At 44.0% G+C, this 568,963-nt stretch overlaps 1 protein-coding gene, 1 non-coding gene and 1 pseudogene across 11 annotated transcripts; 2 read left to right on the top strand and 1 right to left on the bottom strand.

Annotated features, from left to right (window-relative positions):
* Positions 1-112,369: 112,369 nt before the first annotated feature.
* On the bottom strand, positions 112,370-125,126 carry LOC142424016 (protein farnesyltransferase/geranylgeranyltransferase type-1 subunit alpha pseudogene; annotated as a pseudogene).
* A 59,970-nt stretch (positions 125,127-185,096) lies between these two features.
* On the top strand, positions 185,097-451,209 carry RBMS1 (RNA binding motif single stranded interacting protein 1). Of its 10 annotated transcripts, none has more exons than XM_075529650.1 (15): positions 185,097-185,522; positions 336,311-336,486; positions 398,566-398,624; positions 404,510-404,601; positions 415,409-415,566; positions 417,378-417,457; positions 435,014-435,129; positions 437,428-437,477; positions 437,604-437,697; positions 440,358-440,405; positions 441,305-441,383; positions 444,742-444,852; positions 445,914-445,994; positions 447,594-447,678; positions 448,503-451,209. In XM_075529650.1, exons 1-14 carry the CDS (start codon positions 185,448-185,450, stop codon positions 447,632-447,634), a joined length of 1,260 nt encoding a protein of 419 aa, XP_075385765.1. In that variant the 5' UTR covers positions 185,097-185,447; the 3' UTR covers positions 447,635-447,678; positions 448,503-451,209. The 10 variants fall into 10 exon arrangements, with proteins under 10 accessions (XP_075385765.1, XP_075385770.1, XP_075385761.1 ...); XM_075529646.1 differs by having other exon boundaries at positions 185,099-185,522; positions 336,314-336,486; positions 441,305-441,355; XM_075529645.1 differs by having other exon boundaries at positions 185,101-185,522; positions 441,305-441,355.
* Positions 451,210-489,501: 38,292 nt separating this feature from the next.
* Positions 489,502-489,606, top strand: LOC142425101 (U6 spliceosomal RNA). Its single transcript, XR_012779476.1, has one exon. It is a non-coding gene; the product is annotated as a U6 spliceosomal RNA (small nuclear RNA).
* Positions 489,607-568,963: the final 79,357 nt, after the last annotated feature.

The raw sequence follows: 568,963 nt of genomic DNA on the forward strand, positions 1-568,963 counted from the left end.
GAGTTGCCTTTCTTGGTCTTGAACATTTTTTAATTTTAAAAAATCAGAAGCCCTCAAGAGCACAGCCCTCGGAGCGTGGTGAAATAATTGAACTCTGGCTTAGGAAATAAAAGGAAGAAAATGTGGTTCAAATTTCAGAGCCCAGAAGAAGCGAATTTGAGGTATAGCCATCAAATCTTCTGTCTGAATCTGACAAGATATTCCTTCTTCAGGGGCACACACACTTAGACTGGCTTGATCAAAAACGAATACCTTATGCATGCAAACATTATAATGAGTCTGATCAACAAAAAGATAATTCATTGCTCTTCCATGAACTATGACTATTTTCCAAACAACCAGAGGACTTTGAAATGCTGAAAATTCCTCAAAACTTTGGGGAAATCACTCGAGGTCTTTTTATCCACTGCAATCCATCTCATGGTCTTTCCAATCAGTTACTGCTGCATAAAAATCATCTTTACTCAAAAGAACATGTTTTATGGATAAAAACAGAAATGTCATCAAAGGGTTGAAGACCCCGTTGGGTGCAGTGCCTCAATTTGCGCATATGCAAATGGCACATGCTCTGCAGATATTTTACTCAAATTATTTGTTGCAGAGAATGAACCAAGCAGGAAGTTTCTGCACAATGAATTGATTTCCAAGTCTTCTTTGTGGCTGATTTGAGGTTAGAGAGCATTTCTGTGCTGGGTGGAGTGGTAAAATGAATGTTTATTGTTTAGGATTTAAAAGTCCCATTATCATGCAGACTCAGTAAGGTTCTGCCACACAAAACTGAGTGCCAGACCAGCAGGCAACTGATTCAAGTGACAAGAGGTGAGCTGCAACAGCCCTTCCGTGTTAATAAAACATGTCGCAGCACTCAGAAGGAGCTCTGGCACAGCAGGAGAGCAGATAGAATTTATTAATCAGAACGACCGCTAACTCTAATTGTAGGCTTCCCCCCAAGTTACAAAATAAACAGACACTTTGGCAAGAAGGCAATATTTTATACGTTGAATCCTGTATTTCCGCTGACTCCTTTTATTATAATTGAAAATGAGTTTTGATGGGGGTGGGGGAGCTCATTTGATTAAGAGCAATTGCAAACCGTCTCTTATCCATTTCACATTTTTAAGCTTGTAAATCGGTCGTTTGGCTGAAGCTGGTCCAGAAGTCAGGGGCAGTGATTCTGGTTCTGCCAGTGACTTAAGCAAATCAGTTTCTTCCTCATCCCAAATGAAGACACTGAACTTGATCCGTTCATGGCAGCTATTAAGTATCATTTTATAATAGTCATGAAAACCCTGAGCCCTCTTCCCAGAGGAGACACCTGTGCGGTAGTTGGGCTTTGTGTCAAATTCATTGGGCCAGGATTCTCCCATGATGTGGCCCTAACATAATGTCATCAACTTCATGGGGGACCTTTCCTTGAGTAGCCAAGAAATGATAAGAAAATTAGGGTGAAGTGCTACCCCTTAATCAAGTCACAACCTTGATAGAATTCAAAGGAAATTTTCTCCAAGGTGTGGTCTATTCCTATATAGATAAGCAGGCTCTAGTGGAAGATTTTCCTCTGGGTCTGGATCCTGCATCTGTATCCTTGACCTCCAGTTATTGGGCATGAGCCAAGCAGCCCACTATATTGCCTGTACATTCTTGGAGCTATCAGCAGCTTGACATCTTGTCTGTTGATCTTGGATTTATTCAAGTTTGCAGCCATATGCCCAACATGCTGACCTTGGATTCATCCACCTCTGACACCATCAGTCCATTGCCTTCATGCTTCCTATTTCATCTTCTTGCTGCCTGGTTCACAAGCATCAAAAGCCACATGAGTGAGAAAACAACTCTAGCTTAACATCTGACCCATGGACTTGAACCAGACTGGACTTGACTTACCCACTTCTACAACTGTGTGAAATATATATATATATTCCCGAGTTTCTCTAGAGAACCCAGACTAGCACACCCTCTACAGGACATGTGGCTTACAATTTCTGAAATAAAGCCACAAAGGCACATTCATAAATTCCAGGATAAATGCCTCTAAGGGAATTTGAGCTTTAAGACCTTTTGTGATTTTGGTTTCTTGGTCAGCTTCTCCATAAAGATAACAGATTATAGACATTGTACTTGGATGAATTTCTGGACCTATTCTTGGCTGAGCAAGATAGATATTGTCCCATGTCTTCATGTCTGCTTTGCCCACACAGCATAAGGAAAGCGAGATCTTGCTTTAAATAGCAACTATTCTGGTTTATAAAATATCAATTTCCACTACCATAAATTAATAACACTAGCATGACGAGGCAGGTACTACTAAGGAAGTTAAGTCCAAGCTGGTCACATTCAATAAAGGCCTGTGGAATGATGTCACAGTGATGTGTCATTCCACTACTGCCTTTTAGTGTCTGTATTGGCCAACTCTAAGGAGTTTATCTGACTACCATTTTAACATAGAAAAACTAAATATTTTATCTTATAACTTTAAAACAACTTTAAGCTCTTAAGATTATCATGAAGCGAAATTAGTTAGTATGGTTCTTCTGTCCATAGTCTTTGTGAGGCCCACCAAATGACTGAGTGAGACTGGGAGACTGAAACTAGAGGGGATTGGTAAGCTTTGCCATTCCCCTGTGTATAAGGTGAGCCAGTTCAGAACAAAGGATCCCATGGCCAGCAAGAAAGAAGAACTGGAAGCAAATCATGTCTGAGATACCTGTGGAAAGGTGAACAGGTGGCAGAGAAACAGTGAAACAGTGTGGAGACTATGAGACAAAGCAGAGAACCTGTGCAAGGACAGTGAATTAGTCAATGTGGCTCTTCTGGACACTCATCAGACAATGTATTCTTGCAGGGGTCTGGGTAAGAAGTTAGGGGAGATACTGATAAGCTTCACCGATGCGTGACCGTGATCAGAAGTCATTGAAGTGCCATTCTCGGGGTATAAGATGAGTCCTCGGAGCTTCAGGAGAGGGCAGGAGTTAGGAATGGAGCATGTACTCTGGATCCTGATCCTAAAGTGTACCTCCATGAGCCAGAAGACAGATATGATATCAGCGGAGCAGCTGCAGAACTGGAAGCCAAAGCCATGAAACAGAGTGGTGGACTTCCCAGACAAAGGAGCAAGTGAAGCTGATCGCTTGTGGAGTGAGGTACCTCCAGGCACTTAATTCGGAGAGTTGTGCTTGCTGATCAAGGAACTTGAGTGAAATGCCTTGGGTTGAGGCTGACAGCAAAGTGGCATGCCCTTTGGGCATTTATTAGCATCCCCCAACAAGATTTGTAACATGCTTATACCCTGAAGAATAACTGTTTTCTGAGCATTTTTCACTTGCATTTCAACATATTAACTTCCTTTATAAACCCTGTAATTATTCATATAGTCTGTGAGTTCTATGTAGCTATTAGAATCTAAATGAAAAAGATGGCAGTGTTGATTGGGACAACTCACGCACTGACTCTGAGGGTAGAGCAGGTAGATTTCCTGGTACGCAGAGTGAGTCACTCTGAGTTTGTCTTTTGGCAGGAGGCTGTCTGGCAGAGTGGGAAACCCTTTGGACATGTATCAGTGGAAAAGGAGCTTTGTAACACCTGCTATAGAAAGTCATAGACTAAGGGACCAAGTGGCTGAGAGGGCAAGGACCACAGAGAGATCTGCCTGCCGGTATAGCTGAGAAGAGGCACTTCAGACAAAAGAACTGGCTTAAGGTGTTAGAACATGTTACTTAAACTCACCATCATCAAGTACATTTTAACTCATAGTAACCCTACAGAAGGTTTCTGAGACTGTGAAGCTTTATGGGAGCAGATCGCCTCATTTTATTCCAACGGAGCGGCTATTGGGTTTGAATTGCCGACTTTGCGGTTAGCCACCCAGCTGTTAGCAGACAGTATCACCAGGGCTCCTTTTGTAACCTGGTAACTTCTCTACTAAACCTCATCATCATGAGTGCCATCTGTGAGTTCTGGGTGCCCATTGAAATAGAATATCAAACCCAACAGAGAAATGCACTGCTGTGAGAGGGATGGTTTGTATCAGAATAGGATGAAGTTGCTGCATAGAGGTGTGTCTGACCTCTGCCTCCAGAATCATCCTAGAAGAAATGGAGTTGAATTCTGCTTCTCCCTGCTATAGTGGGAGGACAAGCCAGACATGGCTTCCATTCCATTTCTTCACATACTAAACCGGCCACATACTCATCTATGATACTCTCAACTCATCCCTAAGATTGTTATGCTGTTCGCTTCCGATTTACCTTTAGATGCAACCTCAATTACACTTCAAATCAGTGAGGATTGGGGGAGGTAGAATTGAAGTGAGAGTCAAGAATAGATGCGGCTTAGAGATGGAATTAGGGTCAGACAAGGGATTGGTATTTGTAGCTAAAAGCTTTCTACTTCAAGGTTACAGAATCCACACAATTTTCCCTCACTATGATTATATATATATATATATATATATATATATATAAAGTGTTTTCTAGTCTCTGTCAAGTCTACATACATGTAAAGAGATTTCACAAAAAAGAAACCCAAGGAAGTCATTCTAAAATTACCCTGGGAAGCTAGTAGCGTATTATCAATAACTAAAGGTAATTGAAAAATACTAAGTCAATTTGTTGTCTGCCCAACATTGGGGTCTGGAAATTAGTTCCTACATTGATAACATCAGCCAAGAGAGAGTACAATAATACAGTAGTTGGTAAAGATCTTTGTAATATATAACACATTTATCCTGAATTTATATTCTATGCATATAAATCAATGAGAAAATCACAGCCAACTTAACAGAAAATTTAACAGACACACTTCAAAGAAAAATTATTAAAAAGAATGTTCAAGGGCTAATAAATACTGTGTATATATATACATATATATATATATAGACTCTATTGGTCATCAAGGAAATTCAAACAATAATTAAATATCAGTAAACATCCATAAAAAGGGCAGGAAAAATAAATACTGACAATGCCAATTGTAGTAATGATGTGAAACAACTAGAACTGCATATGTTGCTGTAGGAATACTACAGATGAAGATAACTCTGGACTTCGGAGTTATTTTCCTTGGTATAAACTGAAATTAATTGCATGTGCACCAACATTATATATTATAAAATAACATTCATAACAGCATTTCTTTTAACCCCCCAACCTGGAAGCCATCCAAATATCCATCAATGGTAAAGTGGATGCACATTTTGTAATATGACATACAATAATTGTGTACAGATATTGTAATATGATATGTAATAGCATATAAAATGAACAGTGATTGAGGGGAAACCAAGAGAGGCTTCCTCAGTGATTTTTCTATTTCTGACCAGAATGTTTATTTCATGGGTGTTTTGCAATGATGGTGTTTTGCTTACGTGGTGAGATTTTCTAATGTATATTATTCTTCCAAAAGACAAAAAAGTTAAAAGAAAAAGCACATAGGTTTGGCTTCTAATTCTTGACTTCTCATTTATGAACTCCGTGACTTTGGGCAATTTTACTTAATTTCTTTGAGATTCTCATCTGTCAAATGAGGACGGTAACACTTATTAGCTTTCTACTACTAAAGGGGAAAATTTGAAAAAAAAATCATTTCGCCCATAAAACTTTTTCTATTGAGCTATTTAACCTATCCTTTCTTCTCCCCCCTCCCCTCAGCTCCCTGTTTACAAGTAACAGAATCCAAATCCAGAAAACTTCAGTTTCTTATTTTGGATCCCTCAAGTAGCAAGTTATAGAACTAGAAATTTGGCCTTATCCTAATTAACACATAGCCAAGTGTAGTTAGTGCACCATAAACTAAAGTGAACACAAGACTCATTGGGGTCACTTGATGTGCTCCTCGGCGCATCCATGATGGGAACACGGGAAGAAGTGTTTTATTCCCTCTGATGCTGGCAACAGCCAAAGTCTAGCCAATCCCTGTAAAGTGGTAGCGGGAAAGGGAGAAGGAAGCACATCAAATGAATAATTCAACTCCATTCAACAAATATTTACTGAACATGTCCTGTGGGTCACAAACCATTTTAGACTCTTAGAATCAAAAGCAGACACAATAATTCTAAATGTCTGTCCTCTAAGTACTTATCTAGCAGAAAGAAAAACAGATGAACATTAGCAAGTAACATAAATAATTTGCATATTATTTTGAAGGTAATAAAACGGGCAAGGGACATGGAATAAGAGTGAGATTAAAATCATGCCAAATTTAGCAGCATAACAACACTCACAAATGGAAATCTGAGTTTTTGTTAGATTAGGTGTCTTCTGCTTCTTAAATTTAGTCCTCAGTTGCAGAATTGGTTCTCTTATGCAAGGTGAGAAAATACCCCTGACAACTACATGAACTCTTGTGACTAAGAACAATACTGTGATAGAAGGTAAGAAATCAATAGGTGTACAGTATAGGAGTTGGCCTGTCAGATAATCAGCAGAGTCACCCTCCAGAACAATGTCTTACATGGGATTGCTTGTTCTATGCACACAGATATTAATCTCATGATCAGGTCAGTACACACATCTTAGAACCCACTGAGCTATAACTGTATGAAGATATAGTATGGAGCTGACAGAACAATTTATTATTGAATACAATTTACAATAAAATGCAAGTCAAACCAGTCATCCCTGAGTCAGTTCCAACTTACGTGACCCACATGTGTGTCAGAGTAGAAGTATGGCTGATTTGAGGGGTTTCTTTCTTCCAAGATGCCTCTGGGTGACTTCAACTACCAACTTTTCTGTTACCAGCAAAGCACATTAGTCATTTGTGGGAGCTAGGGACAGCACAGTTTATTGTACTATTCTAAGGAAGGGGCAACAAAGACTACACAGTGGCTGGGGCATCAATCTCTAGTTGCTCCTTGTTGTAAAACAGTTATCTTTAATAAATGTGACCCAGAGTTCTGACCCAGGTCCATTCTTTATCATCAGTTGCCAAGAAGTCATAACTGCTAGGAAACAATGACAGGGCAGATGCGGTATCGTGAATGTTATTATATACTGCTATCAAGGTGGTCCAAACACATAGTGACCTGACGTACACTGCCTACTCCTGTGTTATCCCCACAATCGTTATGTTTGAACCCATTGTTGGAGACATTGCTGTGTCAATCATCTTATTGAAGTTCTTCATCTTTTTTCATACCCTCCACTTTACTAGTGACAATGTCCTTTTCCAGGGGCTAGTCTCTCCTAAAAACACATCCAAAGTATGCAAGGCAAAGTCTAGCCACTCTTGCTTCTAATGAGCATCCTGGGTGCGCTCCTTCCAAGGCAGATTTGCTTGTTCTTTCGGCTGTCAATTTTCTTCACCAGCACCATCGTTCAAGCACATTGCTTCTTCTTCGATCTGCCTTATTCAATGCCCAACTTTCCTAGTGTTGTAGTGGGCTGTGTTGGACTGCTAACCCAAAGGAGGAGAAGTTCAAAAACCACTTGCCACTCCATGGGAGGAAGATTTACAGTCTTGGAATCCACAGAAGCAGTTCTACTCTGTCCTATAGGGTTGCTATTGAGTTTCAATCATGCACATAGGAAAGCAAAATGGAGGAAAATCAAAAGTTGAAAAACTAATAAATCTATAAATAGTTTATTTTTAAAACCACTGTTATAAATTATCTATCTTTAAAAAAATAAGTGACACAAAGGAAAAAGCTTTTGAAAACATCTAGAAAACTGCTATTTTATGTATAATCAAGGTAATCACAACCTGCTCTAAGCATGTGACACTCCTGCATAGACGGCGGGAGAGACAAGGGAGTTTTAAGAGGCCCCAGAGTGGTTAATGGCAGAATTAGCACACTTCAGAAAAGATATTAATTAGGTCAATCTGCAGTTTTGAAAAACTTCAACACCTCTCCAATGCTATTAGCAAATTAATAACCTTAGTTGCTGAACAATAGGCAAAGACTAACATAAAAAGTTAGCTTTTAAAGATGATTTTAGAAGAAGTCTAAAGAGACATCTAATGAAGTTGGAAAACTTCCATAAGAATTAGTTGAGGTGTTTGGGAATTATAAAAAGACAATGAAACGATGAACTGTTTGCAAAGGCGTCTTCACAGAAAGGAAAAGAATATATGCCACTGACATTGAGCCTGACAAAAGTGATTGTGCAACAGAAACTTGGGCTTGTATCAAACCAAACCGAGCTTGTTGCGACTAAAGAATATCAAGTTACTTGAGCATAATCGAGGGGAGACGCAGCACAACAATTTGTTGATTTTTTAAAACTAAGCTTAAATTAATTTTAAACTTAAATTAAACTTAGTTCCAGCACTAAATTCTCTTCACTGGGATGGAGTGACATATTTCAAGAATCTCCCTCTTTCCTTTAAAACAGGAAAAAGACCAGGCCCAAGGCCACTGTTCCTTTCACTCCACGCTCTTGTGGACCCAGTCCTCCACTGCTTCAGGCCAAGATGCTCTACAAGGAGCAGACCTATCCTTCCCAGCACTCAAAACATTCATTTGTAAACATCTCAATGAATTGGTCATACACTAATATTAAAATACGCCCTGTAAATTCAACCCAGCCCATTATAGGGCCACCAGATGTTGAATTACATGATCAAGTTGGTACAATTTGGAAATTGCTCTTTTTTCTTTCTTTTTTCAAAAATCATTTTATTGGGGGCACGTATAACTCTTACCACAATCCACACATCCATCCATTGTGTCAAACTCATTTGTACATTTGTTGCCATCATCATTTTCAAAACATTTTCTTTCTACTTGAGCCCTTGGTATCAGTTCCTCTTTTTTCCCCCTCCCTGCCCCTCACCCTCTCTCACGAACCCTTGTTAATTTATAAATTATTATTTTTTCCATGTCTTACAGTGACTGATGTCTCCCTTCACCACTTCTGTTGTCTGTCCCCCAGAGAAGGGGTTAGATATAGTCCATTGTGATCGGTTCCCCCTTTCCCCCCATACGTTTTCCTTACCCTACTGGTATCGCTACTCTCATTATCGGTCCTGAGGGCTTTATCTGTCCTGGATTCCCTGTGTTTCAAGCTCTTCTCTGTATCAGTGTGCATCCTCTGGTCTAGCCGGATTTGTAAGGTAGAATTGGGGATCATGATAGTGGGGAGGGGGGCTTGGGGGGAATTAAAGAAGTAGAGGAAAGTTCTATGCTTCATCGGTGCTATATTGCACCCTGACTGGCTCGTCTCCTCCCCAAGACCCTTCTGTAAGGGGACGTCCAGTTGCCTACAGATGGGCGTTGGGTCTCCACTCTGCACTCCCCCTCATTCATAATTATATGATTTTTTTTGGTTTGATGTCTGATACCTGATCCTATTGACACCTCATGATCACACAGGCTGGTATCCTTCTTCCATGTGGACTTTGTTGCTTCTCAGCTACATGGCCGCTTGTTTACCTTCAAGTCTCTAAGACCCCTATAGAACAAAGTATTCTTGGATTGAGGGAGTACTTGAGTGGAGACCCAAGGTGCATCTGCTACCTTAACACTAATCTATAAATATATGCCCATAGATCTATTTACCCATGCCATATACAAGGATGTTTACATATGTACAAGCCTGTATTTAGACCTCTACAAATGCCCTTTGCCTCCTAGTTCTTTCCTCTATTTCCTTTTATTTCCCTCTTGTCCCACTATCATGTTTGGCCTTCATTCAGGTTTCAGTAATTCCTCTTGGTTACATTGCCCTTGATCAAGCCCTACCAGGCATTTACACCCTCCTTGCCAGCAATTTTGGATCAATTATTGTTCCCTTGTCCCTAGGTTTGTTAACACACACTTCCTTTCCCCCATCACCCCTCTCCCAAGTCACCCCCCAAACCATTTCTCTCATTGTTTTCTCCTCCAGATTGTTTATCCCACCTATCTTATCTAGATAGACCTGCAGAGATAATAATGTGCACAAAAAGCAAGACAGAGCAAAACAAAGCAACAAAAGAAAACAAAACAACAAGAGCAAAAACAAACAATAAAAAAGAAAACCTGTAAATAGCTCAAGGTCTGTTTGTTGGCTTTTAGGAGTGTTTTCTGGTTGAGTCAGATGGTGTGCCACACCCTGGCCCCAAAGTCTATTTTTGGTACTCCCTCGGGACATCCTTACTCTGCTCCCCTGGCAGTTCTGTTGCACTTCCTTAGTGGTTCACAATTCCCGCACTGTGTCTCCAGTGTTGTCCCCTGTAGCCCTATGGGTAAGTGAGGGATGTCATGCCTTGTGGTGGGGCTGGCTATCTGGTCCTCTCGGTGTACTGGCTACTCTGAGCAGGAATATCATCCTCAGGGCTTGGTGGGCCAGGATGTGCTCCACTCTCTCTTCCTCGCCCTTCATTTGCCTCTGTGTGCTCTGATCAGACATGGCCCTTTCCCTGAGCTGTAGCTTCAGTGCTGTGCTCTGAAGTGAATTATGCTGTGGGGTGGGGGTGCTGTCCACCTATTGGTTCCCTGCTTCATGCTGGTATGTTGCATTCACATCTTAGAGCACTGGGTTGAAGTCTTGTCCCTCTTCCCTGTGGAGATATAAACAATACCCTCCCCATGGGTGGGTTAGCTTAAAAATACAAAAGGGGCATACGGAAAAAGCTACTGTACTCAAACATTCCTGGGGTGAGGACCAGGTAATATGGCAGGAGTCAGACCAAATCCAGAGATACATATGATAGCCAACTAAAAAGGAGGGGCGGGGAGGAAGGAAATTGCTCTTTTTAAATTACAATTTCAGAATAATAATTATTTTGAAAACCCAAACTCAAACTTACCGTCACTGAGTCAATGCTGACTGATAGCTACCCAAAGAGACAGGGTAGAACTGCCCCTGTGAGTTTCGGAGACTCTCTATGGAGAGTCTCTCTATGGAGCCGAAAGCCCTGTCTTTACCTGTGGGAGAGGATGGGAGTTTCAAATTGCTGGCCTTGTGGTTCGCAGCCCAGTGTATAACCAGCACACCTCCACGGCTCCTTAAGGGTGTCTTAATTTGGGACTGATTGAAGATGGCAAAAACACTTCCTAAGAATGGTTGACGCACAATCTGATAAAATTTTGCATCTGTTTGTTTTCTGCGTTCTATACAATACACTCTAAAAGAGAAACAGAGATTTGGGAGTCAGTTTCCAACTGCTTCTCAATTCGGAAATGACGATAACCTTTCATCAGTGTGCTTGAGGAAATCGTTCTAGTAGAAGCTGGATCTCCTTGAGAGCCTGGCATTGCCTGGGTCCTACACTCTCTGACATGTGCCGGGGCCTTCTAGTCAGAACTTGAACACGACACCGTCATGATGCAGATCTTCGTTTGCTGAGAGCTCGGGGCCAGAAAAAGCTTCTCTCCGTGCAAGAGATTAGTGAGGATGGAGACGACAAGAAAGAGAAAAAAGAAGCTGAGCCCTGGAGGGATACCAAAGAGGCTTTCTGATCTTAAACTTGGTTCTCTCGCCAGAGTAGGGAAAGTCTGAGGTAGTAAGAAGAAATTTAGAGTAACTTCCCAACTCATTTGCTTGTCCTTGTTAAGCCCTGCTGTGAGACCTACCTGTATTCTTTTTTTTTTAATCATTTTATTGGGGCTCATACAACTCTTATCACAATCCATACAAACATCAATTTTGTAAAGCACATTTGTACATTCATTGCTCTCATCATTCTCAAAAACATTTGCTCTCCACTTAAGCAAGACCCTGGCATCAGCTCATTTCCCCCGCCTCCCTCCCAGCTTCCCCCTCTCTCATGAACCCTTGATAATTTACAAATTATTGTTTTGTCATGTCTTACACTGTCCGACGTCTCCCTTTACCCACTTTTCTGTTGTCCATCCCCCCAGGGAGGAGGTTATATGTAGACCCTTGTAATCGGTTCCCCCTTTCTACCCCAACTTCCCTCCACCCTCGTGATATCACCACTCTCACCACTGGTCCTAAAGGGATCATCTATCTTAGATTCCCTGTGTTTCCAGTTCCTATCTGTACCAGTGTACATCCTCTGGTCTAGCCAGATTTTTAAGGTAGAATTGGGATCATGATAGTGGGTGGGGAGGAAGCATTTAGGAACTACAGGGAAGTTGTATGTTTAATCGTTGCTACACTGTACCCTGACTGGCTCGTCTCCTCCCCGCGACCTACCTGTATTCTTTATGCAGATATAACATTCTTCGTTAGATCATTGGAATAGTGAAATTTAGGAGGGGGTGTTAAAAAGAATGGACATCAAGACACTTTCTGTATATGCTAATAGTTATACCCATAATAACAGTGATACCGGTGGACACTTCTTATCCCAAACCATATTGGTTACAATACCATGGGTTTCAAAACACCTAGGTTTTTGTTTTGTTTTAATTCCAGAATATACCTTCATGCTTAGAAATCAAACTCATCGAATTCCTGTTAATCAGAAAAATTAGATACCAGCAAGGAGATAAAGGAGTCCCTGTGTAATGCAAACAATCAATGTCCGCCACTGCTCACCAGAAGGTGGAGGTTCAAGTCCATTGCATGGTACCTTGGAGAAAGGTCAAGTAATCCACTTACGAAAAACCCAGTATTGAAAGCCTATGGAGCCCAGTCCTGCTTTGAGCCACCTGGGGTCACCGTGAGTCTGTATTGACTTAAAAACAACTGACTGCTGGTTTAGGAGGATCACGTTCTTGCTTTATTTGTCACCTGGACATATTGCAGATTACATTTGCTCTATGATGCCCAGAATTAAAACTAGTAGTTTAAGAAAATGACATCAGGTGTTTCTAAGCACTTTTTAAAACAGATAAATATATTGAATAGTGTGACTTTTCTAATGCCTATCAATTTCCTCTGTCTGTTGCAACGCTACAAAATCACCGAAGTGAGAAAACACAGCTGAGTTTAGAAAACAGTAGCAAGTTGAAACATTAGATCGTCCAAGAATGAGAGTCATTATTGAGAAGGCCTATCCCCCAGAAAGACCGTAAGGCACATCTTCACTAGTTTGTTCTAGTTGGAGACTGATTGGGTGCCATGAACAACCAAACCAGTTCCAGGACTCCTCGTTGATCCAGGCTTTCTTCATCTTAGGAGATATTTGAAATTTTCAAGAGCAAATGATAAAGAAAGAAAGAAAGAGAAAGAAAGAAAAACAAACCAGTGTGTCACAAACTTTGCAAGTATTTATTATTATGCCACATAAATCTTGTTAAAACCTGAGAACAGAGACATTGCTCAACATTCACAATAGTCAACAATCACAGCACAGGCACCAAAGCAGTTTATGCAAAGGACACTTAGCGTATCAACCTCTTCAGGCGTGCTGCACTGGAGTGTAATGGTTGAGTGTTGAACACAATTTACAGGTGAGAAGACTGAGGCTTAGAGAAACTGAGTAACCCATGCAAAATATGCCAAGAAATTGTATCTCCCTGGTTAACATTTCCAGTCTTCCCTGTATCTACAGGCCCCAAACTCCTAAGCGTGTTACTGAATTCGCTCCCATAGTTCACAACCATTGGTAAACTCCACTAACCCATAGATCTTACACTTTACTCACTCGAGACACTGAGTCATGCCCCAAATGCACCTGGGCTTTTCTCGGTAGGTATCTTTGTTCATCCTGTGTCAATGTTAGAAATGTCTTCCAGCCTCTACACCTTTCCCAGAATAGAAGCGCTCTTTTACTGGTCAGTTAAAGGTGGCCCTTCAGTCGGGCTGACAGTTCATTTACTACTCCTGTTATGGACTCTGAAAGACACATCCCAGTGAGCACACTCATGACCTTCATCCAAGGCCAGTCTGTCCATCAGCTGATAGTCAGCAACAGAATTCCCTCCTAAATATAAATGCTATAGTCAGATGATGGTGGTAATCGGCCCAAAAAAGCCCTAACAAAGGAGGGCTGGGAACTTCGTAGGACCAAATGAAAGTAGAAGAATCCAGCAGAAACAGGGAAGGTCTAGAACCAAACAGAATCTGGCTTTTTAAAATGTAATCTTTATAGTCTTTCAACTCATTCTTATTTTGAATTAGTTTGGGAAGGCCCTTGCCTAAAGAGCTGGTTTTCAGGTTCTTTGTTCAAATTTTAAGGTCTTCCTACTTGGCACTCCACTATTTATACTCAATTTTGAAATTTTGATTTCACCTTCAATTCGTGTAAAATCTGCTACAGAGTCACCATGAGTCAGAATCAATTCACTGGTACTGGGTGTACGCATGTCTGTCTCCCCACTTTTCTTTCAAACCAAATGTGTTTCTCTCTCTCTTAGTACCTCAGAGAAACTGGCACACATGGGAGTCTCAAATGTATATTGAATTGGGTAATGTTAATAACCATGTCTTTCGCCAGGCCTTGTGAAGCTATGTTATTATTATGCCACAAAAACTTTGCCATCACCACCATCCCACACTGGGGTTTCTGTACCTAAAAGAGATAAAGAAGGAAAGGGAAGCAGAGAGGGTCAGCCACACATCCCATATCCAGGCTTCCTTTCCACTCGCAGCCAGGAACTGGATTCCCCAGCACCTCTGCCATCTAGATGTGGTTAATGTATAGTTCTTCCACAAAGAATGTGAGCAGAAGCAGATGGGAGCCTCTTCAAGACCAAATGGTTAATAAGTGTTTGTGAAGACCATACAATATGGAAGACACCCGAATCTCCAAATAACCCCACAGAAGACTGCTGACCAAGAAACAGTTCAATAGAGAAAACATTTGACAAGGTTAAAAGAAATTACTTTGGATTAATCTACTGAGATTTATCTGTTATAGCAACTGGTGTTAATTAATAAAGGATGCTAAAATCTTACATTTTCCATGTAAGATTAGAATATTAATTTATTTTCATTGTTTACTGTTTCTTATGCTATTGTGATGGATTGACAGGTTAAACTTCATTATTCATCAGTACTGTTAATGGATCTTCTTTACATTCCTTCATTTTTTCTATATACCCTGTGGTAGTTACATAATCTGTTGTCAATTTGAGAGTTAAGAGTAAAGCCGGGCTGGGGTCAAGGGGGGTTAGCCTGTCAATCAGGTAAGTGCCAGATGACCTTATTTGGAGGTGCTAAGGAGATAAATAGATCGCTGGAGGTGGGACACACACTCACTCCCTGCAAGACATTCCTGTTGAGAAGACATATGATGCTAAGCTAGAGCCCTGGAGTTGAAGGAGCCACATGGAGACCCCTGCCAGCCCTGAGTTGCTTCCACTGCTACTGAATCCACAAGACTTTCCACCCACTGGCCTGTGAACTTCCTGTACTCCACGTCATTGCATGTGTTGCGTGAATCTGAAGAGGAATTCACAGATGGTACTGGACATATGGGCTAATATCAGACTTAAGGACTTGATCTGGACTGGGCTGGGATGTTTTCTCAATATTCAATTGCTCTTTGATGTAAAACTCTCTCTTATACACATACGAGTGTCTCTGGATTTGTTTCTCTAGTTAACTCAGGCTAACAAATATCTCTATGTATTTGCTTGGCACTCAATATGACCGCTAAAGAGAAGGAGGATGGGTGAAAAATGGAGTGGAGGGTCATGGTTCCTCTGCACTAAATTCGAGTCCTGGAAACCATTGAAGGCATGTGGATAACTAAAGTCACTCGATTCAAGGTGCTCAGGAATACTAACCCAGTTTCTGCTTGTCAACCTGATATAAACAAACCTCTAACGCTGAATGTAGACGTGCTGCCCCACCCCTTCTTCTATCAGCCATTAGCAGGTTGATTTGATATCATCAAAGCGGCCTCCCTGGAGGGTTTCATCATGAGCTTCATGCACAAGGCAATCCCACAATATGCCATCAAAAGCAATTTGCAAAATTGTGGTCTTAAGACAGGTGGCATAGCTCTGTAATGTAAGTCGTAAGTCATAGAACCCTCATCATGGTGAGATTCCGTTTGTGAAATGTAAACCTTGGAATGATAATTGAAGTTGTTGCAGAGAAGTATGCATGCCTTGGATTAAGCCCCAAGTTTATCAGATGCCTTGCATGCATTGGCATATGTTTGTATCCCACAGATCATTAGGATCATAGTGTATTTGGGTTCAGAGCCCTGATTTGGTTTATATTTAATATTTATATTTAATGCCTTCAGCATCAAATGAATCTAAGGAATCTCATTCATGGACATAACTCCATTATATGCCTCAGTATGACCCAAAGCCATGGTACAGAGTTGGCTCAGTTTGTTGAACATAGTCTATATTCAACAGAGTTGGTAAGACTTGAGCAGAGTAATAAACAGTTAACTGTTATTAATCTTCAACAAAATAGCAAACCTTATTGTTAAGTATTTTCCACTCATCTCTCCGATATTCACGGTAACTGTATGAAGTTGTCTAGTTATCAGTGCCATTTTGCAGCTGAGAAAATCTTACAGAGGGAATTAATTTACCCAGCATGGACCAGATCTACAGAGTGAAGCCCAGGCATTTTAAGTCTAGTACTTGTACTCTCTTTTCAAAAAAAGTAGCATTTCATCAATAGCTAAGAAATACACATGTGATATAAAGATTTTAAAATAAAAGACAAGCACACAAGCATATATATATATTCATATATATACATATATTTATATGTATATATTCATGAAAACACGGGATTAAAAATAATAGAGAATTATCACAAATTTTTTGCAACTTCCATGTATAGAAAAACATTCTTACTACTTAAACATCATCACAATAACACATTAGTGAGAATAGTTCCAGATACCATTCTATAGGCACATTTATTTTTTATCAAAAAAGAAATCTACCACAAAACCTGTTTTCAAATTCAACAATTCCAGTAGATTTGCTTCTCATTAGATATAGGTTTCATATTTAAGTTTTCCCAATGACCTAACAATACCCTTTTCAATTAGTTTCATGAATATTCCATCAGGACCACACTATCTCTTTGCTATATCCATTACAATTCTTTTGACTGTTGCTCGGTTCTTTTGTATGTGTGTGTGTGCATGACGTTAATTTGTTGAACTAGCCTGTTGCCTCATAGCCTGTCCTAACTCCTCAATTTTCCTCCTCTGTCCATGTGTGCTGTTCCTTTATCCTGCTAGTTGGGAAGAAACATCAGAGACTGTCACAAGAGTTGGAATCCAAATCCAACTTGTGTATGTTTGAATAAGGAGCCCTGGTGAGGAGCCCTTGTAGGGTAGTGGTTTTCTGGGCCGCTAACTGCAAGGTCATCAGTTCAAAACCACGAGCCACTCTGTGGAAGAAAGATGGACTGTCTACTTCCATGAAGATTCGCAGAGACTCACAGAGCAGTTCTACTTTGCCCTAATGGGGGACTATGAGTTGGCATAGACTCGATGGCTTTGAGTTTGGTTGAGGTTAGATCTTTGGATAGGATACTCACCTTATTGAAATCCACTTTTTTTTCCTTCTTTCTTTTTTGTTATTAATCATTCTATTGTGAGCTCTTACAGATATTATAACAATCAATAATTCAGTTAGATCAAGGATAATTTTATAATTGCTACCACCATCAGTTTCAAAACATCTTTCTTCTGGAAATCTTTGATATCAGATTCCTCTTTATATCCTCTCCCCCTCAGGAACATACACACTCATACATATACATGCAAACATATATACATATGTATACCTGTATCTTACACCATCCAATGTATCCATTCACCTGCAATTCTGTTATTTGTTTCCCTCAAGTTATACAGGGTTATAGAGTCATCCTTGCTTTAGGTTCCCCCTTACCCTCTTCTACCCCCCTCCCTCTTCCCATCCCCTCAGGGAAACAATACTCCCATTACTGTTTCTGGAGGGTTATCTACCTTGGCATTCATGTGTCCAATGCTCTTAGTCCTACAAATGAACATATGAAGTTCTAACAAGATTAATGAGGTAAAATTAAGACCATGATAGTAAGGGGAGGAAATATTAAAGAACAAGAGGATGGTTATGTGTTTTATCATTGCTATACTACATCCTGGAGGTAGCATTCCTTCTGTGTGGCCTTTCTATGAGGGACTGGCCAGGTATCTCACAGGTGGGTTTGGGATCTCCACCTGTCTATGCTCCTTCAGTCAATTTGGTTGCTTGTTTGTGCACTCCTGACACCTATTCCCATCGACACCTCATGATCACACAGGCTGATCACCAGGTCATTACTGAGAAACTCCAGCTGTTCTTCAATCAGCAGACTCAGTTATCGGGTGAGCAAGTTATCCATTTGCAACCAGTGAGGGCCTCCACACAGGAAGCAGGTTACTACAAATGCACTGTTTTCATCTCTCATTGCCTCTCTCATGCAATTGGCTGAGACATCTCCTTCAAACTTATTTAAGTACCATGGCCCTCATCCTGCCAATAGCTTAGGGTTCTCCATCGAGGCATTCTCCACGGCAAGGATGCTCATTTTCAAACCAGCATAACTGTCCTTGTCACTGTCCATCCCAGGGGAGGGACTTTACAATGATGGTGGTTAGTCAGCTGGTGTCTGAGGTCTAAGGAAAGAACAAGGGGTTACCCCCAGGGGGAGCTCCGGGCTCCCCCTTCCCCACAGCATGTCTCTCCCAACTTGGGTAGTGCTGTCAGTTTCCAGAGGCAACAGCTTCAAGTATCAAAGGCATTCAAGTCTCCTAGCTACCAGCCCTTCTGGGCTTAGGGAGCCCCTTCTTGAAATCCACTTTTGTAATCACATAAAACTGTGAAATTTAGATGTTTTAATGTTAATTGCCTAGCCACGTGTTTGGCATATAGTTCACGGATGACAAATAGTAGCTAACTTAGAAGTCAGTTATTATGTTAGTCTGGGTACTTTAGAGAAACAAAACCTCAGAAACTCATATATAAGAGAGAGTTTTATATAAAGGGTGAGTACATATCAAGAAACATCCCAACCCAATGCTACTCAAGCCCACAAGTCCAACATTAACCCTATGTCCAACAACAATCCACAAAGTCCTCCTCCATCTCACAAAACACACACTATGATGCCAACTGCAGGAGGAAAGCCAAATCAGTGATTGTGTAAGCATCTCAGTGCTGGCAGGGGTCTCCACATGGCTGCTCCAGCACCCAGAGCTGCATCAGGGTAGGTCCATGCACCTTCTCCTAGGGGATATCTTGCAGGAAGTGAGCCTTGCCACCTGAAGCAGGGAACTGGCTAAGGCAGTTACACTCTGATCCAACCATCACAAAGCAAGAGAATCAAGAACTAGAAAGGCGAGGCTCGCCAAGCCATTTGTCTCTCCGCCCTTCAATTAACCCCCACATGTGTTAATGGCCAGGTTGGCTCAATAAACTTTAACTCAGTTATATTATGGTACTCACTATCACCAAGTCAATTTGACTCATGTTTCTCTATGGCAGGGTAGAGCTGCCCCTCTGGGAATCAGAGGCTGAAGATCTTTATGGGAACAGACAGCCTCCTCTTTCACCAAAGGAGCAACTGGTGGATTCAAACTATGGATCTTGGGGTTAGCAACCCAAAGTGTAACTCATCACAGAACATAGATATTTTTTTAAATCAGATATTTAAAAAATCAGTGGCCCTCATTAATTGACTAATCAATGCTAACTCATATTAACTCTTTTTTTTCATATTAACTCATAATAAACCTCTTAAGAGAAGGCTTGGTTTTAAAATGAATTCCATAACATCAAAATATAAAAAAACTGCATCACAATTTTAAAATATATATATGTTTTAATAAAAGCAGGAGTAGTGAGAACCTGGTGAATTGTTTTTCTATCTTCTCGTCCCTAGAATCTGCCTGCCTTGTTCGCCATCTGAGATTTCAGTAGGCATTAGTATACTACACAAATCTGCTACAACTGATTGGCTGGAGAGCAGAAGCCTACCTCAGCTAACTAATCACATTCTTTCTCCTGGAAATGGATATGTGGGACTAAAGAATTCAGATTGGTCTCAACTGGTCCCTTAGATATAATCTAGGAGCTCTATATTGGCCATCTTCTACCACACATATAGAAGAGCAACTAAGATTATTCCATTGAAAAGGGCTTGAACTGGCAAACCTGCTGAGAGAACCAAAGACTAAAGATGAAGGGAAATGACTTCCTAAATTCCCAAACCATATCCCTATTTTGTTTATAGTCTCTTCCTACTAGGCGCCCTGGTAGCAGAGTGGATAGAGAGAGGTCAGCAGTTCAAAACAACCAGCAATTCACAGAAGAAAGAGGAGGTTTTCTACTCTTACAAATACTTAGTCTCAGAAACACACAGGTGAAGTTCTACTCCATCCTATAGGGTCACTATGAGTCAGCATTGATTCCATGGCTGTGTAACGGTGAGTGGTGAGAGTGTCTTCCTATACTGAGGTTCTGTGACATTTGCAGAGCAGTGAATTATTTAATGTAGCCTCTCCTAACTATAGTCGGTACATCCTCTTAAACTATCTTTTCTGGATAGGCCTAGGCAAGAGAAGGTGGATCTGGTGTCAATTTGGGACTTGGGGGGATTAAGAGTAAAGGGGTAGAATCTAGTCTGTCAATCAGATCATAGCCAATGGAGCCTCTCTGTGAGCATGGCCTTCTCTTGAGAATTCTGGAATTTCTGATTTCCTCCTTGGAAGCAGGAGACAGACCATCTCTCTTTGTTCAGTCCCTTGGAGACTCTCTACTGACAAGACACATGGCACTACACTGATAGACCCCATGCCCTGGGAACTGGAGAAGCCACGTGGAGACCCCTGCCAGCGCTGAGATACTTACAATGCCACTGGATCCAAAGACTTTCTACTCACTGGCCTATGATCATGCATTTGGCATCATTTCATGTGCTTCATGAGTCTGAGAGGAAATTTATAGATTGGTATCAGACATATGGGATAATATTGGACTTATCTGCTTGGACTGGACTGGGCTGGGATGCTTTCTTAATGTACAATTACCCTTTATATAAAATTCTCTGTCTTTTTGTAAAATCATTTTATTGGGTGCTCTTACAACTCTTATCACAATCCATACATACATCCATTGTCTCAAGCACATCTGTACCTATGTTGCCATCATTGCTTTCAAAGTATTTTCTTTCTACTTGAACCCTTGGTATCAGCTCCTCATTTTCCCTTCCTTCCCCCTCCCTCCCTCATGAACCCTTGGCAATTTACAATGATTATTTTTTTCAGTTCTTGCACTATCCAATATCTCTCTCTTATATACATATGAATTTCTATGGATTTGTTTCTGTAGTCTACCTGGACTAACACAGTGGGTATGGTATTTATATCATCATTTGTCAGTTTGAGGATTAAGAATGTAGGGGTGAGGAAAGTATAAGATATGACAAAATAATAATTTATAAATTATCAAGGGTTCATGAGAGAGGGGGGAGTGGAGAGGAGGGGAAATGAGGAGCTGATGCCGGGGCTTTCATGGAAAGCAAATGTTTTGAAAATGATGACGGTAATGAATACACAAATGTGCTTTATACAATTGATGTATATGTGGATTGTGATAAGAGTTGTATGATCCCTCAATAAAATGCTTTAAAAATAAATTTAAAAAGAATGTAGGGTGGAGTCTAGACTGTCAATCGATCATAGCCAGTGGGGCCTATGTGTGGGCATGGCCTTCTCCTGAGAATTCTGGGAACTCCTGTATTTTTCTCTTTGGAGGCAGGAGAGACTCTCCCTCACTATTTCACTCCCTGGGAGACATTGCAGCTGAAAAGACACATGAAACTACGCTAGTGACCTAAGTTGAAGAAGCTACATGGACTTACCTTGATGAAACCAGACCTCTGAATCTGGAGAAACCACGTAGAGACCCCTGCCAGCACTGAGTTGCTTACAACACCACTGGATCCAAAGACTTTCTACCCACTGGCCTGTGATCGTCCTGCTTTCAGCATCATTTATGTGTTTTGGGAGTCTGAAGAGGACTTTATCGATTGGTATTGGACATATTGGCTAATATCAGACTTATGACCTTGGACTGGACTGGGTTGGGATGTTTTCTTAAGGTACAATTATCCTTTATATAAAACACACACTCTCTCTCACCTGTCTGTCTCTCTGTCTCCCTCTCTCTCCATATGTGTGTGTGTGTGTGTATTTGTTTCTCTAGTCTACCCAGACTAACACAGTGGGGTTAGGTTTAGTTGTGGGGCTATCCTGCTGGGTATAAAATGAGCCATTCTGGGGGAAGAAGGGTGGGTATCTCACTACTAATAAGAGGGAAGAGCCACGTGTGGAGTATGTCCTTGGGACCCCAAGATCCTTCCACAGTAAACCTCACTGAAGCAGGAGACAGCTTTGACATAGAGGAGTGGCAAAGGAGCAGCAGCAACAGACCCAGGAGCCAGAGCATGGGAGAGAACAGTGATATCCCAATGGGCAGCAGCCCAGCTTATGGAGTGGGCACGTAATTTAGTAGCTGAATTGGCTGACCAATGAGGCGGGAGCTGAGTGTTTTCATGTTGAAGCTTACAGGGGAGTGGCATGCCTGTCGGGCATTTATTCATAACCCTAAAAGTACTTTGTAATGTGTTCCTATTGAACAACTGTACGCTGAGCATTTCTCTCCTGAATTGTAACCTGGTAACTTCTGTAATGAACACATGATCATATTGTGAGCATTGTCTATAAAGTCTACGTGCCAGTTGCAATGAGTTATAAAACCCAGCTGAAAAGTAGAAAGTGCTGTGGAGAACAGAGCTGGAAAAGTCAAGTTCTGTGTGAGACGTGTACCTGAATACTTTAATAATGAAAGAGGAGTACTGAAAAGAAAGGAAATCTATCTATCTCTCGATATATTGCTTTATAGTTTCTATTACGTATCAAATAAAACAGGAAATAATCTTGAGACTATTGCAAATCTACACTAACTACTTACTTATCAGCATGGTTGGGCTCCAAAGATCAGGTTGTCATGGAAAGATAGCTGATACAATAAAATAGAAGAAGATGAGATCAGATTATAAAATGAACGATAATTATATCTGTTAAATCACATCATTACATAACTGTGAAATGATATATTATGTAACTACCAAAATATTGAGACTCATGGCCCAGTCAAATTGACGCATAACGAACCATCACAGCCAGGTTTACATTCATCTCACACCTTGCAAATCATTGCTGCCAGCTGTGCGGCATGAATGTACAAAATTGTCATATAGTAGAATTCTTACTATTGTAAGTGTAAAATGTTGGATATGAGTTAGTCAATAAGAAAAATGGCGAGCCGAGTATCAAATTGCCTGACATTTTGCATTCACGACGTAAAACACTATAATTCTGCCTATTGTACAGACTAATTAGGAAATAACCATGTCTACAGTGTCTGTAGAGTGTGCCTTCTCTCAAGGAGTCTCCAGTTGAGCCAGCATGCATCTATTCTGGGTTCCCAGTTTCTACGCATCCTGTGCCCCTACCACTCAACACTACTGGTGGGAGAGGGGCTATTATCTGGAAGGAAGGATGGATGGAAAGAAGAAATGGTGGGTGAATGAGGGGATGAAAAGCAAAGACAGTGTCTGGAAGAAGTTATTGCAAGTTTAATGACATCCGACAGTGAGCCAAACTGGCCTTGAAGCCCTTCCTGCCCCACGCCCAGACTTCCATAGGATTGGGTGTGGAGCAAGGCTCTCAGCACGCTCCAGGAAGCCCTGAGCCTTGCGGACTCGCTGGTCTGAAAGACAGAACAGGTTTGGGAGCATGAACACAGGCCTCAGAGGGGTGTGAGGGGAGCCTTCCTCAAGAGGATGCTGCTCCATGAGGGAAGCTGGGATGCAGCACAGGAGGAAGGTGAAGTGGCTAACACCTGAGTCCTCCCGTCTGAGTTTCCGCGAGCCTCCTTCTTCCACAGGGAAATCTATAACTAAACTCATCAAGGAATGAACATACTAGTAATACGTAACTGTTATTAGTTAAAATATCATATTTTCTAAATTTTATAATTCAGACAAGTGTTTGGTCTGCAAAAAGAAAAGGAAATCCCCCATTTTCATGAAATGCTAACTTTCTCATAACGCCTTGTCTTTGGAACCTAACCAGTTGATAAGTGAGTAATGGGTGCGGGGGATGGGGGTATGCATACATCGCACTCATTTTACTCTTTAATTTGATAGCACATAGTTATACTCATTTTGTTCACCAACTTTTAAAAACATTATCACATTTTCTCTCCTCAGCTAGCAAAGAGTCATAATTAAGATGATCTAGGATGTGTCTAATTAAAAAATAACTTTAAATTGACACAGTTGTTCTTAACAAGATAATTTTATGTAACAGCAAAGTAGACAAGATATAGAAAATTGCTCTAAAATATAAGATACCACTCAAGCACTAAGAAAGATTTAAAATGCCAGTGCTTAATATGGGAGAGTGATGCTAACAAGCTCTTAAAATTGGTTAGAGAAAACTAACATACCTAATGAGTATCCATTGAAGTCAAGCACAAAGTTCTCACATGAAGCAGAATGGTAATGCTTCAAGAAAGGCAAATATCAAGAAAATCAAATTCATTTTTTTCACCAAATATGCAATTTGAATTAAAAAGCAAATTATAATTTTTTTAATTGTTGACTTAGAGATTCCTGACATGGAACTGTTTGTAAGTAACCATAAATACATGTGTATACTCTCAAAATCCTGGGAGCTAATCTATTTCATCTTGTCCATCAAATTATTACTCTTAGTAGAGCACTCATTAAGCAGAATTATGGAACAAAAATATATGTTCTAGAAAGATGGTTCTAATGCTTACATAGTACATGTTTTATTGGAACACACTCCTGAATAGCAATCTCAAAAATCTTGGGGGAGTTTCATAATTAGTAAGTACCTAATTATATTCTGAACATTTACTTAAAAATATATCAACCATAATCTATATATGTCATGTAAATATGAGAATAAATCCTATTTAAATTCAAGATAGGTTGTTAGAAAAATCATATAAAAAGTTGTTTCTTCTCCACTCCTTCTCTAAACTGTTCATACTATCATATTATAGATAAGATCCCCAAGAAAATGATGGGAAGAGAAGTTCACTCTATTTATTTAGTTTGTGGGAAAGTTTTTATATGTTTTAATGTCATTTTCATTCTACTTAATATTTGTATCATGTTTAATGTTTACTTCCATGTTTAATGCATTGTTTTCTTTTAATTCTATTTTTTTTCATGAACTCTTTGAGTGCCTTCTTTTACATATAAAAAATCTACAATGTACCAAATAAATAAATGTTCAGACATTGATGAATCAGGGGCTAAAAAAGACATTAAATATTTGCTTTCAAGGAACTTAGATCTTCAGACAGGAGAATCCGATATGTGGAGGGATGATGAGATTCATTACCAATACATACATATTTTTTCAAATAATAATATGAACTAGGAAAAACACAGGGCAGAATAGAGAAAATGGAGAAGGGAAAAATGATATTTTAGCTAAGTGAATTTTTTCCCCAAACCATTTCATTAGAAGCAAATACAGATATCATTCTATAGTTCAGTCACATCACGCAATATTATACAATTGCTACCACAATCCATTTCAAAACAGTCTTTTCCTCCTTGAACTCCTTGACATCAGCTCCCTTTAACTCGCCCGCCCCCGCCCCCCACTGTCGCCCCCAAGAACCCTTATTCGACTCGTGACCCTATAGGTTCATCAGTCCTGGGTTTTATATACTAAAAATAGAAAAATGTATAACAAAAATTCAAAAGACTACCCCCGATGACAAAATACATCCAAGATAAACAATATGAACAAACAAAAACCAAAATATGCAGAAAATGTTGAAAACTAGATCGGGCCCGGTGTGAATCAGAGTGGGGATCAACACACAAGGTCTTAACCGTTCAGGTCAGGTCCATCATTTTGATCTTCTATAGTCATCTCTCCAGTGCACTTGTTTGGGAACAGTTTCTTCCCGTCCCTCTATTATGGATAGAGGGAAATCACTGGACGCTCATTGCCTATGTATCGCTCACAAATGTATCTTGGTCTCCCACTGTCATCCATAGATCCATAGCCTTCTGCAAACCAGAATCCCACAATTTAGGCTCTGATACGATTCCCTACTTTGGCTTTGGATTATATGATTTAAAAACCTTTGGTGACTTAGTTGACATCTGACTTAGAAGGCTGCTTATTTGGAGCTATTGTAGCTGATAGCCAGGCACCATCTAATGTCTTCACCACACTTTGCTAGAGCACCCATATCGTCTATGTTCCCTTCCTGAGGACAAGTACCAAGGAGGGTCATGAGGTAAAAAACTAATTGTTCTTAAATTAGAGCAGAATTAGTGTGAGCCCCCACCCCATTCCAGGATCTCTGTTGCTGCTGTTTTTCTATTTGCATTTAGCTCCCTTTGAGCCTCCTTGTTAATTTATGGTAGAGTCTTATTGATGATACTCCTGGGATATAAAGATCTTCCATTAATATTATCATTGATTAGCCCTTGGTACTAATTTTTAAAGCACTCTTGAGAGAGGGATATTGGGCCAATGTAGGTTAACTCCAAATCACAATACTGGGATTATTCACTTGTACAGAATCAACCCTTTTGTGGCTGGAAGTGATTTATACACACAATGGGAGTTGGTTTTCAGGGAAAATTTACAAAAATATTCACCGAGAATGTCAGTCACAGGATAGCCAGAATAATAAATGTTAATACGGCATATACAGGATTGTTGTAGTAAGTCCATGATTGTCTGCCTACTAACAGTTCAGCAAGATAGGTACAGCTCTCTCCCATTTCCTCAAACACCATGCATTTTTATTCTTAAGTCCTGGGGTTACAAGTGTGGCTGAGGTCAAGTCCAGTTCACCCAGTAGAGTTTCTGCATTGGATGTCCCTGACATCACCTGTGGAACATGCTGTCTGAACCAAAGACCAGGATTCAGTGCCCCCAGTTTTCTATGCCACCCAGCCTGGGTCCCCAGGAGGCAACCAGGAGTCCGAGTCAATGTGGCCCAGTCAGTGCAGACCACCAAGGACACACCTCCCCCTAGGGTCCCCAAAAGCATTTTCAGTCATTCTTCCTCCCACTCGGAGGTCGGTCCTCCCACTTTCCCTACCATCAGTCATGCACGTGTTCCCCCTGACGTGTCTGCTCCCTTTCCCTCTCCTGACTTGACTTTCCCATCAGTATCCCTCATCCCTCTGGTAGGGAGGTCTATCTGGCTGGGTGAGGAGAGGGGACCTTGTCATAACTTTGCATGACACTCACTCAGTAGTCAACATCCTCTCTCCCTCCCTTAACAATTTGTCTGAGCTGACTGACGTAATGAACCCGCCACCAAAGTGACCTTCAAGACACATACCTAGAAAGGATGGTATATGGTTCATTGGCACTAGGCAGGTTCTTTACCAGGTTGTCTGGGCACCCTGGGTTCACGTGAGGCACCGCATGCCTGAGCATGTGCTCATCCTGCTGCTGGTTCCTACAGCAGTGGACTCATATAGTATTGGTCCTTTTCTTATTGACTAACTTCATCCAACATATGGTTTTCCAGATCCCTCCATGTCATGAGGTATTTCTTGGCTGCATCATTGTTTTTAAGGGATTTGTAGTATTCCATTGACTAACCAGAGTTTTTTAGTCTTTCTGCTGATGGAAATTTAGGTTGTTTCCAACTTCTTGCTATTGTGAACTGTGCTGCAATGAAGCAATGAACATGGGGGAGCATACATCTGTTCATGATATGTTTCTTATTTCTTCGGGGTGTATGCCCAGTAATGGCATTGCTGGATCTTATGGTATTTCTATTGACATCTGTTTTAGGAATCACCCTATTTCTTTCCACAATGGTTGTACATGCTTACAAGCCCACCAAAAGTGTATAGGATTTCCAGTCTCTTCATAACCTTTCCAGAATTTGGTGAGATCAGTTAAACTTTGAGCAGAGACACAATGACGGTAATTGGCTATCTGGAGGAAAACTCTTACAGGAAGAAAGGGCAGACCTTGAGGTGTGTTAAGCCGGCCTCACTAGAGAAACAAATCCAGAGACACTCATGTGTGTAAGAGAGAACTTTATATCAAGAAGCAATTATATACCAGGAAAACATCCCCGCCCAATCCAGAACATCCGATACTAGTCTATAAATCCCTCTTCTGACTCATGTGGCTACATGTGCTCATGGTGCAGAAGGCAGGAAGATCACTGGTCAGTGGGTGCCAAGTTCCATGAATCTAATGGCAGTGACTGTCAGCTCTGAGTGACTTGGTAGAAGGAAAGTGAAAGCAGAGATAGAGGGGGACACTTCTTATGAGGAAATCATACCCACAAGGGGGCACCACCAGATGGTGACCTAATTGACAGGCTAGACTCCACCCCTACACTTCAAGTTGACATGAAATTATGTAACTCCCACCAGGTGAAAAATGTCTTTAGTAATGGTAAAGTCAAAGATGACTGTGTTAGACTGGGTTCTTTAGAGAAGCAAATCCAGTGGTACTAATTTAAGAGTATATACTCATTGCCTTTGAATCTATTCGGCTCATAACAATCCTTCAGGACAGAGTAGAACCAGCCCTGTGAGTTTCAGACACTTCAAATCTTTACACAAGTAGAAAACTTCATTTTTATCACACAGAGCAGCTGGTGGTTTAGAACTGTTGACCTTGCATTAGCAGCGCAAACCACAACTGACAATGTCATCAGGATGTCTAATATGTACATATACAGAGAGGTTTATATCAAGGAAATATAACATAAAATTGTAGAAGTAGGAAAACTCCAAGACCATGGGTCACCTGTCAGACTGGAGATTTCTCATGACTCACAGAGCTTCGGAAGCTGATGAATCTAGAATCATCAGGACAGATGTCAGATTTCTTGCTGCAGAGGAAAATAAATCCAAGGTTTATTTGGCAGGCTGTTGATGACTCCCAGGCTCAATAGGCAACACATCAGGCCACTGGCTTAAGTTCAAAGAGCCCAAGGTTAAATGACAAACCAGATGCAGAATCCAGAATCCAAAAAGCAAACAAGATTTTCCAGTGTCCATTTATATTGAGACCATACAGCAACCTTGAAGAGATCTCTTCCTAGGAGATTACTGGATCTTAACTGCTAAACCACTGAGAATCCTCATTCATCAAGTTGACAGAAAACTTGAACTCTCACAATCACTATTGTTGAGCATTCAAGGGGAAAATGAAGGATGGAAAATAAGACAATCAATTGAGCAGCAAACTATGGTGTTTTTAAATTTGTCTGTAAATTACCAGATCCTCTTCCCTTCTAAAAATGAAACCTAACTCTCCTTTCTTCAAGAGTCGGCCATGTATTGTGCTCATGTCTAACAGAATATGGTATTTAATTTAATGGGTACGTCATAAAAAGGGTAGCTTTTGTGTGGTACAGTCTCCGGGATTAATCATTCTGAAGAAAACCAAATGCCATGTTACAAGAGGCCCAAAAGAGCCTAAAGAGAGGCCCAGCTGGGGAGGAACTGGATCCTCCCATCGGGAGACAGCATTAATGAACGTGGTCCTTCCATACTTTGTCAAGCCTTAGGATCTGAAGTATTCTCCGACGTGGGTAAGACCACTTCCTAGGAGGCACTGGAATGATGCAGGAGGGGCTTCAAAGGCAGATACCAACACTTTATCCTCAATTGTGGGCTATAGTACAATTTTTTTTTTAATTTGTGCAGCCTTTGCCAAGGAACAAGGGTCAAAAGGGCAAAACCTTTGTCATTGTCAGAGAGATTTTTTCATAAAAGGTGATGAGGTGGACCAAATAGCTTTGGAAACCTGTGCTTAAGAGGACTGTACCCAGAGATGTCTTGACTGCAATCTCAGTAAGAGTCCTAATCCAGAGCCACCTAACAAAGATGCCCCCTATTTTCTGACTCATAAAACTGTGAGATATCATAAATGTTTATTTTTACACGAAGTCATTAAGTTTGGGGCTCATTTGTTATGCAGCAATAGATACCCAAATATATACATTTTATAGCATATGGTAAAGAGCTGTTTCCTTCTGAGTGGGGTGGCACTGGAGTGTCTGATGAGAACAGAAATGGTACATGATCTGACTTTAAAATATACCCTAGTCGCTCTGTGAATATGCTTGAGAAGGCAATGGTGGAAGTAGATCTTTTAGGAATCCAAATTAAGGAACGGGCTGGATTATAATGAGCAATAGCAGCTGAGGAAATGTGAGATAACGTAGAGAATGGCTCTTAGCTCACAAATGAATCGGCTTCGAGAAGGGTACAGTCTCTATGAGGAAACTTACATACCAAAGAGACAGATGAAATGCTGGGGGACCAGGGTCCCTGCAGACTAGACACTCCAGAGCCCCAAAACTTTATTAGAGGTGAGCTTATATACTCTTTGGGTCACGTAGCCAACATGCTTGTGCTAGGATCGATACATAGGCAGTTTAATTCTGAGGCATCCAAAGAAGCATTAGCACTTGAACCAAGTTATTCATAGACAGGAGGGGAGAATGAGGCTGGGAACATGAAGAAATTGATAAACTTGCAGGTGGCTGCTTTTTGCAGCTTTTGCCAGGGAACTGGGAGCAACATATCTGTGTTATCTCAGATGAAGAGACAGTCCAACAGTTACTTCAGCTTCCCGGGATGAGCTGTTAGCATCCTTCCCTGACCTTGGGCCATGCAATGTGTTGGCCCTGTACCATTGGCCTCCAGGACAAACAGCTTTTTCCCAACAGCTCTGAGAGGTCTGTAAATTTCAAATACATTGGAAAGTATAGGACTGATCCCAAACCAAATCAACTGTCATCCAGTTAATTCCAACTCATGATGGCCCTACAGAGTACAGGAGAACTGCTCCCGCAACTTTCCAAGGCTTAACCCTTTATGGAAGCAGAAAACCTCATCGTTCTCCCATGGAGCAACTGGTGAGTTTGAACTACTCAACTTGCAATTAACAATCTAATTCATAATCCATACTTATTAGCTGACTATTTATTTCTTTTGCTTTTTATACTTACGATCATTATAAAACATATTCGAGGCACCAAGACTTCCTACAGAGCTGATAGGACTTGCTAATAGATTGTCATTTGTTTGTGAGATGAATGAGTTAAGGATAACTCCAAGATTTTGGGACTGAGCATCCTGGGGGGGTGGGGGGAAGCAAAATGGAGGTTCATTTACTGGCATGAAGAAATAAAGAAAGCCATGGTTTAGCAGCTTTGGTGGGTTATTTGCGACCATACTAGTTCTAAATACCTATTAGACACCGAGTGAAGATGTAAAGAAGGTAATTTAGCATTTCAGGTTCAGGGAGGGGTTAGTTTTAGGGATGTCAACTTACAAGTTCTTGGCATATAGATGAAAATAAGAGTCATAGATCTGAGTGAACTGAACTGCTGAGTAAAGATAGAGAGGAGGATCACCCGAGACCTGGGGCATTGTAAGGTTTTGATGTTTCGAGCATGAGAAGGAAATAACAGGGGAGACTGAAACGGAGTAACGAGGCAGGTAAGGGGATACTCACACGTGAAGGCGTGGTGTCCCTGAAACCACATGAAGAAGGATTCAAAATAGAGAGAGAGATTAACTAGATAAAACGTTGGCTGAGTAATGAGGGCTGAAAATTTACAATTGGATTTTAAAAATCTGTTTCCTTGATGAATGGTTTCAGTGGTGGGATAGACCAGAAAACCCAATTAAAGAAATTTAAAGAAAGAGTGGGAATATTAAGAAGTCCTAAAGTGACCACTAGAAAGAAGTTCAAAAATAAATAGGTTGAAAAAAATCATTAAAGGAATTAAAATGTTACATTTGAAAATATTTACTCAATTCAAAAGAAAGCAATAAAGGAGGAATCAAACAACAACAATAACAACAAAAAGCCTTAAGACACATAGAAACAAAAAATAAGGTGACAGACTTAAATCCAACTATACAAATAATAACATTAAATGTGGGTGGATTAATCAATTCAATGAAAAAGCATAATTATCAGACTAGATTAAATAAAACAAGCTCTTGCACTTACTGACTAGGAGAGACAGACTTCAGATTCAACAATACGAACAGGGCCAAAGGATGTGGATGGAAACATGTGTACCATGCAAATAACCACTAGAAAGGTGGAATGGCTATCCTCACATCAGATTAACCAAAAAATTAATATTGCAAGAGATGCTGATATTTAATAATCTTTAAAGGATGAAATTTAAGGAATGCATGGCAACTATCACTCAAAATATATTAGCAAGGAATAACAAGAGAAAAACACAATTCAACACTAATAGCTGGAGACTGCAGTATCTCACTTTCAAGAATGAGTGTGACATTGAATGGGGAACGTAAATTTAGCAGGTAAATAGAAAACTTGAACAACACTATAAACCAACAAGACTAAGTAGACATCTATAGAACACGCACCAACAGAAGAATATACATTCTTAAGTACAAAAGAATTAATACATCTACAAACTCTTCCAAGAAATTGAAGGGAAGTATTTCCTTATTCTATAACATCAGTACCACCTACTTCTAGACAAAGACATCACAAGGAAATAGAACTACTGACCAACATGGCTTTTGAATATACATGCAAAAATCTTCAACAAAATCCTAGCAAACTGAATCCAGCAACAAATATTTTTTAACATATACATCATGGTCAAGAAGTATTAATCACAGGAATGTTAGTTTAATTTAACATCTGAGAATTAATGTAGCATAGTATATCAATAGAATAAAAGATAAAAATCATATAACCATCTTCATAGATGCCAAAAAGACATTTGACAAAATTCAACACCCCTTCATGATAACAATTCTCAACAAATTAAGAATAGAAAGGAACTAACTACACCTGGTATAGGGTATCTACAAAAACTCCACATTTAACATTACACTTAATGCTAAAGGGCTGAAAGTCGCCCCCCACCCTCCGCCAGTCATCAGAAACAAGACAAGGAAGTTCACTATCACCACGTCTATTCACCATTGTACTCAATGTTCCAGCCAGACCAATTGGGCAGAAAATGAAATAAAATGCATCCATATCAGAAAAGAAGAAATAAAACTGTGTCTATTTTCAGATACCATAATCTTGTATACAGAAAACCCTAAGAAATTGACTTACTAAGCAACAATTTGAATGAATAAAAAATTTCAGGAATGTTTTCCTTTACAGTTCAAAATGTAAAAGTTAAATTACATTTCTATCTACTGGCAATGATTAAGAAAAAATAAAATTAAGGAAACAATATGTTGACCAAAATAATAAATGGATTGATGATGGATAGATCAATGGGGGGTGGATGGATTAGATACCGTTACCCTTCAGGAAAACAAAGCGGGCACAGACTTTTAGCATAACTAGGGTCTTTAAGCCAATATTTGTCAGACTTTGTTGTGAATATATTGCATTCCTATATTGTTGTTGTTTTAAATTAAAAGACTTTATTTTCAAAGGAAAACTTACAGACTGTGAAACATTGCTGTAATGTAGGAAACAAATGAAAAGGAGAGAATGTGTTAGAATGCGTACAGCAGGAATGAGGCGATGAAGAGCTACAAAGGAAAGCCTGTGGGAACCCAGGCAGAGGCAGCAGCTGGAGCTGTTACAGTCACTTGACCCAGGTTCCTAGAAATATCTTCGACACAGCAATTCTCTCTAGACCATCTTCGAGGAGTCAGCTGCATTTGGCAGCCAGAGCGAAGGTAATTGAAGCTTACCAGCCACCCATCTAGCACAAGGTGAACAATAGACTACGTTTTCTGGTGCTCTTGAAAAAAAGGGAGGAGCCTCAATCTCTGAGTCTGGAAGCATGAGTGTGCAGTGACGTCCACAGTGTGGATTCAAAAAGCATGAATAGTGTGGAACAGAATAGACTAGAAATACCAGTGCCCCTCCCACTTAGTAAAGGTAAGAAACTGTCATTAACCTCCTGCATCAGTTGATTTACCCATATCCATGCAAATCTGTGTGTGCTTGGCCAGGACCTGCAGTCTTTGAATCACAGTAAAAAAAAATAGCCCACAGACTCAACTAGAATACCACAGCTGGAAACATCCATCAGTCCCCTTGTTTCTGATCACACTTCACTCTTCAAATAATTCTTTTCTTTACCTCCTTCTCAACTTTCCCTTCTGTTCTCTAGTGCATTTCTTTGTTCAGAGTCTGATAGAAGGTTTCTTATCTGCAACTAGAAGAGACGAGTCATGAGCTAAGCCCAAGTGTCTCTTCTTTTACCTCCAAATGCTGGCTTGCTGAGCAGCAAACAGAAAGCCAAGAAGTCTGTCCTCCTGAGTTCTGCTAAAACAAAGTATGTATTTCATTCAGCATATGAGCCAGGTTACCTCTCAACTACTGATGGGTCAACAAGCACAAATGCGCATTTAGTCCTATGAGAAGAATTTCAAACAAAGTGTTGGCGGTGGCAGCCTCAGAGGAAACACCTAAAGGCCAGACGGACATCCCAAGACAGTATCACAGCGCAAAGAGCTGTCAGGACTTCCACGCAAGAGACACAATCTAGTTTAAAGAGTTCATTTGGGGATTCCACTGGAAGCCATATTGGGTACAGTAATTCAGTTTTTATCTAAGTTGTATCTAATAGATCAATTAAAATGGCAATTTTTTCTAAAAAGGCTTTTAGTAATACCTGTTATAGGACCTTCTGTCTTACGGTGTGTGTTGCTGGATGGCGTTTGTTGTTCTCACTATTGGGGTAGCCTTGTAGAGCGGGTAGAGATTATTAGGGCTCAAGGCACTCTCCCTATCTCAGTGTGACGCTGAATCTTGTTAAGTTTCTGGGATGGTTGACCTCGGTTCTTGCTTTCCCAACACTGAAAGAATTCACGCAACAGAAGCACTTCTGTGAATCCAAGTAACTTTGACGAGGTAGGGCAAGTCTCAAGGGGTACATGCTCAGGCAGTAGACACTCTGCCTGGAAAGCGTGCAAGGCTGCGTGGTGGGTGGGGGGTGAGGTGGGAAGCATGGGAAAGTTCGCGACTGAAAAGGAGCAGGGAAACATGTTCTTGGGCAGTAATGCCCAAGAGACCAGACACTGGGGTGGGGGGCCCGGGGGCGGGGGAGAGAAGAGAAGACGAGAAGAGGGGAGGGGAGGGGAGGAGGGGTTGAGAGGTGGTGTGGCCACCCTCCCTTCAAGAGAGCACACCAAGAAGAGCCAGTATGCCAACTGTGCCAGGGTTTACTCTCCTCCTATCCCCACTGGCCGGGGAGGCGTGGTTGAGGGGATTGGACAATCTTATTGGCTGAATTTAGGCACCTGTGTGATGAATATTACTGGTGCCTAAAGTGAGTGTACCCAGGTGGGCTTCCACCCGAGTCTCGGTGACTTGTGACTTTGGTTTGACATGCCCAGCTTGGCATTTCCCATAGGTGTCTAACTAGTGTGCCTGATTTTTTCCAACCCCTTGATTGTGGCATGGGCAACTAATTTTCATATCGCATAAGCATTTGGTGGAGACAACCCCCTTGATGTCTAATCTGCCTACCTGTCAAGTCCATTTCTTAACTATGAATTTGACTCTCTGAGGTATTTATTCAGTAACATAGTGACAAACAAGCCATCCAATTGATATTTTCTCACATCACCCTTGGGAGGGTTCCAAAGATGCATACTCTATAAGAAGTGTAGAGAGAACCGGAGAAAGGTCTGGAGTCCTGCAAGCCGTCAAGGGGGAAAGAAAGCTCATCCTCTCCTTTAAATTATTTTTACTGCTGCGGTATAATGGACTTACAAAAAAATCACCATGATTTTCCTTGACACAAGTCACATGGGTGTACAAACATCCCTACCACTCTCTAATTTCATGTCACATGAACCACCCCAAAACCAAGTCTGTACCCATTAGCAGTCACTCTCCGTTCCCACGCCCAGCTCCTGGCAACCACGACATTCTGACTCTATAAACTGGCCCGTTCAGAACATTTCATATGAATGAGATCATGCAATAATGTCATCTTTTCTGACTGACTTATTTCACTCAGAATGTTTTCAAGGTTCATCTCAGTAGATAACGTGTTCCTCATTTTTTTTATGGCCTACAAAGACGTCATTGCAGGGCAACACCATATTTGTTTACCTACTGATGGACACTTGAGTTGTCTCCACGTTCTCATTGTTACAATAAATGCTGCTAGAAACAATCCTCTTCGAAAGGAAACTTCTAGAACCCGAGAATTTTTAAGAAGAACTCTAATTCTCTTGATAATCTTTTCCCATTCTCTAGCCTTCCTCCATATTTAGTTCCTCTTTCGTTCATTTCATCTTTGTGCACACCTGGGCCGGAAATGAAAGCCTGGTCAAGGGCTGTCCTGCCTGAAGTCTGTGAGGAAAAATAGAACCAGAGGAAGAGAAAACAAAACACAGGGTAGTAGGGCCCAGGAAGCTGTGCAGTGGACCTCTGGGTTCTGGGTGGTAGAAATGCCTCTGCTAAAATTGGAATCAGCAGCTCAAGAGAGTTACTTGGCTAGCCCTTCCTGTCCCCATGACTCCTGGGATTAGGTTTTACTCTGAGGGGGCAAATGTAACTACGAGATGGGCAGGTCCCTCAACTCCAAGCAATGAGACCCCAAGGATGATGAGACTCCATCACACATACTCCCGCCCCTGGAGGATATTACGCTTGGTCAAGTAAATGGGGTGGCAGATTTGAGGAAGACTCCGGACAAGATGGATAGACACAGTGGCTGCACTAATGGGCTTAAATGTAAGAACAATTATGAAGTCAACCAGGCAGTGTTTCATTCTTTCATACACAGGGTTGCTATGGGTCAGAAGCGACTTGATAGCACCTAACAATCACAATAATAGTCTGATCACACTCTACTCATTTGGCTTTCCTCTTGGTCATACCATTCTCTCGGTCATCCATAGACCAGCTCCTCTACTGCAGTCTTGATCTTGGATTCCTCCACACTCAGACATCAAAATCTCCACTTAACTTTGGGATCTCCCTGCTATGAACTCAGCAGTTAACTTCAGCTGCCCAACACTGCTATTCCTTTTCAAAGGCAGTGTTGGCATCCTTCCTGCCTACCCTGGACATCTAACCCCAGTCTGCCCGGCCTCGGTTTGCTGAGCTTAACTGAAACAATCCCTAGTGATCTCACCCCACCAATCTGCCTAGAGAGGGCAGTTGAGTTCCAAAGGGTCAGCAGTCAGTGGGGTGTTTGGAACACAAAGTATTTCTTCATAAGGGGGAAACAAATCTTCTAAATGGTGGTATGGTTCCCAGGCCAATCCACAAAGGCCTATTTAACCACCAGGGTGTTGGTAGAACTGTCCAAAGCCACAGGGTCCCTTAAGTCCAGTGAGGTTGACCCTTAGTAAAGCAGGCAGACAAATGGAAGCCCTGGGCAATCTCACAGTTCCCATGGAAACACGGAGGGGGGAAATTCCAGTGGCAGAGGAGAGGAAGAGGTTGATCAGTATCTCAGGGGGCTGCTAAGCAGTGGAGGAGGGGCTGAGGAGGTTTAGATACAGAGCCCAGGGCATCTCTAGCCAGAGAGGGCTCACAAAAAAGGGGGCCACCGGGACTGGGAGGAGGCCAGTAGCAGGAGCAGCAGGAGTGGGGCCAATCCCTTCATCGCTTTATAGCAGGCCTCCCCTTGGCTGCTGACTAGCGGTCCTCCCGGTGCCTGTCCTGTTCCCTTAGTCCTGTGAAGGTCCTGGTTCTTCTCTGGTTCCGTGACTGTCCTGATCACTAGAGGCCCCCTCATTCATGAGACTCATGGCTGAATGGTTGTCTCTGTGGCTTATTCTATACTGTCCGCTAGACTCCCCGACAGCCTGCCTGCCACCTGGTTCCTAACTCACACCTGTGCATACCTTTGCAGTGCTGCGGTGCTCTACTTGCCCCAGGACTCGCATCAGTACTGCTCTAGTCCACTGGAACCCCTACCATGCTCGATCCCACAAGGGTTGGGAGGAAACGAAAGCAAAGGTCCACGCGGTGGTCTTCCCCTTTGAAATTCCAGCGTCCATTCCTCTAGGCTTTCGGTATTTGAACATGCTTCAAAGCCATGCATAGGGTTGGTAACTGGAGGGGCGGTGAAAAAGAGGAAGGCCCTCGTTAAGATGGATCGATACAGTGGCAGGAAGAACTGTGAGCATGGTAGAGGACCATGCTGTGTTTCATCTGTTTTGCCTAGCGTCGCTGTGGACTGGAGCCGACTTAATGGCACCCTAACAACAACATTCTTCTAGGTTCATCTTTCTCAGAATCACCTGTGTAACAGAATAGTAATACAGATTCCCAGGCTCCACACCCAGAATTTCCACACCAGTAGGTATGGCGTGAAGCCTCAGAATCTCCATCTCTACAAACACGCTAGGTGGCCATCAGGCCCTGTGGGATAGGAAACCCTGCTCTGAGTTTTGTCATTCCACACACCTGCAAGTTTAGCCACTCACACGCACTGTTCCAGTTGTCACCTTGGCAGAATCTTTCTGCCCAAGTTAAAAAGCTTTTAATGAACACCTCTTTCATGTTTCACGATAGTGGATGGGAGGGGGGGGACAGGGGGACAAAAATACAGTTGCCATCTGGTTGATTCTGATTCATGGCGACCCACCTCTTTTTTTTGTCAGAGTAGAACTGTGCTATATGTTATATAGTATATAGCACAGTTCTCAACCTATGGATCGTGACCCCTTTGGGTGTCAAATGATCCTTTCACAGGAGTCACCCAATTCATAACAGAAGCAAAATTACAGTTATGAAGTAGCAACAAAAATAATTTTATGGGAAAAAATAATTTTATGGTTGGGGGTCACCACAACATGAGGAACTGTATTAAAGAGTCGCAGCATTGGGAAGGTTAAGAACCACTGGGCTAGAGGTTTCCAATGGCTGATTTTGGGGAAGAAGATTGACAGGCCTTTCTCTCAAAGTGCCCCTGGGTAGACGCAAACCTTCGCCTTTTTGATGAGCATTGGCACTATCCAGGGATTCCTCATGGTACTGAGAGAGAGATAATGGTGACAGAAATATCAGGTGCCCGTGCCATTCCCATGAATCCATTAGCAAAGTATCATGGTAGCTGCTTTCGCCGAATTGAACACGATATTTGATTGGTAAGGTAGGAGGAAATCTGTATATTGATAAGACTGTAGTTTTTTTGGTCCAAAGAGATACATGCCAACACCCATTCCCTAGTTGTCTGTGTTGCACAATGGGAAGAATCAATGTTCTTGTGCACCAATGGGCAAGTAGCCTCCCCATCCTACCTGATGGACAGGAGCAGAAAGAATGACTCGGAGCCTCGGGTTGGCCAGCTCGCGCAGTACATTAAAAACTGCTCCAGAAAAGGCTTTGTCGCCAGATAGTCGGGAAGCGCCTCTCATCAAAGGCAGGAGGGACAAGCACAGAGCACAAAAGGATTCTCCAGTGCGCAGTCCTGCCCTTCCCAAGCAGGGGGAAGTCGCGGCAATGTTGGCAGCAAGACAAAACAAATGGTAGTTCAGACTCTGGGAAAGTATCAGATGATGTGCAGTTCTTAATAATATCTACCCTTAATCTAAAACTAACACCGCAAGCCAACTCTGCTGCGTGTTTTTTCGGTTCACTAACGGATAGCAAGATTCTGTCTGGGAACAGACGTTTCACACGGGAGGTAGCGGGGAGAGCTAGCAAAGAAGCTTGTTTTTCTTTGTTTCAACCTTTTCCTCTCCAACTTCCTATTACTCCCTTTTAGGGGGTCTGGGGGGTGGGGGCAAAAAACTATTTGTAGTAGCTGCTCTAGTTTCTGCCCTTAGAAATCTGCTCTATTTATTAACCACTCCTCCGCTGGAGAAATTCCACAGAAATTCCTTCAGGGCCTGGCTGCCTTTCAGCTTCACTGTGCACGTTCCTACCTCTATGTATGTCACCGTCTTAAATAGCCGAGCCTTCTGTGTTTTAATAAGGTCTCTCTATAATCTTTTTTTTTAAGAACACAGACCTAGTTTTGCTAACTTTCTGAATACCTCAGATTGCAAAGCCCCCATAATACTCTAATTAATTTCTCTTCTACCTCATCTCTATCTCCCTGGTCTGCTAATAGCATAAGGACCTGAACTGACCTCATTACAGTATCTTCTTACCTTTCTTGCATAGTAATCAAAATGATTCCTCCAGGCTGGTGTTGGAATTCCATCCCTTTCTCCCACCCACCCCACGTGGAAGCCCTGTGGTAAAGATGTAGGTGTACTGGTACAACTCTTTATGATTTATTTGAACCATATGATATGTGAATGATCTGTCAATAAAATGTTTTTTAATTTAGTAATATATAAATAAAGATTTAGGTGTGCATTCAGAGATTCCCATTTTCAGAGACTCGAGTTTTAGGAACTCTAAATTTTCAAAAGGCCCTATTCCTGCTCCTTGCTAAGCTCCTGGCACGTCTAAGTGTTGCATTGTCTACTTAAAGGAGAGCGAAACACCACAAAGCATGGTTCCAAATTGCCATCCAGCAGAATTTACCCAAGGAAGGAACAAAGGCAGCAATGAGAAACGAAAGAAAACTTGCAGAGCTCCTCCTGCCTTGGTCAAGGAGGGGCTTGTTTGGAAAGCTTGTGGAAGCTCTTAGAAAGTCTATCCCACCCTGAGGGTGTAAACAGTCAGCAAACAGCTCATCTGATTTTACCCAGATGGAAGCTTTGAGGCGTGGTCCCATGGGGAAATTCCAGAATTCCCTCCACTGGTCTAAATTGTTGCTGGTAGTTGCCGTGGAGTCGCTTCCTGATTCTTGGCACCCTGGTGTGCAGAGTAGAAAGGCTCCATAGTTGTTGTTGTTTTTCCAGGCTGTGATTGAGCTTTGTGAAGTAGATCACTAAGCCCGTGTTCCAAGGCACAGCGGTGGAATTCCACCCTCCAACAGTTCAGCGAGCACTCAGCAGCGCACTTCATCATTCCCGCCACCCAGGGACTTCTAGGTCTAAGAACTTGGTGGGTGCATCTCTCCCACGTGAAGTTCCCATTCTTTTAAATATCCCTAGAAACTTGGGGGTTATTTATAGTAAAAACTGGTATGAGATCTTGGAAGTCACTGGTTCTTGTCCCTTCCTGGGCAAGGTAGAATGATGTGTACTGAGCCACCTTCAGCTTCCCAGGCAGATGGCTTCCTGACATTTTCCATCCAGCACCAGTGTTCTCTCAGGGCCAGTGATACCCTTCACAGGACGCCCGTGTCATCATCTTAATAGTCACATGTCAAGGACTAATTAGAGCTCAAAGTGGTCTTCCTCTGGTTTGTTCAGAAACCAACTCAGATACCGTTCTCCCTTCGGAGAATCAGCGCTTTAGGACCTGTGCACAAATTCCCACAGTCAATGGATGTTAATTTCTGGTCTGGAATAAGAGTGACTGGCAGGAACTCACCACCCATGTGTCCGTTTGTCATATTGTACTTGCCTGTGTGTTGTTATGATACAGAAAGCCACCTCACCAATGTTTCAAAAAGGAGCTGAGTCACCCACAATAGAGTTTTCAGCAAAGCTTCCAGGCAAAAGCAGGAGAGAGAGGAAGAAATGACTGGCCATCCACTTCTCCAAACAGCCAAGGAAAAACATGGGGACCACAATAGAATATTGTGTGACACAGAACATGAGCCCCCAAAATTGGAAGACACTCAAAATATGCAGTGACCTCAACAGTGGACTCAAATGTATCCTTTCTGAGCTCAAATGCAACCTTTGTGAGGGGGGCACAAGACTGAGCAATGATCTGCTCCAGTACACAAACGGTTGTTATAAGCCAGAGCTTACTCAATGTTGTTGCGGTTAGGTCCCACCTTGGTGGTTCCAACTCAGAGCAACCCTACGTACAACAAAACTGCTAGTCTGGGTAGACTAGAGAAACAAATCCATGGACACACATATGTGTAGAAGAAAGAGATTTATATATAAGAACAATTAATTGAGCATTGAGAAAACATTCCAGCCCAGTCCAGATCAAGTCCATAAGTCCGATATTAGCCCATATTTCTGATATCAATCTATAACGTCCCTTTCAGACTCATGAAACACATTCAATGAAGCCGAATGAAGATGACCGGCCAGTGGGTAGAAAGTAGTTGGGTCCAGTGGCATTGTAAGCATCTCAGTGCTGGCAGGGGTCTGTCTCTCTGTGGCTTCTCCGGCTTCCATGGTCTGGTTGCGTCCATGGGTCTTGTCTTCTGTGTTGTCTCCCAGGGAGTCACAGAGAGAAAGTGTGTGTGTCTCTCCTGCCCCCAAGAAGGAAGGAAGTACCAGATTTCCCAGAATTCTCGGGAGAAGGCCATGCCCACACAGAAGTCTCATTGGCTGTCTCCAGATTGACAGCCTAGACTCCACCCTTCCACTCTTAATCCTTCAATTGACACCAGATGAGGTGACTCCCACACAAACGCACCAAACACTGCCCAGTCCTGCATCAACCTCACAATCACTACTATGTTTGAGCTCCTTATTACAGCCTTTGCGTCACTTCATATGCTTGAGAGTGCTCCTCTTTCACTGGGCCTGTACTTTACCAAACACGAAGCCCTTTCTAGGAACCGGACTCTCCTGTAATGCGTTCAAAGCATGTGAGAAGAAGTTTTCCCATTCTTGCTTCTAAGCAGCATTCTAGTTGTACTTATTCTGAGACCATGGATTATGACCCTATCTTTTAAAAAATCGTTTTATTGGTATATACTTAATATATCATATGTTTTATTCATTCCATCAACTTAAAAAGATTTGTGCAATCAACACCACAAGTAATTTCAGAACATTTTCATCTCGTGCTAATCATCGGCCCCTCATTTCTCCTCATGCTCCCCTGCCATGTCCATAGGCAATCATCAATTCCATTTCTCGATAAATCTACCCATTCTGGGTTTCATATACAGAAAATCATACAAAACACAAGCAGAAAGCAAACAAACTCAATAAAAAAGAAAACAGAAAACATTAGATATGGGAATAACTTTAAACAAAAGGAAGATCAAATGATAAGCCATTACATCTAACCTACCTACATCTGCTGTATTTGACTCTACAAGGCTCTCTGCTGGACAGCAAGGTTACTCACATCTCTCGACTATGGTCAGAGGGGATGCACCAGAGGCTTCGTCCACGTGGGGACCCTGAAAATGAAATTTGTGTTTTCATTGTCATACACAGCCTTCTGCAAAATAAATGCTCACAATTTAAGTTCTGATACCATTCCCACCTTTGGATTTGGGTTTTATTATTTATAGTCTGAATCACACAGGCTAATATGCTTCTTCCATGTGGACTTAGTTGACACCTGCGTTAGTCTGGGTTGACTGAAAAAACAAATCCAGAGATTTATTTTTTTTATATGTGTAAGAAGAGCTTTATATAAAAGAGCAATTGTTTATTGAGAAACCATCCCAGCCCAGATCCAGTCCATAAGTCTGAAATTAGCCCATATGTCTGATACCAGTCTATAAATTCTTCTTCAGACTCACACACCACATGCAATGACACTGAATGCAGGAAGATCACAAGCCAGTAGGTGGAAATCCTTGTGGACCCAGTGGCAGTGGAAGCATCTCAGCGCTGGCATGGATGGCTCCACATGGTTCCTCCAGTTCCAGGGCTTGTCCTCCATCAGCTTGACTCCATGTGGTTTGTCAACAGGAATGTGTAGCAGAGAGCGTATCTGGCGTATAGGGAGCTATTTATCTCCTCCGAGCCTCCAAATTAGGTCATGAAGCTGCGACCTGGTTGACAGGCTAGACTCCACCCCTTCACAAGTTGACAGGAGATTATGTAACCACTACAATACCTCACTTAGATAGATGGCTGTTTAAAGACAAGCCTTTAAGACTCCAGACACTATTTTCTTTCCGATAGCCAGAAACCATCTGGCTTTTTTTACTGCATTTGCCACAACACCAGTATCTTCAGTGATCTCTTCATGGGGGCGAACGTCAAGCAGGGCCATGTCATAAGAACTAATTGTCCTTAGACTGGAGCTAGAATTAAGTGCAAGTCCTAAATCCATTCATATATCTATGTTTACCTGTGTCTCTGGTTCACTTTAGAGATCTCATTATCACTTTATGATAAAGAACATTAAAAATCATCCCCCTAGGGCATAAGGTAATTTAGCCAATGGTATAAAATTTAAAGCACTGTTGAGAAAAGGAAATTATACAAGCAGATGCCAGCTCCAGACTGCAATATGTGAACTTAATTTTAAAGAGTTTAATTGTAAAGATTAAATAGTGGCAACACTATTTACACAAATAATGGGTGGTGATAGGGCAAAACTTTCAGTAACTTTCATTCACAAAGACAGCACCATGCCTACCAGATTAATACTCACCTAGGACCACCATCTTAATGGCAGGAGTGTTTGCACGGGAAGACAGTTGATCACAAGATTAGGCATTAGGCACCTGTGGGCAATTCTCACACACACACACACACACGCGCACATGCACACATGCACACACACACACGCACACACACACATAAACAAAAAACCAATAACAACAAAAGATAGGAACTACAGGATGAAAAAATAGAGTCCAAGATAGCAAGCCATAGAAACGATTTTTTTTAAGCAGCTACAGGTTTTTCCACAGGAAAAAGGTAAGAAAAGCAGCTCATTGTGAAGCTGTCCAAAAACTATCCCTTCAGAAGTGTCCTTTGAAGAGGTTGAATGGAAACGGAGGGACCCAAAGCAACACCCGAGTGAGCTCCAGCCAGCACAACATGGCATGGCTCGGGCCTCCTGCCCTGCAGGCCATTCTGAAACAGGGCAGAAGAGACAGTCAAAAGATACTTAGTCTAACCCTCTACCCGTCTGATGACCCCAGACACTCTCTTCCCAGGCACTTACACAACCTATTTAGACGGTGGGAGTTCTCTCATCCTTAGCTTTATGTTGACAATTTTGCTCGGAAATACAAAGAGGCTCTTAAAAGTTTGTTGGGGAAATTCCATTATATTTTCATTCCACTTTTCCACAAACTTTATGAAACCCTCTCAGATTTCTTAATTTTTAAAATTTATTCTCTCACTGTCATCAAGTCTATTCCGACGCATAGTGACCTCTACGGGGCATAACAGAACCTGGTTTCTGAGACTGTAAGTCTTTATGGAAGTAGAAAGCCTCGTCTTTCAGCCATTGAGTGCCTAGTGGTTTAGAACTGCTGACCCTGTTGTTAGCAGCCCAACAAGTAGCCCCTACACCACCAGAGCTTTCCTGGCTTGTAGTAGATGAAAAGATCATTACAGTGAGTCTACTTCAGTGGTGTACAGACTTCACGGAATATACCCAGGAAGTTGAGGGAAACAACATTGTCCTTAATGGAAGTTTGATGCTTTTTTTGTTGTTGAACACTTTATCATGGCTTGGGTGGAAGAATATAGAGCAAATTAGTTTTCCATTCAACAATTTAAACACACTTTTGTGTCTTGACATTAGTTGAAATCCCCTCATTTCTCTTTCCACTCCGTCCTCCTTGGGTTCCCTATTTCTATTTGTCAACCTCCCCTGGCCCTTTCCACCTTCTGAACTTTGTTTTGGGGCAAATACCATTTGGTCTGGCATGCTCATTGTTCTGAGGCGCATGCTCTCTACCGGTATTATTGTCCACCTTATGGGCCTATTTTCTGGTTGAAAGGTGATCTGGGAGTTGGTTCAGTACCAAATCTGCAGGGTGCCTGAGGGCCATGGTCTCAGGTGATGCAGCAGTCTCTATAGGACCCATAAGTCTAGATTTTATTATTTTTACTTTATTCTGCATATTTCTCCCAATTTGTTATGATGTCAATGAGAGTGGTCAGTAGTGAAAAATGGGCATCATCTAGTTCTAGTCTCAGACTGTTTTGTGTGACCCATTCATATTTTAGGCTAATTGTTTGTGAGCATCTTTGATTTTCTTCTCTCTTTTTTGCTCCACATGGGAAGAGGCCATTTGTATATTAGATGGCTAATTGCAAGCATTTAAAATCCCAGTTGCTACTCCCTAAAGTAGAATATAAAAGATTCATTTTGGACCATGTTATGCCAATTGACCTAGATGCTCCCCTGAAACCATTGTCCTACGCCCTCAAGTCCATTGATTCAGTCCCTTAAAGTGTTCGTTTATGGCTGAGAAATTTTGCATAATTTTGCCTCTGGTATCCTCTGGATACATTTGTAGTACATTCAAATGCATATCTAGGAAGAGCCTCTGCCCAACCTATATATGCTTACAGGTATGTTTGCATATACCATCTCACACGGATTCAGCTTACATATATCGGTAGTTATTGTGTCTTTTTACTGTTATTGTAGAATTGCGTATGTGATAGTGTTTGCAGTTTTGCCTTTTACTCTTGCCTGCCTCCCACCAACTTTTTATCTCGGCTCATGTTGGGCTGACCTCCCTCTTGTAACATGCCCTTCCCTTCACCCAAGGTGCTACCCTTTAGTTCAAATTTTACCTTCTTTTCCTGTCACCCCTGCTAAACATCAAAGAATGTTGCTTTGTGTGAGTAAACCTTTCCTTTCCCAGACTTTTCAAAACAGTGGTCTCATAACACTGGGTCCCTTTGTGATTGACTTCTTTCATTCAGTACAGTGTCTTCCAGGGTCATTCATGTTATGAGATGCTTTGCAGATCCGTGAAGAGTCTTTAAGGTGTGTGGTGCTCTGTGCGTACATGCGCGCGTGTGTGTACCATCATTGTTTATCTATTTATCTGTTGATAGACACTTGGGTTATTTTATTCTTTTTGTATTATCAGCAATGCTGTGATGAACATGGATGTGGATAAATCTATTCATGTCACAGGTCTTTTTTCTCTAGGTTATAATCATAGTAGTGGAATTTCTGGATCAAATGGCATCTCTATTTCTAACTAAGGAGCAGAATTGCACTTTATATGATGTGTGCACCATATTATAAACCCACCAGCTGTGTATGAGAGTTACAATCTCCCCACACTTGTGCTATCGTATTTTTTTGCTTCTTTTGGATCTGTGAACTCTGGAAGATGATAGTTTTGATTGGAATTTCTCTACTGGCATGTTAACCACATGGCCAGCTGTTCGAACCCATCAGTCTCTCCGAGAGAGAAAGGTGAGATTGTCTGCTCCTATACCTTGAGGTTGCTCATATAAAGATTTACAAACCCAAGAGGACAGGTTTGTTTTATTCTATAGGGTTTCTATGAGTTGGAAGCCAGGCTGCCAGAATGTTCTTTGATCATTTTTAAACTGGATCATTTGTCTTTTTGCTGTTGGAGAATTAAAGTGTTCTATAAATTTTAGCAATTAGTACCTTGTCCCATATGCTGTTGCCAAAATTTCTTGTCCAGCCTGTGGGTTATCTTTTTGTTCTTTTGGCTAAGTCTGCAGATATGCATACATAATGAATTTTTAGGGGTCCCAGTTGTCTAGTTTCTCCTCTGCTGTGTGTGAACATTTAGTTCTATTTTATTGACTATCTATGCTATAAATTAGGGCACTTAAGTTTGATCATAGGTTTTCTTGTGATGTTTATAGTTTACATATAAGTCTTTGACTCAATTTGAATAGTTTTTGTATATGGTGTGAAGTATTAATCCTGTTCCATTTTTCTGCAAATGGATATCCAGTTTTTCCAGAACTATTTTTTAGACACTCTCTCTTCCCCACTTACTGGATTTTTGTCCCTTTTAAAATCATCTCTGCATAGGTGAATGGATTTACTTCTGGGGTCTCAATTCTGCACCACTAGTCTGTCTGTTATTACACCAGTACCAGGTTGTTTGGATTACCTTGGCTAGATAGTAGGTGCTGAGATTGGGAAGTGTAAATCTTCAGCTTTGTTCTTTCAATAGTGCCTTGCTTGTCTGAGATCTCCTTATTTTCTACATAAAATTGATGACTAATTTTCTATCTCTTTAAAGAATGGCAATGGAATGTGGATCAGGATTGCAATATATCTATAGATTAAGTTGGGTAGTATTGACATTGCCATAATGTTGTCTTCCTTTCCATGAGCATGGTATCTTCTTCAATTTATTCAGGTCCCTTGCAGTGGTGTTTTGTATAAGCCTTTTATCTTCCTGGTTAGGTTTATTGCTAACATGTCATCATGTGTATGGCTATCATAAATAATACTCTATTCCACATGTCAGGCTAATGCTTTTAAAGCTACAGTAGAAAGCATAGTAGGTAAAGGCTTTGCCGCTGGTGTTAGGCTGCCAGAATATAAATCTGGACTCAGCTTCTTACGAGTTGTATAGTCTTGAACAGATGACTGGCCTTTCTGTGCCTCACAACCCTCATCTGCGAAATGGGAAGAACGGTGTGCGTGTATCTTACAGGGTTATTGGGGAGACTATGTGTGTTACTGTATGGAGCGTGTTGAGAACAATCTCTAAACAGAGTGAGTACCGAAAGGACTAGCTATTGCTATCACTCCATCCAGGTGGGAAATACTAGGGTGCTCGTTGATTCTGAAGGGTAAGACACCAGGTCACATTTTAAATTTCTCTCTCAGAAGTAGCTTCTGATGGAATGTGTTGAGATAACAATTTGACCCTAGACAGAGACTGAAAATATCAGGCTAATGTTCTCATTGCCACAACACTCCCACCACACCAAAGTTCCAAACATCAAACCAAGTTCCAAACACAGTTTTAAACTTTTTAATAGGGTACCCTCTGTTTATTTCAAAGGGAATCTGCAATATAATCCTCCCTCTATGTAAAAAAGCATTAAGTTCTTTAATTCTCATAGTATCCAATTTGTTTGTTAAATGATTCTATCAGTTGGTTTTGCAGTATAAAGAAAATTCAAATTCCCTGATAAAAGTATTGCAAATGGATTTTTTTTAAATCAGCTAAACTTGCATTCGCAAGCCATCCTTCACCAAAACCAAACAAAACTCATTGCCATTGAGCCGATTGTCATTCACCCTTTAGGACAGGGTAGAACTACCCCTGTGGAATTCCAAGACTGTAATTCTTGACCGGAACAGAAAGCTTTATCGTTCCCAAGCTGTGCTAGCTTCAAACTGCTGATAAATGACTTCTGAAATGATCTCCAAGAGTCCCGCCGCCGGGTATGCGCACTCTCTAGAATCCCTTCCCCTGGAGTGGGTGGGAACAGTGAACATGATGACATAGCACTCTCATAAACAGGCTAAATCACATGGAAAAGGTAGAGATTTTGAAGATGCAATAAGGCTTCTAATCAGTTGACTATGGGTTAATCAAAAGAAATGTGATCCTGGGTGGACCCGACCGAATAAGGTGAGTCTCTAGAAGAGATGGAAAGCAGCGGTAGATAGTCTTTGCTAACGTGAAGAAGTAAGCTGCCAGTTTTTGAGAAGCCAACATAACTAAGACCTAAAGGTGATTTTTCTCCCTGAATCAACTGGGAGCTCTGTCCTGAAAATATAAGGAACGGATTCTGCCAACAACCAGTGAGTTTGGAAAAGACCCCCTGTGCCTCAAATGAGATGATAACCTTGGCTAATACTTTGATTTCATCCCATGTAACTCAGCAAAGGACCTACTTAAGCCATGCCCCCTATCCTGACCCCAAAAAACCTCAGATGATAATTGATGTTTCAAACCACAAGTTAATGATAATTTGCTATATAAATTCTATTGGATACAATATGTGCTAAATAGTAAAGGCTGCCCACCCAGTAGAAGACTGCCCTAGAGTTAACACGACTGTCCTCAGGAAAGAAGCCACAATTCAGGAAGAAGAAACCAAAATTTTGGTATAGCAGGTCCTGGGAGAAGAAAGTCTGGGGATCTTCCGGCAGTTTCTGCAGCACTGGGAAGAGATGAGTGGCCAGGTACCTAGTCACACTATCAAAACCACAATCTGTGAAATTGTGGGGAGGAGAAAATTAATAGAAAACATGAAATAGGGTCACAGTATTAATAACATTTATCTTTTGGTTCTGATTACTAAAGTATTACATCTAAATGAAGAAAGCTTAGAAATAAACATCAAAGGATGAGTGAAAACAAGTCATGTATTTTCACACAAGGGCAGGCCACACATGTTTGGTATCCTGTTTTATTTTCCCCGATCAACGAATATTATGTTGGATCATCACTTTTTCCTTCTGTATTATTTTAGTTGCACTACATAGCAAAACATTTGCCATTCCAACCCTTCTTCATGTGTACAATTCAGTGACATTAATAATGTTCACCATGTATATTGTACACAGCTACTCATTTCCCAAATTTTCATAACCCTAAATAGCAATTTCGTATCCCTAAAGCAATAATTCTCCATTTCCTTTTCCAACCTATCCTGAGTAAGCACTAATAAAGTTTGCTCACTATACATGTACTGTACTAGATGTTTAATATCAATGGGATCATACAAAAAGTTTCAAAGAATTTGTGAAAAATACCATTATCTTTATTTCCCTCCCCAGCTGCAACGACTGGACAATTGGACTAAGGAAAAAACATGATAGCAGTGGAAAATCCCCAGCAGCTGCAGTCCCCCCCCTCCCCAAAGGGACCCTCTTTGGCCCCTCCTTTTAAAACCCACCACTCTCCTCCCTGGGTCCGACTTTCCTGGGATACTTGATAGACCAGGGAACCTCGTCTGGGAGCTTTTCTTTCTTTCTTTCTTTTTGAATCGTTTTATTGGGGCTCATACATCTCTTATCACAATCCATACATTCATCAATTGTGTAAAACACACTTATACATTTGTTGCCCTCATCATTCTCAAAATACTCGCTTTCCGCTTGGGCTCCTGGAATCAACTCCTCGTTTTTCTTTCCCCCTCCCTTCCCTGGTTTCCCCTCCCTCACAAACCCTTGATAATTTATGAATTATTATTTTATCATATATTACACTGCCTGACATCTCCCTTCACCTACTTTCCTGTTGCCCAATCCCCAGGAAGGAGGTTATAGGTAGATCCTTGTAATGGGTTCCCCCTTTCTACCCCACCTTCCCTCCTCCCTCCTTGTATCAACACTCTCACCACTGGTCCTGAGGGGTTCATCTCTCCTGGATTCACATTATCTTCTACTTACAGCTTTCCGCACACTTTTGAACCCCCTTCATATAGTATTTGTTCTTTTGAGTTTAGTGTTTTTAAAGGCCATCAGTTGGTAGTATATATCAGAACTTCATGTTTCTTTATGGATAAAAAATATCATGTTGTATGGATATGCCACATTTGTTTATTCATTTAGCTATAGGTGGATATTTGGGGTTAATTTCACCTTTTAGCTATTGTGGGTAACTTTGTAATGAGTACTGATGTACAAATATCTGCTTATGTTTCTGCTTTCAAGTCTTTGGGGTTGGTTACATCATTCTTAAAATCTGCATACTATTCTATCTCACAGTACATTCCATGATCTACTTAACAATATTGCAATTGTTAGAAGTTAAAGATATTTCTGATTTCAAATTATATATTCTGAACTTAGAAAAAGATTTCAAGTAAAAAAAGTTAATAATCATATTCATTCATAGTACTTCTTGCCTTGTCATTCAACTAAACTCACTGTTTCAAAAACCATCTAAATAAATCTAGCAGAGAACCCTATTTTATAACTTCATATCTTACCCTTATTTTTCTTTACCTGTAGTTTCCTCTGTCCTTAGGTATTCTTTTTGTTCAAACATGTTCTGGCTTGATCCAGATTACGCGCTCTCCTGGCAGTTTCCTCTCTTGGGAAATCTGTTCTTTCCTGGGCTCCCTCCCTCGGTTTCCTTTGTAAACATCAAGGCATGATATGAGATTTGTTCTAAGTAATGTTTACTCTCTCTTTTAGTAAAAGGCATCTTCACTCTCCGAGAAAGCCCGCTTGCTGCTATCACTAACAACTCATTCTTTGTACACATGCAAAGTCAGCCCAACAGGCCTCCAGGTGATCCTGCCCACCGCCCACTGCATGACTTTCATTTGTCTTCTTTCCTTACACTCTCTTGAGTTTGCTTTGGAATGGTTCCAGCATGTCTCTTTCCCTGCTGTCATGTGTTCATGCTTAGAACAGGGAAAGCACAGAAGTTAATGGTTGGCGGCTTGGTCTTAAAAGCAGGCCTGGAGTTCTGGCCCACATCTACTTGCTCTCTGGCTCACAGGAGGAGAGAGGGACTCCGTGTGTGCAGTGTCTTCTGGAAGTGGTGCATTGCAATGAGCATAAATAACATGAATATTGAAAGGGAAAAGACCTGAGATCAAGCATTAGTTCTTTAGACACAGACAGTTCTGTAGACACAGACATGTTATCTTAACCATCCTCTGCCTCAGTTTCCTCATTTTAAAATATGATTGATATTAGTGCTAACGTTGTGTTGTTTTGAAATTAATGTGTGGACCCTTAGTATGGTCTTGGGCACATGTTAACAACATAAGAGCAAAACCATGACTGAGTGTAATAGCTGTGCCTTAATTGCAGATGTTAGAGCAGGATTCCCTTGGGAAGTGAAGACCAAATTGAGATGTGAAAGATAAGAGTAAGTTAGAAGAGGTTCGTCCATGAAGAAGCAAGTTGTATACATAGAAAAAAGTATGTACAAAGGCCCTGTGTCAAGAGAGAGCTTGACTCCCTGAGGAATACGAGCAAGACGACCAGTGGAACTGGTACTGTGAGGGAAGAGGTTGGGACATAAATGATGAACAGGTGCCAAGCCAATCAAGCCTGTTAGGACATATATGCTGTTTTGGCTCTTGATTCTAAGTGCATTCATCAGAAAACCATTCAAATATTTTAAGCTGAAAGGAGTGGGGGGGTGTGAGTGGTGGAATTTTTTTTTGCATTTCATAAAGAAAAAGAAAATTCTGGACATTATGGAAATTATGTAATGAGCTTCTAGATCTTATCTAAACCTTTGTTTCGATTGACACCGTCTGATGCTCCCTGGTGAAAAAGGACAGGAAGTTCAGGTTCGCTCCTGATACTTCTTTGATTAATATACTTTTCAAGTTCTACTACAAGCAATCTCTGCTGAGCAGTAGGCTCAGCTGTGAGGATAGTGCTAGAAGAGAGTGCTTTGTTCACTAAAGGCAGATCTGACTTGATGGCATCTAATAACCACAACACCTAGGGTTCTTCTAAGACAACCCAGGTGGGGAAGGTGACGTGTGCCATTTCATTCCTTGAGTTTCAAGGTACCTAACTAGTTAGCCTTCTTAGAATCATCATATATGTATTAGTTGTTGTTAGCAACTGCCTGCAACAGCAACTGGACAACTCACTGCCGTCAACTTGATTCCAACTCATAGGGACCCAGAGTAGAACAGCCCCTGAGGGTTTCTGAGACGATCTCCTTATAAAAATAGGAAGTCTCTTTCTCCTAGTGAGTGACTGGTGGTTTTGAACTATGAACCTTGTGGTTAGCAGCCCAACTCATAACCACTACAATGCCAGGGCTTCTTTTGATTCCAACTCATAGTGACCCTATGTATAACAGAACAAAACACTACCTGGTCCTGTGACATCCTTATAATTGTTGCTATCTTTGAGCTCACTGTTACAACCATTCTGCCAAGCCATCTCATTGAAAGTCTTCTTCTTTGTCATTGGCCCAATACCAAGTAGGATATCCACAGGAGACAAATCTCACCAGCCTAGATTCTAAGGAATATTACGGCTGTACTTCATTCAAGATAAATTTCTTAGTTCTTCTAGAAGTTTATGGTATGTTCATCATTCTTCTCTGATGCAATTAAAATGCATCAATTCATTTTTGATCTTCCTCATTCATTGTCCAACTACCACATCGATATGAGGCAATTGAAAATACCATGGGATGGCTCAGACCCACCTTTCTGATCAAAGTGAAATCTTCGCTCTCTAACACTTTAAATAGATCATAAGCTGTAGATTTGCCCAGTGCAGCACATCATTTGAGTTCTTGACTGCTACTTCCATTGGCATTAATTATAAAATGAAATCTTATTTCTGTTACATGATGTTGCTCGTTGATCTAGTTGTGTGAATTTTTGTTTTCTTTATGTGAAGATTTGATCCATAAAGAAAGTTGTGCTTTTTGACCCTCATCATTCAGTGCCTCGTGTCCATTTGCTCTCAGGAAACAAGCTTGGGTTATCTGCATGCTTCAAGTCGTCAGTGTTCTCCTCCAGTTCTGATGCCGTGTATGTCCTCATACATGCAATATGGTGGAAGGATGCACACCTGATTTAAACCATTCAGTCTCTCCTTGGACCATTGAAATTGCTATTTTTGGTCTAGGTACAGGATCTACATGAATGCAAATAAATATTCTGGAATTCCCATTCTTCAAAATGTTATCCAAACGTTGTCCCATTCTTCAAAATGTTATGCATAGGTTGTTCTGATCCACACAAAAACCTTTGAATAGTCAATAAAATGCAAGTAAATCTCTTGTCTCTTCTTTCTTGGGAGGTCCACTTTTCTTGTTAATAGTTTTATTGGCATATGATTCATATAACATACAATTCAATAATTCAATTACTGTATATACTCAAATATAACCAATGATATTGTTCAATTCATATACACTTCTAAGTACAGCTTGAATATGTGGCAAGTCCCTGTCAATGTACTGCGACGGCCAATTTTTGTTTATCTTCAGAAACATTTTACATGATTGTGATATTTGTGATATGTTCAAATATCTGTTCAAATTCTACTGGGTCACATTTCTTTAGGCATAAATAAGAATTTCTTTCAGTTAGTTAGCTAAATTTTGTGGCATTAAAATAGTCAATGCTTCCAACACTGAATTAATTGGTTGAAACATTGTTAATGGTATTCAATAAATTCCTGGATCCTTGCTTTTGTGCTAATAATACCTTATGAGCACCTTGGACTTCTTCCTTCAACATCATTGGTTCATATTTTAAAATCGTGAAAGGATTTCATGTATGTTCTGTATGTTCTTTCATGTATGATTCTGTATGTTCTTTTCATCTTTTTATGTTGTTTCCTGCATCATACAATATTTTGCTCATGGAATCCTTCAATATTACAATTCAAAGATTGAAATTTTCTTCAGTTCTTTCAGCTTGAGAAGGCTAATCATGCTCTTCCCTTTTGGTTTTATTCCAAATTTTCACATTTCATAAAAATAATTTATTTGACTAATGGACCCATCCTTTCAGCAGACAGACATGGAATATTTATAAGTCCTTTTTCTTCTTCTTCTTTTTCTTCTTCTCCTTCTTCTTTATAAGATAGGCAAGATAAGCAATCCAGAGGAGAAAATAATGGGACCAGTGGTTCCTGGAGGATAGGGGAGAGATGAGTCAACAAACCCATAGACAAAGGAACAACAAGCAATTTAAAATTGATGACAAGGAGGGTGTAGAATGCCTGATGGGGTTTGATCAAGTGCAGTGTAGCTGAAAGGAATTACTGAGAGCCAAATAAAAGTCGAACATGATAGTGATACAGGAGGAAAATAAAAGGAAATAAAGAAAAGGACTACGAGGCAAAAGACATTTATCAGAGGTATAAATATAGGCATGTGTATATGTAAATGTATTAATATATAAAGATAGGGATACAGGTCTATGTACATATATGTATAGGTTAAGTATAAAGTTAGCAGATGGACATTGGGCCTCTACTCAAGTACTCCCTCAATGCAAAAACACTTTGTTTTAATAACCTGGCATTCTGTGATGCTAACTTCTCAACACGATAACTGAAGTCAAAATGGGTGCACAAGCAAATGTGGTGAAGAAAGCTGATGGTGCCCAACTATTAGAAGATACAGTGTCTGGGGCCTTAAAGGCTTGAAGTTAAACAAGCCACCATCTAGTAGAAAGTAAAAAGGCACACATGGAAAAAGCACATCAGACTGTGTGATCACAGTGGATAGGATCAGGTGTCAGGCATCAGAAGACCCCAAACAAATAATTTTATCAATACAAATGAGAGGGGTTGGAGTGGAGAATCAAAGCCCATCTGTAGACAATTGGACAACCCCTCGCAGATGGGTCACAAGGAAGGTACGAGTCAGTCAGCGGGTACTATAGCACTGACGAAGCACACAACATTCCTCCAGTTTTTTCATGCTGCCTCCCCCACTCCACCACCCCACTATCATGATCCCAGTTCTACTTTACAAACCTGGCAGGACCAGCTCATGTACACGGGTACAGATAATTGCTCTGGACACATGGAATATAAGACAGATAAATCCCTCAGGAACAATAATGGGAGTAGTGATACCATGAGTGTAGGGGGAAAGTGAGGGAAGAAGAGGGTGAAATGGGGAACCAATTGCAATGATTGAAGTATAACACCCTCAAGGGGATGAACAACAGAAACATGGGTGAAAGGGGATAGAAGACACTGTAATATATGAAAATAATAATAATTTATCAAGGGGTCACGAGGGGGGATAAGAAAGGAGTGGGGGAAAGGAGCTGATACCAAGGGTTCAAGTAGAAACAAAATGTTTTGAAAAGGATGATGGCAACATAATGTACCAATGTGCTTGATACAATTGATATATAGATGGTTATACACGCTATAAGAGCCCCCAGTAAAATTATTTTTTTAAAAAAGAAAGAAATATTCTGCTTCATTCCTTCACATCATTGTTTATTCTATTTGCTTTAGCGATACTGTGCTCAAGAGCAAGACTCCATCTTTTCCTTCTTGTCTTCATGGCCTTTGCTGTCTTCATGTTTGGTGTCCTTTATGTCGTCCCACCGCCCCTCTGGTCTTTGGGCATTAGTGTGAACCCCAGTATGACAAACTGAAAGACAAGTGGCAGATATAAGAGCAGACTTCAAGAATATACGTGGAGAAATGGGACTTTTCAAACATTCTTGGATGTGTGTACAGAGGTAGTCTTCAAATTAGGAACATCTGATGGTGTACAATTCATGGTTCTGCAGCTGCTCCCAAAGCCTGTTAGTTTAAATCTTGGAGGTGCATACAATGGTTCATAATAACAAACTGATACTATTTTAGAATGAGCATCAAGACATTGTTGTTATCATTGTATTAAAGGTGTTTTAGAATACCTGGAATTGTTTCCTTAATATTTTTTATGCATAGAAAGGTATCAAACTCACTGCCATCAAATCAATTCGGACTCATAGCAACCCTGTAATACTGATGAGAACTGCTCCGTGGATTTCTGAGGCTGTTGCTCTTTATAGGAGTACAAGACCTCTTCTTTTTCCACAGGAGTGTCTAGTGGTTTCAAACTGCTGACCTTAAAGTTAGCAGCCAAAAGTATAACCACTATGCAACCAGAGCTCATTCACAGCAAAGAACACTGTATGCTGTATATGAAAAAACTAAGATTGGATAAGAGTCATAGCTGTTTCAACATGTAAACAAATTGTACCTAAAGACAGACTTAGAAAGGGATATCATTTTTAATCTGGGGTCTGTCTGTGTGTTACTTGTGTTACTTTAGTTGTCATTGAGTCATTTCTAAGTCATATGTGCAGAATAGAACACTGCTTATTCTTATTCTACCCTCAGAATTATTTCTCCTTCATGCTTACACATACACACACACACACACACACACAGGTAAATTTTACTATGGTTCTAGTTGATAGTTGATAGTGTATGGCTTTTGTATTACTCTGGGTACTTTAGAGAAACAAATCCACAGAAACTCATGAATAAGAGAGATTTTATATAAAGGTTAAATGTGCATCAAGAAAACATCCCAACCCAGTGCTACCCATGCCCACAAGTCCAACATTAACCCATATGTCCAACACCAATCCACAAAATCCTCCTCCATCTCACAAAATGGATGTAATGATGCCAACTGCAGGAGGAAAGCCGAGTCAGTGAGTATGTAAACATCTCAGCGCTGGCAGGGGTCTCCACACGGCTGCTCCAGCACCCAGGGCTGCATTGGGGTAGATCCATGTGGCTTCTCTTTGGAGATGTCTTGCAGGAAGTCAGCCTTGCAAGCTGAAGCAGGAACTGGCTAAGGCAGCTGCACCCTGGTCCGACCATCAGAAAGCAAGAGACCTGAGAACTCCAAAGGCAAGTTTCACTGAGCCATTTATCCCTCTGCCCTTCAATTAACCCCTCATGTGTTTATCAGCCAGGTTGGCACAATAAACTAACTAACTCAAGTTTATTCCAAACAAGGCATGTTTAAACATGTCTCTGTGATCAGTGAATGGCTGGAATTTTTTTTTCATTAGTACACTTGTCTTAGTTTCATGATACTGCCTAAAAAAACAGCCAATCAAAACAGTGGCTTCCAAAGGGACATGCTAGTCCAGTTGAATTCAAGGCAGAGAGGTGAAGTCAGAAGGTTATGGTCATTGTTTTGTGGATTTCCAATAGGGTAATCTTTATATATGTTCTCTAAGGACACAGGACAATTATGGGGGCTCATTAGGAAGAAATGCTCTAAAAATTGAAAACTGTGCTGGTGTTTTAAAGGCCAATAAAATTGCATGGAGGATACAGCCATCACCATAAGCAATCCAAGAACATTTTCTTCTTTCTTTTGCTCTTTGATACCAGCTCCCCATCCCCCCAGCCTCCCCTGCTGTAGCCCCAAGAAACCATTGATCCAGTTACTGTCTCTCTAGATGTACCTATCCTGGATTTCACACGTTTCTGTATACAAAACATAACAGTAACAAAGTAACACTGAGAAAACTTTAATCAAAAGGAAAGCAGAAAATATTCAAAGCTAAAACACATTTCAAATGAGTCAAAGGGAGATCGAATGATAAGGTACTAAATTCTAACTTAACTGCATCTGTAATAATCCACTTTCCCATGCCCTCTGCATGACAGTAAAGCATTTCCCATCTTTGGTCTGTGGTCAGAGGGAATCCACTGGAGGCTTCATCCATGTGTGTTTCACTGTTTAAAAGATTCTGTAACAACTTTAAAATTGGATCAAAAAGACTATCAAATGATACAGTTTGCATTTTAATGTAACTACATCTGCCATAATCAGCGCTGTCTGATAACAAGGCTGTTCACATCCCTCAGCTATGGTCAGTGGGGACTCACCAGAGACTTAATTCATGAGTGGGCCCTGCAAGTAGATTTTCAGCTTCCACTGTTGTCCATACTTTCTGCAAACTGGATGCTCACAATTGAAGCTCTGTTATGATTCTCTCCTTCAGATCTGGATTTTTTTATTTACAATCCTTGAATCACACAGGCTACTGTGAGTCTTCCATGTGGACTTCGTGGAAATCTAGCTTAGATGACTGCTTATTTGAAGACAAGCCTTTAAGACTCCAGCCACTATTCTTCCTGATAGCTGATCACCATTTAGTTTCTTCACCACATTTTCCTGTAACATCCATATTTTCAGGTATCTCTTTATTAGGGGGAGCATAAGGACTAATAGTTCTTAGACTGGAACTAGAATTACATGACCCCAAATCCATTTATATATCTATGGTTTATGTATGGCTCTGGTTCACTTTAGAGACATTATCATTTTAAGTTAGAGGATATTATTAATCATTCCCTGAGGGCATGTTATTTCTATTGATAGAGTCCTTAATTTGGCTAATAATATGGAACTTAAAACACTGTTCAGAAAAGGAAATTATACTAGTTGACTGGCTATGAACCACAATATATGAATTGCTGACTTGTGCAGATTAAGTGACTGGATACTATTTACACAAACAATGGGTGATAGGGTGAAACTTTCAATAATATTCATTCAGCTTGGCAGAACCATGGCTACCAGATTCATACATAAAGGAAGACGGGCATTCAAATAGTAAGGATACGGTAGTCCTGGTCCACCATTCATTGGGTACCCTCAAGACAAGAAATTCAAAGCAAGTTCCAATTACCCCCAGTTCTATCTATAATCTCAGGATAACAGATACCTGCTTCTTCTCATACTAGGGCATTCCAGCCTTAAATCTAATGACTATAAAATATATACCAGTATATACATAAATTAAAGAATTCCTAAAACAGGTGATACCAGGCTAACATGGTAGCCAGGCTTCCTCTTTTTTGCTGTCTTCTTTCTGTACATCTTAGTGAATTGTCTCATAGTCCAAGGTAGTTATATTAGTGCCTGCCATCATTATCTGAATTCTAGATGACAGAAATGAGAAAGGGCAGAAGGGCAATTAAGTCATTTCTTCTTAAGCAGCCTTCTCAGACATTATACAGAACATTTCCACTTAAATCTTTTGGCTGTTCCTTAGTTATCTGACAAGATCTAGCTACAAGAGGACTTTGGAAACATTGTCTTTTCTCTGGGTATATGTCAACCCTGAATAAAATAAAGAAAGGTCCCGTTTATCAAAATAACCTCGGTTGTGGTATACTAACACACAGCTCAAATCTAAGCTGTTTAACAAAGCAAAGGATTATTTTCCTCTCATGCCTACTGGAGTCGAATAGAGTCCTACTCTGTGGGGTCTTCACACTGGAAAACAAAACCACTTTTAGGAGCAATGATAGTCACTGTCCAAAACAAAAAGCAAAAGCATGATGATTCAGCCACATTCTAGTTGTTAATACTCCCCTTTTATGCACCAAAGCAAGTCAAATGGCCACGTCTGACTTCAAGAAAACAACCTGAAACCCAACCTGCACTTACTGTCGCCGAGTCAGATCTTCCTCCCAGAGATCTGTGGACAGAGTGGAGTTCCTCTGTGAGTAACCGAGGTTGTAAACCTTCATAGAAGTAGGGAACCCCCTCTTTCTCCCTCACAGCAGCTGGTGGTTCAAAGTGCTCACCTTGCATAGCCCCCTGTGCAAGCCAGTATGTTACCCACCACACCATCAGGGCTCCGAACTTCAAAAGAGCAGCAAAGTGCAACTCGGTCATTTATCAATAGGGGCAGAACAGAAATATGACTTCCAGTATCAAAGATAATGACGAGGAAGGAACAATGAATGTTGGGATTTGCTGAAGTTTGTGCCACCCCCTCACTTGTAGCTCACTTCTGTTCGGCCTGCGCATGTGCACTGATTAGTAAAGGGTTGTATTTGTCCTTACCTAAGTGCACCATGCTCCTTCACTACTTAGTGCATTTGTTTCAACCTGGAATGACCCCTCTGTATGTTAACATGGCTTATTTGTGCTTAGGTCTTTGCTCTCTACTCCTATGAGACTATATCTGTGACAGAAGACCCGATGGGCTACGGGATGACATTCAGAACATCATACATGAAGAATGCAAAAGGTCATTAAAAAGACAGAAAAGAAAGATCAAAGTGGATGCCAGAAGAGATTGTGAAACTTGCTTTTAATTGCAGAGAGCATGTGGAAGAAATCATGAAGCCAAAGAGCTGAAAAGAAATACCAAAGGGCAACTCAAGAAGACAAAGTAAAATGTTACAATGAAATGTGCACATTCCTAGAGTTGGAGAAACAAAAAGGAATAATATGTTTTGCATATCTTAAACTGAGAGTACTAAAGAAAAACCTTAAACTTCAAATTGCCATATTGAAAGACTCCATATGCAAATTATTAAATGAACCATCAAAATAAGATGGAAAGAATGCACAATCACTGTATTGAATGTCGAACATTCAACCCTTTCAACGTAGCATATGCGTAAGAGATCTGGAACTGAGGAAGAGCATGAACCTGCACCGAAAGCATTAGCCAAAAACAAGGCTCTAGAAATGGATAAAGCACCAATGGAAATGTTACAGCAAACTGATGAAATACTGGAAGCACCCTATGCCAGGAAATTTGGAAGACAGCACCTTGGCCAACTGACTGGAGGAAATTTGGTATCTGTACCTGCTACAAAGAAAGGTAGCCCAAGAGAATGCTCAAATTCTGAAACAATATCACATGCAACTAAAAGTTTGCTCAAGATCATCCAACAGGAGTTACAGCAGGACATTAAGAAGTAACTGCCAGAGGATCAAGCTAGACTCAGAAGAGGATGTGAAGCACGAGGTATCATTGCTGACATCAGATGGGCCTACGCTGAAAACACAGAATTACAGAGAGATGTTTACTTGTGTTCCATTGACTATGCTGAGGCCTTCACCTGTGTGGACCATACAAACTATGGATAGCCTTGAGAAGAATGGACCAATAGGTAACAGCATGATAAATGAAGAGAAGAATGAAGTTGCCAATGATCTCCTACTTGGATCCACAATCAATGTTCATGAAAGCACCATTCATGAAACCAAATGATGTTTGGGGTTGGGTAAATCTGCTGCACCAGACTACTTTAAAGTGTTGAAAAGCAAAAAATGTTACTTTGAAGACTAAAGTGTACCTGATCCAAGCCATGGTATTTTCAATCACTCAAATGCATGAGAAAGTTAAACATTGAATAAGAAAGACGGGAAAAGAATCAATGCATTTGATTGATGGTGCTCCCGAATGATACTGAAAGCACCATGAACTGCCAAAAGAACAAACAAATCCGTCTTAAAACAAATATAACCAGAATGCTCCTGAGAGGCAAGACTGGCGAAACTTTGTCTCACTTACTTTGGACACATTGTCGGGAGAAACTAGACCTTGGAGAAGGACGTTGTGCTTGGTAAAGCAGAGGGGCAGTGAAAAGGGGAAGGCTCTCAAGAGGATGGATTGGCACCGTGGCAGCAATAATGGACTCAAGCATAAGAACAATTGTGACCATAGTGAGGGACGGGGCAGTGTTTCCTTCCGCTGCACATACAGTCGCTATGAATCGGATCCAAAGTAACAGCACTTAACAGCAACAACATATCTAAGCGTATCCATCAGAAGTTAGCTCAGCTATGAAGAAGAAGAAAGTATCTGAAAAATCTCCAACACAGAAGGAGCTTGTTTTCCAAGCTGAAGGAAGACCATTGAGGTTTGAGCTCAGTGAAAGGGAAGGGTAAGACCCAGCTGGAAATGCACACAAAGACCAGATCACACAGGCCTTACGGATCATGCGAAGGACTGTGGATTTTTTCCTATATAAATTAGAAAGGCATCGAAGGGTTTTAAGAATAGTGACATGATTGCAAGATGCAAGTACTAAAGAAATCAGAAAGTTAGAAAATGGTGGTTTCTCATTTTCCATGTTGCATTTCCCCATTCATTATTGCCCTGCTATTTTTATCATTCTTTGTGTAATCATCTTTCTCTGAACAGCTTCCTTCTCCTATTCAGATTCATGCAGAAGTATTTGCATTCTTTGGAACTGGCCTGGTGAAAATTCATCAATGATTTATTCTTTTTCCTTCTTACATCCCTTTTTACCATTTGCCTATGTTCCAAAAAGAAGCAGAAAAATATAGGGAGATTCAAGAAAATAAATGGTTATTTAATGTACTGCAATTTAGGATCAATCCCCATTCTTGCCTCTGATACAACTATTATCTCTCCTACTTTTGTAATTCCATAGGGCAGGTGAAAACCACACACCTTTAGTGTCATTTCTGCTTACCCAGTCCAAAGATAAGATGGAGAAACAAGGAAACTGTGAAATTCTTCTGTGTAGTTCTTACAGGTTTAAGCAGTTGCTCTGTGGGAGAAAGTGAGGATTTTTCATACCCATAAAGAGTCAAAGTCTTGGAAACTCCCCTGAAGCAGCTCTAATCTGACCTGTAGCATCCCTATGACATAGAAATGACTCATTGTTGGTGAGCAAGATGGCTTTTATATCCTGATTCAGAGGTGGTCTTTAACTTCTGGCTTTGAGACATTCTATGACTTGCTTTCATTGGACTCTTGGCTTTCTCTATAGCCCTAAGCAGTGGCCTTGATGCTAGTCTAAAGAACTCTGCTTTCAGCCTTGAGTCTTCTTATTTCTTTTATAAATACATACTTAAAAAAATATCTCTTCAACACATTATCGCAGATGCAGATAGGTTATGCCGTATATACTCGTGTAAGCCAACCTGAATATCAGCTGAAGCACCTAAAACTACATAAAAACTGTGCTGAAGAACTCGGCTTATACACGAGTAAATGTGGTAATTTAACACCTTATTATTTGATCTCCCCTTTGTGCCCTTTTAAATTTGTTCTAGTTTTTAAATTTTTCTGCTTTCTTTTCTTTTTTATAAAAATTGCATTTTATTGGGGGCTCTTACAGCTCTTATAACAATCCAAACATCAATTGTATCAAGCATATTTGTACATATGTTGCCATCATTATTTTCTAAACATTAGCTTTATATTTGAGCCCTTGGTATCAGCTCCTCTTTCTTCCCTCCCTCTCCACCCACCCCACCCCCTTTGTGACCTCTCACCACCTTCCCCCTACCCTCCTTGTATCTCTACTTCCATTCCTGTTCCTGGACGCCATGTGTCGTGAGCTCTTTTATCTATACCTATGTACATGAAGACGGGACTGTGGTCATGATAGTGGGGGCTGAAAGCCTTAAGAAACCATGGAAATACAGTGTGTTTCATTGGTCCTAGACTGCACCCTGGTTGACTCATCTCTTCCTTGTGACCCTTCTGTGAGGGATGTCCCATTGTCTGCAGATGGGTTTTGGGTCTCTGCTCTGACCCCCCCTTGTTCTCAACAATATGGTTTTTTATTGGTTGTTTGGGGTTTTCTGATACCTGTTACCATATCCCGTTGATACCTCATGGTCACACCAGCTGATGTGCTTCTTCAGTGTGGGCTTATTGCTTCTCTGCTAGATGGCTGCTTGCTTAACTTCTTGTGGATTCAGTGGCATTGTAAGTATCTCAGCAGGAAGATCTCATAGGGAGTAAGTGTGTGTCCTGCCTCCAGTGAGCTATTTAGCTCCTTAACACCTCCAAATGAGGTAATCAAGCTGGGACCTGATTGACAGGCTAAACTCCACCCCTTCACTCATAATAGTCTCAAACTGACAAAAGACTATGTAACTACCACAACTCTTTTTATGAATTAATGTATTTACTTACATACGTATACACCTATGTTTATACCTCTATCCATAGCTTTGCTTCCTAGATCTTTCCTCTGTTTCCTTTTTCTTTCCTCCTGCCCCACCATCACACTCACTCTTCTTTTGCCTCTTAATAATTCCTCTCAACTAGATTTCTGTTGCTCCAGCAACCCCAGGATCTCTACATCCTCCTTGTTGTTGATTGTAATGCCCTAGTCGGTGCCCTAGCTATGGAGTTCTTTGCTCATTACTCCCTTTTCCCGCCTCCCTCTCCCCCCAGGTCCCTCTGGAACCATCAATCCCATTGCTTTCTCCTGGAACTTACTTCCCATGCCAATCTTATATTGGTAGGCAAAACCAACAATAAGAGAGACAACAAAAAGAAAACAAAGATTGAATTAAAAAAGGAAAAAGAGTGAAAATAATGACTAGGGGGGGAAAACAAAAAAATCATACATAATTTCAAATCTGTCAACTGACCTTTATGACTATCTCCCCACTGGTCCTGGAGCAATTCTGGGAACTGCCCCTCCTAGCTTGAAGTCTATTTTGGGGGCTCCTCAGAGGCTTTGTGACTTGGCTTTTGACCCATTTCTGATTTATCATGTTCCATTCTTGGTTTGCCCACTGTGTGGGGTTCAGAACAGACTAACCCCCCGCCATGTGTCCCCAGTATTGTCCTCTGTTGTGATAGACTCCAGTAAGGGGGCACCATGTCTCTAGCTATTGTCAGCCCTACAGTCCTCTCTGTGCCTTAGCAGCTCCATGCAGGGATCTCCTCCGCCGGGTTTGGTGTGCCAATATGGAGACTTACTCTCTCTTTTTCCTTCTTGGTTTGCTTCCATGTGGATGTTGCATGCCAGCCCCTCTCCCCTACCTGTCAGTTTACTGTTATCCTCTATAGCACATACTTCTAGGAAGGGGTCTGTTTGCCTCTTACTGGGGCCAGCCCTATAGCCCACTCTTTTCATGAGTTGTTCCATGTGGTTACGTTGCCCTCAAGAGTTGGCGGCCATGGTGGGGTCAGCATGAACACTGAGACATAACCAATACTCTCCCCCTGGATGGGTTAGTACCCTGCTCCCCCAGTGCCATCATCTCCCCCTTCTCCCCTCCTTTTCTCCCTCCACCTTCCCCCTTTATGCCTTCTTGGTGTTGGAATAACATATATATCCTTCAGTTTTGTCTGTTCCCAACTGACTGTCTGTACCCCAACCCATTTAGTGTGAAATAAGTGGATTTTCTGCTATACCCACTGTGCTGATTATACTTACCTCAGGGGATCCATGTTGTACTTGTCCTTTTGTGATTGGCTAAGTTCGCTTAGCATAATTTCCTACAACTCTTCCTATGAGATGATGTGCTTCATGTGATCATCAGTGCTTTTTAGTGATGCATTCTCCATTGTTTGTATGTGCCAGTTTTCCAATCCACTTGTCAAATCGATGGAAATGTAGGTTGTTTCCAATTCTTTGCAATTGTAAATTGCACTGCAATAAACATTGGAACGCATACAACTGGTCGTAATCTAATTCTTACCTCTTCTGGGTATATATATACCCAGTAGAGGGATGGCTGGATCATATGGGTCAATTTCCATTTGCTTTAAATATCACCAGATCAGTTTCCACAGAGGCTATACATATCTACATGACCACCAGCAGTGGAGGAGAGTTCCTATCTCATCACCACATCCCCTCCAACATCTGTTGCTCTCTAATTTCCTGATTTGGTATGACCTCAAGGTGTTAAGTGTTATCTCATGGTTGTTTTAATTTGCATTTCTTTGATGGCTAATGATCAGGAGCATTTTCTCATATGTTTATTGGCCATTCGTGTCTTCTCCCTAGTGAAACTTCTGTTCAGGTCGTTTGCCCACTGTGTTTGTCTGGGTAGACTAGAGAAACAAATTCATAAACTTGCATATGTATATAAGATGGAGGTTTATATACAAGAGGAATTGAACATTGAGAAAACATCACAACCCAGTCCAGTCCAAGGCCATAAGTCTGATATTAGCCCATCTGCCCAATATCAATCTATAAAGTTCTCTTCAGACTCACGAAACACATGCAATGAAGCCAAATGCAGGATGATCACAAGCCAGTGCAGTGGGTAGAAAGTCTTTGGATCCAGTGGCATTATAAGCATCTCAGTGCTGGCAAGGGTCTCTGTGGTTTCTCTGGCTTCCAAGGTCTGGTTGCATCCACGTGACTTGTCTTCTGCAATGTCTCCCAGGGAGTAGCAAAGAGAGAGAGAGAGAGAGAGAGAGAGAGAGAGAGAGAGAGAGAGAGAGAGAGAGAGAGAGAGAGAGAGAGAGAGAGAGAGAGAGGAGTCTTCCACCTTTATGGAGAAAGTACTAGATTTCCCAGAATTCTCAAGAGAAGGCCATGCCCACACAGAAGTCTCATTGGCTATCTCCAGATTGCCGCCTAGACTCCACCCCTACACTCTTAATCTTTAAATTGACACCAGATTAGGTGACTACCACACCCACTTCCTCAGGGGTTTAACTGTTTTCCTCATATTTCAGGCTAGGAGGGTATTGTAGATTTTAGTAATGAACCTTTTGTTGTGTAATTGCTAAAAACCTTCTCCCAGTCTGTGGGTTCTCTTGTGACTCCTTTGGTAAAGTCTTTAGAGGCACTCAGGTGTTTTGTCCTTAGTATATCCCACTTGTTAATTTCAGATTCACCTGTGTGTATACCCTTCCCTATTGCACTTAGCCTATGTATTCCCTGAGTCAAGGTCCTTAGGTTTGTCCAGATTCCTTCCTTGATGGTCCTGATAGTTTGGGGTTTTACTTCTAAGTCTGTAATTCTTCTGAAGTTTGTTCTTGTGAATGGGGTGAGGTACATATCCTGTTTCATTTTTCTACAGGTGAATATCCATTGTTTCCAGCACTACTTGTTAATCATTTGATGATTTGGGGGCCCTTGTTGAAGATCAGCTGTCTATATGCTAAAGGTTTTATTTATGTGTTTTTTGATCTTTTCCATTGGTCTGAGTATCTGTCATTATCCCAGTACCATGATGTTTTGACCACTGTGGCTTTGTAGTAGGTGTTAAAGTCAGGTAAAGCGAGCCCTCTAACTTTGTCCTTGTTTTTGAGGAGTTCTCTGCTAATTCTGGGCTTCTTCCAATTCTTTAAAGAAGGTTGTTGATATTTGAATCAGGATAGTGTTAAATATATAGTGCCATTGGTAAGATTGACATCTTTACTACATTGAGTCTTCTGATCAATGAGCATGGGATATTTTTCCATTTGTGGAGGTTGTTTTTGTTTCCTGTAGTAGGGTCCTGTAGTTTTCCTTGTATAAGCCTTTTGTTTCTTTGGGTTAAATATATCCCGAGATATTTCAATTTGTTCTTAGCTATTGTGAAGGGTACTGCCTGCTTGAGCTCTTCTTCCATGATCTTGATCAATGTATATAGCAAACCAATAGCCTTCTGTTTGTTGATCCTGTATCCTGCCACTCTTCCATATTCCACTATCACTGTCAGTACTACTGTTGTGGAGCTTCGGGGATATTCAATGTATCGAATCATGTCATCAGCAAATACCAATAGTTTCAGCTCCTCTTTCAGTCAGTTACCTTTAATGTGTTTCCACTGCCTTATGTTGTTAGCTAGGGCCTCCCGTGTAATGTTGAATAGAAGTGGGGACAAGAGGCCTCCTTGTCTAGTCCTCTTTTCAGTGGGATTGTTTTTAATCTTTTCTCCATTGACTATTGTTTTAGTCTGGGTAGACTAAAGAAATAAATTCATAGAGACTTGTATGTGTATAAGGAAGACCTTTACAAGAGCAGTTTAACATTGAGAAAACATCCCAGCCCAGTCTAGATCAAGTCCATAAATCCAATATTAGCCCATATATCTGATACCAGTCTATAAATTCCTCTTCAGACTCACACACCACATGAAATGACACCAAATTCAGGAAGATCACAGGCCAGTGGGTGGAAAGTCTTGAGAACTGAGAGGCATTGTAAGCATCTCAGCGCTGGTAGGGATCTCCACATGGCTACTCCAGTTTCAGAGGTCTGGCTCCATCAGCCTTGCTCCATGTGTTTTCTCCACAGGGATGTCTCACAGGGAGTCAGCCAAGAGAGTGTGTCTTCCACCTCTAGGAGAACTATCGGAGCTCCCAGTATCCTCAGGAGAAAGCCATGCCCACAGAGAGACTTCATTGGCTATCCACCCCTTCACTCTTAATCCTTTCAAATTGACAAATGGTTATAGAACTACCACAGCTATGATGTTGGCTTTCTTTCCCTTAGATAGCTTGCATTAATGAGAAATTTTCCTTCCATTTCTATCTTCTTCAGTGTCTTAATTAGGAATGGGTGTTGGGTATTGTCAAATGCTTTTTCTGCATCTATCAATATTACCTTGTGATTCTTATCCTTTTTCTTATCAATGTGGTGAATGATATTGATGAATTTTATAATGATAAATCAACCCTGCATCCCTGGAATGAATCCCATTGATCATTATGGATGATATGTTTCATTTTGTATTCTATTGACCAATATTTTGTTAAGGATTTTTGCATCTATGTTCATTAGAGAAATATGGGAACCTTGTCCTGTTTGGGTATCAATTACACTGGCTTCATAGAATGAGTTTGGGAGTATGCCATCTTGTTCTATGCTCTGGTATAATTTGTGGAGGATCAGTGTTAGCTCTTCCCTGAATGCTTGGTAGAATTCTACTGTGATGCTGTCTGGTACAGGGACTTTTTGTTGCTGGTAATTTCTTGATAACTATTTCTATTTCTTTTTATGCTATGAGTCTGTTGAAGTTCTTGAACTCTCTCTAGGAGGGATTGCTTTTCCAAGTATTTGTCCATGTTTTCCATATTGCTGAATTCATTGGAGTAGACGTCCATACTGCTTTGTGATTATTCTCTTAATCTCATTGGGGTTCATTGTGATTTCTCCTGTTTCATCCTTCATCCTGGCTATTAATGTTTTCTCCTTTCTTTCTTTGGTTAGGCTTGCCAGAGGTCTGTCAGTTCTATTGATCCTTTCAAAGACCAGCTTTTTGCTATATTGATTTTTTGCATTGTTCTCTTATCTTCTCACTCGTTTAGCTCTGTCCTGATTTGTATTATTTCTTTTCTTTTGCTATTCGAGGGGTTATTTTGTTGGCTCTGTTCTTGTTGCTGGAGATATTGTGAAAGCATAGCAGTCATAAGTCTCTATTCCTTTATCATATATGCATCTACTCCTTTCAAACTTCCTCTAATAACTGCTTCTGCTATATCCCATAGGTTTTGGTATGTTGTATTATCATTCTCATTCATTTCTAGAAACGTCTTAATTTCCTCTCTAATCTGGGCCAGTACTCATTAGTGTCACAGATTGTTATTCATCCTCCAATTGTTTGTTCTTTTTTTTTTTCCCCTGATTGTCCTTTTATTGACTTCCAGCTTTATGGCGTGGTGACCCAACAGGGATGTTTGAGTAATCTCCTTGTATTTGAATTTACTCAGTCAAGTGTGTCCCAGCATATGGTCTATTTTCGAAAATGAGCCATGTACACTTGAAAAGAATGTGAATTTCTTTGCATTTGAATGGAAGGCTCTGTAAATATCTATCAGGTACAGTTGCCTAATTGTAGTTTTAATTCTGTAGCCTCCTTGCTGAGTTTCTTTCCAAGTGATCTCTCTTTCTGTTAGCGGTGTATTAAAGGGACCTACTATAATTTTTGAATCTGTGATTTCTCTTTCATCTTTTGACTAGTTTGATGAATTTCATGGGTCTTTCATTAAGCACCATTGTATTTATTATGCTCACTGTTTCTGAGATACTGATCCTTTGAACATTATATGGTGCCTCCCCTTTTCTCTTGGTATGGTTTGCACCTGGAGACCAATTTTGTTGGAAATTAGGATTGCAACCCCTGCTTTTTTTAAGTTGCTGTTTGCCTGGTATATTTTCTGCCAGCCTTTTATTCTTACTCTATTTTTGTCTGCAAGCTTAAGATGTGTCTCTTGTAGGCAACAAATTGATGGATTATGTTTTCTGATCCAGTCTGCTAACCTTTGTATTTTAATGGGCAACTGGAGTTAGTATCACCATCTGTGGACTCATTGCTGTCATCTCATACCTGTTGTGTTGGGTGTTTTCCTATCTCCCTTCATATCACTGTGTTATGTTTGTGTGTGTGGCTTCATTCTTGCCTTCTTTTCCCTCTGAGGCCATGTTATCTTGTTAACTGCTTTTGATGTGTTGGCTTCTGCATGGAGTTGGGCTATATCATGGTCTCCTGCTTGTGATTGGTGGATGTTGGTCTTCTGACCATAGTGAGTCGGCAAGGATTTTCCACAGATTTGGGTGTCTTATGACATATTCTTTGAGTTTTTCCTTGGCCAGGAAGACTCTTACCTTGCCATCTGTCTTACTAGATTGTGTGGTACAGTAGAGGATTCTTGGGTTGGTGTTTTTTTCTTTCAACTTTTGGGAGATGTTACTACACTTTCTCCTCCTCTTCATGGTTTCTGCTGATAATTCTGAGCATATTCTTATCTGAGCAACATTGTATTTGTCAGCCTTTTTCCTTTTGCTGCTCTTAAATTTTTTTTTCCCTTTTCCTCAAAGTTGGATAATTCAACTGTTACATGTCTTGGTGAGTTCTTCCTGGAGTTTAGTATAATTGGTGTCATCTCTGCTTCCTGTATGAGTGTCTGATTCTCATTCATTAAGGTGGGGAAGGGTGCTTCCAGACATTCTCTCACTAATTTAGCTCTGGACTTCTTAGTTGTGTCTCGTTCTGGTAGACCAGTTATTTGAATATTGTTCCTATTCATAGCATCTGTCATTGATCTCCGCTTTTCTTCCACCTCTTTGATTATCTTGTTTGACTTTCTTTACTATTTGTTAAAGGCTGCCTAATTGTCCTCAAAATCACTGGTACAATTCTCTGCCTCTTCTAGTCTGTTGATGAGACAGACCCAGAATCTTGTGTTTTGTTTCTGTTACTTCATCCATTAGTTCTTGCATTTCCTTTTGGTGCATGGAGTTCATCTTCTCTATTGTGGACCTCATCTCCTGTGGTAGCTATATAATTGTCAATTTGAGGATTCAGCGTGTAGGGGTGGAGTCTAGCCTGTCAATGAGGTCATAACCAATGAGGCTTCTGTGTGGGTATAACTTTCCCCTAAGGATTCTGGGAATTCCGATATTTCCTCCTTGGAGGTGGGAGACTTCTGATCACACTCTGGATGACATATCAGCTGACAAGACACATGAACCTACCCAGATTCAGAGACCCCTGCCAGCACTGAGATGTTTTCAATGCTCCTGGATCCAAGGATTTTCTACCCACTGGCCTGTGATCTTCTACATTCAGTGTCATTGCATGTGTTTTGTGAGTTTGAAGAGGACTTTGTAGATTGATATCGGACATATGGGCTGATATCAGACTTAGGGACTTGATCTGAACTGGGCTGGTATGTTTTTTCAATGTCCAGTTGGTCTTGTATATAAATCTCTTTCTTATACACATATATGTGTTCATGGATTTGTTTATCTAGTCTACCCAGACTAACACATCTCCTCTATTATTGAGTCCTATGTCTGCATTGTTTCCTCATATCCTGTATTACCCCAAGTAGCATTCTGAATATTTCTTTTTTTGGAAGACCCATGTCTGATTCTTCTGTGAGCATCACTGGGTTTTTGACTTCCTCTGTTGTTGGATGTTGTTTTCCTTGTTTGCTTGTTGAGGGTGTTGAGGTATGTTCCTGTTTACATGCCTTTTTTGAAGAAGCGGGTGCCATGTTTCTGGAAGGCCAAAGGGCACTGACCTTTTTCTCTGTGTAACTGTTAAGATTGTTTTTGAGGCCTACTTGTGGCATACTGTGGTGGTGGGTTGGACTGCTATGTAGGCATGGTGCTGTGGGAGTTCAGTGACCGAAGGTGGTAGTGGGCTTCAGAGTTGGGGCTGAGGCAGGCAACTAGGTTTACCACTGGCCAGTTGGGGCAGTGCTGCTGTGAGGACACAGGCCTAATCTCAACTGTCAGGCCACAATTTTCAGCCTTTTAAAGATACCCCATGGAGCCCCAAACCGGTAGAGCCAGTTTTGGCCTTGGGCTGTGGCTATCAGAACCTGTTGGCCTTTCCCTTTTTTGTGTGATATTAAAATCTTAAACTGTGCTCTGGAGATTAGCATTCTGGCTACCTTGCCATGTTAATGCTATGCTAATGTACAGAGTTCTGCAGGCTTACATTCAAAGTTACACAAAGGACCACAGCCTGGATTTGAAAGTTTTATTTTTTAATTTGTTTTTCCTTATTATAATGGGCGTGTGGGGTGTCCTGGTATAGGGGCTGTACTATGCTGTCCTCCAGGGAAGGGGGATCAGATTAGCAGAGTAGGTTTGGAGCCAACTGGGTCTGAATTCACCCTGGCTGCACTCCTGTGTCACTCCTGACTCTATCCAGTTGTGCTCTGGGGAATGGCAATTTGTCAAAGGTAAATATAACAGCAGCTCTTCAATTGCTACACGTTATTTTCTAATTATCTATCATTACCCACTCTGGCAGCCATGGAGCTGGAGAGAGGCAGCAAGAGAAGGGCCAATGTAGTCACTCTGTTCTTGGCTGGGGGGCAGAGTTACAATGCCCTAGACTGCAGGTACAGGGTGCATAGCAGTGAGGACAACTCTGGTCTGAGGTCTGTGGCTAGTTCTCGGAGGCTCTCTGGGAGCCTGGGATTATGACCACTTGTAGACAGTAGCCTTGGGAAATGACTGCTCGCTGTAGATCTAGGGTGTAGGAAGGGGTGACAGATGCCATCTTGCTGGATCTGGCAAGGGTTATCAGAGCCCACAGGCACACATGAAAATCAAAGGGGGAGGTCTGAACCAGACCCTGGTACACTGACTATGTTTTTAGCACTCAGCCTCCAAGTATTGGCCTCCTTACCTCTTAATTTTCTGGTCTAATAGTAGGAGAGCTGGGCGGGTGCTCCTACCTGGACACCATCTTGACTTCCTGTCCTCCTCTCTCTTTTTTATTGAGGTTTTTCTCTGTTTTACTATGTTTTTATAAGCTTTTGTGTTTTTTAGAAATATTTTTCTGCCTAAGAAAAAATTTTTGAAATCTAAAATAGGTGAATCTATAGACAGTAATTGGATTAATGTTTCCTTGCAGGTTGGGCAGGGAATATTGGAGGGAAATTGGGAAGTGAGAACATTGAATATAAGAAGGAAAAAAGTTCTCTAAAATTGATATGGTAATGATTATACCACTCTTAATATGATTGAACTATTGGCTTATATACCAACAAAACTGTTTAAAAATAAAATATCTTTTTTTTAACATTTTATTAGGGGCTCATACAACTCTTATCACAATCCATACATATACATACATCAATTGTATAAAGCACATCTATACATTCTTTGCCCTAATCATTTTTTTTTCATTTTATTAGGGACTTATACAACTCTTATCACAATCCATACATATACATACATCAATTGTATAAAGCACATCCATACATTCCCTGCCCCAATCATTCTCAAAGCATCTGCTCTCCACTTAAGCCCTTTGCATCAGGTCCTCTTTTTTTTTTCCCCTCCCTCCCCGCTCCCGAAAAATAAAATATCTTTCCATTTATTTCTGACTATATCTAGTCTGGAAAGGAGTATCCATTAATTAGAGTAGGAATGCATGTGTTGATCATTAACCTGTGTTAGCACTATTCCAGGGAGAGTGGAGGATTTCAGGATACACTGTCTGTTGAGTCAGGGAAAGATCACAAGAAGATCCTCGTTAATGAAATTTGAGAGAGGAGTATAAGCTAGAATGACGTGAGGGATATTCCCGGGAAGAGGGACAGTCTGGGTAAATATGTGTAGATATGAGAGCATTGCCAGTTGTGGGGACTGTACTATGTAGGAAGTAGAGGAACAGAGGCAGGAAACAGAGCATCAAGGTATGGGAAAATAAAAATAAATGAAGTTAGAAGAAAAAAATATAGTACTGGAAAGCCATGAAGGACTTTGAATGAAGAAACTTATATTCTATAAGTGTTGGAGAGTGATTTAAATATTTGGAGCAGGCTATTGAGTTGAGAAAATCTGTATACCAGGAAAAACTCCCTGAGGATATAATGCTAAAAGCAGGGGAGGCCAGTATTATAGGCGTCTACAAGAAAACTAGTGAAAAACTGGTCTTGAATAATGTTAGCAATAATATAAGTCTCCAGTTATTGAGGAAAATATCGGAAGAGAGGTAGAATGGACAAGGTAATTAGATGGGGGGTGGGGTGTGAATGACAGAGGTCAAAAATGAATCATTAGTAGGTGCTTGGACCTATTGAGTGATACTAATCATCGAGTTAAAACAATTCATCGAGGAAAGTGAGTTTGCTAGGAAAGATGATGAGTTCATTTCCAGACATGTTTAGTCAGCTGGTTTTAATGGAAGTTGGCTTCGGTTTCAATCCATTTCTATTTCATTATTTTTTTACTGGATCAAAAAGCTAAGAGTAAAGCAGTTTAGAAAAAAACAAAAGGCATGGATAAAAGAAAAACTAGGATATAGAGCCAAAAATTACATTGCTTTAAAATCCATGGATATTCATTTTCCAACTATTCAAGGAACATTCCCAATGCCTAAGGTACTAGTCTATGGAAATTATAAATATCAGTAGGTGTATAAAATACACAATTACAATAAAATAGGGTTATAGTATATATTATATATAATATAATATAGAACTTAGGTATCAAACACAGTTACAAGAATGCTAAAGACAAAATCCAAAGGAGGAAAAATACCTTTAAATTTGAAATCTAGTAGTTACCAGTTTAAGTAATTAAATGTATCAACACTCACAATGAAACAAACTGACACGTGGCTCCTGTTGTGGTACATTATGAAATAAATGGATGCATTCTTGCCAAGAATGTATAATTTGAATTTAATCAAGGGTTTATATTAACTCTGAGAGTATAAATAATTTCAGGTTAGAAATAAGTCCAAGGACCCCAGTGGCACAAATGATTTGTATCTGACTACTAACCTGGTGATGTAGAGCACTGTGTGTTGGATTGCTAAAGGCAAGCTCAGTAGTTCAAACTCACCAGCTCCTCCACGGGGGAAAGATGGGGCTTTCCTCTATCACAAAGATGAAGTCTTGGAAACCCAGAGGGATAGTTCTACTCGTTCTGTATGATAACTATGAGCTGAAGGACTAGAAGGCAGTGAAGTTTTGGACTAACCTAAAGGTTGACAATTATCCACCCAGTGATCACACTCAGTGATAGCAGAGAAGAAAAAGACATGCAATCTGCTTCAACCAAGAAAACCCTACTCTGCAATACATCAAGTCACCATTAGTGGGAATCTACTGGACAACTAACAACTGCAACAGGAACATGTTGTGCTGAACTGTTAGCCAAAACGTTATAGGTTTGAGTCTACCCAAAAGCACCTTGAAGAAAGAGCTGGTGATCATATTCTGAAAATTTGGGTTATTGTTAGGGACCATCAAGTTGGTTCCATCCCATTATGACCCTATGTACCACAGAACAAAACACAGGAGGATTAGGAGAGGGTGTGGGGAGAAAGGGGGAATCCATCACAAGGATCAACCTAGAACCCCCTCCCAGGGGGACACACAACAGAAAAGCGGGTGAGGGGCGACAGAGGATGATGTAAGATATGGAAAAAATAATCTATAACTTATCAAGGGTTTGTGAGGGAGGGGGAAGAAGTGGGGAGCTGATATCAGGCTCAAGTGAGAAGAGAATGCTGGCGGCATATGTGCAAATGTACTCAACACATTAGAGGACTATAAGGATTGTGATAAGAGATGTAAGAGCCCCCAATAAAAGTATTTTTTAAAAGAACATAATAAGCCCAGAGGATACACATCTGTATAGGTTATCAGTTGTAGTAGATGCCCATGACAAAGTTAAGTGACAGAAATAGGATGTTAAAATATGTGTGTGGAGGGCGAAGTGGGGAGTTGGGAAAACTCAGGGTCTAACAACTTTTCACATGCTTGTTTGGTTAAATATATCTTGAGTGGGATATTCAGCCTCTGAATAAAGTTTATTTTTAAATCATCTGGAAAAAATCAGATCTGAATTGTTTGCTAAAAGACAATGCATAAATTGGAAATATTTTCATAAGTATTTAAAAATTGTTCACTGGCTAAAAGTTTCTGGCAAGTGGTCCTCATGGAAACCAATGTTGCTATATAATCCTGATCAAAATATCCATTCTAAATGTACCTTGTTTACATTAATGAAACAATATTTTAATATTTTTAAATAAGTCCAGATTGTTGAGTTACTAATGTGTATGAGTGTAAAATTTGCATTCTTTATTTATCATTTTCTAAGAATTAAAATATGTGCATGCATAAAAAATTTAGTCTTTCAAGTTTTCTATATGTTTGAAAATTTTTTCCATAAAATATTGGTTAAAAATTCAATCTAATATTCTATGGAAGAGGCACAAACTTGAACAAGATCATAGTAAGGGAATATTCTAAACACTCTTTATGTGAAAGTAGGTCATTGAACCCTTAGAACAAATAAGAAAGAATTTGAACCAGGGAAGCACCCTTTTCATTCCATCACTTACTTCAGAGAGATTTTTCTGTTTGTCACTCTTCCATGAATGTACCCACTATTCATGCAGGTTATAACCCTGATCATATTTATCATGCTCAAGAAATGTTTTAAATCTCACAGTTGAATCAATAAGCAACATCAGGAAAAACAGAGAAAAGGTTGAAGCTGTCAAGGATTTCCTTTTACATGGAACCACAATCAACACCCTTGGAAGCAGCAGCCTAGAAACCAAGCTGTGCCTGGCATTGTGCTGATCTGTCACAATCATGGTTCTGAGTGGCTGTGAGTCAGAACAGACTCAACAGCACCTTACAACAACCTGAGAGTAGCTGATGTGTGTTAGTATAGTCGTATGCAAGGAAGTTCAATACTCCTTGGACAGAGAAGCAGAATACATGGTATTACGCGTGATGTGCTCGAGTGCTGGCACAGATTAATAAAATAAATATAGGTTTTTATTCGTTGTGTGTATTGTGACTCTAAGACTGTCACTACTGAGTATATTCCACCCCCTGGGGAAAGCATGTGCTATAGTGTGGAGCTTCTCTGACGGGTGGGTTCTCGTGACTGTACATTTGACAGGAGATTTCCAGGCTTTCTTCCCTGGCACCAACAAGTTTCAGGCTAGTTGTCAAACACAAGCTGTTTGCATCATCTAGGGGCCCTTTGTGTGGGAGTGAGGATAACAACATTGCCCTCCAAAAGATATGCGGAAGCCTTAATCCTTGGGACCAGTGAACACATCTTTGTTTGGAAATACAGTCCTTGACAATATTATCAATTAACATGAGAGCCTACAAGGGTGTAGGGGATTCTAATACAGTCTGCCTGAGCCCTGGTAATGCAGGAGGTATGCGTTGGGCTGCTAACTACATGGTCAGAAATTGGACACAAAGATGATGCTTTCTACTCCTGTAAAGAGTTATAATCTCGGAAAAGCCCCAGCAGCAGTTCTCCTTGTCCTGTAGGGTAGCTTTGAGTTGGAATCAATTCAGGGTCAGTGAGGGTTCATTTTGAAATCCAAGCCAATAAATACCTGGGGAAGAGACAAGAAAGAATTTTCTCCTAGAGATTTCCAAGGACCACAACCCAGTTGACACATTTGTGGGCCTTCTAGCCTTTGGAACAGTGATAGTGTAAATTTAGGGTCTTATGAACCACACAAGGAACCTTACTGGATAAAAAGTTGGTGACTGAAATGCACTAGCTATTCCACAGGAGGAGAAGGCTCTCTGCTCCCACAAATATTCATAGCCTTGGAAACCCTAGATTGGGTCACTATGAGTTGAAATTGACTTGATGGCAGTGAGTTGGATTTGGGTATATGTCACCCAGTTTGTGTTTTTTTATAGCACCCCTAGAAAGTAGCCTAGAAAATGAAAATCCATAACCTCTTCCCTTGAGTGGATTGCAGTTCAGAGGGTTTCTGAAGCTGTCAATCATTTTGGGTGCAGACACCTTATCTCTCTGCCATGAAGCAATTGGTGGGTTCAAATTGCTGACCTTTAACTTAACAACCTAATGCTTAGTGCACTGTGCATTCAGGAATCTTTCCGAAAACTAGCATATCTAGGAACAGTAACTATGAAAAGGATTAGTAATTTTCATGGATAATATAGTTCTATTGTGCAACAGCATTACCTAGTGATTGCATATCATTGAAAGCTTTGTAGAATAGAATCCCACTTTCTGTAATGAAGCAGAATGAAAGTTATGATTTACTCCTTTCTGCTTAGACTGTGGGAACCCTGATAGCCCAGTGGGTTATGCTTTGGGTTACTAAATACAACGTTAGTAGTTCAAACCCACCAGGTGCTTTTTAGGAGAAAAATGAGGTTTCCTATTCCCGTAAAGATTTCAGATCTCTGAAACCCACAGGGGCAGATCTACTCTATCTTAAAAGGTCACTATGAATTGGTATTGACTCAATGGAAATGAGTTAAACTTAGAATATCGCTGAGAAAGGGTTGAGTTTGTGTGCTATGAGGATTCTGATCACCCATTCTCATAAACAAATTGCAGTCTGCTTGACGTAGAAATGCTTAATGGAATTGGGGTGTTGGGCTATCTTTGGAAATATACTGAGTTGTAGAATCAAATTTGGCGCCTCATTTGTATAGCCCCCATTGATTACTCCAGAACCAGTGAATAAAATCACCATGATATGTACCCTGCTTCCTCAGAGTCAGAGTTGGGGTGAGCAGCTGTGCGCTGTGCTAAACTTCCTACACCTGAGATGGTAAGGCATTACACATCAGGGGACCCCATAGGAATTGAATTAGGTGTCTTTTGAGATTGAACTCCGGAAACCCTAAGATTTTATCCAATGCAACTCTTGAGGACTTCAGATTCCTTTTTTTTTTAAAATATTTTATTGGGAGTTCTTACATATATCTTAACATTCCATCAATCACATAAAACAGTGTTGTACAATTGCTACCACAGTCGGTTTCAAAACATGTTCTTTCTTTTTGTTTTACATAGATGGCATATAATATTTTTAAAATACCATTAAACAATGTATTCTTTAAGGTTAAGTATAATATGAGGGGATTTTTTTAAGTGTAGAAAAAAATGAATTAAAATATAATGCCATCTTCCCACTTTCCCCCACTTCTTTTTTTTAAATCATTTTATTAGGGACTCATACACCACCCATCTCTATCCATACATACAACAATTGTGTAAAGCACATTTGTACATTCTTTGCCCTCATCATTCTCAAAACTTTTGCTCTCCACCTAAGCCCCTGGCAACAGGTCCTCATTTTTTCCCCTCCCTCCCCACTCCCCCCTCCCTCATGAACTCCTGATAGTTTATAAATTATTATTTTGTCATATCTGGTTCCTTTTTAATTATATATCTAACTGCTTCCGAACTTGCTTCCCTTTAAACTTTTAGTGCGTATTTTTGTTTTGGTTTGGTTTTTAGGCTTGGAGCCAAAGAGACTGTAGTTTTTTTCCTCTCTCTTTCACCACCAAATCAGTTAAATACCCAGTGCATTCACTTTTTCGGAAATGAAGTTGAAATTATTAAACAGGAAATAGGCACTTAGCTGCTAATGTTCGCTACCTCAAGACAGAATCAATTCCATCACAGAAGGAATGCTGCCGGGGAGCTGCTTAGAAAACTGTTGATGGGAACGAAGTATTGAAGGCGAAGGCAGCAGGGACAGGAAATTAGAAATTCAACTGTATCGTTTAATGCTAAAAAGCACTGTTTCCTGTCCTCGAAACCTTGTGGAATTCTTTTAAATGCTCTGCTTGTGTTAGGCACAGATTTGTTTGGCTAAAAGCAATGGTAAAGAACCAAAGTTTTCTCCGCTAGGTCCTCTCTGGAAATCCTTAAATCTAAATTTTGTTGATCTCAACATCTCGGATCCAACCTTCCTCCATTAGCGCACCCTGAACCAGCAGACAAGCAGTCCGGGCACCTTACAGGAATGAGTTGATTGCTCAGATGCCACACGACCGATTTCCGTCGCAGAAGTAGCATTCTCACATTACGCAGGGCTGTGCCTATTTCCTTCTCAATGGCTCGCTGTGCCTCTTGGCAGAGTGAACATTTCCCAACTCTCTAATGCAGCTGAGCCATTTCTACCCGACAGCATGATCTCTCAAGTTGGTGGCATCCCAGTGCACCAAAGTTCGCGGGCCGGAGTAACCCAGACGCATGCTCAGGGTCAGCCATCTCGAGTTACCAATGAAGGGGAAAACATGAAATCTTGGATGACTACCTTACATCTTTACTTTGTCAACTTTACATATTTTGCTTATCAAAAGAAATTGTGCTGTCAAGTGGACTTTGATGCATCGGGACCATGTAGGCCAGAGTAGAAGTGCCCCCTTAAGTTTTCCTAGACAGGATTCTCTACGGAAGCTGTGTGTTACATCTTTCTCCATCAAAGAAGTTTGTGGGTTGGAACTGTTGACCTTTAAGTTGTCCCACACTTAGTCACTGTGCCACCAAATGAACCCAAACCACTGCCATTGAGTTAACTCTGCATTTTTGCAGCTCTGTGGACAGCGTAGAGCTCCTCGGTGGATTTCCAAGACTATGACCCTTTACGGGAGTAGAAGGCCTCATCGTTCTCTGGTGCACAGCTCATGTTTCACATGATGGGCAGTCCGACTCAAAACGCACAATGCTAGGGGGCGGGGGGGCGGTGGACTCAGATTCAAAGAATCTATTTTAAAGGGTTTCCATGGCCACCGGGGTGGGGTTGGCATTTGTGTTGGACAGGGTTCTCTAGAGAGACAAACCAGATTGCTAGTAATTATATATAAATATATTTATAAAGATAGATATATAATGCAAGAAATGAACTGTTAAATTATATACAGATAGATAATACAAGAAATTAACAGTTAAATTATAAAGCAGTGAGACACTATCAATCCTTTAAGGCTTGAGAGCCGCCAGTTGCCAGTCCCCTTCTGTAGAGAGAGCTGGGCTATATATACCCAGGCAGCAAACAGCAAGGCAGGTCCCCAACTGTCATCAACTGTCAGTCCCCAGCTCCAGAGATGAACATTCCAATCGTATGGGCTTAAAGGGACCTCAACTTACAGCGACACAGTCCACAGGCTAGGCATCCCACAGGTAGTGTACCCCTTTAAACTGAGGCACAGAACAACCAAGGTGAGGCTCACCGAGCCATTTATCCCTCTGTCCTTCAGTTAATCCTACTTGTGTTTATCGGCCAGGCTGGCACAATAAACTATCGCAGCATTGAGCGTCATTTACACTTCAGTCAGATGACTATTTCCAAGTTAAAATGCAGAGAGAATGAAATCAACAACTAAAGCTATCCTGCCACAGTTCAGAAACTGGTGTCCTCTTATCAAAGTGGGTTCTTTGTATTCTAGGAGTCATATTTTTCATTTCCAGAGTCAAAACTCTTTGGTACGCCAGACCTTTGACCGGGACCCAGCTTCCAGTTGAGGCAACATCCTTGCCCTTGATTCACTGTGCCTTTCTGCAGCACCGAGGGAGCCCCTCTACTGCGTGGATTTTCTGCTTTGCGTTAGTAGGAGTTCCATGAGAAGTGAGAGAGAAACCATCAAAACTAAAAGGTCGTGTTATTAATAGAAATGACTTTTACAAAAGAAATCATTTTTAAAGAAGATCTGTTATAAGAATTTTTGCCTCTCTATATAGCATAATACATTACCTGAAGAAGTAAATATTGGCAGTAAGGTTGAAACCATGTTTCATCATCCTGAAATGTTTAGCAACAGCTTCCATCTTTTCTTGATCTACTAGTCTGCTAATAATTTGTCAGCAAATTGTGGATAAGCAGTATGAGCAACGTGATGGACAAATGAAGGAAAAGCACAAGAAAAAAGGCTTTCCCCTACGCCCAGAAAACTTTACCAAGACATCCCTAGTTAAAACATCATGGGCTTCTTAATTTACCCACCAGTCAGGAGAAAGACGAGGCTTTCTACTTCCATAAGAGTTACAATCAGGGGAACCCACAGAGGCAGTCAGTATGAGTTCAAATTGACCCAATGACAGTGGTTTTCCTTGTCAGTAACTTCCAAGAAGGGCTGTTTTAAATTTATATTATTATATTGAAGTTGCTGGAAAAGGTATATAAGTGAACATTAGCAGAAACCAAATTTTTATTTTATTTTATTATAATTCCCCAAAGAGAGCTGTTGTTGCTGTTGCCACGAAGTTGGTGTGGACTCACGGTGCTCCTAGGGACAAGGGAAGGAAGCGCTGCCAGGTCCTGCGCTGAGCTCGCCCTGGCTCCTCTAGGTGAGCTCACTGTTGCAGCCACTGCACCATCTGTCTAACTGAGCATCTCCATTGCTTTCACTGACCTCCACAACATGTCCAAAGCACCTAAGATGAAGTCTCGCCATCCTTGTTTCTAGGAACATTCTGGCTGTACATCTTCCAAGGCAGGTGTCTTTGTTCTTTTGGCAGTCCGTGGTACTTTCAACATTCTTTGCCTTAGACAGGCTTAAACAATCGACTCGTCTCCGGTTTTCGTGAGTCTCGTGTGATTTTCAGCAGCGTGGACACATAAAAGAATGAAATGGGAGAGGAGTCTGATCTCCGCCAGCTGCACATGGGGAAAGAAAAACCAACCTCGGTGTCAGCATCTCCCAAGGCAGGTAGATGTTTATGAGACTGAGCTCAGACATGCCCCAACCTTCCAAACAATTCCACCACCAAATGTCCCTCCCACAGCTCTCTCTACTTTCCAGCTGGGTTCGATAATTCACTCAATGACCACTCAGAACTCAAAGACAATACTCATGATTATGGGGTTTATTAAGAGAGTTAATAGGTTCATTAATAAGGTTAACAAACACTGAGATATAATTATTCAGAGACAGCAGCTTCTCAACAGCCGTACCTTCAGGCATCTCTCTCAGGTCTAGTCTTGCCTCAGCCACAGGGCCCATTGGTCTCTGCCCTGTTCCTGCAGTGTTAGAATGCTCTTTGAGGGCTCCCAATAAATGTCCAAAGGTAACACTGTGCTGCCATAAATTTCAGCCCTAAGATGATTGGCTCCAGCTCCATGGGTCAGCACACTTCAGAATCCCCAATTAAGTGCCTGGAGGCACCCTACTCCACAAACCTGCCTCCTGACAGAAGGCATTCCGCTTTACTTGCTCTCTGGGCTGCCAAGTCCACAACTCTGTTTCTTGGTTCTCTTGCTGCTGCTTTGCTCCATCTGCTTCAAAGCTGTCTCCTAGACAATAGAGGTTCAAAGCCAGACCTTTTAGAGCCCAAAGCAGTGGTGGGACTCAGCCAGTTCACGCAGGTTCAGCAGAACTGACATCTAATTTCTTGTTGAGTTAAAATTGCTAAAATGGCCCTGGTAACCAGAGTTCTCTCTAAGGAGGGTGACTGCGCATTGCAGAAATCACGCCTTGCCATTCCATACTCATTTTTAACATTCATTCGTGCGACAGCATACTCGAAGCACAGGTAGTAATATTCATTCCATCCATGGGCATAAAAATTAGACGGAATTCTGCTTGTAATGTTTATTTATTCATTTCATAAAGCTCATTATACTTTTGAGGACACACTACATTTTGATTCCCTTGCATTTGTTACATCGGGAAGCAAACACAAGCCGTGCAGAGAGAAAGTGCCAGACAACCAGAGGGTGACATGATGTCATCACTCTCATCCCTGTGGTCCAGCCCAAATTCCCAAGAGATAATGTGAGGGAATTATGCAGTTCCTGAAAGAGTTCAAGTAAAAATATTGCCAGGAAAATGGCGGTAAATTCAGCAGACGTGGAAAGGGTTTTTCGAAGATGAACATAGTCTGTTCAGAGAAGACAAGGCTCCTGTTTCTAATATATCAAATGCAATGATTATTGTCTAATTAGCCTGCTCTTGAGGAACGGGATCCTACTCCGACAGGAAAACTCCAGTCAAGGATCAATCACACGGTCAATGGCGATGGGGTAAAAGTGAAGAATGTCAGAGGTGAAGAGGCCAAGCAAGATGGAAATACCTTAAATAACAGGTTTATTTTATATTTTTCATTCATATTTAAAACCCTTTCTTATAGTACAGTTTGTATACCTTTTTATTGTTCTTATTTAAGTATTAATTATAGGAAATAATAAATTACCTTGGGCATATCACTGTTGTTTTATACTTAAAACCGTCATTAGGACAGCGAAAGAGCTGTGAAGTTACTTTAACGCCACCACTGGCCTGCGTCCATGCTTGCAGCCCCTTGTCAAGCCTTCTCATTGAGGATCATCCTCGTTTTCACTGCCTTCCACTGTACCAAGCATGACGTCCCTTTCCAGGGGTTGGTCTTCTTCTGACAATATGTCCAAAGTATGTAAGATGAAGTTTAGCTGTCCTTGCCTCTACAGAGTGCTCTGGCCGTACTGATAGATCCATTTATCCTCTCAGCAGCCCATGGTATTTTCAGTGGGCTTTGCCCACACCGCAATTCAAATGCATAGCTTTTCCTGTGGGCTTTCACATGCATATGAGACCCTTGAATATATCATGTCACTGTTTTTCAGGACTCTAAAGAGGTCTTATATAGCATATTCGACCAATGCTATGAGTCTGGAGACACCCTATTCCACAGTGTCTGCCTGAAGACACTCGGCCTTACTGGCTCTTTGGGCTGTCAAGTCCACAGCTCTGTTTCATAGTCTGGCTCTTGGTTCTGCTGCTGCTGCTGCTCCTTTGCCACTCCTCTGGTGTCAAAGCCGTCTCCCAGACCAAGGAGGGCCCTTGCACAGGCCTCTTACACTCCAAAGGATGTGCTCTAATCCTGGGTCTTCTCTCTTGCTGGCAAGAGATCCTCCTTTCCTTCTTCCAGGGTGGGATGGTTCACTTTAAGCTCAGCAGGAGGCCAATCGCAATTAACCCTGTTAACAAGCACGCACACCTGAATCCTATGACCCTATGACCCTATTTCCCACCTTCTCTTACCCAGAACTGCCAAGAAAAGGTCATTTGGTGGAAGTAGCAAGGACTATGACAGGAAGAGTCATATAATTCACTGCACTGCAACGGTAAATAAATGTTTAGGGAATAATTCTGTAAATAAAAAGATTTTTTTTAAATCCCACCCTGAATTTTAAAAAAACCTCTTATAGATGAATAAATCACAGATTTTATTTTTCTGATTTTCCTTTCTGTCTTGCCTAACAAGCAAATACTTCCCTTTGTGTATTGTTATCATACAAAATCTATATTTGGCTTTTAAAATCGACTATGCTATGCATCCAGAATGCTGATCGGAAGCAGATGATGAGACATCGTCTAATGTACTCTGGATATGTCAGGAAGGACAGTCCTTGGAGAAGAGCATTATGCTTAATAAAATAGACTGTTAGCCTTAAAAAAAAAAGGCAGGCAGTCATCCGGATGGATTGAAGAAAGGCTGCAACAATGGGCTCAAAAGTAAGAAGTGATTGTGAGGATGGCACAGGAGCAGACTGTGTTGCCTTCTGTCGGACGGACACAAGGTCGGTATCAGCTGGGAACAACTCGGCACCATGTAACAGCGACGACAAGACTCAGTGCTCCCAGGGCCTTAAACAAGGGGCTTGACCTCGCTGAAACTCAAGTCCTCCATCAGCAAAATGGGAATGACAAGAATGGTATGAAAGTTACAGGATCTAATATGCATAACTAATTTAGAATAGGACCTGGCATACTGTAATTCTACAGTAAATATTAGCGTCACTAGTGATTATTATTGCCATCAACATTTTCATCAGATGCAAAGAAGGGAAAATAGATTTGTTCCCAGAGATTACAAAACTCAGGTTGTTTAGTAACAGTGGACCTAATATAAAATGGTTTAAACTCAAGCACTTAATAATGAGAAAGGGATTCAACATTCTCATCTCCATTAAGGCAGAATTCACGTGTCAGCTTTTTATCTCCCACTGCATCTGACAAACCATTGCAGGACTCAGAAAGTCAAAATGTTTGTGAAACAGATTAAAAGAATCAACATGTAATAGAAAAAAAACCCTCCGCTCCCTTGAGTTGACCTCACCAAAATTTTGTTCACACAGATTCTCTTACATGCACCCTTTTCAGCCACTTGAAGGATTGCCATTCCAGGTGGGAAGATGCTGAGTCAGTCCTGTTGGTAGTAACTAGAAGAGGGGAAAGTGCGAGTTGGAAATGGAACGAGAAAGTAAAATGCAGGGCAGAAGTCGAGCAGAGACTTACAATGAAGAATTTTGCAAAGAAGAAAAGAAAGCGAAGGCGAGTTGGCCCCAAGTTTGGAACGACATTGAAAGAAGAGGCAACCACGTTCTAGGAAAAGGTAACAGCGGGTCTCAGGGGCTTGTGATCAATGAAGATTCTGACACTTCTTGCCCACACTTACCATGCTCTGCAGCGACCCTCCCAGAGCAATGCTAGCAGAGCCGATGCCATCAGGCTCGCCTGCAGAGAAAGAGCCCGAGTTGTAGAATGCGGATCACAGCGAGCAAGTTATTTGAACTCAGGCAGTCTGCCCCAGAGACCACTTCAGAACTGTAACATACTGTCCCCAAGACCAACGCTAAACAATTCTCGGTCCTGGGGCCACAAATATGAGACGTACAAGGGGGCTTTGCAGAGTTGGTGAAGAATAATTCCAGTAGCTTTTAATGCCATTTTTCCAGGAACTTTTTGAAGCTTCCTCATATTTAGTTAGATGTACTGAAAGGCTAAATGAAAAACAAATCCAAGATGTTGCATCTGAAAATTTCTAGTTACTCTGCGAAATGAGTTCAGAAATCAAATTCTGAATCAAAAAGTTAAAGACATTATTGGTCATATGAAAGGAAGATGAGATATAGGAAAATGCAAAAGAAATTTCTGTATATAAATGTAATGCACAGCAAAAAAACTCATAAGCATCTTATTGCAGCTCTAAAAGAGCAAGATTGTAAAGATGTTCTGTACAGATTTTAAGACTGTCATGGGAAATCAATTACACCTACTCGGATGGCATGTCGAAACTATTGTTTCCATCTGCTCGTGATCCATAGTTCTCCTTGGGAAGAGCACCTTGGTTTCCCATTGGGAAATCACCCCTCTCTCCACTCAGAGGACATATATTCTGTGGGAACTGAGTCCTCCCCCAGCCAAGAATCTTGAAGCGTACATTGTCTCCAACTAGCCTTGAAAGAGTCTTAGAATTGTCCTTCAGAATCAGCAAAGGTATCAGTGTGAGTTTATAAATTGTGTATTTCGGGCTCCAGAGACAAAAATCCTAGAGACCACCCTGATGATTCTCCTAGTTTGACTCCTTTATACTGTATTAGGAATGAAATGAGATAATGCAGGTAAGGCACTTTAGACAGTAAACATATGCCCAGAGCTGCAATGCTTCCGCCGGGCACCAGGGCAACAGACCTAACACTGTGGGATATTTGCACAGAGTTAAGTTCTTGCCTCTTTTTAAAAGCTTTAACGGTCAAGAGGGTAAATATGTGTGGCTTTTCAAACTATTGTCTTCCTGTAACGTCTTCAGTCTTCTCTTAATTTGGAAAACAACGTGTACCAGATTCAAAAATGTTTCTCTGACGCATATCCCAAGTCACCTATAAAGTCACAATGTGTGAGCGGCCTCAGACCAAGCGAAGTCTCTCGGTAAATCCAGGCTGCAGTGCAAGCTGCTCTTGGATATGATGGCCCAGCAGATCCAACAGGGCTTGAAGTGGGGTGCTTTCCCCCAAGATCACCAGAACCAGACCCTGCCAGATGCCAAAAGCCTCTGACTGATGCTGGCTTCCTTGCCTATTTTGAGTCTTCAATTCTGGATTACTCTCTTACCTTTTTGTCGGTTTAGAAGGAGCCCTGCTGGTATAGTGGTTCCTCAATGGGCTTCAACATCAGAAGTTCGAGATCACCAAGTGCTTTACAGGAGAAACACAGGACTTTCAACCACTGTAAAGAGTTACAGTCTCGGAAATTCACAGGGGCAGTTCCAACCTGTCCTGTAGGGCCGTGCTGAGTCAGAATTGGCTCAAAAGCGATGAGCTTGAATTTTTTCTTTTTGAGGTTTAAGGTTCCCAGGCCCTCTGTGTTTTCAGGCACGATGCCCCTTCAGAGCTTAACATCTGACAGTCACCAGACATGGGATAAATTATTCAGACAATTCAGAACCCAAGGAAAGGGGAAAGTGATTTGATTAAATTGAAAAGATTCAAATCCAGTATGGGCATGTGCTTATGGCCCAGCTTTGAAGATCGAGTCATTGGTTTGATCTTGAAGTTCCTTGCAAACGATCATAATAATCCTTGTCTCAGTGTGCATCTTTGTTACCGTGGCCCAACGTGTGACCTGCACAGTGGAAATTGCTGCGACACAGCGGTGCTCCTGCCATCGCCTTCAGCAAGTGACCATCCGACAAAGAGAACAAGGAGGCTTGGTGACTAAAGAGACATTACGGCCACCATTGAAAACTTAGTGTGTGATTATTACCTGAGAAACAGCAGTGCCCACGTCCATAGAAGACAGCAGTGCATCTCTCAGACAGGGGCTCCGATGAAATAAGAAACTCACTGCTGGACGTTTGAAGAGAATATCTGAGAATTGAAGCAGAGACCACAATTTATAAAAATGTACCGGAATTCACAAAACAGATAAAATGGTGCTAAGCCATGGCATACAAGGCGAACAACCTAAGAGCATTCTTTTACCACATCACTTTTAGAGGCAAGATAAGAGCACTGGTAAAACGGAGGACCACTGGCTGCTCTCTTCACTTGGTTGACTTTCAGATGATGACTAATCCCTCACAGGCCCGCCTTATGAATTATCTCAGTTCCATAAACTTTCTAAATACTGGCTCCAGATTTACCCATTGTGAGATGTCTCTGCTTCCCCATCCTGTTCATGCTCCCTTTCAGCAACAAACCAGTCAATGGCATTATGCTTGGCTGGAGACATGTTTCCTGTGGTCTTTGGCTGGTGAGATCTAAGTATTCCATCATCCAAAAATGAGTGGTTTAATAGAACAATAGAATAGCCTACTGAAGATTCAGTTACAGTATCAGTTTTGAGAGAATATCCTTCCAGGCTTGTGTATTCCCTTTAAAAAGCAAAAACAAACACCCACTACCACTGAGTCATTGCAACTCACCGACTCTGTCAGACAGAGCCGAACTGCCCCCTAAAGCTTTCTAAAACTGTACCTCTTTACTGGGGCAGACGCCCTCAGTTTTCTTCCACAGAGCAACTCATGGGTTTCGACTGACCTTGCAGTTAGCGGCCCGATACTAACCCACTAGACAAACAGGGATTCATTTTTCCTTAGATACTAAAATAAAAGCGTTCAATCCTTGACCAGTGTGCTGCTCTTTCTCCTGTAGCCACAAAACAAAGAATCAATGGCTGAACGTAAAAATGAATTCTTCAAGTCTCCGACTTACCGATTTGTTGCTTCTGTTCTCGCATCTGGAATTCCACATGTTTGGAGGTCCTTGTGCAGCAGATTTGCCCAATTCAGTTCCTCCTTTGATCTCTTGACTGCTACTTCCATGGGTGCTGATTATGAATCCAAGCAAAATTAAATTATTGACAACTTCGGTCTTTCCCCATTTGTCATGATGCCCCGTTGTGAGGATTTTTGTTGTCTTTAAATTGAGTTGCAATCCATACTGAAAGCTGTTGATCTTCTTCAGCAAGAGCTTCAAGTCCTCTTCACGTTCAACAAGCAAGGCTGTGTCATCGCCACATTGAACGTTGTCGCTAAGCCCTCTGCCAATCCTGAAGGTGCATTATTTTTCATATAGTCCAGCTTCTTGGATCATTGCTCAGCATGCAGATTGCACGAGTATGGGTAAGGTTACAACCTGGCTACACACCTTTGCAGATTTTAAATAAAATAATAGCCCCTTGTTCTGTTCTAACAACAGCCGCTTAGGCCATGTACAGTTTCCACATGAAAACTTAAGTGTTCTGTAAACCCTATTTTTCTCAATTATATCCATAATTTGTTATTTCCACATAGTTCAATATCTTTGAATATTCAATACAGCACAAATCAATATATTTCTGGTCTGTGCTTTCAGTCAAGATCCATGTGAGGTCACAATGATAAGCCTGGGAAGGAGATGTTCAGCTTAATGATGGAGCAGCAAATCCCCTCCACAGTGTCACTAAAAAGGTCAATATCATTAGTTTTTAATCATATTTATCTCTTGAAATCGTTGACTGTCAACCAGCTTTATTAAGTACAGTGACTCTGTGTATTTCTTCCATTTTCTTTTGAGCCCTCCTGCTAAAGGAATCCTTAAACACTACAACAAAGGGCTTGGATTTTTCTTCAATGCTCAGTTTGAGGCATGAATACATTCTCATTTAACTCTAGGTTTTTGCATATTTCACTATAGTACTTTATCTTCTTGAGCAATCCTTTGAAATTTTATAACCAGATATTTTACTTCATTATTTCTTCCATGTCCTTTAGCTAGTCTACATTTAAGAGCAAGTTACACATGTACTGTATTGGGCAAATCTGCACAAAACCTCTTTGGGGTCTTGAAGAGCAAAAATGTCACTTTGACAGCTCAGGTGTGTCTGACAAAAGCCACGGTGTTTTCAATCATCTTGTTTGAAATTTGGAAAATAAATGAGACAGAAAAATAATGGGTGTATTAGAATTACGGTGTTGGCAAGGAATATTGAAAGTACCATGGATTGCCATAAAATATTCAAAGAAGTCCGGACTGCTCCTAACAGCAAGGATAGCAAGACTCGATCTCACAGACTTTGGACATGTTATCGGGTGAGAACGGTCCCTGGGAAAGGACGTCATGCTTGGTAAGATCAAGGGTCAGCAAAAAGAGGCAAACCCTCAATGGGATGGACTGACCCAGTGGCTGCAGCCATGGGGAGAACCATACCACCAGGAGGAGACGGTCTTGGTTCTGCGGTACATGGGTCGCTATGAGGAGGAATGAATCAAAGCTCTCCTAAAAGCAACATGTCTGGAGATCCCGGAGGAGTGCTTCTGTCAAGGATCACAACAATGATTCCACTGAATTAGAAGGTGATTTATGAGAATGCTTCAAAATGCTCATAGGGAATAATGGAATTAAACAATAATGAAAAATTTCCAGGAATTTGTTTAAGGAATTTTTTTAAAAGAATTGGATGAGGATTTAGGGAGAAGATCAGTTTTCCGTTTAACAATCCATTCACATTTTATTTCGTGTCATTAATTGCCACCCTCACAATGTAACAGCACTTATCCCACCTCCTTCCGGTTTCCTGTTTTCATTCTTCCATCTTTCCTAACCCTCTGAACTCTGTCCTGAGGAAGATGCTGCCCATTGGATCTCAAATGGCTAATTAGTCTAAGTTGAGCATATCTTCTGAATGCTGTTCCCTTTACACACTTATTATTTGGCTGAGAAATCAGCCATAGGTGAGTTCATTTCCAGGCCTCAAGGTGACCAAGGACCATGGTCTGAGGGTTTCCGCCCGTCTCTAGCTGATCGTTAACTCTGGTCTCCGGCTTTGAGTTTTGTTCTACACTTTTCTCCCATGCTCCGCAGGAACTTTGGATGCGATCCCCTTCAGAGCAGTTGGTAGCGGTGGCCGGACACCTGTGAGCCTTCTGATCCCAGGGTCATTTCGTGAACTGCTTGAAGCCCATTCATATTACAACATTATATGCCATATGATTTAATATATTGCATTATTTCTATAATGTAATTTAGTATTTATTAGAACATTTTATATACCTTTATACTAGAGTATATGCTGAGTTTTGCAGCACATTTTTAGGCAAAAAGGTACCCCGTTTTTTTGTCATAAAATTAGATGTCTTGGCTTATACTCGAGTACATAGGGTACTTGCATATATTAATAATTTTTCTGTATCTATTTCTCTTGTTAACAGTGGATTATTGGTAGTGATTAATTTTAAAGCTTCATCTTTAGATTACAGAATATTCATATGAAACTGGGACTGCCATCGTGGATAAGCACTGGATTGTGAACCACAAGGTCAGTGGTTCAAGCTCTTTATGAGCTCCAAAGGAGAAAATGAGGCTGTCTATTTCCATAAATATTTACCGTCTCAGAAATCACAAGGAACAGTTCTACTCTGTTTTATAGGGTCAATATAAATCATAATCAATGGATATATCATTATTTGCACCCATATTTAATATTAAACATGTTAAGATATATTTTAATATAACTATTGTGACTTCTCAGGAACCCACAGGGGCGGTTATACCCTGTCATGAACGGTCACTAAGAGTTGGAATCAACTTGACTGCAGTGAGTTTTGGTTTGATCTTGTGGCTTTATGTCTCGCTTTTAGGGATAGAGGGAGAACAGCGTGTCTTTCTACTCCTGTAAAGAGGTACAGTCTTGGAAATCCACTGGGGAAGCTCTCCCCTGCCCTGTAGGGTCCTATGAGTCAGAATTGACTTGATGGCAGTGTTTTTGTTTGGGGTTGTCTGAGTTTTGCATGTTTGGTTGGGGAGAGAAGGAGATGGTCTCCTTTTGCAAAAGGGTCGCCTGTATCAATTTGTTATTGTTGGAAAGAAACTCAGATGTGCTTTCAGAATGACGCACAGATGCCCCAAACTTGGACGGTACCAGTTTGAACGCTACTGCTCCTCAACGTGAACCCTATCTTTCTATACTTTTCTTTGGAGCCGTGGCACTAAAAACCTCTTTTACAAACATTTTGATGAGTCTGATGAGTGGAGGGCAATCGAGGTGACTGGCAACCTAGAGAAGGGAAAGGGACCTGCTGCTTCCTGTCCGCTTGCTGCTCCTGTCAAGGTAGACCCAGAATTGCTCTCTGTGCCATTGCTTGCTTCCACTCTTCTGGCCCCGCAGCTCAGTCTGAGTCCAGAGGAGCAGTGCCACTTCCTGAAAGGCTCCGATGCCAGCTCCTCGGGGCTGCATGCGCGTTTCCTAGAGTGCAGTAACCCCAGTCTCTTCTCTTTGTCCTTCCAGCCACAGAGCAGTCACTTCTTCGTGCCATTGCCACGGCTGTAGAAGCTCAACTTCTGCGTCTTGCTTTTGGATTTTCTAGCAACCATTTAATCAAGGTCTTAGAAGACTGAATTGTTTCTATTTAAATAATTTGGAGATTTTCCCTGGCCTGACTCTAATTGATGGAAATATAAATAGTTTAAAATAGAATGTAGCAAATTGAGTTTAGATTTTTAATGAAGCTAAGAATTCCAATACTAATAGCATTCTCCTTATACTTCTAAAATACAGGTCAACAACTTCTTATTCAAACATGGCAGGGCCAGATATGTTTCAGAATTGTTCTGATTTTTGAAAGTTAATAGTATATATATAATAATGTAATAGCTTCAATGGGTAATGGATTATCAGTAACTAAACTTCAAGTTGGCCCCCAATCAGGCCAAATTTTGCCACCAAGTGTATTCACCAAAAACAATGCTTTGGGTTCTCAGAGTTTTTAAAATTTTGAAATCACTGATAAAGGATTCAGCTTGTATTAGGAAAAGCTACCAAATGCCAAGTCAACTCTTTCTGTGTTGTTTTTGTTGTTTTATTGAAGGTTGAATTAAGTTTCTTTCAGGATCTACTGAGTAAATCTAGGAAGAACACTGGTCACTTGATTTGCCTGTAGAGAGTAGTAGGAAAAACAGGGAAAGCAAACTTTCAACAGACTACCCTGTGAGTCATGAGGGCAACACAATTGCCCCATTTGCTTGGAACTCCATGAAATAATCCTATGGCGAAAGAGGAAATCTACTCTGACAGTAAACCTGAAGGAGTCCTTCTTTGGGATGAGGTTAATAAAATTGCATTCAAAATTCAGACAGTGCAGCAACAAAACAAGCACAAAACTTGTTTCCTATACTGAGAAGCTGTGTCAGAGGGAGTATGGCAGTGATGCGTAGAACATATCCTGGCATGCTGATTTACTGCTTTGCTTTCTGGTGTAAAGCAAAATTAACCAGTTAAGAAGTATATTTCTATATAAATGCATTTCTGATTGTTTAAGTACATAAAGCTAACTGCCAGAAGAATTCCAATGGGAAACATGTGAAAATGCTCTTGAGAAGCAGAGCTGGAGTCATGGAAAATAGAAGTGGGCTTTTCTGTACGATAGAGACTTTCCTGTAGCATTTGAGTTTTAATCAGGGGCATACCAAAAGCCAAACCCCTGCCACTGAGGCAGTTCTAACTGTAGAGGGTTACTGAGACTCTATGGGAAGAGACAGCCTCATCTTTCTCCCATGAAGCTGCTGGTGGATTTGAATTCCTGTCCTTGCAGTTATCAGCCCAACACTTAGCCCACAGTGCCACCAAGGCTCCTTAATCCAGCGCATATATTGCTTTAATATAAGAGATGTCTAAATTACTTCTTTTAAATTCATGAACATCAAATGAAAAATGTCTCTGTGCTTATTGTATAGAAAATAATTGCACAGTATTCTCCTGTCTGAATAGCAATTTAAAATTTGGTTTCATAAAATTGATTTAAGTCAAGGTGGACCCAGCTTCTACTCAGGGATTTAGTAAAAATGATGCTACCTTCACTCCCTATGCTGAACCCAATCTAAACTGAGAGAGAGAAAACCTGCTCCATAGAGAGGTGAGGAATAATCCCAGCCCCCAACCATGAACTGTGAAGAAAACCCCAGACCTAATCGAAAGGGTCTACAAGAAAAGGCTCATGACAGATGCTGTGCAGTAAACCAAGCACCCCAAGTGCCGCATGTGGCACTGACAGGCCCAGTAAGGGACCACGGTGTTGGCATAGCACAGTCTCAGGCCTCTCTCTGAACCTTGCAGGGAATGTGCAGCTCAGTGAGAAAACTGAGACATGACGTATCAGAAGCCTATCTGTGTGATCGAAAGGAAAATTGATGGAAAGAAGCCATCAGATTTTTGTCCCAAACTACTAAAAACTGTTTTATTTCATTGTACAAAGCCTTAGCACTTACCTAATCCTCTGGGCACTATCGAAATTTTATCTCAATGCTGATAGCCTATCAAGTAGGTGCTGTTATTATTATCGCCAGTCCCGTGTTACAGGTATGAAAGCGAAGACGAGGAGAGATGAAATAACTGGCTGAGGACCACAGCTTACAAGTGACAGAGATTAGACATGTGTTATGAGTGGCTGCTCAAAACTAAAATTGCACTGCCTGGCTGGAGAGAAATATGAACGGATGAAAAATGAATGGAGGAATGAAACATTACCAGACCCAATGCACAAAAAGAGACACTTTACTGTTATTTAAAGAGATTGACTCTGTGTACACAACAGAACCATAGTGTGTCAGTCTGGGTACTTTAGAGAAGCAAATCCACAGAAACTCATGAATAAGAGAAAGTTTTATATAAAGGTTAAATGCGTGTCAAGAAAGCATCCCAGCCCAGTGCTGCCAAGCCCACAAGCCTAACATTAACCCATTAACCCATATGTCCAACACCAATCCACCAAGTCCTCTTCCATCTCACAAAACAGACTCACAAAACAGACACAGTGATGCCGACTGCAGGAGGAAAGCTGAGTCAGTGAATGTGTAAGCATCTCAGCGCTGGCAGGGGTCTCCACACGGCTGCTCCAGCACCCAGGGCTGCATTTGGGGTAGGTCCATGCGGCTTCTCCTTGGAGATGTCTTGCAATAGAAAAGACTGGAAAGGGATCTGAAATAACTCATCTGATTGAAACTTCAACTCATCCCCTGGGAGAAATGACACTACTTCAGGGCAGAGTCAGGCTCAGAGGACAGTGTGCTCAGGAAAGATGTTAAGATTTCTCAAAGATGCTAAGGTTTTTCAAATTACTGCTCTCACCTTAGTTCACTGGCTCTTCCTCCATATTTCAGTTTGTTCTAGAAGAACTCCTATCATCCACTGGATAGAGTGGATAAAAATGTGAACAAAGCTCACATTAATAAAAGACACCAGGCTTGCTGGACAGAAAGAGACAGGAGAACCATCCCAAGACTATGGCCCGTAGGCAGCCTCAGGCAGCATTTATCCAATGACAGAGTTCAGAGGTTTCAGAAAGGAGGAGGAATGGAAACAGGGAGGAACCATAAATGGACAATGGAATAAGGAATGGTACATTGAGGGATTGCAATGGATGGATTGAAACAAGGTATCTATGAATTGTTGAATGTAAAACTGTTCATTTGATCTGTGGACCATCCCTTAATTCACAAGAAGACATTTTTCAAAATAGAATTCGTCTCACTTATGAATCAGTAATTTTTTTAAAAGGAATGATCTTAGATTCTATACAAAAGTGTATAAAGAAATAGAATCAGCAATAGAAAAGATAAAGTACACACATGCACACACAGAAGTGTACTATAAAATATGCAAAAGACTTCTCCACTATAGAACTGAATTTAAAGAAAAGTGATGACTCGTCTGCAGCAAGAGGTTAGGGCAGATAGCAAACATTCACGGGATGCTTATTCAGTGCCAAGCACTATCGAAGTGAGCTGACCCACACCAAACTCACTGCCATTGGATTGATCCAAATTCACAGTAATGACACAGGACAGGGTCAGACTGCCCCTGTGGGCTCCTGAGATTTTTAACTTGTTATGGAAGCAGAAAGCCTTGTCTTTCTTCCACGTTATGTGAACTGACCACACTTAACTGTTTTTAAAAGATCATCTCGGTTGCAGGAACACTTCTAGAACTATTAGAAGAATTTACCAAAGTGGTAGGACCAAAGTCAACAAAGACAGATCCGTTGGGTTTCTATAAACCAACAAGAAATCTGAAAGGGAAATGAGGAAAACAATAGCATCGGAGAGAGTACAATACAGAGGAATAAATTTAACTAGGGATATTAAAGATTTATACAAGAATCTTTCTTTAAAAAATTTAAAACTACAAAATGCTGCTGAAATTCAAGAAATGTAGAAATTATGTAAAAATGATCCATAACACTAATATTTTTAAGATGACTGTCTATACAATCCACAGCAATCTATACATCCAATGAAATTCAGCCAAAATTCAACAGCCTTCTTAAGTGGAAAATCAAATCCTCAGCTTTGGATGGGATTACAAAAATCTAAACAATTTTGAAAGAGGACTGAGAAAGAGGATTCACACACCCAGGTTTTAAAACATATTATACAGTAACTAGTCTGCTACTAATTGAACAACTAACAATAGACAGACCAATGGGATAGACATGAGAGTCCTCAAATAAAACTGCACATCTATGCTCAATTGATTTTTGACCAAGGTGCTTCACTTGATGAGAGGAAAAAATAGTACCTTCAATAAATGGTGTTGGGAAAATTGGATTGCAACATGCAGAAAAATGAAAGAGGACAGATGGCTCACACCATAAAAAAGATTAAATTCAAAATGGATTAAAGACCTAAATGTGAAAAATGAAGCCATAAAATTCTTAGAAAAAGAGGCAGGGAAAATACTGTGAGGCCTACCTTTGACCAATGGATTTTTTAATATAAAGGTGTGGGGAGGAATGCAAAAACAAAACAGCAAACCACAAACATTAAAAAATTTTCTCATCAAGAGACTTTGCCAAGTCAGGCACCAAAGAGCAAAAATCATATTGTGAATGAGGAGGAGTGCGGAGTGGGGACCCAAAACCACTCTGTAGGAAACTGGATATCCCCTTACAGAAGGGTCGTGGGGAGAAGACAACCCAGTCAGGGTGCAGTGTAGTAATGATGAAACATACATCTTTCCTCTTGTTCTTTAAAACTTCCCACCTCCCACCCCGACAATCATGATCCCAATTCTACCTTACAAATCCAGCTAGACCAGAGGATGTACACTGGTACCGATAAGAACTGGAAACACAGGGAATCCAGGACAGATGAACCACTCAGAACCAGTAGTGAGAGTGGTGATACCAAGAGGGTGGTGGGAAGGTGGGGTAGAAGGGGAGAACTGATTACAAGGATCTACATATAACCTCCTCCCTGGGGGACAGACAGTAGAAAAGTTGGTGAAGGGAGACGTCAGACAGTGCAATACATGACAAAATAATAATAAAAATAATAATAATTTATAAATTATCAAGGGTTTGTGAGGTAGGAGGGGCAGGGAGGGAGGAGAAAAACTGAGGAGCTGACACCAAGGGACCAAGTAAAAAGCAAATGTTTTTGAGAATGATGATGGCAACCATTGTACAAATGTGCTTGACAGGATATATGGAGTGTGATAAGAGTTGTATGTGTCCCCAACAAAATGATTTGAGAGAGAAAGAGAGAGGAGAGAGAAATGGACTTTACCAAATAAGTAAAAATCAAGCTCCAATTGATGTTATTGCTTATGGAGTATGTACTGAGTTTCAGTTTATAGTAAAGGAAACAATTGCCTTGATTAGGTCAGGCTGCACAGTGAACTAATTTAATGGCTGTTGATAAGTTGTATTACTATAAAAAGTTGAACTTGCAAAAGTTGTGTGATAGATAGATCTGCAATAATGAGTTTATAAAAGAAAAAGAGAAGTAGCTGCCTAGACTACTTATATACAACCAAATTATTTCTTGGTTTGAAGAGTTAGAGTCATAGTTTAATAGAGCACTCGAGTTACTTGGTCTAAAAATGTGTTTATTGTTTCTGTTCTAAGTCCTAGTTCATTTAGTGCCCAGAGTCTGAAACGTTTGCAAGTAGCTATCCAAGGTACTACAACTGATCTCTATTCACCTGGAGCAACGAAGAAAGAAGAAAAATCGGAGGAGGAGAAAACAATGGGACCTGTGGTTCAGGGGAGAGTGGGGTTGGCATGGGAGAGGGGAAGGCAGAGAAAAGAGGTGGTGTTGACCAACCCAGGGACAAGGGAGCAACAAGTGATCCAAAATTAGTGGCAAGGAGGGTGTTAGAGGCCTGGTAGGGATTAATCAAGGGCAATGTAACCAAGATAAATTAATGAAACCCAAATGAAGGCTAAGCATGACAGTGGGACAAGAGGAAAGCAAAAGGAAATAGAGGAAAGAACTAAGAGGCAAAGGGTATTTATAGAGGTCTAAATATAGGCATGTACATATGTAAATATATTTATATAGGATAGGGGGAAGTAGATCTACATGCATACATTTATAGGCTTATTATTAAGGTAGCAGATGGAAATTGGACCTCCACTCAAGTACTTACTGAAATGCAAGAACACTTTGTTCTATTAAATTGGCATTCCATGATGCACACCTTCCTGATACAATCACTGAATACAAATATGTACATAAGCAAAAGTAGTGAAGGAAGCTGATGGTGCCGGGCTATCAAAAGATATAGCATCTGGGTTCTTAAAGACTTGCAGGTAAACAAGCATCCATCTAGCTCAGAAGCAACAAAGCCCACATGGAAGAAGCACACCAGCCTGTGTGACCACGAGGTGTAAAAGGGATCAGGTACCAGGCATCAAAGAACAAAAAATCAAATCATTGCAAATGAGGGAGAGTGCACAGTGGGAACCCAAAGCCCATCTATAGGCAACTGGACACCACCTTACAGAAGGGTAAGGGGGAGAAGACGAGTCAGTCAGAGTGCAGTATAGCAACGATGAAACATAAAATTTTCCTCTAGTTCTTAAATGCTTCCTCCCCCACTATCATGATCCCAATTCTAACTTCCAAATCTGGCTAGACCAGAGGATGTACACTGGTACAGATAAGAATGGAAACACAGGGAATCCAAGACAGATGATCCCTTCAGGACCAGTGCTGGGAGTGGCAATACCAAGAGGGTGGAGGGAAGGTGGGGCAGAAAGTGGGAACCGATTACAGGGATCTACATATAACCTCCTCCCTGGGGGATGGACAATAGAAAAGTGAGTGAAGGGAGACATTGGACAGTGTAAGATATGACAAAATAATAATAATTTTATAAATTATCAAGGGTTTGTGAGGAAGGGGAGAGCGGGAGGGTGGGGAAAAATGAGGAGCTGATATCAAAGGCTCAAGTAGAAAGCAAATGTTTTAAGAATGACAATGGCAACAAATGTACAAATGTGCTTGACACAATGGATGGATGTATTGGTTGTGATAAGAGTTGTATAAGGCCCCAATAACATGATTTTGTTAAGTTAAACATTAAATTTTTTTTAAAGAATAGGAAGAGGACATAGATTGAATGGCTAATTCTTTCATAAACTATTTCCCTGAACAGAAGAACAAGACAGTGCCAGCTACTGTTATTAGATGCTTAAATAAAAATTTCTATCTCACTCTCATGAAATTAATTTCAACTCATTTAACAGAGGGAACATACAGAACAAAATGTAAAATTCCCATTGGCTCCTGACTGTAAGAAGGCTGTATTAATCACTGAAATTATTGCTCTGAGATAACTTTAGCCAAAAATATCTTGTGAAGTGTTCTTAAAACCAAACAAGAGTTTAGCTTAAATAGGAAACAATGTCTGCCCTGACAATTGTGCTCTTTTCTACCTTTATGGGATGAAAGTGAGAACAGCAATTGGACAGCAATTGGAAAGATTAGATAGGAAAACTGGAGAACAATGAGGTTATCTTAATGAAAGGAAATACCTCAGAAAAAAATAGGGTGAGAAAGGGTGCACAACTAAAAAAACACTAATCAATGGCAGTAATTGTACATGAAGTCATTGTTGAGTTGGTGTATGCATTGATATAATACTCTCGGCAACAGCAACAAACCTAAATTATCTTGAGAGAGTCCAGTCACAAAGTAATGACAATAGAGTACCTTAGCTGGGTAAAAAATAAGGGAGGGGCTAAATCTGAATTCCTACACAGTCATACTCAACGATTAGAAAACCATGGTATGATGCAGGAAAATGTAGCCTTAGAGATGAAAACAAGCCTGGAGATCAAATGACAGAATTTTTGAGACTGACAATGTTTCATTTTAAAAACCCTTTCAAAAACATGAATGAAGACTATACATGTGGACCTTGCCAGATGAAAAAGACATTAAATTAATTACATCTGTGGGAAGAGAAATTAGAGAACCTCAATATCAAACAAGGCCAGGAGCAAGTGGTCAATTGCTCATATTCAAGTTCAAACTGAAGCTAAAGAAATTATAACAAATCTACAACAGCCAATTTGTGAAAGAAAGAGAGAAAGAAAGAAAGAAAGAAAGAGAGAAAGAGAGAAAGAAAGAAAGAAAGAAGTGGATGTCTGGTACTTGCTCTGGGATGTAGAGTGGAGACATGGAAGAAATTTTCAAATGTCTGCTCAAGAAGGTAAATTAGAGTATTATAAGGAAATGTGCCAAGACCTAGAGTTTAAACCCTAAAGCTTTTTAAGTGTACACACTCAGAAATACTGGGTGTGAAACGGAAATCCTGAAGAAAAAAAATGTAAACCACAAGTTAAAATATTGAAGGATTTCATGGGCAAAATATTCAAGGATACAAGAAAGATCAAAAGAGGATGGAAGGAATACCAGAGTTACTGTACCAAAGATTGTGCCAATATCCACCCAATTCAAGAAGTATCATATGATCAAGAACTGAAAACACTGAAGGAAACATGCACTGAAGGCATTCGTGAAACACAAGGCTCCAGGAGTTGACAGAATAGCAGGTGAAATGTTTCCACAAGCGCATGCCATTCTGAAAGCACGTATTCATCTATGCAAAGGAATTTGGAAACCAGTTACCTGGCCAACCAACTGGAAGAGGTCCATGTTTGTGCCCATTTCAAATAAAAGTGACCCAACAAAATGTGGAAATTATCAAACAGTTGCATTAAAATCACATAAAAGTAAAATATTACTGAAGATAATTGAAGACCGGTTGCAGCAGTACATTGACATGGAGCTAGATTCACAAGAGGAAAAAGGATTTAGACTCATGTACACCATTGCTGAAATCAGATGGATCTTGCATGAAACGAAGAATATCAGAAAGATGTTTGTTTGATTTTATTGACTATTCAAAGGCATCATCACAACTGGATCATCACAAACTGTGGATAATACTGAGAAGAATGGGAATTCCAGAATATTTCTTTGTGATTATGTAGAACCTGTACATAGACCAAGAAGCAGTTGGTCAAATAGAACAAGGAAATACTGTGTAGTTTAAAATCAGGAAAGACGTGCATCATGGTTGTATCCTTTCACCATCTTTATTCGACCTGCACACTGTGCAAATAATCTGAAAAACTGGACCATCTGAAGAAAGTTGCTGCGCCAGGATCGGAGGAAGGCTTATTAACAACTTTCAACATGCAGATAGCACTGATGAATATCAAAGACGGCAGCCTTCACTATGAATTAAAACTCAATATAGAGAAAACAAGAAGTCTCACTAAACAAATAAACCATGAAAAATGGAGACAAATTTTTGGTTGTTAAAGATTTCCAGTGTTCAAGTGAAAAGATGGGGACTAAGGTGTGACTGGACCAAGCCATGGTATTTTCAAGTGCCTCAAATGCATGTGATAGTTGAAGAATAAATAAGGAAATAAGGAATAATTGATTCATTTGAACTATAGTCTTATCAAAGAATATTAAAACTACCATCCACTTTCAGAAGAGCAACCAAATCTGTCTTAGAAGAAATAGAGTCATAGTAAAATGTTCCTAGGAAGTGAGGGTTACAAAACTTCATCTTATGTACTTTGGTTTTTTCTTTTTAATAGTTTTATTGGTATAAAGTCCACATATGATACATTTCCATAGTTAAATCACGTTTAAAAAGAATTTAATATGCATCATACAAGAAAACACTCAACAATTATAGGATATGTAAAGAAACTGTAGTTAAAATTACTGCAATGATCTTTAAATTGATTTAAATGTAGAACACTGAAAATCAGGGTCACAAAATAAGATATACACATCATAAAACAAAGCATGTAAAAATAATAAGGTAATTTTTAAATCCCTAAGTGAATAGTAAAAACGGTATCATTGCTTATAAAAAGAAGACGTGGCTAATTGATACTGATGACAAAACCTATGAACACTACAGCTAAAGAGCTGAACGATGCAAACCTGAATGGTTTCTCCCTACCGTCAAGAACAAAGTACGGCTGCCCGCTCTGCCAACTCGGACACAATGTTGTACTGAAGTTCTAGCACTGCAAGAAGGCAAGAGAAAAAAATCAAGGGGTGCAAATTAGAAAGTATAAACTTAAAACTTGTTTACTTTTTTTTTTCATTTCCAGTCTGCTTTGTGTTGCTCTTGTTAGATGCCAATGAGTTGGCTCCAATTCCTCGTAACCCTAAGTACAACAGAACAAAGCATTGCCTGGTCTCACATCATCCTCCCAACTCTTTTATGTGTGCTTTGAGTCCATTGGCAAACAAGCATAAAAGTCCCGACTGCTTATGAAAAAAAATGTTGTGCTGCCTCATCACAAGACTTTCCCCAAAGCTACAGTAATAAAGATTTAGTATAAAACTAGTAAGCAAGACAATGTTGTATTAGCATAAGAAGAGACAAGTAAATGGAACAGGATAAATAATCTAAAAATTGATTGCTGTTAGATGCCACTGAGGGTCACTTTTGACCCTTAGCAACTACTACCGGGTCCTCACTGTGCTCACTGTGTTCTTATGTTTGAGCCTACTATTGCATGTGTTTTCAAAAAATGACTTTGAAACAACTGGGTATTCATAAAATAAAAGCCAATCTTGATCTTTCCTTCACACTTCATGGAAAAAAAATATCTGTACAGGGCCAACAGGCTTGAACATAAAATCTAGATCTATAAAACATACAGATGGAACCAAACCAAAACCGATGAATAAAAAAGGCCTTTGTAAATTTTGGATAGGCAGCATGTCTTGCTCATGCTGTCCAGTTGATCCCAACTCATTTCACAACAGAAGGAAATAGTTCCTGATCTTGCGCCATGCTCACGGTGTTGCTATATTTGAGCCCATTGCTTCAGCGACTCTGTCAATCAGCTCTTTGAGGATCTTCCCCTTGTTGATGACTCTCTACTCTATTAAGCATTTTGTCCTTTCCTAGGACTGGTTTCTCATAATAACACGCCCAAAGAAAGTGAGATGGAGTGTCACCATTCTAAGGAACGTTCTGGCCATACTTTTTCCAACACAGATTTATGTGTTCTTCTGGCAGTCTATGTGGATGCAAGTGGATTAATTCCTCTGCTGTCTTCTTTGTTCATTATCCAAGCTCACGTGCATATCAGGCCATTGAAAATACCATAGCTTGTGTCAGGTACATCTTAGTCTCCTCCAAGAGACACCTTGCTCTTCAACACTTTAAAGGGGGTTAGTGTGGCAATTTGCCCAATGTAATACAGCATTTGATTTCTTGACTGCTGCTTCTATGAGCGTTGATTATGGATCCGATTAAAAAGAAATCTTTGACAACTTCTTTTCTCTATTTAACTTGATGTTGCTAATTGGTTCAATTGAGTTGCAATCCAACTGAGAGTTGCAATCTTTTGATTTTATCAAAAAGGGCTTCAAGTTTTCTGCTTACAGCAAGCGAGGGCGTGTCATCTGCCTGTAGCGGGTTATTAATGAACCTTCCTCCAACCCTGATGCCTAGTTCTTCTTTGTATAGTCCGATTTCTCAGATTATTTGCTTGGCACACTGATTGAATGAGTATGATGAAAGGATACAACTCGGACTAGAAACCATGCAGTATTTCACTTTTCTTCTTGAAAACATGCCTCTTGGTCTGTGTACAGGTTGTCTATGGACATAATGAAGTGTACTGGAATTCCCATTCCTCTCAATGTGATCCATTGTTCGTTATGGTCCACACAGTCAAATGCCCTGGTGAAATCAAGAAAAAATAGAGTAAACACTTCCCCAGTGTTCTCTGCTTTCAGCGAAGATCCATCAGACATCAGCCACCATATGCTTTGTGCCACTTCCTTTTCTGAATCCAGCTTGAATTTTTTGCCGCTCCCTGTCAATGTACTGCTACAACCTTTAAAATTATATACAGCAAAACTTTACTTTCATGCTATGATGATATTCTTCAATAATTTCTGTTTTCAGCTGGGTCAACTTCTTTTGCAATGGCCACAAATAGGAATCTTTTCCAGATGCTCAGGCCGGGTAGCTGTCTTCCAAATTTCTTAGCATAGATGAATGAGTACTTCCAATGCTTCATTAGCTTGTGGAATAATTTCATTTGATATTCTGTCAATTCCTAGGGTCTTGGTTTTTGTTAATGCCTGCAGTTCAACTTGGATTTCTTTAATATCATCAATTCTTGAGAATATGCTACTTCTTGAAATGTCTGATAAATACCATGAATCTAGAAAATATAAAGAAAATCTCATTGTCAAAAGAGAAAAAAAGGTCCAGTTTTTAAAATGATCATCAGATTGGAATTAATTCAGAAAATCAGATATATAAGTGGACATTTAGCACAAGACTGCACCAGCATAGGGTCTCAGGGACAAAGGGAACTACATAGAATAAAGAAGATGCATGATCTTGCATAACTACAGAGGGATAGTTTTTACCCTCTATGGCATAACTCATAAGCAGTTGGCTCATCAGGAGGATTTTCTGTGTGACAGTTTTTCAAAGCCAGTACTGAGCTAGTGGTTTATACTCCGAAGTCAGGCCAATCTGTCCATAAACCAACTTAGTTTGTTTCTGATTTTATCCACTGATCACAATCTAGCCCCACGTGACCATAGGCATTCTCTAAAGTGCTGCTCTAAACATGGGGAATGGCTCTCTGCCCATGCCACTGGCCTGTGCCCCCTGGCCTGGCTTCTGCTCAATCCCCAGGATCCCATTACAGTTCATGTCAGATGGCTGTGGTACTCCTCTGACATCATAGCTTGTGGGGTCTGATGAAACTCAGAGCATCATGGGCAGCACCAAAAGCATGGTCACCTGCTCACATCTCCAATTGGGCTTAGTAAAACTACGTGTATGTCCAATCTTATGATACATGATAGAAAAGGTAAAACTCACAAATTTTACCTTTAGGAAGAGGATATTTTCAAATACTTCCATTTTTTCCACAAAGCAAATTTAACTATGAAGTCTCCTATTTCTGTACATAAGGAATTGCTCAGATGATACACATGAATTTGAAAATCTGAACATCAAACAGCACTCTTACATATTTTAAAGGTCACTGGTACTCAGAAACCACCAAATAAAAAATCCTAATCTTGTCTCACACTTGAATAATAATTTTGCAATCTGCTTCTGTTAAGTTTGTTCTTAAAATGAAAATAAAATTTAAGTTCAAATATAGTGAAATACTGCATTCTCGACAAATTATACTTTGTGTAGTTCCATTTGTACATCTTATGGTCATGATTAATAGTAGCACCTTGATTGGTCCTTAAGCCAACGAAGGAACAACAGAAAAGGGGATGAAGGGAGACATTGGACAGGGCAAGATATGACAAAAAATAATTTATAAATTATCAAGGGCTCATGAGGGAGGGGGGAGCGGGGAAGGAAGGGGAAATGAAGAGGACCTGATGTCAGGGCCTTAAGTGGAGAGAGAATGTTTTGAGAATGATGAGGGCAGTGAATGTACAGATGTGCTCTACACAATTGATGTATGTATGGATTGTGATAAGAGTTGTATGAGCCCCTAACAAAACGTTTTTTAAAAATTTCAACAAATTCCCCACTCAACTATTTGTTAAAAATATTGATGCTCCCCAAACTGAGCTGTTGGCTAAAACCCGTCATCATTATGGAAAAGATTAATATTCATTAGCCAGTGACAAGAAAGACAAACTGGTGCCATTGAGTGACCCGGCAGCACTGCATGGCAGAGCTTCCCCGTGGGTTCAGTGACGCAGACTGCCATTTCTTCCTCCTGAGGAGGGCTGGGGCTCTAACAGCCAACTTTGTATTAGTGGCCCAGTGCTTAACAACTGCGCCACCAGGTGCTGCCCTCACTCATCAGTTAACCTGCACAAATCTGAATTCAGGATAAAGAAGGGCCTCAGGCATTTAAACTCATAATAAATCTAAACAAGATTTGTGCACAACTCAAACACAAAATCTAGTACTGTCTACATTAAATTTAACTGAAAATCTAAATTTAACTTAGTATTTAAATTAGATTACTGCCCTAATAAAAGTTTTCTTGGACAGCCTTGAGGCCACACAGGGAAAGCCTTTCTAGTGGAAAGTGGCTGTGAGGATTTCTGAGATGCTGGGGCCATTGGTAGCAAACGCCGTGGCCTGCTATTTCTTCAGCTCTAACTACGCCAGTGAGCACCTGTCCTTTCCACTGCCAGTTCAATTGCTTCCCTTTACCTTAAGGTGCAAACACTGGAGGAAGAATTAACACCTTTGCCCTCCCTCCCAGTAGCCCTCAATCAACGATTAAGGGGAGTTGGAGTGTAAATACCCAGCTCCCTCATGCTCTACTGCTGTAACACAGGCGCGTGTGTTTGGGGCTATTTCCCAGGATTTCCTGTGGGTTTAAGAGCCAGTCATCCAATGTGTTGACTGACTTGATAATATACCTTTTACCTCCTGCCTTTCCGTTCCTTTCCTGCCCCAACACCCCTCCCCCACTAGTGTTTCCCGGCATACACTGCTTGCATTCACACCCTTCTCTAAGGGAGTGCTTTGCAGCACTAGACTCAACGACCACAGACACCGTTAATTTGAACAGCAGGTGGACTGACCAATGACCTCTGAAGTGATCTGTTTGCAACCGAGGCTGTGAATATTAAATAAACTGATGAACACAACCAATCCTGTCTCGAACAAATTAAATGCGAAATACCTGGAAAGACAGTAGATCCTGGCAACAGAAACTTAGTTTTTCACGGTGAGGGTCGAGGGAGCAGTAAACAGAAGAGGCAGGGTGACCCAGCATTTTCAATCGGTTTAAGAATCAAGTCATTTATATGCGTCTAAGTTTCATTTCCACCACTTGTCTGCGAGTTGGTTGTTCTGTGGTGGCTTGCATGTTACTGTGATGCTGGAAACCATGCCCCTGTTATTTCAAATGCAGGAAGAGTCACCCAAAGTGAACATGTCAGCAGAGCTTCCGAATTAAGAACAGACAATGAAAAAGGACTTGGATCCTCGCCGAGCAGAGAGCCACAGAAAACCTCATGCATTGCCCCAAAATATTGTCAGCTCGTGAGGGCCTAAAGACTGGAAGCAGAACATGGTCAGGGATCGTGCCAAAGGATGGGCCTTTGGGTCCCAGAACACTGGAAACGTGACTGGGAGGAGAAATGTATTAGAGTGGGGTCGACCGTGGTGACATGAGTTGGGAAAAGCCTGTGGGAATGGAGCCTTCGGGATCTTCATTTGCAGATCATGACAAATGATGGATGGCCTTGGGAATAATGGGAATTCCAGAGCAATTCATGTGTAAACGGCATGGTTTAGAGTCAGACAAGGTGCATGACAGGATCATATCCTCTCACCATATTCTTCCATCTGTATCCGGGCAAATCATCAGAGAAGCTGGATGGTACGAAGAAGAATGTGGCTTTAGTTTTGGAGAAAGGCTTGTTAACAACCTGAAATGTGCTGATGATGTGCTGGTTGCTGAGAGTAAGGAAGACTTAAAGCACCTGCTGATGAAGACAAAGAATTGCAGCCTTCAGTGTGGATTAGGACTCAATGCAAAGAAAGCCAAAATCCTCACAAATGGACCACTAGGTAACATCATGATAAACAAAGATAAGGTTGAAGTTGTCAAGGATTTCCTCTTGGTTGGATCCATAATCAATACTTATGAAGCAGCAGTCAAGAGATCAAAAGACACATTGCATTGGATAGATCTGCTACACAGGACCTCTTTAGAAGCCCTGAAAAGCAAGGATGTTGGTTTGAGGACTAAGGTCAACCTGGCTCACACCACGGTATTTTCAATTGCTTCTTTGGCCTGTGAAAGTTTGACATTGAATAAAGAGGGCTGAAAGGAATTGATGCATTTGGATTGTGGAGCTGGGGAAGAATACTGAAACGACTATGGACTACTAAAAAAGACAAGCCGATCTGCCATTGGTCAGTGTATGGGAGGCAAAGATGGCGAGACTTCATCTTATGCTTGGCTACATCGGGAGAGATCAGTGGCTGGAGAGGGACATTGCTGTGTCTTGCTAAAGCAGAGGGCCCTCAAGGAGATGGACTGACGTGGTGGCGGCGACACCAGGCTCAAGCACAGGAACCATCGTGAGAGTGGCGCAGGACCAGGCACTGTGTCACTGGCGTCTCACCACCACCACCACCACCAGGAATTTAATTTGTGTGTGTGTATGGTGTGACGTGTTCATGTCACTTGAGCTTTCATGTTGAAGAACATAATCTATTTTTGAAATAGATGTTTTGTCGGGCAATTTTAGGTTTACAGAAAACATTGCTCAGAAGGTTCTCCTACATCCCCTTTGTCACATAGATTCTTAATAACAACTTGCTTTAGTTCAGGCTCCGCTTTGATATTGATGGAAACCAATGTTTTCTTCCTTTTAATTAAGATTTTCCGGTTCCTATGCATTTTTGATACATTAGGCAGCATCTTAGAGCATTCAAATATATTCCAAGATTCATTTTAACCCTAAAAATGTTGGTGGATACCTGACATTCCAATGGTTTCATAAGACAGGCTAATTCTCATACTTAGCAAATTATCAAAGGTGGTGCTAAACCAAAGTTTTACATACTTTAGAACTTAAAAAGCATAACTTTTCTCTCTCAGAATTCACCTCTTTCAGACTTCTGTGAAAGTCAGTAAAAAATGTTCTCTAAAATACCTATATTTCTCTCCTAATTAAAGGAAGTATAAAGTATCTTTCTCTGAAGTTTCAGGCCATCTTACTCCTGAAAGCATGAGTTCGGCAATTTGGAGCTAAAGAGAGACGTTTCTAGGTTGTGCAAATGTTAATAATGCTTCTTAAAACAAAGAAGACACATTTAATTTTCAACCTTTTTGATATCTCCCAATAAATCAGTTGCTTTTGAGTTTAGCCAAACCCATGTTTATCTGAGTAGAACTGTGCTCAGTGTGGTTTTCTTCATTTAGAAAACATGTTTCTTTGAGAAGTGCATGAAGGTTAAAGGGCAGATCAGTTGTCCTCTCAACCTTTCATACTCATTTTGTTTCATGTAATTTATTGCAATTCCCACACTACAACATCACTTATCCCACTTCTATTCTGTTCCCTATTTCAATTCCACCTGCCGAAGACACTTTGTCTTTGGGAAAATGCTGTCCTTTTGATTTCAAATGGTTGATTATTCTAGGTATGCTGAGTGTACCTCCCTACTATTATTGTTACCTCTAGATCTGTGATCTTTCTGAAAATTGAACATGGGGTGAATTTATTTACAGATTTGAAGGATGACCAAGGTCATAGTATCAGAGGTTTTATCATTCTCTATCTTTATCATTCTCTATCTGACCATTAATCCGATCTCTTTCATAATTTTGAGTTTGAGTTCACATTTTTCTCCCACTCTGTCCATAGCCTTTGAATGCTATCCCTTTCTAAGCAGTTGGTAGTGGTGTCTGGGCACCAATATAGTCTTCTGGTCTCGGGGTTGTGGAATAGGATGCGCTCACATGGTCCATTAGTTCAATAGACTAGCTTTTTCCATGCATCTTCAATTTTCTTCACTTTTCTTTCTTCCAGGCAGAGAGACCACTGTACCTTAGATGGATACTCAAGAGCTGTCATACCCAAGTGCTAGTCGCCAGAGTAGAATGTAGAGCATCACCTGGAAGGACAAGTGACATAGGACTGTCAATGACTGTGCTTTAGAATGGAGCACCAGGATTTTATCCTGATATATCTTTTGGTAAAATCAGACTTCCAGTCTTCCTGTTAGTAGCCTAGAACATTAACTATATCTACCACCCAGGAATTCCATCAATAGCTAAAAGGTATTTGAATTTTAGAAATGTATGTATATATATGTATGTATATATAATGTTTGGTTTAGAAACTCCTGAGATAAGCCAGACAAATATCATCTTACATCTAAAGGAGGAGAAAATGGATAAAGCCAAGACCTGAGCCAAGGCTTGAACTTCTTGCCTGGCACTCTGCTCTCTATACCGTGAGGTTGGGTTTTCTCTATCTGTGTGAGTACTTTGAACGCAAGGATTACAGCCACCAAGTAAATGGTTTAAAATAGCATGCTGCATAGAGAATGCTAAATATATATTCAGCTCCCATGACAATGTAAAATATTATCCTAGATAGGTTACTAAATGAATGGTGTCCTCAAAAATATGTATTGTGAATCCTATATCCCCAATACCCATGGATATAAATCCCATTTGGGAATTGAGGCTCCTTTGCTATATTAATGAGGCCATCGTGTGTGTCTTCAGCAACCACTTTTAGCTTGTTTGGCTTTGAGATACATCTGTGCTTTGATTACAAAACCATTCTTCCGGCCTGAGAGGAGTGCCGTGATAGGAAAAAGCTATCTGCGCAGCAGTGATGCTGATGTAACCGCCGCGTTCCTGCTTATTGAATCTACCTATTTAAGAGCCTACTGAAGTGACTTCACATTCATCACGTACCGATTACCTGCTATCTTTACTGGGACACATCCAGACCCACATACCATTGTTTGGGTAAGAAATGGTGCTCACACATTAAATTAAATGTTGGAAAGACTAAAAATTCCTCTGTGGGACTCCCTTCTCTCCAATTATTCTGCTTTGAAAAGAAGCGGATTCCTTAAAGCTGGTCTAAATAGCAACAGCACCCAAGCAATATTTCTATGGTGCAAAGGGGATATTATTTTTTAATTTCCCAACACAGTTCAAGAGCATGTTCACTCTGTCTTTAAACTTCTTTCAGAGGCCCTTAAAAAAAGTCCAAGCATCCCTTTGAGTTCTTCTGGGCGGTGTTATGAAGCCCCTTTGTTGGTCCGTCACTTTCTAGGCTGCATTTGCTTTGACGGGATCTCCCAATATAGCCCCAGTGTTCCTTTCTGACACCCATCCTATGCTTTTCTATGGCGAGGATGTCACACAACTCTCAGGGCTTATTTGAAAGGTCCTCCTTGTCGCACTAGGAGGTTCCCATAGATAACCACAAGTATGGCAAGAAGGTAAGGGAAACTGTAATTTGGTTATAAATCAAGTAATTGATTAAACAGATTGGGATGTTTGAAATACTCAGAATCCTACAAATTCCTTTCAAATAGCTCCATGCGCCTTCATGATTTGGTCCTAGTTTGCTCATTTCCGGAGTGCACTGAGCTCTCTTCAATGTGACAGGATCCTGCTAGCCAGTTGTATTAGAAACCACAGAATATCTTTGATTCCAAATAGAGTTCATTCTCAGTTCTTCTTTGAGAAATTGGCCCACATACTGCAGTCCGTTATTCCCAACGTTTGCATTTGTGACTAGTCTACTGTTTCTGCTGCCGTGTGTGGTGATTCTTTGCATCCTGATTAAAAGTATCAAGTAAACTTCAGACGGGAGATGGATCTTTCCATCATTCCACTAAAAGTCGCCGATGATGCCAAACAGAATCATGGGCTGTTCCTCGATTATTGTAAAGATATAGTCATCTCCTCATGTAAGTCCTTTTGAAGTCGCTTTAAAAGAACTCTCAAATAAGCCATACTGTGAGATTGGCTGCATTTATCTCCGTAGCATTTCCAGTTAGTCTTAAAGCTGTTCCCTTCTTTTACCATGCTGCACAATAGCCCGGAAACTATCGTAAGGATCCCGGAATTGTTCACTGTAAACGACCTGGGCCACCGGAGTCGGGCCAGCTCCTTCTGCACCGCTGGATCAATATCAGCCCGCTGTGCTGGACCACTGCACAGGAATACATGAGTGAGTCCTGGCTCCTACATCAGTCCTTCATTGAAACCTCACAACTTCTCTGGCCTTGGCCGCCAACTCTTCTTCCTGCTACTGCTACTACGGGTGCCATTACTGCAGCTGCTGTCCCTGCAGGGAGATGGCTTGGGTGGTGGCTGCTCAATCTAACCACAATCGCTGCCTTGTACAGCCTCCCCAGTTCACTGGGTAGCGACCGTCTTACTAAGGCCATCACTTGTTGAGATCTAAAGGGTCAGAGGAGCCACAGAAACAAGCAATAAGAAACGGGAGAAGATACATGCCCCTCCGCATGATCATCAAAGACTGGAGGGATGAAAGATGAAAAGAGACAAGAACCTCCCCTCAGAGCAGGCAAGAGGGAAAAACTCTTCGCCCGGAGCTGGTGGCCTGAATTAACTGGGGACATCTATGTCTGGTAGGGAAAGCAAGCCAGCCCTAAGAGATAAGTCCCCAAATATGCTCAAAGAGTCTTTGGAGAAGAAAGGATCCTTGAAGGTCGTCAGTTCTGAAAGAGCATGGATTTAGATTTTCTAAGTCAGAACTACTTCCAAGATCACGCTTTCTCTTCATGTGTTTGAGTTAATACTTCTTTTAAAGATCCAGAAAAGGCAGAATTCATATCATCTTTCATTTTCAAACTGAAATAAAACTTTTTAAACTTCCCTAAACTCATTTCTAATTTTACCAGTATTAGGTCCCATTCTGTCCCCTAAATTGAACTCTGTGCATAATGATGCTCAGACTGTATTACCTTTAAAGGTATGTTGCAGAAATGTGTTTCAAGATTTACAGTGAACTCAATAATTTCTCGTACATGTGTTAAATTTTCAACACAGACTTCAGATTTTCTTTTGGTATTTCAAATACATCTGGTAATTTCCTTCTAAGCCCAGTAAATAGCAAAGGGGAGGGAGGTAGTAGCGTTTCTCGCAGTGCCTCCTTTCAAGGAAAGAATTAGGGGGTGAAAGCACAAGACCTCCCCTACTCCTGCCTTCATACTTCACTCGGGATGGAGACTTCTAGCTGCGCTGACAACTCAAGACCTTTATTTCGAGGGGAAGGATCTTAGAATTATACCCTGTGGGCCGGCTCCCGAGCCAGCTTCCAGGGGGCACTCTGGGCAGTCATTCTAATGGCACTGTGTAGCTGTGAGTGACGGAGCCAGCACTCCCCTTCACAATAGCTGGACCGTCTCCTGGTTCTTGGAGACTGATTAGCAGGTACCACCATGTGATATCTGCTCTCAGTAGCTCAATGTTTAGTGCTGAGATTCAGTGTTTTGAGCTGAAATCCCCAAACTTCAAAGCATTCATCTGGTAAAAAAAAACTTTTGAAAAACTCGTTTCACCTTAACTGGAGTCTGTATACCTAACCAAGCAGTGTTTTCACCCTGTCCTCACAGGGCAAAAATTACTTTCCCTTCTCTACTAAGGTCGCATTTAAGCCCCTGAGGAAATTTCTGAACGTGTTTTGGATTGGGGCTGTCAAAGCATATTCCTCAGACCACAAGTCATTCTCTTTCCCTTCCCTGCACAATGCTCAGAGTTCAGAACAAGCTGCATTTTTAGTTGCCAATTCTTGAATGAACATTGATTTTCAGTGTGGTCTTAGTATTCTGATACCCAAGGACAAATTCATGTGTGAGCATTACCGACACCTTCAGACAATAGTATTCCTTAGCAAAAACTGATCACACATTTGTATGTGAGTCGGATTCATTAGTCTGAACTCCAGGCAATGCCCACAGTTATTTTATTTCCACTTAAGACATGTACAACGTTGACACAGATGAAATCTGAGGAGGGAATCCTGCATAGTTTAAGCAAGGACGTCTGTTTAATACCACACACAGAAAAAGAGATAAAAAAATAAATGAGCAAGTAATTGCATAATTAAAAGAAGTCATTTAACCTCATCACCCTGTAAGTCTAAAAGGTAGATACAATAGGCATCAACACAATAATATGTATTCAATATTAAGATACCATTAAAAATAATATCTACAGTGGGCTTTGGTCATTTTTGTCTGCTTCATAGTCACACACACACACACACACACACACACACACACACACCTTCTTATTCTCCCAGTTTTCCTATAAAGAGCCTCCCAGGATGTGCTGTCTTGGATGCCCTCTATCTCAGAAGCCAAAGGATACAGATGCCCCCTCTCTCGCCCATCAGAGTCGGGAAGCAGGCACATGACTGGCCTCTCCTTGGACTTTGAATGCTGAGTCAAGGATACAATTGTTTTGTGAGGGTTCAAGATTCTGACGAGGGCAGAAGCACATGAACTAGATTATCCCTCCAGTGTGACTTCTACCATGGCTCCTTTGACCTCGCTCTCGGGTCCTGTCTTGCTTCTTTCCCACTCTCAAAGCTCCCATTAATTCCGTGTACTCCGATAACCTTGAAAACTCTCTTTTTCACTTAAGGAGGCCTGGGATATTTTCTGTTGCTTACAATGAAGAAGAGGCTGCGTCTCGTGTACTTTGAACTTGTTATCAGAGGAAACCAACCCCTGGAAAAGGACCTCATGCTTGGTAAAAGAGACGGGCAATGAAAATGAGGAGTTCAGACTCATGAGTCAAATTCACAGCCAAAGACATTTTCATCAGTTTTTTCTAAGGAACAATGTTGCTTGAGGTTGCTAATAACCCTCCCACTCATATGAACCTGCTCTTGGCTGTCAGGCTACTAACCCTTGACACGCAACAATGGGCTCAAGCATAACAACAGTTGTGAGGCTGGCTGAGGCTGAGGACCGGGCAGTGTTTTGTTCTGTTGGACATAGATACGCTGAGTCAGAACTGATTCCATAACACCTAAGCACAGCATCAAAATAATGAAGAGCACAGGCTGTGCTATCCAAGATGCCTGGAGGAAAGAGAACGCCTCCCAGAAGATTCCCCTGCACAGACTTTAACCAAGAGACGATGAACAGAGTTATAAACAGAACTAAAGAGGACTGCAAGGGGTACTGAAGCACCCCAAACGACCCCAGGTGCAAAAACACAACTGAAGAAAATAGTGATACGTCAATAGAGAATAGCTAGAACCATTCCCACTGAAAACTGGGACCAGACAAGAATGTCCCCTTTCACCATTCTTTTTTTTTTTTTTTTTACCTTTAATCATTTTATTGGGGGCTTGTACAACTCTTATCACAATCCATGCATATATCCATTGTGTCAAGCACATTTGTACATTTGTTCCCATCATTTTTTCAAAATATTTTCTTTTTACTTGAGCCCTTGCTTTTGGCTCGTCATTTTCCCCTCCCTCCCTCATGAACCCTTGAAAATTTATAAATTATTATTATTATCCCATATCTATTACTGTCCGATGTCTCCCTTCATCCACTTTTTTGTTGTCCGCTCCCCTGGGAGGGGGTTATATGTAGATCATTATGATCTGTTCCTCTCCCCCCACTCCACCTTCTCCTTACTATCCTGGTATTGCTACTCTCAATATCAGTCCTGAGGGTTTATCTGCACTGTACTCCCTGTGTTTCCATTTCTTATCTGTACCCATGTATATGCTCTGGTGTAGCTGTATTTGTAAGGTAGAATTGGTACCCATGATAGTCAGGGGGAGGAAGCATTAAAGAACTAGAGGAAAGTTGTATGTTTCATTGGTGCTCTACTATGTCCTGAATGGCTCGCCTCTTCCTTGTGACCTGTCTGTAAGGAGATGTCCAATTGGCTACATCGAAGTAGCACATCAGCCTGTGTGATCATGAGGTGTCGATGGGATCAGGTATCAGGCATCAAAGACCCAGAATAGAAAAATCATATCATTGTGAATTGAGGGGAGCACAGAGTGGAGACCCAAAGCCCTTCACCATTCTTATTCAACATCATGCTGGAAGTTTTAGCTACAGCCATCAGACAACAAAAGACATCAAGGGAATGCAAATAGGCAAAGAAGAGGTGAAACTCTCACTGTTTGCAGATGACATGATTCCATAGATTGAAAACCCAAAAGTCTTCACATAAAACCTGCTGGAATCAAGCAAGGAACTCGGCAAGGTAGCAGGATACCAGGTTAATAACCACAAGTCCATTGGATTCCTGAGTTCCAGCAAAGAATGCTACGAAAAGGACATTAAGAAACCAACACCATTTACAATAACCACACAAAAGATGAAATATTAGGAATAAATTAAAGAAACAAAAGAATGATCCAGAAAAAAAGCTGCAGAACATTACTACAAGAAACTAAAAAGTACCTACATAAATAGATGTAACCCGTGCTCCTGGATAGGCAGACTTATTGTTGTAAAAATGACAATACTACCTAAAATAATCTAAAAATACAATGCAATACCAATGCAAATCCCAAATAAATTATTTAAAGAAAAGGCAAACCTAATTACCAATTTTAAATGGGCAGGCAAAGACCCCAGATATGCAAAGAACTTCTTAACAAGAAGAACCAAGTAGGTGGGCGAGCACTGCCTGACCTAAAAACCTACTACAGAGCCACAGTGGTCAAAACAGCCTGGTACTGGTCCAACGAGAGACACATAGACCAATGGGTCAGAACAGAAAACCCAGCCATAAATGCATCAGCCTACGGGCAACAAAGGACCTAGAAAGATCCAATGGGAGAAAGACAGCCTCTTCAGTAAATGGTGTTGGACAAATTGGATTTCCATATGTAGAAAAATGAAACAAGACCCATACCTTTCTTCTTGCACAAAAATGAACTCAAGATGGATTAAAGACCTAACTATAAACCCCAAAGCTCCCGGGATCATCAACTCAGAGGCCCTATTGCAGGCATACATATGCTACAAAGTGTACTCTAGGAGTCACATTCAGCAGAAGACAAGATGACTGGAACATATCAAAGGACGTCATCAGGAGAACAAAATGAGAGCCCACAGATTGAGAAAACATTTTTACCAATGACACTTTGGACAACGGGCTAATTACTAAAATATACAGAACTCTACAACAACTTAATAAGAAAATAACAAGAGATCCAATTAAGAAATGGGTAAAAGATGTGAACAGATAGTTCACCAAAAATGAAGTACAAATGGCTAACAAACACGTGAAAAAATGCTCTTTACCACTAGCCATCAGGGAGATTCAAATTAAAAGTACAGTGAGATACCACTTTACACCCACAGTGCTAGCCCAAATTAAAAAAAAAACAACCAGAAAACAACAAATGCTGGAGAGGATGTGGAGAGTTTGGAATTCGTATCACAGCTGATGAATTTCAAATACAGACAGCCACTGTGGAAAATGATATGGCGATACATAAAGTAACTGGGAATTGAAATCCCATATGATCCAGCAATACCATTATTAGGCAATAAGAGACATGGCACAAGTGGCGGTAAGCTTTCCCATGTTCATAGCAGCACAGTTCACAAGAAACTAGAAGCAGCTCACATGCCCAACAGAGAAAGAATGGAAAAAGAAAATATTGTACGTATACACAATGGAATACTAGGCATCCTTAAGAACACAGTGGTGAAAGCATGAAGCACTGCATTACATGGAAAGACCTGGAAACCATAGGCAGAGTGAAGTAAGTCAATCACAAAAAGACAAGTATTGTATGAGTCCACTACTAGAAGGAGAAACACCAATTAAACAAATCTTAGAGACCAATTTCTGACCCAAAAGGGAGAAGGCTGCCTACTGGTCATGAACCATACACTCCTCCCTTGAATGCACCTCCCATGAAGTCATCTTGAAGGAGTAGACCTCACATTGTCTGAGGTCACTCCTTCAAGAAGCGGGGAGATGGGAGGAGATCATCCACTTGAGGCGATGCAACATTTTATACAAGACTGGGTCAAAACACTGACTGCCCTGCCACAAGGACAGAAGGGAAACCTCGCCGGGAAGTCAAGCCAAGACCAGGGGAGAGGGGCATCTACATTTTGGAGAAGACACTGATAGTTTTGTTGATGGGTGTGGTGGGTGAATGGGGAGAAGTAGTCACACATTGGGAAGGAATGCTAACCACGGAGGGGGGTGGGCAATGGTCCAGATTGTATGTTCCTGGGAGGACACAATGAATACCTCTCTAGCCAACCCTCAGTGGAACACACCATGGACTCAACACCATGACGACCTTGTACGCTGGCCTTGAGCCCAACATGGCACAACCCAGGGGCTACACCAGAAGGACTTAACATAGAGGCTGAGCAGAATGAACTGAGCCCTGCCTCAAACTGCCTGCAACTTGGACTGAGGACTGGTCACTCAGATGGGAGAAGAAACAGAGTGTGGCCACTCCAGACCTGTGGAAGTGGTGGTCATTGGACCTTGTGGAGAACCCCCGGTTTGGTGGGCGTCCAATGAAAAGGGACCCAGAATCACCATATACTTAGTACCTGGATGCCCCCCTTGCAGGGACATGACAGGTTTTGAGCTGTTGGGAAGGGATTTGAACTTGCAAGAACTGATCCAGGAAGATAGATATCCTACTGGCCCCAACCCCCATGCTTAGGGTAAGCAGAGCACAATCAAATGGGAGATGAAACTGTGTGGAGCAACCACTCAGGGGTGGCTGTTCTCACGGTGGACCTGTCCTCGCATGGCTCTTTATACAGTGTCCAGAGAGATGTGTCATTGGAAAAATTGATGATGTTACAAGTCCAACCGCCTCATACCCTAGGAGGATAGTTGACAAGGTTTTACTTTACTGCTCCTATGGGCTTTTGTTTTCCTGCTCTTAGTTTACATGTTTTTGATTGTTTGCTTGTCTTTATTGTCTGCTAGTTTGGATTGTTGCTGTTGTTGGAGTAGTTGGTCTTAGGGACTTTGAATCTGTCATAATACAACCACCACAGTAAACCTGAGTCATGCCTATCCCAGAGACAAGCAGATGGATTCTGGGCTCCCTCTTAATTCTAGCGCCAATCCAAGAACAATTAGTTCTTATGTCATGGCCCTGCTCAATACTCACCTGCATGCAAGGATCACTGAAGATAAGAGTGCTACAGCAGAGGGTGGTGAAGAAAGCAGATGGTGCCCAGCTATCAATTAGAACAGTGTGTGGGGTCTGAAAGGCTTGTATTCAAACAAGCAGCCATCTAAGCAAGGAGTCAACTAAGCCCTCACGGAAGAAGCACACCAATTTGTTTAATCCAAAGATGACATAATCACATTCAAGTATGATGAATAGAAAAGTATCAGAGCAAAAATTGTGAGCATCCAATTTGTGGAAGACTGTGAAGGACAGTAGAAGCCCAAAATCCATCGGCAGAGTATCTAGTGAGACTAAGCCACTGGCAGATCCCCTCTAGCCATGGGCAAAGGTCTGGAACAGTCTTACTATCAAACACAGATCATTGTAATCCTGAGAAGGCTGGATCAAACTTGATACTTGGCCAATAGAACTCCCTCTAGAGACCCAACCTGAATTTGTTCTAAGTGTAAGGGTCTCTTGCTTGTTCCATGACAAAAACTTCTTCCCTGGCTTTTTAAATGTCGATGGTGGTCCTTTTTCTTACTCATTGTATTTTTATCTTTATATTGCTACTTTTTTATCCTTACCACGTCATTTTGCTTTTGTTCTTTATTGTTGCTGTTGGGTTTACCAGTTTGTGAAGCACAGGAGAAGATGCATATCGATAATTATTGATGCAAGGGTTTGGAGGGACTGGAGGGAGATGGGAAGTGTGAACGGATTTCTGGAGTAAACAATGAAGGTGGGAGGGGGAGTGGGCACTAGAACTGAAGGTGATTACATAGCTCATTTTAAAGGCGATTTAATCATGGTGGCGGGAGAAAGTGTTCTGAAATTGATTTGGTAATGATTGTACCATTCTTCTTGATATGATTGAACTATTGAATTGTATGATATGTGGATTAAGTGCCAATAACTCTTTTAAAACAATAAGAAAGAAAACAGTGTTACTGAAGCCCAATAAGGAGAAGTTAGCTAAGAAGAAGCTGCTGCTGAGCATGACGGTGGGACAAGAGAAAAGTCAAAGGAAATAGAGGAAAGAGCGTGGAGGCAAAGGGCATTTATAGAGCTCTAAATACAGGCATGTATATATGCAAATATATTTATATATGAGGATGGGGAAATAGATCTATGCGCATATACTTATAGGCTTAGTATTAAGGTAGCAGATAGATATTGGGCCTCCACTCAAGTACTCCCTCAATGCAAGAACACTTTGTTCCATTAACCTGGCCTTCCATGATGCTCACCTTCCCGACACAATCACTGAAAACAAAGCGGTTGCATAGCAAATGTGGTGAAGAAAGCTTATGGTGCCCGGCTATCAAAAGATATAGCATCTGGGGTCTTAAAGGCTTGAAGGTAAACAAGCAGCCATCTAACCCAGAAGCAACAAAGTCCACATGGAAGAAGCCTGTGTGGTCACGAGGTGTCAAAGGGATCAGGCATCAACAAAAAATCAAATCATTGTGAATGAGAGGGAGTGCTGGTTGGGGACCCAAGACCCATCTGTAGATAACTGGACATCCCCTTACAAAAGGGTTGAGGGGAGGAGATGAGCCAGCCAGGGTGTAGGATAGCAATGATGAAACATACAACTTTCCTCTAGTTCCTAAATGCTTCCTCCCTCCCTCCCGCCACCAACCCACTATCATGATCCCAATTCTACCTGACAAATCTGGCTAGACCAGAAGATGTACACTGGTACAGATAGAAAATGGAAACACAGGGAATCCAGGACAGATGATCCCTTCAGGACCAGTGGAGGGGGCGTGGGATAGAAAGGGAGAACCGATTACAAGGATCTACATAGAACCTCCTCCCTGGGGGATGGACAACAGAAAAGTGGGTGTAGGGAGACATTGGACACTGTAAGATATGAAAAACATAATAATAAATTATCAAGGGTTCATGAGGGAGGGGGGAGAGGGGAGGGAGGCGGTGAATGAGGAGCTGATGCCAAGGGCTCAAGCAGAAAACAAATGTTTTGAGAGTGATGATGGCAACAAATGTACAAATGTGCTTGACACAATGGATGGATGTATGGGTTGTAATAGAGTTGTATGAGCCCCCAATAAAATGATTTTAAAAAGAAGCAGCAGCAGCTGCCAAATGAGTGAAAAGAAATATCCAACCTTTCTCTTTAATCTCCTGCCTGTGCCTTCAATTGGCGGATGTCAACCGGAATCTTTCAACAAGAGAGTGTGGGCAAAGCAGTATGTGCGGGGCCAGCTTCCCAGGGTACCACGCAGGCCAGAGAAGGGCAGAAAAGGGATCTGAGTAAGACAATGTCAGAAATAATAACTAATACATAGTAATGGAGAACTTAGGCTTTCTCATATTTTCTACGTGTTTGTTATTGGTGTTAGGTGCCGTTGAGTCTGTTTTGACTCATAGATTTTCTTTAAAGATATAGGAAGATCACAGGGGCTTATTAAGAAGAAATCTTAAGAAAATCAAAAATTGTTTTGGTGTACAAAAATCAACAATTTCTTTTTTCCCATCTCAATAATGTTCATTCTTCAAGGGTAGCATGGGATATCCTATGAGAATTTCTTTGAGAAACCTTAGTCCATCCATTCTACAACCTTGATGTTGCCCTTTCAGACTCCCTTTGTTCTTAAACCATAAAGACACTTGGTGGGCAGAAGGGAGGGAGGGCGGCGAGGTGGGAGGGCAGACTAGGAAGGGATCGAGTGGATTCCTACTCATAGCAGCCTTATGGGAGAATATGGAACTGCCCCTGTGGGGTTCCAAGATCCCAACTCTTCACAGGAATTGAGAGGCCTCATCTTTCTCCCACAGAGCTGCTGGTAGTTTAGAACTGTGGTTAGCAGCCTAATGTGTAACCATACTCCACCAGGGCTTCTCCAGAACCCTGAACATGAACCTGATTGTAGTCCCTCTTGATGACAAAACTACCTTTTTGACAAAGTCTAAGAACATGGGTGTAATTCTTCAGGAGCAGTTAGATGCAAATACCACCTTCAGAAATGGATAGACCAAGCTGGAGGACGTGTTGACAAACAATAGCTTCATATCTTGACATTTTTGTTTAACAGAGGCTTCTCTAATTTTGTAGCAATCCTTTTTTGACTTACCCTCCTATGTGCAACAGAGTAAAACATTATCTGGCTCTCCACCATCCTCTCAATTGTGCCCACTGTTGCGATCCCTTTATCCATCCATCTCTTGGAGGTCTTCTTCTCAAGACCAAGGCTTCCCATCTTTATTTGTAAGAAGTGTCCTCGCAGCACCTCTATCAAAATAAATTTGCATATTCTTCTGGCAGCCCCAGGTGTGTTCAATCTTTTTCACAAACGCATCCCTTCTTGTTTGGTCTTACTTAATCATTGCCCAGCTACCACATCTATGCCAGGGATGGAAAATGCCATGGACAGGGCCAGGAACACCTTGGTTTTCAAAATGACATCCTTATTTTAACACTTTAAGGAGTTCTTTTGCAGCAGATTTGCCCAAAGTAATACCTCTTGATTTCTTGACTCCTGCTTCCATGGGTGTTGATTTGGGATCCGAGTAAAATTAACTCCTTGACTTTTGATCTTTGCTCTGCTTCTCATGATGCTGCCTATTGATTCATTTGTAAGAATTTGTGCTTTCTTTTTCTTGAGATGGGATCCATCCTGAAGGCAATGTAAGATTCCCTATGAACTCGAACAAACTCACTGCCATCCGGGTGATTCTGACTCATAGAGATCCTGTAGGACAAGTAGAACTGGCCCTGTGAGTTTCCAAGACTGTCGCTGTGTTTACAAGAATAGAATGTCCAGTCTTTCTCCCTCAAAACGGCTGGTGGTTTTGAACTACTGGCCTTGCAAATCTCAACCCAACATGTAACTGCTACTTTACCAGGCCCCCAACATTGTCTATCACACCCAATAATTAAGGGGAAGTGGGCATACAACCATCTAACACTATCATGATAATGCTTCTGTAATTGATCCTGCAATTGAAACAAAACTTTTATTTTGTTTATGAAAATTTATTGAGTCAGAAATCTTTCTGTAATCCATAATCAAATACCTTCAAAACAATTGTTATAACTTTCTTTAGTTAAAGCTTTATCACACCCAATTTTTAAAAATAATCTATAACTGCATATATGATTTATTTTCCATTTTAAACCTATGTTTTGAGATATCATATACATTTGTATCAGTTCTATAAAGAATTTTGGGAATAGTTGAACTATGTTGACTTATCTAGGTTGATTTTTCATAAAGCAAATGTTTCATAAAACTGCCAGGTGATGGCAGGTGTATCTGTAACTATATCAAGAAAAGTGAAACAGAAAGAAAGATTGGTTTGTAAAATTAATACCAGTCAAAATAGACTCCAAGGCAAAAGAAAAAAATATATAGCAACAAAGGCACATTTTATATTAGTGAAGGGCACAATTAGCAAGGATATTAATAATCATGAAACTATGTTTCAAACGAAAGCAAAAAACAGATGATTAAACTACACAATCAATGCGGTGGTTCTTTTTTTTAACGTGCATGGTTCATTTTATTTCTTTCTGTATCAATCAAGGGAAAAATTATAATATCAAAGTGGTGAATGATACAGTTCATGAAATTAATTTGAGACTAGAATTGAGACATAATTACCATTAATTTATAGGTGAATTTTTACATATTTAAAAACCCAATAAATAATCTACCAAATCATCCCAAATAACACAAAAAACCTAAAATGACACTCACCATCCAAACCGTGGCTGCTTGCTGGTGAGATGCTGAGTGTGGTTCCGGGAAAGCAGCTGGGTGACGCTACTCTCACTGACCCGGATGAGGGCTGCCATTGGCTAACTGCAAACCAAACACTGAACGTGAGTTCACTTTTGTTCTTCTTTCATAGAGAAAATCCTCTCCGGATTGCTTTTGATTAGCAAAGCCAGGTAGCCAGTGTTGGTCTTTTGTAAAAGTGAAGGGGCCTAAAGCTGACTTTTGAAAAGCAAGGGAGACCGATGACTGGAAATGAACTTCAAAAATGTAAAATGAAATGAAACATTTAGAAATAAAAAGAGAAACCATTAATACATAGCCCTTGGGAGAAATCTGTAATTTTGGAATTGTAGGAAAAGAGCAGAGGAGACTTATTGATGCAGTGATTTAAGTGCTCATCGGATAACCAAAAGTTTATCAGGTTATCAGCCACTTAGGAGGAGAAAGTTGGGAAGTCTGTTTCCTAAACATTACAGCCAGGGCCCCGTTCATTCTATGCTGTCCTGTAGGGCTTGTATGCATTAGAATTGACTGACAGCAGGGGGTGAGATTTTAAAAATGGCAACAATGAGACTATAACATATCAATACTAGTAGAACAAGGCCACATTACTCATCCAAGGCATAATCAAAACAAAAAGAAAATAAAACCATAAGTATTTAACTGAAGCAAGCAGGAAAATGCAAGGGAAAATTCCAGGAAATCAGACAGAAGGAAATGATTTTAAAAGATGTAACAATAAATGACCTGAAAACAGAAATTGAAGAACTGTTTATTCCCTGGGTTGCTGCCCTAATAGCCACAGGGTTGGCGATTCAGTGCCACCAGCTGCTCCAGGGAAAGATGTCGGCTGGCTCCCATAAAGAGTGTGGACTCAGAAGCCCTAGAGGGAGTTGACTATGTCCTATTAGATCACTAGGAATTGGGATATACTAGATGGTAATGGGCTATTTTTAATTATTATTACTCATTGGGGAGAAGGATTCAATAAAACAGACAACCCACTAGTCATCCTAATAAGCCAAAGACAGAGGAAACACAAATAAAGATGATAATAAAGGAAATAAGCCACAAATATAGAGATTTTACAAACTATAACACTATATGTAACTTAAAGCAAGATGCTGAAAAAATTTTAATAAATTGATTATTTAAAAAATACATAGACAACCAATATTTACAGAGATAGACGATCTGAATAAATCACTAACATGGAAGATTTATTTTTAAAAACTAAGGAATTCAAGGGCACAAGGAGGAAGTTTTTTCAAATCTCACGGCACACACCATTTTCATTCTACCTATACTGTTTTGGAGTATAGAACAACAGGAACATTTTCCACAATCCTCTTATAAATTAAAATCTAAAACTGGGAAAAAGAGAAAAGGTTTAAATGTAGGCACATAAGGACACCCAGAATCTGATGACTTTTACCACCTATGAAACAGCCACGCTCCTCCCAGCGGTCATTACCTCCTTTCAGGTCTGGGGAAATCTGCTAACTGATCTCCCTGCTTCTGCCTTGTCCGCCGTGGCTTATGTTTCAAGTCTTCACAGAGCGACTTTTAAAAAAATACATAGTCTGACATGTCTAACCTCTGCTCATATCCTGCCAATTATATTCTGTTTTCTCAGAGTAAAAGGCAAAGCTCGGGGATTTTGTTTTTTGGTTTTATTTATTTGTTGCTGTTGTTGTTCCCATTACACCACGTACACGTACACAACTGAACAGTTTGGACAGATACAATTCAGTGGCATTGATGACATTCTCTGAATTGTGCCACAATCCCCACCCTGCGTTTCTGAATGGTTCTTCTGCCAATAATGTAAACTCCCTATCGCCTACAGTTCCTGTCTCCTCTGTCCACGTGCTGCTGTCCATTTTATCTCATAGAGGGGGCTCTTTAGAAGAGTCCAGTGCTCAAAGCAGACATTGTTTACTAGTTAAATTCAACTATTGATTGGTTGTAGATGACTTCAAAAACATTTTTGGTTTCAGGTCCCAGGTTCTCTCAGGATAGCAGAGGTCCATTCCGCCTTGGTGACTCCAGAAAGATTATGAAATGCTGCTCAGCAATTTCTTCCTTTTGATCGGATTCTTCCAGAGACTCATGGATCTAAACATTCAGTATTGGTAACTGAGCTCCATCACATGCTGGTAAAGGAGGGTGCGGATGCTGGAGGCAATTAGCCCCGCCTTCCATGTCTTCCACCTTTTTGTGCAGCAGCAGGGAAACAGAGAGCAGTTGTTCTGTTTTGTACAGCCGCTTGCCTGCTTTAAAGACCCGGGAACTATACAACAAACATGAAGAACACAAACACTAAGCAAATTATTGGACAAATTAACTGTGATGTCCCACGATACCAAGAGACCAGTAGGTAGTACAGAAGCAGCCTCCATCGCTACTCATTTTTCTTCATTGTTGAAAACATGCCGATCACAACTTTTGCCAATTCAACTTTTTACAAGTATACAATTTATTGGCAGCACTTATAATAACCAGCTGTGTAACCCTACTCTTAATATGCTTTTTCCATCACTTTCTATCTCTACTGGCCCCTGTGATCTGGCCCCCATGCTCACCTCCATCTCTCTCACCTCTTTTCCTTGTAGCTCACTCGGTTCCATTTACCTCGTCTTCCTCGAGGTTCCTTGGAGGAGTTAGGCACAATTACACCTGAGGGGCCTTTGCACTTGTTGATTATGTAGATTCAGAATCAACAATAAGGAAACCACAAAAGCTCTAAAGACAAATGCTTATCAGATTGGGATTGGAATTTTCAGCAACAGCTTCAAGATTAAGAAACCCTTTAACAGATTTAGGGAATCTTGTTTTACAACCTAGAATTCTACCACCAAGTAAACTTTCATTAGCAGGGAGAGCAGAAGAAGCAGTTGCAGGTTTGTAAGATCGCAGAGCCTTACCTTACATGGATCTCATCACAGCCATTGCTTGAAAATAGACTCCAGCAAAACAAAGGAGTCCAAGAGCCAGGGAAAACACGGGCCTTCATGAGGAGAGAAAGTGACCCTTTCCATGCAGCCGAACAATAGAAAGAATCCTACGGTCTATAAAATCAATTGGTCAAAATTAAAATAGAATAAGACAAAAGTATTCGTAAGTTGGGGGTCTTTGCCAGATAGTGTGATTAAACCTTGAGTGGCTAAAAACAAAAACACAAAGCTAACTAACAAACCCTTATTAATGTAATAGAGAGCCTGAGTATGAATACCAGGGTGCGTAAGGGAAGAAAGTAGTTACCTTTGAACAGGAGTGCAGCGCCTTTAGGGAGAACAGAATAGGGTGTAAGTAAATGAAAGAGTAAGAAAAGAACTGTTTAAGTGTAAAGTAGAGAAAGCACCTCTAGAAAGTCAGTCTTTTCTATTAAATTATAAGTTAAACTGAACTATGGAATGATGTTAAGTGACTGGTTGGTGGGTATTCTTGCTCTTTCTTTAGTTGTTTTGATATAATAGCCCCAGATCCTACACCTCCATGGTTAAATCGCCTTCAGAAAGAATTGCATCTGCATCATCTCAGTTTGACCGAGAGCCCCTCCTCCTCCGCAGTCACTGTTTGCTCACCCCCCTCCCCCCACCGCTCCATCCCTGCTAAACCCTTGCACCATTGGTGTCTACGTATCCACTCTCAGTGCTTTACAAACTGGGAAAGCCAACAGAAACAACGAGAATCAAAACCAAAATGACAGGAAAATAATAATACAGAGATAAAAATAGAAATAAAGCTCAATAAAGAAAAGACCGCCATCCGTATTTAAAAGGCCAGAGATGAAATTTCTTTCCTGGAACAGGTGAGAAATATCCCAGCCTAGAGAAAATTCAGGTTGGGTCAAGAGGCAGGGCAACTGACCAGGTATTATGTTATACCATTGTTGGATCCACCATACTCAAGTTTACAATAATCTCTGTCTGAAAGTAAGGCTGTCCAGGTCCCGTGCCTGTGGCGAGAGGGGATCGGCTAGAGGCTTCAGCCGACTGGGCAGTCTGCAGAAAGATCTGGAGTCCCCTCTGTTTTCCACAGCCTTCTACAAAGTAGGTGTTCACAATTTAAGCTCTGATGCTTTTCCCTTCATCATATTTGAATCTTGCTGTTGTCATCTTTGACCATAGCAGAAGCTGGTGTGCTCCTTCCGTGTGGATTCAGTTGACTTCTCGCCTAGATGACTGCTTGTTTGAACATAAGCCGTCAGACACCATGCACTATTCCAATTGCGAGTCAGCCCCCATCTGCTTGCTTTACCGCACTTTGCTGGAGCGCCCTGTCTTTATTGATCATCTCATGAAGGCGAGTACTGAGCGGGGCCATGTTATAAAAACTAACTGTCCGTGCATTGGGCCTAGAGTTAAGTAGGAGCCCAGAATCCATCTGCTTGTCCGCAGGTTATGAACTCTGCTTTACTTTGGCAGTCAAATTATGACAAAAACCAAAACCCATAACAACACCACACACAAAAAAACCTAAACAAACAAAAGGCAGAAAATCAAAGAAACCAAAAAAGAAGAATATAGTCAATCATCCCCCTGGGGTATAAGGCGATTGCATTGATAACATCACTAATTTTTCCCATAAGTGGTGTTAACAAACACAGGGACAAGGGAACAACATGGGACCCAAAATGGTAGTGAGGGGGGAGTGGCAGGCCTGGTGGGGAATGATCAAGGGTAAGGTTGCATAGAGAAGAGGTATAGCTGTAGCCCAGGTGGGGACGGAGCATGGTAGTGGGGCAGGAGGAAAGTCAAGGGAGATGGAGGAAGGAGCTGGGAGTCAAGGGGCATTTATGGAGGTCTAGACAAAGACATGTACATGCAAACATATATATGAGGATGGGGAAATAGATCTAAGTGTCTACATTTATAGGTTTAGTATTAAGGTGGCAGAAGGACCTTGGCCCTCTACTCAAGCACTCCCTCAATGCATGAATACTTTCTTTTATTAAATTTGCACTCTATGATGCTCACTCTCCCGACACAACTGCTGAAGCCAAAGTGGGTGAACAAGTAAATGTGAAGAAAGCTGATGGTGCCCGGCTATCAAAAGAGATAGTGTCTGGGGTCTTAAAGGCTTGAAGGTGAATAAGCGGCCATCTAGCTCAGAAGTAAAAAAGCCCACATGGAAGAAGCACACCAGCCAGTGCGATCACGAGGTGCCAAAGAGACCAGTTATAAGGCATCATGCAAAAAAAAAAGATATATATATATATATGTATATATGTGTGTATGTATGTGTGTATATATATAATATATATATGTATATATACCATATTGAATGAAGGGGGAAGAGCAGAGTGGAGACCCAAGGCCCAAGTGTCAGCCACTGGAGATCCCCTCATAGAGGGGTTTAGGAGAGGATATGGGTCAGTCAGGGTGCGAGGTAGTGCCGATGAAGAACACAGCTTTCCCCAAGATCCTGGATGCTTCCTCCCCCCAACTACCATGATCTGAGTTCTACCTTGCAGGACTGGATAGGGCAGAGGTTGTACACTGGTGCATATGGGGGCTGGAGGCACAGGGAATCCAGGGTGGATGATACCTTCAGGACCAAGGGTGTGAGGGGCGATGCTGGGAGAGTGGAAGGTGAGTGGGCTAGAAATGGGGAACTGATTACAAGGATCCACATGTCACCTCCTCCCTGGGTGATAGACAGCAGAGAAGGGGGGGAAGGTAGACCCCAGATAGGGCAACATATGACAAAATAACAATGCATAAATTACCAAGGGCACATGAGGGAGGGGGGAGCGGGGAGGGAGGGGAAAAAAAGAGGACCTGATGCAAAGGGCTTAAGTGGAGAGCAAATGCTTTGAGAATGATTGGGACAGGGAATGTGCGGATGTGCTTTATACAATTGATGTATGTATATGTATGGATTGTGATAAGAGTTGTATGAGCCCCTAATAAAATGTTTAAAATAATAATAATTTTTCCCATGGCATAGAATTGAAGATACCCTTGATATGAGGAGTTTATGTGATATAGTCCAACGGTGAGCTGTAACCCACGAGCTGTTGCTTGTACAGCTTGGTTTCTCAGTTGATTGAGATCTGCTTACATTGAGCGTGGAGACTGGTGCTAGGAGAGAATTTCCTGTATCATTTCTTACAGGTGCAGATCCTTGCCTGACAGATTAAAACCTGTCATGTTAGTGCAAGGGCAGCATTGAGATATTAAATATACAGTGGTTCTGGGTCCCCTTTCATTGAAAACCCACTAAGCAGGGGTCCTAACAAAGGTCCAGTGACCACCATTTCCACAGTTTGCGGGTGGCTGCCATTTGAGAGGTCCCATCAGAGTAATTCAGTCCTACGTCCAAGGGTGCAGGTAGTCTTGAGGTAGGGCCCATTTTGTTCAGTCAGGCTTCTATGTTGAGTCCTTCTGGTGTGGCCCTAGGGGGATGCTCTGTGGCCTGTAAGCCTTGGGTCTAAGCTCATCATGCTGCTTAGTCTATGGCATGGTTCACTGTGAGTTGGGTAGAAACACATTTCTAGTGGCTACCCAGGAACAAACACACTGGATTTCTTGTCCCCTTAAGCTCTTTACAATTGTTATTAGCATTCCGTCCCAATGTGAAGTTGCTCCTTCTCATTTATCCACCATACTCGCCAACAGAAATATCAGGAGGCACTTTCTCTTAAACCTAATTTTGGAAACAAACTCTTAAAATGACACCAAAGTCATTAACTGTGCCCTCAGGACGGCCCTGCAGTAAGCAGTGTTCATAAACTCCTGGCAACACTCAAACAGATTATTGACTTTCGGTGTTTATAAACCGATCCTTGAACCAGTTACAGTGATGGCACAGAATGAAAATGTCTCCAACAGCCCAATGAGAACACAGAGGAAATATTTTGCACCATGCTTTGATTAAGAAGTGCGTTCCCATGTTGGATTTTTGATGTTAATGGACTGCACTGACCGGTCCTTCCAGATGTTTGGAACAAACGGCAGGTGGACACCACAGTGTGATGATTGGTAGGACAAAGTCGCAGAGAAGACAGAAAGAAACCTTGACAAAAGCACGGAAGCAAGAAAGAATAACAAGAATGTTTGAGGTAGAAAAGGAGAAAGTACAGGAGAACTGACCCTGTTCATCTAAAAGTTCCACGACTAACTTTTCTATGAGAATCAGGTATGTATATCATCTCCCACTCATTTTGAGCCTACATCCGAATCCATGAATAAAGTTTTTCATTTTGGCAGACACCACACCCTTTTCCCGTCCTCTTTTTCCGTTCCATTTCCCCCCTCGGGGACAATTGTGCCATTGTGCTCCTTGGAAACCATTCCATGCATTCTGGGCGCTTCTTTTCAGTCCTCTAGATATCTGTAATTCCTACTTGTATGAAAGGGCATGCCCCAGTATCAACGGGTCATTCATTTTGGTGCACAACATGAAATATGTTCATAAGGCATTATTTTCTGTGCATGCAATATGGACAAATCCAAGACTTTCCTGGAATGTAAGTAGTGCTTGAACATACTCTCTCCTCTCTATAAAGGCTATATGTATACATCCCATCATTCCTCCTAGTCATTTTGAACATATTATATGTGACTTCACCAGAAAGGGAAAGTGGAAAGTTAAGTAATTATCCAATGAGCGTTTTAAATGGAGACAGTCAGTCTGGACCACATAAGCAGTAAAACATTTTCTCAGAATCCATTTTTTAAACTTGGATTATCAATACCATCACCAAAATCCCTCAGTTATTTGTGGATGTGCTGCAAATCGTTTAGATTAGAGATATGAAGGAGCATTGTTTTTCCTATTTCCAGAGAAAGGAGAAATTGACCCTGAATCAATCTTTTGTTTTAATGAATTTTTTTATTGTGAATTAGGTTGTGGGGGAGTGTTTACATTTCAGACCATCAACTTTGCATTCAATAGTTCAAACCACTCATCAACCCTGAATCAGTCTTGTAACCTTTGGGGGTGGACCTTGGTGAGGTTAATTATATATATATTTTTTGTCCTGGCAAATGATTGGCCATTCACACTGGCTGAATACAGAGGATAGTTCTTTAGCCCTTCCTATGATTCTCCTGCAAATACAGGTTTAACTAAGATACTAGAAGTGGAAAAGGCATGAGAGAAAATAGGTCACTTAGAGAATTCTCTGACAATTCCCCAACAATGGGTTCACGCATAACAACCGTTGCAAGAATGGCACAAGACTGGACAATATTCTGACCATGGGATCAGAAGGGGCCGGACCCACTCTAGGCCCCCTCCCAACCACTGCCATCACAACAGAGAATTCAGAGATGGAGAGCCCTTCGTGTGCGTTTGTAGTTACAGACGATGGAGCTCAGAGAACAAAGATGTACAGTATATAAACTAGCACCTCAAGTGTAAAAGTCAAGGTACATCTCTTAACCGCCACTGCAAGCTGGATACACTTTTTCCTTTCCCTCTCTCCCTCCCTTTGGGTGACCCCTAAGCTGCAGAAAGGCAGTGTACGTTGTGTTCTGCCCCTTGGTCTGCGGGAGAAGCAGCTCCCTGGAGCGGGCCCAGCAGGCTCTTGCACCTAGCTGAGCGTGAGGAGGAGGAAGGAATACGTGGAGAGCTGGGCTTGGCTAGTTTCATCTTTTCTGCTACGGGGTGTGAGTATGCTATGAAAAAATGAGGTAAATGAGATGGAATCAATTATCCAACATGAAAAGACTTTTTTTTTTTTATAACTCACTTCATCTTAGATACCAGGCAAAGCCAAGCAAATATTTAACTGGCTACAGATCTACCACTGGTTTTTGCTGGCAAAATAACGTAGTTGAGAAAACTCTGCAATGATGAATTGGTCTCTAATGTACTCTTTCTTGCTTTACCGAGATGTCAGTAGTTGACTTCAAGTATTACTTCATATACATGAGAATCTTCATGTTCCACACACAGCGTTGCCCATCCTCATACTTTATCAATTCAGGTGCTGTTTTCCCAATCTCCACTTGAGCTAGGGCTCGATTTTAAGGTTGCACTTCATCCTTCAAGTTCTCTACCACTAAAATCTCTACTCTAAAATACCAATGAAAGAAACACTGTCCATTGACCTCTCCCACGCATTGATTCAATTCTATTTCCATTTGGTTGATAGAGAGCTTTGAATACCCAAGCCACGACATTTTTAGTTTAATTTTACATCTTGCTCTCCCGGTCCAACTAGGCATCCATGTAACATTTGTCACTTAGAAAAGGTTACTCTTAGCTTTTTCTCCTTTAAGAAATAAAATCTGCTCATCCACAGGCCATTTGTGGCCTGCAAGTTATTCCATAGCATAGACGTATCTGTCAGTTAACCATTTCAACATGGTGTTCTTCTAGGATCCCTTAGTTATGCGCTAGCGTGCCAACTGCTGTCTTCCCTCCGAAGACTGGGTGTGTTTACTCTTTTCTGTTTCCAGTCTGATAAACCTCGTTAGAGCAAGTCACAAAAACCTGTTTATGGAATCCACTTTCAATGAATGCTTTCCAAACCATATAGAAGCTTCTTGATTTTGGCAAGAATGTCTTTCTGGCTGAATCTCTATTTTAATCTCAACAATCGTTATCCCTGACCTCACTTTAACTTCCAACCCTCCCTTTGGCTGGCACATGGCAACATCAAACTTCATTGAAAAGATTATCTGACTTGATCGGTACTGTGTGGTCTTGGCTCCTTGCTATTGCCTTTTTGTTATAGATTAAATTATGTTCCCTAAAGATATATCAATTCTAACCCATATACCTACAGCTAAGGAGCCATGAGGGCAAAGTAGCTAAGTATTTGTCTGTTAACCATAAGGCCAGTGGTTCAAACCCACCAGCCACTCTGTGGGAGAAAGATGAGAATTTCTACTACCCTTTGCGAGAATTGCTGGTCTGCCCTATGGGGTCAGTGTGAGTCAGAATCCACTCAGTGAGAGTAGGTTTATTTCTGTGGTTAGAATCTTATTTAGCAAAGGGGTTTTATTTTTATGTTAATAAGACTGTATTTGTGTAGACTGGATCAATCTCTTTAAAGATATGAAAGAGCATATTGAACAAGCAATCGCGTAAAGATTGGGGAAGATAAATGTCATACAACATGAAGATCATCAAAGAGCAAAGAAAGACAATCTGAGACGAGCAAGGAGCTTCTTCCAGAGTCATCCAAGAAAGAATTTCCCAAGGGCTGCCATCCTTAATTCAGATCGCTCTCTCTCACTCACCCACTTACAAAATGTATTTCTTTATTTTTAAATTTTATTTCATTGTAGTTTGGATGAGTGTTTACAGAGCAAGTCAGTTTCCCATTCAACAATTTAGACACATTTTGTGTCCTAACTTTAGTAGTCATTCCTTCAATGTTGACTCTCATTTCCAGGGTTTCCATTTCCATGCATTGTTCTTTCTTGCCCTTTCTTGCCCTGAGAGCTTGCCTATTATTTAGCTAGAAGGTGATCCCTTGGGATGGGTTCCATTACAGATTTGAAGAATATCTACAGGTCACAGTCTTGGGGATTCCACCAGTGTCTATCATACCAGTAATTCTGGCGGTCATCTAGCTTCCTAAACTGTGAGAAAGTAAATGTGTTCACTAAAGCTACCCACTTGTGGTATTTCTGTTACCAGCACTAGATAACTAAGACAGTACTTGCAAATTAGAAACCCTTAGTTTCTAGGACCCTTCCTCACTACTTTTCTAAGGGCCTTTTAAAAAAATTCATTTTATTGGGGTCTCATACAACTCTTATCACAATCCATATATCCATCCATTGTGTCAAGCACTTTTGTACATTTGTTTCCCTCATCATTCTCAAAACATTTGTTTTCTACTTGAGCCCTTGGTATCAGCTCCTCATTTTCCCCTCCCTCTCCACTCCGCCCTTCCCCATGAACCCTTGATAATTTATAAATTATTATTATTTTGTCATATCTTACACCATCCATTATCTCCTGTCACCCACTTCTCTGCTGTCCATCCTCCAGGAAGGAGGTTATATGTAGATCCTTACTGCATCCTTATTTCTCTCAGCTTGTTTGCATAGAAACAAGTACCTCTCACATTCTCAGAACTGCAGTCTTTGGCTGCTTACCTTCCTGTGAATACCAGGAGTCACTTATAGGGCACTTAATATGAGACAGGCTCAGTTTTAAAGGCTTTGTAAATATGAACACATTTACGTGTCAAAATCGCCCTATAGGCTAAAGTTATCATCCTTCCTCATTACACTTTATGCTAGCTAAAATTCTGAGAAGCAACAATCCTGTCCATCTACAGCTGACGATACCAGCACAAAGAAATTAAGTAACTTGCCCATATTCAGAAAGCTGGTACGTGGCCGAGCCCATGTGGCATGCCCACCTGACTGCAGAGTCCCGGGCTTAACCTCTATGATAGTCTGCTGCCAGCTTTTGTTTCCAGCTCTAAAGTTCCTGATTTGTGTCATTTGGGCTGGGCCAGGATTCTCAGTGGTTTGGCAATTAATCCCTATAATCTTATACATTGAGGTCCCCTGAGGTGTGTGGGCTGCTTCCAATATAAGTGGATATTATGGGAAAGCCTGCTTTCTTTTTGCTGGGTTTGGGTCCTGCATTTGGACTTGTTTATCTGCATTTGGACTTTAGCCAGCATTCTGCATATTGCCTACGGACCCTATGAAGCATCAGCAACTTGCTGTTTTATGTGCTGACCTCTGCTGCCAGAAGCTTATTGTTGGACCTGCCAATATTGGGTTTCTTGCAGAGACTTGAATTAGGAGAAGTCTCTTGCCTGCCATCTGACCCACAGACTTGGGATTTTTCCACCTCTACCACCTGTGAGCCTGTTCATTTATTAAGTCTCTCTCTAAGTTTATGTAGGGAGCCCTGGTGGGGTTGTGGGTTAAGCATTAGGCTGCTAACCACAGAAGTCAACAGTTCAAAATCACCAGTTACTCTGAAGGAGAAAGATGAGGGGTTTTACTACCATAAAGGGTTACAGTCTTGGAAAGGCAGAGGGGCAGTGAGCTTGAGAGGGAGGGGTATAAAGCTCTGCGTTTCCCCTGCAAATCGGCTGACGGATTTGAAGTGGAGACTGCAGATCGCAGCCCAATGTGTACCCACGATGCTGCCTGGGCTCCTCTTCACAAGCTGTGGTTCCATTTGAAAGATCACAGCCTCCCAAGTCAAGGTTTTAAATATTAATAATAACAACAATTACAATCATGTGAGCCCAGGTGACATTGTGGGTACATATCGGGCTGCTCCCCGGGAGGTCAGCAGACCACCAGCCACCTCTCAGGAGAAAGCCACACCTCTGCTCCTGCCCAGACCAGTCTCTGCCCTCACAGGGGCAGGTCTACCCTGGCCTACACAGTTGCTAGGAGTCAGCACGGACTCGATGGCAATGAGGGTGTGAACCCAAACTTACGGTTCTTCCTGGTATACGAATTAGAAAATAGAATATACTTACCAACCAACAATACTCCAAGTAACTACAATTGTATGTCCCTGGTTCGTTCATCCTAGTTTAATTCTTGTCCCACTCAATCTTCGGTCAGTAGATGGCTTTTATGAAATCAGGTCTCCGCGCCTTTCCAGAAACCTCGACTAAACTCAAAAGTGGGCATTCAAGCGTCAGTTTCTTGACATTTCAGGAGTACGGGGTGTTTGACGCAGTCTTTTCCATGCAACTCTGAAGCCTCCTCCTTTTTCTGGTCTAAACCCAATGCCGAATCTGTAGCGTAGAGCAGTCGCCTGTCGCTATAACCAGGAAGGAAACCATCCAAGCCGTGCGTCAGGCCGAGGCTGGGAGAATTCTAGTACAGCGGTTTCCTTGTCCCTGGAGTCAGGCTGTCACTCCTACATAACTGCTCTCACCAGTCCCAGAGCCCCTTGGAGCCCTTTTCTTGTTTGCTCCATCTCCAAGTTTTCTGAGGGATAGGAATAAACTTCAAGGGCATAAGGATATCGGAAGAAAATGCAAATGGACCAAGGGGCTATGAGGTGCCAGCTCCTTTGCTTAGTAGGCGATACTATTTGATTTTGACACTAGCTCTGTGGCGTCAGTAATATTTTATTTTCCTTTCTATAGCAGAAATAAAATATTCAAAAACCAAATTCACTAAAGGAATTGCTTAATTCAGGATCAATTTTAAAAGAAAAAGAGTCACGTTGAGCCCAGCAAGAAAACAAGCAAGCTAGTTTTTTAAATGTGCAAAAGATTTCTACAGATATTTCACTAAGAGTGCTAAATAAATCATTAAAAGATGCTTGATATCATTAGCCATTTTAGAAACAACAAATTAAAAGCATACCACCTACACACACACTTGACTGGCCAAAATTAAGAATTATTACAACACCATGTTGGCAAAATTTTGAACTCACAGCATGATGCAAATGAAAAATGGTATAGCTCTTTTGGAAAATAATTTAGCGGTCTCTTAAAAGTGAAACAAATCCCCTACCAAGAACAAACAACTCTGCCATCCAGTCAATTCGGAATCATAGTTAATGCTACCAAGGGTTTCCAAGTCTGTAAATCTTTACAGGACCAAATAGCCTCATCTTTCTATGCAGCGTTATTCACAATAGCAAACACTGAAAGAAGCAGCCTAAGTCCCTTCCCTTCAGAGGATGCTTGGAGTAAGTTGGATGAGCACACAGTGCAGACGTACATACAGTGGGAAACTGCAACCACAAAGAATGGTCATGAGTGCACAAAGCATGTACACTTCAGTTAGATCTGCAGCATGCAATCCTATGAGAAGCAAGTCAGTCACGGAAGGACAGATGTGATCCCATGTTAGTTGTTTCTTTAAAATTATTCTACTCGGGGCTCATATAGCTCTTATCACCACCTTGTACTGTGGTGATCCCACTTTTATAAGAAGACCCGAATAGACGTATATACAGACAGCAATGCTCATTGGTGATGACTAGAGACGAGGTGGACGAAGACACCTCTCTAACTGGTCAATTCGTGTTAGTTTTGGTCTTGGGAAAAGTAGCACAGGTGAGTGTAATGCACACAACTTGAGCTAATTAATACCACTAAGAAGTACTCAAGAATGTTTTTCTGGGTTTACAGCTTTAGAATCTCAAACTCACAGGACAACTCAATCAATTGGCTGAGATGAATAGCATCTGGGGTCTTCAAAGCTTGTGAGTAACCATCTCAAATGCAACTATTGATCTGTACTTGTCGGGAGCAGAGAAGAACTGGTGCCCCCCACGACTACTGTCCCTTCTGATCAGGATCACAACGATGAATCCTGATGGAAGTAGACAAAGGCAAGAAACAGAACTTAAATTCTTTAAATGTTCTTACTTGATCAGGTGAGACTAGAGCAGTGGTTCTCAACCTTCCTAATGCCATGACCCTTTAATATAGTTCCTCATGTGGTGGTGCCCCCCCCAACTATAAAATAATTTTCATAGCTACTTCATAACTGTAATTTTGCTACTGTTATGAATCGGGCAACCCCCGTCAAAGGGTGGTTCTACCCCCAAAGGGGTCATGACCCACAGGTTGAGAACTGCTCGACTAGAGGCTTCCTAAAATATTCCTTGAAATTGAAACTGAGACTCTCCCTTGAGGTCACCTTTTAAGATGAAAACCTTACAGTCAATGAGTCCTGAAACAGAGATAGACTTACTGCCATTGAGTCAATTCTGATTAATAATGACCCTATAGTAAAGGGCAGTAAAACCCTACAGCGTGTCTGAGAGTGTAAATCTTTACAGGGGTAAAAAGCCTCATCTTTCTCTATCAGAGCAGTTAGTGGTTTTGAACTCCTGACCTTGAGGTTAGCAGCCCAGTGCATAATCCACTAGGCTGCCAAGTCTGCTGAAATAAGAGATAGATATACTAAACCAAGACTACCCATGAGAACACTTTTAAAAATCATCTATGTGAGATTAAAATATCAATAATAACTAAGAATTACTTGTCTTTGCTAGATGAGAAGTTAAGTGAGGTCGGAACACTAGAGTACTGAAAATGGAATAATTAGAACACAATTAAAGAGAATGTGGACACATTTTTAAAATGAAACTAATGTCCATTTATATGGAAATTGTAAAACACAAAACAAAAAAGTTTACTGCCATCGAGTCAATGCCAGCCCAACTCATGGTAACCCTTTAGGACAGGGTAGAACTCTCCCTGTGAGTTTCTGAGACTGTAGGAGAAGAAAGCCCTGTCTTTCTCCCAGAAGCAGCTGGTGGTTTCGAACTACTGACTTTGTGGTGAACAGCCCAACACATAACCACTATGCCACCAGGGCTTCTAGAAATTGCACAAATGGGACCCTAATCGGTGGTGTCAACTTTCACCTGAGAAATAATACAATATTTTTAAATGGATAACTACTTATCAATAAAAAGGAATGAACTATGATACTTGTAACAGGATGGATGAATCTCAAAGGTATTCAGCTTAGTGAAAGAGGCAAAGCATAAAAGACCCCTTATCTAGAAAAGACTACAGATTGATGTCCAAAAGCATATAAGTTGTTAGACTAGCTGTGGGAGGAGAGGGTTGACTTTTTATAGGGCAAAAAGGGGATGTTGGGTGGCATCATGACTGGGATGGTCATTACATCCTTTTCCATATTTGTCAAAAATAATTAGCTACTCATTGAGGACTGGTAGCATTTGTCATCTGTAAATTATATGTCAACAAACCAAATTTAAAAGGGCAAAAAGAAAAGTGAGAAAATTGGAACTACTTAATGATTAGAAAAGTACCTTGAACGCAGCCACTCTGTCTCTCCTCCCCTTCATAAGCTGTCTTCTGACCCCTCTGAATGCATCCACCATCTTTCCCCATCCCCTGCAGTTTGACTACCACAACAAATGCTTTGCTCTGCAGATTATCTGGTTGTTGTTTACCGTAGAAAGTGACTGCCGTGTGAACAAGAGAGGGTGACAGCCATTGTGGACGCCTGTGCTGCCGAGTCCCTCATGACTGGAGAGCAAAGCTCTGCGAGAGTGAGATATTGAAGAGCTGTGGGATCATCAGGACACATCCTGCCAAGAAAGCAGAACCACATCCCATGCTCAGTCGGAGCCACTCCCTCGGTGCTAGAGGCTGGCGTGGCTGCTCCCTCCTCCTGTCCATGGGCTTGATTTTCCATTTCCATTTCTTCAACCGTGCAATCCATCTCTCCCCTTTCAGGAGCCACGTAAATTCCTTTTGGGAAAGGAAAACATCAATAAAGAGAATAAAATGGCAGTGGAAATCATGATGCTTCTGATATTGGGATAATTCCTATGTGTACCTATAGCTCTTTTCCCAAAATATGGAAGCAATTAATATTTCCCAGAACCAATGCATAATGCTCATAAATCAGACACAATTAAATATGTTCTTGCTTTCTTTTTTCAGGTACAGAAGGACTACATTTGCTGCTGCACCTGAAGGCGACCTCATTTGTCCCTCTAGCTTGAGGTAAGGAGAGATAATGTCCTGATATTATTGCTGGACTTGTTCCCATCCACTCTCCTCTCTTCTTGGGACTGAATCAAGGCTCACCCTTTTCTCAGACATTCATTTTTATTTGACCAATGGGAGGCCTGTGTAGGAGAATAGAAAGAGAATGAGGTTTGGTATTAATTTTCCCTGAATCGCTATGCAGGTTCACACATTGACTTCATTTCTCTTCCAAATGCCACAGTTGCTCTCAGGTAGCCTCTGACCCATTACAGCTGCTGGTTCTTAAGTTCTATTGAAGGCTTTCCTCCCCCGCACCTGCCTCAGTCCTGCAGAGGTAAAGTCTATCCCACAGGATTTCATCATTCCTTGTTGGCTTCCCTCAACCCCTCTGTAACGAGTGGAATGATGCCTGCTGCCTCAATATGCCCATGAACTGAACCCACGAATCTGTGAATGTGGCCTTATTTGGAAAAGGGGGTCTTTGCAGATGTAAATGAGTACAAGTTCTTGAGTTAAAGAGATCATCTTATCAAATCTCTAAGACAAAGACACTTTCTATTGTTAGCATTTTAACTGACTGATAAGAAGGGGAAAAGAAGTTACCAGTCCAGATTGCAGATTCCCATACCTGCCGATTATCCTGCAGATGGAAAGACACAGACACGAAAGAAGAAGGCACCAACAGAGGAGGCAATCTGGAAATGGAGGCAGCAAGCTGGTAATGTGGCCACAGCCATGGAAGCCCCAGAAGGCAACAGCCACCAGAAAAGTAAGAGGTAAAAGCAGCATTCTGCCCCGACTCTGGATGGAATGTGGTCTTGCTGGCACAGGGCTTTCACACTTCTACGTTCCAGAACTTTGAGAGAAAAAAAACAATATCTGTTGATGTGAGACCCCAAGTTTGTGGTGATTCATTAACGCACCCCTGGGAGACTGCTAGGGGCCCTGGTGGCGTCGGGGCTTACATGTTGGGTTCATAACCCCGCGGTCAGCAGTTTGAAATGACCAGCGAATCTGCAGCATGGAGGAGATTGAGTTCCTTACTCCTGTGACGAGTGACCATCTCAGAAACCCACAGGGGCAGTTCTACTCTGTCCCAGTGTCACTCACTGTTTGTTGGAAGGGACACAACGGCCGGGACTTTGGTTTTCTGGAAGAAACTGATATATCTGCCTGTGTCGTCCTAAACCGAAATCCTCCTCTTGCTGTGGAGTCCATTCTGATTCGAGGAGACCCCATGTGCATCAGAACGGTACTTCATGCCATAGGGTTTCCGGTGGCTGTGAAATTGGAACATCGCATGCAAATGGTTAAATGCGCAACTGCTCAACTACCAGCCCGAAGCTTGGTGATTTGAACCTACCAAAAGCGCGCAGAAGGCAAATATGGAGATGTGCTCCTGAAAGCTCACAGCCTTGGGATCCCTGGAGGAATTCTACTTCTTGACAAATGAGACACCGTGCGTCTACAATGGACTCAATGACAAATGACAACAATCTTAACCACGCCATTGTTGCCAGGCCTTTCTTTGGCGATATCCCTGGTGGAGTCAAGTCACCAATCGTTCTGTTCACTGCAAGCACACCATTTGTACCACCTGATACAAATGCCGAAAACCAAACTCATGCCTAGAGTAAGTTCCAGCTTATAATGGCTGGCTATAGGGTTTCTGAGGCTGTCAATCATTTTCATTGTTTTAAGTTCTAATAATTTATTAATTTATCATCCTAGCTTCAAAGACACATTCAGACCCATCAATTACAGGATAATACTTCATGACGATTTTCATAAATATGTTGAAGATCTTAATTTCCTTTTTCAAATTATGGCATAAACATTTCAGAGCACAGTTTAATATAGAGAAGTCAATGGAAAATTCATGCTAAATGTTTCAGAGGTGAAGTTGACACCAAGCTTCTCTTAAAACAGTTTTATTGGCATCTATTCACAAATCATACAATTCAATAGATCAACCACATGAAGATGAGTGGCACAATCATCACCACAAACAGTTTTATCACATTTTCTTCATTCTTGTGCTCATTTTATTATTAGTTTCTCATTTTCCTCCAACTTCCCCTGCCAGACCCCCAGAAACCATTAACCCATCTCCATAGATTCACCTGATCTGGATTTTACACACACACGCACACACACACAGAACCCGACAACCATAACAAAGTAAAACAGGCAATTAACTCAATCTAAAAGAAAACATAAAATGTTACAAACCAGAACAAATTTTAAATGGATAAAAAAGGTATATCAAACCTTAAATTTTAATCTAACTGCATCTGCAATAATCCACTTTCCAATGCAGTCTGCATCATACCCCAGCTATTAGCATTCCTGGCCAATAGTCAGGGCACTGACCAGAGATTTAATCCATGTCTATTTCCCCTTCACGTTTTTCTTCTTTTTAACTGAAACAACTATAAAATTGATTTGGAAACTTTTTCCACATCCCTTTGAAATTTCAAAAGGGAGATCACATGGTGCAACACTGAGATTGTCTATCTCTATGGTAGGGGACAGCCTCACCTTTCTTCTGAGGGGCGTGTGAGTGTTGAACTCCCAACCTTTGGGTTAGCAGCCCTAACCTCACCTACGGTGCCACCAGAGTTCCTTTCTTTGGTGAACGGACCCTCTTAAAGCCCTTGTCAGTCACACAGTTTGTATGGACGGCACACTCCTCCTACTACACCGAGCAAAGAAGGCATGCTTCTTAGCCTCACGGTAATCCTCAGATTTAGGAGTGTTTGGGTACCATGACAACAAAGCTGGTGTTTATAGTAGTTATTCTTATTAATAGGATTTACATTTGTATTCACTCATCACTTTCTAGTTAGTATAAGTTGGGCCTACACACTGGTAAGTTTTTAAACTCCCAAATGGCCTCCGTGGGAGGTTGCTCCTTCACTAAGATAGTTTCACAATAAGGATTCTATTGTTGCTGCTGCTGCTGTTAGGAGAGTGACTGTGAGTCACTCCAAATCATCGACACCTGTGTGCAACAGAAAAAACACTGGCTTGACCTTCACCATACTCACAGTCGCTGTTATGTTTGAGCTCATTGTTTTTGTTTTGTTTTTTAAATAATTTTATTGGGTGCTCTTACAACTCTTATCACAATCCATACATACATCCATTTGTCAAGCACATTGTACATATGTTGTCATCATTTTCAAAACATTTGATTTCTACTTGAGCCCTTGGCATCAGCTCCTCATTTGCCCCTCCCTCCCCACTCCTTCCTCCCCCATGAACACTTGATAGTTTATAAATTATTATTATTTTGTCATATCTTACACCATCCGATGTCTCCCTTTACTCACTTCTTCCCTGTCCATCACCCATGGAGGAGCTTATATGTAGATCTTTGTAATCTGTTCCCCCTTTCTCCCTCACCTTCCTTTCATCCTCCCAGTATAGCCACTCTCACCACTGGTCCTGAGGGGTTCATCTGTCCTGGATTCCCTGTTTTTCCATTTTCTATCTGAGTTAGTTAGTTTATTGTGTCAACCTGGCCGATAAACACATGCTGGGTTAACTGAAGGGCAGAGGGATAACTGGCTCTGTGAGCCTTGCCTTTCTAGTTCTCGGGTCACTTGCTTTCTGATAATCGGATCAGGGAGCAGCTGCCTTAGCCAGTTCCCTGCTTCAGCTGGCAAGGCTCACTTCCTGCAAGACATCCCCAAGGAAAAGCCACATGGACCTATCCCAATGCAGCCCTGGATGCTGGGCCAGCCATGTGGAGACCCCTGCCAGTGCTGAGATGTTTAAACATTCACTGACTCGGCTTTCCTCCTGCAGTCGGCATCGTTGCATCTGTTTTGTGAGTGGAAGAGGACTTTGTGGACTGGTGTTGGACATATGGGTTAATGTTGGACTTGTGGGCTTGGGCAGCACTGGGTTGGGATGTTTTCTTGATGTACACTTAACCTTTATATAAAATTCTCTCTTATATGTAAGTTTCTGTGGATTTGTTTCTAAAGTACTCAGACTAATACACTATCTGTACCAGTGTACATCCTCTGGTCCAGCCAGATTTGTAAGGTAGAACTGGGATCATGATAGTGGGGGGGGGGGGGGGGAGAAGCATTCAAGAACTAGAGGAAAGTTGTATGCTTCATCGTTGCTACACTGCACCCTGACTAGTTGGTCTCCTCCCTGCAGCCCTTCTGCAAGGGGATGTCCTATTTTCATACTCTCCCTCATTCACAATGCTATGCTTTTTTTTTTTTTTTGTCTTTGGTGCCTGATACCTGATCCCTTCGACACCGTGCGATCTCATAGGCTCATGTGTTTCTTTCATGTGGGCTTTGTTGTTTCTCAGATGGCCCCTTGTTTATCTTCCAGCCTATAAGATCCCATATTCTATATCTTTTGACAGCCAGGCACCATCAGCTTTCTTCACCACATTTGCTTATGCACCTGCTTTGTCTTCAGCGATCATGTCGGGGTAGGCTAGTGTGCTTCTTCTATGTGGGCTTTGTTGTTTCTAAGTTAGATGGCCGCCTGTTTATCTTCAAGCCGTTAAAACCCCAGATGCTATATCTTTTGACAGCTAGGCACCATCTGATTTCTTTGCCACTTTTGCTTATTCACCCACTTTGTCCTCAGCGATCAAGTCAAGACATGCTGGTGTGTTTCTTACATATAGGTTTTGTTGTTTCTCAGCTAGATGGCTGCTTGTTTATCTTCAGGCCTTTAAGACTTCAGATGCTACATCTTTTTTTAGCTGGGCACCATCAGCTTTCTTCACCACATTTGCTGTGCACCCATTGTCGTCAGAGATCGTTCCAGGTAGGTGAGCATCTCAGACTGCCGAATTGTTAGAAAAAAAGTGTTGCTGTGCTGAGAGAGTACTTGAGCAGGGCTCACTGTCCATCTGTTTCCTTAATACTAAGCCTACAATTATATGTACGTAGATCTATTTCCCCCTCGTCTTATGTAAATACATTCACATCTGTATATGCCTGTATTTAGATCTCTATAACTACCTTTTGCCTCCTAGTTCTTTCCTCTATTTCTTTGTACTTCCCTCTTGTCTCACTGTCATGTTCAGCCTTCATTTAGATTTAGGAATTCCTCTTGGTTACATTGCCCTTGATGCAGCCCTGCCAGACATCTTACACCCCCCTTGTCACTGATTTTGGATCACTTGTTGTTCCCTTGTCCCTGGGTTTGTTAACACCCACTTCCTTTCCCCTGCCTCCCCTACCCCCATGTCCTCCGGAACTGCCACCCCATTGCTCTCTCTTCCGGCTTGTTTATCCCATCTATCCCTTCCAGGTAGACATGCTAAGTACCAATCACAAGACTGAGTACAACGAAACAACAATAGAAAGTTAAAAAAATAGCTACAACAGAAAACAAAAAACCCTATAAATAGTTCAGGGTCTATTTGTTGTCCTTCATGAATGCTTTCCAGTCAAGTCTGATGGGTGTCATGCCCTGGCCCCACATCTATCCCTGGGGACTTCATTGCTCTGCTCCCCCCCCCCGCCCCGCCCCCGCTGCTCTACTGCATGCCCCCAGAGGCTGGCTTCGGTGTAGTGAGCTCAGGGTGGGCACAATTCCCACCGTGTGTTTCTAGTGTTGGCCCCAGTGGTGCTATGGGTCAATGAGGAACGCTGTGTCCCATGGTGGGGCCAGTCCTGTGGTCATCTCTGTGCACTGCTGCTCTGAGCAGAAACATTGTCCTCGGGGCTTGGTGAGCCAGGATGTGCTCCACTCTTTTTTTTTTTCCTTTCCCCACTTGTTGTTCCTGTGTGCTCTGATCAGACAAGTCCCTGTTCTTGAGCTGTCGCTTCAGTGTTGTCCTCTGAAGCGGATTCTTCTGAGACGGGGGGGGGGGGGGGGGGTAGAAGGGTGGTGCTGTCCACTTAGTTGGTAGTGGGGCTGCCTCCTGAGGCCCCTCTATTGGTTCCCTACTTCATGTCAGTGTATTGCGTTCCTGTCTTGGAGCATCAGGATGAAGTCTGGTCTCTCTTTCCTGTGGAGACACAATCAAGACCCTCCCCCTGTGTGAGTTAGTGCCCTGTCCCCCCGGCTATCCATGTCTCCCCCCGCTGCCTTTTTAGTAGGCTACCATATGTATCCCTGAGTTTAGTCTGGCCCCTGCCATATTACCTGGACCTCACCTCAGGGACAGATGTATACAGTTGTAACAACTATGTTGACCCATCCCATGGAGGGTCTTCGTCTTGTTCAGGGACCTTCTACTTTACTCAACATGATATTCCTTCCCAGGGCCTGCTCTCTCCTGATAACATGTTCAAAGATGAGTCTCAAAATCCTTGCCTCTAAGGAACGTTCTTGACTGAATTGCTTCTAAGACACATTTACCTGTTTTTTGTTTTCCAGGCAGTCCATGTTAGTTTCAAAATTCTTCCCCAACACCATAATTCAAACCCATCAGTTCTTCTTTATTCATTGTCCAACTTTCACATGCATGTGATAGAATTTTGCAGGACAAATGAGTACTTCATTACAAATGTATGTTTTAACTGCATATATATTACTATCATGTGGACTTCACCAGATGGAATGCACAGGAATCAAACTGACTCCATCCACTGGAAGGGATGATGGTTAAATGCTATATCATCAGTCAAAATAAGACAATGTGCCAGCGGTAGAATAGACCATCAATTACTCACCTGCAAGGTCAGGTTGAACTTGAAGAAAACTAAAACAAGTCCACAAGAACCAAGATACACCCTGCCTGAGTTTTGAGAATAAAATTTACGCAGTGCATACTAGCGAGAGAAGGCCGGACGAGCTGCGGGGGACATGGAGAGCATCATCCATGAAGAAAGCAAAAGATCACTAAAAGTGCAAGTGGCTGCATACGCTCCCATACTCATAGCAGCACCATGCACACCAGCAAGAAACTGGAAGCAGCCCACATACCCAAGAGTGGAAGAAGAGGTAAAGCAGCGATGGTACATACATGCAATGGAATTCTATGCATCGCTAAAAACCAAGGAGGAAAGTATGAACAGGATGTGGAAGGAGCTGGAAACGATTATGCTGATTGAAGTAAGTCAATCACAAAAGGCACTACTCACTACTCTAAGGAGAAACACCAATTAAACAGATATTAGGGACCAGTTCCTGAACAAAGGGGGAGAAGGCTACCTATGGCCATGAACCATACATCACCTTCCTTATGTGCATTTCATAAGGATCACCTTGAAGGAGGAGACCTCACATGGACTGAGGTCACTCCCCCAAACGGGGGAAAGGGAAAAGACCATCCACTTGAGGCTGAACAACATTGAGAAAAAGCTGTGACAAACCAATGGCCCTCCACAGGAATGGAAGGAGAGCCTTGCTGGAAAATCAACTTAAGACCAGGGGAGGGGAGCATCTACATTGTGGAGGAGACAATGTTATTTCTGTTGTTGGGTACAGTGTGTGAATGGGGAGGAGCCACCTCGCATCAGGAAGGAGTGCTAAACAATGATTGTTGGGAACCTAAGGGAGGGGGTGGGAATCGGCCAAGTTTTATGTTCTTGAATAAGTGGTCTACCCAACCGTCGGTGAACCATACCATGGACTAAGTAAGCACCATGATGACCTTGGACACTGGCCTTGCAGGCAGCATGGTATCCCCCAGGGACCACACCTAAGGGACTCACCAGAGAGGTCCAATTGAATGAACTGAGCCCGGCATCGAAGCTGCCCACACCCCTGCATGGAGACTGATGGGAGAGGCAGCAGAGAGTGGCTGGCCCAGGGCTGTGGAAGTGGTGGTCTTTGTACCTTGGGAAGTAGCCCTGGCTCGGTGGGTGTCCAAGGGAAAGGGACCCAGAACCATTATATATGTAGCACCTCAATGCACCCCAAGCAGTTGTTTGATCTGCTGGGTAGGGATCTGCACTTGTAAGAATTGATCCAGGAAGTTTTCCCCTGGCACCCACCCCTATGCTCAGTGTAGAGAGAGCTCAATCCATTGGGGAATCAACCTGGGCAGGGCAACAGCTTCTGGTGGTGGCTTACAGTGGAATTGTACCCCTCGTAGCTACAGTATCTGTCACTGGAGAAGCTGTTGATTTATCAATGCAACCGCCTCATACCCCAGGGGGATGATTGACAATGCTTTTCTTTTTTGTTTCTTTGCGGGAGGGGGGGGTTGTTTGTTTTCTGTCTTTTGCTTGTTTCATTTGGATTTTGGTGGTGGTGGTGGTTTTGTGAGCTTGTATGCTTGTAATATAAATGCCAAAGTAAAACAGAGTAATTGATAAGCCATAGACAAGCAGGTGGATTCCAGGCTGCCACAACTCTAGCCTCCAGTCCAAGAACAGTTAGTTCTGATAACATGGTCCTGCTTGATGTTCACCTTCATGAAATGATCACTGAAGATAAGGGTGCTACAGCAAAGTGTGGTGAAGAAAGCAGATGGTGCCCAACTATTCATTGGAATAGTGTCTGGGGGTCTCAAAGGCTTGTTTTCAAACAAGCAGCCGTTTAAGTGAGGTATCAACTAAGTCCACACGGAAGAAGCGCACCAGCCTGTGTGACCTGAAGATGACAATAACAAAATCCAAATACGATGGGGAAAGCATCAGAGTTTAAATTGTGAATATACAATTTGTAGATGGCTGTGGAGGACACAAATCCATCTGCAGACTGCCTAGTCAGATTAAACCTTTGGAAGATCCCTTCTAGCAAGGGACTCAGTGTTGCTATCAGACAGAGATCATTGTAAACTTGATTACAGTGGATCAAACATTTGATACTTGGTCAGTTGACCTTCCTCTTGATCCCACCTGAATTTGTTCTGGGTTCAAGTTTTCTTGCTTGTTCTGTGACAAAAATGTCTGCCCTGACCTTTTAAATATTGATGGTAGTCTTTTCTCTCTTAATCTGTAGTTGTATTTTTATCTTTATATTATTATTTATATTCTTGTCATTTTATTTTGCTGTTGTTGTTTATTGTTTCTTTTGTGTCTCCCAGTTAGAGAAGCACAGAAGGAGTAGATGAATAGAAACAATAACTGATGCAATGGTTTATCAGAGATGTGGGTGGGGGGAGGGGGAGAGGGAGGGGATTTGGGGAGCAAACAATGAATGCCAGAAGGGGAGGGAGCACTAGAACGGATTGTGATGATGTTTATACAACTCCTTTAAAAAGCATTTTAACCATGGAAGTGTGTGATATTTGAAAACTATATCAAGAACAACACTGGAAAAAAAGAGAAAGAAACCAAACTTGACCAATGGTTGCCACTGGTGACGGGGAAAGAATTGTTGTGTAGGGGCATTCAGTATATGTCAATGCTGGTGGAATAATATTTTAAAATATATCAATAATGGATGTATAGCACAGAGTATAATCCATTGCACTGAATTATACAAGTAGAAGTCATGGAATTGGAAATGTTTTCTTGTGTATAGTTTTGCCACAATAAGAACAGGTAATACTTACTTGAATAACAATGAGTACAAGGAAGAAGAAACTGTTCTAGAATTGAATATGGTGACAATTGTACAACTCTTCTTGATATAACTGAATTATTGAATTGTATGACAGGTAGATGAAGTGCTAATAAAACTGTTGTAAAAAGACCATTAAGAATATAAGAAAGAAAGGAAAGAGGGCAGTGGGTGGCTGAAGAGGCTCTGAAACTTGTTCATGGACTAAGGATCCTAGTTGTGTGTTTTTAAATGTTCTATGTAACTTCCTGGAGAATGTTAGTTAGCTGCACAAACAAGAACATGACATGTAACTTCCAAAAGTATGATCAAACCAAGAAAACAGTCACAAGGTCACTTATGAAAACAAGCTCAGGAAGAGATATTGGCCTGCAGGTACCTATGTGGATGTTGTTTAGAGGGCGCGGAACCAAACCAAACCTCCTTGCCCGTGAGTCAATGTCGACTCCTAGCAATCTATGGGACATAATAGAGTTGCCTCATTGGCAATAGAATTACATCCTTCAGGGAGTAAAATGCCTCATCTTTCTCTCTAAAATCGACTCACTAGCCGGTTGGAACCACTGACCTTGCAGTTAGCCTCTCAATGAGTAACCCACTTGTGGCAGTTACATAATCTGTTGTCAATTTGAGGAGTAAGAGTGTAGGGGTGATGTCTAGCCTGTCAATCAGGCGATAGCTAAGGAGGCCTCTGTGAGGGCATGGTCTGCTGAGGATTCTGGGAACTCCTATACTTCCTCTGTGGAGGCAAGAGCCTCTGTCTCTAGGCTCACTCTCTGTGAGACTGCTCACTCCTGGAAGACATTGCAACTGAAAAGACATGGAACTGCACTAGTGCCCTGACTTGGCGAAGCCACGTGGAGACGTCTGCACTCTTAATCCTCAAAGCAGAAGGACCCGAATCACCTTGGTCAGTGCTATGGATTGAATTATGCTCCCCCCAAATACCTGTTGAAATCCCAGACTTTATTCCTGTACATCTAACCCTGTTTGGAAATGGCAGTTTTCTCTTTTACATTAATGAGCTTACCCCAGGGTAGGGAGCATCCTAAACTTAGCCACTTGGGAGCTGTAAAAGGAGCAGCATGGACACAGGACATACACATCGCATCGTCTACACGCAACTGGACTCCAAGGATCACCGGCAGGAACCGGAAGTGAGTTTCGGAGAAGGAAGCCCTACAGCTGAGAGCCTGACTCGGATACTTAGTTTCCAGAACTGTGAGAAAAGGAAGTTGTATTCTTTAAAGTCACCCACTTGAGAGTTTTGTTAGGACACAGCAGTAAGTAACACAGACTGTTGACAACTACTGCTACAGAGTATCAAAGAGTGCTCAGGAAACGAACGCTAAACTACCAGAGTGTAAATCCCACGGGAGCAGAGGTTACGACTCATTTATCTTTGTAAACCAAGCACCTCGCACATAGGTAGTGCTTAATAAATATGTGTCTTATTAACGTATGCTAATATACTTGTGGTCCTCTTAAAATTAAGCAATGCTTAGAAATAACATCAAGAATGGGAGAAGGTCCACACTACCTGATACTCGGCAACGGTTCGCATGAATGTGTTGAGCACAGATGCACCTGGGAACGCTGGGAAAAGTGGAGAGGCGGCACAGGAAAGCGAAGCCCACCTTCAGTGTCTTTAACCTCACAGAAGCCTGAAGGGTGGGTCCTCCTGCTGCACTATCAGCTCGGGCCAGTTTTCCCCCAAGAAAGAGCCTTAACTGCTGTGGTGATTCTGCTTGACAACTGAATCTTAGGATGCAATTTATCACAAAAGGCGGTAACTTCATGTTTGTGCATCATCAGGAAGAGCCTGTGAGGCCTGGATTTTCATTTAAGAGTCCGTATTCTCTTGCCAATTGTTTCCCAGCAGCACAGGCTTTGCTAATGACCAAGGTTCGTCTACTAATAATAGCCATGGAAGGACTCTTATATTTAAAATGAATATTAGTTAATACATAGACTCAGGCGAAACAACGGTGTGAGGATGGTTCAGGATTGGACACAGGTCCATTCTGTTGTACACAGGGCACCTAAAAACAACATAGAGATTATAGGTTTACCAGATATACCCAAATACACATCAGTACATATATTCATGTAAATACACGTTTACGTATGTATCCATATTCATTTAATTCTTGACAGTCTATGAATAGAAATAATTATTGTCCTCCTGCAATGTATAATGAAAAATTGGGGCACACAGAAAATAAGGAATTTGCCCCCCTTTCCACACCAACCAAGTGTGAGAACATGGGCACAAGGTCAAGCAGGTTTTCTCCAGATTCCCAGCCACCAAACCATCTGAAGAGACGCTGTAGGAAGACTGTAGATAAACTCATATGACCAGCAAATAAATTTTTACTGACATTTTATGAGCCTGCAGAGCTATTGAATCACTTAGTTATAGTCACTGAGCCACGTATCTACTGGACCTTGGTGAAGGACAAACATCACTGCCCTCATGGGGTAGAAAACTTTTTATGAGCACCTAATGGGGAAGATATTTTTTTCTATTTTATCTGTAATTTTAACCAGACTAGTGCTTCCCAAAGTGGGAGATACCATTTCCTGGAGGACACTGGAGTGATCCTGTTTTGTTTTCTGGGGGGGAGGGGGTGGTGGTGGTGGTCCCTGCAAAAGCTAATAGCTACACTTAATCCTGAATTATAGGCTACAGTGCAAAAGCTTTTAATTGTGGGGGAGGGACATTATCGGCATCTATGATCTAGACTGTTATCCCCTTTTTCTCATCTTATCAATTAGTTAAAATACTAACAATAAAAGTATATCTTTGTCATAGAGATTTTATAAGTCATGGAGGGGAGGATATCACAGAAATGTGTCAAAGGAATATTAATTATATTAATATTATTATTAATTATATTATAATATATTGTATTTATTATATTAATATTCCATTTTCAAATGATCCTGGAAATCCCCAAGGGTATTGTACAATGAGTGGAGGAGAAGAATTTATTTTTCCAATGAAGACACATGCTACTTACTGAACATAAACCAAAACAAACAAACAAACAAACAAAACTACCTCATTGCCATCGAGTTGTCGGAGACTCCTAGCGACCCTATAGGATGGGCTAGAATTGTGTCTGTGAGTTTCCAAGACTAAGGAGAGTAGAAAGCTGAGTCCTTCCCTGGAGGAGTGACTGGTGACTTCAAACTGCAGACCTTTCAATGACAGCCCAATGCGTAATCACTATGCTACATGCATATACATATATATACATCCATATATATATACATATACGTATATAAGGTGATTGAAAATACGTTGGCTTGGATCAAATGCACTTAGACTTCAAAGTGACATCCTTGCTCTTCAACACTTTAAAGAGGTTCAGACTCCTCAAATTTGGGGGGACTTGATCTTTAAAAGGAGTGCTGGTAGCAATAGGTTATGTGTTGGTCTGCTACCCACAAGGTGAGCAGTTTGAAACCCACAGCTTCTCCTGAGGAGAAAAATGAGGCTTTCTACTCCTTGAAAGAGTTACTGTCTCAGAAGTCAGAATCAACTAGATTTGTTTAGTGGTATTTAAAAGAATTAATATAAATGCTAATGAAGACATCAGACACAGAGCAAAGTCATAAATAATAATCCCCCAAACACCTAACCTTGTTGAACAAAAATAAAAATATATTATTTTTTATGTGAAAAGGAGTAGTGGGAACCCAGAAGGAAGCTGAAGCAAAGGAAGGAGGAAGAACAGAGCAGAGCACATGTGGGCCCACCAAGCTCAGAGGACGATAGACCGGCTCAAAGGGCCCAATGTACAGAGAGGACCATATAGCCAGCCCCACAGCGAGATGCAACATCCTGCACTGACCCATGGCCCTACACAAGACAGCACCTGAGACACAGTGGGGGATGTGCGATTGAGCTGACCCCACCACACTGAGGCAAACACTGGGGGCGTGCAGTGGAGCAGTGGGGGAAGCAGAGCAAGGAGGTCCCAAAGGAGTATAAAGGATGGACTTTGGGGCCAGGATGTGGCACCCCATCAGACTCATCTGGAAAACACAACTAAAGGTCAACAAACAGACCTTGAACTACTAACAGGCTTTTTTTTTTTTTTTGCTGTCTTTTTGTTTTCTTTTTTTCTCTTCTTTAAAATGTTGTATGTCAGTGGCTTTTTTGTTGCTTAACTTGTCCGTATTGATGCCATTGTCACCATGTTCTTATGTGCCACTTTGGTGCTGTCAAAGCCATCTGCATTTTTATGCACACATTACTATATCTGCAGGTCCACCTAGATAAGATAGGCTGGACAAACAATGTGAGAAGAAAATAATGGGACCAATGGTCCCAGAGGGACATGAGAGTAAGGGAGGTAGGGGAAAGGAGGTATTGGCCAACCCAGGGACAAGGGAACAACGAGTGGTTCAAAACCAGTGGAGGGAGAGGATGGGAGGTATGGTAGGGAGTGACCAAGGGCAAGGTAACTGAGAGGAATTACTGAAACCAGAATGAAGCCTGAACATGGTAGTGAGACAGGAGGAAAGCATAAGGAAATAGAGGAAAGGAGTAGGAGGCAAAGAGCATACAGAGAAGCCTAAATACAGACATGGACATATGTAAATATATTTACGATTATGGGGGAAATAGACCTATGTGCATATATTTATAGGTTTAGTAGTAGTATAGCAGGTGACATTGGGCCTCCTCATGTACATTCCTCAATACAATGCACCTTGCTCAGCTAAACGGTCATTCCATGATACCCACCTTCCCGACATGATCGCTGAAGATGGACGTGTGCATAAGCAAACGTGGTGAAGAAGGCTGATAGTGCCTCTGGCTATCAAAAGATATAGTGTCTGGGGTCTTAAAGGCTTGAAGGAAAACAAGCAGCCATCTAGCCCGGAAGCAACAAAGCCCACATGGAAGCAGCACACCAACATATGTGATCATGAAGGGCCAAGGAGACCAGGTTTCAAGCACCAAAGGCCGGGGGAAGGGGGGGTGGGATCTTATTATCGTGAATGAGGGGAGCGCATGATGGGGACCCAATGCCCATCTGTAGACAACTGGGCATCCCTTGCAGAGGGGTAGTGGGGAGGAGATGAGTCACTCAGGGTTCAGTGTAGCAATAAGGAAATTCACAACCTTCCTCTAGTTCTTAAACGCTTGCTCCCCTCAACTATCACGATCCCAATTCTATCTTGCAAACCTGGTTAGACCAGAGGATGCACAGCGGTACAGTTGTGATCTGGAAACACAGGGAATCTAGGACAGATGAACTCCTCAGGACCAATGGTGAGAGTAGTGATACCGGGAGGGAAGTGGGGCTAGAAAGGGGAAACTGATCTTGGGATCTACATATAACTTCCTCTCTGGAGGGTGGGCAACAGGAAAGTGGGTAAAGGGAGATGCTGGGCAGTGTAAGATAAGATAAAATAATAATTTATAAATTATTAAGGGTTCATGAGGGAGGGGAGATCAGAAAGTGAGGGGGAGGGGAAAAATGAGCTGATTCCAGGAACCCAAGCGGAAAGCGAATTTTGAGAATGATGAGGGCAATGAATGTGTAAGTGTGCTTTACATAATTGATGTATGTATAGATTGTGATGAGTTGTGTGCGTCCCAATAAAATTATCTAAATTTAAAAAGCATAGTGGGATCTTTATTATTGCATCTTTTAAATATAATCTTACTTAAACATAATCTTAGAAGCAAAAATGAAATAATTTAGGGGTATGGATGAAAGATATAGGATTATCATTTCTCTTAATATAATTCTATATTCCCAATCAAATGTCTCAAGCTATTAAGACATGTATTTATGCTTACAGAATGTGAGAGTTCTAGTAAATGATATTACTGTGGCATATTCTAAAAGCCCTGGTGGCATAGATTCAACTACTAACCACAAGGTTGGAGGTTCAAAATCCATGGGTTTCTCAGAGGGAGAAAAATAAGGCTTTCTGCTCTGTAAAGATTTATAGCCCCAGAAACCCTAAGGTGTCTGCTCTGCCCTGTAGGGTTATTGGAGTTGGACTTGGCCAATCTAATTGACCCTGGGTATTACATCCATAGTATTGTATACTAATGACATCATTCTAGTACAGCTGCAGTTTCAATGGTTACAAAGCATTAAACAATCTCAAATATATTTGGTTTTTATTCATTCAGATTTATTATTACCTTCATCTCAAAATCATGGGGGAAATGTGTCTTATATGAAATCGAAAGTTTTAAAAAGTGCATGGAGGCTTTCTGTTAAGAGCATGGAAATCAAACTCAAACGGTGGATATATTTTGAAATGGGGTTATTGAGGAAATGAGGAAATCTCTCAGTCTCTGGATCCTGTTAAAAATAGGACAGACTCTCATCTGTCTGGGCCGGTTTGGGTGTGGCCGGGTCTGGAAGCTAGCAGAGTGGACTAGAATAGAAAGGCTACCGACCACATGCCATGCCTGCCATCCCGCGCTCTACGGTCCTAGAAATGCTTGAATTCTGCTGCCACCAGAGGACACGAGTGAAAAGTCTCTCTGCATCGTTACTGAGCAGTCAAGTTCTAAAGCCTCTCTGGGTTTATCGAGCAGTCAAGTTCAGAGTGGATACAGCCTTCATCCCTGTAGGTCGCTGTCTCTCAAAAGCACTTGGACTATGTGGGTAGCCTCATTTTATACACAAGCAATAGATTAGTTATGGCGATCCTAGAAAGGATGTAAGAATTCACTAGCTTTAGGAAGACCTTGACCAAAATGTGTGACTACTTCTTAAATTTGAGAAACTCTTACGGTTACTGATGCAGGGAGCTTGCTGCGTATTAAGAGGAATTCTATATTGAATTCTTTTGATAATATTCACCCTCTGCTTTGCTTAATGTTGTTCATAATTCTGTTTTCCTAAAGGGAAGTATGGCCGTGTTGTACTGTTACACTTATAATTCAAAAAGCTGAGCTGTGTCCTGGGTCTTCCCATATAGCCACTAAACAACTAAAAACGATACCAAACCAAACACACAACACAGCCCTCTGCTGTCCAGTCCAGTCCGCTCTAGAGAGCCACTGCAGCGACCACATAGAACAGTGAAGAACGGCTCAGTTTCCCAGGCTGGACATCTTTATGACTCAGGAGGTCACATCTTTCTCCCACACAGTGACTGGTGAGTTTGAGTAAAGGGCCTTCCAGTTCACACCGAAATGCTTCATCCCTGGCCATCAGAAAGTCTTATAAAACCTGCAAGATATGGAGAAATGAAAATAAAGTAAAACTGGAAGTTGTGTGGGTTTCCTAGACCGTAAGTATTTACAGCAGTAGAAAACCCAATCTGTCTCCCCCAGGTGGTTTTGAACCACCCATCTCTTAGCCACTCTGGTGCTCCTCCCGTGTGAAATAGGCAGGTAGAATGTATCGAGTATGAGTTGAGTTCATTGCCTGGCTCCTCTATTATGAAACCTTAGCCCAGACTCAGCAATACACAAGTGTTGTCTTCTTATCTGCCAGGTAATGCAGTATGTAGACAGCAGGATGGGTGAGAGGATTAAGTAAATGAACACTAGGTTTGAGTCTGTCATCGTGAGAAAGCTATCATGTGTGAAAGATTCATGGAAGTCAAATGGGACAGTGCTCTCTAGGAGGGCAACTAGGAAATGGCTTTTTCCAGCTGAATCCCTGCATGGCAGGCCTGCCCTCGACTAACCACAATGCCCCCTTTCACCACTGACGTCCAGTCATAACTAAGCAACCTAGTCTCCCTTCACAACATGAAGGAAGGTTCCTTCCTTCCTGTGAGCACATAGTAGGCCTATCTTTCAAGGGGGTTGAACTATACTGGTGATTCCGCAGCAGGGAACGCCACTTCCCTGGAATCCTATTGCCAAGCAGATTAACTTGCTTCTAGATTCAGGCAACAGGCCTAGGCGAGACGCCGCCCAAATAGAAAATCCCTCTAAAATATCTCGACAGAGCAAGATTGCTCGCATTTCATTATCGTTGCTGTGTCGATCATCATACAGACCAAACACAAAAGACCCTGAGAAAGCGGGGGGGGGGGGTAAGGGAGGGGGGAGGTTTACAATCCATGTCCTGCATTGCGCACATAGGAAATGAAAACAATTTAGGTTCCTGTGCGCTAGGATTCAGTCCACCGGACGGATTTATGGATGCATTAAAATGGGAAGGTTGCAAACAGAAAAAGATTCCCGAAATCCTAGGAGCATAATTTGCCGGAGAGTGATGTTTCTAAAAGTGCAGGTGAGCAGCTTAGTGTCAATCTAATTGAAAACTATGACACCAGGGTGAATTCTAAGTCCCTGATGTTTTTCAATATTCTTTATCAGTGACAAAAAGGAATTGGAGAAATTCTCAATTTTGGTATGGTAGTAAATATGACAAGATGATTAGCACTTAGAAGATACAAGACAGGGATCTCGTTAGCATCAAGAAGAGCCAGGACCGGAGTGCCTCCTGGAGACCTAAGGCCTTCACTGAGAGCGTCCTTGGCCCAGGAGACAGGGAGAGTTATAACACAGAAGACAGTGTGAAACAACAGAGACAAGGGACCCACAGGCTAGGCTTGTCAGCTCATGGAGCAAGGGACCTGCTTGCCTCTTGGCAGAGTCCCCAGTGGAGTGAAGTACCTCCAGGCATCAGACCTGAAGGGACCTTATCAGAAAAGCTAAAGAGCTGTGTCACTTTCCTGAGCAGGGCAGAGGGCAATTAGAGGACTGAGGGCGGAGCTAGGTGGGACCAAAGCCATGGTCCAGAAGAAGATGGGCTGATCAAAGAATGATATCCTGCGGTGTTGCTGCTACTCCCAGTTCCTGCACTGGGACCCGTTACCACCCTCATCAACCCTCTAACTGGGAGAGAGAGGACAAAAAGAAGAAAGGGAAAGATGCTCTTTGTAAGCAGATACAGATGTGCGAAATGACAAATCATAGTTGGAAATGTGAATGTAAGATTCACATGTATCCTGAAGCTAAATACTCCCCACTGGTAGAACAAAACAAACACAATCGATACTTAGACATCAGTGAGTCCACTTGAGATCACAATGGGTCACCAGTTAAAGCTACTAACATATCAACAGTGATTTTTTTGTATTCCTTTTCATAATAGAACATAAGATATAATAAATAATACACATATTTCAAGGTAGATTATAAAAGGTTGGCAGTACACATACTTCATTGAGCATGACACAGTGCCTAATTAGGCTATCCAATTGAATCGAAATGTAGTAATTTACTGGAGACCTCAAAAGTGCATCCAAAAATTAGAAAAAAAATTTTTTAAAGAAGAAGGAAAGAAAGGCCTGGGGTTATTTAGTCAAAATTAACCATTATTCATCTTCCAGAGACTGGAATATGATTTAATGCTTTATCTTCCAATTTTAGCACCTAGAAGGAAGAGATTTCTTAATAATACGTATGACTCAATTCTTAAATAAGTTATGTGGTTCTGTAAAATCTGTAGGTCAGTGAATGATACCGACAAGCTCTGCCAGAGGCGAGGTAGCTTGACGTTAAAAAGGCCCAAAGAATAGCTAGACGTTTAGGGCAAGTCTTCAATCTTACTATAAACATGTTGACTGAATTCCTAACTCGGGTCCACTGCTCCTTGTGTGTGTGAATTACAGTATGAGGGGGTTTACATATCAGGTCATCATTTTTGTAATCTATAACTTTAACAGCTTATCAACCCTCTCAATAGCTCGCCCCTGCCCCCCACCACCTTTCCTCCATCTCACTTTTGTAATACATTATCTTTCCCTTCACCAAGTGAACACCTGGTCTACCTTCTACCCTGTTATTTCTCCATCTCTCTCCTGTCTCACACCTGGTAACCATTAAAGTTTCTTTGGAGACACAGAGAGAGGCATAACACAGAAGGCAGATAAAAGTACAATAACTTTTATCTTGAATTTTTTTTTTACATAACAGTGATCTCATACATTATTTGCCCCTTTGCATTTAATTAACTTCACTCAGATAAACCCAAAAAAAACAACTCCCTTCCATGGAGTCGATGCTGACTCATAGTGACCCCCGTGCGTTTCTGAGGCGGTAACTGTTTACAGGAGTAGAAAGCCCAGTCTTTCTCCCCCAGAGCATGTGGACCACATGTGGACCACAGCCAACACGTAACCACTACACCACCAGCTGATGTCCTCCAAACCCATCCATGTGGCGAGGTGCTTCAGTTCCATCGTTATTCTTTAGCAATACGTAGTGTGCCTTCGCTCTTTCCCTAGCTCCGCCCTCATAAGCTCTGACTGAGTGATTTCATTCCTTCTGTTGGCTTTAACCACAGCCCGCATACAATTGTCCACCCCCAAGTCGATCTCTGCGATATGGCCAATTACCCTTCCTACACAGAATCCCTTTGTGATCAACTGCATATTCTCAACTCTCTGTGTGTGGTTCTACTCCCATTTTGGAGGTAATTCTCTGCCACGGAATAAGGGTGTGATGTATGTGGAGTCTCCACTTTAATAGAGGGTGTGACTCAAGTGGTCATCTGATGTTTCCTTGGGGATATGATCTGCTGAAAGACAAAAACTACACCTCCCTGTAAGAACAAGCCATCTCAGAAGTAGGGGGCACACAGAGAGAGAAATTCTAGTGTCACTGGAAGAAGGGCCACTAGTGGGCCATGTTCAAGATCTCTGTCTGAAGGAGCACCAGAAGCCGCAGCATGGAGACCATGGGACGGAGAAAGGAGCTAGGCCAAGCCCAGAGGTCAAGGCAAAGAAGCCAGGAGATAGAACAGAGGAGCAACACCCAAACCATGAAACCTCCAGGCAGAGAAGAAGGCTGGCTTCTGGCCAATGGAGACAGAGACCAAGGGACCCTGTGGCTCAGAGGCTGAGGACTAGAGAGAGAGTTAGCCGCTGGCCGAGGAAAGGTATTGTGTGGACAATGACTGTCTCCTACTATTTCTTTACTATTTAGTGGTCCTGACTTGTGGTAACCTCTTAACGTCCTTAATAATAAATAAATAAACCAAGCCCACTGCCATCAAGTCGATTCTGAGTCACAGTGACCTTATAAGGCAGGATAGAACTGCTCCTGTGGGTTTCCAAGACTGTAGCTCTTGTAGGAGTTGTCTTTCGTCCGCAAGGTTGCTGGTGTACTTAGCAGCCGGATGTGTAACCACTATGCAACCAGGGATCCAGAACTCCCCTAATAACCCCCCTTAATTGTTAGTATTGTCTGTGAATTCTGCATAGATGTAGAGTGCCGGGAGGGACCGTTGGTGTCAAAATGGGTAAAGAAAATGAAAAGTGGAGGCATGTCTGGCCTCTGCTCATGCCGATAGGGTGCCGGAGAAGGTCAGCGACGACCGCAACGCCAATGTTCATATCATTTCTAACTCTTCCTTTTGAATTTCAGACCCACACCTGCCTGACCCATTCTCTCACACCTCCACAACAGCAGGCCCCAAATGATCATTTTTACTGTACACTTCTTCCTTCATTTTTCCCTCTCATTTAATGATACCAAGAACCCCACCTATTCACAATCCAAGAGTCATCCTAGACTCTAAATCTCTCCAGCTACCCTGTCATTTTGCATTATAAATTCCCTCTCTCCTTTCTTTCTCTGTGGTCAATGCATTGGTCAGTGATGGACCTAGCAGACTTAACACTTGCAAAGATGATTTCTTTTCTATGTTAAAAATAATATTCAATATTAAGCATGAAATATTCAATACTTTTTGTCTTTTAATTTTAGAACACTAGTTAAAAGATAAGAATAACATCTAACTTTAACAATGCTATACATTCAATTCAAGAGTTCATATATAGATTAAAATTTGTGTTTCCCAAACAAAAATATTATACTTACAGTTTGCATCCTGTTTACTCTTTTAAATGATAAGAGCAAATGAAAATTCCAAATGGTTACACAGAGTGACAGAGTTGATGTAACTGAAGCTTTATATCGTCAGCTATAACAATCATTGTGCTGTATTCAATTATTTCAAATCACATAACTATTGAAATTTAGGGATACACAAGGGGGTAGCCCCCAAAACAGATTTTTTAAAGCTATGCATTTAAAATTTTTACAAAACAACCCTATCACCTTCAAAGTACTCTCCACTGCACTTAATACATTTGTCAAAACTGAGATTCTATTCTTGGAAGCATTTTCAAACTCATCTGGTTGGATGGCTGACAGCAGCACCTCTCTCATTTTTTCTTCACCTCATCCACCTTGCTAAATCACTGTCTTTTCATGTCCCTCTGCATTTGTGGAAACAAAAAGAAATTGCATGGAGCGAGGCCAGGTGAGTAAGGTGCATGGGGCAAGAGAGGCCTGCTGTTTTTTTCCCCAAACTGTCACACTTGTGATGGCTGCCTGAGCAGGTACATTGTTGTGAGGATAAAACCAGTCCCCTGTCTGCCACAAATCAGACCTTTTTTGTTGCACACTGTTACACAATCTTTCCTGAAACTCTAAATAGAAACTTTGATTAACAGTCTGACCTGGTGGAATAAACTCCAAATGCACTATCCCCCTCACAGCCAAAAAAAGAGTATCAGGGTTTTTGGGGTACTCCCTCATATAGTATCACAAAAATTGTGTATACAAACGGAACAGAACACTTGCAAACTTTCTCTCAAAATGAACATATGCTAATGAGTCTCCCCGTGCAAAGAATTAACAGGGAATTTTTAAAAGTTGCTTCCCGGGGGGATACAATGCTGCTGAAAGAATGAGGAGTAACAATGTGTTCATTTATTAAGCAGCCTCCAAGACTGCTCCAATGAGCTTCTCTCCTATATTCACATTCTGTTGTTCTCTCTCTTCACATTGTCAGGAAAATAAATCCCCACCCCCACCCCGTCATCCATCCCTTTGATCAGTTCCTTGGCTAGTGATGAACCTAGTACACATGACACTTGTTACTTCTGAGAGTAGCTTATAAAAGGCCCTGCCGCTTCCCTCTTGGTTCTGTACTGTCTTTCCTGCTTATTCTCCAGTTGCAGAAAGCCAGCTCCTCTGCCCCAAGCAGCTTCCAGGGAGCGCATCACCTGGAGAGAGACTGAGATCAGCAGCCTCATTGGTGCGCTTGGAAGTGTATGGTCCAGCCCCAATCGAAGCTTCAGCCATCTCAACTGCAGTATCATAAGAAACCTGAGCCAGACTATCCAGCTAAACCACCTCCCAGTTTCTGATCTTTGGAAACCATGTGAGGTAATAAATGGTTGTTGTGTAAAGTTGTTGGAAGGAAAAATACTGACAATCTGATTCCATAAACATTACAGCCTAAGACACTCCAGAAAGAGTTCTACTCTTTCCCATGGGGGGTACGATGCATCAAAATTGAATCTACAGCCCACCACAACAATGCACCATCCTAGAAATAGAATTTCCAATGCCTGGACGTCCGTTAATAATCTACAGGGCCACAAAACCTATACCCCGGTAGATCAAAGTTGATAGAATGTATAGTCTTGATGAAAAAAATTAAGCGTCTCAATGTGATCTTGAACCAGTTGTTCTTTTAGATGTATTTTGAGGCGTGCATGGATGGGAACACAGGCACATTCTAGTGACATCTCATCTTTTAGGTCACCGTTTGCTCAGTCTCGCTTTAAAAATAACTCGAGAGAATCTCTACTATCTAGTAATCAAAACTAGTAAATAGCTATCTTTAATGTGGTTTCCAAAAGACAAAGAAGAATACAAGGCAAAAATTCTCTTCTCTACACCCCCTGATTCCTCTTTAGGGTTCCCTTCCTGATGGCCACCCGGAAACATTCTCTCTTTTAAAACCGCTTTAGAGTGTTCAGAGGAGGGGCACCTTTTCCATGACTGCTTCTGATTCTACAATCCCAGCCGCTCTCCTTCGCGTAGGCATCTAAACAGAGAGCAGCTGCACAGGGCAAGCTGTTTTTAAAAAGTGAAGTTGGAGTTGAAAAAATCACCCTCCGTGGAAATGCATTTAATGGCATGACTTTGCTCTCTTAATACACGTCTGACACAGTCAATCGTGCCCTTCCATTGTTTGAGTCCAAAGCACGAAGGAAACATGTTTTTGACCCTGAAACGGCACACAAATTAACATCTATCTTTAGAAAACATCTACCTCCACAACATCCAATTTCTAACAACAAGCAATCAACACTGCGTGGACTGCAGGTCTCTAGGGAAAAAATCAGACAGTAAAAGGGCAGTATTTGTCCCCTACCCAATTCAATTGACTTCATCTCCGACCTTCTAGGAAATTTTAATTACTTTGGTCTTTGCTGTCAACCAAGTTCTAAACACATTAGTAGAACCACTAAATGAGTGCAAACATTGGAACCATGGGTTCTAGGGGTCAGACAGCGTGTCTGACATCTACAGCCCATCACCAAACACTTCCTTGCACAATGCTGATGCTCACTAAATGCTTAGTGGATGGAGGAATTTGTTATTAATGATTCCATCCTCCCTTTGTGGGACGGTCATCTGAATTCTGTCAGTGAGGGTGTATTGGTGGTCGTGAGGCTAACCCTCCATCCCAAGCAGAGTGGACAGGCGGATCCGCATTCTACATGGTTAGTGGAGTGCTCGGTTCTACCACACTCTTAGATGTCATCTCCCAGCTCGTAGAAGTTTAGAACTTCATAGTCTGTGACATGAAATAGTCACTATAACTGGGTTCATCAACTGGGTCCATTGTGAGCCCTCATTAAGAAATATCTCAAAGTAGTTCTAAATTCAGCATTACATTTGGTCCATTCCGTTTCTTAGAAGAATGTTTTTTTGAGTTCACTAACATTCTGCTGGGAATCTCTCTGTGCTTCCCATTCCCAGTTCCCAAAGGCAGTGAGGATAGTTGTCATGTGTTGTATACCTGGAGGGGGTGATATGTACTCGCTTTTAAAACTCATGAAATCGCTAAATTTCTAAACTCTTCTAGTCTTCAGGAATCTCTGAAGACTTGGGGAAAAAATCAGTCCTACCATAAACAGGATCCCTATTTTGACACTTCCCCAGGGGCCTTCAATACATCTGCAAGTGGATAGATTACACTGTGTTTCACCTTGGTGCTACTGGAGAGGAACTCAACACAAGCTGAAGGCCGACTGAAGTCTCCTCAATGGACCTGAGTCTTAGGTAGGAAGAGGAAATTAGATGGCAGTACGGTGAAAAGTGCTCTAGGTTGATGCATCAGAGAAAGCCAACTTGACTGGAGTTGTGTAATATGGCGGACATTGGGAAGAAAGGGCATAGAACGAAGGAAAGAAGTGTAAATCAGAACTGTAAGCAGTAGAAGAAAATCCATCTGGAAAGGTGTGGTGGGGCCTGATGACAAAGGCACCTGTGAACTATGCTAAGAATGTGAACCGAGCACTGCTGAGGGAAAGGAGGGTCATTCTGAGAAGTCTGCGAATTTTAGGAAATGTGCGTTTCATGTGATAAAAACACTTTTTGAAAAAGTATTACCGGCTACAATGCAATACTTACTTCACAGTGACACAGACTGTGACTTTGATCCCCTAATTCTGGGTTATACAAAATAAAATCAAGAATGTAACTTCAGGGACCTACAAAAGGTATTTTCCCTTAAGATTTGAGAAATATCAGGCTAGGGGGATTCATACATAGCCTTTCTTAAAGACTGTAAAGCAATTATTTATTCCCGAAGGTGCTTTATCCTAGATTATACCCACCTTTTATCTATGCGATTTGTGTAACCCTCTTTTATCATATAGGGTCAACCACACTTTCACCTTGCTCAAAAACTGTTGCTTTCATATTTAAGAGTTGAGTGAATCTATCATAGATATCATTTAGTTGCCTAGTATGGAAGCAAAAATACTCATCGATCAAATCATTCTCCTTCTGTGTCAAGTGCTGTTCATGAACCTAAATCTCATTTCCAATTCAGCAGTGTTTTAACACATGAGCACTTGGAAATTCATTTTATAATTTTATCCTTCCATTATTTTAAAACTCTCAGGCAGGTAACAGCAGAGAGCAAGCACTCAGCAATGACCATTGGTTGGTCGGTGTGGTAGTAGGATTTTATGCCAACTTGAAGCTGTGTGAAAATAGGGGTGGAGTCCAAGCTGTCAATCAAGCCACAACCTGATGATGCCTCGTTGGGGGTGTGCCCTTTTTATGAGAGACACTGGGAACCTCTCTCTGTCTCTTTTGCCCTTTGTCTCTTGCTTGCTTGGGTTCAGTGTCTGCTTCCGGGCCCACCCGTGTAGGCTGCTGACTCCGGGAGCTGTCGGTGTCCTGTCATGTTCCTGTTGACTTTGGATCAACGAAAGTCTGCACCAGCCTGTGGTCTCCCTGCGTCCACTTCACTTTCCACCCGCATGAGTCTGAAGAGGGGTCTTGTTAGCATCACATCAATGGACTGGAGTAGGACTGGCCTAGCATGCCTTCTTGATATAAAATTACTTTTTGATATAAAGTTCTCCTTATACATCTATGAGTGTCACAAACTTTGTTTCTCCAGACAACCCAGACTAACACAGCCCACCGCTGACTTACTATAATAGAATTCTTACCCGTGGTTATAAGAGACGTCAGCTAGAGATCTTGGATGGGTCAGTTCTTGTCTCAAAGTCTTTAACATACTGCCTCCTCTCCAGGGGCACAACTTCACCTTTCACCTCATACAAGGTTTTTTCTAATGATTCATTTTCACTTAGATGTCTCCTCCAACAGCTTTGTTTCCACTACTCTGCATAACAGTCTTAACTCCAACTCCCACAGAATTAGAGTTCTTTCCATAGGCTGTTGCTTTCTTCGCAGGCTTAGACACAATCTACCATTGTTGTATCTCCATCTCCTTCACTCTGCACTAGGCTACACAAAGACAGACACCAGCTTGGCTGTAGCTTAGTGTCCTGCCCTCAAAGGATGATTCTAAGCACTTTCCCCAAGGAACACCTCTTTAGCTTGTGATCTCCTAGGGGCCATCTTGGTACATAATTAATGTAGAATCTTCCATGAGCTCTTTCTCCCCATGTGATAAATCCATATATTTACGGATTTGTTGTAATTTTTAAATTGTTGTATGTGTAGCAGAAAGCAAGATATACAGGTTTGTTAGAGAAGTGGCTAATCTAGGTTTGTGTATGGAATGTAGACGCGCCTGGGCATCCTGGGCATCCCATCGTGCTGGAAGGTATCAGCGATTCTGGGAACAGGTCAAAAAGACGTGAGTGTATTTAAAGGGGCGCCACTAGCCAACTCGGAGACCATGTGAGCATCGAAAGTAGTGTTTCCAGAGGACTGAACCCCATCAAACAAATGGAAGAAAAATCCATGAGTTCAGAATGCTACTTAAAACTAGTGCTCTTTGGAGATGCCGATTGCACACATTCATTGTTCTGAAAACTGGTAAGTAAGGGGAAATTTATCTCACCCTTCCTGTGATAGCTGTATTTTAAGGTAACCAAATAGGTGAGAAGAGAAAGTGCTGATTCACAGATGACATGTAAACTACTAAGGGAAAAAGAAATGGTAAAATTAGAAGAAAAAAAACCCCACAATTGTGTCACCTTTAGTGAAAGAAAGGATTGTGGCAACATTGATACATGACTGTGAAAACCAGCCCGACTTGACCGATGAGGCTCTGCAGTGGCGTTTCTAGGGGTGGTGTCCTCCTGCCCCGCCATTACAACTGCCCCCACTCTTGTACCAAACAACAGCGGCAATTAGAGTAACACCAGTCACAACAAAAATGTGCCTTTGTACCATACGCAGAGGAAACCACCAGAGCCCAAGCCTCATTGTAGTTGGTAATATGGCCATCTCCAGCCGGCAGGCACAATATGGGTTACATGTTTGCACAGAGTTGTAGCCGTGTATGGGTATTGACACATGTGAGCTGGTCTTATGAGGAAAATGATGCTTTCTTTGTGATGTGACTCCAGGGGGGTTTAATGATAAAATAATCAATTTCTTCACAAACATTGTGTAGACAGTAATTTTAGTGACACCCCTCTGAAAGGGTCACCTGGTCTGCATCCCCTACACCTCTCTGTTGATGCCACTGACTTTATGCTAGCTAGATCAAAATAATAATAATACCGGAACTTCTGATCCATCATCACTAACAGCACGGCAACAGTCCCTAAAATGTCTCCTGTCTGATACACGTCTCATAAACACATCCACGTGCGTTTAGTTCCTGTAAGTATTCTTTACCAAAGAGGTGAGCCTATGGCAAATGAGAGGACATTTGTACAGTAAGAGGCTTACGAGCTATATCATTTAAATTCAACATATAGACTCTTTCATTCAGGGTCAAATAAGTCAGTTGTTTAATTGATATTTTTAGACACCCAGCGAAACATGAAAAAAAAACTGATGGTTAGTTGATATTAACAATTTATTGTTAGTTTTATTTATTGTCATAGTGGTACTGTGGTGATGTATTTTTTAAAACTTTGTTAGAGATACACGCGGAAGTCATTGCAGGTTAAATGATATGGTGCTTGAGATTTGCTTTAAAATACGGTAGGAAAGTAAAGTGTGTGGTGCTGTGTGTGCAAGCACGCACCCAAATGCCTGCATGGTGTGACGTCAGACACCTTTCCTTGCTTTCCTTGGGTGAGAGCTCTACACTGCACTACTCTACAGTTCTACCGCACACCAGCTCACCTGGAAAGTCAGACTCCTATTTTCTAATCAGCTTTGGTCAAAGCAAGACCTGTTGTGATTTGGGGAATTTTGGGCTTCTGACTCTGGACCCTGCCTTTGGCTCCTCTCTGCCTGAGCTTCAGATATAGGATGACCAGCACTTACCACCACATGAAACATTTCCTCAAAGTTTTGTGAGTTTCTGTGGGACATTACATGGGGACAATAGGGGATGTGTTAGTCTGAGTAAACTAGGGAAACAAATCCACAGAAATTCATATGTATAAGAGAGAGTTTTATATAAAAGGTAAGTGTACATTAAGAAAGCTTCTCCTCAACGAAGTCCCCAGGGAATACCGAAAATAGACTTTGGGGCCAGGGCTTGGTGCCCCAACAGACTCGACTGGAAAACACTCCTAAAGACCAACAAACAGTCCACGAACTAACTACAAACTCTTCTTTGTTGTTGTTCTGTTTTGTTTTAGTCGTTGGTTTGATGGTGTTGTTGTTTTATTTTGTTGCTTGGATTTGGTCTGTCTTGGTTTTGTGCATGTTATTATCTCTGCAGGTCTGTCTAAATAAGATAGGCTGGATGAACAATCTGGAGGAGAAAACAATGAGACCAACAGTTCCAGGAGGACATGGGAGAGGGGTAGGTGGGGGAAAAGAAAGTGGTGTTAACAAACCCATTGACATGGAACAACAAGTGATCCAAATCGGTGGTGAGGAGGGTGTAGGAGGCCTGGTAGGACGTGACCAAGGGTAATATAACCAAGGGGAATTACTGAAACCCAAATGAAGACTGAGTAGGATAGTGGGACAAGAGGAAAGTCAAAGGAAATAGAGGAAAGAGCTAGGAGGCAAAGGGAATTTGTAGAGGTCTAAATAAAGGCATGTACATATGTAGAAATATTTATATATGAGGATGGGGAAATAGATCTATGTGCATATATTTATAGGTTTAGTATTAAGGTAGCAGAGGACATTAGAAGCAAGTACTACCTCAATGCAAGAATACTTTGTTCTATTAAACTGGCATTCTATGATGCTCACCTTCAAGACACAATTGCTGAAGATAAATCGGGTGAATAAGCAAATGTGGTGAAGAAAACTGATGGTGCCCGGCTATCAAACGTTATAGCATCTATGGTCTTAAAGGCTTGAAGGTAAACAAGCAGCCATCTAACCCAAAAGCAACAAAGCCCACATGGAAGAAGCACACCAGGCTGCATGATCACTAGATGCCAAAGGGATCAGTTGTCAGGCATCAAAGAACAAAAAATCATATCATTGTGTGCTCACCTCCCTGATATGATTGCTGAAGACAAATGGGTGCATAAGCAAAGTGGCAAAGATAGATGATGGTTCCCAGCTATCAAAAGATATAGCGTCTGGGGTCTTAAAGGCATGAAGGTAAACAAGCGGCCATCTAGCTCAGAAGCAATGAAACCCACATGGAAGAAGCACACCAGCCTGTGTGATCACGAAGTGTTGAAGGGATCAAGTATCAGGCATCATCAGAAGAAAAAAATCATATCATTGTGAATGAAGGTGGAGTGGAGACCCAAAGTCCACGTGAGGCCACTGGACATCCCCTTACAGAAGTGTCTTGGGGAGGAGATGAGCCACTCAGGTGCGATGTAGCAACGACTGAATATACAACTTTCCTCTAGTCTCCCCCACCCCCACTAGTATGATCCCAATTCTACTTTACAAATCCGGCTAGACAAGTGGATGTACACTGGTACAGATAGGAACTAGAAACGCAGGGAATCCAGGGCGGATGATCCCTTCAGGACCAGTGGTATGAGAGGCGATACCGGGAGGGTGAAGGGTGGGTAGGTTGGAAAGGGTGAACTGATTACAAGGATCTACATATAACCTCCTCCCTGGGGGATGAACAACAGAAAAGTGGGTGAAGGGAGACATCAGACAGTGAAAGATATGACAAAATAATAATTTATAAATTATCAAGGGTTCATGAAGGAGGGGGGAATGGGGAGGGAAGGGAAAACATGAGGAGCTGAGCCAGGGACTTAAGTGGAGAGCAAATGTTTTGAGAATGATGAGGGTGGTGAATGTACAAATGTGCTTTGCACAGTTTATATATGTATGGATTGTGATAAGAGTTGCATGAGCCCCTAATAAAACGACTTAAAAAAAAGAAAAGAAAGCTTCTCCTCAGGGATGTCTTGCAGGAAGTGAGCCTTGCCAGCTGAAGCAGGGAACTGGCTAAGGCAGCTGCACCCTGGCCTGATCATCAGAAAGCAAGAGACCTGAGAACTAGAAAGGTGAGGCTGACTGAGCCATTTATCTCTCTGTCCTTCAATTAATCCCACATGTGTTTATCAGCCAGGTTGTCACAATAAACCTTAACTATCTCAATCCACCCCTTGTCAATTGGCACCTGTACACAATTCTTTAGCCTAACAATTTCAGTTAAGTAACACCTATACCTTAATCCAGGGGTCATCAAACTTTTTAACAGGGGGCCAGTTCACTATTCCTCAGACCCATTGGAGGGTCGGACTATAGTTTAAAAAGAAAAAAGCTGTAAATGTCCTCGGCGGGCTGCATGTGGTCTGTGGGCCATAGTTTGAGGATGCCTGCCTTAATACTATAATCCTATGACTATATTCACCCACATATGAATATGAAAGTTCGTAAACCAATCACTTCATGCCGTTATCCCCCCAACTTTGGGTATCCAATTTCTATACTGTCCAATTAAATCAACCCAGTGCTCTGAGGAAACTATCATATTTTTTGACGTGAAGAATCTTCATTCCAGTTGGAACTTTGTCTACATCCATAAACAAAGTCAAATCAGGTCAGTCCATCCATAAACAAAGTCAAATCAGGTCAGTCCATCCATAAAGTCTGCAACAATATGCACCAGTTCACAGGCTCAAAAATCTCATCACCTACTCGGGTCTGATCAACTCAATGTGGGCTGCTTCACTCAGCCTCCACAGGGTGCCCAGTGGCTCCTGGCCTTTCGACCATGGGCTCTCACCAATATTCAACAAGCCTAGCCCCCTCGTGCTAAGGCATGAACTTTAGACCGGTCAACCCACTTTCGTCTTCTCCTCTTTTTCCTGTAAACCAAGTCCACAGGTGTCAGTGGCCAAACTCAACCCATCTCTTTATTGCTGCATTTCTCCCACTTCTACTCAACAACTAGATCCAGGTGGTCACCTAGCAAGCATTTCAGCATGCCCATAGGCTCCCTTTAATGTTCAGTCCTAGAGAGGTGTTTTTTTTTTTAATGGTTCCAGATTTTTACCAGCTTTTGACAAAGACCATTGGTTCTTGAGTACTCCAAAGCACTGGGTGGGGCACATCTTTTAAAAGCTTGCTTTGCAGACATGCGTGTAACCCATCTAAAGACCAAATTTTAGTGGCCGAAAGCAAGTGGACTTATAAGCTTTATATTTTCATAATTCCCATATTCTTTCGAGAAAACAACTGAATAAACAGTTTGGCTTTATCTGACCTCTGGCTAGTCAAAGAAGAAAAACTACCATGAGGGAGAGGTCAAACAAACATCTACTCTCCATTTTATGATTTGTTTTTCCAGTACCCCACTCCTGGTACCAATTACCATAATGTGTTAGCCTGGTAAACTAGAGAAACAAATCCACAGAAATTCATATGTATGTAAGACAGAGTTTTATATAAGGTTTAAGTGTATACCAAGAAAGCATCCCAACTCATTGCTGTCCAAGCCCGTAAGTCCAACATTAGTCCATATGTCCAACACCAATCTACAAAGTCCTCCTAATCTTACAAAACACGCGCAATGACTCAGACTACAGGAGGAAAGCCTAGTCAGTGAACGTATAAGCATCTTAGCACTGGCAGGGCTCTCCACAGGGGTGCTCTATTACCCAGGCCTGAATCGGAGTAGGTTCATGTGACTTCTCCTCAGGGATGTCTAGCAGGAAGTGAGTTTTGCCAGCTAAAGCAGGGAACTGGCTAAGGCAATTGCACCCTGGTCCGACCATCAGAAAGCAAGAGACCCAAGAACTAGAAAGGCACGGCTGACCAAGCCACTTCTCTCTCTTCCCTTCAATTAATCCCACATGTGTTTATCAACCAGTTTGGCACAATAAACCTTAACTATCTCAAGGGATATGCTCAGGGGAGGAGCGCGGAGTAGCGGAATGGGCAGAAGAGTATCTTAGGAAAGTTGGACATTCTGGAGATCCTTAATATCCAACTGCGTAGGACTGGTCTGACATTAATTCTTTTAAAATATTATTACCACCGGTGTCAGAATGGTGGGACTTGCTGCAATGATTCTGACACACTGGAAAATGCTGGGGGGTGGGGTTTGTGGTGGGGGGTTATGGGGGGGTGCAATAAAGGGTAAAATGAGGAACCTTGACTTTCCAGATAGGATAAAGAACATCCATGGATTAAAATAACTGCCACATTGCAACCCAGTACTCAAGACAACAGTCATTCATGAGATGCAAAATTGGTGGGTGTAGATCTAACTCCTAAGGAATTGGCTCATTGGGTGAATATGGATATACAGAGTAATAAGAAAAGGGGAAGACATAATTCATTAATCTCTATTATTAATAGTAGCTGCAATGGCAAGGGGGAAAGAGTGTGGATAGGGGTGAATTGTAGCATGGAATCAAGCCCAGAACCAGTTCAGTCAGAGCTATGCCTTCTAGTTCCAGGGTCAACTCAGAAAGGGATAACTTTCTTAGAGCAACAGGCAGTAGACCTAATGTGCTGGTTACCAAAAAGTTAGTACAGGTGGGAAACAGGTAAACTTGAGAAACCACTGAAAGCAGGGGATATAGTGTAAAGGGGTTGTTTCAGTTTGTAGACTAAGAATATCAGCTTTCTGAAGAATTGTTATTAAAATAGATTGCAAGAGTGACTAATTTTGAGGCTGTTCCTTTGGTTTTGAATGCTACTGAATGGAAGAGTATGTTTAGGTTAATATAAGACCCACAGTTCACTACAGAGCAATCATGTATGATAATACTAGATCCAGGCACTAGGACATTTATCAGCCAACCTGGTGGACTGGATTCAATTTCTGGTAAGTCTTGTTTACCCTTAAAAGAGAAACTTTCCATTCCCTCCTGAAATACTCACTGGAGCACTCTCAAGGAAGCAGCTAATGTGTTGCTTATGGAAGCAAGGCTAGAATAGCTTTCTGGTCAGTGGGGTTTTCATCCAGGGAAGACAGTCCTTACACAGGACGTGATAATATGGTAATGAAGGAAGCTCCTTCCACATGGGCACCTCATGAAACTTATTACTGTGAAGGAAAGCAACCATCTGAAAAGTAGCATCAGATTTGTGTGCACAGCTTCCCCGCATGAATTACAGATGTAAGAAACATAAGGATAATTATTAGGAAATACATTTGGGAAATACATTATCCCAGTAGGAAAGAGATTCTTAGATGACTGTTAAGAAATAGGAAAAATATAGTGGACATTGGTGGATTTGCTACGAAGATGCTAATATAGCTGTATAGGAGGTGCTAATTTAGCTCTCAATGAAAATCTCTGTTGGCCCCTCAATATTTAGGGAGCCTAAACACGTCCATTCTATTCAACCCAGCCAGGAGGTAATTAATTAATTCCTACCTGAGACCATGTGAAACAGAGACTCTGCTCGTCCATTAGAATTGAAGATAAGGATTGATGAAGGGGCATGGCCATGTGGTGCAGCTCCCAGCAGGAGACCCAAGCTATATACAGATATGGGAATCAGAGAGCCTGTGCAAGAGGAATACACATTCTTCTAGACACAGGAGCCAACTCTACTGCAATCCAAAACCTACCAATAAATGACTCAGGGGGCCTAAGGATGCGAAGATGCAACAATTGATGGGACTAACGTGAAATTTTGGGTGAAAGTAGAAAGACAATCAGTTCTTGTATGAAGCAGTTGCCTCTTCTTCAGTTGAATGTATTATTGCTGTGAATATTATGTCGAATTGTGGAATACTCCCTTTACTTGATATTGTAAAATTGAAGGCCGGTGAGCCTGCTCTTAGGCCAGTATGGATTGGATATGCTTGGACATTGACCCCATTCAGATTGTTAATTTTAAACAGTACAGGTTACCTGGTGGACAAAAGAAGATTACAGCTTTCATTAAAGAAAACTGGTGTGTTGGTACCAAAACATTCTCTGTGTAATACTTCTGAATACGAGGCCAGTATAAAACCAAACCAAACTCAGACAACACACACTGCCATTGAATCAATGCTGAGTGCTAGAAACCCCTTGTGGGTTTCTGATACTGTACCCTGCTTAGGGGAGTAGAAAGCCCAGTCTTTCTCCCATGAAGCTGCTGGTAGTTTCAAACCGCCAACTATTTGGATCGCAGCTGAACACATAACCACTATGCCACCACGGCCAGTATAAACTGTAAAAGAGGTGGACAGCTCATGGAGATTGTCAGTAGATTATTAAGGCCTAAAAATAACCAGCTGTGACTTTAGCTGTTGCAGACATGGCATCGGCAGCGCAGAAAATACACCGGGCTAACGCAGGCTGATACGCAGCCTTTTTCTAAATCCCAGTTTCAGAAAAAGGATCTGCCTCAATTTGCTTTCACATGGAAAGGATCACAATATACTTTTACCACAGTGCCTCAAGTTATCTAAATTCCCCAGCCTTTGGTCAAAATGTGGTTAGAAGAGTCTTGGACTGGGTGCAGATTTCAAGTGCAGTGATACATTGTCTTGATGATATCATGTTAATATCAAACATGGAAGAACAAGCTAGGGCAGATTTCAAAACAGTGGTGGCTTACATGACCAATAGAAACTAATTAATAAATCTTGCAAAAATCTCGGGCCCTTCCCAGATTATGTTCTTGGGAATAAGTTGGGCAGGAACCACTTGTGACATTCAACAAACAACCAAGAATAAGTTACCATCACTACCTACCACCAAGACTGTGCAGGAGGCCTAGCATTTGGTGGTTCTATTTGGACTCATTCCACATCTGGGAATATTGCAAGGTCTCATCCATAAAGCACTCGGAAGAAAACTGTGTTTGAATGGGGACCTGAGCAACAGTAGTCTACGTTACAGAAAGCAGTCTGAGTTACAGAAAGCAGTCCTCTCCTTGCCCGTAGCACCTGATGACCCACAGGCATGCATGACTTTGCAGGTGTCTGCCACACCTGCTTAGGCAGACTGGAGCTTATGACAAAAACCTGAGAACGTTGCCTCACAATGACGACTGAGAACAGCACGAGGAAGTTTCCGTAAACTGCAACACAGTACATACCATTTTGCGTGGCAGTCACTGGATTGCTACTGGACATTGAGACAACCTCAATGGCAGAAGGACATAACATCATTATGAGACCTGAGATACCCATAATGTCTCCGGTGACATAGGAGAAACACTCAAATAAGGACGTTGGTGTCCAAAATTGTTCCATAATTAAATGGAAATGGGTCAGACAGGACAGGCTACTGGGTAAATGCAGGGTAATACAACTGTATCCACAAACAGGTAGCCCCCCTTTCCCATATGACCTACCCTAGAATTACCTTAGAAGCTGCCAGCGCTTTTGGCACATGGACTGTGCCTGATGAACACATTTCTGCTGAGCAGCTGAAGGCTGCTTGTTTCGCAGGCGGCAGTTCCAGGACACATGGACAATATCTGATGGGGACAGCTGTTGCATGGAGACCAGTAGATGGACACGCCTTAATTGAAGAAGGCAGGACCTGGTCAGCTCAATAGGATGAACTACCTGCTGTTTTGCTAGCCACGGTGGAAGAATTGGACATATGAGAGCCCATATGTTTGGATTTCTACCAATTCATGGGCATTGGCCAATGCCCTGGTTTTATGGTCAGGCAAATGGAAAACAGAAAACTGGAATACTAAAGGTCCTTACCTGTGTGGGCAAGGACCCATGGAAAGTCCTGTGGGGATTTAAAGGGAACATCAAAGTAGGGCATGTCGATGCCCATCAGAACTCCCTTTCTCCATCAGAGTGCACTTGGTGGTACGCTCCTTGAGGTGGCCAACTGGGTCCATGAGATGAATGGATCTGGGGGTGCTGCAACAATTCAGAGACGGGTGGACTCTAGACATATTCCCCTGATACCCTCTGAGGTATAAAATGCCTACAAGGCCTGCTCTGCCTGCCAGTAGAAAAGTTAGAGGTGCAGACGGCCAGGGGACAGATTCACGGGAGGGGGTAGAGTGGGGGGAGGTCCTGCACATGACTGACAAATCAATGATATTGGACCAATGATACCAGTGCATCAGGTGGCTCCAAATGGATCCTTACAGGAACAGACACTTCCTCCAGCTTTGCTTACCCACTAACAAATGCTATGAACACCATAAAAAGGTCAGAACAAAAGACACTATCAGTTTGGGCCACCAGGTTATAGGTCTTCCGACCAAAGAGCACACTTCATAGAACACAGGGTGCAGCAGTGGGCCAAGAATCACCATATAAGTTGGGCATGCCATGTTGCACACCCCCCTCAGAGTAATGGTTTGACAGAGAACTGGAATGGGCAGTTGGAATATTTGTTATCCAAAATGGGGGGACAGGGGTGTAGAAGTCTGAAAGGCTGGCTTTCAGGCCTTCTTGAGTGGGTGCTTACACTCCACACGAGGGGTACAAAGGGAGGACCTTCACTGGACCGATTGCTACGTTTATTCAGCAAGACCTTGGGAAGACGGGTGCGGGGAGGATGCCACTGTATAGCTCTTCCACACAGCACCTGAAATTGCTTTTTCTCTGCTGGATGCCGCGGCCACAGGACTAGGGATGCAGCTCCAAGTGCCAGACGCAAAGGTGATCCCTCAGAGAGACTGTAGTTATACTGCGGAACCTGTTTGGGAGAATTCCCAAGGGGTTGATAGAATGGATTGTCTCTTCTCATCTGGCAAAACTGAGGTTGATTTTGCATGGTGTCTTACTGCCAAGTGGTCGAGATAGTCCACGAGTCTTGTACTGTGTTAGTCTGGGTTGACTAGAGAAACAAATACAGAAACACATATGTGTGTAAGACAGAGTTTTATATCCAAGAGTAATTGTATATTAAGAAAATATCCTGGCCCAGTCCAGATCAGGCCCATAAGTCCGATATTAGCCCATATGTCCGATATAAGTCTGTAAATTCTTCTACAGACTCACAGCACATGGATTGATGTCCAAAGCAGGAAAATCACAGACCAGTGGGTGAAAAGTCTTGTAGAAGCATCTCAGCACTGGCATGGCTCTCCATGTGGCTCCCCCAGCTCCAGGACTCTGGCTGTCATCAGCATAACTTCACGTGGTTTATCAGCAGAATGTGAAGCAGAGAGAGTGTGTGTCCCGCCTCCAGGGAGAAAGACAGGAGTTCCCAGAATATTCAGAAGAAGGCTATGCCCACACAGAGACATCATTGGCTATGACCTGATTGACAAGCTAGACTCTACCCCTTTGCTCAAGTTCACAGGAGATTACATAACTGCCTCATGCACCTACTCTTGTAATCCCATTCAACATGGGTGGGAGTGGACTGGGGGAGAAGCCCTTGCTTGACTGATGTGGGTTGGCATAGCAGCTGAACATGATGCCCTTTCCCAATGTGGAAAAGTTCAGGTAAAAATAAATGACAGAAGGAAGGAGAAATAATAGTTGAAGGTAAATGAGTGAATAAATAGGTTATGCAGTGGGGAAAATCTAGCATAATACTTGCTCCTCGAGACAGCGCCCCAGAGATAGAGAACGATCTTCTCTTGGGTCAAGGTAATGGCTAGAAGAGCCAGGGAGTGGCTTGCATGATAGTCAATTAATATGGCCTGTCTAGTCACAATCTCTTATGTGATAGATTATAATTCTAGATTCTATATGCCTATGGCTACAGTCCCATTTTGGAGGGCATGCTCTACTATCCTCATGGAGAGGATTAAGACCTGAATTTAACAGCGGGTGCAAACCAAGCCACATCCTTTGTTTCCTAGGGGGCATCTCTAGGACTCTATCAGAGCAGAGGCTTTAACTAAAGACACCATCCTTTGTTTTCCTTGGATGGGGTGTTGTGCTAGTCTGGGCAGACTAGAGAAACAAATACAGAGACACTCCTATGTATATAAGAAAGAGCTTTACATAAAAGAGCAATTGTATATTGAGAAAACATCCCAGCCCAGTCCAGATCAAGTCCATAAAGTCAATATTAGCCCATTTCTCCAATACCAATAAATTCCTCTTCAGACTCAAGCAATGATGCCAAATACAAGATCACCGGCCAGTGGGAGAAAAGTTGTGTGGATCCAGTGTCGGTGGAAGCATCTCAGTGCTGGCATGGGTCTCCACGTGGCTCATTTCAGCTCCAGGGCTCTGGCTCCATCAGCGTAGCTCTATGTGGCTTGTCAACAGGAATGTCTCACAGGGAAAGTGTGTGTCTAGCCTCGAGTGAGCTATTTAGCTCCATAGCCCCTCCATATGAGGCCATCAAGTTGTGACCTGATTGACAGGCTAAATTCCACCCCTTCACTCTTGATAGTCTCAATTTGACACCAGATGATGTAACTACCACAGGTGTGTATATACTGGGCCACCATCCAGTTCTAATACATGTGACCTCACCTGAAAAGTCGGACATCTATTTCCCGACTGAAGACCTGCTGTAACTTTTGCACATTTTTGCTGCTTGCTCTGAACCCTATTTGGCTCATCTCTGCCTGCTCTTTGTATTTGGGACTGACACCGCCCGCCACCATGAGAGACATTTCCTCATTTCTGTGAATTTCTGTTGCATGTTGCAGTGACTTGCAGAAGGCAGGAATGTTAGGGGATATCCTCCAGCAGGGAGTGGGGAATGGAGCAGAGCAGTGTCTTGGAAAAGTTTAATCTCCCATTCCTTGAGACTAGTGTGGTATTTATTTTTCTAAAATAAATTATTACCACGGTTGGGTGTGATGAATAGTGGGATCATTATTGTATTCTCTATGCCTTTGTACTTGAAATTATCACACATTTTAGAAAATGATGTTTGTTTGAATTGGTTCCATTGTGAAATATGGCCAACACAAAAGTCTACAAACCACTTAAGAGATAAATATTAAAATATGCGTCTATTCCTGTGTGTCTACAATCCAGGTCAAGACTTGAAATATTATCATCTTCAGAAATCCCCTGGCATCTCAGCCTGGTCATCTCATCTACTTTCTTCCTCTGAGACAACCACGCATAAACAAAACAACAACAATAAAACACAATCCCATCAAGCTGATGCCGACTCATAGCAACCCTACAGGACAGGGCAAAACTGCCCCTTCGAGTTTCTGAGACTGTGACTGCTTTTGGAAGTAGAAAGCCCACTCTTCCTCCTTTGGAATGCCTAGTGGTTTAAAACTTCAGACCTTCTGGATCACGGCCTAAGGGTAACCACTGTGCCAACAGGGCTTTCTTAGTGTCCCCTTCCTTTTCTTCAGATGGAGTCCTGGTGGCACAGGGGGTTAAAATTGGGCTTCTAGCTGAAAGGTTGGGGGTTCAAACCCACCAGTCACTCCAAGGGAGAAAGACGAGGCAGTCTCCTTTCGTAAGGATTCACAGCACCAAACCTTTGGTGGAGCAGTCCCCCAGGATCCCTGAGAGTTGGAATGGACTCAGCAATAGTGGGTTTGCTTGGATTATTCCTCTCAAATACTGCTTTGTGATCTCACCCCCCCCTGTTTTTGAACTTCCTCTGAATTACCTCACGCTGTAGATATTGTTATGACTTTCTTCTCTTGCTCAACATGAATTTTGAAATGATCCATGGTGATGCTTTTAACTACATTTCAACCATTTTCATTGCTTCAAAGCGTTCCTCTATATGCAAAGGAACAACGTACTTATCCATTTGCAGTTGACAGACATTTGAGTTATTTTCAGTGTGTTGCAAACAATACTGCTATAAACATTCCTGTATATTTCTCCTAGTGCCCATAGAAAATCATCTCTCTCAGGCATGTAAGATATGTAAAAGCAATGAAGTAATACCAGACATCCATATTTGTACCAATTTACACTTTGTCTGGGAAGTAGTGTTTTCACTTTTCAAGATTCATTTTTACACATTCTTACCTACCCTTAACATTTCCAGGGTTCTTATTTATTGCAAATCGGGTGAATGTAAAATGGCATCTTATCGTTTTAATTGCATGCCTCTTATTTCTAATGAGTGTGAGGTGAGCCTCTGCATATTAGCAGGACATCTGTGCTCCTTCCTCTGTGAAATACCTAGTTATTACTTTTGCTCATTTTCGAACAAGTTGTTTATCTTTCTCATGTTGAATCCAACCATTCCCTAGTAGACGTATGCCATTACAAGGAACGACTGCATTTCCCCCCACCATCTTTTCAGAATTGCCATCCTTAATTTTAATATGCTGCTCTCGCCAGGTGCTGTCAAGGCAGCTCCAACTCACATCCACACTATGACCCGGAAAACAAAGCACTGCCTGGTCCAGTGCATCCTCGCCATTGCTACGTCTGAGCCCATTGTGATGGTCGCTGGGTCAGTCCATCTCATTGAAGACCCTTCTATCTTTTGCTGACCTTCCAGTCTACCAAGCCTGGTGTCCTTTTCCAGCATCTGGTCTCTCCTGCTACATGCCCTGACACAAAGTCTCGCCATCCTGGCTTCTGGGGAGCATTCTGGCAAGTACTTCTTCAAGATGGATTTGTTTGATCTTCTGGCAGTTCATGGTCCTTTCGACAGTCTTTGCCAACACCATCATTCAAGTGCATCCATTATTCCTTAGTCTTCCTTGTTCATTGTCCAACTAATTGTAATATATTCAAGTTTATCAAGCTTGTATTATCAATCATCTTATTAAAGAAATATTTTCCTGCCTCAAGATTATAAAGTTAGTCCCTTCCACTATCTTTTAAAAAGTTTGACAGTCTTTTCCACATTTAGGTCTCTGACTCACCAGACTTTTTTAAACTTTCCTTTTCTCTTTTGGTATGATATGAGGCAGGGTTCGAGCGCCCCTTTCTCCATCTAATCCGTCTGTGGATCAGAATCACCTATGCACGGCCTGTCCTTTTTCTACCACTCTGCATCGTCAATGCAGTCATCACAAACCAGGGCGTACAGAGGGCGTTGGGTTATTCTGCTGTAGAAGCCCTCTTGAAAGTATTGAAAGGCAAGAGCATCAGTTTGAGGGCCAAGGTGTGCATTCCTGACCGAAGCCGGTGTATTTTCAATTGCCTCAGATGCTTCTGAGCGTTGGACATTGCCCAGGGAAGACCATAGAGTATTTGCACTGTGGTGCTGGTGGAAAGAATATCGAGAGTGCCGTGGACTGCCAAAAGAACAAACAAATAGGACTTGCAAGAAATACAGCCAGGACACTCCTTCAAAGCAAGAATGGTGAGACTTCGTCGCATGTACTTGGACATGTTATGAGGAGAGAACATGCCTGAAGAAGGACGTCATGGCTTGAAACGTGGAAGGGCAGAGACAAAGAGGGAGGCCCTCCAGGAGACAGATTGGCCCAGTGGCTGCAACAATGGATTCAAACATAAAAACAATTTGAAGGGTATAGGGTTGCTATGAGTCAGAACTCAGTGGCACCTAACAAGAGCAATAAATATACGGGTAGATCTGTTTGAGGGCTCTGTAAATCAGGTTAACTGTTCATTATCCAGAAACATCATTAAGCAGAGCAGCCTGTAATTGGTAGTTTTCTTTGAACATTTCAAGCCTAGAACTTCTGAGATCCTTCCCAACCTCCATCCCTTGTTTAGCCACTCCTCCTCCAAACCATGTCCCTCGTCCTCCTGGGTGTGCCAGACACACCTTAGTTCATGCTCCGTTTCTGCTGAAAACTATTAAAGCGTCCCACAGTGTAACAATAGAGGGGATTTTTAAAATCCTCCCCTAGTTGGGCAGTGAGCCACTACACTATTCAGGTCGGCACTAACTCTAAGAGTGCCCAGGAAATAGAAGCTCAGCACATACTCAGTCCTTTCTAAGATTCCACATAGGTAATGCTATTTTATTTTCATTCTTTAGAGAGCAAAATTTGTCTCCTGGTGAATCTCAAGTATTGTCAGGTGAACTCAATTTTTCCTTTGTCAAACATGAATGACAAAGACATTTGTCTAAATCATGTAGAGGGTGAGTCTATGTTCAGTTCATTGCACTGTTATTTGCAGTTTTCTTATTAAGCCTGTCTTAATATATCACCATATAAAATTTAATCATACAAAAATGTGTCTGCTTAATAAACTCACGTCTTTCCATTGGTTTTACTTCTGCTGCTGTGAAAATAAAGTATTGGAAAACCAAACTGACAAAGTAATCAGGGACGACTTAGAAACAAAATTTCCATTGTATTTTCCAAGCAGCCCAATTTGGGACGCTTTTCCACGTCTTATTTGTACATTTTGTTAGCATCCTTCCTGAGCTAGAATATAAAGTCTTCTGCAGGCTGCTTCAGGGACCAATTAATTCCATTAAATTATAACCGGTTAGGTAGTGAGCTGAGACGCTGCTCATCTGGGGCTGTCTAGGGCGGTGACAATTAGGAGATGGAGAGAGGCCGAGGAGATTGATTTTATATGTCACGGAGGCACACTGCAACAATATGCCAGCGTGACTTTCAAAATGGCCTTAAAATATTCCAAACTCAGGGAGTCTCCTTCTCCTGAGTGGGAGTGACAGACTGTCTGGCAGCATGAGCAAGAGGCAGAGAAAGGCTGATGTCTATATTGTGTCCTTTTAATAACACCATTCTGCCTTTGTGGCATCTCTCCCTTAGAAAGATCCTTCTTCTTGTGAGTGTGTGTGTGTGTGTGTGTGTGTGTGTGTGTGTGTGTGTGAGAGAGAGAGAGAGAGAGAGAGAGAGAGAGAGAGAGAGAGAGAGAGAGAGAGAGAGAGAGAGAGAGAGAGAGAGAGAGAGAGAGAGAGAGAGAGAGAGAGAGATGGCAAGCCAGTAAAAAGCTTTCCTTTCCCTTGTGTAGGGAGCATGATTTCACCTCTTACATCTGGGAAAACCCAACTGAAGGACACTAACCCTCCCAAGGTCACCTAGAATATTAGTGTTGCGGCTGAGGGGCAGGGGAGGGGGGAAGATAGAACCCAGGTGTTAGGACCCCAGCTTTGTGTTTGGGCACTAAATCTTGCTGCTTTCGTGTGTGTGTGTGTGTGTGTGTGTGTGTGTGTGTGTGTGTGTGTGTGTGTGTGTGTGTGTGTGTGTGTGTGTGTGTGTGTGTGTGTGTGTGTGTGTGACGGAAGGGGGGATCCTTGGGGGGGGGAGGGTTGTGACCCCTGAATGCGATTTTCCCTTCGTTCCCTTTGCCCATCCCTCCCCTCTCGAAGATTAAAAACTCCGGAGGGCCCCCGAGGTGTCAGCTCCGCAGTTCCCAAGCTGGGTACCCGACATCCCCACCCCCTCCCGAGCCCCCCTACACAAAGCGAGCGGGGCCGGCCGGGCCGCGAGCCGGGGAGGCGCGGCGGGGTGAAAACTCAGCCCGCACCTCCAGCCGGTCCCGGGCTCCGCGGCGCCTGGCTCCGCCCCCGCCCTTCCCCCACGGCCGCGGCCCGCCAGCCCCCTCTCCCCGCTCCCCTCCGGGCGCACCCACCCCAGATGCCGCCTGGCACCGAGCGCAGCCGCCGCCGCAGTAGCAGCAGCGCTTTCCGCTCGCATTGATCCGCTCCCGGCCCCGCGCAGCCTGCCCGCCGGAGCGGAGCGCGGCCCGCGCGCCAGCCCGCCGGCACTCGGGCTTCGGGAGGAAACTCCTCGGGAGCGTTCGGCGCCGGGTGCCCTCTGCGCTCCGCCGCGTCCTTCCCTGCGCCGGGGAGGCGGAGAAGGCGGAGGAGGCCGTCTGGTCCCGGCGGGGAGGTGGAGCAGCGGCCGCCGCCGCCGCCGCCGGAAAGGGAGCGGCAGCAGAGACCGAGACTTGGAAACCCCAAAGTGTCCGCGACCCTGCCCGGCAGGCTCCCTTCCAGCTTCATGGGCAAAGTGTGGAAACAGCAGATGTACCCTCAGTACGCCACCTACTACTACCCCCAGTACCTCCAAGCCAAGGTAAGGGGCGCGGGGTGGGGGCGTCAGGGGCGGGGCGCGCCGCGGGTCCCCGAGTCCCCGCGGGGCGCCCCGGAGTGGCGGCCGCTGGCTAACTATAGCCCTGGCCTGGGCTGCGCCGCGCTGCGCGCGGGGCGGCGGCGACTTCCCGGGGAGCCGAGTGCGGGGATCGGGTTACAGGGAGCCGCGGGGGGGAGACGAGACAGGAAAGAGCCGCCTGCCCCTTCCTGGCCTTGGCGGAGACGGGGGCGCCGCTCGCCGACGCCCGGGGCCCTCTGCAGGACCTGCCGGCTACGCGGGGTTTCGACCCCCGAGCCAGGGCCGCGTCGGGCGCACAGTACCTTCCCGCTTCCCCAAGACCCGTGCCGAGCCCCCCTCCGCCCCCCCCCGGGACGCCCCGCCACCACCCGCGCGCTCCGGGATTGGAACTTGGGGGGACACGGCATTTACCACCCCGCCCCCGGCCCTGCGCACCCGCCCTCGTCTCTGATCTTTGTGCGGTGTGGCACTTCACCTGGTTACCGATTTCTACTTTTACGCTGGTGTTTTGGGGAGAACAGTGGCCAAAGTTCGCTTCCCTGTTCATTGATGTTTCTTTTCATCTCATCCCGGAGCTTTTGCAGAAGAGGGACAGTGGGAAGGTTTCCGCGCAGAGGAAGAAGTGACTTTGTATTTAGTTAAAAACGAAACAAAACAAAATCCCCCCCCCCCCCCAACCAGCTACCTAGTATGCTCGCCGAATGTGGATTTCCAATGATGAGTTCTCAAAAAGTGGCCTTGGCACACGGTCTCGGGGTGGCTGACGGCGTAACCTTACAAAAATGCGGCTGACTTTCTGGGTAGCCTGGTCCTTATTGTTACAGAAAGAACATGATGTCGGAAATATTTATCCACGCATATTTGTATATATGTGTATGTATACATCTCGAACAAAGGTATCACTGCTTCGGAAATGTCTTTCCCCGTGCGGGAGAGTGAAAGTTGTGTGCACCGACAGTTAGCATCCCTTCCCTCAACAAAGGTTTTGTGACCACAAAAGAATCAGATATGGGTGCTATGTTTGAACTTTTCTTTGGGACGTTATAATCATGCCTTACTTGCTAGCAGGAGACATTTCTGGCCTGGTACAAAGAATCTCTGTTTCAACCCTGATAAGCTCCCCTCTCATAATGCGTGCGGTCCAGGTTGTCACGTACCTGCAAGATAGCTCTGCCTTTGTTCGTGTTATTAAAGACACCTGTCGGCATCCACACCAGGCAGTTCCTAGCTGATGGTCTCGCATTTTCACCCTGCTTCCATTCCCCTTTATTTTGGGTGACCAGAAGCTGGCAAGATAGTAGGTAGCAGGCTGGATACTCATTATCCGTGTCTGTGTGGTGCTCATGTATTTCTTTTTAGGAAATTGAGAGAGACGTTAGTTTTTGTGAGCCATATTGTAAATATTAGTTGTTTTGTGGTGTAATCAATACACTACCTTTTAGCTGTCATCGATGTCTAATGCAGGTGTTTTAAGTATGCAGCACTGGGTGCCCGAAGGACAGCCTATTCAACACTTAACTCTATGAATAATAAATATATACACTCAGCTCAAAAAGGAAGAAAAAAAGAAAGTCACTTTTCTGGAGGCATATTTACCCTAGTGCTTCTTATGTACCATTAATAAGTTAGAAACCAAGTACGTATGTAACATTTAATATAGCTAATGCAATGCCACTTGCCCCTCCCTCCTCTACCAATAAATAATTGAAGAGAGACAAACAGCAAGAGCCTGCTGTGGTAATTAGGGTCGGATCCCAGAAAGCTTTAGGGCCCATTTTCTGAAAGTGTGCTTCCTGCATAAAGCATTTAATATTGATTTGCATTACGGTAAATGAAACATATCTTGCTGTTCCCGGGATGAAATCTGAAATCCTCTTACTCTGACTTTCTGTGGTTCAGAAGAAGGGTACACATACTCCCTTGACCTATATAACATGGTATTAAAGCTTGGTAATGAAATCTAAATTCCCTAATTGTAAGTTATGGGGATTGGGTCTCAGAGAGAGCTGTCTCCTAAAAACATGCAGTGACTAGATGCAGATCTGGGTACATGGGTAAGCACAATTTGTAACACGTAGCACCCCCCAGATCTATCTATTGGTTACGTGGTAGTCATGTGTCATTAAAGAGAGACTTTGTTTGATTTGTAGTTAGTTTGGAAACAAGTGTTGCCTAATCTACTTAAAGAGTTAATAATAAACTCACAACTTGTTGACTACAGAGATGATGCTTGCTTCCTTGTGTGTGCCAGTTATTTGCCCTTCTGGAAATAAGGGATGGGAAGCATCCTTCTGTTTAAAGAATAGTGATTCTATTTGCAAGACAAAGTTGTTTTGAAACTTGTGTTTGAAAACTGTATCAAGACCTGGGCAAATGACAAAATTAAGTAAAAATTGACAGTGAACCAACTTGTGATCAAGGGATGGATAAGATGGTTGAGGATCAAGAAGGAATCAAAGATTGTGATTTCTTTTAGTCAGAAAGGTTAGATGGTACTAATTAAAATGATACGTGAAAATGAGCTTTGTGGCTGTATTTTAACGTTAAGCTATTGCAAGTCATTCCCCTTATGTTAATGACCTAATCAAGCCTGTTTTGGTAAATTTTGTAAGGTTTGCCACACCATTTGGGAGCGTGGCCATTTGGGTGTGCTTTCTGTTTTTCCAGAGAGAAAACACTAGAAAAAGCCATGTAGCAGCTTATATATCGAGTAAAAGCAAAGGTGTGATGAAAAGCTGAACACAATTGAAAATGAAGACTGGATGATTTTCACAATATTTACTGTAGAATAGCAAATTTCAAGGAACCTTATTTTACCCGACTTTTTGTTTGTTACTTTCTTGGTCAAGATCATCTTACCCTTGCAGGTTCTCTTTATCACTTTAAACATGCACCGTGAGATGTAGTTTGATGTAGCTTTGTAGACATAGCAGATAATGTTTTACAGGATTTTCTGAATTTTAAAGTGATTTAAGCGATACTATAAAAAGTTAAAATTGGCATCCAGTTTTCAGCTGCTTAGAAATAATCGTGATAATTTAGCATTTTAACGTAAGAATGCTTGTACGCTGTGCCAACCAACAGCTGTGCTAATTTCACTTATTGTAAAAATGACCTTTGAATCATGGTCTGTTTCTTTCGAAGGCACTGCTTCATCACTGCCAGCCTATCTATGTAAATATTAATGTAGCTTGAAATACTTCATTTTATTTCTCTTGAAGAAAAAAAAGGTAAAAATTCTATATTCGCATGACTTGTTAGCTAGATATTTTGTACCAACCCAAACTAGCTTGCCACATTTATAATCCTTATTCACATACTTATCAAAAGGTGAGACATTAAATAGATTCTTTTAAAAACATGGTTTTCATATTTATATATATGGCAGTATGTTTCATACATAATTATGTTCTAAATAAAAATCTATTTTTCAGTTAGTGTCTGTCACAGTAAAGCATTTCTTAATCTAGTTTAAAATGGGTGAGAGGTGATTAGAATTTAGAATGCCATTAATAATGTAGACTAGTAGAGCAAACCAGTTTTTCTCAATTGAAATTTTATGTGCATTAGCATTTTGTTGAATTCCTAAACTGTATCTTAGTTGTAGCCAAATCAGTATCCTGTCAAACAATGTCCCGGAATCACAGAAGAACAATTTGATACATAGAACTGCCGAGTATAACAGTGTAGACTAGCAGTACAAAGACATACCTGTAAGAAATGGGCTGGCTTTGTATCTTAAGAAGTAAGCATGTTTTTGAGATGACTCAAGTTTGCTTAGGTGTATCAGTGCAATAATGTAAGAGTTTACAGTGATGGGGGTTACCTTTTTCCTTAAACCTGGCAGTGAATTTGTAAGATTCAAGGTCATGAAAATAATAAAATTAAATGCATGATAATGTTTCATTGTGCCAACTTCACCACCTCGCTGTTTTCTTTTGAATTTTCATGCACGCACGCACACACACACACAATCTTTAGCTGCTAGAGAGAAATGAGAAAAGATACATGAAGAGAAGTTGGAAAATATTCAATCATTTGCTATCAGTATAATTAAATATACCGTAAATGTTAGGGAATTTTTAAAATCTCAATTTTTGCCTTTTTGCGGGCCTATGTTCATCCTTTTTTAAAAAATACTTTTATTGGGGACTCTTACATCTCTTATCACAATCCGTACATTCCTCTAATGTGTCAAGCACATTTGCACATGTGCCGCCAAAATTGTTTTCAAAGCATTCTCTTCCCACTTGAGCCCAATATCAGCTCTCCATTTACATGTTTGGGAATCTTGGCTTTGAACTTAAACTCAGACAGGGACTATTTCCATGTCATACCCTCAAGGGCAAAAAAAGCTCATTAAAAAACTATTGATACATTGTCCTGACTTTATACTTTACTTAATGCTTTATTGAAACTAAATTGACCTCAACTTACATAATGGAATTTTCAGTTTTAAGGCAGGGCTTGTATAGCTAAGGCAAAGGCATTTTTTTTTACTGAAGTGAGAATTGCCAGATCAGAATTATTATTTTCTGTATCTGCTTATCCAATAAAAATCATGTAAGGAAGTTCTAGAATGAAAGGATAAATACTTAGGGAAAATGACGTGGACACTTAGACATGATCAAGTCTTTTTCCAGATGAGGACTGTCTTACCTGGTTTATTTTCACTGGACGCTCAGTTCACTGAAGTCCAAAGTCCACTGTCTTCCAGCATGGACTCATGATGTCACTCTAGGGTCCAGCTGAGTAGGTGCTAACAAGATGCTTGTTAGTGAACTATTGTCATTCAGAGTCCATACAAATTTGTTTAGACTAGAAATCCAAATATAACCTAGCCTAGTTGTCTAGTAAATCTCAATATAGTTTGCTTTGTGATTTGATTAGTTTCTCTCTTATAGTGAAAAGCATTCCAATGTTTTATGAATTGAGTTAGATCCCTAAGATGACTCATATTCCAACTGATCCATGCCTAATTTATGGAATCAAATCTGCTTTTTGTGTGTGCAGTCTTTTTCAAGATGATGGTCCAAGAGACATATTTTAGGGTTTATCCCAAGGGGGAAATGTCACACCTGCTAAATTGGTAGCTCACCTTGCCTTTGCCTCATGGCCCCACCAAAATACCCCAACTTCTTCCTTCTGAAGTTTGAAAACATTTCTTCAGTGTACTTCATATTTGGTGAAGAAAAAAAACAACAACAACCCAAGCACGTATTTATTTAATGAATAACAACTACAATGTAAACTAAGACAGAGGTGTTTAGAGTTGTAGGCATCTCAATTAATGAATTGTAAATTACCTTAAACATGACCTTTAACCATCTAACATTTAATAGTAACTAGTTACTATGCCATTCATGAGAATATTGTAGGAATCACCAATAATGTATCCAGCTGTTCTGAAGTGGAAGTGTCTCTTATACCATGTAAAATAGCTCATTAAAAAATCTAGTAATGATATATATGTGATTTAAATGAAGTAGCACAATGTTTTGTATAAAATCAAACTACATATTCAAGTAGTAAACACTGAGATTGAGCATCTTATATCTACGGAATTTCCACCTTCTGGTTTCTCCGCTGTATTGTTTTAATGAATACACAGTGAAGCCGGATGGAACTTGGCTGCGCCTTCCTGAGCGAGAACACTGCGATAATAAAGACCTTTACCACTGGGCACAGCAGAATGCCTCCTTAGAACCACATGCATCAAACACACATGTAGGTTTGAACACACAAATTAGATCAGCTAAACGAAGCGTTTCTTAATCGGGTAGATAGGAGGCAAAACACAGAGAGAGGGTAGTGACAGCTCAGCTAACAAGCCGAGCATGTATCTGCTCTAATCCAATTCCTTATTTTTCTTGATGCATCTAGTTTCCCTAATAGGATTATCTGAATATTTTAATTTCTCCAGCCATCCCTGGAAATTAAGCATGTCAAAGATGATGAGAGGGTACCAAGAAAGGAGAGGAAAAATGAGTATCCTGACTTCCTAGAGGAGTAGAAAATGGATGAAAACGACTACTGTTACTTCCTGTGCTTTGTGTTTTGCTAGTCCATGTTTAAAGGGACGTGTTTGTCATCGGAGGGGATGGGGAATGGTCTTCTGGATGACGAATGGGAGAACCTGGGTTCTGAAAGCGTGATTAGATGTTAGTGTGAACAGTTCCCCTCCTTATAAAGCCAACATCAGTGTCCGCTGGATGACTTCCTACTCTGACTGTAACATCCGTATTCTGGAATTAGGTTAAATTTTAAGCTTGTTGGAAAATTGCTGAGGCTCAGGAAGGGCTAAAACACTAGGCAATCGATCGTATTTTCTAAATGACCCCAGTGCACAATGCTCTGTACTTGACATTGGAGAGGTTAGGGAGTGGAGTATGTGGTCTTTGTCCACAGCGTCTCACAAGCTACCAGTGAAGAAGGACTGAACACAGTACTAGAAATAAGCACAGAATGTTTACATATCATAGACCCGGGAAGAGTTTGAGTGACAGTGAATGTGTGGGATTAAAAACTGCTAGGTGTTTTGTAGACAAAACAGTAAAGGTCTAATAAAAGTGACCATAATCCTGGAAATTTCAAAAAGACATAGGACTTCAGATATAGTAATAAAACTGCATTGACAATCAGCCTTGAATTGTAGTTTTTCACCTTTATACTTTTCATATGCCTATTTAGCATTTTAAAGAAAAATCATTATTTGTGCTTCATCTTAACTCCTCCCAAATTTTCACATTCCATTACCTTATTTTACAGGATTACTTTTTCAGTTTGATGCTTTAAAATGTGTTCTGAAGCCAACCAATTAGAATTATGACAGGCTGATAACATAATCCTTACATGATGACTTAATGGTTATGCAGTACAAAGATGTGACTTTTATTATTTTGAACCATTTCATATGTTTATTTCTCCTAACTCATTAGCCTTGCTTACAAAAAAAGGGCAAAGAATGAGCTTGGTGTTTTGTTATGAGCTAATTAGACCATCACTTGCCTGTAGTTACACATTTATAATGTGTCTAAAATAGGCTAGTATTTCTTCAGAAAAGTACAGGTATTTAATTGCTTTTGAACTTTCATAGATACCACTATTATTCCCTTCTGGAAACGGAACAAAGCCCTTACGAGGCGCACCGTCGTCTCCTGGCCATAGCGTGTGGGGGACACGTAATCCATCTTTCTGGATGGCCATTGAGCACATGGGACATGAAGATGCACTGTTGGGTTCTTGATAAAAAGGGAAATGTTTTGTGCAGGAAAACAGGATCATTTGATACATGTCATAAATCATTTTCTCAGATCCTCAGTTCCACAGGTGTGTGCAGGACCCATTTGACATGATTCCAGTTTTGTTTCTTATGAGTTGAAAAATTCATTATACAGCATGAGAAGAATTAGATGGATATTATTTAGGAATACCAGGCTCTTGATTTTCTTGAAGGAAATGAGTCAAAACTGCTAACAAGAATTTTAGGTTGTCATATCTTACACTGTCTGACGTCTCCCTTCACCCACTTTTCTGTTGTTTGCCCCCAATGGAGGAGGTTAATTTATAAATTATCAGGGGTTCATGAGGGAGGGGGAGTGGAGAGGGAGGGGGGAAAATGAGGAGCCGATGCCAAGGGCTTAAGCGGAGAGCAAATGTTTTGAGAATGATGAGGGCAATGAATGTACAAATGGGCTTTCACAATTGATGTATATATGGATTGTGATAGGAGTTGTATGAGCCCCTAATAAAATGATTAAAAAAAACAATTTTAGGTTGAAAGTTTATGTAGTTGAGGAACTGTCGTGTAGTGCTGAGATTCTTGGCTGCAAATGGAAGAGACGGCACTTGAAACTCAGCAGTCACTCTGAGGGAGAGTGGCTGCAACCCGTGCCTTCGAAGCTCTGTGCGCCGGTCCTGTCTGCTCTGTAGGGTTGCAGGGCATTGGCGTGGATCCCATGGCGTTCGCATAGATTCTAAAGTGGAATAGAGCCGGTAGATAACATTGGCATTGGGCTGGAACTCCTCAAAGGACGCTACACCATCGCAATCCATGCCATTTTAAACGTTCTGATTTTGAGCATTTCAATTGGCAACGTATTTGCATTAGAAAAATCTGACATCTGTGTAGATTTTCAATGAATTCTCCCCCCCCCCAATTTTATGTAATAAAGTCTCATAAAATATTTGGCCATAAATAAAAGTAAATTTTATTAAAACTTCTGATGTCTTTAACTTTACCTTCATCCTCTCACCAGCGTCTTGCACTTATTTAGCATTCGACAGGCTTTTGATAATACAAACACAAAGGGAAATTTGCCAACTCTCACTTCCAGGTCATTAATGGAAACACTCTCCATGCTACCTCTGCCTTGTACACAGCACCGGGGCTCCGCTTCATTTCATCGTTTAGGGCGGAAGTCTAAATGTGACGACGTGTTTTCCTAATCACCGTCTCTTACTAGGTTTCATTTTACATGATACTTTCATTAAAAAATAAGGAATTAAACAGCACAGAAAGATTGACTCGTGGGGGTGGGCACCACCTTCTACTCTGTTTTCCTGGTGCTCACGACGATTTGGTCAATAACCATGTAAACCCTCACCAACTGCGCACGATCTCTCTAAAGTAGTGAAAAGCAAGGATTTTCCTTTAAGGACTAAGTTTCTCCTGACCCAGCCAGCTGAAATCACCAGCCCCTCCTCAGGTGGCAGATGGGGCTTTCTACTCCTGTAGAGAGTTCAGTCATGGTATTTTCAATCATCTCATCTGCATGTGAAAGTTGGATATTGAAGAAAGACCAAAGAAGAATGGAGGCATTGGAATCAGGGCAGTGGAGAAGAATATCCAAGGCACCATGGACTGCTGAAAGCACCAGTGGCTGTCTTGGAAGAAGGCCAGCTGGAGCGCTCCTTAGAGGCCCAGATGGTGAGACTTGGTCGCATGTCCTTTGGAGAGACCTGTTCCTAGAGAAGGACGTCCTGCTAGGTCAAGTGGAGGGGCTGTGGAAAAGAGGAAACCCTGGACACGACGGATTGAGACCTGAGCTGCCACTATGAGCTCAAAGAGAACAATTGATAAGATGGTGTTAGACTGGGCTGTGTTTCACCCAGATGAACGAACACAGGGTCTCTTCGTGGTTATGACTGTGCTGCCAACTGCAAGGTCGGCAGTTGAAACCACCAGCCCCTCCTCAGGTGGCAGATGGGGCTTCCTACTCCTGGAGAGAGTTCAGTCTTGGACATGCACACTAAGTTTGGAGACTGGATTTCTGCAGAGCAACAGATGTGTCTGTGTCTGTATGGTGCTGGTCTCCCTACCTAGGTGACCCTTGCGTGGAGACGACTCCCACTGACTGCCCAAACCGAGAGCAGTGGCTACGTTAATTTGGCTTCAAAAGAATCACTGCTACATCTTAATGCTGCAGGTTACGGTTAAGAATTTGCTAATTACCATTGTCCTTTTAAATCCGATAGTCTCTTCTATTCTTTCTCCAATTTTACATGGAAATCTTGAGTAAAATTTTATTTGAAATCCTGTGACCGAAGCAAAGACATGGTGTAATACTCTGAACAAGTGTATACCGTGAGCCTGATAGAATGTCTTCTGTTGGCCAGTGTGTGCTCCTAGTGAGCCTGAACCTAGATGTGACAGTCAAATGGTAAAGTGTTCCTTTTTTCTTCTTAACAAATCCTAAAATTTCAAATCACATGTAACATTTTCCCCCTATTTCTGGAATAGTTTACTAGACTATTTTTAAAAAGCAATTGCAAAGAATTCTGAGGGTCCCCCTCTCCCCTGGTGGTGAATTGGTAGTCCAAAGAAGGTGTGCTTCTCAGTAATAGTTTTTAATTTTAACAACAAAACTAGATTGTAATTTTAACAGCAGAAATCTTCAATCTTGGTTTTTGATGGCGTGGACACAAAAGATTCGATCTTCACACTTATTGCAAACGGCGTTTGGAATGACAGTGGATGTACTCGAGGGTTCTCCATGTCTCTGTCTGTATCACAAAATTCAAATTCATGTTTCAGCAGTACAGGATGTTCCTCAGTGCACGTCCTCTGAGCCTTCAAAATTTGATTTGCCTGTGTGGTCTGATGATAGCATGCTCAGATAAGTGCATTGTGATAATCATCTCTATGTCTGGGCCCTAATGAACATCTGCTTTCTGGGGCGCCAACAGCACCTTCCTTTGTTCTCTCTGCCTTGGCCTCTTTTTTTGAGTCTTGTTACATCGTGCATTTGTTTGTTTTCCAGTATGTAAATGCTCCTATCTTCCTTTTTGAAGGGGAGAGAAGTCAGATATTTTAAACATGAATGCACTGGGAATTAAAGGGAAGAGCATGTGTACAGTTCTATGAACAACTCAGACATATTATATGAAAAGTATCCAGTTTGGATTGTAGAGAGAGGAACCGGGTCCGTTTAATTAAATCCAGCAGCTAGGGAGCACCACTCGTATTCTGGAAGATGCACGTATGCAGACGACTCTGTGTGGGACATCCCGGAACGTAGTGGGATTATGTTATTCGTTTATTCAAAATGCTTTTTGCGGTGGACGCTACATGGAGCAATGATGACGGAAAACATACATGGGTTTTTAAAGCCCCTTCACAATACATTACGGTGCCGAGTGTACAGATGGACAGTACTCAATCAACCATGGGGTGCAGCCAAGAGAGAACTTTTTAAGAACCCCAAAACTACTTTCCTGCCCTTTCACAGCTCATAGCCCCCCCAAGTGTAGCTGCAGTTCAGACTCCTGTAGTTGTATATTTGTTTTACCAATTCTTGCCCTTCACATGACTGAAGTCTTAGATCTATCTTTTTTATAGTTCTTCTTTAACTCATTGGTTCAGTTAGATTCGTCCATGTTGCTATGTGTCACAGTTGTTGGTTCTCTTTAAATTGCTATGTAGTGTTCCTTGACAGGAATGAACCACAATTGATATATCTGTTCTATTATTGCTAGGAAGCCTGATCATTTCACTCCTGGGCTAGTATTGAGGAGTGCTATTTGTTTACATCATTGGGTCACTGTACACACCATGAAGACGTGTCAGGCCATAAAACATGCGTAAGTAACCCTGGCAGTGCAGTGGTTTACCTATTGGGTTGCTGAACACAAGAGTCATGGCTAAAACACAAGGTGTGAGTTCACCAGCTGTTCCCAAGAGAAAGACGAGGCTGTGTGCTCCAGTAAAGATGTACAGTTTCAGCATCTTTACAGAGCACTTCTACTCTGTCCTAGTGAATCAGAATTGACTACGAATCAGATTAGGATGTATATATGAGGGGACTTTAAAAAGTCGGTAGAAAATGAAATAAAAATGTAATGGAATTTGTGTTAGGCTGGGTTGACTAGAGAAACAAAATCAGGTGACACTCATATATTTGTAAGAGAGAACTTTATATGAAGAAGTAATCACAGAGCATGTAAACATCTTAGCCCAGTCCAGATCAAGTCCATAAGTCTGATACTAGTCCATAAATCCCTCTTCAGAATCAGCCACATACAATGATGCAGAATGCAGGAAGATCATAGGCCGGTAGGTGCAAAGTCTTGTGGATCTTGCAGGTCTTAGCGTGGCTCATCAGGTAGAAAGCAAAAGGGGAGAGAGAGAAAGAGAGAGAGAGAGAGACAGAGACAGAGACAGAGACAGAGACAGAGACCGACCCACCACTAGAGAGCCATTTATCTCAGGGGCACCTCCAAATGAGGCCATCAAGCTGCGACTTGACTGATAGGCTAGACACTTATGTAACTACCACAGAATTTTCCCACAAACTTTAGAAACCCTATTGTATGTTAAGCTTTCGTTGGTATTACCAATTTTTTCTACTTTAACCAGCAGAGCATATTCATTCTTCCTATGTACAAACCCTTCTTGCTTTTTGGACTTTGTTCTTGGGCGAATAGCTACCATTTTGATTTCACATGGTTGATTTTATTCTCTTTAGTGTTACTTTTCATAGTGTATCCCTGTCTATTCTTTGATTGAATATTAAGCCTGGTCATGAGTTCAGGGTGACATGGTCTCAGGGGTTCCACCAGTCTCGATCTGAGCTGTAAGCCTGGTCTCTCTCATTTTGTGTTTTGCTCCATATTTTTCTCCCACCCTATCTAGGACCCAGTCTAATGTGATTCCTCTCAGAGCCATCAGTAGTGGTAGCCAGGCACTACCTAGCTCTTCTAGTCTCTGGGTCATGGAGGCTGAGGTTCACATAGTCTATTAGTCTCTTAGGCTAATGATTGTTCTCGAATTCTTTGGTTTTCTATATTCCTTTTTTACTACTAAGGAAGAGAGACGAATAGTTGCTCCTCACTACTTAACAAAATAGGATCTAGAGCATTGTTTTTATGAACCATGTTATTGCCCTTGACCTTGGTTTCCCTTAAACTTTGGTCTTGGGCTCCCAAACCCAGTGCCTCATTTCCGAAAGGTGTTTGGTTATGATTTAGAAGAGTTCATAATATTGTTGCCTTTCTTATGGTCTACACCAGCGGTTCTCAACCTGTGGGTTGTGACCCCTTTGGGGGGGTTGAAAGATCCTTTCACAGGGGTCGCCCGATTTATAACAGTAGCAAAATGACAGTGATGAAGTAGCAAGGAAAATCATGTTATATGGTTGTGGGGTCATCACCACATGAACTATATCAAAGGGTTGTGGCATTGGGAAGGTTGAGGACCACTGCTCCGCACGGATATACTTGCAGCTTGGTAAAGATATACGTAGAAATGTCCCCTGTCTAAACCTGTCTGAGCATAGTCCCATTGTCTTCCCTACACCTCTCAGCTTACGTGTCTTTAGTATAACTACTTGCAGATTATCCTTAATACTGTTCTTATAGAAGTGTGTATAGATTAGTATTTACGTCTGTTATCTAATTCTTTGTGCAATGCAGCACATTGCTTGATTTCTTGTCTATGTATTGTTCTATGGATTTACAGATTCATTCAAAATGACATGTTTTAGAAGTTCACTATTTGCTCGGGTTTTCATGACGTTACTAAGTGGTGCTATTGTGGGGGGTTTGTTTTCTTCTTTATGTTGCTGTCTCCGGCATACTGAAGAGTATAGACTGCGTTCAGGGTTGTCAAGCCCACTTCTCTTCCCGTAAGCCGGGTGGCGTCATTTGGTGGTAATGCGTCTCTGATGCTGATGGGCATTTCTCTTCATGGAGCCCAGCTTCTCGGCTACATGCTCAGCGTGTAGATTGGATGAATATGGTGAAAAGATGATTTTAAACCATCCGGATGATGGTAAACCACCCTGGTTCTCTCCAGCGACTGGTCTACGTACAGGCACCACAGCACCAGTGTTACGCACTTCCTGGCTTATCTATAGTTTGCTACGCTCCACGTATTCAAACGCCTTTGCATAGCCAGCAAAACACATATTTCTGGTAGTCTCTGTTGTAGCCAAGATACTTCTGACATCAAGCAAAGCAATTTATCATACCATGTCCTCTTCTGAATCCAGCTTGAATTGTTGGCAGTTCCTGCCAACATACAACTCTTGTTTTACTAATCTTCAGTAAGATTTTACTTTCCTGTGCTCTTTGTGATGTTGTTTGATAACTTCCTTATTCCATCAGGCGACCTATATACAGAATGTGCAGAAATATGTATCTCTTCCAGCTGGTTAGCCAGTAGCTGTCTTCCAAATGCCTTGCCATAGATGAGTGACAACCTCCAGTATTGTATTCCTGTGTTCTTGGACCAGTTGGGTTTTGCCAGTGTGTTCAGTGTAGCCTGGACTTCTTTCTTCAGTACCTTTGGTTCTTGATCATGTGCTGCCTCCTGCAATGGTTGAACACTGGCTAAATTTTTGGTACAGTGACTCTGTGTATTCCTTCCATCTTCTCTGGATGCTTTTTGCATTGTTCAATACTTTGCCCATCCAGTCCTTCGGTACTGTAACTTTGGGCTTGACTTTTTTCTTGGCTTGAATCATTTCAGTTAGCTGTTGGAGAAATGCTGAGTGTACGTGTCTCTTTAGATTTTCTACTTCAGCTTTTTAAATATTTCCCTGAAATATTTTGTCTTCTTCAGTCACTTTTTTGAGATCTATTTCTCAGCTCTTCATCATTTATTCTGCTCACTTTACCTCTTCTACATGCAAAAACAAATTTTAGGGTCTCTTCTGCCATTCATTTAAATAATTTCTTTCTTCCCTATAACTTTAAATGAGATATTACTTTCTTTATATACAATGTCCTTCATGTTAACCCACAACATGTTTGGTCTTTATTCCATGTTGAGGAGTCAGATCTATTTTGAGTTTGTCTCTAGATTCATGTGGGGTATCTTTAAGATCATATTTTTACTCTCATACACTTATTTTGGTTTTCTTCAGTTTCATCTTGAACTTGCTTTTAATTGATGATCTGTTCTACAATTGGCTCCTGATCTTGTTCTGCCTGATGATACATAGATTCTCCATGATCTTTTTCCTGTAGAGTTATTCAGTTGACCCCACATCACTTATTGCAAACGCTTATTTTTTTCTCCCCAGTAATTCACTGTTGCCTATGTTATACATTAGATCACCTTGTTGGTATTGTTTTTTCTGAAGCCCTCCCCCATCTCTATTCTTGTGCTAATCCTATGCCATTTTAATTACTATAAACAAACAAACAAAAAAACCAAACTCTCTGCCATCAAGTTGATGCTGATTTGCAGTGATCCTGTAACAAAAGAATCTTCAGAATGATCTTCACGGGTCTAGGCTCTTTCCAGTTCCTGACAAATTTTAGAACTTTCCATTTCCAAAATGTATAGATTTTAGGAAAAGTGTACTAGTTTCCACAAAAAATAGAATCTGCTAGGATTTTAACTGGATTGGCACTGAATTAGTAATCAATTTTGGGACAATTGATGTAACAATAATGAATCTTCCAAACTATAAGTGTGGTATATCTCTTTTAATTTAACCTTCCTCTCAAGTAATTAATAATAAAATAATGTGGAAATTCCAATTTTAAGTGCCTGCTTATGTAATCTATCCAGTGTATGTAAAATACCAGAGATGAGAGCTGACATGAGATCTCTGTTAGGAAAGCAGCTCTTTTGAACAGAGAAGGAGAGAGAAAATTTATTATGAGATATAGAAATTAATTTTGGAAAGTAGCTTATATTGAAACTTATCCTTAAGAGCATGTGTTTTGTTTTTATGGCTACATCTTCAAAAACATAACTGTTTATCTTATATGCCATTTGTTTTCTTCTTGAAGCTTTGTTTATTTGCTATTGTGACTTCCTTTGATTACTTGCTGTTGGGGCCTCACCCTGTCTTTACATATTTATAAAGATAATAATAAATGGAAACTTTTCCTTCGAGAATTTTCTGACATCCTGGTGATTTGTCAACATGCTTCTTCTAATGGTGAAAGCAAGGACTGGGAATAAGCACAGAAAGAATAACTGGAACTATCAACCACGTGCTCTGCGTACTTCAGCGCCTTCACACTTTGTCTAGAGGTTCTGAAAACCTTACATATATTTTTCATGCTTCACGTTTAAGGTTTTAAGCTTTGATTACTTCCATATCCAACCTGCCAAAAACAACTACATAGAACTTTCCAGGCTTCTTAGTTCTGGCTAGGTTAGCTGGGGTTGAGTAGGAGGTTGGATAGATGAGTTCTGATGTTCCTTTCGGTTAACATCCAGGAATCACAGCATGTTAGAACGGAGGGAACTTTAAGATCAGCTGATCCAAGCGGCCAATTTACAGCTGAGGAGTGCTACCCCAGAGCCCAGGCAGAAGTTGATCTTAAGAAAGGCTGAGAGGGGAGGAACTGCTTTCAGCATGACAAAAGACACAGAGGGTGGACTGGCCAAAGCCAATGCCCTAAGTAGCAGGAAAGAGAACAGAGACCACACACGAGGTTTAGAAGTCCTCCCATGAAACTTATCACAGAGAAGCTGGATTGGGATGTGAGCGGAGACAGCGGCACCAGCTGGAGTCTGAACAGGAATTGGTTGTGGTGACTGTGTCCAAGGTCACCCCGGCAGTCAGGGCTGGTCTTATTGTTGCACTTGAGTAGCATGACTTCCTCTCTTGGCTTACCAGGACAGTGTCCCATGGTTGATTCAGCTTCAGCTCAGGTTGCTAAACTCCTCAGCGAGTAGCTAGGGAGCCCGTAACTGGACCTTGCTCATTCTTCTTGGCTCCTGGTCTATTCATGGCCTTGTTCTGTGTCTGAATTCTTCCTTTACCACCTTCGTAAGGGTCTTTGTTTTATTACAGTCCTGGATCTAGGGCCATGCCATGCCACGCTTTCAGCATGCTAGAGACTTTTTACACGACAGGATAGACTCCAGACTACTCCCCTTTTGCTAAATTTTCTCTCTCCTGCCATCATCACCTGCTGGAACCTGTCTGGTCATCAGAAAAATAGGTTCTGATTAAACACCTCCTTTATTTGCTGAAGCCAGCTGTCTAGTTCACTATTCTCCTAATGCCAAGTGTTCCAGACTCACCCAATGCCAACTTCGCCTAATGCCAAACACCCTGGACTCCTCTGTGATCCCCCCCCCTTTTCACGAGGCATTTGGACATGGTTGGCAGCATCCAACACTCATCAGACGGACCTCAGGAGCTCTGCTTTAATCAGTTATAAGGATCACCTTGGAAGAACAAAATGCTCAGTAGGTGCCATCCACAAGCCCATTGTGCCATTTGGGTGCAGCTTTTGCCTCATGCTGTTTGGATCGTATACTCATTATGCTCCAGCTGATAATGGCACGGAGGGCTTTATACCAGCCATTGGGGAAATCAAACAGGAAAAATTGGAGTGCGTCAAATAAGTGAAAATGACTTCCACAACTTACCGAAAAAAATATCCACCGGTAAAAATGTCTGTTCATTTACATATTTCAAATAGCATTATAGGTCACTAATTCTTTGATGGAAAGTATAATTTAGAGTTAAACCACCAGGAACCATGGCTCATTAGAGATTAAATTAGATATGGTTTGTGAAATAATTTCTTAAATGAGTTGAAAAGGATGAGTTTATATTTTGATTTGATTTATATTTATATTTGATTTATACCCACAGTGGTACTTACTCAATTTCACGTCAACTTGATAAATAAGAATGAGGGGGATGAGTCTAGTCTGTCAATCAGGTCACAGCCTGGTAATTCCTCCTTGTGGGCATGGCTTTCTCATGAGGATTCTGGGACTTCCTCTCTTCTTCCCTGGAGGCGGGACACACTCTCTGCTTCACATTCCTATTGACAAGCCACATGGAGCCATGCTCATGACAGCCAGAGCCCTAGAGATGCATCCACTGCCATTGGACCCACAGGACTTTCCACCCACCGGCCTGTGATCTTCCTGCATTCGGCATCAATGCATCTGCTGTGTGAGTCTGAAGAGGAATTCATGGGCTAATATTGGACTTATGGGCTAATATCAAACTTATGGACTTGATCTGGACTGGACTGGGATGTTCTATTGACGTATAATTACTTCTTGATATAAAGTTCTCGCTTAGACACATAGGAGTGTCAATGAATTTGTTTCTCTAATCAACCCGGCCTAACACACCCACTTTTTCCAGGATTCCTTTACTGAGTAAGCTAAACACATTGCCATCCCTTTGACTCCAACTCATAGCAACCAGAGTAAACCTGCATCTTGGGGTTTCCAAGACTAAATCTTTATGGGTACAGCTTTCTCCTCCGTCTTCTGCAGAGCTGGAACAGCCTCCAGTCAGGTTAGCAGCCCAGCTCCCAAACCACTGTGTCACCAAGAATCCTTTTGAGGAAATCAAGGTTCAACTTTAGCTGAATTGTAGTTAGTGTTTAATGTTTGGGCGCTTGTTTCTCATCGTTACAAAGATGCTCAGCCTGTATTGGTTCAGACCTACCTTTGTTGTCGTTGTGAGCGTGTGTGACTTTAACCGGTGAACTTTAGAAAGCTTGGATGCAAAGTGGAACATGGTGAAAGGACTGGGAGCCGTTTAAAATTGCGTCACTACTGCCATTGAGTCAATTCTACCTCATAGTGACTCTTTAGGGCATTTCCGAGATTGTAAATCCTTACGGCAGCAGATGCCCTCGTTGTTCCCCCTCTGAGTGTGACTGGTGGGTTTGAACCATCAACCTTGTGGTTAACAGTGCCACATTTACCTGACACCACCACCAGGGCTTCTTCTAAAATTGGGTAAGGACTTGTATATTTTCTATTAGAAAGCTAAGTGGTTTGTGAGCTCTTTTTAGTTGGTAAATGTCATAGTTAAGGAGTTTTCCAGTAAGATTGGTATGTTTAAAGAATGAGGAAAGACATACCTTTGTAGAAAATTAAGTGTCTTTTTTTCTCTCAGAAAAGGCACTGTGGTGGCATAAGCTTTGGGATGCTAACTTCAGGGTAGGCAGTTCAAATCCACTAGCTTCTCTATGAGGGAAAGATGAGGCTATCTACTCCTGTCAAGATTTACGATCCCAGAAAGCCTATAGAAAGCTGTTCTGAGTTGAAATTGACTTGATGGCTTTGAATTTGGCCCTTTCCGTCCCCTCCCTTCCCCGCTTTACATAGCAATTCACTGCTTGGGGTAGAAAATTCCCTTGGGTACAATTGAGTGGATCATTTTAACTCTTTGAGCCAAAATATTTTGCCATTGTCAGTGCTTAGGCCTAAATAAATTATTCCAGATCTCTCCCCAGACACAGAGTGGTCTTGTCTTTGAATTTCCTTCACAAAATTAGCGTTCAGCAATGACAGGTGGGCACGCATTGCATTGGAGAATCCATGTGCATTATTTGTCTAAGTTAAGAATGTGCATATTCCATCGGCGTGATTTCACGTTCAGATGGAGACGTAGGGTGCCAGTGAGCACATGAGTAGGAATTGTGTCTAGAAACACAGGGGATTTCCTTTGCGACACAGTTTGCTTTCTCAAAGGAAAGTTTCTGGTTATAGCACTTTTCTTCTGTCTCAACATTGTCTGATGCTTTTGTGAACAATTTACCTACATGTTTAAGAAAAGATAGACAAATTGAGAGGCAGGTACACCCAATGCTGTGCTAGTTTTATGTTGGCTCTGGGGAGTCAATGTAATCTCACTTGTTGTTGTTCCTAGTTGCCAGCAAGGAGATTCCAACCCGTGATGTCACCTCCCCATCCCCATCACGAATGCTGTGGCCTTTGGGCAGAATTTGTCCATTTGGTTTTTCTTGTTATAGTTTAACTTTCATTAAGTGGAATTTCCTTGAGACCATTCCCCATAATAAATTTACCCTTCATATTAGGGGAAAAAAGACTGAGATTGTCAGATAATATTAGGAAAGAAAACACATAGTATGAAGTTAGATGGATACTTCATCCGTTTAATTTTATTAACATTTATGTACCGATGGTCTCCTTCATAAAAGTGTAAGCAAGGATCTTAAACAAAAGAAATAGAGATTGTTCACTTTCATGCTTATTACAATTCATTGCACGTAGTATAAGGGGATCTAAAAAAGTACTGCTACATAAGCATAGAAACCTTTTTTTTCCAATTCAATTTATTTATTTTCTTCACTATATTCTTTTTTTAACTCATTTTATTGGGGGTTTGTACAGTTCTTATCACATCCATTATGTCAAGACCATTTGTACATCTGTTGCCATCATAATTTTCAAAACATTTTCTTTCAACTTGAGCCCTTGGTATCAGCTCTTTATTTACCCCCCCTCCCTCCCTGATGAACACTTGATAATTTATAAATTATTATTATTTTTTCATGTCTTACACTGTGTGATGTCTCCCTTCACCCACTTTTCTGTTGCCTGTCCCCCTGGGAGAGGATTATATATAGATAATTGGGATTGGTTCCCCTTTTCAACCCCCCACCTTCCCCTTAACCTCCTGGTATGGCTATTTTCAATATTGGTCCTGAGGGCTTTATCTGTCCTGAATTCCTTGTTTCCAACTCGTATCTGTACTCGTGTACTTGGTCTGGTCTAGCCGGATTTGTAAGGTAGAACTGGGGTCATGATGGAGGAAAGGGGGAGGAAGCATTAAAGAACTAGAGGAAAGTTGTATGTTTTATCGGTGCTATACTGCACCCTGCCTGGCTCGTCTCTTCCTTGTGACCCTTCTCTAAGGGGATGTCCAATTGTCTACAGATAGGGTTTGGGTCTTCGCTCTGCACTCCCCCTCATTTATATTGATGATTTTTTTGGTTTTGGGTCTTTGATGCCTGATACCTGATCCCATCAACCCCTCATGATCACACAGGCTGGTGTGCTTCTTCCATGTGGGCTTTGTGTTTCTCAGCCAGATGGCCGCTTGTTTATCTTCAAGCCTTTAAGACCCCAGGCGCTATATCTTTTGATAACCAGGCACCATCAGCTTTCTTCATTACATTTGCTATGCACCCATTTTGTCTTCAGTGATCATGTCAGAAGCTGAGCATCAGAGAATGCCAGGTTATTAGAATAAAGTGTTTTTGTGTTGAGAGAGTACTTGAATAGAGGCCCAATGTCCAGCTGCTACCTTAATATTAAGCCTATAAATATATGCCCATAGATCTATTTCCCTATTGTCGTATAAATATGTTTACATATGTACATGCCTGTACTTAGACCTCTATACATGCTCTTTGCCTCCAAGTTCTTTTCTGTATTCCTTTTACTTTCCTCTTGTCCCACTATCATGTTTGGCCTTCATTTGGGTTTCAGTAATTCCTCTTATTTACATTGCCTTTGATCAAGCCCTGCCAGGCCTCCTACACCCTCCTTGCCATTGATTTTAGATCACTAGTTGTTCCCTTGTCCCTGGGTTTGTTATCACCCGCTTCCTTTTCTCCGCCTCCCCCTCTTCTGTCCCTCTTGAACCATTGGACTTGTTGTTTTCTCCTCCGGATTGTTTAGCCCACCTATCTTATCTAGATAGACAAAGCATAGAAACCTTTATTAAGCAGGCTACTGTTTCTTGACATATCCTTCATCTAGTCTACACATTTCTCAGGGTGGTGCTACCATGTCTCCCATCCTTCCCCGAAGGATTCTGTGCTTTTTCATTCACACCGTGTTGAAAGGGCAGTTTGGGCATCCCTGAGAGACTGAAGTTATACTCCTTTTCAGTGTTTTCTTCTTCTTCTTTGAGTTGGGAGAATAAAGGGTCTGAAAGGCAAGATTATGGTGGCAAGGTGGAAGCGTTGCTTTCTCAATGGGATTTCATAGGATGGCCCTTGCTACCTTCAAAGACAAAAGGCCTCCATGCAACTCGATTGGCCTTTCCCCTGACCACCGCAATTTTGAATTTTCCTAAAACTTCCTCAAAAGCCCCTGTGATCATCCTTTATCCTTTAGGAAAATCTACCAAGATTATCTCTTTGGGACTATTGTCCTAACCTTCTAAGCTACCCTCTCTGCCTTGAATTTAACTGACCAGACAGCATGCAGAAGCTGCTGAAATAGCTTGGGCTTTATTCAGATTTTATCACGTTCTTGAGTCCGTGACCCATCCCCGGCTACAATTCATCCAATAAGTTTATTATTTTCAATCTTGTTTCTAAGTCTGATGGAAAGATTAGTTCTTTGAGCTAGCTGACCTTCATTCCACACTTTTGAAAGTGCCACCACAAATCTGAAGCCTTGCTGAGACCAAGGCCCCCAAACCAAAAAACTCAGTGCCATTGAGTCGATACTGACTCATGGTGACTCTATAGAACAGGGCAAAACTGCCCATGTAAGTTGTCAAGACTGTAACTTCCTCTTTCTCCCAAGGAGTGCCAGGTATCGAACTGCTGACCTTGAGGATTGTACCCCAACTTGCCAAAATACCCACTGATAAATTGAAAAGGCTGAACCATAGTGTTCCCGACGGAAATCATTGTTACATCAGCAGGTCCTGGACTTCAGCCACCATCTCTTCATCTCTCAAGATGGATAATCCTCCTTAGCTCAACATTTAGGTCCCCTCACCCTCCCCTAAAGCGCTCAAACCTGTTGCTTTGTTGGGGGCAGCATTCCCAGAAACTTGTTGCAAAGCATTAACGATTTCGGAGGATGTCTACTGAGTTTTGTTCAAAATTATTTATTAATCCTGGCCTCGAATCATTTTATCCAGTGTCGCAAAAAGAGTTATTTTAGAGCACCCCAATAGGCTAAATTTAGTGTATTACAGAGAAAACCACCCACTGACTGCAGAGACATGTCTTAAATCCATGCTGTTTGGAATAAACCCATTTACCAATGCACTGAAAACCCTAGTAATAATACTTTTTGACTTGCCTGTGTTTGTACTTGATAAATATTTATTGAATTGAATCAAATTCCTTTGGTTACTAATGTTCTAAAGAGATAATATGAGACACAGAATTCTTTAGCGATGAAGTGCCTCTGCTTACAAAGCATATATTAGTATAAAGATGGGCTTTTAGTGTAAAGTACCTAAGTCATTTTCTCAATCTCTAGTTTTCCTATTAGACTTGATCATAGTGGCCTTGTTTATACCTGCAAGGCAGATCACTACTATTAAGCTACTTTATCATTGTCACATAAAGCACTCCTTGAAGAACAAAAGAAAATATTCAGTGATCTTAAAGTTAAACAAGCTAATACCAGGGGGAAACTCCCCCCCTCCCCTCCAAATTAAAAACAAAACAGGAAAAGGCTCTGCTGGGTGGAACTTATGCAGTTCACAACCCCTCCCCATCCACCCTCCCACTAGGCAAGCTTGACCAACTCGCTCCGAGTTAGTGCACCCAGTGGCGTTGCCTGGGAAGGTTCTCTCTGGTCACAGTGATTTTTTTTCATCAAAGTAGTCTCCCTCGAACCTTGTTTTTTGTGATGGTTAATTTAAGAGAACAGCATGCAGCTGTGAAATTTTATTTCCTGCTGGAGAAAAATGCTGCAGAAATTGTTGAGTTGTTGAACATAGCTTACAAGGACAACACCATGGGCAAAAACTCAAGTGTACAAGTGGTCTTCTCATTTCAAAAAAGGTGAGATGTCGATTGATGACAAATCTCATTCTGGATGTCCGTCAACTTCTGCAGTGGAGGAAAATGTCAACTCCTAGTGCGTTTGGAGTTCATTCCACAATCAGACTGTTCATCAAGTTTTCTATTAGAGGTTCTGAAAAGATTACATAGTAGCATGTGACCAAAAAGGCCTGATTTGTGGCTGACGGAGGATTGGCTTTGCCACTACAATGCACCTGCTCATGCAGTCATCTCAGTGCTCCAGTTTTTGGCAGAAAAACATGTCTATCTTGTCCCTTGCACCTTACTCACCTGACCTCACTCCGTGTCACATCTTTTGGTTTCTGAGAATGAAGAGGGACATGAAAGGACAGCGATTTGACAAAGTAGAAGTGAAGAAAAACACAAGGGAGGTGCTGTCAGCCATCCGAGCAGATGAGTTTGAAAGATGTTTCCAAGAATGGAATAGCAGATTTGACAAATGTATTAAGTGTAATGGAGAGTACTTTGAAGGTGCTAATGTTGTTTTGTAAAAAAAAAAAATACATGGCTTGAAAAAAATGTCCATTTTTTGTGTGCCTCCACATACAATGTGCATAGATGCAGGCAGCCCATTAAAACAAACCATTCTGATCCATTAATGCAATTTTAAAAAGAAAATATTAGTGGGGTATTGCTCTTAAGTGGTTAAAATAAAAAATGTATAATAAAAGGCTGCATTTCTAAAAGTATATTTCTTAGGATTTACAGACAGCCTCTAAGGCCCTAGGTCAGTAGCTCTCAACCTTCCTAATGCTGTGACCTTTTAATACAGTTCCTCATGTTGTGATGACCCCCCCCCCAAAATCATAAAATTATTTTTATTGCTTCTTCATTATTGTCATTTTGCTACTGTTATGAATCAGGAAACCCCTGTGAGAGGGTCATTCAACCCCCAAAGGGGTTTCGACCCACAGTTTGAGAACCACTGCTGTAGATGATGTCTGGCAGTTAATATAGGATATGTCAGTCAGGGTTCTGGTAGGAAGTAGTCTTCATAACCAAAAAAGTTACAAATGTGCAGACAGGATTTATGGAGCCCAAAAGGGATAATGCCATGTTCTGAGATCCACAAAAAATGGACAGCTTTCCCGTGCAGAGTGTGCAGGGGCAATGGGTGGCAGCAGTGACCAGAACCTGGTGGGGTAACTGTGCAGCAGAGACAGGTGCCTGACCAGAGTGGTGGCCTTTAGCTAAGGACTGAGGCAACTCGTGCTGATCTCAGAAAGGAGGAGCAGAATTCATGTGACCCGGAGTCAGCTTCCTAGCACACAGAGTAGCGTGGCGGAAGGAGAGGTCAAACGGAAGGGTGGGGGTTAGTGAATATTTGCTGAGTAAGTGAACGATGACTCAGTAGTCTCCTTAGCAGGCATAGGAATAAATGACGGGGAGCTGGTGTCTGACCTTCTCCAGCTCCCCAAAGTGGAATGAAAATCAAAATGCGCATCAACATCACCCAGACGGTTTATCTGACGCTGAGGTCAGACATGCCCTGCCCTCCCAATTCTGACGCCAGTTGTCTCCTCCCTCCCCACCCCCCCAGCTCACTGTCCTTTTCATTGCAGTAGCCACATAGAATTCACAGATACTCCCAGTTAAGGGGTTTATTAAGGAAGTAAATCAGTTACAAATGTTGAGGGTACAGTCATTCAGCCTGGACTGCCTTGTTTGTGTCAGTTGTGCCCAGAGGCAGGCCTCTCCCTAGTCTCTGACTTTTCAACCACACCGCCCATTGGCTTCTGCCCTGTCCATGAACTGCTACAATGCTCTTTTACAACTGCCTTTAAATGAGCAAATGGCCCGCCCTGCTCCCATAAGCCTTAGTCCAAAGGCGACCAGCTTTGGCTCCTTGGATCAGCAATATTAGAGCTGCCAATTAATCATCTAGAGGCAGCCCACTCCACAAGCAAGCCTCCTGCAGAAAACACTTAGCTTTACTTGCTGTGTGGGCTGGGAAGTCCACTGCTCGCTTGCTGATTCCTGGTGGCTCTGTGGCTACCACTTCTCAGCTGCTTCTCTGGTGTCACAACAGTCTCCTGGATCAAGGAGATTCAATGCAATGGACCTTGGAGTCAAAAGGACTCGATTCACTTCGGGCTCTTCTCTCTTGGTGGCAGTGAGTTTCCCTTTCTTGCTTCTGAGATGGCTTATTTTATGCCCAGAAGCATGGCAATTATAATTAATTCTGTCAGCAATCACCCATACTGAATCTATCAGTGTTTCTCCCAGACCCATCAGCAGGTGGTAATTTATGGGAGTAACCAAGATTATGACACACTCACTTAGTCACTGCCAGTGAGTTGATTATGACTCATAGTGACCCTTTAGGACACAATCGAACTTCCCCTGGGGTGTGTGAGGTAATTCGCTTATTGTGCCAACCTGGCTGATAAACACATGTGGGGTTAATTGAAGGCCGGAGGGATAAATGGCTCAGTGAATGTTGCCTTTCTAGTTCTTGGGTCTCTTGCTGTCTGATGGCCAGACCAGGGTGTAGCTGCCTTAGCCAGTTCCCTGCTTCAGCTGGCAAGGCTCACTTCCTGTAAGAAATCCTAAAGGAGAAGCCACATGGACCGACCCTGATGCAGCCCTGAGTGCGGGAGCAGCTGTGTGGAGACCCCTTCCAGCGCTGGGATATTTAAACATTCACTGACTCGGCTTTCCTCCTGCAGTCTGCATCATTGCGTGTGTTTTGTGAGATGGAGGAGGACTTTGTGGATTGGTGTTGGACATATAGGTTAATGGGTTAGTGTTGGACTTGTGAGCTTAGGCAGAACTGGGTTGGGATGTTTTCTTTATGTGCAATTAACCTTTACATAAAACTCTCTCTTATACATGAGCTTCTGTGGATTTGTTTCTCTAAAGTACCCAGACTAATGTAGGGTGTCTGAGACCATAACTCTTTTACTGGAGTAGAAAGCATTGCCTTTCTCTTGCAGACTATGACTAGAAGAACCATATTAAATAATTCACGGCATGGCAGTGGGAACTTTTATTTCTTTTTCTCTCAGCTAAAGGTGCTGCTTGTGGCCTTTTAAAAATTCTATTCCTTGAGTTGCTGAATTAAGTTTTATTTAGTGAGTGCTAACTATGTACAAAGCATTTTGCCAGGCATGTTTCTATCAACAGTTGACATTTTTCTAAGAAAATTAGCTCCTCGAGTGGACAGCATCCTGGCCCACCAACTTTCAAGGATGACATTCCCACTCAGAACAGCCAGTGCCTAGAGAGGACTGTAGGGTTAGCCTCACCACAAAACACAACATTCTCTAACTGACCCACAGTGCTATGGGGAGCAGCACCGGAGGCACGATGCAGGAATTGTGCCTGGTCTGACCCCCATGCCCCACCCCACCCCCAACACCAGTGCATTACATGAAGGCAGCGCAAAAGAACAGAAAGGGGAGCAAAGCAACAACATCCCCGAGGAATTCTGAAAATAGATTTCTTACACGGGGGACAGAGCTTGACACTGCATCAGACCCTATTGGAAAACATTCATAAGGGCCAGCAGACAGACCTGGAACAATTCATAGGCTATTTTTCTCTCTCTCTTTTTCATGTCTATAAGATAAGCAGGATAAACAGTCCCGAGGAGAAAACAACGGGACTGACAGTTCCAGGGGACTAGGGAAGAGGGGGAAAACAGGGAACCCACAAACCCAGGGACAAGGGAACAACAAGAGATCTAAAATCAATGATGAGGGCATAGAATGCTTGGGGGGCTTGATCAAGTGCAATGTAACCAAGAGGAGGTACAGAGAGCCAAATGAAGGTTGAACATGATAGTGAGACAGGAGGAAAATAAAGGAAATAGAGAAAAGAAGAAGGAGGCAGAAGACATTTATAGAGGTATCAACATAGGCATGTACATATGTAAATTTTTTCATATATAATAATAAGGATATAGAACCAAGTACATATATTTATAGGTTAAGTATTAAGGTAGTAGATGGACATTGGCCTCTGCTCAAATCCTCCCTTAATGTAAGAACATTTTGTTCTAATAATCTGGCATTCTGTGACGCTCACCTTCCCAACACGATTGCTGAAGACGAAATGGGTGCATAAGCAAATGTGGTGAAGAAAGCTGATGGTGCCTGGCTATCAAAAGATATAGCATCCGGGGTCTTGAAGGCTTGAAGTTAAACAAGTAGCCATCTATCAGGGAAGCAACAAAGCCCACATGGAAGAAGCATCCCCACTTGTGTGATCATGAGGTATCAATGGGATCAGGTATCAGGCATCAGAAGACCCAAAACAAACAACTATTTTGATGCCAAGAAGGAGTTCAGAATGGAGACCTAAAATCCATCTGTACATAATTGGACATCCCCTTACAGAAAGGTCACAAGGCAGGGAGCAGCCAGCCTGGATACAGCATAGCACTGACAAAACACACAACATTTCTCTAGTTTTTCAATGTTTCCCTCCCCCCACCCCCCAGTTATACCTTACAAATTTGGCTAGTCCAGAGTATGCACACTGGTACAGAGATGAGCTCTCAACACACAGAACCCTGGACAGATAAACCCCTCAGAACCAATAACAACAGTATTGATAGCATTAAGGTAGTGGGAAAACGAGAGTATTGATACCATCAAGGTGTGGGAAGGTGCAGGAGAAGGGGGAGAAAGGGGAAATTGATTGCAATGATCAATGTACAACCCCCTGGCACCCCAGGGGGATGAACAATAGAAACGTGGGTGAAGGAAGACATTAGATGGTGTAAAATATGAAAATAAAAATAATTTATAAATTATCAAGGGTTCATGAGGGTGGGAGTGTGGGGCAAGGAGGGGAAACGAGGAGCTGATACCAAGGGCTCAAGTAGAAAGAAAATGTTTTGGAAATGATCATGGCAACATATGTACAAATGTGCTTGGTACAATTGACATGTGGATTGTTGTAAGAGCGGTAAGAGCCCCCAATAAAATGACTTATTTTTTTAAAAAGGATAAAGAAAATTAGGTACTACTGGAGGTATATTTTTGTTATACAACAGATACATACACAAACAAACCAGTGTTGACATTAAATACATGAGGTGAGATTAAAAATAACCCAAAGGACCTCGTTTCAAGTAATTTGAGAAGTTAGTGATATAGCAGCCCTACAGTGCAGCGTTGCCCCGTAGCATGTTCTAGCGGGCAGACATGGACTGTTCTCTCTTTACTGTCTGATAGTGTTGTTCCGTAGCATGTTCTAGCGGGCAGACATGGACTGTTCTCTCTTTATTGTCTGATAGTGTTGTTCCGTAGCATGTTCTAGCGGGCAGACATGGACTGTTCTCTCTTTACTGTCTGATAGTGTTGCTCCGTAGCATGTTCTAGTGGGCAGACATGGACTGTTCTCTCTTTACTGCCTGATAGCGTTGCTCCATACCATGTTCTAGCGGGCAGACATGGACTATTCCCTCTTTACTGCCTGATATGCTGGCCAGTGGTCCCAAGGGGGCTATTTAGCATGTGGATTGTGACTAGTGGGACTGAGGGACTGAATTTTTAATTTTTAGCCACACATGGCTAGTGGATTTCAGATTGGGCAAAGTAGCTTTAGCAAATTGTTAATATTCACTCCCTGAATTAATTTTCATGTGAACCCATACTGAAGAAGTTGGATCTTTTCTCAGATTTAGTCCAAACCCAAACCTCACCTACTACTGTTGAGTCAGCTCTACCTCACAGTGACTCTCACCTCCTGAAGTAATGGAAGAATAATTGAAGATTGAGATTAAAAACTTATCCTAGAACATAAGCCTATAGAGACACATAAAATTATGGAATTAATGAGAGGCAACTAAGGTGAATCAGGTTCATGGTTTTGACTAATGAAACCAGAGCAAAAAATACAAGACTCTTTTAAATGATAATATTATAATTTATAAATGTATTCTATATTTATGTGTAATAATTATAGGGGTTTAAAAATATTTGTAGAAAAATTACATTATCATCAATTCAATTTTTTTCATGAACCCACATGGAAGCAGCACACCAACATGTGTGATCATGAAGGGCTGAGGGGACCAGGTTTCAAGCACTAAAGACGGGGGGGGGGAAGCAAACATATCATCGTGAATGAGGGGAGTGCATGATGGGGACCTAATGCCCATCTGTAGACAACTGGGCATCCTTTGCAAAGGGGTATTGGGGAGGATATGAGTCACTCAGGGTTCAGTGTAGCAATAATGAAACTCACAACCTTCCTCTAGTTTTTAAACACTCCACCCCCACCCCACCCCCAACTATCATGATCCCAATTCTACCTTGCAAACCTGGTTAGACCAGAGGATGCACAGCAGTACAGTTGGGATCTGAAAATACAGAGAATCTAGGACAGATGAACCCCTCAGGACCAGTGGTGAGAGTGGTTATACTGGGAGGGAAGTGGGGGTAGAAAGGGGGAACCGATCTCAGGGATCTACTTATAACCTCCTCTCTGGGGGATGGGCAACAGGAAAGTGGGTGAAGGGAGATGCCGGGCAGTGTAAGATAAGATAAAATAATAATTTAGTAATAAAAGAAATAAACAAAAAATAATAATAATTTATAAATTATTAAGGGTTCATGAGGGAGGGAGAAATGGGGAGTGAGTGGGAGGGAAAAAAAGAAAATGAGGAGCTGATTCCAGGAACCCAATTGGAAGGTGAATCTTGAGAATGATGAGGGCAACGAATGTATAAGTGTGCTTTACTCAATTGATGTGTGTATGGATTGTGATAAGAGTTGTATGAGCCCCAGTAAAATGATTTAATTAAAAAAATTAAAAAAACACTTCAATTGAAAAACAAAAATATTTCCATATTTCTAGATAAATAATCTTTAATTACCGTTCTTGTTGCGTCACTATCTGAGGGCCCTTTGGAAAGTTTGTAGAAGAATGGAATATTAAGATAATGAAAAATTTCCACGAACTTTTGAAACCCATTTATATAAAGTTGGTTGTTAAGGAAATTTTCAAAGATTGAATATGCGGCCGATGATTTTATAGGGCTCAACTTTTATGTTTATCAATAAACCCAGTAAAATAAGGTTGATGATGTGTTAAAGACTTATTTATTGTGTCTTCAATATTTTTATACAGTGGCAGCTTCATTTTAGTTGATTTATGTTTTTCCCTTGAATTTATTTATACACATTTACTTTATGATGAAATGTCTTTAAATCTTAACATTTTCTTGACTTTTTTCATTATACTTTTCCTTAATAGTATGCAGTTTACCCGTGGAAGTCTATATTATCCTGCCTAAAAGTTGAAAGAAAAAACAAAACTCACAGAAAACCACTTTGAAGCTCATAATCACTCCAAAGGAAAAGTAGATTATGAAGTCATAAATATGATCGTTCTTGTAATATAGCGGAAAACACTCCTGGTGGCATTCAATTCATAGCTATTGGTTTTCTGATGCTTTTTAGCTACTTAAACTCACTTCTTTTTCAATATGTTTTATTTGAGATGTCCTGGATTATACATGAGAATTATATCTGAGACTCTGCCTTTTAAAAGGAGCAAGCTTTAAATTGTATTTGCCATTTAAAAAATGTCTTGCTACGCACTTTTTTTATCCTAACCTTGAGAAGTGATGTTTCTAGTTTCATGAGGGTTTGTCTTCTTTTTCAGAGGCAATAGCAACAGAATTCATCAAAAGGTCTTGTTGGCGTCAGTAAAGAAACATCTGCTAGGACCATATCAAATGATGCTTTAGCATAGTATTAAATTAGCAAAGCTGTAAGAAAGCTGGTGGAAAATAACTCCTAAAACGCCCTTTTGGCTAGGAGATGCAGTGATTTTGCTTCTTTTCCTTTACTCTTTGAATGAATTTTCGTAGTCATACAATACTAAAGATCGGAGATAGGAAAAACTCAAGAAAAATTGTTTGTATGTGATATGCCACACTTTGATTCACCTTTCCTTCATGTATTTTTCAGTTTTGAATAATAATATGCACACGTAAGCTTCTGCTTTTTGTTAATTAAAGATCAGAGATAGGAAAAACTCAAGAAAAATTGTTTGTATGTGATATGCCACACTTTGATTCACCTTTCCTTCATGTATTTTTCAGTTTTGAATAATAATATGCACACGTAAGCTTCTGCTTTTTGTTAATTAAAGATCAGAGATAGGAAAAACTCAAGAAAAATTGTTTGTATGTGATATGCCACACTTTGATTCACCTTTCCTTCATGTATTTTTCAGTTTTGAATAATAATATGCACACGTAAGCTTCTGCTTTTTGTTAATTTGAGTTCTTGAGATGATAACATCTCAAGATGTTTACTCTCATGTGTGATAAGATGCTATAGTAACTCATGGTTTTATTATTTATAAAAAGAATTTTATTGGGTGCTCTTACAGGTATTATAACAATGCATAATTCAATTAGATCAAGCATAATTATATAATATCTGTCACCATCACCTTCAAAACAGTTGCCTTCTACTTGAACTCTTTGATATCAGCTCCATTTTATCCCTTCCCTCCTCTACCCACCCCAGGAACCCTTATTATTATATATTATTACTATTATTATTTTACATTTAAAATTTTAATTTTTTATCATATCTTACACCATCCAATTTATCCATTCACCAACTATTCTGTTACTCATTCCCCTTGAGTGGGGTTATACAGTCCTCATTGCTATCAGCTCTCCCCTTCCTTCCTGCCCCCAACCCCCCACCTACACATTTCCCATACCCTCAGGCAATCATTACTCCAATTACTGTTTCTGAAGGGTTATCTCTCTTGGTTTTCATGAATCTAATGAACTATATACATTATACAAAAGGCATAATAAGATTAATGAAGTAAAACAATGACCATGATAGTAAGGGGAGGAAATACTAAAGAACTAGAGGGTAGTTATGTGTTTCATGGATGCTGTACCACCACCTGGATATGTCATCTGCTCTGTGTGGTCCTTCTGTGAGGGACTGATCAGTTGTCTTACAGGTGGGTTTTGGGTCTCAACTTCCACACTCCTTCACATCAATTTGATTGCTTGTTGTTGAACTTCTGAAACCTATTCCTGTCAATACCTCATGAACATACAGGCTGGTGTGCTTCTTCCGTGTGGGTTTTGTTGCTTCCCTGGTAGATGGCAGCTTGTTAAACTTTAATCCTTTAAGGCCCCAGATGCTATATATTGTAATAGCTGGGCACCATCAGCTTTCTTCACCACATTTGCTTATGCACCCATGTTGTCTTCATCAATTTTTGGGGGAAGGTGAGTATCATACAGTGCCACATTATTAGAACAAACCATCATGTTCTTGTACTGAGGTAAGGTTTACCCATGGTTCACCTCTCAGTAATTTTTCTCAGACACATGTCAATTGATCAAACACGACCAGGAACGCTATACCCTCCTCACCATCAATTTTAGAACCCTTGCTATTCCCCTGTCACTGTTGTTGTTGGCTCACCAATCCCCTTTCCCGCCTCCTCCCCTCCCATGTCTTCCTGGAACTGTTGGTCCTGTTGCTGTCTCCTTGGGATTGCTTATCCTACCTATGTTGTATAGCTAGACACCAAAAGGAAGAAGGACAAAAAGAAGAAAGACTATCCAAATAGTTCCAAGTCGAACTGTTGTCCTGACCCAGAGCAGGTGAGCATCTCTGTGATGAATAGGGAGCAGGCCCTGTGATAATCTATGAGGTCAATCCCCCTTTCTTTCAGAGAGCTCATAATGTTTTATGAAGCTATAAATTAGAAAGCTAGCTGTCTTCCATAGCTTGGTCTTTGTTGTTGTTGTTGTTGCTTCCATGTTGCCAAAGCAACCAGGTAAACAGTAATAGAATCAAGTGGACATCAAAAAGTTTCTCACCGGAACAGTACAGAGACTTTTCTCCAGGACCTGTAAAAAGATACGTTGTTTGGGGTGGGGGGGTGGGGGGTGGGGAGGAAAGCCTTGAGTAATGGAAGCAAAGGGATGTTGGAGTGTCACACTTTATTTGGGTACAGGAAAAGAGTTGAGGGGGTGCAAACCTGTGTTGCTGAGAAAGAGTTTTCGGAGCAGACTGTTTTGGTATTTTATACCAATTATGTTCAGCTATTGCTTTGAATACATTTTGCTTCCCTGCTGAGATTTCCCTTTTACAAATCTTGGAGCAATTATGAGATGGAAGTCTGGAATGTATAAAAAATGTCCTTTGAACAGTAAATGAGACTTCGTCTTATAAAACTCAAGGCTAGGAATGTACTACTGCGTATCCTATGGTTCTGTTCTATCCTTCCTCCTCCATCATTGCTCAGAAACTAGTGTCTGCTTCAAGAGTGTACAGAGACATGGACTTGGCCTCAAAATAGTTTTGAGTGATCAATTCCATCAAATTAACCGAATCATTCCATTCCTATGGCACAACCATCATTTTGCATAATACCTATTCAATACAGCTATTGATGACACATTAATATTCTGTGCTATTCTATTTCTTGTCTTTGTATAACAGCTTATAATGATTGCCTTTTCCAGAAAGCTGGAAACAAACCAGTGCACCAGCCCAGGGTTGGGGGTAAACAGAATGGCACCCTTAGAGCCTAAAATTAGACTGAGTTTCCAAGTGGCAGCTTGTTTTACAGCAATCAGCACTAATCATGGCCAACAATACAGAAATCCAGAGGAGAAGTCAGCGACCATTCGGAGTTAATGTCAAAAGCCAGAACTCCATCATTTTGCAGAACTTACAGATCTTACACATTGTTTACAGTGGGGTTTGGAGCGCTGCCTGGCATCGGAATATATACAATTAAACAACATAGCCAAACTGCCTTTTCATGTCCGCCCAGCTCAGAGGCCTCCATTATCCTCACATGAGAGTCATGCTTGGAACTCGTACTATAAACAGGAATCCAGGATATTCATTTGTAATACTATCTGGATGCAGGCGGGCTCTTGTTTTACTTTTTACATAAACCCCTATGGAAACAAAAGCTAGCAATAATAAAGGGATCATTGAATGAGAGTAATTTCCTTGACTGTCAAAGATGTAATTCTTTTATTTTGTTTGCAACTGAGCCGAAGCACTCAGCCCTTTTGGAACTTTTAAGTTTCTATAAACAAGGGCAAGTGTGTTTAAATTTATTCTAAAGTCAATTTTGTTTGTTTGAAAATGGTTGTACACTAGAAATTAATTCAAAAGGCATTTCCTGGATCTTTTTTCATGAATTTTCTAAAGATAAACTGCAAATGCAAATTGGCAGCAGGATATTGAAAGTTTGTAGAGTGAAATGAGAGAAAATGCATGCTAAGTTTTCAGGTCACAGCATGTTTTGTTAGTGACGGAATAGTTTAATGACCAATTTATTAGTTACAGGTAGACCAGAATGACGAGTCCTTCAGCATTGATAATAACAACAGGGAAAGATATACAGTGAAGGGCAGTGAAAATAACCCAGAGCTTGGTTTAAAGTTCTGCCCTTCAGAAACATCAGTGTGTATTTTTCAATTTTATATAATAGTTTCTGTTGACACCAGAGTAAAGCTTAGATAGCTGTATTGTCTTGTCAAAAATGGCATGACACAGCCCGGGAAGGAGATGTAACCGCCATTGTAGTCACTAGAGTCAGTGACTCTAAGCTGTTTTCCTGGTCTTTTGGCTGAAGTTTGGGAATTTGTTAAGCTTGTTTCCAGTGAGCTCTGAATGACTTAGCAAATGAAAGAAAGAAAGAGAAGGGAGGAAAGGAAAGGAAAGAAAGAAAGAGAAAAAAGAAAAGAAAGAAAGGTGTAGTCCTGACACATAAAAGAGTTACAATATGATGTTTGAATGACTGGGAGTGGTGGTTATAAAGAATCCTGTGGAGTGTGATTTTTCAATAAATAGTTGATGTTATGTTTGTCCCTCCACCCCTACCCCTGCCCTGGTTCAGCCCCTTAATCTGAACATACTGTGCCTTTGACTTAATAGTATGAATCCATCTCCCCACTTCTCAGAACCCCTGGTGAACCTCCATGGATGGTCAGCACAGTGGAAAGCTAATACTGAATCAGAGATAGCCAGATATCTTTGTACCCGCTTTTGGAAGTGATCCCTCCTGCCGTCCATGCAGTTTGCAGCCGCCGTGGGAACTGAGGCGAAGAGTCAACCAGGTGTCTCAGGTATCCTGTGAGAGCAGATGGCCCCATTTTTGCTGAGAACTAAAATGTTCGTGGGCATATTTATGTAGTTGGGACATGAAGAGCAGCGAGAATCACACCCTCTTGGGGCTTCTTGTATTTCCAGTGTCTTCCTCTTTCCCCAACTAACCAGCATTTGAGGAGTAAATTTGGCTGTGGATTTCCTAAGCTCTAAAAATATTTCCTCGGATTTGCCATTTGTCCCCAATGAAAGATCTTCATTTCCAAACGTCAGAGAGGTCTCCAGATTCCCTGACCCATTTGCATTGCTCTCCAATTTGTCATATTTGCAGGGCAATCATGTCAGCTTCCAAGAGCTATCCTGTTGAAATGTACTTGAATGCCATGCATAGTCACCTTGTTTGCCGTTTCGTCGCTGGAAACACATGTTCTCTCCGAGCCCAGTGCAGATGGCTCCTTAGCCCTATTGTTCCTGTTTGGCCACTCCCTTTCAGCAGCACTTACAGTGGACTCCCAAACACTGCTCCGCCGTCCCTGGTGGTTTACTGAGTGGCACTCTTACTCTGGTGCCTGTTGAAGATCTTCTGCCACGTTGGGACCGTTTGGTCCTGCAGCTTTTGCTCAGGCAGCTCCGCAGGTTGGCGTGATGAACTGGGTAGGGTGTGAGGCGCAGACGTGAAGATTTGGGAGCATGCTGCTCCTTTCAAGTGTTAGCGCAGAACTGTTCGATAAAGCTAGACGTGGGTCTAAAGAAAGAGGTCATTCTCAGAACTTAAGCCAAAGGATTACCGCGTTTTTGCAAATCCCACGCCCCCACACTTAGCATGCCCAATGAGTTTAAGAATAGAATGCATGAAGGGGTTGTGCAGTTGGCAAAAACATTCAGCTCGAGTGTTATTTAGGTGAAATGAGGTATGGGTAGGTTTTTACATTGGTTGCCAGGCAAACTTCCTTCCATAATAATGTTCAGTGCACACATCCTCCTTCAGTGCCTGACTTAAAGTAGGCACATAGACAATCCAAAAGTTCACAAGACATCACCTCTCTCCCTGGGAAAACACAGTGCAGCTCACAAGGGGAACCAGCCCAGACCTTCACGGTCAAAAATACAGGCTTGTGGATGCCATCAGGAGCGCGATCTGCAGGAAAGTGGAGAAATAGACTTCACTGTGGCCAGGGGAGATGGACAGCTCGCTGGGTGACATCCCATTAGTGCTCAGCCTTAGCAGAGGGGTGTTGATCGTGGGGAGTGCTCTTGGTGGGGTGGTGATGTGGGGGACAGGAGCAGAATAGGCTTGCTTTGTGTGAGTGGATGAGTATGGTTTAGATACAATCTAGTGCCCGTAGAAGACGATGAGGCAGGTGGGAAGTTCCTGTTTTGTGCTTTGGGCACGAAAGACCTAAGAGTGCCTTAGTTATCTACTGCTTCTATGACAGACACGGTGCAAATAGTGGCCTTTTAAGAAGCAGGGATTTATTTTCTCACAGTGTAGAAAGCCTGAAGCCTTCATTCTGGATGCTGGATTTAGGGGAATGCTTTTCTCTGTCTTGGTTCTGGGTAAAGGTTGTTGTCTCTTTGTAGCTTGTTTTATACTTTGGACTAAGGTTTATGGTAGCATGGCATGGCATTTGGTCATTTAAAGGCACTTCTGAAAGAGCATTGTAGCATTTCATGAACAGGGCAGAGGCCAAATGGGTGGTGTAGTTGAAAAGTCAAAGACCAGGGAGAGGCCTGCCTCTGGGCACAACTGGTCCTGTCTGAATAGCTGTATCCTCAGCATTTGTAACCTGTTTACTTCATTAATAACCCCCCCCCCCAAGTGACTTAAGACACACTCTACATGGATGTGGCTTTATTAAATGACAAGGAATATCTTATTCCCACATAGGATTATATCCACTGGTATGTTGTACAGTCTGTGTTGACTCCTGGCAGGGCCACATGACAGGAGCAGTGTCACACAGTTCCTCGGGCTGGGATCTTCCTGGGAGCCCGTGGTGCCATAGTGGGTCACACATTGAGCTGTGTGATACTTAGCTGATTTTATGTCACCTGCTAGGGGTGGAGTCGAACCTGTCAGTCAAGTCACAGCCTGATGCTGTCTCCTTGGGGTGTAGACTTCTTATAAGCAGGGATACTCGGGCCCGCCCCCTTTCCCTTCCTGCTTGCTGGCCTCCCTGAGAGCTGATGGAACCATGCCATGTTTCCACTGACTTTGGATCCACATGACTTTGCATCCACCAGCCTATGGTCTTACTGCGTTCCACATCATTGCATGTGGTTGCATGAGTCTGAAGAGGGATTTATGGACTGATATTGAATGTATGGACATAGGTTTGACTGGGCTGGAATGCTTTCTTGACATATAATTTCTTCTTGAGATAAAACTCTTATACATATTTGAGTGTCCCTGGATTTGTTTGTCTAAGCCTGGCAAGCTGCTGACCACAAAGTCAGCTGTTTGTATTCATTAGCCTCTCCTCAGGAGAAAGATGAGTCTCTTTGCATAAAGGCTTAGTCTCAGAACCTCGAAGGGGTGGTTCCCCTCTGTCCTGTAGGGTCACTATGAGCAGAATTGACCCAAGGGCAGAGGATTGGCGGTTTCTTCTCTGGAGTAACTGGGTGGGTTCAGACTGGCAAATTCGTAGCTGAGCACTTCAGTGTTTCACCACCAGAGCTCCTTCCACAAGTCTAGGGCCCTGAACTTAGAACACTGGTCCCTTTGGGAGACACGGTTCAGTCCATAACAGGGAGCATGGACATGTCTCAGAAGATGAATCAGGTACGAATAATGGGGCTGGACACAAGGGGAACGCTTAACTTTACTAATATTTTGTACTAATTTTAAAGAGGAGTGTGTGGGTACCTTGTGGTAGATGGCTTCCATACACATGACTGAAGCTCTGTGCTCATTGGAGTTTGTGTTAAACAGCTCTCTCCCTACTGATTACAAAAATACACGAGTGCAAAATGAAACATGCTTACGATGTGTACAGGAAATACCTGACCCCCCTCCAAAAAATGAGCCTACTTCTTTGGTCGTTCATTACATTTATAATGCTACTTTGTAACTGTCCAAAACCAAAGGCCAAACTCACTGCCATCAAGTTGATTGTGACTCGTAGCGGCTCTATAGGACAGGACAGAACGGCTGTGTGGGTTTTGAGACTAACTCTTTACAGAAAGCCCCATCTTTCTCCTGCCCAGTGGTTGGCGCACTGCCACCGCGGGTCTCGTGGTTAGCAGCCTTATGCAGAATCCACTGCGCCACCAGAAGAACTGCATTGATCTTCCCGCCTAGCCTAGCAGGCATGAAACTCACTGCTGTCAAGGTGATTCCAACTCATAGTGACCCTGTAGGACTATCGTAGAAGTGCCTCTGTACTTCTCCAAGACTGTAAGTCTGCGGGAGTAAGAAGCCTCATCTTTCTCCCAATGAGCAGCTGGTGAATTTGAACTGCTGACTCTGTTAGCAGCCTAGAGGATAGCAGCCCAAAGCGCAACCCACTGCGCCACCATGCCTGCACCACCATGGCTGCCTTAGGTAAGGACATAGTGCTGCTGTTACCAGCCTTCAGGTTGGCCTCTACTCATTGGCAACCCATGCACTGCAGGGGGACAAAGTGCTGTGCCCGCCTGCCATCGCAGGGATCAGTTTCAGATCATCTATAGCATTTTCCTTGACTGATTCTCTGAAGTGCGTGGCCCAGCCTTTCTTCCTAGTTCATCTGATCCTGGGCGTCCACCACATCAACCTGTGCAGCATCAGGTCACTCAGGCTTACAGTGACGGGTGGGTGGTGGCTGTGCAGGACGTGCGCTGAGTGGGAATTGAATCCAGGACCTTCGAAAGGGAGGTGAGAAGTCTTCCACTGAAGCACAACTACGTGAAGACTTATTCATGATAAGGCACAAGGTCATTAACGGCAGAACAACAGTAATCATGATATCCAGCTTTTATTAATGACCGTGTGACAGGCATTGTTCCAAGAATGCTACACACATATAAATAAAAATCACTATTGTTAAAATATCCTAAGTTGTCAACTGTGACTGTATCTCAAACTGGAGTAAACAATAGGGGCTTGGGGAAGAGGACAACAAATGGTGTGGTTGAAAATTAGGGTAAATTTAATCTTCAAATACTGTCCTGTTTTATACTAGACCTACTTACCAGGCACAGTGGAACATTCCTAATGTTATGTTTAAAACTGACAATTGAGAAAGTCTGTAATGTAGTTAATTAACATATGCTAGAAAGTAAAAATAAATTCGGTTTACAGAATAATATTTGGGGAGTGTGATGTGGTGCTATTCTAAGCAGAACAGCAGCTTGGGTTTGTTTTTCGTTTACGTGTACACCCGCACGACAGTCCTTAGGAATGAAATATATATTTGTGCAGTTTTACTATCTTGGCTCTACAGCACCAGACTAATGGAAAGTCACAATTCACTGCATGAGGCGCTGCCAGCGCAGGTCTAGAAGCTGTCATTCTGGGGCCTTCCCCTTAGTCTTTCCAGAAATCCACAGTTTCCCCCGTTGCATTGTTGTATCTGTTCACGATGAGGTCAGCTTCTTATCACCTCCTTATCTTTGTCTTAACTTATGTTTCGAAATCTGTTCATTATTTACTGGTGGGGCTGCATTCCAGACTGCGTATCTCTTAGAAGTCTGTGTGTACATGTGCGAACATGTATGTATAGCTGTGTGCGTATGCTTACACACTATACATGCACTCTTAAAGCAGCCCTCTCAGTGCTTTCTGAATTATTATGCCCACGTCATGGACTCATGACATTTGTTACGGGGTGCTAATAAGGTTCTGAGGGAAAACACGTTAGGGTATCAGTGCAAGTGTTACTAACTTCTTGAGGAAAAATTTCTGGGCATGGGGATGCTACCCCTCAGGACAGTTTGGAACTTTTGGATGGTGGCTCAGGTAGACAGGTGTCTACCCGGGAGTAAATTGGTATCTACAAGAGCGACAATGAGTTAGAAAATGTCTAGAAACTCAGCCAACACCCTCAGAGGCCTAGGTGTTAGCAACACTCCTGTAGGCAGGTTCCACGGAAGCCCTGACTCACATGACCCAAAGAGGCGAGAGAAGGCTCAGGCAGGAGCTCTGGATCCTTCATGTCTGAGGAAGGTTGGTCAGACTCCAGGCTGTGCTAGAATTGAAAGTGAGGCTGAACTTGGAAAAGAGACTCAATGTGTTGTGAAAGAATGGTCTACTGTGTCGACATGAGTCAGGCCACATGGAATCTGAGTGTGCAACAATGGGCTGAAACAAAACAAGCTGAGCTTGGCACAGGACCAGGCAGTGTTGTGCTGTGTTGCTCGTGGGATCACTATGATTGGAGTCTGCTAGACAGTACCGACCAACAACAACATCTGCACTTTGTCTAATTTGTATGCCATTTATCCCCAATATCCTTTGTGCTTTCTGATACACAGTTGTCAAGTCAGTTCGCAGTGAAATCCTTCATGACCATATGGTGCCGATACAGAGAGTAGGGAGGAGGGCATTTCAAGAAAATTACAAAGGCGCTAAACCAGGTGGCTTACTTTTGGAGGCAAGACAGGGATTCCTTTTGATGATAGCACTTCCCCCCAAAAGTGGCATCAGATAAAGACCTATTGTGTAGTGTCCGGAGTGAGTTTGCCGTTTGGATGTCTGATAATCCTAACTAACTCTACCCTGGTTTAGCAGGGTGGATGCTAGTACATATATATTTTCTATGAGCTTTATTGAGTTCATTCAGATACCTCTTTTCATGCAAAGTTCTCATCTGTGTGGACCAAGAAATTGTTCACTTTTTGAAACGCTTTACTTCTCTTGTCAGTTTTGACCCAGAAAGATACTCACTTTTCAAAACCGAATGAATAGAAGTTGCTTTATTAGAAACCTACATAATAATTTTCTTTTAAGCTTCAAAGACGGAATTCCCTCTTTTTCTCCCCAAGAGCGCTTGTCCTATGAAGGAGCTTCCAAAAACGTGTGGGAAAATTCCATGATCTTTTATGCTATTGCCCCATGAACTCCTTGACGTCTTTTCTTTGTCCTGCAAGATGCACGCAATACTACTGTTTTGAATGCAAACTAACCACAGTAACCTGGCCAGTCACAGGTTGAGACATACATGCCTCATTTCTGGCTCTTCCAGTGTGCACAAGTTGATTTATGAATTGCCCATCCCTAGAGGAGGTCACCTTTCTCCTGCCAGCTTCCTCACTTTGAAGTATTTTCAGTGTCCTTGTGGTGCATCTGACAGCGATGGCCCTCCGACGTTAGGTGAGCAGGTTGCGTTTAGCAGCAGGTCCATAGCCGGGGAAGCCCAGACAGAGGCCATCAATGACAGACTGCCCACGAGACCAGCGAGCTCATTTTGTGTCGAAGGTGACCATGAGACTTCTTCAGATTGAAAGCCAGGAGTCAATCTGGTTTGTGGCATCTTGTTGTTATTTTTATTAGGTACTGTTGAGTCAGTCCCGACTCATACCAACCCTATAACCAACAGAAAAAAAACAACAAAAACCACTGCTCCATCTTGTGCCAACCTCACAGTTGTTGTTATGGGTGAACCTGTTGCTGTAGCCACTGAGTCAATCCATCTAGTTTAGCCAGAGCTGTTTCCACTAAGCCTGCGTGGAGTTTGGAGACAATATCTCACCTTAGTGATTTTCATCATCATTCTTTAGTATACCTAGGATTCATTTTTTAAAATTTATCATTTCGTTGGGGGGCTCATACAAATCTGATCACAATCCATCATTCAGTCGTATTAATAAGCACACTTGTCCCTACGTTGCCGTCAGCATTTCCCAAACACTTTCTTTCCACTCGAGCGACCCAGGGTTCAGTTTGAGGGAGTAAGTACTGCAGTGGTGTCAGCAGGACTGAGCGGTCTTTAATCAGCAGCCCAGGTTCATCTCAGTGACCATCACTCCGTACTTTCTATTTCACGTTCTGTCTGCCAGCTTACGGGTCAACTGCATCTCTTTTCCATTCCTTGTAGAGACTATTCTTTTCTCAGTTCTTTGCTATCACCTGTGCAGGCGAGGCTGCCCTTCTGAATTCTGGTCTCATGAAAATGCTGGGCAGGACTCTCCTTCAGGAGTGTTGTCAACACTTGCTCATGCTTCTGCCCAAGGGGATTTGCACCTTCTTGGGGAAGAGACAAGAGGAAGAGAATGAACATTTGTTTGTTCCCGCTGTTGTTGGAGACTTTATGGGATGATCTAATCCTCACAGCAACCGTGGTAGGTAGATGGTTAGGATTCCATTCTACATGTGACGATGCTGAGGGTCATGGAGGCAAAGTGCCCTCCTTAGGCCAGACAGTAGGTATAGGCTGTGCCAAGTTTTGAAACCTCTGTCAGAAAGCCAACTGATGTGTTTTTACTTGATCTTGCTACTTCCAGGTAAAGCTTAACCTGGTCTGTTTGCTTGTTTTTAAATTCTCTTAGGTTCACTCAAATGATTTATTCATAGTAAGTATTTGAAACACTTAAAGAATGCACTAAAATCCAAAGGCACCATCTGACTCTATCATAGAGGCTGTAGACTCTGGAGCTTATTGTTGTTGTTGTGTGTTGTGTACATGTTGGCTTTTGGTTACTGTGTTCGAAAACCATCCAGCCCAATTCTGATCACTAGGGACCCTATAGGACAGAGTAAAACTGAGTTTCTGAGACTGTAACTCTTTACAGGAGCAGAAAGCCTAATTTTCTCCCAAGAAGCAGCTGGTGGTTTTGAATTGCTGACCTTGATGTTAGCTAACTGCGTTAGCATCTAAGAAATGAGAAGTTCTACATGAGATAGAAATGAAAGCTGCTGAGCCCGACCCTGTTCTTATCCTCAGTGGAGAGCTCTTTAACATGAGGTTGGCATCTGCTTTGGCGGCGCATTTTGACATGCCATCAAACCCAACATCTCCCTGCCTCACGAACTGGAATTTGACAAAACATCCATTGAAAGCGAACACTTTTTAATTTATGTTTAGTTATATTATGAAGAACCTCTAGAACCTAACGGGATTAAGTTGCTAATTGAATTTTAGTGTTAAGAAAGAAAGTGATTTCAGAAGGCTTTATTTTTATAGGTGTGATTGACATTCTTTGGGGTGTTTTTTTTTGACAGACATTCTTAGAATGACAGTCAGTTGCAATGAAAATGTACAAAGGCACTTTGAGTGCATGCATACCACATGTTGCTGTTGTTGTGTAGGGTCCACTCTATTCTAACTCAGAATCACTTTATAGGACGGAGAGTAAATGCCCCACAGGGTTTCCTCTGCTTTATGAGAACAGATCCCCAGGTTCCCCTCCTGCATAGTAGCTGGTGGGTTCACCTCACTGACCTTTGTGGTTAGCAGCTGGGTGCTGTAGCCACCACACCGCCCTAAGCTTCTTAAACCACATGATAGTAACACATGCATACGTTTCAAGCTAACAGAAACCTGGAAAATGTTAGCATTGCCCCTACAGGAGGTCGAATGGCATTCACAATTACTTGTTAAAGATGGAAATTCTGGAATCCTACAGGTGTCCACATACACACGGTCTTCCCAAGACCTTACTTGTTTACCTGCCCTCTGGTTCCCTGCCGCTTTGTCAACATAGGCTTGGGGTATCTGCAGGGACTTGGTCTATCTGATCCAACCCTCTAATCTGATGGATGGTACCTTGAGCTTTGATGATTGGAAAACACTCAGGGGAAAGTGTGGGTGAGAAGAGAAGTCAGGTCCACAATCTTCAGTGTGATGATCCCATGCTGGGACACCTGACTCCTGGTTCTGGCTGTGATCTGGTTAGTATCACATATTTCTCTGCCCCTCAATTCTTAGACCTGGTCCTTCTTTGAAAGCGGTTGGCAGTCAGTTGCAAGCTGCATGCCTGAGGGCTTCCAGTCGATGACTGATTTCTTATCTTCATCAAATAAGAGAAGCCAGTTGAACAATGTCGGACTGAGTTCTGCAGGAACAGTAAGGTTGGGGAGAGTGGACATAACTGGGGCCTGACTTATTCGGTGTTGCTGGCAATATGCACACATATCAGTTGTGCAGAGAGGATAGACGGCTGGTTACCGTAGAGAACATCAAGACAGACTTCTAGTCTTCAGTCTCTACAGAACTGATTCATGAGATGTTGGACATGTTGTTGGAAGGACTCTTCCTGATGCACCTCTCACCGTGTCACATACTGTTATCATTTGTAGTGACAGGTTAGCCAATTACTCTTTGGAAAACCTTCAAAGATCAGCATATTTGACTTTTAGTCAAATTAACGATTGTCCTTCTGATAACAATTCACTTTGGAACATCTCTAAAACTCAGTTGCTTAGATGCCCATTAAAAAACTCTGGGCAAGAAGACAGTTAAAGGTAAATATTGACAGGTATATTTTTAGAGCTCTGCTAACATGCTGTCCCGTACCTAAAGCCCACTGGTGGGCTTGGGTAGTTTCAACCTAAAGGAAATTCTTACTGTATACAGAAAAGCTTCATCACGGAATATTACAAGATTCCTTAACAGGAATTAATCCATGACACGTAGGCAAGGATCTTTTTCATATTCAGGATTAGTGACACACTCAACAAATAGTCAAGTGAGTGAATTTAAGGAAAAGTGTGATTTTTAAATAATAAGGATTCACACTTACACTGTACATTTAACTTTACACCCAGAAAGCAGTGAATAATCTAAGGTAGATACCCACCTTAAAGTATTAACAAATAGTAACAATTGTCTTATCTGTTCTACTTCCATTCTTTTTAATACAAAAAAGGATTACCATCCCTTCTTCCTCAGTGACACTTATTATCTTGCATTTTGAATTTTATGGTCGTGGTTTTTGTAATCTTCTTGCATCTGTGTGTGTCAACATGATAATGTATTATTGTTGTTTGTTGTTAGGAGCTGTCTAGTCAATTTTGACTCATAGCAGCCCCGGATGTGTAATAGAAACACTGACATTCCTGGACCATCCTCTCAATTGTTCTTATGTTTGAGCCTATCCTTGCAGCCGCTGTGTCGATCCATCCTGTTTAGGGCCTGCCTCTGCTTTCACTGCCCCTCCACTTTACCAAGTATGATGTCCTTCTCTAGAGACTAGTTTCTCCTGAAAAGACGTGGAAAGGTCGTGAGAGGATGAAGTCTTGCTATCCTGGTCTCTAAGGAGCATTCTGGCCGTACTTCTCCCAAGACAGATTTGTTTGTTCTTTTGGAAGTCCACGGTACTTTCAGTAGTCTTTGCCAGTCCCATCATTCACATGCTTCCATTCTTTTTGGTCCGCCTTATTCATTGTCCACCTGTCACCTGCATATGTGGAAATTGAAAGTACTCTGGCGTGGGTCAGGTGCTCCTTAGTCTCACAGTAGCATCCTTGCTTTTCAGTACTTGGTCTTGTGCAGCAGGTTTACCCAATGCAATGTGTCCTTTGATCTCTGGACTGTTGTTTCCAGGAGCACTGATTGTGGATCTAAGCAGGATGAAACTTTTGACATCTCTGTTTGTCGTGATGTTACTTGTTGGTCCAGTGGTAAGGATTTTGGTTTGTTTGTTTTGTTACATTGACTTGTACAATGTGGATAAGGTAATAAAAAAAAAGTCAAAAAACCCACTGGCATCCAGTCACCACAGACTCATAACAACCCTGTAGGGATGTATTACTTTGCTGTTTTATTATTTCTCAATTAACGTTTTTGACAGCATAAGCTCTGTATGTTCCTCTAATTCTGTTGGCGCAAAATGATGTTTGGGGGAAATATTCATGTTGAGTATAGATAGATAATTAGCTGCTGTCAAATAAATTTCAAATGATGGCAAGTTTACGCACAACAGAGTGAAACGCTGCCCAGTGTGTGTCACCCTCAGCGTCACCAGCGTGTGTGAGGCTGTGCTTGCGGCCGTTGCATCTGTCGGTCTTCTGGATGCTCTCACTGACTCTTGGTGGCCTGGCCCACACTTCTCTAAACACGATGCCCTCCTCCAGTGCTTGATCTCCCCCCGGGTTGTATCTACAGCAAACAAACTGAGCGGTGCCCTGCTCTGCTCCACAGGGTTTCCATTGGCTAATTAATTTTCTGGAGTCTAGTTATCAGGCCCTTCGTCCTTGTCTGTCCTAGTCTGGAACCTCCGTGGAACCCTCCCCACCCTCACTGACTCTGCTCGCATTCAAAATACCAGTGGCATCGCTCCCGGTGACCCAGCCACACAGAAGCCATCCTGATAAGACCCTCTAACAGATGGGTGATGGTGATTATATAGCGATTCCTTTGATCAATGTCTTGCTTTAAGTTCTCTGTTTTGTAACCATGCCATCATTGATTTACCTATCCTCTTTTCGAGGCACGTGTCACTGTGGCAAGGTTTTTCCCTTTGTGGTCAAAATGTCACTGAGAATGTCCCCACACAGATCTCCTGGTGCACCTCTGAGGGAGCATCTCCCAGAGTGGAAGCTTGTGGTCCATGCTCCCCCAAGAGGCTGCCTCCATTTAGTCCCACTCCAGAGTCCAGAGAGCACCTTCTTTTCCTCCATGGCCCTTCACTCCTTAGCAAACGTCCAATTTCTTTCCATAACCTTACAGGAAAAGGCCAGACGACAACATAATAAACAAAGCAACTTGTGAGTGAGCCAAGGGAACAGCTGCGGAACAAATGACAAACCATTGGGTTACAAATCCCTTTTGTCCTCCTCGATTGCAGGTTGCTGTTGAAACACCCTGAAGTGCACCTCCTTCCGAACAGGGTGGGGACCAACCGCCCTGTCACAATCCTAGTTGAAACGACGACATCGTAATACATTTCCAGCCTTAAAGAATTAGTTTTGTATCAGCCTGAGCGGATGTTTTTTAAGACGCATATGATGAAATGAAAGTAGGGATGCACTGAAAGATTCTGGATTAAATAGCTGAAGGGAGAGCATCAGCTTTTCAGTTACTAGATTAACTGTATTGACCAGGTTGAACCTCTCTTTAAACCTCCTTACCCCCCCTAGGCAGATAGCATCTCCGATGTGGAGAGTCCTGTTTGCAGAAATGAAATCTTGGTTTTCTCAGAGGGGAAGAAAGGGCATTATTGCTAATTTTATGGATCGATATATATATATATATATATATATTGCTCTTCCGGTGAGACTAGGTTTTGCTTTCATCTCAGTTCTGCAGGAAGAGTCCATTTCCCAGAAAGGGCATTATTGCTAATTTTATGGATCGATATATATATATATATATATATATATATATATATATATATATATATATATATATATATATATTTCTCTTCCAGTGACACTAGATTCTGCTTTCTCAGTTCTGCAGGAAGAGTCCATTTCCCTGACAAGCTTCTCCTTGAAAGCATAAATAGCAACACTTCCATGGACTTTGCCCTCGGATGTTTTCCATTTATCCTCTAATGACTTCCAGCTTCTTCCTGAATGAAATGCCCGTCTAGATGTAGAAAACAACTTAGGTTAATGTTATGTTCCTTATCTTTTACCCAGATTCACTCTTCTTGCCAGATGTCTTACTGACAAGAGCGTGTGATATCTATTGACCCAATACTGCAGAGCGACTGAAAGCAGAGACTACCAGAGCACATTTCTCTGTGATTTATTGACTATGCAAAGGCACATGATAGTGTGGGTCACATCATCTTCTGGGTAACATTGCACAGAAAGGGAAGTCCAGGGCACCCCATTGGGCTCCTGTGAAAGCTGTACCTAGACCAGGAGGCAGAGAGTTGTTCAAGCAGGACAAAGGGAGGCCATGTGGTTTAAAGTCAGAAAAGGTGTGCATAGGGTGGTAGCCTTTCGCTGCACTTTTTCAGTCTGTATGTTGAGCAAATACCTGCGAAGCTGGACTATCTGAAGAAGACGGTGCATCCGGACTGGAGGAAGACTCAGGCACAACCTATGATACGCAGGGAATGCAACCTTGCTGGCTGAAAGTGAAGAGACTTAAAGCACTTACTGATGCAGATCAAAGACTGCTGCCTCCAGTATGGATCACACCCCGGCAACCACAAAGCCTCGCAATAAGCAACATCACATTAACGGGAGAAAGACTGACGTTGTCAAGGATTTCATTTTACTTGGATTCACAATCAACACCCATGGAAGCAGCTGCCAAGAAATCAAACATTGTTCACATTAGGCAAAAGGTCCGGGACAAAACCTCTTAAAACTGTTAAAACCAGGAATGTCAGTTTGAAGGGTAAGGTGCGCCTGGCCCAAGCCGTGGTATTTTCAATCATCTATATGCATACAAAAGCTTGACAGTGAGCAGAGAAGACTGAAGAATGATGGATGTATCCGAGTTTTGTGAAAAATAGCAACTCTATCGACGGCCGAAAGAAGGAATAAATCGGTCTTGGAAGACGAACGGCAGAATATGCCTTAGAAGTGAAGATGACGTCTCTCCATCTCACAGCCTTTGGATGTGTTATCGGAAGGGCCAGTCCCTGGAGAAAGACATCATGCTTGGTGAAGCCTAAAAAGAGGAGGTCCCTCGATGCAGTGGATGGGCACAGTGGCTACCACAGTGAGCTCAGCGTCGCAATGCGTGTGAGGATGGATGGCACCGGGCAGGGCGTGATTGGTTCTGTTGTCCAGGTGGTTGCTGGAAGCTAGAGCCAAACCGATGGCCATTATCAACAACGGAATCTCACACATGGCCGAATGGTAAAGGTTTTATTCTTTCCCCTGCCCTTCTCACGATAGCCATAGAACCACCCTTCCCGTTGCCTTAGCGCCTTCCTTTCCTGTCTGAATCTGACCGTGAGCTATGCTTCGCTCTGGGCCAAGACACCATCGCCTCAGGGAGGCGAGCTAGCAAGTTCCGGGCACAAGGCACCTGTCGGAGGAGAGGGCAGGAACCCGTTCTTGTTATTTAATGGTCGTACTTGGCACATGTGTGAACTCAGTCAGCATTAAGGATGGTCAAACGCTAGAGTACCCACATGCTAGTTTCTGGGATAAACAGCACACCACAGGTTTGTTTCCTCAAAGCACAATATACTCCCCGGTCACGAGAACATCCTCCCCAGATGAATCCGATGTGTGTCCAGGTGAGGGGCACGTTGTGCTGAGCAGACGCGGGTCGGGGAGGGACTTGTGAGGGAGAGCATCCTGCACTGGAAAACAATAATGCTTGTGGATATGTTCTGTGGGGTCATTTGCTCTGCCATTTGCCATGTGCTCTCATTTTTAAAAAACCCTGAATATTGATTAAAAGAATTAAACCAACAAGATGGCAATGATAAACCCATTTAGCTGCCTACAAGCCGAAGGGGTTTGTTTCCAGCCCTACCAAAGGCCACGTGGCGAATGCCAAAAAGAAAACAAGCAGCCGAATGGAGGGAAATTAAACCCTCTCTCCGTTCTGTCCTCTTGTGCTAGGGAATTTGTATTGGTGACGCATTTCGGAGTCAGTTGCTGTAGGCAAATAGTTGTGTGAGCCAATGGAGTATAAAGCGGTGGCAAGGGAGGCTATAACTCAGGGAGGAAGACGGGGCGTGGCAGCGGTGAATGTGGCCTCGGCTGGGTGACTCCCACATGCTTTGTGGCCTGGTGTACAGGCAGCAGCCCCGAAGTTGGCGTGAACCTAGACCATGCCAGCTGGTCTCTCCTTTCAGGGGTGACGAAGGTATAGACGCTTCAGTAACCATTGTGCTGACTTCACAGAAGTAAGCTGAAAAGGGCAAGAGCTCGTGCCCTGTTCGCCCACTTCCTTGAATTGGAAATTCCAGAGCTGCTGACAAGGGGACAGCCACCCTGCTCTGCTGTTTGCAGTGCTTCTATCTGCGAATTCTTTCTTTCTTCTGAGCATGGTCTCTGGTTAAAACTCTCTCTCTCTCTTTCTCCTCTCTCTCTTTCCAAAAGGGAAAATAGGAAAGTTTATTGCTCAGGTAACTATTAAACTCTTATCCAATAAACTGTGTGAAGGACCGAGAGCTCAGGAGGATGCCACATATCTTCCGCAGAGTTCCAACAAGGTCCTAGGGCAGGAAGATGGTGAGCATCCCACAGAGAGTGAAGGGCTCCGAGAGAGGTCACCCCCCCCCCCCCACTGCCTACTTCCCGTGTGCGCTCAGTGTGGTTCTTATATCAGGTGAGAGCCGCACAAAGAGCTGGGAAGGGACCAAAGCAGCCCGAGTTGAAAATGCTCTCCCAGAGTAACTGGCGGCCTGATGGGTCAGTGCCAGAAAAGAGTGGCCATTCCGGCTACCCTTGCTCACTGTTGTGAACAAAGATTCTGTAGATGAATGGCCCAAAGGGTGGGGAATGGGGAACAGAATTCCAAATGCTCATGGAATCCAGACTTTCTGGAGCCACGGAAAATACTGCCCTGAGATAATCTTTAAACTCTGAACCGAACATACCTCTGAAATCTGCTTTAAACCAAACAATAGTTCAGCCTAATTAGTGAAGAATGTTTGTCTTGAGCATTGTGCTTTCTTCAAAAGTTATCTTTACGGGATCAAGTCAAAAACAGCTACCCAGAGACCAGAAACTTGGGGGTCAGGGCCCTCCTGATCCTGGAGAAGTCATTCAGAATCGCGGGGCCGGGAGCAGGGGACGCTGTACACTGTGAGGGAATGTAATGAAGGTCGCGGAACTGTGCCCACGGAAAGCGCTCGGTCGGTGTGAGCTTTGCTGGATGCACTTCCAACAACAACAAACGTAAGTAAAATAGTTTCTTAAATAAATAATTGGAGCAGAGAGAGCGTTCTCAAGCATGTGTGAGCATGATTTTTTAGGTTGTGTAGCAGCAGCTGCTGGGTGACTTACCCATGGCCACCTAGCTTGTCTGAATTGCAGTGTTCTGACCCACAAAACATGAGAACAATGCCTGCCTTCGACCGCTGTTGCCACAAGTTCGAACAAGTCCTTCTTTGTAAAGCCCCTGGCCCTAAATGGTTGCATGATCTATGCTGGCTACCTTACCTTTGGGTGACATGCTGAGTGATTGAGCACCCAGAACAGGTCACTTCCTCTTACTCCTCTGCTTACTTGGTGGCTTCCAGAGGTGTTAAAGTAGCCTCAGCTTCCTGTTTCCCACTGAAAAAGAGACACCTCCCAAAAATCAGGCCCAGAAGCAGGGCAAGTTACGTACCTTGATCACCAGGGACTGGGAGAAGGGCCCATCTCCTTCTTCATGAAGAGTCTACCTTGTACGGGCCCAGAGATCTCTTTCAACTTATCTAGCAGGTGAATGGATTTAATTGTGTTAGATTATAATGTAGAATTCTTCCCAAATCATAATGCTGGTGTCAGAGAAGCCATATATTCTCCTATGGTTTAGCAAGCTTAGGTTCGAAGTAAAGTGATAGTTGGAGGAAGGTATCTCTTAACAAGCACTTTTGTGCACATTGAGTTCAATTGATATTGAACTGAACTCAGGACAAGAGAAAAAAATGTCCATTAGCTCTTAACTCAGGTATCCAGTAAGACTGTTGCTATGTTTGGAGTATGAGTGCCAGGCATTATCCTGAAATCTTACTTTCCAAGAAATGGAAAAGTAGACTAAATGATTGATGGAGAAGTGCACTTGTAAAATGCTCCTTTATGATTTGGGGCAGTGAGATTAACCATGGAAGATGATATGAATATATGCTTTTGGTCAATAGTACTGACAAATGAATGGAAGACAGAGGGAACTTTAAATGGTCAGAAATGTAATACTTACGGTGATTCATTCTTCTGTTGGAAGTTTTTAAAGATCAGCGTATGCATCATTTTCTGTTATTTGAATTATTTTCATTGGGCGATTCAAAGCTTTCCCCAAATACATTTAATATTTTAAAGCATTCATGCTATTAAAAGATTACCAAGAATCAACTGTAAAAATATTTTAAATGTAAATCTCTTAAGCAGAAAGAAGGACACTACTTTGTCCTGGGTTCTCTTTTAATTTTTCAAAGATGAAATTAAGTCATATGCTTGGGAAGCCCACCAGAGTTCTTTCTGGGGGTGATAACAACTTCCTTACTATTAGCTGGGAAGGGGAGTTTAAAAGAAATGCTTCTGAGGGCTGGGGATAAACATGTGGATGTGAGAATGAAGAGAAAGCTTGAATTTAGGTGAATGGAAGCCAGCTCAAGTATCATAGACACTCCATTTATAGGACTGTTTATATTATAAATGCAAACCAACCACTCGGAAAGACAACACTCACTGCCATCCAGGCTGCCCGCACATGGCCACTCTACAGGACACGTAGAACTGCCTCTTTGAGTTCCCAAGACTGTGCCTGCCTCCTCTCCAGAGTAGCAAGTCCCTCTTTCTCCCATGGAGCGCCTGGTGGTTTTGAACTATTCACCTTGAAGTTTACTAACCAATGAGTAACCACCAGGACACCCTAGGTCATAAAAATAAAATGACACCCAAACCCAACGTCACTGTCAGGAGTTGATTCTGATGCATAACAGCCAGTAGGACTGAGTCGAACTGCCCCTGTGGCTTCAGAGACTGTTTACGTAATTAGAAGACCTCATCTTTTTCTTTCATGGGATGGCTTTGAACTGCTAACCTTGTGGTTAGTAGACCAATACGTAACCCACTCCTCCACCAGGGCTCCTTACCCTAGGCCTTACAACCTTTAGATGTAATGATATTTTAAAAACTTTATTTTTAAAGTGTTTAACCAGAGCGTGGGTTTTGTTGTTGTTTTAGGTGGTGTTGAGTGGGTCCCAATGGAAAGCACTCCCTTATAAACAGAAGGAAACCCCGTCGGGGCCTGTGCCAGCCTCGTGGTTAGTGTCAGGGCAGAGCCAATTGTTGCAGCCACTGTGTCAATCCATCTTCTTGACGATTTCCTCTTTTTTTTCGCTGACCTTCTGTTTACCAAGCATGATGTCCTTCTCCAGGGACCAATCTCTCCCGATAACATGTCCAAAGTACATGAGACAATGTCTTGCCATCCTCACTTCTAAGGAATACTCGGATTTACTTCTTCCAAGACAGATGTGTTTGTTCTTTTGGCAGCCCTGGGACTTTCAATATTCTTTGCCCACGCAGTGATTCCAACGCATTGTTTCTTCTTCGTCTTCCTCATTCAAGCAGTGGTGTGAATGTGTAGCCCGAAAGTCTAAGGAGTTGCTTTAGCTGATACAATCAGTGTTTGCTTGGATTCTTTTGACTTGTCGTTAAAAAGAAATCATAGCACGTAGCAACACATAAAGGCTGTGTGAGTAAAGAGAAGGCAGACTGGGTGTCTCGCTCTCCTGTAAGCAATTTCCCTACTGCACTCTGCTCACAGACGCATTGTTGATCTTTGTGTTTATAAAGCTCCTCTGGTGGTGAAGATACCAAAACGTGACCAACAGGTCTTACTGTGTGCACCCAGATAAGTCGGAGAAAGTTCTTGGGGGTGTGGTTACCATCAGAAGGCCTCTTCTCCCAGTGAGAAGGCTTCAGTCAACACTTTGAACTCCTTGTCAACGAATTGACTAGTTGATTCCCAATCACAGCGACCAGAGTAGAACTGCTTTATAGGGTTCCCAAAGCTGAAATCTTTGTGGGGCGGGGCCCTGGTAATGCGCTGGTTAAAGACTTGCCGATGGATGGAAAGGCCAAAGGTTTGAGCCCACCACCCGTCTGTAGGAGAACAATGTGGCTGCGTGCTTCTGTAAAGATTAAACCTATGGGGCAGCTCAGCCATTTGGTTTTTTGTCTGTTTTTCAGTCTTAAAGGAGGCAGGCTTGCACGTCTCCCCGAGGTGGACTATTGAGCCATCGTTGCTTTGTGCTCTCAAACTGGTCTTAGGATTTCAATGTGGGGCAATGACATTGGGTGCTTTAATCTGCATGTAATACAAGTTAACGCGATTGGTTGTCACTAGTGTTGCCAGCTTATTTGTTGACCTCCCTCAACAGGTGGCAGTGAATGTGGGCTCAAATCCTGTGAGATCCTAAGCGAATTGCTTAGTACCTCTGAGCCTCGGTGTACCCATCTGTAAAATAAGGACACTCTGCCTCCCCCCCCACCCCACCATGAGACTGTGAGTCTTCCCCTCAACCTTCTTTAAGGTTACACAAACTTGCTCGGGGCTGGCTCCATAGATTGTGGAAAAGGGAGTATCCGTATTTTTTGGTGTGGCGCCATATCGCTCTAGTTGTTGCTGATGAAATCACTCTAGAGAACAAGGGAAGGTCAAGAGAGACTTCATATGAAGGATGTGTTGAATTGATGGGAGGCAGTGGATGGAGCCATGTGAGGTTGGAGACACAGCCAGAGAGGAGGATAGGCAGGAAGGATTGCTGGGAGTCATTTTCAAAGCTGCCCTCTGAAATATTTCCGTTCTTCCTTCTTTCCGCCCTGTTTGTATCATTTCTTGGGGTTGGACAGCATGCCACCCGAACGTTCTGAAAATGATCTTGTGCCTTGTCTCCTATTTGTGATATAGTTGTAACATGAGTGAATTTGTTCCCAACGAGGGGAAGGGTTTTGACCATTCCAAACCAACAAAAATACCAGCTTTGGCTGCTTTTGTACATGCCACCTGTACAGCACCAGCTCAGGTAGAAAGGGGCACGACTCGAAGTGAAGTCAGAGTGAAAAACAACATACAGTTGAAGTTTCAATCAACAGAAGATCGTAGTATTTATCTTGACAAGAGGCTTTAGACACTTTGGAAGGATAGCCTGATGAAACATTTGATGACACAGAGAAGATGGCCCTGTAGGAACCAGGATCTGCACTTGACATTCTAGACCTGGAGCCCGTTGTCCAGAGGGACCAGTGCTGCTGGGGTGGTGCAGGCTTGTCTTCTGAGAACGGACAGAGACACATATCTGAGGGATGGACGTAACACTTGGCTTATGGATGGTCAAGTATCTATGATCCTGAAATATTGAAGAATCGGATCAAACGACACACACACCTTTGCCTCCTCTCTCACTAGTAATTCACGTTAAAAGGAATTTCAATCCCTCATGTATGGCTAGTTAATTAAAAGTTGTGAATGTGGTCCTATCCTCCCCAACACTGAAAACTGACTTATGGATGTCCTTAGAAGAAAGTGCGTACTCTCTCATTGAACCAACAGAGAATGGGGAGGAGTGGAGGACAGTGGCAGGAAATGACAATGCGAAGATAGGCGGGATTTACGTCCTGGATTGTTGGGCTGTTGCTTTGTAGGCTGTGGAATAAGCTGTGGAGTAGTGTTTACAAGTTAGAGTGATAGCCCCAAGGTTTGGAGTTCAAAACTACCAGCCCCTCCAAGGGTGAAAGCTTTCTACTCTCACAAAGAGTTCGACTTTTGGAAGCTCGAAGGGGCAATTCCACCCTGTCCTATCGGGTCGCTGTGGGTTTGTATTTTGGTTTGGTGAGATATGTATAGACGATGTGAGCAGGTGAGTGGAAAAAAATAATGAAGAGAACTCTTTTCTTAAAGTCTTCCTGCCTTTGATTTGGAAAGCGGTGGTGGTGGTCAGCGGCTATTATGTCCATTCCGATTCACGACAACCTTCGGTGTGCAGACAGGAGCCGCACTGGGTTCTTGTCTTGCTCGCTTGTATTTCTCACACAAGCTGATAACAAAAGTAGGACACATAATTACAGGAATTATAGTCATAATTACAAAATTCATATCGATTACTTATCAGATCCTAATCATTGTTCCTAGTGCTTCCCTCCTCTTTACTCCTCACAAGAGTCCTGGATGGCAGATACTGGTGTTATCCCAGTTGACAGATGAAGACGCTCAGACATTGGCATGGGAGTGACTTGAGCGTTAGTAAATATCAGGACCACTTTTGTAGGGAGTCTTCCTGGATTTCACTACCTCAAAGACGAACTCCCCTGAACTAACAAGCCAAAGAGTACCCCGCCCCTGTATCATGCTCTCATACCAATTTATTTTGGAAGACTTCTTTTTTTAAGCCACATTAGTACTTATTTGATGAATTCGGATCTTCCCGGCTAGACTCTGAAGTGCCATCAGGGTAGATTTGGTGTCTGTCTTGTTCTCTGCTGTGCCTTCCAGTGCTCACTGTAGTGATTACATGGCGCACAGTAAGGCTCACGACTAACGAAGTGCCTGACACTAGTGATCCTCTCTCTTGTCGTCAGGACTGTGTGTCGCTGTAATGAGCTGAGTAGCTGGAAGTGCACACATTGAAAAGGAATTCTTGTTAGTTGCTTTCTCTCCATGTCAGCCTTGATGGCTTGCAATGAGGATTTTGGGGTGTCTTGTGGTTTAGAAGGCTCAGATTAACTAATTCTCTCTCTCTCTCTCTCTCTCTCTCTCTCTCTCTCTCTCTCTCTCTCTCTCTCTCTCTCCCCCTTCTCATAATATCCTTGGGGTCTTCTCATAATGGATCTGCTTTTCTGGGTCTTGAACTTGATCACATCACCTTGCAGTTTAGATGCCAGTGACTTAAGCCCTACCATGTTTGATACTCATATTCTCGTGATTCGAGTGGGCTTTTATTCAGGTTTGCTCTGAATAGTTTTCTTTTGAATTTTATCATGTAAGTTGGACAAAAAAAACAAACCAATAAATGGAGTAAAAGTGTCCTTATATATTTTTTCTGTAAGTAGATTTGAAGTATACTAATAAAGAACATAGGTTACATTTTTATAAAATCAGCACATACATGTTTTTAACTGAAATGTAGATTGTATTATATACCATATATGCTTGAGTATAAGCTGACCCAAATATCTGCCGATGCACCTAATTTTACCACAAAAACTGCTTTAAAATGTGCTGAAAAACTTGGCTTATACACGATTATATACAGTATCTTAACACAAATAATTTTGGAGTTTGTTTTGGACTATTGCTTCTTTATTCCTTTTATCAAAAAACTTAAAAACTCTGAAGGGATAGGAATATGAACACGCTTATTTCAGAAGTTTAATTGAGTAATTTAGACAACAAAAATCCAAAGGGTAGATGTTTAAATTAATTTCAGGTAGGTTTAATGATTTCGAATATTTCTTTAATCATTCATAGAAAGTGTCAAGAAAAGGTGCACATATCGAATTTGTTCTCTAGTTTTAGACATTCAGTGGAATTAAAAATTTTTTTCCACAAACATTGGTGTCAGTGTTAGTAAGGCCTGAAGGCAGGGCAACATTCATTCCAAAATCTTAGTTTGGGAATGACTTCAAACTTTGCTTTGTCTTCCTCTTTATTTATAGGCTGGAAAAGGAAGACACCCTTTCCTTTTCCAGTTTCCTCAAGATGGTATCGCAGTGTGCAAGGAATTAACCCACAGGAAGAAGGCAGTCTTTCTAGGTCTACTGAAAAAAAAAAAAGCACTGCTTTTAACAGCCGACTTAATGGTTACCAAGTTTTAGTGGTTAAGCAGTGCCTACCATTTCACTTTAGCTAAAAATTCAATACAATATAAAAAACATAAGTTCTAAAATGAGTTATAGCTGTTAGTATAAAAGAAGAATATGAGAATAGAAGGTAATTTTTAAAAAGATACAAAGATAATTGTAAGCCAAAACAGAACTAACTTTTTGATGGCATTTCATGGTTGGACCTGATATTCAGTTTGCTTACTTTTGACCTGAAATTAAAGCAGGTATAGCCTATATTCTGATTAATCTCTTCATAACAGGTGTTCTCGTGTTTTATAGACATTCATTCAACAGACATATTTTATGGGCAGGGCACTGTACCAAGTGATAAGGATTAGGAGATGACTGCCTTCAGCCAATGATGCCATTACCAAAGACATCCTCCCATGCCTCATCCACTCCCCATCGCTCAGAAGAGTGATGCTCCATTAAAAATTCCTTCATGTCTGGATTGCTGGAATCAGTGCAATGGCAGTGGGGTTGGGTTTTGATTTGGAGTCGTCTTGTACCATTTCAGCCAGATAATTAGTTAGGGAGGGTGATTCAACGCTCATGCATGAATGCATTCAAGCAACAGCATGAACTGGCATGGTGGCGGGCTGACCTTTGCTAAGTGCTAGCAATATAAAGATGCATGTCTCGTTGCGGCCCTCAACAAGCTTATGATTCAGTTGGAGAAACCCCAAACCAAACAAGTCACTGCCATCGAGTCAATTCTGACTCCTAGCGACCTTGTAGAACGGGCTAGAACTGCCTCTGTAGGTTTCTGTACAGGAGTAGAAAGCCTCATCTTTATCCCAAGGAGAACCTGGTGATTTCGAACTGCTGACCTTGAGGTTAGGAAGCCATGAAGCCACCAGAGTTCTTCAGTTGCAGAATTAAACAATAAATATATAATCAAATGGTCCAGTGTAGCAAATCCATTGAGATCACTAGCTTATTGTGTCTTGGAGAACAAAGGAGACTCTTTGAGAGACCCGCCCGTTCAGAGCCATCTAGTTGATGGTAACACTATAGGACAAGGTAGAACTGCCCCTGTGGGTTTCTGAGACCATCGTACCTCTTTGTGGGAATAGAAAGCCTTGCCTATCCTCCCACATTCAGAGACAGTGCTATGAATTCAACAGTCCTATTTTATCTTTCTCCTGTTGTTACATTTCCATGTCCTTTTTCAGTTAGTGTAGAGACCTGTGGCTGAGGGGTAGCCAGTGAAATGTGTGCAGAAGTGATTTATACCACATCTTGCTCTGGCCATAAAATCCTGGGAGGGCCAGTACATAAGTTGGTATCAATCAATGGACAGACCCTGAGAACTTGAAGGGTTGGGACTACCTGTCCATAAATGCCTCTACCCAACAGTAGATCCTCCACACATCGTTCTAATTTCATTTGATTCCTTACCTATTTTCCTGACTTTTTAAAATGTTAAAACCCACCCTCAAACTCCCTTGCAATATGTTACAAACAGCTCTTATTTTGTGGCTGTTTTATTACTCTTGAGGGGGTCTTTTAGGTTGTAGGCTTTTTTGTTTCACAACTTTTAATGATTCCATCTCACTACATTTGCATCTGCACATCACTGAGTCATTTTTTTAATGAGCACAAATTTTATCAAATCTCTAGGCTTTGTTGTTGTAGTATTCGTCTTGGGGTGGCCTCACTAGGATTGGCATCATGCCCCTTACCTCTTCCTGTACAAGACCATACAGAATCCACAATTATAGAGCTATATGTGATAAATAAAGTTACAAGCTGTGTATGTTTAATATTTCTTATGAATGCTAACAATGAAACTGTTTTGTGAAATATTTCTGCCTTCGATTATAACATGATTAGTAACAAAGTAGAAGCCTTTTCATATTTTCGTCTTCCTCATCCCTTTAATTACTATGCCATTCTCAACAAAGAGTCGCCCTCTCAGGTTGTCAGATACAACTGATTGCCGCGTGGTGGCTGAAACATCAGAAAATTGGACCTCAGCAACTCTGAAAACACTAGCAGATGCAAACGTGTGATGTCAATGGTCATTGTGCTTGGGTGACGGCAGCTCTGCTAGAAGCAGAGACACAGAGAGCTCACTATGACTGTGTTGATTCTGACGCACAGCGGCTGCATAGGTCAGAATTGCTCCTGTGGGTTTCCGATACTGTAAATCTCTACGAGAGTAGAAATTCTCACTGTTCTCCCTCTGAGTGTCTGGTGGTGTTGAACTGCTGACCATGAGGTTAGCAGCGCAGTATGGAACCCACTGTGCCATCAGGGCTTCTTAGGAGCATGTTAGAAGGTTTCAAAATAAATTAGCATAGTTTTAGCCTTGTAGATATATTGCTACATGGAAGATGGACTTTGAAATGCTTTTGTCAAAAAATGTTTAAAAAATAATGAATTTCTGCGGAAACACGGCACACATATTTTTATAGGACTATTATTTTGGTATCGCCCCCTCGGATGGTGTCACCTGTGTGGTCTGTACTCCCTATAGCACCCCGTGATGTCCTGGGATCATCTCTGCTCATTAATGTGTTCTCTTAAACACTCTCAGGATACATGCCTGAGCAAGCATTAGGTACTTGAAGAAGGGGGAAGGATGTGCCAGGTGGAAAGTAAGAGGGGAGGGAGAGAGCCTGGAACTGTCCGTTAGCATGCGCAGTTGGTGTGGCCAGGATCTAGCAGGAATGGAGGGCAGTGTGTGTGGATGTGGCTGTAGAGCAAAGTCAAGGTTTTCCTGGAAGACTTGGTGGTCCAAGCTAAGGGAGGAGGACCCGTAGGCCTGGCAGCAGAGTAAGAGATGGAGTGTGGAATGGTGGTTGAGCATGAAAGGAAAGGACATAACCTGGATCTGATAAAGTGGTCTCAGCATAGACCCCCCCGCCCCTGTCTCATGATAATTTTAATAGTGGACATACACAGTCACCAGGAGATACATTTTTAGATCCCTTAATTCATGCTCATACAGACATGGACATTCATAGAGTGTGAAAAAAGTGAGGGACCTAGGAAGCTTTATCTTGAAGAAGAGGAAACCCAGAAAGATCATAATTATTACCTTCTCGTATCAGGAACCGGGTTGAGGAATGTCTGGCCCAAAGGCTGTATAAAGCTTGAGAAATCTTCAGGACCAACTACCATAACACCCCTCACCAAATAGAAGCCGCTCCAGCAATCATTGGGATGACTTAATTGTTTACGGGGATGGCCTGTGAATGATGTTGTAAACACCTAAATGGCCCTGGCAGACAAAAAGGCACCACCGCTGGTCAGGAAGGCTAGCAGGCAGAAGAGAGGCTGTTGAGACTCAGTCCTCCAAAGGGCGGTTTAAGCCCCATAGGTGGATGGGCCGAAGACAGCCTTGGCCTAGGCACAAGAAGAACTTCTGTCACAGCATGCTGTGTCCTGGGGCAGGCAGCCGTGATTTAAGCCCTGGAAGTGCTCACAATGGACTGACACAATGTGGAGACAGTGTCACAGAGGTAGGTCAGTTGTTGTGCAAGGACGGCATCTTTCTATTCTCTGGAGTCTTTGTTCAGGGTCTCTTATTCTTTGATCCTTATCTCAAACTTATAACTTTATGAAGGTTAATGGCATTTAAACTTGGATTTCCAGGGAAGGGTAGAACATTTTCAGAGAGCAGAAACGATGCTTGTACACGCCCTTCCCCAGGAGCTAGCTCTTTGGCACATAAGACATACTTTTGTGGAGGCTGATGAATAATGCATCTAGTCCAGTCAGCATGGCTAAATGACCTGATCACGGTGTCACTGGACAGTATTGCCCAGAGAACGTCAGCTCCCACAGCTACGCAGCGGCGTGAATGAAGAGGCAGACCCTCTGGTCCGCTGAGATACTGGAGAAAGAAGCCTCATCTCAACGCCCTTCGTTATCGCAGCCAGATCGTGTGGTTGTTCGTCGGAAGCTGTCAGCGTTGTTCTCATGGCTGCCTCTGTCTGAACTGATGGATGGGAGTTGGTCTTGCCTGCGAAGGGTGCATTGTAGCAAGACACAACTTTATTTGAAATGCCATGATGATGCAAACCCATTATGGCTATGAGGAAGGCCTCCTTTTACACATGAATTATTCAAATAGCTTCTTAATAACGCATCGATTGCTACCGTTAAAAGCGGATCAGATTATGGAATCTGCTCAATACCACTTAAATGTGTATAGATGTTAGCGTGGACAAAGACCTTTTAGACACAGATAATTCCTTTCATTCGATCAGAAGCCTAGCAAGGTGCCATTCCTAGGAATGTCTGAGGTCGTCTTTAATAAACCGGGAATACCACAACGGCAAGCATTTCAGGTTTTGGTTTTGATTCCATTTTCCTCCCGGAGTCGTTGCCTAAAGATCTAGTTATGCAAAAGAACATCTGACCGGAACTTTTACATTCATATTGATTGCGAGCGTTTGTGTTCCCTTTGTAAAGATCGAAGCCTGAGCCTGCACGCTTTCCGATGCAGATATTGATGCATATGTGTGAACCTATCTGAATATTTGCAGTGATAAAGCCCTCGACGATTTGAGTTCCTTCGTTGCTTTCAGGGCTGCGTGAAAAGGAGGGAGGAGCGAGCTTACTGGTGTAAGCAGAAATGAGGGTGCAGCTAAAGTGAGACCTGTATGAGCTTTTTTGTTTTGTTTTACGGCTCTCCTTGCTCCATGGAGAAGTTGATCTCCACACACACAGCTCATTCGGGTAGTCGTTAGACGCTCTGGAAGCAGACTGAGTGTGGAGATGACCTAGGATACGCTACTTGACCTCCTGTTTTTGTCTCCTGCAAGCGAGTATGAAGATAGTAGTTACTTCGTGGTTTATTGTGTTGAGTAAATAAATGGAAATATGCAAAGCCCGCTGGCAGCGTGTGGCATTTATTACCAAAGGACAGAGTGCATTCTGCCTCCTGGCGACCCACGGTGGGTGACCTGGCGCTGCGCTCCACAGGGACCGAACGCAGTGGCTGACTTCGCTGAGTCTGATTGCCAGGCCTTGGTTTGAAGGTGCCTTTGGGTCGACTTGAAATTCTAACCTTTTAGTTAGCAGCTGAGCGTGTTAACTCTGTGTACCACCAGGGACTCTGACATTTACTAAGGGCCCAGTAAGGGCTAGTCATTACCATTAAATACCCAGCTAGATGTTTATGCCTTCAGCTGGGATGTGTCTGCCTTTAAATATGTGGTCTCCAAGCACTTCATATTTACATATCAAATGATTCCTGCTATAAGGAATTCACAGTCTACTGCCAACGTTTTCCTCCTGAATCTTAATAGACCAATAAATATGAGGGAATAGAGTATATTTTAGCTTGTAGGTAAATACTCTATATGAATAATAAATTACATATAACATAAAATGCGCAGAAAATCTTTTTATCATCAGTAATCGTAGGAGCCCAGGTGGCTTAGTAGGTTTCACATGGTCAGCAGTTTGAATACACCAGCCGCTGCACCAGAGAAAGATGAGGCTTTTTACTCTTGTCAAGAGTTAACAGTCTTGACAGACTAACAGAACCCACAGTGGCAGTTCTACCCTGACCTACAGGCTCGCTGTGAGTGGGCATATCCTTGATGGCAGTGAGTTTGGGTTTCTTGTTGGTTGTTCTGTTTTGACTATATATATGGGGAAATTAGGGTCCAAGTCAAGGTCTTGGAAAGCTGAGTAGGAAGCATCGGACAGTTGGGCGGTGACCCTACAGGTAGAGGGTGGGAGTCTGACTGGCCAATGTTTGACTTCCTGTGTTAAACTGAGCACTGACTGACTAGGAGCTGAACTCAATTACCAGGGCACATAAAGTGCATTTAGCTGATTCCCAGGAGAGTGAATTATTTTTTTATGATTTGGACTACACATTATCAAGCAATCCTTTCTGGCTCTTCCTGAGCCTGAGTGAGTAGCTGTGTCTTATTTCAGCATAAATCAAGAGGGTTCCTAGTTGACAGGCAGGGCGGAAAACCAAACCCAAACCAAAATACTAGGAGGAGAAAGCAAAGAGGAAAGTTCCCGTTCTCGGTCGTTGCCCTTTGCAGCCTTCCCAATCCATGCTGTATGATTTGGGCCCCCTGCTTGCCTTCTTAATCTATTTTGAGTATTTTGAGTATGTGCGTGCAAAGTCATACAAGTTTTATTCTCGTAATAGCTATTTCATTCTACATAGTTGTACTTAAGAGTCAAAGGATAAGAATTTTACCAGGAATTAGAAACACAGCATTCAAAAACCAATTAACACTGTGCTCTTGCTATAAAAACAGCCAGTGAATTATGTGTGCTGCCTAACGTCTCTCGTTAAGCCCACTCTTGTAATCCTTCTCAGCAGCATAAGACTGGCCTATTCCACTGATAACACTAATGAAGTAGACCTAAAATCAGCCATGGTGTGGACACACACAGATTTACATGTCAACGACTAAGGTGTTTAAATTCCATTTCCAATATGTGTATTACCGCTATTTCTCAAACTGGTCAAAAAAAGGATCTTGACCCCAATCTCTATCATAAAATAATAGTTTTACCTCATTATATAGCCAAACATAAGCTCAGAATTATAAATCTTCAAGGAGGCACATAGGAGAATGTCTTCATGACCTAAGGGTACACAGAGATTTCTTGGACATGATGTGGAAAGCATGGATCATAACTTAAATTTTTTTTGATAAATGAGATGTCATACAAATTAAATGCTTCTGTTCGTTAGAAGACACCTTTAAGGAAATGAAGGGGCAAGAAGCATCTGTGAACATAGTCACCGTCCATGTATGTATGCATGTGAGGGAACTTCAAAATATTCATGAGAAAAAGATCATTATATTTTAATTTAATTTTTCACACAAGCTTTTTTGATGTCCTCATGTATCTGACAAAAGACTGAAATCGGGATGCACAAAGAACTCCTAAGATGAGCAACCCAATTAGAGACTTGAAAAGGTATTTCATAAGAGAAGATCATAGAAATGGCCAGTCATCTCAAAAGGTATCCAACATTATTACCTCTCGGGAGAATGCAAATGAAAACCTCAGTGAGATGCCACTTCATGTCCACTGGAATCGCTAGAAGAAAAAGATCTGCCAAATGCCAGGCACTGGGGGAACATCTGGAATTTGAAATTACCAGGGACACAACCCACCAAACCCACGGTCATTGAGTAGATTCCAGCCCATGGTGACCTTATGTAGGCATTCTGAGACGTTACATCTTTATGGGAACAGCCCCACCTCCTCCCTGGAGAGGCTGCAGGGTTTGAACAGTCGACTTTGCAGTCAGCAGTCTAAAGCTTACCCGACAGGGCCGCCCACCAGCGCTCCTTCAACCATTAGTAGGAATGTAAAAATGGCACTATCTTGCAAGACTGTTTGGGCGAGCCTCATAAAATTAGAATGTGCATCTACCATATTAATTCCACTCTTAGTTATTTACTCATGAGAAATAGAATCATAAGCACACACACAAATAAAACAAAAACAGTAAAATCCAACTCATATAAGAATATTTATAGTAACTTTATGCACCTTACAACTGGGAACAATCCAAATAGCCATTACCAGGCCAAGGGATGCACAGATTCCTTTATCTTCCAAATACTCGGTGATAAAGACAGAGAAACGCAAGCATACAAGCTCCAAGCACAACATGGATGAATATAAAAAACCTGCTGAGTGGAAATGACTGTTGAAACAAAAAAAGTCTGTGCTGTCTGAGCCCTTTTATGCGAAACCCAAGTACAGGTGAAACTCACCTATGGAGACAGATATCAGGTAGTGGCTGAAAGAGGCTGCTTCCAATGCGCTGTGTTTAGTTTGGAGTGGCTTAGGCAACTGTGTAATTGTCAAACCTCTTGACCTGAATGTGTAAGTTCTGTGTAATAAATATATATATATATTCTATATTAATTATATCTCGAATAAATTTTTTAAATTAGAAGAACCTGTATCCCTCACTCTCTACCCACCCCCGCCAAATAATTAAATACAGAAGACTAGACAATGTGGAAAATATTACATATAATATAGGATGAACTGCCAAGAAACAAACAAAAAAAACAAATCAGTCTCAGAAGAAATATAACCACAGTGTTCCTTAGAAGTGACCATCTAGCTCAGAAGCAACAAAGCCCACATGGAAGAATCACACCAGCTGGTGCAATCATGAGGTGTCGAAGGGATCAGGTATAAGGCATCATCAGAACAAAAAAAAATCTTACCATAGTGAATGAGGGAGGAGCACAGATTGGACACCCAAAGCCCATTTGTTGGCCACTGGAGATCCCCTTGCAGAGGAGTCTAGTGGAGGAGACAAGCCAGTCAAGGTGCGATGTAGCACCGATAAAAATACAACTTTCCTCTTGTTTCTAAATGCTTCCTTCCCCTCCTACCTCCACTATAATGATCTGAATTCTACCTTGCAAGTCTGGCTAGACCAGAGACTATACACTGGTACAGACAGGAACTGGAAACACAGGGAATCCAGGGCGGAGGATACCTTCAGGGCCAATGGTGTGAGTGGGGATACTGGGAGGGTAGTGGGAAAGTGGGTTGGAAAGAGGGAACTGATTACAAGGATCTACATGTGACCTCATCCATGGGGGACAGACAACAGAAAAGTGGGTGAAAGGAAACGTCAGACAGGGAAAGATATGACAAAATAACAATTTATAAATTATCAAGGGCTCATGAGGGAGGGGGGAGCGGGGAGGGAGGGGAAAAATGAGGACCTGATGCAAAGGGCTTAAGTGGAGAGCAAATGTTTTGAGAACGATGAGGGCAATGAATGTACAGATGTGCTTTACCCAACTGATGTATGTATGGACTGTGATAAGAGTTGTATGAGCCCCTAATAAACCGACTTAAAAAAAAAAAAGAAAAGAGAATGGTGAGACTTTGGTTACTTTTGACATGCTAGTAGGAAAGACCAGTCACTAGAAAAGGACACCTTGTTTGGTAAAATCAAGGTCAGCGAAGACAAGGGAATCCCACAATGAGAAGGATTGACCCACAATGAGATGGCTCAGTAGCCACAACAGGGGCCTTGATCATGAAGATGGTGCAAGATTCTGTGATGCTCACCTTCCCGATATGCTTGCTGAAGACAAAGTGGGTGCATAAGCAAATGTGGTGAAGACAGCTGATGGTGCCTGACTATTAGATGATATAGCATCTCGGGTCTTAAAGGCTGGGAGTTAAACAAATAGCCATTTAGCAGGGAAGCAACAACACCCACATGGAAGAAGCACACCAGCCTTTGTGATCACAGGCATCAGAAGACCCAATACGATCAATCATATTGATGCGAATGAGGACGGTTGGAGTGGACATCCCCTCACAGAAGGGTCATAAGGAAGGAATGAGTCAGCCAGTAGAGCACCAACAAAACCCACAACATTCCTCTAGTTCTTTAATGCTTCCTCACCCCACCCCTCCCCACTATCATGACCTTACTAGCTGGACCAGAGCATGTACATTGGTATAGATAAAAGCCCTTGACACTCAGAATCCAGGATAGGAAAACCCCTCAGGAACAGTAATAGGAGCAGCGATACCGTGAGAGTGGGAGCAAAGTGCGGAGAGAAGGGGGAGGGAGAAAGAGGGAACTGGTCGCAAGGATCAACTTAGAACCCCCGACCCCCAGGAGGATGAACAACAGAAACGTGAGTGAAAGGAGGCAGTAGATGGAGTAAGGTATGAAAAATAACAATAATTTATAATTTATCAAGGGTTTGGGAGGGTGGGGAGGAGGAGGAGCTGATACAAAGAGCTCAGGTAGAAAATAATGCTTTGAAAATGATGATGGCAACATATCCACAAATGTGATCGATACAATTGATATATGGATTGCTGTAAGAGCTGTAAGAACCCCGATGTAATGATTTTAAAAAATTAAAAGATGGTGCAGGAGGGATGAGCAGTACTTCAGTCTGTTACACATAAATTCACCATGGGTTAGAGCCAAACTCAATAGCCACTAACGACAATAAAAAGATTTCTGGGTGCAAAGTGATGGCTGGCTGCCCACATTCTGCATTAAGTATACCCGTGCAATGAGAAACCCTGTGGGAGGAGAGGCCAGAGTCAGCAACCCATTAAAAGTGGAAAACTGAGGATTCTGGATTAGCACGTGTAGGGACATCATTGAAGAGGCCACTTAGATTCGACCTGTCGGTGGGGGACGGCCTTGGTCAACAGTAAATTTGGCCACACTTTTGCTTCTCCCCAAGAGAAGGTGGTAGGTAGCGATACTTCAGTGACACTTGGAGTTTTCTTGGCTTAGGAGCCAACTGCCCGACGGATCAGTGAGCGAGTGTGTGCTGCCGGAAAGCGGAGGCAGAAACACCCTGCAGCCCAGGACTTTGGGTGGTTGGGAGGTGTCAGCTTGTGCTTTGGACCTGTCTTCCTGATGCCAGGAACGATGAGCTCTGCCTCCGGCGGGAGGTGGAGTCCTCGCGGTTAGGCTTCCTGGTAGAGAAAAAGAATTCCTTTATGTTCACAGTCACCGGAAAGCATTGATCCTCCAAAGATCACTGTTGGTCTGCATAAACAATGGATTTTAAATAACTTGCTTTTCCTTTAGAGTCTCTTGTAATGGTCTCAAAGAAGATACTCTTGATTTCGTATTCAGTGCTGCGGAAAAGCTTTAAGGACTTGCTAGCAAGGGAGGGAGGGTGTGAACATCCGGGGACATTCCCTCCTTCCAGACGTGGTAGGCCTAGCAGTCCCCCCCAGTGTTGATTCCGTATCCAGGCCCTGTCCAGCCTTTCGGCTAGAAGTGGTACACACAGGTGACTCCTCTGCGTTTTTGGAGTGAGGTTCCAGAAAACTGTAATAGAGAATTCTCTCATCCTTAAAATGGGGAAATATCAACGCTGGCTGTAATTGGAACTTGATTTCGGAAAAATTGTGATGTGTCACTTTAGTCCCCGAACAATCAGTGCCTTTGATTTTTCCTGAATGACAGCAACGTGTGTGGCATACGATCGCGGTATCATCTGCTGTTGCTCAGGGCACCCCGCTCCCATTTGGGGCATTTCCTGTGCCATACCCTTTAGACATGGAAGATGCCCTGTCCATCATTCCCCTGGGAAATTGACCCACAGGGCAGCATCATGTTTATGTACTGTCTTTGTTCATATCAACATTTCAAGATTCATTTGTTAGCCAGAAAATCGGTCCTGTTTCAACAGCTGCGACTGCTGCACATACTGCCAGAAGACGAGGGCGTTGCGTTGTGCATACCTGATCAGAGTGCTGGCATTTCTGACAGTGTCAGCAAGTTTCCTTATTGAATGAGGCACTAGGTCGACTCGGCTTTATGGCTTCTGCCCCACTTTGTTATGGATTACATGCCACTCTTGTGAGTTGTACTACTTTGAGAGACTGTTAGAGAGGATGGGGGGCCCTGGCGCTACGATGGTTACACCTTGGGCTGTGATCTGCAGGGTCGGCAGTTCGAAACCACAAGCAGCTCTTCGACAGTAAGACTGGGCTTTCTACTCCCATAAACAGTTATAGGCTGAAACACACAGGGGGTGGCTCTGAGTCAGCATTGACTCCACGGCACTGAGTTTGGGGGCGGGGGGTTGTTAGATAAAGGAGTACCACATATGAATTGTACGTCTCCCTTCTCCAGTGTGCCGTTGGCTGGGCGGCAGGGGGGAGGCTTGAATACACACACACACTCACACACACACACACACACACACACACACACACACACACACGGAACTCCCTCAGGGTGCAATCTAAACGGACTGTGCCCTTCCTCTAAGGGAGATTTCACGTGGAGCAGTGCTCTCCGTTAGCATTGTAGACTTGTCTCGCTCCTCATTTATTTATCCTGCCATTCACATTTATTTGTTCCATAAAAAAAAATATTTTCCCAACACCATTTCGCTGCAGGGAAATGAAACCTTCTCATCCACAGATGAACAAGATTAATGTGAAGCTTAACACTTGTCTAATGATTTAAAGTCCATATCCCATCACTGAGTTAAATATTCATGGTGAAAGCGAAGGGGCAGGAAACAGAGTTAAAACGAGGCAAGTGTGTGTGGAAGGGGAGGAGAAGAAGTAGCGGCGAGATTCTAGGGTGCACGCCAGAGATGGACAGGATGCCTACATGGTTTCAGTTGTATAGGTTCCTCTGGTTATGTGTTTCCCGACGCCCTTCAAATGCCAGCTGAATGGAAGGCATTAGCTGACGAGCCTCTTGCCACCCATGCCTTGCACACAGTGAACACTGCATGCACCTCTGCTCTGGGAACCCACTGCTCTGTGTTACAGCCCTTCTTTCATTACTTTTCTACCGTCCCCTTTGTGATGATAAGAATGAGATCAAGTTGGCAGGAAGCCTCAAGGGGGAGCTTTCTGTTTGGGTGGGTAGACCTTGTCCGCGAAGGGATCACCCTCAGAACGATTTGTGTCAGGCCATATTTAAATAAGTGACCATGGATGGTGGAAACTTGCGTGTTACTCCTTTTACTCAGAGTGAAAAGGAGAAACAGCAATTTGGGTGATAAAGCACGGAAATAGCAAACAGAACAAATCATCCCCAAACCTTGTGGCTTAAAACAACAGCAGCTTATTTTGTTCTCATGATTCTGTGGCTCAGGAATTTGCAAAGGGTTTGGCTGCAGGGGTGGGTCAGCACATTCAGCTGGACCCACTCACTGGGGCCACTCGTCAGCCAGCGGCTTGGCAGATGGGGAAGGTGCCGCATCCCGTGGTGGCTTTCTCTCTGTGTGTGGGTAGCTTGAGTTTTCTCGAAGGACAGTGGTCTCCGAATAGTTGGGCTTCGGGCTAACTTCCAGGCCAAAGGGTCGAAGTAGCCAGGCATAGCAGCCAGTGATCTTGACAGCCCAGATTCAGGATGAGAAGAAATCGATTCCGTTGCCTGAAGGGTGGAATGGCCTGGGCCAGGAAGGAAGAGGATGTCCATCGTTGAGCATTGTCTATCAGAGTTGTTTACGTGTATTACTTAGGTTGGAAGGAACCATTGTAGAAAAACTGCCCACTGCCGTTTCGTTTGGCTTTTCCCAGGAAGGTAGATTACTATAGTCAAGATGATGACTTTACCTCCACTTTGCTTGCTGGGTTGTCTCATGGAGATAATGCTATGACTCTAGTAAGGTTGATCAAAGATCCTCCTTCCCTCTCATATTTATCAGTTTGCATTATATAAAAACTTGTCTCTGTCAGAACACTTACTTTTGTATTGCAACTAATTTCTTAAGGCCCCACCCAAAACAAACAAACAAACAAACAAACAAACAAACAAACCTATTGGCATCAAGTCAATTCCAGCTCATCGCAGCCAAAATTGAGTTTCTGAGACTGTAAATCATTATGGGAGCAGACAGCCTCTGCTTTCTCCCTCGGAGCTGCTGGTGGGTTCGAACCATTGACCTACAGGTTTGCAACACAGCCTTATCCCACCACGCCATCAGGCCCTTTAACTATGTTAAGGTACCACAGTGAACGCATTCTTGATTCTAGGATGTTTGGGCAACGAAGATTAATTTAGTCTAAATCTGAAAATAAGTCTTGATTTCCTGTTGTCCTATTCTAAAGACCCATGAAACTTGTCTTGCCTCCTTTCCGGAGCACTGGTAGGAGTTCCTTTTCTTACAGCCAGAGATGATCGTGACGAAATGCTGTATTTCTGATGCAAACCCCCCCATATGTGGTGAATATAAAAATGGACTCTTCCTAATGCATTGCAGTTACAGTAAGACATATTGTGTGACTATGGTGTATTCAATATTCTAAAGAGCTAATGAATAGTAGTCAGAGGAGTGGCATTCTGATCACGACTGCCCTTAATTTGCTGAACTTCAAGTCTTTCTAATTAATAAAACGAGGTGAATACATTCCTGCCTGGCTTGTCTCAGACAATGTTTGTGAAACTTAAATGAGTAAAAACACTCCGAACCACACATAATGTGTGATTCAAAACAATTTCAGTCCACTGCTGCCAAGTTGATTCTGACTCCTAGCGATCCTTTTAAAAAAATTTTTTTTTATTTTAAATTGAATCGTTCTATTGGGGACTCGTACAACTCTTATCACAATCCAGCCATCCATCCATTGTGTCAAGCACATTTGTACATTTGTTGCCATCATCATTCTCAAAACATTTGCTAACAAGCGGCCATCTACCTCAGAAGCAACAAAGCCCACATGGAAGAAGCACACCAGCCTGTGCGATCAAGAGGTGTCGCAGGGATCAGTTATCAGGAATCAAAGAACAAAAAATCCTATCATTGTAACTGAGGGTGGGTGCGGAGTGGAGACCCAAAGCCCATCTGTAGGCAATTGGGCATCCCCGTACAGAAGGGTCGCAGGGAGGAGAGGAGCCAGTCAGGGTGCAGTGTAGCAATGATGAAACATACAACTTTCTTCTAGTTCCTAAGTGCTCCCCCCCCACCAAACACACACACACACACACACACACACACACACACACACACACTCACACACACACTATCATGTTTCCAATTCTGCCTTGCAGGTCTGGCTAGACCAGAGGATGTACACTGGTACAGATAGGAACTGGAAACACAGGAAATCCAAGGAGGATGATCCCTTCAGGACCAGTGGTGAGAGTGGTGATACTGGGAGGGTGGAGAGAGGGTGGGGTGCAAAGGGGGAACTGATTACAAGGACCTACATATAACCGCCTCCCTGGAGGACGGACAACAGAAAAGTGGGTGAAGGGAGACGTCGGACATTGCAAGCTGTGAAAAATAATGATTTATAAATTATCAAGGGCTCATGAGGGAGGGTGGATTGGAGAAGGAGTGGGAAAATGAGGAGCTGATGCCAGGGGCTTAAGCGGAAAGCGGATGTTTTGAGAATGATGAGGACAATGAATGTACAAGTGTGCTTTATATGAGTGGTGTATGTATGGATTGTGATAAGGGTTGTATGAGCCCCTAATAAAATGATAAAAACAAAACCCAAAATATTTGCTTTCTTCTTGAGCCCTTGGTATCAGTTCATTATTTTTCCCTCCCTCCCCACTCCCCAGTCCCTCATTAACCCTTGATAATGTATAAATTATTATTATTTTGTCATATCTTATCCATCTGGCATCTCCCTTCACCCACTTTTCTGTGCATCCCCCAGGGAGGAGATTATATGTAGATCCTTGTAATCATTTCCCCCTTTCGACCCCACCCTCCCTCCACCCTCCCCGTATCACCACTCTTACTGCTGATCCTGAAGGGACCTTCTCTCCTGGATTCCCTGTGTTTCCAGTTCCTATCTATACCAGTGTACATCCTCTGGTCTAGCCAGATTTGTAAGGTAGAATTGGGACCATGATATTGGGGGTGGGAGGGAGGGAAGCATTTAGGAACTAGAGGAGAGTTGTATGTTTCATTATTGCTACACTGCACTCTGATTGGCTTGTCTCTGCCCCATGACCCTTCTGTAAAGGGATGTCAAGTTGCCTACAGATGGGTCTTGGATCTCCAGTCTGCACTCCCACTCACTCACAATGATTTGATTTGTTTTGTTCTTGGATGCCTGATCCCTTCTACACCTCATGATTACACAGCCTGGTGAGCTTCTTCCATGTGGGCTTTGTTGCTTCTGAGCTAGATGGCCACTTGTTCACCTTCAAGTCTTTAAGACCCTAGATGCCATATCTTTTGATAGCCGGGCAACATCAGCTTTCTTCGCCACATTTGCTTATGCACCATTTGTCTTCAGTGATCATATCAGGAAGGTGAGCACACTTGTTCTTGTTCTTTGATGAGCACACTTTGGTGAGCACACTTGTTCTTGTTCTTTGATGCCTGATAACTGGTTCCTTTGTCACCTCGTGATCACACAGGCTCGTGTGCTTCTTCCATGTGGGATTTGTTTCTTCTGAGCTAGATGGCCACTTGTTCACCTTCAAGTCTTTAAGACCCTAGATGCTATATCTTTTGATAGCCGGGCAACATCAGCTTTCTTCACCACATTTGCCTTTGCACCCGATTTGTCTTCAGCCACCATGTTGGAAAGGTGAGTATCTGGAATGCCAGTTTAATAGGACAAAGTATTCTTGCATTGAGGGAGTACTTGAGTGGAGACCCAATGTCCATCTGCTAAGAAAGAGTGGAACTACCTCCTAAGATTTCTGAGGCTGTCAATCCTTACTGAAGCTGACTGCCTCAGCTTGCCCCTTTTGAGTGGTTGATGGCTTTCAGTTGCCCGGCACTTAACTCCAAGTGCCACCTAAGGTATGATTACTAGGTGGTCAAAGAAGCATTGATATACCCCCTTGAAAAACATGAGAAACAACTCTTTTTGGGTGGGATATCTATAGTGATGGCTTAAAATAAACCCACTCGGTTCCATATAGAGTTTTAGCCAGACCTACCTTTCATTTTAGTTCTGCCATATTCTGCTGGCTCTGCAGGTGCCCGAACAAGTACCAACCCAAACCAGAACAAGCTCACTGTAATCCAGGCAGTTCAGACTGTGGCCATCAAGCCAATTCTGGCCCACAGTTGGACCCTCCAGAGCAAGGCAGAACTTCCCCACAGGGTTTCCAAGGCTGTAGTTTGATGGACGCAGACTGCCACATCTTTTTCTTGCAGAGAGCACGCAGCTTATGCAGGGGTTTGAGCCTCCGACCTTTAGATTAGCAGCTGAGTACTTAACCACTGTGCTATCAGGGCTTCTGGTCGAAGTTCCAGCCCTTTGAAAGTATGTCTTTTCCTGGTAAAGCTGGGTAACAGGGTGGGACAGTGAGCACTAGGAAGAGAAACAGCTATCTCCGTTTCCCCTTCCTGCTAATAGTTTGAGCTGGTTGTGATCAGAGCTCCTTTTTCACCATCAGTTTAATAAGGTTTTTAAAATGAAAGATCATCAGATGATCTAGTAGTTTCTATACTCCTACTGGTCATAAATTGCCACATTTAATGGATTGCTTTTCTTCTTCTTCTTCTTCTTCTTCTTCTTCTTCTTCTTCTTCTTCTTCTTCTTCTTCTTCTTCTTCTTCTTCTTCTTCTTCTTCTTCTTCTTCTTCTTCTTCTTCTTCTTCTTCTTCTTCTTCTTCTTCTTCTTCTTCTTCTTCTTCTTCTTCTTCTTCTTCTTCTTCTTCTTCTTCTTCTTCTTCTTCTTCTTCTTCTTCTTCTTCTTCTTCTTCTTCTTCTTCTTCTTCTTCTTCTTCTTCTTCTTCAGGAGTTCAGTTAATTATAGACTTGTGATGTGTACTACAATAGCCTTTAGTGCCCCGTGGCTATTTAAATTTAAATTATTTAAAATTTAAAAATCTTCTTCCTCACTCATGGTGCCTCAATCATGACATTTAAGCGCCACCAGCTACCATATTGAGAAATGCAGATCTAGATTAGTCATCATCACAGAAAAGTTTCATGGCCAACATTAGCATGGACTATAGTCTAACCCATGTTATTTTTCTCTCCAGAGGTTGTAGTGGGTTATATGTTAGGCTGCTAGTCTCAAGATCAGCAGTTTGGACCCATCAACCTCTGTTCTGGGAGAAAGACGAGACCGTTTCCTGTTGTAAAGACTTCCAGCCCCAACAACCCTAGGGAGCCATTCCACTCAGTACTGCAGGCTTGCTAGGAGGCTGCATGGACTTGCTGCCAGTGAGCCTTGGGGGGTGAGCCCTGTCAAGCCTTTCATGCTGGTTTGGGAGTCAAATTCAAGCCTGATGGAAGGTTGGCGTAGTGTTGATGAAAGCATAAGGACAAAAACTGCTGGCTACCAGAATTTTAACTGGTAAGAAACTTTGAACTCCTTTTGCATTTAATTTATATCTTTTGGCCAAAACCATGGTTGTAAGTGACTGGATTTGAGTTTTTCATAGCCTAGAATAATGTGTGAGCGAAACACTTCTGTGTAGTGACCTCCTTCGTTGTATTGAGTGATGCCACATGTCTTCCCCAAAGCCATAGTATGACAGGTTTTCTTCACTACAGTGAAAATCAGGGGACTGTGTTTGTGCTGAAATAAATTCATGGAAGTCACGTGTGCCCTTTTCTCAGTCCAGACAAAATTCCTAACTGAAGATATATGCAGTGCTTGATTCATGCCAATTAAAATATTGACTTTAAACAAACGTGTCATAAAAATGTGAGATTAAAATGGGCAAGAACCAAGTCCTTATCACACAGGCCACAGTGAAGGAGGAGTCCACAGTGCCCAGGGCAGGAAGCGCTGCGTAGCTGCACAGGTCATGCTCCGGGATCTCCCACGTTGCTTTTAAAGGACACCTCCTTGTGTGCTTCATCTGGAGAGATTGAGATGTACATGGGAATTAAATTCACTTTATGGGGCATAGTTGCCAAAAGGCTCAAGGTAGCACCACGGAGTCATGGCATCCAAAAGAAGAACATCCCAAAAGCCAAGTCGTATTTCCTCGGATCGGAATCAGAAATGTTTGTGTAAGCAGTGCGGTTTACCAAACAGGTCTTCCAGAACGGCAGCCTGCTCTTTACCTTTACCTTAGCATACAAGGGAGTACAAAAAAAACCCTATATTTCCCCCCAAAGCTGTGCATTTAATTTTTTTTTTTTACAAACTAACCTTATCACCTTCAAAGTACTCTCTATTATACTTAATACATTTGTCAAATCTGCAATTCCATGCTTGGAAACATCTTTCAAACTAATCTGTTTGGATGGCTGACAGCACCTCCCTTGTGTTTTTCTTCACCTCTTCCCTGTCTTCAAAGTGCTGTCCTTTCATGCCCCTCTACCTTTGTGGAAACAAAAAGAAGTTACCCGGTGCGAGTTCAGGTGAGTAAGGTGCACGGGACAAGAGAGGCATGCTGATTTTTGCATAAAACTGGTGCACTGAGATGGTTGCATGAGCAGGTGCGTTGTCGACCTGGCAAAGTCAGTCCCCCATCTGGCACAAATCAGGCCTTTTTTGGGTCACACACTGTTATACTGTCTTTTCAGAACCTCTAAATAGAAAGCTTGAGTAATAGTCTAACCTGGTGCCATGAACTCCAAATGCAAATTGACATTTTTGTCCGTTTGGGGAGTTACATCCACAATGAGGTTTGTGGTCAATCTACATTTTACCTCTTTTGAAAAGAGAAAACTACTCGCACACCACTTGAGTTTTACCCATAGTGCTGTCCTGGTGAGCTGTGCTCAGCATCACAACAGTGTCTGCTGAATTTCGCCTGAGCAAGAAACAAACTCTCACAACCACCTGCTGTTCTCTTAAATCGGCCATCACAAAAAATGAGGTTCGAAGGAAACTGCTTTAAGGAAGAAAAGTCACTGTGACCAGAGAGAACCTTCCCAGCTGATGCCACTGGGTGCGTTAACTCAGAGTGAGTTGCTTGGTGCACGCCTTGCAGGGAAAATGGGTACTATGAAAGCTCCGCTCTGCCCAGCACAATTCCGGTTTTTTGGGGGTAGCCCCTCGTACTTTATGCAAACTCAGAAAACAAAATCACACTGAAATGCACTTACTATTTTAACCCCCATGACTGAACTTCAGTCATTCTAATCGTGAAGCTGTACAAGGCTTGCTTGTCAAAACATGACTTCTGCAAGCAGATTTGTTTTAAGCTTATTTTCATCATTTTTTTCCCCCAAACCAGTGGGGGTAGGTGCTTATCCAGGAGATCTGGCCAGTTAGTCAGGAGCCTGGAAGCTAAGAAGGTCAGAGTAACTTGCTGGTCTCGTTGGATCTTCTCTGTGCTGAGTATTGCATAGGTTGGGCAATAAGGTAGATTCTATATGTCAAATCCTGCTTTGTACTGGGGAGTTGGGCAGGCCACTTAGCATCACCATCCCAAGATTCCAAACCACCGAATGGAACGCTTGTCATTAGTGTTTCCCAAATCACAATCATGACACATTAGTGTGTCACAAAGGTTTCCCGTTAGTGCCGCAGCAAGCCAAACTTTCCCCAGAGCTCTGGTTCCTTCTCAGATACATTGTCAGCAAGTGACCTGTGAGACCTGATACTCTCTGTTATCCCAGTCATGTCACATTTCTTATACCTGCATTTAACTCAGGATTTGCCTTGCATAGGGCTGTTCTGTAGCTCCTAATCTGAGGTCCTTGCCAGATTCCAAGCCGCCATTGGTGTGAGAGGTGAACTCAGTCTTCATACATTGGTATAAATTATCTTTCACTAATATGCTGTGTCTTTGAGTTAAGCAGGGTTGTTACCTTGTTCAATCACTCTTCTTTTTCCTGGAAGCTGAACAGCACCAGGGACAGACACCAGGGGGACAGGAAGCACGAAGAACAGAAACATGCTGTAGGATGACAGAGACTTGTGCTGTTTATTTCTAGTGGTCCAGAAACAGCTGCTTGTCTGCTTCTTCCGCATTCTTATAGGCACTTTCAGATCCTCCTCCTGGTCGAAACTTCCTGGTTTCCCCTAGGGTCAGCATCCCCTTCCTTGCTTTTCCACAGGTATGTAGATCTCTGTCCTGTTGCTGATCGACGCCTCCCTCGCCACTTTGTCATCTGTGCATGTGTCTGTTTTGTTGAAACAGTCAGATCCTTCTATATGATTCAGAAGTGCTCAACATATAGACAAACAGAGCTAAAGAGAAGAGATTCACAGCCAGCATATAACGTGGCATGTGTACCTTACCCTGGACAAGGTACCGAGGATTTAAAAAAGAAAGAAAGAAACTTCCCAAAGAGATACAAATGCTTTCCCTCAAAGAGTTTTGAAAGGAAGGCGGAAAATATGAATATTAATAATAATTTACATTTCAGAATATTCAATAATTATTTATATTTCACACATGAGTCCAGGAGCAGACTCTACATTAGGCTCTGCGCCAGGAGGACCTAGCCCCCTCTGAGAGGAAGAAAGGGAAGTGCCTGACAGAGGTGGCTCATTACAAGACTTGACGGAAAAGCGGGAGTCACCAGGAAAGAAATAGAGCAAGAGCACACGGCACAGAAACCTTGCGTGTGAAGCCCGTTGCTGGAGTGGATGGACGTCTGAGCAGTGTGCGGAGCCAAAAGACTAGAACGTGTGGAGCCTAGTGTGGGAAGAAGAGAATGGTGCAGGCTGGTGCTGGCAAAGCAGACAGGAGTCCAGTCTTGTAAGGACCTGGGAGCTCAGGGAAGGCTTTGCTTCTTTAGTCTAAGGTCAGGAAGTCACCATTGAACATAGAGGGCGCTTCATCTACATCTATTCAATTAAACCCCAACAGCCACAGAGTGGCTCCCTGGCGTCCATCTTCTGTGGTTTACATCTATATACATTCTCCTCATTTTCACTGTGGCTGATGGGGCGAGGTAACAAGGGTACCTCTTACAGAAGTAATTAGGGCCCATCCAAGGGTCCCAGGTGGCCCAAGTGGATCTCAGCTGTTATCCTAAAGACTGTGCTATTCCAACCCTACCCAGTGGCCCCGTGCCTGACAAAAAAAGGTAGCAATTCCTTCTGTAACCCTGACAGTGAGAAACACCCTCTGTAGCAGGATTCACGGCAGCAAACAACAGAGCCTGCCTACCAGAAGAGAGAGGAACGTGTTGACCAGCCTCTTGAAAAACTACTCTTCTGAATGCAGTGCTTTCATAATTTGAACAATATTCTCTCTTGGGCTTAGATCACCAAGTCATTCCATTCTGAAAGCTTATTTCGAGCAAGATTTCTTATCTTCCACCCAGTTTTATTTTTCCACTATGGCCTAGGTGAGAGGAACCTTGGTAGTGTCGTGGGTAAGCATGGGGCTGCTAACCTCAAGATCAGGAGTTCGAAACCATCAGGCACCTCTGAGGGAGAAAGACAAGACTGTCTCCTCCTGTGAAGAGTAACAGCCTCAGAAACTCACAGCGGACAGTTCAACCCTGACCTATAAGGTCACTGTGAGTCAGAATTGACGAGATGGCAGGGATTGCCTAAACACCAGGCTACTGTTGACTTCTGTAACATCTGCTGTGGTGCATCTACAGATGTTCAGCTCTCCGCGTGAACTCATAGCTATCTATCAGTAGAAAACTGCACTTCTTCTGCTACAGTGGTATGTTCATGTCAGTCATATGCAGTCTCATTAGTAGTCTCGGGAGGAGGGAAAGGAGAGAAGAAGGCCAAGGGGCAAAGGACATGGTGCCCCCAACCCATTGCTGCCGAGTTGGCTCTGATGCACAGTGACCCAGTAGAACAGAGTAGAATTGCTCCTTAGGATTTCTCAAGCTGTACTCTTGATGGAGGCGGGCGGCTACATCTTTCTTCCACAGAGCAACTGCTAGGGTCGAATCACCGAATTAGGAGCCCACTAATTTGCTGTTAAATTTAAATAGAGGAGAAATGTGTCATTTGTTAGTATGATGCGAACAAGCAAGACTTTCAAAAATGAGTTGTACCATCGGAAAAAGTGAAATTTACAGTATCACTTGAGATACGATGGTTCTTGCATATAATTTTTAAATGATTGGTGTTTCTGAAACATCAAAGAGACGCAGGTTCAAAAAGGTTATTTTTACCTTTTGAACTCCGAGGACTATTTGAATCGGATGCAGTTTTTAGATTAACTAGTTGTTAAAAGAGTCGTCTTTGAAAGAACAGTTTTCAATCAATACACAATTATTTGATAATCACTACTGAGGAAAACAAAACAAAACAAAAAAAGAATAACAAAAAACTGGCAGTGAGTCCATGCTGCCGGATGAGCAGCCCTCGAGGGCTCAGTAGAACGGTTCTGTAGTGTTTCCAAGTCTGGAACTCTTTATGGAAGAGACACCCTCGGAGAAGCTGGGATTTGAACTGCTGATCTTGAGATCTTAGGAGCACTAGCCTAACCCACTAAGGCTATATATACATTACAACAAAATAGAAATCTATTATATACTTGTGGGAAATACATCTCTCTCATAAACATAAGCTTCATATTTGCTTTTAAGCATTCTCTGATCTAGGGCATTTAACCACGGAAAGAGGGGCATGCTGCGTAGTATGACCATAGGAAACAGTGGATGGGGAATGGTTTTAAAAAAAAACTGTACAGCATCTTAGAAACATACCAGTATTACAGATATTAATGTTTCCGCTATCTTCTGCTGCATAACACAAACCCCTCGCACTTTAAACAATGATGTGTTAGGTTACACAATTCCGTGTGTTATGGGGACTTCTGTGCTCCTTGTGCCTTTTGCTGGTCTCTTTGCACCCACAAGTAATAGGGAATATGCTTGCTAGTGGAATGACCCAGGTAGCCTCATACACCTGAGTGTCGGGTGATTGCCTGGGGTCCCTCAGTTCCTCTCTCTGGTTTCTCACGTCATCCAGGCTTCTCCCTCCATGTCTCTAACTGGATGGCAGAAGGACACAGCAGTCTCTTCATAAAGGTCTTCCAAATGCCTAAGTCTAGTAACCACATTTTGATACTTACATATACTAATCTGGTCCCGTGACAGAGCCATCCACACTCAGGTTACCAGTGAGCCAATGCTGTGTCAGAATGACCATGCGTGTCAGCACAGACCTCTGCTCCATAGGGTTTTCAATGGCTGATTTTTTGGAAGTAGGTCACCAGACAGCCCCCATCCCCAACCGCCGTTCCCTCCGTAGACTTGAATCTCCAATCTTTCCGTTAACAGCTGAGTGCATCAACTGTTCACAGCACCACAGACTCCATCCCACACTCTAGGAGAGGTAAGATAGGGTCTACCTCTTGCTGGAGTGGGGCAAGGTCACACTGGGAAACCATCTGCAGAACAGGACCGATTGAAGCAGCCATCTTTAGGACATTCTACCACAATTATTGGTAAATAAAACTTACTAGACCAAATGTTCCATTCTCAAAGAATAAGTAATTGGAACCAAACTCTTGATCAACCCTGCTGTTCCTAGAGATCAGAAACTTCTAATATAAATGTACTATGCCTAGCAACCATTAAGCATAAGAAAGCCACCAATCAAACCCATTGCCGGTGGGTTGATTCCAACTCATGGCAACTCTGTAGGACAGAGTAGAACTGTCCCTTTTTTGTTTCAGAGGCTGTAAATCTTTATGAGAACAGAAAGCCGCATCTTTTTCGCATGGAGCAACTAGTGGAGTCGAACTTCTGACCTTGTGGGAACAACTCGTAACCCTCCCCAACACCGGGGATTTCTATTAAATAAAGGAGGGGGCTTCCAAATGGGAAAATGCCATTATCTAATTCCTCCTCCCCACCCAAGAACTATTTGAAGCTCTCCCAGATTATTATCAATCACTTTAATTAGAGAATAAAATGCATCTCCTCAAACGCGAATTCTTGGTTAGTTACCATAAAGACGACCACAGCCATAGTTTCTTGGTGCTTGTGTCAGAAGTTAAGTTCAGCTCTGCATGTTTATTGATACAAAGGGAATTTCGCACTCCCTCTAGTGACAAAAGGTTTCCTTTTATTTTTTCAGTGAGCTTGCTTGATAGAAGAAGATGGCTGACTTAAGTATAACAGCACAGTTTCAAAGGTGACTGGTTCTTTCTGCGATCCCCACTTTTTACCAGGCGAATTTGATATGTTCTCTTCATATTTTTATGAACGGGGTTCACCTTTCTAAGAAGCAAAAATCAGATGATCAGATCCTATGGGGTGGGCGGAGAAATGGAGACTTCCTGTTAACTTTTAAAGCATAAAAGCTAGTAACTTTCCCTTTTAGGCAAGGCTCAAATCAAAATGATCATTTTGTGGCAGTTTCCCTGCCTTAGGCATTAGCTAAAGAGTAACTTGAATTTTAAGTTTGTCTGTAGATATTTTTTGGGGGGTGGGGGTGTAGGGAGTGGGAAGGAAATGGACTTAATCACTGAGATCTTTAGAGAGCGATGTGCAACTTTTGCTAGGCACAGCTTGGAAAGCACCACAACTAGTCGTTAAGAGCAGGGAGGGGTGTGGGAAGCCTTTGCTTTTCTCTTAAAAGAAACAAAGTGCAAACTTGAGTTTTCGTCGCCCCTTGGGAAACAAGGTCCCTGCATCATCCTAGTTAAAAGAGGAAGCTTTCCAACATGAAAGGGTGGATCCCGGAATATGGCTGTCAGCCTCTTTAGAAACCCAGCGTTCTTATCTCCCCTGCTCCCAGTGCGCACTCACTTCCCCTCTTGCCTGTATTATTTATGGGCTCATTTATTCTGCTGCATCAGAAAATGAAACTTTCTACACGGTCTATCAAGAAGGACGTTTTACAAAATCACGTTTTCCTAGCTATTTGCCAAAGCCGTCCAGCTTGTCTTCCAGATTGCCCCGTTTCGTGGGGTGACAACCTCTTCCTGCTCTCAGCCTGCCCTGCTCGGGTAGGAAGATGCTCAGGGCTGGGAAGAATCCATACGTTTGCTTTTGTTTTTTCCCTTTTAATCTCCGTGAAGTGTAGCCTGTGGTGGTCAGCCGAGTTCGCAGAGCTTTGGTTTCTGTTGGGGAGGAAGCCGTGAAGGAGCACGATCGCGGTGCAACCAGTAGACAGCTCGGTAAAAGTGAGCTTCTGCTTCTCCACCGCCCGCTCTCGGCGAAGTTCATGGCTGCGTGCGCTGCTTGCGGTCTCCATTGCTTCCGGGGCTCCTCTGCCGACAGCATTTCCTCTGTGGGGGCCCCGCTTGCTTCTCAGGGCCTGTGTGACTGTGAAGTGAACCAGCGAGTCGTCAGAGAGTGAAATTTAAAATGAAATAAAAAAGTAAAAGGGTGACTTTTGGAAGCAGCGTCGCAGGGCGTTGCTGTGTGATGCCGTGCAGGCCATGAAGGGACTGAGGAGTCTTTCCCTCATCCTTTTTCCTTGTTTTGAATGTTGATAAAACCCAAGGTTTCCCTCCCGCTCCGTTATGCAGACTGGGAGTAAGGAAGGTGCATTTGCAATTCCTCACTGGTGTTTTCTGCAAGCTCTCACTGAAATGCTTTTGGAACAGTGGTCTGTGCGAACAGCTGGATTTCATTTTGAGTAAGAGTCACTTCCTGAAGAGACTGAAATTCAACTTCGCATGCAAACTGGCCTGGAACATAATCCTCTGGTGTGGATGTACTATGTGATTATGAAACAGGGACCCTGCTGAGGTGACTTCTTGGAACTAGGACACAATAGAAACCGTTACTCAATTGGGCCGTTTTTTTTTTAACTGAAAATTTAATACAAGGATTCTGAAAGCATTGCTTCTTCATATATGTAAAACCATCTTATTTTGCATGAATTTTCTTCTTTGAGGTCTCAGCGATATACTTCACATCTCGAATGATACACATGTGAAATATATATACATATGTATGTATATATATAAATATCTGGGGGCATTGGTTAATGCTGGTTAAATTCTCCCTTTCTATGCAGGAGAGAGGGGTTCAGTTCCAGAGCCGTGTCCCTGATGCATAGATAGCTGTCCATCATTGGAGACGAGTGTGTGTTGATATAATTCTGTATGAGTCTTCATGGAGCTTCCAGACTATTAAGGACTAGGAAGAAAGGCCTGGTGATCAATGCCAAGAAAAGCTGCCAACAGACACTCTGTGGCCCATGTGGGGACGGTGCAGGGCCAGGGAGTACTTGGTTCTGTTGTGCTTGGGTCACTATGAGGTGGCGGCCCGTTTGACAAAAGCTAACAGCAGCAGCAGTACCACTGTGTCTTCTTGTAACTTATCTGTTATCCTTTTCTGCACACCTACACACACACACACACACACACACACACACGTTGAGGTTTTTGCTTCTTAGAATTTCTGAATGGTTGGATTATTCTTAATTTTTAGGCAAAATTGATTATTAATTCATTTTGATGAATCGATGAACTAGTTATGAATGTGTTCATTCATTCATAAAAATGAATTTAAAATAAATTACAGTGTCATGAGCCTAGTGTAAATAGAATTTGTATTTTATCCTCCTAGTGTTGGTTGATTTAATATGTACGTACTTTAACATTTAATATAAACATGAGTACAGTTGTACCGGATTTATATTTTTGAAATACCTTTTGAGTAAGGTCTTACTTACCGATTGTCATGCTCCTCCCTACTATACTTTAATGCCTTGAGGAAAGAAAATGGTGCATCACTACAAGGGGCCTCCCACAGTGTGCCTTTTAGTTCCATTCTCCGTGAACTGTTGGGAGCCCTCTCCTGCGACGTGGCCGCTGAAGTCACCTGTAAACTGGGGAAGCTTCTCAAACGCCCTCACTGCCTTCATGGCCACGCTCTTCTCCAGATACGAGATGCACGAGTTCGTGTTGCTTTTCAACCCTGGGCCCTCGAGGTGACAGTGAAGTCAGACACACCATAGCAGACTTGGCAAGCAGACATAAACAAGGAAATGTCCAGCCTTCTCCGTTGGTAGGAATCAAAACCATTGCCGGCTTCCCTGTGCTGACAAAGCCGATGGTGAGCCTTTTTTTTTTTTTGCTCCTTGACCAAATCACTACCTTGCCTTGAAGCCTTGTTTCTGCTGCCCTCTGCATTCTTGTCTTCTTGGCATGCTGCCCCCTCCAGCAGTGAGACCCTAATCAGAGAGAGGCCCCTGTGACCCAGCTTTCTTGGGTGTCATGGGATGAGTTGGCTGCGCACAAATCTGCACAGGAAGTGCCCATTCCTTAAATATCACACGGTCCTTAGGACCAGCTTCTTTTGAAATAAGAAAGAAAGAAAGAAAAGAAATCGGTTTTAAAATATATCAGCTGACTTAAAATAGACACACTTAAAACCAAGGTGGACTTTCCACGATTTGCTCACCAACAGATCACATATACACTTTTAATAAGAATGTACAGTAATGAAGGTTAAAGCATATAGACCACACGGCAGTTTATCTTGGAGACACAGAAGTACAAACGCCTAAAACTTATTGTTAAATGTAATGCTAGTCTGGTTGTTATGGGGTGTGTGTGTGTGTGTGTGTGTGTGTGTGTGTGTGTGTGTGTGTGTAGGGAGGACGTCTTCTTGCCCTTTCTGTTGGAGACTATGAGGTAGCTCGGGTTGTCCATAAGAACTTAGCCTTGTTTTTTGGGCACCAGACAGCACTTGAACTGAGATGGTGAGAAAAATCAAAGTGGTGCCTGCGACTCGGGTAGGTGCAAGTATTGTAATTGTTTTATAATAAATGATTTGAAGGAAAAGGAAACAATTTAATAACTTGCCTTAAATAAACCGAAGGTGCTGTTTGACCTTAAACTATTTCCTTCTTGAAATGACTTGCTCTTTGGTAAGTTGGTTCAGTGGCTATAGCCCTTGGTTTCACAGGGTTCTGAGCCTGGAAAGTTTCCTTACAGCAGACAGACACCCCCCCCCCCCATTCGCCCACAGAGTGGCTGACCATGCCATTCGCACTCCATCGCCTCGTGCACAGTGCAGCCGGGGCTCCGTCCTGAAAGGGTACAGCCTTGGGGACCTGTGGAAGCAGTTCTCTGTCCTGTAGGGTCCAGATGAGTCAGAATTGACTTGATGGCAATGGGTTTGCATTTCTTTTTGTTTTTTAAGCTCCAAGGAAAACAGTTTTGTTTTTTAATCTTTATTTTTTATATCTAAATCATTTTATTGGGCGCTCTTACAGCTCTTATCACAATTCGTACCTCCATCCATTGTGTTAAGCACATTGTGTTAAGCACACTTGATGATGTTGGCCATCATCATTTCCAAAACATGTTCTTTCTGCTTGAGCCCTTGATATTAGCTCATTTCCCTCTTCCCCCACCTCCCTCTCTCGTGAACACATGATAATTTATAACATCTTTTCTTTCGAAAACTGTGTTTTATACAACTTTGTAGGCAAGTGTTTTAGCCAGATGCTGCTAACTGCAAGTAACAGAGGCCCCTCCTCCTGTTTCTGTGAAGTCATGGAGGGGGATGTTTTTAAGAAAATGTAGAAGCACAGAATCCCTGCTATGAAATAAACTTCCTGAGAACCCAGGCAGCTGCCATCCATGACTTCAGGATTAGAAGGAACGATAGGGTCAAGATGGGAGAAAGGGGGCATTTGCCTCCAGTAAAGAGGGACAGCTTTGGTAGCCCCGGGGGCAGTTCAACCTGTGGGGCACTACAGTCAGCACTGACTCAATGCCCATGAGTTTGGTTTTTATACAGTCTGAAAGCCATGGTGGTGTAGGAGGGTATGTGTTGGTCTGCAGACCCCAAGGTCAGCAGTATGAAACCACCAGCCGCTCATCAGGAGAAAGATGAGGCTTTCGACTCCCGTTGGTAAACAGCTACAGTCTCAGACACTCGTAAGGCTAGTTCTACCCTGATCTATAGGGTTGCTATAAGTCAAAATTGATTCAAAGGCAGTGTGTTGGGGTCACAGTGTCTCAACAGGGTCACTATGTGTTGGAATTGACTTGATGACCGTGAGTACATGATTGATGTTATTGTTGTTGTGTCAGGTTGGTTCCGATCCATAGCAACCCTTTGTACAGCAGACAGACACACTGATATGGTGCAGTAAGTAGCTAGGTGATTGAATATTACCTGGAAGGCTGGTGTTTTGCACCCACTCAGAGGCAGAGGTGCCTCGGAAGAAAGGCCTGGTTGTCTGTTTTGAAAGGACACAGCCTTGAAGACTAAGGAGCTGAGTTCCTTGCTATAACAGTGGGTCAGCATCTGGCACTGGAAACAGACACTGGCTTCCTGGAGACCAACTGGACCTCTGTTGGTAGGAATCTTGAATGTTCAAGAATCTTGAATGTTCAAGAGCCAGTGTTGTGAAGGTTCTCGAGAACACCTACCATTGCCCTTTCATTACCTGCTTTCTGCCTCCAACTGCTTTGCCTCTTACTCAACTGGCCTCTCCTGGCTCAACTGCTGTGGGGCTCCATGCTGTTGAGACTCACTGCCCTGTGAGTCATTATCACAAGTGACGATTCCTCCACCTCATTGTTTCTGCTGCTTCTTAACTTCCGCTTACTCATGGCGCCTCAGCCACCTCCGGACATGCTTTTAAGCAGTGCACTCAGTAGTTGGGCTGTAGTAGATTTGCTCTAGCTTCCAAACATATTTGGCCCACCACCTCCTTTTCAGAAGAAAAAAAGTTACTCAGTGACCCCCAGCAATTAAAATGTTTGTGCTGTAGCCGACAACCCAGATAAAGTGTAGGTATCTGCTTTTGCAGCTCCACTGCACTGGTTGAGCGCCCTCTAGATGGTGTCACCCATGTTGGGACGCTCTGCTGTAGAAAATTGGTTGGGTGAAAAGATAAAGCACTCAGTTAGGAACAGAAAAAAAAGTGTTTCCCTTTCTTCTAATCGACCTTTGAGAGAGGGGATAAGACATAAAATAAAAGACAGCAGGAAAAGATATTTTGAAAAATGTAGGAGACTTCAGCATGTTTATTTCAGCTATAAACAGTTTTCTTGAAGCTAGAAAGAATTTGTTTATGAAGGTACTGAAGAAGTGTATACATTTAAACATTTGAGGCCATGTTAGACAAAAATTCTACCTGATTAAAAGGTGGCAGTGCAGTCCAGCCCGCTCCCTTACAGCTCTTATGTAAGCCATGACGTTATAGGAGTGAAAGTGTTCATGTAACTTCCGAGGCCAGGAAGTGAACGAAGCAGTTATTTTATTTATGATATTCCACTTATTAGACAATATAAATGTATCTAGGAAGAAATTCCTGGTGACAGAGGGGTTATCCATTGGGCTGCTACCTACAAGCTCGGTAATTTGAAACCACTACCTGCTCCACAGAGGAAAGATGAGGCTTTCCCCTCCTGTAAAGAGTTAGAATCTCAGAAACTCACAGGATGCAGTTCTACCCTGCCCTACAGGGTCACTGTGACTCAGAATCGACTCGATGGCAGTGAGTTTTTTGAGTCATGAATCCTGGTGGTGCCACCAGTCAGTCAGCAAGAGAAGGACGAAGCTGTCCGTGCACATAAAGATTGACAATCTTAGACATGCTAGGTAGGGCTGCAATGAGTCAGAATTGATTCTCTGATAGTGAGTTTCAGCAAGAAACTCAGGTGGTGCCATGGTTAGGTGCTCGACAGCTCATTGAAAGGCTGGCAGTTCAAACCCACCCAGCAGCTCCATGTGAGAAGGAAGGATGGGACCATTTCCAATTCTCCTCGGTCATGAGCAATCACCGAATCCAGTCAACCCCAAGACTCATAACAACACAAGGCTCTGAAGACAACGTTTCAGCAAATCGTTTTCCCAATTTGCTTGTGAATAGATTGTGGATTTCTGATTATTCTAAGGCCGCCATCCCTGTTACTTCCTTTTATTTTATTTTCATTTCCTTCTTCCTATTGCTGTTCATCGTCTAGCCATTGGCTGTGTTACTGTTGTTGTTGTTAGGGTAGGGTTCGCAGTAGTCTGTTCAAACTCATAGCTACCCTGTCTTTGTACAACAGCACAAAATCACCACTCGGTCGTACACAATGGTTCTTATGTTTGAGCCCAGAGCTGCAGCCACTGAGCCGATCCATCTCCAGGGCAGTCCTCTTCCTCACTGCCCCTCCACGCTACCAAGTATGATGTCCCTCTCCAGAGACTAGTGTCTTTTGATAACAGGTCCAAAATACATGGGGCAAAATCTCCCCATCCTTGTCTCTAAAGAGCATTCGGCTATAACGGTTTCAAGACAGATCGGTCTGCTCTTTTGGCCGCTCATGGTACTCTCAGTATTCTTTCTTCACCAGCACAGTAGTTCCAAAGCATCAATTTTTCTTCAGTGTCCAGCCTTCACATGCATAGGAGGCAATTGACAGTAGCTTGACTTGAGTCAGGGGCACCTTAGTCCTCCAAGTAACTTCCTTGCTCTTCAACACTTTAAAGAGGCTTTGTGCCGCAGATATTACCTAATGCAATACATCATTTGGTGTCTTGATGTTTGTTTCTATGAGCATTGATTGTGGGTCGAAGAAAGAAGAAATCGTTGTCAACTAAAATCTTTTCTTCTTCTATCATGATGTCACCTTTTGATCCAGTTGTGAGGATTTTGATCTTCTTTGCATTCAGTTGTAATCCATACAAAGGCTGCCATCCTTGATCTCCATCGGCAAGTGCTTCAAGTCCTCCTCACTTTCAGCAAGCAAGGCTGCGTCATCTGCATATCTCAGGTTGTTAGTAAGCCTCCCTCCCATTTTGATACATTTTTCCTCATATAATCCAGCTTCTCGGATGATTTGTTCCACAGACAGATTGAATAAATATGTTGAGAGGACACAATCCTGATGAATACCATTTCTGATTTTAAACCATGTCAACATTCCTTTGTTCTTTTTTGGACAGCTGCCGCTTGATCCACGAATAGGTTCCTTGTGAGCACCATGAAGTGTTCTGGAATTCTCATTCTTCTCAAGACTTTCCACAGTTTGATATGATTCACACAGTCAAATGCCTTTGTGTCGTCAATAAAACCCAAGTAAACACCTTCCTACAATTCTCTGCTTTCAGCCAAGATCCATCTGACGTCAGCAATGGTGTCCTAAGTTAGTAGATCATAAGCTAGTAGACTTCAAATAATTTTTGTAAACAGAGTTGCAACTGTGTACAAGGCATTGAGCAAGGCTACTTGCCCTGAATGAGTCTACACCCCAGTGGACTGCACAGATGTAGCAAAGGACACACGTGGCCCTGTTGTTGTCTCTTGTGGTGGAGTTGGCAGTGTGTAGTGAACCTGCGTGGGCAGAGTAAATGCTCCATAAGATTTTCAAACTGTGACCCTTTGGAAGCAGCTCTCCAGACGAGTCTTCCAAGGTCCCTCTGAGTAGATTGGAACTGCCAGCCTTTGACCCGTAGGTGAGGGCCACATCATGCAGACCCCCGGGAGTCCAAAGCGCCCAGAGTGTCAGGCGTATGGATTTCGGAGGTGGGGTCAAAGAGAGTAGTTTCTGCTGACCTATGAGAAATGGAAGCTCAAGGAGGTTGGAACCAGGAGTCCGGAACGCAGGAGCAGACGAGACTAGAGCATGTGTGGGACTCCTTTGCTCGGTGGTGATTACTGAAGTGCTGGCACTGGGTGCGGTCATGAGTGACAAAGAATTTACAGCAGGAACAGAAAGAAGGCAGGGGGACATCTTGGAAGGCAAGAGGCTAAAGCTGTCACAGCATGAAATCTTGTTGGATAAGACACAGAAGTCTTTTAGGCGATTGCTTGGGGCAGAAGGGCAGAAGATTGCAGAGCTCTGAAACTCGGATGAGAAGTGAGAAGTACAAACTTCCCCGTGACAACGATCTTTCAAGAACTCTGAGAATGGAGATAAAGAAGCCAAATTCACTGTCATGGAGTCTGTTATGACTCATCGTGACCCCATAGAGCGGGTCGTATTGCCCTTGTGAGTTCCTGAGCTAATAACCCTTTAAAAAATTGAATCATTTTATTGGGACTCCTTCAACTCCTCACAATCCATAGATCCATCCATTGTGTCAAGCACATTTGTACATTTATTTGTTGCCATCATTATTCTCAAAATATATGCTTTCCACTTGAGCCCCTGGTATCAGCTCATTTTCCCCCTCCCTCATGAATCCTTGATAATTTATAAATTATGATTATTTTGTCATATCTTACACTGTCCAATGCCGCCCTTCACCCACTTTTCTGTTGTCCATCCCGCAGGGAGGAGGTTGTATGTGGATCCTTGTAATAGCTTCCCCCCTTTCTAACCCGCCTTCTCTCCACCCTCCCGGTATTGCCACTCTCACCATGATCATGATAGTGGGGGGGGGGGGCAGTAGGGGAACGTATTTAAAAACTAGAGGAAAGTTGTATGTTTCATCACTTCGCTGCACCCTGACCCGCAACCCTGTAAGGGGATGTCCAATTGCCTACAGATGGGCCTTGGGTCCCCAATCTTCACTCCCCCTCATTCACAAGGATCTGATTTTTTGTTCTTTGATGCCTGATACCTGATCCCTTGGACACCTCAGGATCACACAGGCTGGTGGGCTGCTTCCATGTGGGCTTTGTTGCTTCTGAGCTACATGGCCGCTTGTTTACCTTCAAGCCGTTAAGACCCCAGACACTTTATCTTTTGATAGCCTATATCTTTTGATAGTCAGGCACCCTCAGCTTTCTTCACCACATTTGCTTATACACCCATTTGTCTTCAGCGATCGTGTTGGGAAGGTGAGCATCATGGAATGCTAGTTTAATAGAAAAAAGTGTTCTTGCATTGAGGGAATACTTGAGTGGAGGCCCAACTCATAACTTTTTTATGAGAGTAGAAAGCCTCATCCTTCTCTCTTGGAGCACCTGGTAGTTTTGAACTGCTCACCTTGTGGTTTGTAGTCCGACACCTGTAACCCACTACTGTACAAGGACTTCATAGCTGAAAATGAAGAAGCTAGGAATAGAGAAGGACAGATGCTTTGGGGGCAGGGACAGCATTTTCCCTCACCTCACCTTTTTAGGATAGAGAAGAGTTGACCAAATTAGCTGGAAAAAATACCATTGCATCTGCTTTTTCATATCTAAAAGGAAATATTTCTTTGATAGCAAAACATTATTAAATAGCCCAGAAAACAAAAGAAGATTAAAAAAAGAAGGGAAGTAGGAATTGAGTGCACGGGAGAGAGGTTTCTCACTGCCACTGAATTCATTTTGACGCACAGTGACCACGTACGACAGAGTAGAACTGCCCCACGGTTTCTACGGCTGTAGTGGGATGGAGAGCTTGGGAGGAAAAAGAAGAGACTATGAGGGAATCTGTGTGCGGTACGCTTGGAAGCTCCTGGCGCTAGAGCAAAATGAATGCCATGCAGCTTTGGAGGTATACCTCATGTTGGATCTTTTTGTAGTAAATCATAAAGCATAGCGGTGGTTTATTATGAACAGCCAGCAGCACCTTGGTGACACAGTGGTTACAAGTTGGGCTGTGATTCGTGAGGTCGTCAGTTTGAATCCATCACCAGGGCTTTCCAGTCCCATGAGCAGTTCCAGTCTCAGAAACTCATGGGGGCAGTTCTACCCTGTCCTGGAGGGTCTCTGTGGTCAGGCATCGACACCCCGACAGTGCGTTTGGTTGGTTTTTCGGAAGGAGTAGTAGACGACTCTGGTGGTAACATCTGCCAGAGCGTGGGCATTAAAAAGACAGGATGACCCGAGCAGGGACGCTGGGAACTAATGCACCGGGCTGCTCACCAAAGAGAGGTTGGAGCTTTAAGTTCACCCCAAAGCCCCTCCGAACGAAGACCTTGAGACCTACACCCCCTAGTCATCGTGGAAACACTGTAGAGCATGAGTTCTCCTCGGACACACACTGAGTGGGAGTCAAACCTCCCACCTTTGGCACTGGTTTTTATCGTTCCCACCACTCATGAACGCCTGTTACAGTTGAGGGTAGATGGAGGGCGTGTTCCTGGACTAGCATGTACTGGAATTGCCTTTCGAACTGGGTCGTTTTGTCGAAAAGCCATAATTTCTCCATCGTCCAGTCCTGTCACTGACCGTGGCGGCCCATGGGTGAGAGAGTAGATGGTGTAGGTCTCAGAAACTGCTGTCATACCTTGATGAGAAGCAAGGAAGCATGTGCCTCTCCTGGCCAATGTGTGCAGACACCAGAAGCAGCTCACTGGACTTTCTAGGGATGTCCTGTCATCAGGGGAAAGTAATTCTCAGCTGTTTTAATCATTACACATACATTTTTTATACCATCTTGGGTTGCAATAAATACTCATTCGAGGAAACATTTAATTATTTCTAACTTCCCTTAGGCCAAAAGGCTAATATATATATTTTTAATATACCATAGAACAAAACATTAAGTGTCTATGTGGTACCTGCGGGTGCGGAAATTAAATGTTTCAGAGAAAAATACTCTCTTCTGGATTTCTGAAATAGCTTACTTTAATAACAGTGACTTGCCTGGTCAGGAAGGGCGTGTATCTTGATCTCTGGAGAAGAACCATGTTGAACTGGGCCACCGAGACTGATGGAAGTATATGGTAACCCTCAGGTATGCAAGGATGGAAGAAAGGCTTAGTAGAACTACTGATTTTTATTGAAGCCAGGTCAGAAAATCCTTACTGAGTTCTCACAGGAAGTCTTTTGACGTAGTTAATAGTGGAGACAAAACACAAAATCAAACATATACTGCCATAGAGTCAGTTCTTTCTCATAATGACCCTACCTATTGGAGAAAGTAGAACTGTCGCTGTGGGTTTCTGGGACTAGACATCGTTACGGGAGCAGAAAGTCTCATCTTTTCCCCATGGAGCAGCTGGTGATTTCGAACTGTTGACCTGGTGGTTAGCAGTCCAACGTGTAACCCCCTATACCACCTGGGGAGAGTACACGGTCTCTCTGGGTCATGGTTTCCACAACCAGGGAGCTTATATTGAAAAGATAGTGAGTTGGCCTCATCTAGACATTAATACAGGCCATAGAAAATATAGCACGAGGCCTTGGGAAATAGAGGAGAGTAGGAAAAACTCAAGAGGTGGGTGGACCATGAGCTGTGATTTCAACAGAGTAAATAGAGGGAGGGAGGGGGGATGTGGTTTGGCGGGTGGAAAACAGCGACTGTTTCCTGGCAGTAAAGGGTGAGTTCATGGGCGGCCAAAATGCAAGTAGTGGCCAGAATAGAGGGAACGAGGGAAGTGAGCAAGTAGAGTGTCTGACCACTGATGCTCTGAAATTTGCATTTGATGTGGGAATTTTAGGAAGTAGGATTGATTGGGCTGAAGAGGTCATGCAAATGTATCTTGGAAGCAGGAGAATGCAACAATTTGGAATAAGTAAGGAAGGGCTCTGCTCCTAGGGAAAACAGAAGAGGTTCCTGCAGTTGCGGCTCGAGGGAATTAACGGACAAATGACGCGGAGAGAGGCGAGAGAAGCAGTAGTGGAAAAGCTGCTCGGTTAGAAGTGGTGCGTTTCGCTGCCAAGTGTCAGTATGGCCTGAACACCAACCCACCACCCATCACTTAGATTTGTAGGTGCCCGGGGGTGGGGTGGGGGGGAACTCACCTTTGTAGGATCCAGACCATGGGCTTGGCTTTTTAATAAAGTTTTCTGTGTTGTCGTCTTTTTTTTCTTTTGTAGGGGAGATTTATGAGGAAAAGGTAGAATGGGGCAGGAAAGTCTTGATTTCAAAGAAAACTTAAAATCAGTTTTGTAGTCATGTTCGAGGTTTGTAGCTGCAAGAAACCATTTGCCTTGATTGCCTGGTAGCCTCTGGAAGCCACCCTCACAAGACTCCTGGTACCCCGATGGTATTTCCATGGGAATTTCCAAATATACACGTAAGCAGAAAGAAGACCACCCGTTATCAGCCACTTGGTTTCTTGCTTACACATGTAATTCTTGCATGTCATCCGGGAAGGTGACACAAGCAACATAGGCTCCAGTTATTCTGACTCCCTCATATAATTTTCATATGTCATATGATAAAATGACAGAATTTATATGATTTTTTAATCATCAGTTTTATGAGGGAGCTTCAGGAAATTTGTGGGGAAATTTTATGATCGTTTGATTCCATTTTTCCATGAACTTTTGGAAACCCTCTCATAATAGCTACTTAAAAATATATTTTTATTATAAAAACTACAGAGTCTAGACAGACACTCAATAGTGGGAACGCATTTTCTTATGAAATTTCAATTTTCCAAAGCTGTTATGCTTAATGGTATTTATGGTGGGTATATAGTAGAAGTGAATTTTAAGAGTAGGCCCCTAAAAATCATTCCAGTGATTATGAATTGCAGAACGTAGAATACTTCTTAATGCTGAGGAAAATTGGCTAGTAAGTTGTAGTTCATAGTTTATCATTAAATTAACAGGTAACTTGGAATAAGCTTATTTTCGCTTTCTGGGTTAATAATATCTGTTTGAGTAGAACTTGAACATATTTTGAAGATATTGAGGGGCTTCAGAAAGCTCAAGAAGAAACTCTATTATCTGTTAATTCCACTTTTCCACAGTTACTAAAGCTTCCTCATATTATATATTCTTTCAGTCACAGATTAGCTGAACTGATATTTGGGTATTGACTATATACTAGGTCAGTGGTTTAGTATGTTCCGACCGATAATTCCTACAAGATGTTTTTCAAAATCAGATATAACTATATTTTACAGCAAGAGAAACATTATAGAGAAGTGAAATTCATAAATAGTTCCCAATCTTTAGTTTAACCAACCTGTAGTCAGTAAGACAATTGGCATATTTCACTAGTTTACTATTTTATATTCAATGTATTATCACCTCACCACTAAAAAGACTAAATGAAAGTTATATAGCAAAAAAACAAAATAAAACAAACAAACAGAATTTAATCTCACTGCCAGAGTATACTGCCCCTGTGGTTCGAGGGACTCCAAATGTTTTATGGGAGTAGAAAGCCTCATCGTTTCCCTGGGAGCGGCTGGTGGTTCCAAACTGCTGACCTTGTGGTTAGCAGCCCAATGTGTAACCCACTGCTACTAAGAAAGGAGGAAATGCAAGAGGGCTGAACCAATGAGATTGTATTAGGGACCTGCCAATTACTTTGAATTGCCAGATACTAGCATCCACTCATCTTCATTGCTACAAGTCTGAAGCATTTACAACTTACTTCTAAAACTGGACCCCCTTATTACGGGACCCATTTATTACTTTGGCCTCACTTTGTAATTTCCTATCAATTTTAAGGACTCTGATAACCATTTCAGATGAATGGATTTTATCTGATTTACCTAATCTCTATAAAAATTACTTTTCCAGTCTGAAGCCCTAGGCACTCCAGGTTCCATAAACAGGATGGACATCTGTTCCTAGGCTGGAATTGATGCTGCGTGCCAGCACTGACCTGGAGTGTGCTCGCTTGCGCATTCGGACGTGTGTGTGTGTGTGTGTGTGTGTGTGTGTGTATGGAACTAAAACCTGCCAGAGGGTAACAGTCCCAGGGTAAAGTGCCCACGCGACGCTTGCAACTCGCCCTTCAAAGCACGAAGTGTGCAGTGGGAAATCGGATACACCTCTTAACTTTGTAGAGCTGCAGCTTCACGTGCCTTTACTCCTCCTTCTTGTACACACACGCTGTGCACACACAGCTCACCAGGTGTCTATTGACACGATTGCAGGAGCCGGCTGCGTGGGGCGCACCTGTGTGGGCTTAGGATAAAGGTTCTCCTGCTGACTGTGGAGGCCTGGCCACCAGTTGTGGCATCAACTCTCAGAGTTCCTTGGGGACATCGAGCCTATGAATCACTTACTTGTAAACCTGGTGTCATAGGGAGGCTAAAAAGGAGTGTGAAAAAACACCTATTTCAAGAGTCTAGACGATGAATTAAAGAATGTGCGCTCGCAGTGTGCACCTGCAGACCGTACTTCATAGCGCCTAAGACTTGCCTTTTTCTCATGCTGACATCTCTGAAATCAGGGGGCGTCTTAGAATTTGTGGCATCTTAAAATGATCACTGTCCGTTTGGATTGTCAGACGGGAACACCTTTTGTGAGGTGGGGTTTTACCGCTTGGTGGAGGAGGTTTGGGGGTCCGAGAGTGAGCACAGACGGTCTGATGGCTGAGGTGGGGCCGGGATCCCCAGGACCTTGCAGCTGCCAGGTTCCTCTTATAATCATCTTACACTCAGTGTATCTTATAATCAACCAGTGACATCTCAGATGGAATGAAATACAGTGTAGGCCCACATTTTTGTAGGGTATTAAGCTCAGAGAGATGAAGAGAACACTTCTCTCTCACCCGAAAAATGAAAAACGAAGATTTATTTAGACAGTAGAAATTAGGTCAAGAACTCTTATTTGGTCATGGAATCTCATTTCCTTAAGGAACCAGCCTACTACCACAAAACACAACTTTTATTAGTCTACCCTTGTATGGTCCAAACATACTAAAAATTGTGATAATATTCACTGTTTAATATTATCTGTGAAGCCTATTATTTAAGATTGGACCATTACATAGATTCAGCTCTTGTACAATTCAGCTATTAATAGAATTTGAGAAGAGGATGGAAACCATCATTTCTGTCTTTTATGTATAAGAAAGCTAGCTTACCTAATGTATTCAAGCCTCCATCAAAGTAACACAATGGGTTAGATAAGTAAGTAAAGGTTTACAATTTAGGCAATTTTCATAGGACTGGTGAAACTCTGAAAACTGACTTGGCCTCGCTGTTACTGAAAGGGCAGAGTAGCATGGAAAGAAAGACCATACAATCTACACAGAAGACTTCTATTCTGACCCGGGACTAGAGCTACAATGGATGTGGTCAGCTGTAGGTGCCACTTAGTTAAGAACTTTCTAATAGCTGGGGTCAAACATTTCGGACAGTGTGAATTTGTTATTGTTTATGGTAGCCAAGGAGAGAGAACAGTAGTCATTCAATTAATGGAATATTTCTTGATTTATCATATGCCAGACACAAGCACTGACCTTTAATAATTCTTCTCTAACCCTGAGATTTTTTTATTCCCATACTCCATGGCCTTGGACAAGTTTCTTTTCTCTCAGGGTGTGGGCCTAGGGTGAGGAAAGGGAGCGATGTCTTGTCTCCCGTCTCTGTGAAGCTTCAGGGAGACAGTGTGTGATGTTCTGTAAAGCTCTTGGATGTTTTTAGTCACAACATCTATATAAAATGAATATGCAAAGAGCTCTACATAGATGTGTGACTAAAAACATCCAAGTCTGAAAATGTTCCAAGTGAACGGCACGGTAGGGTTTTTCCCTGTCACTTTCCCCTTCTTGGAAGAGCCCACTGGGCCTTTGCCGCTTAATAACCCCATCGCATTGCCACTCAAGTCCAGCGTTCAGTTGGGAGGTGAGGAGGAGAGGGTGGTTCTAGGAGGATGCGTTTAACACGGTGTCAGCTTCGGGAATGTTCTCTTTCAGTTTGGAATTAGGAATTGCTGATGTCACGATCAGTCATATTGTTAGGACAACACCAGACTCTCCTGCTTTGCCTTGTCTTCGAGTAGAGAGTATCAGTGCGCCACACGTCTGTCTGTCATCAGTTCGCTCCCTGTGTTCCTGTATTAGATAAACACACGGACTAGTCATTCTTCAAGACATCTCCCGTGGCACATTTGCATAAACGTTTAATGCAGCCTATCCTAATAACCTTAACTATGTGTTCTAAATGTTGGGAAGATTTCAGCTGCGTAGAAATCCAATTGTAAGTCTCTATCTTCCATCTGAACGTTTGTATTCATAATTCTGTGGCGAATGAAAAGGTTTTAGCATCCTCGTTTACTTAAAGGACTTTAGTCACGATCCCATTGTCTTTCTCTCTGGGTGCCAGAGGCCTAATTTAATGGCAATCAGAGCCGTTGAAGAGAGCGGAAATAGTTCATTGTTTTTGTTTTTTCCCTCTGTGTTTTGAGTGCTTTAAATCCTAACTTGTGCAATGGATCCCAGGTTTTGGAAACACATTGTTTATGCCTCATAAAGCAACCTCACACAGAGGAGTGTTTACCTCCGCTAGGGTTTGGGGCTGGGTACCATCAGCGTTGCCTTTCCTGCAGGTGCTTTTGACTTGTGGAAAAGCAGGTGGTCATCTCAGGTTCTGGCTTTGTTTTCTATGATTTAGAGGGGTGCCTGTTCTGTCGGGGTGGGTGTTTGCCGTGTTTGCTTGTTTCCACAAATTCTGTTTCTTCTCTAAGTCGGGGCCTCTTTTCTCAAGTCACAGAACACGAGGTAAGTATGATTGGCTATTTTTATAGCACACCAGAGTTCCTCCCTTGTCCAGCTCCACTTTCATGCTATTGCTCATAGTTTGCTGGCATACAGTAGTTGGCTATATTGCTTCTGTCTCTTTAGACAAGCTGTCATTTCAGAGATCAGCTTATAATGTCTTTCATAAATTCTGGGTTGTATTATAATTCATGGAAAATGCTTTCATGTATGTAGAATGATCTTGCTATATTCTGTAAAACGAACGCCTGTGTTCTTGTAGACATTTATTTTCTCAGAGGCATAGCAAGGGCATGGAGAGTAAATCCAGGGCCGACACTAGCTTCCCAGAGTAGAGAGGATTGAGGCACCCATCCAGTCCTTTCAGAAAAGCGCAACCCTCAACAAATGACAACTGGGGGGGGGGGGTCTTTCTGTACTGGTTTCCTAAAGAGTTGCCTTTCCTTTATTTTGTGATGGAATTTAATCTATAGATCCAGATTCACTGTAACACGGTAGGAAAACAAATGTAGTGAACGAAAGCCAACTTAGAATTTTTTAGTTCATATGTCCCGGCCCACCATAGATTTTACACATGCCATGATAATAAGGCACAGTGCCTACTTTTCGTTACAGAAAAAAGCTTAGGGAAAGATGGTTAAGTTGTAGAGGATCCTTGTGTCAAACAATGTCTGAGCCTTGAATCGTGACAGCTGTTTTGTATGATCAGGCTGATACTTCATTTATCAACAGATTGTATCCCCAAAGCCTTTTTAATATAAATTATTTGCTTGTGATTTGAAGGATGTTTCTTCAAAGAAAGAACTATCTTTAGTCATGATGAGAACTTTAGTGGGCCCTCACGAATCAATGGATCCAGAGTGAAGCCAATCTAAAATTTTTGTTAAAAAAAATTTGAGGGAAAATATGTTTTCTTGGTCTAGTTGCGACTTCTGGGAGTCCTCAGCTGGAGGACTATTTACCCATCATTCTGGGTCCAAGAAGATACTTCTCAGTGCCTTTCTCCTAATTCCATCACATCTTTTTATAAGTGATCAAACCTGAGGTTTTTGAAGGGATGAGTGTCTTGCCCACGGTCCACAGCTGGTAAATAGTGAAGACTACACACAGGCCCAGGACTTGTGCTCTTGACCAGTATATAAAATCCCTCTATGGGGTTTGAACTTGAACCCTAGCTCATAGGAGTCACAGTCACACAGTTACTATTAGCAGAGGCTGTGAAAAAATGATACAGAGGCCATACCTGGCTTCTTCTGGCAGTCCAAAGGAGGAGGAGAATCCATGTCCACCCCAGCCCAAGGGCAACTGCCACAGTGCAGAAGTCACACCTGCCTCCGCTCTCCACCCTTCTTTAACCTGACTCTCAGACCAGCTGTTCCTCTCCTGACATTTGACTTTGCTGCCAGGTTCAATCATCTATTGTAGTGGCCATCGAGAATACTCAGGGTTATCAGGGTTTATTAGGGAAGTTACATTAGGCTTTATATCTAGAAGCAACTTCACATCAAGAAGGCGCCCCAGCCCAGTCCCACTCAAGTCCGTAGGTTTTGTGATAGCCAAGCCCTCTTCAGGCCCTTGCAGCTCCAGGCCGATGACGCAGAAAGGCGAGACTGAATACAGGGGCATCACAGGTCAGTGAGCGCAGCGTCCTGTGGAGCCAAAGTCAATGAAAACATGGCAGGGCGCTGACAGCTCTCAGGGCCTGGTGGCCCACGTGGGGATGCCCTGGAAGGCAAACACAGTCCTGGCAAGCAGGAAGGCTAAGAGACAGTCCCCAAGGCCTCTCACTCGTCTACAAAAGGCCCGCCTTTCACTAGGCTTCATGATGGACAGGTTAGACTCCACAAGTACAAATCCACACACAATCCGCGTACTACACCCACCACGAGCCAGGATCCGAAAACACTAAGGATATAGTCCTTGGTCCATAGCAGCACCTCTCCTCAGTCACAGCCAGCCTCACTGGTCCTCAGCCTCTCAGCCGTGTGGTTCCTTAAGCCGCTGGTCTCCCTGGGCCAGGAAACCTTCCGGATTCTCTTCTGCACATTGCTCTTCTGCTCTGTCTCATGGTCTCCTTGCATAGACATTTGGTCTCCGTGTGGTGTGGCGTCTGACCCCAAGAGGCAGGGATTTGGAACACACTCTACTGGTGACTCTTTTTATGATTTGGGGAATTCTCTTACTCTGCTTCTGAAATGGCTCTTTTATACACCAAGGATTGAATGGCTTTGATGGTGGTGTGGTTTTTGTTTTTCAAGGGAACAAAGGGCGGTGGCTCCGCTCACACCCTCTAATAAGGTAGAGACTCTGGATACATCCCAGTGTAATCCTGCCCACTACCATGACGAAGAATTCCCATCAAAATGAGGGAAATCATAGGCATAAAGGCTAAAATTCACAATTCATCAAAAAAGGGACTATGAAGAAAAGGGCCCCCTTAAGTGTCTGCATCTCAGGCAGAGAAGTGTGGATTCACAGGGCACTCTATTGGATCTGCGACCTTGGGCCAGTTACTTTCACCACCCTTGGCCCACTGCTCTCCTCCTCACTAAACCGGGGCGCCATCCTTCCTTCACAGGGCTTTTTGGGTGAGGAATGTGCGTAGAAGTGCCAGCGGCATCTAGTAGTTACTCACTAAGTGACAGCTATTATTATGGATTCGTCCCTGCAGAAAGCCCGTGTCTTGTTTTGTTCAGTAGGATGGATTTAAGGTCATCAGATGATAACTTCTGGTAAGGCTCATCAGCGCGTGGCTATGCTTAGGTTGTTCTCCATTCCTTCTAGGATTATAGCTACAGTTTGACTTTATTAGAGTGCTTTCATTTTTGTCTACGTGCTGTTTTACATGTGTCTAGGGAACCTTTAAAGTCTGGAATATGAATTGCAGATTTTTAGAAAATCAAAATAGTAAATAATAGAAAATATTGCTGCTACTTTGGAAATAGGGTACTTTATCAACTCTGTTTTGTACCAGGAAAGAGCAGACATTTAAAGAACCTGCTGACCCATCATTTTTATTCTTTTTTTCCTGTTTTGCTGGGAGCCGGAAGCTTTGTGAGCCATTAAACATACCCGGGAAAAAAATAAGAAGAAACGGAAAGGAAACCCTCCCCCCCAGCCCCGCCCCGGCGGTTAAGTTGATCCCCACTCAACTCACGGGACACCACAGGATGGGTAGGATGGAGCCACAGGGTGTCCAAGGATATACGTCTGTATGGAAGCAACTGCCACGTGCTTCTCCTGTGCAGTGGTCAGTGAGCTCGAACTGCTGACCTTGTGGTCACTTCCCCACTGTCCCAGCCGGACTCCTTTTGCTCTTCATAAACCACAAATGCAAAGCCACTGCCACTGCATTGGTTCTGACTCACAGTGACCCTACCTCGAGGTCCCAAGACCGTGCCTTATTGACAGGGACAGACAGTGTCCTTTCTCTCAGGGACTGGCTGGTGGGTTGGAACTGCAGATCCCAAGGTTCGCAGCCCAATGCTTAGCCCACAGAGCCTCCAGGAATCCCTTTTTCCCTCCAAGCGATATTCGATCTTTATCTCACGAGTTAAATCCTCTGCCTCCATTTCTGCTTGTCTGCACTCAAAGCTTTGTGTATCTCCATGCTTTCTTCAAGGGAATTTACCCAAAGACCCTCTTTACTCTGGGCTCAGTCACATGTGGGTAGTGGGGTGGGAGCCAGGCTTTGGGCTCTTTCTTCTTGGCCCCAAGGGTTTCACAGATTAGCAAGGATCTCAGCAGTGACCATGTCACTTCTCCATGCCTCGCCTTCAGCCCTTTGTCTCTACGTGTGCTTTCCAGATCATCCGTCCACTGCATCTTTCCCAGCGCCCCTCAAACAAAACATTTACACAGCCCACGCTTCCCACACCCATACTACATCCTGTATCGATCCCTCTCCTGTGGACTCCCACAGCACATCATTGTCTAGACCGCTTGCCTGCCACTTATCACTTAATGCCTTGCATTATTGGTCTTCAATGACTCAGGTACTCTATGGGCTGGAAGTGCTCACCGGGGAGTTGGAGCATTCTTTGTGAGACGTTTTTGAGAAATAGCATCATAGAGCTGAAGGCACACAGAACTCAACCTTTTAACCATGGCTAGGTCTAAATTTTAACCCTCACTTGCTAGTTACTAGCTCCTTTGGTAGACTGACTAGTCAGCCTTTACTGCAGCCAGGTTAGCTGGTAGATCAGTCTGTCTTCCATCCCCCTCTCCCGGCCCACCTCCCCCATCTGTGAATTGAGCCTAGTTAGCCAATCCAACCTCACAGCCATGGTGAAAAATCATATGAGGTGTGAAAGATCTTAAAAATGAGGATCTCATTTAAAATGTTTCCTCTATCGGGAATCTGCCTTCTAAATACAGATTTCTTAAATTTGAGTTCCACACACTCTCATAAAGATGGTGTCAGTACGTATGCACGAGGCCTTCAAAGTGGGTGGAACAACCGCATCCTGTGCTTAACTCCGTTTTTCACCGACATCTTGAAGCCCCCTCACATGCCTCATGAGCCCTTTTGCAGTCTTCTGGAATGTACTAATGGCTCCCGACTATCTGTATTTGTGTACTCTCCCCTGCCTCACAGAACGTGACCCCTGGTTCTGCTCACATTCTTGCTGTCCACAAGGAAAAGCCTTTGGTTCATGAGATTATTTCTTTAAAGCATTCTATTCCTGTAAAGAGTTAACAGTCTCAGAACCCCCAGGGGTAGTTGTCTAGCCTGTCCTATATGGTTGCTCTGATAATTGAGAAAGAAGACTTTAAATTTGCTCCTTTTACTTATCTGCAATTCTCACTATACCCTTGCTCCTGTTCTTGGATGGCTAGCCAAGCAGAATGAGCATCCAATATTTCTGCAGTGCACCCCTTAGGTTTACCAGCCACCACTATAACGCCTGGAACACTAGTCATAACTTCCACCGTTTGTTGTGCTTTGCACTTTTGTGTGTATGTGATGTCTGTTTGCATATCTATCACAACCTTGTGGGGAGTCTGGCAGCCAGAGAGGTTAAATAACTTTACCAAAGCCACATAGCTGGCCGGTGAGGGGAAAGCCACAATTTGGAGGCAGATGTGTTGGACTGCTTTCATTGTTGATTCTTTGGATTCTGAAGCTCAGATGCACTGAAGCTGTCTGAAGAAGCTGCAGGGCGGGGAGGATGGCTTTTAGTATACATATGGAGGGGCTTTTGTAAGCCTTAGGAGCCAAAGCAGCTCTAGGGACCTGCTGCCCCCTCCATCATCTCACGGGGCCAAAGCGCTCGCCCACTCCTGGCATCTGTTCTGCTCTCCTCTTGCTGCCAGTTAGCTTCCTGTTTACTCATACTTTCTGCTTCCTCCTAACCTTGGCTTGCATATGACTTTGGCTGGCTGTGGCCTGTACCCCTCAGCGCTCTTTCAGATTCTACCCAAACTGGATCGCGACTTTGAGTTTTCTGAATCAAATTCCCAAGGGTGAGAGTCTGATTGGCCCTGCTCCGTTTTTTTCCTTCTTTTTTCAGTCCAAGCCATGTCACAGGTCACCGGCGTGTCTTTGGATTGACTGCCCTTGGGTCAGGTTCCCACAGCTTTACCCACCAGCTGAGGTGGGGGAGGAGGGTGTTGTAGGCCAGGCCAGGCAGCAGGATCTCAGTTTCCCTTTGAAGACTCTGCACCATCTCCAGGACAAGTTCCAAAGCCCCGAGTCTTATCATGATAACTTGCAGCTTCTCTGGCATGTTTCTTTAAAGTCTCTTTTAAAGCGTATTTGTTTCAAAGGTCAGTGTAAACTTTCCCAGATTGAACCCCACCAGGATCTATCTCTGTGAGTACTCATAAGGACTATCAAGCTCTTGTGACTATCTGCCCTTTATTATGCATGTGATACCACACGGTTAGATTTCTCTTTTTTCTTTTCCCCGGGACTCAAGAGCGCTTTCATGACTTTGTTCTGTCTTATGTTCTCGGAGGGTGGAAGATCTCTGTTCTCCTTTCTTCCCAACACTTTCCTTAATTAAGGGTGAGCTCTCATCCCAGGATGTAATTCTGATGCAAGGCACAGTTTGGGTCACTTGAACCCTGACTGGTGGGCGACCTTGTTCTTAAAAGTAATTGACTTGCATTCCTCCCTTTGGTGCCATCTACCCTGATCAGAGCCTACTACACTCTGGGTTTTTTTAGATACTCCTTTTAGTCTTAAAAATAGACTCCACACACATTCAAAAATTCTAATTTATGATTGTTTAAAAATAATAAAATGAGCTTTATTACTCCTTTATTAGTCATTTAACTTGATGCCCCAGAATCAAGTCTGGGCATTCTGGAAGAATGTACTCTCCAAAGGAGTCAGCCCTTAGAGTAGAAGCCTTAGAAAAATGAATCTCTGGTACTCTCCTGTGGCTTGGCTTGTGGTTTCCTGAGAGACTAGTCACAACTGAGGTTGTGCATGGAATTTTTCCGAAAGATGACAAGTCTGAACATCATGATGGGGTCTTGAGCAGAAAGTTCTGGGCAGGGGCTGGGGGGGGGGGTCACCTAATGACCTAAAAAGGTTCTAAAGAAAACCTTTTATTTTAATATGTGTTGTAGAGAACTTACAGTAAAGGGTCCTAGTGAGAAGAGGCAGCCAAAAGAACTGAGTTTATCGAGTGCCAGCAAATTGTTGGAGCCGTATATTGAAAACACTTATGATTTGATATTAAGTAACTTTGAAGGACAGATAACTCATGGTGAATTTTATCTAGCAAGTTCTTACTTGCCTATTGTGCACCTAGTCCTGTGCCCAGAGTAAGCTCATTGGCTTCGCCTTTTTTGGTCTGCTTTTGTTTTTGCGGAAAGAATCAGGAATTCCACGTGTGCCTCGTATGCTGCTCTAAGTGAGGCTTGCTCATTCTCATCACGTTTGATGAGCCCGTTGGGAGCATCTCAGAGGCTGGAGGGAGGCAGCTCACCAAGTTGGCAGCAGGATGTTTGTTGTCAGGGGGCCATCAGTTGGTACCAACTAACTCAGCACCGCCAGGCAACAATGTGGCGCTACCTCGTCCTACACAGCCTTCAAAATCATGGTCATGTTTAGAATGGGTGTTTTTCTGCTCAGTGCTGTGGGGAAAGCTGATGCATGGCTACGGCTTTGCTAGACCTGGTTTCCAGGTTTACCTGGGGGACCATTTGTGGTGCGGGCGCTAGAGATTCTGTACCTTCCCTTCGGAGATGAGTTAGAGCTTTTCACTATCAGGGTAGATGGCCCTGTCTGGGGAGGCGCTGGAGTTGAACGCCCAAGGAGTATCTTTTTAATGTATGCCACGATAACACTGTTTGCCCTATTCATCGTGGAACAGGTAAAATGGCAACCCAGCCAAGGAACTAACCCAGGAATGACTGGCCTCTGCATGTTTCTATTCCTGCGTAGCACTTCTTCAAGGCAGAGCCCCAGCTTGGCAGCCAATTGAAAGGCCAGCCTCAAGTGTCAATGCAGATAACTTTGGTCCAGGAGAACAAAGCAGAGCTACCACTCCCTCCCTGTTTGCCAAGTGCCTGAGCTCCTTGAGTACAACACTCACATCTAATGATTAATATGTGGTAGGACGACACTGTCCAACTTTCCGGAGGAAGGCCGCCCCAGCCCCAGCCCCAGCCCCAGCCCCAGCCCCAGCCCCAGCCCCAGCCCCAGCCCCAGCCCCAGCCCCAGCCCCAGCCCCAGCCCCAGCCCCAGCCCCAGCCCCTGGCTCCACGGCCGCTCATTATTATCTCATAGCGCCATCTCAAAGGGAATCTTATCAATTCCGACCTAAGAATGAGGTGCACAACTTCGCCAGGCTTGTTTCGGGGTAAGCTGGGGGAGGCAGCTGTTTTTTCATGGAATTTCGCCTGGCAAGTGGGGGCACCTAGACTTGCAAAGGTGTGCTGGGAGGGCTGGCCTGGCCTGCCCTTCTCAGTCGGAGGGACTGCGCACCTTTTCTGGGTGAGGGGTGGGCGGGAGCGTTGGGGAGAATGAAAGGAAAGAGGACTGGGCTGCCCCTCCAGCCTTTACCCCAAGAGCCAGAGTATCTACAAAGCCATGCCCTTAAATGGGGCTTTGTGTAGGGGTGCTGAGGAGAAGAGCTGCGGGGGGAGGGGGGAAGGGAGCAAAGGCGGTGGTTAGGGGGTGGCTACTCCCAAGAAATGTGCCCCGCGCAGGGAGCCTGTCCCACCTCGTGCGCCAGAGCTGGGGCGCCGCGGGCTCGGGAGTCCGGGGGTCCCGGGGTCCGGGCGCCCACCCCGAGCCCCGGAGGGAGCGCGCAAGGGCAGCCCGGGCGGCGGGCCGGCGGGCGTGGCGCCCAGTGGGCCGGGCGGGGCGCGAGGCGGTGCCCGGCCGCCTCCCCGCCCCCGGCCGGCGCGCTCAGCTCTCGGGGCGGTGGCTGAAGCCGCGGGAGGTGGGGACGCGGCGGCGCTGCTCCTTCGCTGCCGCCGGGAGAGTCGGCGGCTCCGCCAGCTGCGCGCGCGAACTCCCGTCCATGGCACGCAGGGCGGCGGCCGCCGGAGCTGCCCGAGTCTCGCCCGCCGCCGCCGCGGGAACGTCGCCCCGCGCGCCGCGCTTTTAGGCGCGGGGGCAGGTCCAGGGCGGAGGAGAAGTCCGCCCGCCCGCAGCTGCAGCCCCCGCCGGCCGCCGCCGCGCGGCGAGAGGGAGTTCCCGGCGCGGCCCCGGCCCCGGCCCGGCCGGCCCCCTCCGCGCGCCCTCCCCCTCGCGGCGAGGCTGCCCCGCGCCCGCTCCCGCGCCCGCCGCGATGATCTTCCCGAGCAGCAGCGGCAACCCCGGGCCCAGCGGCGGCTGCAGGACGCCCTACCGCAAGCAGGTGAGGCGGCGGCGGGGATGCGGCCGCGCGCCGGCCGGCCCCGGTGGGAGAAGCGCAGCGGCGCCCGGGGCTCAGCTGGCCTCCGCCGGGGGATCGGGCTGGGCGGTGACCTTGTTTCTCCAGGCGGCAGCCCGCGGGCCACGGCTCGGCCGGTGACCTCAGTGGGGTGATGCCCTGGCCCCCGCCGGCCGGGCCGGGTGGGACGTGGTGGAAGAGGAAGGGGAAGGGGCGGAGAGGTGGCCAGAGCCGAAGTGCGCTGGCGGGTGGGGGCGCGCCCCCCCTGCAGCTCAACAGCAAGTTTGCCCCCCCCCTTAAACCTTTGTGTGTGGAGGGAGTAAGGGTCATGAGTTTGCAATCCTCCTTTGGAACCCCAAAGAAACGGCTTGATTTTTCGGAAACCCGGAAGACCAGTTGTGTGTGTGTGGGTGTGAATGTGTGCGTGCGTGGTGCCCCCCCTTCCTTAACCCCCCTCCCACAAACCCAAAACAGGAACTTCTGTCACTTTCTCAAGGTTTTCAGTTTTCAGAAGCACAGAGAAATCCTGTGACATCCTAGTTGCAGACATACTTGGATAAGCCTGAGTCATACACACACATGCCTTTCCCCATTTTCGCCCCGTTTCATACATTTTTTAAAATAACAGATTGAGCTCCAGAGGCACTTTGGTGGGTAGAGCTGGGAGCTTAGGCTGGTGGCCCTTTTGTTTTTGTTTTCACCTTTTGTTTTTAAAAGAAAGGTTACCGAAGCCATGTTGTGATCAATTCCACATAGGCTTTCAGCCACAACTATTGCAAAACCTCGTTTTTAAATGACATTTGGGGGCGAGGGGAAGGTGTGGTTCTGTTTAGAAAAGGTTAAACTGATTTGAGAGGTCTGTGGCAAACTGCTTGTTGAGAAAACAAAAACATAATTGCAGATATTTTTCCTCCGTAATAAATCTCTCCCGGCTGCACCCTTACCCACTGAGACAAATCAATTAAGTTATTATCCCCGTAATGCTAGGAGGGAAGTGCACCCATCCAGGCCCACGGGGGGGCCTCTGTGAAGACCATGGAAGACGGGGTGGTGCCTGTTGGCTCTCCCACAGGCACCTACAGATTATTGATAATCTGTCCGGCTGTGCTTGATCTCAGCCATGATTACCTTTTTTAGGGGTGCTCTAAGCATAAAGATGTATGAAAATAGGGCCTAGTTTGGTCAAGCAGTGTCAAAAAGCACGATGTTCTCTCTCCGGTTCTTCTCCATGTTCACGCTTTTGAAGACGAGCTCTAAAAACACCCTAATCTGTGTGTCCTTCTGCCAGCAGAAGGTTGTCATTAGGAGTCAAAGAAACTTTCCTAGATGAAGACAATCCTTTAGTTACCAAAAAGAAAAAGGGTTCCTGTGTCTTGTCAGAATTTTGACTCCAAATTGTCAAGATTCTGAAGCAGGCGAGGTCTCCTAAACTCACTTCCGGTGGTTGCATTTTTAAATGCCTTCCCTAGAATTCAGGCCACTTATATCAACTTCCCAATTGAAGCCAATTTGAAGTAAATGTTCCCTTCCCATACCCTCCTCCCTCCACCCACCCCACACTACCTGAAAAGATGGCTAATTATGTAAGGGCCTTCTGTATTCCTTTATTTATTGTCGGAAGCCAGCAGGGTGTTAGCTCTGAAATGAAGGCAAAGCTCTGAGGGCAAGGCCTTTGCTGAGAGGGGCTGGAGGTTTTTGTGTTTGGAAGAGGGACAGCCTGCTGGTCTGCTGCAAGCTGATAAGATGCTCTCCTTTTCAAAGGCTTCCCTTAGATTCAGAGACTAAAAAGGCTGACTGAATCAGAAAAACAAACAGACTTTCCTTTTTCTATAGGCAGAGAAAGAAATGAATGTGTAGGCACTATACAGACACAAGACCCGGAGTACCCGTGGTATTTGAGTCAAAGGTTTCCTTTTGTTCGTATTTGGCTATTCATGGGGAAAGCACACTTCCAGCTTGGGGACCTGGTTACCAGGAATGACTTTGTGATCTCACCCTGGCTTAAGCCCAAAGGGCAGTCTCATGAATGCTTCTTACAAGATCTTGGGATGTTCAGCTCACATCTCACAGTGCTCGCCGTGTGTGCATTTTGAATCAAGAACAGGCAGATTTTAGCTGGATTATGCAGGCTGATTTTTTGAGCTGGGAACAAATTTTCGGTATAGTTGATAGAACTGATTTTGGATCATTTGCCTGTGTGTGTGTGTGTGTGTGTGTGTGTGCGTGCGTGCGTGCGCGCGTGCACGCGCGCTAGAAATGCTTAAAACTCCCCTTGGTAAGAAAATCGGCTCGGCTCGCATCGTTTGCATGTAACAATGATAGTGGCTAACAAATTGCTGACGTGCCTTGGGCTGCTTTTGTAAGCACCCTGGGTGGAATACCTTGGTTCACCATCTTGACAGTTCTACCAGATCCTTAATACTAATGTTTGTTTGACAGTTAAAAAAGTTTCATCTGTGCAACACACTTAGAGAACCGGGCCCTGCACACCGTCACTGTATAATACCTCTCTCACATGCACTTAGAAAGGTGTGAAGGAGAAGGTGTGCTGGTGCTGGATGATGGGCTCAACCTCATCACTGCCGTGCCCTTGTAGTCTCACCCTTTTCCTGTGGGGCATGGGGTTGGGGCTTTGGGGTTGAGTGGGAGAGCCACAGTACAAAAAATATGGTGGGTTTGTGATATTTGGGAGCTCCGTTGAGATGAAGAATTCTTGCTTTGCTGAATGTGATTGTACAACTTCTTAAAACGTCATCCGTTTTACACACGTAGGAGTCAGTGGCTTTCAGAGTTGGGTGGTGCTTGCCCCACTCCTGCCCTGTGTAAGTGCAGCCAGGGCACCAAGGAGCGCTGATCTCGGGCCACATCCAGGAAGAACAGGCTTTTCCTGCATCACAGGCCTGTGAGCACACTGGAGCCATACCCGCTCAGCTCGGGTTAATGGAGACACCCTTGAAGGGAAGGAAGCCCGTAGGCAGGACAATCTCCAGATTAGAAAGATGGTTGGTTCCAGTCTCACTGGACACTGGGTCTTCCCATTGCTCTGAGGGTGAGATGCGAGGGGGCTTTGAAACGTGTGGGAAAAATGGAATTAAAAGATGATGGCATGCTTCCACTTATTTTTGAAGCGTCCTCATTTACATACGATCTTCATTAAGCAAATCTGATGATACGGGAACCCAACTGAAAAACCAAACCTCTACCGTATAGGTAGCCAGTTCTGACTCATCACGGCCCTAGACAGCACTGCCGAGGTTTTAAATCTTTATGGCAACAGAAAGCCTCATCTTCTCCCAGATCGAAGAACAGCACCCTGAAAACAAAAAGGAAAAGTATATTTTAGGACTTTGTAGTAATTAAAAAATAGACTTTTGAAAGTGTGTTTTTTGAAAGTCCTTTCTACCGAAATGCCCTTTGTACTTTATTCCTTTGGCTCCCTTTATTCGCTGCTGCTCCGGTCCACTTCCGTTCAGGAATGGAGGTCAGTCACTGAATTAGCTCTGCCATGTATGTGGGTGAGTAGCACGCCCATCTTGCTAAGTGGCATGCAGTCCTAGTGCGTTGTAAAGGGACTTTAGCGATAAGAGGGAGAAATGCAGACATTTGGGTATGTGTGTCCATTGCCTGCGTGTACACATCTGTATATACGCACATGCACATCTGTTTCTTTGGGTTTTTTCTCTCCAAGTGGGTTTGCCAACTAATGGCCATACTTGTTAAACTGTGTTAACTTGCCATGAGTGAAGTATTTGTCTCCCCACTCTAAGTAGATTTACATAGTTTGCTGCTTTCTTGGAGATTAACTGGGTGTAGCCTCATGTGAGCCATTCCACCGTGATTCAGTGTTTGTCCTGTTTGAGAGCATGGCATCCAGAGCTGTTGATTAATCCTCATCTGTTTGCAGCAATTTGTGTGCAGTTGAGTGGATTTTGTGAGAGTTTAGAAGATTAATGTCTTGCATAGAAGATATTTACGGGAGCACTGCATGAGCCAACCCTGATCTGTTATTTTTATTTATTTTCATTAAAAAAATCATTTTATTGGGGGCTCGTACAACTCTTTATCACAATCCATACATCCATCCTTTCTGTCAAGCACATGTGTACATTTGTTGCTATCATCATTCTCAAAACATTTTCCTTCTACTTGAGCCCTTGGTATCAGCTCCTCATTTTCCCCCTCTCTCCTCCCCCCTCCCTGTGAACCCTTGATAATTTATCCATTATTATTTTTTCAAGTTTTATACTGACTGATGTATCCCTTCACCCACTTTTCTGTTGTCCGTCCCCCAGGGAGGGGGTTATATGTAGATCATTAGGATCGCTTCCCCCTTCCCTGCCCCCCCCTTTTCCCTTACCCTCCTAGTATTGCTACTCTCAATATTGGTGTTGAGGGGTTCATCTGTCCTGGATTCCCTGTGTTTCCAGTTCCTATCTGTACCAGTGTACATGCTCTGGTCTAGCTGGATTTGTAAGGTAGGATTGGGGTCATGATAGTGGGGGCAGGTGGGGACAAAGCATTAAAGAACTAGAGGAAAATTGTATGTTTCATCAGTGCTATACTGCACCCTGACTGGCTTGTTTCCTCCCTGAGACCCTTCTGTAGAAGGATGTTCAGTTGCCTACAGATGGGCTTTGGGTCTCCACTCTGCACTCCCCCTCATTCACAATGATTTGATTTTTGATGCCTGATACCTGCTGATCTGTTATTTTTTTAAAAGGAGGTAAACACAGTCAGACCACGAAGAGGGGAGGTTTAGCAGAAAGCAGCAGGAAATAAAATTGGCTCGTCTGAGCACAGCCATGTCCTGTTTCACAGGCTGCTGCTGACTCCGCGGTGGTTGTGGGTCAAAGTGGCTGTGTTTGAGGACTTACCCACCGCCATTGGGAGAGTGCAGCCTTCTACTGCTTCACCACCCACGCTTTCTGCCATCTCAGTACATTTTCGGTCGTTCACTTCAGGTTTGAACATATTTCAGGCTTTTGTGTTTTCCTTCCTTTGAGAGACCACGGCCACCTGGACTCACTCGTGATACTTCAGGTTCAAGTTCTTTCCTGGGAGTTGAATGGGGGAGAGTCATGTTTTGTCTCAGCGCAGTCCTGGTGGAGGAAACCCAGTCCTGCGACTCAAGTGCTGTGTCTGCTGATGAGAAGGACGCTCACTGATGAGAAGGACAGCTGTAGCTTCCCTGCACTTCCCTTTCCTTGGCCTCCCAAACACATGTGGCCCGCAGAGGGTCCCCGCTTTCGTCTTGGGAGAGTCTCTCTGGAATTCACTGGTGTGGGTTTTTTGCCTGTTTTATTGAGACATTGAGTCTAGTTGCTCAAGGTTTGTCAGGTCGCAAACATCCAAGTTAGCATTCAGTTGGAATTCCAGATAAACAGAAAATAATTGCTTGAATTCCAGTCTGCCCAGTTAGGTTTGTTTGTCTCAAATTCCACAAAAAAATGGAATTGTGTATTTTTAGTTGCTACATTGAGCAACCTTAGTGCAGGAGGGAGGTGGGGAGAAGGGTGGTGCACTTTAACAAAGAAGTAAGCACATAATGTTACTAACTCATCAGACACAGTATTCCCATGCTGCCAGGTAAGCCTGTGCATTTCAGCATATTCGTGGAGGCCTGATTATAATACAGATTTCACCCTGTCCTGTCTTAGCCTGGCTTACGTTTTGACTCTACCACTTGCAAGCACTTTCAATTTAGCCCTCTCTTCTACGCCTCAGTTTCTGTTACAAGAGGATAACAGTGCCTACTTCACAGGATTGTTGTTAAGCCTTCTAAGGTGTTATTATTATTAATGTCCCCAGCAGCAGGTGGCCCTGAGAGAGACACTGTGGTCCTGGGAGACCTTGGCACAGTCTCCTAAGAATGGACTGTGTTTACAGTTTCTAAGAAGGGACTATGTTTAGAAAGCGGGGCACCCTCAAAAGGAAGAAAGACCTGGAATTTGATAAGAGGCTGTCAGCCAAAAATATTTTTAAAAGAAGCAGAAAAGTGCATCTCACGTTTAAAAGTTGGTTCATGTATTGTGTTCTTGGCAGATTTTGCCTTCCATTGGTGGAATGGAAGGTTTTCAAACCCAATTCTTTATTTTATGCAAACATAGATGGTTGGGGACAGGAATGAAAAAGAGTATAACCATGCTATTGAAAAAATTACCTTTTAATTTGCTTGAAAATGGAAAGATTTGACTATTAGCCTGCACAGGGTTATGTCCCAAATTTTTTCCTTTGTCTTGTGTGTATGTTTGCTTTTCAAAGATGTCATCTTCAGATTACTCAGAAAATAAACTGTTTTTTCCAATCCTTGGGCATGGTGGGTTTGTGGTGGGTGTTTGTTTCTATAACTCCTATCTGTCCAGGAGGCTGTGCCTCATAAGTTTCTTCAGGCTCGGGAAACTTGAGGACAGGATCAACAAATTGTGCGAGGAAGGAAGAAAGCCTTCCGCAGGGTTGGTAAAGGTGGCGGAATGGAACAGAGCAAATGGGATTCTGGATGGAAAGGATGAGCCAATCCTGGTGCTGTTATTAACATGCATCAATGACAACCACCACCACCCCCCTGGTGCACTGCAGGGTAGTGCATGCCCTCATAGACCAACGTGTGTGCTGGTTCCGCAGATTTCACTCAGACACACGTCATTTCAAAGCAACATAATCCAAACTAGACACGATTGCCTTTATGATGATTTATTATGCAGATGGTCCAGTTTCTTAAATGCATTGGGAAACTAACTAGAAGTAATTTGCCAAAATATTAGCACGTGGTTTTTCTCTGTAAGTAAACCATGAGTGATGACCGTCCCCCATCTTCCAGACCTCCTTCTTCACAGGAAGCTTACCATCTTTGAGCAGTCAAGGAAGAGATAATATGAAAAAATAACCTGTAAAAATGATCTCCTTTTTAATCTCTACTAGCTTTAAGGAAAACCTCAAGTATTTATGATCCTGAGAATTTTGCTGAGTGACCTGTAGCTGCTGCTTGTTTTCTGGGCGTGGCATTGGAGGCTTGTGCTTCTTGAGGATGGAGTTTGATTCTTGTGTTCACTACAAACTCCTCTCCCATCCTTTGGACATCACCTCTTTCCGACAGGTAGTTTTCCTGTGTCATGTGATCTTTTCTTAGTTGATATAGTTTCAGCAGGTCTTCTATTCTTTAAAAACGTGTAAGGCAATCATTTATCAGCACAAATCAGGGAGGCAACATTTTATATTTTGTATTCTGGATTATTCACCAGGAAAGCAACTACACCGAATATTCAGATTGCCGCGATTGTCTGTATTTTCCTCTGACATGAAGCTGCATTTAGATACAGTCATTTTATGGGCAGTTACTATCCATTTTAATATGAATTACACAGGCTGTTCTACCCTATGCTAAACTCCCTTGGCTTTATTTTATGCCCACTATTTTTTTCTCATTCTGGACTTTTTAACATCTACCTCTGTGGAGGGGCCTTGAAACCGAAGGCGCGGTTCTCTCACAAGGGTCTGTGCTATGGAGTGAAACATTGCGTGTTTCTTAATTTCTTAAAGACCTACACGGAGCTTTTTAAACAAGGTCATGCCTGTGTTGCAGCGGTGGTTCGTGGGTAGCCCAGGAGGCCTCTCATTGTGTCAAGGGAGCTAGCCATGTGCACCTTAGAGGCTGAGGAATTAGGACCTATCTGGGGGAAGAAAGATGCCGTCTCTGGGAGAGAGAGAGAAAGTGAAAGCCATTTTACTATGATGGGTTTTGACTTTACTAGCTGATCTGCCATGCTACAAAATCTGTAAGGTCTCATTGATTAAATACATACAGTGGGGAAGAAATATGCAGCCTCGTCGTTCATCATCTTAGCTTTTCCCATCCTGTGTTTTTTTTTTTCTTCCACTAGTCCCATCACCGGATGTCTCCTTAGTCTGAGTTACTTCTCTCTCTCCTCTGGATAACTGGGTGGAAAGCACCTGTTGGAAGTGTTTCTGCTCAGCCAGGTCCATTCAGGTATTTTAGATAGTTACTGTTCTCTGTGTACGTCCTGGATCAATGCATTGGACCTTCATCTCCAAAATCCAAGCCAGACTCACTGCCAGCGAGTTTATGCCTACTCACAGTGACCCTATAGGAGAGGCTAGAACTAACTGCCCCTGTGGGTTTCTGAGACTTTAACTCTTTATGGGAGTGGAAACTCTTGTCTTTCTCCAAAGAAGTAGCTAGTGGTTTCGAACTGCTGACCTTGCATTTAGCAGTCCAGTGTGTAACCACTATGCCACCAGTGCGCCTTTCATCTCTCAGGACATGGGTGTGCTCTGTTAAACTGGAAGTGTAATGGCAACTTTGAGGTAAATAATGAGAGTGTGTTGCATTCATTAGTGAAGGTTCTTGAGACAGGAATGGCTCTTTAGGATGTGAACGGAGGATGGATAACCCATGATGCCACCTGGCAATGAAGGATCCTGGTGGCACATTTGTGAAAGTGCTTGGCTGCTCCTGGGCAGGTCAGACATGGAAACCCATCCGCTGTTCTGGGCCAAAAGGCTGTGTCAGTCAGCTTCCTTAAAGACTTACAGCCTCAAAAGCCCCCCTGGGGGAAGTGCAGAGTGGAGACCCAAGGCCCAAGTGTCGGCCAATGGAGATCCCCTCATAGAGGGGTTTAGGAGAGGAGATGGGTTAATTAGGGTGCGAGGTAGTACCGATGAAGAACACAGCTTTCCCCCAGATCCTGGATGCTCCCTCCCCCCAACTACCATGATCCGAATTCTACCTTGCAGGGCTGGATAGGACAGAGGCTGTACACTGGTACATATGAGGGCTGGAGTCACAGGGAATCCAGGGTGGATGATACCTTCAGGACCAAGGGTGTGAGGGACGATGCTGGGAGAGTGGCGGGTGAGTGGGTTGGAAATGGGGAACTGATTACAAGGATCCACATGTGACCTCTTCCCTGGGAGAGGGACAGCAGAGAAGAGGGGGAAGGGAGACTCCGGATAGGGCAAGATATGACAAAATAACGATGTATAAATTACCAAGGGCACATGAGGGAGGGGGGAAAGGGGAGGGAGGGGAAAAAAAAAGAGGACCTGATGCAAGGGGCTTAAGTGGAGAGCAAATGCTTTGAGAATGATTGGGGCAGGGAATGTATGGATGTGCTTTATACAATTGATGTATGTATATGTATGGATTGTGATAAGAGTTGTATGAGTCCCTAATAAAATGTAAAAAAAAAAAAGCCCCCCGGAACAGTTCTCTGTGTAGTCGGCTCTCTGAGTTGGGAAACAAGCTGGGGGATTTTGTTTGTTGGGGGTTTTTTTTGATAAGTGCATGAACCCCTTTATCTTGGATGTAAAATACTGTGTGTATCAGTGATTTCCTGTGGAGATATTCGTAGCGTACTGCAATTTGTGAAAGGAAACTGCCTTCTAAAAGATTTTGTGTAGAGAGGGGAGAGGAGGAGGATGAGGGAGCAGTTGGATAGGATGCCAAAAGTTCTAACTTGGGAGATGGAATCGTGGGTTACCTCATGCAAGATGACATTTCAGGCAGAGGGAAGGTTACAGGGAAGATTTGAAGATAGAAAGTACGGGTTTTATTGGTAAAGTTATGAATAATTCAGATTCACTTGCCACAGAGTAGAGATTCAGTGAGGGAGGGTGTGGGGAATAGAATCAGAAACGAGATGAAATGGAGATGAGCTTAGGCTCAGAAGGTATTGCCACCGTCAGAGATGCCAGGCGGTGTCATATCGTGTGCATGGATTATTGGTAATGGTTTTCCAGATGTTGTACAGGTAGAATGACCCCAGTTTGGTTGATCCTGACTGAAATGCTCTGCTTTCCAGTTTTAGAAGTGATGGGGGAATGAGAAAGTTCTGCAGCTTGGCTTGCCTGAGCTGAGTGACAGGGAAGCAGCCTTTCTCCTACAGTAGTTTCCAAGGTAAAGTTAGTACTTCTGGGGTTTGGGCTGCTACAATGGGCGAAATTGTTTTAGCATTTGATGTCCAGATGCTAGGCGACAAAGTGTCCTGCGTGCCCAGGACAGTCTCTTACAGGTGAAAGTGGTCAAACTTAACAATGCCAAGAGTGCCACGCTCCCCATTCCAGAAATGCCACCATACGGCGACTTCCCAATCAGGGAGAATGGTTGTAGACATTTCTTAGTAGGAACTGCCTCACAGAATTTCATCTTCATCCTGGATCCTCATCCAGGTACTTTATATTGGAACAGCTGCCTGACAGACAGTCTGTAACAGTCTATCTTACTGAAATGCCTTGGCTATGCTAAAAGACTCTCCACCTCTCCAGAAACATGGGAGATGGCCGGATTGAGTGAAGGAAGGCATTAGAGTATTTCAGCTCACCACAGCACATTCATTTCCTCGGGACACGTGATACCTTTGGGTTGAGCACTTTAATCTGGACACAGGAAGCCTCTCCCGCGCCCAGCCCACGTAGAAGTAAGTCCCCAGGAAGCAATGAGAGCCGGAGCTCTAGGGAAGAAGCTCAAGACCTCTTCAGAGATTTCACAGTAGACTCCTTGGGACTAGAGGAAAGCACTCTCTGCCAGTCGAGTTGGAACAGGACCTTAGGGAGCAGAGATTCTGTGCTAGGAAGGAAGGAAGGAAGGAAGGAAGGAAGGAGAAGGAAGGAAGGAAGACGAGGAGCCTTTGGCAGAGTAAGGGAAAGACCTTGTAAAATGTTGGGAGAATCAGGAGGTGGTGGGATCCCAGAAGCAAAGGTAGACCAGTTTCCAGAAAAGATGGCTATCTCTATTCATCGTGGCCATGAGGTCAAGGAAGACGAAGTGTAAAAGAATGGCTATCGGACCTAACCATTGGTAGACCTTCTAGTACCGCGGGAGGGAAGGTGGGGAATAGGATGGTAAGGTAATAGAAAGCACATTCTGGAGCAGCGGTTCTCAACTTGTGGGTCACGACCCTTTCACAGGGCTCACCTAAGACCATATGTCCAATGGTCCTAGGAACAGAGACACCGCTCCTCTATCCATCTTCAGGTGGGTCTGCCCACGTGCAGATATGCCCACATACATAAGGAACTGTATGAAAGGGCCGAGGGTTTAGGAAGGTTTGTAGTGTGAACCAGTGAAGAAGAGGGTGTGCCTTTGGAAAAATCAGATGCCAAGAGAAACAGTTCTTTTTAGAAGTTGGTGAGAGTAACTCCCATGAGGCACGACCCTTTTAGTATGTGAAGATGGTTTCAATGAAAAACCCAAGCCCAACTCCCGGCCATTGGTGGGATGCTGTCTCCTAGCAACCTCTAGGATAGGGTTGAGCTGCCCCTGGGTCTCTGAGACTGTCCTCCACTGGAGTAGAAAGGCCCATCTTTCTTCCTTGTTGTAGATGGTGGTAGAAGGAAGGGGGTCTCTTTGGAAAAGGGTTTTTCTTTCTGGAAGGACCGAGGGCAAGATTTTCCTTACAGGGAAGGGGACATGCCACTGAGGCAAGAAGGAGAAAGGGTGGAGAATTCTAGACTTGAGGAAGGGAAGGAGGTAGAGGGAAGTTTAGCCATGGAGAAAGATGCTCAGAGAGGTAAGGTTCTTTTTGAAGATGCAAAGAACAATAAAAGTGGGGCCCTGGGTCTAAGGAGTGTGGTCAAAAGTTTTGAAGTAATCTCTCCTTGGAATTTGGTGCGCATTCCAATGAGAGGTGAATTTTCAGGTCTTCCAGGGGAGTTGAGTGGGCTGATTCAGCAGGAAGTTCGGGCCCTTCTCCAGAGGTCTCTGGACCTTGGCATTCAAGTGCGCCACATTGCTCAGGTGGATCTGCTGTGCCGTGCAGAGAGAACGCAGCTCCAGGAAGGGGATGAAAAGCTGTAATGGACTCAGAACAGAGAGGAGGACAGCCGTGCTGCCAGTTTTCAAGAAAAGTCCCTGGGAGGGAGACGCGGGGAAGAGGTGAGACGTGAAACAGGCTCAGGTGAAGAAAGGGGCCGGGGCGAAAATCGGAAGTCATGATCTTGGAGTTAGAGCACTCTGTAGTTCTACGGTGACTGATGGCCCTACTTGCCTCCTAGGGTTAGTCTCCCTGAGTGCCCTCCAGTTGGTTCCCACTCACAATGATCCTGTGGGCAATAGAACGCAACACTGCCAGGCTCTATGTCCTCTTCACAGTCATGGTCATATTGAAACCTGTCATTGCAGTCCATGTGTCAGTCCATATTGCTGACGGTCTTCCTCCCCTTCACCGTCTCTCTAGAGCTTTACCAAGCATGATGTCCTTCCCAGGGACTGGTCTCTTCTGGTCACATATACAAAGTACATGAGACAAAGTCTCATCATACTTGCTTCTAAAGAGCATTCTGGCTATACTTCTTCCAAGACAGATATGTTTGTTCTTTTGGAGCCCTCTGGGTGTATGTATATAATAATTTTAATAATATACACACATATATCCCTACATATGCATTTGGTTCATAGTAAGTACTCATATGGTTACAATGATTAAGATGTGGCTCTTGTATAATTCAAACATCCCTTCATAGATAGCTACTGCTATAATATTTGTATAAATCAAATCATTTTTCTGACTTCAGCCAACCGTGAACCACAAACCAAAATAAAATGTTAATAAAAAAAAAGAACCACAAGCCAAAATTACGTTTGAAAAATCACCCTCAAACTATTTATCAAGCATCATAGGCCTATTTTAAAAGAGAGAGAGAGAGCGAGAGAGAGCGCCATGGGTGTGATTTACAACTTCATCACTTATTCTATAATTGTGAGCACATTTCGTAAACCCTATGGGTTGTAATTTTCTCAGTGGCAAAAATAATAATATTTACTTAATTTATTAGATTATCACATGCCATTATATAGGGCAAGCAGCTGACAGAGTTACCGGTGACTAATACTTTGCTGCTTTCTTGGTTCTTTTCCCTAACTTTTGAGTTTACACAAAAGACTATCTTAGAGGGCTGGCTCTGGAAAGCCTGTACTTTTAAAAGTGGACAGAGATTGTGATCACTACATTCATTAGCAGGAAATTCACTGGCAAGAGAGAGATCTGAAAGAGTGCATTCTCATCAGTAAAATGGAAAGGATTGTATCATCCACACTCAATTTTCCAGTGTTCGGGTCAAATGAGCTAACGTGTAAGATCAAGTGCTACAGTAGATGCCGAAGAGATGCTATTTTAGGTTCTGAAATGGATGCCCCCAAAACAGCATGTGAGCATTTTTGCTTCTTTTAGTAGCTCATTTTAAATTCCTGAAGTTTATTGTTCTAAAGTTGCTTTAAACAACAAAATGCCCTCCCCCTAAGCTACTTTGGGTTCTGTTAAATGTTGAAAGCATTTGAGGAATGAAAATATTCAGGGTTCCAAGAAACTTGAAGGGAACATTTCCAAAAAACAAAACAAAAAAAACCAACCCTACCAAAGCCCTCACCATCGAGTTGACTCTGACACACAGTGGCCCTGGGCAGAATTGCCGCTGTGGATTCCCGGGACTGTCACTCTATAGGTGACAAGCCCAGCTTCCCCCCCATACTCCCTTGAGTGACTGGTGGTTTAGTGCATAACCAATCTGCTACCAGGGCTCCTTGGGGAACACTGCATAGAATCTATTTTTTGTCTTGGAGATTTGAATTGAATTGTGCCCTCTCACCCCACTCCACTACCCCCTAACGCCCCAAAGTTAAAGCCCTAGTGCTTGCTTTCTATGAACATGGACTTATTTGTAACTTGGGTCTCTGAAGATACAGTGAGTTAAGTCAGGACATTGTCAAACTGGAGTCGGGTGGATCCCACCTAAACCAATCTGAGCGATGCCCTTCTGCAAGAAGGGAAGAGACCCAGAGGCAGGCTGAGGGAAGATTGCCACATGATCCTGTAAGTTATGTTGCAGCTGCAAGCCAAGGCATGCCTGGGGCGGCTACTGGACGCTGACGGAGACCAGAAGGCTCTGCTGTCTGTCATTGGGGAACGAGGCTCCACTCAGGACGCTCACTTGACTCCTGGCTCACAGAACAGGGACAACGAGTTTCAGTTGTTTCAAGCCCTAGGAAAGGAATACAGAAAGTAACAATGTATATTATCTGGGGAGGTGGGAAGAGAGGGGAGATAAGAGGGGGAGGGAGGGAGATACTCAGAAGTCTGTTCAGCTTGATGCATTTTGTTGCTTTCTGGAATTATTTGTTGCTGTGACCACTAAACCACCAGTTACCATCTAGCACAGTGGTGCTCATCCTTCCTAATGCCGCGACCCTCTAATACAGTTCCTCATGTTGTAGTGACCCCAACCATAAAATTGTTTCGGTTGCTACTTTTTAACTGTCATTTTGCTACTGTTATGAATTGTAGTATAAATATCTGATATACAGGATACCTTTTCATTGGTACAAATTGAACATAATTAAAGCATAGCTATTCATCACAAAAACAATATGTAATTATGTATTAAAAATTTTATTTCTAATGACAAATCAGTGAAATTTTGTCTTGAAGCATGGTGTAGCATGGGTAACAGTCTTCATGCAGGGTACTTGTCTGTGGGCATATCTGCATGTGGGCAGACCCGCCTGGAGACGGATAGAGGAGTGGTGTCTCCGTTCCTAAGACTTTCTGAAATACGGTCTTAGGCGACCCCTGTGAAAAGGTCGTTTGCCCCCACCCCCAAAGGAGTCACGACCCACAGGTTGCGTGCGAGCTGGTGCTCTACTGGATTGCATTGGGCAGCAGCCAGTGTGTGTCAGAGTAGAGGTGGGCTTCTGAGGTGTTTACTGTGAGAAGGAGCTCGCCCAGCCCTGTTTTCCCTCCAGGGTGCTTCTGCAGGGAGTCTAACCTCCACCCTCTAGTTAGCAGCCTGCAGGCGTGAGCTCCTTTGCAACCAGTAGTGAGACGGGTCCTGGGACCCTCGCTCTCCTCATGGTGGGCAGTCCTGCCGGAGGAAGACTGGGCTTTCTCTTCCCTTCAACCACTACAGTCTGGGAAACCCACGGGGCTCACTCAGCGTCAGCACCGAGCCTGTGGCAGTGAGTTTGGTTTGGTTTGGTATTGCACGGGACAGTTGGCGAAATATTTGTTTAAAGAAACAGTGTGTCAGGCAGGCGAAAGAAGAGACTTTCTACTCCTGTGAAGTTAGTCTCGGAAGCCCACAAAGTCACTGTGAGTTGGAATTGACTTGATGGTAGTGAGTTTGGTTTTGCATTTTGGAGTTGCAAGGGACCTTAGAGATAATCTAACCCACCTTTGGTAATTTACTCACAACGTCATTAAAATACCCTTAACCGTGATTTTTCCAGCCTTGTCACTTTGGAAAGCCTAGGCCTTCTGACTCTTGGTGCCCTACATGTCTGCCTAATCAACTTTAAGAAATGTGTGTGTCTGTGTGTTATAATCGATAAACTTTCAGGGTGATTTTTAAAAAATCATTTTATTGGGGCTCATACAACTCTTATCACAATCCACACATACATCAATTGTGTAAAGCACACTTATACATTCATTGTCCTCGTCATTCTCAAAATTAGCTTTCTGCTTGGCTTCCTGGAATCAGCTCCTCATTTTCCTTTTTCCCCTCCCCGCTCCCCCCACCTCATGAACCCTTAATAATTTATAGATTATTATTTTATCTTACACTGCCCGGCGTCTCCATTACCTACTTTTCTGTTCCCCATCCCCCAGAGAGGAGTTTATATGTAGATCCTTGTGATTGGTTCTCCCTTTCTACACCCCCTTTCCTCCTGGTATTGCCACTCTGACCGCTGGTCCTGAGGGGCTCAACTGTCCCGGATTCCCTATGCTTCCAGTTCCCATCTGTACTGGTGTGCATCCTCTGGTCTAACCAGGTTTGCAAGGCAGAATTGGGACCATGATAGTTGGGGGGAGGAAGCGTTTAAGAACTAGAGGAAGGTTGTAAGTTTCCTTATTGCTACCCTGAAACCTGAGTGACTCATCTCCTCCCCACTACCCCTCCAGTTGTCTACAGATGGGCATTGGGTCTCTATCACGTGCTCCCCTCATTCACAATGATATGATTCCCCACCCCCCACCGTTGGTGCTTGAAACCTGGGCCCCTCGGCCCTTCACAATCACACATGTTGCTGTACTGCTTCCATGTGGGCTTTGTTTACTTTCAAGCCTTTAAGACCCTAGACGCTTTATCTCTTGATAGCTGGGCACCATTAGCCTTCTTCACCACACTTACTTATGCACACATTCTTCTTCAGTGTTTATGTGGAGAAGGTGATCACACAATGATGGTTTTTGTCCTTTGGTGTCTGCTATCTGATCCGTTCAACACCTTGTGCTCACATAGGCTTGTGTGCTTCTTCACTGTGATTTTTTTTATGAAGTGGTTTGTTGTTGAGCCACTCTTTAAACAGAGTACCAAGCTCCAAACTCAATGCCATCACACGGATTTTGACTCCTAGTGACTCCATTTGAAAGAGCACAACTGCTTCTGTGGGTTTCCAAAGCTGTAAGTATTTGCAAGCACATGTAGAACGCCTCATCTCTTTCCTGAAGAATGACTGTTGGCTTTTGATGGCTGACTGCAGCTAACAGCCTAACACATAACCCATTACACTGCCCGGACACCTCTGACAAAACAGGCCCTCCATAATGGTACGTTATGTGCTATCAGGCAAGATAAACCAAAAACTACTGCATCTTATTTGGAAAAGTAATCTTTCATTCTGTTTCAAGTGAAAGATTGCATAGCAAATTATTTTCCCTGCTCAGTTTTTAAGTGTATTCCCCATGCTGTTGGTTACAATATATACAGTGTGTCAACAGCAGTCTCGCTGTTCTACTTCATGGGTCTAGCTTTCCTGCCCTTCCTTGTCTTCCTCCTTGCTTTGGGGTAAATGTTGGCAGTTTGGAGCGCATTGCTCAGGGGTGAGGAGAAAGATGAAGCTGTCTGCTCCCGTAAAGAGTTATGGTCTCAGAAACCCCCAGGGGCAATTCTGCCCTGTCCTGATGGATGCTATGAGTTGATAATCCGGCCATGAGTTTGGTTTGGGTGCTGAGTGCTCCTGGTGCGGTCAGTTGGTTGGGGTTGCAGGACACTGTCTAGTTCTTCCGGTTTCAGGTTTGAGAAGGCTGTGATCCTGTGGGCTGCCAGTCCTGTGGAACGAGTTTTTCCTTTGCCCCTTTGATTTGCCTTCGTTCTCCTTTGTTCTACGGGAACAGACGCCAGCCGTTGTTCTTTAAGTTAGCCACTTACCAGATGTTCCGCACCAAGCCAGGATCTAGAACAGTATCTTTGTGAACTATGTTATGCCAGGTGACTAAGCCTTCTAATGCAGTAAGCAAATCTGCCAAGTTACTTGGATATGGCCAGAAAGCTTCCATAATTGTGCCCCTTGTGTGGGGAGTTAAGTACCTGGATATGTGTGCAGCGCACACGAGTGGCTATTCTCTACACGTGTGCCCACAGATACCATAGGGCCCCTTAAACAGGGAAACCGGAATTAAGAGGTAGTGGAGTTTCCCCACAATTTTTGAAGCCTCCTCATATAACTCCACATTGCCCCTGCATCTATTCTTTCTAAACCCAAAACTACACATGGAGAACCACAGAACCACACCCACATTTTTGGTTGTTTTTACAGTGCTTGCAAAATTACATACATTCTAACATTTGCCTAAATTGCCCTTTTTTCTCCTGCACATCGTAGCATCCTTGTTCCCCTTGTTCAAGTGGTGCTGACTTCACCGATACATTACCTTCCCATCACTCAAAGTGACAGGCAATTGTATACACTCCCAAGAAAGTGTCTTCTCCTCCCTCCCTCGCACACCCGAGTAACCACCAAAGAACATTACATCTTGTGTGTGCATAAAAAGAGAGGGTAATCGTGCACTTGCCTTTTGATGATTGCTTTATTTGACTCAGCATAAAATACTGCAGAGTCATTCTTATTACAGCTGCGTCTCGATTCCTCACTTTGCAGTTGTTGCCCCATTGTGCTGTCCGTGTCTTGCCCCCATTTGTCATTGGATTGTCTGGTGCACTCATCGGCGTGTACGATCTCCTTGAGAAATTAGATCCTAATCATATCCGTCATCGCCAAAGATATCACTTCTCTTTTGTTTCTCTTTTTCCTGCTCTTAAGGCCGGTTTTCTACTTGTTGCTCCTTTAAGTGTCTATGGAAGCAAGATAAATTGTTGAAATCAGTCCATTTTTCAGTATTGACCAAAAACACGTACACGCCTTCTAATTATTCATGAAAATCCTTTGACCTCTAAACGTGTTTCGTCATTTTCATACAACTGGGTGTGGGTAGATGAATTTACCTACATTTAGCTGTTGCACATCTGACTTGTAACTGAGTGCAGGCTTACACTCGCGACTCCGCCATGCTAAGCTCCTGGATAGGCGAAGTCGTGGTTTAAGATGTGACAACCCTCGCTGCATGGAAAGGCCATCAGTCGCACATTCTGTGTGTTCATGCAAAGCTAAATAGCCAGTTTTACGGTCCTTTCAGACCAGTAAGGGATTTCAGGAACCACTCTTTAACTTTCAGCAGTTCTCTTTATTTTAGGTGTTTGGTCACATGTTTTGAAGGAAAATGGGCGGGTGTCTGCTCTCCAAGGAGCCTTGGCAGCATAGTGGTTAAATTGCTCTAGGCAGTGCCCCGAACCCGCCAGGTGCCCCGGAGAGAGATGCAGCAATCTGCGTCCACAAAGATTTGCAGCCTCAAAGCCCCACCCGGGAGTTGTCTGCTGCCTAAGAGCGTCTCTGTGAGTCAGAATTGATTCGATGGCAGTGAGTTTTGCAATCTGCTGTAGACCCTTAACTCAGTGGTATCTGAAAATGAAAATTTACCCTAAATGATTCCTACTCATAGTTTATAATAAACAATCTGAAGGCATGTCCATTGTATCATGTGTACCATGTGATGAAAAAAGAAGCAGGAAATCTCGATGCTGAAAGAGATCAGTATTTGCAGGTGTAGTCATAGGTCCTGCATTATTCATGAGTTGAAGAAGAACTTGTCAAACAACTTGTGCAGCTGGAGTGAAGGAGCCTTTAAAGACTGCCCATGGCTCGTTCTATGAAAGAGGATGTTACATGATTTGGATGTCATGTAAACACCGTGTTATATATATGAGAGTAAGTTAAAATAGGCTAGTAGGTTTCTCGTTCATACATGCGTAGGTTTATATGGTCCAGCATCACCTCAGCAAGCTTTCAGGGAGTTTGATGCCTGCCAAAGGTGCTGAGTGAATTGGAACTAGTTCAGAGAGCTGGTCTTTCCAGTAGCGTTTTTAAACAAGATGGAAACTAACGAAGATGATGTATGGAGTGAATTGTAACCAGGAATAAGTTTTGGATTTACCGATTGATGTAGGGGAAAAAACCAAACTCACTGCCATCGAGTCAGTGCCGATTCATAGCTACTCAGTAGGATGGCAGAACTGCCCCTGTGAGTTTCTGAGACTCTAGCTCTTCACGGGAGCAGAAAGCCTTGTCTCTCTCTTGCGCATCTGGTGGTTTTGAATGTGGACCTTTTGGTTAGCAGCCCAACATGTAACCACTATCGCACTTGGACTGCTGGTGATCTGGAAAGCAAGGTCTAATTACAGCAGTGATTCTGAGGGTGTCTGCTAGACCAGTTACATTCTGAACAGAAAGGCTTATGGCAAACTTTTTGTTTGTTTTACTCCAAAGGGGTAATCTTGATAAATTTTTTTGACAAAGGACAGTCATGGGGGCTCATTCGGAAGAAGTTTTAAGAAAATTGAAGACTACAGGGATAAGCAAAGGATCAGGGAAGTTCCACCTTCATTTCCCCTCTCCCCTTTCCCCCATCACTACCACCTCAGTCTTCAACATTTTAGCAAGGCCTGTCCTATGAGAATTCTGTTGGGAAGCTGTATCCATCCACCCTACAGCTGTGATCTGATCTCGCCCCTGAAATTTTGTTCCCAAACTCAAAGAGCATTGAAAAGAAATATGATTCGAGTCCTTTGAGGATGAGTGAACTTCCCTTTTGATAATGGCACAAAGTCAGAGTACAGGGTTCTGCAGGGCAGGGTTCGAGAGACGGAGACCCTGCTCTCAAAGGGTGCACATCTGCACAGGAAGGCTGTGCCTAGAGACAGTAGCTTCACATTTTGATATCTTTTTGTTCAGTAAATATTTCTATATATTTGTAGCAGTACTCCCTGATTTCCCTTTGTACAGGGAAATCTCTGGATTACGAACAAGCTCCATTCTCAAGCCTGTCTTTATGTGGAAGTTTTAAATAAGCTGGAACAATTAGGTATCTGACATCAATCCATCAAATGTTTTTCTTCGTAGATAGTATCATCTTTCTCTGTACAAAACACATTAAGAAAATACTTCCAGCTACATTGAAATATCTTTAACTTAATAACAGTCATTGCAAAGTAGTGCATCCGTTTATTATAATGAACCCCTGTACCTACCCTGATTTTGTCCTTTCTTTTTTAAATAGGCTTTGAGGAATTTGGGGGCTGTATGAGCTCCAAATGTATATGTAATCATATGTGCCTTTGGTTGGGAAACAAGATTCTCAGTTGGTTGACCAATTTTGCCACTGTCTTGGCTGTCGCTCTGAAAATATCTCTACCCTTTAATTACCCTTCACCTCACATACTTCTGACACATTATCAGGAGAAGCCAGTCCCTGTACCAGGATATCATGTTTGGTAAAATAGAAGGGCCATGAAAAAGAGGAAGCCCCAGAGAGACAGAGTGGCCACAGCTCTGGGCTGAAACACAGCAGTTTTGTGGATGGTGCCGGACCAGACAGTGCTTCGTGCAGCTCTATGCCGGGCCTCTGCCGGGAGCTCCAGGACCTGACGTGGCCCTGCCTGACAGGAGAAAAGAAAACCAAACGCCCCATGTCCTTGACAGCAACCACATTGCTACATTTGATTTCAGTTCTTTAAAAGAGAGCGAGGAAGCAGGAAGTAGTAAGAGAAGCACGAAGAAGGCACTATTTTAACTTGTAAAGATTCTTCCGCATTTCACTGTTTTCTAGTCACAGCAGAAAGGAAGATTGGAAAATAGGACTGCGGAGTTGGGATTCTTGACCATCTTGGGATGCAGTCAACCTCGGGTTTCATGGGAATGGCTCGTACATCCCGTCGACTATCTGATTCTGGGCTTGTCAGATGTTTTCTGTGAAGGCTTAGATGGCATTTTTAGATCGGTAGGCAATGAGGTCTCTGTTGCCGGAGCTCTGATGGTGTAGTGGTTACGTGTCTGGCTGTGATGTGCGTGGCGTGCCGTCTGGAACCCCCAGCAGCTCCAGGGGAGAAAGACTGGGCTTTCTACTCCCATAGACAGGTACTGTCTCAGAAACCCACAGGGGTCACTATCAGCAAGTTAGAGTTCATTTCTTTGGGGGGGGGGGGGGTTTGAAGGTTCCTGTCACTGTTACTCAGCACTGCCTTTGTGGCGCCAGAGCAGCCCAGGACACTGCATAACGAACAGGCATGACAGTGTTCCAATGAGAATTGACCAAGACCGGGGCCAGGCAGGATCTGGCCGCTAGCTAATAGTTTGCTAGTGTCAGAGTTATTGAATCTATCTTCCTTCCTTCCTGTCTTTCCTCTTTTGTCCCAAACTCAAACCCAAACTCAACTGCCATCAAGTCAATTCTGACTCGTAGTGACTCTATGGTTTCTTTTACCAAAAGACGTTTCTTTAATCCAAAGAAACTTAACACCAGCTGATTATGATCCCCACTACTCCCGTCAGGATAAGGGTAGGCATTGAATCAAACCAACTACACAAACTCTAATACGGCCCGCGGGCCACACGTGGCCCACCGAGGACATTTATCTGGCCTTCCAGGTGTTTTTGCCCCATTTGTTTTTTTTACTTCAAGATAAGATATGTGCAGGGTGCATAGGAATTTGTTCATAGTTGGTTTTTTTAAAACTATAGTCCGGCCCTCCAATGGGCCTCAGGGACAGTGAACTAACCCCTATTTAAAATGGATAGTTTTGGTCCAGAAGTTTGGATTCAAGGTTCAATCTTGACTGGATTGGGGAGGCCCCGTCATGTGTTGGTGTTATTAGTACCACCTTGGTTGTTTTGTACTTTGAATCCTAGTTGGCCATACAATTTTGAGGTAATGAGACAGAGCAATGGTTTAAAAAAAAAAGGTTTCTGGGAGCCAGGTGTGAATTTTGTCTTTTTAAAATTTGGTGATGGGGCGGGGGTGGTCAAATGTGTTCAAGTTACTATTGAAACAACCAGATGCACTGGTATCAGGCATTCATGCAGTCCAGGCTAAGCCCAGCGATTGGGTGCCTCTGAGACCTACATGAAGTTGAAGTGCTTCTTCAGCCCTTCTGGTCCCATTGGCTTCCATAATCAATGTGTTACTTGGGGGGTCTGATGTTTAAGGAAATGGTATGATTTGTTGTGGTTGTCTTTAACATGCAAGATAAAGGTGCTTTCTCACATTGCTAACATAAGAACATACTGGCTTTGGAAGCTCTCACTGCCAACCATAGCCTTCGGGGACCCTGAGTAACTAACTGCTCCTTCTCCTGCCCTGTTTTGTCCAACCCAAATCAAACAAACTCACTGTCCAAGTCGATGCCAACTCATAGCAACTGTATAAAACAAGGGAGAACTGCCTCTCAGGGTTTCTCGGAAAAGCCCCCAGTGCAGGATGGTGGTTTCCAACTGTTGCCCTTGTTGATCGTAGCCCAACACAGAACCACTATGTCACCAGGGCTCCTATTCCAGTCAAATTTTCCTTCCTTCATCATCGTCTGTTTCTCCTTCTTCTCCTTCAAGCCCTCAGGTTTTCACAAATGGGTGCAGAACTCTGCTCGCTCACATTCAAGCACACAGCTCTCTTCAGTGGAAGGTCAAGGCCTGTCTCTTCCAGGAAGACAGACATTTGTGTGGTCTTCTTACTCTGCAGGCCCTGCTATTACTGTCGAACTGACTTCTGATGTGATGGTTCCTTTGGGTTGGGGGCGTGGGGGGAGGGGAGAAGCACTAAACACCCTGCATCTTCAGGGTGATGGGTTGCCTCTGGGGCTGGGGAGATGGAAGTCACTCCAGGTAGTTATGGGGTAAGCTGTTCATACTAGGGAGAATCTTGCCCATTTGCAGATTTGATTGGAAAGCTATTGTAGACCTGACGTTTTATAAACTATGAAGTAAACTTAGGTTTCTAGAATCTTGTGCAATGATTTAAGAAATAGGCATTCGTTCAATTATAGGCTCTTCACCAGAAAATTCTCTACGTTTCTTTTAAGTTTACTTCCTTTTATGTAAAAAAATGTATTTTTTTGGAGGACTACTGAGAATCCGTTCCAGATGGCATAGATTAAAAAATAAAACTAGCTGAATTAGGTATTTCTCTTTACAAAGGGATTCTGTATTATGTGTAATCATTGCTTAATTGCTCTTTCAACTTTTGTTTGGATATGTTTCTCATTACCAATGAAATTATTTCAGTTCTCTGTGCCCCAGAATTTATATTTCTTTGTTACATGATGTTTTTGAGTTTTTCCCCATTTTTCTTCCCAAGTTTTCTTTTTAAAAAAATCCTATTTTTTTTAACACTTAAAACATGGATTTGCTCATGTCGATTTTCTTTTTCAAAAACACAGCCGATGTGTGGATTTAGGCAAGCTTCTCCAGTAGTTAGTAACTATTTCAGCAGGACTAGTGACCTGCACCTTTTCTGTGCAGAATAGGTGGATAGGCTTACCAGAGCAGAACTGCCTCCAGAAAGTTCAGATTCAGACAGTTTTTAAAGTGAGCATGTATGGAATTAACTCCATGCCCGGAATATGAACAGATTTATCATTGTACAGGAAGGCGGCCTGTAGAACTATAGTAGAAGCCTCCCCCCAGGGGAATGTTCTGAACAGACTTGTTTGTATTTGTTTGTAACCTGTGAATTCTGGGGTGTTCTGAACCCACAGCTGGCCTTTGACCTCTCCACTCCTAGCTAGAGGAGAGCCAGGAAAAGCTCTCACTTCTGATAGAGAGGTGGGAGGAAGTGTCCCATCAGGGAACCGGAAATTGCATAGATAAGCTGATGCAGAAAAATAGAGGATCTGCTGGGTGTGGTCAGAGAGCATGCAGCTTTAGAACCCGGAGACGCCTCTTCCTGCTGGGAAGCGAAAGGGCCAAGTCTGATTTGGCAAGAGTTGGAAAGCTAGACCCTCTGGGAAGAGAAGGGCAAGAAGCTGGCGTCTGTGTTGAGGTGTAAGTGATAAGGAGCTGGAGTACTTAGCAGACAGACCCATTGACTCTCACGGCCATCAAGCTGATTCCGACTCATAGCAACCCCATTGCACAGGGTAGGACTGCCCCTGTGTGGGTTTCCAAGACGAACTCTGACCTTTCTCCCACGGAGAAGCTGACTCTTGTGCTTAGAAACCCAGTGCAGAACCCACTGTGCCCCCAGGGCTCCTCAGAAGACATAGCTAAGTTATGAAAACCCAGGGGTAGGCCTCCCCGAGTAGGAAGGGCCCAGGCCCTCTGCGTTTCAGAGGCACGCTGTGCTTGGTTCTAGCCCCAACACCAGCATGTCCTCAAGTGAGATCCCTAGGCCAACTGTGGGAATCTCCTGGGGGTGCTTTAAGCGTGCCAAGTACTAGCCAAAAGATTTGAACACACGGAGAGAAGCTCCTTGAAAGACAGGCGTGGCAGTGTGCGTCAGAAAGGTCACAGGCTTGCCTGCACTCCAGAGCAGTATCTACGGTACCTGAGGGCCACCACTACCAGGGACAGCAACTCCCAGCAAGACCTTGATTCAGTGCTGTATGAGGACCCCTGGAGGGCGATTTGGGACGGTAGTCATCCTGCCTGTTTGAAGTTTTCAGTGACTAGAAGAGGCAGGAGGGAGCCATCTACCTTCACATGCTCCAACTTCCCAGAGAGAATCAGGATCCGCAGCACCAGGCTGAATCCTCCCATGCCGAGGTCAGAACACGCCTCTGCTCTGTATCTGTTCTGACACTCACTGACCCTCCCTCAGCACACTCTGCTTTTCCCTTGGGTTCTGTTTGTTACCGTGGCAGATAGTTCTCAGGATTATGGGCTTGGGACGGAAGTAACAGGTTGTACATCATTCAGGATCAGAACAAATCAGGACAGCCTGTCGTTAGCAGGGCCTGCAGGGACACCTCTCTCTGGCCTCAGCCCCTCAGCCTGGCCTCTGCCCTGCTTGGGCAAGTGTTATAAAGGGCTGAGTTACGTAATGCACTGTACCGAGCTCTCCTTGAAAGCAGTGATCTTTTAAGTCCACGGGTGATGTGGGCAGGCGATGAAAATGCGGGCCAAGCAGACGATGACAAATTTATGAGTAAACTGCGCCCAAATTGAGACACGCCTTTCAAGGCTGACATCCGAAAAGCCAGCAGCTGTGTTCCTTGGAACTGTGGTTGGCCAGAGTTCGGGGCTAGCTGGGCGAATTCCCCGGAGCCAGCCCGAGTTCTTATGGCAAATGGAAGTGGTTTCAGAGATGATCAGTTTGCAGCTGTGCCGGGGTTTCTAAGGGCTCAGAGGACCATCTTTGAAATCCAGTCTAGGACAGAGCGCCCCCTCCCCCAACGGTTGCTGTGAGTTTTCTCAAGCAGCGGCGCAGGGATTGCGGGAATACAGTCCTGGGATCCATGGCTAACACTGTGCCTTTTCTTTTTCTTGATGTTTTAGTGGCCGGGAGGGCATGGCAGGTAGGATAGAATCCTGAGTCATCTCTGCTCACAGATGCAAGGGGGGCTTTGAAAAGCTCATAGAAAAATTGTCCTTCTCGTTTAATTCCATCCTCCCCCCTTGCACAGTGAGTGATGAGTGACTCTCCAGTTCTTTTCTTCCTTGCCCCCTTTACTGTCGTGCGCGTGCACCGGACTGCTGGGTTGACAAGAGAGACCAGGAAGGCTCCAGGGCTGGTGCAGCTTCAGAGGCCTTCCGCCCAAGGGGGACAGCTGTGCAGTTAAGGAGGCAGGCAGGGGACCATCTATCTGTCAGACAGTGCTGTCCAGCTCAGTGCCTTCCCGGGGACCGCCCGCCTTCAGAATGAGCGTTTAGTGATGCAAAAGCTCGTGTTAAAATTTAGAGACGTACTCATTTCTCATTCACCCCTCTTAAGTGCGGAGTGCAAAAGGAAGCATCAGGGTAAAAGGAATAGGTGCTGTAAGGCCCTTTGAAGGCCTCCTCGTATCTCCCCTGCCTTGTCGTTTCCCATCATCTTCAGCAGTCTTAGCCCCACCTAGTACGCTTCCTGATGGTCCTTTGACGTTTCGCAGCTCTCCCCTGACTCCTGTGTTGCACAAACCAAACACAACGGGGTGGAGAGCACCCACATCTGATGAGCTTTGGCTATACCAGGGAGAAGGAGAATCCATCTGCACCACCACCCATGGCCCCTGGTCACAAGGCAAAGGCCAGCCATGCCTCCAGCTGCCATCTTTTCCCTCCTCTCATACCAACCACTTTTCCCATGACACTCCGATTCTTTGCTGGGTTCAGTGATCCGTTGCGTTGGCCACACAGAGTTCACAGACAGGGGTTTACTAGGGAAGCTAACAAGTTATCACAAGTCAGGATTGCAACACATTGAGGATTCCGTGATTGGTCCACACGGCACCTCTGCTCAGCCAGCAGCCGTCTCTCTCTTTGGTCTTCATTCTCCCAGCCACAGGGTCCCTCAGTCTCTACCTCTGCGGGCCAGGAAACCTGCCTGCTGCTCTTCCGGCAGCCTCGGCTGCTCTGTCTCTTAGTCTCCTGTGGTTGAGCCTCTGTTCTCAGTGTGACATGGACTCTGGCCTCTGGCGCTGCAGGCAGGGAGTTTAATGTACTGCACCGGTGGCTCGCCTTCTTTGTCGGTTCAGGAATTCCCTCTCTCTCGGCTTCTGAGATGGCTCTTCACACTGAGGACTGGCAGTGACCAGTCTCCTCTATTAGTGTCTCACCTTCTACTTCAATCCTTCACCCGTCAGCCCCTCCGACTGCTCCACCCACCCGATTTTAATAGCCCCACCCAGTCATTTGGTAGGAGATAGAGACGTGGATAGAAGAGCTAGATTATGAAATTGAACTTCCCCACGGAATATAGATCCAGCTGGAGGGAAAAGCAAACGGGAAAAGCAAGGGGCAGAGGTAATATTAGGATTTGATGAACCAGACAATCCTCAGATTTGTTGAAAGCAATGATTTAATATATCGGGTAGAAGGTGCATGTCTCGATTCTTCAGATGTCGCCTGGGTAGGAAGAATGGTGATCTACAAAGAATACCAAATAATTCACTTTCAGAAACATAATATTACCTGAAAGTTAATTAAAGGAAGTTTCACTGGAAAAACAATCGTGTATCTTGTATTTCAGTGAACAATAGTGATGGAGATCTAAAGCAATGCAGTGTGAACAGTCGTGGTTCAGCCAGAAATGACGAGCACCCGTAGCTGTTTAGCCTATTAGTGTGATATCCTCCTTAATAAAAATAAAATCTCTAGAAAATGAAAAAATGGGATCTACTGCCCAGACATTTCAGAACATGAAAAGTTCACTTCTAAGTTAGTGTGTTTGCACACAAGTCAGACTTCCTCATACAAACATTGTATTCGGTCGTTTGATTACCAGGTTTTCCTACTGATCTATCACGGTACCATGGAAAATACCTCGGTTCTCAGGCCAGGCTAAAACTCAGAGTCTTCTCTTGGAATTTTAGAACTGATAGTGCCAGCTACCGTTCGGAATCTCTGTGAGAAAGGGGTAGTCATATGGTGGGTGAGGCAGGGGAAGAGAATGCCTGCCCCGCATCTGATCTAGCATGTGGGGACATGTTAATTGGATGACCTGTGACCATCCCTTCAGTTCTCCTAATTTACTCCCGTGCTGTCCAGAGACCCCACTTTGGGGACCAGTTTGTTGGGTCTGCCCGTCTTCTATTCTCTCTCCTCGCACTCAGTACAAGTCCCCAGTCCCTTGACCATTTTACTGCATCGTCTCCTGGAGGCCTGGGAGGTCAAAAAGGAACCTTAACCCTAATCCAAACCCATCTCAGACTGGACCTTTTAGTCAGCAAAACTAACCCAAATGGAAAGGTGTAGGAAGTATGAGAGACTTACACTGATTAGCGTTTGCTGGGAAGGCGCACAGGGGTTGGGCTTTTTAGTTTTCCGATTTCTCCTCACTGCTGCTGTTCAAAAGAGCCTCAGGAGGGAGGAAGAAGAGGATTAGGAAGCCACTCATGTAATATTCTCTCACTGCTGTTGAGTTGATGCTGACTCAGAGGGACCCAACGGGGAGAGGGTAGGATTGCCCCTGTGAGCTTCTGAGACTGTACTTGTTTACAGGAATAGAAATCCCTGTCTCCTCCCCGTAGCAGTTTGTGGTTCTGAACTGCGCATCTTATGGTTCAGAATCCAATGCATAACCACTCTTTCACCAGGGCTTCTTCAGCTGATTAGGAACCCTGCTTAAAGATGTCCCAAGAATGGCGAGAACCTTCTTGGCCCTCTGAGGACCAAATTTAGAGATGCACATGGGCAAAGGTGCTCTCAAGTGTGGCTGACATTTGTTGAGCATTTCTTACAAGCTTGGGATTTGCTTATCATGAGCTAGCGAGCCTGGATGGTATTGTCCTCTGCATTGTGCAGAGGAGGAGCTGCCATGGGGAGATGGTAACTAATTTGCCCCAAGATCTCACAGTGGGTGCACTGGTAGGGTCAGCGTGCTTCAAGCAATCTGGCTTTCGAGTTTTTTTAACTTTAATCGCTTGACTGCCTCCTCGGATGTCCTTAGTCAAAGACATGGTTTGGTTAGTGTTGTTTGTTTTGGGGGTTTGGAGGAGTATCATTGTGAGAGACTCCCCTGCCATTGAGTCCATTCCGACTCATAGCGACCCTGTAGGACAGAGTCGAACTATCCCTGCGAGTTTCCAAGACTGTAGCTCTTTGTGGGAGTGGAAAGTACCTCAGCTTTATCCCCAGGAGCTGGCTAGTTACTTCAAACAGCTAACCTTGTGGTTAGCAACATAATACGTAACCGCTCCATCACCAGGGCTCCGAAATATAAGATGAAAAGAGTTGAAATCAGCCTTTAGGGAAAGCCACTGTCTACTCTCCATTTAACCTAGGTCTACCTTAATGCATGTTATTATGTAAGTTATTGTATAAATGGTAAAGTTAAAATTTTACGGAAAAAAATTATATTTAAATCATTTTCGGAAAACTTGCTTCCAAACTCACTGCCATTGAGTCAATTCAGACTCCCGGTGACCCTATAGGACAGAGGAGAACTGCCCTGTAGGTTTCCGAGCCCATACACTTTTACAGGAGTAGAAAGCCTCATCGTTCGCCCTAGGAGCGGCTTGTGGTTTTGAATTGCTGACTTTAGGATTAGCCAGCCCATCTGGTAATCTGCTCCGCCACCTGGGCCCCTATAGGAGAGGGATACTTGGGTTTCACTAACTGCTTGTACAAGTTGGGGTTCCGTCTAAGGGAAGAAGCATTCTTGCTCGCTTTATAAGAAAACACCACACAGGGTGGGGGATGGGGGCGGGTGATGGGGTGGGGTGTGAGTCTGCTGAAGGAGTTTGATCAAACTGCTCAGAGGACTTCATTAAGAACTTAGTCTCCGAAATAACTCCCCATCTTACCCTTCTCTAAGGTTAAAAATAAATTAAAAGGATTGAAGTGAAGGTGTCATTTTTCAATTGAAAGTCTAATAAAGTGAATCCTGGCAAGAATGCCTAATGACAGCCTGAGCAGATGTGGCCCTTTCCGAAAGGCAGGAGGATCCCACAGCGATCCCTTCTTCCTGGAGGTTTAGAGTAATTCTGATTAATCTGTTTTGAAAAGACAGGTACCCACGCATCCCGTGTATCCAGCAGCAATAAAATTAAGATTATTAGAGCTCATATTTTTTCTGAATTACAATTCTTACTATCAATCATAATTTTCCTAGTATCCCTGGTGTTTTGAAATCTAAAACTTGGAGTTTTTAGAGTCCACCTGTCATAGGGTTAGGAAATTGTCCCAGCTACGCTTCAGCCTGGGAAGGAAATAGAATAAATTTCCAGTGAAAGTACAGCTTCTTTTTCGGCTCGGAAAGTAATAGGATGAATGCTTTTCACCCAGATGTCAAACTACTTTCTCAAATGCGTATGTTCCGCCTTCGTTTTGCCCCAGCCAGCTTTACCCATCCCACAATTCTCGGGAGCAGTTCAGCGTGCAGCCTTTTATTTGCAGCCGCCGTCACATAGCTTTGTATACATGTCAACCCACACGTGTTCCTTCACCAGACACACCATGTCCTGGCTCTGTCTGAGCTCTGAGTTGCCGTTAAGGTGCCATCGAGTCAGGTCCGATGACCCGAGTCAACTCGGTCACAGTGACCCTGTGTCCAACGGAATGCAGTTCTGCCCAGCCCTGCGCCACCCTCACAATCCTCATTATGTCTGAGCCCCAATGTGTCCGTTCATTTTGTCAAGGGTCTCCCCTTTTTTCATGTTGTTATTTGTGAGTTATGGGGGAGGGGGGCTCCAGGTCCCCAGGGCCCGTTAGTCTAGTGAGAGATAGATGCAAATGAAGATATGCTACCTTAGAAAATGCCACACGTTTGTCAGGATTAAAATACTACAGACTGAGAAGACGTGAAGGCAGAGATTTGCCAGAGCGGGTTTCTGCCCGCCGTCCCGAAGCCTGTGCTGTTGGAGAAAAGAAAGGGCGGACGTGCCTCTAAAGTTCACTGTTATATAACCCGTGTTTTGAGCACAACCATTAAGTTATGTTTTGTTGATGGGTGTTTGGAAGATTTGTAGTCACTGTGATACAGAGATGCCGTCCACAGCCAGAGGGAACTTGAGTTCCCAAACCAAACTCACTGGCTTCCAGTCACGCCTGACTTGTGACCCTTATTTAGAACAGTTAGAGATCAAGGGTCCCTGGAGGTGTAGTTGGGTATGAATTGGCAGTGAACCACAGGGTCACCAGTTTGAAACCACCACCTGCACCATGGACCAAAGGCGAAGCCTTCTGCTCTTAGAAAGAGTTACAGCCTGAAAACCCACTGGGGCAGTTCTCCGCTGTCTGGATAAAGGGTTGCCGTGAGTCCGTTTCATGAGTGAATACCTGCTGTACATACAGTGAGACATAGTCACATGCTTATGACTAACAGGCTCTTACTCCTGTCAGTTTCTCTTCCACTTTTTTACCAGCCATTATTACAAAGCAGGCTTAGGTTTTTCTGCTTGCAAGCTTGGGGGAATGGAGATGACCTTAGAAAGTCTCATGCAGGCTAAGTTTCCATGTGTACTTCTAGGGAGCAAAGAGCGAGGAAACCAACTGAAGATTTGTATGGCTAAATCTAGCCTGAGTTTTGTATCTTATAGAACTCTCAAGCTTCCTATTCAGGCAGAATTAAACTAACACTTGGTTGTAGATCATGTCTTAATTTGCTTTAGAAGTAGAGAAAGAGATCCAGCAAGAGTTACCCGTCTTCACTTATGTCAATAGAAAAACAGCCTTGTTGGTTCCTCCACCGTCCTCCTGATTGCAGCCCCATTTGATGCTCACCGAGGCTCGCCCGCGCGCTCACTGGACCTCCACTCCGTCACACCTGCTGCCCTTCTTGAGCTGTTGGTCTCCCTGCTGAAAGACCACTGTTCCTGACTGCGGTGTCCAGCTGAGGCCCCCAGTAGGGTCAAGGCCCTGGCAGGTTGATGTCTTTTCTGTGCTGGATCTGCCTGGGATGATGAGAGTGAAGTGGCGTACATCCACCTTCACTGAGTTCATTGAGTGGGCAGTCTCCCGAAACCAGTTTCCATTTAGTACAGTTTTTTTCAGAATTTATGTGTGTATGTGCGCGTGTGGTGGGTGGACAGGGATGATGGCATTTTTTCGTTTTGTATTTTTAGAAAGGCATAAGGAAGTATGAAACCCAACATGGGTCCTAAACCCACTCCTGTTGAGTCAACTCCAACTCTTAGCCAACTCTGTCCACAGTGCTATGGACAGAGGAGAACTGATCCATAGAATTCAGAAACTTTGTTGGAGCAGGCAGCCCCTCATCTCTCAGGGAAAGGCGTGTGTTTGAACTGCTGACCTTTTGGCTAGCAGCCCAGTGCTTCACCCACGGCATTCCCTTGGGTACTTGATCCAGTGCGAAAACCCCAAACCAAACCAGAGTCACGGCCATCAAGCCCATTCTGACGCTTAGCAACCCCATAAGAGGTTTCTGAGCCTATACATCTTTATGAAAGCAAATGGCCTCCTTTTTGTCACGTGGAGCTGGTGGTGCATTTGAACCGTCGGCCTTGTGGTTAGTAGCCCAAAGCTTACCCAATTGAGCCACCAGTGTTCCTTAATACAACGAAAACCATGTGGATTACAGCCATCGCATGATGGGGATGGCTCAGGTCGGGTAGTACGTCATGAATTGAGGGTCAACTTGACTACACTCACTCACTCGCAACAGCAACACCTCAGTTTGGGGTCCCTACGTGCGGCAGCCCCACCCACTGCCGTCAAGCCGATTCTCTCGTGGGATAGAATTTATGGATGTGTGGGAGCAGACAGCTTGATTTTCCTCCCGTGAAGCAGCCGGAACGGTGTATCCCACAGCACTGCCAGGATATGTGTTAGATGCTTAACCAGACGTAGGTGGATCGAACCTATCAGCCACTCTGTCGGAAAGATAGGAGGCTGTCTGCTCTCATCGCGTTTCCAGCATCGGAAACTTGCTGTCGGCTCACTCTAACGTCAGCATGAAGCAGAGTCAGCTGAATGGCAAGCGGTATTTTCTTCATCCCCGGGCGACCCGGACCCTCCAGTTGTCAATTAGCAGCCCAACAAGTTAGCCACTCACGCAGGTTTGCAGATACCGTCCTTTGTAAAAACGTTCAAATTGATACGGTTCAGCGTCCATGTGAGCGTGTTTCTTTTTCATGGTAAAAGCCAGCAGTGTGCATCTGACACGATATGAATAATGGCAGCAAGGGAGCCACACAGGGAGGGCAGCTCTTTCATTATAGATCTCTGTGCGTGTGGCTCTGCAGTCTGTGCTTGTGTTGTGTGTGAGCAGTCCGTCCAGGTGAAAACCGGAAATGGATGGCTCCTCTCAGTTACTGCAGAGGGCGTGCCTTTGTTCTCTCTCTTTTTAAATTTTTCCCTAAAGCCCACCTGTTAGTTTTCTGACTGAGATTTCAACCCTGTATATACACAAAGCCCGAACCAAGCCGTAGAGTTGGCTCCTAAGGACCCTACTCACAGTGTCTGAGTTTTACAATCTTTTTTTTTTTTTTCAGGAAAGGAGTTGAGTTTTATTGTAAGTACATTGGAAATCTTGCCAATCCTGGTGGAGGTTGTGGCTGCATCCATGGCTTCTTTTTTTTAACAATTTATTGGGGCTCATACAATTCTTATCAGTTCATACATATACATACATTAATTGTATAAAGCACATCTGTACAGTCTTTGCCCTAATCATTTTTTTATCCTCTTTTCTTTTTTTACATTTTATTAGGGACTCCAACAACTCTTATCACCATCCATACATATACATACATCAATTGTATAAAGCACATCCATACATTCCCTGCCCCAATCATTCTCAAGGCATTTGCTCTCCACTTAAGCCCCTTGCATCAGGTCCTCTTTTTTTTTCCCCTCCCTCCCCTTTCCCCCCTCCCTCAGAGTTTTGCAATCTTTATGGGAGCAGATGAGCCTTCTCTTTTCCCCTTGGAGGGCGCAGGTGAGTTTGAAATGCTGACCTTGCGAGTAGTAGGCTGCCACTCAGCAACGCCACCAGGGCTCCTTTGCTTCTGTAAACAAACAAACAAACAAACAAACAAACAAACAAACAAACGAAAACCTAGCCCTTGGAAACCATGGAGCACAATTTTACTCTTGACAAATGAGTTGCAGTCAATTCAATGACAGCCCTTTAAAAATAAGTCACAGTAACATTAGATCCGATGATTGCATTTTAAAAATCTGAGAAGAGTTCAGATACTTGTGCAGCTTTCTAGAAAGTTGATATAGTGTTGCTTCTCTCCAGGGACTAATTTGTGAAACCCGTACTGTTTGAGTTCCCCTCTCCCCACACGTGCGCGCACACACCACCACCACGTACTACGTCTGGGGCCTGGGCTGGGGAACGTGTGAGCCAGTTAACTAGCAGGGCGCCGGTGTAGGTGCTTTGCAGGAGATCAGGTTCCTCATCTATCTTTCCCCGTATAATGTTCAGCTGATCCTTCCTAGCGCTTTCAACGAGTGCTGTTCAATGTGGAGTAAGTACATTTTAAAATAGGTGATTTCCACCCTGAGCACATTGCAGCCTCAGCGATCGTTTTTGGTATTTACCAGAAGTCCTCGGAGAAGATACAAACTGTTCTGCACACGGACTTCCACAAACAGCTGGAAGGAAGTTGTCAGCCCGGGAGGCCTAACCCAGGGCGGCGGGCGGGGAGCCAGGAAGCAGGAAACGCAGCTCCCTGCGAAGGTGTTCTAGTTCTACTACTGTCACGTTAGAGTTGTTTCACTTCCCTTAGGGCGGTCTGTTTGTTCCATTTATTAGGAGTCAAATGAAAATGAAGCGTCTTGTCCCCTTGACACAGTGCTATGGGGAAACTAGTGTGGAGCTGAAAATTCTTCATCTGGGGCCCAGAAGGAGAGGAAAAACGTGCTCTGCACCCCCTGACCCCCCCCACCCCCGTTCATAACCCAGAAAAGTAATTAATCACACACTAGAAATTGAGCAGGACTTAGTCTATAGCTTTCTTAAAGCTACTTGTTTGGGCATCATTTGTTAATGATGTTTTGGGGTTCCCCCCATTTTTTTCACGTGCAGTGTTTTTGAGTCATTACCGTGTTCTTTTAAATATGAGGCTGACCGGAATGTGCAGTGCGGCCTTCCACACTGGTGACATGTCAAAGCAAAAAGACCCCGATGGCTATGTCCTGGGGTGAGTTCAGCTATACTATTCTCACGTCAACGTTCCCACTCCTTTCAGAGAAGCTCAGAATCTTTACGTTGTTTGCTTTTTAAAGGTTGCTCCTTTTGACTCAGTTATAATTTTAGTATAGTGTATTGATCTGTGATATTTTCTCAACATCTTCTGTGACTCAGTAGCAAATGAAGCTCGGCCTAGCAGGCGTAGGGAAATGGAACGCACCACAGAATGAGTTCTGAACGTCGTGCGGAGAGAAACCTGCCTTCCAAGGGTGCCAGCTTAGCTTCTTGCTGTTTTGCTGACTATGAAGCAGACAGAGAAGTACCCCCAAGGGCTGGCTGCCCCAAGGGCTGACTGGGCACTGTCTTGTTGTTCCTTAGCTGGAGACACCAAGCGTTCTCTAGAGCCAGAAGTAAGTGTAGACATCATCCAGCCTAAGCTGCTCTTATCACAGGAGGGCAACCCAGCTGCCTCACCCCTAAAATAAAACTCTAAATTCACTGCTTTCCAGTTTACCCTGACCCTCTGCTACCCTATAAGGCAAGTAGCACTGCCCCTGTGGGTTTCCCCAGACTGTAACTCTTTATGGAAGTAGAAAGCTTCGTCTTGCTCCTCTGGAGCAGCTAGTGGTTTTGTTGTGCTGATGTTGTCGTTAGCATCCTTGTGTGTAATCACTATGCCACTCAGGTTCCTGAAGCTGTCCAAAGATTACTTGAATTTGGATACTCTGATTTTCCACCCAGTACTTGTTCTCTAGTCACAGAAACCCATAGGAGCAGTTGTACTCTGTCCTATAGGGTCACTATGAATTGGAATCTGTGGCCATGAGTTTATTTGGGATTTTTCTTTTGTGGAGCAAGGAAAGGGGTTTCCCAAGCTTTCTACTGGCCATCCTCCCTTTCTTTGATTGTCTTTAATTGATTGTCTCGCCTCCCTATGACTGTGCAGTTACCTCAGACATCACCACACTCATATTCCCCCTTAATTTCTAGCTTTCTAGAACCTTTCCCTTTCTGCCCTTCCAACCACAACTTGCCAGGACCTGCCATCTCAGCCAGCCAGGTTGGTCCGGTCACTGGGTTTCGTGAAGAATGACCCTTCCGGCTGTATGGGTTAGGTACCTCCGCTTTTCTCCTGTTCCCTGCACTGCTCCACATTCCTGCTCTCAGGATTCCACGCCTTTGACTTTGAATGGCTTCCCACTAGTGTTGAGCTCTCAGCCTCCCAGCACTCTGTGGAGCCTTCTTCAGTCACGCCGTTGCCCCTACGTGCGTCTTCCTCCGTTTTCCCTTTGTTGACCTCTTGCTGCTCTGAGGACTGACACTCTTGGAGTACGTGTGCTGCAGTTCAAGGTAGATGGTGGGGCCCACTGGTAGCCTTCCCCTCCCAGAGCAAGTATTCCCTGGTAGGGAAATCTTGAAGCCAGGGCCATAAACCCTTCATCGTCTTTCTTGGTCCTTCAGCTTCCTGATGAATCGTGTACATACAATTTCTTCAATCTAGTACCATTAAGGTTTTTGTTTGTTTTTAACCCCATCATTCTGTTTTTTTAAAAAAACCGGAAGCAACAGCCAGTGCTAGACCTACAGTGTTTCCTGCCCTAAAGTGCTGGGGGCGAGGGGGCAGCCTGGGACAGGACTCTGATTCTTAGAAAGACCCCAGGAGGGAACAGAACCAATGCAGTGGGCGGTTTGCATGGAAGAGTCCAGTTGGATGGTATGGAATCCAGTTTCTCCGTTGGAACGGGAAGAAAACTTCTACCTCAGAGATCACACATTATCTCGAAAGGCCTTTGGAGGGCGCTCTCTTCTTCCCTCCTGTCCCACCACACCCACCACCCTTCCCAAAGTGTCTCCTGCGGGGAAATCTCTGAGACATTTCCCCTTCGATAGGATTGCAACATCGTTGCTGAATAGCCAGCCACTTGTCGTGTCCGTGACAACTGTTTGGCTGCTTCATGCAGATCTGGACTTCCTTTGAGCTTGTACCTGAGCCCTTGGCCACTGATGCTTTATTCGTGGCTGTGGCACCCGGGTTTGGGTGTGGAGGTTGTAGTTTCATCATGGTGGGATCGAGCTCTGCTAGCCATCTTGAGAACTCGGCTAACTGTGAGGTCTGTTGGGACATTTTATGTTTAGATTCTATTGAAATCGCTGATATGACACGGAGCTCTCCCTTTTGACAGGCTTAATCCAACAGAAAATGTCATCGTGTCTTGCTCTGGTTCACAGTCCTAGAGAATGCAGAGCTTGTTTCCAAACACGAGGACCAGCTTCCATCAGCTCCTGAGCCCTGGGCTGGCACTTGTGACCCCTGCATCCAGTGGGGTTAGTTGATGTTTGCCCTTCTCGCTGCGGTGTGCAGACGGGTGAGGATCTGTATGCGTGAAGAGGAGCTCTTTCCCTCCAAACAGGTGCTGTTCCTAGTTAGCCTCCAGACCACAGAGGGACCTCTGCTTTCAGGCCACTTTCTCAGCTCTCATCCCTGCACCATCCACTTTGCTGCTGCCCTGTGGGCTTTCCCGGCTCTACCTCCAGCCCTCCCACCCCCACTCACACAGCTAAAAGGAAGTCAGGAAAAGATCTTCCCGGTGGAAAAATAGCCCATCAGGGTGCCGTGCCCACCCCCGTGCTCTGTTTGGAGATTTCCCTTAAATTGCTCGATTTCTTTTACAGCTTGAAATCTGAAGGTGAAGAAGCAGTACCGAATGGATGTAGTCTACGGTGTCTGCACGTGCCTCGCCACGCCACTCTCGATAGCACACTTGTTTCCAGCTCGCAGTCGTGTCTGTGTCTTCTCGGGGCTCTCTGGAAGGAGTGTGTTGTGATGTTATTTGAGTTTTTTTTGCTTCTAGATACTGCTGGGTTAGCTTTTCATGTTCCTGTTGGGGGGCGGGGAGGTGTGTTTGTGTGTGTGAAGGGGCTTCATTAGAAGGAGTAAGGTGCGATGCTGGGAGAGTGGAGGATGAGTGGGTTGGAAAGGGGGAACTGATTACAAGGATCCACATGTGACCTCCTCCCTGGGAGATGGATGGCAGAGAAGGGGGGGAAGGGAGACTCCGGATAGGGCAAGAAATGACAAAATAACGATGTATAAATTACCAAGGGCACATGAGGGAGGGGGGAGCGGGGAGGGAGGGGAAAAAAAAAGAGGACCTGATGCAAAGGGCTTAAGTGGAGAGCAAATGCTTTGAGAATGATTGGGGCAGGGAATGTATGGATGTGCTTTATACAATTGATGTATGTATATGTATGGACTGTGATAAGAGTTGTATGAGTCCCTAATAAAATGTAAAAAAAGAAAAGAGGAGAAAAAAAAGAAAATGATTAGGGCAAAGAATGTACAGATGTGCTTTATATAATTGATGTATGTATATGTATGGACTGTGATAAGAGTTGTATGAGCCCCTAATAAATTGTTTAAAAAAAAAAAGGAGAGTCTTCAGGGAGGCTGGATGGAAATGCAAAGGCAGGTCCTAAGCTTCCTTTCTCGTCAACATGTGTTAGGAGGCTTGGAGAAGTGGCTAGCAGTGGTGTTGTCCGCCGCAGCCGAGCGGCCTCCAGTTCATGGGAATGGGGACAAAACAAGCCGTAAATGCCCAGGGAGGCAGGGGAGGACGGCTCCAGCCCTGAGAGCTTGGTCCAAATTCATTGCTTTTAACCTATTAGTAATAGGAAGGAAATGAGGGAATTGATGACAGCTCTTCTATTTTTAATTTTTGTGACTGAATAGAAATTCCCAACAGTGTCCATACTTCCGAAAGTACCTTAGTTCACATGCAGTTCATTTTACTTCTTTTGTGTAAGGGATCTTTAGACTTGGTTTCTATAGAAGAAACGGCTTGGCGTGGGAGAGGTCTACAAGGGCCGAGGCGAGGAGTCCGGTGTGCCTGCTTTGTGCAGTGGCACCAAGGACAGAGGCAGTGCTCCTGGAGAGCTTGGGCCCCTGCCCCTGGGGCTCACACCCAGGCTGGCAGAAGAGTGCAGGGAGGAGCTGTTCACACAACGGCCAAGTCCAGAGATGCTTTTCTGTCAATTCTGTGTGGAAATTCCACCCAAGTCAGTATTACAGTCAGAACCAAATTACTGTATATATTCGTGTATAAGCTGACTTTTTCAGCACATTTTTAAACACAGTTTTTGTGGTAAAATTAGGTGCCTCGGTTGACAGTCAGGTCAGCTTGTACTGGAGTATATACGGTATCTTGTTGACCTGCCCCCAACAGTACAATTAGCCCTGGGGTGGTGGTGGTAGTGGTGGTGAAGATGGGTTACTAAGGTTGGTAGGAGATGGGTTCCTGTCACCACATTTCCAAATTAGATTGGACGTGTATGTGGCTATGCTAGGAGGAATTGATGGTTCATAGGATAAACCTGGGTTTGATTCCCACCCAAAGCACCTGATGCGTAGACGCCACTGTCTGCCAGTGGAGGCTTGTGTGGCTCCACGGGTTTCAGTGGAGTGTTCAGACTAAAATGACGAGGAAGGAGAGCAGCATGACCTACCGGGGCTTCAGGAAACCACCCGTTGGAATCCCAGCGTATCCCAGTGGTCCGGCCTGCTGCAGTCCCATGGGCCCGAGGAAAGAGCGCTGGACCGCTCTCCTATGCCCGTGTATATGCAAAACCTGCGACACCTGTCATCTGCAGGAGCCGCTCTTCAGAGTCCAGGGCTACTTAGGGGTTTGAGAAGCAAAAGACCAACCAGTGATGAAATGGAGTCTGATAAAAATAATTTCCCTTGTTATGTTCTTCCATTTTTTCTTTTGGGATTTACTGTTTGAGCTGTCAGGCTCAGAGTCCAGCCACAGAGTGATGATTGCTTTGAATTCATCAGAGTTCTGAAGTTATGGTTGAAGATTTGTCATTTGCATTTCAGTATATAAATGAAGGTTTAAAGTGTGCCTCTGTAAAATGTCAATTATCAGCTGTAGTATGCTGTACCTTTTAAACGTGGTTAGCAGGATCTTTCTATTATGAGAAGAATTAGACAGTAGAATTTTTAAAACACCCTTCAGTGGAGCCCTGGAAGCATCATGGGTCCATGGTTGGGTTAACTGCCAAGTTGTGGACCATAAAGTCAGCAGTTTGAAACTATGGGGAGGAAAAATGAGTTGTTCTACTCTTCTAGAGTCTCCGCTTTGAAGCGCACAGGAGCCAGTTCTTCACTGTCCTTATCAGGTCCCTGGGAGTTAGAATTGACTGAATGGATTGCGGTGAGTTTGGGTTTGAATTTCTTTAAAAAAAAAAAATCATTGCCAAGGTCATTAAGTATCCCCCGCCTGCGAAGCTGAGAGGTTATTAACGAAATGGTAGTTGCCAGAAAGATCTCACTCCCTGCCATCAAGTCGTCCTCATCATGCCCCTATAGGACAGGGTAGAACCGCCCTGGGAGTTTCTGGGACGGTAACTGTTCACAGGGATAAAAAGCTCCGTCTTGCTTCCACGGGCGGCTGGCATTTTTGAACTGCTCACCTTGCAGATCGCAGCCGAAAGGGTAAGCACTTTGCCCCCAGGGTTTCTGGTGCAAGAAAGATAGGGACAGAAACATGAAAGCGTTCAAATGGGTTACATAGGACATAGTATTTTTGAGGTGCCATTGAACGTGTGGTTAAAGACCCCAATTTTGTTGAGTCTAATTCCAGCCTTACCGATGTATATTACTTTACCTCTTTGAGGTGGATTTTCTAATCTGCAAAATGAGAAAACAATCATGTACATTTTTCATTGGATTAAGTAAAATGCATATAAACAATTAGTAAATATACAATAGATAGCAGTATCGTTCTCCCTAATAAAATTAATGTAACCCTTTGTGAAAATTTTGGAGTTGACCAAATTTATTAATACAGTCAAGCTAAGTGCTTAACCAGCTTTATTGTCTTTTTTTGGATACAGGCGTTTCAGGAATTAAATTTTTACTTTCAGTGAATTTTAAAAACTTAAATTTCACTATAAAAATTTTGGGGTGGGGGGAGAATGCCAAAAAAAATTTAAAATGGACAACTTTGGACATTTTAGTTCTCGCCTTAGGGTGTTTTCTCTGCCTATGACCCGGCTCCGAAAGATAGTTGGCATTAGGGTAATATTTGAGCTTAAACTTTGCCCTGCAAGATTCGCCGTGGGCCAGTGGTCGTCTGGGGTATGTTCAGGAAGCCCGCTCCCACCTAGGATCGTGAGCAGGATGGCTCAGGGCTCTGTGTATTCCTCACGTGCTGTAGAGAAGGGAAGATACCATTGGAATAAAGATGGACACTTGCCACACATATTAAGTCAGCTGTTTAAGTTCTAAATTGTCAGTCTCGGTTCTACTTCTGCTGCCCCCAAAGTAAATACCTGAGTCAAAACACATTACTTTATGCCCGAATAACTTCTGAATAAATTATGCCCTGGGCATTTCTTTTTTTTTTTTTGCCCCACGCCTTTCTTTGACTCAGGCAAGTCCACAGCCTGTTCATCCCTTTCAGCCCCAGACGGAAGCACAGGGTGCAGCTGATCTGGACTTGGCATGTACTCCAGCTCTTGGCTCCCGGGCCTCCGATTGGCCCACCGTGAGGGATGGTTGTGCCCATAGAGATGGATTAGAGCCTCAGCATCTTTCACACCTGGCCAAGTCTCACCAGGTGACCGTGTCTCAGCCTCCAGCAGTGACTCCGGACTCCCTGGGTCGACTGTAAATAACAGCGTGGCATATGGGAAGGACATTCTGACAGCCAAATATCAAAAGTGGCTTAAAATTAATGAGGATCTGCCTGAGCTGAGATACTGTAGAATTGGGATGCTCATGGAGACACCTGGATTCAGAGCCAGGAGTCTGTAGTGGACTGTTGAGGTTGCTGATAAGGTAAGGGAGGTTACATTTACTGCAAAGGCTCTCAACGTTTATTAGAAGCCACCTAATTCTATTTTAAATACACCTCGTTTTCTTATTGTGGTAATACAGCTCAAGATAGAAGACAGTTTCATTAGAGCAGCTAGTGATTATTTCGTGACCTGTTTTGGAGGCTGCTCAATGCGCGACGTCTGTGATTTAGTGCATTTATTACACAGTTACTTTGGGGTGGAAAAAGAGTCCCGTCCCTGGTGTGGGAGTGGGTGCTTTTGCTCTGAGCACCGTGGGAGATGTGCACGCTTCGGTCTGGAGATGCGCCTTGCGGCTTCTCCAAGTGAGGTGTGTGGCTGCAGAGCGCAGAGCGGTGGTTTCTCTGGATTGGTTCCCAGCATTAGCTGGCGTGAGTACCATTTCAGACTTTCTTCCTAGGTGGCTGCTGGCTGTAATACCACACTTGGCCCCTCAGTTGCATGGTTTACAAAAGTTGAGTTGGTTGCCTCTAGGCCTGGGACGGCTTCCAACTGCTACACTGTTCTCACAAGGGTTACATTTCACCCAGTTAGCCAAAGTGGACGGCAGCATGCCTGCGAATCTTCTCCAGATGTCTGTTGCAGAATCCAGAGAAGTGTTCCCTTGGGCGGGGGGTAGGAGGGTGGGGGGATGGATGAAGGGTCTTGGTTGAGCTTAGGATGTCTTATACCCAAAGAAAAATTTTTTTTTCGTTTTTGAAGCATCATCTAGTACGATTATTGGCAATGTTCAGTCAAAGGTTTTCCAGAATCCGAAAACCTTTGTAAAAGTCTGGTGATTTCGAAGTGACTGTATGTAAGCATGGCATTCATACTTTATGCACAACCATTTGGTGTCTTAGGTGTGTTCTTTAAGTGGTGGATAAATTAATCTTGCAAAAATGGAATCACATGTAAGGAGCATGAATGATCGAGCATTTTCGACTTGGTGAAATCCTGTTGTGAATTTACTCTCAATGGAGTCGGGTGGGCGGGGCTTCTTTTTGTGGAATGAACAATGCTTTAATAAGATGGGTTCAAATTTGTGCGCCAGAGAAGCTTCACTTAATCTGTGTTAAATCATGGCAAAGTCATTATCATTGGAGATTGTAACTGCCTTTGAGGACCCCGGTGGCCTAGTGGGTTACCAAGTTGGGCTGCTAGTCGCAAGGTCAGCAGTTCAAAGTCACCAGCCCCTCTACGGGAAAGAGATGAGGTGATTTCCTCCTGTGAAGAATTACTGCCTCAGAAACCCGCCGGGGCAGGTCTCCCCGGTGCCATCGGGCCGCTGGGAGTGGGCACTGACTTGGTGGCAGTAGGTTTGGTAAGGTCTCTGAGTCAGACTCAGTACCTCAATATGCAAGTGACACGCCTGGTGTTTTTGTCTTTGTCTTTCAGCAGTCTCTAGTCCCGGCCCACCCCATGGCCCCTCCGAGCCCCAGCACCCCCAGCAGTAATAACAACAGTAGCAGCAGTAGCAACTCAGGATGGGATCAGCTGAGCAAAACGAACCTCTATATCCGAGGTCTGCCTCCCAACACCACGGACCAGGACCTCGTGAAGCTGTGTCAGCCGTAAGTAGTAGTTGTTATGCTGTGTTTCCTCCCTCATCTTATCGATGATACAAAGGGTATTCTGAGAGACGCTTAAAGCAACCTGTGCTCTCAGACTCGCCTTTGAACCCCCGTGTGTGTCAGAGTCGGGTTTCCAGGGGCGCAAGTCCATCATCACCCCTTTCTTGCAAGCCGCCTTTGGCTGGGCTCAAATGGGAAGCATGGCATTTAGACGCCACGCGCAGTCACCCTTGGCACCCTCTAGGGACCCCAAGAGAATCCTGTGGCGAGTTGCCATGGAGAGGTCTACTCCCAGACAGTCTCTGCGCGCTTCCGAGTGGAAACCAGGAAAGCATTCTACGGGCTGTCCACGGACACCGTCCGTGGCACCAGCAGACACACGAGATAGAAGACACATCAGTACAGTGTCTGACCATCATACTGGCAGAGGAGAAGTTTTATAAACTGTGAAGTTTTAAAATAACATGGTGGCGGGGGCGGGTAAATCCTTTGTAGGAGTGGAAACTCCTCAGGGGCCCGATGTACCTCATGAGAGAAATTGGCTACCATTGTTATCAGGGAAGTTGTGACTGCCTAGCCTTACCTGCAGGGCGTGAGAGCTCTCTGTTCCAGCCGGGAGTATCAGCACGGGGTTTCCGAAAGCACTTGGGGCGATGGAAGGAGAAGGGCACTTTTGCGGGGTCTGCCCTCGTGTGGTCCGGTGGCTCACCTGATGCATTTGGAAAGGTACCGCCTTTCGAGTTGTGTGAAGCCACGTGGGCATGCACTTAGAGTTCCCAAGTACGTTCACATTCCGAGTGTCATTGGGCAGAATATAAAAGTGTTCCCTGCTGCAATTACAGTAGCTCACTAAATAAGAAAGCACTAATTTAAAGGAAGGGGCTAGAGGTACCACACAGGGCAAAGATGATTATGTAAAATCAAAAGCATCTAATCCTTTACGTTATAAAGGACTACCAGTATGACCCCGTGTGGGGCATTTCCTAAAACAGTAATGCTCCTTTACACCAATGACTGTACGGCCCTTGTGCCTGTCTGCATATCTATGTGTAAAGAGTACTTTCTAGGCAGTGAGAGATGGTTCCATTGCAGAAAGAGCATCCCCTTAATAGTATCTCATTGCTGTTGTCCTAATGACTCGAGATCTAGTACTTCTTATGTTTTGTAAGAAAAAAAAAACACATTTCAGAACTAACTGGCACACTGTTTTCAAACTAGAATCAAGTAACGTGTGGCCTTCCCAAAAGAACTCGTGTGGTTTTACTTTGTTCTCTTGAGAGAGGAAGGATAGACTGACAGGTAGTAGGTCTTTAGGGCCTGGGGAGCCCATTGCTATTAGCCAAGGTCCTGTGTTACCCTCGGTGGGTAACCTTCTTAGACTTTGGCCTTAGCCCTTACCTTCTGGGGCAGTGAAAGAGTGCCCTGTCCTAGGAGCTGTTCTGGAAGCAAGTCTTACCCTGGGGTTTGTCCTGCTTAGCCCAAGACAGAAAGAACTTCACCATATGCCCTGCCCTCCTACAGCTATTTGAGACCACAAGCAAGCCTTTTGTTATCTTGTCTGCTGCTGGCCTCTCACTGGCGTCGTCTTATGCTTTTGCAGCATAATTACAGGTGGATACAGCGCCATAAAGTCTAAGGAGCTGAAAATATAATTTTGTAGAAAGTAGAAGAAAGACGCTCACCCTGAAACTGCTGAAGCAGAAGACCAGGGAGGGAGGGAAGGAGGGAAGGGGTTTCAAAAGACAAATTGTTCTCTAGCTAGTTTGGGATTATGTAAGGTTCACATCAAGGAGACCGACTGAAAACCGTAGAACAATGGAAGAGTACCATGTTTCACAGGCAGTTAATAGGTACTTGAAAAATGGAGTCCGTAATTTTTTTATTGAATCCAGTCATATTCCGAATGCGACAAAAGCACGTTCATCATTTTTTTTCCTAGAAAATTTGCCATTTCTTCTGTTGCTATTAGTCCAGTTGATGTGCGAGGATTTGCTCAGTCCGACTGAGCATGGTTCTATTTGCTATTGTCAGCAGCAGCAATAACTGTTAGCTCCGTCACGCTCTCCTGTCAGTTCCAAAGAAAAGTCTTCTGTCATTTGTAAAATTCCAGGTTTTTCATTTAACTGGAGTGACAGTTTTTGATACGTATCATACAGAGGCAAAACTTATCGGTTACGGCACTGCACCTTGGGCTGCTGCTAGATTCTTCACTCTCTTCAGCCCAGCACATCTAAAAAATGCCAGATTTGATTTGCTGATTTTTTTTTTTTTTTTTTGGTGAGGGGCATTCTTAGCATGTGGAGAGGCGGCGGGGGAGAGTGTTCCTGTTCTGGCCTTCATTGTCTCCAATAAAGAATAACTAGTTGGTGAGTGGAAGTGATGAGATGGGAAGCAACTCATCCTAGGGTGTAAGAACAGACACACACACACACACACACACACAGTGGACTTAGTTAAGAGAGGTTAGGAATGTAGCTCTTGGGAACTTTTTATAGTTTGAAAAGAGAAGGGGGGGACCATGTTTTAGAAATAAAAACTTCATGCTATGATTTACCATTGCAGGTGTACGGGGAGAGGGGAGTTAACTTGGAGAGAAACCGTTAACTTGGCCTCAAGTTATTTTCAAGGGTTATGTCATAGAAAGAAGGGAAAAGATACTCAGACATGTTTCTAAAAAGGGACAGTACAATCCGACACTGCTGCAGGCATGAGTGACATGACAGGCAGATTCTGAAAATCCGAAAGGAAAAACATTTTTACAAAGCTGTGCTCGGTGGAAGACACAGCTCTTAGAGGAAGGCAGCTGCATATGTTGTAAGAGATGACAGCCACCGAGCAGTCCAACCCTAAGTCAAGGAGGGAGTCACGACCGTGGGAAAGATAGATCAGACAGAGTAAGAAGAATGGACTCAGGCTGATGCCAGCCAGTGGAGAACCAGGCAGGGGCCATAAAGGTAGTAATGGTAAGAGGGAATTGAAGGAAGATTCATTTTTTGGCAATCATTTAATTTAATTGCAATCATCTAGTTAATTTGTAGGTGGTGGGTTGGGTATGTAAGACCATCGTGGGACTTCATGTCATTTTGTTTTTTATTTCTAACACATTCTCCCCTCAAGAGTTCATCAGAATAACTAGGGACCATATTTAGGAACCAGAAGCAGCTGAGTAACTGAAAGAAGTCATTTGTTGCCCTCTGACCCTCAGGCATCCTTCATTCTTTCTTTACTCTAAAGTCATCCCAAATACACAACCCACTTGACTGTGCTGCCATCTTTGTCTCATTCCAGCTTCTCAAGTGTACTCTGAGCTGAAGGGCTGTCGTTGCTTTTGTATTTTGCCCTCAATTTCTCAACCGAAGCGATACTGCATCTTCTATCTCTCTCAGGTTCTTTAGTCTTTTCTCCACTGTGGTCTGTCTGTTCAAAATCTGTCCTTTTGGCATTACGCTTCCTGGCTGATTATACTTCAGCCTCTTCCTATCATAAGGTTAGTCTCTACTTGTTCCAATTTTTTTCAAAACCAACTTTTCCACCAAAATCTTTTATGAATACCACACATTCAACATGACCACCTCTCCTTCCAAGCGGCCACTTTTTCAGAAGTTTCAGAACGACCTTGGACGATCCGTCCCTCTTTGCTCTGTGTCCTCTGACTCAGGAACTTCTGTGGATGCTTCTTTGCCATTTCCTCTTCCTTCTTACTGCCGGGAGCTTTGAGCAGTCTTCCTCTCACCCTGGGGTGAGATCAGAGAAAATGATTTGCTCAGCCTCTTACCTCACCTCAGATGCCTCCTCTTCTCTCAGATTCTTCAAGAGTCCAAGTGTCCCTGTCTCTGTAAGGGCTGGACCATGCTAATAATGATCTTCCTTATTTCATTTTTTTGTATCATCACCTGACAATTACAATTCTGTTGTTCAAGTATCTACTACATTATTCAGCATGTCCACAGCAGTTATAATACTGATAGTAGCATATCGTTTGGCAAATTCCCAACTAAACTGTAGAATCATTGTGGCCAGTGTTACCAGTGTTGGGTTCCCCAGAGTATCTACCACAGTTCTGAGGAAGACCCTAATTCTCAGTCGTCTGTAAATTAGGTGACCTCATATTTATATCATACAGTGATGGCCAGGATTAAATTAAGTAATATTTAAACCTCTAGGTCCACTGCCTGGAACACAGTTGTCAGTGAATAAATACTACTCTCCCTGTTTCTTTCATCTTCAGAATCTCAGTTGCTGGAATCAGCCTAAATCAGATCTAACCGTACACTCCAAATAAGGAGACAAACATCGGATTTGGATCTTGAAGTTGTGGATAGTAAGGAAAATGGGCTGTGTGAACAGAACCCCAAACCCCTTTCCGTTGCTGCACTTTTTCTTGGTAGTTGGCTCAGGCTCCTTGACCCACCCTGGTTTATTCCCTGCCATGAGTACCAAGACCTTCCATTATCTCCAAACTTGTTTGTTTTTTTATTTTACAAACAGCATTTGTATGTAAGTTTGGGGTCCAGGCTTCTACCTGACATGTAGTGAGAGCCAATGGGAGCATCTCAGTTGACCAAGGCTGGACAGATTAGTGCAGCGGTTCTCAACCTGTGGGCCACGGCCCCTTTGGGTGTTGAATGACACTTTCATAACTTGAGCAAAATGGCAGTTAAGAAGTAGCAACAAAAATAATTTCATGGGTTGGGGGGGGGGGGTCACCACAACATGAGGAACTGTATTAAAGGGTCGCGGCCTTAGGAAGATTGAGAACTACTGGCTTAGTGGTTTCTATGGTATTGATGTCATATGGAAAGTCTCTGATATCTACATGTGCCAACAACTTATAGTATTTTTATCTTTAGTTCATTCATTCCATAGTTTAATCACGTCAGGCAGTATGGTACAAATGCTGTGCCAATCAGTTTCAAAACACTCTCTTCCTTCTTGAACTCCTTGATAGCAGCTCTAGTAATGTATTTTAAAGGAAATATACTAAAGCAGAAATGATGTATTTCCGTCCCGTCTGCTGCTCCAACTCTTCTCTCATTCCAGACGCATCCTTGGTCCACGCACCTTTTCCGTTTCACTCGCTACAGTTGTAAACAGTGTCGTACGCGGTGCTCGAGGGCAGTGCAGAGCTGCCCCGTAGGCTTCTTAGGCTGTGGGCTTTATGGGAGTGAAAAGCCTCATCTCTGTCTCGAGGAGCAGCTAGTGATTTTGAACTGCGGACTTTGCGGCTGGCATCCCTACTAGAAACCCACCACGCCACTAAGGCTTCTGATACCTTGGCGCTTGTTACTGTGAGACATACTCATCAGTGTTCAAAATAATAGGATAGTGGTTTTTACTATTATCCTAAATGCAAAATGCCAAATATTGGGTGTATATGTGAGCAGTAGACATGGTACATCTTCCCTTTTATTTTAGAAGAGGAAATGAATAAACACACCCTCTGTATATTTTAAGTAGGAATATTAAGATAGTTAAGCTACACAGTCATGAGGCACAGACCAAGATTTTATTGCCTCTTCTCAGCTTCATTGTAAAGCGAGGTGGCTGGATCTTACAAACCCAAAGCTCTTGATGTAGGGTTATGTTCGAAACTAATATAATGAGATGGTCTCTCTGTACACTGTAATTTACTCTTCGTGTTCTCTTCCCGGCAAGTTCAAGAAGTGTTTTGGTGGTGGTGGTGGTGGTAATAGTAGTTGTTAAACATTGTGTTTATAGGCACCAACAATGAAAGGGCCCTGGACACCTCCACCCCATCCTTTCAGTATTTACTATTTCTCAAGTAGTTTTAGATTTGGGCATTGTATTACAAATTCAGTTGAATTTTTAGATTTCTAGTATTGTTTTATAAGGATACTGAAAGCCATGTATCTAGTTAATTTTCATTTCTTTGAAAGACATCCATTTTTAATCGTCTTAACTGATTGGCAGGCACTCTGGGGGCATGGTTGTATTGAGCCGCTGACATCAAGGTCTCATTTGAAACCACTAGTTGTCCCGTGGGAGAAAGACGAGTTACCGTCTTGGGAGCCCGCAGGGGCAGCTCTATCCTCCCCTGTCCTGCAGGCCCTCCCTGAGATGGCATTGACTCCATGTCCGTGAGTCTGGTTGACATTTAAACATTTTTTGTAACTTCCCTTTAAGTGCAGATGATCCGTTGTCAATATACAGCTGATCACAGAAAACACATGCTTTTTTCTCATTACATTCCTTTCACTTCTTGCCATTAAAAATTTTTTTATAAATAATCCCAAACTCAAAACCCAAACATATTCCCATCGAGTCAATTAAACAGGATTCTTTGTGTCATTGCAGATGTTTCTGTTCTGTGAAGTGGCTACTTTTTATCAGCTCACGAGTTCTTCATTGATAGATCTAGAGAAGATTCTCAAGATATACAATACTAATTGCGGTGTTACCTGGAACTAGGCTCGCTCTATTTTCGCTAGCAAAGACAGCCAGGTTATCACACGGCTAAATCCCACAGTAAGGGCTGCAGTGAAGGCGTGTGAGCACTTTACTGAGGTGTCGTCTACGAAGTGACAGTTTCAGACTGTTTCCGTGTTTTCAAAGGCACGCCAAATCTACTGAGTCATAATGCTGCATCACTAATTTCCATTTAACTCTTCCATCATAGGCAAGATTCCCGTAAGGTTCTATATAGTCAGATATATACCCACGATGGATTGGCGATTGAGCAAAAAATACATCATCTTCACACTATTTATGAGGGGGCTTCAAAAGTTTATGAAAAAATAAACCTGACATGGAATTCTTCCATCATTTGAAGCCCGTTTATGTGTGTGTGTCTACACAATACACATAATATCTATACATAATCTGTCAGCTACATTCTTCCATGAGCTTTTGGAAGTCCCATCATGTGTGCATAATATATATATATAATCTATGGAAATCAAAGCAGATTCAAGATTTAGGAACAATGTGTATTTAACTGAATGTTTTCTCCCCCTTCATCTTCTCACTCACCAAATGTACTGCCATTGAGTTGATTCCAACTCTCATTGACGCTACAGGACAGGGTAGAACTGCCTCTGTGGGTTTCTGACACTGATTCTTTTACAGGAGTAGAAAGTCTCATCTTTTCCCCAAAGAGCGCCTGGTTGTTTCGAACTGCTGACCTTGAGGTTAACAACTCAATAGCATAAGCACTCTGCCCCAGGACTCCCGTCCATCCCCTAGAGAAGCCACAGAGAGTTATTTTCTTGTTCCTCTTAGCTGCATCTTTTCCTTTCTTAGTACGGACGTGTAATCACTTCAGGAAGTACTTTGTGCACTTCAGAGCTGTGACATACCAAAGTATAGCCTGAAGACTTGTAGATATCCCAAGCTTTCACGAAAGTACTTCCAGCACCACAGAAGTCCCCCATGAAATACCCGCCTTCCAAAAGAAAAGCATCTCTTTCTTCGATTTGCTTTTATTCTCTGTCCTATCCTTAGCGCTATCAGTTGGCTTGTGTTGCTTGCCGCATAGGGAGGGAGAGTGCGCAGGCTCAACAAATTAAAACAGTATGTCATTCCCTCTTGATAGGTGCCTCATGCGCACGTCAGAGGGAACAGTCTTGAAATACAGACTCTGAATGATGGCTGCACGTTCCCACTGGCCACCTGACTCGGCTCTCCCTGCCCACGGGCGCCCCCAAGTCAAATGCATTCTTCAGCAGAATTAAATGCATTAACTCTAGGCTCTCGGTGTCATTGTGAGTGACTGAGACTTCATGGTGCGTTGATTATTGCCAGGTACCTACTGTATGAAGTTTCTGATGCTCTACTGATAGTTTGGCGGAAAAATCTCAGTAATATCTATTTTCTAACATATCCTTGAGCTTTACAGGCTGAAAAAATAAATTTAGGGACTTAACTGGTCAGCTTACCTTTTTTTTTTCATCACAAGAAGGATTTCTTTATGTGATGGCTGCCCTGGTAGCAGTATGGGTTCGGCATTGAGCGCTAACTGCAAGGTCAGCCAGTGGGTCAAACCCTAGGGCAAAAGATGAGGCTGTCTGCTCCAGTAAAGACGCACAGTCCCGGGAGGCCTAGATGAGGTGCTATGGATCGGAATTGACTTGATAGTAGTGGATTTGGTTTGTGGTTTATGTTGCGGGCAGGCCTTTTGACATACCCAGCATAGCACAAACAGTAAGGTGTTTGACTACTAGCCAAATTGTTGCTAGTTCAAATATAATCAGAGGCACCTTGGCAGACAGGCATGCGGATCTGATTCCCGAACGGCTACAACCTGCCTGGGAAACGCAGTGAGCAGTTCTGTCCTGCACCCTGGGCTACTCTGGATCGGAATCACTAGGAAGCAGCTGAGAGTAGCAGCAGCCCCTGCCCACGCTGTCAGCCAGCCAGCTTTAAAATCAGCCTGGGAAGCCAATGAAAACAGTGACCATAATACAAGATTTTTTTTTAAACATTTTAATCTTCCTCTCCTCTGTGGACGCAGGGAGAATTTCTATCCCTCCAGTGTGGATCTTAGGTTATAACATCTCCCATCAGATCTTTCTGCATTCATTGTATAACAACCTTCTTACAGAGGTGGGTGGGCATGAAACCCTGTGAAATGTGTGCAGGGCCCACATCGGGCTAGCAGCTCACGTTCGTCACGTGCATGCTGTGTACCCCTTCCCAGGCCAGGGCTTCAATATTGCATTCCTAGAGCAGCTTTATAAGGCAGCATTTTCACCTGCGTTTCACTTTTATATTTCAATCATTTTTGGGGGGGCTCTTACAGCTATTATAACAATCTGTAAATCAATTATATCAAGCAAATTTGTACATATGTTGCCATCGTCATTTACGAAACATTATCTTTTGACTTGAGCCCTTATTTTCAGCTCCCTTTTCCCCTCCCGTATCCACCCTCCCACCCCCCTGAACCCTTGATAGATTATATATATATATTCATATCTTATACCATCTGCTGTATCCCTTCATCCATGTTCCTGCTACTTGTCCCCCGGGGGGGGGGGTGTACATCCATCATTGCTATCAGTTTCCCTTTTCAACCCCCCACACCCTCATGGTATCGCGATTCCCATTACTGTTCCTGAGGTCACCCCCATTTTAAAGGGAAGTTGAGAGAGGTACTTTTCCTCATTGAAACAGCTGATGAGGGGCAGCTCAACTTGAGCTCTGACCACGGTGCTTTGCTACGTCCTCCCCACATACACTGGGAGCATCTTGACATTACCTCCAACCTCCCCTCTACGGTGCCTATGCTCCTACTGTGCTCCCAGTCCTCTGGGCTGCGTAGAGATATTTAGCCATGATATATAGAAGAAGATTTTGTTAGAAAAACGAGCTCGCCTTGAGCCCACTTAAATATCCAACAGACTCAGATGCTCAAAGTAGAGACCGGAGGATACAGGAGGAACCTGTTTTTCCTGGCATTGAACGAAGTAGTCCCTTTTAAGGTCGCTGATTATATGAAACCCAGTTCCTAGTTAGTTGGCTAATGTGCAACTTTAGAAGATTACACATCACAGAGAGATGCCTAGTTTGTAATTTGCTCGATGCCTGTCGGGGGTGGTTCATGTCTATGCAAAAAAAACTTGCATGTAAGTTTCCGTGTCTGGTAAATCCCAATAGTTCTGCTTTAGATAACCACGGGCATAAACCCCCAAACCAAGCTGGTTGCTATCAAGGCAGCTCCAGCTCATGATCTCAATGTGGGGAAACTGGCCTCCAGGAGGGTTTGCAGTGCTGGTTTCTAAGAAGTGGATTGCCAGAATGTCAGTTAGCAGTGTAGTATGTAAACCAGTCATACCACCCAGGGACTCCAATGGGCATACAGTAGCCTGATAATTCTCCTATGCTTGTAAATCTGATTCATACATAAGAATCTCCCATTCCGGGGGAGAAATTTAACAAGTAGAAGTGAATGATGGATACCAGTTGATCAGTGTCGGTAAATATGTATCAAGGCTGATGGTAATGATTTAGTAGAGGCTGTTCCTAAGATGTGTCTCCTTCACATCTCGGGAATGTTGCCATGTAAGGAAAACGGACTTCACCTGCAGCGCTGACCGACTGGCATGTGGTATCTTGGGGGAGACAAGAAGTACTGCAGTGATTCTAAAGTAGGGCGTGATGACGTGTGCTTGGGACATGAGGAAAGGCCTGATCTTTGGATGTCTTCAGAGTGGGGCGAGCAGCTCGAGCCCCAAGTGGAAGACAGGACTAGGTTTTGGCCCGTGTGGTCAAGTGGGGAGGGCACTGGAACACTAGAGGAAGAGATGTATTTTACTGAGAGGATCGGGGCAGTTTGTGTCTCAGGATTTGCCCTCCACGGAGTGTGGAAGAAAGGCTGGGTCTGAGGAGATGAGTACTCTTAAGAAGACTCTGCTTTGGCGTCTCGGAAACTGGTGATGCTGTCCAGGAGAGATGGGGAGTCAGAAGGAAGAGCTCATTTTTATTCTTTCCCAGAAGTTCTCATCCTGTCTTGGGGGAGGTCTCCCAAATTGAGTGTGTGTTTACTTTGTGAGTCTGTTTGCTCTGGGTGTGGCTGAGAGAGGGAAAGAAGTGATGCGTGGATTAGAGACTGGTGAATCTTCAGTGCCGAGCACAGTCTGGTCATAAAACATATTTATGTCTTAGCTTCCACAGGAGATCTATTCTTTTTTTTAATCGTTTTATTAGGAGCTCATACAACTCTTATCACAATCCATACAGACATCAGTTGTGTAAAGCACACTTGTACATTCATTGCCCTCATCATTCTCAAAATATTTGCTCTCCACCTAAGCCCCTGGCATCAGGTCCTCATTTTCCCCTCCCTCCCAGCCCACCCCTCATGAGCCCTTAATAAATTATAAATTATTATTTTGTCATATCTTTCTCTGTCCCATGTCTCCCTTCACCCACTTTTCTGTTTTATGTCCCCCCAGGGAGGAGGTTATATGTAGATCCCTGTAATCGGTTCCCACTTTCTGCCCCACCTTCCCTCCACCCTCTTGGTATTGCCACTCTCACCACTGGTCCTGAAGGGATCATATGTCCTGGATTCCCTGTGTTTCCAGTTCCTATCTGCACCAGTGTCCATCCTCTGGTCTATCCAGACTTGCAAGGTAGAATTGGGATCATGATTGGGGTGGGGGGCGTGGAAGCATTTAGGAACTAGAGGAAAGTTGTATTTTTCATTTTTGCTACATCGCACCCTGACTGACTCGTCTCCTCCCCGAGACCCTTCTGTAAAGGGATGTCCCTTGGTCTACAAATGGGCTTTGGGTCTCCACTCTGCACGCCCCCCCTCAATCACTATGGTAAGAATTTTTGTTCTGATGATGCCTGATTCCTATTCATTCATCATTTACTAGCCATTCACTGTGTATGAGGGCAAGTAAAAAAGCATGAGCACAAAATTCTGGGAACCTTATTAGACAAAAGCATTGCAATGTAATGCTATGTTTCTCAGTGTTTCTTCCATCAAAGTCTCCACTCTTCTCTCTCCCTTCCTTAAAGATCCCTGTACTTACTGATTTACACCACATCCAAACAGCTGTCTGGGCATCCTTGAGGGACTAACCAGGAGCCTTGGTGGTGTAGTGGTCATACCTTGGTCTGTCAACTGCGAAGTCACCAGTTTGAAACCACCAGTCACTCTTCGGGAGAAAGGAGAGATTTTCTACTTCCTGAAGAGTCACAGTCTTAATGGATGCCATTGGGGGGGGGGGGCTGGGGAGCGGTGTTTGTTTTTTGAGAGAGACTTAAATCCTGTTCCTTTTCAAAGTTCTTTGAGGTTGGGGAACAGAAAAGAAATTTGAAGGGCCCAGATCAGGACTGATGGGTGAATGGGATAAGGTTTCCCAATGGAATTCTTGGAGGGGCAGCCCATGCCTCCTTTGAAGAACGGGCCAGGTGCATGGCGGTGATAAGGTTAAAAGCTCCTAGGTGTAACTGTGCCTGGTCTGGTTCTCACCACTGTGATTTGTGATTTTCTTTAAACTTCTTCAGAATAAGCCCCCATGATTGCCTGTGTCCTTTTAGAAAATCTATTATTCGGAGGAAAGCCTGTGCTTGTGTGCACTGGGGGAACTGAAAGGGATCCCTTTCAAACTCTCCTTCAATTAGAAACTTAACGAGTGAGAGAGTGTTTATGGTCATCAGTGCTGTGATCTATAGTGTTCTTTCAGTGTTCAATTATTTTCCTAAGCTCTTATAGTTAAACAAAGAGAAGTTGTTTGATGTTTAAAAAACAAAGAATTGGCTTGCATCTGCAGCTCCCCTGTTTGGGATCATTTGGTTTTAAATGCAGACTACTGACAAGGAATTTCATCAGAAAACCATGGGACTGAGGGGGAGGAGTAGGGGAGCCAGTGAGTTCCTTGAATGGGAGGTCTAGAATTAGCAAGGAGGGAGACTTGTAATGCAAACAAGCCTAAGCACATGCTTGGCTCTACATGGACTCTTTCCTACTGGTCTTCTATGCACCTACTGACCAGTCTTAGCTTCAGGTTTGTCCTTGCCAAGTTGGTTGATGCAGCTGAGACCACTTGTCTCTCTTCCTTTATTTTTATGCCTTCAATTACTTGCAAAACAGCAGCACTGGTGGCATCATAGTTATGGGTTGGATTGCGATCCACAAGGTCAGCAGTTTGAAACCACCAACCGTTCCTCAGTAGAAAAATTACTCCTGTAAACAGTCTCAGACACTCACGGGGGAAGCTCAGCTCTGCCCTACAGGGTCTCTCTGAGTCAGCATGGACTCATACTTTTAGGTTTCTAACTTTATAAAGACCACTTTTGTGTACTCTAAAGATTTCTTTTAGAGATGAAACTAAGAGCAGCCATTTGTGACTCTGGAAACAAATTGGGGCTCCTGGCTTCTTGTGACAGAATTCTTCCCCCTGTCCAAAGGGCTTTCTTATATGGCGCATCTTCACCTTAGCATCCAAGCCATACATCCCGGCTATATTGTTGTTACTGCCCTTCAGTGCACAAGCTGTCACTTAAGCTACTTCCATGATGATTTGTGTAATCATTCTCCTTAGCTGATGAACTGCTATTTTGTTCCTCACATGTTTCTTTTCATCCTTGTAATCATTGTCTTTAGTTTAAATGCGATATCATACCATTTGTTGTGAAGAACCACACCCATTTGGGGGGGAGGTAGGAGGGTGACAAAATTTTGTGACGCAAACGAATTTGAGCATTTAATTATGGACCTATTTTCCATCTCCTCTCTGCATCCCAGAACTTTGTTAAGTCTTCATTCAGATCACCTGGCTCTTCACCGGATGGTCTCAAGAGATTAAAGATTCAGAGATGTACGGAGTGCAAGGACACTCCCACACCAGTGTACCAAGGTGCACAGCTTAGGAAGCCTTGTACCTGGCTCTGCCACTTGGGCAGGCCAATTTCTCAACTGCTGCGTCCTCTCCTACAGGACAGTAGAGACGTCGTGGGGACGAAATGGGCTGGTGATTTCGAACTGCTGACCTTGTGGTTAGCAGCCCATGTCAGTTTCTACTCCCGTAAAGAGTTACCATCTGGGAAACTCACAGGAGCAGTTCTACCCTATCCTATAGAATCGCTCACTCATCAGAAACTCAACAGAAGTTTATTTAGTTTGGTTTGTTTTCCTGGTGTCCTGTCCTCACCTTTAAATTCGCCATGTTGGTGCTTAAAGCTCAGCTTTAGGTCATGTGCAAAGGGCACAGAACCTTGCTTGGCACCTGTCATGTTATTGCTATTCATGTGTGCTTTTAAATCTCTCCATGATGACTTGATGTTCAGACAGTACGAGTTTCTCATGTTGTCCTTCCACCTGGGAACTGCCCTGAGGCTCCGCCAGGGCAGAATGACTTTCTTGGAGTTCCAGCGCGTGGAGGCCACGGGCCTGAGAGTAGAATTCAGGTCTCCCGGCTTTGAATCTGGGACTGAAATGCCGTATTTCTCATTTTGTGCTGAAAGACAGAACTAGTCCTCACTGTTATCATACTCCATTTTCCTGGATTCCGGTGGGAGGAGTATATTTCTGGCACCATTCGTTAATAATCTTATTCTTCTCCTAGATGACCCTGCCTTGTCGGGGCATCCTGTCACAATGGCAAGGAAACACTTGCCCATCTTGATTTGGCTCCTTATTTTTCATGAGGATGTAAACTCTCTCTTCAAGTCTTCCCCTAATCAGGAGTTTAAAGTATTTTGTTTTTCTTGCCAGAGGAATTAACTGCATGCTCTTATCAAAAGTTATAGCGGGAAATCAGATGTATAAGAAGGGCCTGAAGGATTTGCAGTTCATGCGTTCCTTGCTGAGTTTTCAAGCCTGTTACTGCACACACAGAAGAGGCATCCGTTCGGGCCGCGCCCTGGAATGCATGGCGGAAGCTGCTCATTGCTGGAGGTGCCAGGCCTCACCCAAGGGCTGATGGAATTCCTGGCTGCTCCGTGCTCCTGACTGAGCTGTCTCCAGGTGGGCAGTGGGGTGGGAAGGAGTGTGCAGTGATGTCTTAATTAGTGTTCTCTATTTTACCTCTCTGTGGAGCCCTGGGGGTGTCATGGTCACATGTTAGGCAGGGATCCCCATGGTCCACCATTGGAAGCCATCAGCAGCTCCACGAGAAATAACTGGGCTTTCTATTCCTGCAAACAGTTACAGTCTCAGAAACCCAAAGGGCTTGCTCTGAGTCAGCCTGGACTCAATGGCAGTGAGATTTTATCTTTCTTTTTTTTAAAAAATTTAATCAGTTTATTGGGGACTCGTACAACTCTTATCACAATCCATACATACATCCATTGTGTCAAGCACATTTGTATCTTTGTTGCCATCATCATTTTCAAAACATTTGCTTTCTACTTCAGCCCTTGGCATTCAGCTCCTCATTTTCCCCCTCCCTCCCCGCTCCCCTCTCCCTCATGAACCCTTGATAATTTATAAATTATTATTATTTTGTCCTAGTTTACACTGTCCGATGTTTCCCCTCACCCACTTTTCTGTACCTTTCTAAAATGCTCTCTTGCAGTGACTACATAGAACTCACACGAAATTTGTTTAAAGGGTACGGTGAGGAAGTTAAGCTATAATGCCATTGAGAAATGTTCAAGGTTGAGTGGTTTATCAGGACTTGTTACAAAGTTATTTACAGTCTGCTAGTCGATGCCCAACGGGGCATACCACTCCCCTGGAAGCCCAACCTGAAGGCATTCAGCTCAAACTCCATGGGTCAGCAAACCCAGCTCTCTGCATTACGTGCCCCGCTCCAGTAAGCCTCAGCTCAAATGCACCGAGTTTCATTTCCTTGAGTTAGCAGGCCCGACTTCCCCAATTAAGTGCCCTTGAGTCCCCCAGGCCTTAAACCAGCTTCCTGAATAAAAGCACTCATCTCTGCTCCCGGGTTGGGAAGCTCCTCACTCTATTCCATGCTCTGGTTCCCGATTATCCGGCTGCTTCTCTGATGTAGCTGTCCTCGGCATCCAGCAGGTTCACTGCTCAAGGATCTTCTTGGGTCTAGAGGACGTGCTCCACTCCTGGCTCTTGCTGGCTCTGAGGTGACTCCGCCTGCTTCTCAGAGGCTCATTTTATACACAGCAGAGGGCAGTCCGGAGACTCCTCTTCAAAATTACTCACAGGTGCATCCTATCAGTATCTTCCCCCCATCCTCCTACCAAACTCCAGCAGGGAGAGCTTTTTCAGGAGAAGTTGGGGACTTTGGTTTCAAGAGCCACATTAAGTAATCCACTGCCCTTGCAGGTATCAAAACGTTTAAAAGGAAACATCCTTAAATGAAATGGCAAAACATAGCTACATCTACAAATAGTTGAAAATCAGGGTTTTTTTTGGGGGGGGGGTGCAGGGGAGGGGCTTTATAGTAAATATGTAGAAGTATGAATTTTCAGCACTTATAGAATTCATCAGGGAGACACTGCCGTGATTTTGGTAAATTTGAGAATTAAATAGCAAGGCTTCTAGATGACCATTGCAGACTTCTAGCAATACAATCAACAGACCCATTTTGTTCTGTATTTCCCCCTCGTACTCTGGTTATACACAGTGCAGAAAATTCCTTATTCATATCATGAACCATTATAAAATGTAAACAGTTTCATTCTATAGGGTAATACACATCTTAACTTTTTAGGAATTTCTTGAATTTTAGTAATTTCTTGAATTGTAACAGAGCTAAAGCTAGGGGTCTGTGAACAGCCTTGCTAGCCTGCAGAGTGCACTGGGAAGTGGGTTGTGCAGATGTAACTAGGTGAAAACATAACATTTTATCATTTTTTCTCCCTTTTGATGCATTTTAAAGTTCTAGTTTTAATATTTTCTGCTTTCTTTGCAGTTGAGGTTTTATCCTATTTTATTTCGTTATTATTCTTAGCTTTTGTGTGTTTTTTTGTTTGTGTATGTGTTTTGGTGTGTGAAATCCAGAATGGGTGAATCTATAGTAACTGGATTAATGGTTTCTTGGAGAGACAACGATGGGTTTGGGCGGCGGGGGAAAGGGTAGCTAATAGCAAGAAATACAAGAAGAGAAAAATGTTCTAAAATTGATTGTAGTAATGATTGTACAATTATTGGTATGATTGAACTCTTGAGGGGAAATGTAAGTGGATAATGTCCCAGTAAAACTTTTGGGTTTTTTTAACTGATCTAAAAGCAGGAAACAACAGGACAGTTGAGGTTTCACTGTTGAGTCCCTAATAACCCAGCTGATTGCCTTCCTCATGAACGTAACTATGCTGCCCCTTTTCCTGAGATTCCACATGGAGGCAGCTCTTTACTGTTGGTCCCTCTGACTGGGAGATCACTGGGAGGGTGTGCACCAACCAGTTGTACCCGCTCGTGACCTGGCATTTGTTTGAGAGGCGTGGCTGTGGGGTCATTTGTACACTTTTATAAGAACTGGCATGTTCAGGCTTTGGTGTTCCAAAAGAATACCAACATCAGCTCCAACTTTTCTGATCAGTGACTCATGTATTATAAATTCAAATGCACGCATAGGAATGACAGGAAGCATGTCAATGCAGGGTTCATTTCACACTTGCTAGCTAACCTAAAGGTGGTTGTCATTGTGCTGAAATTTGAAACACCATAGATTTGTCTGGATTTCCTGCTTGTTATTTGTTTTTCTGTTTAATTGCTAAAAAGCAATCCCCAACCTCCTCGTTAGGTCCCAATCAGAAAAGCACTGTTCGGGAAGCGCACGTTTAATCCCAGGACACATCAGAGAGCATTGGCACCATAGCTTTGCATCCATATAAAGTTTGGAGCCAGTACTGCAGTGCCCATGCTTCAAGTGACCCCACGACCTGGCATTGCACATGGGGTCCTTCCAGGCCTTGTTGTTAGCTCTTCATAAGTAGAGTCCCCAACTCTTGTTGACTTCATGCGAATGGGCTTGGGCTGTTGTGATTCATAGCGTTTTCATTGGCTGGTTTTTTGCTGGTACATTTCTTCCTAGTTTGTCTTAGTCTGGAAGCTCCATTCAATTGGTGTTCATCATTCTAGCAACACACAAGTTCCTGCTGGCGTGGACGGTGTCTGGGCGTGGAGGTATGTTGTCCTGGATTCAAACCCTTGTCTTGAGAATTCTACGACTGACCTTAAACTCATAGCTCTCCTGCATGGAGTTTCTGAGGCTGTAACTCTGTACAGATGACCAGCTAGCCTCATCTTTCTCTTAAGAAGCGTCCATTGGGCTTATACCACTGACCTTGCCATTAGCAGTCCAATGGTCTGGCCTTCAGGCTGGGCCAAACAGAATTTCTCCTGAACCCAGACTTGCTTTATTCTAAGTAATAGAAATAATTTCATCACTGTTTGATTTCCTTCTTATTTTTGCCATGTACAAGTTCTAAGCCTAATTTGCATCAGACTTGGGCAGTTCTGCAGGACCTCACCTTCTGGATCCTCGATCTGTGTACTAACCATTGCGGGAGTCATCTTTCTCTCTTCTGATTTCCCTTCACCGTGAACGCCGTATCTCTTTCTGTCTTGTGATGTTGCATCTATATTTGTCAGAACCTTTAAACATTTTTAGGAGTGTAAAATTTTCCTTTCATGTTCGCTAATTGACTGCTTTTAAAACCACAGAGGAATGCTGCTTTTGTTAATTTATTCAGAAATTGTCATTCTTATCACTCATAATTGCTGGAATTTTAGAGTCTTGGTGGTGCTGAGGGCTGGGTAGTAGGCTGTTGACCACAAGGTTGGCAGTTCAAAACCATCAGTCGCTCTGGGGGTGGGGCGGGGGGAGACTGTTTCTTCCGGTGGATATTTACAGTCTCAGAAATCTTCTGTGAAGTGGCTGTGAGGTGATATCGACGTGAGGGCAGTGGCAATAGGTTCCTAACACTTTATTAGAGCCCGTGGTGGTACAGTGGCTAAACATTGGTCAGAGGTCTGGACCACTCAGCTGTCTGCTTTGGGAAGGCTGAGCCAGTTCCACTCTGCATTGTGGAGTTGCTCTGACATGGTCTCAAGTGTCCAGCACAAAGCACCAGCACCGTTTCCATCGGACAGGGAAATCTGGTCCCTTCTCTTAATAGCCCTGTGAGCGGATACACAGCGCTGGCCTGGACATCTAAGAAACCGTAAAATCAGCCAACACTCACTGATCTTCCTCCAGCAACTTTTAGCTTGATTGACATGTTCACTGGAAGGAGGGAGGGTTTCTGGTTTTCAGATAGGGTTTTCTATGTCTGTTCTCACTTGGGATTCTCTCTGGCCTTGGGTGACTTGTCCCCTTTTCAAAATGTTGACAGCCAGGAGACATTCAGCAAATTTGTCCTAACGTGTTCAGGCTCCCGAAGTTTTTTCACTTGTGTTTTTGTCACTTCAAAAACTCCCAGCTATCGAGTCGACTCTGACTCATAGTGCGACCCTGCAGGACAGGGTAGAACTGCCCTGTGTGGGTTTGGGGGACTGTATTCTTTACAGGAATAGAGAGCCTCAGCTTCCTCCCAAGGAGCAATTGGTGTTTCCAAACGACTGATCCTGTGGTTAGCAGCCCAAGATGCCACCAGGGGTCCTAGCTTATACAACCCCTGGGGGCTACACACCAGCCCCCAGTCTTTCCTGTGAAACCTGGTGCACTGTCCAACAGTAAGAGTTGTACTGCTAGCCTCTAGGTTGGCAGTTCGAAGCCACCAGCTGCTCCGCGGGCGAATTATCAGGCTCTGTGCTCTGGTGAAGATTTACTGCCTCAGACCCTTGTCTTTATTTGGGGTTTAGAAAAAGCTACTTGTTTATTCCCAGACGTGAACTTGAAAAGTCATCTTCTGGAAGTCAGTCCTCATTCCATAGTCAGTATTTTTCTACTTTTCCCTGGCTTTCTTTTCCCATGTCTCTCCTGAAAGCCCCATAGGCAACGCTGAGTTTATGTGATATGATTATAACAAGATGGTATTGCACAATAGCACTCATTTTTCTTTTAACTCAATAAATCATCTTATCGGGGGCTCTCACAGCTCTTATAACAATCCATACATCACTTGAATCAGACATATTTGTACACATGTTGCCATCATCATTTTCAAAGTATTTTCATTGTGCTTGAGCCCTTTGTATCAGCTCCTCTTTTTTCCCTCCCTCCCTCCCCCCCCACCCCAGGCACCCTGATCTATTATAAATCATTGTTCTTTTCATGTCTTACACTGCCCCCTGTCTACCTGCACTCACATTTCTGTTGGTCGTCCCCCTGGGTGGGGGTTGTCCGTCAATCATTGCAATCAGTTCCTCATTTATCCCCCTTCTCCCCCACCTTCCCCCTACCCTTATGGTATCAGTACTCCCATTACTGTACGTGAGTAATGTACTTACTGTCCTGGCAGTAAGCCATGGTGGACTCCCCATTTTTTCACTGACCACATCTTGTCTTGCTCTCCCCCGCTTCACATTAGCCATGGTGGGCTTCTCGCTGGCTCACAGGCCTAGGAGACATGCCTTACCTTCAGAGATCCTCCCGGCTCACCCCTCAAGATTTGGCTCCTTAGTTCACCACCTCTGTGAGCCAGCCTTCCATGCTATTTAAAAACATTATAACCTCCTGCTCTTTCACCTTGGCGGTCCCAATCCCCCCCATTTCCCTGGGCTCCTTCATTGCCCTACTGCTTAGCACGTCTAACATGCTGCGTGACCTGTGGGGCCAAGCTGATTCTGACTCCCAGTGCCTGCACACGCTGGAGCATGACTGCCCCCATCAGACGGGCCAGACTGTGATCATTACAGAGTGTGGAAAAGCTCCTAATTAAAATGTTGCAGTTTGAACCTTGACACCTACCAGTCGCTCCTCAGGAGGGAGATGAGGCATTCTGCTTCCATGCGCATTTACAGCCCTGGAATCCCTGTGGAGCAGAGCTTCTGGGCGCTCTCCTCTGAGTCAGAATCAGCAGGGCAGGAAAGGGAGGCGGGTGGGCAGGCGGGGGTTATGATCTTGGCAAGAGCATTGTCTGGCCCTTTCTCCTGCAAAGGAGCTGGTGGATTTGAACTGCTAATCTTTCTGCCAGCTGCTGAGTGCTTAACCCCTGCACCACCAGGTTTCCCCTTTATCAAAGGGGTAGCAGTAAGCCCTTTGGAATGCATGAACTCTATATGTTACCAAGAACTGAGCTCCACATTTCTTTGTCTGTGTCTCTCCTTTGCCACAAGGAGTAGTAAGCTTACGCTTCTTGTGATAACGACTTTTTCTATTTCCCTCCGTCCAGTTTTTCCTATCTATTTATGTTACCACATGGTGTGTGTTTTTGAAATAAGGCAGGCTACTAATGAATCTGTAAAGAAATGATAAATGCTTGCTTTAAGCTTCCAGCTCCTCACTGATACCATCGGGAAATTGGACTAAAGATCAGCAGTAAACAAGGACATGGTCACGTCTTATGTCCCCATTCCTCTCGATGTCATAATTGCTGCTAAACACATGAGAGTTTTTCTTGCTTCTGTGCTTGGCTGGACCTCAGAAGTCTTTGCTAGGTAACACAACCACTGCCAACTCATCTCGTTGGCATGCATGCAACGTGGGAGCCACCTGAAATCTCTGGAAGAATGAATACTTCTTGCTCTACAGCCTGGGGCAAGCAGGGAGTGAGGGCCGCTCTGGGTTTTACTAGAGACTAGGAAGCATGGGCTTTCTTTGGTATTAAATATCCCTGCATAAAGTGCATTAATAACCCGGGGATCTACATCTGCAACAAACCAATCACTAGGCTATCTTCCCTTTGTAGTCAAGGAATAGATTATCCCTACTCACTCAGAAGTTCCTTTGATAAGTTTTACCTTAAATATCTTACGTGGATGGTTAGCTTTCAAAGCAGTAAAATACAGTGCACTACCTGGTTTTCTTTCCCACTACTCTGATCATATTTAATGCATGAACCTTTCCAGAGTCAGCATGAGGAGGATCAGTTTTTGTTCAACAATGCTCGTGTTGAAGAGCTGTTTGTGATCTCTTTCTTGTCAGTCCAGTGCTTGGTCGCTAGGCATTTTGCTGTGTTTGGTCAGCATTGCCCAGAGTCCATCAGGAAACTTTATGGTCAACCACCAAGGAGAAGCTAGGCATTTCAAGTACATGACCTTTGTCAGTAGTAGCCCATCCCCACCCTGTCTCATTTCCCCTTTGGCTTGAGTTCTTGTAATTGATTCCTATTGTTATCTTGAGAAGTATGCCACAGATATGTACTTCATATATGCACTTAGATGTTTGAATGCATGCCAAAACCAAGCCCACTGCCATCCAGTTGATTCTGACTCATAATGACCCCACATAGGATTTTCCAGACTGGGAATTCTTAGGGGAGCAGACAGTCTCATCTCTACAGAGTGACTGATGATTTTGAGTTGCCTTGAGGTTAGTTGTCCAGTGCCTCACACCCAGCGCCACTAACTTCATTTTGAATGCAGAGATAGATGGATGGGTGGATGATAGGTGGTAGGTAGGTAGGTAGGTAGATAGATAGATACCTGTGTTCTTTTTTGCTCTCTTATGTAAAGTCATGAAAATCTCTTCCCCTAGTGAGGAATGTATCTTGAATGATACCCCTTACAGGTGGCATTTGGGTAGCACAGTCATACACGCTTTTTCAGAAAGAACCAATGTGGGTTTGAAGTAGATGTCTACAAGGGTTTCTTTTTCTGCTAATGGCTTGGTGGTTAAGTGTCACAGAGGGAAAAGTGTACTTCTATCCACATTACAACCTTGGAAACCTTGTGGGGCCCTTCTACTTTGTCCTTCAGGATCTCTGCTCATTGGAATTGACTTCATGGCAGTGTTTTTTATTTTTTTTATTTTTTTTATTTTTAACAATTTATTAGGGGCTCATACAATTCTTATCACAGTTCATACATATACATACATCAATTGTATAAAGCACATCTGTACAGTCTTTGCCCTAATCATTTTTTTCTCCTCTTTTCTTTTTTTACATTTTATTAGGGACTCATACAACTCATCACCATCCATACATATATATACATCAATTGTATAAAGCACATCCATACATTCCCTGCCCCAATCATTCTCAAGGCATTTGCTCTCCACTTAAGCCCCTTGCATCAGGTCCTCTTTTTTTTTTCCACTCCCTCCCCTTTCCCCCCTCCCTCATGTGCCCTTGGTAATTTATACCTCGTTATTTTGTCATATCTTGCCCTATCCGGAGTCTCCCCCCCTTCTCTGCTGTCCCTCTCCCAGGGAAGACGTCACATGTGGATCCTTGTAATCAGTTCCCCCTTTCCAACCTACTCACCCTCCACTCTCCCAGCATCGTCCCTCACACCCTTGGTCCTGAAGGTATCATCCACCCTGGATTCCCTGTACCTCCAGCCCTCATATGTACCAGTGTACAGCCTCTGTCCTATCCAGGCCTGCAAGGTAGAATTTGGATCATGATAGTTGGGGGGAGGAAGCATCCAGGATCTGGGGGAAAGCTGTGTTCTTTATCGGTACTACCTCGCACCCTAATTAACCCATCTCCTCTCCTAAACGCCTCTATGAGGGGATCTCCATTGGCCGACACTTGGGCCTTGGGTCTCCACTCTGCACTTCCCCCTTCATTTAATATGGTATATATATATATACATATACACATATATACACATACATACACACACTTATATCTTTTTTTTTTTTTTTTGCATGATGCCTTATACCTGGTCCCTTGGCACCTCGTGATCGCACTGGCCGGTGTGCTTCTTCCATGTGGGCTTTTTTTGCTTCTGAGCTAGATGGCCGCTTGTTCACCTTCAAGCCTTTAAGACCCCAGACACTATCTCTTTTGATAGCTGGGCACCATCAGCTTTCTTCACCACATTTGTTGCTTATGCACCCATTTGTCTTCAGCGAACCTATCATGGAGGTGTGCAGTCAATGATATGATTTTTTGTTCTTTGATGCCTGGTAACTGATCCCTTTGGGACCACTCGATCACACAGGCTGGTGTGTTCTTCCATGTTGACTTTGTTGCTTCTGAGCTAGATGGCCGCTTGTTTATCTTCAAGCCTTTAAGACCCCAGTCAATATCTCTTTAGATAGCCGGGCACCATCAGCTTTCTTCACCACATTTACTTGTTCACCCACTTTGGCTCCAGCCGTTGTGTCGGGAGAGTGAGCATCATAGAGTTCCAATTTAATAAAAGAAGGTATTCATGCATTGAGGGAGTGTTTGAGTAGAGGCCCAAGGTCCTTCCGCCACCTTAATACTTGACCTATAAATATAGACACATAGATCTATTTCCCCATCCTCCTATATATCTTTGCATGTACATGTCTTTGTCTAGACCTCCATGAATGCCCTTTGATTCCTAGCTCTTTCCTCCATCTCCCTTGACTTTCCTCTTGCCCTACTACCATGCTTCATCGCCACCTGGGCTAGAGTATACCTCTTCTCTAAGCAACCTTACCCTTGATCATTTCCCACCAGGTCTGCCACTCCCCCTTCTCTACCATTTGGGGTCCCATGTTTTTCCCTTGTCCCTGGGTTTGTTAACACCATTTCCTTACCCTCCCTACCCCCCCACCCCAAGTCCCCCCGGAACTGTCGGTCCCGTTGTTTTTCCTCCAGAGAGTTCATCCAGCCTGTCCTATTCAGACAGACCTGTGGAGACACTAACATGCACGAAAACAAGACAGAGGAAAACAAAGCAGCAGTATACAACCAGACAACAAAAACAAACCACTGACAAAGAACAGAACAAAACAGTTCACAAGAGAAAAGCTTGTAGTTAGTTCAGGGATCGTTTGCTGGCCCTTAGGAGCGTTTTCCAGTCCAGTCTGTTGGGGCACCACGCCCTGGCCCCAAAGTCCACTTTCAGCATTCCCTGGGGACCTTGCCACTCCATTCCCTTGCTGTTCCGCTGCACTCCCCCAGTGATTTGCCTCAGTGTGGTGGGATCAGGTCAGGTGCAGTTCCCACACTGTGTCTCCGGTGCTGTCCCCTGTATCGCCCTTAGTCACTGAGGGGCATCATGTCTCATAGTAGGGCCAGCCATGTTGTTCTCTCTGTGGACTGGCTGCTCTAATCAGGAACATCATCATCACGGCCTGGTGGGCCAGGCTGTGCTCCACTATCTCCTCCTGCCCCTTCATCTGCTCCCGTGTGCTCTGATCAGATATGTCCATCTCCCGGAGCTGCAGAGTCAATGTCGTCCTTTGGAACAAATTCTTTTCGGGGGAGGAGCAGGAATCCACTTAATTTATGGTGCTGGGGCCAGCCTCCCAGACCTCTCCACTGGTTCCCTCCTCCACGCCGGGATATTGCATTCACACCTTGCTACACTGGGTTGAAGTCTGGTCCCACTTTCCCTGTGGAGATATAAACATTACCCTCCCCTTGGGTGGATTAATGCCCCATGACCCCACTACCCTTTTCTTCCTTGTATTCATCCTTTTGTTTTCCTTTCCCCACCTCCTCCACCATTGTCTACCATGTACATCCCTGGTTTTGGTCTGGTCTCTTCCATACTACACCGTCTTCACCCCTAAAATGTTTGTATACAGTAGCTTTTTTCCCTATGCCACTTTTGCTTTTTAAAAAAAATTTTTAACTTCTTACCTCAGCGGACTCATGTTGTACTTGTCCTTTTGTGCCTGACTTACCTCGCTTAGCATGATTTCCTCCAGTTCTTCCCATGCCGCTATGTGCCTCATACGTTCATCACTGCTTTTTAGTGATGCGTAGTATTCCATTGTATGTATATACCACAGTTTTTTAATCCAATCGTCAGTTGATGGAAATTTGGGTTGCTTCCAACTCCTTGCAATTGTGAACTGTGCCGCAATGAACATTGGAGCACAGATGTCTGGTCTTGGTTTGTTTCTTGCCTCTTCTGGGTATATGCCCAGTAGGGGGATTGCTGGGTCATATGGTAACTCTATTTCCATCTGTTTTAGGTGTCACCAGATTGATTTCCATAGTGGCTGTACGTACTTACAGTCCCACCAGCAGTGGATGAGAGTTCCTGTCTCCCCACAGCCCCTCCAACACTTGTTGCTTTCTGATTTTTTGAATTGGGCTACCTTTGAGCGTGTCAGGTGGTACCTCATTGTTGTTTTAATTTGCATTTCTCTTATGGCTAAAGATCGGGAACATTTTCTCATATGTTTGTTGGCCATTCGGATTTCTGCCCCTGTAAAACTTCTGTTCAAGTCCTTTGCCCACCTTTCAAGTGGGCTATTGGTTTTTTTCTTTTTGGAAGCTAGCAGAGTACTGTAGATTTTAGTAATAAGGCCTTTGTCTGATGTGTCATTGCTAAAGATGTTTTCCCAGTCTGTGGACTCTCTTATTATTCTCTTGGTGAATTCTTTAGATGTACACAAGTGTTTTATCTTCAGTATATCCCATTTGTCGATTTGTGCCTCCTCTGTGTTTGTGTCCTTCCCTATTTCTGATAGCCTGTGTATTCCCTGCGCCAAAGTTCTCAAGTTGGTCCCAATTCCCTCATTGATGGCCCTAATAGTTTGGGGTTTAACTTCAAGGTCTGTGATCCACCTTGAGTTTATTCTTGTGCATGGAGTGAGATAAGGGTCTTGCTTCATTTTTCTGCATGTTGATATCCATTTTTTCCAGCACCACTTGTTAAAGAGGGCATCTGCTTCCCATTTGATATTTTTGGGGCCCTTGTCAAAGATCAGCTGCATGGCAGTGTTTTTAACAGAGACTTTCTCTGTGCGTTTTTTAGTGCCATAGACAGCATTATTTAATTGGGTCACAATTAACAGGAAAGCTCACTTAAGGTAATAAAATTAGAGCTAATGACTCTGCAGGCCATTGTTCTGTTCTAGAATGGTCCAAGCTTAGAAATACTGTCCTGGCCCATTCTCCAGGCAGTGACGAGTCTCTAATTTGTTACTGTTTATTTTAGCCTCTTCTTAGTCATGGCCGCTAAATTCATGAGTCACGAAGGGGGAAATGCTTGCTAAAATATCAAACCATCCATTTGGATGGCGAGGCAGGTCTCTTATCTGTACCCTGTTGAACTAGGTTTGAAATATTGAACACGAAGTACAGCGCACATTCCTTACTTGATAAAGGCTGTCATTCTCAAAAATGACACATTCCAAGGATGAAAGCGGTGGATGGGTTTGATCCATCATATTAGTAGTTGAGTATTAACCCAAGTATTTACTGACCTTCAGTGAAGAAAGTGATTAGCCCCACTATTGCCCTGTGTTCACTGCCATTCCTCTCCAGACAGCTTTCCACTCTATAGCCGTGTTTGCTCTGTTGCCTCAGGATAGTTTAGTATTGGCCTTGTCACTTAGGTCACTGTAGAATGCTGTAAGTGAGGCTACACCTAAGATTACAGACAGTGTTTAACTAGAGGAAAGTGTTGGTATAACCATTACATGAACAATGATTGCTCAAGAATACCTGTGTGTATGTAAGACTGTGCTCATATTTCTGTGACTGGATGTGGCTTCTGAACAGCAGGCTGAACTTGTCCTTGATACTGCCAGCCATTGTGAAGTATTACAGCTGCAGAAGCAATAGACTATTGCTTTGATATTCTAAAGAATTAATTGGTACCCTGTAGGGGTGGGTGGGTGGACACCTGTGGTTCCACCTCTGTATTTACCTTGAGAGATTTTAACTCTTTAGTTTATTGCCATGCAGTCTTTCTCTGGTATTCATTGCTTGCCTGATTCAGGTTAAAGCACAGACTCATGCTCTTCAGTGTTTACTTCACCTTTTAAATGTATTTTCTTTTATAACCGATGATAGGTGCTCTTTTCTTAGACCTTCTAGAAATGGAAGTAATTAATTTTCTTTGGCAAACTTTGCTTTTTAAAAATAACTTGTTCATATAGTAAGTATATTTAATTTAAACTGATGAAGGATCCACAAATGAACAACACTTCTCTTTGGCATTTTGGGGGAAGGTAGCTTTGGGGCTTTTGTGTGAAGCATTGTAGTGAGAGTAGGATTTCCCTGACTGGGTAAAGTAAGGTTGTTCACCTTGGTTCTGTGGTTCTCCAATTGCACTGTATTGCTCATGAAACGTTGCCTTGGAAGAACGGCATGAAACCAATGAAAGATTCAGTCATACTATTTTCTTACCTTGATGGATAGTGTCTCCATGCTGCCTGTTTCTCCCCTCACTCTTGGGGGAGGGGAGGGAAATCAGAATAGTGCATGAAAGGAAAACTCAAACCAGCTTTGTTCCCTGGGAGCCCAGGTCACCATAGGTTAATTTAGAAACAGGCATCCTAAAAGGATACTTGGGTATTTTCTGTATTTTAGGGATCGGTTCTGATTCTTCTGCAATCTTGATAAACATGATTTCTGTCTTAAGAACATAAGGAAGAGCGTCACCCTTTGGAAGAAACGGTCGAGCTGGCTTGGAGCTCTCAGTGTCAGTGGGGCTCCCTGGCTACGTGCCCATTTCTGAGTCATCAGTGCCATGTTGCCAGTGAGATGGTATGCAACTCATGGGGACCCAACACACAATGAATCTTAGGGTTTTCGTTGGCTGATTTCTTGAAACTAGAATGCTAGGCCTTTCATCTTAGTCTCACTTAGTTTGGAGGCTCTCTAGACATCTATCTTATGTTACTGCAACACAAATCTATACCAATAGATGGGTGTGGGCTGTGCGTGAGATACCTGGGTCTCCTGCAGGAAGATAATAATTGTACCACTAAGTCACCAATGCCTCAATGGCTGCCCTACTAGGAGTTCAATGTTTTTAGCATCACACCTGGGTATCTGTGGATCCAGATTTGAGATATACTCCATGAAACACAGCGCAGTCCTTTCGTACGAAAGATTTGGGTTTATCCCCCATCTCTGATAGGAATTGTAATACACAGGCCAAACGTAATCAAGAACTGAAGCTCTACTTCATCGTACCCAGATGGATCAGAACGGGAGAACTCCATGGTTGAGGAAACCTTAAAACCTGGAGAAGGCTTTCCAGACTTAGGGCATATGCTTATCAAGTAAGGGAGCAGAGGTCCTTTGAGAGTGGGCAGTGTTGGGAGATCCAACAGGGCCCTTCACTGAACAGTCATTGTCTACTGACGCAAACACCACTTTGAGATACCAATGGTGACCCCTTGCTTATTTTATCCTGGATTGTAAAAGTGATGGCCAACCTTCATGAAGTTCAACCTTTAAAATCTAGTAGCACAGTAGAAGAGTCTCCCTACTTTCCACCCCCTGTCAAATCTTTCTATAGTTCAAACCTTTGGCTTGCTGAATCACACGAGGGACCATCAGAACGAACTCCTACCCCATCAAACTAGACTCTGACTGACTCTTGCCCCAAACTGCCTATCCTTCAAGAATTTCTCTAAATTTTTAACAGTTGTTCTAAAAGAGAAAATGTACCAGGAGCTTCTGCTCAAAAAACGAAGTAAAAAGGCAAGCATATGTTTTAGAGTCAGATGAGGTACAGATGTGGCTGTCAGGAGTCAGAATTGACTCAACCCCATCTGGTTTCTAGACTCCCAAGACCAGATAACACACCCTCTGGACAACCGGAATTCAATGAAAAGCTATGTTTCAGTTTCTTAATCTTTAAAATGTGAATTGCCAACCACTGTTCCCAGTTTCCCAACTTTCCTCAGGAGCGGGTCGTTTCAGGTGCTTCACCAGAGACAATACTAGTCTCTCCCTGTGGGTTTCTCTCCTGGCCATTAAGTATCAATAACTTCTCACTTCCTTCCTGGTCCCATCTCGTCAGCTGCTCTCTACAGCTTGATCACTTTGGTGAGGAAATGTCTAGTGTGTCTCTCTTTTCTGAGCTGCTGTCTGAAGTTTCTGTCTGCTGGTCTCCAGGGCCTGCCTGTCTTCCAGGTCACTCAGCTTAGCATTGCTGGTTTCACAGTGGAGAGTGAAAGAGATCAAATTTCAGCTCCTCTGAAAAAAGTCTGGGTGACCTTGGGCAGATGTGCTGGAGACTTGGTCTCCTTTTCTGTAAAATCAAGGTAGAATGTTTAATAATTTTTTTTCCTCCAGTAGCCATTTGTGTTTGTTCCTCTTTCTGCGCTCACTTTGCTGTTCTGTTTCTTTTTTTTTTTTTTCTGCTTTTTCATACTGACCCTCGTACATCAAAGCTCACTACTACAGGGTCTTCGGACCCATGTGGGCTTCCCAGATGGCAGATCTTGGATAGGAAAGAAAACTTTACCCCTCTCCAAGGAGGAGTGGCTACTGGCTTTGAAATGCTGATCTCGAGGTTCACAGCCCAGTGTGGAACCCTCAACACCACAGTTAACCTTTATCTCTTTTTAATGTATTGCAAATAATTACTTCCTATCCATCTTGGTTTTATTGGCCTTAGCTGTCTGTTTTTAGCATCAGCGTTGTACTGTTGGTCATTCTGTAATAGATTTTGATGTCCAATTGTTATCTTATTTGAGAATGTCGTACAAATTAATAATAGAAAAAATTCAAAATGTCACATTCATAATTTGTTTCAATTTCTCCAGGGAAGAGGCTGCATTAGACTGGTATTATCAGTGTTCCCCAAGCTGTGCTAGGACATGCATGGTTAGAGTTTGAAATCACAGTGACCTGAGTTACATTTCATCGTCACTGCTCATGAATTACCCACGTTGCCATCTTTACCGGCTGGTGTGAAGGCTACTGTGTGAGAAAATTTGGTCATCTAAATTTCAGAAATTGGTCAATTTTATTTAAAAGTAAACTTGGTATTGACTCTTGAGAAGTATAACTTTCAGACTAGAAATGAAAATGTCCTTGAAAAGGCTAACAATGGTTTTCTCAATGTCAAGTTGCTAATTAATTACTATTAACATCTTAATCTCATACCAGTAAAAGAGAACTAAAGTTGCACACAGACATTTGACTAACTGAAGTGTGGAGACAAGTGTGTCGGGGGGTATACGGATATGCATGTTTGATAATGTGTGTGGACAGTATCCGTGCTTATACATGGGTGTACGTATGTGTAGTCTTAAAACATTGGAAAGTCTGAGTCTAGTGTCAGGCTCATCTCAACCACCAAATTAGGCTCATCTCAACCACTAAATTCTGTTTCTTGGCATAAATTAAAGTCCTATGTCCTTGAATTTTGAAAAATAATCTTTGTAAAGAAGTTCCTGAATTAATCGTGCATGTGAAATGGGAAGAAGCAGTTCCTGCCTGGCCTTCTGGATGAATTAGTTGTAGTTATTAGAAAGGGGCTTCGTTGTAATTATTCCCCTAATTACAAAGCAAGGACTGTAAAATCTTATTTTGCAATCACAGATGCCTCACAAGAAGCCATTTTAGATGATCCTTACCCCCATTTTCTCTGGTTGGTAATTAAATTTTATTCCAGGTGACTCACGGTGGAGGTCAGAACTTCCTGTAGTGGCACTGACACACATTAATAACCGTGCGGTGGCCAGTAACATGATCTCTAATTAGGACCAGCCATCTGATAGGTTGAGTGACCACACAGGAGGGAGAGCCCACTGCACTTGTCCGTCGCTATAGGCAGACCTAGGACAAAGCCATTGCTATGCTCAGCAGCCATTTTTAAGGTGCACATTAATAGACCCTCTGATTTTGCTTTGGGGAATGCTCATGAGAAGTCACGTTCTGTTTTGCCTAAGACTGTATTAGGAAACGAATTCTTCGCTCTGTGAGAACCAGCACTCTGCCCTTGGATATGTTGTTGTTGTTAAGTACTGCTGATTTGGTTCTGACTCACAGCGACCTCTTACACAACAGCAAGCAACATGGCCCAGTCCCACACCATCCTCGCAATTGTTCTTGTGTGAGAGCCCATGGTGGTAACTGCCGTGCCGGTCCGTCTCGTAGAAGGTTTTCCTCTTTGTTTGCGCCCCTTCTACTTTATCAAGCATATCCTTGGATGTAGCATTTGACTGAAGTTGGCACATTTAATGCAGCCAGCAGGAGCCTTCTTCCTGATGGTGTCTGGAATGACAGTGCTGCCTAGAGCTATGGTTATTATTGGGTGCTAACTACAAGGTTGGTGGTTCAAATCTACCAGCCTTTCAAGGGGGAAAGATGAGACTGTGAAGATTTACAGTCTTGGAAACCCTACTTGGGTTTGCTAGGAGGATTGACACAGTGGTTGCAGCAATGGGCTCAGACATAATAATAGTTGTGAGGATTGGGAGACTGAGCAGTTCTGTGAAACATCGGCTCCTTCTGACTCAACTGCGCCTAACAACAAGGAGCTGGACCTGACTTGATGATCATGGGTTTGGGGCGACTCTTCATAAGGTGCTCTGTGCTCATTATTACCTTCTCATCTCCTCTTTCAGTTCTTGGGAGATTATCCAGGTTCCTAGTTTAGGTGGAAGTGGTTCAGTAATGAGGTAAAACTTTTAAAAACGTTAACTAACGGGGGTTGATTTTCCGTGCATACCTCTTAACCTCTTCAAAACTCTGATGTGAACCAAAGATGGGGAGCCACTTTCAGGGTGGAGGGGAGTGCCTGTCTGGCCTCTCACCAGGCGCCCCATTTCAGCTACCATCTTAAGAGGGACTTTACTGTGAGAACATTGCCATCACCCACCTGCACCATTCACATGTGCATGTAGTGGCTTTTTAAAAAAGAACAATCCCTTTGCTTGTGTTGTCTTACTTTGTGTCGCCCGTTTTGCATCTTGTGGCTACGGGAAGGGACTCCAAACCAGCTGCTCTGGAGTCCATGGCCTGCGTGTGACAGAGAGACAGCACTGCGCTCCCCAGGACTCTCGGGTCTGAGTGTTTTCTGAAGTGGATCCTTGGTCTGGGAGGCGTTTGGGTGCCCTGCACGCTCCAGATCTCTCACTAGAAGACAAACGTGTTAGCCATTTTCACTGCTTGTGAACCACTGACTCAATCTCTCGATGCCACCGAGTCAACTCTGGTTCAGAGCGACCCTGTAGGACAGGGTAGATATTCCCCTCTGATTTTCTCACACTGGAAATCAGTATGAAAGCCTCGTGTTTCTCCTGCAGAGAGGCTGGTGGTTTCGAACTGCTGACCTTGTGATTAGCAGCCCAACACATAACCGACCAAGACACCAGAATGCCTTTCACGGACAGTGGTGCTACCTGTTTAAATATTGTTAACGTCTGTTTTCATAGAAGCAGATCTTCTCAGAATGTCATTTTGTCTCCTGAAGTTTCATGATCTTATGCTAGGCTTTTAAGAGAAATAATTTTCTTCCAGAAGAAAGGGTCAGATACTTCAAACAAATTTCTGTAACTGAGAGTAATAAGACAACTACTCTAGATTCAGGGCATCTTAATTAGCCCTTTGAAAAAAATAAGGTATTGTCCTTTGACTTCACAGGCCATTTTACCAGCTTTTCAGGTCAAGCTTTAAGATTGTGAAACAAAACTTTCGCATGTCAGTGCCAGATAAAACAAATGACTTAAGAAATGACCCGCCAGGTGTAGTGAACTACTCTTTGGGAAAGTAAGTTTTCCGTCGCATTTTCTCAGTAGTATCAGTGAACCCCTGTTCAGTTATAAGAAAACGTTCATCTACAGATTTTGTTCACATTGATCTGCTCACATATTGATTGGGAGGTTGGGAATGAAAGAAGAATTGAAGTCTGGCTAGGATCACTCGGGGGTTCTGATAAACCTTGCTTTAATAAGAGCTGTCTCCCCTTCCCACTTTAGGATACTAATTTTCTCGGGATCCCTAAGAACAGGGAACATGATTTCAAGAATCTAATTGGCACTCTCTAGGACTGAACATTCTAGGGAGCCTGTGGGCAGGCTGAAATGCATGCTAGGTGACCACCTGGATCCACTTGTTGAGTGGAAGTGGGAGAGATGCAGCAATAAAGAGACGGGTTGAGTCTGAAAAAAAAAAAAGAATCTAATTGGCATGCCTCCTCTTACAGTACTGGGCCTAGAATTGTAGCTTGTTCTTTGTCAGTACTGGGTTCTCTTGGAATCCTTACGTCTCCTGGAGAAGATCGGCTTTCCCTGTTTCCTCATGGAGTGTCAAGAGGGAGGCCTTGTGCTCTTGACCTTGCTCCCAAGCACTCAGTTTCTGTGGCAGCATGAGAGGACTGGACTCAGGCCCCCTTCCTCTTCCCCCCTGTAAGCCATGAGCTGGGCAGAGGGAAGGCCATTGGATGGGGCTGAATATGTCTGGTGAAGGTTCTGCAGCTATATCCTTTGTCGTGTGTGTATATATTTACGTATATATGTATATTTTAGTGGAAGCAACGTGAATATTCAGAAATAGCTAATTTATAGTGAGTCCTATAAAATACATCACACATCTGGTCAGTCTTATTTTTGAAGAATATTGAATCATGTGAATAGCTGTATTATCCGTTTTAAAGATAGATGTGGTTTGAGACACTTACATAGTTGACATGATACCTGTTTTTTTGTTTTAAAAGTTTTTGTTTTCCAGCCACCTACTCACACACATACATTTCTTAAGCTTAAAATAATTTTTCAAACGTATGTGAGTGCATCAAATTATATAAGCTTACACAAAACAAAACACACAAGCATTTCACAAAAGTAAGGAACGTAAAGAAATGTAAAGCATAAATGATGAAAATGTCCTTAATCAATGAATTAAGAGTTACAGTTTGGGGCCTGAGTCTTAATTGCCGTGGCCTCTCAAGCAGTCAGTCGTTCCGGTAAGACATCTATCTACCTTAGAATAGCAAGGTGGGTTTTCTTTTTTTGCGGTGGGAGGGAGTATTCCATTTAGCAACATATCCAGTTTTTTTAAAAATTAAAATGGAAAGCTCCACCTTTACACAGCATTGGACACACTACCAGGTTAAACTCACTCCGGCAATTTTGCCTCCACTGTGTTGTTTTAGGGAGTGGCGATCAACTGAGCAGGTGAACGGGATGAACTTGCTTGTCTCTGAATGTGAGGTGGGAAAGACGGATGCAAACCTGTCTTTCGCTCTGACTCAGGAGTTCAGAAGCCCTCCCCCATATTGAAACAGTTTGCCCATCCAGGTATATATTGTGCGACAGATCAGTCCCTTGTTGGATTTCCCCTGCTTTCGATCCTTTCCAAGGATCGTTGGCACCTCATACACAAGTCTCTTGTCTTTTCCAGGCTCTTTTTAAAGATGCTGCCTCTCTGTCTTCCTTTCCCCACCTGTGCCAGCTGGTGTGCTGCTGCTGTTACTAGATTACTCTTTGGGGAACCGAAAGTCGGTGTTGGGTCTCCTGGGAGTGCGCTTTGAGAGTGTATTTCTTGTTAGATCTTCTAGACTCCTGTATTTGTGAGAACAGGACCCCAGTGAGGCTTCTTCTTAAAGCTGTCAGTGGGATTGACCAGAGTTTGAAATGTCACTGATGATTGTTTTATCTGGCTGTCTTAAAGGTTTTGACTAATCTTCTCTAAGTAGTATTGACCTATTAGTGTCCACAGAAAAGGTAATGTTATGTTTTAATGTTTCTTCTCAAAAGTAATATATGCTGTTTAAAAAATGGAAAATCATATATATGTAAAGAAGAAATTGTAAAGCCAAAAGCAATTCCATTACCAGAGATCCCCCTCAACAGTTTAATGGATGAAACTTAAAATATGTATTTCTTCCTTTACCTAAATGGATTCATTAACAACTGTACTACATGACACCAACTTTGTGTGTGTGCGTGAGAGGGAGGGGAGAGGGGGATGAGAGGGTACATGTGTACCAGAGAGGTTGAGGGGTGGGTGGAAGAGCTCAGTATGTAAACTGTACCGACTTTGGAGGGACAGAGGTGATTTTCTAAGTAATGGTTCCAACTCCATCAATACAAGAATAAAATAAATGTCTTTAAAATATATTTCTTTGTAGTAAGAAAGCTGCATACTAAAAGATAGTCCTTTATTGGCTATATTTTTCTTATAGTCTGTTTGAGCCAAGGCTGTTGTGTATGTGTGTTGTGCTGGGCTGGTTGACTAGAGAAACAAATCCGGTGCCATTCATGTATGTATAAGAAAAAGCTTTATATCAAGAAGTAATTACATAACAATAAAACATCCCAGCCCAGTCCAGCTCAAGTCCATAAGTCCCTCTTGAGTGTCACATAGTCACAGCAATGATCCAGAACACAGGAAGGTCACGGGTTAGTGAGTGCAACGTTGAGAGTCTCTGATGGCAGTGGTAACATCATAGGGCTCTGGCGGCAGTCAGGGTCAGCCAGCACAAAGGGGAAGGCCAAGAGAGAAGAAAGGTTCCCAGGGCCGTTATATTTTAAAAAACAAAAACCAAAACATTTTATTGGGAGGCATTGACAGGGAATTGATCAAATTGCAAGCTGGATTTAGTACTTCTGAGACTTGGAACAAGTGGAATAATGACTCATGTCAGATATATCTTGACTAAAAGAAAGTCATAAGAGAGAAATATTTACCTATGATTTATGGACTGTGCATTGAATCATTTGACTGTGTAGGCATAACAAACTCTGGGTGACATTAGAAATAAAAGGAATTCCAGCCTGCTTAATTGGGCTCATACTAGACCAAAAGGCAATTCTTCAAACAGAACAAGGAGTTACTGTATGCCTTAAAATCAGGGAAAGTGTGCACCAGCGCTGTGCCCTTTCACCATACTCACTCCATCTGCATGTCGATGGGAAGGTATCCAAGTCACTGCACTGTGTGAAGTGTGCAGCATCGGGTTAGGGGAAGACTCACGACCCGCACTACGCAGGTGACGCGCCTTGCTTACTGAAAGTGAAACTTTGATAAAGATCAAAGACTCCAGCCTTCAATATAAATCCTGCCTCAACACAAACCAAAACTCCTTACAAGGGGACCAGTACGTGATGTCATGATAAATGGAGAAACAATTGAGGATGTCAAGGAATTCATTATTCTTGGAGCTACGGTCAACAGCGCGAGAACAGCAGGCAAGGAAACAAATGGTGTGTATCATTGCACTGTGCAGATCTACTGCAAAGAACCTCCTAAGGTGCTCGGCAAAAGGATTCAGGTATCTACCCAGCCCATGGTACTTTACTGGCCTCAAAAACATGTGGAAGTCGGACAGTGAATACGGAAGATGACCAGAGAAGTGGTGCCTTTGAATAGCGGCGTTGACGAGGAATGTTGTATCTACAATGACTACCTGAAGAAGAAAGGAATTTGCTTGGAAGCGAGACATTGTCGCATGGACTTTGGACATGTTATTAGGAGAGAATAGCCCTTGGAAGTGAATGCCATGTTTGGTAAAGGAGAACCAAACCAAACTGACTGCCATCTAGTTGATTCCGGTGGGCTTCTAAAAAGCCTGTCTTTTTCCCAGTCGAGAGTCCATGAAAAAGAGGAGCCTCCCCATGAGATGGACCCAGGGGCTACTGGAACGCGCCCGGACACAGGGATGAGCGTGAGAATGCCTTCCGACAGGCGGTTCTTTGGTCTGCTGCAGGAGGATGCAGGGCCGCTGTGAGTCAGAGCTGACCCCGGGCCCCCAAGGACAGCAGCGTTATGACTGTATTTCAAGTGAGATCTGTTCCTGTGTCCATAATAATGTGCAGGCCAGTGGGACCAGGTGCATGAGGTTCTTGGTAACCTCGCTGTAGTGCAAGAGGAGGAAGAAAATGGGGCTTTCGAGTCCCACAAAGAGCTGCGGTCTCAGAAACTCAGAGGGGCAGTTCTCCCCTGGCCTACATGGTCACGTGAGTCAGAATCGTCTAGGTGGCAGTGAATTGCAGTTCGCGCAGGAAAAGGCTCAGGCCCTGCAGAGCTGTGTGCTGCAAGGGAAGGTGGTTGCGAGGAAGATCTGTTGCAAGGTTTGGTTCCGTCGTTTTAAAGTGAGGGAAAAAGTCGGTACCGTTAAACTGGGACGTAAAGTTGTTGACCCTTCCCGCTCTCCCCTAAGATGTCAGCTGACTGTGCATACAGCAGGGAGAGACTCTCCACAGCCCTGCCCATCACCCTTCCCAGCCACTAGACTCCTGAAAAGGTCCCTGTGTTTCTTCCCGGCCTCCAGTCCAGGGCTTCTGCCCGTGGCTTCTCCTGGTTCAGTAATCGGGTCAAATCACGTGAATTGTACAAATGCTGCTCTTTTGGTGTTTTCAGGGCCATGGCAGAACTTGACGCCCTGCCTTAAAGGGCACGTAGAAATTGCTAGGCATTAGGAACCCCTTGGACAGCCTCTATTCAGTTTGCTATTGCAGATGCTCTACTATGAGTCCCCCCCCTTTTTTTTAAAGAGTAGTACATAGTGTATATTTTCTGTTCTGTTTCCATTTCTGATACTCTGTCAAAATTAATTTATGAATACTGTTGGCAGAACTTTGAGATAACCGCACATAATGTTACAGCATCAATAGAGCTTTGACATCTGTGTTCATACCTACATGTGGAACATGCGAAACTAATGGGTCGCAGCCCTCACCACCATATACGCCAAAGCAATCAAGAGCCCGGAGTATGGGTTCTTTGGAATTTTACATGGAATGTTATTGTAGCCATCTAGTCATCAATTTAGAACTGATGCTGAGATTTTAGTGTTTTCATAACTTTTCATACAACATGTGTTGGTTGACTAGAATGTGATGATGTGTAGTGGAGGAAGGGGGAAATTCTGTTTGGATAACAGAACTCAGAATTCCCTGTAAGGTTGGCATTCTGGCTTTTTCCTTAGCAGCTTCTCCTGTTAAAGTAGGGGATAAGGACATGAGCTGGCGCAGACAGCCCTGGTTCAAATCCCGGTTTCCCATGAAGTGTCAGGATGATCATGGGCAAGTGGCTGTTCCTTCTGGCTTCAGTATTCTTCGAAGTGAAGTGGGGATTGCAATGCCTGTGCTGATGACTAACTAAAATGTGCACATTCTAGGAAAGTGCCACGGAGCCCTGGTGGTGAACTGGATTGCACTCGGGGCTGCTAACGGCGAGGTCTGCAGTTCTAACTCGCCAGGCACTCCAAGGGAGAAAGGAAACTTTCTACTCCCACAAACATTTATAGACTCGGAAACCCACAGGGGTCGGTCTGCCCTGTCCTATAGGGTTGCTGTGCATCAAAATGGACTGGCTGCGGGCAGTGAGGTTGGTTTGTGGCCCTCCTGTGTTCCTCCTGTTCCCGCTCTTGGCTGCCCAGTGGTTATTGGCCATCCCTCTGCTTGCCCTACTCTTTCTGCCTTCATGCCCACTGTTTACCTCTTTAATATCAAAGTCAGCATAACCGCCATTTACTCAGGTCCTCTCATGGGAAAGTGGAGGCCAGGAGGTATGGTGGTTAGCTTCCTCAGCTGGCAGCAGAAAGGTTAGCAGTTTGAATCTATCTGCTGCTGATAGGGCAGTTTACATGGTTAGATGTGGACAGCCTGGGAAACCCTGTGTGGCAGTTCTGCTCTGTCCTATAGGGTCATCGTGAGTCAGAAATGACTTGTTGGCAGTGGGTTTGATTTGGGGGGTTTCTTTTTTGTTTGTTTGTTTCTTCGTTTCTATTTATGTGAAAGGCATTCTGGCAGCTATCAAAGAACATGAAGAACAGGGCGTAGGATAATGATCAGTATCTACCTTTGACTATTTTGCCCTTTTCAGAAATAGTTGTACCGGGTCAGACTGAGTTGTACCGGGTCAATTCGGTGCACAGGAATTGCAGCGGGTAGTGAGTTTAAGGTAATGGGAGGGGATAGTTTGGACAAATGAGGGTGGCAAGGGTCACGCAGCTTGAAGAATGTCATCAGTGTCACTGAATTGTACTTAAAGAAATTGAAGTGTTATGTTCTGATTTGACTTCTCAACAACATAAAAATAATTTTTAAAAGCGGTTTAACGAAAAGAAAAAAGACTGAGACGCGGTTCATATTCTTATTGAGATTATACATAGGTGAGAAATAGTACATATGAGGGTCTCCTCAAAGTCGTGGGAATTTTTAAATTCCGTTTGGCTACACACTGTCTGAAGCCCCCTGTTTGTCTGTGAAGATGGAGAGTGCTTTCGCAGAAGGGCAGCGTAGAAGGAGTCTCAGGAGACGTGGTGGGACGATGATGAATTTGCCTTGCTCTTGTACATTTTCATGTCGACGCAGAGATGGACAGTGCAATATACTCTAAGTTTATGGCCGACATAAAATGAAATTGTGTGTTGTATTCTGTGGTACAGTTGTTGCTACAGCGAGGCGCACATGGAAGGGCGTGGTCACCGCGGGCCACTTTCCCAATGCTGGCATAGGATGGGCTCCGCAGGTAATTCATGTGAATATTTAAGTGCTTCTGGAACCTGTTTTTGTTCAACTCATTATACATTCGTTCCTATTAAAGAATAGTCTTAGCTTTGACATTCTAACTGCCGCTTTTATGTATGTTTTAGTTCTTGAAGGGAAAAAAAATCTAGATTTCCGTCCCTTGTGTTCGGCCTCACCTTTCCATAAGGAGGGCAGTCACCATTTTGCAATGTTTAATTAGGGTGACATTCTTGGTGCCGATGTGCCTGAAGGGATTCTGTCACCTACATTTCATGTTCATTGCTCTTTCCAGAACTGGCTTCCCAGGTACAGCTGTTTCATGGTCGCCAGGCAGACACTCCCAGCACCCTGGTGCACAATTGGACACCTTGTTACCTGTTGAGCCACACCTGGCCAAGGGTGTGTGCTGCTGCAGCTGTCCCACACGTGGTCCCTAAGTCCTGTGATCGTGGGATTATCTCTTTTCATTAAAAAACAAAAACAAATCACAGGTTACACTTCATAGGGACCCTATCTGACAGCCTTTTGTGGGTTGCCCAGCAATGAATCTTGAGGGGAGCAGACAGCAACAACATCTTTGACCTTGTGGTGAGCAGGCCATAGCTTAACCTACTGCATCACCAGGGCTACTTGTCTCTTTCCATTGAAGGCAATTTTCAAATTTCAGGGAAGGTGCCTTGTGGCCTAGTGACAGCCCTGATTGCTCCCGTAACATCAAGTGTTATCATGTGTCATCAGCCCATAACAAACAAACAGATTTAAAACATGTTGTTGAGAATGAGTGGGATGGTGTCAGAGACCCCGAACCCATCTGTAGACAATGGAACATCCCCCCACAGAGAGGTCACAGGGAAGGGATGAGTCAACCAGGGTACAGTAAAACACTGATGAAACACAACAGTCCTCTGGCTCCTTGAGGCTTCCTCACCCCTCACTCCCAGGACCCCAGTGCTGCTTCTCACTTCAGACTAGACCGGAGCATGCGCACAGGTGCAGATAAGAGATAACAGCTCACGACACGTGGAATCCAGGAGCAGGAATTGGAATAGCAACACCAGAAGGGTAGAGGGACGTGGGGACAATTGGTAATGATCAACACACAGCCACACACACCCCTCCAGACCAACAGAAACCATGGGGGAAGGGATACTGGTTGGTGTGAGATATGAAAAAAAACAATCATTTATAATCTATCAAGGGGTCTTGAGGTTTGGGGGGAGGGGGGGAAGAGGAGCTGATACCAAGGGCTCAATAGAAAGTAACTGTCTAGAAAAGAATGATGGCAACATATGTACAAATATGCCTGATTCAATTGGATTGTAATAAGAGTTGCACGAGCCCCCAATAAAAAGACCTTTTAATTTAAAAGAAAGAAAAAGCTTGATTAACAACAAAAAGAAAAAAACTGTAAAACGTGTCATCGGGTTAAAACGTGGCATCTGGGTGATTATTGGTCTCATATCTGCAAGGTCAAAGGGCGCCAGAGTTAGTCATTTCCTGGGTTGTGACATTGAACACAAATATGGCTGCCAAAATGTATGGTTTTTAAATTTCTTGATATGAGGCCTGTCAAATAAATATGCTGGTGTGCCACATGGTACCGAGTCCTGTGCGTTATTCATTCCACTCCAAGTACATGCATTATGAAAGCTCATTCAGAGCCCCAGGAGCTGGGGATGATGAGAGGAGAGTATTCCCCTGTGCATGTGTGACAGGCCTCAGTTTACCCAGGGAATTAACCGTGACATCCGAGCACGTCCATTGAAAGGACAGTGTCCTTGGGACTGTTCAAGCAGACCTTGCTGTCAGATGGTCGCAAAGGTTGGTCCCGAAAGTGAATGCTTTGAAGCCAAAGCGGTGGGGGAGAACTTTAAAAATGTGTAACTGCCCTAGCGAAGCCACTGCCATTGAGCCAGATCAACTCATGGGGGTCCCTTAGGACTGAGCAGACCTGCTGCTGCTTGGGGGTTGTGAAGCGGCCCCTCTGTACGGGAGCAGACGGCCTCATCTTCCTCCTGGGGAGCACCTGGTGGTCTCTGTTCGCAGCCCAGCACTAAGCCCACTCTGCCTTCAGGATCCTGCCCCACCTACAGTAAGGACAGAACACAAGCCAAAGTCGCAGTCAGCAGGTGCTTTCGTCATGGTAGAAATAGTGCCGGGTTACCACGTGCCAAAGCACGAGACTTAACCACAGCCAGCTCTGCACAAGCAGCATGGTGGCCACCAGCCACGCAGGGGCATGGAGAGCGTGAGGTGCGGCTCCCCATTGCAGTGTGCTCCGGGCACACAACACCACAGACATCGCCGTGGTAACATTCCATGTACATCGGGTTAGAGAGAGTATTCGAGTTAATTTCCCCTCTTCTGTGTACTTCTAATGCGGTTCCTGGAAAATGATGACTGGCATGGTGGCTTGGTTCGTGGCTTGTATTCTGTTTGTTGGACAATGCTGCTTGAGATCGCTCCAGAGTAAAGAAGGGGACACTTTATGTAAGGCAGGCGCTCTCACTGCCGTCGAGTCAGTTCTGACTCCTTGTTGACCCGCTGTGGGTTTCCGAGACAACAGCTGTTTATGGGAGTGGAAAGCCCAGTGTTTCTCCATTGGAGCTGCTGGTAGTTTCGAACCACTGACCATGGGGATCTCAGCCCCACACCACCAGGGCTCCCCTACACCACCAAGGACGCCATGTGTACGTGAAAAGGAAGTTAAACCTGTTCAGATTTCATTAACAGTTGGTATCAGTCATTTGCCCTCCTTCTGCGGAGTCTTGTCTTATAAGGGCATTGTCGCTCTGAGGACATCCAATACCATTGGCCACGTGGTTTTTCTACCCCGTAGCTGTTTCTATAATTTATTCACTATTTGGATGACTTATAAATCTTCTGTATCATCTTTTCTTCCTTAGGAGAAATGGCTGTAGACTTTGGTATGAATTCCCAATTACCCTCTCTAAGTGTGGGCTGTTTATTCCCACCGAAGGGCTAGGAAAGATCCCTATCCCCATGTCGTCCCTAACCCCAGGGAGCTTTCCATTTGTTGTTGGCGTTGTCGTCTTTGAGCACTCAACTGTTAGGGGGAGTCCTTTCCGTTAAGAGGAAAATAGTTCGGTTTTAATACTCTGACATGGGCTGTTCCCAAGTGAACTAGCAGGAGGAAATGACATGGGCAGCTGGTTCAGCCAGAGATTTGAATGAACTTGTCAGTGCCAAAGCACATCACACTCCGTGCCACCTGGATCGCGTCTTAATGAAGGATGGGCCCTTTATGCCAGCTCTGCAGCCCATTAGACACGGTAAATACTTGCTAATGCACGGACTACCTGGCAGAGCGAATCATGTGGGAACGAGCCCGTGGATGTGCCCAGGAAACAAAAGGGAACCCAGAATGGTTAGCCCTCCATGGCGTTTTAGAAGCACATAATGAAGATCCTAGGGAAAAGAGTCCTTCTCGGCTGGGAAGTTTTTAATTGGCATGGCTACATGGAATACAGTTACATCATGATTGCAAGTCCAATTAGCAAAGAGTTTAAGAAGATCTGTTCCGTGCTTTCTGAACTTGAGAAGAACAAACGGAAAGAAACCCAGAACCTATTTGCGCTTCCCGTCTGTTTTGTTTAGCAAGAACAAGAAACATCGATTGCTTCTATTAGCTCTTGCACATTCAGAGTTTCCAGGCACAATGTGCAAAAGGAGCTCTGGTGGCGTGTCAGGCTGCTGCTTGCCTAGCAGGTCAGAAGCACCAGTGGCTCCTTGGTAGAAAGACGAGACTTTCTACTCCTGTAAAGAAGTAAAGTGTCGCAGCCTGTGGGGCAGGTCTAGTCCATTCTAGAGGGTCGCCATTTGGTTTGGGCTTGGTTTATGGGAGGAGGTCGTCCTGTGGCTCTCGTTTCTCACATATGCTGCCCGGTTTGGACAGTAAGAAGCTCAGCCAACGGATGAACTGGTCGCACCTTGTCTTCGTTCTCTGGCGTTTGTGACAGAAGTACCACCAATGTGACAGACACACTTATTTCCTCAATTCAGGACACCGACCTCGGGGGAGGATTTTCCCTTTATCAGCTCTGAGCTTCTGCTCTTGAATAGTCTTCCTGTGGCTGGGCCCCTCTCTTCACCCATCTCTGCTTCTCTTGCCTGGCTCAAGATGCACCCTTTACTCATTCTGCCTCATTAACATTGTAAAGACAAATCCCCAAATGGGATTATAACCCCAGGTTTGGAGGTTAAGACTTACAACACCTATGTGGGGGGAACAGAATTTAACCCGTAGCACTCCGAGATAGTGTTCTGCAGCGTCCTCCTCCCTCCCCTGTATTATGAGTAGAGCTTTAAAAGACTGTAAATCAAGTTACACCTCTGTGTTTTTAATTTGGTCTTTCAAATTGGTAATCAAATAAATATGAGGGAGTTTCAAAACTATCAAGGGAAAATGCCTTTTTAAAATTGTACTTTATGCTGTAAATTGAGTGGAAGATTACGGAGCATATCATTAGTTTTATATTCAATAATCATACATAGTTTGCTTCATCTCCGTCATTGCCTTCCCTTCATTGAAACACCATTTATCCTACTTTATGCCTGTGTTTCCCACCTCCACCCCTTCTCTCCTGACCGTGCTGAACTTCACTTGTGGGCATGACGTGCTCCCGTGATCTCAAATGGATGACTGTCCCAAAGTGTGCATATCCCACTAGCACTATCCTCCCCTATAGACCTGTCCATTGTTTGGCTAAAAGCTGAGCCATGGGCTTGCGTTCAGCTTTAGACCTAATGGTGACTAAAAGCTATGCTCTTAAGGATATCTCCAGTCCCTTTCCAACCAGTCAGTCTGGTCTCTTTTGCGATTTTGAGTTCTTTTATACGTATTTTTCCTATTCTATCAAGGACCATCTAACGGGATCCTTTTCAGACCAGTTGAAAAGTGGTCACCAGGCACTATCTAATTCCTCTGGTCTCTGGGTTGTGAGACTCACAATTTGTGTGACCCTTTAATCCACTGGACTAATTGTTTCATGTATCTTAAACTTTCGTTGTTATTCTGTTGTCTGGACAGGAAAAGATCAATATTTTCACCTTAGATGGCCACTCACAAGCTTTTAAGGCCCAGAGTAGGATGTACAAAACTGTCTCTATGTGAACTGGGTTATGTGGTTGACGAGAGTGTCCTCTGAGACTATGGTCCTGATGTCCCAAGCCAAACAACCATTCCCTCAAGGTAGGTGTTTGGTGATGTCTCTGATATTTTCATATTTAGTCCCCTCCATGTTGTACCACATTCTTGGATCTCTTTGCAGCAAAGAGATGTATTCAAATATATGTATTCAAATAGCCCATCAATCTTATTTTGTTATTTGCTTAGTTGAAGGCTTTTGATGACATGCTATGGGATAAGAATACTTTTTTATTTCAAGATAAAGTCTTATGTATTATAAAGTATTCAACCCAAGTACTATAGTTAAGGAGATCCTCCACCCCAAGCCCCAATTATCTCAAGTCTCTAGATTTATTTATATACATTTAAAACTTGTGTGCTAAGCTAAGCCTGAGATGATTGATCGGGGGCGTTAAGCATTTTAGTTTCACCCCTCTAACGAAAGTGACTATGTTCCATTGTTCGGGTACTATCGGATAAGCATTGGACTGCTAAGGGCAACGTTGGGGGCCGCTAACTGCAGGGAGGTTGGGGGTCAAACCCACCAGCCACTCAGGGACAGAAAATTGAGGCTATCGACAGATTTGCAAAGCCTTGGCAACCTTGTGTCTAGGGCTGCTCTGAGTTGGAATGATGGTTGGTTGGGTTGGGTCATTCTTCATGAAACAAGTCCAGTCTTGGCTCTACTAGTGACCTCGTCCTTCCCCTTGAATACTCAATTTCCTCAACACCCACTGTTGCTGGAAGTGGCCACTCCAGCTTCAGGAGACGCCTGACTCAGACAGCCTAGCGCGTGACTAAGCACACCCCAGCCTGATTTTCTTCTGGCTTTTTACTAGTGCAGTGCAGTGGAAAGGTGAGTCACTCACACTCTCAGCACTAGTTTCCTTCCTCGGTAAAGTACGACTCACGGCACATCCTGTCCAGAGTGAGACTTCCATGTGGCAGCCTTTCTAGAACAGCAGATGTGCAGTGCCTGAACAGGTCATCGTCACAGAAGGTGAGTGCCTGCCACAGTTGGGCGCCAGGTTTTGGCCTTGACTCCTCGTGTGTTCTGGTGGGCAGAAGCCCACTAGAAATACAAGTTTCTCGTTCTTCAGTTCATTTGCTTGTTCAAAACAGTCGTGTTGACGACACTTGCTAGGTGATGGGTCACCTTACTGTCTTTTCTCCTTTTCTCCAAAATGGAGTTCCCAGGGATTCAAACCCGCTCTGTGCTATGCCAAGACGATGATGCCTTCATGGTGGAGTGAGTGACACATTGGGCATCAACTGCTCTCACTGCACGAGGAGGCTCTCTACCCCAGTAAGATTTACAGCTTCAGGAAACTCACAGGTGCAGCCCTACTGCGCCCCACAGGGTCACTGTGAGTCAGAATCAACTTGACGGCCGTGGGTTTGGTTTGGGGCCCTACCTTTTCACCTGCATTCCCAGGACTCCCAACCTTAGGTCATGCAGTGCTGTGACCTAACCACACTCAGTACTATGCAGGAGAACTGCCTCTGAGTTTCCAAGACTGCCCCTCTTTGGGTAATAGAACACTGTGCCTTTTCTCCAGCAGAGGGGCTGGTGATTTCTAACTGCCCACCTTGCCCTTGACAGCCCGACTGCCCATCGCTGCAATGCCAGGCCCCTTTCAGGGCATGGCCAACAAAAACCAAAACCAAAAAACCTTCAGGAACTGCAGGTAAATGCTTTCTCAAAAGTGATAGTGTGGTTCCTCCGTGAAAAGCACAACTGTCTGTAGCCCTGAGTTCTCAGAATAAGCATCCTTGTCCAAAGCACTTAAAAACCAAACGACGGGCATCTTATTAGACATCACAATAGAATCAGTCCAGCCAACCTACCCCCTGCCCCCAGGTTTTTTCTCTAATTTAAAATGAATGCACTTTCAACCTCTGTTCTTTAAGGTTTACCATCTAGGGCCTCTAAGTGTTTCCGGGTTTCATTTCTCTGAGGTATTTGCCAGTTTCAGAAAGGCTGGATTACGATTCTCTCTTGAATTTTCCATTTCATCTTCTCTGTATTCTTCGGTGCTTGTGTGTGTGACCCAGGCCCTAGCAGGAAAAGCCCGTTTTTATTTACTGGACATTCCTGCTTACCACACATGCCCTCCTCCTGCCCCTCAGTCCTGTGCTGTCGCCTGGACAAACACAGTGCCCAGCGTGGGGCGGGCTGGAATGGATCCCAGGAAGGAGCTGCAGCTTAAAGCTGTGGCTTGCTTTCCTAGTTAGGGGATTTGTCAAAGGAAACAGGCAGGGGTCTGGACCAGTTAGTGTGCCCAGAGTAAGCTTGGGTGTTAGAGGGTAATTTCCCCTCCCTCTGGAGCATGGCCGAGAGCAAGCACAGGGTCCCTGGCTGGCTGGCTGGCTGGCTGGGGCCCACCTAAGTAAATGGAAAACAAATATTTAGAAAAGCTGAGCTCTGAGCAGCTCAGCAAGGAGAAAGGTTACTTAATTTCTATTTAAGAATTTGCTTTTCATTTTACCTGACTGCCAAAACTGAGACTGCATCCCTTACAGGAGAGTGGGAATGATTATTATTAGACTCACAGTATAGGTTGTATGTGATGTGCATGTATCACGTGTGCGCTGAGGAGATAGTCATAGATCCTTGCTTTGCACTATTAACGCTAGCTCAAAGAAAGCTGACCTAGCCTTTCCATGACCCACCGCTGACCACCCAGAAGTGGGATTGGGGCAAAAAGTCTATTAACTGGGTTCCTATGTGGTGTAAATGTTTGACAATTCACACGCACCCCGTGCCACCGCGTGAGAAAGGCCTGGTGGTCTACTTCTGTGGAGATGGCAGGCAGGAAAACCCAGCAGAGAGCTTCTTGGTAGCACACGGGTAGTTGTGTGTGTGTGTGTAAAATATATGTGCCAGATTATAGCTGTGTGTCAGTACACACACACACACACACACACACACACACACACCCATCTTAATGCCAGAGACAAAGTGTTCAGTGCTTTGCATTTCTCGGAACCTGTGTGTATGACTGAGACGGGGTTTGTGGTGGGGGGGGGTGCGTGGGGTAGTTGGGCAGGCACTGGATTCTCTAGTGAAGCAGAGGACTCCCTGTGACTGCGTTGTCAGCTGCAGTCTAGTGTCTCTAGGACCTCCGGGGAGTCCCTCCTTGCTGCCGTTAGGAGCCCTCTCAGGATTTACAGGAGGCTGCATGTATCTACCTGGCCCATTTCGCCCTACCTGCCTCTGCAGATAAGACTGCAGACACGCTGAAGGCAGCAGGAGGCCCAGAGCAGAGGGTTCCATTCTGTTAATTGAGCAGGAGAGTCGGGAGTTTCCAGAGACATAGGGCTGATGGTGGGGCCCACTGCCGCTGAGTCCTGAAGTGGGGGAGAGCGAGGGGGGCTCACCGTCATCTGTGTTTTCCCCTATTTGTGTTTGGATTTTGTGCAGAGCATACCCAGTTCACGCACAATTTTACAGAATTTGGGCAGGCTGTTTTTTGTAGGGTTTTTTTGTCTTAGGGTATAACTTGAACTTAGAACAAACTGCATCCTTGCAGGTCTGGTGCTTGGAAAGAAGTGGTGTGTGTTTTGTTTTGTTTGTTTGTTTAACCTTATTTTACATAAAATGATTCTGCACACACAGTGATGATTATTTTTTAAAACTCATTTTATTAGGGGCTCATACAACTCTTATCACAATCCACATATATATCAGTTGTATAAAGCACATTTGTACACTCATTGCCCTCATCATTCTCAAAACATTTGCTCTCCACTTAAGGCCCTGCCATCAGCTCCTCATTTTTCCCCCTCCCTCTCTGCTCTCCCCTCCCTCATGAACCCCTGATAATTTATAAATTATTATTTTGTCATGTCTTACACTGTCCGATGTCTCCCTTCACCCACTTTTCTGTTGCCCGTCCCCCAGGGAGGAGGTTATGTGCAGACCCCTGTAATCGCAGTGATGATTCTTATCATCTGGATCAGCTTATCCTGTCCACCTACCTCCCTTTTCTCAGCAGGACAACCAGCCCTTGTCCACCAACCCATCCTGGTTTATCCTAGTTTAGTGAACTCGCCAGGTTTTTTTTTTTATTTTAATTTTTAAGGATCAATAAAATTAAGTGCATGGCCAAGTAGAGTGAAGGAGGGGCTTCAGAGAGTTTGTGGGACAATACCAGTGTCTTTTGATGTCATCCACCACCACCACCACCCCATTTTCCGAAGCTCCCTCATCTAGTTAAATTTCCATCCTGCCGAAAAAGACCATCTTCCACCACTAGGTGCTGGAAGAAGAAAGGGCCTTTAAAACCTTCACGGTGCAAGGACAGACTTTCGGGAAAGCTTCCGGGCTGACCAGTTAACCTAGTGGTCTTTCTGCTACCACTGACCCTCTGGGGGTCACCTCTTCCCAGATTTCTTTTTGTCCCGCTTCCGGTGACATCGGGTTCCCTGCTTCCCTCTTGAGAAAGGCCCGCCTTAGTGAAGTCTTGTCTTTCCACACGCGCCTCCGTGAGGCCGTCCTCCGCCGGCTGCTCTGGCGCTGTCTTCACGACCTTTGTCCCCATGACCCCCCTGATTCAGAAGGCTCAGTGCAAGGACGTGTGTGTGCAAGTCGACCCTGTGGGTGGGAAGTATGCAGGCCACGAAAATAGGCTATTGTTTCGCACTGAACTCCTTCCTTTGCCAGGCACTGGGCCGGTACCTTGAACATCCTGCAGACGAGCAAACAGTACGCGGTGTGGCGGCCAGGGCTGCCGTGGGCATCGGGCAGAGGAGAAACGTTACTGGAGGACACCCTTACCTGTGCCTGGCAGGCTGACTCTGAGCGACCCCCGTCACGTGACATCAAGACGTTAGGAAATTAGAATGAAGAGGGCAGATGCAAGCCCTGCGCAGGACATAGGGACAAGCTGGAGCCGGTGTGGGTGTGGGGGGACGCGACCGAGGGCCCCCCAGCCCCAAATTCTTTTTGTGATCTGTGCCGTTTTCCTTTCGCCATGTAGCAGAAGTTCATTTTAGCTCTTCAAGGATCGTAAACGTGTGCCTTACTGGGGGACAGGTGTTTTTATGAATAAACCAGGTTGTTCCCCGACTTCATGCAAGTTATTTCTCCCTCTTGGGACCTAGATGCAAGACACATGTCTCTGTTAATGTTGTGTTGGACAAGTAGCCATTCCTGCCTGCTGAAATAATTTTCAAGTGTTTACATTCTCCATTCACTGCTCCTTCTAGCTATGGAACATTGATATGTTTGATAAGGGTGCCATTACTTACTACACACGTGTGTGTGCATACATGTATGTCTAGATGTGTGTATATATGTGTGTATATGTATATATCACTATCGAAAAAAAAATGTCTGGGACCGACCAAGAGCAGGGTCTTGTACAGGCGTTTCACTGTAGACTTTCCACCCTCAGCCTTGACAGGTAGTCTTTAGGCCAATTACTTGTTTCACCTGCTCCTCCTCCAGGAGGAAGTTCACCTCTCTGACTTCATCCTGGAGTCCACAGAAAATGGTGATTTTTACTTAGCTCACATCAAGGCACACGGTTATCATCCCCAAACAGCCCTTCAGATACCCCCACAATGGAAAGAACAGAAATTAGACGTGCAAGACCTGCTGTTGGGACCTTGACTGGTCACTTGTTTGTGTCTCATGTTTACTATTCCAAGCGGGTATTTTGCTTCATGTTACCTTTATGTAGCCCTAGTTACCTGTGGTTTCTAAAACTCAGGGCCCTCCCATCCCTCTATAAAGGGCCCAATAGCATTTGTGTGTCCAGTAGCACTTTTCCCTTGAGGGCCAGATGTCTTGAGGCTCTCAAGACTGGACAGTGTCGAGTGGACCAGACCATGTGAGTAGACGCGGCTCCCCTCACCTGCAAAGTAGTCAGAAGAACATCTTCTGCAAAAAGCACTGATTGTCAGCTTTATGTGTGGATTGTGTGGAGCCAATACATAAAAAATACGTTATCTCCAGTTACACATTCTCTTAGAGAAGGATAATTTTTGTGTGTTTTTTTTTTTAAGTTTTGACATTTTTAACTTTTGAGAGTTCACATTTTTAAACTACCATTCTGCCCTGGAAATGTCGGCTCCCCTTTTTCTGCAGTGTATAAAGGCAGTCTGATTCGGGGCCCAAAGAAGCACTGGGACCTGGTAGTTAGGCTACTGTGCTGCTAACCCCAAGGTGAGCCATTTGAATCCACCAGTGGTTCTGCAGCAGACAGACGAGGCTCTGTAGCCTGTAAAGAGTTAAGCAGTCGCAGAGACCCACCAGGACAGTTCTGCCCTGTCCTAGAAGATCCCTGTGAGTCCGAATAGACTCGACAGCACTGAGTTTGGGTTTGGTTCTGATTCCGGGGCAAACGAGGATGGAAATGAGTGCAGGAGCCTGGTGTATCCATTCACATGGGATCTGCTCCCAGAGCAGTAACCATTGCCACCAGTGTGACCTTGGAGCTAAATCATCTAAGGGTGCTCAGGTCTGTCACCTGCTCTGACTGCAGTGGCGTTCTCCTGCCTACACAGCCCATGTGGTTTTTTTGTCTTCCTATGAAATGTATTAGATCGCCAGGTTTCTGGGAGCTGCAGTGAGGAAGATGGGAACCATGGTTTTTTTCGGTCTGTCATTCAGACTGGCCTCGAGGTCGTAGGGCAGCCAGGCTTTATTACTTTGGAGTAGCAAAGTAATATTTGGAACATAAGACACCAGTGCCGTGTGCTGGATCAAAGTCAGCGTGAAGGTTCCGTCTGGGAAGCATCCGCTTCGACACCTGCCTTTTTAGCTTGGGTCAGAACCGAGAGCAATGCCCAGGCCTCTGCACATGCTATTCTAATCCAGGCAAAAGATGTGTTGGGCCTCAGAACATGTTTCCTTTCACTCTTATGTCTCACTGTGTTTGTTCTGAATGAAGCAGTCGTTTAATGTTTCCACAGCCTGGCAGTTGGGGGCTTGGGGTGTCGGTGTGTGTTGGTTGGCTTCCAGCTTCAATTTATTTTAAAACAAACAGAACAAAATTGGTGATCATCGAAATCTGTGAACCAAACCCTTCTAGACTGCCGTACCCTCCCCGCTCCCACCCTTCCATAGTCTTTTCAGTACAGATTTTTTAATACCACATTCAGCCCCTAAAGTAGCTTGCTTCCTCTGAGTGTTTGCACAAGCTCAATTGGGATCAGCTACAAGGACCTGTCCATTGTCCAAGGCAAAACCTAGTGTTTCCCCTCTCCCGACCACTGCCAACCTCCCCTAACGCCTCACATTCAAGAGGACACATTCAAGCCGCGGGTTTATGTTTGATTCATTTGAGCTAAATATTGCGTGATTACAATGTGCAAAGAACTGGGCTAAGAAGTAACAATTTTTTTAATGTCTGTGTTGGGTCAAGATGTTACAATCTAGGACCACCTTGATGTGAAGAGAAGGGGGTGGTCTAGTTAGCAGTGGCAAATGATGATGATTAGATGTGGCAGGGACGGATGATGTTTACTAGGAATGGAAGACCTGTTATGAGTCAATCGTGGGACTAGCCCTTAATCCTCACAACCAGCCTGTGGCAGTCGGGGTCATACCCACGTTACAGAGGGGTGGACTCAGGCCAGGCAGTTAAACCACCGTCACAGAGGCAAGTCTTTGCAGAATGAGCGCTTGAAGACGGATCTCTCTGCTTGCAAAGTGTCTTCTTACTGGATATCGTCTTGCCCCCTCTCCTTAGGTGCACTGAAGTGCCTATAAACACGAAGGCGAGTTGATCCAAGGAAAGGAAATACAGGTTTTGATGGGGAGGAAGAGAGTTGAAGAAATTGTCGATCTTTGTTAGTTCATAAATCCAATTTAGAAACAAAAGCACTTTCTATAGTCAAATTGCCTTTGTTTTAAAATGCAGACATTAATCAGTATTGGTGACTCGTAGGGATTCAGGTTTATGGTAGATACTCTGCATTTTACTTGCAAAATTCTGGTTCTGTTTTCAGCATGCATTATTTTCCCGTGACATATTATTTCTTGGGAGCACTAGTTCGGGTCTGGCCATCTGTGGCTGCATCTCTAAGTGCGGCAGTATGGTGACGTGTGTCAAAAATACTGTCCTAAGATAATGTAAATGACCCTCTGTGTGCCATGTGCTCTTAAAAGACCATACAATAGTGTAATGCTGCCTTACCTTGATGGAGGAGCATAATGGGCTGGATGCTAAACTCTACTAGCAAATTTGTGTAATAAATCAAATGCTCTATAGTGTGCCTTATATTTAGAAGAGGTTATCAGTTTTTCATAGTTTAGAGCAAAACTGCATCTTTGCTATTTTTTTTAATGAGTCAGTTTTTAATATTCATTCTCTATGAATTATTTAGTTCTGCCCATACATGCAATCAATAGACAGCCTCAATGGTTGCGATTATCTAGCATTTATGATTGATTGGCCAACTTCGGTTAGGTGCCCTAGTGATACAATGGGTTAAGCACTAGGCCTCCGTAAAGTTTTTGACCTTCTCTGCTCTTCCGGGGTTGCCAAGAGTTAGAATCAGCTCAGTGGCAGTGGGGTTTGGTGTTTGGTAGTCAGTTTCACCCAGGAATACTGAAAAGGCAGATCAGCAGAAATGGGTGTACATTACTGAGAAAAGGTTAGTCATCCCCAAATCTGGATGCGAGCTGCCAGTTTTACATGTCATCTCTAAGGTTGTGTTTCCTTAGCGTTATGAAAGATTCCAGTAGCTCTGTGCATATCTTTTCCATTGAAAAAAGTGCATCTCCCTGCAGTTTCTGTGGCATAACCCTGCTCGGCTCACACACTGCAAGGGAACTGTGCTGAGTGGACGGGGGATGACCGGAGCGTCTGCTAAACCCATCTCTGATCCGCAGGCTCTCTGGTCTGTGTGGCCAGAGTTAGGACGCTTCCTGGTGAGGTAGACCAGAGAAGTGAATCAGGCTGCATCCTTTTCTCTGCCTTCTCAAAATCAACTGAGACAAGCGGATGGCTTCCCAGCACTCAGATACCAGGGGCTATTTTTCTCAGGTGTCAGCCAAGCATTCAAGAGGCCCTTTGTCTGAAGTCTCTCCTGCCCTCTAGAGCCTCCCTAGTCGTTCTCCATTTTAATTTCTTCAACAAGACTCTACTGCTTGAGTACGAAGAGCACAAAATAAATAAATAAAGCACAGCGTGTCTCTCTCTCTCTGCTAATCCTGGTGGTCAGACTTTCATTAATCTCACCAAAATGTTGCTTTCAAACTTTAGTTCTGCACTTGCAAAACCCCCCGTCTGTATACTGTTCCCCAACTCCTTTCCCAAGAACTCAAAGCCCCGTGTTCAGGCTTAATTTCCATGACGCGCCGCATAGTTTTGCGCTATGCACACTCTCACATTTACCATCCTCCACCAGAAAAGCAAACCCACTGCCATGGAATCGACTGTGACTCGGAGCGACCCTAAGGACAGTGTAGAACATCCTCTGTGGGTCCCTGAGACTGAAGCCTCGTCTCTCTGCCCCAGAGTGGCTGGTGGTTTGAACTGCTAACCTGGTGAGCAGCCTGGCTCAGAGCCCACTCCACCAGCAGGCCTTTCCCCTGCTCCACCCAGAACTCAGAACCCAACTCACTGCCATCGAGTCTCTTCCAACTCAGAGTGACCCCATAGAACCGGGTCAAAGCTGCCCCCGCTAGTTTTGTAAGACTGACTCTGGGAGTAGAGAGCCTCATTTCTCCCATGACCCTAAGGGACAGAATAGTAGAATTGCCTCTGTGGGTTTCCATGACTGTGAAAGAAAGCCTCGTTTTTCTCCGGTGGAGCAGCTGCTGGTTTGAAATGGCTGATCTTGCGGTTTGCAGCTCCCAGCTGCCAGGCATACTTTTATTACCCCCTGGGGAAGTTCACTAGATCACAGGTCTCTAGGTGTTGAGGCTAATCCTGCAGAACCACTTACTGGGAAGCTTTGAGTTTTGGGTTATATTCTCCTCTTTCTCATTTTCAATGCCCGTTTCTCCTCTCTGCTGATTACTGTCATTTGTCTGCACAACGCCTCCCCCAGAGCCCACGAACCTCTCTTCTTCAGAGGCAGCTCGGCTACTTGAACAAACCCCACACAATCATTCCCTATTCATGAGCGGTATTTGGCCACGCCTTCAACCTGTAAAAGTTGTCTTTCATAGTGGACACTTCCTAGCAGTGCTTTCAGCTCACTCATTTAATGATGTTTACAGACCTTTTCCAAACCGACCACAGACACTGCAGGTGACCCCATGGTGACATAAATGAATTTACAACCGGAATGGCCAATATTAAGAGAACTTATCCGCCATTATCACCCTCTGTTGACGGTGGTTGGAGAGAAGAGAGCCTTCGCTCGGAACTAGGGAGGTTCAAAAGCTCTAGTGCCTTGCCTTTCAGAGGAATGTGGTCTGTGTGGGTCCCTGTGTGCGCGCATATCTTGAACAAAGCGTGTAAAGAAAGCATCTGATGTGCTCTGTGTGCATATCTGGGATTTCAGTTTTTTCCAACCCGCTTTGCCGTTCCTTCTCATCACAATACTATACACGTGTGTTTCTTTCCTGATTTACTAAGGCCAACAGCCCAATCCGCTGCCATGGTGTCAATTCCAACTCAGAGCTCGCTGCTCTACATGACAGAGTAGGGCAGCTCCTTAAGCTTTCCAGGACTGAATCTTTCCAGAACAAACAGCCTCATCTTTCTCCTCAGGAGTGGTTAGTGGGTTTGAACTCCTTGCATTTAGGATCCCAGTGCTTAATCCACTGGGCCACACACCTAGAGTCTAAGCTCAACTCAACTGCTGCCAAGTTGATTTTGACTCATTGCCACCTTGTAACATTAAATAAACAAAAAGGCAGACTTTAGGAGGGACTGGCTGATTGTGGGCGGGGAATGGTGTTTTATTTACTGAACACAAATTAATGTACACTTAGATTTTATGTTGCAGCAAAGGAAAGACGGGATGTGCAGGGACATGGGGCGTGGGGAGTGAGGAAGGCACGCACAGAGAAGGTTTCAGAAGATTCTCAGTAAAAGGCTGGGTGAATCTGAATAACTGCTTTTACGAGCCAAGTTCACTGGGCCAGTGGGTTTAAATGTGACCTTTTATGCGCTATGGTTTTCTTTTGAAAGTCTAATTCTTCTCTAATCACATCTCTTAATTACCCTTTAATCCTTTTACTGTCAAAGCTTCTCCTGGAGTGGATTATCTGCTTTTAGAAAAGAATATTATTTTCTGGGTAGCCAGAGCTCTGGTCTGAACATGGTTCAATTGGATCTGGATTAAACCCCCAAATTCTTCACATTCACGCCCCCTCCCCCCAACACACACACACACACACACACACACACACACACACACACACACACACACACACACTACAATTCTGCGTCTGGCTTTCCTGAGCACGTTTCTCTTTTGAGTTCTTGGGGGCTGAAAGCTGCCAGCCAGCAGGCAAGGTTTTCCCAGTCCATCGGACAATCTAGTCCCTAAATGAGGATTTTGTGAAACACAAATGAAGCTACACCTAGGAGCAAGGGAGGGGGAGAGCTGAGTGCCTTGTGCATTTTTACCATGGTACCATGTGGGCTTGGGAGAATCTACAACAGAATTGGACGAAATGTTAAGGAGCTGTAAAATCAACCCAGACCAACATCATTGAATGTGGTTCTGACCCTGCACCCCCTCTCCTGTTCCTAGAGGTGCAATTTGACTATTTCCCTAGATTCTAGGTCTGAATCTTTTCCCGGTCTTTCCCCATGCCGTCCGAAACGACTTGTTCTGTACTCTGCCCCCCATTGGATTGGATTGGGCCCCGCACTGACACCCTTGGTTAGCAAGGACCTGGAAGTGTTGCTTCTTACTCAGAGGTCTGTCTGTGGGGTCATCGTGTCATGTGTGGCGGGCAGAGCAGGCACAGCCCAAAGAGAAGTAATTTGCAGGAAGGGACCCGTTCATCACCCCTCAGATAACCACATGGGCAGCTCCCTGACCGGCTCCTTTACAGAAGGCCGTGTACAGCAACCCCATGGACCGACTGCACAGTGTTTTCTGGCTTCTTTGGGAAGACAAGGGTCTTTCCAACTACGGGGAAACCACAATGGAAAGTGAAAAGGGTACCTCTCAGAAATACCTGTTCTCTGACTCTCTTTCCGTCTCTTGATCAGTCTTTCTAACTCAAACCAAAACTATACTTTTGATAGGACATTGGGAGAAGAAAGACAGAGCTGATGATGGAAAGAGAGGAGACAGGGGAAGAAGTCGGGATGCCATTGAGGATGTGACTGAGAACATGTAGGGCAGTGGTTCTCAACCTTGCTAATACCAAGACCCTTTCACTCAGCTCCTCAGGTTGTGGTGACCCTGCATGGGGGCGGACCCACCTGGAGACAGAGGAGCGGTGTCTCAGTTCCTAAGACCATGGAAATATGGTCTTAGGCGACCCCTTTGAAAGGGTTATTCGACACCCCCCCCAAAGGGGTCATGACCCCCAGGTTGAGAACCATTGGTATAGGGCATGTGAGAGGTGCCTTGCTGATGTAGGAGCCACAAATTAGTAACAACTACTTTAGACTGCTAACCACAAGGAACAGGAAGGAGAAATGAGCATCCTCATCAGGGATACATTAATCTAAACCAGGGATCCTCAAACTGCGCCCGCAAGGACATTTATCCGGCCCACCGGATGTTTTTGCCCCATTTTGCTTTTTACTTCAAAATAAGATATGTGCAGTGTGCAAAAGAACTTGTTCATAGTGTTTTTTTTTTTAAACTATAGTCTGGCTCTCCAACGGGTCTGAGGGACAGTGAACTGGCCCCCTGTTTAAAAAGTTTGAGGCCACAGAGAGAACAACATGGCTGGCCCCAGTATGAGACATAATGCCCCTCAGTGACCAAGGGCGATACAGGGGACAGCACCGGAGACACAGTGTGCGAATTGCACCTGACCTGATCCCACTACACCGAGGCAAAGCATTGGGGGAGTGCAGAGGAACAGCAAGGGAATGGAGTGGCTAGGTCCCCAGGGAATGCTGAAAGTGGACTTTGGGGCCAAGGCGTGGTGCCCCAACAGTCTGGACTGGAAAACACTCCTAAGGGCCAACAAATGATCCTTGAACTAACTACAAGCTTTTCTTTCTTGATGTGTTTTGTTTTGTTCTTTGTCAGTGGTTTGTTGTTGTTGTTTTGTTGTCTGGTTGTATACTGTTGCTTTGTTTTCCTTTGTCTTGTTTTTGTGCGTGTTATTGTCTCCACAGGTCTGTCTAAATAAGACAGGCTGGATGAACTATCTGGAGGAAAAACAGCGGGACCGACAGTTCCGGGGGGACTTGGGGTAGGGGGAGCTGGGGGGTGGGGTAAGGAAGTGGTATTAACAAACACAGGGGCAAGAGAACAACATGGGACCCAAAATGGTAGTGAGGGGGGAGTGGCAGGCCTGGTAGGGAATGATCAAGGGTAAGGTAACGTAAAGAAGAGGTATAGCTGTAACCCAGGTGGGGACAGAGCATGATAGTGGGGCAGGAGGAAATTCAAGGGAGATGGAGGAAAGAGCTAGGAGTCAAAGAGCATTTATAGAGGTCTAGACAAAGACATGTACATGCAAATATATATATATATGAGGATGGGGAAATAGATCTATGTGTCTATATTTATAGGTTTAGTATTAAGGTGGCGGAAGGACCTTGGGCCTCTACTCAAGCACTCCCTCAATGCATGGATACTTTCTTTAATTACATTGGCACTCTACGATGCTCACCCTCCTGATACAACTGCTGAAGCCAAAGCGGGTGAACAAGTTAATGTGGTGCAGAAAGCTGATGGTGCCCGGCTATCAAAAGAGATAGTGTCTGGGGTCTTAAAGGCTTGAAGATAAACAAGCGGCCATCTAGCTCAGAAGCAACAAAGCCCACATGGAAGAAGCACACCAGCCTGTGCGATCACGAGGTGTCGAAGGGATCAGGTATAAGGCATCTTCAGAAAAAAAAAAAATCTTACCATAGTGAATGAAGGGGGAAGTGCAGAGTGGAGACCCAAAGCCCATTTTTCGGCCACTGGAGATCACCTCACAGAGGGGTTTAGGAGAGGAGATGGCTCAGTCAGGGTGTGATGTAGTACCGATGAAGAACACAGCTTTCCCCCCAGATCCTGGATGCTTCCTTCCCCCAACTACCATGATCCGAATTCTACCTTGCAGGACTGGATAGGGCAGAGGTTGTACACTGGTGCATATGGGAGCTGGAGGCACAGGGAATCCAGGGTGGATGATACCTTCAGGACCAGGGGTATGAGGGGCGATGCTGGGAGAGTAGAGGGTGAGTGGGTTGGAAAGGGGGAGCCGATTATAAGGATCCACATGTGAATTTCTCCCTGGGAGACGGACGGCAGAGAAGGGGGGAATGGGAGACTCCGGATAGGGCAAGATATGACAAAATGACAATGTATAAATTATCAAGGGCTCATGAGAGAGGGGGGAGCAGGGAGGGCGGGAAAAAAAAGAGAACCTGATGCAAAGGGCTTAAGTGGAGAGAAAAGGCATTGAAAATGATTAGGGCAAAGAATGTACAGATGTGCTTTATACAATTGATGTATGTATATGTATGGATTGTGATAAGAGTTGTGTGAGCCCCTAATAAAATGTAAAGAAAAAAATGTGTCAAAAGGGCGAGCCAATGATAAAGCATTAAATTTGAATTTAGCTGAAAAAAAAAAGTTTGAGGCCCCCTGATCTAAACCATCGTGTCTAATGAATGTCCAAAGAAGAGTCAAGGTTGGGGACCACGTGCAAAACTTGATGAAAGCACTCAGTTAAAGATGGGGCGAAGGAGTCGGCATGGGCAAAAACGACCCCCAGAAGTTTTGCTGAGAAAGGTGGTTTGAGAAGGCCTCTGGCTAGCGTGTGGGACCAGAGGCACGGGGCTCCCTGGGAATGTCCAGGTAGCACAGAGCTCAGGAGAAGCGAAATGAGGAGGCTCCAGTGTGAGTGCCGCCCACAGCCTTGCCTCTCTTCCACCCCGGCTTGTATTTCTCTCCAGAGCCTTATGGAGCTCAGCCCACCATTAGCTCCCGATGGCCTCTGACCTTCTTCTAATTTCCTTTGGCTCGAGGGGTTAGCCCTGAACTTCCTGACCTCAGGCAAAATGTCTTTCATTTCTGTGATTCCCAACCACTTTCTCGGAAATGGGAGCCCTACCAACTCTCTTCCTTATTTTTGGAAAACCTTGAGACAGGGGTGCAAACTAAAATGGTTTCGTCTGAAATTTGTGCAGATGAAAGAACACAAGTTAAACATCAAGCATATAATCCAGGCAGGAAAAAGTTTTGCTCAAAGGTAGCCTTTCGGTCACTGTTCTTTGTCCTGGCCTACAGGTTTCCGTGGAAGCATTCTAAGCTTAGTGGCCTGTGTGTGTTAGTCTTGTTATAGATACTCAAAACCACTGCAGGGGAGTTGGAGGGGGTTGTGCAGCCTTATTATGCCTCTTGGATGTAATTGTTATTTGAACCTTAAATTATTTTTATTCTCATACCTAGTTAGTAATCTTTTGATTACCTGATTACACAGAGTGAAAATAAAGCAAACCCTGCTTCTAGATAAATATATTTCAAATGTTTTCAGTGCTTAGTGCATAGAGAGCCCCTCTATCTTTACTTGTCTTCTAAAAATTGAGAGAAAAACTTTTGGGAAAACATTTTTCATATCTGAGGCTCGAGTTCGCTCATTGAAAAGTGGAAAAGCCTGTGGTCCAGTAGACTGCTAACCGCCGGGTTGGTGGGTCAAACCCACCAGATCTGTGTCCTCAGAATTCCTCGGGAGTGCTTCTCCCTTGCCTGCTATGCTCAACCTATTTAGGAAAACTCAGAGTTGTTTATTTATGCTGAATATCGATTGTGAAAAAGTTCTTAGAGAACACCTGAAATGTATAAATTAAGATATATGTTTAAAGTGTTGCCATGAGTCAGTTCTGACTCATTATGTCACAAAGTCTACTTGTTCCGTGGTGTGTCCTCGGTTGTGCCATGGAAGCAAATTGCCATGTCTTCGGAGACACCCCTGCATGGGTTCAGGCCACCAACCATCACTATTGGTGCACAGGATCATTAGCACACCGCCCAGTGGCTGTAAAATTAGTGTACACCCACTCCCATGCCGCTAAAGAACTCTGCCATCAAGTCAGTTATGACTCAGTGATTCTACAGGACAGAGTAGAACGTCTGCTTTTGGATTTCTGAGGCTGTAGCTCTTACGAGAGTAGAAAGCCTCTTTCTCCCCAGAGTGCGTAGTGGTTTTGAACTGCTGACCTTACAGGTAGCAGCCAGTGGTGTCATGGGAGCAGACAGGGCTTCATTGTTTTCCTACTGAGCATCTGGTGGGTTAGAAGCGCCAACCGTGGGCTTCACGGTCCAGTGTCTGACCTACAGTGGGATTTGCCATATATGAATGCGAGGGAATCTGTGTCTCAGACATAGGAAGTTATGCACCTTTCCCACATCTTTGATTTTAAAAAGAAGAAAAAACAAACAATTTTCTCTCTGAAAGGTTTCCCCCCAATTTTTAGAAGGTATATACATAACAAGGTTTTAAATGACTGTCTGGTCACTATGAGCAGGTGTGGGTTTAGAGTCAGGTCTTTAAGTTAGATGGTCACTTCATTTTTCAGGAGGCGTACACTCCATTTGAATATGACCTCTTGTCCTTCCTTGCCCCAACTTCTGTGCATTCAAGAATTTAAACACATCTGTCATACAAACCCTCCAAATTAATGGTGAATCCTGGGGTAATTGTCTTCTTGATTGTCCGTTCCTTGAACAGGTGTGAGTTTGGTGGTATTGTTGTTACCAGTGGGTGAATGGAAGAGGTATTAATAAATGTATTTATGAACAATTCCAAAGATAACTTACTTTAAATGACCTATAAAAAACTACTTGTTTAAATACACCATTCGTATGTTCAACATGTATGTTTGCCATGCGCGTACATACTGTGTACACATGCATGCCCTTGTAGAATGGTCCAGAGCCACGGAGCACAATATGCAGAACCAGATGGGCTCTTCAGGATTGTACAGCTCACCTTATGCTCCTTTCATAGTGATGTAGCCTTGAGTGTGACTTTGCATACAACCACATATGTCGTGCAAGTAGAAAACCTTTTTTATAGGGTTTGCATTTCATATATTTGCCCCAAGATTTGTCAGGTGGGTACATGATTCTTCAAAGTATTAAACTGTAGTAAGATTCAAGTGGAACCTTTAATCATTCTTTTTTTAAGTTTAATTTGGAGTTTAGAATCTCATTTCTTGCCCCTTAATAAAGAATATTTTTGTACTTTAAAGTTTGCAGATACTTGACAAGTGTGTGTTCTGTAAATCTGGGCATTAATAAGGGTTCCTTAAAAATTTTTTTAATCTTTTTTAGGTATGGAAAAATAGTTTCAACGAAGGCAATTCTGGATAAGACCACGAACAAATGCAAAGGTAGGTGATATTGGCCAGCAATTTGCTAAGTCACAACATTTTTTTTAAAAAGAATTCAACCTGATCTTTGGTTTCAAAATGAGGCATCCACTTTACTCAAAACTGAATGTTTCCCATCATCCAGTTTGTGTCTTGCTCATGTCAACATGTGGGTTACGTTGTTCCCGGTTGAGTTTTGGCTGGAAATTCAGCAGCAGTTTACTGGTTTGCCAGAATTCCCGATTGGACGCCAGTGGGTTAGCCTGCAAAGTACTGTTTGGCATGTGGCCTTGGCCTTTCAAAGAATAGCTCTCCTTCCCTGAGCCCGAGGAGATGAGTGCTGCTGTTTCCCGAAGACCAGTGGCCTGGTCCAAAGAACTGAAAAGACTATATAGTGTTCACATTGGCTCTATTAATTAGAATCGAGTGGTTTTAAGCAGCACTTAATTACATGTTTCAATACTCCTAATTGTTCTCTGCTGAATGCCTGTTGATAATAAGGGCAACGGGGAAGAGAGAGCCCATTTTCACCAGCCACACTGTGGCAGGGAGGGGAGGTCTGAAGCCCCTTTGAAATCGGCTGCCGCATTCATTTGACGCGCTGACCTTCGGTTTTCCGTGTAATTGGGATGAGCTCATCCCGCTCCGTGAAGTGAGAGAGGAGGCGGCCACAAGGCAGCGCCGAGGCTGTGGAGATCTGACTTTTCATGATCCAGCGTGTTAACAATAGCCATGTGATTTCCAGGAAACGGGAAGAATGAAGCCAGCTGACTCTGAATCAAGCTACTGACCCCGTGGATTGAAATAAGCTTGACAGCAACAGGCAGAGAAGGCAAATCTCCTCACTAATTAGCCCACCATTTGGGGTCTTTTGGGGGTTTGTTTTTTTTTAAGCAGTGGCAATGGTATGACTTAGCACACTCTGAAAAAAGGCAGAGAACATAAGTGAATGCCCTGGTAGGGCCTCTCCTGAGAAGCCAGCCATTTCCTTTAATCTAGAATTGAAGTGCCCCATTGTATTTCTTCAAAGTGCCCAAATGTAAAGGCGTGATTGTGGCAAATATCTAAGCCGGTATTTAATCAGCATGGCACAGAGAGGCGCTTTGGGCTGGGGAGGGTGAATAGAGCCACACTTTATGTGGAGTGGTGCTTCAATATTTTAAATGCATTAAGAGTCAAGCTGTCGGCTGAAATGCAGGCTGGCTTACCAAAAATAGTCCCCTTTAATTAATTTATACATGGTTCTGGGAGTGTGGGGACACCAGCACATCATTAGGGTTTGTAAAGAAAAATGAACTCTTGTTGGCATAAAATAAGACATTGATCGCAAACATCAGTTTTAAATCAGGAGTGAGATTATGGCCGACAAAGGGTCCCAGCCTTAGCTTGTCCTTCCTCCTGTTCCCCAAAACCCTACCCCCCCATGCAGTCTTTTGCATGGCAGTGCAATAGGTTTAAAAGCAGTGTTAGGTGAGGGGGGAGGACCCCGAAGTCTCCTGGTTGAATTCTGCATCCCCCCCCTCCCACCTTGAACGGAAAACGATGACTGTGCACTCTTGGCCCGTGAGTACGAGTCCTGAGCAGCCGAAATGCCACGCAGTGTCCCAGATGACCCAAGAAGGCCTAACATAGTGCCATCCTACCAGCCCTGCAGCACATGGCACGGGGGGTCAGGGGAGGGGCTCCAAAAGGTTTGTGAGGGGAATTCCATCATTTTCCCACTGACTTTCTGAAACCTCTTGTATTAAGCAGAGTTACCCAGGTCGGAAACAGTTGGGCCAGGTCCAGAGATAGATTTTCAGGGCTTCTAGAATAAGGGCGGGAATAATTCTGAGCTACTTTCAGATAGGGTTCTCAAAGACCTTCCCTCAATGATAACTCTCATAAGAGAGAGAGGGAGGGAGGGAGGGAGGGAGAGAGAGAGAGAGAGAGAGAGAGAGAGAGAGAGAGAGAGAGAGAGAGAGAGAGTGTGTGTGTGTGTGTGTGTGTGTTTGTGTTTTGGAGGGAGGTGGGGACAGGGGTAGAAACTCTTCAGGCTCTGGACCTCATATAAATAACCCTGTCAGCAGGTAACTGGTGCATGACAGAGTCTGGAAGCAGGGATGAGAAGGATTCATATAAAAAAGTATAATGTTTGTATGAGAGCAGAAGTAACACTTAGCTTAGGGAGGACACCCTGCTCCCACGCCGGGATCACATGCAAGTGGTCTCCGATTGTCCACTGGCATAGAGGTTGGTGGTTCAGACCGGTCCAGCAGTGCCATTGAAGAAAGGCCTGACGTTCTTCTGGAAAGAAGACCCTGCGAAGCACTTTTCCAGGGAACCAGCCTAGCCACGCCGTGAGTCAGAATTGACAGCTGATAGGGAGTGAGGATGTTGGAACGCAAGGAGGACCACGGAGGGGGGGGGGTGTCACTAGGAAGACGTTTGAAGAAACTTCAAAACTGTGCTGCAAAAGGAGCACGGAGGAATTCTTTTCCACCACAGCGTTGCACCGGCTGCTCTCCAGGAATTCCCTCGGGAAGCCTTATTACATCCACTCCACTGCGCTGATCTTGTCCCTCCTCATTGTCCCCAAACTCAACGAGCATTAAAAGGGAGCGCGCCATTGGAGCCCCTCAAGTTGGCAACGCTACTGTTTGTACACAGTGTAAATTCAAGGCCAGGGAACCTGTTCGCTGCCGAGGGCCATTGCGCATATTTTTAACATCACTCGCGGCCGATACAACATTATCAACTTAAAAATTAGCTTCTGCCGCGTCTGGTCAGCCATTTCATTAACTCACCCCTAATTTGATGGCTGGAATCGGTTCTCTCTTTGGTGAGGCGTGTGATGTTAGCTGGTATTCATGATTTTGGAACCTGTAGCCAGATGTTCCCCAGGCCTGGTGTGAACTGCACAGCATAGAGTTTTTCGGGGAAGGGTTAGAGACATGGGAACATGGCTGTCAGAAGTGTGTGGACCTGAGTGGAAATTACCTTGAGAAACAATAGCTTCCGGTTTGTTTTGTTTTTGTTTAGTACAGATTTTATTGTTTTGTAGCAGTTCCCTTTGGATGTACTTTCATATGACCATTTATGACAAGGAAGCTCATGAGGGATTGACTCTTAAGCATATGCATGCATGCACGCACACATACACACACACACACAGGATGACGGTAAATCAGATCAAAGGGAAAATAAAGTTAGGAGCAGGAAATTTCAAGCACTACAGAAATGCCTTTCCTAAGTTCCCACGTGGAGTCCCCACGCACTGTGAGCAGTTACCTGCTTGGTTGCTCATAAAAAGGTAGGAGTTCTCAGGTATCAGCGTCAAGGACCCGGAACCAAAAACTATGTCAATGTGAATGAGGGGGAGTGCAGAGTGGAGACCCAAAACCCATCTGTAGACAATTGGGGATCCCTTACAGAAGGGTCACAAGGAAGAGACAAGCCAGTCAGGGTGCAGTATAGCACCAATGAAACATACAACTTTCCTCTAGTTCTTTAATGCTCCTCCCCCCCTCCCCACCACCACTATCATGACCTCAGTTCTACCTTACAAATCCGGCTACACCAGAGGATGTACACTGGTACAGATAAGAGCTGGAAACACAGGGAATCCGGGACAGATAACCCCTCAGGTCCAACAATGAAAGTAGTGATACCAGGAGGGGAAGGGGAATGGGTGGGGGTGGGGTGGAACCGATCACAATGATCTACATCTAACCACCTCCCTGATTGAGGGACAGACACCAGAAAAGTGGGTAAAGGGAGACATCGGCCAGTGTAAGACATGAAATAATAATAATAATTCATAAATTATCAAGCGTTCATGAGAGAGGAAGGGTGGGGGGGCGCAAAAATGAGCTGATACCAAGGGCTCAAGTAGAAAGCAAATGTTTTGAAAATGATGATGATGGCGACAAATGTACAAATGTGCTTGACAGGATGGATGTAAGGATTGTGAGAAGAGTTGTACGAGTCACAATAAGATGATTTTTTTAAGGGCGGAGTAGGAAGTTCAAGGGCACCCTGCTTATTGCCCCTTATTGATGGTTGAAAAAACTGCAGGGGGAACATATACCTCCATCCGTAGGAGTGTGGCTGCATTAATGATGAATCATTTTCGTAGCCGAGTGTTCCTGTGGGCCCTGCTGAAATTGTGCTGGGCACTCAAATATGTGCGGGCACGAATGAGTGTGCATGTGTCCCCAAGAGTGTGGCATGTCAGCTTTCAGAGGTTTCCAAATAACCCTGACTTTTTGCCTGATGCTTGAGCGCTATCCTGCTTTCCCTGGGACCAGCCCTCTTCTCTGCCCTCTTCAGCCTGCCTGTGTCTTCCCTGGTTCAGTCACATTAAACCGCATTTCAATCCGATGTCAAGTGATGGATGTAAGGAAGCCGCTTACTGTTTCAGCGGTAGCATGCATCCCTCCTGAAGACTCTCGTTGGTGATCTGTGGTCTGGGCCCTTTCCTTACCATCTACTTGGTTCTCTGAGGCAATATTTTTGGTTCTGTCACCACCCTTGGGCTCATTCCGAGCTTCATTTTGGGCATTTTGGTTTGTGTCTTTGTCTAAACAATGGCCACCACATCCACGCTGTGTGCTTGGCTGTTTCTTCATGTTCCCTATGAGCCAGTAAGGGGCTAGTCCCTCTTCTCTGCTGCCCCCGACCGGTGCCTTTCTTTTGTAAAATAGTCTTGCTGCTTTAAAATTAATGCTATCATTGGTTTGAGTTCTGAGGAGAAAACATGTTAACATGTTGCCTGGTACCCCAATATTTTAAAAGTGTACTGAATATGATTTAACCTTATCTCAGTACCTTGAAGAGTTATCACAATGAAGTATTAGTGATTGTTTTAATACGTGATACTCACGGTCCTACTAAAGTTTGTGAAGTGGTTTCTATTTCAACTCCATAAATCCTGTTCTCTATGTAGTGTGTGTGTCTGTGTGTGTGTGTGTGTGTGTGTGTGTGTGGCTTGTTATTAGTTGCCATTCAACAAGAAGTGTAGCCCTCCTAGGGTAGCCCACAACCACCACCACCACCTCATTTCCCCCCTCCTTATTGTGGCCTGGGGAACATGACGCACTTGCTCAAAATTTGTAAATCACTTTGAATCAGGGTCTGTCTTAGGAAGTTGTTTAGTTTTTAATATTTTAGGGCATGAATTGATGACCCAGCTGTTTTCCACGTCTGTAGGCTTATTTCTCCCCATTTTGTTTTGTCTTGGGTGGATAGTTATGAAATTTTCAATCAAGCTTTAACATTTAGATCATTGTATACTTTGAATTTTTAACCATTATACTTATTTAAATTACTTTACTTGAAAAGTAGTCTACAAAATTAATGTAATATTTTGGTTCATCAGTAAGAAAGCTCTTCCATTCAAAGTGCTAATTATCTGAACTTGATTGAATCTTTTTTTTTTTTGGCCTTTAACTTATGGTAGATGTAAAATTTCAGTAATTACAGAACACTTCAAAGGAGCTCTAGTGACATAGTGGGTTCTGTGTTGAGCTGCTAACCAGAAGGTCAACGGTTCAAAACCACCAGCTGCTCTGCCAGAAAAAGATGATGCTTCCTACTCCCATAAAGAGTTAGTCTCCGAGACGCACAAGGACAGTTCTACCCTGCCCTGTAGGGTCACCTGGAGTCAGAATTGACTAGATAGCAGTGAGTTTATATGCTGTGAGAGAAACCTTGAATCAGAAGAAGCCATTGCTGTGGTTTCCTCTCCCCTCCCATCACTGTGAAGGATGGCTTTGGCAAGTGGAATGTGGACAGCGGGGTAAAGGGTGGGGTAAGCCCCTGCCTGTGGCAGTTCGAGCCTGGACCTGTTGGCACTATAGGGTTTTCATTCTGTGATGTCAATCGCATGATCGAGCTTCCAAAACTAAGTGTGTTTTGCATTTCAGGTTACGGCTTTGTCGACTTTGACAGCCCGGCCGCAGCCCAGAAAGCTGTGTCTGCCCTGAAGGCCAGTGGAGTTCAAGCTCAAATGGCAAAGGTGAGTCTCGAGCTGTGCAGCCTTGCTTTTTCAGCCTGGCGGTCAGCTGTCCAGGTACCTGAGGTAAACTACCCACTCCCCAGCTCGCCAAAGTGACTTTAGGATACTGGTCCCCCAGCAGCTGCTGTGCCGGCCGACTGGCCCTCATCCTTTAATGTGTAAAGAACAATTTGGGGATGCGGAAAGGGATGCGTTGACACGTAACTCAAAGAATTGCACCAGTCGGTTCCCGGCAGTCAGGTGTGTTTCCTTCTTTAACACCCACCCTGTGTTTTGAAAAATAAGGATTTAACCTCCAGGGCTCAGGGATTAATAGTCAATGTAGACACACCTCAAAATCTCATTCTGTGCACATGCCATAATTTGAAAGGCTCACAAAAACACTCAGCACATAGAGACAGTCTACACAAATACCCGTAGCTCATAAAGCAGATACAGGCTGCCGATGCTATTTCTCCCACACAGCTGGCTGGCATTCTTAGACATGGATCCTTTATGAGATACCACTCAGTAATCTTTAGTAGTTCTAGAGTGACTGACTGCATTCAGCCTTGTTTCTTCCCCTTTTTTAAAAAAATAAACATTTTATTGACATATAATTCAACAACTATCCAGTTCAATAGTTCAGTCAGTTTAAGGAGATATGTACAGTCATCCCAGTCAATTTTAGGTAAGCCTTGTTTCTGTTGAACTTTGATCTTGTTGGTGAAGAACGCTGATAGAAAATCCTTCTGGATTCAGACTGTTTCTGAAATCGTTCAGGGTTATAAAATGAGACCCTACAGTTCATGATTAAAAGTCCATTTCAGCACCAGGAATATGGGTATCAATTGATGTGAGAGGTACCCTTGCGTGTTGGTGTGTTGTGGTAGCTTTCTCTAAGGTTTTCACCTGTTCTCTCTCATCGGTGAATGCAAATGGGGTTGACCCATCAGTCATTGCCTTTCTTTTTGTGTTAGCCTGTCACCATTAACAATGAGGTATTTTAAGGTGCCTAATCCCTCTTTCAAGATTAATAGATGCCTGAGAGCAACATTATGTCGTTGGTCTCATGTGATCTAAATCACTGGTTCAGATGAGACTGTCATTTTAACCACTGGAGGACCATCCCATCACAGGCGCCAAACCGCTGCTTTCTGATCGGCATGATCTTGTGATGGAGAAGAATTAAGATTCTGAGAAGAGCGGGGCATGCGTACTTGAAGTATTTATATTCAGTGACAGACATTATCATTCCCCAGCAAATAGTCTACACATCACTGGTCCAGCAGTCACTGTTGACTACATTGATATTTATGTCCCGTCCCTGATACCCTGTAACAATAGCTTCAGACCTAGTGTCTGCAGTGCAGTTGTAACGGTGCTCCTGTCATCTTGCGGATTGTTTGTCCCTGCACACGGCCCCTCACTTCCATTGCCCGGGAAGATATTGCCACACTGCAAATCAAGCAATCTGGCATTTGAATACTCGTCAAAACGTCAATACTGTCATAGTACTTGACTTACTGAAAGGCAGTGCGGACACTGGCTCCCTGTGAACAGAACCGGATCATACAGAACCGGTTCAAACCCCTACAGGCTTGCAGCGCTCCACCAGAAAGACGGTTTGCAGAAGTTAAAAGACTAAGTGGTAGAGAAGAAGGTAGGAGGCTGAAGGGCAAGTGGTTTGGAGTTATCAAGATAGAAATTTGCCGTGGGGGTGGGGGCGTGTATTGGACAGGGTTCTCTAGAGAGAAAAACCAGATTGCTAGTAATTATATATAAATATATTTATAAAGATCGATATATAATTCAAGAAATGAACCGTTAAATTATATACAGATAGATAATACAAGAAATTAACAGTTAAATTATAAAGTAGTGAGACACTAGCAGTCCTTCAAGTTTTGAGAGCTGCCAATTGCCAGTCCCCTTCTGTAGAGAGAGCTGGGCTATATATACCCAGGCAGCAAACAGCAAGGCAGGTCCCCAACTGTTATCAACTGTGGGTCCCCAGCTCCAGAGATGAACATTCCAATCGTGTGGGCTTAAAGGGATCTCAACTTACAGCGACACAGTACACAGGCTAGGCATGCCACAGGTAGTGTGCCCCTTAAAACTGAGGCACAGAACAAGCAAGGTGAGGCTCACCGAGCCATTTATCCCTCTGCCCTTCAGTTAATCCTACTTGTGTTTATCGGCCAGGCTGGCACAATAAACTATAGCAGGGTGGGTACGGGGATGTAAAGGTTTCAGGAATTAATGGAAAGGGGACCACCTTTCTAAAGCCGTTCTTGACTTTTCAGTGTTTCTAAAGCTTTGGATTGTGCTGGACTTCTGTTAGATTTTCGTAAGCTCCAGGAAGTTAAAATAAGCAGAAACTTAAAATTCTGAGCAACATAACTATAAGATTATTGTTTACAGCATAGGTTCCCAAGTTTACTTGACCCACCAGCCCCATTTTCAGAAAATAAATTATTCAGCAACCCCCTCGTAATTAAAAATGTTTGCACCATAGCCTATGAGGAAACCACACTCAGCACCATTGAATCAATGCTGACTCGGCAGCCCTATAGGACAGTGTAGAACTGCCCCGCTGGTGTCCCAGACGGGCATTCTTTACAGGATCCAAACGCCTCACCATTCTCCCGCAGAGTGGCTAGTGATTGGTTAGCAGCCCAGCCCAGTGTAACCTGTGCCACCAGGGCTCCTGTACTGGAATTCACGATAGAGCATGGGGATCTGCTTTTGCGGCTCGCCTGGATCATTTCGATGCCCACCCTGTCCCGCTGCAGTGTCCCCCGCTTCGGGAAACACTGGCCTTGAGGATGGAGCCAATTCCCTGTGGAATTGTTGGAAGTCAGCGATTTCTGAGGCTTAGAGATAGGCATTGTAACTGTACAGTAACCGTCTTGGCTTGGTGATGTGACAGAGTGTTAAATTCTTCACTGTAAACAATGTTATTTAGCACAGGAGCAGAGTTTTTGAGGCACAATCAGAAACCAGCTAGCTCTGTTTGCTCTGTTCTCTCCGTTCTAACTCGTTCCCTGAAACCCAGACTTCCTCCTCCTCAGAGAACATCCGAGGCAAATCCCTTAACTTTTCTGGCCACTCTCAGGTAAGAGAAAGGCATCAGCCATTTCTTCCATCACAGGTCTCTAGTTAACGTTTTGAATTTTGGATTTCATGGTAGCATACCTTTTCAAATTTCATGAAATACACATATCTCTGAGTACATTACATTTACATCATTCAAGCGCAACACCACATTTTAAACATGAGGTTGTATTGGCAAGAATGTCAAGTTACCTTCCAAATCCCATCTGGTGTTGGTAGGTGCCATCGTGTCAGGTCCGACCCGTAGCATCTCACCCTGTGCACACTGGACGAAATGCTGCCCCGTCTGCCCCAGCCTCACGGTGGTTCCTGTCCTCGGGCCCATCGAGGCAGCCGCTGTGTGAGTCCATCTCTGAGGACCTTCCTCTGTCACCGCCCCTCTGCTTTGCCAAACATGCTGCCCTTCTCCAGAACTGGGCTCTCCTGACAACCTGTCCAAAGCGCATGCGAAGACTTGGCCATCCTTGCCTCGAAGGAGCCCTCTGGCCATGCTCCTTCCAAGACAGATTTGTTTGTCCTTTTAGCAGTACACAATACTTTGACTGTTCCTTGCCTTGGCAGTGCCACCATGCAAACACAGTGTGTAGAGGGGCAGAATCCTGGGTACAGGTCTGAAAACACTGTGCCGGGTCAGGTCCGCAAACGTGACTTGCACCTCTGGTGTTGCTGGTGCCGAGAGACGTTACAGCCCACAAACACCTCCTAAGCACCAGCGTGATCGATTATCTGGCTGGTGGGAAGCAATGTTTTGATGGCCTGCATTCTAGCATTACCATTGATTGTTTGTATGTGTGTGTGTGTGTGTGTCCACACAAATGATTTGTGCGTGTGTAATTTGCATTCTGTGAATGTAATTGGGGTTGGGAGTCACACATAGCAGACAGTGCTTTTCCTACTTAAATGAAGCTGGGAATAGGCTCCTGGCTCCCCTTTTCATGACAGATATCTGGTTTTTCAGGAACCGATCACTGGTGTTACATGTGAGATGCCTGTCATTTAAACGTCCAGTCTGTTCAGTGGACAGTACTAAGTCTCATGTGAAGTGAATGCTCGGGTCTGCTCCCAGCAGCAAGCCCACAGAGGCCTGTTGAAGCCCCTCTTGCTTGGCTGGACATGGTAGGCAATCATTCATTCTGCACGGTGATGCTCAGAGCGGGTCATCGTGTCTTTTCAAATAAAGCACTCGCTCTCAGCCTCTCTCCAGTCTCATGGACCGGCAGAGTCCGGGGGAGCTCCCTTAGGTGGCCTCGCGCCTCATTTGGGGACATGGGGATGAGCTGATGGACTGCTTTGTGCCCTGTGCTGAAACAGAGCTTAAAGGCGAAGAGTTTTCAGAACTTGTGCGAGAAGCCGAGGCTTCTTTAGAGTGGCACCAGGAGCGCTGACCCGGCCGTCATTCACAGTCATGGTAAACAGTGTAGGGGATTAAGTAGAAGCTCTTTTGAAGGGTCTTCAGAATGGGCTTAGCTGACACCGGACTGAGGGTAGCTAGACGGGCACCGTGCGTGCCGTGCCAGCAGTGCTCCACCGAGCGCCAGCGTTCCCAAGGGTTGATACTGAGCACTGTTCCGAGACCTCCTTGGAGGCCTGATACTGTAAATTGGGGAGGAAAAAGGATCTCTTTCGACATCCTCGACAGAAAAAAGGAACCGTGCACAGACTGCGAGAGCTGGTGGCCCGCCGCCACGCCTGTGCACTATGAATTTCTTCAGGGTCCCACGGCGTGACTTCATTTCCTCAGCGTCCTCATCTGGACAAGCTCAAGCAAACACTCTCCTACCGCTCCTCTCCTTCGTCCTCACTCTCCGCCGCGCGGGAGAGAACGTTTTCCTCCTGCTCTTCGTCTTCCAAGAGGACCGATGCTGTTGGTATTTATGTTGAACTCGCAGGTGCTTGAAATGGGTGCTTTTTTTAAAAGATAAAGACCGGGAAACTATGACAAGAAAAGGAACCAGAATAGCTGGCCTCACAGATGTGAAGCCACCTTCATCATCCCTGGCGATGGCTGTTAAGCAGGGGACATCTCGGGCCTGCAGCACCTTTTAAGCGCTGCGGAGAGTCGTCAGATCATCCATCTGATGATATTTGGCTGGTCGTAGTCTTGGCACTTCCCCACCTCCCAGTAAAGAGGCAAGCTCTTGAGCGGGCATTCAGTCCCCCTTCCACACACAGAGGTCCACCACGCTCCAAGCAGTGTGCAGCCGTGTGCCCATGAGCAGCTAGCGATCTGTTGGTTGGTGAGCCTGTTCGGTACAAGAGTTAACAGATGCCTGCTTGTCCTGCCAAGTCCCTTTCTAGCATTTTAGGAACTGGCCCACATGCACGGGGAGGTTTTGTCCATCTCTTTCAGATGATCTCTGAGTGCTTTGCTCACTCAGGATCTCTGAGCCCCTCACTTTTCTACTCAAGTGAAAATTGGTAGCTGTTTATCCCTCTCACAGCCCATCTGGGCTCTAGTTGTCTGCTTATTAAAGAAGCCATTGAACCACTTCTGGGCCCAGGGACAGAAAGAGACCCATGAGCCCCTTAGGTTTGTCTGTTTGGACCCCATCATTTACAGTGTTGAGTCTTGGTTTTGTGCATGGCATTGGATGTCATAAGCAGAGTCGACCTATCACAGATTATAAAATAAACTAAGTTATTCTCATTTAACATTACTTAAAAGTATGATGTGTTCCAATCACTTTGAATACATAGTAATTAGAACACATGGACACTGTGGGGAGTTATATAGCCAGGGCTGCCGGCTTAGAATTTCTTGTTCTGTTTTCTGTTGTTGTTTGTTTGAAGTTTGAAGTCATTGCAGTCTTGTGGGCAATGTTTGCAAGACAGATGGAGCATTGGTAAAGAAGGATCAATAGCATTCTCCCTACGAGTCTTCCCAACTGGAGAAACCCAATGAAGTCCAGCTGTTGCTCTTGAAAGCAAATGCCTGACCATCACAGGAGACTGCACTGTGTTGAATCTGCTCCCCTAGCAAAGAACGGTTTAAGAACTCGGTGTGTTTCAGGATTCTGATGTGAGCAGGTTTTAATTGCTTTTATTTTTTCCATCACTCGGTAACCTTTCAAGTTGACTGAAGACTAAAGACACATATGTAGTGCTTGTGTGAACACTCGAACAGTGGTCCACCTGAGGAGAAACGTGTTGCCATTGAGACGATTCCAACTCTTATAACGGCGGCCCTGTGTGCCACAGACACGATGCACCCAATAGTGGTCTTGGCTGGCATCAGCTCTTTCTGCAGTAGCCCTGGGTGGGTCCACCCTACTCATCTTTAGGTCAACAGCCCAGAGCAAACATTGGTGCCCTCCGGGAACCCTCTTTAATCATAGAAGCAAGTGAGATACATGGAGAAAGTACTTGCCCCTCTATCGTCAGCCCTTAGGCTTCACATGTGACAAAATCTACGGTGGGCGTTCGGGAAGATGAGCACTGTCTCACGAGCTCACTAGCATTGCGTCGATTCCAGCTCACAGCCACCCTGTGGGGCAAGGTAGCGTGCCCCTCTGGGTCTCTGAGGCTGTCCGTCCTCCCAGGATTAGACAGCTGGCCTTTCTCCCTCAGAGCCACTGGTGCTTTGGAACTTGTGGTAGCATCCCAGCACCAAATATAGATGATTGCATGCGCTTAGGTACCATTTGAAAGAGTCCCCCTCTTTGTCCGGAGCGCGTGTTGAAGCCCTTCCACCGCAGAGCTGCCAGCTTTCTTCTGAATCCAGCTAAGCGTGGTTCAGACAGCTCTATCGGCAAGATAAGTTTGAAGGTATCACTTCCCTGCCTCATGCTTCCCACACACCAAAACCAAACTCACTGCCAGTCGATGCCAGCTCATAGCGACTCTGTAGGACAGGGTAGAACTGCCTCGGTGAGTTTTCGAGCCCGTAACTCCAAATAGAAAGCCTCCCCTTTCCCCTGTAGAGAAGCTGATGGCTTCAAACTGCTGACCTTGCCGTTATCAACCCCGTGTTAACCACAACCCCTCCGGGCTCCTATACTGCCCAAAGGGCATGGCTCCCAGAGCTGCAGTCCTCGGACCAGCCCCGGCTTCCTGCCCCTTCCCCTCGCCTACTAAATGACAGGACTCACAGGGTCCGTTCCTCACCTGGCTGGAAGACCAATTGTAGCTGAAGCTATTGAGCCTGAAAGATTGTTGCTGTATTTAAAAAAAAACAAAACAGGTAGGGAACATATTGCAAAATATATATGACTTTTTAAATACTGAACATAGGAATTTTGTAGCTCTGACAAGATTCCTGTGGGCTTTGTCTGCATACGCTTCATGGAACGTATCCACATGGCATCAATTTTGACTCTCTCTCTGGGTTTGTAAATCTTTAGGGGAGTGGGCAGCTTCATTGGTGCAGCTAGAGGGTTTGAATTGCCAACCTTAATGTTAGCATCGCGACTCCTGGCCCACAGCAGCCGGAACAACTCCTGCTGTCCTTGGTCATCCTCGCAGTTTTTGTGTTTGAGCCTACTGCTGTGGCCACCGGGCACCTCATACATGGGCAAGTTTCCAGAAACAACAACTGAAAAACAAAATCCAATTCCTGGCAGCCTTTCCGTCTGGTGTCAAGCCTCAGCTCAAAACCATGCCCTCTCCTTAAGATGTGTTTCTCAAATACATCATCGTGTCCCATTGGGATCCATTCACAATTCTAGGATCACATTCATCACCCGTGTTTTCTGTCACTGTCAACGTTTGGGAGGGAGGACCAAGTCGTAGTTGTTTTATAAGGAAACCCGCTTGCTGCCAAGCCAATTCCAATCATAACTACCCTGTCGGCGGGGGTGGGCCTGCCTCGAAGGGGTTCCCAGGCTGTAATCATCCCAGAAGCTGTCCGCCTCTGGAGTGGCTGATGCGTCAGCTGGCAGCTGAGGGCTTCACCGCTGTCTTAATCACCAGGTGCTGCTCTATCAGAAATATCCCAAGTACCTGCCTGTAACAAACAAAGTGCTTGTTAGCACACCTCAAGAGGCTAATGGATGTCTGCTCCTTGGGAAGGCCGTCTTTCTCGGTTGGCTCTGCAAGAAGGCTCTTACTTATTCCTTGGTTCTATGGTAACTACAGGAGCCATGGTGGCTTAGGGGGTTATGTGTTGGGCTACTAACTGCAAGGTCCGCAGTTCGACCCCATCCGCTGCTGCACAGGAGAAAGGTGAGGCTTTCTGTTCCCTTCCAGAGTTATAACCTCAGAAGCCCACACGGGCAGTTCTGCTTCACCCCTAGATCGCTCGGACTTGCAATCGCAGCTTGATGGCTTGAGTTTGGTCCAGAGTCTGTGGTGCCCTTGAGGGGGCGTGCTGTTTTCTTCCGCCTCCATCTGTTTTCTCGCTTAACCTCAAGAGATCAAAACAGGACTATTTCATTAACAGAAAGAAAACTCCATCCCCAATTGGATGAGAAGCACAGATACAGGGGTTGGGAGTTCCTGAGACATGGTTTAGGGATATGTACTTTAACCCATAAGAGCCACCGGGACTCCCCCTTGGCGAGGGCAGTCTGGGTGCACAAGACACACCGTGGGTGCCCCACTGGCCATGAGAGGCCCCAGGGCCCCTCAGAGCCCTGTCGGGAGGAGCGTGGGGGGCTGAGGAAGCGCTGGGACGAGTGCCGGCTTGTACACCAGCGACGCTTCAGGGCCAAGATGAGATGACTAATTGAGAAGCTGCGTAATTAAGTGGATGAACTTGATGGAGGCGATGAATGACGTAGAAATAAAGGAGATAAGATGACTTCTCACCCTACCTCAGAAGAGTGGGAAGACTTTGAAAACTTAAGACCCTTTTTTATTGCTCCTCTGGAAGCATTTTAGCTGTTTGTGTGCTGTGGCCATTAAGCCAGTCATTTTACCATGATCATACATTGAAGAGATCTCTTAATTGCTGATAGGTTTTGCTCAGCATAATTAGCCTTATTACTACACTGAAGAGATCTAATTTTTCGGCTGAACGCAGGGAGATTGGCATTGTCTTCAGCCTGTCATGGGTTAATGGGGGTGGTTATTCAACTTCTGAGGGAGCATTTGACAACTCTGAATTTTCTCTGAGAATCAGCCCGCTTAGCCATGCCCAGGGTACTGGGCCCTTGAGCTGAAAGCCGCTGCTCTAGGCCTTCGCATTGCTCTGCGCTGCTTCCTCTGCATCCGAATCAGGAAATTGGAGGGACTGGGCCGTCTAGCTTCCATTCTTTCATGACTTGAGTTTTTACGAACTCCAGAACACTTGGCATCCCCTTGTGAGACCCTTGACTGCTAAGCAGAAGGAGGTTTAAGACCGACCTCAAAACAGTGTGTGATGGAAAGCACTCTGCGGCACCGTGCTCCTGACTCCTGGGTCACCGTGAGCCAGCCAACCCAACAGCAGCCGGGCAGAAAGGCATGCCAGAGTGTTCTCTCTTGCCTGCAAGATTCTACAGAATGAGAGGTTTGGTTCTTGAAGGTCGGATCTTTATACAAATTCACACGTGTCTGCTTCCCATACATTTTTTAAGTGCTGTGCATTTTTGGAATACGGAATCTTAAAATGAGCCCTCCGTGTGTTACCTGTGGCCAAAATATCCCTTAATAGCCTTACTACTGGCGCTTATTAGAGAAAAATCACAATCTTGTGCAGTTGAATGTGTATACAGTTGGACTACCTGAATTAGTTAGGGCTGAAGCATTCAGGTTTTAAACTCATTTAAGGTCATTCCGAGCTCAGATTGGCAGAGATGGATGTTGACTTGGGCAGAAACTAGTCCAGGCATCACAGAAACAGTTTTTCTGGATGAATTTAACACTGTGTTCTTCGTAAATATACCTAGCAGGTATAGTAAATATAGTTATAGGTTCTTAGGCCTTTTATTTATCTTTGGTTCCAGCTAATTCCACCCCAGCAGTGGAAGGGTGGGTGGAATGATCTAAGGTAAGGGAGTGGCCAAGGACCCAAACGCATGTGTACACGGTCCCCCGGCAATATCGTTAAATCGCTGTTGCTGATTCTGTGGGTCTGGTGCAGAGCCTGAGAATTCAGTATTTCTAACAGGCTCCAAGATAATTGCATTCCTAAGTGGGTTTGTGGATCCTACTTTAGGTGGCAAAGATTTAGTACCCCACCCCACCCCATTTGTACTGAGCTCCATCTTTTGCATGCCTAGATTCAAACTCCGTTCTGCCCAGAGTTCATCATTATACATGCCTTTGAAACGCCTTGTTGTGCTATAGCACAAAGTTGAAAGACTCTGGGGGGGGGGATCCCCACCTTTTGGACTCTGGATGACTTGTTCAGTATCCTTCATGTGTCTAGGTGGAGTTACTAGCAGTTACAATGCCCCATCTGACCATGTACTTGAAAGGGGCACCTAAACATAGCAGTGGAGGAGAGCTTGGTTATTGTGGGGAACACAGCAAACAGCTGAGAGTTTGGTCCCAGGAGGTGTCCTCTCCAGCACAGCAGTGCCTGCCAGTAGTTGAACTTCCAAAGCCTGCTAAGCAGGGCTCACTGGGATCATAGCTGGCCTGCACAGACTGCCCAAGCTTCTGACACTTCTTGCACATGTGCAAGGTGATCCAGGTGCTTTGAGGTTCCCATAATATCACGAGGTAGCACTTTAAAGGGGCCCATAGAAAGAGTGGCTTTATTCAAAGAGCCCCGTTGATAAACATACGACTCTGAGAAATGCCTCGCCATCCAATGGAAATTAATGGGCAATTCTCCATTCTGTTTTAGCAACAGGAACAAGACCCTACCAACCTGTATATTTCTAATTTACCACTCTCCATGGATGAGCAGGAGCTTGAAAATATGCTCAAACCGTTTGGACAAGTTATTTCTACAAGGATACTACGTGATTCCAGCGGAACGAGTCGTGGCGTTGGCTTTGCTAGGTAAGTACATTTTCTCCCCTGCCCCCACTCGTAATGTTAAGACTAGCTTTGCTAGTTTTTCCAGAAGATAAGAAGTAAGAAAGAAGAGACGTTAAGCCAAGGCTATGGTAGCTAGTTGCACCAAGAACCTTAATTGGCTTACATTCTCCCAAGTCTTTTGGAAATCCATTAAGGATTCTTGAAGTTGAGCACACTGAATGCCTGGTGGCTCACAGCAAAGAAACATCACATGAGCTCTCGTTCTGAAAGCGGGTCTTAATTCGGTTGGGGTGCCTGTATGTCCTTCAAAACCTCCATCAGGTCCATGATTCTCATCACTAAGTTGCTCTGGGTTTTTTTGTTTTTCCTCACTGGATGAAAATTTGATTCACCGCAGTTAAATCTATTAATTGGCCTTTTTATGGAAGCATTCAGAGTAGTGAGACAATAATGTGACATCTGGCTTAGCCACCACGCACATTGACAAATAGTAACATTTTACAGCTTTTGTTTCACATTTGTCTCTCTTTAAAAGATACTCCCTCACGCCTTCCATTTATTTGTTTCCCTCCCTCCCCAGCAAGGAAAAAATACTCCACTTCTAAAGAAAAGATAAGAATAAAATAAATAAACTGGAGGAGTTTTTGTTTGTGGCAGAGCTTTAACCCTGAAGTTCACACACAAAAGCTTGTGGTACATTGCTTGTTGACACTGGCAGTAACAGATCATGTCTATATGTGCTCAAGGATTAACTTTGATTCCGGAGGAAAAACCTGTTGACATTTTACTGTCATGTATATTATCCCATTTGCTGATGATCCCATCTACCACAGACCTATGGTGTCTTCAACGCATTGTTTTCAATGTTTGAGGAAATTGGGAAAAATAATGGACTTTTCAATTGTCATCCAGATGCCAAATAATGAACGAATGATGGTTCTTCTGTTAAGTCTGATAATTGTATAATGAGAACAAAAAATGCTGCAGGTAGTAGGCTACCAGGGCCCACGTTGCCGAGGTACACATCATTGGCTTCAGAGAATCCAGGTGATAGACTGAAAGTCTCCGCATAATCTCCTCACCTTTCTGGGCATTCTTCTGAAAGGAAGGTCAAATTATACCGTCTTTATCTCCAAAGATAGAACCCAATAAAATCCTATTGCTGATTAATCCTACTTCTTCCCATGAAAATGAAAGTCATTCTCTGGTTAGTACAAGAATGGATTGCATTTAGAGTAAATCACCCAATGTGTCTTTCATGAAAGAAAAATAAGTCGGAATCATTCAGCACTCTGGAATGGTTCTCGTGACAGAGAAAGTACACAACTGACTTCACTGATTTAATATGAGACCCGAGGCAAATAGGAAAAAGCAGCAGGCACACCCTCTGATTAACACTAATTCTTATCTTGACTTTAGGATGTGTCTTTGCCTGAATATAGAAAACTAGAGATCATTATATAACTGTAAAAATTCTAGGGAGGAGCAACTAAGTATTTTCAACTATTACTGTTTTAGTACCACAATTAACCAAGTTAATATATATTGATGATCAGTTTTCCAACAACTCAAATAAATGTTTGATACACATGATATAGAATATGCTGTATATAATGGAACTGTGGAATCTATACAATTTGGAAGATATTTAGGGATTATCATTTTACTATAAAAGTTCAAAATCAATGATTAGCTAGAAGGTTCGATAGACCGACTGTTTCTTGTCATAGTCACCTTGTAGCTAAGTGGGATTTGTATTCACATGTACAGAACAAAGTGAAAACTTAGAGACCTCTAAATATTTACAAGTTTCTATTTTTATGTGTAAATAGGATGGAATCGACAGAAAAATGCGAAGCTGTTATTGGTCATTTTAATGGAAAATTCATTAAGACACCACCTGGAGTTTCTGGTATGTTATTTGTCTAAGATTTACCCGTAGTGTTTCATATATTGAGGAGCCTTGTTGCCCAGGGGCTCGGCACCAAGCTGCTCTCTGAAAGGGTGGCCATTCGAACCCACCACGGCTGCACGGGAGGAAAGGTAAGGGCAGTCAACTTCCGTAGCATGAACAGGCGTGCGCGCCCTGTGCTGCATTCTCCTCGGCCCTATGCGGTCACTGCTGTTTGGTAGCCACTGCATAGCTTGCACTTGCCGTTCTGTGTGATATAGAATGTCTATAACTTCATTACCCGATGGTGCTTACATCAAGTATAAAGAGCAGTGATAGAGTTCTTGGGGGAAAAAAATTTCCCTTCCTCTGTTTCTGTAACACCGGGCAGGTAGAGACTGATGTCACCCCCAATTGAGTATCTCCAGTGTGACCAGCCCTGGCACTCTTGTTCCTCTCCTCCACTTCTTCAGCCTTCCATCAAAAGAATTCTAAAGTTTCCTCAGCCAGTCCAGTCCCCCTTCCCGGCCTATGACTTCCCTTCCTGCTTGATGAATAAAATGGACATCTCCAGGCAGAAGCTTCTCCGCTCTCTGTTCTTTGCCAACAAGGACGCCTACACGTTTCTATCCATTCTTACCTCCCTCAAGGACAAGTGTTCAAAGCTGGCTCCTGGATCTCATCCCACTGCGACCTTGATCTGCCGGTTATCCACTCCTTATAATTTCCATTTCTCTCACATTTATCTTTTTTCATTTTTGGCCAACAAATCCAATCTTTTAGTTTCATGGGCAAGATTAATTTGGTGAAGCGAGAGAAAATGCACAAGTTAACAATAGGAACAAAAATGGTGAATGTAATTACAAGGGATATTTTTCAATTGCAAAAAAAAAATACAGTGAGTGAAACCAGGACGTGCTTTGTGCCAGTAAATTCCAGGTAAGTCATTTGCTAAGGAAAAGTACCAGAGTTTAGATCTTGCAGATCCGTCCCGTCCTAAACCCAAGCCCCTCTGCGTCTCTCTGTGTCTTCTCACACACACATTCTAAAGGTGTCGTTTCTATTTTCTCCCTTCCCTCTCGCATCTCCGCTCTCTCCAGTCTGACGTTTTGGGGTAGTGTGTGATTGGAATCCCATTGGTAAGCTTCCCTCCGAGGCCCTCCCATCGCTGCATGTTTGTGTCTGCTCTCTTTGGTACTGCTGTTTCCGCTCCTGAAACATCCTCCTCCTGGCTTCTCTTACACCTGTCTCTCTTGTCTTCCCTCAGTGGCCATCCCTTCTCTTCAGTGGTCTTGTCTATTCCATTTCTGGCTTATTCCTTCTCAAAGTTTGGATGTCTTGCTTATATGTAAGTGCAGGGCAGTGGGAGTTCTGAGGTCAAGTTCTCTCCTTCCGTGCAGGACACCTGGATTGGATTCCTAGCCAGCATACCTCAAATGTAGCCAGGGGAGGCTTACATGCTGCTATGACGCTGGAAGCGATTTCAGCGGAGCCTCCAGACTAAGACAGACTAGCGGATAAGGTCTGAGAATCTACCTCTAAAAGTCAGCCAGTGAAAACCCTATAGATCAAACACAGCAGCTAACAACAGCAGCACATTCAGAGGACTCTCGGTCAGCTGTCATGGTGAATTTGTGACCCCCCCCCCGCCCCCCGTTTTGGGATACCTAGCCTCAGTCATCTCATACCCATCCTCTCCAAGTCCCCATCAGTCTCCGCACCGTTTCCCTCGTCTCTGTTAGTGGACCAGCATCCATTCAGGCAACCAAATACTCAGGAATTCTGCCCTCCCTTCCAGTATTGCTCATTTCTCATATGCAAATTCCTGAATTTTTCTTTCTAAAATGTTCTAGAATCTACCCTCTTCACCCTACCTACCATTGCCTAGTCTGTTAACCTGTCATCTTTACCAAGTTGCCTGCAGTCCACTCTGACCTTACTTCTGTCAAATGTCTGCCCTTCTTGTCTGTAGCCAGAGAGATTTAGGTAAAACATAGGCTTCTTTGAGACTCGCCATCGAATGAAAAACCTGGGATTTCCTAGTATGTGTGACGTTGTAGGCCGCCAGCAGCCTTGCCTACCTCCATACCGTCCTCACCCATTCCTTGCCTCGCGTCTACCTTCCTCCAGCACTGAGCTGCCGATGGGGTCTCAAGCACGCATGTTAGGTTGCTTCATATCTCTATGCCTTCTTTCACGTGGCTTCCAGAGCCTTGAGCGCCTTTAAAACACTGCTGACTGGGTTGCCGTTGGCCTCTGGCATGTGGCTTGCCAGCAGAGAGAAAGTTCCAGGTTTAGAAAGTACTTCCCATTAGGTGGCTGGGGAGCAGAGTGCAGTACTGAGACTTGTACAACAGGGGGCAGAGAAGAGCACTTGCTTTCTTTTCTCTTCCCCTCCCACCCTACCCCGTCCCTGGTCGTGTTAGTCCTCGGAATGGTAGATGAGGAGCCCTAGTGGTAGAGCAGTAATGTGTGGAGCTGCTAGCTGCAAGGTTGGCGGTTTGAAACCACCAGCCGCTCTTCTGGAGAAAGCTAGGGCTCTCCACTTCACTCAACAGTTGCCGTCTCGGGAACACACCAGAGCGGTTCTTCCCTGTCCTGTAAGGTCGCTCTGAGTCCACTTAATGCCTTTCTGGTTCTACGTCTCAGCCTGTATCCAAGTCAGCAGTTGTTGGTAAGGCCCCGGGTCTGTGTCGCTCTGACAGCGCCACGTCCATGCCTCTGCTAGAGCATGGACTAAGGTAAAGCTGAGGGCACTTGTGTGAGGGGTAGGGGGCCTTGTTTCCCAGAATGGCTGAAGTAGATACACCAGAGTATCTGTTAGTCTGTGTTGACTAGAGAAATAAATTCGTAGACATTCATGTGTGTAAGAAAGACCTTTATATAAAAGGGCGACTGTATATTGAGAAAACATCCCAGCCCAGTCCAGGTCATGTCTCTAAGTCTGATATTAGCCCATATGTCTCATACTAGTCCATAAATTCCTCTTTAGACTCATGCAGCACATGCAATGATGCTGAATGCAGCAAGAGCGCAGGCCAGTGGATAGATCTTGTGCATCCAGGGGCAGTGGAAGCATCTCAGCGCTGACACGGGTCCCCTTCAGCTCTCTGACTCTCTCAACAGCAGGAGAGGGAAGGCAAAGAGAGCGGGTCTGGCCTCCAGTGAGCTATTTATCTCCATTGCACTTACAAATGGGTTATCAAGCTGTGACCTGATTGACAGGCTAGATTCCACCCCTTCGCTCAATTTGACAGGAGATTATGTAACTGCCACAGTATCCCAGGACCACGTGGGATTGTCCCTGAGTGAGGGAAGAAGAAAGAGTTTCTCAAGTGAATGGTTGGTACCAGATCGAGAAGAATAAGAATAGAGGGCCATTTGCTTATATTCTTATTTGTCCCAGTATCATTTTTTAAAAATCATTGTATTAGGGGCTCATACAACTCTTATCACAATCCATACATACATCAGTTGTATAAGGCACATTTGTGCATTTGTTACCCTCATTATTCTCAAAACATTTGCTCTCCACATAACCCCCTGGCACCAGCTCCCCATTTTTCCCTGTCCCTCCCTCTTCCCCCCTCTTACATGAACCCTTGATAATTTTATAAATTATTATTTTGTCATATCTTGCAATGTCCCACTCTTCCTTCACCCACTTTTCTGTTGTCCGTCCCCCAGGGAGGAGGTCACATGTAGATCCTTATAATTGGTTCCCCCTCTCCACTCCACCTTCCCAGTATCACCACTCTCACCACTGGTCCTGAAGGGACCATCCTCCCTGGATTCCCTGTGTTTCCGGTTCCTATCTGTACCAGTGCACATCCTCCGGTCTAGCCAGATTTGTAAGGTAGAACTGGGATCATGATAGTGGGGGGAGGAAGCATTTAAGAACTAGAGGAAAATAGTTTGTTTCATTGTTGCTACACTGAACCCTGACTGGCTCATCTCCTCCCCTCGACCCTTCCGTAAGGGGATGTCCAGTTGCCTACAGATGGGCTTTGGGTCCCCACTGCACTCCCCCTCATTCACAGTGATATGACACAGGCTGGTGTGCTTCTTCCAATGTCACTTTTTCTCTGTAAAAATGAATAACACTGAAAGATACAGATTCACTGAATGGAGTTTTATTACATAACAAAAGGTCCAACACTGATTCTATGACCTAGCCTTTATAAGTCCCACAGAATGTGGGCCCAGCTTTTATACCGAAGGCAGGCAAGCACTGAGGTCTTTTGAAGATAATTTCATTCACAAGTCCTTGGCGGAAGCAGCTCTGAGTTGCTAGCTTTAACTCAAGGACTGTGATTATGAATGGGGATGCACTTTAATCTTCTGAATTCAGTTGAGCCTCATTTCTTAGAGAAAATAACAGATCACTGTGTGTGTAATCGCAGCACTATGCGATTGTGTAGCAAGAAAATGTGCTAGCCCCCACAGCTTGTGGTGTGTGTGTCTGGATGAGGCCCAAGTGTGTACTGGCATAGGTGGGGACTGCAAAAGGTGTGTGGGAAGCAGAATTCAAAGATCCCAGAACCTTTCCACGTACTCTTTGAAGCCCTCTCCCTCATGTGGTGGGAGCATAAACTATAAGACCGGGAAGTAGACCCAAAATGAAATGAAAATTATGCCTTTTTGCTTGTTTTAATTTCGTTGTGTCTGTTTTCCCACCCACAACACTTGAGTTGCGAGAAAAGGAAAAGAAAGGAATTGTTTGGACCCTCAGCCGCATAAAGACAGGGAAGCATTCCAGACCCTGGGTCCTATTGTAAACCTGACCCTGCCGGGCTCGTGTGTGACACCTGTGCACAACGGACCCCATGTACGAATGACCCTGCTGGGCTCGTGTGTGACACCTGTGCACAACGGACCCCGTGTACGAATGACCCTGCCGGGCTCCTGTGTGACACCTGTGCACAACGGACACCATGAACGAATGACCCTGCCGGGCTCATGTGTGACACCTATGCACAACAGACCCCGTGTATGAATTGCCTCATGCTGCACTCACAGAATACCTCTGATTGGGTGGCTTAATAAGAACAAAACCGCATTGTCTCCGATTCTGGAGTCTGGGAATCAAGATCAGGGTGTTGCCTGGGTTGATTCCCTAAGGGCTTTGAGGGAGACTCTGTCCCTTGCCTCTCTCTGGGTTTCGGGTCGCTCCCGTGCCTCCCAGCTTGTCGCGACCTTGACCTGGGTGCTTCCCTCTGCCTCTGGGCTTGTGTGACTTCCTTTTAAGGACATTCATCCAAAGGATTGAGACTCACCCTACTCCAGCGTGACCTTATACTCACCTAGCCAATGCCGTCTTCCGAAACCTTTCTAAGTAAGGGCACCTTCACCAACGTGGGAGGGTGGGGGATGGTGGTGGTAGGATCTCAGCATAGCTTCATGGGAGACGAGATCAGTCTAGACGATCCTTGGTGTTTTCTTTGCTTGCGCCTGCACAGTCAGCCTCTCGCTGTTCGTCCGGCTGAAGAGCTGTTCATCCAGTTACTTGTGTTCTCCATGTTTTCTTAGGCCCCGGAGAAAGTTTGAGAAAGAAGATGGATGGGGTGCAGGAAATATCTTGGGTTTCTTTGGTTTTATCTCATAGTGGTCTGAGAGAGGATCTGCCCGTTCTTTGAATGAAGTCGATGTCAGGACAGCTTTTTCTTTTTTTCTCTTGAGAACTTGCTGGTTCTATCTTTTCACTCTGTTCTTGGAAGCGGGGTCACTGGTCATACTCATGCAAGGGAAAAATGGCCGTGATTTCCAAACCACGTGTAAATGATTGTGAGATTCTCTGCTCCTGGACAACCAGCAGAGGATCCTCTCCTAGCATTTCCCCTCCACCGGCATCACTACCGTGGAGAGCACGCCTGGAAGTTAAAGCCAAAGGCAGGTGTCTTTGTTCTGAATCACCTCTTACATTTCTGTCCATTTTCTAATGCTTAATGAGAGGTGTATTAGTCCTGGTACTCAACTAGATTATGAGTTCTTTAAGGACATGGGCTCTATTTTTTTCCCTAAATCATTTTATTGGGAGCTAATATAGATACCATATCAATCTCATCAGGCAGTGTGGTACAGTTGCTACCATAATCGGTTTCAAAACCTTCTCTTCCTTCTTGAACTCCTTGATTTCTGCTCCCCTTGATCTCCTCTCGCCCACTGTACCTCTGGGCTGTTGTTTTGAAAAGGTGTGCTAGATAGAGACCGCCCGTGCTTCCCCGGATAGCAGGAGATGCCGCCAAGTAGCTCTCAAGAGCACTTTGCACATAGAGCTCATCACAATAGTCAGGGCTGTTTTCAGGACTTTTTGGATACCTCTTTGCATGTGAGTGAGTTTGAAGAGCCCTTAGGCATGAGTTTGGAATATGTGATGTGACTCCGGTGAACTCAACTTTTCTCAGAAATAAGTTTCCAGACAGCTTGAGAACGCACAATAGGATTTGAAAGGGCTTGGAATGTCTCTAGATTTTGGGTTCGTATCATATAGCACTAACGTGGCCCACCATCTGTCATTGGATCCTGTTCTCTGACCTCAGCTTCCCCGCCTGACGGATGGCTCCACATCATCAGTTCCTCCGCAGAGAGCAGATGATTGTTTTCGGCAGAACCAGATTAAAAATAAATAAATAAAACGTATCGTTAGGCCTGGGTAGATGGAACGAGCTTTCACCTTAATGTGCAGGTGCATTGCCAGGCAGACATAATAGTCCTTAAGTACAGTCAGAGGATGGGTTGTTTAGTGATGCAAGTTATGTAGCTGGCATTCGAAGCCTCTGCTTGGTGTCTGTCAGAGGACTCAGGTTCTTGCATGACTGGCAGTTTGCAAATGGCCGGGGCATTCAGCCAAACACAGAAGAGGAGTCAATGGATGGTAGACTGGAGACAGAGCCCTTCCCCGACCACCACCACCCCAGAAAAGACACTTTCTGAAAATTACAAAACCGAGTGATGGCTTAGGCCATCCGTCCTCAAACTACAGCCCACGGGCCACATGCTGCCCCCGCCGAGGACATTTATCCAGCCCGCTGGGTGTTTTTTTCCCCGTTTGTTTGTTGTTGTTGTTGTTTTTACTTCAAAATAAGAAATGTGCAATGTGCATAGGAATTTGTTCATAGTTTTTTTTAAACTATACTCCAGCCCTCTAACGGTGTGAGGGACAGTGAACTGGTCCCCTGTTTAAAAAGTGTGAGGACACCCGTCTTAGGCTCTCTGTAACTGTGGCGTGCCTAAGGAAATCAGTGGACAGGTGAGTGAAAGGAGATCCGCTATGCACGTGAGTAGACCCTGTTTTCTGATGTCGCCCTCCTCTTGTTAAGACACACACCTTTCATGCCCCCCACCCCACCCGATGCCACCCAGACCCATCCTGGCCAGGGACATGGAGTAGAATGTAATACATGTACGTACGTAGATAGTTCTAGAAAACCTGAATGCACCACTTAGCAATTGTTTAAGGCAATCACTTGTCTTTGGCTGCTTTTGAAAGCGCTTGGACTCTTCCATGTCTACCACCAGCCGCTCCACGGGAGAAAGAGCAGGCTGTGTGTTCCCGCAGTCACGTCACGGTCTTGGAAACCCACAGGGACCCCTGCCCGATGGGGTCTCCATGAATCAGAATCAACTCGGTGGCAGTGAATCTGGGTTTTGGTATTACTGTTTTTTCACATGAAACACCCCCTCCTATTTTTAAAGGAAAATTATTTTTAAAATATACATGACGGTTTGTTGAAAAAAAAAATATTTGTAAGACCTTATCAATCACTCCCCGTGAACCCATCCTTTCCCCTGCCCCTTGGTAACATCTAAGCATTGCTGTGTATTTTGACTTGCCCGAGTTTTGCATGCTGACTCCTTTGCGATAAATCAGATTTGCTTTGAAGCCCTCTGTGCCACCCCATCCCCCACCAACATAAAAGCACCGGGACTTCTTTGGGGAGCAGTCTAGGTGCATTCCACAAAGAAGTTCTCTTGAACCTGGTTCATGTGCTCACTAAGACTCCCATTGTGGATTGAAGTAGTATGGTGATGGTTTCCGCCAGCGGGAAGGGTAGAAATGATGGCTGGGGAGTTTGCGTTCTCTAGAGCCAGTGCCCAAACCCAGAGCCCTGTCCATGGGGACATATGGTTGTGATTCAAAGATTTGTCTAAAAAACCTGCCGAGTGACTCCTTGGAGGAGCGTGTCGCCACTGAGAAAGCCATGCACAGGACCCATGGGCTGGAACTGCCCGAGCTCTGCAAGCAGCCCAGTGCCCTGCCTGCCCCACATGGCTGTCTTGGGTCTATGAGAGTCTCCTGCCCAGATGCGCAAAGGCCGTCTGTGTCTTCAGGGCTGCAGGAGGCACGGTGACCATCGTCTGTCCAGACTCTGCCAATATATCAATGGCAAGGGAATCTTAAGAAGGCCTGTGTGCTTAAGGCATACGGTTAAAGAAAGAAAGCGTGCCTAGTCCCTGGCTTTGTGAAGCGAGTTTGATTCCTGGTGTCACACTGGTGACTGGTCTGTCACATCACCCAGATTGTGTGTGTCATAAACATCTTCAGTGAAGAACATCTGGGACGGTTGGAAACCCCCACAGGAACCCCGGTGGTGTAGTGGGTTACGCACTGGGTTCCTGGCTTCAGGGTTGCCAGTTGCTCCGCAGGGGAATGCTTTCTGCTCCTCTAAAGATGAACAGCCTCAGAAACATTGGAAATCCACAAGGACAGTTCTGCTCTGTTGTATAGGGCTAGTAATTGATCAGAACCCACCAACTGGCAGTGAGTTTGGTTGGGTTTGGCTTGGCTAGGCTTGGCTTGGCTTCCTCCATAGACATCTGCTTTCTCTGTTCTCTGACTTTTCAGATCGGGCATGTGCCCAGCAACGCCTGCAAACTGATCTTATCCCATTGAATCACTCCCTTTGTGCAAGTGATATTATTAGGCCACTGCTGTGTGCCAGGAGGCAGAAAGTGTAATGTGTGAAGGAAAAATTATGACGCTAGGAAGAAAGCCTGGCAATTTTTGGGAGATTTTTTTATTGCCCATTTTGCTCACTTAATGTTTTCTTAAGCATCATTACTCTGTAAACGCAGAGTGTTGGCAGCTCTCAGACGAAAGAAATACCTGCAGAACTGTATGGCGTCCTGGTCCTTTTAGGACGATGTGATCACACCTTTGGGATCGGGGTCTGCTCAGCCCTCCCTTACTTGGTTCATACAGTAAGGAGAATGGAGCCTATGTGCAGCCTTTGTCTACACCCACCTGCCCAGGGCTGCTCTCTCAGGATGGATCAGTGCTGTGCAGAGGAATGCACGGAAGCATTCCGGGGTGGTCAGTGGGACAAGGGCTCTGCTGCACACCCCAGACTCACAGTGGCAGGGGCAGGGACCCGGAGCCACGGCCCCATACAGACCAGGTTTGCACTCTGCGCGCTGGGAGCTCTGTGATGGGCCTGACCCCGGGCAGGAAGGGTCGCTCCCGTACCCACTAAGGTTCTGCCAAGGAAGGGCAGTCAGTGTTAGAGGACGATTTGATGAAAAACTCCCAGGCTCTTGCGTGGAAGATGTGGGTGTCGCTGTGAAGCCGTCTTTGAAAATGCATTTGCCAGTAGTGTCATCCATCACCGCAATTTGAACACCGTTCTCTAAGAAACCAGGGCAGCAGCCGCAGCCAGCTCAGGCAGCCCCTCAGAATAAATGCCTAACGAAAATCGGCCCATTTCTAAAACTTGAGTTTATAACTTCTGAACCAGATGTCCCCCTCTTGGGAAATTATCCTCCAGAAATAATTCCACATTTGGAGCTCTTCTTTGTCGTCACGGTAGCACGCACCATGTCGCCGTGAGTTGCCATCGTGTCAGTTCTGACTCAGAGTGGCTCTGTACTACAGAGCTGCTGCCAGGTCCTGGACCTGCTGTCCAGTAGATGCAGTCCCATGTCAGTCCATCTCATTGATTGTCGTCCTCTCTATGTCCCCAAGCACGGGGTCCCATGTGCTTCTCCAGGAGCAGGAGCTGCGCGTCCAAAGTACACAAGACGAACTTTTTCACCATCCTTATGTCTCAGGAGAATTTCCTGACGGTTCTTCTTCCGAGTCGGATTTGTTCGTTCTTTATTTGGACAGCAGAAAAATGAATAATCATCCTTTGCCAGTACCACATTCAAACGCACCGAGTCTTCGGAGGTCTTAGGACTAAGAACGAGTCGTTAGGAGAGGAGCCCTGGTGGTGCTGAAGTTAAGCACTCAGCTGCTGACCAGTTTGGATGCACAGCGGCTCCATGGGAGACCCATGTGGTGGTCTGTTTTCGAACCGACAACAGCTTTGGAACCCCTGTGGGGTAGTTCTCCTCTGCCCGTCAGGGGCTCAGTGGGTGGAAATCAGCTCCCCAGCAAGGAGTTCAGATTGATTGAGCTATTGTAAGTATTCTCTGTGGTCATCTAAATATTCTTTTGAAGGAGAAACTATTTGTAATCTCATTTCACAGCTTCTTAGATCAGAAATGTTGAATGGTGTATCCAGAGTCACTCGCTAATAAATTGGCCGAGCCAAATTTCAAAGCCATTGTTCTAACCCCTGTACTGTGTAGTGGGAGGGCCTGGGATCGAAGAGAGAAAGAAGGCCCCCAGCCACACGGACAGTGTAAATTATATATTTGGCAAAAAAGATAAAAGTATCTGAGATATCTTCTCAAATAAAAAGAGTTTATAACAATATGTCAGTGTAAATGGTGGAAGAGGCTACAACCCTGTCTTTACAAATATGAAAAATAAATATGGATGTAGATTTGGGTGTGCAAGTGTGTGCAAATGTGTGCTTCAAAATAAACTTCAAAGTATGTACTTGTATGATGGACTGTTGGGTGACACAGATCCATCTATTTCACCTTATTTAATATTGTTCTTATTTCACCAACACGTAGCCCTTCTTTGGTGAGACAGACAGTAAGGACTGGAAGAATTCCAATAGGAATCTAAACCAAACCCTTTAGAAGTGACAGTAACACGGGAATGTATTGAAAACTTTACCAGTCGCCCTTCCTGCAAACTGAGCGGGAGGTGGAGACACTCCATCCACAAGGTTGAGGGCAGGAGGAACGTCAGCAGTGGAACAGACAGGTGCGGGAAGAAGAGCGTCTGTGTGCAGATGCTACAGCTCTGCGTGGCGCTGGAGTAGGAGCACAGTTTATTTGCAAACAAAAGGGAGTTAAAGGAGGAAATGCTATGCACCAGACACAGACAGCATTTCCTGGATCCTAATTTTGTTTTCTTAACAAAGTACCCTCCATAGTCCCTGACTGTAGAAAATAGAACATGTTGTTAACAGACATTAGAAGGAGCCAACATGGTAAGAAAACAAAGCTACGTCCAGTTGCTGAGTGGTCCAGTGTTCCACAGCTGGTCGGAGAGCGTCTTATCAAGGATAGTGTATGTTTTGCAAAACGTCGATGAGGATAAAATACTCGGCATGAGCAAAGCTGCAATCTCTCCCGCTGCCATTGCTGCCAGCCTCTGCCTGGGAGAACAGTGAGGAAAGGGTCCTCTTGGTTAGAAACTATGGCGAAGGCTGGTTCCCCCAAGCCACTTTTTTACATCCTTGAGCAGGACCTCAGAACATGTGCCGCAGTCACTCCTGGGGTGACTTGGGGGATAACTATCAAACAGAAGCATTTGATCCTAAATTGCTGTAAAGTTTGTGCCTGAGGATGTGTCGAAGGGAAAGATACTGGGTAGAGATGTGCACTAAGTCTTCTCGGGCATCATCCCAGCAGGTCGATAATCTTTTAAGAGGGATTGATCATGCCAGGAAATTGGCATTTGTGAAAAGGTCGCCCACTGGTAAAGCCCCACTGAGGGCAAATTGGCAGCCCAGCCATGTGATTTCCTGGGATGGTTCTTGTTGGTTGCAGTTGAGTCGACTCTGCCTCATGGGGACCCCAGGTGTGCAGAGTAGAGCTGCTCTGTCCGGCTCTCAGAGCTCTGACCCGCCCTCTCAAGACCTGCCCTCCTATGTGTTTATAGGTGGGTTCAGACCACCAGCCCTTCAAGTGCTTGCTTATTTGTACCACCCACTGACCCCTGAGACGGCTCTTAGGAGATGCTAAAAAATATTAGATCAGTGTTTGCATCTGTGATGTTTCCTAGGGCTTTCAACAGACGCCCCATGTTTTTAACAGTTGTCAAGTCTTTGAAGACACATTTGCTGATGGTTCGGGTGAACAAAAATTTTTATTTGGGGGTGGATAATATGGAGGACAGCTCCGAAGGACGCACCTAAAAGCTGCATTCGCCTAAAATCCATGGCATGTTTCCCAAAGATCAGTTAATAAGGGGCGATTTTATATTACTTTGTACAGTTTTAATACGGCAATATATTGGAAGTCACAAATCACTTGGAGCTTTTTGCCATTGCTGTTTTGCACTATACAGTGAAGAGCTGCCCGTCCAGAGACCACGTTGAACATATGATAGGCTGTTACCTACTAGTAAGAGTTAAGTTAAAATATACAAACTGATTGTTCTGTCACCTAATTAGTATTCATGGCAGCTCAGTCATCATCAGTATCTCTCTTCTAAAGGCCAAGCAGGGAGTGGCCTGTGCAGGCCCATCCCGTAGATCAAGCTAATGCCGGCACAGAGTGCCGCTAAGCTTTCCAGCCTGAAACCCTTTGAGTAGGTACCAGAAAAGCCACGGGGTTTAGTTTTGTGCCACAAGAGATGCCCATCATCTGATGGTTTCATTTTGCGACAAGCTCATGCACAATTAAAAATTCATTAGCTGTCATACAGATATGTGTGTTTTTGTGTTTGTTTTTTCATCCAAAAAATATAACAAATCGTGAGCCCTTATTTGTCCTCAGGGTATAAGTCACTGAAAATCCGGCCCCTTTGTCTTTTAAAATGCCTACAGAGTTCTTCACCTCTTCCAGCACTTTGCTCTTCTGAGGCACATGGTCAAAGCTTCCTGAAGTAAAACATTAACTTTTAGGGATAAGTTTTTTCATACAATGAGCCAAGTGCATATAAAAGCCATTGTAAAAGCAACTAGAAGTATTTTCTTTCTCTTCCAGGTAGAATTCTTATTAAAAGCAAACATCTCTTTTATGATGATGGAAATAGATCTATGTGCATATATTTATAGGTTTAGTATTAAGATCACAGATGGACATTGGGCCTCCACTCAAGTACTCCCTCAATGCAAGAACACTTTGTTCTATTAACCTGGCCTTCCATTATGCTCACCTTCCCAACACAATCGCTGAAGACAAACTGGGGGCATGTGGTGAAGAAAGCTGATAGGGCCTGGCTATCAAAAGAGATAGCGTCTGGGGTCTTAAAGACTTGAAGTTAAACAGGGGCCATCTAGCTCAGAAGCAACAGAACCCACATGAAAGAAGCACACCCGCCTGTGTGATCACAAGGTGTCGAAGGGATCAGGTGTCAGGCATCAAAGAACAAAATATATCATTGAGAATGAGGGGCAGTGCAGAGTGGGGACCCAAAGCCCATCTGTAGACCACTGGACATCCCCTTACAGAAGGGTTGAGAAGAGGAGGTGAGCCTGTCAAGGTGCAGTGAAGCAATGATGAAACATAAAACTTTCCTCTAGTTCTTAAATGCTTCCTCCCCCCCACCCCCCAAACTATCATGATCCCAGCTCTACCGTACAAATCTAGCTAGACCAGAGGATGTACACTGGAACAGATAGCAACTGGAAATACAGGGAATCCAGGCCAGATGAACCCTTCAGGACCAGTGGTGAGAGTAGCAATACCGGGAGGGTGGACGGGAGGTGGGGTAGAAAGGGGGAACCGATTACAAGGATCCACATATAACCCCCTCCCTGGGGGACGGACAACAGAAAAGTGGATGAAGCGAGACATCGGACAGTGTAAGATACGACAAAATAATAATTTATAGGGGGGGCAGTGAGGGGGGAAATGAGGAGCTGATACCCAGGACTTAAGTAGAAAGCAAATGTTTTGAGACTGATGAGGGCAACAAATGTGTTTGACACAATGGATGCATGTAAGGATTGTGATAAGAGTTGTACAAGCCCCCAATAAGATGATTTTTTTAAAAAAGAACACTCGAATAATTAAGTGGCTTTTCATAAGATTGAGTATGTTGTCATCCCCATTAGACTCCAGACCCATGAAAACAAGGTGTCTTGTCTTAGCCGCCATTGTAGCCCCAGCATTGTAACTACGGCTGGCACATGGGAGGAACTCAAGACTTTTTTGGCTGATACGTAAGCTACAGCAAATCTTGTTGGTGAAAAAAAAAGCTGTCAGACTCTTCAGTGGCTTCACAGGGAGCACTGGGCACTCTCATCTCCCTTAGGAGCCCCGGGGTGGTGTGCTTGGTGACCCATTGGGCTGCTAACAGCAGGCTAGCAATTCGAAACCACCTGCCATGCCTCAGGAAGATGGGGCTTTCTCCTGTAAAGAGTGACAGGCTGACACCCACAGGGGCAGTTCTGCTCTGTCCGCAGGCTGCTTATGAGTCGGATTTGATTCCATGGCAAGGAGCAAAGCCCTTCACAATACATGTTGCTTCCTAAGGTGCGAAACACCTGGCCAGCTTGCAAGCTGCTTTAAGTACTTACCGTGTTTTTGCATTTAGAAATGGGGGAAATGCCTTCGTGGGAGTACAAAGCCAGGTGGTTAAGTATAGTGAGTGCTTGGGGAAACTAAACAATAGCCTGCACCGGCCTTTCTTTTAAATGACGGATTTGCAAACATGTCATGGTAACTCACTTGGTTTTTACACTAATCACTGTACATTTTTAGCAGGCTTCATTGTCACATGGGGTTTCTTATTCTGTGCCAGGGAAGTCTCGACTAAAAATGTTTTGGAAGCAAATTATCCGCAGACAGGGACAAGCTGGCCTTTCAACAAATGTTGAGCTTCTACTGTGATTTGCCAGGATCCTGCCACGAAACTGCCTTCATTTTGAGCCTGCCCGCCTGCCTGGGCGGCTCGAGGGCACTTCCTCACCAAGTCCAAGCTGATGGCTTCTTTATCCGGAAAAGATGATGCATATGCCCATTACAGTCCCCTGGCATCGCTTACTGGAGCAAGTGAAACTGTTTAAAAGCAAAAAGGGTAAATTCCAGTGTAGGAAGTCCCATAGATAAAATTGTTTCCTTGCAGCGAAGACCCACGGGACGGTGACACGAATTAAGGGCTGTGTGGAGACAAGCCCCTGTGACCTTGACCATCTTTGGGAAAACATCTCAGGGTGCTAGAGACATTGTAGCACTCTAGAGATTCAGGCCTTAAGGGTCCCACCACCACTACCACCCAATTTTTAATTTGTGCTTTGAAATCAAGGTGATTCTTGAAATCAAGGCATTCCCCACAACCGTGGCAGAGACACACCACAGCCCCTCACAAAAATAACACATTTGCATGCTTACATGTAGAAACAGGATTTCACTACTGGAAATTTATCCAGGGTGTGTGTGATTTTATATATATATATATATATAGCGCCTATGAAGGTGTGGTTGTGACCAGTAACTTCGGTGAAGGGGATTCCAGGTGTAAACTAAGTCCTTACTTGGGGAAGTGCCTTTTATTCTCTTCTTGTACTTGAATGCTATATTGTTCAGGTCTTAGGTTCCATTTGTCCATTTGTCTTTAAATATTCCAGAGTCGCTGGGAGGGGCAAACTGCTAACACTCTTGGTGGCTAACTCGAGAAAATCTTGGTGATCGACTGAAATGCTCTGCTCGAGTAATATACCCTTAACAGGTGTTAGCATTTTGTGGATCTGCCTTGCTATAGAATTAAACACATCAGCAGGGATGAGAACTCTCTCTCTCTCTCTCTCTCTCTCTCTCTCTCTCTCTCTCTCTCTCTCTCTCTCTCTCTCTCTCTCTCTCTCCCCTCCCTCCCTCCTTCCCTCTCCCTCTCTTTCTCTTCATTGAACTTCTTTACCATCAGTGATTGTCAGTGAAGGTGGACTTTTCCAGAACAATCCATGGCGTTTCTTAAAAAGATTAGGAGTATAGGTCTAACATGCAGTTGGTAAGTTTACGAAAGCCTGGTAGATAGCATTCAAATACAGTGGAAGTTGGGAGACACACAAAAGACAATTGTGTGCATGGTCGGGCCAAAGCTCTCTCTTATTCTCATCAGGGACCTTAAGTTTCTACTCCTGCTCCCTCACACCTAGAGTACAGTAGCCATGACTGCAGTGAGTTCGCATCCCAGCCCCTCCCTCTAGTGTGGGCCATGGCCCAGAGACTGGAGAAGGAGGGTCGAGCAGCAGCCTAGACAGCTCACGGCGAAGGAATGCCAATGGGGGTGGTTTTGTGTTGATGGCAGAGCAGTGTTGAGAGGCACCATTGCCTCCACCCTGTCATTAGTGGGTGGGGAATGGTGATATAAAATAAGAGATGAATTAGGATAATGAGAGGTAAAGGAGAAAGGAGTACATTTTCCACCAGTAATATTTTTCGCTTCATGGTTATTTAACTTTAAAGCAGAATGTGAAAGTAGTAATCATGGTTCTACAGTAGACAAAGGACGAAATGTGGGAACCAGACAGGAAGGTGTGATTGCCTTTAGTACACTAACTAGAAACAGAGAGAGAAAGGCTCAACATTCGGAGCACACTGCAAAAGCAAAAGCAAAACTCAGGAAGTCCTGGACAGCATGTAGCGTCACCTTTTTCCTAATGCCGATGAAACTATATCCTCATAATGTCACACATCTATTGCTTCTGCATTTGAATGTCTTGGGTTGTTCCTTAGATCGTGTTGTGGGACAGGTAGACAGTAAAGTGACACCAAATTGCCTGATTCCACCTACAGAGAAGCCTTTACGTTGAGTGTGCAGGTATTATGTGCTTGTTACAGTAGGCAGCTTCAATGCCATGGCCAAAGCCAAATGAGTTAGACCTACTTAGATTCATTGAGCAGAACCTTGGTTGTCCAATGGATCGTGTGTTGGGCTTCTAACCGTAAGGCCAGTGGTTCAAATCCACCTACCACTGAGTCTGAATTAACTTGATGGCTGTGGGTTTGGTTGGTTGGATATATTCAGCCAAGATTTCATAAATGTCTACACAATGCATGAGACTTTAGGTACTGAGAATACAGTGTTAGACTTAAAAACAAAAAAAACATGTCACTGACCCCCTGTGGCAGAGGAAACCTATCCACCTACGTACATAAATAACCACACTCGGATAGTTGCAGATACTGTCATTAAAAGCCAAAGTGGTATGAGCACTGGGGGAAAGAGACAGTTTTTCTGAAGAATTATGGCAGGAAGCTTTTTTAAGTTTGGGAAGTAATTGGCACAAGCTTATGTGCATCTGCAGCGGATGTTGGCTCTTATGTGTAGAGTTGGAATTGGAGCGAGCTCAGAATGAAGACTCGTGCAAATGATTCCTTTGTCTTCGCCATTTTTACCGTTGGGTAATTCTATAAGGGTTTTCAGTAAACTTTGGCTTGTAAAGTGCTTTATCATTTGCTTTATTGCGCTAGCGTGGCTCCTGTTCATACAAGGACTTCAATTATATTTATCTTGTCATCCACACACATAGAGTTTTGATGTCTTGGTATTTTCTGCTATTTATTCAGCTCCTACAGAACCTTTATTGTGTAAGTTTGCGGATGGAGGACAGAAGAAGAGACAGAATCCAAACAAATACATCCCTAATGGAAGACCGTGGCATAGAGAAGGAGAGGTGAGACTTGTAAGTCCTTTCTTAAAACTTCAGTGTGCATGTTACGTCATAACACAAAGGCATGTTGGCTTGACCGCCATGATTCCAAAAGAGATGCCAAGGTTAAACTTTCTTACAAGTGGTGTCAAACTGAAACTCTCCAAGTGCATGTGTTGCTTAGGGAGTGATGATTCTTTAGATGGACAAAAGATTGGCGGTGGTGTTAGCTGGCCTCAAGTTGGTTCCAACTCATAGTGACCCTACATACAAGAGAATGAAATGGCCCAGTCTTATTACACCTGTACAGTCATTACTATGTCTGAGCCTATTATTGCAGTCACTCTGTCAATCCATCTCATTAAGAGTCCTCTTTGCCTGTGACCTTCTTTTTTACCAAGTATGATGTCCTCCTCCAGGGACTGGTCCCTCCCAAAGATGTGTCCAAAGTACATAAGATGAAGTCTGGGCATCCTCAGTGAGCTCTTATATCAAGACCCTGCTCAATACTTGCCCTCGGGAAGGGGAGGCAGAGGATATGGGTGCTCTAGCCAAGTGTGGTGAAGACATTAGATGGTGCCTGGCTATCAGCTAAAATAGCATCTGAGGTCTTAAAGGCTTGTCTCCAAACAAGCAACCTTTTAAGTCAGATGTCAACTAAGTCCACATGGACGAAGCACACCATCGTCAGCCACTGAAGGATTGTAAATCATATAATCTGCCATCAGAGGAGGGATTAGTACCAGAGCCTAAGAGAATCTGGTTTGCAGAAGGCTATGGATGACGGCGGGAGCCCAAGATATATTTGTGGGAATTCTATTGGAAATAGGCCTCTGGTATTCTCCCTCCATCCTCACGTTCAAGGAGCATCCTGACCTTAGTTCTTCCATGCATGGGTGCTTCTGGTCATGCGATAGAATACAAATGAAGCCATTGACAATGCAATGACTTGAGTAGGGGAAAACCTTGGTTTCAGAGTGACATCTTTGCTTTTGAACCCTTTTATAGTGATCATATGCAGATTTGCCCAGATCTTTGATTTCTTGACTGTTTTTACTGTCATGCATGTTGATTGTGGATCCAAGTAAAATGAAATCCTTGACATCTTCAATCTTCTGGCTAAGCATGAAGTTTTCTATCGGTCCACTTACGTGGACTTTGGTTTTAGTTATGTGTAATTCATTCTGAAAGCTGCAGTTTCTGACCCACATCAGAGCTTCAAGCTTTCTCTTTCCAGACCACGGTTGTGTCGTCTGCATATTAATAAGACTGTTCATAGACTACCTCCAATCCTGATGCCATTTCTTCTTCATGTAGTCCAGCTTCGTTATACAGATTGATTAACTATGACGAACGGCTACCACCATGCTCCACCTTTCCTGATTTTAAAACACACAGTATCGCCTTGCAGAATCACGAATTCACAAGTAAACATCTTTCTGGTAGTCTCTGTTTTCAGCCCAAATTCATCTGAGACTAGAGATGTTAGCCTTGCACCACATCTTCTGAATTCAGTTAGAATTTAATTATCTTCAACAAAATTGGATTTGCCTGTGATATTGATGATAATGTTCAAATAATTCCCACATGCGAGTAGATCATCTTTCTTTGGAACGGACACACGTATGGACCTATTTTAGCCCACTGGTGCAAAAGATGATGGAACTAACTGTTGACCAGTGAAATACATAAAAATTGTAAAACCGCTTTAAATTGCTACAAGAAATACTTCAACGTCGATTAGCCTTTAGGGTTTGTTTTTGTTTTTCTTTTGGTCTTACTGTCATGGTTTCTCCAAAGGCTTTGATTTTACAGTTATTCAGAAATTGTCCTAAATAATATTCTACTTTTTAAATGTAAAATGAATAGTGTGTCTGTCACTGGGTATTTTCCGGAATTCTCTTGAACAGTTTTCTTTAGGGAGGAAATGGTCTTTCCGTAATAACAGTCTAAGCCCCCCAGTTCTCCGTATTCTTCTCAATGACAGACTAGCTCAGGAAGCTCTCGGAAGGCGTGCTGCCCAGGGAAAATCCTCTATAATCTGTGCTCTTCAATCAGAGCCACTAGCCACAGGTAGCTTCCACCGCAAATAGTGTGCTAGACGGACTGAATGCTTAACTTAAACTTAGCATGTACGTGTGGCTGTTGGCTCACATATGAGACAGCGACACTCTGGAGCTTAATTCTGAATCAATCATTATATTTGTCTAACAAACTCTTCATAAAATGCCACTATCCCATCTCTGTTTGTGGTATCATTTCTAAGAAACGGGGTTTTTCAAAACTATGCTTTTCTGAATGGATGCTTCTGTTTCTTTCTCTTACCTGTAGGCTGGAATGACACTTACTTATGACCCGACTGCAGCTGCTCTTCAGAACGGGTATGTCATTGCAATCAATGCTTAGTGACTGGAGGGAGATTCTGAAGGTGGAGGATATCAGACATTTGTTCCGTGAATTATTCTATTTAAAGGATTACTTAATAAAGACTTTTGTGTTTGTTCTAGATTTTATCCTTCACCATACAGTATTGCTACAAACCGAATGATCACTCAAACTTCTCTTACACCCTATATTGCATCTCCCGTGTCTGCTTACCAGGTTTGTACCTTTAGGGTTCGGCAACAGTATGACATCTTGCCGACCGTGAATCACCGCAACATTTTCATGTGTCTTAAAATGCTTTGCATTCATAGTGAACTGCCGTGCTGCTTAACAACCCCAGGTTAGACTAAGCCGCCGCTTTATTCGAAGCAGTGATGGGCTTCAGTGGGTAGGGGAATGTAAGTCAGGGAGACTGAATTAGGATGAACCCAGACCCGTCCTCTCCAGTAGACCTTGCCCTTGCACCCAACAGAACCCTGAAACTGAAGCTTCGAGAGAATTGGCACTAGGGTTTGTTTTTCAAAAAGTCATAGATGTATACACCGGCCCTTGTTCTTTTGTCAGCAGAAACTGGCAATACAGCAAGTGAACGTATTGCTAAGGGAAGATGTGTGTCTCTGTTGGGTAATGTTAAATGAGCACTGTAGTGAGATTCGAAGCCAAAAGAATAGGCGGCTCCCTCTTTCGGTGATTTTGGCAGGAGGCTTTATCTTAAGTTACATTCCCAGCCTGGAAACAAGATCCCATTAAGCACCTTGTTGTAATACTCATTTGGTTTTATTGCAGGCTTAGCGCGTCTTCTCCGTGAACCCAGGGGTGTGCATGCATTTGCCCTGTCTCCCAGTGCCTCTATTGGGGTATTGCCTTGGCTTAGGCATGAACATTCTAGTGGGTTCCATGACAGTCACTTGGAAGTCTAACGTTCTTTTGTTGATTGTTGGGATCCTGTGCGACATAAACTAAATTGACTTGTGTATTCTTGTGTGTGAAACAACTGAAGTAGATGTTGTAGCCCTGATTTCTGGGGTTAGGCGACTACAGTGTCTAATCTAATCGCTGTGTTATTTAGCGTCTGAAGGCCTTCACTTCCTCATCCGTAAAATGGGGATAATAATCACCGTCCTGTCCTACACGGGTTGCAGCAGTGACATGAGATGATGGGCATAAAGTGCTCAGCGATAAACGTTAGCCATCTGGGATTATTACTATCATCATTAGCATTTGGGATTAGCTGGCTGAGAAGAGCATGTTTATTAGACTTCTGATAGTGAATTGGTCAACGTAAGCAATATCATATAGCTGATTCTCCCTCAAAATGTGAAAGTAACATGTAATAACAAAAAGATTCTATTAAAAGAAGCATTAAACAACCTGATTAAATGCAGTCATTTAGATCGGTGAAATTGTAACCAGTTGTCAACCCTCTGAGTTCAGGGAGCAATCTGGAATTCAAGTTTTAAAATGGAATTCCTGGCCTCCCTCCACTTTGAGCCCCTTTTCTTTCCCTGGGTTGTCATTAATTTAATTTAATTTTTTCCCCTCTCTGTGGGTGTGGGGCTTATGCCGATGTTTTGATGAGCTCGGCATAATATTAAAGCATTTAATGCCTTGTTAATGCATTTGGCCCTAAAACTTGTACTTTTTCTTTAATCCATAAGCATCAATGAGATTCGCCCCTGTAAATTTTCCCAAGTAAACCTTTCCTGGGTCTGATGTTGAGAGGGAGCCTTCTTTCCTAATGATCTGAACTTGGAAACCTCTGCCGTATCTGTGCATCCCTGAAATTAAAGGGGGCCGTAAGTTTATTCTTAGGCAAATGAGAGAGCATGGATTTATTAATTTGAATCTGTGCTGCTACAAAGAGATCTATTAAAGCCACCAGCACGCCGCCCCCCCCCCACTTGCCTTGTTTTCCTGTAAATGCAGGGTGCTATTGGGGCTCAGAGATCATTTCCTAGAAGAAAAACATTAGGAAATCTGTGTTGGAAATAGATTTTTATATGGTTAGGTGGAAACTCCCTGCCATCCAATCGATTCTAACTCATAGCAACGCTATAGGACAGGGTCGGACTGGCCTGTGTTTCCCAAACTCTTAACTCTTTACGGGAGTTGAACGCCCCAATTCTCCCGCAGAGCAGCTGGTGGTTTTGAACTGATCTTGCAGTTAGCCCAACACGTAACCACTACACCACTGCTTCACCAGCCTGCTCTCTTCTCCTGGCCATTGTGCGCTTCCTGGAAGACACAAGTAGAATTTCATTTGGCTCGTATGACAGTGAAGTGCCCCCACCCCACCCCCAAGCTTTGCTTCTCCACCAGTGAGTCCAGGAACCTACAGGGTCCGTGGATGAGCTTGAAACAGCCTGTAATCCCCTAAATTGTGTGCAGTGTTGCTCTCGTGTACATGGTTAGTTAGAGAAAGGGCTGTAGCTCTCATCAGGTTTCTAAGGGGTCCGTGGCCTACAAGAGCTGAAGGGCCCACCACGGTAAAGCTTTCACAGAGCAAAGATTATTATTCCCATTTTATAATTAGGGGAACGTGAGGACTGGAAATTGACAGCAGCTGATTTGCTACTTCAGAAGGAAACTTGGATTAGATGTCATAGCGCCTTAACCCCGTAACGCTATTAAGACCACGGAAGCATACAGAAAACGGGCCATCTGGCCCAGGCCGGAGCTGCTGGCCTCCCCGTGCTCCGCGGGGGACAGCCCTGCACTCCCGCTGGAGTGGGCCTCTCTCCTCCCATATGCTGATGTAATTGGATTTGAGAAATTGGCATCTGCAAGAACCCACCCATCTCCCCAGGGGGAAAGGCTGCAGTCCAGCTAACGGAAATGTTAACAAGGCAGAAGCACTTAACTTTGGTCTGCCTTAGGTGGCAAAGGAAACCAGAGAAAACAAGTATCGGGGCTCTGCGATCAAGGTAAATCGCAATACATTCTTCCCCCATGACTCTTCCCCACCCCTTCTCTGTAGCACCTCTGAATGTCATAGTAAGGGATAGGACACAGGCGGGTCCTGTTGTTCCCAGTTAGCAACGGGACCGTGTTTTAAGACTGGAATAGACGCTGAAACGTTGTGGGCATCAAGAAATGCACTCGCTGGATTTCTTTATCAAGTGCAGGCTACCACGCTTGCTTTTCGGCACAGAACCCGACTCCTCGTATCTCAGTACCCAGGGTCTGCTGTGCAGATGCCCTTTTGGAAGTAGATATCAGCATCTGGTCCTAACGCTTAATTTCTTCCATTGGAATTCAGATTTTATTTTTCACACTAACTAGAAAGTGTTAACCGTCAGACAAGGTTTCTGAAACCTAATGTCCTACAGATCAAAGAATGATTGAATTCGGTCATTCTTAACTAACTCAATAAGCACATTCCTTAAGGATTAGTTTCTCATAAGATGTGCTGGAATTAGTCCTCATTCGTCTGGTTTTCCAAAAGTACCTACCTCATACCTTGATTGTAACACTTTTCACTGTTTATTTGAACAGTGTGTGTGTTTAGTTCCCTTGCTTACACTGTAAACTTCTTCAGGGGTGGGGCCCATGTCTTACTCACTTTTTTTTTTTTTAACCTTGGTGCCTGATACTCAGTAAATACTTCTTGAGTGGGCAAATGGAAATGGGTTCTAAATAATCATTTCATCCCATTCAGAGTGACCAGTTCGCCAAGAACTCTAACTACCTTAATCTTTTTAATCATTGATAGTGTTGTTCCTTATTTTCCTTCTGTCGATTTGTAACATGATTAAAGAGAGCTCTAGAGAAACAGGTCGGCATGCCAATGGAAATCACTGTTTCTTTCAAAATCCTTTTCCAGGTGCAAAGTCCTTCGTGGATGCAGCCTCAGCCGTACATCCTACAGCCCCCCGTGAGTTTCTCCTCCGCATGGCTTTGTGGTTCATAAGCAAGCCCTGTGCACATCATCTTTGGCTTAAAACCATTCTCCAAAAACAGTAGCCCTCACTGCCATTGAATCGATGCGGACTTTTCAAAGGTTTGGGGAAAGAATGTGAGCATGGGCAAGTTCACTGTAAGGCTTCCACCAAATGGTAGTCAGTCAGTTGAATTTACAAGCTTTCAGAAGTTAAACTGTATCAGACTGGAGGCAAGGCACGGTTTTCTTAACCATAGCAGTTCTTTAAAAGATCATTCATTTGAGAGGCTAAATATTTTTAAGAGCAAAGAAATGAATACTGGGTTTTTTTTAATTGCGGTAAATGTATAGGATCGGCAACCTTTGTCATTTTAACAAATTTAGGTCACCTGTACAGTTGTGATATAGTGTTCAGTCATCACCACCAATTTTTCTATAAACTTTTATCGCCCCTAATACAGGCTCATTTTACCTTCTTTTCGACCTCCCTACCACTCACCCCAAGTGCAGGTCTCATTTTTTACACCCTGATTAATATAGATATAACATCTTCAAAATCTAGAGAATGTCACCAGTGTTACTTAGATTCTCTATGGAAATTATAAATGCTAAAGTAGAAATGTTCTTTATACAGAGTGAAAACTGGGATTGCTTTAGTCATGTGAGCATTTACTGTGCTTATGTATTACGTTTTCAAGCTGAGTTAGCTGGACACCATCTTATTATATGGTGTACCTACTGTTCTTTTCAGAGATCACTCCATTTGGTTGGGTTAATTGAAACAGGTTTTAAAAGTTTTCCAGTAGGCTTAGAGACTGCTTCACTGTGACACATTTCGTTTTCCTCAATGAAAAATACAGAAACCGTTTACATTTGCCCCTACCATTTATGTAGACTTGTATCCACTTAATGAGACAAATACATACATCCAAATTCACTTTCTTTTAAGCCTTCTAGTCTCGAAGTTCTTTGTGTGGTATACTTAGCTCCACAAATACGCATCAACTTGACTCAAACATTGAGTTTTAATTCCCGTCAATTGGTTTCATTCATGAAAGCATTACTTCAGTAATAACTATAAACATAGTCCAAAACTTTTTAGAAAGTAACCATCAAATGTAATGACAAGCAATGCACCAGATACTGTCAGGCTGACCGACCCAAGCAACCTTTAGAAAAAGTCAACCCTTACAATATCCCAAATGTTGTAAAACGTTAAATAGAATAAACTTCATATAGATATGTGGTACCACATAGTTTCATTTATAAGGTAATAGTGTATCATTATGTTGATTTTAAATAGGTTGGTTTTTTAAAGAAAATGTGCAGTTTCAGTCATATGTCAATCTGACTCATGTCCCTAGAGATACATATATAAAAAAATCTTCGTAAACCTAGTGTTAAAAATAAGGGCAGGCAGCAAAGTTAAGAATGCCCAACACAGTGCCCTTTCATAAAGGGCCACACATGTCAGCCTAGATTTTCTAGTAACCAGAGCAACTGTGTTAGAGCTTAACTTCTGAGCACCTACTTTGTAGGAGGCTATAGGTGGCAGGGTCCCAGGTGGAGGAAGTTTCTCTTGGGTGAATCCCCTCTGACCATGGAACAAGGATGAGAATGGCCTAGCTATTAAATAGCGCATTGGAAAGTACATTAATATAGAAGTAGTTGAGTTAAAGTTTTAACACCTTACCATGTGTTCTCCATTTTGATCCATTTTAAATTTATTCTAGTTTTTAACATTTCCTACTTTCTTTTTTATTGAAGTTTTCTCTGTTTTATATTGTTGGTGATGGGCTTTTTTTTTTGTCCTTTTTGTTTTTCTGTGTATGAAATCCAGGACAGATAAATCTATAAAGACAGTAACTGGATTAACAGTTTTTTAGCAGGCTAGCAAGAGAGGTTGAGCGGAAATGGGAGCTAATCGGAACAAGTGTGAGAAAGAAGAAAATGTTCTGAAACTGACTGAGGTGGTTGTACAACTCTACTATGATTGAACCTTTAGATGATATGTTAGTTATATGTCAAGAAACCTTTTTTAAAAAACGCAAGAGATTTTTTTTTTAAATTCTGAAGCGACAGCATAGCCTAGGTGAATGTTGTCAGTAGAATTTAAGTTAAAAGGGAACTATGTGAAAACAGATGTCAAGAGCCTATCCAAGCTAGAAAATGCCGGCGAGGCTGGCTTATAGGTGAGGTTTATTCCCGTCTTCCGTTTTCTTAACTACATTTCATTGGCGCTTTTACAAACTGAAAATCTGTCACATGAAATAAAAGAATCTAAAATTGCGCTATGTAACGTACCTAAATCTGATTTACCGTATGTACTCAGGTATAAGTCGAGTGTTTCAGCACATATTTTATGCCATTTTTGTGGTAAAATTGGGTGCCTCGGCTGATATTCGGATCTACTCATACTCAAGTATCTACGGTACTTCCTGGCACCAGAATGCAGCTTAAAACCAAAAATTCGAAACTTGCTGCTGCCAAGTAGATAGATGCTGACTCACAGTGACCCTGTAGGACAGGACAGAGCTGCCCGGGTGGGTTTCTGAGGTCAACTCCATAAGGGAGTAGTGAGGCTTATCCTGCTCCTGAAGAGTGGCCCGTGATTTCAAACTGCTGGCAGCGGGGCGCAGGCCCATCGTGCATCCCACGGCGCCCAGCTAAATGCAGCTAAAGCTCTGAGAAACACTGAGCATGGATAAAGTTGCTCTTGATGGAGCCCCGCGGCCTAATCTTGAGTCGAATGACTTAGCGGTAGGGAACATTGCTATCCAAGACACGGTGTGCACAATATTAAATATAGCACATTGTTTGATTGTGTTTTTAATTCTATTAAGAAATCATTTTGTAAACCCAAACAGAAGAGAGAGCTTCTGGAAGGAGATGAGAAAATTCCGTTTTCCTTTCCCTTCCCCACCCCCATGGACTTTTGGAAGCCCTCCGTCTGTTTGAAATAGTACAGACTGTATTGGGGTTAGCCCGAAATCCTAGCTGGCCCCAGATCCTGTAGCTGGATATCTGATTATAGCGCCTCCTGCTGGACTGGCTTGCACTGCTGTTAAGTGGAGATGTAACGTAAGTTAAGTGCTATTAGTAAGTAAGTGAAGGGGGAGTGGTGTTCATTGAAAGGATTTCTGTGAATTTGGTGCCAGCGTAGACTTTCCCCTAATGCTCTTAACAAAAGTCTCCAGAGAAGCACCCCAGAACAAGAGTTTTAGGAAATGGTTTATGATTCCACTTGGGAATGAGGGGGAGGTTATTTTTGTTTCACATTCCTGAAAAGCTAAGGCATTTCCTTTGCAAAAGGTAATGACAAACGCATAGCTCTCTGCCCCCCTCGTTCTTAACATTGCTCTCGTCTCCGACTCTTCCAGAGTGCCATGTTGACTCCCTCGATGGAGCCCACCATGTCACTGCAGCCTGCATCTGTGATCAGCCCTCTGGCCCAGCAGATGAGTCACCTGTCACTAGGCGGCACCGGAACAGTAGGTGGAAAATTAATATCGTGTGTCTAGGCCAACAGAGTAAATTCATGCAGCCTGAATCTCTTCTATCAAATGAAAGACACTGGGATCACAAAGGTTGTGTCTGGTCACCCCGTCTCACTCCCACAAAGGAATTACTCAGCTACGTCCTGATGAATGGATGGACTGCGAAAGGCTGTCCTTTAAGGATCACTCGTTACCAAAAGATTGCATTCACATTAAACCCTCAGCATCAGACCATTCATGAGCATGTGGTACCACTGCTCTCACCAGTATGTGGTGGTAAGACAGGGGCATGGTCCTTATCGGCTCCTTTCATCTCTTAAGGAATTTGGGGGCGCCAAATCTTAGTAACCATTGATTTCCTCAAAGCCCAGTGACTTTGGTTGCGTATTGAAGTTGAGCTGCTCCCGAGACCACCTTCCTCGGTTAGTCTGTAATGCAAACTAGCCAGGAACACAAGGGAGTGCGTGTCCTCCTCTTCCACTCCAAGCCAGCAGCAGCTTCGTGGGAAGGCTGAGCCAGGTTCACACATGTCCACTGTGCAATTGACTTAGAAAAGTTTGACTTTGGGACAGTGTTAGGAAAGTGTTAGGAAAGTGGGGCTCCATTTCCTCTTCTGCAGTGACCCGTTAAAGATCTAATTAAGTCACGTGCCCCTTGGGTCTCCTTCGCTAGAAGCAATACTGTAGCCAGCTGCTGGTTCAAGAGGATGTTGGACAACAGTGAGGTCCTTTGAGGAAAGATCTTTAAGATGACACGTTGCTGACAGGGGTATCTGGAGGAAGCGAAACCGTAACGCTCTTCAGCCACGTGACTGACGTGTGTAAGAAATCGGAGGAAGGTGGGATTTTTAGTTTGACAAATTCAAGAATGAAAGCATTTGCCTTGCCTCCATAGGGCCTTTACTGAGTCCTAGGTGCTAATGCAAGCTCCCAGGCAGCCTGATTTACATTTTCTCTTTAAGGTTTCCACATATTTTGTATCCCACTTCCAATTCCCCTAATGCTCAAGAGCTGGGCAGGCCTGGTCATCACGCATCCCGCCTTCTCTCTTTGCAGTACTTGCCTGCGACGTCAGCGCTGCCCGGGGGTTACCTGCCGCAGTACGCGCACATGCAGACAGCGGCCGTTCCTGTGGAGGTGGGTACAGCCTGGCCATTCGGGCGGCAAGTGGTTTTGAAAATGGGTGCATGCCGCTCAAAAGAAAAATCTTCCAAAAGTGGAATACCTGAATACACAGTTGAGTTTAGAGGAGATGGAGACCTAGTTATTTAACTATGGAATAAAAGTCTCCGTGTCCATAGAAGTAGATCGATGTCGGTGCCGTGCCCCACCCACAAAATTGTATCTCCAACTCTGAGCACATTTTCTTCCTCTGTAACACACTAATTTGTCTCCTACAAAATGATTCTCAAGAAAACTAAGACGCTGTTTGAGATCCTAATACTACTATAGATTGTATGAATCATATTTTAAATATGACTGCACAGAAAGCATAGACTTTCTCCTGCAATATATTCAAATATTTCTGAGGAAGGTTATCAGTTATCTGGTCCCAAGCACTAGGCAGACGTTTCCTATCTGGGAAGGGCCATGGTACTGTAGCTTATTTAGTTTATTTTGCCTCCGATTGATAGGAGCAGTTCGTGACAACCACAAATACCAAATCCATAATCCCTTATTCGTAATTCTGAAAAACTGTACTAAAAAGAAAAGAAAAATCTAACTCTGTTAGCTAAAAAACAAAAAATGTGACCTGTGGCAACACCTAACCCACACTAAGTCGAGACAAAATCTGTATCATACTTTGTGGTTATTCATGACTCGCAGTGTAGAACTGTTAGTGTAGTTGGTTATGAAGTGCTGCGTCATCCCCTCAGTGGTGTGGGGTGGGGAAAATCAAGGACACATTATGTGCACACTGTATTTCCGATTCCACCAGGTAAGAATACGGAATTTCACTTCACATCTAACACCAAGAGTTTAGGATAAAAGATTTGTGTGATAATTACAGCAAGGTATAAAACATTAGGATGGGTGGCTCTCTGGGTCTCTCCAGGCATCACAACGACTAAGCAAAATAATTAACCTTGAAAGTGCTACATGCCCCCCAACTACCATGATCCGAATTCTACCTTGCAGGACTGGATAGGGCAGAGGTTGTACACTGGTGCATATGGGAGCTGGAGGCACAGGGAATCCAGGGTGGATGATACCTTCAGGACCAGGGGTGTGAGGAGCAATGGGTGGGAGAGTGGAGGGTAAGTGGGTTGGAAAGGGGGAACTGATTACAAGGATCCACATGTGACCTCCTCCCTGGGAGACAGACAGCAGAGAAGGGGAGAAGGGAGACTCCCGATAGGGCAAGATATGACAAAATAACAATGTATACATTACCAAGGGCACATGAGGGAGGGGGGAGCGGTGAGGGAGGATAAAAAAAAGAGGACCTGACGCAGGGGGCTTGGGTGGAGAGCAAATGCTTTGAGAATGATTGGGGCAGGGAATGTGCGGATGTGCTTTATACAATTGATGTATGTATATGTATGGATTGTGATAAGAGTTGTATGAGCCCCTAATAAAATGTTTAAGAAAAAAAAAGAAAGTGCTACATGACATTAAGACATGTGTTTGGAGACTGCTTGTTTTGAGGGTGTACTGGGGGAGCGCTTGCTCGGCGCAGCCCAGGTGGAGTGTGGCTAGTGTCACTGACATGTCTCATTTCCTGTTTTGTCCTAGGAGGCAAGTGGGCAGCAGCAGGTGGCTGTAGAGACATCTAATGACCATTCTCCATATTCCTTTCAACCCAATAAGTAACTGTGAGGTATGTGGGAAAGGCCTCTGTAATGGTGGGGCTCCAATCAAGGTAATTGCCGTGATTCTTTTCTGAAAATGGTACTTATATAGTAACCCAAATTTCTTACCTAAATTGGATTAGCCATGCTACTTTAATCATGGCCTTCTGAAGTCAAGTGAGCTTTACCCTCGCCTCGAAATCTGTAAAGCACCAAAGAATAGCAGGTGCCAGAATGGTCCAGTCAGACAAGACGTGTACCCTCATTGTGCTCTTGTGCTCTCAGAGACCAAAGGCAATTCATGAAATGTCCAGCTAGCATCCTAAGATGAGCACTATCTTGATTCTATGTTTTGATTCATGTCAAAACTCCTTATATTGGCAGATCATGCTTCCAACTCTTAGTTGAACCAAAACATTTTACTTTCCACTGCAGCCAAATAGCTGTCGGGCTTACGCCACCTTGGTTCCTCGATTGCCATTGTGACAATATGTACGGTTGATTTCAGAAAGTTGATGTTAATTCTAGAGATGCACGTGAATTTGGCTCAGGTTCCCTCAGAGAAGAAGGTCTAAGGGAACTTCAGAACGCTTGTGGGAAATTTCCATGGTCATTTCCTTCCATTTGTCCACGAACTTTTTGAAGCCTGCTTGCATTTCAAGAATCCGAGTTTTGAAAGCAGCACTCGGCCCCAGAACATGTCGTTATGGTCTACGAGCATTGACCGTACCCACCCCCGACCCCTCAATCCCTCTTCAACGAGAAGCATGGCCCTCTTTCATGTACATGTCTGGAACTCGCGATCGACTAGCTCTGTGGTTTGTATATCAGGTCTTTTGTCTTTCTCTTCCAGATGTGCAGAAGGACGGTTTGAAGGCTGAACAATCATGGATTTTTCTGATCAATTGTGCTTTAGGAAATTATTGACAGTTTTGCACAGGTTCTTGAAAACATTATTTATAATGAAATCAACTAAAACTATTTTTGCTATAAGTTCTATAAGGTGCATAAAACCCTTAAATTCATCTAGTAGCTGTTCCCCTGAACAGGTTTATTTTAGTAAAAAACAAAAAAAACAAAAACAAAAAAAAAACCCACACACAAAAAAAACAACAAAAAAACCCACAAAAACAAAAAAGATTTCTATCAAATGTTATGATGCAAAAACAAAGGAAAAAAGAAAGAAAGGAGAAAGAAAAAAAAAAGAACTTCAATTGTCTGGGTATGCACAAAGACCACGAAGACTTATCCAAGTGCATGACCGGATTTTGTGGCTGTGTTCATGTTCTGTTGGGGTTCGGGGCGTTCTCGCTGTATGAAATGGGCTTTCTGGAGCTGGAGTAGTCCCGACTGCCCCCGTGGCGTTCCGTGCTTGCGGTGCGAGTGTTGTTGTGATGTAGTGTTCCCCTCGGTGTCTCTCCTTAGCTCCCTATCTGCTTTGTTCCCTTTCAACGTAGTGTGAAGTGTCTTATCCTTTTCTATGAATTCCAATTTGCCTTAAAATCTTTTAATGCTATAGCTGTTTCAGTAAAGTTAGTTCAAACGAATGATGTAGAACGCTTGGACCAAATGAGCTGGTCTATTATGCCTTGTAAAACAGCAGCATAGGGCTTTTAACAGGTAGTCAATAAAAGTTGCTGACATTTTGGCTTTTTTAAAATATGTAGTAGGTGTTTTTAATGATTTTTCACTTAATATGTAAGGTAGTGAGATGCAAGAAGGGAAAGCTGTTTTGTGTGAAACACATTTTCTCACGGGGGAACTTTTAATAGGGTGAATCGTTTCTAAGGCCGTACGCCGACAGCCTCCTCTCGTAGTTGGACTGATTTAGGATTATCTGCTGTATGATGCAATGTAAAGTCTTTTTTGCTTTTTTCAGGAAAAAAAAAACAAAAACAGAAAAACAAACCTAACTTGATGTTCTAGATTTAGTGTAGGTAGCGTTGGGGCTGGGGGTGGGGGCGGGGGAGGGGAGTCACCGAATGTTTTGTCCTCCTTTATACTTAATGATAGTGCTTTCGAACGAAAAGGATGCCTGCGACCTGGCTAACCGAGAAAACACGGTGCTAACCGCACCCACGTGGCCAACGCTCAAAGTAGGAGTTGAACGTCAAAACAAAGCTGAGACGTGAATAGAAACAAAGTGATTGGCTACTAGCGCTCTCTCTCTCTCTCTCTCTCTCTCTCTCTCTCTCTCATATTAGGTAAATTAAGAATAAAAATAAAAATGACTTGGCACTTTTAAAGGTAACTTCACCAAAGACCGAAGAGCCAGTAACCAGTAGCTCCAACTTGTCTCAGCATCACATCTTCTGGGCTCTTTATTTTTACCGGACCAGTTTGCGGTTAGGAGAATGTGCCTTTTTTTGTACCTTTGCATTTAGGTTTTATAATTTTAATTGATGTATGGACACACCAACCAACAAGCAAACAATCCTGAAGGAAGATTCGGATCCAAGCAGTGCCACACTTTCCATCTTCACTACAAGTGTTCAGTGTAAAGAAAACCCAGTCTTTGAAACTATGAAATTCCTGATACGTAAATACACAGTTACTTTTGCTTTAGGACCTGTCAGATGATTCCCTGTTCTTCAAGCCCTTTTATTAAGACAATTGCATACGTCTTCAAAGCAATGGTAGATTAAGTTGTCTTCCAAAACTGTGTACTTGTCTGGTCAACGGTGTATGATCAGTTATCTACCTCAGAGTCTACTTTCTTTTGTGCTGGGACAGGTTGCTGGCCCTCCCTGTTTCCACAGACCAAATCCTCCTGGCTCAGGAGCTGGGACGAAGCAGTTTTGTCTTTTGAGTTATTTTTTAGTTCTTAAATTTTGTGCTTGTATAGATGTCAGTGACATTTCATAGTTTCAAAAGTCTTTGCTGCTCTGAGAAGTTTAGATTCTAGTGAAAATCACATAGTCGGAAGAGAAATGCGTTTTTGGTTTTTGTTTCCTTTTTTTTTTTTTTAAGTTGTGGTATTATTGGTTCTATGCTCCCTGGAATATTACTGCTTTGTGAAAAGTCCGGATTGAACGCAGCACCCTCCCCGGACCCGGCATCTTTACAGACCCGGTCCCTCACAACTTGATACCATTGGCATTCGTTACGATGGAAATCTGAGCGCTCGGTCAGAAGGGAGGGACAATCTGCTGCTAGAAATGTCTGAACTAAGTGCCATACTCGTCTGGGTAAGATTTGGGAAACATAACCTCTGTACATATAAAAGAAAATCAGTTAAACATCACATAGTAGACAGCCATTAAATTATAAAAAAAATTAATTTATGAAGAAAGACCTTTTGTACAGATTGAAAAAAAAAGATTTTCATAGAGATATCTATATGATCAAGAGAGTTAATTTTTTATTTTTGTTTTACTAGTGCCACAAACTTGCCAGTGGTAACTTATTTGTCCGGTTCAAGATAAACTCTGTAGTTTTGTTTCCTAGGACTTGTTAAAACGCCAAAAGACATTTTTGAACTGTACATTTGATCAGATTGTTAGCTTTTTTCTGTTTTGTTTCTTTTGAGAACCTTTGAATAAAAAACATCTGAAATTTTAGTTTTTCCTGTCCATTTTTTTATAATCAGATTAAATGTTTGATCCGAGTTTCATTTCTTCTTCCATCCTTCCTTTATCAAGAGTGTTTTCTTGAAAAGAATGGGAAAACCTTCCCACTGCCTTCTTGTTGGTGTTTCGGTTTTTCTTTTCTTTCTTTCTTTGACCCGTATGGTGACCAAAGAAGTAAGGATAAGGGCAGTGGGAAAAGTTTGACCTTCCGAGAGGAATCCCCGGGTGTGTTCCCTGGCCAGTGCACCTCCTCCACCGCCAAGCCATCCGTCCGGGTCTTGCCTGTTGTTGTGATACTGGACAGGCGTCAGCAAAGTGGCAAGAGGCCTGCTGTCCCACTTCGGAACACCAGCCGAGGAAAGCCCTGTGGATCATAGCCGTTCAGTCAATGATTGACACTCACTGGGATGGTGCAGTGTGGATTTCATTGCCTGTGGGCTTCGCACCAGTGAGAGCCCAACTCAGCAGATACTAACAGTGGCGCAGTGACCAGAGCCCTCCCCATCTAATCACCGATTGCATCTCAGCAAAAACTGAGCCCCCAACACACTACCGGGATTTCCCAAGCTCCGATCCTGGCCCCTGGGCACAATGCCAGGTGCAAAAGCGGATCCTTGCGCTTATCCTGGACTAAGGGCCGAAGTACAAAAGTTTAAGATTGCCAGGAAGGGCGCTGAGATCTTTGTTTTCTCTAGACAGAGAGACCAAAGAACAGCCTTTTCCTTCCTAGTGCTACCAGTGTAACAGCAAGGAGAGCAGGCGAGAAAGGGTCTCCCATCACGAGAGGCATATGGGCGAGAACGGAAGAGGCTCCTACTGCTGCCTTTGTGGCCATAGGCATCTGCCTAGAGAGTGGCCTTGTTTGCCTCGGAGAATAGCATGCATGGAGGAGAAATATTCTCCCCCGCTGACTTATGGGAGCTTTCCTGTTACCCACCATGGACTACATGATTCCGTGTATGGTATTTTCTGCTTCCCAATGACTTTATCGTGACAGCATATGAAGTGGTCAAGAAAAACCACCCGTCATTGCTGTGCGCGTGTGTGATACGAACTGGGCAGGGGCTGTAGGGTATTGGGGCTTGTCCGAACTCCTCCAAGCAACCTCGTGCTCAGTGGCCTTTGCAGAAAGGGCACATAGGCCTCTGAGGAGAACCAGATGTTGGACTGGAGTGACCATGGCCTCTTAGATGCGAGCAAAGGCCGCTAAGATCGTGAGCCTTGTGGCTGCATTTTGTGACAAAGCCTCACATTTTTAGTGTACTTTTTAAAAATATTATTAATTGGAAGTTAATACATGTATCATTCCATAATTCAATCACTCAAGCAGAATTGTACAATTGTTACCATGGTTCCAGACATTCTTTTTCTTCCTGGACTCCTTGACCTCCTGTCTCCTTTAACCCAACCCCACCCCACTCCCTACCCCCCAAAAAAACAAAACAACCTATTCTACTTGCTGTCCCTATAGGTTCATCAATCCTGGGTTTTCAAATACCGAAACACATGAAAACATACAACACAACTTCATGAGGTTGACTTTTGAAGACAACTTTGAGATACACCCTACTATGAACAAACAAGACTACAGTATACGTTCATGTGACCCAAAACTAGAAATGTTGATTCTGCTAAGCCCGGCTTCAGTAAACCTCGTTTTCTCGTATTTTAGGAAAGCTTTCTGTCACCCTCGTTGGGGACATGAACATGACTGCCATAGCTGTGAGAGCCTCATTCCTATTGTAGAAGAAATGGCAATGCTGCCACTCCCCTGTAAAAAGGTTTATAGCACCTTTGGGGGTAAACTCCATCTTACAAAGACTGGGGCGACAGCTGTCAGCAGGAGCTAAATTCATCTTTGTGTCTGATGTACTGGGAACCAGCCAGGGTCCCATGAGGGTGAGATTTTTGGGCAAAGAGCTGGGAAGATGGAAGCAGTTAACCCCTGCAGTGTCTTTTTCACCGTCTATATGGACCAGGGTTAGGAATGTACCAGCGGGTGTATTCGGCATCCCAGTTCTCTGCCCTCCCTCCCTGTTCATGGGCACTGGCACCACATCTGTCCCCAGAAGCCTGAATACCACAACTTCTTGGATTCTACAAATATAAAGTAGAAGTCCCCCAGGTCCTAGACAGTGCCTCCCCAAATGCTTAAGCTCTGACTTGATTTTTGCCCTCCCCTTCCATTAAGGTATTAAAAAAAAACAAACCCAGTGACCTAAAGGTTAAGGATCTGCCCTGAGCGGCCTCTCTTCCGCGTAACAAAGCCTCGTAAGATCTGGAGTAAGAAAGGAGAGGAGGGCAGTCTGGAGCTCCATCAAGCTCCAAGAAGAGCCAAATACCAGAGTGATGCTATAACCACCGAGAGAAGGTCGCCCGGCGGCCGAGAGCCGTCACATGTGCTGAGGTGCGGGCTCGGAGCGCGGAGGAGGGAGTTCTTGGCACAGCTGAGCGGCCGCCCACTCTGTTTACCCACTGTGGCGGCTGCCAGGCTAACCTCCACTCCTGGGCAATGGGATGTGAAATGGCCCCAGTGTCCCCTGCAGCGCTGCTGCAGGCTGTTCAGTGCAAGGGTATGTTTTAGCCGGGACCACTAGGGGGAGGATGCTATTCTCTTTCAATAACCGAGCTCTAAAGGGCTAAGGCAGGATCTCTAAGCCCATGCGCACATACACAGGTGGGAATGTTTACAGACACTTCGAATCCCAAGGCGTCTACCGCTGGGTAGACACGGGCTGGGAGTTCCGGATTTGGAGCAGAATTTGACCAACTGAGGTGCTGTAGCGCTCTCCTGTCGCTCAGATGAGTGTGCACAGAATAAGACCTTTCATTCAGACAAAGGAGGGCGCGGCAGATGTGGAAGCCCAAAGGTTTGCTAGATCACGTGACCCAGGGGTGCAAGAAAGCTGGCCGATCTCTGGGCTGCTCAAATTTGACAACAGGTGACTTCGGATGGAAAACAAGCTATCGTTGGTTTAGAAAATGACGTGGAGGGACCACGGCGTTGTGCTCCCTCCCCAAGGTCCTGATAGATGATGAACAAGACTCCTGGTGTCTCCCTCCCTTCACAGCCCAGGCGCCAGGTCCCCTGCTCACATCCCCCACCCAGCGCGTGCAGGTTCTGGGAGCAGTGTTGACAGGCAGGAGTCTGCATCGAGTTTGCGTCCTTCCCGTCTACAGGTGCGGCTCTGTCACCTGGCGTGCCCCAAATCAGTCCCATGGTGCTCAGAGTGGGATACTGTAATCTCACGCCATGACTCCTCTCAGGGCCGAACCTTCCCCGACCTTGACCCGTGGTGACGCCTCAGATCTGGGACACGCTCTCTACCATCCAGTCGCCTTCTCCAGATGCCACTTGAATGGCCCAGAGTCCGAGAAATGGCCTAGGGCTGCCGCCACCTTTCTTGCCAAACCGCATTCTTGGATTCCAGGTGAGGTCACTTCCATTTTGACTCCCGAGACACCCCGTCATTCTTGGACTTCATAGACTATTAAAATCCTCACGTGTTATTATTCTTTAGCCCCATTAAGACGAGGACGTGCAATGGCCTGTCACATAATTCTGAAACGGGGACAGATAAATAACAGATGGATTGATGGAGACACTGGCGTCCCCACTGATGGGAGCCTTCTGTACAATACCACACACAACATTGCTTGGTCCTGAATCGTCTTCAGGGCAGCAAGCCTGTTTGGGTTCACAGCTATGGTGCCAGTCCTTCCTTCCAAGGTCTCCTCCCTCGCTGGCCAAGTTCAATCGATCCCTCCTGGTACAAACAAGTCAGACAAGGTTCTGCTGTGACCCATAGTTTCCCTTGGCTAATTTTTGGAAGTAGTTTGCCAGTGTGTCTTCCTTGCCTGTCTTTCCTGGATGCTCTGTTGAAACTTTTCTACCCTGGGTGACCCTACTGGCGAGTGGGACAGCAGCACACAGCTTCCAGCCTTCCAACAGCTCCCACAGAGCAGCAAACTGACCTGAGTGTGATGAGAAGACGTATTGGTGACATAGGAAGCGCTCAGAATATAAACTAGCAAAAATAAAAGGGTGCAGAGCTGTAGATATAATGTGATCACAACTTTGAAATGGTATTTCTGTATAAAAGCTATGAAATGACTGAAAAATACTAATCTCTTGTTGGAGGATGGGGGAGCCTTGGTGGCATAGTGGTTACACATTGGCTTGCCAACTGCAAGGTCAGCAGTTTGAAACCACCAGCTGCTCTGTGGGAGAAAAACAAGACTTTCTATTCCCCAAAAGAGTTGGGGACCCACCGGGACAATTCTACCCTATTCTTTAGGGTCACAACAAGTCGGAATTGACTTGATAGCAGTGAGGTTGTTTTTTTTTTTAATCTTTTCTGTTTTTTAGGTGGGGGATTATGGGGAATTTTCTCATTTATACTTTTCTCGATTTTTCTACATTTCTACAATGAAAGCCTCACAATCAGGGAGAAAATTTTTTAATTACACGATCAGGTCGTGACCAAACTTATATGCAAATCACTGTGTCCATCACATTCCCAATTCAGCAAGTGTTTGGTTATTGATGTATGTTCTAGATGCTGCACCTGATACTGGGGAACACAAAGATGGCACAATATGGTCCCAGTCCTCAAGGGACATTTGTGTGGGGATGAGCCAGTCTACGAGAGATTGTGGTGTAGGAGAAAGTAACAAAAATGTGGAGAGGGAGCACGTACGGTGAGGGGAGCGGGATGGCACATCCTCTCCTGAGGGTGTCATTTCCACGTGATGAGTCCGATCCTTTGTGCCTGCTCAGAATGGCCGTTTCCCTCCCGGTTCCCCATGCCTACTGAGGGACTGAAGGATTCGCTGCACCAGTGAGCCTTTGGTAGCCCTGCTGTGGCCAGACGGAGACTTGGAGCCGAAGCCCAGTGTTGGGGTTCCCTTGACGCTCCTGTTCTGACCACATTAGGATGTGCAGCAAGGAAGCCACCTCTTCACTTAGCATCAAGCGCGCGCGCGCGTGCGCGCGCGCCGGGGGGAGGGGGGTATACTTTCCAAATAACCTCATTCGAACTCTTGTTTTTGTTGTTTTTTAACCCTGGTTCCAATGTTCTCCACATTCCAGGTTGTAGATTTACAGCCACCTGTGTACTTTTCTGAGCCTCCCCGATCATCCTGGAGAACTCTTACACATCTTTGTTACTTTCGGCAAAGAAGCCAAGAAAAGAATCCTGTCTTCCACTTTATCACGTGCAGTGCTTAGATCATTGCCTGAGGCCGTGACCATTGTTCCCGCTGCTTCTTTTCTGCTCTACTGAAGGAAAGCAGTATTTCTTATCGGAAACAATGACGAAATGTCATCCGTCATTGCTATGCATGACTTTGTCCCTCACATTATTTTTGTTTTACAGAGAAGGTTTTCCGTTTCTCTGGATTTCTCCTCCCACTAGATGTCTCTCGGCCTGTCTCCTATTTGTCCTCCTCTTGCAAAGCCCGGAGGCAACCCCAAAACTAAACCCACTGCCATCAAGTGGATCCTACCTCAGAGCAACCCTACAAGGCAGGGTAGAACTGCCCCCGGGGGGTGGAAGGGTGGGGCTCAAGACTGTAACACTTTACAGGATTAAAAGGCTCATCTTTCTCCTGCTGAGCCACTGGTGGTTTTGAACTGCTGGCCTTGTAGTTAGCAGCCCAGTGAATAACTACTATACCACCACCAGAGCTCCTACACAATAAAATAGACATTCAAAAATCAGAATCGGGTTAGGAGGTCACAAGTGAAGACAAGTGCGAGGAAAATAGCACATAGCTATGCAGGCGTAAGGGCCGCCACAGTCTTTACAACAATTATGAGTTCCCTGGTAGACAACGTGAAGAGAGAAAAAGATACTGCATCAGATTCTCTGGACAAAGTAATGTTTACTAGCATGGTGCAGGGGCCTTGAAGGAGGACATTGCTTCCCCAATATCCGGACAGCTCCCCAGAGTCGCTTCCGAGGGGCCTGCCATGGGAGTCAAGGGTAGCACATCGAAGCACTAGCCCGTGAAAGTGACCACGAACTGGAGAGTAGCCGTATGGCAACTTAGATGGAGAGGAAGGCAAAGAGACAATAAAAAGTTACTCCTTTCCCTTTTACAATCAATCGATAATTTCTACATAGGTACTTGGAATTATGTAAAAATCCTGCATCATATCAAATTGGTAATGTACAAATTTATATAAACATAGATGTATGGAATCCTATTCTCTTTAATGACTTATCTAGCATCCGCTGCTAACATTCTTTATCTTCGTATTCAAAGTGTCCTAGACATGGCTGGTAGAAATCTCTTCAAGATTGAAGAAAGAAAGAGAGAGAGAGAGAGAATCCTAGGACGCTATAGTGTAAAGAGTTACAGTCTCAGAAACTCAGGGGCAGTTGTACCCTGTCCTGTAGGATCACGGTGAGCTAACATCAACTGCTGGCAGTGTGTTGAGTCTGATAACATAAAGGATCCCTGGGGATACTGTGGGTTACACATGGGGCTAACCATAAGGTCAGCAGTTCCAAACCACTCCCTGCTCTCCTGGAGAAAGATGACCTTTTCTATTCCCATAAAGATGTCCAGTCTCAGAGCCCCACCGGGGAGAGTTCTACTTTGTCATAGAAGGTCACAATGAGTCGTAATTTGCTTGATGTATGTTTGCGTAGCCATATAATGAGCCTCCTGAGCGTTAAGTCTTCTCAGATGTATTTAGTCCACTCACAGGGCCCATTGACTGTGAAAGGCAAAAGTGATTCTGCAACAGTACAGACATTCTAGAGCAGGCGTCCTCAAACTGCAGCCCGCCAAGGACATTTATCCGGCCCGCCGGGTGTTTTTGCCCATTTGGTTTTTACTTCAAAATAAGATATGTGCAGTGTGCATAGGCATTTGTTCATAGTTTTTTTAAACTATAGTCCGGCCCTCCAGCGGGTCAGAGGTGAACTGGCCCCCTGTTTAAAAAGTCTGAGGACCCCTGTTAGAGGCTTCTTACACTTCCAATTTTAGCCCTTCGAATGGAAAATGAATTGCGAACTACAATTCCTCCTGAATCTTAGGAGTACCTTAAGGGAGATCCCTGCACTGCCTGTGTTTGGGCGGCTGCTCACCCCACTGTGTTTGGGCTTTGAGTTGGGAAGTGGTCAACACCTAACAATGCAGCCTTTCAAAGGTTTTCCCAAGATTTCAGTTTCCATCACAGAACTGCGGGAGCTAAGAGAGACCAGGGAGTGCCAGGGCTGCGGGGTGCATCGTCTGGCGGAGTGCATGGTGCAAGTGAACGCACGCAGGCTGGGCTGTAATTTTCGTGCTTTGTCCTAAATTCATGCAAAGTCTGTGTTGACCTCATACTATAGCCTTCTCTTTCTCCAAAGGGGCTGGCCACTTGGTTTCTTTCTGTTTTCACATTAAAATAAAAGTTGTAAAGCGAGCACTAAGAACTTTTACCCTGGCTTCTGGGAGCGCAGGTTGTTATTCTTCCGATCAGTTTTACATTTCCAACTCAAGGCTTCCTTGGGCCTGAGCACGCCGGGTGCTCGTTCCTACCTAGGAGGGCATTTTCAACAGTGCTGCTATGGCCGGGGCCCCCAAGTCCGTCCCAGCCCACAGCAACCCTCCACCCAGCAGAGGGAACCCTGCCCGGCCCTGCACCATCCCCCCAATTGTCCCGAGGCCTGAACCCATGGGTGCAAACCCTGTACCCCTGCCTCTCATGGCGGGCCTTCCTTTCCAGTAGCTGGAAAATATGGACTTGGTGATAGATCACATGATAGAATTTTGCAAGACCAACGGCTTGTTCAGAGAAAATTTATTCTACAGCCATTCACATCAGGAAAAGCGCTACTACATGACTACCATGTCACTCTCGGGCCCCAGTCAAGTTTCGCCAAGTCTCAGGACTGTCCTGACAGCCAAAAGGGCTGGTCAGTTCTACATCCTGCGTGTGCTGGGTGGCCATGTTTCTAAATCTCCTTTCTTTGACGGCCATGATTTGGTCAGCAGTGGATCTTAGGAGGCCTGTGTGCGTCCCGTGTGCCCTGAAGTGAGCTGGTGTGAAGTCTCCACAGACTCCTGCCTTGACCATCAGCCATCTCCACAGAAAGGTTACTCTCCCCCACGCTGTCATTAATAAGTATTTTGTGGAGAGGCGCTTTCAAAGCATGAACATCTCCCAAGCATCCTCAGACTTTTCCATCATTATAGACCGTGGGTTTCCTATAGTACAGTCATTGTTGGTTTTGATGTCGCAGTGCCGGCTGTATGGCTAACAGGAGCCCTCCCTAGCAAGCAAGCGTCAGTGCTTTGGGGCTCAGCGTCACCACTCCTTGAATACTTCCCTGCTCTCTCCCACCACAAGCTGTCCCAGGCTTATCTGCTCATGTTGCCAGCCCCGGCCATTGCTCTCAAGAGCCCTGCTCCTTGCAGACAACAATGGTATTTAGAAACCAAGATGTACCCCGAAGGTGTACATTTTGCTGTCAGGGTGTCACTTCCTAAATCATACCAATGAACAAGATTTGGGCATGTATGGTGTACACATGCATGCACATGTTTATATCCATAGTATCTGTGTCTATAAATAATGAAACTATGCCATTGCACATCCATACCACCAATTCCAAGCCAGCAATACCAGAGTTCATTTCCCCTTTTCTGTATTTGTATTTCTCTCTTCCAACAGTGTGGATCCTGATTCCCAATAAATATCCTTCATATATATTCCTAATTTGGTCAGTTCCTTTTTTGTTAACAAATCTCCCATCCCTGATGCCGCCCACAGACTTGGGGGTGTAGTGGTTTACGCACTGGGCTGCTCTCACTGAAAGGTCAGCAGCCTGAATTCACTAACTGCTCCTTGGGAGGAAAATGAAGCTCCAATGAAGACTTAAAACCTAGGGAGAGATTCTACTTGTGCTAGTCTGGGTAGACTAGAGAAACAAATCCTCCAGGGAGACTTGTGTGTATAACAAAGAGCTTTATATACAAGAGCAATTGAATATTAAGAAAACATCCTAGCCCAGTCCAGATCAAGTTCATAAGTCCAACATTAGCCCATATGTCCAATACCAATCTAAAAAGTCTTCTTCAGACTTAAGAAACACATGCAATGATGCTGAATGCAGGAAGATCACAGACCAGTGGGTGGGGAGTCCTCTGGATGCAGTGGTAGTGTAAGAATCTCTGCACTGGCAGGGGTCTCCATGTGGCTTCTCCAGCTCCAGGGCTCTGGCTGCCATCAGCATAGCTCCATGTGACTTGTCAACGGGAATGTCTCACAGGGAGTGAGTGTGTGTCCAGCTGCCAGAAAGCTATTTATCTCCTTTACTACCTCCAAATGAGGCCATCAAGCTGTGACCCAATTGACAGGCTAGACTCCACCCCTCCACAAGTTGACACCAGATTATGTAACTACCCCACTACTTTATAAGGTTGATGTGAGTTCAAATCTACTCTGGCAATGGGTTGCCATGTGGCTTCTTTAGCCTTGTTCCATTGACGGGGGCTTGATACTTTGCTCTGGGTGGGAGGTGGGAGTGGTGAGGAAGCACACATCCGGTTATAGGATTAATTTTGCTCCAGGAGGGTAAGTACGCCCCAAAGGAAGATAGCCCTTCTTGTCGAAGGCCAGGAAGTCAGCTGTGCTCACGCTCATCTGAATCGTGGTAAACGCAGGGTGTGGAAATTGAAGACCCAGAAAGAAGATGGAAAGAAGACTAAAGGGAGAGAGAGAGTAAAAAGGAGAATTAAAATGGAAATAGGTTGTTGTTAGGTGCCATCTAGTTCATTCCAACCCACAGCAACCTTGTGCAGCACAGAAGAAAACACTGCCCTGTCCTGCGCCATCTCACAATTGTCCCTGTGCTTGGGGAAGTAGAGGGGCAGTTAAAGAAAAAAGGGAAGGCCCTCTAGGAGCTAGAGATAGGTAGGGAAATGAATGTCAGCAGAGTTCAGGAGGAAAAGAAGATAAAATGAACTATTGATTGACACGATCCTCCCGAAGCGGTCTCCAGAGACCCTGGTGAATACGCTGCTCTCCTCTAAGCCCCCAGAGCCCTGGTGGTGTCGTGGTTCTGCATTGCACTGCCAATGACAAGGTCAGCAGTTTGAAACCATCAACTGGTACACGGGGATAAGATGGGGCTTTCTACTCCCAGAAAGAGTTACATTCTGGGAAACTCATAAGGGCAGTTCTTCCCTGATCCATAGAATCTCTGTCAGTGGGCATCAACTCAATGGCAGTGAACTTGTTTTTTTGCAGGGTTGGTTTTGGTTTTTTATTTTATTTTTTTTGTTCTTCTAAATTCCTATGCACCAACTTTGGTGGCTTTGAAGTTGAGGAAGCAGAGCCTCCTCTCAGATCAGTAGTAAGATGCTTTCTCTGAGGTTATAAGCCTAATAGCATGAAGTGGCCCAGCCTTCTGATCTGCCAGGTATTTTTCACGGGCCTCTCAGGTGAACTGTGTCCAACCCAACCCTGCATCTGGACACTGGCTCACCAGTTGAATTAACATTGTATTAACTCCTAATCATCAAAAATAAATATTTGGGTTTGGGAGAAGAGGAAGGGCCACACATTTTTACAGTCTAGCCCATCTCAATTTACATCATCTCATCTGGTTTCTCCTCCAACCAGCATTCTCTGCAGCTCAGCCTACCAAGCCTCTTTGGCTTTAATTTCCTGTCCTCCCCTCCTACCTCCCCCACTCCTGCCATCCCTAGCAGTGTGGCATCCATGCCAGCACCCCACAAGGGTGGCAGGCAACTTCCAGTGCCCAGTCTGAGGCCTCTGTGCCACCTTTCTGGTAATGACCGTTTGCAGCATCTGCCACTCTGGACAGCTGTCCTCTTCCTGAAAGTTAACGCCCCTGCTTGACATCCTTGCACAAGCCCCAGCACGAGGCTTACCCGGGACCGCATCTGCACTGTCTTGGGGACCACACATCCAGTCAAAGCCTTTTGGACTTTCAACCCTCAGAACTGTTAGTTCTCCGGCTCTAAGCTCCTGCCCCTTCATGTCCTGTTTGTCTCCTAAGATATGCTCTTCTCACCCGGATGCCTCGTTTTTATGCGTCACGACTCAGCTCAGTCCCTGACCTTTCTGAGGATGGTCAAGCAGCAAGTACATTCTCTCAAACAACTTTTAGACGGAACACTCTAAGTTGACATAAGTACAGAGTTCGCAGAATCATTGCAAAATAAGTGCCTCTGTAGCTCCTGCTTCAGACAAGAGAAAGGTTGTCGCCTTCTCCATCGATCGCTCCCGTAGGTGTTTTGTCCCCATCAACTGCTGCTTCTGCTCAGCGACTCCTGTTCGGGCTTTTATAACCCTCCCGTCCTTGCTTTTCTTGATTTAGGACCTAAACTTGCATCCCCAGACCATAGAATTGAGTTTGCCTATGTTTGAAGTTTATAGACCTAAATAAATGTATGTGTGTGTATCTATGTAGTATATATAATAATCTGGTTTCTTTTGTTTCACATCACATCTTCAAGACTTCATGAGCTATTGCCTAGCCATAGTCACCGTCACTTTATATTGTGTAAATTCATTAAATTATGTTCACGTTATTGTTGTTAGCCATTTGAGTTCTTTTTGGTGTTTTGGATCTTGTGTACATGCTATGATGTAGGTCCACCTGCCTGGGTCTTTTCATTGGCCTCGTCTGCATGCGGAAGGTGGGTGATGAGTAAGGAAGACCAGAGACGGACTGATGTGTTTGAATAATGAAAATGAGTCAGCATCAATTCGATGGCAATGAGTTTGGTTTTGGGTCTTGGCCAGGAGAATGCGAAAATCCGTCTTGAAGAGAGTACAGCCAGGCAAGTGAGTCTGGCAAGACTTCCTCTCACAGCGTGATCAGGAGAGACTAGTTCCTGAAGAAGGACACCGTGTTGAATAAAGTAGAGGGGCAGCAGAAAAAGAAAAGAAAGGCCTTCCATGAGATGACTGGACACAACGGACGCAAGAATGGGCTCACCTGTAGCAACCACTGTCAGGCTGGCGCAGGACTGGACAGGGCTTCTCTGCTGAGCACAGAGTCGCTATGAGGCAGATCACCTTCAAGGCACCGCACCACCACGAAATGCAGGTCCCTGCCCATGGAGCTCACTGGCTGCGTGTCTGTAGCCTAGATGCACATGCTTAAAGAACCCTGGACGCACAGTAGGTCAAAGTTGGATTGGTAGAGGAAAGGTGGACGATGCAAACCCTCCTGTTGCTGTGCGGGAGAAAGATGAGGCAGTCAGCATCTGTAAGGTTTATTGCTTTGGAAACCCAAGGGGCAGCTCTGCTCTGTCCTGTATGGTTTCCCTGAGCCAGGACGGATTCAGTGGCACTGGGTTTGGTTGGCACTTAGACATATACCTAAAGACCCTGCTTGGTGCAAACAGCTAACATGCTCAGCTGCTAACCAAAGGGTGGGGCTCACATCCACCTAGAGACATCGTAGGAAAAACGTTTAGTGACTTCCTTCAGAACAAAAGTAGCCCCGGGGAACCTATTGGGGAGGTTAAGGTTCTCCTCTGGCACCACGGTCAATGGAAAGCAGCGGTAGCAGTGGGGCTCTGCTGAGCTTCAGCTCGAACTGAGAATACCCAAATGTTTTCTAAGTGTGCATTATAAACCCCAAAGTTTGATTTAAAAAAAAAAACAACTCAAAAAGAATAGCTCTACTCGGCACAGAAAGAACAGTAATAAGAACCCAGTGTATTGGCGGGTGGGTATTGGTGAAGATTAACTGTGGGCGGAGGCACGGCTACCCAGTGGGTGGTGGGATTGGCCAGGACAGATGAGTAAACAAAGCAAAACCCATGTGAAGTTGTTCGACACAGACTAGTAGGTAAACACAAGTAAACTCGTGCTTACCTTACTTCGTGGGCTATAGGGAGTTCCAGTCAATTGTGATTTTGAAAAGAGGCTTTGCTTCTGTAGGGAGGGGTTGTAGAGTCAGGCTCAGGGCAGATGCCAGCCATCCCTAAAAGCAGCTACTTAGATGTGGCAGGGTGAGGGTGGGAAGGTGAAATTATTCACTATAGGTTAGAAGCAAGCACAAGTGTGCTTACTTTGCTTATTGGGTAATTTATCCCTGGCAGCGAGACAGCAGACCCACAACTGAGAGGAGTCTCACCCTCACAGTCAAAGACATAACTAGGAGACATGTCGTCCGATACCAGTCTACCTCAGAAACCAACACAGAGAGAGAGAACTCCCATCCTTCTGCCTTAAATGAAGGTACTGGGTTCAGCTAAGCAAGAATGCATTTATTTCTTCAGTAGGGTGTTCTGGTACTTTCAGGATTGTTTCCATGTTCTCCGTAGACACCCAAGGAGGTCGGGGGCCCGACAAGGTTTGGGTAGCCCCAACCTGCCCCCAGCCTCACTGGTTCTCCTCCCACTCCCCGCCTGGGCCTCACAGCTTCAGCCCTCAGAGCCCAAAGAACAGCTGCCCTGCCCCAAGGGGAGTGGGCGCTTTCTCTGCCCAGACCTTCTCTCTGTGCTGAGCAGTTGGGACATGGCTTAGTCTTCATTGCGTCTCTCTTTTCTCAGCCCCACTCCTGGTGCCTCCCACAGAAACCTCACCCAAACAGCACGGTCTTTATCCGTGGGAGGGGTGTGTGGGGATGAGGAGGCAGAGGCTCAGGGGTAGCAAAGACCCTGGGTGGTGCAAAGGGCTCACCTGCCTGGCTGCTAGCCAAAAGGTTGGAAGCACCTTGGAAGAAAGACCTGATGATTGGCTTTTTAAAGATCAGAGTTCTTCTTGGTCACATGGGAGATGGCCCTGAATTGGTATTGCCTCAATAGCAATTGTTAAAACTGCTAAAGGGGCAGATGGCCTCCCATGCTTCGATCTCTTTACTGCCCTCTGCTGTGAAATGGTCAGAATGACCATGTGAGTCTTGGAGGACTGAGCGTGGTCCCCCTGGAGCTGCAGAGGGTGCGGCTTTCTTGGTAGAAGCTGCTCTTTGTCGGAGGGAGAAATAAAATCCAATGCTTACACTCAAATGCCAATAACGTCAAGTCTCAAAAAGGGCTCCCTAGAAGCTCTCACGGGGAACCAGCTCCTAAATCGGCATTCATTGCTTCCTGCAGGTGGTGCACAGGTGAGGGCAATCACCCCAACGTCAGGCGTTTCTCCACGGGAGGAAAACGGGCGTCCGCTCCTTGAAAGATGGACAGCCTCAGAGACCACAGAGAGGGCTCCTCTGAGTAGGAGCTGATTCCACGGCAGTAAGCTTACGTTTCGGTTATTTTTAAGCAGCCCAGCTGTTTGCCTGTTCGTTCTCACAACTCTAGGGTTTGTTACCCGAAACCAAACCCACTGCCATCGAGTCAATGCTGACTCACAGCGAGGCCCCACTGTGAGTTTCTGAGCCTCTAACGGTTTATGGGAGTCGAAAGCCCTGTCCTTCTGGGAAACTGCTGGTGGCTTTGAACTGCCGACCATGTCAATTACAGCCCAACGTGTAACCCTTACACCCCAGGAATCCTTGATAGGGTTTCTAAGACAGTTCAAATAACGCCATTGAGTGGATGCTAATTCATAGCATCCTATAGGGGAGGGTAAAGCTGCCCCTGAGGGTTTCCGGGACTAACTCTTTACTCTAAGTCTCGTCTTTATCCCTTGGTGTGGGTGGTGGCTTCGAACTGCTGACCTTGACGTTAGCAACCCAAGGTGTAACCACTACACTACCAGGGTTCCTATGAAGACCGCAGCAGGTGATAATTCAGGACAGTTGAAGTGTTTGCTTCTTCCGAGAACTCTATACCGCTCACGTCCTCGTCATGGTTTATTGACCTCAGGGGACTACCTCTAACAGGCTCCCCTGCCTCTGTCTTCCAGCGGGGACTGTCACCAGTGGGGGCTGTTGGACCTGTGCCGAGGTTCTAGCCCACGCTCCCCTCTCTGGATGGCTCAGGACCACCGCGTCCTCCTCGTGCTCCTTCGGGCTCAGGGAAAGAAAGAGAGCTCCCTCCTATCGCCCCTCAGGCCTGCGCTCACGGCCATCGAATCATCTGACTCGTAGCAACCCTTTAGACATGATGGAATTGCTCCTATGGGCTCCTGAGACTATGACTCTTCACGGAAATAGAAAACGACCTCTTTCCATCCTGGAGCGGCCAGTGGTTTTGCTGAGTTGACCTTGGCTGTGAGCCACCCCACACATGCTCTACTATGCCTCCACGGCTCCTCCGTTAGCCTGTTGCTTTCCTTTAACTCTGCCCACACCTTTGCTAAACTCCCTTATTAAGCTCTCTTCAATTCCCCCTTTGTGGATGGACTAGTGTTGCTTGCAGGGCTGCAAGTGATAGAGTGACTGCCTGACAGTCCACCCGAGCTGCTGCTACGGTATCACCTGACCCAGTAGTAACAAGCCGAAAGCTTCTTTGGGTGAGCATCCTTCTTCCATATCGACCAACAAAAACCCCAGCCATTGAGTGATTCCACATACCAGGTACCCGATGTGGGTTTTCCAAGACTACAAATCTAGACAGCCTCATCTTTCTTCCATGGAGCAGCTGGTGGTTTCAGACTGCTGAAGTCAGCAGTCCAACGTTTAACTACAGCACCATCCAGCCTTATCTTTGTGCCGCATTAAAGCAACCACGAACTCCTTACCATCTGGTGGATCCCAGCTCACGGTGACTCTGCAGGACAGAGTAGAGCTGTCCCTGTGGATTCCTGGGACTGTAACTCTTTATGGAGAGTAGAAAGACTTGTCTTTCTCCCCACGAGTAGTTGGTGGGTTTTGAACTGCCGACCTTGTGGTCGTGGCCCAATTCCTAACTATGCCATCAGGACTCCTCTTCTGCTACAGTACTATGTTAAAAAACAAACAAACAAACACTTTCTGGAGTTTTCTGAGAGGTGAGAAGCTAATGCAACCCAGAAGCTTTTCAAAACAAAGACACTGAGACTTTCCAGACGAGGGAAACCAGAAAAGTGAGAGCTTTGAGAAAGGAACTCGTGCTCTGGACAGTACACGTCAAAAGTGGACACTCAGTGCTCCTTCTATTGTGTAAATTGACTTCTGAAAATAAAAAGGTTTCTCTATTAAAAGTCAGAAAATGTTTTCCTTCCTAAAATCTTTCAAATGTATGAATCCTGAAAAAAGCTTCATCTCTGTGTATATAAAAGGGACGCATCAACCAGTCTTCCTTGGCCCTTGATTGGCTCTGGGTTTAACCATGGGGACGATCCCTGGGTGGGCTAAACAGTTTGTACTGTACCCCTAACCCAAAAGGAACCCTGGTGTCATAATGGTTAGGAGCGAAAGGTCTGAAGTTCAAAACCACCGACCCCTCCCAGGGAGATAGACCAGGCTTTCTACTCTCATAGAGAGTTAGAGTCCCAGAAATTCACAGGGTTGCTTTGAGTCAGCAAGGACTCGATGGCCATGAGTAAAAGTAAGTACTGCCTTGGAGGTTGGCTCTCTGCATCTACCCAGTGGTGTTGCGGAGGAAAGGCCTGGAGATCCGCTCCAGAAAAGACCACAGCCAAGAAAACCCTGGGAGTAGCTCTGCTTTGCAACACATGGGGTCATGCTTACGAATTGAATTGTGTCCCCCCAAATATGTGCTGTAAATTCTAATCCCTATGCCTCTGAAGATAATCTCATTTGGGAACGGGTTGTCTTTGTTACATGAAACAGGATTCGTGTAGGGGGAACAAATTGAATCAACCCCTTCCTACCATACGCCCCTGACATGGCGTCGATTCCCACTCACACGGACTCTATACAGGGTTTCCAACATGGTCAAGCTTTATGGGAGCAGGTTGTCTCCACTTTCTCATTTGGAGTGCCTGCTAGGTTTGAACTGCCGACCCTGCGGTTGGCAGTCAAGAGCTTAGCCGACAGTACAAGTGAAGCAGGAAAACTTAAGCAATCGAGAGATGTGGGGAGATAGTTGCCAAACCACCCAGAGGTCTCCAAGGAATGGGGAAAGAGGGCTCCTGCATGGCCAGCGGCATGAAAGCCTTGGGGCCCTTGTGGTGTCGAGGACTGTGCGTGACACACAGTGTCGCTGTGAGGTGCCCTCCAGCCAGTTCCAACTCACAGCGCCCTGTGCACGACAGGATAAAACACCCTCTCAGGCGCACGTCAATGCGCATCGTCAAGAGTCTCCCTCTTTTTCAGTGACCTACTCGGTGGCAGTGAGTTCCTTTGTGCATTCATTTGTTGTTGACGATAGCTAAGGTAGTCGTTAGGGGTCAGAACTGACTGGATATCAGTGGGTTTGGTGGTAAACTCTAGGTCAGATGATAAGGTGTCTGTTTGAGTGACACGAGGGAGATAGGCAAATACCAGGAAACTTTGCAGAGAACTTTTACATAGCTGGTAGACAACACTGAAAAAAGTGAGTCACGGCAGACAAGGCAGTTCTCGAATTATCTATGTAGCGTTGTTTTAGCCATGATAGTTGTTAAAATGCAAAGGAACAGCATAGACAGATTTTAAATAATCTCACAGTGTTAAACCAAGATTTTCAGGTAAGTGGATTCAGTTCCATCTTAATTGAATGAGCATAGAAAACTAATAGCATAACAGAAGCAGAAAGTTTTAAAACTCTTTTATTGGTGTATATAATTCACATATCAAACGGTGCAATAGACTGATCATCTTTAAAAGACTTGTACAATCATCACCACAGTCAATTTTAGAACACTTTTCTCTTTCTTGTTCTCATAAGTAGTTCAATTCCCTAGCACCCCTCCCCGATCAGACCGCCCCCCCCCACACACACACACAAGAAGGGTTGTAACACCATCAACACACAAAAAATAAGAACTTGACCATTTTTCCATCTAAAAACATTTATTTTTAACTACCCTATATCCAATAAGCTGTGTAAACCATCATAAATAACAAGAGGGAGTTTTAAATGGTTTGTTGACTTTGGGCAGTCATCCAAAAGGTCTGGTATCCACCAAACCTTAAAACATAAAGGGGCTACAAACTATCTCCTGTTTCCAGAGTCATGGAACTGCAGATTCACACCCTCACTCGGCCTTGTTCGTACCGAGTTCACAGAACAGAAAGGGAAGCAGCTGAGGACGTGCTTGGAGGAAGGTCCTGCCGGCCCTGCGTGCATGCTCAGACAGCAGACCCACTTGGTTGAAGCCCCGCTAGCTCTCAGAGAGATTTGGAAACATTTGGGATGGAGGAGAAAGCCTGCGGGGACCACCCAGGGGTCAAATCTCCAAGGAAAGCCTTCCAAAGGCAACAGGCAAAGAGGGTCAACCCCCAAGGTCCTCAGCTAGCCTAGAACTGAGCAATGAAGACAGACGGCCACCATGCCCACCCGGCTCTGTTCGCATCTTACCTGCATTACCAAGTGTCTCAGGGGCATGAGCCTTGGGGATTAACGCTCTCACAGTGTGTGATGCTTGGCACTGATGGAAAACACTCCAGTCACGTCAGAGAGGATGGCTATTTAGACTAGATAAGTGGAAAATGGCGCTGGAGGCCAGCACAGCACGCTTTCTCTGTACCGGGGTTCCAGCTCTGGGCAGAGCTCTGGGCAAGAGGCACATTGGGGGGTGGCGATGCCACGTCATGGCCTGGTTTTGAAATCCAATGTGCTTTCAGACTGCTTTCCCAAACGGTTTTCTTCTTTCTCTTCAAAATTCCTCACTGACGGCCATTAAGCTCTATCTGCAGACCAGGGCTCTGGAGAGTGGGCCACTTCTAGGCAAAGACCCCTGCTGCTCCCAGTCTCTCAGTAAAGGCGGGGTGACTCCTTCAGATCCCCTCCCAGCACGCAGGGACACCAGGAAGCGGTTTCCCCTTTCCGAAGAAGCCTCCAGAAGAGATTGGCTGAAGGCTTCGAGAAGCCAGCCTTCTTGGCAGCAACTGCACAGCAACCGTTGAGCAATGCCAACAAGTCGTTCTCTCCACTTCTGCATGTGTGTTTCTTGTAAAATGAGATACTCACGAGTTTGTGCTGTGCTTTGGTTCTGTCTGTTTTGTTTTGCGTGCCTGCTAAGGAGTGGCCTGGCTCATTATGAATGAGTTTTTGTATTGCAGGCGAAATGAGTCCACCCTGAGGATTTTTTTGTTTTTAATCATTTTATTGGGGACTCCTACAACTCTTATCACAACCCATACACCCATCCATTGTGTCAAGCACATTTGTACATTCGTTGCCCTCATCATTCTCAAAACATTTGCTTTCTACTTGAGCCCTTGGTATCAGCTCCTCATTTTCCCCCTCCCTTCCCCACCCTCCCTCTCTCCTTCGTGAACGCTTGATAATTTATAAATTATTATTATTTTGCCATATCTTACACCGTCTCACATCTCCCTTCACCTGCTTTTCTGTTGTCCGTTCCCCAGGTAGGAGGTTATATGTAGATCCTTGTAATAGGTTCCCCTTTTCCACCCCCACCCTCCCAACATCGCCATTCTCACCACTGGTCCTAAAGAGATCATCCGTCCTAGATTCCCTGTGTTTCCAGTTCCTATTTTCACCACTGTACATCCTCTTGTCTAGCCAGATTTGTAAGGTAGAATTGGGGTCATGATAGTGGTGGGGAGGAAGCATTTAAGAACTAGAAGAAAGTTATATGTTTCATCGTTGCTACATAATCATATTGTGTGCTCACCCCGCCATTAAGATTGCTAAAAACAAATGGGCGCATAAGCAAATGTGGTGAAGAAAGCTGATGCTACCCAGCTATCAGAAGATATAGCATCTGGGGTCTTAAAGGCTTGAAGGTAAACAAGCAACAATCTAGCTCAGAAGCAACAAAGCCCACATGGAAGAAGCACACCAGCCTGAGTGACCATGAGGTGTCAAGAGGATCAGGCATCAAAGAACAAAAAAATTGTATCCTTGTGTATAAGGGGAGTGCGGAGTGGAGACCCAAAGACCTTCTGTAGGCAACAGGACATCCCCTTACAGGAGGGTTGCGGGGAGGATACCTGAATTTGTAGTACAGCGGGATAAAGGCCTGGCAAACTACTTTGGTAAAGAGTAGAGACAAGAAAACCCCAAGGAGCAGTTCTCTACTGTAATACACGGGCTCACTGGAAGTCAGAATGGACTCAGTGAATGGGTTTGATTTTTTGGATTTTGTACACAGGGAGCCTTCTGAACACCAGAACCCCCAGCTGATTTGGAAGCAAAAATGATTCTGTCCCTAAACCCAAAATCTGTGGAGCCAACTGTGGCAGATTCAGGCAATTCATAGGTCTGTGAAACCCAATCAGGATAGTCTTCCCTCTCACCATTGGAAGAATGAGAAGGCAGCACAGCCCTATTGTTTCTCCAACATGTCTTCCAAATGGATATCGGAGCACCAAGACACCCTCCTCCAATTGGGGTGCATTTGCTACATACTCTACGTAGCATGCTCAGTTAGATGACTCTGGAAGACGCGGAAGAGTGGATGCTGGAGAACTGATGCATTTGAATTGTGACCTGTCCGAGAGTCTAGCAAGCAGGGGAACTGCCAGAAGAACAAGCAAATCTGTCTGAAAGAAAGTATAATTAGAACGCTCCTCAGACGTGAAGCTGAGGAGACTCGGTCTCAAGCCCTTTGGCTATGTTACCCAGGGACCACTCCCTGAAAAGGGCATCATGCTTGATCAAGAAGGAACAAACCAAGCTCCCTGCCATTGAGTCCATTTTGACTCTGAGTGATCCTACAGGGCAGAGTAGAGCTTCCCCCATGGGTTTTGGAGCCAAGAACTGTTTATAGGAGTAGAAAGCTTCGGCTTTCTCCAACAGAATGGTAGGTGGCTTTGAATTGCTGACTTTGAGATTAGCAAGCCAACTGGTCAGCCAGGACATGAGCAAGGCTCCTTAGGGGAAAGCAGAAGGGTCACTGAAAAGGGTCTCTTCGAGGTGGGTAGATGGAAGGCTGCCTCAATGGGTTTAAACAAAACAACGATTTGCAGGTTGTGAGGATGGTGAAGGACCAGACAGTGTATTGTTCTGTTGTGCATAATGTCTCTACGAGTCAGAACCAACTCAACCATACCTAACAACAACAACAACAACATACCATACTCCAACCTGTTGCTATCTGAGTTTTACCATAAAGACAAAGCATGCACTTGTTGTCCATTGGCCACTTTGACTAGGTGCCCTGGTGGTGTAGTGGTTATGCATTGGGCTGCTATCGAGTCACTAAGAGTTGACATCGACTTGGGGGCAGTGGATTTTATTGCATTTATCTATCTATATATTTATTTATAATTTTTATTTTTGGGGTTGGGCATTTTGAAAAGTGAAGGTGAAGTCCTGTTTTACTGTGGTTCCCCCCATGCCCTGTGGGGCCCTTGTCCATCATGTGCTGTGGCGAGGCCATTCCTATCGTGGCTGGAGAGCTAAGAGGAATTTTAACGATGCACTTCTGTGTGTTTAATAGGCTAGAGTCAAAAGGCCGCATTCCGACTTCAGATATGCACCAACAACTTCCACTGGACCAACTCATGGAGAGCTGAGTTTAGTTAAAATATGCCTAACACTCGGACGTGAAAGAGCTAATATCTTTTCTTTACAAAATAAATTTTAAAAAAATGTTCATGTACATGGGGCGGGGGTGGGGGAGAAGAGGACAAAGGAGCATGAGTAAATTGATCAAAATTAATCCCTCTATTTGAGGAAATATTTATATTTTTAGAAAACAAAGTCAGTTGCATTTTTTTAATCTCCAGGCTTGGCCTTTTCATCTAAACCATCTATTCACATGTGAAACCTCTTCAAGTTTGTCTCAAAGATGAATTAATCCAGACTCATTGTGGTTATTTAAAGGAGAGATGGTGCTGTTGTGAGGAGGCCTGGTGGTGTGCACAGAGCCATGCCCTACAAGGTTAGTCATTTGAACCCCCCAGGCATTCTGAGGAAGACAGATGAGGCTTTCTATTCTTGTTAAGGATTTAAAGTCTCAGAAACCCAAAGGAGCAGTCGTATTGGTCCTAGAGGGCTGCAAGGAGGAGGAACTGACTCAAGGTAGGTCAGTTTGATTGGGGTTGGTTTGATGATGGGCAAGTGCTAAACCTGTTAGCCTCAAGGTCAGTGGTTCAAACTCACCAAGAAATTTTTCAGAGAAAGTTGAGGCTACCTGCTCCCATAAAGAGTTGCAGCCTTTGAAACCCTGTAAAGGATCACTAAGCATCAGGATCGATTTGACAGCAATGGGCTTATGGAGGAATCATCCCAAGGTAGAGCAAATAGTCTGCTTGGCTACTACCTAAAAGGTTGAAAAGTCACGTTCATACAGAGGCACCTCAGAAGAAAGACCTGGCAGTATACCGCTGAAAAGCAGCCTGTGAAAACCTTGTGGAGTATGGAGTTCTACTTTGGCACAGGCTGGTGGGGGCGGTGGGGGGTCAGGCACCATCGAGTCAGCTCAGATTCATAGTAGTGATCCCACATACAGAAGAATTGAACGCCGCCCCAGCCCGGCACCGCCTTCACCACTGTGGTTTGTGGGAGAATGACGGCACTGTATAAATGGCACGGCCTCAGAGGTGTCTCACCTGTCTTTCAACCAGCTCTGACAGGCACGCGCTACTTTCCACTGGGATCTGCAATTCATTGCAACGGGCGCACGGAACTCAAAGGCAATTCTCACAGTGGTGGGGTTTCTTGGTAAAAACTCAGCAATGCAGTTCGTAACCAGGACACATTCTCTCCCTCAGGGCCTTTGAGAACAAGCATTGTACTTATTAGCTCCCTGGCTCTCACTCTGCGTTACAAGCTCTAGCACACACATCTCGCATTGTCACCTCTCACTCTGGGGCTCCTGTCTCTCCCCGTGTCTCTCACGAAGCAAAAATTCTCCTTAGGGTTCCATGTACCTGATTCCACCCCCACAAAGTGGCCTGCACCTGATTGACATCATTAGCAACTATCCAATCCCCTTGGTGGGCCACAAGCTACTCATCCGAATAATCTGCTCAGTCATTTGGTTTCATGGATCTTGACCAGGTCAACAGGAGAGACCAGTCCCCGAGAAAGGACATCGCGCTTGATCAGGTAGAAGGCAATTGAAAAACAGGAAGGCCTTTAATGCGATGGAGTGACACAGTGGCTGCAGCCACGGCTTCAAAGCGAACAACAATTGTGAGGAAGGCGCAGGACCGGACGGTGCTCCGTTTTGTTGTGCACGGAGTTGCTGTGAGTTGCAGTGGACTGGACTGTGCAGAACAATTCAGTCGTGTGGTGAGAGTTACAAAACCTGTGGCTAGAAGGCCCCTATTCGAGGCATCGACTGCATAGCAGGTGCATTCGGCAGGACTGGATTCAGAGAAGCAACATCAGATTTCAACTCTCAGGATAGTGGTGTGGATTGGACAAGTCACTTAGCCATCTTTGCAAAGTTACTGTGTTCATGAAATAGACTTTAAAAAAAGTCAAACCCACTGCCATGCAGCCAATTCCAATTCATCAGGACCCCTAGGGCCGAGCAGAATTCCTTGGGTTTCAGAAACTTTACATCCTTATAGGAGCAGACAGCGTATCTTTCTACGGAGCGAGGAGCAGCATCGCTGGACTGGTTTGAACTGGCAGCCATTCTGCTGAGTCCAGCACTTAACCATGCGTGTCACGCAGGGACTCCCAGTAAAACAATGATGGTGGCATGTACAACTCCTCTGGACGACAAAGAAATGGCCATCCATATTGATCACATAGAGTGCTGTAAACGGACCTCTTTGGACCAATAATTCCACGCATGAGGATGAGCCAGGAAGATAAAATAAACAAGGAGGAACCTCTATGCGCAAAGAATTGCTTCTTGTCATTTTTATCATGGGAAATGAGTGGTGACACAAAGCACACAGTAAACAAAGAGACAGTAACACACCACTGTGTGCTCTTACCAGAGGGCGCCGATGTGCAATTTAAAAATAATGTCAAAGGAGGAAAAACTGATTCAAAATGTGAAGTCTGTAGAATTACACCTCTGTAGCACAAACAACAACAAAACTCAAGGACTTAGAAAGGACGGGAAGGATTTAAGTGGTGTTCCTTAGTTCTTAATTAACTAGAACCCAACTAACTTTCCAAGGAATCAAAACTTAACAAGTTCTCTAAACAGCAAAGCTGAAAAGTTTCCTGGTAGTTTGATCTTATTTTTTCCCACCCAGTTATCTTTAATGTCACAGATATTTGGGAACCAGCACATTTGGCGTTTGGTGAAACCACAAAAGCTTGGATTTAGCCATCAAGTGTCACCAGGCGCAACATCAAAGGAATGCTCAAACGTTGCTCCCCACATAAAACCTGGCCAATGTCATTTGATTCCGGAGAATGCCGAGCAGCAAGCGATGCGTTCCCTTGGCGGGAGAGCCAATGCACACACTCCATCAGCAGGGGAGCATGGGAGCGACGGCCCTCAGCTTCCAGAGTAGGCAGTGTTTTCAGAGCAAGCTCATCCGCATAGCATCGTGAATTATAAACGAGGAGAGTCAAACCTCATTAATTTGTGCAAGTAGAACGAAGCACCCCAAATAGGCCGATGCCTGGATATTTGGGCCTCACGCCCGCTGGCGGAACGTCTCTCGCCTTCAGACAAAAGCCAGCTCTCGTGGTGGTTTTGAGAGACGATTGCAAACTGTCGATGGGTTCTCCCGGCATGCCCCACGTACCTGCCTAGGGCGCACCGATGAGCAGCCAGTCACACTCCACATGCTGTGGTGGTAGGAACTAAGAAGGCGCCTCTTTGGGGGCAAACCACGGGGAAATTAATTTTGCCAGAGGGAGGAATATACCTCTTGGGCAGAAATTATGTCAGTCCTTGAGTTTCCTCACATCTGAGCGCAGTTGAGGAGCCAAAGGCCAAACACACACCCCAACTACAGGACATCAAAAGCCCTTCAGAGGCCCCTGGGATCCACTGAGATGCATGGCCACCGAATTGATTCCACTCCGACCACTCACCCACCAGGGCCCCGTAGAAGCCTCCACAGGAAGTTCAAGGCCGCCGACTTTAAAGAAGTACAGTACCACTTCATTCCACCTCCAGCGGCAGATGGTTCAAACTGTCAGCCACTGGGAGGTTAGCGGCCGAGCACTTCAGTCACTGCACCACCAGTGCTCCTTCATGGAATCCAGAAAGGCTAGAAAGGAAGGTCGTTTAGCTATCATCTGGTACTCCATCATAAGTTCATGCATTGTATACATGAGGAAACAGCTCAGAGAGGTTAAAGATCTTGTCTAAGTTCACACAGGAAGAAGAGTAGAGCCAGGATTCAAACCCCGGTCTCCGGGCTGTCTTTCCACTGCCCTCACTTGTAGACTAAGCAAACCCCACAAGGCTTTCAGGTACCAGTACTGTTCATCAGATGTTGAAGGGGTAATGTAGCAACGTGGAAGGGCTGGGAAGTGACTGGGGTTGCAATCCTGACTCTGTAACTCATATGAACCCCATGCTTCTGGGCAGAACTGTTCTGGGGGTTTCCGAGTCCGTAAGTCTTCCTGGAAGCAGTCAGCTTCATCTTTCTCCCTTGGAGTGGCCAGTGGGCTCAAGTCCCTGACCTTCAAGTTAGAAACCTGCTGCACTGCAGGTTCTGTCTTGGAGGGTTACCACCAAGAAAACTCCTTCACATTTCACGTGCCCTTTGACTTGAGGGGCTCACTGCCGGCAGGATTTCCATTAATGTTCTGTTTCATTGGTTCAGGCTTTCAGGTTTTGAAAATGCTTCGAAGCCAAGTGTAAGGTTCTCAGCAGCTTCTTCCTCTGAAGTGGGGAGGAGAGTCCTTCTTAGTTGTCTCGTCTTAGTCTGGAAACTCCAAAGAAAATGACTCACTGTGGGTGTCCCTGCTTGACATTTGAAATACCAGTGAGCTGGCTTCCAGCAACCACCGCCGTATGACAAACTGACAGACAACAACAGCACTCTTGTCACTGTGAGAACCTGATGCAACAGCATCTCACAGTACAGTTGTTGTTGGGAGGTGTCATCGAGGCAGCTCCGACCCATCGTGGCCTTATGCACAACAGAATGAAACATTGCCCGGTCCTGTATCGTCCTCATAATCATGTCTGTGCCTGAGTCCATTGTTGCTGCCACTGTCAATCCATCTCGTTGTGGACCTGGCTCTTTTTCGCTGCCCTTCCTTCTACTTTACCAAACATGATGTCCTTCTCCAGGGACTGGTCTCTCTTGATAACATGTTCAAAGTTGTCTTGCCATCGTTGCTTCTAAGGAGCCCGCTGGCCGTACTTCTTTCAACACAGGCTGGTTTGTCCTTGTTGCAGATGAAGGTAAAGTACTTTTCTAGCACCACAATTCAAATGTGTTGATTCTTCTTCAGTCTTCCTTATTCAGTATCCAACTTTCACATGCATATGATGCAATGGAGACTACCATAGCTTGTTTCAGGGTCACCTTAATCCTCAGTGTAGCATGCTTGCTCTTCCATACGCTAAAGAGGTTTGGGGAGCAGATTTCCCTAGTGCCGCACAGTATGCATGTGAAAATTAAATGAGATCATGTACATCAAGGGCTGAAGAGGCACGTCCACCAAAAACCACACCAAACTCACTGCCATTGAGTCTATTTTGACTCAGGAAACATTATAGAGCTAAGTGGAACTGCCTGTTTGGTCTTTTGAAACTTAAAAAATAATCTTTATGAGAGCAGGCAGTCTCATCTTTGTGGGCTCAAACCACTGACCTTGCTGTTAGCAGCTCAATGGGAGGCCAGTCTGTCCCCACTACTCCTTACCTGACACCGCAGCCATACCAGACTCACTGCCATCGAATTGATGTCCTCTCATGGAGACCTGACAGGACAGGGGGGAACTGGCCCTGAGGATTTCCAACATTGTAACTCTTTACGGGAGTAGAAAGCCCTGTCTTTTTCCCTCTGGCAGACCAGAGGAATTCAATTAACAAAATCTTTCTAAAAGATCAAAGAGTCCTGAAGGCAGGGCCTGGCCAGCACTGGCCTGCTAACCAGAAGGTTGTGCTTCAGGCCCGGCAGCTGCTCTGGAAGAGGCAGAGGAGACTATTTGCCGTGCTGAAGATGCAGAGCCTCCGAGGCCCTGTCTAGGCTGAGTTAGAACGGGCTCGACGGCAGTGGGGCTTTTCGGGGTTGTTTTCTCTTTCTGCCGTTTTTCAAAAAGTCCGAGCCTTCCAAACCTTCGGAGCACATTTGACTCGTCAGTCCATGGCCCATTTTGAGTTGGACTCCTCTCGACAACAGCTGTCTGGTTTGGGGTTCATTATTCCTATGGGAAGGCCAGCTTAGTGTGCTTAGCCGCTAGCTGCGAGGCTGGAGGTTCAAGTCCACCAGGAGGAGGCGTGAAAGAAAGGTCTGGTGATCTGCTTCTGAGCAAATCGGCCATTAAAAGTCCTTTAGAGCACCGTCCCTGCTCTGACACTCACGGGGCCACCACGCATTGGAATTGACTTGGTGAAAACGGGTCTTATGTTTTGTTTGGATTTTTTTAAATCATAATAATCAAAGCATTCCCACAAGGGCAGACCTAACCCCCTTCAGCGCCCCCAAAGAAGAGAGTCATCCAAACAATGTATCCTTCTTGACAAACAGTCTCTGTCCTCAGAGGTGCCTGGACAGAATAAAGCTAATCGGGACCATTTCTGTGTGGCTCGGTTTTGAAAATAAGCACCCCATCCGCTTTTATTCTCATCTCCGTGTGTGTCCAAACACTCCATTTTGTAGGTGTTCGTGACAAACGTCACCCTCAATCTGCCAGTGACACAGACAGATCGTGTACGCAGCATCCTCCAGGAGGACTGGCAACAGAAACCTACTCAGGAGACAGCAATGTGTGAGGGCGTTTGGTCACTTGCCTGAACAATTGTAATGTACCCAATACTAGTTTGGGGTCTTAAAACCCTGTAAGTGTCTTACACTCCAGCTCGTCGGTCTGAATGTCCTTTATGGAATGAACTTGATCCTCCTGCCTGGCTTCTGGTTGCTCTCCAGAGAAACGAATGCTCGGGCATACTTCTGCCATTTGTCAGCCAGAAGTCTGGTCGCACATTTGCTCGTCAATCTGAGCCTAACCTATTCTTATCCGAGCACTTGGGGTTTCGTGTAAATCAACCAGACGTCTGTCCTTCGCCAGCAATATCTCCATAGGGTTCTATACCCATGTGCTTCCATGAAATATTTCACTAGGCTCGTGGACGGAATATTCAAATGAATGCGCTTTTTCAGGAATGGTGACACCAGATTGTTATAAATCTGTTCATGACCACAACAAGGATGGATGGTTTTGTCTGCCAAAGGCTTTTGATAGCAAGTGCAGTAATGCATCTCAGCACTTTCTGAAATTAGAGAGCTGCCCTGAGAGGTAAGTAGTATAATGCATGGCTAACGAACGCAAACTCAAACTTGGGGGCTGAGTTTTTCCTTGTCAGCGTGATTTATAGTTTCCAACAGGCACAGACCGCCTTTGGAGGTTCAGAATATAATTTCTATTCTCTTGATATTAATATCCAGGTACGTCTGACCCCAAGGTTTGTGAAAAGGGCAGATCCTTATTAACTTCACATGTCATACTGTGATTTTTTTTTTTGCCTCCTAATTTGGACAAATACACTTTGCACTTCAAAAATCTGCTGTGGCTGATGTTTCATGGCATTGTTAGTTCATCATCTAGGGAAATATTATCTTCGGTGGAATAATCTCTTGTTAAGAAGACCTTAAGATCTGTGCTTCTGACTTTAGTCATGGGAAAAGTTTTTGAAATTAAAACAGGTGGTCAGACGTTGTCAAAGTTACAAGGGATTGAGGGTCTGGGCATTTAAACAAAAATAAATAATAGCTCTCACTGACTTGTGCATGATGTTGGACCAGTTAACACCAGTGCTTCTTTTCTGGGCTGTAAAAAGGTGTTAGGTTGGAAAGCGAATTCATGAGAATTATGGAGGAAAATGGAGAGGGGAGAGCTTCCAATCAAGGCTATCCACAAGGAGCATTATTTATTTGTACAGGGGTCAGCAAAGGCCTGGTATCATTACTATTCCCTGTGACTGACAGTTCTGCTCACGCCCCCCCCCCCCGCCCTTCCAACCCCAATCCAGTTACGGAAAGGTGGTTCTTCCAAATAATGTGTCCTCTAAAAGTAAAGACTCCCCCATAGAGCAATAGCATATTGATTCTGAAAAAGCCTAAAAGGAACAGAATATAGATTCTAGTCAGAGAGTTCTTGTTTGGTTTTGCAGTTTGGGAGTTCTGACAGGCTCAACAGAACATAAAGTTGTGGGGGTTTTTTCCACACTGGATTTCCAATATAATGTCAGTATCTATCTGAGTCATAAAAGTCAAAATAGGGGAGAAACGCCTTGCTCCTGGTTTTCTCTTCTTCCCTCCAGCCTCTCCCTCTGACTTACTCCCTCTAGCGTTTCCGGGGTGAAGTACAGGACCTGGGGTTCAATTCACAAACCAGAAAACAGGACTTCCCCCTCCCCCCCCCGATATTTTTCCCATTAACAATACATTTCGGCAAACTTACTGCCAGATGTTTTTGACTTGAATTTCAAGGAACGGCAAGAATATTTCATCTCAGACTCTCAAAGGGAGTGAAATCTTGTACTCCAATTTCAGATGTCCCCGCGGGGGCATTTACTTCCATCCGATTGTTCTCCGCTTTTGAATCCATGAATTCTAAATGTAGTTTGTGCCACGCAGAAAGGGAAAAGGCACCGGGAGGAACAGGGCTTGGGCAAGCAGGCATCTCTTGGCCACATTCCCCAGGGCCGGAGCTTAACGCTTTCTTTTCTCCGGAGTCCCCCACGAGGTTCCAGGTCTTTGGACTCCAGAGAAAAGCGCGGACTGTTCCTTCAGGGCCTCTTCCTTAAGCGATGGCCCTGCGGAAGCCAGAGGCTTCTGATCAGCCACTGAACTCCTCAGTCAAACCGGGAACAATGGCCCCCTGGGGACCTGTATGGCTGACGGGCACTTTTAGCAAATCGAGTCTCCAAATTGCCGGTGGCTCCTTAGGACCTCAGCTAACTATAGATGAGGTCACTGGGGCGCTGCCCAGCCTGCTCTCAGGAATGGCACCCCCACCCGGTCAGAGCACGCGGGCAACAGGCCCGCCCCAGAGCTATTTTGGGGTGGGGTTCCTGCAGCCAGGACCTTGACTGTCCTCTCTGCTGTTGGGGACAGTCTCTGCGCAAGGTCTCACCTGTCCTTCACAGCATCTGCGCCTTGTTCCGATGCCCCCCTGGGGGAGCGATGCACGCGTTAAATGGGGGCTTTCAAACGAACTTGTGGGACAACACCAAGTTCACTGGCACAGGGACGGACACTCGGGATCCTTTAGCTCAGGACCCCGAGCCTTCTCCCCTGCAGCCTTCCCCACCGCACCACTTCCCAGCCCTGCCGCAGCCCTCCGCATCGCCCAGGCAGCGTTGACTCTTCCCTGTCCCTGAAGACCGGCTTCCAGAAAAAAAATGCTCTGACCTGTAGGGCCAAATGTTCTGAACTCTTGGGTTCTCCTCAAATCTGCCTGTCGCCTTCCTTTGTTGACGCAGTCTCTGTTTTTCTGATGATTTCATTACTGAGCATTGGTGTGCCCGTCAGTAAGCAAGACCAGGAAGGAAGCTTTGAGTAAGCACTCTTCCCACTAGCCCCTGGCGTCTGACTTACCTATGCCGGTGCACGCGGGTGTCCAGCACAAGCTACCCTTCCACCTGCCTGCTCTTTGGACCCGTCTGTAGCCTCGCAGCCATCAGGGGTGTGAAGTCTGCCTGTCAATGGTTGGGGTCATCTCTCCCCTGGAGCAAGACTGATTAGTTGCTAAAGGATCACGTTCAAGGTCTCTGGGTAGAGAAGCAAGGCTGAGCTTAAGGAGGCTCTGCTTCCAGTTGTATCTTCAAGGGTCTGTCATACCTATGATGTGTATTAATCAGAGGGGTTGATGTACATAGAAAAGGCACACTTACTCTCCGTGTGATTAACACGACGCTGGGCAGTTAAGGAAGGCATTCAATCCTTTTCTAAGCCGCATAGTACATTACCTCAAACTTTAGTGGGATGGGATGATAAGCATCTGTAGCCTCATAGTGTCTTTAGATTGAGAATTCAGAAGCAGGTTAGCTCTGGCTCACAGTGGCTCATGTGGTTGCTGTCAGGATGACGTCATTTTCCGCCTTGACTGGGATTGGTGGATCTGCTGCCACGGTCACTCACTTTTATGGATGTGGGCAGGCACATCATTGTTTTGTCTTGGGGTGGTGGTGGCTCACATGCTGCATAAATATCAAGCAGCCTCAAGACCTGGCAACTACATCCCCCCAAAGTGAGCAGTTCAAAAGAGAAGAGAAAGACACAAACCCTTATATGACCTAGTATTCGAAGGTGCACCCCATCACTTCCACTTTGTTCTAGTCATTAGAAACACGTCACGCAGTCCAATTTACACTCAGCTAGGGGACGAGAAGCCCTGGGAGCAGAGTGGTTACACGTTGGGCTGCTAACCATCCAGAAGGTCAGCAGTTCAAAACCATCAGTGGCCCTATGGGAGGAAGAAGAGGCTTCCTACTTCCATAAAGAGTTAGACTCTTGGAAAACAACAGAGGCAGTTCTATCCTAACCTATGGGGTTATTATGAGGAGGAATAGATTCGATGGCAGTGAGGTTTTATTTTTCAAAGAGAGGAATTTCAGAGATGCTGTGGACATATTTTATTTTTTTAAACATTTTATTAGGAGCTCATACAACTCTTATCACAATCCATACATACATCAATTGTGTAAAGCACATCTGTACATTCATTGTCCTCATCATTTTCAAAGCATTTGCTCTCCACTTAAGCCCTTGGCATCAGGTCCTCTTTTCCCCCCTCCCTCCCCACCTCCCCTCCCTCATGAGTCCTTGATAATTTATAAATTATTATTTTGTCATATCTTGCCCTGTCTGACATCTCCCTTCAACCCCTTTTCTGTTGTCCGTCCCCCAGGGAGGTAGATCACATGTAGATCTTTGTAATTGGTTCCCTTTTTCCAACCCACCCTCCCTCTATGCTCACAGTATCACCACTCACACCCCTGGTCCTGAAGGGTTCATCCGCCCTGGATTCCCTGGGCCTCCAGCTCCTATCTGCACCAGTGTACATCCTCTGGTCTAGCCAGACTTGAAAGGTAGAATTCGGATTATGATTGGGGAGGGGGCGGGGGGAAGGAAGCATTTAGGAACTAGGGGAAAGCTGTATTCTTCATCGGTGCTACATCGCACCCTGACTGACTCATCTCCTCCCCTAGACCCCTCTGCAAGGGATCTCCAATGGTTGACAAATGGGCTTTGGGTCTCCACTCTACACTCCCCCCCTCATTCACTATGGTAAGATTTTTTTCTTCTAATGATGCCTTATACTTGATCCCTTTGACACCTTGTGATCGCACAGGCTGGTGTGCTTCTTCCATGTGGGCTTTGTTGCTTCTGAGCTAGTTGGCCGCTTGTTTATCTTCAATCCTTTAAGACCCCAGACGGTTTATCTTTTGATAGCCGGTCACCATCAGCTTTCTTCACCACATTTACTTATTCACCCGCGTTGTCTTCAGTGGTTGTGTCGGAAAGGTGAGCATCAGAGAATGCCAATTTAATAAAAGAAAGTATTCTTGCATTGAGGGAGTACTTGAGTGCAGACCCAATGTCCTTCCACCACCTTAATACTAAACCTATAAATATAGGCACATAGATCTATTTCCCCATCCTCATATACAAATATATTTGCATATGTACATGTCTTTGTCTAGACCTCTATAAATGCCCTTTGCCTCCCAGCTCTTTCCTCTATTCCCCCTGACTTTCCTCCTGTCCCACTATCATGCTCAGCCCCCACCTGGGTTTCAACAATACCTCTTCGTTACATTACCCTTGATCATTCCCCACCAGGCCTCCCACACCCACCTCACCACCAATTTGGATCACTTGTTGTGCCCTTGTCCCTGGGGTTGTTAACACCACTTCCTTTCCCCCCACCTCCTCCTATCCCATTTCCCCCCGGAACTGTCGGTCCCATTGTTTTTCCTCCAGATTGTTCATCCAGCCTATCTTATTCAGACAGGCCTGTGGAGATAATAACATGCACAAAAACAAGAGAGAGAAAAACCAAGCAACAATATAGAACAAAACAACAACAACAAACCACTGACAAAGAACAAAATAAAACACAAGAAAGAAAAGCTTGTAGTTAGTTCAAGGACTGTTTGTTGGCCTTTAGGAGTGTTTTCCAGTCCATTCTGTTGGGGCACCACGCCCTGACCCCAAATGCTGTGGACATATTTAAAAACCTCTACTCAAGAAGCTAAAGAATCTTAAAAGATGAGTTGTGGCTTACCATGGCATTTTCCATCGACTCACATGCACGTGAAAGGTGGACATTAAAGAAGATCAAAGAAGAATGGATGCGTTTGAATGGTGGTGCTGGAGAAGAACATTGAAAGTACCATGGACTGCTAACAGGACACGCAGGTCTTTCTTGGAAGAAGTAAGGCCAGAGTGCTCCTGAGACGCAAGGATGGGGAGACTTCGTCTCCATACTTTGGACATGTTGTCAGGAGGAGAGACTAGTCCCTGAAGAAAGCCATCAGGCTCGCTAGGGTAGAGGAGCGGCCAGGGGAGGAAGGCCCTCGAGGAGATGCACCGGCACAGTGGCTGCCACGGGCTCGGCGTAGGGACGTTTGCGAGGATGGGACAGGACCAGGCAATGTTTTGTTCTCTTGTGCATAAAATCACTACGGTTGGAACAGATCCAGTGGCACCTAACAACAAGAGTTGTGGCCTAAATTTAATTCCAGGATGTGAGTCTATGATTTCTCAGCAGTCTTCATGAAAAGTTTTTAAAGGTTTTTTGGTTTTGTTTTGTCTTGTTTTGGGGAGTGATATCCACAATGAATCGGATACAATGTCTGGGATCAGACAGTGAGAGACCTTTTTGTTTCCCTGAGTTGGGGTCAGACCACACGAGAAAACCGTGTTTCCCTTGGGGCCACATATGGAGGACACGCGGGGCCCACTTGGAGGATGACAAGCATAGTGGTCAAGAAACTAGAAATGATGTCCCAGGAAAGATTGACGAAAAGGTTGCGTCAGAGGAAACTTGAAGGCATTGTGCTCATTTCCTTTAAGTCTATGAAGAACTTTCTTAGTTCCTGGGACAGGGATGGGTGTAGAACTGTTTATCAACGTGAGTCCCAACTACTCAAGCAACAATAAAAACCCAAACAGCAAGCTAATAATACCACATGAGGGTGGCTGCTGTCAGTGGGGAGTCTGTGCACTTTGCCTGTCTTCCACAATCAACACGCCCTATGTTTGCTTAGAAATGAACTTGTTTGTCACTAAAGGTTCCAACTTCGTTTCAGTTTTACTCTTCCTCGTTTTTTATAAAGCCACCATGTAGAGCACTCTTTATGGTTGAGGGATTAGGAATCTGTAGGGTTTGTGTGTGTGTGTGTGTGTGTGTGTGTGTGTGTGCATGTGTGTGTTTTAAAAACACACTGTATATTTGTACATAGTCGATCTCCAGAAATGAAATCAACAATATCCTATTCAACACTCCAGAGATGTGGTTCTTTCCCCACCCATCCTCCCTCCCTCCCTCCTCACTATCCATCCCTCCTCTGTCCTGTTGCTGCCCTGTCACTGACCTCCTCAGAGTCCTCAAAGTCTTATCTTTTGGTGTATCAATTGTGTTTCTTTTCTGTTTTTCCTTATAATATTGGTGTTATTAAATATTTATCTTTGTGAGATTGACTGTTTGCTAAGCATGTGTTCCTGATTTATCCATGTCTTGCAGTGATTAAGAGAGTTTTTAATACATAATATTCCATTGTATGGGTATACAAGAGAGTATTTATCCATTCATCAGTAATAGGGGTTTTTGGTTGTTTCCATCTTTTTGCTATTATGGAAATTGCTGTAATAAACATAGGTATGCATATGTCTGTTGGTGTTGGATTCTTTATTTCTTTGGGGCATATACCCAGAAGAATGTTCATATAGAGCGAGTAAGAGCCCGTGTTGCTTGCCTGGTTTTGTCTCCAGGACCCATGAATTTACCTAGCTGTAAAAAAAAACATTGTGTGGTTGTTAGTACATAATTTCATGTCAACTTGAAGATATGTAAATGTGTAGGGGTGGAGTCTAGCCTGTCAATCAGATCACAGCCTGATGGTGACCCTTGTGGGCATGGCCTTCTCATAAGAAGGGCCCTGGGAACCCCCCCTCCGTCTGCTTTCACCTTCCTGCTGGCTGACCACTCTGAGACCCGTCAGCATCCTGTGATTTACTGTGTCATTGAACCCATACAGCGTGGTACCCACTGGTCTGTGGTCTTCCTGCATTCTGCATCATTGCATATGGCTGTGTGTGTCTGAAAAGGGACTTACGGACTATTATCAGACGTATGGGCTTGAGTTGGACAGGGCTGGGATGATTTCCCCATGTATAATTACTTCTTGACATAAAGTTGTCTTACACGTATATGAGAGCCTCTGCATTTGTTTCTCTAGTCAACCCGGCCTAACAAACATTGCTAACAGCAGAACTGATTTAACATGAAATTGCCTGCCTTGGGAGGATATTCTTGTCAGAAGCCGTCGAACGGGAGAGATGTGATGTAGAGGTGCAGGAGGAGTAACTGGCACAGATTCTTTGTGTAGTGATTGTATAAGCTCACATGTTGCCATGCGACTGTGTAGTCATAATTAAATTAGCATGGAGCACGTTGATCGCAGTGGACTGAATCTGGCCTTCAATGGAATTGTTGGCCATCCTGGGGGTTGGCTGGTCTGATTTGGTATTTCAAGCAACAATCATTTATTAAATCACAGTGCTGTACACTGGAATTCGGGCTGGGCTCGCTTGGCTAGTTCTCCTGTGTCTCATTGGTGCTACATGATTTTTTCAAGATGAGCCTCACTCATATGCCAGGGTGTGTGCCTCGTTTCTTCCTCGATGCGGCTTTCATCGCAGGCTAGTTTGGACTTCTTCTCCTGGTGGTTTATGGGAGCCAGTGTATCAGGAGGGGACACATATTAATGTAGACCTCTTTCATCCCTCTACTTGGCCATGTCTGCTACTATCCAATCGGTCAAAACAAATTACATAGTCAAGTTCAGAATCAAGGGCTGGAGAAGTAGACTTCTTAATGGTGGGAGTAGTCAAGTGGTCAAGACACAAGTACTTTTAACCGTCTTGCAGTTGGCCACAAAGGAGCCCTGGTGGCAGAGTGGGCTACTCCTTGAACTACTAGCCATAAGATCATCAGTTCTCCCCCCGCCCCCCCGACAACTATCATGACCCCAATCTACCTTGCAGACCTGGTTAGACCAGAGGATGTACAGCGGTGCAGATGGGATCTGGAAACACAGGGAATCTAGACAGATGAACCCCTCAGGACCAAGGGTGAGAGTGACGATACCGGGAGGGAAAGGGGGGTAGAAAGTGGGAACAGATATCAGGGATCTACATATAACCTTCTCTCTGGGGGATGGGCAACAGAAAAGTGGGTGAAGGGAGATGCCGGGCAATGTAAGATAAGATAAAAACAATAATTTATAAATTATTAAGGGTTCATAAGGGAGGGGGGGAGCGGAGAGGGAGGGGAAGGGAAAAAAGGAAAATGAGGAGCTGATTCCAGGAACCCAAGTGGAAGGTGAATTTTGAGAATGATGAGGGCAACGAATGTATAAGTGTGCTTTACACAATTGGTGTATGTATGAGTTGTGATAAGAGTTGTATGAGCCCCAATAAAATGATTAAAAAATAATATAATCAGCTTCATATATTTTATGATGTAAAGGTTTTAAAAAGTAAAAAAATAAAATAAAGGGTTTTCAAAATTAAAAAAAAAGATCATCAGTTCAAACCCACCAATTGTTCCATGGGAGAAAGATACAGCTGTCTACTCCTGTAAAGATTCAAAGTCATGGAAACCCCACAGGGGAAACTCTACCCTAAAAGGCCATTATGAGTCAGAATTTATTTGATGGCAGTGAACTTTGCAGTTTGTCACCGAGATCATCTCAGGGTCCTTTTAGAAGCCTCGTGTTCCTTTGCAGAATCCCGTGCTCTCCTTGATGAGTGAGATGCGTGCTCGGGTGCATGGCTCTGCATGACTCTGCCTACCGTTGGGAGAGGTGTTTTATTTTCTCTGCCCTGATGAACTTGGTCTTGACCGCGGAGTAAATACTGCTCAACAGCCATGTCCCAAGTCCTCAGATGATTGTGCCAAGCAGACGAAGAAGGAAAGACCTTCTTCACTGTGGAACCTCCCATCAAGTTGAGGGAAGTGGGAGAGACAATGAAAAAAAAAGTCTAAATTGTCTAAGGGAGAAAAGTCAGCGTATCCTGTGACATGCTTAGGGAGGCACAGGATGTTAGGAGAATGTCACGACTTAATACTGGCTTCCCGTGATCAAGTGCAACAAAGCAAACTGGCTCCAAGCGCTGGACTGAGTAAGCAGCTGCTCCTTTTCGAAAGCACACCGGCTGTTTAATTGGACACAGCCCCCACTTCCCTGTAGCATTTGCAAGTGTCTCTTAATACCGAAGCCAGGTGCTGGTGGCCTGTCTTGGCACTTACCCTATTGTCTAGAAGAGTTACAGAAAAAACTGTTCATTTGAAAAAAAATGTTAAAACTAAAGCTAGACCAACAAGTCTCTAGTTTTGTGGCAGAAAAATAATATTGTTGTGCATTTATTTAATTTAAAATGAAAGTGTATCTTTGAGAGGAAAACAGTACTTTAAGAAATGACTTTATTCATTCATTCATTCATTCATTCATTCATTCATTTACCTTGTCCACCTGGCCCCTGGAATCATTTGCATTTTCCATCCTTGATGAACATTTATACTGACCTTGTTGTCTAAGTTAAGTCTCGAATAACTTGTAAGGTTTTACGTCTTTCTTTATTTTTTTAAAACATTTTTTCAATTGTTTTTTCAATTAGGTGATGGTGGGTTACATTTCAGGTCATCAGTTTTGTTTTCAACAACTTTAGTTGCTTATTAAATCCCCCAATAGCATTCCCTCGCCCACCCCCTTTGACATGTCTTCTTCATCTTGTGGAATACCATTATCCTTACCACCAAAGTCAACCCTGCCTCCCCTCCAGCAGCTGCCTATTGCTTCAGCTAGCTTTGCTTGCCCTCCCTGCCTTGGTTAACCATCAAATCCTGTTTCCTTTGGCATGAAAATCTTTGCCTTACATTTTTCTTTATGATAATGATGTCATACAATATGTATCTTCCTGTAACTGACTAATTTTACTCAGCATAACAGGCCCCAAGTCCATTCATGCCACAAGACACTGTGTGGTGGTGTTGGGTGTTTTTAAATCATGATGCATAGTGCTGGCTTCGGCAGCACAGAGACTAAAATTGGAATGATAGAGAGAAGATCAGCATGGCCCCTGCACAAGGATGACACAAAGTTGTGAAGTGTTCCATATTTTTTTAAAAAGTAGTGAGGCATAATAGCACTCCATTGTGTGTATGTACCAGTATTTATTTATCTATTCTTCTACTGATGGGAATTTAGCTTATTTTTGTGAGCAGTATTGTGAGCAGTGCTGCGATGGTATTGTGAGCAGTGCTGCGATGGATGCGTGTGTACGTGTCTGCTTGCGCTGTGATTCTTACTTCTTCAGGCTCGATACCCGGTCGAGGGATTGCTGGGTCACCGGCGATTTCTAGTCCCACTAGTTTAAGGTAACAGCACACTGCTTTCTACAGCGCTGTACTTGTTTCACAACCCCCGCAGCAGTCAGCAGTGTGTGAGGATTCTCATCTCTCTGCATTCTTTCTAGCAGTTGTTATTTTCTGTTTTGGGGGGATTTTCTTAAATTTAAAAAAAAACTTTGCTGTCAATGCCATTGTCAGGTGTTATCTCAACACTGAATTTGCATCTCTCAGATGGCGAGTGATCATATGTTTGCTGGCCATCTGGGGGTCTTCTTCGGTTAACTGTCTGTTCATCTCTGTTGTCCCTGTTTTAATTGGAGTACTGGTCTTTCCTTGTTAAAGCAGGTGTTGCAGTTTTCTCTGGACTTTAGAGCGTGGTCTATAAGGTTTGACTTCCCACAGCAGTCTGCTTTTGTGCACAGTTGTGGGTCAATAAATAATTGATTGACTAATTGACAGCATAGATCAATTCTGGGAGAGAATAAATATGAGAGAAAGGAACTGGGTCTCCCCCTTCGTCTGGGCAATATGTTTCTTAGCCAAATGGCCAATTCACATCTAATTATTGACTCTTAAACAGGGACAGCTGGAGATACTGCTTGCATCCTGCACAATCCTCTCCATCCCTTCTAGAAAGGCAGAAAACAGAAGGTTGCTGCACACAGGGATCATAGACACTTGTCAAAGACAAACCACAGGCAAGGGGACTTACAGGAAGAAAGAGAGGGGGGGGGGGGGAAGAAAGCTAGCTCTCAGGGCCAGGCTGACTTGGGGGGCTCATGTTCACACACACACACACACACACACACACACACATACACACACACAGGCACAGTCGGCAGGCCTCCGTCAAGTTGGGGCTCTGGGTGGAGTAACAAGGCTCTTTTGTGTCCCAACAAATGACCTATTTCAGTGAAATAGGAAAAGTGGGGGAAGGCAGTCAGTCACGCACTCCGTCAATCAGTCATGTGCCAAGTCCTGGGGATGTTAGTGTTTCAGGCCAGTAATTCTGTCTAACAGAAGGCCATCCTGCCCTTTCCCCCACTCCTTTTAGCAAGATTGCAGATGTAAATCAGCACCGAAGTCCGGAAGCTGCTGCATATCGGTTGTTGGGAGCAGTCTGGGAGGAAGACTCTTCAGAATAATTTAGAATGGAGTCTGAGAGGAAGGTCAGTTTTTTCTATTTAAAGCTAGAGCACTCTGTCAAACAGGGCTTGGAGGGGATGTTCTGAATGTCAGTCATGGAGTCTAAGTTGAGCATACTTTAAAACACTATCAATTGATGGTCTGAAATGTAACCCCACCCACCTAATTCTCAATGAGAGAAAAACAATGATCATTTCTACACACACACCCGCCCTGGCCCCTCCCCTTCCCCACCCCAAGAGTTTGCCTATTTGCCCAGGCTCTTATCTCTGACCTCTGAGCATCCTTGACATGTGGGAGGCCACTTGAATATGCAGACACTTGGGATTGATAAAATACCTTTCTATTCATGAGGAGCTTCCGTTGCAGTGCCAAACAGCAGAGCAGAATGACGCTCACAGTGGACAGAAAGTAGATCTACAAGGAGGGACCAGCTTCTACAGACTTGAACTTGGGCAAATATTTTGAAATCTCTGAGCCTTATTTTCTGTATTCTTAAAATTAAGAGACAGAGGTTTTGGGGGTTGGGTTATGAGCAAATGATGTAGAACTTCCTAAACCTTCATTAGGAAGGTTGAGTTAGAAACCATGATGTGGGGAGATGTACTGACTGAAGTAACTCGACCAGCAGTCGACAGAATCAGGGGTAGAACCTAAGTTTCATGTGTCAACACTCCACCCAGCTCCAAGATGTCTTGTTAAATGAATGTGCACCTGGAAGGGGCAAGGAAGGTTGGAGCTATCTCTTCCTCAGGGTCCTAGTGTGTCAACACGGCCACTCCTGTGAGATTCAGCTAATCCCTGGCACGTCACAGACACAAGCAGGACTCAGCAGGCTTTATTCGATGCAAAGAATCTCGTGCTGAAGCCTATGTTCCCACTTTGGGGAATCCCGAGTAAGCAGGGCATTTGGGAAACAATTGTAACAGAAGGGAGAGCTCATGGGCGGTATACCGACCTCTTCCTCGAGCTCTCCTGTGGCCCCTTCCTGCCGCTAGGACTGCTACCCCACCTCCCCCAGGAGTCATTTTTCAGTTGTCACCCCCCACACACACCATGATTTCTGCTGCCCTGCATTCCCAAAGACCCCCGCCCTCTATGACTCAAAGAGGAGGAACACCAGCCTTGGCAACAACAACCATGCCCTCCCTGGAGAGCATTCCCGGTGGCCAGTTCGAGTCCAGCATCTCCATAGCAGAAGCTCCTGGGAAAGAAAGAAATTCCCCAAGAAATATTTTACTCTGCTCACCCTGTGTGCTTTAATGATTGACATTCGGCAGCCAAGTGGAGCAGCAGTACTTCGTCCAGGCATTTGAGAGAGAAAAAGGGAGAGCTCTCTCCCACGTGTATAAGATGTTTGAGCCATGACGTTGCCTGGGCACATGCAGCCTTCATGCATACCCGCAAAGACTTCAAAGTGTGGTGACTGAAAGAGAAATGAATTGAGATGATTCATTCACGCCACCTATATTTATAGACCTGGCATGGTTCTAGGTGGTGGGGAAACATCAGGGAACAAAACAGAGAGGAATCCCTAATTTTGAGGAATTTATATTCTAATAAAAAAGAGAAGAAATAGGAGGTAATAACGATGAGTGCAAGAATGAAGAAAATGTCCTCAAGCTGATTGGGTGATGATTGTAATTCTTCTAGATGTGATTAAACTATTGAATATGTGAAGTGCATGCCAATAACACTGCTCAAAACAAAACAGAACACTCCAACACTCAAAAAGGGGAAGTGATACCCTGTGAATAAATATAATAAATAAGGGAAAGATAACGTATGATAGGTGGGGAGAAAGAACAGACTAGGACAAGGGGGCTTCAAAAAGTTCATGGAAAAATTCTATTTTCTTTTACTTCCATTTTCCAATGAACTCTTCAAACCTCTTTGCTTAACAGGGCTGGGGAGGCTTACATAGGGTGGTCAGTACAGGGCTTATTAAGAAGGTCACAGTTGAGCAAAGTCGTCAAATCCGGGGAAAAGAAAGCCGGGCTTTCAGGAGTATCTGGAGACTGGTGCTAGAGACAGAGCAGCCGCGCAAAGGGCCCGGACCCGGAGCCTGTGCAGAAGATTGGTGGGGCGTCAAGGAAGCCAGTGCGCCCGGAGTGAGTGAGCAGGAAACTAGGAGGGAATGCGTTCATAGAGCACATGGGGGCCAGAGAGATAGGACCTTGTAGGAAATAGAGAAACGTTGGCTTTCCTCTGGAGAACGAGAGCGATTAGACAGCTCTCCGTGATCAAGTCAGTTCTGCCCCATAGCGACCCTGCAGGACAGCCCAGCTCTGTCGTCTTCTCGGAGGATGGAATGCAACCTGCCCCACAGAAGCAGCACAGAAAGGAGGATGAGAGCTGGGTTCCTTGCATTTGAAAACAACCAGCGCTCCTTCTTTCCTGGAGACCTTCACAGTGGGCCGCCATCATCGATGGACCAGAATGGAACTTTCCACCCCCTTCCGCAACCTCATCCGTGACGCTTGCCCCCTGGAAGCAAACGCTCCTCCTCTTACATCCCAGCATCCCATGGAGCTCGACAGAGAAAGGAGTCTCCCCACTCCCTCTGCCGACTTCCCAATAACAGAGTCCACCAGCAAGATCCATTAGAGCTAATTAACGACCCTCCTTTCAGGAGGTGTCTTTTCACTATGATTAATTCTGGGTCAGAGACAGAAAGCTTGTTCCATTATGGTTCTTTAAAAAATATATTATTATTCAGGCTCCTCAGACTGGCTTGAACTGAGGGCGAATTTCTAAAGTCATGTTACTTAGCTGTCACAACTCGTAATAGAAAAATTCAATTTATCAAGAATTAGGCGAGGCAGGAGAGGCATGCTCTCCGCTTTCAAACAAAGGAGATCAATCCTGACACAATGGCAGCATGACATTCGTGGACTTTGAAGATTCCAGCCTCCCTCTTCATTAATTAGAGGGAATCAAGGGTTCTGGTGGTTAATTATTTGCAGAAATTGTGCTCTGCAAAAGCAGACGCCAGCTCACGCTAGCCGCTGCCAGCTGCAGCTTGGCATGGTAATTGAGGCCTGCTTCAGCCCTTCGCTCACTGTGGGTGGCCAACAATCACTCCGAAGGCCATCACTAGCCACGCACCCCTGCAGGTCTAGGCCAGGTCATGCGGCTTCCTAGCACAGGGAGCCCTAGAAGTTGACACCGTTCTGGATAGATGCATTGATGGGTGTTTGTGGGCAGCTGACGTGGAGTTAGTCGGGCAATTCCACGGACGAAAGTGGAAAAGGCGCGCTGGTCCCCCACGATTGCAAACCGAACTCTGGGACCTCTAGGATCTTTATGGGGTGTTTTTGAAAGTAGTTCCTTTCTAGCCAGTCTTAGCCTGAAAGTGACCCCCAAGCCTGCTCAGCGTCATGGCAACCTATAAGCCTCTGGTAACAGTCTGGCAGGGTGCTTTGAAAATTCCCCTCCAGAAATAGAAGACCAAAGTCATGTGTAGGGTATATGGTTGGGGTTGGGGGGGGGGGGTATTTGCTGCTCAGTTCACTCAATAATCCTTGGTTATTATTGCTGTTGTCACAAGTAAGGAATCAGCTCACTTAAAACAACATATAAACAAAAAACAGCCTGGAAAACTTAGTATGTATTTTCATTACAGAAGAAATATATATTCCTGAGAACAAATTCAAGCCTCGTAGAAGCAGATAAAGAAGAAAGCATTAAGGTGTCTCTGTGACCCCCTCCAGCCCCACCCACCTGAGAGAACCACTACGAGGCTTAAAATGCTTCTTTCCAGACGTCTGGGTGCAGCCTGGGAATACTATTCTGTCCAGCCAAACACTGACGTCTTCCACGGCATCGGGGCATCTCAGCTACCTCTCGTGCACTGGCAAGGTTCTCCTCTGCTTCCAGGAGCCTGTTACTGGGGTTTCATGGCACGTCCGGCTCTAGCGTCCTGGCGGTATAACTAGGCGCTGGATGAGAAAGCAAGGACATGCCTCCACATGCATCCCTTACTGCTTCTGTGTAGGAGAGAGGCCATAAATCGGAAAACGCCGTGACGGTGTTAAGACTGGAGCTGCCCCTCAAGGAGGCTGAGTCCAATCTCCAATTGGACAAGCCTTACAGCCTAGGCAGCCCCAGGAAGTACTGCTCTCCCCTGCAGGGTTGCTAAGAGTCAGATTGGCTTCCTGGTTCGCAACCACAACTTGGTTGGAAAGAAAATGGAGGGACGGGAGTAGGAGCCATCCACACCATGGAAGAACACAGATGCCGGCAGTCTGCTCACACCTCCTGGGAGAAGGGGAACAGGAAGAGCAATGTTGCCAGATTTAGCCCAAGGCTTCATTTAAGGTGGCAGACAGAGCCAAGTCACTCACCTGCCCTCCACGGCATCCGCCATTAGAGGGATTTATCCTGATGGCTTCAGGGCTAAACCCAGTGCTCCAAGATGGGAATGCAACATGCTGGCGTGGAAGAGGGAACTAGAGAAGTCTGGGGGACCAGGCCCAATCCCAACTACTATGTGGACACCAGCACCTCCCCCCAGAAGAACTTATTTCAAAGGATGGCATTGAATCTGCAGCTCCAGGAGAGGGACATATCTGATCAGAGCACATGGGAGCAGATGAAGGGGGAGGAGGAGAGAGTGGAGTACATCTGGCCCAACAGGCCTTGAGGACCATGTTCCCGATTAGAGCAGCCAGTCCACAGAGAGTACCACATGGCCGGCCCCACTATGAGACAAGATGTCCCTCACTGATCCATAGCCCTTCAGGGCACAACACTGGAGACACAGTGTGGGAATTGTGCCCGGTCTGATCCCACCACACCGAGGCAGAACACTAAGGGGATACAACAGAACAGCAAGGGAACGGAGCAGCGAACTCCTCAGGGAATGCTGAAGGTAGACTTTGGGGCCAGGGCGTGGTGCCCCAACAGACTGGACTGGAAAACACTCCTAAAGGCCAACAAACAGTCCTTGAACTAACTACAAGCTCTTCTTTCTTGTTGTATTTTGTTTTGCTTTCTGTCATTGGTTTGTTGTTGTTTTGTTGTATATTATTGTTTGGTTTTTCTGTCTTGCTTCTGTGCATGTTATTATCTTCGCAGATCTGTCTAAATAAGATAGGCTGGATGAACAATCTGGAGGAGAAAACAATGGGACTGACAGTTCTGGGGGGACATGGGTGAGGGGGAGGTGGGGAGAAAGGTAGTGGTGTTACAAACCCAGGGAAAAGGGAACAACAAGTGATCCGAATTGGTGGTGAGGTGGGTGTGAGAGGCCTGGTGGGGAATGATCAAAGGTAATGTAACCAAGAGGAGTTGCTGAAATCCAGGTGGGGACTGAGCATGATAGTGGGGCAGGAGGGAAGTAAAAGGAAATAGAGCAAAGAGCTGGGAGGTAAAGGGAATTTATAGAAGTTTAGACAAAGACATGTATATATGTAAATATATTTATATATGAGGATGGGGAAATAGATCTATGTGCCTATATTTATAGGTTTAGTATTAAGGTGGCAGAAGGACATTGGGTCTCCACTCAAGTACTCCTTCAATGCAAAAATACTTTCTTTTATTAAATTGGCATTCTCTGATGCTCACCTTCCCGACACAACCACTGAAGACAAAGCGGGTGAATAAGCAAATGTGGTGAAGAAAGCTGATAGTGCCCGGCTATCAAAAGATAAAGCGTCTGGGGTCTTAAAGGCTTGAAGATAAACAAGAGGCCAACTAGCTCAGAAGCAACAAAGCCCACACGGAAGAAGCACACCAGCCTATGTGATCACAAGGTGTTGAAGGGATCAGGTATCAGGCATCATCAGAACAAAAAATCTTATCACAGTGGATGAGGCGGGGAGTGTGTACAGGAGACCCAAAGCCCATTTGTCGGCCACTGGACATCTCCTTACAGAAGGGTCTTGGGGAGGAGACAAGCCAGTCGAGGTGCAATGTAGCAACAATGAAACATACAGCTTTCCTCTAGTTCCTAAATACTTCCTCCCCCTCTCCCCGCCCCCCCCCCCAGACTATCATGATCCCAATTCTACTTTTCAAGTCTGGCTAGACCAGAGGATGTACACTGGTACAGATAGGAACTGGAAATGCAAGGAATTCAGGGTGGATGATCCTTTCAGGACCAGTGGTGTGAGTGGCCATACTGGGATGGCAGAGGGAGGGTGGGTTGGAAAGGGGGAACCGATTACAAGGATCTACATATAACCTCCTCCCTGGGGGATGGATAACAAAAAAGGGGGTAAAGGGAGACGTCGGACAGGGCAAGATATGACAAAATAATAATTTATAAATTATCAAGGGCTCATGAGGAAGGTGGGAGCGGGAAGAGAGGGGGGAAAATAAGGAGCTTATGCCAGGGACTTAGGTGGAGAGCGGATGTTTTGCGAATGATGAGGACAATGAATGTACAAATGTGCTTTACACAATTGATGTATGTATGGATTGTCATAAGAGTTGTATGAGCCCCTAATAAAACGATTTAAAAAACAACCCTGAGAAGAGAGGCTGCCTTCCCAGTGCTTCCCCAATTCCCCAGATCGCCCTGGGCCGCACTCTTTGACAATTGTGGCCACAACCCTTGGCCCACTTCACAGTCCATTTAGACACTCCTGAAGAACACCTCAGGTGGGAATAGTAGCCTGCCTGACGTCAGACCCTCTAAGGTTACCCTGACCACTTAGAGGTGCACTCACTCTAAACAGTGGGAAACAAGTTTTCAGGCAGACTTTGGTTTGCATTACTGCATTTATTCCACCAGTTTGCAAATCTCTGTCAACCTGCCTGGTTCCCCACTACAGCGTTATCTCCCGGAGGGCAGAGAAAGGGTTTGAAGAATCTTGGTACTGCCAACACCTGGCTGGAGCTGGCAGATTTTAAGCTAATTCGGTTTCACTAGGCTTTTATTTCCTAGTTGCTACTTGTTTCCTATTGGGCTTTTGATGCGGGGATGGTGGTGGTGGTGGTTGGGTGTTTCTGAGAACATCATTTGATGTCAGCTAAATATAAATCCCTGTACAACCCAAGGAGCTCTGGTAGTGTAGTCGATTCAGTATTGGGCTGCTAACTGCAAAGTCCACAGTTCAAACCCACCAGATTCTCAGAGGAGAAAGAAGAAGCTGTCTGCTATTATAAAGAAAACTCATCTCAGAAACCCAAAGAGCAGTCCTACGGTGTCCTGAAGGGTTACTGTGAGCTGAAACCAACTCATCAACACTGGGTTGGGTTTGGTTCAGGGGCAACACACAGTTTATTCATTTAGTTTCTTCTACAAATATATCTAAAATGTCTACTGTGTGTCAGTCAGCACATAAGTACTAGGAATGATGGTAGGAAAAGGACATTCCTAATCTCAAAGAGGAGTTTGATTTCAGACAAGTCTAGGGGACTCTTGGAGTTTCCTAAGGAAACATCCAGCCCCGAATGAGCAGGCAATGGAAACAGACAGTGAGTCACCTGCAGCTGCCTTGGCCTGAGGCAGGGGAACCTGGACTGGAATGGGGCCAGGAAAGATTCAAACACATAGCAAAAAATGTGAGGCAGCAGTGTGCAAACAAAGGCAGCCAGAAGTCTCAAAGAGGGGAAATCAGAGCTGGGTGAGGCCTTGAAGAAGCCAGGTACAGACCCACCCACTCCCGTCCGCAGCCTCTAGGACTCAGTCTGAGAAGCTACGTTCAGCCCTTATCCAACAAGAAGAGCAGACGAGGGTCACATTAGGCATCTCTGTGAACAGCCCAGGAATTCTAGCAGAGCTTGCTCATGGTGTCGCCATGGGGTGTGCTCTGTTTGAGGTGGTGGGTACCAGATGAGCCCATAGAACATCTTCTAGGAATGAGGACGAAATACCACTTTCTGGAAGACACTTGACTGTAATCTGCTGTAAAATGATTTTGATGAATATACAAGTCTATGAGGAGTCCAATTTCAAAACTCCCTAGGGTTTTCCAGTCTCATCCATTCATGAGGACTCTGAACTCATGTAGACGTCCTCTGTGGTACTCTACCATTGTACCTTAGCAGTTTCTCTGTCCTTCAAAGAGTTGCTGGGTTTTGAGATGTGTCCCATGGTCCATCATCAAGGTAGTTCTAACCCTGAACACGGTTTCCTACTTCCTGCTTTCTTGTAACACTACTGCTCTCTTGCCAGCTCTCTTCCTTCCTCTCTCTCTCTCTCTCTCTCTCTCTCTCTCTCTCTCTCTCTCTCACACACACACACACACACACACACACACACACACACACACACACACAGGCTTGGGCTGAATTTGCTTAAATTAGATGCTTTCTCCTCTCTATATGGGTTATGGGTTGGGCTGCTAACCTCAAGGTCGGTGGTTTGAACTCACAGACATTCCTTGGGAGAAAGGCGAGACTTTGAGCTCCTATGTGGTCATTACATAATCTGGTGTCAATTTGAGAATTAAGAGTGGAGGGGTGGAGTCTAGCCTGTCAATAGAATATAGCCAATGGGGCCTCTGTGATGGGCATGGCCTTCTCCTGAGGATTCTGGGAACTCCGGTATTTCCTCCTTGGAAGCATGAGACACTCTCTCTCTGTTCACTCCCTTGGGGACTCGACTGCAGTGGTTCTCAACCTTCCTCATGCCGCGACCCTTGAATACAGTTCCTCATGTTGTGATGACTCCCAACACATAAAATTATTTTCCTTGCTACTTCATCACTGTCATTTTGCTACTGTTATGAATCAGGTGACCCCTGTGAAAGGGTCGTTTGAATTGCAAAGGGGTCACGACCCATAGGTTGAGAACTGCTGCTCTACTGACAAGGATCACTCCCTGGGAGACATTTCAGAGGAGAAGCCACATGAAGCTACCCTGAGGCAGTCAGAGTTTCAGAGCTGAAGGAGCCGCATGGAGACCCCTGGCAGCGCTGAGATGCTTACAATGCCACTGGATCCACAAGACTTCCCACCCACTTGCCTGCGATCGTCCTGCATTAGGCATCATTGCATGTGCGTTGCAAGTCTTTATAGATTGGTATCAGACTTATGGGCTAATATTGGACTTATGGACTTGATCGGGACTGGGCTGGGATGTTCTCTCAATATTCAATTGCTCTTGTATATAAAGCTCTTTCTTATGCGCACATGAGTCTCCCTGGATTTGTGTCTCTAGTCTATCTAGACTAACACATCCTGTAAAGATGTATAGGCTTGCAAACCAACAGGGGCAGTTCTACCCTGTCCTATAGGATGGCTATGAGTCAGAATCAACTAGATGGCAGTGAATTTGGCTTTTGAGTTTATATACTCTATAGGTACAATAGTCTCTGACATCTAGTAAGTCTAAATATTAGGATAAGGAAAGGTAGAAAGTTCTTACAGTCAACATTTGAATGAGCAATGAAAACAGAACAAACAAAAAACTGTGCTGCTAAAATCCTGAATCCAGAGGCCGTGTAGGTGATCTGCCTCAGCCAAAAGTATCTCACACTTATAGCAATTTATAACAAAGGGGATTGAAAATATACATGGAAGATAACAGCCTTTACTTCTATAAGAAGAAACATAAGTACAAAAACTGGCTTCTTTTCTCAGGTCATTTAATCTTCAAACCCAGTTTCCCAAGCAAAGGCATAGGTACCTGCCTAGTGCTCATGAACCACATATCACACCTTATTTGTACATCTTCAAAACCACTTTGACGGGGGAGCCTCCCATTAGCTAGGTCAGCTTACCATGATGGGGAAAGAGGCAGAAGACTAACCATTTCCTTCCATATCACATTGATCTATGGTCGCCCCAAATCAAGAGGCACTCCTATAAGAGGGATTAGGGACACTTACAAGAAATCCAATTTGAGGTAGCACTGATAGGTGTGTGTGTGGAGGGGTGCTTATCTATCTCAGAGGCGATTGCACTTCTGCTGGTGGGTAAATCTACAGGGGCAGCCTGCCATTGTGGGGAAAATAATCAACATTAAGAATGCAGACCGTCCAATAGGAGGACATACCTGGAGGACATGCCTGGAATTCTATCCCTCATTGGGCACCTCTGACCTGGTTTGTATTTAGTGCTTGGTGACCCAGGCCATGAACTACACACAACCAGGACTTTAGACGCTGCCCTTTTCAAATGAGCAACATCCTTCAGAGGCCACATCAGAAGAAGCCAATGTGGAACGTTCACTAAGGGAACTGGGCTTTATCTTAAAAACATTAAGGGAACAGAAACACCCCCTTGGGTTTAAGGCAGGAATGCTCTAGTATGAGCAAAGCAGATGACTACTATCCCAAGATTATAGAGGTGGAAGCCATTGGAATTTGGTTCAACACTCTTGTTTTGAGGGTGCCCAGGAAATGGTAACTCAAGGCTACCATGCATTTGCTCTTTTCATACTGTCTTATTTTTAGTGACACCTTCGTCTAGCAGGCATACTTGACTTTGTAAATGAGCAGCAATGAAAGTCTTGCCATATCTCCACCCCTCGTTGTTTGTGTAAATAGTCACCTAAGTTTGTAATCTGTACAAATTTTAAATGTCCATGTACTGTTGCCTAAAAAGCTATCCTATACATGTATACTTTCTTTTTCTCAAAAATGTTTTAAATTCTATACCACTGGCTAAATTAATAATAATAATAATAGGATTCCCATATACCCCCAGAGAGGTGATTTGTAATATTCTCTAACAAAATCATAATGGAATTTTTAAAGTGGACTAGGGACAGAGATAAACCACAGCTATGTAAATGGATTCTGAGCTCACACCTAATCATAGCTCCAGTTGAGGGACAATTAGTTCTTATGCCATGACTCTTGTTGTATACTTTCCCCATAAAGAGATCATTGATGACGTGGATACTATAGAAAACCATGGTGCCTGGCTATCAAAAGAGAGTGGCATCTGAGTTCTTAATGACTTACGTTAGAACAAGCAACTATCTAAGTGAGGCATCAGATCAAGTAAACCGCAGGTGGGTCTGGAGGTCGTGGTGCTAAAGTTTAAACCAACTCGAAGGGCTTCTTTGCCCAGACCTTTTCTCCATCTGCTCAGAGGCTGCTCGGGCCAGAGGCGCATTTACTAGTGGCTTCTGCACCCCTCAATCTCTCTTCGAAGTCGATTTGGTATTCAGGGTTCTCCCTGAGGGCTCACTCATGTAGCCTGGGTTCCAGAGCCACAAATGCCATGCTGGGCACCAAGCATCAAAAATTTCCGAGGTTCCTAAAATGATCGCACTCTGCCTGCAAGTGTTTCCTGTGTCTTTCCAGTACAGTTATTGTTTGAAAATCTCAATAAACTGAGCACTCTGGGTTGTAAAAGGTCTAACCAATTGTGACTGAGATGCACTATTCCTTAGAAACATGAAGGGCATGCCCGTTGTCCCTGTCCGGGTCCTCTTCGGGAACTCAGCAAGGGCTGCCAACACCCAGGAGTCACATTACTGCCCAGCTGCTCCACAGTGGACTGGCTGGCGCCCCTGTGCTTGCCGACTCCGCTGTCCTCCGGAGCCCTGGTGCCGAGGACACAGGCACAAAGACACTCTCCTGTTTACGCAGCCAGATCGTCCAGATTTTCCTTCTGAGAAAGAGAAATAAGGAGACCTTCACGTCGTCCTTGTCCTACATTGCCCGCTCAGTGCCTGGTTTTGAGATTGGGGGCTGTGTTAGACCAGGTTGAGTAGAGAAACAAGCGAGAGACACTCGTATGTGTGTACAAAAGAGTTCTATTTCAAAGAGTAATTGTATATTAAGAAAATACCCCAGGCCAGTCCAGATCAAATCCATGTCTGATATCAGCCCGTATGCCTGATACTAGTCTATGAATTCCTCTTCAGACTCACCCAGCACATGCAGGGAGATTGCAGGCCAGGGGGTGGAAAGTATTGTGGATCCAATGGCGGTGGAAGCATCTTCAGGGCTCCGGCTGCCTTCAGCGTGGCTCGACGAGGCTCGTCATCAGGAATGTGAAGCAGAGAAAGAGTGGATCTGGCCTCCACTGAGCCATTGATCTCTGCCATGCCTTCAAATGAGGTCTTCAAGCGGTGACCTGATTGACGGGCTAACCTCCACCCCTTCACTCTTCATACCCGCAAGTTGACAGGAGATTATGTGACTACTGCAGGACCAGAGGAAGAGCCTTGTGGAGCTTTGGGAAAACTCAGCTCAAGTTCTCGGAGGGTGGCATGTGGTTCCTGCCATCAAGCCCTCTCGCCTTCCCGTGGAGTCTCTTCTGACTGACCAGTGTCACCCCTGGCTGACCAACCCTTTTCTCCCGTGTTCCCCAGCCTCATAGACTGACTAGCAAACGGAGAGAAAAGCTGCCGCTCTGTGAGTGCGCCCTTGGTAGAGCGTAGCCTCTCTCCCGAAAGCAAATAGAAATCCAAACACCCCCAACTCACTGCCACAGAGTGGATTCCAACTCGTAGCAAGTCTATATTGAAGAGATTATCAACACTTATAAACGCAATTTCTGTACTTTCAAGTAGCCCCCCTCCCCAGGGGACTCCTCGTGCCTCAATTTCTCTGAGACATTACATCAAATAAGTTGTTGTTATTGTTCTAAGGTGTGTTTGAGTTGCTTCCAATTCATAGAGACCCTACTGCACACCAGAAGGAAACCCTGCTCTGTCCTGCTGTGTCCTCACAATTCTTGTTACGTTTGAGCCCCGTGGGTGTCGATCATCTCCTGAAGGGACTTCCTCTTTTTCACAGTCCCTGTGCTTTGCCAAGATTGATACCTTGCTCCAAGGACAGGCCTCTCCTGACAACATGTACAAAGTGCCTGTGACAAAGCCTAGCCAATATTCTTTCCCAGGAGCATACTGACTATACTTCTCCCAAGACAGACTAGCGTATTCTTTAGCAGTCCATGGTATTTTCAATATCCTTAGTCAGCAACACAATTCAAATGCACTATTTTCTCTTTGGCCTTCCTTATTCAATGTTCAAATGCATATGAGGCAATTGAAAATATCATGGCTTGTACACTGGTACAGATCAGAGCTGGAAGCACAGGGAATCCCAGGACAGATAAATCCCTGAGGACCAATGATGAGAGTGGTGATACCAGGAGGGTAAGGGGAAAGGTGGGGCGAGAAAGGGGGAACCAATCCCAATATCTACATATACTCCCCTCCTTTGCGGGTAGACAACAGAAAAGTAGGTGAAGGGAGATATCGGACGTGTAAGATGTGAAAAAATAATAATTTATAAATTATCAAGGATTCGTGAGGGGGGAAGGGTGGGGGAGGGGTATGGGAAATGCGGAACTGATACCAAGGGCTCAAGTAGAAAGAAAATGTTTTGAGAATGATGATGGCAACAGATATACAAATATTCTTTACACAATGGAAGGATGTATGGATTGTGGTAAGAGTTGTACCAGCCCCCAATAAAATGATTTTTTTTAAAAAGAAAGAAAAGAAAATATCATGGCTTGAATCAAGCCCACCTCAGCCCTCAAAGTGACATCCTTGTTCTCAACACTCTAAAGAAGTCTTGCTTGGCAGATTTGTCTAATGAAACATGTCACTTGATTTCTTGACCATTGCTTGCATGAACATTGATTGTGATTCGAAGTAAGATGAAATTCTTGACAACTTCAATCTTCTCTTCATTTATCATGATGTTATTTATTGGTCCAGGTGTGGGGATTTGGGTTTTTGTTAGTATGTTAGTCTGGGTAGACTAGAGAAACAAATCCAGGGAGACTCACATGTGTATAATAAAGAGCTTTATATACAAGAGCAATTGAATATTGAGAAACATCCCAGCCCAGTTCTGATCAAGTCCATTAGTCCGATATTAGCCCATATGTCTGATACCAATCTATAAAGTCCTTAAAGCACATGCAATGATGCCGAATGCAGGAAGATGACAGGCCAGTGGGTAACAAGTCTTGTGGATCCAGTGGAGTGGCAGCATCTCAGCACTGGCGTGGGTCTCCAGGTGGCTACTCCAGCTTCCAGGGCCCAGGCTACATCAGCATAGCGCCATGTGTCTTGTCAGTAGAGCATCACTCACGGAGTGAGTCTGTCTCCTGCTTCCAGGGAGCTATTCATCTCCTTAGCGCCTCCAAATGAGGGCATCAAGCTGTGACCCGATTGACAGGTAAACTCCACCCCTTCACGCATAAGTCTCAAATTGACAACATATTATGTAACTCCAACAGTTACATTGATTGAATTGTGATGCATACTGAAGGCCACAGTCATTGATCTTCATTAGCAAATGCTTCAAATCCTCCTCATGTTTAGCAACCAAAGTTGTGTCATTTGTCTATCACAGGTCATTAATAAGTCTTCCTCATACCCTGATGCTAAATTCTTTTGTTATATAGTTCAGCTTCTCGCATTATTTGCTCAGCATACAGATTAAATGACTGGACTGATACGTTTCCTCATTTTAAAGCACTCAGTATTCCCTTGTCATGTTCAAAGGGCTATATCTTGGTCATGTATGGGTTTCCCATGACACAGTAATGTGTTCTGGGTTTCCCATGAGCACAGTCACCATTCTTCTCATGTTTTCCATAGTTTGTTATGCTCCACACAATCAAATAGCTGCGCATAGTCAATGAAACACAAGTATATATATCTCTAGTATTCTTTGCTTTGAGACAAGATTTGACACCAACAATGGCATCCCTTGTTCCATATCCTCTTCTGAACCTGAATCTGGCTTGAATTTCTGTCAGCTCTCTGTCGATGTACTGCTGCAACATTTGTTGAATGGTCTTGAGCAAACTTTAATTACATGTGATAGTAATGGTTTTAATTAATTTTCATATCCCGTGGAGCCACAGTTTTTGGAATGGGTATACAAATGAATCTCTTCCAGTTGGTTGGTCAGGCCCGCTAGATTTCATACTTCACCAGAGGGCTGAAACATTTCCACTGTTATTCAGTCAATTCCTGACCCTTATTTTTCACGAATGCCTTTAATACTCTTGGTTCTTGATCATACGCTACCTCTTGAACTGGTTGAATGGCCATCAGTTCTTCTTGGTCCAGTAAATCTGTGTCTTCCTTCAATCTTTATTTGGTGCTTTCTGCATTGTTCAATATTTTAGTCATAGAATCTTTCAATCTTGCAGCACAAACCTTGACATTTTCTCCACTTATTTCAGTTTGCGATGCGCTGAGCATGCTCTTCCTTTTTTGGCTTTTCTAACTCTAGGCCGTTGCACATCTCATGATATGATTTTACTTTGTCTTTCCAAGCTGCCCTCTGAAAAATTCTGTTCCGCTCTTCATCATTTCTTTCACGTGCATTGACTGTCCTATGCTTCAAAGCAACTCTCAGACATCCCCTCTGGTCTTTTCTGACATCCACTCTTCAGACATCCACTTTGATCTTTTCTTTCTTTCCAGTCTTTTGTATGACCTCTGCTTTCTTCAGGAAGTCCTGTGGCACAGTATTTATGATTGGGTTGCAATCTGCAAGGTCTGCAGTTTGAAATCACTAGCTTCTCTGAAGGAAAGAACCAGGGCTTTCTATTCCTGTAAACAGTTATGATCTTGGAAATTCACAGGGGCAGTTCTACCTGTCTCATAGGTCACTTAGTCGGCACCGACTCCATGGCAGTGATTTGGGTTTGGGTCTGCTTTCTTCATGTCTGATGTTCTTGATGTCATCTCACAGCTTATCAGCTCTTCCATCATCTGTGTTCAATGAGTCCAATATATTCTTGAGATGATCTCAAGATTAGGATGGGATATATGAGGGGGTACCAAAAAAGGGAGGTTTCTTTCAAAGCTATTTATTTAAATCTATTTACAAACAACCTTGTCACCTTCAAGACACTCTCCATTACACTTAATACATTTGTCAAATCTGAAATTCCATTCTTGGAAACATTTTTCCAACTCAGTTTGGATAGCTGACAGCACCTCCCTTTTTTTTTCTCAACCTCTTCAACTTCATCAAATCGCTATCCTTTCATGTCCCTCTTCATTCACGGACACAAAAAGAAATGGCCTGCAGTGAGGGCAGGTGAGTAAGGTGTGTGGGGGAAAAAGAGGCGTGATGCTTTTTGCCAAAAAACCAATGCACTGAGATGGCTGTATGAGCAGGTGCATTGTCGTAGTGGCAAAACCAGTCCTCTGTCTGACCTCTTGTCTGACCTGGTGGAATGGATTTCAAGTGCACTAGGAGCCAACATTTTCATCACCTCAGGAAGTTGACGGACATTCGGAACGAGGTCATCAGTTGACACATCACCTTTTTTGAAATGAGAAAAACACTGATACACTTGAGTTTTTCCCATAGCACTGTCCTTGTAAGTTGTATTCAACATCACAACTGTTTCTGTGGCATTCTTTCCTGAGCAGGAAACAAAATTTCACAGCCACAAGCTGTTCTCTTAATCACCCATCACATCACACACACACACACACACACACACACACACACACACACACAAGAGTTTCAAGCAAAATTGCTGTCATGAAAAAATTCACTGTGACCAGAGAGAACCTTCCCAGGTGACACCACTGGTTGTACTACCTCAGAGTGAGTTGTTGTATGCTCACAGAGTGGAAAAAATGTGTACTATGAAAGCTCTGCCCAGTGGAGCTGTTTTCCATTTTTTTGGAGGGTACACCCTCATACTTAAGGTCATAGTTTGCTTCTCGTTGACCTACTTTAATTTCTTCAACTTGAATTTGAGCAACTTATGGTCTATTCCACAGTCAGCCCCTGGCCTTGTTTTGGCTGAAGATATTGTGCTTCCCCATCTTCTGTTCCACAGAAATAGTCTATTTGATTCCTGTGTATTTCATCTAGTAAAATCCATGTGTATTGTCACTGTTTATGTTGTTGAAGAAAAGCATTTGCAATGAAGAAGTGGCTGATCTTATAAAATTCTATTATGCCATGCCCAATTTCATTTCTATTATGAAGCTCATATTTTCCAACTGCTGTTCCTTCCTGGTGTTTCCAACTTTCACTTTCTAACTATCAATTATTGTCAATGCATCCTGATTTCATGTTTAATCAATTTGAGCCTGAAGACCTTAGTAGAATTTTCAATTTCTTTCTCACTAGCTTTAGTAGTTGGTACATTAATTTGAATAATAGTTGTACTGACTGGGTTTTCTCATATGCATATAGATATTATTCTTTCACAGACAGAATTGTACTTTAAGATAGATCTTGAAATGTCTTTTTTGATAGAAAATGTAATGCCATTCCTCTTGGAGTTGTCATTCCCAGAATAGTAAACCATATGATTGTCTGACTCAAAATGGTCAACACTGGTAATAGTTCAGCTCACTAATGCTTAGGTTATCAACCTTTATGCATTCCATTTTATTTTTTATGCCTTCCAATTTTCCTAGATAAATACTTCATTTATACCGTATTCTGATTGTTGAAAGATGTTTACAGCTATTTCTTCTTATCTTGACTCATGCTCTACCTGCAAATGAAGGTGCTGAAGGCTCTATTTCATTTACATCATTATCGTCAACTCAGTTTTGAGAAGTGCTTTCTGACCTGAGCGGCACTATTTCTGATAAGGTTTTCAGTGACTAATCACCGAGAAGTAGATGGCCTATTCCTTCTTTGTAATTGTTCTTGGTCTAGAAGTCTATTCACCTTGGGCGACCTTGCTGGTCTTTGAATTATCAGTGATATCACTTCTAGCGTCAGGCAACACACAGGCTAACACAGTATGACAAAGTGACAGACAAGCCATGAAAAGCCTTCACAAAGTGTGGGGAGAGGGCTAATGGCTCTCGGGACCACCTGTGAGCACCACCTTGACTAGGAGTCAACCAGGAAGTGAATTGCTCACCCTTTGGGGAATCTGAGCTGTTGACTGTACTTCCTACTTCATAAGGTTTGGAGAACTTTAAATGAGGTTACGCATGCTTTTGACCAGTTTGTCTTGAGAGACCAGTCCCTGCCTGATCAAGTAGAGGGGCAGCAAAAAAGAGGAATGGACACAGTGGCTGCCGCGATGGGCTCGAACATAACAAACTGCGGGGATGGCTGAGCGCCAGGCAGTGTCTCATTCTGGTGTGCAAAGGTCGCTATGAGTCAGAACTGACCCAAGGGCAGCGAACAACAACAACAACAACAAGGTGAAGTACTGCGTATAGTTACAAAAAAATAACTGGAAAATATAGTGCCCATTGTGGGCCAGTGCCTTCACCTCAGAGCAAAGAGCGCAGAGTCAAACTGTCCCCCGGGCTTCACGGCTGTGACCTTGGAAGCAGATGCCAGGCCTGTCTGCAGAGACTCCAGACTCCAACCTCCTGCATGTCACTATGCTAACACTTCGTCGCACCTTCCAGGAACTTGACTTGGTGCATATTCACTTCCATTGAGGGGACTCTGGTTCATAGCGACCCGCTGCGACAGAGCAGCAATGCTTCCTGGAATTTCTGAGGCTGTCAATCTGCATGGGAGCAACACCCTCATCTTTCCTTCATGGAATAGCCGTGTGAACATCCCCACACTTAGGCCACTGTGGCCCCAGGCTTCCTTGCTCAATGCACTCACTCACTCACTTTCTGCCATCAAATCTGTGCCGACTCAAAGACACCCTGCCGGCCAGGGTAGAACTGAACCAGTGAATTTCTGAGACTGCAACTTTTTATGGGTGTAGAAAGCCAAATCGTTCTCCTGTGGAGCGGCTGGTGATTTCGAACTGCTGACCTTGTGGTTAGCAGCCCCACTGTAACCTCTATGCAGCCAGGTCTCCTGCTCAATGCACAGTGGCTACAAAATAAGTACTGGCTTTAGAAGACTTTCATACAAACTCAGGTTTTAGACACATCACTGGGGTGGGGTGGCTAAAAAGGCCTCGGGGTCGGAAGCCCCGTCTGCCATTTCATAGCTCTGTAAATTTGGAAAGTCACTCAACCTCTCTGTGTCTTGTTTCCTCATTTGGAAAATGGGCTGTCTCATGAGCCTTTGGCATGAGCATTCTTGTGAGGGTTAAATGAGACCCTTCTACAGCAATGGCCAGACACATGCATGTACACTGTTACTCATTTCTGTTCCATCGAGTCATGAGTCACAAGGCCACCAGCTTTTCCTCCCTAATTGATTGCCCAAGTCTTCTGGCACACCTATGTCATCCCCCACAAAATTCCACACACTTATTTGTATTTTCTATAGAATTACAATTTCTCAGGTAATATTAATACGTATTTTGTAAAAAGGTGAAAAAAGAACAGTTGAATAGTCGAAGAGGAAATCAATTGCCATCATTCTGTTTTTCAAAATTCCCCTATTTCTGAAAGTCTATTTTCCAGCCCCCAGAAGTGGCAGTGCCTCTGTGGTCTTTTGCAGGCCGGAGCGACGTGGCAGAAAACATCGAGCTGTTCGATGTTCACGTGACCAACCGAGGCTGAGTGAGGTGACTCTGCCTTCTCATGTCGGCTCTTACTCAGTAAGCAAGTGTCCTTCTGCAGTATGTTGGGGCCACGTGTTTTGCATTTTTGTGCTTTCAGGCAGTGGCTTCGCCATTTTAAATGTCCTCCAGGAGCGGTGCTCAAGTGCTGTCTAGTGTGTCTCCGCACAAGGCCATGATTTGCTTCATGGAGAAAATATGTGTTTTAGATAAGCTTTGTCCAGACACGAATTATAGAGCTGTTTGGCCGAGAGTTCCAGGCTAATGAATCTACAGTATATATTAAATATGGTGTCTCTGTAGACACACACATAAGACAGAGTTTTTCATGGCTCAACTGAGGCAGTGGCGTGACCAGAGGCTCACCGGAGCCTAACCCTATGTCTTCCCTAGAGACGATTCAGTGTTTACTAATTCAATATCCGTGGTATCACTGTTGAGCATAACTATTGCAAATAGTGAGAATCAATTACGCGATTCCTTATCTTAGATGACACTGTATGACTTCAGAAGGTTTGTGGAGGAACTCCATTTTCTTTCTATTCCATTTCTCCACAAACGTTTTAAAGCTCCCTCACATAGCTTTCCTTACTGAAGATTTCACAGAATGTTTAAATTCTAGTTAAATGCTGGATGTGCTTCTGACAGAAACCTCCCCACCCCCAAACCCCCCCCACACACATACACACATTCCCTCCCAGAAGCAGCGGCACCAGGATACCCTTGGGGAAGTACAAGCCAGGGATAGCAGAGCCCTGATAGCACAAGTCCTTGTGCTCTAACTGCCAGGCTAGTGGTTCCAGCCCACTGGCAGCTCCGTGGACAAAGCGGTGGCCATCTGCTTTCATTAAGACAATAGCCTTAGAAACTGTGGGCAGGTCTAGACTGCCTACAGGCTTGCTATGAGTTGGAATAGATTTGACAGACAGCATGGGCATTTTGAACTTCTCTTTGCCTTTGAGTTGGTTCCGACTCACGATACAGGGTACAACTGCCCTTGGGGGTTTCCAAGGTTTGAGTCTTAGCAGGAGCAGAAAGCCTCATCTTTCTTCCTCGGAGCGGCTGGTGGTTTTGAACTGATAATTTGTAGTCCAACTGTAAACGCTATACCAGCAGGGCTCCTTGGTTTGGGACCTAGGATCAGAAAAAAATAAAATTACAATTGAAGGCATAAAAGTACCATCTTCTCCTCTCTGTGTCAGCCTCATCAACCTCCCGATCTTCTTTGAATACATCAGGTACGCTTCTGCCTCAAGTCCTTTGTACCCGCTGCTCCTTCACTGCCTTACCATCTTGCTCAAGTGCCACCTTCTCGAGGAGGGCTTCCAGAGCCGCTTTCCTGCTGCGGCAATCCACCTCTCCTTTCCCCGCTTTCTTCCTCTTCCCCTCAGCACTTGTCAATCATAGTCTTATGGCATCTTTTACTTGAAAAATATATTGTCTGGTGTCTGTCTCTCCTTCAGACTATGAGTTCTTTGAGAAAAGGGATTTCTGCCTGTTATATCCATCCCCCAGACACGCAATAATGCTGGGCACAGTGGGGATGCCCTCATGCCTATGAAATGAATGATGGGGTTTGTTTGCATGAACAATTGCTTCAGGGCTTAGGACTAGTTAAAAATATATTACAGGTGATTGGTTATTTTTCATGTATTTTTTAAAAGCGTGACGAAGCACGTGCATTTTCTTTACATTCACTGTGTTTTGAGTGGGGCCATATAGTCTGAAAAGAATTCTTCTGAACCTTGATCTACTAATAATACAAAACCCACATGCTAAACCAGTTACTAGGCTAAACTAAACCCAAGACATGCTAGGCAGCGGGCCGCTAACCAAACAGAGGGTGGTTGGAACCTGTCCCCTGATCCCTAGAAGAAAGACGGGGTTGTCTGCTACAGATCGACAGTCCCAGAAGCTGGTCAGAGTCCTGCTCAGTCCCATGGAGTCACAGGGATCTAAAGCTACTTGATTGCTGGAGGTTTGGTTTATGTTAGTCCACCTCAGAATGGAAGTCTTGTTTTGTAGAATCATCTTATGTAGAAACTTCTAACGGCAATGCTAGGGTTTGAAGTGCATTGATGAATGAACTTGATACCGCCATTGAACTCTAATGATATCTGCAGCTAAGTTCCATGTGTGAATGAAGACATATGATGGTCTTTTTTTGCCCACTGAATCTCTAAAGTGACACTATCATGTGCAATGTTGTAACAAGACTCAGCACTGCCTAGGTGTGAGCTAAAAATATTTTACCTCATCGCTACAGAAATGATAGAGAGGCCCTAGATGGGAATCACAGGCCTTCTTGTCCCTGTTATTATTTAGGTGAGTCACAGAGTCAATCCACCAGGAGTGTGTGTGTCTTTATCTGGAAACTGGGGGCACTAATTCCTGCTCTTCAAATATCTTTAGTCTCCTGACAAGAACGAGCGCAAACAAGTGAAGTAGCTGTGAGGACGTCAAGCCCTGGCAGCCCGGATACTGTGTGAATTATAGAAAGTCTGGCTCTCTCGGCAATGTTGTCCTAACCTGGTGACTGGGAATGTCAGTCCTCCTGTGTCACCTAGGAAAGTCCCTGGGTTGAAACGAGAAGGTTTGAAATCACCTTGAATGTAATATTTGTTTTAGAACCTCTATAAATAACCTAAGTATGTAGTTTCAATCTTGAGAGCTCTAAAGACATGTTTGCAAAAGGAGAGGCTAGAGCGAGTAAACGTTGCATCGACTGAATGTTGAATGCTCATACCTGTGGTTTGGTTTTTGTTTTTCTATTGCCTGGGTTAAGCCACCACCACCTCTAGGTTGGGAAGAGGACACACATAGTTAAAGTGTGGCTCAGATGAAATTCCTTCTGTGTCAAGTCTAGAATAAACAAGCTTTATCCCTTTGGGGCCCAATTCGGGCATCTAGAATGAATTCTGGGCCATAAAAAACAGTTGTGTCTAACACTGGGATTCCCCCCCCCCCCCAACACACACACCATTGTGAGTTAGTTACATGGGGATTTTGATTCGTTTTGGGTAAATGGTGACAGTCAGTCTCTTTAGCATAAATGTCCTAATATGTGATGGTGACTCACCAAGAGCAGTTGCCATGTGCTATTCCCCCAGGGGGACGAGTAAGGGCACAGGATCATTCGCTGTAAGACTCACGTACCCTCTGGCAGAGGGTTCAGCTCCCCAAGGAGTAAAACTCTGTGTTTTGCTTTAAAGGGTTAGGGGACAGACAGTAAGGCACTTGGATCTTTCATCTCTGTTGAGTCATCTTGAATGAGTCATCTTGACTCATTCCCTCTGTTGCTGATTGTTTGCCTGTACTTGGTTCTCCCAATCACTGTAGACATTTGAAGTGGTGATCCTTGAGCTCATAGCTTCCTGTGGAGGGCTCCCCTTTTGGTACCATTTTGCACATAGGACTCTGCAGAGAGAGAGAGAGAGAACCCTGGACTCTCATGATAAAGTAGGTACCATTGCTCTCTTACACGGGGCTCTCAGAGTTCTGGTAAGGTGGAACGAGGGCTCAGAGGCTGGGGAATCCCTTAGGAGGAGGTAGAGGAACTCTGTACAATAAAAATATTATGCAGGCCTCAAGCATAAACTTATGACCAAATAGACCATTTTTAGTGGCCATATCATAAAGAAATAAAAAGAAGCAGTTGAAATATATAATGAATAGAGAATGATCAGGGTGATGAATGTACAAATGTGCTTATACAATTAATGTATGTATGGATTGTGATCAGAGTTGTATGAGTCCCCAATAAAACGATTTTTAAAAGAACTATGTAACGAATGTACCTGAAGCATAACTACTCCGGCATGAAATCAATTACGGAGATCTTTTACATTCCACTTTGCGTACTAAGTTTCTGAGACCTCAGTGTGTGTTTGATGTTTGCAACACTTCTCAGTTCTGAGTTACATTTCAAAGGCTCAGTAGTCACATATGGGAGTTCCTCCAATTTGGGCAGTAGCCATGGCAAACCAAACCCACTGCCATCAGATTGATTCTGACTTCGGAGCAGAGTAGAACTGCTCCACAGGGTTTCCAAGGCTGTAAATCTTTACTGAAGCAGACTGCTATCTTTCTCCCGAGGAGCGGCTACAGGGTTGGAACCACTGACCTTGAGGTTAGCAGACTAATGCTGAACACACTGTTCTGCCCGAGATCACTTTTGGACGGCTCCGAGGTAGTTATTGCTGGTAGTTCTGCCCGTAGAGGTTGCTTATGGGATTCAGAAGGGAAGCAACTCTCCTGAGCACTCATTAAACTACTTGTGTGTTGGTTGATATAAAATAGAGCATCGGGTAAACACCAGTGAAAGGTGCATGAGAGCGCCTTTACTCAATCTCCTCAATAGTTTCTCTTCCTTCTTGTCTCTGAAACTGGTAAAACATATTTCTAAAAGAGGCTATTGTGAAATTATGTACTTAACTATACAGGTTTTTCTAAAAAGAAAAGGGAAATACCTGCATTTTATTACGCCAACCAATCTCTGGGCTAGGCATTTACTGGGCTTAATCTTGATAATACCTCTTTCAACCGGTATTATAAGCCCCAGTGGCCTCATGGTTACCTGTTCCACTGCAACTGCAAGGTCAGCACCTGGAAACCCCCGGCTGCTTCAAGGGAGAATGACCAGGCTTTCTCCTCCTGTGCAGAGTCACAGTCTCAGAAACCCACGGGGGCAGTTCTACCCCGTTCTACAGGGTTGCTCTGAGTCAGAATGGACTACTGGATGGCCACAAGAAACACAGGCTTTAACTTAAAGGCCAAGAAACAGAGACTTCTAGAAACCAAGTGTTTCATACAAAATTACACAAATCGTGAGTAGCCGAGTAACGATGGCTCGGAAATAGGTTGGATTACATTCATGGAACCAGTTTAGCTGGAGAGAGAGAGGGGAACTGTATCTTTCTTTTTACTTTCAGAGACACGTTGGTTAATAAGTGCTCTCAAGGTGAAGCCACGGGGACGTTATAATTAGACCCAAGATCACAGATGTGGCAAAGTAATGACCTTGGGAAACTCAGAATCAGCCTTTGGCGTTGCCATACCAGTTATAAAGTCCGTTGCCCCTTCTGATTATTGAGAAGGTTTGCTGTTGCTGTTCCCCAAATGAAGAGCTAATTCCTTTGTGGTTGAACTGCTTTAATGAAGGAGATTACTGTCTAGGCCTGGTAAATAAATTCATTAGCATATTATCCAATTCTGACCCATCCCCCACCCTTTGCGCAAACCACTTCAATGAGTATCAGTTCTCTCCAGTTCCCCCTTCTCCCTGGGAAGTGAGCTACCACTTCCTTAATGAGATAATTTATCATCGACTTTTCCAGCTCGAGTCTGACACATGTAAATACAGATAAGAAAGATTAGTTGTGGCTAAGTTCCTCCACAATTGAGGACAGACTTTGTGTTAGTCCGGATCAACTAGAGAAACAAATTCATAGACACGCATATGTGTATAAGAAAGAGCTTTATATACAAGAGCAATTGAATGCTGAAAAAACATCCCAGCCCAATCCAGATCAACTTGTTAAGTAGGATATTAGCTCATATGTCCAATACCAATCTATGAAGTCCTCTTCAGACTCTCAGAAAACAAGCAATGATGCTGAATGCAGGAAGCTCTCCGGCCAGTGGGTGGAAAGCCTTGTGGATCCAGTGGCGGGTGAAGCATCTCAGCACTGACAGGGGTCTCCACGCGGCGTCTCTTAGCATAGCTACATGTGTCTTGTCAGCTACAATGTCTTGCAGAGAGTGAGCCTTGACAGCAGAGTCTCCAAGGAAGCGAGTGTGTGTCTCGCCTCCAGTGAGCTATTTATCCCCTTAGCGCCTTCAAATGAGGTCATCAAGCTGCGACCTGATTGACGGGCTAAACTGCACCTCTTCCCTCGTAAGTCTCAAATTGACAACAGATCTTGTAACTACCACAGACTCTAGATGAATAGAGCCATTATTGCTCCCAAGATATATTGTTTCCACTACAGCCGGTGACATGATTAGAGTGGGTGGATATTGTTTTTTAAAAAATCATTTTATTGGGGGCTCATCCAACTCTTATCACAATTCATACATACATCCATTGTCTTGGGTACACTTGTACAGATGTTGCTATCATTGTTTTCAAAGCATTTTCTCTCAACTTGAGCACTTGGTATTAGCTCCTCGTTTTTTTTCCGTCCTTCCCACCCTTATGAACCCTTGATAATTTACAAATTATTATTTTTTCATGTCTTACATTGTCCGATGTCTCTCTTACCCCCTTGTCTGTTGTCCATCCCCCTGGGGTTATAGGTAGGTCATTGTGATCAATTTCTCCTTTCTCTACCCCCTCTTCCCCTTCCCCTCCTGGTATGGCTACTTTCAATATTGGTCCCGAGGAGTTTATCTGCGTGGACATTTTTAAACATGTCCTCACCACTAATTCAAATCAAGTCCTGCTCACCAGGTGGGCCCATCCTTCCTGCATCCTTTTCCTTTGCATATACTGTTACAGCTGCTGGGAACTACTTGTCATTTCCTTTCCCCCATTCAAATCTTGCTTGTCCTTGAAGGATGATTTAGTTGAGGTCAAAAATCTGACTGCTTCTGACTATAACATTGCTACATACTTGACATTCAAGCTCATGTGCTGCCCTCCTCCTTCCAAACCATCTCACATGCCACCTTGTCTTGTCATGGAACTAGTTGGTAATTTTTTTTAACCAGCTAGAGAAAGATTACTTGAAGACAGACTATTTCTTCCACATGTATGTCTTACACCTCTGCAATACTTCAAATCGCTTATTGGCTAAACGCGCAAATGAACGAAACGCGTGAAGTCGGGATAACGGTTTGTAAAAAAGGGTGTGTTGCCTGCTGGACCGAGTCCATTTCAGAAGTGAGAACCACACTGAGTAGCTCTTCTAGAGCTAACTAAGCCCCGGGACGATTTGGGGGCTCTTAATTGTCTTATTCTCCTTTCTTCTCTGCTACACCTCTATAGACCTTGGATGTGCGTTATCAAATCTTCCTATATTGCAATTTTTCACATCTGTTTAAGAGTACTTTGATAATGCTACTCCCAAATTATAATATGTATTGTTAATATCCTCAAGCAAAAGATGGAATTATCCTGCCAAGCATATGAGGAGAGGAACATGGAGAGCAATAAAATCGCTCTGGATGTAGGCGAGTGTTGCTGCAGGTGAAATTGAGAAATTAATTGAACTCCATGACTCAGCCGCCTTCGTTTCTCCGGCTTTAACAAAGCAGGACAGAATGTCTGGTGGCCGTGTGTACCCTCTTACTGCCCTGCCAGCTCATGAGTCACTTGTGACTAAGATAGGCTTAGGGGAAAGCCCAAACCTTGGGTTAAAAAAAACAGTCCCTGTGTCTGGCTGCTCCTGGACACTCCCTGTTCTGGGAAGTTCTGTCAGAGCCCTTAGTGACACTCGCTTTCCTATTTGTCAACACCAGCTCATAAAGAGCTGCCACCGACTTTAATTCCAAAATAGACACACTGAGAAAAGTCAGAGGTCTGTAAAGCCCTTGGACTCCCGGAGGGTCCTTATTTCATACCACCCCCGCTTGCTCAAGACCTTTCGTATTTCTATCAAGTTGGCAAAGCAAAATTTTCCTCAGGGAACTGGGTTTTCAATTCTTTGGAGAATGGATTGGGCAGGTAGCGTCCATGAGCGCAGGCCCTTAGGTTTACCTGTAAGTAAGCTGTTTAAATTCTGGTGTGAGGACTCGCATCGCCAGCCCGAGTCCCGCTTCCTGCTCTCGGGAGCGTTCAGCAGTGACTGGAGCCTCAGTGTGCCACCGTCGTGCTTTACATCCGCCTCGGGCTACTCCGGAGCTAGTTGACTACACAGCCAGTGGACGCCTTCGTCTGTGGAATTGGACTTGGTTTGCCTTTTAAAGGTTGCTTGAGAAAAATCTGAAATCAGTTGGTTCTTCTGGCAGGCTCTCTGTTTATGCCAGGGTGGGGAAGGTTGCTGACATCTCCCTGCCTCTAGAAGAAGGCTTACACCACATACGTCCGCAATTATCCCGGGCCCACACCCCCACATCCCGAGCTGGGCGTGGGTGGGCTTCTGGTTTGTACTCTTTCCAGCCTCGGAATGCTTCTGCAGCCCTCTCGTTTCCTCACTCTCCACATCCAGTCAAGCAGTGAATCTTGTCAGCCCCGCTTCAGAGCTCACACATCTGTCTGTGTCCTCCGTGTTTGACCAGTTTATCTTGCCCAGCCTGCCCCACTTCTCCTGTTCCATAGTCACAGACCACGGCCCGCTTTCCCTGCCACCTCTCAAACCACCCACGTGTTCTTGCCGAGCAGTCTAGGTTAGAGCCCTGCAGAGTGCACACCTGACTGTATTGCTCTCCTGGATCAGATAGCGCTTGTTTCCCATTATGCTGAGAACGGAACCACAAGGCTCTGCTTTCCTGCAGTGTCCTCCTGGATGAGGCCCTTTTGTGCTGAGCAGCCTCTTCTGGCCCCACTAGTCCTTCTCTTTGACACTCAGCCAGCCCAGCGGCAGGTGCACACTGCCCATGGCTTCCTCAGCTCTTGGCCAGCCTCTGCCTGCAGTCGCCTTCCTCTGATCTCAGTCTGCAGAGTCCCTCTGTCATTCAGATCTCAGGGTCGGGTCACTCACACTACCCCTAAGCGAATCCTTCTTGAAGTCCTGCTCTAAAGGCAGCGTGCGTTGTGCTCTAATCCCTTATCGTCGAGTTGATTCTAACTCAGTGACTGCAGGGGACCTAGGAACACTTTCCTCGAGTGTCCAAGGCTGTGAATTAAGACATCATCCTGCTGGGGGTCCTTACAGCTCGTATAGCAATCCATACATCAATTGCATTGAGCATATTTGTACATATGTCACCATTATTATTTTCTAGATAGTTACTTCGTTGAGCCCTTGGAATCAGCTCCCTTTCCCCCTACCTCACCCACTCTTCATAAATTATAAAAGGTTATTATTTTCATATCTTACACCAACCACTGTCTCTCTTCCCCACGGTTTCTGCTGTTCGTTCCCCCAGAGGGGTGTGTGTGGTCAAGTGTCAATCATTGTAATTGGTTCCTCCTTCTTCCCCTCCTCTCACCTCCTTCCCCTAACCTTCTAGTATTGTTACTCCCATTCCTGTTCCTGGATTCCGTGTGTCATGAGCTCCTATCTCCTATCTGTACCTGGGCACATGCTCCAATCTGTGAAAGGCAGGCTTGGGGTCATGATAGTGGGGGGTGAGGAAGCCCCCAGGAAGACTGTAAATCTTGATGGAAATAGATTGCCACATTTTTCTCATATGGAGTAACTGGTGGGTTTGAAGGACCAGACTTTGGGTTGACAGCTGAGCCCTGAAACATTCTGCCGTCAGGGCTCAACTCTCTTTCCTGGAACAGCCAGTGGGTTTTCATTGCCAACTTTCTGGTTATCGCTCAATGCTTAACCCACTGTGCCATTAGGGCTCCTTCCCCCTCTATTACTTGAATGCAAATAATTTTTCCATATAACAGTGCATTCTGGTATGTTCATATTCTTGTTTTTAATCATTTATTAAATATCCCTATTTCTATACTGTAGGTTGAATGGCATCTTCTGCAAAATTGCCTTTTGCAGAATCTAGAATGTGATCTTCTTTAGAAATTAAGATCTTTGCAGATGTGTCATCAGTTCAGATGAAGTCACTGAGGATCTGGGTGGGCCCTAAATCCAACAGCCAAAGTCCCTAGGAGAAGTGGAGACAGATACAGACCGCGGGAATATGGTCTGGGAATGACAGAGGCAGAGACTGGAGCACGGTGGCTACAAACTAAGGATGGCTGGGAACCTAGACGTTCTTGAGGGGCGAGCAAGGGTTCTTCCTGAGAGCCTTCAAGAGTGTGGCGCTGGCATGCCTTGACTTCAGATTTCTAGCCTGCAGAAATAGGAGGAAGTCTTTATTGTTGTAAGTCACTGCGTTTGTGACAATTTGTTACTGCAGCATTAGGTGACAAATACCTCCCTGTATCTCCTGTCTCCAGGCCAGAGCTTGTCCCCAGTGGGTGCTTCACATATTATCTTATTGGAGGACTACACGAACAATAAATATCATGGCAAAAAAAGTCAATCAATGAGGTGTCTACTGATCAGCTACAATTTGCCAGGTTTTAGCCACGTATTAAACTGACGTAGCCATGTGTAATTTAAGTAGAACTCTCAACTCATTGTTTCATTTGATCCTTGTGAGAAATCCAGTGGGGAAATTAAGTGAAAACAATCAACGACTTTGCTGCCCAGAAGCTCTCAGCTTCTTTCTGTCTCATGTCAAAGATAGGGATACACGCGGTTTCATTGCTGCAGGATCAGCTAAGCCTACGCAGGACTTACCCCTGGTCCCCAAGCCCATGCACTCACTGTGGCTTGCTGCTGTGATGAGAAGGGGAGACAGGCACACACAGAGGGAAGAAGGTCAGGGAACGACAGAGCTAGAGATTGGAGCTCTGTGACTACAAACCAAGGATGGCTGGGCGCCACCAGAAAGTTGGAAGAGGCAAGAAAGGATTCTTTCCAAGAGCCTTCTAGAGGCTAAATTCTTCCAAAGTTTCCAAAGACTAGATCACGATGCAAAAACAGACTCATCGGATCACAGCAGGGAGGATGGCTACATCATTACATAGATACTAAATTGCATAACTGTCAAACCACTAATCATGTCCCAGTCACGTTGACATCTGACCTTACCCATCACAGCCCCAAACCTTGGCATTTGTTACCGCCTGAAGTACAGTGCTAATTGAAAAACAGATCTTAGCTCCTGTTGTAAGTGGAATGTTGGATAATCAGATATTCATAAGTGAGGAATAAGTAAGTGTAATTGCGCAGGTAGGCTGCATAATCGTGTTTTTTGGCTGAAGGGGGAAAAAAGGGTTTAATGCATGGGGTGGACCCCGGGGATAAATGGGGAGGAAGACGATGGAGGCAGCATGACAGACATGGGGCCCTAGGAGAGAGAAGCCAGAAGCAGAAGCTGAAGGAGCAATTGCTACTGGGGAATTTGGGAGCCTTAGGGACAAGCAGAGCAGCATTGGAAGTCAGAATATTAACAAATAACGCAGGGTAGAGTGATGGCCACCTGAGAAGGCGCATGGCTGCATCCAGCAGGAGGAGGAATGAAGCGGCTCAGAGAACTCCGAGGTGCTTTGCAGGTGGGGCAGAAACCCAGGGGTCCCTCTTTGGCCCCAGATATCATCAGCCAGGAGTGAAGGAAACACTACAAGGAGAATTTTCAAGGAAAGGCATGATGCACTGAGCCTTGCTAACATCTCTGTCCACCAAATGCATACCCCAATCACCAGAGAAGTCTGCGCAGCCTGTGGTTTGTTAGGCGCTGCTGATTTGGTTCCGGTTCATAGCAGCCCTGTCTGCAACAGAACAAAATGCCTCTCGGTCCGGCACTGTCCTAACAACCGTTCTTGTCTTTGAATACATCGTTGCAGCCACTGTGCCCATCTGCCTTCTCAAAGACCTTCCTCGTTTTCTCTGCCCCTCCTCTTTACCAAGCTTGCTATCCTTCTCCAGGGTCTGGGATCACACGTTCAACGTACACGAGACAAAGTCTCACCATCCTTCTAAGAAGCATTCTGGCTGTGCTTTTTGTAAGACAGAGGTGTTTCTTCTTTTGAGGTCCCTGGTATTGTCAGTGATCTTTGCCAGCGTCACAGCTGTTGGCTCTTCTTCAGGCTTCCTTCTTCAAGGTCTCGTCACATGCACAGGAGGCGATTGAAAAAACCAGGATGATTTGCAATAGGGACGCAGTTGGTGGCAACTAGCAACCACACACCAGAACAGTAAACAGGTGTTGTTGCATTTAAAAAGAAAAGAGAACACCAGGATGGCTTGGGTCAGGCCTCAAAGCGAGACTTTTGCTCTTCAACCCTCTGAAGAGGTCTGGTGCAGTAGCACTACCGACGCTCCAGCTAGGTGTGCTGTGATCTGAGCGCTGGTGGTGGATCCAGGTAAGATGGAATCCTTGACAACTTCCATCGTTTCTCCGTTTGTCCCGATGTTTCCTTTGGGGCCACTTGTGAGTATTTTTGTTTCCCTGACATTCAGCTGCAATCTGTATTGAAGACTGCAATCCTTGATCTTCATCAGCGAGTGCTTCAAGTCCTCAGGGGCACGGCCGAGGCACCTGAGACCTCTTGGAGGCCACAGGCAGCAGCTCAGTGTGTCAAGTTGGGCAGAGCCAGAGGCCGAGGCAAAGCTGACCTGCATGGAGGTGCTTGAATATAAAACACCAAAGACTGGCAGTTTCAAATGACAGCTATGTTTGAATATCCAAGTGCTGCAAACCATTTCTGTGCGTACTTGATCATACTTCCTTGCAAAGAAAGAAAATGGAGACACGGAGGGCCAGGATTATGCAGGTGGAGCAATCAGCCAGCAAAAATTGAGTGAAAATGTGGTCTAATTGGCCCCCACAGGTCGGTGAGGCCTGAGGACATCTGGTTATATACCTGCCAAGGAGGTTCAACAAACAGGTTGAGACCTACCCAGTTGGGAGGCAATTAAGTACCAGAGCCAAGGGGAGCCAAAGGCTACAGTGGGCCGAACAAGTGCCCTCCTGCGGCATGGCACACATGCTCCCTCTAAGCCAGCCGCCGGGGGTGGGGCTGGGTTTCAATAGGCATCATTAGCAGGAGTTAAATGCAACCACTTTTGCCCTAGGGTGGCATTCTGCATAACTTTACAAAATGTGGAAAGTAATTTCCTTCCTCACCAAGACATCTAGCTTATGTAGTAAGGGCCTCTAGGTGGATTTCAGTCACCAACCTTTCCATTCATAATCTAGCAATTAACCGGTGCATCATCTGGGATCCTTCCTCCCACAGTAACTTTCCTAAAACATACAAAACAATCCTATTTGCATAGAATTCAATGCAAGACAAAACACAATAACTGAACAATTCTAACTTTTAAGATGGTCCAGCTGTTCCACTCTGAAAAGATGTTCACATTTGGCTTCATTCTATCTGTGGTGTGTGTGTGTGTGTTCATGTGCCTGCGCCTGCACTCACACACAGGCATCCAGAAATCATTACAATAAATGGACATAAAGATAAAGACTGAATACCATTGCTAAGCAACTAGAATAAATGCTCATCAATGGGCAGGGAGATTTTAAAGCAAAATGCCTTAATGCATTGCAGAGCAGTGCTGAAAAGAGGCCTAAAAGATGGCTGTGTGTGTTGGGCCAGGAGGTGTTTGGTTGTGTTGGGCTAGGAGGTGAGGTAGGAGGTTTAGTTGTGACTAGAAAGAACGACCCTGTGCAGAAGGTAGACAGATACTTCCTGCCCCAGAATAAGACACCCGTGTCTCCTGGAATTGCCCACTGGACAAGCTCATCCCACTGGCCCCATGTCGTGTTCACCACTGCTCCTGGTAGGCTGCTTAACTCATAACTTGACTGCATTGAATGGAGCCTTCAGAGATTGTAGACAAGCTCACAAGGCCTGGGGATCTCAGCCTTCTTGGGCTGTTTGGTTTAGCGTAATCATTACTCTCTGGTCATAGCAGCAATGGCCAGGAAGAAGAGTTATCTGTGCTTTTGAAATGGACCAGTCCTTAAACTGTAGCTGATCTTTTTGGAGACTCCAGATGGGCCCATGACCCTGATCTCAAATTCTTATGACATATCTCACCAATGACCCAGATGACCTAGAACATCACCCACCCTAAATGTTCTACTCCTTTCCGTTCACGGATACTTCATGGGTAGTTCCTCGCAGGGCTGACCCTTGTGTTCAGTTGGGAATAGATAACTACCCTAGTTAGACAGCAAACCTGAGGCTCTTCTACCATCTCTTGCTTCTGGACATGATGATGACCCATTTGTCCCCACCAACTTCAAGATGAAGGCAAGTCATCAGAAGGAAAGTGGGTGGGTGGCTGCTCAGACCCAGAGGGCTTCGGCTTTTGAATTAAAACACCAAAGCAGGCATGACAGAAAGAAACCAGAAATCCTTAGCCACCCTCCCGGAGCTCAGCCCTGGTAAGCTTTAAATAAATGTAATCCCATTTTTCTCCCACCACATTTCATTTTTATTCATTTCTACCCGCAGAGCCAGAAGCAGAATGGTCAAAACATTGCCAATGAAGCTGAATTTTTCAGGGTATTTACAGTCAGCTGGAAGCAGTAGGAAGTGGGATTTATAGATATGCATTACCAGGCAGGCAATTTCACAAGCCCCAGCATTTTGGACTTGTTTTTTTTAATTAAATAAATGTGCAGGCTTTAATGGGACTGGATCTTGGCGTCCCAGAAGGGTCCCCCATAAATTGAGGTAAGATCTTTCACCCAGAGGCATTTGCATCCCATAGAGAAGACCGACAGGTAGGCAGTCCAAGGAGACGAGAGATGATTGCGGCATGGAGTAATCCCTGGGAGGTCGGCAAGGGCTTGGCAGGCAGTGGAGGGCAGTGTCCCGTGGAGCATTCGGCTTGGAGGAGTTCTTTGCTTCACGAGAGCTTCTCTTGGCAAGGAAAAGGCAGTAATGCTCAGTGATAAAATGGCTCATTCTGCTTGCATTCAAATTCCAGCTCCTCCATCCGTACTGGATAACTGTGGGCCTGTAAGCAGGTTCCGTAAATCATCAGGAGCCATTGCTACCTACCTCCACCATATGTGTGTTAAAAGGCAGCAAACCCGGGCCAGTGTAAGACATGAAAAAAATAGTAATTTATAAATTATCAAGAGTTCATGAGGGAGGGAGGGTGGGGGTGGGAAGGTAAAAGAGGAGTTGATATAAAGAGCTCAGGTAGAAAGAAAATGCTTTGAAAATGGGAAATAGACCTATGTGTCTATATTTATAGGTTTAGTATTAAGGTGGCAGAAGGACATTGGGCCTCCACTCAAGTATTCCCTCAATGCAAGAATACTTTCTTCTATTAAATTGGCATTCTATGATGCTCACCCTTCCGACACAACCGCTGAAGACAAAGCAGGTGAATAAGCAAATGTGGCGAAAGAAGCTGATGGTGCCGGCTATCAAAAGGTATAGTGTCTGGGATCTTAAAGGCTTGAAGATAAACAAGCGGCCATCTAGCTCAGAAGCAACAAAGCCCACATGGAAGAAACACACCAGCTTGTGCGATCACGAGGGTCAAAGGGATCAGGTATAAGGCATCATCAGAACAAAAAAATCTTACCATAGTGAATGAAGGGGAAAGTGTAGACCCAAAGCCCATTTGTCGACCATTGGAGATCCCCTTGCAGAGGGGTCTAGGGGAGATGAGTCAGTCAGGGTGTGATGTAGCACCAATGATGAATACAGCTTTCCTCCAGTTCCTAAATGCTTCCTCCCCCCTACCCTCACTTCCCCTATCATTATCTGAATTCTACCTTGCAAATGTGGCTAGACCAGAGGATGTACACTGGTGCAAATAGGAGCTGAAGGCACAGGGAATCCAGGGAGGATGATACCTTCAGGACCAGGGGTGTGAGTGGTGATACTGGGAGGGTAGAGGGAGAGTGGGTTCCAAAGAGGGAACTGATTACAAGGATCTACATGTGACCTCCTCTCTGGGGGATGGACAACAAAAAAGTGGATAAAGGGAGATGTCAGACAGGGCAAAATAGGACAAAATAATAATTTATAAATTATCAAGGGCTCATGAGGGAGGGGGGTGCTGGGAGTGAGGGGGAAAAAAAGAGGACCTGATGCCAAGGGCTTAAGTGGAGAGCAAATGCTTTGAGAATGATGAGGGCAATGAATGTACAGACGTGCTTAACACAATTGATGTATGTATGGTTTGTGATAAGAGTTGTATGAGCCTCTAATAAAATGTTTTTAAAAAAAGAAAATGATGATGGCAGCATATGTACACATGTGCTTGACACAATGGATGGATAGACTGTGATAAGAGCTGTAAGCGCCCCCAATTAAATGATTTAAAAAATGAGGTAGCAAACCAGCTCTGGCTCCTGGGTTAGGTTGGGTTTTCTGGAGAAGCAGTGATGCTTGTATATGTTTGTAGATAGAAAGCAATTTGGATCAAGACATGGCTGGCACAATTGTAGAAATAAGTGAGTCCAGTCCGGTTCAAGTCACACTTCTCCTGATTCATGGAAGTTGATGAACAGGAAACAGGATGGCAAAGCAGAGACTATGGGAGGCACAGGCTGGTGGATGCAGCGGTCTGAAGTCAGCAGAATGAATCCACCCTCGGCAGTCTGCTGGGTTCAGTACTCCATGATCCTTGGGTTGCATCAAGGAGCCAGACGCAAGATCCAGCTCTGGCAGAAGGCATAGGGCTAAAGAGGATTTGACTCTGCTCTTTCTCTTATACAAAGAGATTGAGGACACCAAGGAGGGGTCATCAGACTATGACCCAGTTGATAGTGTGGGCTCCGCCTCTACCCTTACTTAATAGTACTTAGTTGACATAATACCTACCCCATCATAGCTCCAATGTCATCCTGAGGGCAGCTGAAATGCTTCGCAGAACCTGCAAGGCTCTGCTTCCCTGTTACTTCACTGCTCTCACAGGTAGCTACTCTCCCTTCCTACTTGGCTCCAATCCCTCCAGTTTTCTGTGTTCCCTAGAACACAGAACAGCCTGACATGCTCCCACCTTAAGGCCCCTGCGCTTGTTCCCAGCCCCTGAGATGTCGAGTGTCTCATAGCAAACTCTTCTTTTAGACTCACTTAAGGTAAGTGGCACCTCTTGAGAGAAGCATTCCTTGGCCACACTACACACAAGAGTCAACCACCTCGACACGTCTTATGTTCCCCCACTTTACTGTTCTTATCTGATTCTGATGCACGTAATCTACATGTAGCCTTCCAAAAATTCATGGGAAAATGTCATCAACGAATAATGGAATGTTCCCATGAACTTTTCGAAGCACCCTCCTATTTACACACGTTCCTTGCATGCTCAAAAACAAAAACCAAAGACCAAAAAACTTCACTGCCATCAAGCTGATTCAAACTTGATAGCCATCCTATAGGTCAGAGTAGAACTGCCCCTTTGGATTTTGAAGCTGTATGTCTTTACAGGGGTAGAAAGTCTCATCTTCCTCTTCTGGCACACAGTAGGGACTAAATAGCTGGGGAATGAAAAAGAGAGCAGGAGCCTGGCTTCCCCCAAGCATCTCCCAGCTATTGCTAAGGCGAGCTCTCCAACTCTCCAAAGGCAAAGAGGCGCATGGGTATGTGCACACTAGGGGGTTAGTCTCAGTCTCTTGGTTGCATCTGTAACTCTGCTTCCCGTGATCCAGGTTTCCTGCTTTAAATCTGCAGAGAACATCATAGCTGTCAACATCCAGGCTGGAGGGCAGTGTGCAGCTCAGCCTGTCAGTCCCTTGAGGGGCTTGAAAAGTGCCATGAAGACAGAGAGAAATCCCTCTTTCAGTTTCTTGCCCTTGAACACCTTTCTTCTAAAGAGTGGGTGGGGGTCTCAAACTGCCAACCTTGTAGTTAGGAACCCAACACACTACCCACTACACCATCAGGGCTCCTAAAACCAGTCTCCAAAACTCAAACACTCATTGCCATTGAGTGGACTCTAACTCATAGTGACCCTATGTGTTAGTCTGGGTAGACTAGAGAAACAAATTCATAGACACTCATATGTATATAAGAAAGAGGTTTATATAGAAAAGCAATGAAAGATTGAGAAAACATCCCAGCCCAGTCCAGATCAAGTCCATAAGTCCAATAATAGCCCATATGTCTGATACCAATCTATAAAGTCCTTTTCTGACTCACAAAATACATGCAATGATACCAAATGCAGGAGGATCACAGGCCAGTGGGTTGGACGTCTTGTGGATCCAGTGGCATTGTAAGCATCTCAGTGCTGTAAGGGGTTTCTATGTGTGACTTCTCCAGCTCCAGAGGTCTGGTGGTATCAGGGTAGGTCCATGTGTCTTCTCTAGCTCCCAGGGAGTAGCGCCATGTGTTTTGCCAGTAAAGCGTCTCCCAGGGAGTGAGCTGAGAGAGAGAAGTGTCTCCCGCCTCCAAGGAGGAAAAATAGGAGTTCCCAGAATTCTCAGGAGAAGGCCATGCCCATACAAAGGCCTCATTGGTTATATCTTGATTGACAGGCTAGACTCCACCCCTCTCAAATTGACCTCAGATTCTGTAACTACCACACCCTATAGCATAGGATTTGACTGTCCCTGTGGGTTTCTGAGACTATATCTCTACAGGAGCGGAAAGCCTTATTGCTCTCTCATGGGGACAACTAGTGTTTCTGAACTGCTGACCTTTGGGTTAACAGCCCAACACATAATCCATTATACCATCAGGGTTTCTACAATCGTGATAGGTCAGACTTTACCAGTTAGTGGTAAAGTAGCTTGAGAAAGAGACACCTTTTTCTAATTTACCTAAATGTGTCTGAGATAGTTAGTTTATTGTGCCAGCCTGGCCGATAAACACAAGTGGGATTAATTGAAGGGCAACGAGGTAAAAGGCTCTGTGAGCCTCACCTTTCTTGTCTCTCGCTCTTTGATCATCGGACCAGTGTGTGCTGCCTTGCTTGCTCTGTGCCTCAATGTTCAGGCTACACTACCTGTGGGACTGCTAGTCTGTGGACTGTGTTGCTGTAAGTTGAGATCCCTTTAAGACCACACTGTTGGAATTTACATCTCTTGAGCTGGGGACTGACTGTTAGTGACCTGGCTGACAGTTGGTGACCTGCCTTGCTGTTTGCTGCCTGTGCTGGGATCGCCTAATTCTCTCTACCTGGCAGCCCTCAAGGATACCTGGCAGAGGATACCTGGCAACCTTCAAGACTTGAAGGACTGCTAGTGTCTCACAACTCTCTCATGGGAGTGAGTTGCACTGAGCCATTTGTACTGCTTTATAATTTAACAATTCATTTCTTGTGTTATATATCTAACTGTCTTTATAAATATATATATATATATATAATTATCAGCAATCTGGTTTTATCTCTCTCGAGATACCTGTCTAATACAGAGTCATATAGGTACGGAGCCATGGATTCAATTGTGTTTCACAATATTATTAATTTCTATGGTAGAGCTTGGTGCTGTAGTGATTACAACTTGGGGTGCGATCAGCATGGTGAGCAGTTCAAAACCACTAGCATCTCCATGGGAGACAGACTGGGCTTTCTACTCCCAGACGCAGTTACAGTCTCCGGAACACACAGGGGGTTGCCGTGCACCAGCACGGACTCCGTGGCGGTGAGTGGTAGTTGTCTAGTGAGACATGAGGAGGGTGCAGGACCGTGCAGTGTTGAGTTGTACTGTGCATAGGGTCTCTCTGGGCAGACCCGACTCGAAGGCACCTGACAATAATGACATACTGGGAAGCCTGGCAGCATAGAGGGCAATATGTTGGGCTGCTCACCCCAAAGTCAGCAACTTGAAGCAGAAAGATGAGGCTCTCATAGAGTTATAATTTTAGAAACCTACCTTGTCCTACAGAATCACCATAGATCGAAAATGACTCGATGTGACTCTAAGTTTGGTTTGGGGTTGACAGTGGTTACATAGGAGTTAAAAATATTGGGAAACATAATTTAACCCTTAACTCTTTGCCTATCTAATTTCTTTATGCAAATTGGAAGAGGTTTCTATTTTTCAAGTTATTTTACTACCATCTGTTAAGAATTCTCTATAGATAGATAGATAGATAGATAGATAGATAGATACAATATTCACAATAGTAGGCAGCATAGCCTGAATTAATTTAACTTCTTTATCACCAGGTCTGGTTGAAGGACAAACAGTCATTAAATTTTACTTGGTCAATCAGTAATGTCTCTCAATATCAGAGGCACATGAACAATCTGGCCCTCCCCATAATTCTTGTTCATTTGAAATGACCAATTCTTACACGCGCTCTCTCACTCTACCCATGACAATCAGAGCCAGGAATTTGTGGGTGTGGGGGGTAAAGAAAGTTAATGTTAGGAACAGTGTGCCCAGGAAAATTCCTTTGAGACTCTGAATTTTCTTCTCTGAAAAAAAAATATAGGGATAATTGTGTCTTTTTCATAATAAATAATATGTGGTAAACATAGAAACCAGTTGCCATGAAGTGGATTCTGATTCATGCTGCCCCGGCACCTGTCAGACAACTGTGAGACATAAGCTTTTCAATGTCTGGTTTTTCAGAAATAGGGTAGTTGGGTCTTTCTTCTAAGGTCCTCAAAACACATTCATGGCTATTGATTCTGTTCAGTTAGCAGCTGGGTGCTCCCTAAATGGGCTCTGGACCCAGCGAAGCATGCTCGTGGTGACGCTGCATGTTTGGTGCTGGTGGTTGATGGCAATGGTTTGCTGAAGACAGTGGTGCTGGTGGTAGTTGGTGATGACAGTAGAAAGTACCAGAGCTGCTCCAGAAAAGACGGCAGTAAGTGACTTTCCAGTTTGTGAGCCTGCCATGTTACAGTGCAGCTATACTGGTCCGAGCCAGACCTTCTGGAGCCAAGCAGAAAGTAAAATCTGGCATCAAACTGGTGGTCCCAGGCAGGGAAAGGAGGCAGTGAGTCTGTGAGGCAACAAGGTGATGTGAGACAAAGCCTGATCTCTAGGACCAGCGCTCCCCGAACACAGCCTGGCTTTCTTTTCCAGGGTGTATTCATTTCTTAATAACAGCCAAACATGCCACTAAGAACCAAAGGCTGGGGATTCGGACTCACCCAGTGGCTCCACAGGACAAAGATCAAGTAATCTGATTCCATAAGGATCATGCCCTTGGAAAATTCCTATGGCCAGTTTCTACCCTCTGACATGGCGTCATTATGAGTAGAAAATTGACTTAAAGGCCCTGGAAACAATTTTTCCCCCTCCAGAGTTGTCATATCAAAGGACAACTAGGCAGGACACTTAAAACAACGGAAATGAATTGTTTCCCAATTCTGGAGTCTAGAATTCTGAAATCAAGATATTAGTCGGACCATAGTCTCTCTGAATCCTCTAAGGCAGTGATTCTCAACCTGTGGGTTGCAACCCCTTTGGGGGTCGAACAACCCTTTCATATAGGTTACCCGACAGTGATGAAGTAGCAACGAAATAATCTTATGGTTGAGGGTCCCCACCACATGAGGGACTGTATTAAAGGGTCACGGAATGAGGAAGGTGGAGAACCACTGCTCTAAGGGAAGATCCTTCCTTGCTCTTTCTTAGCCTCTACTGCTTCCTGGAAATCCGTGGCCTTCCTTGGCTTATAGCTGCACCACTCCAAACTTTGCTCATATTCACATGGTGCTCTTCCTTTCTATATCTCTGTGTGTCACTTCTCATCTTATTAGGGCACCAGTCGTGGGAAATTGGTGTCCATTCTACTCGAAGACAGCCCTGGGTTAAGTGTGTGCCTCTCAAGACCTTGTGTTAGTTAGGTTTTGTGTCAACCTGGCTGAACCAGGATTCTCAATGTTTTGGCAGTTAGATCGAGTAATTCCCTGTGATGTGACCCAGCACAATGCAATCACCTCCATAGTGGGGTCTATTATGAACAGCCAAGAAGTTCTAGGACAATGGTTCTCAACCTGGGGGTTGCAACCCCTTGGCAGGGGGGAGTGTCAAATGACCCTTTCACAGGGGTCACCTAAGACCATATTTCCCATGGGCTTAGGAACCGAGACCCCGTTCCTGTATCTGACTCCAGGCGGGTCTGCCCACATGCAGGGTCACCACAATATGAAAAACTGCATTAAAGGGTCGTGGCATTAAGGAAGTTGAGAACCACTGTTCTAGAAAGATTAGGATGGAACACAACACCCTTACTCAGATCAAAGCCCTGATTCAATTAGTTGAAAATAATTTTCTTCTGGAGTATGGATGGCCTATTTCCAGTATAAGTGGATCTGGTAAAAAGCTTACTTGATTTTGGCTGAATCTGGATCCTACAGATCCTCAGAGTCACCATCAGCCTGCCATCTAATTGGTCAATTTTGGATTCATTCACCTCTGCAGCCACCAGCCTGTTGCCTTCCTGTGGATCTTGGATTCATCAGCTCCTGAAGCTACTCAAATCAGAAGCCTCCTGCCTACCATCTGATCCATGCACTTAGAAACTGCCTAGACTTGAACATGCCCCTTCTACAACTGTGTGAGTCATATTCTTGATACACATTTATTTATATGTATACATATATAAGCTTCACTGTTAGAGAATCCAGTCTAAGACAGACCCTATTTCTGGAAAATATATATATATATGAAAGGGGCACGATTCAATCTGTAACAAAGGTGGAACCATTAAATTGTTCCCTTGACACTTCCTGGAGGATGTCAACTCACAACATCAACAAAGAAAAGGAACACTTGGAAAGGTACACCAGGGTTACAGAGAATAAAGTTACGTCTATTATGGACCTAATTCTGCATCATCAGAAATAACAAAGCTAGGCAGGCAGGCCAAGATGAAGAGGTGTGAGTAGGCAAAAGGAGTTGCATTCGTAACTATGCGTGAGTTTAGCAGACTGTATTTCTACAACCTATTTTTATGTGCTGTAAATTCAGCTATGTTTATAAGAGACCAAGTGGGGGCAAATGCATGAGACATCCACAAACACCTAAAGAGAATGAGTCACTAAGCCTGGAGGCTTAGGAGCATAGCCCTGGCAGACACTAAGGTCCACTGGCATAACCTAGTTCACAGAAATCGCGCTCTACAGCCCATTTGTGTGAGTAGTAACTCAACTCTTAAAAGCTTGCAAGCTGCCATCTCTGGGACTTGGTCTCTCCTGGTTGGGAGTAAAGAAGAGGGAAGGAAATTCACTTATTCACAGGACTCACAGAGCACTGGAGCCTCAGCCTCCACCACCGTGAGAGCAGACAAAACGAGATGGTACTGGCTAGCACCGTGACCGATCTGAAAGAGATCACGTGGGAGAAAAGTGGGGAATCAAACTCAAAAAGTTTGGGATCACATTGTCAACCTTCCTGATTCCTTCTGAGCCTCGGAGGGGGAACCTGTCCCATGTTGTTCTCCTAACGTCATTCTGTGCCTTGCATACAGGGTCACCGCCCTTCCTCGGCCTAGCTCTCTGTGTCCCTTCTCTTTTATAAGCTGCCACTTTTAATGGAATCAGCTCCACTTTACTCTGTAGGACCTCTTATTTATTGAACTGAGAGCATCTTCTAAGACCATTTCCAAAGAAGCTGATATTCACCATGCTGCGGGGTGAGGGCTTCAACATAGAGACATGCTTTTCAAATTGTGATTTATTTTGTGGCTGAGCATAGATGCAGCAAAACATGTTCACTAGTTTCTACAGTTTCATGGCACTAAGTCCACTCCTCTAGCTGTGCAGCCATTCCCACCCTCTCTTGCTGAGCTGCTCCGCCTTCTTTCAAGCAAACTCATGGCGCCCTAAGGTGACTCATCTTTCCATTTGCTATTGATAAGGTGATGCCATATCGGCCATTTGTAAAAGAACATAATGTTCAAGACAGACCTTTCTTTTAAATAAATTATTTTATTGGGGGTTCTTACAGATCTTGTAACAATCTATACATCAGTTGTATCAAGCACATGTCTACATACATTGCCATCATCGTTTTCAAAACATTTTCTTTCAACTTAAGCCTTTGGTATCAGCTCCTCATTTTTCCCTCCCTCCCCCACCCTCCCATTGTGAACTCTTGATAAATTGTAACTTATTATTATTCTCATATCTTATACCATCTGCAATCTCCCTTTATCCACTTTTCTGGTCTTTTGTCCCCGGTGGTGGTGGGGGTGGGGAGCGGGGCTTATATGTCAATCATTGCAATTGGTTCCCCCATTCTCCCCCTTCTCTCCAGCTTGCCCTTACCCTCCTGGTATCAGTACTTGTATTACTGTTCCTGAGGGGTTTATCTGTCCTGGATTCTGAGTGTTGAGAGCTCTTATCTGTACCAGTGGACATGCTCTGGTCTAGCCGGATTTGTAAGGTAGACCTGGGGTCTGATAGTGAGGGGAGGAAGCATTAAACAACTAGAGGAATGTTATTGTGTGTTTCAAGGGTGCTATTCTACTCCCTGGCTGGCTTATCCATTCAATTGCCGCCCTTCTGTGAGGGTATGCCCAATTATCTACAGATGCACTTTGGTCTCCACTCCGAGCCCCCTCATTCATGTCAGTATGATTTTCTGTTCTGGGTTTTTGATGCTTGCTGCCTGATTCCATGGACACCTCATGATAACACAGGCTGGTGTGCTTCTTCCATGTGGGCTTTGTGCTTCTCCTGGAAGCCCACAGGGCATTTCTACTCTGCCTTTTAGGGTCATTGTGGGTCAGAACTGACTTGATGGCAGTGAGTTTGGTTCTTTATTTATTTATTTTTAATACTGACCACACATCTGCTTATTTACAAAGAGGAGTTCTGGTTGGGCAATGGTTAAAGCACTTGTCTACTAACCAAAAGGTCTGCAGTTCAAACCCACCGGCCCTCCTCAGGAGAAGGACATATGCCAGTCTGCCTCCACCCAGCCTTACAATCCTTTTGGGACAGATCTGCTGTGTCCTTCCATGGTCACTGTAAGTCAGAATCAACTCAATGGCAATGGGTTTGGCTTTGAGAGTAGGGTTACGCAAAGGACAGAATATTTACCTCCCCGAATCAGCCAGGGTCCTATCAAAAGACAGAAACTAGTTCTTTAAACAGAAATGTTTACTATAAAGTATTCTTGAGCAAGTACAAAGTTGGCCATTATGCAATTGAAAAGAAAAATTCTCTCTCTAGAGAAATCATGGAGGTGCGACTGCAGGAAGCAGCTGCTTCCCCTTGAGAAGATGTTGGAAAGATGAACATTTTGAAACACAGGGGAGATCCCCCAAGACTGAGACTCAGATCTCTGAGAAGGGGTCTCTGAGTAGGTGTGATGAGTCTGCTCAGGGAGTGTTGAAAACACCGCAAAGTGGATTTGACTGCTGTTCCTGGCAGGCACGCCTCAGTCATGAGACACTTGGAAGAGCAGAAGCCAACAGGAAGCGAACAAGAGGGAACAAGTTGCTTCTCCGCCCCCACTCTTGCGCATTCTCTCCTTTTGTCCTCAGAGGGGGAGCCTCCTGGGAAGCCGAGGCCTTCTTTGAAGGGCCAGCTGCAGCATCACAGAGCAGGGTGTGGAGGGCTTTGTTTGGTGCTCGCTGGAGACATCAGCTTCACAAATGTCCCAGTCATGAATGGCATTGCCACCATACCAGTTGCCTTTGGTCTGATGCAGACTCAAGTCAAGCCCTTGGGTCTGAGTGAACTGGCACTCTCTAGGGCCTACAAGGATGGATTTTTCCAGAAGTAGATTGCCAGGCTTCTCTTTTTTAACCCCGTGGGGTAATCTCAAACCTCCAACTTTCAGGTACCAGCGGACCACTTAACAGTTTGTGCCACAGGGCAGCTACAACCCAACACCGCAGACCAGTTGCTTGTGAGTCAATTGGATTCATGGTGGCCCCGTGTGTGTCAGAGTAACCCTAGGCTCCATGGGGTAAATACAAACACATTGTGTTTACCTTGTTGTCCTAGTTGAAAATACACCGACACAGCAGTTTCCAGAGGTACAATTCAGAACTTCCAACTTCTCGGGTAGCAGCTAAGGACTTTGCACTTGCCCCGGCGACACTGATGGAATTCTTAGGGTTGTGAAGCCATTCTCAGCTTTCTTCCCACTAACACAAGCTCGCCGCCCCCTAAGTGCCGAGCTCATATTTCCAGTGGCTATTGCCAATTGAATCTTAGATCGACAGTTCTTAAAACAGGATAATACTCAAGGTAGACCTTTTGCTTTGTTGCTAGTTGAGAAAAACTATTTTGGGGGGTTTTAAGATGGCTTCAAGGGATATTTTTGATTAAAAGATTATCAAGGCAATGGTTTTCGGGGTTCATCCAGGCTTTGTGCTTCCAGAAAGTCAGCTGTCTACAATAATGGTAAGTGCTGTATGAGCTCCCAATAAAATGATTTAAAATAATAATAATAATAATTAGAAATCATGGTTCCCCACTGTTTGCATTGGATCAGGATGCTTCTACGGAATCTCTGATCAAAATGTCCAGTACTGGTAGCGGGGCACCATCCAGTTCGTCTGGTCTCAGGGCAAAGGAGGCGATTGGTTTTGGATGCAATTCACTTTGCTTTCCATGCCCTCTGCTTATTCCTGCCTCGCCTTTTTCCTCTGTTGCTTGGTGAACAGAGACCAATTGTCCTGTAAGCTTGCAGTCTTAAAAACCCCAGAACTCTGCCACAAACTGGGAGGTGAACCCAAACCACTGAACCCCAATTAGGAGGCCAATTAACTGAGAGGGTCTGCGGAATCATGACCCTAAGCATCCAAACCAGGGAATCACATCTCAGGAGGGGTTTGCTTGTGTATCATCAGCCTCAGTAGTTCCTCGTTAAAATGTTTTCCAGGGTAAATATTTCTATCACACAGCTTTCCTCAAGTCAACTTTTCACACTGTGAAATTATCAACAGCTCTTATAATAATCATCATTGTGCAACCCTACTTAATCAGTGCTACGGTATTGCTTTCCCTGACTGTAAACTGGAGCCCAATGGGAAATACTCCATAAGCCACGAGTCCTCCTCTTCCCTCCCTCCTGCCTCTGGTAACCAACTTAAACCTAATCTCTAGACATCTGCTTTTGCTTTTCTTCGTAGGTAAATGAAGTCGTATAATAATTATCCTTTTGTGAATATCTCATTGCATTTAGCATAGTATTTTCAAGCCCCGTCCTTACTGTAGCGTGTGTTATGATTTCATTTTTCTTATTGGATGGGGACTATTCCGTTGCATGGCCATATTACATGTTGCTCATTCATCTGTTGATGGACATTTAGTTTGTTTTCACCTGAACACTGATGTACAAGGATCTGGTTTGAGTGTCTGTTTTCAAGAATTGTGAAAGGATTCAGGAGGGTGGGAAGGTGGGGGAGGGAAGGGAAAAAAGAGGAACTGATACCAAGACCTGAAGTAGAAAGAAAATGTTTTGAAAATGATGATGGCAACATATGTACAAGCGTGCTTGATACAATTGATTTGTGGATTGTTACAAGATCTGTAAGAGGCCCCAATAAAATAAAATGTTTTAATTAAAAAAGAATTTTGAGCTTATATATACATAGGAGTGAAACTTGATGGGTCATATAGAAGTTCTAGTTTTAATATTTTGAAGAACTGCCGCACTGTTTTCCAGGATGATTATACCATTTTACATTTCCACCAGCAACAGAAAGAGTTCTAATAAAACCACATCCTCCTCAACATTAGTTATTTTCTGGTTTTGTATTTTATTTTATTTTTACCATTCCCAGCCTCTTGCCATTGGGTCATTTCTGAGGACAGAGCAGAATTGGCTTCAGAGGGCTTCCTAGACCATAGATCCTTAGGACGCACACAGCCACCTCTCTCCCATGAAACTGGTGGAATTAAACTACCAACATTTTGGTGAAGAAAGTTGATGGTGCCTGGCTATCCAATGATATGACATGTGAGGTCTTAAAGACTTTAAATTAAACAAGCACCCATTTAGCAGAGGGAAGCAACAAGCCCACAGGGAAGAAGCACACCAGCCTGTGTGATCATGAGGTGTCAGCAGAATCAAGTACCAAGCACCAGAAGACCCAAAACAAACAAACAAAAACCCATATTTGTTGAGAATGAGAGGGGTCAAAGCAGGGACACAAAGCCTATCTGTAGACAATAGGACATCCCCTCACAAAAGGGTAGCAAGGAAGGGATGAGTCATTCGGGGTGCAGTATAGCACTGATGAAGCACACAATATTCCTCTGGCTCTTTGAGGCTTCCTCAACCCCTAATCTCATGACCCCAGTCTTGCCTTTCAGTTCTGGTTAGACTGGAGAATGTACACTCATACAGCTAAGAGCTCATGACGCGCAAAATCCAGGCCAGATAACCCCCTCAGGCACAGAAATGGGAGAAGCAATACCAGGAGTGTAGGGCAAAGGTAAAGGGAGGAGGAGAGGTAGGGGGAACCAATCTCAATGAACCATGCATATTCCCCCCTCCCAGGAGAAAAGTGGGGGAAGGGAGACAGTGGTCAGTGTAAGACATGAAAACAATAATAGTTTCTAATTTATCAAGGTCATGAAGGTGGGAGGTAGCAAAGGAGGGTAAAAAGAGGAGCTGATACAAAGGGCTCAAATAGAAAGCAAATGTTTAGAAATGATGGCAACATATGTACAAATTTTCTCAAAACAATTGATGTATGGAATGTTGTAAGAGCCCCCAATAAAATTATTTTTTTAAATAGTGCTGGAAAAATTAGATTTCCATGTGCAGAAAAATGAAACCACATCCATGCCTCATGCCATACTCAAAAATAAATTCAAGATGGACTAAGGAACTAAATGTATAACCTATAATCATAAAATTCCTAGAAGAATATACAGGGGCAACTCTGTATAGACTAGCTTTTAACAATAGATTACCTAATAAAATAACAAAAACACAAAGAGCAAAATTCAAAGTAAACCCATTGGAACTTAATAAAAATGTAAAGCTTTCATTCATCAAAAGACATTACCAAAAAATTGAATAGACAAGCTACCAACTCAGAGAATATCTTTGGAAACCATACATCTAGTAATAACCCAATTACGAGTATACAGAGGGGGTACCCCCCAAAAAGGAATTCTTTTTCAAAGCTATGTCTTTAAATATTTTTCACAAAACAACCTTATTACCTTCAAAGTACTCTGCATACACTCAATACATTTGTCAAATCTGAGATTCCATTCCTGGAAGCATTTTCAAACTCATCTGTTTGGATGGCTGACAGCATTTCCCTGGGTTTTTTTCTTCACCTCTTCTATGCCGTCACATCATTGTCCTTTCAAATCACTGCTCATTCTCGGAAACAAAAACACAGAGTGAAGTCAGTGAGTCAGATGCGTGGGGCAAGGAGGCATGGTTGGTAGCTGAGTGTTTAACCACTGTACCACTTGGACTGCTTAGCCATCCTACTGAGAGTGATATGGTATCTCACTGTGGTTTCAGTTTGCATCTCTCAGATGTGGTTAATGATGTGCATATTTTCATGTGTTTGGTGACTGTTTGAAAGCCCTTTTGGGTAAAATATCTATTCAAGTCCTTTGTCCATTTTATGATTGGATTATTTTGCCTCTCTGTTGCCAAAGTGTATATATGTATCTATGTGTGTTATATATGTGCGTATACACACATCACACACACCCACATACACATACAAGAGGATACACCCCCCAAAATGGAATTACGCTGGGCAAAGCAGTGTTTTTGTAATATGCATTTTTCCCACTAGGCAAGCATCTAGCAACTTGCTCTGAGTTAGTGCACCCAGTGGTATCTCCTGGGAAGTTTCTCTCTGTAAAAGCGGTTTCACTCAAACCTCATTTTCTGTGATAGCCAATTTAAGGGAACAGTGTGTAGCTGTTCTTTTGTTTCCTGCTCTGGAAAGAATGCCACAGAAGCTATGGTGATGTTGAACACAGCTTACAAGTACAGCGCTATGGGAAAAACTCAAGTGTAGGAGTGGTTCTCTCATTTCAAAAACAGTGAAATGTTGATTGATGACAAACCTCGTTCTGAACATCTGTCAACTTCCAAAACGGACGAAAATGTTGGCTCCTAGTGCATTTGGAGTTTGTTCCACCAGGTCAGACTATTAAAAAAACCATGAAACAGTGTGCAACAAAAAAGACCTGATATGTGGCAGATGGGGGACCGGTTTTTCTACCAGACAATGCACCTGCTAGATGGCTGCTTGTGTAACTTCAAGTCTTTACGACCCTAGATGCTATATCTTTTGATAGCCAGGCACCATCATCTTTCTTCATCACATATGCTTATGCATCCCTATGTCTTATGTGATTGTGTTAGTTGAGTGAGCACCACAGAATGCCAGGTTGTTAGAACAAAGTGTTCTTGAGTTAAGGGAGGGCTTGAGCTGAATATGGTCCAAAGTCTGTCCACTTCCTCAATGTATTACTGTGTTAGTCTGGGTAAACTAGAGAAACAAATTCATGGAGACTCATATGTGAATAAGAAAGAGGTTTATATACAAGAGCAATTTAATATTGAGAAAACATCCCAGCTTAGTCCAGATCAAGTCCATAATTCCAATATTAGCCCATATGTCCGATACCGATCTATAAAGTCCTCTTCAGTCTCAGGAAATACATGCAATGATGCCGAATGCAGGACGATTACAGGCCAGTGTGTTGGATCCAGTGGCATTGTAAGCATCTCAATGCTGGCAGGGGTCTCCACGTGGCTCTCCAGAGGTCTGACTGAATCAGGGTAGGTCCATGTAGGTTCTCTTCAGGGATGTCTTACAGGGAGTCAGCCTTGTCAGTAGAGAGTATCCAATCCAAGAGAGAGAAGTGTCTCCCACCTCCAAGGAAGTAAAACAGGAGTTCTCAGGAGAAGGCCAGGCCCACACAGAGGCCTCATTGATTATATCTTGATGGACAGGTCAGACCCCATCCCTTCACCCTTAATCCTCTCAAATCCACACCAGATTGTGTAACTACCACAATTGCCATATAAATATATGTACCTGAGATAGTTAAGGTTTATTGTGCCAACCTGGCTGTTAAACACATGTGGGATTAACTGAAGGGCAGAGAGTAAATGGCTCAGTGAGTCTCACCTTTCTAGTTCTCGGATCTCTTGCTTTCTGATGGTCGGACCAGGGTGTAGTTGCCTTAGCCAGTTCCCTGCTTCAGCTGGTAAGGCTCACTTCCTGCAAGACATCCCTGAGGAGGAACCACATGGACCTACCACGATGCAGCCTGGGTGCTGGAGTAGCCGCGTAGAGACCCCTGCCAGTGCTAAGGTGCTTACACATTCACTGATTCAGCTTTCCTCCTGCAGTTGGCATCTTTGTGTGTGTTTCGTGGGATGGAGGAGGACTTTGTGGATTGGTGTCGGACACACGGGCTAATATTGGATTTGTGGTCTTGGGCAGCATCGAGTTGGGATGTTTTCTTAATGTGCACTTAACCTTCATATAAAACTCTTAGACATGAGTTTCTGTGGATTTGTTTCTCTAATGTACCCAGACTAACACATCCTCTGTAGCACATATTTCTAGGCAGGGAAGAGGGAGTCACTTGGGCTCAGATTGGGGTTGACTCTGAAGACCTCTGTGTTCATGAGTTTCTACATGTGGTTACGTTGCCCTTAAGATTGGGTGTGTCGTGTTGGGGTCTGCATGCACACTCCCAATTCTGTGGAGCTATAAATGATACCCTCCCATGGGCGGATCAGTGCCCTGCTCCCCCGGTGCCATCGTCTCCCTCTTTTTCTCTCCCTTTCTCACCACCACTCCCTTTCCCCTTCTTTGTGTTGGAAAGACAAGTACATCTTTGGGGTTGGTCTGTCCCCTGCCCAATTGTCTGTATGTACCTCAGCCTGTAAAGTGTGAGATAGTAGCTTTTCTTCTATACTTACTGTGCTGGTTATACTGATCTCAGTGGACGCAAGTTGTACTTGGCCTTTTGTGATTCACTCACCTCGCTTAGCATGATTTCCTCCAACTGTTCCCATGAGGCAATGTGCTTCATGTGATCATCAGTGCTTTTTCATGATGCGTAGGACTCCGTTGTGTGTATGTGTGTGCCAGAGTTTTCTAATCTACTTGTCTATCGATGGAAATTTAGGTTATTTCCAATTCTTTGCAATTGTGAATTGCACCACAATAAGCATTGGAGCACAGATGACTGGTCATAGTCTATTTCTTACCTCTTTGGGATATATGCCTAGTAGAGGGATTGCTGGATCATAAGATAACTCAATGTCCATTTTCCAACACTATTAAAATTTTTAGTTAAAATATAATTTATTGGGGGCTCTTATAGCTCTTATAACAATCCATACATCAATTGTATCAAGCATATCTGTACATATGTTTCCATCATTATTTTCTAAACATTTACTTTCTATTGAGCCCTTAGTATCGGCCCCTCTTTTTTCCCTCACCCCCGCCCTCTGACTTCTTGATAAATTACAAATGATTATTATTTTCATATCTTACACCGACCACTGTCTCCCTTCCCCCATGATTTTTGTTGTTAGTCACTCGGGGGTGGGGGGTGGGCTGGTTATATGTCATTATTGCGGTCGGTTCCCTCTCCCTCCCCTCCTCTCCTCACCTTCTCCCTACCCTTGTGGTGTTGCTACTCTCATTCCTGTTCCTGAATTCTGTGTACTGTGAGCTCTTTTCTCTTGGCTTAGCGTACCTGTGCACAGGCTCCGGTCTAGCCCATGGTGAAAGGCAAGATAGAGGTCATGATAGTGGGGGGTGAGGAAACAGAGAAATATTGTGTGTTTCATCAGTCCGGCACTATTTTTATGAAGAGACTCTTCTTTTCCACGGAACAGACTTGGCACCATTAAAAAATCAGTTGACCCAAGGCATGTGCATTTAATTCTGTATTTTAAATTCTACTCCACTGTTCGATGTGTCTATTGTTATGCTCGTAGTTCCCTAAGTTGCAGTAGCTGATTTCTTCCTAGGCATCTCTCAGTGGACTTGAACCTTCAACCTTATGATTAACAGGTAAGTACATTAATCACCTGAAGTTGCAGTAGCTGATTTCTTCCTAGGCATCTCTCAGTGGACTTGAACCTTCAACCTTATGATTAACAGGTAAGTGCATCAATCACCTGTACCATTCAGAGACTCCATCAGGCACATGGTAGATGCCAAATGACCGTTATATCAGCATTATCATGGCAGATAAGTTGGCTTTTCCATTTGGTGGAGGACAATGGAAAGCTCTATGATGGGCTGACAGTTGAAGAAGACCAGTTTCTGAGATTACTTTTGGAATTTTAGATGTGAATTCATGAGGGAAAGTGATATCAAAATAGTAGGAAGTCTATAAATTACTCCCAAGAATGTAATCTCTACAGTGCTGAGAGCGTTAATATGCTTCTTCATATCCTCTAAATTGTGCTACTGGCCTGGTCGTCATCCCCACTGCGCGAGATTCTCACCACTTCCAGGTTCAACATCAGATCTCTGCAGTTAGTTATTTGAGAAAGGAAAATGGACACATTTTAACAAAATCATTTCCTGTTGCCCAGTTTTTGAGAAAGAATGATGATACTGCTCCTGAAATGGAAGTTTAAGTTTAAAGTGCTAATTTATCAACTAGTTTAAGGAAATTCAAGCCTGAATCATCACATTTGGTTTAGTGGTATTATTCCCACACTAAATGCATAAAATCAAGGTGTGAACAAAGTTGAATTTATGATATCTGCACAAATAATAGTCTCACATTTAAGAGCATTTGGTTTTCAAAGTCTCTCTTAATGTGGAATTCAGAAAATTCTGAGAGCATTGACCTAACTCACATCACCTGTAGTTCAAAGTTGGCTGTGTAACTCCCTAATACTGTATCCTATTCTGGAAACTTAAGATTCTGCTAACTTTATGCCAAGAAATTTGGAAAACAGCTACTTGGCAACCCAACTTGAAGAGATTCATCTTTGAGCCCATTCCATAGAAGGGTGACCCAATAGTATGCAGAAATTATTAAATAATATCATTTATCTCACATACCAGGAAACCTTTGTGGAAGGTAATTGAAAAATAGTTGCAGCAGTGTGTTGATAAGGAGCTGACAGAAATTCAAGTTGCATTTAGAAGATGTGGCATGAGGGATACTTCTGTTAATGTCAGATGAATATTATCTAAAAGAAGAGAATACCAGAAAAATGTTTATTTGTGTTTTATTATTTGCATAATCAATCTGACTATGTGAATCATTATAAATTATTGCTAACTTTGCATAATTCCACAACACTTAATTGTGCACGTGCGGAACCTGTACATAGACGAATAGGCAGTGTTGAACAGAATAAATGGAGATATTGCATGGTTAAAATCAGGATTGGTATGTGTCAGGGTTGCATCCTCTCACTTACTCAATTTATATGCTTATTCAATTTATACCATACTTATTCAATTTATATACGTAGAACAGCCGGACTGTCTGAAGAAGAACGTGGCATCAGGTTTGGAAAAGGCCTCGTTACTAACCGTGCTTGCTGTAAGTGAAGAGGAGCTAAATGCTTCCTGATTCAGGTCAAAGGCACAGCCTCCCTGTGGAGAAAACAAACATCCTCACAGCTGGACCATAATCAATGGAGAAAGTTGAAGTTGTCATGGACGTCACTTTACTTAGATACACAGTCAACACAACAATAGCAGTTAAGAAATTAAACACTGTATTACCCTGGGGGGCAAATTTGCTGCAAAAGACTTCTTTAACTGATTAAAGAGCAAAGATGCCATCGAAAACTCAGGTGCCCCTGGCCTGCGCCCCACTATGTCCAATGGCCTCATGGGCATCCCAAAGCTAGACAGTGCATGAGAAAGACCTGAGAAGAACTGACGCATGTGAATTAGGATGCTGGCAAAAAATATTGAGTATCTCATGGACTGACCGAAGAGTGAAGAAGTCTGTTTGGGAAAATGGTTCAGCTGAATGAACCTTAGTCAGGAGGATGGCGAGACTTTGTCGTACCTCCTCTGCTATGTTACCAGGAGCTATCAGGACACCATCCTTGATAAAGCACAGGATCAACCAAACAAGAGGAATTTTCTCCAGACGAGAAATTGACACAATGGATACAATAGTGAGCTCAAACACAACACTTGTGAGGAAGGTGCAGGATTGGGCAGCTTCACTCTGTTGTGTATAGTGTCATGATGAGTCAGAACGGACTGAACAGCATCGAATAACAGCAACCACCGAAACATTCTGGAAAGCTCCAATTCACTAACTTGTGGATTTAGTTAGATGGCCCAGGAACAATTTTGTGGCCTATATCTGTATGTTTGATGTCTTTTTTTTTACCCTCTGTCTAACTTTTTATTGTGATTTGGGTGAAAGTTTACAGAGCAAATTGGTTTTCCATCAACAATCCATATATGTATATAATGTGTGTGTGTGTATATATTCAGATATATATACATCTTGGTTTGTGACATTGATTAAAATTGTCACGACATAGCAACATGAAGAGTTTTATTAATTGCCCACCTTTGCCCAAAGAACAAACAAATCTCTATTGGAAGAAGTACACCCAGAATGCTCATTAGAGACAAGGATGTGGACACTTCATCTAACTTACTTTGGACATATTGTCAGGAGAGACCAGGCCCTGCAGAAGGATATTGTGCTTGGTAGAGGGCGGCCAAGAAAGGAAGGGAGCCCTTGACAAGATGGATTGATACAGTGGCTTCAACAATGGGGCGACTGTAAGGATGGTGCAGATTGGGCAGTGTTTTCTTCCATTGCACACAAGCTTCCTATGGGTCAGAAATGACTTGACAATACCTAACAATAGCAATAAACTAATTCTGCATCTGTAGCCAGTTTTGCTCTGTTTTGGGAGAGGCTAACAGTTACACTTCAGAGTATGTATGTCGGGTGTCTTGATCTCATGTCAAGGATTAAAAATAAAGGTTTCAGCGAGCGTTTGATCAGAGGTGTTCAGTCTGCATCTTCAGGAATTTAAAAGTCTCTTGATGGCGTGGATCCTTTTGGCAGTCTAATAAAGTTACAGATCTCTTTTCATTAAAATGAGTTAAAATTCATAAGAGGAAATACATACAATTAGAAAGAAATATATTAGTTTGAAAATGTTAACGAAATGCTAAAACAAATGTATGCACTTCCTTATCAATACTTTAAGGAATCTTTTAAAAATCTTTTTAAAAATACAAAACAATAGTTTTAGATACCTGCAGCCAGAGCAAAGGAATATAAAAATATGTGTAATTTCTTTCAGCAAGAGTTACAGGTCCTGTTAAAATTACAGTGGCTTGTTGCCGTTATTGATAATGGAAGGAAATGCTACCTTTCAGTCTGTGATTAGCAAAATGAAGGCACGAGATGATCCGAATCAATCTGGAGTACTTGGAAAAATGGCACGGAGGTGACATCTGATCCTCCCCGACTTCACAGCTGGGGAGGACAATCAGATTCAGCAGCACCCCAAGGCAGGTGTCTGAGGCAGTGGTCAGACATGCCTTTACCCTTCAACTTCTTCACCAGTTCTCACACCGGCTCGCGCGCTCTCTCTCTCTGGCACACTCTGTTTCTCTGCTGGGTCAGATCATTTGTTGCTATAGCCACACAGAAACAGTGATGAGTGCTAACCCAATATTTTACTCATGGTTATGGGGTTCATTGGGGGGGAAGTTCACAGATTGCAACTTCAGTTCAGAAATGTTCAGGATGTAGTTCTTTGGTCAGGTCAGCCACTTCTCAGTCATGTCTGGAGACAGGCTTCTCTGTGGCCCTCAGCCTTTCAGACAGCTGGGACAAGTATTACTAAGATCTTTTAGGATTGTAAAAAAAAAAACAACACCCCAAAGACACTCCCCTCTACCAGCAAGCCTCAGCTGGAAGGCGATCCGCCCTAACTTCCTAAGGCTCCAAGCCTAGCTTCATTGAATGAGGTGCCTAAGAGCAACTTGCTCTGCCAGCAAGCATCCTGCCCAAAGGCCTATGGGTGGTCATGCTCTTGGCTGGAAGCTCCATCACTCAGTCTTCTGCTCTCGGTCCTGCTGCTTCTGCAGCTCTCGTGTCTCCGCCTCATCTCTTCTCATGCCGGACCTCTCTTGTGCCACAGATCTCTGTCTCCTGGATCAACCTGAGATCTTGAGGTCACGGGACACACTCTACTCCTCAAGCTCTTCTTCCTCTTCATTTTTTTATGATAGTAAGATCCCCTCGTCCCACGTCTGGGACGGCTCATTTTAGGCCTATCAGGATGATCAAACTGGCTGATCCCCTCAGTAGGGTTTTGTACACCTTATTTGCATGGTCCCACCTCACATGGATGCCAGGCACATAATTTATTTATTTATTATTAGCTACCCAATCCCCCAAGGGGGGCTACAAATACCTCACATTTCCATGGCCCTTCTCAGTCATGAGGAGCCCCGGTGGCCTAGGAAGCTGGTTATATGCTGGGCTGCTAACCAAAAGGTCAGCAGTTCGAATCCCTCAGGAGACAGCCAAGGCTTTCTGCTCCTATAAAATTTACAGCCTTGGAAACCCGAGGGAGAATTCTACTCTGTCTTGCAGGGTTGCCACGAGTTGTAGTTAGCCCGGTAGCAGTGAGTTTGACACAGTCATTTGGGGGGAGTTACAAAGCCTGTGGCTAAGTGCCCCTATCAAGTAATCCACTGCACTGCAACCCCAAGGAACAGATACCACGTTATGAAACCAGATATTCAAGGACCTATTTCTAGTTGGCACAGCAGTTCACATTGCAGGGCACAGAGACCTCTACTCGGGTAACATAGAAGTGACGCTCTCGGTGAACAAGCGGCCATCTAGCTCAGAAGCAAATAAGCCCACATGGAAGAAGCACACCGGCCAGTGTGATCACGAGGTGTCAAGGGAGCAGGCATAAGGCATCATGCAAAAAAAAAAAAAGATATAAGTGTGGGTATGTATGTGTATATATATGTATATGTATATATGTATATGTATATATGTATATATATACCATATTAAATGAAGGGGGAAGTGCAGAGTGGAGACCTAAGGCCCAAGTGTCGGCCAATGGAGATCCCCTCATAGAGGGGTTTAGGAGAGGAGATGGGTTAATTAGGGTGTGAGGTAGTACCGATGAAGAACACAGCTTTCCCCCAGATCCTGGATGCTTCCTCCCCTCAACTACCATGATCCGAATTCTACCTTGCAGGGCTGGATAGGACAGAGGCTGTACACTGGTACATATGAGGGCTGGAGGTACAGGGAATCCAGGGTGGATGATACCTTCAGGACCAAGGGTGTGAGGGACGATGCTGGGAGAGTGGAGGGTGAGTGGGTTGGAAAGGGGGAACTGATTACAAGGATCCACATGTGACCTCTTCCCTGGGAGAGGGACAGCAGAGAAGGGGGGAAGGGAGACTCCAGATAGGGCAAGATATGACAAAACAACGATGTATAAATTACCAAGGGCATATGAGGGAGGGGGGAATGGGGAGGGACGGGGGGGGGGGGAAAGGACCTGATGCAAGGGGCTTAAGTGGAGAGCAAATGCCTTGAGAATGATTGGGGCAGGGAATGTATGGATGTGCTTTATACAATTGATGTATGTATATGTATGGATTGTGGTAAGAGTTGTATGAGTCCCTAATAAAATGTAAAAGAAGAAAATAGAAAAAAATGATTAGGGCAAAGACTGTACAGATGTGCTTTATACAATTGATGTATGTATATGTATGAACTGTGAAAAGAATTGTATGAGCCCCAATAAATTGTTAAAATTAAAAAAAAGAAAAAAAATTCAAACAATAAATGCAGAAACTTAAAAAAAATAAATAAAAAATAAATTACCAAGGGCACATGAGGGAGTGGGGAATGGGGAGGGAGGGGAAAAATAAAGAGGACCTGATGCAAGGGGCTTAAGTGGAGAGCAAATGCCTTGAGAATGATTGGGGCAGGGAATGTATGGATGTGCTTTATACAATTGATGTATGTATATGTATGGATTGTGGTAAGAATTGTATGAGCCCCAATAAATTGTTAAAAAAAAAAAAACAAAAAGAAGTGACGCTCTCTTGGCTCAGGCTTGCTCTCCGTTGGTGCTCATCCGGACCCATGCTTTCCATGAAGCAGTTGCTTCACAGGATGTCTGCTGATGGCTGAGTACAGTAATAAATAGAAAGACAAGCAAATTGCTCTCTTTCAGGGTCCTTCCTGTCCTGACAGTCTGAGGCTGCCTGACAAACACAGAAGGAATTCCCTGGAGCAGCTCAGAGTCCCGTGGCTGTCAGCAAGCGGTCACAAGGGACAACACAGGCAGGGACTGCAATGCCCATGCGAAGTGCATGTGTGGGGTGGGGGAGGGCGCACAGAGCCAAGCTGTCATTTTGTCCCTGGGATTCAGATAAGATCAGAACAGAAATCGAAGCGGCATCCAGTGCCCACTGAGGATCACTAACGCTAGAGAAACAGCTGAGGCTGACCAGCTGCTTTTTAAAACTATGATTATTCATTTTTTTAAAGTTTACTGCATGCCTATCAACATGGGCAGTAAAAAGAAATTCGTGTATTAGGAGCCTGGTTTATAGTCCTTTTGATGGAATCATTTGTAAGCTTTAAGTCCTTCTGTGTTTCTAACAAGTTAGGAGTTGAAAGTGGTGACTGAGGGTGAGCTACTACCGTGACCACCATGGGACAGGGCTGAACTCCCACTGCCTGCGAAGCTAATGGCTGGACCAAGGGCTAGAAGACCAAAGACCGCGATGCAGAGGAATTCAAAGGTTAATGGTGGTCAGGTAAACTGGTCGCCAGCCATCATTCCGGACAGTTATTCAAATTCACACTTGGGTATTAGGAGGCTTTCTACAGTCCCAAATAAGAAATAACAACAACGGTGACTGTAATTTTAAAATAATATATTGTCAGACCGAGCTATGGGCAGATCCCCTATCACCAAAGACTAGCGTCCTGACCAGTCTTACCACCAGGTAGAGACCACTGTAACCTGGATGGTGCTGGGTTGAACTTGATACTTGGCCAGGTGACCTTCCTGTAGACACCACCTGAATTTGTACTGAGTGCAAGCATCTCTTAGCTGTTGTAGGACAGAAATGTCTTCCCTGGCTTTTTGAATGCTGATGGCTGTCGTCTCCCACTGACATTCGTGTTTTGTCTTTTTACTCAGAGGATCTTATTCTTGCCAACTTAGAGAGATTTGCTTTTCATTGTTTTCTGTGGGGGTTGCCAGCCGTGAAGCACAGGAGTGGATGTATAATAGCTGCTACAAGGTGTTACAAGAAATGCAGGGTGGTGGTGGGGGGGCGATAGGAAGGGAAGGGGGTTTCAGGAGTAAGTAATGAAGGGGGAGGGAGCAAGAGAACTGATCATGCTTGCACAACCCATTTTAAAGGCCATTTAACCATGGGACGTGGGCGGGGAGGGGCGGGGACAGAGAGACGCCGCTCTACCATAGATGTGGTGGTGATCGTACAATTCCCCTAGGCATAATTGAACTATTCAATTACATTATATGTAAATTATGGGCCAATACAACTGTTGGGAAAATAAATAATGAAATAGAACAACGCAAAAGCTATGCGCACCATGTGTCAGGTACCATATGTAATTTTTACCTTCATTTAACTCTTATAACAAACTGTGTGCATGATGGGTTTCTCGAGTGAGTTGGCCTGGTGACACTGCCCGATGAAACTGTCGAGTTGGACTACTGACTGCAGGGTGCGTGGTTCAGACTCACTTTCTCCCAGGACAGGTGGAGGCTGTCTGCTTCCGGCAAAGGCTTACAAAGTCTCAGAAACTCGGTCGCAGTGAGTCAGGATTGATGTGATGGCAGTTTGTTTGTTTGTTTGTTTGTTTTGTTTTGTCTATCGAGTATTGACTAGTGTTCTCTAAAATATAAACTAGTGGAGACGCAAATAACCAAAATGCGATCTTGAATCAGGCTACCTGAATGTGAAGCCATCTTGCCCACTCACTGAGTCCCAGACTCTGGGCAGGTAATGATAGCGCTCTCTACGCTGCGCTGCGAGAACTTCCTCTGTAAAATAGATTCCAGAGGAGCCTATGGAAACCTGATGACCAAATGTAAAGGGATCTGCTGATGGGACCGCGACCAAGAGAAGGACATTGGTACAAGCTTAGGAAATCTGAATAAAGAAGGGTGGACGTTAGCTATGAAGAATATATCAATATTGGTTTGTTAATTATAAAAAATCACCCTAACTTATTATAAAATGTTGATAATAGAGAAGACAGAATATATGGTATATGGGGACTCTCTGTATTATACACACACACACACATACACCCCATAAATCTAAAAACAGATCAAAAAAGGTTTTGTAAATAAAAGCTTATTTTAAAATGGGTCACACATGAGAGTAAGGTAAGTTTTATAATAATATCTAGTACATTGTAAAAGCCTTATAAATGTTAGCTATTGTTCTTATTAGGAGCGCTGGTGGCACTGTAGGATATACATTAGACTGATCAATTCCAAGGTTGGTGGTTCAAATCCACCAGCCTCTCAGAGGAAGAAAGATGAGGCTGTCAGCTCCTGTTAATAATCAACTGAGTGGCAGTGGGTTTGGTTTTTATCAATGTGGCGGGGGGGAGGGGGGTCTTATGAGGACAAGGGATTTGTATTTTCTTGTTTATTTATTTATTTATAAACATTTTATTAGGGGCTCATACAACTCTTATCACAATCCATGCATATACATACATCAATTGTATAAAGCACATCTGCACATTCCCTGCCCCAATCATTCTCAAAGCATTTACTCTCCACTTAAGCCCTTTGCATCAGGTCCTCTTTTTTTTCCCCCTCCCTCCCCGCTCCCCCATCTCTCATGAGCCCTTGATAATTTATAGATTGTTATTTTGTCATATCTTGCCCTATCCGGAGTCTTCCTTCCTCCCCTTCTCTGCTGTCCATCTCCCAGGGAGGAGGTCACATGTGGATCCTTATAATCAGGTCCCCCTTTCCAACCCTCTCACCCTCCACTCTCCCAGCATCACCCCTCATACCCCTGGTCCTGAAGGTATCATCCACCCTGGATTCCCTGTGCCTCCAGCCCCCATATGCACCAGTGTACAATCTCTGCCCTATCCAGCCCTGCAAGGTAGAATTCAGATCATGGTAGTTGTGGGGAGGAAGCATCCAGGATCTGGGGAAAAGCTGTGTTCTTCATCGATACTACATCGCATCCTGACTGACCCGTCTCCTCTCCTAAACCCCTATGTGTGGGGATCTCCAGTGGTCAACACTTGGGCCTCAGGTCTCCACTCTGCACTTCCCCTTTCATTCACTATGGTATATGTGTGTATATATATGTATGTATATATATATATGCATATATATACACACATACATATATATTCTTTTTTTTTTTTGCATGATGCCTTATACCTGGTCCCTTTGGCACCTCGTGATCGCACCACTGGTGTGCTTCTTCCATGTGGGCTTTATTGCTTCTGAGCTAGATGGCCACTTGTTCACCTTCAAGCCTTTAAGACCCCAGACACTATCTCTTTTGATAGCCAGGCACCATCAGCTTTCTTCACCACATTTACTTGTTCATCCACTTTGGCTTCAGCAGTTGTGTCAGGAGAGTGAGCATCATAGAGTGCAAATTTAATAAAAGAAAGTATTCATGCATTGAGGGAGTGCTTGAGTAGAGGCCCAAGGCCCTTCCGCCACCTTAATACTAAACCTATAAATATAGACACATAGATCTATTTCCCCATCCTCATATATATATATTTGCATGTAAATGTCTTTGTCTAGACCTCTATAAATGCCCCTTGACTCCCAGCTCCTTCCTCCATCTCCCTTGACTTTCCTCCTGCCCCACTACCATGCTCCGTCCCCACCTGGGCTACAGCTATACCTCTTCTCTATGCAACCTTACCCTTGATCATTCCCCACCAGGCCTGCCACTCCCCCCTCACTACCATTTTGGGTCCCATGTTGTTCCCTTGTCCCTGTGTTTGTTAACACCACTTCCTTACCCCCCTACCACACCCCACCCCAAGTCCCCCCCGGAACTGTCCGTCCTGTTGTTATTCCTCCAGATAGTTCATCCAGCCTGTCCTATTCAGACAGACCTGGGATTTGTATTTTCAATGTACCATAAGACAGGTTAAATAATATTAAAAGTACTTTCAGGGTCAAGTTGCCCAAAACGTTATTGTAATTACATTTTTATCTCATTTCAAAGCGAGGTAAAAGCAAATGAGAAAGTTCAGCATTCTTTCATTTCTTCAGTATCTCCTCATTTTAGATCTATTCATACTGTAATTTCTGACTTCCATCTTAATATTATATGCAGTTTAAAGGAACAAGAGCTATTTTGCTTATCTGGAAAAAAATTTAAAAGATTTTAAAATATCTCTTCAAAACACATCTTATATTGCTTTTGCATTTCTCTATTTGCCACAAGGTTCAAAATTTTTCTTTTAGGAGCTTTTTTTCTACAAAAGCGGACAGAATTCAGTGTTGTTGTCATGTTGTCAGCTGCCATTGAGTCGGTTCTGACCCATAGCGGCCCTACGCACAGGGAAACCCCGCATGATCCGGCCCCACTCTTAACTCCTCCCCGTGTGGAGCCCTTCATTGTAGCCACCATGTCAATCCATCTCCACATCCTTCTCCAGGGACTGGTCTCTCCTGACAACATGTCTGAAATGTGTAAGATCAAGTCCCACTGTCCTTGCCTCTGAGGAGCACTCTGGCTGGACTTCCTCTTAGACAGATCAGTTTGTCCTTATTTTACAGTAGCTCTTTGTTATTTAGGCATCTCACAGTGTGGAAGTAGTACCCATTTCTTGTATATTCAATTAAATCATCACACCAATGAACGAGATCTGAAAGAGATTCCTATCTGTACCCATTCCAAAGGAAGAGGACACAATAAAATGCAAAAATTACAGAACAACATCATTGACATCACATGCAAATAAAATTTTGCTGAAGAGCATCCAACAATGGCTGCGGCAGAACATTGACAGGGAGCTTCGAGAAGTTTAGGCTGGATTCAGAAGAAGACATGGAACAAGGAAATCATTGCTGACGTCAGATGGACCTTGACTGAAATTTGAGAACATAAGAATGTAAATAGGAAATACCTGTGTTGATTGCTATTGTAAGGCATTTGATTCTGTGGATCATAACAAACTATAGTTAGCCTTGGGAAGAATGGGAATTCCAGAAAGTATTCATTGTGCTCAGGTACCTGGATCAAGGAGCAGTTATGTGAACAGACACCAGACTATGTCATGGTTTAAAGTAGGAAAGGTTTGCCTCAGGGGTGTAGTCTTGTGCGCCATCCTAATTCAATCTGCATACTGAGCAAATCATCAGAGAAGCCGGGCCATATGAAGAAGAATGTGGCATCAAGGTTGGAGGAAGGCTTAGTAACAGCCTAAAATGCAGATGACACAACTATGCTTGCTGAAAGTGAGGCGGACTTGAAACACTTGCTGAAGAAGATCAAAGCTTGCAACCTTCACTATGGATTGCAACCCTGATGTAAAGAAAACCCGAGTCCTGACAACTGGAGCAGTGGGCAACATCATGATAAAAGGAGAGAAGATGGAACTTGCCATGGATGATTTTTCCTTACTTCGATCCACAATCAATTCTCCTGGAAGCAGCAATCAAGAGACCAAACAATTCATTTGTGGCAGTTACATAATCTGTTGTCAATTTGAGAGGATTATGAGTGAAAGGGTGGAGTTTAGCCTGTCAATCAGGTCACAGCTTGATGACCTCATTTGGAGCCACGAAGGAGATAAGTAGCTCAGTGGAGGCTAGACGCACACTCACTCCCTGAGAGACTCAACTGACAAGACACATGGAGCTACACTGATAGAGCCAGTGCCCTGGGAACTGGAGGAGCCACAGGGAGACCCACACTAGCACTGAGATGCTTACCACGCCACTGCATCCTCAAGACTTCCCACCCATTGGCCTGCAATCTTCCTGCATTCGGTGTCATTGCATGTTTTTCGTGAGTCTGAAGAGGACTTTATAGATTGGTATAGGACATATAGGCTAATATCGAACTTAAGGACTTGTTCTGGACTGGGCTGGGATGTTTTCTCAATATTCAATTGCTCTTGTATATAAAGCTCTTTCTTAAACACATATGAATGTCTATGAATTTGTTTCTCTAGTCCACCCGGACTAACACATCATTGCATTGGTGATATCTGCTACACAAAACCTCCGTCAAGTGTTGAAAAGCAAGGTTATTACCTAGGTGGGCTTGCTCCAAACCATGATATTTTCAGTCACCTCATATGTATGTGAAATTTGGGCATTGAAGAAGGGAGACTGAAGAAGAATCTATACATTTGAATTATGGCGTTGACAAAGAATATTGAGTTTACCATGGATTGCCAAAAAAATAACAGAATCTGTCTCGGAAGCAGTACAGTCAGAATTCTCCTAGAAGGAAGGATGGTGAGGCTTCATCTCATGCATTTTGGACATGTTTTCGGACGAGACTGGACCCTGGTGAAGGGCATGCGTGGTAAAGTAAAAGGGCAAATAAAGGAGGAAGTCCCTAGATGAGCTCAACTCCACAGAGGCTGTGACAATGGGCACAATCATGACGGTAATTGTGAGACGGGCGCAGGACTGCACGGTGGTTGCTTCTGTGGTCAACAGCGTCACTGTGCGCCCCAACCAATTCAACTCGAGGATACGTACCAACAACAAGTCTGTGAAGAAAAGAGGCTTTGCAGTCACAAATATTTTTGGTCTAATTGTTAAACAAAAATAAGCAATTCTGTTCACTGGGGGATCCTTAACGTGTGTAATGGAACAGGGAATGTGCATCATGAATTTCTGATAGGGAGGAGTTGATAGACTATACTAAATAAATTATAGGGACATTTCATTATTGCATAAGTATTACCGACAGCTCTCTTTAGAACACAAATTGGGAAACAGTGTTCCTCTCCAGAGAAATATATCAAAATAATTCATTCTGTTGGTTGCCTTAATATTTAAATCCTTTTCTAATAGTTGACGTCTAAAGTTTAGGCCATAAGCCATCAGAAGACTAATTTATACTACACAGTAAATATCCACTAATTCACTCACATCTGGGCTCGGAACAGATCTGCGATTGCATTTTCCATGCTATCAACACTACGCTGTTAACGCCCGAGAGATCTTACCTTCGTCATTGGGGAAAGAATGTCTGCCTAAAATAATCTTCCAAATTATTTACAATTAACAGCACTTTCCTTCTGTCAAAAATTGTCATTGTATGCTTTTGTTGTTGGAAGTTAAAATGTTGAGCTCCTGGATATCAATAAAACTCACTTCCTTAATTAGATAAATGTGGAAAACATTGTTGAGCCTTTCGTTGAATTATGCTTTGTGGAACATCATGTTCTCATCAGCTACCTCGCTTCCTGAGCAGGGGCAGCAGGATGATCTGCAACCACAACCCCACGTACAGCAACATGAAAAAGCACAGCGAGGGGAGGGCAGATGTTCTCAAACGCACATAAAGAAGTGGCTCACTTTATACAATTGATGTATGTATATGTATGGATTGTGATAAGAGTTGTATGAGTCCTTAATAAAATGTTAAAAAAAAAGAAGTGGCTCATATCGAAGGGTTCATTGCTACCACTTTTTGCCAGAAGACAATTGTACCAAACAATATATAGCGTAGTTACTTTTGTTGTGCTGTAAAACTCCGGCCTACCATCTTTATTGACGGCACAAATTCTTCTTTCTTATCGATGACAAGTCCTTCTTTCCCCTCCCCCATTCTTGAGAGAGTCCAGAAAATGCTTTGGTTTTTAGCACTTTCTGAACACTTGTTTTTTAGCGCTTTCAACTATTAGGATGTTTGCACCAGGCTCAGTCCCCGTATTTGTTTTTGAGTGCATTTGCTCATGAAAACCAGTGAGTGTGTATCAGCAACAATCCAAAAAACTAGGAAATGGTAGTCAAAATCAATAAGTCCTCCACAACCTTCTCAAGGTTACACACACAAAAAAAAATCCAAAATGAAAACACAGCCCCAAACCGAAAACCCACCCACTGCGACCGAGTGAATCCCACCTCCCAGGGACCCCGCAGTGGTTCTGTGGCTCTGAAGATTTGCTGATGCAGGAGGCTCATCTTCCTCCTGCAGAGAGTTGATGGTGGGACAGCTGACCGACCTCATGTAGCCCGATGCCACCAGGGCACCTGCTCACCCCAAATAAAACCCTTCTTTGAGATTAAAAGAAAATTTTAAAACCCTGGCACTTCACAAGGATATTTGTATTTTTCCCAAGTATAATATGCCCACCTTAATTATATTTATTATATCTATATATACTTAATTATATTTATTATACTTATATATACTCTTTCTTAGTCGAGACTCTTGGAGAGGATGGCAGGATCGTGAACATTTTCCAGGTCATAGGCCAGGTCAGAGGGAATGCTAGAGCACAGGATGCCAGCCACTCCCGTTTTCACTGTGCTGAAGAAATGTGAACACAGGCCTGTAGACAATGCACCCTAGACCCTTTGCCGGTATGCTACTGACCTTTTCTGTTCTAAAGAAGAGTCTCTTCTGCAGGGTTATGCCCTCTGTCCCTAGGACGCCGATAATGTGTAAATTGTATATAAGGCCTCCTGATATGGCTATTGGGATGCCTGAGAATGAGCCACTGATGAGGAGCCTCCATTCATCAAGAGCTCTTCGGAGACCTCCATTTCTTTCACGCCCATCCATCTGTAAATGCTGGCTTGTGGAAGTCTGCACAGCATCCTTCTAGTCCCCACGGCCTCCGTTGCTTCCAGCCCAGTGCAAGCCATCCGCATCCCTCCCTGCTTCCATCCTTGCCATAGCCACAGCCTACTCCTGGTGATCCCTGCCAAACATATGCTACATCTTGATTCACAACCGCACTAAAGCTTCCCATCTTACACAGAACATAAGTGCCGAGCCCTTACGTTTGCCAGCAGGTCTCCTTGCCTCTCTCAGGTGGGCTCATCACACCTTCTCACTCCCAGTTCCGCTCAGTCAGCCGTGGCCGCCTCCTCCTCCTCCTCCTCCTCCTCCTCCTCCTCCTCCTCCTCCTCCTCCTCCTCCTCCTCCTCCTCCTCCTCCTCCTCTTGCTGTTCCCCATACAGACCTGCCCTGGGGCATCACCTGCCCTTCCCTCGGGAAGTGATATCACTTGATAGGCTTATCAGGGAGGCTTCCCTGACCAACCACCATGCTCTCTCTGACCCCTTACAGCCCTTTACTTTCGTAACATTTATTACAGCTTGACGGCTTTATTCATTTGTTTCCACCCACCCCCGACTTCCTATATGCGTGTGTCTTACTGTCTGTCTCTCCCACTAGAACGTAAACACTCTGAGTCAGAGCCGGGGATGGTTTTAATCAATGCTGCATTTCCAGAGCGAATGACACAAGGTGGGAGAATGAATGGATCAGGGAATTGAAGGTCAACGTTAATAATGCCTCTCAGATTGCTGGCTCAGAGGGGAAAAACGGGGGTGGGGGGGTACGCATGAGACAAACTAATGCTACCTTGTGCTGTGAGTATTTGAATTCTTTATTCAAAGGAAAGAAAAGGAAGGCTTAGCAGTTTTGCACCCTGTTAATGGGTGAATCCTGTGGCAGTTCGTGTTTTGGTCCGGTCCTGTAAACACCTTGTCCTGGTTTCATAGAAACATGATCATAGAGTCTAGTTCTCAGAACCAAGTCGGAGACCCTATAAAAGCTCACATCCAGTGTTTTTTTTCTGACCACTTTGCCTCTGCATTTAGTCCACAGAAGGAGTTCTGGGATTTTTTTAGAATTAAAAAATATTTCTAGAATCCTAGGTCAATGGCTTCTCAAGCAGGTCAAGTCTACACGATATCCTCTGACTTGTAAAGTGAGGATCAGTTTTGTTCCGCGGACTGTGAGGGAGACTGGCTCTTTCTGAACTTCAAAGTGAGGTGGAGGGTGGAGGTAACTGTTGACCCAGAACCTGGGCTAATCCTGAGTCATCTCTCAGACACAGGAAATGGCCCACTGTCCTGTCCTGATCTGAATTCTGGCCTGGATGCACGCCAGGAGATCCGGCTTTCCCCAAAGGGTGTGGGGCACAGTTTCTTTCATTTTGTTTCTGTGATATGTTGTACTGGGTTTAAGTTCAGGATGGACTCAAACAGGGTTGTAAGGTTCAGGGCCACATCTGTGGTTCATTTCTTGGGGGTGACTTATCCATCTCACAAGGACTGACCAAGCAAAAGGAAGACCGTTCAATAGAACTAGGGGAAGATACAGGGAAAAACATTTTTTAAAGCTCTTTATGGAATTTTGTGTCTTGATGAAATTTTTATGATTCTAAAATCCTAGGTCCAATTTTATGGGTATCAAGTATCTTCCAGAAGCCTGTTTGCACAATGATTTCTGAATTCTGGCCCAAATCTCTGCTTCCTGAATGATCTGAGGTTAGTTACTTAACATCTCGAAGCCTCAGTGTCTTCATCTGATAAATGGAGGTTAAATGGAACCTAATCCATAGGGCTGGCATAAGAGTAATATAACAACAAGGCTAAACCCATATTTAACAGCAACTGGTACTGGTAGGAGCCCTGCTAGTGTGGTGGGTTATGCCTTGGGTTGCTAACCAAAAGGTCAGCAGTTCGAACCTACCAGCTGCCCCATAGAAGACAGAGGAGGCTATCTGGTCCTGTGAAATATTACAGTTTTAGAATCCAAAGAGAGAGTTCTACTCCGTTCTACAGAGTGGCAGTGTGTCAAATTTGACTCCATAGCAGTGGGTTGCTTTGTTGTTTGCTTTCTTGCTGTTGTTGGCACATGGTAAGTGGTGTTAACTATAAACATGATAACAAATTTTGACTCATAGCAACCTATGGGGTAGAGTAGAATTAACTCTGTGGGTTGTGAAGTCACTAACTCTTACATAGGAGTAGAAAGCCTCGTCTTTCTCCCTCAGAGTGGCTGCTGGCTTCAAACTGCAGATGTTGAGGGTAGCAACCCAACACAGAATCCACTAGGCCACCAGAGCTCTTTGACTCCCAAGGAAGCTCACAAAATCATGACAGGGATGGGGCGAGCAGCTCTGGGGTGGGTCTAGGTCACACCAGCAGAGAACAGGAGTCTTGTTTTTGCTGATTCCCACATCTTCCTTGTAGCACCCCCACCCCCTTCCAGTGCACACACTGACCTTGTAATTGCAGAGCACCCTCACCCGAGGCTCTCAACATAGGTTGCCCTGAAACACAGCTTTGATCATTTAGTGTATATAATATTACCTATGTTGTTGTTTGAGTCTTTCTCAATTGGCTTATATACAACTTCCAAATCAAGAGTGTCTTTTACATATGCTTCGCAACTATTAAAATATCTATGAAGTTATTTCATACCAACCATTTACATATTTCTTTATCATCTACTCAATACATTAAAATGCAAAATATCGCAAGACATCCTTTAACCACTCATTTATCCAAAATCGATTACACATTTAAGACAGGAATCACTGAACAGCTACCAAACCAAAAAACTAAAACCACAGCCATCAAGTCAATTCCGACTCACAGCAGCCTGATAGAGGAGCTGTGAGTCTTCACAGGAGAACACGGTGGCCTTCAATCCATCCTGACTCACAGTGCGCCGACAGAGCACGGTGGAAATGCCTGTGTGGGTTTCTAGGACGGCAAATCTCTCAGGGAGTGGAGCGTCTCATCTACCGCCCAGGGATCCTGCTGGGTGGGGGTTTTGAGCTGGTAACCAAGATGTAACCTACTAACGCCCCCTGCAGTCAACATGAATCCCGGGGGACATCCAGAGGAGGGTGGCTGATAGCATCTATGGACATTCAACACAGATCCCCTGTTTAATAAGCTCTTGCCTGGGAGACACAGGGGACTCCCGGTGAGACTGGGAAGGCAGATTAGAATCACGAGGTCCTTCTAGGTAAGCATTTCTGATAAGTCACCGGAAGAGATGTGAAGAAGAAATCAGATGGAAGCTCCAAAGACTTCAATAATTTCTTTTTCTCTCATTGTAAGTTGATAGTCTCTTTCATACTATTTGCATGTTTGCATTCCTTTTCTTAAAGTGGACCCCCCAAATCGTATAATCTTCAGGCCCCACAGAATCTGCTTTCCCTAAATGGTATAATTAAATCGTTGCCATAATCCTGAAAGGTGGATAGCTTCACTACCTCACAGCTGGGAAATTCAAGAGAGATAAATGCTCTCCGCAGGATATGTAGTAGGACCTGGCAGGGCTGGCATTTGAAACCAGATCTCCCTACAACCAAAATCAGACATCCCTACTTTTCCTAATTGGGAACATCCGGCAAGAAGAAAGAAACTCTTTCGCAATGGATGCTGGTGGTATTTGTAAAAAACTGTGCTTGATCTAACTGAATTACGGATGGTTATAATATCTGCAAGAGCTGCCAATAAAATGATTAATTTTTTTAAAAGTAAAGAGTGACAGTCTTGGAAACTCATAAAGTGGTTCTATCCTGTCCTATAGGGTCGCTAGGAATTAGTATTGACTTGATGGCAGTGAGTTTTTGCTGTTTCTGTTTTAGTCAGACTGGCTCCTAGTCAGGCTTGGTTTTGTTTTCAGTATTTCCTCTCCAGGGGAATCCTGAATTGTCTAGAAGCTGGCTCATTGGGGACCTAGACTTTCATTCTTTCATATAGCAGATTGAGGGAGAGACCCACACTCAAATCAATGAGTTAGATGGGTGCATGGAGCCTCCTGAAATCAGTCCACTTGAGGATTCAGGTGCAGCTGACCCAGCCATGGTATTTTCACTCACCTGTATCTGGGTGAAATCAGGAAGGCCAGAGATGAGTTGGTTCACTTGAATTGTGTATTGAATATATCGTGGACTACTAGGAGACCGAACAGATCTGTCTCAGAAGAAGCATAGCCAGCATGTTCCTTAGTGGAGAGGATAGAGAGACTTCATCTCCAGCACCTTGGACATGTTATCAAGAGGGACCAGTTCTTGATGGTCCCATCAAGCTTGGAAAGTAGAGGGTCAGTGAAAAGAGGGAGGCCCACATGGGATGGACGGACACAGTGACTCAAGCAGAGCATACATTGGGAGGATGGTGGAGGATCGAGAAGGGTTTCAGGGTTTTGTACATAGGGTTATGGTGAGTCTGAACTGATCTAATAGCATCTAAACATAGCCAACAACCACAAAAGGGTTGGCTCCATTGTTTAAAAAGTGAGGGCCAACTTGCACAAGATTAGAGAGCAAGTAGGAGTGGCCTAAAAGCAGGCATTTGTAGCCCAGGTATTGCCTGTGCTCAACCTAAGCTCCCCTCTGCCTTGGGTCTGTCTTCTCCTGCCTGCTGATTCCTCGACTCTCCCTGATGTCCACAGCTGTGCCCTCTAGGTATGCATCCCATGACCACATTCCTGATTGTAAGTCGGCATTTCTTGTTTAAGTTCCACATACAGAGACATAAGCAATTCATCGGTTTAGCTGGGCTAAGCGGACACGGGTTTCCTCTCAGGGATTTATGTGGTGCTGGCTAGCTCAGGGATTGGTTGAGCAAGTACCAAGGAGGTCTGCCTCCTCCCTGCACAGTGGCTCCCCTGGACCAGACTATGTACTTTGCAGGAGAGGGGACGGCAAGTGTGGCAGGCACCACATCTGCAAGAAGCAAGAATATGTGTCCTCAGTGCCTTAGAGCCTGAGGATGCTCCTTAGATGGAGAGACTGCATCTCACATACTTTGTACAAGTAGTCAGGAGAGACTAGTCCTGAAAAGCCAGGTTGTGAAAAAGAGAAAAATCTTTTATCTTTTCTTCAATAAATCATTTTATTGGGGCCTCTTACAGCTCTTATAACAAATCATACATCAAATATATCAAGCACATTTGTACATATGTTGCCATCATCATTTCCAACACATTTTCTTTCTACTAGAGCCCTTGGTATCAGCTCCTTTCCCCCTCTCCCTCCCCCACCCTCCCACCCTCACGAACCCTTGATAATTTATAAATTATTTTTATTTTCATATTTTACACCATTCACTGTCTCCCTTCACCCATGTTTCTGTTGTTTGTGCCCCTGGTGGGGGGGGGGGAGGGAATAAATGCATCAATCATTGCAATTGGTTCCACCTTTCTCCCCCTTCTCCCCCACCTTCCTCCTCTACCCTCATGGCATCGCTACTCTCAGTATTGGATCTGAGGGATTTATCTGACCTGCACCAGTGTACATGCTCTGGTCTAGCCGGATTTGTAAGGAAGCAGAGGGGTTATGATAGTGGGGGGGGGCATTAAAGAACTAAAGGAATGCTGTGTGTTTCTCTGGTTCCATACTTCACCCTGGCTGACTCATCCCTTCCATGTGACCCTTCTGAGAGGGAATGTCCAATTCTCTACAGTTGGGCTTTGGGTCTCCACTCCTTTCCCCCTTGTTAGTTTGTTTCGAGTCTTCTGATGCCTGATACCTGATCCCATAGACACCTCGCATCTCGCGGGCTGGTGTTCTTCTTGTGGGCTTTGTTGCTTCCCTGCTAGGTGACCACTTGTTAAACTTCAAGCCTTTAAGACCCCAGATGCTATCTCTTGTAATAGCCAGGCACCAGAGGCTTAATTCACCCCAAAGAGGAAGCTCTTCGACAAGATGGATTGCCAGTGGCTGCACCAGCGGGCTCGAACATACGCACAATTGTGTGGACGGCGTTCTGCTCTGTTGTGCACAGAGGTGCTATGAGTTGGATTGGACCTGGTGGCACTGAGCAGCAACATGCCTGTGGCCTGGGTGCACATTCTCCAGAGCGCTCCCCAGGTGGAAGCAGAGCAGACGGCCATTTTCTTGCAGCGTTCTTCTGCTTTATGTTTTCTGTCTCATTTTGTCCACCCTGAATTTGAAGCCTTTTCTCAGCTTTTGTCACAGTCCAAGCACCGGGCAGATTCCCTTTCTCCTAATTGCATTCGATCCCTCCCGCAGCCATGTGTGTCGTTACTCACCGATTTGCTCCATATCACTTGAGTGCCTGCTTTGAAACGGGCAAAATGCTTCACAACGAGGACCCCCCATTCATCCATTTCCTCAATAAATATAAATCACCCCCTAGCTAAGGACCACACAGTGTTTGTTACCGAGACTGTAAAGATAATTAAGATATAGCCCCTGCCTGAAAAGTGGCAAACATTCCAGAAATATGAATATTTGCTTAAGGAATGCCTTAAAGGATCTAGCTCATAGCCGAGAGCAGTGGTTGTCAACCTTCCCAATGCTGCGACCCTTTCATACAGTTCCTCATGTGGTGGTGACCCCAAACCATAACATTGTTTTCTTTTTTTTTTTTCATAACATTATTTTCATTGCTACTTCATCACTGTCATTTTGCTACTTTTATGAATCGGTGACCCTGTGAAAGGGCCATGTGACCCCCCTGAAAGGATCCTGTGACCCCCTAAAAGGGTCGCACCCCACAGGTTGATAACGGCTGGTCTAGAGGGAGCGAGAGATGGGTAGCTAAGCAATTCTAAGGCAGAGTGAAAAGGCTGTCTGGAGGAAAGTCCTCAAGAAAAGAAGTTTTGAGAAATCAAATTCGTGTTTGCTGCCTAGATGGAGACCCGGCGGGTGAGTGGAGTTAGTCAAGGAAAGGGACCCAGCCAATGGGAGGGACTTGGAGATGTGGGAAGGAATGAGCATCAGATGGGCTGAATTAGGTGAGAGGGACTAAATCAATTAGTACAACTACGATCTTAGAGACAAAATGGAAGTCTACACAGAAAAAGGTAACACAAGGGCTCCCCCATGTATTTGGCCCAGTGCCTCCTTCTCAGAAGAAAACTTACTCAGCGCACCCCCCCACCCCAATTCCCGGCAATGGAGAGCATGTGCACAATAGCCCACAATCCAGAATGAAGTGTAGGGAGCTGCTTTTGCAAACCCCCTGGGTCTTCCCAGTGACCCCCCCACCCCGCCCCCTGCCCGGGGCCAGTATAGCCCACTTTGGGAAACACTGTAGTAATAGCTAACCCCCAGGCCAGACTGAGCTTTGTGAATCCTCCCCACACACACACCCACACACACATCCTGAGTCCTTGATGTCCACATGTAGTGGATGAGGGACGGCAAGAGTGGCACCCCTACTCCAGCTCATTGACTGTTGTCAAGACTTTGTTGGTGGTGTTTCGGGGACAGATGGGCTAAATGGTCCCATGAAGAAGAGAAGAGGGATTGTTGGTGGCTGCTCCAAAATTCGCTGCTACCAAGCTGATTCCAACTCATAGCGACCCTATAGGACAGGGCAGAGCTGCTCCTGTGGGTTTCTGAGTCTGTAACTCTTCACGGGAGGAGAAAGCCTCATCTTTGATGGCAGTCAGAGCCCAGAGAAAACTTCTCTAAGAAGGGAGCAGGCATCCCTGACCCTGTTTCATCCACAGTGCTTACTTCAGGGAGGTTGGTGGGAAAGTAGACTCTGAGATCGGAGAACACCTGTAGGGATCAGGGCCATACAGGTCAGTCCAAGGTATGTGGAATGCAAGCTTTTCTTATTCCATACAGTGAAATTATATGTCCAGTCGGTCGAAGGTGAGTTTGTCATAGATCCACGGGTGCCAACATAAGACAGGAAATGTCTCGGTCAGAGGCACGGGACTTTGCAGCTTATAGAAACAGTAGAAGTTGGCGTTGTCAGCACTTTCTTGCCAGTTCCCCAGGGTGACACAAATGAAGAGATGTGAAACTCATACAGGGGAGGAAGCCCAAATGTAAGGAATATGAATCTTTAGTAGGGGCCAGTCAGCATGCTTACCCTTTGTTCTGCCTACAAGGCATTTGCCCTATATCTTTAAAGGCTGTTTATTTTGCAAACAGACTGGAAAAGATCACCTAAAATTAAAGCAGTTAGGGACTCTACTTGTAAGATGTGCAGGAGTGTGAGAGGTGTTATAGGCTACAAATATATCATCTCAAATATAATTGTAAGAGGACTTTTATTAAGTCTTAGGACAAGCAAGGCAGAGACAAAGACACATCATCCATATGAGGGAGATGATTGGCATGAGGCCCTAATGGCATCGGACAAGGGCAGGCAAAGAAAAGGGTGACCACAGGCAGACAGGCAGCAGACCAATACATCACAGATGGGACTACAGGCATGGGAACAGGACCATGACTGGGGCATGTACATTATGTTAGCTCAGGGCTCAATGACAGTTGGGATGTGACTCATGGCCATGTGACCAGAGCACCCTAATTTCCATTAAAGGCACACCCAGGTGAGTCCCCAAGGGCTATACCACTTCTCCCGGGATGGGTTCTGGGAGTGTCAGTAATCCACTCCCTAATACACCTCACCCGAGAGCAAAGCCATTCGTGCTGCTGGTTAATGGTCTGAAGGACATCAATGGAGGCTGAATTCAGATGGCAACTCTGAAATTAGTGTAAGGCTTTCGCTGTAAACCTTTTGTACATTTAGTGCTTAGAAAGTTAAGCTCTAAGATAGAGGCCAGGCAGAACTGGTCCTAACAAAGATAAGTTTCTATTTAGCAGGAAATATTTTTTAAAAAGAGCCTGGGAAGTACATCAGGTAGGTGTTTGGCTGCTAAGCTAAACATTGGTGGTTCTGCATATATATCTACATATGCATGCCTTTATTTAGATCTCTATAAATGCCCTTTACCTCCTAACTCTTTCCTCTATTTCCTTTTACTTTCTTCTTGTCCCACTATCATGTTCAGTCTTCATTTGGGTTTCAGTAATTCCTCTCGGTTACATTACCCTTGGTCACGCCCTACCAGCCTCCCACACCTTCCTCACCACCACTGATTTGGATCACTTGTTGTTCTCTTCTCCCTGGGTTTGTTAACACCACTTCCTTTCCCCGCACCGCCCCTCTCCCATGTCCTCCTGGAACTGTCGGTCCCATTGTTTTCTCCTTTAGATTGTTCATCCAGCTTATTTTATTTAGACAGACCTAGGGAGATAATGACACGCACAAAAACAAGACAGAGCAAAACAAAGCAACAATATAAAACAAAACAACAACAAGCCAATGACAAAAAAACCCAAAACACAACAGCAAGAAAGAAAAGCTTATAGTTAGTTCAAGGACTGTTTTTTGGCCTTTAGGAGTATTTTCCAGTCGAGTCTGTTGGAGCACCAAGCCCTGGCCCCAAAGTCTATTTTTTGTATTCCCTGGGGACTTCGTTGCTCTGCTCCCCTTGCTGTTGTGTTCCACACCCTTAGTGTTTTGCCTTGGTGTGATGGGATCAGATCGGGTGGAATTCCCACACTGTGTCTCCAGTGTTGTCCCTGATAGGGCTATGGGTCAGTGAGGGATGTCGTGTCACATAGTGGGGCCTGCCTTATGGTCTTCTCTGTGGATTGGCTGCTCTGAGTGGGAATATTGTCCTCAAAGGTTGGTGGCCCAGGATGTGCTCCTCTCTCTCTTCCTCGCCCTTCATTTGCTCCCGTATGCTCTGATACGACATGTCCCTCTCCCAGAGCTGCAGATTCAGTGCTGTCCTCTGAAATAAATTCTTGTTGGGGGAGGGTAAGGTGTCCATGAAGTTGGGATTGGGGACAGCCCCTTAGACTTCTCCACTGGCTCTCTACTCCATCTTGGAGCAGTGGGTTGAAGTCTGGTCCTTCTTTCTACTTCCTTTCCTGAATCTTGTCTTCTTGACCTGTAGATAACAGCATGCCCTAGTCCTCAAAAGTCTTATCTGTCTATTCTCATGAACCTAGTGAACTCCTTGTTCTCTCTCCAAATGGGATCTCCAGGCTGATGGTCCTAAATGTATGCTTGAAATAGTATCACTGTCCCCTCCAGACTCATAGACTAATCATCTACATGGTGTCAGTTGTCACTTGGTTTTCCTCTAGGCATCTCAACTTAATATGCTCTTGATTCCATTTCTCCACAGGAAAATGTCTTTCCCAGTGTAACCTATTTCAGTAAATAGTATGATTCATTCACATTCTCAGGCCAGCCCAATACTTTTCCTGTATTAATTAGATGTGAATATTCTGTCTTCAAAATGTGACTGAAGCTAATCACCTATATCACCAACATCCTAGTACAAGCCATCATGGTGTCCTAGGTGAAATCAGTGAGTTCTAAATTTGTCTTGCCACACACATACACTCTCATCCCTCAAAAAGCCTGGGTGATCCTTTAAAAGTATTAATGAAATAATATGACTCTTCTGCTTTCACCTTTCCATAACATCCCAACTAAATCAAAGTCAAGTTTAAGACTATATATGACCTAAACCCTGCCTCATTTTCTATCACCGCTCTTCTCCCTACCTTTTTTCCCTGGACACCGTCTAGCAAAAACTACCTCAGGGTCTTTGCACATTATGTTTCACCCAAGGTATCTGTGGCTCTATCAGGTGTCACATCAATCAAAGATATACTTCCTGACTAGTCTAAATAAAACAATATACCTCCTTTCCTTTTAAATAGCACTATAATTTTTCATAGTCATTATCACTACCTGATTTTAATTTAGAGTCTGTCTCCCCTCATCGACTAGCTTAGAAGATATGCTTCATGAGTCTAGAACTTGGCTCTGTTTATTAACATAGCCCCTGCTTGTACTTGGCGGCAGAAGTAGAGATTCTCAGTAAGTATTTGTGGAAGACATGAATAAATGACAATGAATAATGGATATAAGAATGGAGACAAAGTCAGAAATATAGATAAATTTCACCTCAATCTTCAAAGTAAGCCACCCGGTCACATAGAACTACTGTTTTTCCCCGAAAGGCATATTTTCCACTCTTTAATAATTGTGTTTTTTCTCTTCAGAATTCTTGCCATGTTGTTGTGTATGATGGAGTTTAAAATTGAACATAGCCTTCTGAGAGGAACCTGGACAGTCTATAATTAGTTTTCCTCCCTTCACAGGTTTCATACATGCTTGCCTATGAATATACTTTTAAAAGGAACCTCCCAACATATAAGCCCAGCCACAAAGTAACCGAAGGTCAAACAGTTTGTCAGTGACAGGTGAGTATTTAAGTCTTTTCTTGTTTACAGTTTCTACCGATCCTAAACACTCACCTGAATGTGTTGAGAGAAACCACAACAATAGACATACAGTTAGTACCATAAAGTGTATACGTGAGAGATAATGAAATAGAGGCATTTCATATGAAAATAAATATTCCCAATGTGCCAGAAGCTGGGGCTGA

The sequence above is a fragment of the Tenrec ecaudatus genome, chromosome 13 (genome assembly GCF_050624435.1).
Source record: "Tenrec ecaudatus isolate mTenEca1 chromosome 13, mTenEca1.hap1, whole genome shotgun sequence".
NCBI lineage: Eukaryota > Metazoa > Chordata > Mammalia > Afrosoricida > Tenrecidae > Tenrec > Tenrec ecaudatus.

What these genes read in the sequence shown, in the direction of transcription:
- RBMS1 (XM_075529645.1), top strand. Translation starts at nt 185,448, where the DNA reads ATGGGCAAAGTGTGGAAACAGCAGATGTACCCTCAGTACGCCACCTAC. An exon ending in GCAGCTGCTCTTCAGAACGG is followed by an intron (nt 437,478 to 437,603) that starts GTATGTCATTGC and finishes TGTTTGTTCTAG; the next exon opens with ATTTTATCCTTCACCATACA. An exon ending in CAGCGGCCGTTCCTGTGGAG is followed by an intron (nt 445,995 to 447,593) that starts GTGGGTACAGCC and finishes GTTTTGTCCTAG; the next exon opens with GAGGCAAGTGGGCAGCAGCA.